At 38.5% G+C, this 576716-nt stretch overlaps 5 protein-coding genes across 11 annotated transcripts; 2 read left to right on the forward strand and 3 right to left on the reverse strand.

The window, feature by feature from the left end:
- Window positions 1–81722: 81722 nt before the first annotated feature.
- LOC5569532 (LIM/homeobox protein Lhx9) lies at window positions 81723–477477 on the forward strand. Of its 5 annotated transcripts, none has more exons than XM_021850401.1 (7): window positions 81724–82356; window positions 89877–90731; window positions 92555–92889; window positions 275210–275334; window positions 426334–426806; window positions 435465–435606; window positions 476719–477477. In XM_021850401.1, the coding sequence occupies exons 4-7, from the start codon at window positions 275326–275328 to the stop codon at window positions 477061–477063; spliced, it is 969 nt and encodes a 322-aa protein (XP_021706093.1). In that variant the 5' UTR covers window positions 81724–82356; window positions 89877–90731; window positions 92555–92889; window positions 275210–275325; the 3' UTR covers window positions 477064–477477. The 5 variants fall into 5 exon arrangements, with proteins under 5 accessions (XP_021706098.1, XP_021706093.1, XP_021706096.1 ...); XM_021850404.1 differs by having other exon boundaries at window positions 89877–89925; XM_021850402.1 differs by having other exon boundaries at window positions 81724–82311.
- A 10130-nt stretch (window positions 477478–487607) lies between these two features.
- LOC5569534 (calumenin) lies at window positions 487608–515354 on the reverse strand. Of its 2 annotated transcripts, none has more exons than XM_001652793.2 (4): window positions 515141–515354; window positions 489554–489798; window positions 488911–489429; window positions 487608–488848 (listed from the first exon to the last, which is right to left on the reverse strand). In XM_001652793.2, exons 2-4 carry the CDS (start codon window positions 489778–489780, stop codon window positions 488623–488625), a joined length of 972 nt encoding a protein of 323 aa, XP_001652843.1. In that variant the 5' UTR covers window positions 489781–489798; window positions 515141–515354; the 3' UTR covers window positions 487608–488622. The 2 variants fall into 2 exon arrangements, with proteins under 2 accessions (XP_001652843.1, XP_021705470.1); XM_021849778.1 differs by lacking the exon at window positions 515141–515354 and adding an exon at window positions 503473–503645.
- A 1370-nt stretch (window positions 515355–516724) lies between these two features.
- LOC5569533 (protein MMS22-like) lies at window positions 516725–533250 on the reverse strand. Its single transcript, XM_001652794.2, has 2 exons — window positions 531383–533250; window positions 516725–518305 (listed from the first exon to the last, which is right to left on the reverse strand). Exons 1-2 carry the CDS (start codon window positions 533148–533150, stop codon window positions 516813–516815), a joined length of 3261 nt encoding a protein of 1086 aa, XP_001652844.2. The 5' UTR covers window positions 533151–533250; the 3' UTR covers window positions 516725–516812.
- Window positions 533251–537802: 4552 nt separating this feature from the next.
- Window positions 537803–542299, forward strand: LOC5569531 (60S ribosomal protein L21). Of its 2 annotated transcripts, none has more exons than XM_001652795.2 (3): window positions 537803–537913; window positions 538177–538340; window positions 541876–542299. In XM_001652795.2, exons 2-3 carry the CDS (start codon window positions 538212–538214, stop codon window positions 542230–542232), a joined length of 486 nt encoding a protein of 161 aa, XP_001652845.1. In that variant the 5' UTR covers window positions 537803–537913; window positions 538177–538211; the 3' UTR covers window positions 542233–542299. The 2 variants fall into 2 exon arrangements, with proteins under 2 accessions (XP_001652845.1, XP_001652846.1); XM_001652796.2 differs by having other exon boundaries at window positions 537903–538001.
- A 13249-nt stretch (window positions 542300–555548) lies between these two features.
- Window positions 555549–560057, reverse strand: LOC23687424 (ubiquitin carboxyl-terminal hydrolase 46). Its single transcript, XM_021850414.1, has 5 exons — window positions 559858–560057; window positions 559708–559788; window positions 558870–559640; window positions 556372–556515; window positions 555549–556314 (listed from the first exon to the last, which is right to left on the reverse strand). Exons 1-5 carry the CDS (start codon window positions 559858–559860, stop codon window positions 556207–556209), a joined length of 1107 nt encoding a protein of 368 aa, XP_021706106.1. The 5' UTR covers window positions 559861–560057; the 3' UTR covers window positions 555549–556206.
- Window positions 560058–576716: the final 16659 nt, after the last annotated feature.

Below are 576716 nucleotides of genomic sequence, written 5' to 3' on the forward strand. Positions count from 1 at the left end.
TGGCAGTCTATCATCAACGGAGCAGTGAGAAGCAAACTCAATTACAATAGGCTGGTCTGCTTGATCTAGCTCATATGAACCCGTATCTCTTGGGAAAAAACGAACTTGCTTGCTTAAGCCAAAACGAAGCACTCATAACCCATTTTAGTTGCGTAATAGCTCATTACACAACTACTTCCAAAAATTGCAAAATTATAAGCAAAAAAAGCATTCTGCACATTTTGGCATAAACTTATTTTCAGTTCAAATTGAGTATTTGGTCACGTGGCTTACTGGGCTGAATAAATACGTCGATCTCTGAAAAAAGAACATAATTTTGCAAAGAGTTGGGTAATGTGCTAATAACCACCGTATCAAGCCGTTGCCACTATTTGTCGTATCATTTTAATTTCGGTCGTAATCAGTTTTCAGATGCATCTCTCACCGTTAGGCACTGTGATATAATGAGTGGTCAAAATACAACAATTAAACGCTATAATAAAATGTTCAACAATAATATATCTTCGAGCTGTTTAGTAGAATACCTATAAGTAGATGAAAAAACCGAATTTAGTACTATACCATTTAATTCCACTAGAGTTTGTATCCTTTGACAGATACGCGTATTTCGACCTTAACTGTAAGGCCGTCTTCAGTGTCGTGTACTAGACTCGACCCAAGTCAACAAGATTTTTAAGATCTTCATGTATCGCTCTCTATTCCCACAGCCTGATGAGATACGTGGATTCCTCATAAAATGCATAGACCCCTTCAAAATACAGCCCTAAAATGTAAGCATAATTACTTTTAATCGAATAAATTCACGATGGCTCATAGTGCAATGAAACAATCACAATCAAAGGAATCGTTTCATGCGCCGAATGCATCCAATGATGCGTAGCTTTTTTCTCAGTACGAAGGATTAAACTTTGTTTACGTTCTCAATTATATGCGGTCGTTGAGGGAAATTGATAAAAATTTGGTTCAGTGCGCAACGTACCTTCGTGCTGTGCGTACACGAATTCTCTCTGCTCTTGGAAGTTTTCTTAAAAACTACCTAAAGCAATAAAACAGTACTTTTCAGTGCTAAAATTAAAAACGGTACTTTTCAGTGCTACTAAAACAGTACTTTTCAGTACTATTTTTTCTACTATTGATCCCTTTACGATCCTTGTTTGGACCCGTGCCTTCGATTTTTCGTTGGACCCGTTGGCGAAAGCTAGCGGTGGTAATCCTTCTTGGACACCGTCTTGGGAAAAAACCTTTCGAAGGTCACGTCTTCTTTCGTTTATTAATTAAACATGGTATCAACAACAAACAAAAGGAAGGGTGAATCTCTGAATTCACTACTTCCTTCCAAAAAAGTGGGTTTTAAAACTGTCACTACACGTGGCAAGAATGGAAGAAAGGACGCTTCCCCGGAATGCGAACTTTCTTCCAAGGGTGAAATGAATAATTGTATCGAAATGAGCAATCAGTTCGATGCTCTAGACAAATTTTCCGAACACCAAATCGAAGCAGCCTCTAGCCCAGGCTCTTTGATTCAAGTGAGGAAGCAAAGAGTACCGCCTATCGTGGTCAGTTGTTCCGAATTTGCGGGATTTAGGCAGGAGATCTTGAGCTCCATTAGGGGAATCAAGGTTTCCTTCCAAATCGCAAAGAAAGGAGACTGTCGCGTTTTGCCGGAAACTCTTAAAGATCGTGAGTTTCTTCTCAAACATCTTGAAGAGAAGAAGCACAAATTTTTTACTTATGACGACAAAACTGAACGTTTGTTCAAAGTTGTCTTGAAAGGTCTCTCAAGTGACTATAAATCACCTGAAGAGATCAAAAATGGAATAAATGATTTACTTGGATTTTCCCCAGTCCAAGTAATCATTATGAAAAAGAGAACCCAATCTGGCATTGTTCGGAAAGGGCTTTCTCAAGAATTTTATTTAGTTCACTTTAACAAAAAAGAACTAAATAATATTAAAGCTTTAGAAAAAGCAAAACTTTTGTTTGATGTCCGTGTGACATGGGAACATTTCCAGAAACCTGGAGGAAATTACCAGAACCCCACTCAGTGCCGTCGGTGTCAAAAGTGGGGTCATGGTACAAAAAATTGTCGCATGGATGCTAAATGCATGATTTGCGGAGGTTCTTCTCACGCCAAAGACGTCTGTCCAGTGAAGGAAGATACCACCAAATTCATATGTTGTAATTGCGGGGCTAACCATAAGTCCAATTTTTGGAATTGTCCTTCACGCAAAAAGGTCATTGAGGCTCGTGCCAGGCAGATGAAAGATAATATCCGTTACGATAACGGTCGTTTCCGGAATTTGCCTGGTAGAGTATCGAACAATGCTCATTTTTCAGTTAACGATCGCTTGATCATGAATCATACCCATCAGGAAGATCATAATCATGCTCATTCACAAACTAATTTTAATCCGTCGGGTAGCCGTTCGAATCTTTCTATTTCGAATGTATCTACCCACGGTAAATCCTTTGCCGATATCGTAGCAGGAAATTTGAACTCCTCCCCTGTTCGATCCATGGGTACCCATTCTACTTGTTTCAAATCAAATGGAAAAAACCCTACCACCACAGGTAACTCCGCTTCTTCGTCTACCGGAAATTCCAATGGGAAATCACATGACATGTCTGCCTCTGATTTTAATTTTCTAACTGAACAATTGAATCTAATGATTGATGCAATGTTCAAAGCCACCACTATGACTGAAGCAGTCCAAGTAGGTGTAAAATTTACAAATCAAATTGTTATTGGATTACGTTTTTCTAATGGATCCAAATAATAATTTAAATATTTTAAATTGGAATGCTCGTTCTCTGAATGGTAAAGAGGACGAGCTGTTTAATTTTCTTACGGTTAATAACGTGCATATAGCAGTTATTACCGAAACGTATTTAAAACCTGGATCTAAACTCAAAAGAGATCCTAACTTTTTTGTTTATCGTAATGATCGACTTGATGGGGCATGTGGGGGAGTTGCAATCATCATTCATAGGCGTATAAAACATCAACTGTTTTCATCATTTGAAACCAAAGTTTTTGAAACTTTAGGTGTTTCTGTTGAAACACAGTTTGGTAAATATACTTTCATAGCTGCCTATTTGCCTTTTCAATGCTCTGGACAGCAAGTTAATTTGCTCCAAACTGACTTGCGTAAATTGACTCGCAATAAGTCAAAATTTTTTGTCATTGGTGAATTTAATGCCAAACATCGGTCATGGAATAATTCTCAAAGTAATTCCAACGGCAGAATTTTATTTGATGAGTGCTCTTCAGGATATTTCTCAATTCAATACCCTGATAGCCCCACATGTTTTTCCTCTTCTAGAAATCCATCTACGATTGATTTGGTCTTAACCGACTCTAGTCATCTTTGTAGCCAACTGATTACTCATGCTGATTTTGATTCTGATCATGTCCCTGTCACATTTCATATATCCCAAGAAGCGATTCTCAATCCTATCAGCTCCACTTTCAATTATTTACGAGCCAACTGGAATATATATAAAACGTATGTTGACTCCAATCTTGATGTTAACATTTCTTTAGAAACTAAACTTGATATTGACAATGCTCTTGAAACTTTAACAAATTCCATTGTTGTAGCCCGGAGCATTGCAATTCCAAAATGTGAAGTAAAATTTGAATCCGTGATTATAGACGATGATCTTAAACTCTTGATCCGTCTTAAAAACGTGAGGAGAAGGCAATTTCAACGCACTCGCGATCCTGCTATGAAAATTATATGGCAGGATTTGCAGAAAGAAATCAAGAAACGTTTTGCTCAATTAAGAAACAAAAATTTTGAAAATAAAATTTCTCAATTGGACCCTGGCTCTAAGCCCTTTTGGAAATTATAGAAAATCTTGAAAAAACCTCAGAAGCCAATACCGGCATTGAAAGAGGAAAACAAATTATTACTAACTAATTGCGAAAAAGCTCAAAAACTTGCTATGCAGTTTGAAAGTGCGCACAATTTTAATTTAGGACTTACTAGTCCAATTGAAAATGAAGTTACTCAGGAGTTCGAAAATATTCTCAATCAAGAGAACGTTTTCGAAAATGCCTGGGAGACTGATTTGGAAGAAGTGAGAACTATTATTAAAAAATTCAAAAACATGAAAGCTCCTGGCGATGATGGAATTTTCTACATCCTCATCAAGAAACTTCCAGAAAGTAGCTTATCATTTCTAGTTGATATATTCAACAAATGTTTTCAATTAGCATATTTTCCTGACAAATGGAAAAATGCTAAGGTTGTTCCAATTTTAAAACCAGACAAAAATCCTGCAGAAGCTTCTAGCTATCGTCCAATCAGTTTGCTTTCCTCCATCAGTAAACTTTTTGAAAAGGTTATTTTGAACAGAATGATGGCCCACATCAACGAAAATTCAATTTTTGCCAATGAACAGTTCGGATTCCGCCATGGACATTCGACCACTCATCAACTTTTACGTGTAACAAATTTGATCCGTTCCAACAAATCTGAAGGCTATTCTACTGGTCTTGCTCTTCTAGACATAGAAAAAGCATTCGACAGTGTTTGGCATGAAGGTTTGATTGTAAAATTAAAAAACTTTAATTTTCCAACATACATTGTTAGAATAATTCAAAGTTATCTCTCAAATCGTACACTTCAGGTTAATTATCAGAACTCCAGATCTGAAAGACTTCCTGTAAGAGCTGGTGTTCCTCAAGGCAGCATTTTGGGACCAATATTATACAATATTTTCACATCTGACTTACCTGCGGGCCCAGATAGCCGTAGCAGTAAACGCGCAGCTATTCAGCAAGACCAAGCTGAGGGTCGTGGGTTCGAATCCCACCGGTCGAGGATCTTTTCGGGTTGGAAATTTTCTCGACTTCCCAGGGCATAGAGTATCTTCGTACCTGCCACACGATATACGCATGCAAAAATGGTCATTGGCATAGTAAGATCTCAGTTAATAACTGTGGAAGTGCGCATAAGAACACTAAGCTGAGAAGCAGGCTCTGTCCCAGTGGGGACGTAACGCCAGAAAGAAGAAGTTACCTGCGCTACCTCAGGGATGTCAAAAATCTTTGTTTGCGGATGACACAGGCCTCTCCGCCAAAGGACGAAGCCTGCGTGTCATCTGTAGTCGATTGCAAAAAAGTTTGGATATTTTTTCTTCATACTTGCAAAAATGGAAGATTTCTCCTAATGCTTCCAAAACTCAACTAATAATATTCCCACATAAACCAAAAGCTCTTTATTTGAAACCTTCAAGTAGACATGTTGTCACGATGAGAGGGGTTCCAATAAATTGGTCAGATGAAGTTAAGTATCTAGGGCTCATGCTAGATAAGAATTTAACTTTCAAAAATCACATTGATGGCATTCAAGCCAAATGTAATAAATATGTAAAATGTCTCTATCCCCTTATTAATAGAAAATCAAAACTTTGTCTTAAGAACAAGCTTTTGATATTCAAACAAATTTTCAGGCCAGCCATGTTGTATGCTGTACCAATATGGACTAGCTGTTGTAATACCAGGAAGAAAGCTCTGCAGAGAATTCAAAATAAAATTTTGAAAATGATTCTGAGGCTTCCTCCCTGGTATAGTACCAATGAGTTACATAGAATATCCAATGTTGAAACATTGGAACAAATGTCAAATACAATCATTAATAATTTCAGGCAAAAATCGTTACAATCTTCTATTGCCACGATTAATGCGTTATATGTTTAGGTTAAGTTAGGTTAAGTATATTAAAAACATTTTTTTTTCTCTTATAAGCAGGTGAAATCAACTCACCTGTAAAAAAAAAAACTGAACTGCTACGGCAAATGAAATGTAATATGTTGTTAACAAAATGTTAATTAAATCTTAAATTTGTTTTACCAAATTAGGATGATAGTGTTGTCAAATAACACAGAACACCTAGATATAAGAAATGAATGTAATGTTTGGAATGATACTAATAAACAAATTAAAAAAAAAAAAAAAAAAAAATTTGGTGAATTATAGAAGTGATTGGAATGAAATCCTTCAGTGAAGAAGTACGAAGGTAAATAAGCTCACGGTGAAGTAAATCACACTGGTGGGCGGGAAGAAATTTGATTCGTAATGGGGTGTAGCTCAGTCGATCGCTAATCAGATTTTGCTCGGTACGTATTCGCCCATGCAATTTCGGTTAGGAAAGTGCAAAGTGAATAATTGAACAGAAGTTATTTATCGATATACAGTAGTTTCATTGCATTTTTGGTGTAAAAGTGGACAAACTATATCATCTGTCACAAAATTACACTTGGAAAATAATCTATATTGCAGGTTAGTTTGCATATCCGCCATAGTGGAACATTTTAAGTTTGGTACGAATAATAGCGCTTACGACGAAGTAGATTGAAACCCTACACGAATATCAACTATGCATGAAGAATTGGTTTTAATCTAATCATCGCTGTGTATTTTTATTACCTTTTTCACGTGTTGCTCGGTCGTAATGTTAATCTCGGCCACAGTATTAGGCAGCATCCATTTATAACGTAACGCTAAAATGAAAAATTTCGACCACCACCCCCACTCCGTAACGCTTTTTGTATGAAAAATTTGAAATTTTTGTCTGAGTCGTAACGCTAGAGCCTACTCCCCCCTTCCGTTACGTAATTTGTGGATGGCGCCTTATTATATTTTTTAAGGGTAAGATCCATCGAAGCCAAACTTGAATTTTCAAGAGAACCTGACAACCGTTCGCGCTTCATCTTAAAGAGTTGTTCATTTAAAAAGTAAGAGGTTGTTTCCGAGATACGACCGCCAAGTTGACGTTGGATAACGTTTGCTTCTTGTATTTCCTGATTTATGATCGTCACGAACTTATTTGTACTGCAAAAAATTTAATCAATTTTCACACTATTTGTTGCAGGTCAATTTTGACGTATTGTGGACAGGCTTGATAACACTCCTCAACATCATCAGAGTTCGGTGACATACCGTAATCCGGGAGCAAATTGATCACTGGGGTGAATTTGATCAAGTCGGTACCAAATAACATTTCCTTTCAAGGATGCTTAATACTTCGTTGGCATCACAGACATTCAATGTATTCTAGTTAATAGATGTCTAATGATGGTTTTAAACTGTTTTATTTTTTATTATACCATGACCCCACAGTTATGGATCAAATAGTGTGGAGTCCGACCTATAAAATTCTATAAAACGACATGGAAGACGTAAAATTGTAATTTGAAAGCACGAATTGAATCGTTTCAAATTGGAATTTCTGATAGTAAACTGTTTTGGGTGTAATATTTACATAGGATTGCATAAAAATTAAAAATTGTATCGGTTTCTGAAAACCATATCATGGATCAATGTTCATATTATGGATCAAATTGTGACATATTACGGATCAGTGCGCAAAATCAAGAGATTTTCAACTCAATCCATCTGTATTGTATGATTTGTCGAAAGTTAACAATGTGTCACATGTTACTGCAAAAAATAGCAATGTTAGAGCTGGAAACAAGACTAAAATGCCCTTTTTATTGTGATACTGCATTGTAGTAACTGAGACATGAACTGTTTTCGCTCCACATCAAGTTTTCCACCCATTTTTGTCTGTTAAAAAATGAAATTTACAAACCTTAATGTTTTATTAGTTTTATCTTTAGTGCTATTGTCTGAAAATGTTGAATCCAATGCTTAAAATGGCAGAAATCTACATTCTTTGGAAGTGATCCATAACTGTGGTAAACAATCATTTCCTGGTCCATATTATGGATCACTAGTTAGAAGTGCTAATATTCGGTATTTAGAATCAACAATCAAGAAAAATGTTTTCCAAAGATAAATTCATACTAAATCGAAGCGAACGAGCATTTTTTATGCTTTGACATTTGAATTTTACCACCTGTGGGAGCTTATGAATGCTGACGGCACTTCTTACAGAAAACGACCATATAATGATAGCTGTGTGGTACCAACTAAACATTTGTCAAAAACACCGTTATTCAGCGGTTGAATGTTGTGCTTAACATAACAAATGGTAGAAGACAAATAGTATAACATGGGAAAAATATGTTTTACGTCAACGTTTATGTTTTGAGCGAGTTATCCTACGTTGAACGCCAAAGTGATCCGTTACTGTCGGTGATCCGTAACTGTGTGGGCATGGTAGTCAGTTTTGCATAGAAATATTCACAGTTTTTGAAGGTGTTAGCAATATTGTTGGAAATAAACAATCTGCTGGTGCCAAGCCTGCATGTAAACTTGAAGTGTTAAAAATGTTGTGTAAGCTTAATTGTAAACTGTTGAACTCCTTTTTGAAATCGTATAGCATTACAAGAATAGTTTTTTGCTCATAAAACCGTTTATTGTTGAATAACTTGCTTATTTCAAGGGAAATTGCATACATATTGGAGTATTATGCAGATTTACAAAGTTTTATTTTGCAATAAAATGATGATATATACGAGTTGTCGAAAGTTGTCGAAAGTCGGTGTTCTGCTTTGGGGTAACTTTGATAATGGAGTGTAAATCGAACAAAATTGTACGAATAACGGAACATTTATAGGGCGTTGCATACCTCTAGGCGTTTAACGATACATGGAAATTTCTGACTTAGATTTAAAAAATGGGCCCAGTTTGTAAAAATGGTTTTCGTTAAGATATTTGAGACCGAATTCATGTTCTACTAAAAATAGGCTGTTAAGGATAAGTGATGGATTCATTATGACTTCATCAAATAGTGATCGTAGAACAGATTGTTTGTAAGCATTGCAAAAATTCTAAAATCTTATAAATTTTTAATATCTGCATATAAATTCTCAAATGCACTTGCTTCCAACGCAAATAGCTTTAACATGAAGTGTCATACTAATGCTCTTTAGTTTTGCATTCGTTTTGCTTGATTGATTTACAGAAACTTTGTTATTTCGTTTAATATGTCGTTTAATGGGTCTCGCACTATCAAAGTTACCCCGTTTTACGGTATGTTAAATTTTATTTCATAAAAAAAACCGATTACATAAACTGTTAGAGATCAATGAAGTACTGATTTTACCGAAATAAATTTGTCAGTATTTGGATTCCTAAGCCTAACATTACAAAAAGTTGTGAAATAATGATCAATTTGCCCCCGGATTACGGTACTCTAACGCAGCGTGCTGCATTTGCCTCTTTGCGAGGGAGCGAAAAAATGCTTAGCAGAGAGGCAACGAAAATTGAGCGAGGCTGACCGTCGTACTCGTTTACCTGCATTTACTTATTTTGCATTTTCAACATTATTGAAAACAGACAAAAAAGACCATGAAAAATGATCAATTTCACCCGAAATTACGGTACATGTAGACTTCAAAACCTTATAACAGCAAGAAAATGAGCTTTTCTGTGGAAAATAAGACATGCCTCGATATTTACCCGTTTATCAATAGTTTAGTCATGAAAATTAATAGTTTTCATTATTGGAGTCGATTCGTAGAAAAATTTCTAATCGATTGGTGTAAGAATCTCGAAAATATATCCAGGCATTAGAAAATTATTAACAGTCAAAATCTAACCACTTTTCGTGACGCGAGCGATTTTCGTTTTTCGAAATTGTACCCCAGTATGTTGCCGTAAGACGTTATCCAACGTCAAAAAGTTTGGATTTTGTTTTGTTTTCATATAGGTAACATAATCTTACGATGCAGTCAAGCTCGCCCGTATTACACATCGCAGGAGTTGAGGGGTAGCACCACAGATAAACAGACGTTACACCTAGAACAAATTTCTTTAAAATCTATCACCCAGTTTACACCATTATCATCTGGTATGCATGTTGCACGAAACACTATTTTGTACAACTAGACCTGCAGATGGCGGTAGCGTGAAACGTCCAACACGAAGAAAAATGATGCGCGCGCCTCTTGTTGTAAGATTTATAACATAGTGAATTTGAAATTATCGTTAAATGAGTGATATATGGTAATTACGTTTGTTTGTCTGTGGTAGTATTATAGTAGAACAAATGAACAACTTGCTGTTGCCGAACTGTTCTCGACCCGGTAATGTTCTCGGCAAATGATAGACCCTTTTCGAACCTGTGGAAAGCAATGTATCGGAGCCACTATCAATACCACTGCATGATGTTTTATAAATCAAAAGAGTCGTGATTTTTTAATCCACTGAATCCACATAGTGTCTGTTCCACTATGTAACCTGCTAATCTATGGAGCTGCTAGTTCGAATCACAGTGGTGATTAATAATTTAGGTTGTTTTGTTTTACTTAGTGCCACAGAACGCAGCAAGTGCTCCGAACAGCATCATTCGAGTTATCTAGCATGGACAACGTATAATCGTCTTCATTGCGCGTAGAGTTGAGCTCCCATCAAAGTCATTATACTGATAGGCCCCAATCGAATTGCCCACAATCAGAAACGTTTAATTAAAATTCTGTATACGAGCAGAGATGTATCGATATGCTCCTTCTGTGTAAATCAGATTCAGTTACCATTGTCCCTTCCATTCTGGTGAAAGCTCATCGTAAAAGCAACTAGTTTCACCATTCCGGCTCGTTCGAGATGGGGTTGGGTGGGTGGTCGGTCATCTGTACTTCCCCATACCTGCAAGACAAACAACTGAGCTGTAGATCGAGAACTAAGCTGTCTATCCATCGAAAGTCAATATCAGCTAAATAATCCCCAGATGCTGATGCAGCACGGTGTAGTTAATTAATTATTCTTATTCATCATAATCTCTGAAGCACGAAATCCCGAAATTGAAGTTTCATTCCCAATTTCCCTTTTCCGCAGCCGTTCGCCAGTCTATCGATCCACGTCCATCGTCGCATCGTGGGTGGACATTCTTTCTTCAATTGGAGCATCCGTTCTGCCGAAGCTGAGCTGTTCTCTGCAGCTGCAGTTTAGTGGATTCCGACAGGTCTAGGACGAAAGCCAATCTGCTGCCATCGCCAGAAAGCAATCAAAATTCAAAATATCATCTTCCTCGCATGCCTTTTTGGCTTTCGCGTAGTGTCCACCTCGCTTTCGTGTCCATTGTACGCCAGGCAACGCGCCGGCATGACCTACCTTCCTAACTAGGGGAACTGGGGGTAATTTGGCCATAGGGAGCAAAACGCGCCACCCTCGATTTGGACGAATGACGTATTTTGGGACGCATTTTTTTACCAGTTCTCGCATAATCTGGGATAACGCCCTAAAAGCCATTGGTATCCACGTGGTGTAGCTCGTTGTTTCTGAGCAAACGACCGAATAAGCATCCAAACCAGCAATACTGCCAAGTAGGAAATGATCCTTTCTTCACCATAGCGTTGTAAAAAACTATAAGGGTACATCCCTATGGGGTTGTACGAACTGGTGACGTAGGACCACGTAACAATAGAAAATATATTGCATCCCAACGGCACAGCAGCAGCGTCCTCGGAAACATCCTCAAATTGCAGTATTGTCAATTATTCGTAATAAATCAATTATTGTATGCTGCTATGAGATGAATTAAGAAATTATAGCAAGTATGTGGTAAACACATTAGGGAATATTACACAATTAACTCTTTGACACATTTGTTGGCTCTGGAAAGGGCCGATTGAATTGCTGAATTTGCGTAACACGGACACACTTTGACGGCGCACTGGTTGCAATCCTCCTCGCCCGATGAGATTTGCGGTGCGGATGACTATGTGTGCTTTAACAAGCGGCTTTGGTCGATTTTCTTCAGCCATCTCGTACAAACAGCTTGCCTCTGGTAGCGAGGAGCTGAGTAGGTTTGGAGGAGCTCTTACCGAAAGCGAAAACAGAATGAAACCGAATTCAACGAAGGAGGGATGCTTTATACCCTTAGAATAGCAGGTGATGCTCCTCCTTTCAAATTCTTCGTTTTCTTATCTGGGAAATAGGCTATATGAAACTGATGTCTGGGTAAGGGATGTACAAGATGAACATTGTGCTGTTATTGCATCCCGACGGCACTGCAGCAGCGTCCTCGGAAATATCCTCAAATTGCCGTAATGTCAATTATTCGTAATAAATCAATTATTGTATAATGCTATGAGATGAATTAAGAGATTATAGCAAGTATGTGGTAAACAAATTAGGGAATATTACACAAACAACTCTTTAATTTATTTTCAAAAGCATTCTAAACATGTCGCAATTTTGTTACATGTGATCATTTTCGTAATCGAAGTGTTCTCATAAAATATGGCAAGACACTGTCGGAAATTCCACTATAGTTTACAATCGTTGTGAAATGTTGAGCACTCACCCCGACGGCACTGCAGCAGCGTCCACGAATAGTCAATAATTCATAACAAATTAAATTTTGTATGAAGCTGCGAGATTGATTGAGAAATATAAGATCTAATAAGGTCGAAAATATTATTCCTTCAACTCTTTTCCACAAATTTGATGGTCCTGACAAGGTCCGATAGCAGATAAATAGCACTGCGGGAAGTTATCACTTGATTGCAATGGTCAAACGGGAAATCCTCAATGCAAACAGCAACAGCAACGGGTAGTGGATCCCCGGGCACAAATCGAAATCTGGAAACGATGCTCACTCTTGGAATCTCGAGCGATTCCGACGCTCGATTAGCAGCAACTCCTCGGATCAGCAATTCTGGGGGCTTCTGGTAATTGGCTCCTAACGGGCTTGCTTCTTGACCGCCGATGCTGAATTTATCACGGGTCGAAATCTGGGAGCGCGGATAAATTTGCGGCGGCGACGACGATGGCTTGGACGCTTCTCCGAGCAGCAGTAGCGCCCAAGCCATTGTCATCGCCGCCGCAAATCAATCTTGCGTCTTCCTCTTCCGACGACACAAATTGGACTGTGACGCGGGTGCAAAAGCAAAGCGAGAATGACTCGCCCGACCGTGTTCACAGTTCGACCGCAAAAAGAAGACTGAGGGAAGCAGCAGGGACCCGTTTGCTTTTATAGTGGGAAGCGACACCGTCGAAAAGTGCTCGAACGTGATTGGTTGGATAAGAAAAGGGTTTATTTTTTTAAAATTTTCAATAATTTAACCACAAAATTCACTTATCGGATATATTACTAACGATGCGTAGATACATTTCTGATCGAATGATACTAAAATCGTAATAATTGGTTCATAAACAACTGAGTTATTAACGTTCAAAATCTCCCCTAATTTCGTTACATGTCTCATTTTCCGTACTTTTAAAGTGCACCCCAATATATAAAACAAAGACGTAGTCCTACGTCAAAAAACATGTAACTTCATTCAAATGCTCAGAAACAACGAGTTACACACATGGTTACCAATGGCTTTTAGGAAGAGATTATAAGTTATGCGAGAGTTTTGAAAACCAGTTTTAAAAGCTAATCGCGAGCTCGGCCGAATTCATTGCCGAGCTATCACGGCAACTGGATATTTAACTAAGAATTCAGAAAAAATACAATTTTTACCGACTCTTGGTTTAACTTTCAACTGAAATGTCGGTACGTTTTTAACTTTTCCTGAATAACGACAACACTGAATACCGAACGCCACCGTAAACAGCAATTTTCCCGACGTCAGTTAAAAAAACTGCCGAAATCTTGGTTTTCAAGAATGTTTTGCCGAAACACGGTATTTTGAACGTCATCCGCCATAATTGTTTATTATTGAACGTGAGTTAAATCCGGCATCCGGAAACCAAGAAAAGTGTCGTTTTCAAAATGAAATTAACAAGTGCTAAACATGGAACGAGTGTTGGAAATTATCGAAATGGAAGACGTAAGATTGTATGATGTTTTTTATTAAGTATATTTGTAAAATAATACATATTTTTTACATTTCAGCAAGATTTGGAAATGCCGTCAAGCTATGCCTATAATTTCCATCGGCGAAAAGTTTTTCGAAATCGGGGACTGTTGTGTGGCCTGGAAAGATTTTATGATTCCCGTTGAAAATTACGTCTTAGCGGCCTTCAAGCTTTCGTGGTTTTTAACGTGAAATGAAGTCCTTTCGATATAGTTTATTTTTTATTCCGGAACCGCTGAGTACCACGAGCAACAAGTTTCTGGATAAACTGATTTGAATTTATGCTTGTTGAACTTTCCCGGGTCTGTTGCCGTAAAATCAAACCGTTCGCTCTACTTTTGCCTTTCTTGGTTGGTGAAGAGTCTTCGATAGGCCACCTAACCAGGGTTGCGCTATCTACATCGTGCTAGAGGGGCTGCCTCCTCGGTGCTGACACGATACAGCAATGTCCGTTTGTTCTTTACATGATGACCACGGTCATAGCCATCACAACCATCCACTTTTATCAGGGCTTTAGACCTGTAGATCTGGTTCCCAATAGTTTCAAGTTCTTTCGGACATGGTACTATGGTGAGCAGTCATGGGCTAGCGGATGGCGCAAGTTCTATCAGCAGCTCAACGCATCCCGCAACGGCTTCGTGCCGTGATTCGAGATGTGCAGGGATCGGAGCATTATGACGGACGTGCGTGAGGTGATCGAAAGGTGAAAGCAACACTTCGACGAACATCTGAATGGCGGTGAGAGCACAGGCAATGAAGGTCAGGACAACGTAGGAAATGCCTTCGTCGGTACTGTGGAGGATGGGATCCAACCTGCCCCCACTTTGAGGGAGGTTAAGGATGCCATTCATCAGCTCAAAATAATAAAGCTGCTGGTAAAATGTCGTGAATACCAGGTCCCAACGCATCACTTTTTCATCGATTTCAAGGTGGCATATGGAAAATCATGGCGAGAACAGCTTTCCCGGGAAGCTTACGAGACTGGAGCGACGATGGAAGGAGTGCAATATTGTGGGAAGGTTTCAGGCGGACATTCCAGTTCGTTTGGATCCCGCTGGGGATTCCGACAAGATGATGGACTTTTGTGCCTGTGGTTCAATATTACGCTAGAAGTTGTTATGAAGAGAGCCGGGCTCAACAGCCGGGGTACGATTTTTACGATATCCAGTCAATTTGATTGGAAGAGAACTTGGTATAGTTTTGTCCGCCGGTCAATTAAGGCATCGTTCTCTGTTATCCTATCTACCAATAAAATTACCAAATAGTTGTTTAGAATAAAGTGGTTGCTCGTTTTTGACAAGTCAATCACGTGCGTACTCTATTGAACTTGAGAATTGCTAAGCTGTGTCCAAAAGTATGCGTTTCGTCCGACGAGTTAACGGTTCAATTCCCCAGTGCCACAACAGAGCATATTATATTATCTTTCATAGCACAAATCGCTCATTTCTTAACATGGGCATATTACCCCCAGTTCCTCCATCTATGAAAAGAGAAAGCTAGTTGGTCCGATATGAGCAACGGTGGTCATCAACGGTGATGCAGTGAGCCGTATTCTTATACTTTTGTCAAAGGGGTAGAGGACGATGCGATGACTTCCCCGCCCCCGCTAAACGGTAGAAACAGTTTGTTTTAATTGGATTTCGACGGTGGATGACCACACCGCGATGCCTTATACCTACCTCATACTCGAAACGTCGCAAAACGAGAGGAGAGACAGGGAATTACGAATCGAGAGAACTTTGGAGAAATTGAAAACGGTGTCACAGCGGGAAATTGAATTTATGACGAATGTAATCATTTCGCTGATATGGAGCAATTATGATTGACTTTCAATTTGAAATTAAATTAAGCTGTTGTTTGAAGTGGGTCGTGAAGGTTTCGATTTCTCAATCCTATAACAATTCATCCTTTCATGTAACATAACAAAGGGGTTAAGTAAAAATCACAACGATGCGTAAATCGAACTGCATTCTTGTTACTCGCAGTGTCGAAATGTTAGCTAAGATTTGGAATTTCCCGATTGTAAGTGAATTGGATTCGATGAAAAGTAAAATCTTACCGGAACGATCGACAGGAGCAAACAAGCTTCACATATAATAGGTTCGATAGGTTCGCAATCTCGTAAATGCATTGAATTTATATTAAAAGCATTAAATGTGATTGGAAACTGCTTGGTCGCTGTTTGGCTCCGTTTGAAGTCAACATTTGCTTTGGTTCTTGTTTCCTGCTTTTCAATGTGCTACACACACCACAACTTTGGAATCGTTGGACACTGAAAGAAAACTACACTGCAGCAGGATCAAGGTCCTTATCTTGGGGCTAACCCTTGAGCAGTGTGAAAAATTTCACCTATTTGTACAAATGCTGCCATTTCCCACGATACCTACTCCGCATCGACAACCGCATGGACGAATTCGCTAGACAGTGGTCCAGATGTGAAAAATCATCGCAAAACTTGCCCATTCTTAAAAAAATCACAAGTTGTTGAACATGATTTTGATTATAGTAACCTTTCTTTGGTTTTCATTGTACAAAATGTATGTTTTTCATGCATTTTGGAGCACAAAACTTATCCAAAAAAACAAATGTAGCAAACTTAAGCAAAAGAAATCTTTACATGCAGAATAGGACTTAAACTCTTATGTAGGATAAAATTTGGATCAAATTGTACGATATAATTTCAATTCAATCGATTTCTTTAATATGCCTGCAGTCTCCATACCAAATTATTTGTTACTTTCATAAGGCAAGTATTGTATACTTATCCAACCATCAAAACAAAACTTTGGGCATCAAAAGTATTACGAACTTCACTGATAAGTATTCTTCAATACATAACTATTGAATTCAGGGATGAATTAGGCAAATCAACTGCCATGCAAGCTGGTAAACTTGCATACAAGTTGATCGAAATTGTTAAATTTTGCATTTTCAAAAGCCAATATTTCAACTTTTTTTCAACTTAGACTTTTTTTAAAATCAGGTTTTCTCCAGCATTTAAAAAAACCCGGACCTCTGTACGCTATGGCCCGACGTGTGTAGACAGATGGGTGGAGAGCAAGGGGTCACTTTTGGAAGGGAAATAATTTATCCTTTTATGGGTTTCTTGTGGTTTGTTCTTGGCACTTTTCTCCGGCACCTGTCTGGGAGGTCGGGGTCCTCCATGCTGCATAGTGATGCCTTCAATTGGAATTCGGAAATCGAATGCACTATCTATGGGCGGCGGGAAGGCGGGGAAGAATGTAATAAAACGAGTTACCGGACCGGTTCATCTACAGTAATGTGTTTTATTTTGATTTATACCCTGCACCCTCAGGAGACTGGATCTCCATGCATTATTTATTTGATTTGATTGGGAGTTATTGCCTGCATTAGCTCTGAAAAGCTAATATTTACTTTGTTGATTAGTGATTTGTAGAGATAGGCTGAAGATGAGATTGTTGTTTTTATGTTGCTTGATTGATTTTTTTTTTCTTTGGGATAGTGTTTATGCGATGGAGATTGAAAGGAAGTTTTCGATCTTCATGACAATAATTGAAAATAATACCTTGTTTATGTGGCTGAAAAAAATATTCCGAATCGACAATTAAGCACGAAAATAAATGTTTTATGTTCTCGTTTATCTCAAACGTATGATGTCTTCAGAAAAGTCTTTTGTGATTAGAATTTGCATTACTTTAGAAAATAGTTGGGTAGAGTGATCTTTATTAAGATTGAATTGGTCGGCACTAAGTCAGTGGGGACTAGATATAAAACATATTAAAATTGAATTATTCTGTCGTTAGAAGCAAAATTACTTAGCTCAATTTCACTCTGATCAGATTTTATGAATGTTGTGAACTGCGAGAAATATCTCACAAATTTACTTTGGGATGGTACACAAATTATGTCACGCTAAATTTCAACTTTTTTGACCCTCCCCCCACTTTGTCACGTTTTTTGTATGAGTCCTCCGAATTTTTTGTAAGGCTTGTCACGCTTGGCTTGAACCCCTCCCCCCTCAGAGCGTGACGTAATTTGTGCATGATCCCTTTGTGGCTATCCAAAATAATAATCGTTAAAAGTATGTAGTCAGAGTTGATATAACAACAAAAACGATAAGCGCGCTGAAGAATTTAAGAAAAAGCAAGACATTTCAAGTAAGTGATTTCCCAGTTTTTGTCGTTAGATAACTTCTTACGCACAGCCCTCACTCCGGGAGCACTGATGATGATAGAGACGCTTTTTACGTGCAGCTCGAACGCGAGTACGACAGCTGCCCAAGCCACGACGTCAAAATCATCATAGGAGATCTAAACGTTCAGGTTGGCCAGGAATTCAGACCGATGATTCGAAAGTTCAGCGCCCACCGGCTGACGAACGAAAACGGCCTACGACTAATTGATTTCGCCGCCTCCAAGAATATGGCCATTCGTAGCACCTACTTCCAGCACAGCCTTCCATACCGATACACCTGGAGATCACTTCTCCGACATTATCGACGTCAGGACCTATCGTGGCGCTAACATCGACTCTGACCACTATCTGGTGATGGTCAAACTGCGCCCAAAACTCTTCGTCGTTAACTACGTACGGTACCGACGGCCGCCCCGGTATGACCTAGAGCAGCTCAAGCAACCGGATGTCGCAGCGGCATACGCGCAGCACCTCGAGGCTGCATTACCGGAAGAGGGTGAGCTGGACGAAGCCCCTCTTGAGGACTACTGGAGAACAGTAAAAGCAGTCATCAACGATGCAGCTGAGAGCAACGTCGGGTACGTGGTGACCAATGCTGGAAGGATACGATGGGCAGGGCATATTGCAAGAATGCCGGACAGCAACCCTGCAAAGATGGTGTTCGCTTCGGATCCGGTTGGTACAAGAAGGCGTGGAGCGCTGCGAGCGTGGGGCAGAACTGAGGATGGAGAGATGCGGCTACGAACCGAGTATTGAGGCGTGAAATTGTTGATTCAGTGTTATCTGTGTAAATGTTAACTAAATAAATTAAATTAATAACGTCTTACGGCAACATACTGAGGTACAATTTCGAAAATCGCTCGCGTTACGAGAAGTGGTTAGATTTTTTTTTTTCATTTCTTATATCTAGGTGTTCTGTGTTATTAGACAACACTATGATCCTAATTTGGTAAAACAAATTTAAGATTTTATTAACATTTTGTTAACAACATATTACATTTAATTTGCCGTAGCAGTTCAGATTTTTTACAGGTGTGTTGATTTTGCCTGCTTATAAGAGAAAAAAATAACGTTTTCAATTTACTTAACCTAACTTAACCTAAACATATAACGCATTACCTGAAATTATTAATGAGTTTTTTTGACATTTGTTCCAATGTTTCAACATTGGATATTCTATGTAACTCATTGGTACTATACCAGGAAGGAAGCCTCAGAATCATTTTCAAAATTTTATTTTGAATTCTCTGTAGAGCTTTTTTCCTGGTGTTACAACAGCTAGTCCATACTGGTACAGCATATAACATGGCTGGCCTGAAAATTTGTTTGAATATCAAAAGCTTGTTCTTAAGACAAAGTTTTGATTTATTAATAAACGGATAGAGACATTTTACATATTTGTTACATTTGGCTTGAAAGCCCTCAATGTGATTTTTGAAAGTTAAATTCTTATCTAGCATGAGCCCTAGATACTTAACTTCATCTGACCAATTTATTGGAACCCCTCTCATCGTGACATTATATCTACTTGAAGGTTTCAAATAAAGAGCTTTTGGTTTATGTGGGAATATTATTAGTTGAGTTTTGGAAGCATTAGGAGAAATCTTCCATTTTTGCAAGCATGGAGAAAAAATATCTAAACTTTTTTGCAATCGACTACAGATGACACGCAGGCTTCGTCCTTTGGCGGAGAGGCCTGTATCATCCGCAAACAAGGATTTTTGACATCCCTGAGGTAATTCAGGTAAGTCAGATGTGAAAACATTGTATAATATTGGTCCCAAAATGCTGGTCCTTGAGGAACACCAGCTCTTACAGGAAGTCTTTCAGACCTGGAGTTCTGATAATTAACCTGAAGTGTACGATTTAACAGATAACTTTGAATTATTCTAACAATGTATGTTGGAAAATTAAAGTTTTTTAATTTTACAATCAAACCTTCATGCCAAACACTGTCGAATGCTTTTTCTATGTCTAGAAGAGCAAGACCAGTAGAATAGCCTTAAGGTGTGTTGGAACGGATCAAATTTGTTACACGTGAAAGTTGATGTGTGGTCGAATGTCCATGGCGGAATCCGAACTGTTCATTGGCAAAAATTGAATTTTCGTTGATGTGGACCATCATTCTGTTCAAAATGACCTTTTCAAAAAGTTTACTGATGGAGGAAAGCAAACTGATTGGACGATAGCTAGTAGCTTCTGCAGGATTATTGTCTGGTTTAAAAATTGGAACAACCTTAGCATTTTTCCATTTGTCAGGAAAATATGCTAATTGAAAACATTTGTTGAATATATCAACTAAAAATGACAAGCTACTTTCTGGAAGTTTCTTGATGAGGATGTAGAAAATCCATCATCGCTAGGAGGTTTCATATTTTTGATTTTTCTTAATAATACTCACACTTCTTCCAAATCAGTCTCCCAGGCATTTCCGAAAACGTTCTCTTAATATAGAATATTTTCGAAGTCCTGAGTAACTTGATTTTCAATTGGACTAGTAAGTCCTAAATTAAAATTGTGAGCGCTTTCAAACTGAATAGCAAGTTTTTGAGCTTTTTCGTAATAATTTGTTTTCCTCTTTCGCCTGTATTGGCTTCTGAGGTTTTTTTTTCAAAATTTTAGTTGATTTCTTAAAGGGCTTAGAGCCAGGGTCCAATTGAGAAATCTTATTTCAATTTTTTTGTTTCTTAATTGTACAAAACGTTTCTTGATTTCTTTCTGCAAATCCTACCATATAATTTTCATAGCAAGATCGCGAGTACGTTGAAATTGCCTTCTCCTCATGTTTTTAAGACGGATCAAGATCATCGTCTATAATCACGGATTCAAATTTTACTTCACATTTTGGAATTGCAATGCTCCTGGCTTCAACAATGGAATTTGTTAAAGTTTCAAGAGCATTGTCAATATCAAGTTTAGTTTGTAAGGAAATGTTAACATCAAGATTATAATCAACATACGTTTCATATGTATTTCAGTCGACTCGAAAAAAAAAAATGAAAATGGAGCTGATAGGATTGTGAATCGCTTCATGGGATATTTGAAATGTAACAGGGACATGATCAGAATCAAAATCAGCATGAGTAACTAATTGACTACAAAGATGACTAGAGTCGGCTAAGACCAAGTCAATCGTAGATGGATTTCTAGAAGAGGAAAAACATCTAGGGCTATCAGGGTATTGAAATGAGAAATATCCTGAAGAGCACTCATCAAATAAAATTCTGCCGTTGGAATTACTTTGAGAATTATTTCATGACCGATGTTTGGCATTAAAGTCACCAATGACAAAAAAAAAATGACTTATTGCGAGTCAATTTTCGCAAGTCAGTTTGGAGCAAATTAACTTGCTGTTCAAAGCATTGAAAAGACAAATAGGCAGCTATGAAAGTATATTTACCAAGTTGTGTTTCAACAGAAACACCTAAAGTTTCAAAAACTTTAGTTTCAAATGACGAAAACAGTTGATGTTTTATACGCCTATAAATGATGATTGCAACTCCCCCACATGCTCCATCAAGTCGATCATTACGATAAACAAAAAAGTCTCTTTTGAGTTTAGATCCAGGTTATAAAGACGTTACAGTAATAACTGCTTTATGCACGTTATTAACTGTAAGAAAATTAAACAGCTCGTCTTCTTTACCACCATTCAGAGAACGAGCATTACAATTTAAAATATTTAAATTATTATTTGGATCCATTAGAAAAACGTTATCCAATAACAATTTGATTAGTAAATTTTACACCAACTTGGAATGCTCATAGTGGTGGCTCTGAACATTGCATCAATCATTCAGTTAGAAAATTAAAATCAGAGGGTACATTATCTGATGATTTCCCATTAGAATTTTCGGTAAACGAAGAAGCGGAGTAGGAGTTACCTGTGGCGGTAGTGTTTTTTTCCATTTGATTTGAAACATAGGGGAGGAGTTTAAATTACCTGCTACGATATCGGCAAAGGATTTTCCGTGATTCGAACGGCTACCCGACGAATTAAAATTAGTTTGTGAGTGAGCATGATTATGATCTTCTTGATGGGTATGATTCATGATCAAGCGATCGTTAACTGAAAAATGAGCATTCTTGGATAGGTACTCTACCAGGCAAATTCCGGAAACGACCGTTATCGTAACAGATATTATTGTTCATCTACCTGGCACGAGCCTCGACAACTCGACTACGCGAAGGGCAAGCCCAAAAATTTGACTTATTATTGCCCTCGTAATTGACGCATAAGAATTTGTCGGTATCTTCCTACACTGGACAGACGTTCTTGGCGTGAGAAGAACCTCCGCAAATCATGCATTTAGCATCCATGCGACAATTTTTTGTACCATGACCACACTTTTGAAACCAACGGCACTGAGTGGAGTTCTGGTAATTTCCTCCAGGTTTCTGGAAATGTTCCCACGTGACAAGCTTTAATATTTTTAGTTCTTGTTTGTTAAAGTGAACCAAATAATATTCTTGAGAAAGCCCTTTCCGAACAATGCCAGATTGAGTTTTCTTTTTCATAATGGTTACTTGGAATGGGGAAAATCCAAGTAAATCATTCATTCCATTTTTGATCTCTTCAGGTGACTTATAATCACTTGAGAGACCTTTCAAGACGACTTTGAGCAAACGTTCAGTTTTCGTCATAAGTAAAAAAAATGTGCTTCTTCGCTTCAAGATGTTTGAGAAGAAGCTCGCGATCTTCAAGAGTTTCCGGCAAAACTCGACAGTCTCCTTTCTTTGCGATTTGGAAGGAAACCTTGATTCCCTTAATGAAATTCAAGATCTCCTGCCTAAATCCCCCAAAATCGGAACAATTGACCACGATAGGCGGCACTCTTTGCTTCCTCACTTGAATCAAAGAGCCTGGGCTAGAGGCTGCTTCGATTTGGTGTTCGGAAAATTTGTCTAGAGCATCGAACTGATTGCTCATTTCGATACAATTATCAACATTATTCATTTCACCCTTGGAAGAAAATTCGCATTCCGGAAAAACGTCCTTTGTTCCATTTTTGCCACGTTTAGTGAAAGTTTTAAATCCCACTTTTTTGGAAGGAAGTTGTGAATTCAGAGATTCACCCTTCCTTTTGTTTGTTGTTGATACCATGTTTAGTTACTAAACGAAAGAAGATGTGACCTTCGAGAGGTTTTTTCCCAAGACGGTGTCCAAGAAGGATTACCACCGCTAGCTTTCGCCAACGGGTCCAACGACAAATCGAAGGCACAAGTCCAAACAAGGATCGTAAAGGGATCGTAAAGGGGTACTGAAAAGTACTGTTTTAGTAGCACTGAAAAGTACCGTTTTTAATTTTTGCACTGAAAAGTACTGTTTTATTGCTTTAGGTAGTTTTTAAGAAAACTTCCAAGAGCAAAGAGAATTCTTGTACGCACAGCACGAAGGTACGATGTGCACTGGAAAACAACCTCTTACTTTTTAATAATAGTCCGCTATCATTTTACTTTTATTCATGTTCATTATTTCCGTCTGTGTACGACGTATATCATAAATTCAATCGAATTTGTTTATCCAACCAAACTATCCCGTACCCGGCAACTATGTGATATTCAATTCAATAAAACTAGAACCAGCTACCTGGTAAAAAGAAATACATCACCAAATCAAATCATTCCAAAGTGGAATTGCAGCCACATTTTCCACCAGCCGTGTTTAGAAGAAGTATTCAGCATTGCGGTGGCTGATGTTTATGGGAGGACTTGATATCCCATGTTCTTCCGAAACCATTTCTTTTTGACGAAGAGCCAATGGCCGAGATGCTTGTTGCTCGCACGGCGATGGATGCACTTTGTTCCCATACACCACCTACAACATCTTCGATTTAGATTTGTACCGACCGACCAACACTCTTTTCCCGATTGCTTGGGGATGCATTTGTAATCATTTTAAAAATGGAAAGAAGATTGAATTTGTTTCTTCCGCTAGTTCTGCTGCACGTTTAGTGCTACGTTCGTCCAATGCAAGTCTCCAAATCGTATTGGCAATCGTTGTGAGCTAGAAGCCTTTCTTCCGAAGGCCCCATTTTCGTTCTTCTAATTTCTTAAATTGATTTAATTTTTCTGATGGAATTTCCAAGTTTTTTGTACACAATTCCGGTATGCTGATTGGATTGGGTTTGCGTTTGGTATGCTCTGGAAAGAGACAACAGCACCATAGGGTAAAATTCAATCGAATTGTCTGGAAATCAAGCTTATTTTTCATTTTGTCAATAATGGAATCATTTGTACAGGAAGAACTTATCATCTAGTTTTATTATCCGAATACTAAGCCAGTAAAATATCCCTAAATCAAAATACGGGCGAGTCTACAAGCAACGTGGCTCATGCGCATAAGGATACAGCACTAGGGTGGGGCTTATTTTCAAAAATCTTCCGTAGTCAGGATTTACAAAGTGGAAAATGATCATCCGTCCCAAAATAACATCCTGTGAAAAAATGAGAATTTTTGGTGAAGGTTTACAGGTGGCACATAGGGCGTAAGTGCAGTTTTCCCATTTTAGTGAACTCTGAAAACTTTTGGAATGCTTTTAAGCTTGTTTTGGTGATTGAGGACCCTTAAGGGAAAAAAATCACCTCAAAATTGCAATATCTCCTTTAGATGGTATTTGACGAAATATATTTATACATGCGATATTTGGCTCTTGAATAGGTTACTATGAACCCGAATAAGCATATGAATAGCTGGGGAGGATTCCTATGCTAGTAGAATGAAACAAAGAGCAAATAAGAATGAGAGAAAGAACAAAGAATGCAGAAGAATGTAAGGTGGGGTGGGTTAAACAGGGGGGAGGGTAAAACTAGTGATGTCTTGAGTGTAACTGAGGAATCTTGAAAAATCTCGATTTCACGCAACTTTTCTCCATTGCGGTAGAAAACGATGATTATATTGGCTTCTATTAAATATTACCTACTTCAGAAATATTTCGAGCAATTTTTCTTCAAGCAGGAAAAGAGCACCGATTTTTGACCCATCTCTAGTTTTCGACCCATGCATACGATTTTAGATTACTCTGGAAAAAATGCAGTAACGGCTAAAATGTTCTCAATTCCATGCGAAGTTTCATCATTATTCTCCTACTTTACTGCTCGTTCGGTTGTTTTTTTTTGTTTCCTGAATTTTGATAGCTATTTATCGAAAGGGACCTTTGCAAAATATACATCCTGGAAATTCAGCCTGACGCAGTATTTATTAAATTTCTTCATGTAGCTCTGTCGTAATTCTTAAAAAATATGTTTCAGAACTGTGAAGACTTAATTTTGCTTTTATTCTAAAGGTTTTCAACTTGAAGTGCTTTTTCTCTTGTACCCCTATAGAAGCTTGTGCACTAATTTGAATTTGACTACCGATTTTTTCCTTCTGCTGTTGTTTATATACCGTCAAGCTACCATTCACCGTGCATTTAAGAAAAATTTGCACTTCAAAAAATTCTATAATTTTTCCAAATAATTTAAAGCGTGCTAGAATACCACTACGTAGCGTGCAATTATATCATAATTCAGGGAAAAATCTAAAACTAGTGATACATAACAAAAAATTACTCAAAAATTATGTTTGCAACTGTCATGCTAAGGTCGCCTCGTACCGTTCTATGTCACCATTTACCGTGCACACTAGTGCACCATTCACCGTGCGTATAGTTTTCGTCATGATTTTATTTCGTATCTTGAAGAAACGTTGTTGATGGAGCAACTATGTTGCTAGTAGTGTGCGCAGTCATTTTTAAGTGTATTCAAATCTTCATTTACAATAAAAACATAAAAAAAAAATAAAAATTGGCAAAATATTTATTTTTTCACTAAAATCGTTACAGGAGGTTTGACTGTATTGTCCAAACCATTCCATATTCACTCAAAAACTAAATATGAAGTAGTTAAATCACGACATAACAATAAATCTAATATTATCGAATAATTTCATGCCTTTTACACTAATGCACGGTAATAGGAACCATATATACTGAAATGGGTCCATTCACCGTGCCAAATTTCCACTGAGACACAATAAAAAATTCTAATTTGCATAAAATCTCATTGCTCATACGATAAAATACATCTTACTAATAGTATCCACAGTGAAAACTTGTTGAAATTTTGAAAAATTCCATAATTTAACGTTAAAACGAAAAATGAGAATTTTTGGGGTTTTTCTAAGAGTATTGAAAAATCTTATTATCAAACAGAATTCACATGATTTTGACTGCATAAACTAGGATTTTCAAAATGCTTTGTGACAAAAACTACTTCATTTTATCAGTTTTATCTTATTTTGCTGACAAAAGAATAATTTGTGAAAATTGTATGAATATTCTGTAAGAATTTGTATATGTGCACGGTGAATGGAGGCCGCACGGTGACTGGTGACTTAACGGTACCGTAAAACGGGGTAACTTTGATAGTTTTTTCGAAGAAAACTTGAATTTTTATGCATGCTGTTTCAAAGAATTATAATTTATATTTTTAAAACAAGTACTGGCATCTTACCTATCGATTGCTGTTGATAGATTGCCAAAAGATTTATTTTGAATGGATATATAATTTTTCATACAATCGAAGGTCGGTTTTCTGTTTTGGGGTAACTTTGATAATGGAGTATGCATCGAACAAAATTGAATGAATTACGAACATTTGTAGGGCATTGCATACCTATAGGCGTTTAACGTTATATGGAAATTTCTGGCTTAGATTACAAAAATGGTCCCAGTTTGTAAAAATGCTTTTCGCTAAGAGATTTGAGACCGTATTCAAGTTCTATGATAACTAGGCTGCCAAATATAAGTGTCCAACTATTCAAAAGTACATCAAATAGTGATCGTAGAACAGATTGTTTGTAAGCGTTTTAAAAATGCTAAAATTGTGTCAATTTTTAATATTCGTGTAAAAAGCCTCAAATGGTCTCGATTCAAATGAAAACAGCTTTTATATGGAGTGTCATACTAATATTCTTCAGTGTTGCATTCGTTTTGCTTAACCGATTAACAGAAATTATGATATTTCGTTTAGTATGTGGTGGGTTACGCACTATCAAAGTTACCCGCATTATCAAAGATACCCCGTTTTACGGTACATCGATTTCAAATACAGATGTAGAACGATATATTGAATGTCAACTGCATTTTCGTTTGTCCGAAGTTATGTTGAAGGTGTTGTGGCGAAAGTGAAGTATTGGAAGTCCAAACGCAATTAATTACTGAAATAACATCATAATCCAGAAATTCCTGTGGAAATTTAAGGTGGAAGTGTTATTGCTAGAAAGCAGGAATCGTTTATGGATTTACCTAATAAGGATATATCGTGCGGGTTTAAAATCCGAACACCTACGAAATAAATCTAAACTCTTCCACTTCATATAAAACTTCTTCTATTTGTATGAAGTGTACGGCCTATATGGATTTAGGCCCCCTACTGGAATTTCTTTCAGATTATAAAAGCAATTGCTGTAGTCATATCAAACGGGCATTCTAAAATACAAAATAAGTGTTAAACTTGCATGTGATTCATACATCCAACCGAGATGTTTTCATGATTCCGTAGTTCATTCTAACATAATATCATCAGATTAACCCACCCCACCTTACATTCTTCTGTGTTCTTTGTTTTTTCTCTCATTCTTCTTTGCTCTTTGATCCATTCTACTAGCATAGAAATCCTCCCCAGCTATTCATATGATTATTCGGGTTCATAGTAATCAGTCAGCGTAACCTATTCAAGGGCCAAAAAACGCATGCATAAAATATATTTCGTCAAATATCATCTAAAGGAGTGAAGATATCGCATTTTTGAGGTGGTTTTTTGCCCTTAAGGGTCCTGAAATCACCAAAACAAGCTTAAAAGCATTCCAAAAGTTTTCAGAGTTCACTAAAATGGGAAAACTGCACATACGCCCTTTGCGCGACCTGTAAACCTTCACCAAAAATTCTCATTTTTTCACAGTATGTTATTTTGGAACCGATGATTGTTTTCCACTTTGTAAATCCTGACTACGGAAGATTTTTGGAAATAAGCCCCACCCTAATACAGCACGTGCACAGTAACTGTTATATCAAGGAATCCCCCCTAATGAATTCCTTGGATGAATACTTCGCAGAATTCTTTGCAAAGATCTTGTAGAAGTCCTGATTTTATGGAAGACACACCTGGATCTCTCATTCGCCATCGACCAAATTTTCAGACTTTTTGCAATCCGTCCAAAACCGTTAACTGATCCCGCTGCTTTGTTCAGTGTTATACAGTCAACTCTCCGTAACTCGATATTAAAGGGTCCATCAAGTTAGGAAGGCATGTAGTTTAGGAACACAAAGTCAGTGCAACTGCGTTTCTATCGACCATCCAAGTAGCCATGAAAACCAAATTTTACTATTAACTCGATATCGAGATATGAAATATCGAGTAAGGGAGAGTTGACTGTAGATCTGTTATGCTTGTATAAAAGATGTCGAGGCATAGGGTGATGGGCTAGTATCCATCGTATTAAGCTTTGATCAGTGAGAACCTGCAATTTTCCCAGTATTGCAATGAATGATGCTGATACAAACGATGCCAAACAATTATTTCCTAAAACGGCTTTCACAAGGTGCAATTATATTTTGATAAATCTTGATCTTTTAATGGGAATAATGCATTGAAATTGCATCATGCCGTATTTTCAATTCGTCGTATCGTTTTCATTTCTGTCACAATCAGCTTCCAGATTCGTTTCACATTTAAGGCCTTTTGGTGCGTCATCACAAAATGGCTTCTTCCAAAATCATTAACATATTGTTATGATGGTATTGGTATTTACAACATCGATGAAATATAACTGCTTATCACCTGCTTTAATGGATAATTTATGCGAAGAAAAATGCTTCATGAGGTATTTCAATATTTAATCAACACTTTCAGATACAGCATTATCAATTTAGCGACAATATACATGAGATTTATATTCTCAAAAAAAATCTCCGATTTCATGCCACATTTCATTGCCTCACACAACTACACTTGTAAATAGAAGGTGCTTACCTTTTCCATTGTAATTCTGCAGCAAGCATTTGTTTTTTGGATTTCATATTGCGTTCACTACACTTCCACTAAACAAATCTTTCATTCACTTTCCTTAAAGGAACACATTTCAAACGGGAATCAAATATTTATAAAGTTTTATCAACCGCATCACTCAAAACTATTATGGCGATGGTTTTCACTTGCTGCGAATCGATGCCGCCACCGCACACTGAGACATATCTGTGTTTATAGTCTAAAATATCCAACTTTTTTCTGTTGTATTAATTTTCAGTGCGGAAAGGTTGGGTAAAGCATAGAAACTTGAAACTCATACGTTGTTTGTTTTTCGATTCTCTCAAATTACAGAAACCATCTCTACAAAACATAAAATCATACCAAGTGTTTATCAATTTGGACCACCCAAAATAATTGAAAAGCTCCACAGTGCGATGCGTCGGGATGCATCGGGACGCGTCTATCGTGTGTGCACAATCATCGCGATCGTTGAGCGCAGTGATGTCAGAGTTTCTATCTGTAAAATCATAGCATTTCATGTGGATTGATCACAAAAATCATTAAAATTTTATTAAATCAGTGTTCTTGTGATGGAAAACTATTTGCAAAATGATAAGTTTTTATAATATGCAGCAAATGTTCCGAAAACAAGCATATTACAATTGCTAGAAAAATCTGTCACCAATCACCTGGCAACACCGTCATCCCTTGCAAACATAAACCGTACCGATGCATAACAAAAATATGCGATAAATCCAATAAAAAACAGAGAAATTCCGTTGCCCTTTATTAAATTGTAATGTTTTCTTTTGATATGTACAATTGAACAGTTGATTTTGATTTCCAATACTCGTCAATCTACTAAATTTCCCATGTGTTTACATAAAAATATGCTTAACAAAAATGTTATATTTTTTGTTTGTTTGTTTTGAAAATATACATGGAAAGGCGACACTACTACTATTACATCAATGATGATTCTAATGATTCTTTGAGTTACACGCCGCTTCACCTTAACGGCTTTGTGATATAGGGGAACTTACGTATTTTCGGCAATCTAAGCCGATTCCGCGCTTCCTATGTAATTTTCTCGGACATCAGCAGACACATTCCGCGTTTACCTGTTTACATTTATGCGTTGCTCAATCCTCTATCGATTCACACCGATTGACTTGTCAAAATGCTTTCGGAAACGTTTTTACAACGCTGCGAACAGTGTGACTATTGTCGGCAGTCTCATTTTGTTCGGCAACTTTCCCATAAGAACTGCTGGAGAATCTCTTCGGCAGCTCCAAATCAATCGCATTTTGAGGCGTGTTCATTTTATTTGATGACATCTTTGGCGATATTGTTTGTTCAGTCTCGAAAATCTCGTTAGCGGGAAGCGGGCACAACAAAGAATCATCTGAATGTTTTCATTGATGTGATTTGATGAAAAATACTGTGTGTTTGGCGTTTGAAATTTGGTTGCCGATAATAGTTGAATGGTCCGAAGCCGTAAGTCTATCTAGTTAGTGGTCAAAATACAACAAATCAACGCTATGAAAAAATGTTTTACTCGAATATATAGATGTACGGGCATCTCCCTCCATTCCTTCAGCATGATGTTTCCTTTAAAATTCATTGTTAGCCATCAAAATTCAGCTCAAACATATAAACACAATTCCTTTTGACTGAACAATTGCTCACAGTGCAGCGAAAACAACACAATCAAAGGAATCGTTTTTTACGCCGAGCATCGCGCACACATTGATGCACACAAGCTTTTTTTCTTAGTACGACGGATTGAACTTTGTTTACATTCTAAATTATACGCGGTCGTTGTTGAGGAAATTTCATAAAATTTTGTGAATTATAGAACTTTTACGGCGTGTGATTGGAATGAAATCCTTCAGTGAAGAAGTACGAAGGTTTTCCATAGTAGAAATAAGTGCCCGGCGAAGTAAGTCACACAGGGGGCGGGATGAAACTTGCATCATAAAGTGGTGTGACAGGTGTCGATCGCTAAGCATTTCTCTCATATCGTGTTCGTCCATGCAATTCCCGTGAAAAAGTGCAAAGTGGATAATTGGGTTGAAGTTATTTATCGAAATACAGTAGTTTTATTGCATTTTTGGGGTACAAGTGTACGAACCATAACAGATTTCACAAAAATGCACTTGGAAAATGTATCTATGTTGCAGGTAAGTTGAAATATCCGTTGTAATGGAACATTTTAAGTGTGATACGACGAATAATAGCGCTTACGACGAAGTAGAACGAAGCCCTACTAAAACTCACGACTCCTCTTGATTAAACAAAATTTAAATATTACAGATTGTTTGTTCTAACATCGAACGCACCAGGGAGATTCAGGAGCAGAAGCTTTAGTGAAGGTCAAAGAATGTGGACGATTGATGGCACGAGTGATTGCATATTACGGAAAGAAGGAGGCACCGTCTGCAGATTAAAGCAAACTTGTTCAAATATTTTGGAATTAATTTTAAAGAATATTTTGGTTTGTATTCGGAACCAAATTTTGTTATATTTTTTATATAACCTCCTAGAAAGCAGGAGTTCTTTTGTTTTATCAAAAATCAACCATGAAGATCAACTGTCTATGGAGAATACGTATTATTTCTGTATCAACAAAAAAAAAAGTTTAAATAAATGATGCGTTTAATCAAGAAATTCAGTAATTTTCTTATTCTGTTTCATACTCGATGAAACTAAACGGGCCTTCCTTAGCCGAGTGGTTGGAGTCCGTGGCTACAAAGCAAAGCCATGATGAAGGTGGCTAGGTTCGATTCCCGGTCGATCCGAGATATTTTTTGTAATGGAAATTTCCTTGACTTCCGTGGGCATAGAGTATCATCGTGGCTGCCACACATATACGAATGCGAAAATGGCAACTTTGACAAAGAAAGCTCATAGTTAATAACTGTGGAAGTGCTCATTTAACACTAAGCTGAGAAGCAGGCTCTGTCCCAGTTAGGACGTTAATGCCAAGAAGAAGAAGACACGATAAAACTTAAATTTATTTTTAGAATTATTAATTGTTGTCCATCCCACAAATGTGGATAATTGGAGAGGAAGATCATTATTATGGATAAAATCTACCCGACCAGAACCACATAACAAGATTATAACACATTCCTATCAGCAGCAGTTTAAAATAACAAAAGTTGATAAAATTTTGTCATCAAAATGGCTTCCCGACCAGAACCACATAACAAGATTATAACACATTCCTATCAGCAGCAGTTAAAAATAACAAAAGTTGATAAAATGTTGTCATCAAAATGGCTTTGTCCTCAACTTGTTATATTTTTAGTAACACATTTATAACAACATTTGTTATATTTTGGACATCGCATCTATAAGTTTGTTGCAAATAACATCCGATGTCATAAACAGTAACATAGTTTGCAATAATTTAGTTATTTTGTAACATCCTGGCAACACATTGCGTAATCATTTTGATATAATTGTAACAGGGTTTGTTATATTTTAGTTTAATTTGGTGCAAATTTTGTTCGAATTTTTGTTATTTTAACTACTAATGGTACATATTTTATAACAACTGGTGATATAAAAAAATCATATCAGAGGAACACATTCTGTTATAATCTTGTTTCTTCCGTCTGGTCGGGTACTCATATTGTGGATCAAGGGAATCACACTTCTTAACCCTGCACTTCAGCATTGTTGGCAACTAAATAAATTTTATGTTGATAATTAGGCCAAATGAATGGATTTCATCACAATCAATTTAAATTGAGCTCTCGCCGAGCGGTGTCACGAACACGTTCGCCAATTTGCTGGTTGAAAATACTGCCATTTGATTTTGCTGGGAACAGCTGATCTTTGTTTATATGTTCAACCAGCAATCTTTAAGTAGTGTTGGTGACATGTAACGTGTATGTACACGAGCGCAGAAACCACTATATGCAACCAAACCAGATATGTATGCATCAGCGAATAGACGATTCCAAAAGAAACACCGAAACGTATGCTATTACTAGCACCTCATCAATTTACCTCGCAGATAAATTGCTGTTATAGTGTTCTGATCCACAATATGAGTCGATTTGATCCATGATAAAGATCCTTCTTTCCCACATCTTCAAGAGATGATTTGATAGAAAATTTGTGTCTTCTAGAGAAACAACGGATTTTCTATTATTAGTAACTTTTTAGAATAAAAGGTGACTCCGATGAACAAGTCGGAGTCCTGGACAAATCCATTTACCCGTTCGCAAGTTCTATGATGTTGAAATTTCTATAGAAATCGATTATTTTTCGTTAATAACCGCAAATTTCCAGGTGTATTCCCGAGAATATTCTGCATTCTATATTCTGCACTGCCAACAAGGTATGTATTTTTCTTTTGTAGTGTGACAATGATTTTTAACCTTCTTTCAATCTGAAAATGACACTAAGTTGTTCCATAACTGTGGGGTGACTAAACCTACCTGTTTCCGGGATACATCCAAGAAGAAGCTGTTTAGTCTGAGTCGACATTTTTATTGCCGATCTTCGACATCAAATTCTTTTCAAGTTGTAGTTTTTGTTTTTCATATCCCACAACTTCGGGCATTGCTCAACTGTAGTCAGTCACATTAGTTATCGATTCTGTTCACCTCGTCGGCCTAAACTGCTGAAGCCGACCATTTTGACGTTGGATAACGTCTTACGGCAACATACTGGGGTACAATTTCGAAAAACGAAAATCGCTCGCGTCACGAAAAGTGGTTAGATTTTGACTGTTAATAATTTTCTAATGCCTGGATATATTTTCGAGATTCTTACACCAATCGATTAGAAATTTTTCTACGAATCGACTCCAATAATGAAAACTATTAATTTTCATGACTAAACTATTGATAAACGGGTAAATATCGAGGCATGTCTTATTTTCCACAGAAAAGCTCATTTTCTTGCTGTTATAAGGTTTTGAAGTCTACATGTACCGTAATTTCGGGTGAAATTGATCATTTTTCATGGTCTTTTTTGTCTGTTTTCAATAATGTTGAAAATGCAAAATAAGTAAATGCAGGTAAACGAGTACGACGGTCAGCCTCGCTCAATTTTCGTTGCCTCTCTGCTAAGCATTTTTTCGCTCCCTCGCAAAGAGGCAAATGCAGCACGCTGCGTTAGAGTACCGTAATCCGGGGGCAAATTGATCATTATTTCACAACTTTTTGTAATGTTAGGCTTAGGAATCCAAATACTGACAAATTTATTTCGGTAAAATCAGTACTTCATTGATCTCTAACAGTTTATGTAATCGGTTTTTTTTTATGAAATAAAATTTAACATACCGTAAAACGGGGTAACTTTGATAGTGCGAGACCCATTAAACGACATATTAAACGAAATAACAAAGTTTCTGTAAATCAATCAAGCAAAACGAATGCAAAACTAAAGAGCATTAGTATGACACTTCATGTTAAAGCTATTTGCGTTTGAAGCAAGTGCATTTGAGAATTTATATGCAAATATTAAAAATTTATAAGATTTTAGAATTTTTGCAATGCTTACAAACAATCTGTTCTACGATCACTATTTGATGAAGTCATAATGAATCCATCACTTATCCTTAACAGCCTATTTATAGTAGAACATGAATTCGGTCTCAAATATCTTAACGAAAACCATTTTTACAAACTGGGCCCATTTTTTAAATCTAAGTCAGAAATTTCCATGTATCGTTAAACGCCTAGAGGTATGCAACGCCCTATAAATGTTCCGTTATTCGTACAATTTTGTTCGATTTACACTCCATTATCAAAGTTACCCCAAAGCAGAACACCGACTTTCGACAACTTTCGACAACTCGTATATATCATCATTTTATTGCAAAATAAAACTTTGTAAATCTGCATAATACTCCAATATGTATGCAATTTCCCTTGAAATAAGCAAGTTATTCAACAATAAACGGTTTTATGAGCAAAAAACTATTCTTGTAATGCTATACGATTTCAAAAAGGAGTTCAACAGTTTACAATTAAGCTTACACAACATTTTTAACGCTTAAAGTTTACATGCAGGCTTGGCACCAGCAGATTGTTTATTTCCAACAATATTGCTAACACCTTCAAAAACTGTGAATATTTCTATGCAAAACTGACTACCATGCCCACACAGTTACGGATCACCCACAGTAACGGATCACTTTGGCGTTCAACGTAGGATAACTCGCTCAAAACATAAACGTTGACGTAAAACATATTTTTCCCATGTTATACTATTTGTCTTCTACCATTTGTTATGTTAAGCACAACATTCAACCGCTGAATAACGGTGTTTTTGACAAATGTTTAGTTGGTACCACACAGCTATCATTATATGGTCGTTTTCTGTAAGAAGTGCCGTCAGCATTCATAAGCTCCCACAGGTGGTAAAATTCAAATGTCAAAGCATAAAAAATGCTCGTTCGCTTCGATTTAGTATGAATTTATCTTTGGAAAACATTTTTCTTGATTGTTGATTCTAAATACCGAATATTAGCACTTCTAACTAGTGATCCATAATATGGACCAGGAAATGATTGTTTACCACAGTTATGGATCACTTCCAAAGAATGTAGATTTCTGCCATTTTAAGCATTGGATTCAACATTTTCAGACAATAGCACTAAGGATAAAACTAATAAAACATTAAGGTTTGTAAATTTCATTTTTTAACAGACAAAAATGGGTGGAAAACTTGATGTGGAGCGAAAACAGTTCATGTCTCAGTTACTACAATGCAGTATCACAATAAAAAGGGCATTTTAGTCTTGTTTCCAGCTCTAACATTGCTATTTTTTGCAGTAACATGTGACACATTGTTAACTTTCGACAAATCATACAATACAGATGGATTGAGTTGAAAATCTCTTGATTTTGCGCACTGATCCGTAATATGTCACAATTTGATCCATAATATGAACATTGATCCATGATATGGTTTTCAGAAACCGATACAATTTTTAATTTTTATGCAATCCTATGTAAATATTACACCCAAAACAGTTTACTATCAGAAATCCCAATTTGAAACGATTCAATTCGTGCTTTCAAATTACAATTTTACGTCTGCCATGTCGTTTTATAGAATTTTATAGGTCGGACTCCACACTATTTGATCCATAACTGTGGGGTCATGGTATAATAAAAAATAAAACAGTTTAAAACCATCATTAGACATCTATTAACTAGAATACATTGAATGTCTGTGATGCCAACGAAGTATTAAGCATCCTTGAAAGGAAATGTTATTTGGTACCGACTTGATCAAATTCACCCCAGTGATCAATTTGCTCCCGGATTACGGTATGTCACCGAACTCTGATGATGTTGAGGAGTGTTATCAAGCCTGTCCACAATACGTCAAAATTGACCTGCAACAAATAGTGTGAAAATTGATTAAATTTTTTGCAGTACAAATAAGTTCGTGACGATCATAAATCAGGAAATACAAGAAGCAAACGTTATCCAACGTCAACTTGGCGGTCGTATCTCGGAAACAACCTCTTACTTTTTTTTTGCATGGAGTAACCCATACAATTTCTCAAATTTGTTTAACACGTTTTCTTTTAGTACATTTTTTCCTGCTCTTTCCACGTACTGCTTTTTGGAATAAAGCATGCTTTGGATTGATACTGTTGCTTTGTTTTTTCGGGAAAAGCTTTATTTTTCAATGAGCGTATGCATCCGTATTTGAAATTTGAGCTCAAACCCGCAAGATTACAATTAATATCCTCCGAAGAACCCAACTGCCACTGTCCGCTAGGCCATGTCAGCCAATTTCCCCTGAGCGTAATCCGTGACGGCTGCTCCATTTCTTATTCGGTAGCTCTGTTGTTGCAGTCGCATCGCCTTCAATATAGTTTAGGTTTGTCCACTTCCCTTAGCATCACAATCTGCTTGAAGAAGCAATTCTCGATCTTGAGCTCTCTCCTGGAGTAGGGTTTCCGAAACCGAACTGGTCCAAACAGCATCGACTCCAGCGTATTGTATGCTACCTCGCTCGCCCCGTGCTGGCCAGGAACTCGAAGGAAAGAGACTTTGAAAAGAAAAATCCTAAAAAGTTATCTCAAATAAATTGAATTTGTTGTGTTATTTGACTGGACAGTTCCTCCCACATTCGTTTCGCCATGTTGACCATGAGGGGTGCGGGGTGTTCCCTCCACATTCTAGATTTTCTTCACATTACACACTGGTCCAGAACATGAAAAACGTGCGTTTTTAAGTTTTCGACGTTGAAACGTAATTTTAAACAGGTGGTGACTTCAGAAAGATTGTGCTACTATCCCCGAATTTCGGGTTTGGAACCAGTGTGCCTTCTAGAGTAGAATGGACTGTGGCCAACAACATGGAGTGAGTGTTTGGGAGCGTGTGCAAGTGTTTGTATGTAAATGCACATTTTTATCGTTCTCTTTCTGTTCTCTGTCTGCACCACGAAGGAGTTTCGCCGTACACAAGGAGGAATGGAAAATGAATTATGCAAAAATGAATTATGTCCAGTGATGCGAACAATGGACAGAAAAGTGCAATCTTGGGTCGGCGACGGAAGGCCGAGGAGATGGGCCAGGATAAGGATCAGCTGTAGTGCTCGGAGACAAATCGTTTGGTCATCATAAGGACTTCCCTCAAGCAACGGTCCCGGTTCGACCAATGATGGCGAGTGTGCCTTCTGCACAGGCCAAGGGATAAGATAAATTTCGTTGAGTGCATTTTCTATTATTTCAACTAAATCTCGAGCGATAAAATTTATTTTCGATTTCGGACGGTATTTGGGTATTCCTTTGGCGATCTGCGCTTGAGAATAGTGCAATGTGACACTTGTGAAATGTGAAAAAGTTGTTCGAAGAATAAATCTACTCCGACAGAGTGTGCAATCGGATTGGGACCAGAAGCAGAGGTTCCCAAATTTAACCTTTCCCATGGCAAAAGTCATAGGAAAGTGTTTGTCTCGCTGTTCTTTTCCGGAATACTATCGATTGGCAATAGGGTGGTATTCAAAACTGAAAAGGCAATAGATGGCTCTTTTTCAGTGGTAGTAAATAAAGCACCACAAACGATGAACTAAACACAAGAAGCTATGTACTCACTTTACACTTGATTTCTAATCACTACTTTTTCGATTCAGTTTCCTAATTGCAAGTAATTTACGTTTTTCATTATTTTCCATACCTTTTGACAGTTCTCCGACTACCAATCTTCCATGCACCTGTGTTGAAAGTTTGAGAAATTTGGGAACCGAGCGAGACGCGATCACAGAGTGAAATACAAACATCAGTGACGCCGCTCGGCGGCCAGTGAGAGAAATTGAATGTGCGGAAGGTTGTTGTCTGTACTTTTATCCTATTGACCTTATGAAAATCTTATATAAGGTTTGTGGCACGTCATTATGTTGTTTCATTATTTTCCTAAGTTTATTTGTCTGAGTACTGCTTCACAAGACATCCGGATTGTTTGTATAAGTAACGAACGATTTTTGACGTTGGATAACGTCTTACGGCAACATACTGGGGTACAATTTCGAAAAACGAAAATCGCTCGCGTCACGAAAAGTGGTTAGATTTTGACTGTTAATAATTTTCTAATGCCTGGATATATTTTCGAGATTCTTACACCAATCGATTAGAAATTTTTCTACGAATCGACTCCAATAATGAAAACTATTAATTTTCATGACTAAACTATTGATAAACGGGTAAATATCGAGGCATGTCTTATTTTCCACAGAAAAGCTCATTTTCTTGCTGTTATAAGGTTTTGAAGTCTACATGTACCGTAATTTCGGGTGAAATTGATCATTTTTCATGGTCTTTTTTGTCTGTTTTCAATAATGTTGAAAATGCAAAATAAGTAAATGCAGGTAAACGAGTACGACGGTCAGCCTCGCTCAATTTTCGTTGCCTCTCTGCTAAGCATTTTTTCGCTCCCTCGCAAAGAGGCAAATGCAGCACGCTGCGTTAGAGTACCGTAATCCGGGGGCAAATTGATCATTATTTCACAACTTTTTGTAATGTTAGGCTTAGGAATCCAAATACTGACAAATTTATTTCGGTAAAATCAGTACTTCATTGATCTCTAACAGTTTATGTAATCGGTTTTTTTTTATGAAATAAAATTTAACATACCGTAAAACGGGGTAACTTTGATAGTGCGAGACCCATTAAACGACATATTAAACGAAATAACAAAGTTTCTGTAAATCAATCAAGCAAAACGAATGCAAAACTAAAGAGCATTAGTATGACACTTCATGTTAAAGCTATTTGCGTTTGAAGCAAGTGCATTTGAGAATTTATATGCAAATATTAAAAATTTATAAGATTTTAGAATTTTTGCAATGCTTACAAACAATCTGTTCTACGATCACTATTTGATGAAGTCATAATGAATCCATCACTTATCCTTAACAGCCTATTTATAGTAGAACATGAATTCGGTCTCAAATATCTTAACGAAAACCATTTTTACAAACTGGGCCCATTTTTTAAATCTAAGTCAGAAATTTCCATGTATCGTTAAACGCCTAGAGGTATGCAACGCCCTATAAATGTTCCGTTATTCGTACAATTTTGTTCGATTTACACTCCATTATCAAAGTTACCCCAAAGCAGAACACCGACTTTCGACAACTTTCGACAACTCGTATATATCATCATTTTATTGCAAAATAAAACTTTGTAAATCTGCATAATACTCCAATATGTATGCAATTTCCCTTGAAATAAGCAAGTTATTCAACAATAAACGGTTTTATGAGCAAAAAACTATTCTTGTAATGCTATACGATTTCAAAAAGGAGTTCAACAGTTTACAATTAAGCTTACACAACATTTTTAACGCTTAAAGTTTACATGCAGGCTTGGCACCAGCAGATTGTTTATTTCCAACAATATTGCTAACACCTTCAAAAACTGTGAATATTTCTATGCAAAACTGACTACCATGCCCACACAGTTACGGATCACCCACAGTAACGGATCACTTTGGCGTTCAACGTAGGATAACTCGCTCAAAACATAAACGTTGACGTAAAACATATTTTTCCCATGTTATACTATTTGTCTTCTACCATTTGTTATGTTAAGCACAACATTCAACCGCTGAATAACGGTGTTTTTGACAAATGTTTAGTTGGTACCACACAGCTATCATTATATGGTCGTTTTCTGTAAGAAGTGCCGTCAGCATTCATAAGCTCCCACAGGTGGTAAAATTCAAATGTCAAAGCATAAAAAATGCTCGTTCGCTTCGATTTAGTATGAATTTATCTTTGGAAAACATTTTTCTTGATTGTTGATTCTAAATACCGAATATTAGCACTTCTAACTAGTGATCCATAATATGGACCAGGAAATGATTGTTTACCACAGTTATGGATCACTTCCAAAGAATGTAGATTTCTGCCATTTTAAGCATTGGATTCAACATTTTCAGACAATAGCACTAAGGATAAAACTAATAAAACATTAAGGTTTGTAAATTTCATTTTTTAACAGACAAAAATGGGTGGAAAACTTGATGTGGAGCGAAAACAGTTCATGTCTCAGTTACTACAATGCAGTATCACAATAAAAAGGGCATTTTAGTCTTGTTTCCAGCTCTAACATTGCTATTTTTTGCAGTAACATGTGACACATTGTTAACTTTCGACAAATCATACAATACAGATGGATTGAGTTGAAAATCTCTTGATTTTGCGCACTGATCCGTAATATGTCACAATTTGATCCATAATATGAACATTGATCCATGATATGGTTTTCAGAAACCGATACAATTTTTAATTTTTATGCAATCCTATGTAAATATTACACCCAAAACAGTTTACTATCAGAAATCCCAATTTGAAACGATTCAATTCGTGCTTTCAAATTACAATTTTACGTCTGCCATGTCGTTTTATAGAATTTTATAGGTCGGACTCCACACTATTTGATCCATAACTGTGGGGTCATGGTATAATAAAAAATAAAACAGTTTAAAACCATCATTAGACATCTATTAACTAGAATACATTGAATGTCTGTGATGCCAACGAAGTATTAAGCATCCTTGAAAGGAAATGTTATTTGGTACCGACTTGATCAAATTCACCCCAGTGATCAATTTGCTCCCGGATTACGGTATGTCACCGAACTCTGATGATGTTGAGGAGTGTTATCAAGCCTGTCCACAATACGTCAAAATTGACCTGCAACAAATAGTGTGAAAATTGATTAAATTTTTTGCAGTACAAATAAGTTCGTGACGATCATAAATCAGGAAATACAAGAAGCAAACGTTATCCAACGTCAACTTGGCGGTCGTATCTCGGAAACAACCTCTTACTTTTTTCGTTAGTGCTGAGCTAATTGTGATAATCGTGAATTTTCAACGAATCCGAAATAGGTCGTTCCAGTTCAATCAAAGAAAAAGTTTCGAAAGTGGTTGTAGCTAGCGAAGATGGACATTAATTCAAATGTATGGTGGATATCTGAAATCGACAAGTTCAATCATGGCAGCTTTCTGCGACACATACGGACGCGGTATGCCCAGAAGCTTAAAACAATAGGTTTGCCAACAACTACGCAAAAAAAAAAAAATTAAAAGAGAGCAAATGAAGACTCGCCGGCACTAAAACGAGAGATCCAGGCGATCATCAAAAGTTCTGGTGGGAACCATACATGAACAAGTCCCCCTTGGAACGGTAGATGGGGACCGTCAATTCTCTATCGCAAAGCTTACTGGAGTGGATACACGGGAAAAAAATCTGTGGTAAAAATTACTATTGTAGCTGACTACGCCCATTCTTCAAACTACCATGGAATTTCAGACCAATTTACTATGTTTACGGTACATCCCACCACATTACTGGTACATTTGACAGAAATAATTTAAGTACAACAATCTGATTTCGACAACAGACATGGAAAAATCAAGCGCATTTCTGGTTTGCTGAAAATTGCCGGTGCGAGCGCTTAAGTTAACCCCCCAAAATGGTAGTTTTCACCGCACAATTTTTTTTGCGTGTAGCTTTTGGAAACTCAGTACCGTAAAACGGGATAACTTTGATAGTTTTTTCGAAGAAAACTTGAATATTTACGCATGCTGTTTCAAAGAATTATAATTTATATTTTTTCAAACAAGTAATGGCATCTTAGCTATCGAATGCAGTTGAAAGATTGCCAACAGATTTATTTTGGATGGAGATCCAGCTTTTTACGCTTGCTTGCTATAAACTATGATTCACCCCCTTCTGACATGTCTTGCCAACATTATAATTTTTATGGCTGAGTCATAGTAAGCTTTGCGAGTTATCATTAATTTTATGTTGACAAGGTAACATCAAATTTTTTCATGTTGTTGTTAGTATGATTTGCGAGAAAATCGGAAATTATTTCTATTCTCTTATTACCTATATACTACACTAATAAAACAAGTCCCGAGAACTTGCTTTACCAAAAGCAAGGCTGTGACCAACTATGCGTTGAAGCCCAGTGTGAAAACTGCTTGGAAACGAGACAAAAATCACACCACGGATCACCCGGCATCATCAAAGCAAGAGGGAATCCTACAGGATACATTTTGAAGTCACCTCTGGAATTCCCAAAGATTATTCGTGGTCGGTTGCCAGCTCTCGCTTAATCTGGCTGTGTTAGAAATAGGCTTCATTTGTGATGCTAATATCAAAAATAAAAATTCCAGAAGTACTAAAAACAAGTGTTGATGGTTTAAAACACAACGATTATTAGAATTTGGCTAACACCTTTAATGAGAAAAAAATCAATGATTAATTTTTGATTTAGTTTCTTCGAAGTTCAAAAAGTTGAATTCCAAAACAAATGCAGTAAAAATTATTGACATCTCGATCAACAGTTTAAAACATTGCCTACTGAGATCATGTTATAAAATGTGTAGGCAAGACATGCCAAAATCAAATCACCCCTCGCAGTTTTATAGCCAGCGTAGAAAGCTGGATATATTTCATCATATAATCGAAAGTCGGTTTTCTATTTAGGGTAACTTTGATAATGGAGTATATATAGTAACATTCATAGGGCGTTGCATTCTTCTAGGCGTTTAACGCTATTTGGAAATTTCTGACTTAGATTACAAAAATGGTCCCAGTTTGTGCAAATGGTTTTCGCCAAGAGATTTGAGATCGAATTCATGTTCTACTACAACTAGGCTGCCAAGGATAAGTGACGAACTCATTATGGATTCATCAAATAATGATCGTAGAACAGATTGTTTGTGAGCGTTTCAAAAATGCTAAAATCTTATAAATTTTTAATATTCGCTTATAAATCCTCAAAAGCACTTGATTCCAACGAAAATAGCTTTGACATAAAGTGTCATACTAATACTCTTTAGTTTTGCATTCGTTTGGCTTAACAGATTAACAGAAACTTCGTTATTTCGTTTAATATGTTGTGGGTCTCGAACTATCGAAGTTACCCGCATTGTTAAAGTTACCCCGTTTTACGGTACCGTAAAACGGGTTAACTTTGATAGTTTTTTCGTAGAAAACTTCAATATTGATGCATGCTGTTTCAAACAATTACAATTTATATTTTAAAAACAAGTACTGACATCCTAGCTATCGATTGCACTTGATAGATTGCCAAAAGATTTATTCTGAATGAATATATAATTTTTCATATAAGGTACCGCGGGGCAAGTGGGTAAATGGGTAAGTGAAAATAATTGGTATATTTTACTGAATATGTGAATTAACGTTTTAAACACATGCGTAAACCTTTGAGGCCATTCAGAACATTACGATAGGGAAGAGATTTCTGAGATTTTTCAGCCATTATTGCACAATAGATCGAAAGATTGTTAACCTGTCAACTATCACTCCGTAACAAGTTGGCGGCGTGCAATCTTATATTAATATTTTCAGCGGAAAAAAGTTGCGCAAAATAAATTTCTGTACTACTTCTAAGTTGTCCCCTCTGACAGTTTTAAACTGCAATAAAAAAAGTTTTAGAATTAATTCGACATAGACCTAAAAATAACTAAATTGAAACACGGTCAATTTTCTAATCACGTGGGGCAAGTGAAAAGTTTCTCATTAGAGATTGAATTAGTGTTTTCTCGTTAGATAGCTATAAATATACAAGGTTCGCAGTTGTCATAGAACAACAGAACGTGCTGATAATTCAAGAAACACTATACTCAAAGCATTAAACGCTATTATCATGGTCAAATCATGGAACTTCTCTAAAAAAAAGGTTGCCAAACATTACGATATTATTTTTTTTTTACTTCGGACAGCCGATTAAAAGGAAGACATTGATTGAAAAGTTCCATTATAAGAGAACGCACGGAAATATCGTGGAATGTTTATGTAAAGCTAGTTCAAAACAAAAAAATGGGGTAAAGGTCTATCAACATAAAAAAGTTTCCAAATACTTTATTGAAGGATTCCGTTTGATTTCTCCCGAAAAGTTATCCGATTTTCTTAAAGACAAATAACGTGCGGTGGAAATTCTACAGAGCAGAAATGCAATTGCTGTCCCATGATGTAAGAACTAACATTGGAAATGTTGCAGTTATAATGTTGTCGAATCATTTCAACAAACATAACTGAACAGAAGAAAATTCAAGTAACAAGAATAACATTTTCTTTGTTTATCTGTTAATTATGTTATTATTCATTAGGACGCCTTAACAAATGTTAAATGTAATAGAAATCGTGAAGATAACTGTTAGTTTTTGAATGTATTGTTCGAAACGATAAACTTTTCACTTGCCCCACTTGTGGTAAGTGGAAAATAAAGAAACGTTTTTCAAAAACTTTTTCTGTACGTTTTTCTTCAATTTTACATAAAAATCAATTTTGGCATACCGTAAAACGGGGTAACTTTGATAGTTTTTTCGAAAAAAACTTGAATATTTTTGCATGCTGTTACAAAGATTTACAATGTTTTTTTTTTTAAACAAGTACTGGCATCCTAGCTATCGATTACAGTCGATAAATTGGCAAAAGATTCATTTTGAATGGATATATAATTTTTCATATAATCGAAAGTTGGTTTTCTGTTTTGGGGTAACTTTGATAATGGAGTATGATTCGAACAAAATTGAATGAATAACGGACATTTGTAGGGCATTGCATACCTCTAGGCGTTTAACGTTATATGGAAATTTCTGACTTAGTTTATAAAAATGGTCCAAGTTTGTGAAAATGCTTTTCGCTAAGAGATTTGAGACCGATTTCAAGTTCTATGATAACTAGGCTGTCAAAGATAAGTGGCCAACTATTCAAAACTACATCAAATAGTGATCGTAGAACAGATTGTTTGTAAGCGTTGCGAAAATGCTAAAATTGTGTAATTTTGTTGAATTCGTATAAAAAGCCCAAAATGTTCTTGATTCAAATGAAAACCGCTCTTACATGAAGTGTTATACTAATGTTCTTTAGTTTTGCATTCGTTTTGCTTAACTGATTAACAGAAATTATGATATTTCGTTTAGTATGTGGTGGGTTACGCACTATCAAAGTTACCCGCATTATCAAAGTTACCCCGTTTTACGGTACATGGAAACGGGTTACTTGGAAACAGGGCGCACTGTAAAAGTCAAACGTTTTATAGCATGCATAGGCTCATAAGTAGTCTGCTAACCAAACAGCAATATCTGCCATAAAATTACCACCCCTACACCTTTCCGTATGAACTGGCGTAGATGCAGGGGTATATCTGTCTACTGTGGGCTAGCTTTTCAAAACATCATCAATTCCCTTCTCCTCGTTGGCATTCTGACGTGACAGGCTCCATTGTTGCCTAAAAATAGACGATCATCAGCACTTATACACAGAGGATGTCAGTCAGTCCATGATGGATTTCATATATACTGCTGCTGATTCTATAGTTTATGAAAAGTCTAACCCCGTGCACTTAACAGAATCAAAATGTGTTTTTTTTTTAAGTAGCATTTGGAAATTGACTTCCTATGCTTTGCCATGTTAAAAAGTAAGAGGTTGTTTCCCAGATACAACCGCCAAATTGACGTTGGATAACGTTAGCTTCTTCTATTTCCTGGTTTGAGACAGTCACGAACTCATGAAAGATTTCTACTGATAAAAACCTCAATTTTCATACTATTTGTTGCATGTCAATTCTGACCTATTATGGACATTGTGTGTTATTTGGTTGGTTCGGTTAACACTTCAACACCGATAGAATCGGTCGATAGAAGAAGAACCATGAGCGGTAACTCTTGCTCCACGCATGATCTTCTAAGATTGGTTGCTTTAGTGGATTCCGAGGCCAGTTTGAGGTTGAGGTACTTCTCCATGAAGTTGCCAGTCACGATGATTGGCATGATCTCCTTTTGATACTCGAAGAAGTTTCGCACCATGAAGAACTTCTTCTGCTTCGTCGTGGCAAATCTGCGATTCCAGAGCTCCGACGTCATGGTCCTGCAGGAAGCGAGAGGCCTAACTGGTCGGTTTGGTTGAGGATATGTCAGCATCATACCGAAGGGCATCCAGCTGGCTCGTCGTATCCGTGGAGAACGCGCTTAAATTGAATTGCAGCACAATTTCAAATAAAACGGCCCTTTTCAGGGTCATAACAAAGGAAGTTTTGCTTGCAACTTTTCTTGATATAGAAGGAGCTTTTGATAATGCATCACATAAATCCATGGCGAGGGCAATGTTAAAACATGGTTTTGACATATGCATCGTAAAATGGATTAGTGAAATGTTATCAACACGCGAAATAACAGCCGACCTCGGTAGCGTATCTATATCCGTAAAAGCTGTAAAGGGGTGTCCACAAGGAGGCGTATTATCGCTTCTTCTGTGGTCGTTAGTGGTAGATGAACTACTGACAAACCTAGAATTACAAGGATTCGAAATAATAGGATTTGCTGATGATATTGTTATAATAGTCCGAGGTAAATACGATTCCGTCATCACCAACAGAATGCAGCGAGCCTTAGACTACACGATTCAATGGTGTATTACAGAAGGATTAGACATAAATCCTCAAAAAACGCATATTATTCCATTTACCAAAAGAAGAAAATTAATAATTTCTGGACTTCATATGAAAGGAACTTTAATGACACTTTCTACAGAAGTTAAGTACCTAGGAATTATTTTAGATTGTAAATTAAACTGGAATTCACACCTGAAACAAATCATAGATAAAGCAACAAATGCGCTATGGTTAAGTAAACGTACTTTTGGTAATAAATGGGGTCTGAGGCCGATCATGATTCACTGGATATATACGACCATCATTAGACCCAGAATAACATATGCTTCTTTAGTGTGGTGGACCAAAACTAAGGAAAAATGCGCCATACAGAAGTTAGCGAAACTTCAAAGACTAGCAACAATGTGTACTACAGGTGCCATGCGCAGCGCACCCACAAAAGCTTTAGATGCGATTTTAAATCTTCTTCCACTACATCAGTTCATTCAATTAGAAGCCGAAAAAAGTGCTCTTCGATTTCAACAATGGAAACCTCTTCTTAGTGGTGACATCAAAGGACATTTAAGCATCTTAAATGATATCAAAATTAATCCATTAGTTACAGTCAACACATACTGGATGGAAATACAGTTCAATTTCAACCGTATGTTCAATGTGGTAGAATCAGATCGTACTGTTTGGACCATGGGAGGACCACAAATTCGATCAGGATCTATCATTTTTTATACCGATGGTTCAAAACAAAATGGTCAAGTAGGAGCTGGTGTAACAGGTCCTGGTGTTAACCTTTCAGTTTCAATGGGTAGATGGCCAACCGTCTTCCAGGCAGAAATACAAGCGATTTTGGAATGTGCTTCTATTTGCTTAAAAAGGAAATATAAACATTCTAACATATGTATATTCTCTGATAGTCAGGCAGCTTTGTCTGCTTTGAAATCGTATACGTGCACGTCAAAACTTGTATGGGAATGCTTCCTCTTGCTCCAACAACTTTGTATTAATAATACGGTAAATCTTTACTGGGTTCCTGGACATTGTGGAATCGATGGCAATGAAAAGGCTGATGAATTAGCCAGGATTGGATCAACCGAAAAATTTCTAGGTCCAGAGCCATTTTGTGGAGTTTCAACATGCTCCATAAAAATGGAACTAAGGAATTGGAAACAGTCGATGGTGATTACAAACTGGAATAAAACTGCTGTGGCTCGACAGTCAAAACAGTTCATAACGCCGCATGCTTCGAATACACAAAAGTTATTATTTTTGTCTAAAAAAGACCTGTGCACATACACAGGACTGATTACAGGGCATTGTTCAGCCAAATATCACCTGAGACTAATGGGAAAGGTTGAAGATGATATTTGTCGTTTTTGTCAAGAGAGTTGTGAAACCTCTGAACATTTATTATGTAGTTGTGATGCTCTTTTTCAAAGAAGAGTAAAGTTTTTTGACAAGGGAGATATACAGCCCTTTGAAATATGGTCTTTGCCTCCCGGTAAGGTTGTGCGTTTCATACGTCACATTATACCTAATTGGGATAATACCTAAGTCATGCGCTGATAATTACTTTTATAGTAATTTATCACTTTGACAAGGTACATTAAAAAGGGTTGTGTATCACAAAAGATCTATCAGTGGTCGCAGTGATAATATACCCAACAAAAAAAAAAAAAAAAAGGGTCATAACAATGCATTCGACGTAAAAGTGTTACAACTAGAGACATTTAATCTATTACTATTAATTGATTAATTAATTTATTTACTTATCTTTCATTATTTCGGTTAATTAGTCTTCTAACAGAGAGAAATTGCAAACAAAATTCTACCTAGGTTCCTGTCACTCGGGTGCAGGCGGTAAGCACAATGAAAATTTTATTTCTTGGCACAGTGATTCTCGAAAAGCATTATTTAGCCATGATTAGTGATTGCATGCAAATGACTGACCAAAATTTGAATCAATCACATCCAATCATCAGTAGTGTCGCTCTTCGCAGTGGATAATTCTCATAACTCTTTCAAAATGAAATTATCGTCCTGAAAAGGACAGTTGGGGGTAGTCACCGTCGATCGAACTGTGTTTTCATTTCATTGTTAGACTGAAACACACCAAAAGATTACCGATGGACGCGTTCTTCACGAATTCGATGGGCTAGCAGGATGCCCATGGTCATGATGAGCGATTTCACGGTACCCGCAGCTTTTAGCTTGGGAATAAACAGCAGCAGCGACGAACATGTAAAATTTATTTCGATAGGGTCCATCTCCGGTTGCTGGTGCGCACGTGGCTGATTGAAGTTAGGCTGGCTGACGAAAGTGTATAAAATATCGCTCAATGATATCTGTGCCCATCTAGTCGTGGGTTCGTTGGGCTTTCCTTAGCCGAGTGGTTAGAATCCGCGGCTACAAAGCAAAGTCATGCTGAAGATGTCTGGGTTCGATTCCCGGTCGGTCCAGGATCTTTTCGTAATGGAAACTTCCTTGACTTCCCTGGGCATAGAGTATCACTGTACCTGCCACACGACATACGAATGCGAAAAATGGCAATTTAGGCAAAGAAAGCTCTTAGTTAATAACTTTGGAAGTGCTCTTCGTCAGCTAAAAAGCAGGCTCTGTCCCAGTGAGGACGTCATGCCAAGAAGAAGAAAAAGAAGAAATGTTCGATCCCCATCGGAGCACGTGGTTTCTTTTCGTAGTTTCAATTTCAATTTGCATATTTGACACGTATGTCGGCGTGTACATGTAAACTTCAAAACGTCAAAACCTTATAACAGCAAGAAAAATTGTGCTTTTCTATGCAAAATAAGACATACCTCGATATTTCCTAATTTTTCAATAGTTTAGTCATGAAAATCAATAGTTTTCAATATTGGAGTAGATTTGTAGAAACATTTCCAATCGATTGGTGCAAGAATCTTGGAAATCTATCCGGGCGTTAGTAAGTTATTAACAGTTAAAATCTAACCACTTTTCGTGACGCGAGCGATTTTCGTTTTTCGAAATTGTACCCCAGTATGTTGCCGTAAGACGTTATCCAACGTCAAAAATCGGAGCTTTACGCATAGCGTCAACTGTGGTAATTTCCTTCGTAGACGCGAATAAGCATTCGAATTTAAGCAAAATTTGCCTATCTTATTCATTTTGCCTACCTCGCAGATACATTGCTGTTATAGTGTTTTGATCTATGACATGAGATTCATGAGTCGATTTGATGCATATAAATAATCTCATTTACATTTTCAGATTGAATTTTTAAGAAATGTAAAAAAAGCTGATAAAAGTTTCCCCCGATCACGATAAAAGCTATCTATGAATGATCCTTTGAGTATGTTCGAAAATAAAACGGATGATAATGGGTCATTCGAAAAACGCAAACTTAATTGAAAAGACTTGAAGTTGAATTTCAAGAGATTCAATATCGGCATTCGTTCAGTGATCGAATTTCGTCGATCACAGTTGCTTTTATATCTGGTGCCTGTTTCGAAAACTGTGACTGCTATTTATTAATTGTGTACTGTGCAAAATGTTGGGATATCACTTGGAATAAGTTCATAGTGTATCACTGCGTAAGGGGTCGTCCATTAATTACGTAAGGGTTTATGGGGGGAAGGGTTAGAGATTTATTATGTTTAAATGTTCGGCCAACGATGTCTATATCATCCGCGAAGCAAACAAACTGACTGGATCTCGTAAAAATCGTACCCCGGCTATTGAGACCGGCTCTCCGCATAACACCTTCTAGCGCAATATTGAACAACAGGCACGAAAGTCCATCATCTTGTCGTAGTCCCCGGAGGGATCCAAACGAACTGGAATGTTCGCCTAAAACCTTCACACAATTTTGCACACCTTCCATCGTCGCTCTTATCAGTTTCGTGAGCTTTCCGGGAAATCTGTTCTCGTTCATGATTTTCCATAGCTCTACGCGGTCGATACTATCGTATGTCCCCTTGAAATCGATGAAAAGGTGATGCGTTGGGACCTGGTATTCACGACATTTTTGGAGGATTTGCCGTACAGTAAAGATCTGGTCCGTTGTCGATCGGCCGTCAACGAAGCCGGCTTGATAACTTCCCACGAACTCACTTACTATAGGTTATAGACGACGGAAGATGATCTGGGATAATATTTTGTAGGCCGCATTAAGAATGGTGATCGCTCGAAAGTTCTCACAGTCTAACTTGTCGCCTTCCTTGTAGATAGGGCATATCACCCCTTCCTTCCACTCCTCCGGTAGTTGTTCTGTTTCCCAGATTGTGCCTATCAGCCTGTGCAAACAAATGGCCAGCCTCTCCGGGCCCATCTTTATGAGTTCAGCTCCAATACCATCCTTACCAGCAGCTTTATTGTTCTTGAGCTGGTGAAATTATCGATAACTTTCTGAACAACGCGCTGTTGATTGCCCACGCGTTATGCGTTCGATTTGGACCCGCATGATGTAGTTATCTTCAAAATATATTGTTGCATGAGCACCAGAAATTTTGATGCCAATTTCATATGTTTGAAATTATGTACGTAATATATGCCCAACAGATCTTGCACAGCACAAATAACATCGGCTGTGCCTTCCGATACACGAGCCTGATCTGCATATACGTAGTACATGGATGTGTTTTGTGCCATATCTGAAACAAAATTAAGATTATTAAATAAAACGTTCAACGCAACATTCGTTCATAATCCGTTGAAAACGAAGTATATTGATTAACCACAATTTTTCTAATAACCGCTAATAATAATTAACTATTCTAAAACTATTGAAAAGCAGTTTTATCATTCAAAATCAAGAAAATTTATATGAAAATGTGTCCACTTTATTCTATTCTCTAACCGAAACACAGTGATCACATTTTCATCAAATAATGTTTAGTTTTGAACAGAAAAACTGTGTCGATGATTACAATGAGGGAGGGTTGAACGTTAATGAACCTTGGTCAGATTTGATCCTCTGTATATTTGATAGATAAAACATCAATGTTGGCATTCTTGATTAACGATCATAGTAGCCTCGCGCAATTTGAATTGCATCTAAGCAAGCGCTGCCCTTGGTGTTGTCTCTTTTGTGAACGAACGATTGACGGGGTAAGTTGTACGCACCACGTGACGGGTGATTCTCGTCGGAGGAAATCTAAAACTCAACAAAGAATGTCGAATGTTCAATCATAAAACGTCGAAAAGGAAAAAACTTCTAACTATTTATTCTTTCGGAAGAGGACATTGCTTACAAGAAATTTTTGTTCCATTCCTCTCAATTCGACGTTTTGGCATTCAACGTTTTGTATTTCGACATTTTGTCACCCAACCCTGGGCAAAATTGATCTCTCCCCATTTTCTCGAAATCTAAAACAGTTCTACTTCCAAGTAATTTTAAGGTCTACTTCGTCTAAAAATAAAAGAGATAATTGTTTCGGGATAAAGTGACCAGATATGTTTTGCTTCAATGCGAAACAAATATTAAATAATTTGAAACGTTTTTAGTAACTTAAAATTTTATAACTTGAGCATCAATATCTCAATAGCTAACTCAAACACAAGATAAGAAATTTTGATTAGGAATTTATTAACAAAGTCTTATTTATTGGCATTATATACCGATTGCGTTAGAGCTTGATTCTGAGCATAGATTTTAACGACTAATATCACAGTTATTCACTGAGAGACTTTTCGCAACTGTGTGTCGTGTGTCAGGAAAGAGTGCTTCGTGAAGCCCAAGCAGGACAGTTCGGTTTTGCGTCGTCCGATTGATTTTCTGACGGATTCGCGCGTATTTTCGTTGCCGGAGAATTTTTTCCCCTGTTTTGGAGCGTCTTGCTGGGTAGTGCTTCGTGAAGCCCAAGCAGGACAGTTCGGTTTTGCGAGTGCTTCGTGAAGCCCAAGCAGGACAGTTCGGTTTTGCGTCGTCCGATAGATTTAGCTCACGGATTCGCGCATGTTTTCGTCGCCGGAGATTTTTTATTTTTTTCTGTTTTGGAGCATCTTGCTGGGTAGTGCTTCGTGAAGCCCAAGCAGGACAGTTTTTACATTCAGAAATGGAATAGTGAAAAGTGAAAAATGAAAAAGTGATTTGTTTGATTTGTGTCCTTTTTGGCTGCCCTTAGTTCACCGAACCATCAGGAAGTGACAGGCAGCACATAAATTTAGAGAATCAATCCGGTGAGTTTGTTCCAGTATGATACTTTTTCTTTTGTGAGCCTTCCGAATCGTTTTTGTCCGCGTCGTGGAACTTCTGATCGTTTCTTGAACGGAAAATGTTATTTTCGGAGTTTGATAATTATGTTCAGATTGCGCATTCTGTCCAGGCGGGTGTTACGCAGCTAACAATCGGTTGTGGATGCTTTTTAACCGTTCGATGACCCTGGAGGGATCGATTCTGCTTTTCGTATAATTTGAGCAGAAAAACCGACTGTGTTATCCTAGGGTGTTTAGTTCGAACGCGCTTCCTTTCGTTTTTCGATTATCTAAAAATACAGTACAGTACTGTTTTTCAATAGGCGTGATTTTTTTTACGCGTATCGTTATTTTATACAATCTGATGACCCTGGAGGGATCGGTTTTGCTTTTTACTGGTTATTGAGCAAAAATATTACTGCACAATCGACAAGCATTTCGCGAAATACTATTTATACTATAAATAAGCTATTGTTTTCTCTTTTGATTGCCGGCATTCAAAAGATTAATTTGAAAACGCTTAAACAACAAATATTTATGGTCTATCGCCAGCTTTCTAGGCGAATCCTGACAATATACCTTCCCCAACCTCCAACTCCGTAGCACTTATGAGGGTGTCGCTGAGTCGGTGGCCTCTCATTAAGTAAGTGCTACATCAACATTTCCTTCCTCTATCCCAAGTTACGGTAAAGATGGGCGTGGCCGGGAATAGCGATATTCATGCTTTTAGTATTCTTGTTTATGATTTGAACAAGGTATACTCCCCTGCCTTGTTCTTGAAAGTAGTCAGGATGAGATTATTAAAAAGAAACATGAATGTTGCTAGTATCCAATCTACGAAGTATACCGTAACTACGCTAACGCTAACGCTAACGCTAACGCTGTGTGTCGTGTGTCAGGAAAATTCAGCTCAAAAACCCTGGACTGTTCTTGGAATTGAACCCCGACAGCTTCTGCAAAGAAAAATGATAAAAGAAGACTCAATAAAATTATTTTAGTCTTTGCGAACAATTAAGGAAATTTTAATTTATTTATATTCATTGATTGAATTCATTGGCGATACGATACTTACCGTAAATTCGGGTGTAATTGATCAGTAGGGTGAAATTGATCACCGTGTCAAGTGATTTTATTTCTTACTAATAGTGCACCAAATTCATTGCAACCTTTAGTAAATGAACGGCGTTTGTCTTAAATAATGTATATTTGTGTAAAGTGAAGTTTTTTGTGTCACAGAATGTTTATTTTTATGAAAATAATGTTAATTTTCAGAATCAAGTTTGGTGTGAAATCGATAGCCATCCATAAACTTATAGTTTTAAACAAGGAGTTGGACATTGTGTAAACCTGAAAGTTTGTGAGGATGCTAAAAATATATCTCCAAAACAGATTTTACTATCGAAACTGTTACCAAGTTGCTCGTTTTGTTATAAAATTTGATTTTCTGCTACTAAGTACAGAAATCCTTTGGAAATTGCCTACATTTAGGCGTTTTTGCGGTATTCTTAAGGTGATTGTAAAATGAAGCCAAACTTTGAATTTTCAAGTGCACAAGACGAGAGTAATTGACAACAGATCGCATAGAAAACCAATCAACTTGCTCGCTTCCTGGGGGTGACCAATGGGATAGATTTTTAACGCGGAGCGCTGTTTGGTTCTCAAGTCTTGTGCTCTTGAAAATTTGAGGTGTGGCTTTGTTCTATAATCACCTTAAAATTTAATCTTTGGACTGTCGCGCTGTTGTACTTGCTGAAATAACGGTTCCGGAAACGCAGAATCTGCTGGCGGACCAGGTGAGACAAACTCGGTCGAGAAGTAAGAAGTCTAAAAATTAATTCATACTCGTAATATTGTGAAATGAACTTTATATTTTCAATCAACCTCTACCTTAACAGTTCGAACAGCGACGTTAATAGGTCACTTTTGCGGGATTTTGTCCAAAGTTATGACGTAGATGTGCTTTTCCTGCAAGAAGTGATTTTTGAAAATTGGGTTTTTATCAACTCACACTGCGTTGATTAATTTAAGTAGCGATAAAAAAGACAGAGTTTTAGTAAGGAAGGGTATCGATTTCCCTTCTCATATTTTTTGATCCATCGAGAAGAGTTTTATCGATTATTATCAATGGCATAAATTTCATTAATGTATATGCACACTCTGGTACAAACAAAAAGAAGATGAGAGACGATTTTTTTGAGAATCAGTTAACTGTGCACCTCAGCAAGAGCAATTGCAAGCACTCTGTACTGCTGGGAGATTTCAACTGCTTCCTCGAAGCCAGCGATACGAATAGCGCATATACAAATTTTTCAACCGGCCTTCGTTCTTGTGTAAATTTTTGCAAATTTGTTGATGTGGCGAAATTTCTTAAAAAGGACCAATTTACGTTTTTTAGAGGTGAAAGTGCATCCCGTCTTGATCGTTTTTATGGCTCAAAAGAGTTTGCTAACCAGGTTTCTGATGTCCAAACTGTAGCTGTCGCGTGTTCAGATCATTCAGCAGTTGTTTTGAAAATCAGAGTTGATAGGCAGGAAATTCATCCCAAAGGTCGAGGCTATTGGAAGATAAACCCGAATATGATCTGGAATACAGAGGTTTCTCAGCGTTTCAGAGTCCAGTATGAACAACTAAAACACCGTCTGTCTTACATGGATCACAGTTCCTGGTGAAACTATGCTGTAAAGGCAAAAATCAAAAGCTTTTACAAGGGGGAATCGTGGCGCGCTAATCAAGAGATATTCCAGGAGAAGAGTTCTCTTTTTAGTAAACTTCAGGATTTAACAAACAGAAGAATTAACGGAGAACATGTTGCTGATGAAATTTGGGTAGCAAAGTCTCGACTGATAGAACTTGAAAATGTTAGGCTGAATAATTCACGCAGTAAGGTTAGGGAGTCATGACTAATAGAAGGAGAAAAGTTGAGTGTTTTTCAAGTCTCAAATAGTTTACATCGACGTCAGACACTTGTTTCAGAAGGGGAGGCTGGTACACAAGATGACAGAATCCTATCCGCTATTCATCAACATTACTCAAAGGTTTTTCAAGAGTCAACAACAGCAGACAATAATGATCGTAATAATCCGCTATACAAGACACGACCGCATGATTTTCAGCATTTGAATTTTAGTCGATTGTCATAGTTGCAGCCTTCCTTTAGTTCAAACTCTAACATGATATCGTAACGGTCGCAACATAATAGATTTTCAATTGACACCCAGTATATTGCCGTAAGACGTAGTTAACGTCAAAAGAAGAATGAGCGAAGAAGCAGAAATTGGCCTGCTTTTATATTGTGCTTCCCAACCTACGTGTTTGGTTGCGTAAGAAAGGGGTCGACATTTTCACAATTTTCGACAGACTATCGTCAAAAATCAAAAGTTTTCCTAATTTGAGTAAAATGTTTACGACTGATTGGTGGAAAAATATTGAAAATCTACCTGTAAATGGCTCAATTATTAGTATTCAAAATCTTACATAATTTCGTGACGGTCGCAAACATTTCTACAACGCTGTGGAACATTTTCTACGAGAGGGGCATATTGCCCGGTTTGTTTTGAAACGTCAAGATTTGGACCATTTGCAGAAAACGTCTTGTATTCTTTTAAGAAGCTACCTGGCAAGAGAAAATTGCATGCAGAGCATGACCAACTAAGTAAATAACACTTTGACACCAAAAACTATAGAAGTAATGCATTTGCTACTGTGATAAAGCAGTTTTTCCTTGAGGGGGGGGGGGCGTATTATACCTGTTTACCCTATATTGCCGTAAGACGTAGTTATCGTCAAAAGAAGAATGAGCGAAGAAGCAGAAATTGGTCTGCTTTTAGTTGGTTGCGTAAGAAAGAGGTCGACATTTTTACAATTTTCGACAGTAAAATGTAAAATGTTGTATAAATTCCAGACCGATTGGTGGGAAAATATTGAAAATCTACCGGTAAATGGCTGAATTATTAGTATTCAAAATCTTACATAATTTCGTGATGGTCGCAACATTTTAGATTTTCAATTGACACCCAGTATATTGCCGTAAGACGTAGTTAACGTCAAAAGAACAGGCAGCCGGTGTACTGGTGGTGCGTATCAATTGCAAATCTTCGAGCAATCTGCCTTCGGGCTAGACGGAGAGTGCAACACGCACGCATAGAAGCGCAAAGAGAAGAACGCGGTGCAGCATTCAGAGAGGCAAAGTTGGTTCTCAAAAAGAAAATCAAGAGTCGAAAACGGGCATGCTTTGATAGTTTATGCGAGAGTGTCAATTCGAGTCCATGGGGTGACGCCTACAGAGTGGTTATGGCTAAGACCAAAGGTGCCATAGCGCCCGAGTTGCTGCGATAGATAATCGATGTACTCTTCCCACACCATCCCATAAGCCCATGGCCCCAGCGCCGTATGCGGCAGATGTAGGAGAAGAAGTGGCGAGAGTGACTAACGAAGTCGAAGTCGGCAGAAGTCGTGAAATCATTCGCGTCAAACAAGGCACCGGGACCCGATGGTATCCCGAATGTTGCCTTAAAAGCGGCAGTGAACGCGGATCCGGACATGTTCAGAACCACGATGCAACGCTGCATTGATCAAGGAATCTTCCCGGATGTATGGAAGCGACAGAAATTGGTGCTACTACCAAAGGCGGGGAAACCTCCAGATGACCCGTCAGCGTATATACCTATCTGTCTACTAGATACGACAGGCAAGTTGTTGGGGAGCCCTATAGGCTAATACCGTATACGGAAGGTGCGGACGGCCTGTCCAGCAACCAGTTCGGATTCAGGAAAGGTAAATCTACTATATCCAGTCGGTCCTCCAGACAGCTGAAGTGACAATCGAACATAAAAGAAGCGGCATCCGTTATTGCGCGGTTGTCACTCTGGATGTGAAGAATGCGTTCAATAGCGCAAGCTGGGAAGCAATAGCACATGCACTTCACCGCCTCAAAGTACCGGTGGAGTTGTGTAAGCTTCTAGGAAGCTATTTTGATGGTAGGATTCCACAGTATGACACAGAGGAGGGGCAGAAAAGCGTCTGAATTACCGCGGGAGTACCTCAAGGTTCGATCCTGGGCAGCATAGAGGAAACGCTCAGAAGCTGGCAGCAGGAATGGGATAACTCCATTAAGAGTAGATGGACCCATCGGCTAATACCAAATGTGTCAGATTGGTATGGAAAAACCATGGGGAAGTGAAATTCCACTTGACGCAGTTTCTGTCAGAACATGGTTGCTATAGATCAGGCCTGCCCAACCTTTTTGGCTCTTTTTCGACATAAATGCGAAGTGTGTTCGCAAGAATAGACCGATATGAACAAAATTAGTCTCAAATGAAAGCTCAGTAGTATATTTGTCTAATCTATGCTGCAAATTTAAAATGTATATCAACGTCTTTCCTACCGATGCAATTAAGTCCAAAAAATGATCCGGCCCGCGGGCCGGACTGATTTTTACCCTTACATGCATCGCTAGCGAAGAGTTTGATACAAATTTAAATTTTTCAGCCTGGATTTGACAGATATACTACAAAGCTTTCATTTGAGACTAATGTTGTGCATATTGGTGTATTCTTGTAAACGCACAAACCATTTATGTCGAAAAAGAACCAAAAAGTTTGGGCAGGCCTGCCATAGATAATACCTGAATGGGTTCGGGCACTCCAAATCTCCTGAGTGCCCCAATTGTGCTGATGTGGAGGAAACAGCGGAGCATGTCGTGTTCGATTGCCCCCGTTTCATTGTTGTGAGAGGTCGCATGCTCACTATATACGGAGGGAACACGTCCCCTAACAATATTATAGAGAGAATGTGTACCCCAGACAACCAAAATGTACGTATAACGAAATCACCTTCAGGCTTTGTATGTGCAACATTTCACTTTTAAGATGTCGCGAAAAGGCTTCCTACGTACAAATGTTATACCGAACTAACCTGTGATCTTATGCGACTTAACTTATGATAACAAATGTTGATTTGCCAGCTGCTACGTATTGATTCGACTTACTCTGTACGAGTGTACGGGACGAAACAAAATGTACAAATAAACTCAGAAAAGAAGTGTTTTATGCGAGGAAGCTCATCAATCTGACGAGTTTATCCACGGTGTTTTGCGGGTTTGATGTAATCAGTATGAATAAACGAGTTGTAACGTGAACTTTCATGCGATTTCTGGTGGTCTGGGACGTATGCTGAGTGCTGGAATGCAGTAACTACGGCTGTCACTCACATTATGTTAGAATTGCAACGCTTATGGCGCGCCGACAAAGAGTTGGCTGCAGAGGATTAGCCCTGCCGAGGCTGCTCCCTTGTAACACTGTTTAAGTCGGCTAGGAAAAGCAGTTTGCCTAGGTTACCTCTGCTACATGTGAAGTGCTACATGCACTGGCCCCTCCCCGAAGAAATATCGTAAGGTGGTTCCGGGGAGATAAGGATCTCAGGCCAAGGATCATGTCGATGTACTGTATACCACTTGAGCAATTCTAAAAGAATTGCTCAAGTAGAGTGCATGGGCTGGTTTTAGCGTGTCGTCGTTGGTGCGTCATCCCCGCATTCCCTGAGAAGGCAGAGCGGTGAAATCTACTGTAATTTTTGTAAGCACTGGATTGCAAGCTTCAGATTGGGAACCCGTGAATAGCATTGGCCCGAAAGAGAAAATTAGAAAATAACGAACCATTGAAATCTACAGCTAGGGTGAATCAAAGGGAATAGACACTTGTTCCACTTGTAATGTAATTAGATTGAACATGAAATGTTCCAAAAGCGGTACTCCAGCCACGAATGAATGAAAGTGTCATCCGAATAAAATGCGACACCAAATTCCCGATCCAGTCAGCCAGTGTCCGTTCCGGGGTTCAAACAACTCCGAATCTACTTAACATAATTCTCAATCACACTAAATCAGCGAATGCTTCCCGAAAAACCTTTTCTCCTGCCAAACCACCTTGAATTGAAATGGAAAACTGGAGCTTCGGACGGAATAACACCCAAGAATGACAAAAGCAGTTTGAATAGAGTTGCATTTCGCAAAGTGCCATGAATACCTGCTACCCAGCAGCTAAATCGAGAATTCAAAAAGTGGTGCTGCTGGTTGCATTATGTTTGATTTCCACCTGAGAACGTGTCGCTTCTAAGTGATGTATGCGTCCTGGGGGTATTTAACGTTCCGTACCAAGTCAAGTTTATATTTATGTTTCTATTCTGGGAAAACACTCTCTTTGGTGGGAAGTAAATAATGGGAAAACGATCCTTGTTACCTACATCGATGGCTAAATCACCCCTGGCAAGAGAAATTCAATCAGTTACTTCTGTGATTAAGTTTTTGCAGTTCATTAGGTTTTTTTTTTCCTAGATGTAATATTCTTTATCAAGTAGGATAATTTGTTGTTTTTTGGGAAGGCTCATATTTAATGTAGGTATGTCTGATCGTTCCTAACATATATTTCCTATAGGAGACTTGGAAGGTTATCATACTGCAATTGGGCAGTTCAATGGTCAGTTTTGCTCGCTTAAGAGACAGCTCAATTGACAGGTTTTTTTTAGTTCCATAATATATTGCTTACTTATGCATCTCTGCACAATCAGGATATAAAAACTTCCAGATACTCGGCATCATTCTATGTAGATTATTTTACCAATTTGTTTCATAATTTGCTATTATCTGACCATATTTGAATGATGCTCCGTAAAATAGGTGTTAGAATAAGTCAAAAATGAGTAAGTAGTTGAATCTACGACAAAACGGTAATTTGGAAAATTCAAATAGCAATTCCGCCAAATGCACTCTAATTTGATAATTAAATTGATATGATGGCCATCAGCATGCGGATCATTTACCATAAAACGAACAAAGCAAAATATATCGCATATTGTCCACCCAGAAACAGACGTTGCAAACGAAACAGACAGCCGCCGCGAAGATGACGAAAAAGAGGCATAAAAACAGCTTGCCCGTCTGATAGGATCGTATAATTTCAATAATAAAATAAATAACAAGACATGAATTGAAGTGAACCAAGAACCAGAGCCAGAAATCAAGACGGCACACGCCAAGGCTGGTTATTGTTTTGTTGAAGAAAAAAAAAATAATAATATAAAAAGGATACCATGCCTGATGAGCGAACACTTACTCAACAAACGCAAAAGATGAAATATTGTGTTGTGAAAATGAGGAAGCAAATAATGCTCGGAAAACATGATAATGTTGTTGCTTATTCAGATTTGACCAAAAATAGAGCAAGCTGAAAATACACGTATTGTTTTCCGAATCGAATGAAATTATGCACATGTAGAGTAGGGTGGCGCAAAAATTCGACCTTAGTAAAATACTTATCATTTCCAGACTATAACTGTTAAAAAGAAATGAAAACCAGTGAAGTGTACCTTCAACATTTTGGCTACAATTTTGCTGAACAAACTTCTGTCAAAATACCTATCTACCCATTTCTAGTTATAAGTTTTAAAATTGATTGTCTTAAACAAACTTTTGCCCCACCAGTGCACAGTGGTCCATGAAGAAGTTTTACGCGGAAAGATGCATTTTGAGCTTTAGAATGAAACATTAGACGAATGGTTTTCCACAAAGTTGTTTGTATTGGTTAGGCCCTTTGGTTGATGTTACTGAAAATTAGGGTGTGGTCCACGTTTTCATAGAAGTGATGTACCGTAATCCGGGTTAACATTGATCAGTTTTTTGGATATTTCTTAATTAATTCATTTGAAAATGCAAATGTTGCAAGTTTTATGTTTTTAAAACCAGTACTGCCACCCATAGTTCTTGACTATATACTGTATTTTGTTTGTTGAAAGATTAAAACATGTTTAAACAAATATTTGTGACGATTTTTTTATTTAACTGATATGGGGTAACATTGATCACCTATATATGTAAAAAACGTTTGGTAATATTGAAAAGGTCGTAACTTACTTAAATCATGGCTTCTGAAGCCGAATATGAAGGCCAAACGCTTACAAGTCATTTAATTTTCGAGTTATTTTAAAATTAAAAACACCTCGATCCGCGGTACACGCCTAAATGTAGGCATCCTTAACCCACCGTCGGTCGCCCTAGTGTACTGAGTACACGCACTTTGCGAAAAGTCGGAAAACACGTTGAAAATCCCTTCAAATTGATCCGGGTGTTGGTCCTATTTCAAGATCTACTCTTCTTCTTGCTTGTAAGTTTTAAGGCGTGTACTCAGTACACCATTGCGACCGCTCGTGTAACTTTTTTTTTACCGGGCCCATCACACGAGCGGTCACATCGTGTACTGAGTACACGGGGAGCAATTTTGATAGTACCGTAAAACGGGGTAACTTTGATAATGCGGGTAACTTTGATAATGCGGGTAACTTTGATAGTGCGAGACTCACAACATACTAAACGAAATAACATAGTTTCTGTTAAACAGTTAAGCAAAACGAATGCAAAACTAAAGAATATTAGTATGCCACTTCATGTCAAAGCTATTTTCTTTGGAATCAAGTACATCTAAGGATTTATATGCAAATAATAAAAAAATATAAAATTTTAGCATTTTCAAAACGCTCACAAACAATCTGTTCTACGATCACTATTTCATGAAGTCATAATGAGTTCGTCACTTAATCTTGATAGCCTAGTTGTTCTGCTACATGCATTCGGTCTCAAATATCTTAGCGAAAACTATTTTTACAATCTGGGACCATTTTTGTAATCTAAGTCAGAAATTTTCCGAGATTTCCATAGAGCGTTAAACGCCTAGAGGTATGCAACGCCCTATAAATGTTCCGTAATGCATTCAATTTTGTTCGATTTATACTCCATTATCAAAGTTACCCCAAAGCAGAAAACCGACTTTCGATTATTTGAAAAATTACATATCCATTCAGAATAAATCTTTTGGCAATGTATCAACTGCAATCGTTCATTAAGATACAAGTACTTGTTTTAAAAATATAAATTTTAATTCTTTGAATCAGCATGCATAAATATTCAAGTTTTCTTCGAAAAAACTATCAAAGTTACCCCGTTTTATGGTACCTAGAAAGATGAGCGCGTAACATTACTAAAGGACCTATGTACAAATGAGAGATTCTCTCCTCTCTCGTTCTCTTTCGATTATAACAGTGGAACACTAAAGATTTTGGGAAGTTTTTCACCATAGATCGAAAGTCAATTTCCTTGACTAGCGTTTCATACAAAAAACGCAACAGAAGAGATTAATGTGACTCAGTTATCAATGAAAGAGAAAGTAAACAAAGAGAGCCTCTCAATGTTAGATAGGTCCTTTAGTAATGTTACGCGAGAGGTCTTCGACAAAGTTGTTTAGTAGGTCAAGAACTAATATATGATAAGCTACCTAACAAGAAAAACTGCCACAAGATGGCGCTAGTGAGCATGCAATATTATAATTACGAATATCTCAGGATCCCGATTTTTTAGAAAGATGGTGTTTTCGGCAAAGTTGTTCAGTAGTTCAAGGGCTACCATGTGATGATCTTCTTGGTTCGGAATTCTTTCAATAGATGGCGCTAGTGCTACGACTATGTAGAATATTTTTGTTTATTAATTGAAGAGTCAAGCTTCATGACTGTGGAAGAAGATTTGAAATCGGATGACTAGTTTTAGAGTAATGACTGTTTAAAAATCTGTGTAACGCTAATTTTTAGCACCGTTTCGTGACAGTTAAATAGCGATGGCATGACAGTTGCATGAATTTTTAGAATACGTTACGGAAAAGTCCGTCGAGACAAATTAACACTTCAGTCGTCGCGCTGTTGTATTTTGGACAACACTGCTGAAATAACCTCGCTATTCGTTCACAACAGCAGCGCGGTGGTTCTGACGGTGGCAAACTGCGCGCCGACAGGAAGGTTAAGATTTTTTGCTGTGTATGAAAAGATCATGGACTGACCGGGAATCGAACCCAGACATCTGCAGCATGCCTTTGCTGTGTAGCCGCGGACTCTAACCACTAGGCTAATGAAGGACCCAAACTGATGGTCGTGTAATCGATTCCCACCGGACGGGATCTTCTCGTAAAAGGAAATCTTCTCGACTTCCCAGGGCATAGAGTATCTTCGTACCTGCCACACGATATACGCATGCAAAAATTGTCAATTGGCAATGACAGCTGTCAGTTAATAACTGTGGAAGTGCCCATAAGTACACTAAGCAGGAGAAGGCTCTGTCCCAGTTTAGAAAACGCCAAAAATAGAAGACGAAGGAGCAGTCCATTGAACATTTCTAAGTAGAGAGATAAATTTATTGACTACACTTCAAATTTGTTTTGCTCAAAACACTACGAAACACTATAGGTTTTCAACATGCAAACGTAAACCATGACTAATAGCGTTGATTTTCGATTTTACATTATTTGTATTATAAGGATTTTATCACCGGAATTATTCAAGAGATTCCTTCCAGAATTTATCGCGGAGTATTTCCAGGGTTTATTGGGTGTTTTCCGGAATTCCTCTAACAGTTTAATCAAAAAATTCTTACAAGGATTTCACAAGTAATTTGGAAATCAAGCAGTATATTCTTTAGTGACTCTATGAGGGGTTCCTCCAGAGATTTCGGTAATTCCACCAGGAATTTCTTCGAAAATTCCGCTAGGATTTCCTCTAAGGATTCCAACTTAAAATACTCCAAGGATTCCGTTAAAGGTTCCTGCATGGATTGTGCCTGGAATTCACCAGGCCATCTATCAGGAAAACCTTCAAGGATTTCAGCTGAAATTATAATAGGGGTTCCAGTAGAAATTCTTTCAGGAACTCCATCAATATGTTTCCGGTAATTTTACGGGAATTCAATTTTCTCTAATTATTTTACCGGTAATTTTTCGAGAGAGGAGTTTTTTTTAAGGAATTTTGCCAGGAGTTTTCCAGGTTTAACACTGGGAAAATCACCAGAGTTTCACTAGAATTTCCTGGAGAAGTGCATTAATATATCTCTGGAAGAACTTTTAAAGCAATCCCTGAATGAGTTCCTACAGGTTTCACTAAGGTAAATTTCTTGGAAAAAATATGCTGGAAGGAATATATGGATAAATTTCTTTAGAGATCTTCGGACACATTTCTGGTAGATTCTTGAAGTAATTCCTCCAAAAATCCCAGGTCAAATGCCTTGTAGGGTCTTTTCAGGGATACAAGGAAGAGTCTTGGAGGGAAAATTTATAAAATAATTTTCTTGACGATTCTCTAGAAGAATCTCCTAATAAAGGCATAGGGAAATTTCTCAAAAAATTGCAAGTGGACTAAAGGAATTCCTGGTGGAATCCCGTGTAGGAAGTTTTTTGAATTCTTTTGCAGTATTTTCTGGTGAATATTTGAATGCTTCTTGGTGGAATCCCTGGAGGAATACCTTGATGGTTTTTTGGAGAAATTCTGGGTAGAACCACTGCACAATGGTCCGAAGGCGCCCAAAACTTCAAAAATCAAAGTTGTTTTATCCGAACAGTTATATTTTTCCCGACTTTCTTAACACTTCTGTGGTTCAAATCCAAAGTTTGAAGCAGATTCATTGGGTTTTGAATTTTATACAGCTCCTTGAGTGGACCGTGGACATGATTTTTCAAGAAAATGAATATTTGCAATCCATGTTTCACAAGCTATTTATGAATTTAAAAAGAGCTCAAGCCGCAATGGTATCTTCAGAGAAGTTGTTTGTATATGCATAAAGAACACCTGAGTTGAATAAAAATTTTCATAAAATTCATACAAAGTGAATTAAAGTTAAAATTGTTCAAAAACCATATTATTTTTTTAGAAAAGTACCCTAAGACATTAGTAGCCCGCGAATGCCCGCGATGAGAATAAGTTCATTCGAAAGCTAAAAACAAGAGCTTTCAAGTAGGGTACAAATTATTTTGCGAAAACTTGCGATAGACCACTTTCAACGCGTTTGAAGGTATACGGAGTGCAATTCTAAATAAATAATAATAATCCTGTGATACGCTAGTACTTGCATTGCAATCGCAGTAGCCATGAATTGCATACCGAGAAGAAACGAAAAACTCGCTGCTATCTTCATCTTCTTTTTTCTGGCGTTACATCCCAACTGGGACAAAGCCTGTTTCTAAGCAGGCAGGTGTTCTTATGAGCGCTTCCGCAGTTATTAACTGAGGACTTTTTTTGCCGATTGACCATTATTGCATGTGTATATCGTGTGACAGATACGATGATATTTTATGCTCTGGCAAGTCGAGAAAATTTACTTTACCAAAAGACCCTCGACTGGTGGGATTCAAACCCACGATTCTCAGGTTGGTCTAGCTGAATAGCTGCGCGTTCACCGCTAGGAATCTGGGACCCTACGTATACAATATTTTAGTATTATATTTTAATTAAATATTGTCCACACCTATATTTGATATTAATAGGGTATTGAAATACTGAACCTGTCACTAAATAATAAAACACTAATGTGGGCTTCGTAGCCGTGGCATTTAACCGCATCGTGCTAAGGAGTGTGGGTTCGATTCCCGCTGCAGGCCGGAAAACTTTTCGTGAGGAATGTTCTCCGACTGTACCATTGGGCGTTGCATGCTAATCCGTTGTCTAGTGTGGTGCATTAATGTGTCGGTGTCTTGTAAAAAAAAATATCTCGGCTTATTTGAATGGTTGAACGAAACTATTACGACGTGCAGTCTCCAGATAAAATGAAACAAATTGGAAAAATCATTCCCTAAAAGGAACTTGCATTTGCTTTTAAAACAAGTATGATAACAGACTGAAGCTATAGACATGACAATCATTCTGAAACTGATTAAATGGATGATACTTGCATCAAGGCAAGGTTAGATCTTATTTATGGACAAATGTGCATGCAATTTTCACATTTTTTTTTTTCAGACATCAGATGAATTTCAACATATATTTTTGAGTGACTTTTTCAATCACAAGTTCATCGTAGTGATTTATTTTACAAATTTGAAAAAAATAAGGTGAACATTTAGACGATCATATTTACTTATGATGGTTTTTGTGTAGAGTTTCCGTATCTTTGGATGAATAGTTTATATATATTTTGTCCAAAAATTCATTGTTTTTACTATTGGAGTTGTGTCCGGAAAAAATACTCAAAAATATATGTTGAAATTCAAGTAATGTCTGGCATGCTGTGAACAATTCATTTCAATCCGTCAATAAATAACTGAGAACTAGCATGTCCAAGTTGACCATTTTGTATAAAATATTGAAAAACATAAAAATGTATTGTCCAAACCTGAATATTATAATTATCAGTCCAAAACAAGAAAAAAATGAAAACAAAAGTCCGTAATAGTTAAATATGGCATAAAATATCACAAATATATGATTTCAGCTATATAAAAGAGAGTTTGAGGTTTTGTCCGACATTTGTTCTAGATCGAATCACTGTGCACTGTAAGAGTTCCTGGAGTAAATCTCTGCATGTATTTTTGTAGAAATTTTTGATGGAATTTCTAGCAAAAAACATGGAAAAATGTTTGGATTATTCGTTGAAAGAGTTTTTGGAGGTATTCGTAGGGAAATCATTTAAAAGAATCACTGAAAGATTTTTGATAGGAGCAATTCCTGGTGGAATTTTTGATGGAACTCCTGTATTAATTTCTTGGAAGGGGTTCATTGAGCAGTCTCTTTAAAAATTTCTAGAGGAATTTCTGGTGGAATAACAGGAAAAGAATCCGTATAAAATCTGTTTAGAAAATCCTGAAGTTTCGCTGGAGGAAGTCTTGATCTTTGGAGGATTATTGGTGGAATTCTTGAAGGAAGTATAGAAGAATCAATCATAAGGAGAAAAATTTTCTTGGGAAGTGATTGGATGAATCTCTGAAGAACTTTGTAGAAAGCTTACAATAAAGAATTGCTGAAGAAATCCTTCCTTACTTCTAGAATAAGGCATTGAACTAAATTTTTGAAAAATTGCTGAAGGAATCTTTGAAGAAATTGTTATACCGATCTCTGGAGGAATTCTTGGAGGCAGCCTTGGAGTAAGCCCGAAAAAATACTGAAGAAATCATTTGATTTTTTTTTTGGATTGATCTTTGAAGGAATCATTGGAGGAAATCCTTAATAATTAGTAGTTTTGAATACCACCAGAAGATTTTTTCCAGGAGAATTTCTAATTTAATCTGTGGATAAACTCCGAGAGGAATTATCGATAAAACTCCTGATAGAATCTTAGGAAAAATATCATAGCCATATCGATGACTGTTCAGAAAAATCCCAGACAGAGATCCCTCATAATTTAAGAGTTTTGCCGGAATACTTCATGCGAATTATAACTGGAATTCCTCGTCAATATTCATTTCTTCTGGTACTTAAATCTTGAAAGCTCTGCTCTTCCTCACTACGATTATTGCCCAAAAATTCTGAGAAATATTTATTATCACCCACCCACCGCCACAGATTTCGAAAAAAAAAACACTTATTCACAAGAATTGCCGAGATCATTCAAAACATGAGAAGAAATATAGTGTTGCTGCAACGAACTTTGACAGGCGGACAAACGGTTGCAGCAACATAAATCGATTTGACGCTGCATAAAATTAGCCGTTTTGCTCATCTCTAATTCAAATTCTAATAATTCATACTGTTCGAAATTTCAACAAAGGTGCTCAGAATATGAGACAGAATTAACAGTGCTCGGCATTTGTTGCATCATTATGTTGCAGAATATTTTTGACTAAAAATAACAGTAAAACACATTAAACTATTAATTTTATAAAAATTAAATTTTTAATTACACCCAAAACTTATTTTGCCTTAAAACTACAAGAAATCATAGTTTTTTTTCAACTTGTTTGTCTATAAATTGAAATTCAAAACGACGACATATATTGTTGGCAGTAATTTGCTTATAGAAGTTCAGTGAACATCTGCTTCTTCTTGGCATTACGTTTCCATTGGAACAGAGCTGCTTCTCAGCTGTTCAATGTGCACTTCCACAGTTATTAACTGAAAGCTTTCTTTGCAAAGTTATCATTTTCGCATTCGTATATCGTGTGGCAAGGACGATGAATGATCATACTGGTTGTTAAAATGCAATAAAAAAATCAACTTTATACAAATATGGTGCATTCTGAGGTGGACAATAATTCTAAACATTTGTTTTTCAAAATTTTGTACCCCAATATAAGATTTTATTGACGTGAGAAGTAATTTGTCAGATACCAATTTGAAAAATATTTTTTGGGAAGTGCACATGGATATTTCAGGAGATGGGTAAGAGTTGACAAATGAAAATCGAGGAATTCGTGTCCACGTGGCTTGAAAACGGGCCCAATTTAATTTTAATACCATGATATAATATATGATATTATACTTTTGCCATGTTTCTCTGGTTTATAAACGGCAACTTTGGCTAAGAAAGCTTACAGTTAATAACTGTGGAAGAGCCCAGATAGCCGTAGCGGTAAACGCGCAGCTATTCAGCAAGACCAAGCTGAGGGTCGTGGGTTCGAATCCCACCGGTCGAGGATCTTTTCGGGTTGGAAATTTTCTCGACTTCCCTGGGCATAGAGTATCTTCGTACCTGCCACACGATATACACATGCAAAAATGGTCAATCGGCAAAGAAAGCTCTCAGTTGATAACTGTGGAAGTGCTCATAAGAACACTAATCTGAGAAGCAGGCTTTGTCCCAGTTGGGACGTAACGCCAGAAAGAAGAAGAAAAAGAAGAAGAAGAAGTGCTCATTGAACACTAAGCAGAGAAACAGGCTCTGTCCCAGTGGAGACGTAATCCAAATAAAAATAAGAAGATCAAATAGAAGAACACGTGGATTTGCAATTGCCCATTTATCGGTCAACCGCCCGTCATTCCATCAGCCGTATCAGGTCAGGATACGCGGTTGATCACTCGGAGGTTGAAGAAGAAGAACGACACGACGCGAAGAGAGCACATTTCCTTCCAGTATCAAATTGATATTAAATAAGCATCATTTTCCATTGCCGGTAAATGCTGAAATAAAATAATAATAACAGTAACAATGATACGCAGCATCAAATGCGGTCGGTCTGTTCTGTTCGGTCGTCGGCAATCTTCGGTTACTCTCGCGTCGATTTCGCTCCGGGACGAAGCTCTGGAAAATCTCTCCCATTTTCCGACGAGGGAAACCCAATGGAGAGGAACTCTACTCTATTCAACCCATCAACCAGTGGCGGCGCGTGCAATTTTAGTGGTAGCAGGTATGGATGGATGGATGCAGGAAAGAAAGGAAAAGAGTAAATAAAGTGTGCAATTATTTTCTGCTCTGTCATTCCATTTCATCCTGCGGCGGCGGTGACGGTGGCGGATTGCGTTTTGTTTCGGGAACCATGCCTTCGTTTGGCGTCATCGGTCGGGTAGGTGGGAAAACTCATGCGGTCTTCTCGAGCTCGAAGTCGCGTGCCACCTCGTTGTGTGTGCAGACAGGAAATGAGAGCATTGTGTCTGAGTCTGACAGCGATGCCAGGTCGAGGAAAATTGATTACGTTTTGGGTTACAGTATTACAGTTTATTGGTGCTTCTGATTAGAAAATTCTATTAGGGATAATATTGGGGTAGGGATCGTTCTTAACTCAACGGAAAGATGCGTGGCTTCAAAGAATTATTAAGGCTCCCCCAAATCTACGCGACTTTTTACGGCGACAGCGGCAAATAATCGTCGCGATTTCGTTGTTGTGTCGCTGCAAGCACTCTTCTATGGAACCATCTTGACTGACACGACGCGGATCGCAGCAAAATCGCGTCACTGTGGCTAAGACGCCCTCATCAAACAATACATGCAGCGAACCATCAGCGAAATCACTACGATTGTTTGTCACTGTCGCCATAAAAAGTCACTTAGATCTGGGGGAGGCTTTATGAGTTCAGTCTCACAAGCGCTCAATATGGAAATTCCCTGAATTTCTAGAGGCATGACGATTTTTTTAAAACGAAAACTGGAAACAAGGTCGGTCGTTTAAGCCGGTGGATTTCTACCTTATTCATTCCACGCACCCTTTTTTAATTTTTTGTTTTGATTCTTAAGTTTGAGGCTTGCTACTCCAGTATAGCCAGATCAGCTGCACTTACACAAAGAACCAACCAGACGAATGCTTGGAACTAATAGGCATCCTCAGTGATCTTCTATTCTTAGGCAACAATGGCGCCTGCCACGTCAGAATGAAGACCAATGAGGGAAAGGGGGATAATTTATTGTTGCATTTAAAACTGTACCGAAGTAGTCCGGATATACCCCTGCATCTACGCCAGTTCATGCGGGAAGGTATAGAAGTAAGGTAATTTTATGGCAGAGAGGCTTTCTGTTGGTTAACAGACGGCCTATATATCAGGTTTAAGGCCTATACATCAGACTGTCTTATCACCACAAACTGACCAGCTGTCATATGTGATGCCAATATGGCGGAATGAGCGATTTCACAAATTGAACTACCTCTCTATTAGATACCTTTGTTCAGGCTTTGAAATCAATAATAACAACATATCCAGACGTTTATTTAAAATGTGGTCTTTGGCAAAGTTGAAGCATTTCACTTGAGAAGATGTGGAGAATTTTCCCATAGAATGTTATGACAAAGAGTTACATAACCTAAGACAAAGGGCTGACTTTTCCCATAGTAATTTTCATATAAACTTTGAATGTCGTGTCCAATTTCTTTTAAATCACTTCAATCTTTGGGAGAACTACATTTACCATAATTGACATCGTTTAAACATAAGAGAGTCAAAACTTAAAAATTTGCAAGGAAGGGGATTCAAAGCTTTAAAAATTCGGCTTTGTCCTAGTATGAACGTAATGTCAAGAAGAAGACTTTTTTTTTGACATTATGTCCACACTGGAGCAAAGCCTGCTTCTCAGCTTACTGTTCGCATGAGCACATTCGCAGTTATTAACTGCGAGCTTTCTTCGCCAAAGTTACCATTTTCTCATTCGTATATCGTGTGGCAGGTAAATAGCAGACAAAATATTTCACCATTTTACTTTGAATAAAACTGTTTTTTATTTAGAAAAAATAGAACGGGGCCTTCCTTAGCCGAGTGGTTAAAGTCTGCGGCTACAAAGCAAAGCCATGCTGAAGGTGTCTGGGATCGATTCCCGGTCGGTCCAGGATCTTTTCTTAACGGAAATTTACTTGACTTCTATGGACATAAAGTATCATCGATCGCACGTGCCACACGATATACGAATACGAATGGGAAAATGTCAACTTTGGCAAAGAAAGCTCTGAGTTAATAACTGTGAAAGTGCTCATAGAACACTAACCTGAGAAGCAGTCTAAGTCCCAGTAAGAACGTAATGCCAAAAAGAAGAAAAGTGGAATCAAGACTACCCGCGGATCAAGTCGACCCTTCTATGCAGAGTGATATATTTAGATAGGGCTCATAAAGCGTCAAAAAATGCTTGACCGGCACTGCTATTATTTTTGAACTATTATTGAAACACCGGTTAAATCAACAACCCTAATTCAAATTCGTTTCAATAAACATGTTTTTTTCGCACATTCTGAGAACCCTGCAAAACGCTATTCAGCTCCATTTATTTCACTCTATCACACAATATAATCGTTCATGAGCGTAAGTGCTTGTTATACGAAAATTCCCGAACACCCATACACTCTTTTTTTTTCTCAAAATAGTGTGTGTAATTTGCATCGTATGCAGTTTTGTTTTGATCCCTATCCTTCGGATCCGTCCAGCGATATTTCAAATCACGACAAAACCCAGGCGGCATGCTGCATTAGTTCAGTACCTACCTACCTACGCAATCTATAGCTATCCACGTTATCAGCGAGCAGCAAGCGCCGAGAGAGCGAACGTCGCACTAAGGGGTTTTTGGAAAATCGAGGTGGTCAAAAGAATTTCAAGACATTTCTCGCATTATTTTTATTAAAAAATTTTATTGGTTATATTTCATTAATTTCTTATGTCTTGGTCTTCTGTTTTAGAAAACATTATTATCCTTATTTGGTTAAACTAAATTAAGCATTTATTAACCTTTTGTTAACAACATATTACATTTCATTTGCCGTAGCAGTTCAAAACTTTTACATGTGAGTTGATTTCAATTGTTTTTTGAAAAATTGTTTGTAGATCAAAAAATTGTTTTTAAGACAAAGTTTTGATTTTCTATTAATAAGTGGATACATACATTTGACATATTTGTTTAATTTGGAATTAATGTCCTCAATGTGATTTTTGAAATTTAAATTTTTATCTAACATGAGCCCTAGATACTTAAGATACTTGAAGATTTCAAAGAAAGAGCTTTTGATTTATGTGGGAATATTATAAGTTGAGTTTTAGAAGCATAAGGAGAAGTCTTCCATTATTGCAAGTAAATAACAAATTTGTTTGCCATCTACTACAAATGACGCGCAGGATTAGTCCTTTGGCGGAGAGGCCTGTGTCATCCGCAAACAAAGAATTATGACTTCTCTGAGGTGACTCAGATAAGTCCGAAGTGAAAATAGTGTATAATATTGGTTCCAAAATGCTGCCTTGAGGTACACCAGCTGTTACAAGAAGTCTTTCAGAATTGGAGTTCTGATAATTTGACAGATAACTTTGGGCTATTCTTACAATGTATGTTGGAAAATTAAAGTTTTTTAATATTACAATCAAGTCAAACACTGTCGAAGGTTTTTTATACGTCAAGAAGATCAAGACCAGTAGAAAAGCTTGTGTAGGAACGTAATAAATTTGTTACACGAATTTCATGTCAGAATCCGAACTGTTTATTGGTAAAAATTGAATTGTCGTTGATATGGACTATCATTCTGACCTTTTCAAAGTTGTCAGGAAAATATGCCAACTGAAAACATTTGTTAAATATATCAACTAAGAATGATAAGCTACTTTCTGGAAGTACTTTGGTGAGAATGTAAAAAATTCATAATTTTCAGGGGTTTACATATTTTTTATTTTTTTAATAATAGTTCTCACTTCTTCCAAATAGTCTCCAATAAATTTTCGAAAACGTTCTCTTGATTGAGAATTTTTTTAAAGTCCTGAGTAACTTGATTTTCTGTTGGACTAGCAAGTCCTAAATTAAAATTGTGCGCACTTTCAAACTGCAAAGCAAGTTTTAGAGCTTTTTCGCAATTAGTTAGTAATAATTTGTTTTCCTCCTTCAATGCCGGATTCGGGTTCTGAGGTATTTTCAAAATTTTTCAAAATTCCCAGAGGGCTTAGAGCCAGGGTCTTATTGAGAAATTTTTTTTTCAAAATTTTTATTCTTAACACTTCAGTCGTCGCGCTGTTGTATCTGTACAACACTGCTGAGAAAACCTCGATTTTCGTTCGAAACAGCAACGCGGTGATTCTGACTGTGGCGAACCGCGCGCGACTGAAAGGTTGAAAAACAACTTTAAGAAGTTCTGGAATTATATTGACGAACAACGAAAGGAGAGCGGCCTACCATCATGAATTAAACTTGGAGATATAGAAGTGTCTACTGTTCCGGATATCTGTCACTCATTTCAGAAGCATTTCCGCATACTAAAGAGATTGGGCTTCACTAGTTCCTTCCTGTCCTGGTTACAGTCATAATTGATCGGTCGTTCTATGCCTGTTAAAATTGGAGAATGCTTATCATCACCATTTCAAGTAACATCAGGGGTTGCTCAAGGAAGACATTTAGGACCTGTAATTTTTCTTCTTTATTTTAACGATGTACACCTGTCTCTCAAATGTTTCAAGTTATCTTATGCTGATGATTTTAAACTATACTACGTCATCAACGACCACAACGACACAGATTTTTATCAATGTCAACTGGATGTTTTTGTTGGCTGGTGTAAGACGAACAGGATGGTCATGAATGCAACTAAATGTTCAATCATTTCATTCACTCGTAAACATAGAACTATAATGTCGGGTTACCATGTTTCTGACCACACATTGGAACGCGTAAGTTCAATCAAAGACCTCTATGTCATCGTGGACAGCAACATGTCATTCCGTGAACATGTCTAATATGTTGTTGGTAAAGCTTCCAAGAGTCTAAATTCTATTTTTCGTGTCGGAAAACATTATTCTGATATTTATTGCCTTAAAACTTTGTATTGTTCTTTGGTGAGATCTTATCTCGAATATGCAGCTATTGTTTGGTTCCCATAATATCAGAACAGTATTTTACGTATTGAAAGAATCCAACGAAAGTTTATTCGATTTACGTTACGGGAATTACCGTGGAAAAATCCCTCAAATTTACCAGAGTACAAAGAGAGGTGTCAGATAATTAACCTTAATTTACTTTCCACTCGTTGAAACCTTGCCAAACTTTTGTTCACCTTTGATGTGATACAGTCTAGAGTTGATTGTCCTGAAATGTCAGAAAAGTTTAATTTTAATATTCATCGTCGCACACTCCGTTCTCAAACATTTTTTCGGCTACCTTTGTGTAGAACCAATTACGGTAGAAATGAAGTTGTAAATAGTATGTGTCGTTTGTTTAATCAGTACTGTAATGTCTTTGATTATAATCTATCTCGTTCAGTTCAGCGAGTCTTCAATCGCTTTGCTGTAGTGTTAGCCTAACACCTAACTTAGGTGTTTAGAATAAGATTCGATGTTTACAAAGTATATGTAAAATTAAGTATTAGAATAAGCTGCGTCTTTGTATCATTTGGAACTGTGTTCTGTTGATATGAAAAGACGGGTAGATTTTGTGCCTATTTGAGAACGAGGTGCAAATTGTTGGTCTCTACTCAAACGGGTTTTTCCCTACTTCTTAAAAATTAAACGAAATAAATGAAATGAAATATATGAAATCAACGAAATTCTGTGAACGATATTTGGCATTAAAGTCACCAATGAAATTTAACTTATGGCGAGTCAATTTCCGCAAGTTCTTTTGAAGCATATTAATTTGCTGCTCAGTGCATTGGACAAATAGACAAAATGAGTTTGAATACAGGTTGTAAATAAATTTCAATAATTACTGAAGGACTAACAGCTTACTGAACATTAACCAAATTATTATTGAAAAAAAATTTTTTTCAGGAGCGTTAGCCATTTTCCGGCACCTTAAACTTCTAGAGAATTTTAACTAGTATCTTATAGTTGGACTCACCAAACTAATAAACTGATTATGAATTTTAGTAATAGAGTAGAATAAAAAAAGACTAATATATAACGTGAAGTATTTAACATGAAGGTTACAAAGTTTTATTTAATTTGTTGAATCATTTCGAAATAATTATCAATACCTCGCATTAACGCGCACTTTTACTCAGCTAGTGATGATGTTTTCTGATGTTTCAAACCACTGATGTTTGTGTGTTGAATTTTGCTCTTAATTTCACATATCAAGAAACTCTACTAAATATTTAAAGTGTCTATTATTTTTTCGTCTTGAAAAGGGGTCGACCATCTGCAAAAAACCTGGGATTGTCAGGAAATTTCACTAGAAATCAGGGAAAAATTTCAATACTACAACATCAAACAAGTTGATTGTCCACAAAGATATTGATTAGGCCAACCTCGCAATACAGTAGGAGAAAAGCACCAATTTTCGACATAGCAATAATTTTCGACTCATCTATACGATTTTGGCCTACTTTGTATGGAAATCCTAAAATTGGCACAGAATTCTTGTAAGTCGAAAATTAGTGTTTTTCCCTCATTAAATTAATAAAATTGTGATTTTTACATTCGACACAATAAATGGAAAAACATGGTAATAATTCTTTCAAAATAGCAGCAAATTATTGAGATAACACTTTTAAAAAAGACGCGCACACCGTCTCCATTTATAAAGACAATTTACACCGTCTTCAGCCAAAGGCTGCACAGACTGAACAATCACAAACATTAGGCAACGGACAACACGGAACACACCCAGTAGCCCAGTGATGAATTTTTCGTTTTGACGAAAAGTTTCCACCGACTGGTGTTGGAATCGAACCCACGCTTCATGGCACAGTACGCCTAAACGACTGACGCCGCTAACCGCACGGCCACGAAGCCCACAACTCAGCTGCACAGACTGTAACTTAACCAGGCTTGGGAACTGTGACCACTATTCACCATAGTTCATCGATTCTGCCAGTCAACCAAAACACAAAGCAGCAGCAGCATCAATACCATCAGGCGTTGCGCTGCCAACGGTTCACACACTGCTTGAATGTTTTTGTCTCTCCACTATGATGTTTTTCGGGCAGCCATCTCGAGGTGAATGATTGAAAAAAAAATGTTAAATAATTCAATCGCTAATATTTCGCTAGTGTTTTCAACTTATTGAAATCTATTAGCGCTAATAGCAAGAGCACAATCATTCCGTTGCGATACATATAAACAAGTTCAACTTCATGCTGCCTTTATCGAGCAAAAATGCAAAACCCCGAAAACCAGAAAAATCGTGTCACCACTGTGCTCGAGTCATTTCGCATTCGGGTTTGAAAAAAACGTTGGGAAGAAGTAGATTACAGTTTTGAAGAGCCGTGACATTTTTTTGTTTTGAACGGTCATTGTTTGCTTTGGATTTTGATGGTCATGTAGAAAAATGTGATTGTCGAGGTGGTAAATGTTTGCTACAGTACATTTCCCATCCCTGGGCCAGACATATACCAACTCTTACCTGGAAGAACTGAAATTTCCTCCCGGCCGATAGCGAATGAAGATGCCACGAACGATGTTTGTTCACGGTGCACCAATGAGGTAGCAGCGGAGGAGCAGGAATTGTCGATTTTGTGTTTATCCAGGCAAAGTGTACATTACGAATCATTATATGTACCGGTGTACTCTAGCTTTTATCATGGATTTCACAACATGCTTAAATTTGTTCGTGTTTTGTTCAAGCTTCACCACTTCTGGTAAAGAATTAAAACATTTTCTAATGAAGTATGAAACCGATTTCTTAGCCATCTCTGTGTTGGTACGTGATATTAGTAGGAATGCTGCATTTCGTAGTGAGTATCTATGTGAAGCTCGTTCTATATCCTGGTTATTGTCCATTTCCAGTTCTCGCAAAGTAGACACTGCAAATTTTCGTTAAAGTAATCTTGGAGCTTTACGAGATCTTGCACCATATGATCCACTATATTATTTGGGTTCGAAGCTTCGTATGACAACGATGTGTCATCCGCAAATAACCAAGGCTTTCCATGCAAGTTAAGTTTTGGTAAATCGTTCACATATAGGAGAAACAATAAAGGTCCGAGGATGCTATCTTGTGGAACGCCAACCGTCAATGTACGTTTAGAGCTGCTTGATCCATTTACGTGAGTGAACTGACTTCTTCCCGTAAGATAGCTACGAATCAAATTATTTGCAATTCCTCTTAATCCATAGTATTCTAGTTTTCGAAGCAATATTTCATGATCGATAGTGTCAAACGCCTTTTTCAAGTCGAGGTAAAGCACTTCCATGAGTTTTTGTTTTATAGCATCGTAGATCTTGTCAACCAATTCGATGATGGCTGTAAGAGTACTGGAACCCGTCCTAAATCCGTATTGATGACTATACATGATATTATGTGTATGGAGAAAGTTGAGCAGCGTTATTATTAGTAGTTTTTCAAATATTTTGCTCAAAACAGGTAAAACTGATATTGGCCTGTAGTTGTTAATATCGTTTTTGCTTCCTGATTTATAGATCGGCGTCACACGTGCTACTTTCAGCCTATCTGAGAAGATGGCTTGATTGAAAACATCTCGAATCAATGCTGAGAAAGTTTGATGATGATCTTTGACGAATTCAAAAGCGCAAACTTAAACGCACCAGCGGATGGTGGCATAGTATTGAATTGTATTAACCTGTCAGAGGCTAGTTTTGAGCCTTGTATCCATGAACTCGTTAACTGGAACAACTTGTTTCAGCGCGGCTAACTTCCACCCAACAAATTCCCAATTAGCCGGTCGTGGAGAAATCTTCAGTCCGGGATGGATTTGTTCAAAGATGGTTGGGACCCGAAGATTGTCCACACTAGCGCCGCCTGGTGGAAAAATCTCGAATCATTTTGCCTCAATAATGACACTAGGTCCGTCCTACTCAGGCTCAGATTGGGTACCACTTCTAGTACTGCATTTGGTCCCTCGGTAGTGCATAAGGTACCCAAGTTTGACAGATCGCAGTACACTTTGAACGGCATTCTAGATTGCCTTATGAGCCATAAAATTTTGAGCATTTGCAAGGGACATGGGGGTCTTTAATTTGTCTTTGATGACACCCCATGGGCTATTAAACAACTTTGTCAAATACGCCACCACTTAGAAGGTCAGGCTCCCGAGATACCTGAAAAACAAAAATTTCATACTCACTAGCGCTGTCTGGTAGCAAAATTTTGAATCAACTGCCTCTAATAATGATAGCTTGAGCTACTGAACAACTCTGCCGAAGACGCCATCTCTCTAAGTGATTAGGTTCAGAGTTGGAAAAAGTTCTGAGATTCACACTACAGTAGTCAAGCGTAGCAAATCACAGTCAGCGAAGCCAGTGAAACTCACGTCTGTCACTGCTGTAGGTAAAATGCCTTGAAAATAACAAAACACTCGTTGCTAAGGGCAACCCAAAACTACTGTAAAAAATGTTCCATTTCCCGCTGCATTCCCCACATTTGCAGCCTTCAATGAGACTACTGATTTAGAATTTAGAAGCCATGTGATTTTCGCAAAATTCAAGCCTACTACTATTACCATTCCCAGCCCTGGTCAGGTTCCTGAGATATCTGCACAACAGTCATCCGCACTAGCGCATCCTAGTGGTAAGATTTCAAATTTATTGGCGTAAATAATGATAGCCTTTGAGCTAATGAACAACTTTGCCGAAGGTGGAATCCTTCTAAGTTGTCAATGTCCTAAGATAACCGCAAAACAAATATTTCATGCTCACTAGAGACGCCTTAAGGGGAAAATAACTATCATCGTTCTACAAATTTTCATAACCAGTTTTTTGCTCAAATTTGAAGCAATGTTCATGAAAATCTATCATTACATTGGACTAACTATCTGTAATGCGGTGATAGATGTTCAGGAGGATCACTTCAAATTTGAACGAAAAAACTGGTTTTCAATTCTTGAGCCTTAATATTTGCATAACAAAACTTTCTTGCACACTAACGCCACCGGATGGCGAAATTCCCAAACTGAATAATCTCCGCATGTCTGCCCTTGATCTCCTAAACAATTTTATCCTGGATGATTTTTCTATATGTAATCTAGATCGCGAGATATTTCATGTTGAATATGAAAAACCAAGGGTGCTGTACAAAGTGCAACGCGCAACTACTCGCGTTACAAAAATTCGCGCTACGACCGCAAGGTTAAGGTACTTCTCCTAACTCGAAAAGGTTAGGCACAAAACCAGTTCACTCTAACACAAAAATCTTTAAATTTATTAACTCATTACGCGCGGTAGAGATGGACAAATTATAATTTGTCTATGTTTACCACGCCTAATAAGTTAATTAATTTATTAACCATGCGGATTGCATTACCGATCAGCTCAATATAAGCGTCAATTTACAAAATTCTTTATTACCGCAAAAACGATTTGTGTATTTCTCTAACTTATTATCTATTTATCATTCACAGGCTACAAACGATCCACGATGGCGATCTTATATCGATAGCAGAAAAAAAAAACATTATTCGGCTCACCATCTGCAGCCGATCAAACAATGTGTGTTTCAGTTATATACTATTGCTGATGTAATGACAGGGTTCAGTCATTTGCACGAAAACATTTGATCGCACATAGCGATAAAACTATGCTGTGGCTGCAACACCAATTATGCTGTACAACTTTGGTATCGAATGACGAAAAAGTTGATTTTTTATACGCCTATGCATGATAATAGCAACTTCACTACATGCAGTTGATCACTACGATAAACAAAAATGTTTGAATCTCTTTTTAGTTAGATTTCAGGTTTCTAATTATTTTCAGTAATTACTGAAGCCCTTTTTTTAACAATCAGAGAATGAATTCTCCGTGAGATGGTTTTTGGAAATCAAAGGAGAAATGTAGCGGATGTCGTCATGTGTGTCAATTTAGTTTGATTATTATGGCGATTTTTATTGAATTCATTTGATTCAAAGTTTATACTATGGACAAATCCTTCGCTTCCATAAACTTGTTCAACATTCTTTTCAGGGCTCTGAGGAATGTTTGTAAACTTTAAAATGCGGTCACAACTTATGGTCACCTCTGAAAAAAAAAAAAAAAAAAATATATTATAATTAGAGCTCACATTTTACTTTTTTTTAGCCCTGATTTTGATGTGGTGCAATGCTAGCAAGACTTGAAAATGTTAAGAACGAATGATAAGGCATTATTCTACTACTGTTTATGCGTCACATGCAGCACATTATTTCATAATCCAAGCTAATTTTAAAAACGACTTTAGACCAGCTAGATTCGCCAAATGCCTCTTAGTGCGTCGCACGTGAGCGCACTCTCTTCCACCCAGTTGTGCCACCCACCGCCTCATCTCATCACACTGCCACTTACTAGGGCGAACGGCTGGGGGTGGATGGAAAGCATAAACACGGCAATATTCATCCAATTACAATTATGTCAATGGTTATGGCTCGAAGGGGGTGGCAGAGGACGCCGCGCCAGCACACCAAGAGTGGGTCGAATCCTTCGTCGGGTTCGGAAAACAACCCAGTTTTCGCTCTCTGTTTTGGTTTTTTCATCCATAACTGAGCGCGGGATGGTGAGAGAAACGGATTTCGTGGCTTGATTTGATACTCAGAGCTCCCAAACTGAGAGTCGTCGTTTCGTCCCGATTGAAGAAGATGTTCGGGAAGCCTTCACCATCCGTGTTTCGCGACGGGAGCCTCATCAACGGCAGAGTTCAGAGTTTGGTTCATCATTTCAAGTTCGGATTACGAGGTGATAGGATGTGTTGGCGTTTCGCTGCTACAGTTTCGCGTAGTTCACAGTCAATCCTGGTGGAGCACATCTACCGATTCCAGTCCTGTGTGGAGGAAACAGAAGCTAGGAGGCAGTAAAGTCTGATAGCGCGAGGCCGTCTGGCAAACTGGGAGTGTTTGTTCGGGTGTTCGACGGAGATCTGCAGTTACGAACAGTGACGACGTTCCGAGAGTGGGAGAGCGTAATAAACTAAGTGATATTAGTGCGGTGTGATAGATGGTCGCTTTTGGTGGATTGAACCGCTTGATTGGTATTAAGTGGAAGAGTGGAAAATTGGCATGAAATTGGAGATTTCGCAGACGTTCGGTGTGGAAATTGAAAGCAATTCAGTGTTCAGCGCGGCGCAAATAGTGCGGATGGAATAAAGCAAATAATATTGATTGTCATTATCTGAAGTGCAATAGAAGCCTGCAGTGTACTGTTTGTGAAGACGGTGTTAAACATTGTAAAAATTGAATTTATTATTATGATATGTGATTAAACGCTGATAATAAAAAACATATGTAAGTTATGAGAGTAAGCTATTGCAAAAATCTAAGAATACACAGGTCAGTCTCTGCTTAGTAAATGTACTGTTATTTTGACCCATTTTAAATTCTAAATTATTATATTGTCATCTATTTATGATACATATGATAATTCATGTTTCATACAAAAACATAATAAGATCTACCATTTAGATCTCTATTACGGTTTTCAAGATGCCAATTAAGTATGTATCTATCCATCTATATATCTTCTATGTAAATAAAAATGGAGTGGTGTTTGTATGTCACGAAACGGCTTGAAAACCGGCTATTGGATTTTGGAAATTCTTTAACAGTTATATTCCTGAAGTGTTCCGACGTGTTTGTATGTATAAAAAGCCTATGATATTCACCAGGAAAGTCGGCAAAACAAGAGTGAACGGGTCTGTAATTTTGTATGAGACGTTTCATTGCGCTTTTCAACAGTCTACTTGATGACGAAATAAAGTTTGCGGGGACCACTAGTAACTTAATAAAAGCATATAAATTGATATGAGATACCTCAGCGTTATCAAGGTTTAAAATCACGACTTTCAAATGCTTGGTGAAGATTCGGATTTTGGAACTTGAATTACCATATTCAAATAAAAATGTAAGGCCTTTTCATGATTCTTATTCCAGAAGCAACCACACTTCTGGTTCATAATGTACAGGAATCGACTGTGATGGAGGTTATGTTTTTGAGTTTTCGGCTTTCAGTCTATAGGAATCATAAACGGATTTCCGTTCTACACCAGACCTTTCGACGTTGTGACCGAAACCTGACGTAGAACGGAAATCCGTTTATGATTCCTATAGACTAAAAGCCGAAAACTCAAAAACATTTTGCTTTATATTTCGAACACTTTGATTTAAATTCCGGACACTCGTGAAAGGCGAAATTAGAATAATCAAATAATTACCAAATTACTAAACATACCCAATAGTTAGAAAGACGTCAAAACAAGTAGTGCATTAGGGGGCGGACCTGGTGTAGTGGTTAGAACACATTGAAGGCACTTTTCAAGGAATCTCAATAACTCAGAATCTTATATTTTTAAGGATTACAGAAGTAACAGCTTGGAGATTTCGTGGCAGAATATTTAATGTATAACATAGTAGGGAATCTGGTTTTAAATAGTAATTTAAGGCGAGATGCCGACACTGCGAACGGGCGTCTGTTCGAGTATGTTGTCTGTAGTTAATGAAACTTTTAAAGAATTCCTGATGGATTATCTGGTGGAAACTGGACGGATTTCTGGAAAAAAAAAATCCCAGGAGGAATGCCCAGAGAAAAACCTCGAGAAGTCTTTGGAAGATCGTATGGAATATTTTCTGAAATTATCTACAACTTATGGATGAATTTATCATTTAGAGTTAATATTTATAGAATCCACTGAATATTGCCAGGAGGCCTCTTGAGGAATTAATGTAGGAATCCTTGAAGGGAATTCAAATAGACGCTCTGAAAGTGTCCTTGAAAGTATGACTGGAGGAATTCACGAAGAAGTTCCTATGAAAAATCCTCGAGGATCCAAGGACACATTTCTGAAAAAGACCATTGGAGCGGTATCTGGAGGGGTAAATTACTGGAGACATCTAAATAGAAATTGTATGTAGAAATCCTTGTAAGCATTTTTGGTGAAATTTCTGAAGGAATCCCTTGCTCCATTCCTGGAGGACTTCCTGGTGCTATTCCTGGAACTGAAAAAAATCTCAAAATAATCCATCGAAAAATTCCTGTTCTAATTCCTTGTGGAACTCCTGTGCAAACTAGAGAAGAATTAAAACAAAATCACTGACGGAATTCTTGAATCCCAGGTAAAATTGCTAGACCAATCCTTGGCAGAATTGCTGATTTAAATTAAACTGTGGCGAATTTCCTGGAAAATATCTTATGGAACCTCTCTTGGAATTGTTAGAGAAATACGTGGTGGTTTTTTTTTCAGGAATATCTAGAAGAAGAATTCCTGAGAAAAATACATGGAGAAATTTTGAGGAAGTCCGTTTTTTGGAGGAGTCATTGAAGTAATTTTCTGGAGAAATCCCTGTCAGAATTACTGGGGAAACTATGAAAGAAATCCCAAGGGTAATTCTCCGGACGTATTCCTGGAGGGCTTTCTGGAAAATTTCTAAATCTTTGAAGAAATTCTTGGAAGAAATACTGAAATCCATGTAGAAGTTCTCTAAAATATCTCTTATTCCATGTCGAAATGATCTTACAGAAATTCCATGCGAAATAGATTAAGAAGCTTATGGGGAAATTCCTGAGGGAACTCTTGGAAAAATTGCAGAGTATTCTCGGAGGAACCCCTGGAAGAGCCTCTGGAGGGAATCATTGAAGAAATTCCTGGATAATGTCAAGGTACAATCTATGGAGGAATTACTGAAATTTCTGCAGGAGTTTCCAAAAAAACATCTCTTTATTTTTTAAAGGTGAGATTTGCCTAGAGCAATTGTTTGACAAAATCCTGAAAGAGTTCTAGAAGTTCTGTGGTGCTATTCCTGAAAAAAAAAATATGCTAGAACCCTTGGGAGTTCCTTTCGGATTTCTGGATAAGTCTACATGTTTATATTAATAATTATAAATATTTCAAAATTTTTGAAGAGATTCTCTTGAGGATATACTGCAATCTCTGCACAAGTTTTTCGAAATATAAAAAAATTATCATTTCCTGCTGAAATGTTTCTAAAGAAATTCTTTGGTAACTACCAGAAGGAGTTTCTGGAGTAATTCCTGACAAAATCCCAGGACAAATTCCTAAAAGAATTCTTGGAGGAATCCCAATAAAAATTGCATAAAAATCCCTGGAGGAATCTTAAGAAATGCCATGGAGAACTCTCGGAGGAATCTCAGGACGAATCCCTGAAAAAGTTTCTAGAAATTAATTCAGATATCTGTCCAGGTTAACTCTTCGAATGAATTACTTAAATGCCTGAATTATTTCTGCAGGGGTTTCTGAAGGAAATCTGTGGAGGATTATATCTGAGAATTCTTTGAAGATATATTTGGAATAATTACTGAGAAGAATTTCTGAGAAATAGCTGAAATATTTCTTGCAGAAAACTTGTAAGGAAATCCTTGGAGAAAGTACTGTAATCTCTAAAGAGGTTCTCTAAAATATATATTGCCTGGGGAAATCTTACTAGAGAAATTCGTTCAGAAATTTATGGAGGAACTCTGGAGGAATTTTTAAAGGAGTCTGCGGAAAAGCCTGTTGGGAAATTTCTGGACTATATCTAGGTCTATGTGAACTCTTTGAAAGAATTGTTTACTGAAAACCTTGGAGGAGTTTTTAAAACAATCTCTGAATTATTTCGTAGGAAATTTTCTTAGAAACATTCCTTGAGAATTCCCTGAAGGATTTTCTTGAGGAATACTGTGGAGGTATCTCTGGAGACATTTCCATGAGGAATTCCTGGAGGAAGCCTTGGTGAATCCCTAGAGGAAACTCCATTGGAATTTTCGGAAAATTACCTGGATGAATCTTTGATAGAATTTCTGTAGTATTCGCTGGAGGAATTTCGGGTGGGTCATATCTTAATTATTTCTTGATGAATTGTTTGAAACCATGCTGAGGGTCGTGGGTTCGAATCCCGCTGGTCGAGGATCTTTTCGTAAAGGAAATTTTCTCGATTCCCAGGGCATAGAGTATCTTCGTACCTGCCACACGATATACACATGCAAAAATGGTCAATCGGCAAAGAAAGCTCTCAGTTAATAACTGTGGAAGTGCTCATAAGAACACTAATCTGAGAAGCAGGCTTTGTCCCAGTTGGGACGTAACGCCAGAAAGAAGAAGAAGAAGATGAATTGTTTGAAGAAAGCCTTGAAGGAATTACTGGCAAAATGTACTTAGAAAAAATCCTCAGTTTGTCTTTGAAGTGGATTTTGGAAAACAAAATTCCTGAAGGATTCCCTTGAATATATAGCAGGAATCCCTGGATGATCCTTTTTAGGAATACCTGGAAAAATTGAAGGAGTAAATCTTGAAAGAATCCTTGGAGATTTTCTTGGTATATCTTTGAAGGAATTCCAGGGGAGCTCTCGAAAGAATTCTTGAAGAAATTTCGGGAAAATATCTGAGTTATGTCGAGTTGAAGTCTGTAAATGAATTACAAAAACCCATGGAGGAAATTTCGGAGGTGAAATTTGCCTGGAGCAATTCCTGAGGGAATTTCGTGGAGGAATCCCTTGAGAAATTGCAGAACTCTCTTATGGAACCCTGGAGGAGTCCCTTTGAGGTTTTTTGGAAGAATCTCTGAAAAAATCTGTAAAAGAATTCGGGAAGGAATTTCTGTAGGAATCTTAGGAATTATTTCTGGAAATTATCCAAATTATGTCAAGATAAAATCTTTGAAACGATTATTGAAATCCTAGGAGGAGTTTTCGAAAGAATCTCTAACGTATTTGGCGGCGAAATTTCCCTAAAGAAATTTCTTAGGAAGTCCCTGAAGTATTTTCTAGAGAAATTCTAGGTGGAGAAATTTCTGGATTTCTGGAAATTTCTTTGCATATATCTATGGAAAAAATTTTGGAAAACATATGAATCATTTTTTGGTGAAATCCTTAAAAAAATCCTTCAATGGAACATTGGAGTACTTAAAGAAGTTTCCAAAAATATCCTTGTATATACTTTCCCAAAAAAATTCCCAAAAAATCTCAGCAGGATTCTCATGAGGATTCCCTTGTGGAGTTCTTTGTAGAAGGAATTCCTGAAGGAAACCCAGATGGAAATCTAGAGAAATTCTATGAGAGAGACCCCAGGAGAGATCCGGGTGCTATCCATTTTTTAAGAATAATATCGGTCGCAATACAATTTTCACAAATTTCGTAGTTGAATAATTTTGGATAGTGATATTTGTAAATTTCAATTTCCATTACGGAAAATATTAATTCTTTGTCAAATCCAGTAAAAATCCTTCTAGAATTCCTCCAAAGAATTCACGAAATATATCCTTTGTGATTTTTTCTCGAACTTTTAAGGTATTTAAACATGTGCTTTGCCTCTTAGAACTCCCACGGAGATTTCTTCATGAATTATTACTGCACTTTTTTAGTGAATTCTCCAAGAATTTCTTTTCCTGTTTTCATTAAGTTCTTTCTGGGATTGCCACGGGAAATAATTCCCTGAATTAGTATGTATTATTGAACAGATTGTTTTCTAAAGTTTCTTTAGGCCTTCTGATCTTACCAAAAATGTTCTCGAAAAATGTTTATCAAATTGTTATAGTAATTCCTACATACATTTTTTTTTCTACGTACTTGGTGCATATAAATTCAATTTTTGTTTAAAATTGCATCCAGCTGTTCATCGGAAGTTTGTTCACGATTTTCTGCAGTTACTGAAGTTCAAAGTTCAAAGTACAAACAATCTATGAGAATGACCAACATTGTTTTCATGATTACCAAGCAAAGAATCCTTTCCAGAAAGTGTTCAACGAGTTCATCAACAGTGTTTCCATCTCTCCCTTATAGGTTCTGTTCATATTTCTTCAACAAATCTCTAAAAAATGTTCTTAACAAAATTCTCTAAGAATTTTAGATTCCTCTAAACACCAATTTTATGTAGTTCCCCGTATTCCTTCAAAACTCTCTCGAAAACAACATGTTAAATATTCTTTTAAAATGCCTAGCAAAGAATATTGAAAAAAATCAAACAACCTTTTACCATTTCTTGCGAAATACCTTCAACTGTTTTTTCAAAAATTCTTCCGCTAAAGCAAACAAAAACTTCCCGAGCGATTTGAGGGCATTGTTCAGAGAACTATATTATTGTTTCTTCTGAGATGTTGTCTCAGGATTCTTTCGAAAATATTACCAGAGATTCGTCCATTTTCCAGATATTTTTTTCTTGCAACAGCACTAGCGACTCTTCTGGGGATTAAAAAAGTTCAACAATTTTACTAAAGGATTTTACAATTCATTCTTGAGAATTTCTTAAACTTTTTACCCCAAAGAAAAGCTTGAGTTATTTTTGTAGGAATTACTACAAATTTTGTCCTTTTTTCGTCTTTTATAATGGACAATGATTGGCGTTAAACCACATCGAATTTGAACTGAATATATTTGTGTCTAACATCTTATAATATGTTTTGCATGAATTCCGAAGATTCATGATGCTATGGCGAACAAATTGATGTAGAATCAAGTTTTTTCGTACCTGCAGAAACTCCGAACAAACTTTTTTGGAGGGGTTATTTTTTATTTATTTAGTAGAACTGTAGAAGTTTTACGCGAAAATATTGACGGTTATTTTGAAAAACGTTGTCAATGATGTGTTATAGTAAAATCTTGGAAGAAACTTTTGAAAATTTGTTGAGGAATTTCTGATGGACTTTCAGAAATCAGGAATCATGCGTATAACAATTCTACCATTTTTCCAAACTAGTAGAATCTTCCTTTACATTCGTTGAGGTTTTTCTTTTTGAAGAATGGAAAGATTTTTGTACGAAGCGTTATGAAAAGGAAGGAAACAACAACAAACTGTTGAAGCAGGTAGAAACAACACTGTTCGATATTCCTTGAGAAATATGAATGTATTAAAACTCTTCAAGAAATATCAAAGGGTTGCTTCAAAAAATATGCAGTAGATCTGCTGTAAACGAGTCAAATTTTTTTTGAAATTTCTCTTAAATTAAAAATATACCCAATATTTTTTTTTTTTTGAAAAAAAAAACATTCGAGGTTAAAACAAAAAGTTTTTGCGAAATTTTCAGAAAAAATTAAGCAAGAATTTATTGCTGGAACAAAACACTATGGTCAATTTTGTTGTACTTTTTCACTCCAGGGCAAATTTCTGCAATCCATATGAAGAAAACTTTAAACAGGTTTAAATTCCTTGAAAAACTGTTATAAGTTAAGTCTTATTTTTCGTCACAAACTGTCACCTTCTAGTGTCTAAGTTTTTAGTTGTAATGCAAAAAAATGGTGCTCTGTGCTTTAAAAACGAATACTTGTAAATTCTAATTTTTGGAATCGAATTTCCAGGATATTGACCCTTTTATATGCAGAAACAAGCTGATTCTAGCGATAAACTTTTAAGCGACAGCCACTAGGCGGCGCTAGTGGGCATCGAATTTTTTTTATGATATCTAAGGATCCTGACTACCTAGAAAGACGGCGTCTTGGGTGAAATTAGTGAGGCCCTAGTGAGATGAAATTTTTGTTTTGTTTGTGGTTATCTCAGGATACGTCTTCTTCTTAAGTGGTCAGGATCCTGAGATAAACGCAAAACAAAACTTTCAAGTTCACTAGCGCCGCGTAGTGGTAAAATTTCGAATTTCATGGCACAAATAATTATAATCCTTGTTATACAATTGGACCAAAAGAAATGGAACACCGGTGAAAACGACCTTATTGTTTTATGTATCACTGTAAACGCTTTCACGGCTTAATATAAAATAAATTGTAATTTGAACATCCCTTATACTTTTTGTAAAATTGGACAAATGCATGATCCCAACCACGAATAAAAAAAAAATCAATTTTCACTTCCCCAGAAGCAAACAATTATATAACACAAATTTCTAATATAAACGTTTTTCAATTTGTTTTACAGATAACTTATTTGGAAATGCATTGATCGCCAGTAGAACTATTCATTGAATGTGAGTAAGCTAATTAACATATAAGAAATCTTTCTAATAACTAGCAAAGAATATTAAAATTCCTTGTTAAAGTAAACCATAAAAAAGAACAGAAGTAGAAAGGAACACAGGAATCTCGTTAATAAAGTCAAATCAAGGAACACAGTGCGTGAAATAAGGTGAACAGTGCTGGAAAATACATTCCGTTATCTGTACTCCATTCAAAAAGCTCGCAAAACGTGAACGCGGCGACGTCCTTGCCTACCAGAATAATAGAATACGTATATCGCAAATCGCGTCTTAGCGCGTACACGGACCGGCGGAAAGTGTGTTCATTCCCATACCGCAACAGTGGCATTCAAGCTCGGAACAGAATAGGATAAAAATATCAAAACATTTCCCATACAATCAAATAAAATCGCTTTACACACCTCTCTTTATAAGCGAAGTAATAACATAACATACCGTCGGGGAGTGTGGTTCCTCCTGGTCTAGAGCAGCTGGAAGCGAGCTGTAAGGAAACACGCCGATAGTAGCTACACTGTTGAACCGACCAAACTCTTGCGAAAAGTGAAATCACCTTCCACTGTCACCGCCATCAACGGCGTCATCATCGTCATCGCCATCATCGGAGGCAGCATCACTCGAGTCGTCGACGGGTGCAACGGAAACAGTTTACGAAGATTGTTGGGTGGCAAAACGGCGTGCACGCCAGCTCCAACACTCCGCGAACACTACCGCCGCCTGTTATCGTCAGCACCTTTTTTTCTAGTGAATCGTTCTGCAAGGATATTGCCACTCGCGTCACCCCCTTCGGAGAGTGCACGGTAGGGTGGTTGTGTGCCACGGAAATGTTGTTGCAGCTCATGGATTAGCTTGTAGACACCTGTAGCAGATGATAGCGGACGATATTTTTTTGATTCATTTGTTTGGTTCTTTCAATTTTTCTGTGCATTTTTTTTGTGGATACAGCACTGGACAGATTAAAGTACGCGTTGGCTGTTTTTCCATACAAAATGGTCAACTTTGGAGGCTTGAATCTCGGCTTCTAGGACTCCTATTGATCTGAAATTTTCACCAGCTTGAAAATTACTTCTAGTAAGCTGGAAATTCAAAATATTTCAAAAACAAACTTTTAAGTTTTCGGCGTTATCGCAAATCTCCAATTTTGACAAAAATGATGAAATGTTGAATAAGAAATAATTCTTAAATGGACAAACTTATGGCATTTTGCCCTTCTGTAAAAATGTACGATTTGAAAAGACATATAAGTTTGTAGAATAACAATTTTGAATCAAACTGATTGTTTACAAAATATTTCTAAAATACATTTTTGCAACTTTTCGCATAATTCAGGATTTTTAATAAATCAAAAGTTTTTATTCCATATATTGTTATTTTGGAGTTTAATAAAATTCATGTTATTTCTGAACTGTGGTGAAAATTTCAGATCCATCGAATCACTAGAAGCCGAGATCCAGACCTCCAAACTTGGCCATTTTGTATGAAAAACGGCGGTACTTTATTCTGTCCAGTACAGTACGTTCATTTAATTTATTTAGTTAACATCTAAACATATAACACTGAATAAACAATTTCACGCCACAATACTCGATTCGTGGCCGCTTCTCTCCATCCTCGGTTCTGTCCCACGCTTACCAAATCGATACGCATTTGATTCACCCACATAGCTCGTTGCACTCCACGCCTTCTTGTACCAACCGGATCCGAAGCGAACATTATCTTAGCAGGGTTGCTGTCCGGCATTCTCATAACTACCCTGCTCATCGTATCCTTCCAGTTTTGGCAACCATCTGGATATACTGGGTTCGCCGTAGAGTTGGGCGAGCTCGTGGTTCATCCTTCACCACCACACACCGTTTTCCTGCACACCGCCAAAGATCGTCCTAAGCATCCAGCGTTCGAAGACTCCAAGTGCTTGCAGGTCCTTCTTAAGCATCGTCCACAAAATGTAAATGTCTGGTTACAAACTTTCAAACACTCCGTTCATCGCTACAAGGAACAGCGTAACCATGATGACTGAGCTATGTGGGACCCCATTTTTCTCGGGGAAGGCGCTAGAATTGTGGTCCTAATGGTGGATCGACATTTTATGTTGACGGCTCGGTTAATGCTGAGTGTATCTTCTTTCTTCTCATGGTGTACTAAGCTGAACCGGTTGATTTGAGAGAGGTGCATTCGGATATCTGAGATTTTTTTAAGGTTCATCAGAGCCCACTTTGAACCCCATCACAATCAGAATTCACAAAGGTCCTGGGGAGGGCGTTCATCAAGTCCCTAGACTTTCGTCCCTACTGTCCCAGTAGATCCAACCTCGTAACGCACCACGTAAAGGTGATTTACCTGTGATGCAGGACATTATTCGAAAAGTGACGTCATTATAATGCGTGAATGCATTCCTGATGCTGACATGGAGCTTATGATTGGGATGTTAGATTCCGGAGTTCAGTACCAAATCAAAAATTTAATCAGATATAACATTTCCGGTTTACTAGGCTTTAAATTATACAAACATGAATCAATCCAATGCATTGTTCATATATCGCATGCTACAGGTGTGTACCAATCCATAGAATTGTTCACAACAGTATTATTAAAAATCTGTTTGTTTTGTGAACCACCCCAACAGGAAGTGAATCACCAGAGAGTGATAAAAGTTGTGAACCAGGGAGAAAGATCAAGCTCCAAAAGAGGCAGAGTGTGCCAGCAGCCCTCCTGTTCAGTGTGTGTAACAGAACTCTATTAAATTTCTGAATAGAAAAAAGCGGAAAAAAGGAAACGTTACCAAACTGGAAGAGAGAAAAACCGACAAAGTGTGCAAGTGAGAGAGCGAGAAGGACCTAACGAGCAGCGAAGAGTACGATTTCAGAGTTCCGTTTGAGTGTACGAAAGAGAGTGGAAAAAAAGTATCAGCAGCCAGGCAGAGGCAACGCCGAGGCACACCGAGCTCGTATAATCAATTGGGTAAGTGCACGTTTCAATATCGTAATATAAAAGTAATTTAATTTAACGGATTTTAATGAATGCCAGTAAAACGGAATGGGAAATAAAGCGGAAGCACTGGAGGGGCGGGGGGTGGTGTACGGTGTGGGCGCTCGTGTATGGGATATGGTTGGCCAGTGCAGTGGGTGAGGATATGCTGTGCTAGGTAAGTCGGAAACACGGATAAGAGTTCAGAGTGGGGTAACTGGATGGTGTTCAATATTGTTTTATTCTGGCGGTTCTTCTCCGTGGATGGCAGATTTTATCAAGCTAATGTAAGGAGATGTGTAGAAGTTTTTTTTTTGGGAAATACCAGCTGGAAAATATTTGACCAATTAATTGATTTGTTAGTAATCTGATATGAATTCGGTCTGTATCAGACTAACGTTTTCTTAAGAACGAGTTTACTTCATTCTTTCCTTTATTAGTATCATTTAAAACATTCCATTTATTTCTTTTATTTCGGCTTCCTGTTTTAGGCAACCCTATCATCCTGAATTGGTTATTAACATTTTGTTAGCCTAACTTATAAATTATTTTATTTGTCATTTGTTCCAATCTTTCATTATCGGATATTTTATATAACTCATTAGCACTATACCAGGGGGAAGCTTCAAAATCATTATCAAAATTTTATTTTGAATCTTCTGCAGAGCTTTCTTCCTGGTGTTACAACAGCTGGTCCATATTGGTACAGCATACAACAGGCCCGCCCAACCTTTTTGAAACGCGAGCCAAATCGCAGAAACAATTTTGTGTCGCGGGCCACATTTTTGAACGCACAAATATTCGCATGAATTGACACTTATATTGAGCTTTTCGGTAATCCAATCCGCATGGTTATTAAATTAATTAACTCATTACGCGTGGTAAAGATGGACAAATTATGGGTGAAATTATGAAAAAAATCCACGTGCTCGGCTGGCATTTGAACCCAGGATTCTTGTATGCTAGACGAGCGCTTTACCAACTAAACTACCGAGCCACTTGGTGACCCAATAACTGAGTTGGTTACAAGTTTAGAATTTAAATCCCTACAGACCACGCGGGCCCCTTTCATAACCCATATCCATCCATCTCATGTTCCTACACACGCGGAACGAGCGAGCGCGATTTATTTAGAGATTTCTTGTGAGAATAACATCTAGAATTTTATAAAAATCATACTCCGAATTCTGTTAAGATCTGATCTTGTATTATTTGCATGACCCAAAATGTACTGAAATACTGATCAAGCTTTTACAAAAATCTTGATCAGAATGTCCAGATTTTTACAAGAATCGTGTCTAGGATTCCTAATAAATCTCATTCAATAATCATCTCGAATTGTAACCTTCAAATCTTTCAGAATGCATTCCAAAAGAAACTTGCTCAAAAATGTATTAAAAATTTGCTTAAGGTTCAGTCAAATCTTACATAGCGTTACATTGTAATCTTGACCAGGATTTACAAGAAAGTACGTATTGAATTTGTTGAAAATTCTGGCTTGAAGTCTATCCTATTGAAAGTTCTGTGAGAATCTTGCTATTGTTATCCATGAAAGTCGTGTCCAGATTTCTTGAAAAATCTTGTTCAAAATTTTGTGAAAAGCCTTTTTTAAAATCCTGCCAAGGATTCTGCGTCTCAGTTGTTGGTAATTTTTTTTTCAGGATTCTATTCTCTCAGCATTAGTTAGTTAGTTGAAACATCCAGAATTTGAGAATTAGAATTTATATGTTCATAAAATTGAGTACTGAGATGATTGAAAAACAATTTAAATAATAACCAAGCTAAAATATTAGGTTGAAACTAAATTGAAAATGAAATAGTCTTGGTATGATCTAACTTCGGGATGATAGAATAGTCAACGGGCCAAATATGTAAAGAATCTTCGAACCCTCCGCGGGCCGCACAAAATGAAGACGAGGGCCGTACGTTGGGCAGCCCTGGCATACAACATGGCTGGCCTGAAAATTTGTTTGAATATCAAGAACTTGTTCTTAAGACAAAGTTTTGATGTTCTATTAATAAAGGGATAGAGACATTTTACATATTTATTACATTGGATTGAATGCCTTCAATGTGATTTTTGAAACTTGAATTTTTATCTAGCATGAGCCCTAGATACTTAGCTTCATCTGACCAATTTAACGGAATCCCTCTCATCGTGACAACATGTTTACTTGAAGGTTTCAAATAAAGAGCTTTTGGTTTATGTGGGAATACTTTTAGTTGAGTTTTGGGAGCATTAAGAGAAATCTTCCATTTTTGCAAGTATGAAGAAAAAATATCCAAACTCTTTTGCAATCTCCTACAGATAACACGCAAGCTTTGTCTTTTGAGGGGAAGGCCTGTGTCATTCGCAAACGAAGATTTTTGACATCCCTGAGGTAATTCAGGTAAGTCAGATGTGAAAATTTTGTATAATATTGGTCCCAAAATGCTGCCTTGAGTAACACCAGCTCTTACAGGAAGTCTTTCAGGCCTGGATATCTGATAATTAACCTGAAGTGTACGATTTGACAGATAACCTTAGATTATTCTAACAATGTATGTTGGAAAATTAAAGTTTCTTAATTTTATTATCAAGCCTTCATGCCAAACACTGTCGAATGCTTTTTGTATGTATAGAAGAGCAAGACCAGTAGAATTCGTTGAAACGAATCAAATTTGTTACACGTAAAACTTAAAGAGTGGTCGAATGTCCTTGTTGGAATCCGAACTGTTCATTGGTAAAAAATGATTTTTTGTTGATGTGGACCATCATTTGGTTCAAAATTACCTTATCAAAAAGTTTACTGATGGAGGAAAGCAAACTGATTGAACGATAGCTTGAAGCTTCTGCAGGATTTCTGTTTGGTTCTAAAATTGGCACAATCTTAGCATTTTTCCATTTGTCAGGAAAATATGCCAACTGAAAAGACTTGTGAAATCATGTGTATCAACTAAGAATGATAAGCTACTCTCTGGAAGTCTGTTGATAAGGATGTAAAATATTCCATCATCGCTTTCATATTTTTGATTTTTTTGAATTAATGTTTTCACTTCTTCCAAATCAGTCCCCCAGGAATTTTCGAAAACGTTCTCTTGATTGAGAATGTTTTCGAAGTCCTGAGTAACTTGATTTTCTATTGAACTTGTAGATCCTAAATTAAAACTGTGCGCGCTTCCAATCTGCATACCAAGTTTTTGAGCTTTTCCGCATTTAGTTAGTTATAATTTGTTTTCCTCTTTCGATGCCGGTATTGGCTTCTGAGGATTTTCAACAAATTTAAGATTATTTCCAAAAGGGCTTAGTGCCAAGGTAAAATCGAGAGATTTTATTTTCAAAATTTTTGGTTTTTAAGACGGATTAAGAGTTTAGGATCATCGTCTGTAGCCCACGGATTCAAATTTTACTTCACATTTTGGTATTGCAATGCCCCTGGCTTCAACAATGGAATTTGTTAAAGTATTAAGGGCATTGTCAATATCAAGCTTTGTTTGTAAAGAAATGTTAACATCAAGATGACTATCGATATATGTTTCATATAAATACCAATCGGCTCGAAAATAATTGAAAAGGGAGCTGATAGGATTGAAAATCGCTTCATGGGATATTTGATCTCTTTTGAGTTTGTATCTAGGTTTCAAATAGGTTTCAGTAATAAAGACAATTTACATCTTCAGCCAAAGGCATATAATTGCTATATGTATGTTATAAGCTGTAAGAAAATTTAACAGTTCGTCCTCTTTACCATTCAAAGAACGAGCATTCCAATTTAAAATATTTAAATTTTTATTTGGATCCATTAGAAAACGTAATCCAATAACAATTTGATAAGTAAATGTTACACCAACTTGGACTGCTTCAGTCATAGTGGTGGTTTTAAACATTGCATCAATCATTAGATTCAGTTGTTCAGTTTGAAAATTAAAATCTGAGGCAGACATATCACTTGAAGTGGGTACATTTGATGATTTTCCGTTAGAGTAGTTTTTGGTAGATGAAGAGGCAAAATAGAAGTTACCTGTGGCGGCCGGGTTTTTTTCCATTTGATTTGAAACAAATAGAATGAGTACTCATAGTACTAATGGGTTAAGTTTAGCTTTAAATTAAGCACATAAAATGGCAATTTACCAGTAAGATATTTTCGACAGTGTTGCAGATAGATTGAAACTATGTGTTGGTCACTGAAAAACATTAATAGCAAGGATAATGACCACGTGATCACTCATTCTGCTGTGATTTTGATCTAGAGTGTGATGTCGCATCACTGCTGTTGGTTGTCAAATCAAAGTGATATTTCTAGCTCGCAAGTGATATTGATAGTTTTAGACCATCAGCCATCAGCTGATATGATTGATATTAATCAACTCTGGTTCAAATTACCTGCTACGATATCGGCAAAGGACTTTCTTTGGGTAGATACATTCGAAATCAAAATATTCGAACGGCTACCCTACTTTTGGCACTGAGTGGGGCTCTGGTAATTTCGTCCAGGTTTCTGGAAATGTTCCCACGTCGCACGGACATCGAACATAAGCTTTTTCTAAAGCTTCTATATTATTTAGATCTATTTTGTTAAAGTGAAGTTAATAATATTATTGAGAAAGCCCTTTCCGAACAATGCCAGATTGCGTTCTCTTTTTCATAATGATTACTTGGACTGCGGAAAATCCAAGTAAATCATTCATTCCATTTTTGATCTCTTCAAGTGAGTTATAGTCACTTGAGAGACCTTTCGTCTCTTTGAACAAACGTTCAGTTTTGCCGTCATAAGTAAAAAAATGTGCTTCTTCTCTTCAAGATGTTTGAGAAGAAGTTCGCGATCTTTAAGAGTTTCCGGCAAAACGCGATAGTCGCCTTTCTTTGCAATTTGGAAGAAAACCTTGACTCCCCTAATGGAGGGGTTCAAGATCTCCTGCCGAAATCCCCCAAATTCGGAACAACTGACCACGATAGGCGGCACTCTTTGCTTCCTCACTTGAATCAAAGAGCCTGGGCTAGAGGCTGCTTCGATTTGGTATTCGGAAAATTTGTCTAGAGTATCGAACTGATTGCTCATTTCGATGCAATTATTAATATTATCCATTTCACCCTTGGAAGAAAACGCGCTTTCCGGAGAAACGTCCTTTCTTCCATTCTTGTCACGTTTAGTGACAGTTTTAAATCCCAATTTTCTGGAAGGAAGTAGTGAATTCAGAGATGTACCTTTGCTTTTGTTTGTAGTTGATACCATGTTTAGTGAATAAACGAAAGAAGACGTGACCTTCTAAAAGGTTTTTCCCAAGACGGTGTCCACGAAGGATTACCACCGTTAGCATTCACTAACGGGTCCAACGAAAAATCGAAGGCATGGGTCCAAACAAGGATCGTAAAAGAATCAACAGCAGAGAAAAAAAATAGTACTGAAAAGTATTTTTTGTAGCATTGAAGAGTACTGTTTTATTACCTTAAGTACCAACTTCCGAGAACAGAAATAATTTTTACACTTACAGCACGAATGTACGAAGCGCAATGTTATGATTTTGTTTCTATCACTGCTACGTTGATTGGCTTCAGTATACCCGACAAGTGGATTGCAACAAAGTTGTAGCACAATAATTGTTACAATGCTACAAATAACACATTTTATTTCTGTTTTGTAAGAAGCACTCTGAGTTGATGGAGGAAGTTATATTATAATTTAAACAAAATCAGTGATAATAACAAAGGCAGTTTCATTTTTGTTCATTTAAAACATAATTATAACAAAACTTGTTATAACAATTTAAGAGTAATTGCTAATAACAAACTTTGTTATAATTCAGTTATGCAAAATAACAAAATGAGTTATATTTTTGTTTGATTTGAAACATAACGAGTTTCATTTTTGTTTAACTTATAACATATTTTGTTATAATTTTGTTTAGCGTAGAGGAAATTGTGTTATAAATTTTGTTTTTTCAACTTATAATTAGCCAAAATTATAAAATATTTTGATAGAAAAAGCACATTGTCTAAGTTACAAAATCTGTTACAACTCTGTTGTAATCCACTGGTCGAGTAGAAAGAAACTTCTATGAACAAACTATTTCGCTAAAATCCAAAGTTTGGAGCAATTCAAAAAGCGCATGAAAAGCAATGTTTCAAAGGTTTAGATGTTATCATACCATTAACCAGACGTGCGATAACACACACGAGCTGGTAGCAGCGTTTATAATGATATGCGATAAAGACACTTGATCAGGTGATGGTCGATCTTCGATGGAATGTACTTACCGTAATCCGGGGTAACATTGATCAGCGGGGTAACATTGATCGGAATGACCCATCTCGTAAAAAGTTCAAATGAAACATTTTCGAATTATGAATGGTGCTTCTCTTTCTTATAGTCATGAGCTAATAAAAATTAAGGTTTTTGCTAAAATTGCATACAGTTCATGAGTATTTTTTTTTTAAAGACACTACTCGTTAATGCTTCCAGTGGGCTATTTGCCCTTTGAAGGAAGCACCACACTAGACAACGGACTAGCATGCAACGCCCAGTGGCAACAGTCGTAAAACATTCCTCTCGAAAAGTTTTCGGCCTGAGACGGGAATCGAACCCACACTCCTTAGCACGATGCGGTCAAATGCCTCGGTGACACTAACCGCACCGCTACGAAGCCCACTAAATTTGTCAATTTTTAGAAACAATGATGTCTATCCTTTTCACTGACGTTACCGAAAATTAATGTCTCACATGAGCTGCATACGATGTGATCAAGCAAAATGTGATACAGTCAACTCTTCCTAACTCGATATTGAAGGGACCATCGAGTTAGGGAGCTATCGAGTTACAGAACATGAAACCAGTGCAACTGCGATCCAAGGGACCATCGAGTTAGCCATGAAAACCAACTTTTACTATGGTTCTCTAACTCGATATCGAGATACGGAATATCGAGTAAGGGAGAGTAACTGTAGTTACAGAATATGGCCGAAAACGATTCCGTTGTCAAATCTTTTATAAGTTTATTCAATTAGGCATCATTAATTAATCACCATTAAGAAAGTAGCATTTCCTTAAAAAAATGCTTACTTTTAGGCGTATTCCTCGATTTAAGGTGTTTTTAGTTTTGAAATAACTCAAAAAGTAAAAGACTTCTAAGAGTTTGGTATTCATATTCGTCTTTAGGGGCCATGATTTTAGTAAGTTACGTCGTTAAGAAGTTTTTTTTACGTGAGCTCGATCGCGAGAATGATCGCTACTCTAGGAGGAGGAGTCATGACCGTCCAGAGCGCACCGGCTGCCACTTCAAAGAAACTGACAATTCGTGGCAGCAAAATCCAACACAGCCATCATAATTTTTTTGTCCATGATTTCTCCATCTTGACCCACTGTGCAAAAGACTCCATTTTTTGTCTACTTTAACATATAAAAAAATAAAAAAATCAAAAATACGATTTTCGAGAAAATTGATTTTTATGCTTTATTTTCGATATATAAAAAAATACAACATTGTTTTTTACAGTGTTAATTTTTTTTCCAGATAGCCCCAACAATAACCTAAAACTTTGCGGAAGGCACCAAACTGATCGGACAAATCGTTTCTAAGTCATAATTTTTTGAAAATTATTAAGGATTTTTTTCTTAGGCCCTTCTTAAAAGTAAGGCTAGAGTCAAAATGGCGAGCCGATGATGCAAAAAGGCATTTTTGGGCATAAAGAAAGCATGTGCAAAATTTCATCCAAATCAAAAAATATAAAAATGAAATTTGGGAAAAAAGTCGTCATTTTCTGTGGAACCGCTCAACTATTGACGATGCAGCTGTAAGCAACGTCGGGAATGTGGGACGGAATCGACAGAAAGATTAATTCAACGAAGAATACGCAGATTCTGGAGTTTAAGAATACAGAGCGGTGATCATGCTGCAGCAAGGGATCGTGATGGAAGCGGAGTGCCAAGAGATGGAACAACTGTGCTGTATCAAGAAACACAGCAGTTCTATAAAATCCTTAATACATCTTGCTGCGAATCGAGATGTACAGGGATAAGAATGGGAACAACTTGACGCACGAACATGAGGGGATCAAAAATGGTAGCAGTACTTCGATGAATACCTGAATGGAGCTGAAAGCGTAAGCAATGATGGTTAAGATAATGGAGGAAATGTCAACATCAATACTGTGGAAGATGGAAACCAACCGGTGTGCCCCTACTTTGAGACCAAGACTTTGAAGTTTCAGGCTAATCAACAGCTCAAAAAAATAATAAAGCAGCTGGTAAGGCTGGTATCGGAGCAGAACTCATCACAATACACCAGAAGAAGTCGGCCATTTTTCTTCACCGGATATTAGGCACAATCTGTGCAACACAGTTACTGTCAAAGGTGTACAAGAAAGGCGACACTCCAACTTGTCGCAACTTGTGACAACTTCCTTTCCATCAGTTTCCAATCAGCATCCGACAGTATTGACCGCCTATAGCTATGGAGAGCTTTCCCGGGAAGCTGAATCCAACCAGGGACTGCGACAAAAAATGGAATTCCGCACTCATTGTTGAATATTGCGCTTGATGTTACTATGTAGATAGCCAGGTTTAACAGCCGAGGGATGATTTTGTGTTCACAGATCCAGTCAATTTGTTTGCTTTTCGGGATATATGGACATTGTCTGCCATGCCGTACATTTGAAAAGGTGAAAAAGCAAATGTTGGCTCGCCAAAGAACTACCGAAGATCATGGACCAGAGTAGCTTGTCGGTGTACAATTTCAATGTCCAGTCGATTTCTCTACTTTGCACATTATATGGATATTTTTGGTAGAATATTTGTACACTTTCCAAGAGTGTGAAGCAAATTTACATGCTTGTAGGTGAATGCTAACGAAAAATCTTCAGTTGCAGTCGTGCTTTCCATGAGCTCCAGAAAAAAAAATCTGGAGTCGGGAAATCTCGTTCTTGTATCAAATTACCTCTGATCTCACTGAACTCTATGGCGAACTAAGCTTATAAAATGGTAGGAACATTGGTAACGACTAAGACTGCAATAGTTTAGGCGATGTACGTACATCTTAATTTTAATTGTAAAATGCAGCAAATCTCTCGGTAGTAAATTAGAGAGTAGTATGTTACACACGCAAGTTTTAGTGGCTGGTCATTCATTTAGTATGAATGTCAGAAAAAAGGTAGATAAAACAGGTACGTTCAGCGCACCGTGGAAAGTCTCGCATACTCACGATGTCTGCTTGTGATGCTTGTGGGTTTGCGCAGATGAAAACTTTGTGATACGCTTAGGCTGAGCGGGTCAGCTATCCATTAATGTTTGTACACATTGCCAAAGAAAGTGATAAGGTGATAATACTAATTATTCTACTTATTCTTGGCATTACGTCCTCACTGGGACAGAGCCTGTTTCTCAGCTTAGTGTTCTTATGAGCATTTCCACAGTTATTAACTGAGGGCTTTCATTGCCAAAGTTGCCATTTTTGCATTGGTATATCGTGAGGCAGGTACGATGATACCTCTATGCCCAGGGAAGTGAAGGAAATTTCCATTAGGAACAGATCCTGGACCAACCGGGAATCGAACCCAGACACCTTCAGCATGACTTTGTTTTGTAGCCGCGGATTCTTACCACTCGGCTAAGGAGGGCCCTAATACTGATTATTATTTGAAAGATTTTCTCACTCGCGAGCAATGAGCAATCAGGCTGTTTACTTTTGATATTTTATCCCAGCCATTTCAACATACCTACAACTTAACCCCAAAGAAAGCAAACCAATCGAATCCATTGAAATTACAAATGGACATTAATTTCCTCCCCATTGTTATTCAATTATACGCATTTTATTCCCCCTTCCACCACCCAGCACTACCTCGATCGATACCAACTGCAGGCAGCGCTGGGCTTGGAACCTGGAAGCACGTCAGCCGCACATTCCATGAACAGGCTCACACATTTATTTAATTAATTTTCCCACCCTTCAAACAACCTGATGGCTTGCTCCACCGAAGAAGAAAGCGTCGTTGTCCCCGTGCCACGTGGTGGTGGTGGGAGGGGGGATCCCATCGCAACAGACCAACCATCCAGCCAGGGCACAGTAGCCCAAAGCATCGACACTCTTAGTATCAAACCTTTCAACTCTTTTAGTATCAAACCTGTCAAATTATAATAACAGAAATATAAGTATGTATATTTTAATTTGTTATGTAAAATATGAACAAGAATATATCGACATTTGTAGTGACGAACTAATTTTTTTTTTCAATAAATTAAAAAACCGTGACTTTCAAACCATTGTCCCAAATATATCTGTGTTTACATATATAAATTAGTAGAAATAGAAGCATGAAACGAGCTCACCAATTGATAAACCATCGTTGAGAGAAGAAGTTGCCAATCACTTTCAATTTCGTCACCAGCACTGCCCAGTAAAATGAGAAAACTGAAAAAAAACTCCGAAAAATCATATTTTGTTAATGATTTACGATTAATGAATTGAGTAAGGTTTTCACTTTTGGCCAGTTTGCATAGAAAATGCGACTACTGTGCAGCGCTTCTGCTTCTGCCCCGTTGATGGATGGATGGGGGCGTCTAATACCTTTAGTCGCCGGATGGTGGGTGGAACCATACCGTTGAGAAAATGTGCGCGCGCGACCAAAAATTACTTCATTTCGTAAATCACTCACATTTAATCAATCAACTCGTTTCATTTTAACGCAGGGTCTTCAGTCCATAACCGAAACCGACCATTGCACACCCACCTCTGGATGGGGTTACAAATAGCACCGAGGCTAATATACTTTGGGACACAATCTTTCCATTCGGTTGTTTCACAGAAAAAAAAAACACACAACTATTATCCTAATTTGGCAAAATAAATTTATCGTTTTAATTAGATAAACCTAACCTAACCTAAATATACAACGCACTTATCGTGCCTATAGAAGATTGTGACGACTTATGTCTAATTTATAAATATTTTTAATCGACATTTGTTCCAATGTTTCAACATTGGATATTAAATGTAACTCATTAGTACTATACCAGGGAGAGAGCTTTAGAATCTGCAGAACTTTATTACTAGTATTACAACAGTTTGCCCATATTGGTACAGCATACAACATGGCTGGCCTGAAAATTTGTTTGAACGTTAAATGCTTGTTCTTAAGACAAAGTTTTGATTTTCTATTAATAAGTGGCTAAAGACATTTTTCATATTTGTTGCATTTGGCTTGTATGCCCTGAATGTGATTTCTGAAAGTTAAATTTCTATCTAGCATGAGCCCTAGATACTTAACTTCACCTGACCAAATTATTGAAATCCCTCTCATCGTAACATCATGTCTACTTGAAAGATTCTAGTAAAGAGCATTTGGTTTATGTGGAATGTTGTAAGATGAGTTCTGGAAGCATTTGGAAAAATATTTCATTGGTCGATTTATGTCGTTTATTTCGTTTCAAATGTATTACAATTCATTTTTTGCTGTGCCCCATGCGTTACGAACTTTCGGTGTTTCGTGTTTTGAGACGCGAACGAGGTAGGCCTTCATTTCGCTTGGACGGACGCAAAACGGCGAGATGGCTTTCCGCTAGGGAAAGGATAAAGCAATCAAGTGATTGCAAACATGCTCGGCAACGCCATAAAATATACTGATGCCTTGTGTTTCAATTCGTGCAATCTAGGTAAGGCGATTGAGCCTCATACTTGGGGGTTACCTTCCGGATTCATGAAAAGCAAAAACAACTTTAAGCTTTGTGGATACTTTAGGTTCTGCGTCAAACTTCACGAGTGTGGACTAGGTTAAGATTAATCGATTGACTCTTAATTCCTGATAACCGTTTTACCACAAAGTATAAAACTTACAATTTGATGAGAAAATCGAACTTTGTAATCATAAGGTCACAATATTCAGACTGGATCGGGATAAGCAATGTGCACAAATCAAGAGCCCAACATTTGAAAGTCAATAACGGCGCTGGTCACATCTTTATGATCATTAGGGAGGGCAAGGAATATTAGTTAAACAACCATTGTTATTAGAGACCGAGCTTACCTCTGCATCTCCACAGTAGTCATGCAAAGGATATTGGGTTAGTGAGATAAGGTAAAGATCTGGGAGTCATCGATGATTAGTGATGCGATTCATGATATCAAGCGTGTTCTAGAATAAGGGCGTAAGTCGAATGATCGATTTCTCTTCATTGAAAAACTCTTCTGTCAATAAAGGTGGCAAGATGCAGGTTTGTAAGCATTTTTTTCACTTTAGGACGCTAAGCAGCAATGCAATCTTTCGTCCTGAGGTGTAAAAACTTGCTTCTTGTCACCTTTATTAACAGAAAAGAGAATCAATGAAGGGAAATCGATCATGCGACTTACGCCATTATTCTAGCACACGCTTGCTATATTCACGCCTACCGAATTCGCGATACAATTCGATAACCGCTTTGTATACCGAATAAGTGTTCTTCGATTTTTTAACAGCTGATAACAAACATACCTACCTTGAAACCTTGATGACTACAGCGTAGCGTCACGCCATTGCCGGGGGTATTGTAGAGCTCGATCTTCGTTGGTCTTGAGAAATGTTTCTCCAGTTGCCCCGAACGTTTAAGGTCGCCAGGTCGTCTTCCACTGCGTACAGTAGCGTATTCGTGGTCTTCCACGGAGTCGCCGACCTCTACCTGGTTGCCTGCTGAATATTATTTTCGCAATTTTTTCTTCCGACATTCGTACTTAGCGACCAGCCCGTATTAAACACATCCCCAGAAAAGCTACCTCAGCACCTACACCGCCAAGTCTGCTCCTATCTGCAACCATGTACTTCGTTTTTTTTTGTAGAAATAATGGTCAGGCCTATCCTCGCTGTCTCCCTTTACAGAGGCACGAAGGCCTCCTCCACTGATGTGCGATCGATTCAAATAAGGTTGATATCGTCCGCAAAGCCAGGGAGTATGTGCGACCGTGTGATGATAGTGTCATTTCTCTGCACGCCAGATCTCCTAATAAAACCCTCGAGTCCAATGTTAAACAGTAGATTCGAAAGTGCGTCTCCCTGTTTCAATTCGTCTAACGTTACGAAGAAGGTTGACACCTCGTCTGCGATCCAAACATTTGATGTCGAACCATTCAGCGAAGCACGTACCAGCCTAATTAGTTTCGCCGGAAAACCATGTGCAGACATTTCTCGCTACATTTCAATTTTTCACCCTTCAACAATTACTGGAAGTGCTCTTTTAACCTGGCAATAAGATACATGTAGCAGTTTTTACTTACTTGATGGGCTACAATCCGCTACGTTGAATCTACGCCAAATGGATTATTCTTCTCGACTAGGCTCGGTCCTGAGCCAATCGCTTCCAGTCGCCCTGAACGTTAAGTGCCCTTAAGACCTCTTCAACTGCAAAAATCCAACGTGTGCGCGGCCTACCACGAAGCCAACGGCCTCGTCCGGGTTCTCTACTGATTAGTATTTTTGCTTGTCATTCTTCCGGCGTTCGTACCACGTGACCAGCCCAACGCATCCTGTCGTGTTTTATAAGCTTGACAATATCCACTTGTACAACCCATGATTCATGCGACGCCGCCAGATGTCTTTTTCTTGTTTACCACCGAGTATTGTTCGCAGCACTGTACGTTCAAAAACTCCGAACGCTTTACGGTCGACCTCTTTTAACTTCTAAGATTCATGGCCGTATAGAGCAACCGGAAGGATAAGTGTCCTATATAGCGCGAATTTTGTTTTCGTCTGCAGGCTACGGGACTTAAGCTGGTGACGGAGCCCATAAAAAGCCCTATTCGCAGCTGCAAGACGCCTTTTCACCTCGCACTTCGCTACCAACGTCACGATTGGAACCACGCGATCATGTACTTTGTTTTGCTGGTGTTGACGGTAAGCCCAATCCTCGTTGTCTCCGTTTTAAAAGGCACGCATGACTGTTCTACGGCTCGACTATCAATTCCGACTATATCGATATCGTCCGCAAAACCAAGGAACATATGCGACCGGGTGACGGTGGCACCGCTTCTTTGCATGCCCGCTCTCCTAAAGCTCCTTCGAGATCAATGTTGAACAAAAGGTTCGAAAGCGCATCTCCTTGCTTCAATTATATACGTATTATATGTATTGTATTGTATTGTATTGTATTGTTCCCGTTTTCCTGATGGATCCAATGAATAATTTAAATATTTTAAACTGTAATGCTCGTTCTTTGAATGGTTAAGAGGACGAGCTGTTTAATTTACTTATAGCTAATAACGTGCATGTAGTAATTATTACTGAATCCCATTTGAAACCAATCCAAATTCAAAAGAGATCCTTACTTTTATGTTGATCGTGATGATCGACTTTATGGGGCATGTGGGGGAGTTGCAATCATCATTCATAGGCGCATTAAATATCAACTGTTTTCGTCATTTGAAACTAAAGTTTTTGAAACACAGCTTGGTAAATATAGTTCCAGAGCTGCCTATTTGCCTTTTCAATGCTCTGGACAGCAAGTTAATTTTTTCCAAAGTGACTTGCGAAAATTGACTCGAAATAAGTCAACAAATTTTGTTATTGGTGATTCTAATGCCAAACATCGGTCATGGAATAATTCACAAAATAATTTCGACGGCAGAATTTTGTTTGATGAGTGCTCTTCAGGATATTTCTCAAATCAATACCCTGATAGCCCTACATGTTTTTCATCTACTGGGAATCCATCTACGATTGATTTGGTCTTAACCGACTCTAGTCATCTTTGTAGCCAATTAATTACTCATGCCGATTTTGATTCTGATCATGTCCCTGTTACATTTCAAATATCTCAAGAAGCGATTCTCAATGCTATCAGCTCCATTTTCAATTATTTTCGAGCCGACTGGAATATATATGAAACGTATATTGACTCTAATCTTGATGTTAGCATTTCTTTACAAACTAAACTTGATATTGACAATGCTCTTGAAACTTTAACAAATTCCATTGTTGAAGCCAGGTGCATTGCAATTCCAAAATGTGAAGTAAAATTTGAATCCGTGATTATAGACGATGATCTCAAACTCTTGATCCGTCTTAAAAACGTGAGGAGAAGGCAATTTCAACGCACTCGCGATCCTGCTTTGAAAATTATATGGCAGGATTTGCAGAAAGAAATCAAGAAACGTTTTGCACAATTAAGAAACAAAAATTTTGAAAATAGGGTTTCTCAATTGGACCCTGGCTTTAAGCCCTTTTGGAAATTATCCAAAATTTTGAAAAAACCTCAGGAGCCAATACCGGCATTGAAAGAGGAAAACAAATTATTACTAACCAATTGCGAAAAAGCTCAAAAACTTGCTATGCAGTTTGAAAGCGCGCACAATTTTAATTTAGGATTTACTTGTCCAATTGAAAATCAAGTTACTCAAGACTTCGAAAATTTTCTCAATCAAGAGAACGTTTTCGAAAATGCCTAGGAGACTGATTTGGAAGAAGTGAGAACTGTTATTAAAAATTTAAAAATATGAAAGCTCCTGGCGATGATGGAATTGTCTACATCCTCATCAAGAAACTTCCGGAAAGTAGCTTAGTTGATATATTTAACAAATGTTTTCAACACATATGCTAAGATTGTACCAATTTTAAAACCAGACAAAAATCCTGCAGAAGCTTCTAGCTATCGTCCAATCAGTTTGCTTTCCTCCATCAGTAAACTTATTGAAAAGGACATTTTGAACAGAATGATGGCCCACATCAACGGAAATTCAATTTTTGTCAATTAACAGTTCGGATTTCGCCATGGACATTCGACCACTCATCAACTTTTACGTGTTACAAATTTGATTCGTTCCAAACAAATCTGAAGGCTATTCTACTGGTCTTACTCTTCTAGACATGGAAGAAGCATTCGACAGTGTTTGACAAGAAAGTTTGATCGTAAAATTTAAAAAATCTTTAATTTTCCAACATACATTATAAAAATAATCCAAAGCTATCTGTCAAATCGTACACTTCAGGTTAATTATCAGAACTTCAAGTCTGAAAGACTTCCTGTAAGAGCTGGAGTTCCTCAAGGCAGCATTTTGGGACCAATAATATCAATATTTTCACACCTACTTACCTGAGTTACCTCAGGGATGTCAATATTCTTTATTTGCGGATGACACAGGCACATGCAAAAGAAGCACATCTCCCATCCCCTCAATATTTCGCATGATAATTTTAAGATGCTCGCTAATGAAGTTTCGTAAAAAGAAACGTAACAAATTCCAATAATGATTTATTTTCCAATCAACTCAGCTATCCGGCTTGTCCCACCAATCTACCGACGTGCTCTCTATCGATTCGGCGCTAGGTGCGCCTGCCTACGATATATTTCAAACTTCTCCCTATCGGATAATTTCCTGTTCGACCGAAAAGAATCCAGCAAATTGAAAACCGAACCAAAACAACAACACGGGAAATTTATTCTTGCCTCAATCCATCCGGCATCACGACTACGGCGACGCAAGCGAGAGGCGGCGAATGAGATTCCGAACAACTTTTACAACGTGCATACATAAATCGAATACATCAGTTTTCCATGCTCAAAGGTAATCGAGTGGAAAAGTGATATAAATTTCCCGCCTTATTCCTCGAAACCTCTTTTCCACACTTCGTTTCTCTGGGTGTTGTGTTTTTTTTTTGCTCCATCCCGCAGACCAATTTTCCACTTATTTTGTTTTTCTCATTTCACCCACCCACTGAACGGGAAAGCGAGAGTGAGGGTGAAACGCACACACTCACTCGCAGTGTAGAGGCACTACGTAGGTAGTTTACTCGACTCGGTAGCCAATTTCGTTCGATTGTTTCGAAACAGCCGGCCGAAGCCTCTTTCCCGTTGTCAGGACGGCATTTTTGTTTCATTGGCACGGTTTACAGTCAGGTTTCCTTCAAGACGCTGCCAACCAATCTCTTGCCAGCTGAAATTTTTTATCCGCGTTAATTTAATGAAGCTCGGAAGCTCGACCTTAATTCAATAACTGATATTTCTAGGAAAACTATAATAGTTGAAAATGAATAAATACCACATAGTGAACCTGCAACATATGGGACACAACTTTGCTGAACAAACTACTGTACCCGCACATATACCCATTTTTTGTTATAATAGTTTTAAAAATGATTGTCCTAAACAATCTTTTGCGTTGATCCGTAGACAAAAATCAAATTCCAAGTGTCTTTTTATAATAAGTACCGTAAATTAGGGTGAAATTGATCACCGTGTCACACGATTTTATTCCTCACTAAGAGTATCAAGATGAATGTGCCCTGAAACGAACAAACGTTGTTTGTCTTTTTATTGTTGAATTGTATGTTGTGAAGCTTTGTTGTGTTAAGGATTGTTTATTTCTATGAAAATAATGTAAAATTTTAGAATACTGTTAGGTGCTGTATTGCCAGACATCCATAAACTTCTAATTCTAAACCAGGATTTAGTAATGGTGTCAGCTTAAAAGTTTGTGAGTATGCCCAAGATATATCCTCAAAACAGATTTTATCATCGAAATTTACTTTTTTTTGTGAAATAATTGAATTCGAGTTAGATTGAAGTGACCAAAAGTCTCGCTTTTCGACAGTCCCGCATTTTTATCGTTTGTTCCGCTATGAACTCAACTTACAAGAATGTCTCTTATTTCCTGAGAAGTGCTTGCAAATGTAAATTTTGCTACCGTCAGATTTATGTTGTCAATGCATCTTTAATATAAAATAGTAATCATACATTTGATATTTACAACGCTTGTTTAATCGACAGCTGCCAAATAGTTGGTTCAACAACAACCTTTCCTAAGATTCCGTGATAATCGTTCTTTATAGCCTGTGAGGCCCTGTTTAGAATTTTGTAAAAAAAAAACAATTTCAATTTTGTCAGAGATCAATCAAGTATTATTTAAATTCTGTAATAATTATCTTCCCTTAAATTTTAAAGATACTGTTGATGTTATTTATATACCTTTCAAGAAAATAAGTAGGGGAAGGGGTGGTAAAATGAACACCTTAAGGAAATCATCTTGTTTCTGATGGAAAAACGAGAAATTTCTATAGTTCTATCGCACAACATCAAAAATAGGGATGTAATCTATAGCAGCAGCATGGATTCAGACTAAAATAGCTAAATTTTCACATAATTTCATCGCTATCAAAAAGCGATGCAAATGTTCATTTTACCTGCACTATGTGGGTAAAATGAACAGCGGATGGTGGTAAAACGAACACCATGCAAAAAACGTGAGCAAAACAAATATTTCTGAAAATTTTCATTGCCCCACCGAAAATACATCCATTAATGATTGTAACCCATTCAAAAAGAATTCTTAAGGTATCAGATTTGACATCATATCATAACGATATTCACCTCACCGAAAAACCTCAAGTCGTCCGAGCCAAAAGTTACGTCAGTTCTAATTTTCTAACGTGGTTTTCGAAAATCTTAGTTTTCGTTGATATTTTTACTTCGATTGACCAACGTATCAACTCGAACACTCAGATTTATGCTCTAAATCGTCCGTGCGTGATAAAAATCCATCGAAATTTGTTTTTTCTCGGTAAAAGGCACGGTGTTCATTTTACCACCCCTGTTCATTTTACCACCACTTCCCCTATTTTAAAAGAGTAGTAGAAACATATCCAAAGTCATCAAACTGAAATTTAAACTTAAAACTGAAAAAGCGATTATGAGACATCCCTGTTAATTTTAGATAGTGAAAGAGAAAACACTTGAAATTTTCATAAGGGCACACTATTTTTTTTTAGATAAATGAATCGGTGTTTAGTAAGCTTGGAAGTGTTTTTAATGGTATCAGAAAAACGTGCTGCAAACAGTCGAAATGAAAATATTTTCATTGTGTGGAACTTATGAATCTGAGAATACATCTTTGCAAAAATAGCATTGGAAATATCAGAATTGATATAGTTCTTCAATTATTTTTTTGAGCCCCAAAAATCATCTACTCTGGACTGTCTGAACACCGACCAATTTGAATGATTTCGTGATTATAAACCTTTGGGTTTGTTAGTGTATTGCTTATAATTTCGTATCACTTTACGACATATTTTGCACTGTAGAACAGTTGTATGTGTGTACATGTCCCGCGTTGGAGCAAACACATTTGATCACTTTGTGTTAGATACTTTAAAATTTCCTGTAGTAATTACCTAAATTTAGATGTTTTCCGTGGTATACATGAGCCCTCTCTTTTCGCCCCTAACTGGTGGAGCGTAAAACGAATTGGAGCATCAGTGAAATTTGGAGTGTAAAAAGAGGGAGCATTAATTCGAACTTTGAGCGTAAAAATAATTTTAAGCGTGAAAAAGTTTTTTGTTTTTTTACAAGCAGTTTGGTGAAGAGGTGGGGTTTATCCGTAATTATTTTTAAGGGAATCAATACAAGAACCTTAGTCTGACGCCATTTTGGAATCCAAGATGACTACTTCGGGTTGGTGGAAATCACTTATAACCCATGCAATACATTTATTTTTTGGGCCAGTACCGATGTGTTTATTATAGAAATAAATATCTGACGCCATTTTGGAATTCAACGTGGACATTGATTTCCTACATCTTTTTATCTGCTCCGTCTCTTAAATACCCATATTACATGGGTTTCAATTGATTTTCACAAACCAAAAATTGCCATCTTGGAATCCAAAATTGCATCAGACATGATTTTCACAAAACGGGAGTAGCCATATTGGATTAATAGATGGCGTCAGACACCGATTTCCGGCATCTCATCATCGATCCCGTTCCAGAAATACATGTTAGAGCAGGATCGTGGCTTCCGGCGAGGAATTGGGGTCACACACGGACGTTTACGACAATACCGGAGAACCAAGGTTTTTTGAATTAGGCACCACAAGAATCACTCAATATTCAAGAACTTTAACGATCACTTACTTGTATTTGGACTTGGATATTTCGAACTTAACTCGGTTATGGTTTGGATTTAACTAATTAAATTTTATTTCATTTACTTCGCATTTCTACCCTACGTTGTGTGAAACCTTTCGTTTAACGAATTATTACGAGCTTTAAAAACTCGGCTACAGTGGTATATCTGCATAATTTGGGATCTTGAGAACTGACAACCCATTTTATTTTGGTCCAATTGGTCCTAAAAAGTACACCGACTTGTTCCTTGTAGTGCCGTCTTAAAGTTGTAAAAAATACAGCTGAAACATCTGCAATTCTTTGACAATTTATCAATGTACTTTTTAACCAGCACAAGTATGTAAAAGCTAAAATAACCATGTGTACGAAAGGGGCGGTCCATTAATTACATAAGACAATTTTAAGGGTTTTTCAACCCACCGCCCCCCCTCCCCCCATGGTAAGATTTTTTGTATGAAAATTAAAAATAAAATGTATGGCGCGTAAGAAATCTCAAACCCCCCTCCCCCCATAAACCCTTACGTAATTAATGGATAGCCCCGAACTCCAAAGATCACTTTTAGTATTAACCCTCAAAAGCCCGGAACAAGACTTACGTGCTTCAAATGACTCGTTCTCAGAAATTAGCCAACCGAATTACCATCTTTTTGAAACCACTTCAATAGTGCGGCTAAAATATGGTATCCCAGGATAGTTCCCTCTACCTTTTTGTGAGGGGCGGATGTAGGTGTGGCACAAGGGATCATTTCAACTAATTTTGATTATTTGAACATGACAACAACCAAAAATCATAGTTTTCCAGAAGCAAATCACTATGAACTAGTAATGCTTTACTTTTGTTATCAAAATAGACACATTTTGGCCTCCCAGATGAACTTGTTTTACAAAACCATGAAGTTTGGTGCGTCGCAAGAAAGCTTTCAGAATTATTCCAAATTTTGGCCACTTCCCTGGACATGCCGTCCTTGGGATTCCTGGGTATTTGAGACCCTATGTACACCCTCTAGACAAGTAGAATCCATCTAAATTTATGTTCGACTAATTTTGGATTTGCCAGAAAATCAAAAACAAAATACATGTGTATCATAATAGGCTTGTGAAGCTTCGTCCATCCCTTGCATTGTTTCCAGGACTTTAACCCGTATAGGCCTGAGTGAAAGAAAAATTACGAAAACTCTCACCGCTCAGCGAATACTTAACGGATTTAAATTATTTTTTTCCAGTATGCTTGTACACATATCTAGTTTCTAAAAGTGGCCAAGGAATCTCGGAAATGTTCCTATGGTCGGAGTTATTGTGGTGGATCACTGGGTCAGGTCGGGTGACAAGGGTTTTGTACTTCTGTGCCCCTGGAGGTAGACAAATTTCAAGTAACAGATGATTTCCAGAATCGGCTATAATGTGGCCACTATATCAAGGAGTTTTAAGAAAAACGCATCAGCGTAAACCTTCTGATAATCGATTAAATTGAATAATTATGTCAACTGCATTTGATTGATCCTACAAACGACCATTTTCGGGTCCCCGGGATGCCTCAAATTTATGATGAAGAGCACAATATGTATCTGAACATCTGTGTCAAGCTTATAGAAATGCATTTTAGTGAACTATTACGTTCGATCTATACTTTCAAAGATTTGAAACGGTTTAATACCTAACAAATCTAGAGCCGGTTCTTCAGGGCATTAAGCCCAAGTGGTCGCATCTGGTACACTCTAAACGGTGCTAAACTATTCATTTATAATGTTAAATATAGGACATTAATGATTCATGCAAATTAAAATGAATACCATTAGAAATAAATAAAGAAAGCTTTGCATGTCCCAAAAAATCGCCTTTTTCTACCCGACTTGACCCAGTGACCCACCGCAATAACTCCGGCTACAGGAGTATAACCGAGTTCCTCCGGCCATTTCTAGAAACTAGATATGTGGGCCAGTATACTGACAAAACATTATTTCTATCCGTAAACTATTCGCTAAGTGGTAAGGGTTTTAGTATTTTTGCTTTCACTCAGGCCTATACGGGTTAAGAACCTGTCCTCTGAACGATCAAACTGTTTTTATTTTGATAACGTAAGTAAAGCATTACTAGTTTAGAATGATTTGCCTCTGGAAAACTATGATCTTTTGTTGTTGTCATGTTCATATAATCAAGGTTAGTTGAAATTATGCCTTATGCCACACCTACATCCGTCCCCTGGAGAAAGGGCGAGGGGATCTTTTAGCCCCACTCTTCCCCTTGAAAAGGCTTCAAGAAGATCATTATTTGGTTGACTAGTTTCTGAGAACGAGTCATTTGAAGCGCGCAAATCTCGTCCCGCGCTTTTGAGGGTTAATCCTTTTTAGTGAATATTTTACGCTGATTTAAGAGCTGTAGCACGTGGCCTAGTTTTAAAATTCCGGACCATCCCCCTTTCCCTCCTCGTGGTCATTTTTCCATACAAAAATTTTAAATTACATGCAAAGCCACCCCTCACCCTTCCCCTATAAATGACCATGTGGTTCATGAACGACCCCTAAGAAAACACTACGGATATTAACGGAACTGTTACGCAAATTTGCGTATGAGAAATTAGAACACTGTTTGAGAACCACTGTCTATACCGCAACTATATATGCAGAACAATACTGTCACGAAGCATATCGTAGATCTAGTGTGGAGATGTCTTTCAGCTAGGATGGAAGTAATTGTCTTCCTGAGTAGGTTACCGAATTTGTAAGTTTAATGTATATTTGCATAGATAATTTTAATAAATATGATATTTTAGCCTTTTAGCTGGCTTAACAGAATATTGGCCTGCTAAGAAGAATCGGTCCGAAACCGTTTGTTCACATCTCCCGCAACAGGAACATTATTCTCGAAAGAGTAATTCGTAAACTTGTCAACAACTATAAAGTTCAGAAAAAGTTTAAATTAATTTTTTTTCTTACTTTATCTACAAATAATCTAAACGAAGCTCATGTAAACTATGAAGTTTGGTTAATCACTCCAAGGTGAACATGTATCGAAGCCGCAACTCTAATTTTCAAAGGCATACATCTGAAGAACCAGATATTCGTTCAAGCTGAATACTTGATCAATTTGTCACTCGCTGATTGTAACCTGTGAGGAAGGCACAGATACTACACATGAAACATTAAACAAAGTTTTTTCAAACTGCAAGATAACTGCAGCTTGCTAACGACAATCAAGGCAGACTTGATGAAAATCGCTTTTGTTGTGTACCTTCCGGAAACCGGAAATACCCGGACTAACATGGAAAAAGGGCCACAGTTTCCTATCCATTCATTATTCATTTTTATTAAAAAATATTAAAATATGCGTATTTCAATACTTTGTATCCAATCAGAATAAAAGGTGTTATCGTGACATTACTTTTGAATACTTTTGAATTGATTCTCATTCGATTTTTGTCACCTTTGATGAAATGTAAAAATATCCTTTGATCATTTACGCGCTTTTATCATGTTTGTCCAGTGCTTATGATCCAGGCTCACAGTGACATTTCGTGACCAGGTTGTAACTAGTTAATCAAATATAAAGCGTGAAATGTTTTCTGATTCTTCAAATCTGCGCTCTTGAAAATTTGAGGTGAATGTTTATCCAATTGAAATGTTTATCCAATTTAATCGTTTCTCAAAAGGTTGAAACTGATGCGTTTTTCTTAAATAATTTTGATATAGTTAGTGGTCGCATTATAGCTAATTTCGGATACTATCTGTGGCTTGAAGTGGCAACACCCTTTTCATCCGACCTGACTCAGTGACCCACCGGAATATCTCCGACCACAGGAACATGCCCAAGATCCTTTGACCTCTATTAATAACTAGCTATGCAGCCATTTCATGGAAAACCGATCTAGTGGGTCACCGAATTCCGTGAAAATTTGCTATTTTGTTCCTCATCAGAAATAAGGATACACGTGTTTTTGGTTTTTTTATTAGATTTACCATTTCCAAAATAGGGTGACCAGAAATTTTTTTGCGAGTTTGCATTTTTTTTATTTTTTAAGAAATCATAATTTTTAAACCACTTGGCCGATTTTCAGTTTTCTTGGACGAAAAGAAAGCTAAGATTTTTCAAGAAAAATATTAAATTTAACAAAAATTGTTTATATTTTTACTAAAATAACGAAATATGTTTATATTTTTTCATGTACATTTTTTTCAGAGATTTCATTCCATAAAAATGATTGGAAATCGGTTGAACTGTTCAAAAATTATGATTTTTAATAAAATAAAAAATCTAATGCGCTGAGACTTCCAGTGTATGCTGATAGAAAATGACTGATTTTTTTATTTTCAAAAAAATATATCTCAAAAACTAAAAATTAAAAAAAAATGATAATAAATCTTTGAGCTGTTAAGTAGAATACCTATAAGTAGATGAAAAAACCAAATTTAGTACTATACCATTTAATTCCACTAGAGTTTGTATCCTTTGACAGATACGCGTATTTCGACCTCAACTGTAAGGCCGTCTTCAGTGTCGTGTACTAGACTCGACTCTAGTGGAATTAAATGGTATAGTACTAAATTCGGTTTTTCATCTACTTAAAATAATTTTGAAAAGTCGCGTTTTTTCTGGTCACCCTATTTTGGGAAAAAATATCAAAATTATTTCGGATAAGGAACAAAACAGCAAATTTTTACGGAATTCGGTGACCCATCAGATCGGTTTTTCATGGAATGGCTGTATTTGTGTTTGTATTTAAATTCATCTGACAACATTTCTTTCATAACTTGTGATCTCGCCCTAAAAGCAATTGGTAACCGAGTGTGTGGCTCCTTGTTTTTTGGCAAATGAATGGGCCAGGATAATAACTATCACCACTGAGAGATAGAGGGGCATCTTCTCTTCATCGTAGCATTGTTGAATAAAGTGTAAATCCAATCGTTTGCTCGGTAATAACAAGCTACACACTCGATTACCAATGGCTTTTTGGGCGAGATCACAGGTTATGCGAGATTTCGTCCTAATGAATAAAAAACTATACTAAGTTACTACAGACCTAATTCGATTTGCAAATCGTTCAGTTGGCTCGTCAAAATTGAACAGATCTTCAACAGCCGTTAACTCACAAATACAGGTAGTTATAGGCTCATTATACCCAAACGCGGTCCTGTGAAATATTGGCTGCAGCAACGTCGTGGTCCGAACTCCGGAGGGATCGGTTCAGTACTCGAAAGTTGATCAGCGGCAACAGTTCTGGGCTATCAATCTCACCGGTAAACACTTATGCCACAAGCAGCGATTGTCGGATTTTCCGTCGATGTTCTAGGGTATCAAGTCCAAGCAGCCTACACCTATCTGGATACGGCGGTAAGTTGACAGGATCTCTCCACGGCAGGTTCCTCAAGGCAGAACGAACGAATTGTTTTTAAATTCTTTCAATTCTCAGACTCCACGTTACTTGAAACGGATTCCATACAACGGACGCATTTTCAAGTATTGGACGAACAAGAACACAGTATAGCGCTTTCCAGCAGTGAGACAGATATTGGGGCTCTGTTTGGTAAAAATACCAATTTTTAGCTATTTAGGATCACCAAATTCAGAATATTTTGAGAAAATTTGTTACTAGCACCGTATGGCGAATGAATATTTGTTCAGTTTTCCTCCTCATATGGCCCTTGATCTACATGTACACTGACAATCAAATCTCAATCATGAGGTTCTCTCACAAAAGCAAAATCATTTGAGATCTGCTTCGAAATACTCACGAATGATGTTTGGATGCAAAATCACTTGCTCACGCTCATGCCGTCAAAAATGATTCAATCATAAAACACATCAAGCGTCTGTCAAAACCCAATGTTATTGTTTACATTAGAAAGGCTCGTTGAAATTCTAACAGAAAAATGAAACAAAATGAGGACTTAATGTGGAAACGTACCTGGTATAGTGGTTAGAACAAACGCCTCTCACGCCGTGGAGCTGGGATCGGTTCCATCCCCGAGATAGTTACTAAAAATATCAGTGAGAGTAAATCCTTTGGTCCTGAGATGAACTAGCTCATAGCTACAAATCTCGTTCATAAAGATAAAAAAACAAGATTTTGAGTGAAAAAAGGCAAATAAAACAAATTGATGCTCCAACTTATGTATTGTAGCTGTTGAACTACGTAAGGTACAATGGGGTACAAAAATAATTGATAAACGCTGTTTTATATTCAAAAGCACGATGGAGAGTGTGCTTGTGACTACTTTCGAAATTTTCCCGTTCAAATAACGGCTATATCATATTTTAACGTAAATTAAAAAATCTGAACCATGGCACTTTTAATTATGCTTGACGTTTTCTTAGCCGACAAAAATGCCACATGGGTTTTAACTTGTTTATCTTTTTTTACACTGGAGCTGTCCCGATCTGACATTTCGGAAGGATCACAAAGGAACAAATACTTTTTAGGCTTAAACCATCGATAAAAACTAAAAAAAAAATGAGTGAATATGTGTTTCTGATCAAAACTTAAGCGTTCAATATTGAAATTGGGACAGGGCTTTAGGACCCTATCCAAGCGTGAAAATCTCAAGCATAAGATATGAGAATTTGAAATTTTCGCAACGATGTGAACAACTTTTCCGAACACAAACTGGAGCCACCTAGCAATGATATGCTTGTTAACTTTTGATCAGCTGAATAACTTTGCCAAATACTAGTTTATCAGGAAATCGTGATACATAAGATTGAAGATAATTTGTTACTAAAGCCGCCTAACGGATAAATTCCCAATTAGATTTGTTACTGCCAGATAGCCCTTTGCCTGCTCAACAACTTTGCCGAAAACAGTAAACTTCTAGCTCATCAGGATCTCGAGATCTAGAAGATCGAAGAAAAGTTGTTACTAGCGCCACCTAGTGGAGAAGTTCTCAATTGAGTCTTATAGCCCAGTCCCGAATTTAGAACCAAACGCTCAAGTTCAAGTCAAAAACACATGTTTACTCAATTTTTGAAAGTTTGTTGTTTCCTTAAATCCAAAAATCAACTTTTTTTTACATTTTGTTACACCCCTTAGTCATGATTCGGGTGTATTTTGTTTTCCGTGTCTCTTTTGGAATGTCAGAGAGGAACCAACCCAGAGTAGAATCTAAAACCCCAATGGCGTTTTTGTCGACTAGGTGAACGTCAAACATGATCAAAAGTGTCAAAGTTCATATTTGGATCCTTTTTTTCAAAATTATAGTTCAAATATAATATAGCTGGTATTTAAGCGGGAAAAGTGGCATTTTATAACATGCTTTTTCATGTTACAAAATTAAAATAAGATTGTATTAAAATTTTTAGGATCCTATAAGTTTTGTAACTGAATTTTCGTATCAATAATGTGAAATCTACGTTTTTTTCCTTCCTCACGTGAACATCTTTTTTCGCGCACACTTATTTTCCCTAGAGTTACAATGGAGGATATCCGAAAATCATTTCACTCCGGGAATAATTTCATTTTCACCCCATCATATTTTCACTCACCAACTTCTATCGAGCATTATCACTATGTGGATAAACAAAAACTGGTGAAAAATTCCGAAAATTGCCTTACGTAATAAATGGACCATCCCCAAGGTGTGTACATTGTACTCTGTGACCAGGGTAAGAAAAGATGTGAACCCGCCTCGCTGGTATGGTTTGATCTTTCTGCTTTGATTTTTGTCCCGTATCCATATATTAAATACATTGTGACCGGTGGGACAAACGTTCGAAACTAGTGTGCGGCAAAGGTTCGCTGACTTAAACATGTAACTTTGGTGATTTTTTAACACGATCAGCTATTTCGCATAAGTTTAAAAATAGTTTGTAGATTTTGGTAATTTTCAAGTTTCCTGCAGTTTTCATTTAAATAGTATCCAAACCACGATGAAATTTATAAAATTGAGCTAAAAATCTTAACTTTTGCACCACTTTTCCTACTTGCCGAATTTCACTTGAATTGATCAAACAACAGTTGAGTAATTACTGTGGGCGTAAAGTGGGTGGCAGCGCCTAACAGGAGACCTGACTGTACCTGGCGAGGGTGGCGAAGGAGGAAAGCTCTTGCATCGGTAGGCGCCTTTTTTGTGCATCGAACGGTGTGGTGCGCGCGTGTCAAGCAGTGATGATGTTTTAATTTGAGAATTAAAAAAGCATCACACTTAATTTGTTTAACGAAATAAAATTTAATTGAATTTCGACCGTGCGCCGGATGGCGACAGATCTCCATTTGGGCGTAAAACTTCGAAAAAAAGACTCGCAGAAATTCGGCCGGGAGTAAAATGTATTATCAGGTGAGCTATGCATCACTGCAGCCTTGGAATTGGATAGCATTCGTGACCTACAGTTGGCTTCATAAACAGAACATTTTCATTTTCCAGGAACTACATCCTAACTAGTACAGAGGCTGATTTTCAGCTTAGTGTTATAAGTGCACTTCAATAATTATTGACTGCACCCATGTCATGCAATGTAACAGGCGTAGTAGTCGGACACAATTTGGTTCCAGACCATGTTTGATTGTGTTAGTCGCGCTAAGTTGTACTGAGGCGGGCGTCGGTACCGTACATTGATGAAGACTGATATTTATGAGCGCACTCTTCCCACCAGAACATAGAAGCTTGAGTCAGTGTTAGCGCCATGATAAGTTCTGATCATCCACATTTCATCTGGGCTTTGAACTTGCAGCTTTTGTTCTCAACAGTTTCATACATAGTTATTTTGTTGCTTTTTTCGAAATTGTCCGATTTTGTTTCCCAAACAAATCAATCAATTGTGACCTTCGCGTATTCAGCGCTTATTAAACATCCTCGCCATATTTTTTCATTTGCAGTTGACCTCATCTGACTAACGGAACCATGTGTATGGTCTGCTTGATTTGAATTGTTTTCTCCGCTAGAATATACCGAGGCACATAACACATTCCACGACGGGCGTGGACCTTGCTGCAGGATAACACTTTCGAAATAAATGTAATTTCAATTTAAAACTTTTCCAACTCAAGCTTTGACCCTTCCATGTGCTTCAAGCGGCTGCTGGCATGGTAATAAGTGATTCCTACGATCAGGGAGAACTGATACAATACAATTCAGTGGTGAGAAAGATATTTCCTAGAAATAACAAGCTTCTATGATTGTTTAAAAAAATTCAAATGAAAGATTGAATGAAATTCATTGGGACGGGTGACTATCCATCACTCTTTTGATAAACAAAAAAAAAAATTGCATTACAGTTACAGCGGCTGAAAACTGTGGTAAAACAAAGCATGGCACTTTAGAAATGAATGTAAACGATAGAAATCGTCGGAAACGACAAATTGGTACATTTTGTACCATTCTCCCCCTGACATTGCGAGGTTTGCCACTCGCACTTTTGCGCCGGAAATTCATTCTGTCCCTCGAGACGCCGTTACCGCTTTACTCGCATCGCCATACGGAAATACTACTGAGTGCTGAGTGTTGGTAGCGTCGTCGTCGTCGTTTCACAGTAGTCTAGCGGAGTGGCGGAGAATGCGATAGAATTGCTCAGCAGCAGCAGCAGCTGTTTGAAACGCGACGCGAGTGAGTGGGGCAAGCGACAATGAAATACAGTTGGATGTCAGCAAAAAGGTCCACAGGAAACACGAGAATTTAGAAGCATAATTGAAAAATTCTAATTAAAGGACTTTATTGTTCAGATTAATTTTCTGTTGGTGTATTTTTAAACGGAATGATACCACCGACACAAAAAGTTTTATAGTCAAACAGGTATTGAGCCTATGAACTATAGTTACAACTGCCGGCTTCCTTTTGAAATAATGGCCAAAGACTGTGAAACGCTGACGGGGCTGGTGGTCTAATGGCTACCGCTTCTGCTTCATAAGCAGAAGGTCGTGGGTTCAATCCCAGGCCCGTCCCTTTCCTCGTACTTCGTAGTTGTATCTTTCACTTGCTTCTATCTACCACTCTTAATATATCACAGTTAATGTATCTATCACAGTTCATAGCAGAGCGAGACGGACAGAAATAAACCGTTTCCCTACGCTTCCATTCGTTCATCATTATAGCATGCCTTCCTTTACGCCTGATACATAGGCAGTCTGCTAACCAAACCAGCAAGCCTCTCTGCCATAAAAATTACCCCACCCTTTCACCCTTTCCACGTGACCTGGCGTTGACGCTGTGGTATATACGGTCAACCGTGGGAGCCAATTGAATGCATCATCAATTCCTTCCCCTTCCTCTCATTGGTCTGCATTTTGACGTGGCAGGCACCATTGTTGCCTAAAAATAGAAGATCACCTGCACTTACACACTGAGGGTGCCTGTTTCTCCCAAGCAGTCATCTGGTTGGTTCCTTGTGTATGTGCAGCTGATTTGGCGATACTGGAGTAGCAACCACGGGCGGCCAATGAAGCTCAAGCTCAAGCTCAATGGCCAAAGACTGTGAAACGCTCTCAAAATTCCAAACTTGAATCGATTTTCATACTTTTGGCTTTCGGTCATTCGAATACCTAGTGATACCTCTAAGAATTTCTCCAGAGATTGCTTCAATAAACATTTCCACATGCGTTCTTCAAGGAGTTCCTTCAGTGGGCTTTTGATTATTTGCAGGAAACCTTTCAAAAATATCTCCAGGAATTTTTGTAGGTAATTTTTATCCAAATATTTCTGCTGGGATTTTTTCCTGTGATGTCTTCAGAGGTTCTTTCAGAAACACCTTCTGAGAATTCTTCGAGAATAACTCTGGAGATTTATCCGTGCATCCCTCCTAAAATTTCTCCAAGGATGCCTCCAAATATGACTCTAGAATTTTTTCACCGATTTTGTAAGAGGTTTTAATAAATAATAAAATCTTCCAATCTATTATCCTTCAGAATTACCTACTAACATTCCTTCAGAAACTCTTCCTGGGATTTCTTCATAATTTGGTCATAGTATTCCTCCATGAGGCCTGGGAATTCTAGATTTCCTAATTCTTTCTGATATTCCTAAACGAAATCTTCGAGTTATTTCTCTTGAGACATTTCTGGCAATTTTTCAAAATACCCAAATAGATTCAAAAAAAAATCCAAAAGGTTTTTGGAAGAATTCCTGGAAAACATCTAAGGAAGTCCTTAAAAGAATTGCGAATTCCTAACGGAACTCATGGAGAAATTTCTGAAAAACTCTTTCAGAAGACCGCCAGCTAAGGGTTGCGTAGATTGAGGAGGTACTATCCAAGATGGTAGCCCCATCAGCGCGATCGTCCTAGTGTTAGTTGGGACGTTAAACGGAGCTGGCACGATGGCATTCCGGCAAATGTTGGCGTAGGCTCAACAACTTGGACCTTTCCTGCAGAGGATTAACGCGCCCTTAGTGTTTTCAAACGGAAGGTGTTGCGGACCATCTACACAGCAAAAAAATCTTAAATTTACATGGCATGTAAACTTTCATGATTGTCATGTGAATCCTTTGGCGTAGCTAGGATTTTTTTCTGGAGGGAGCTAAGGGGGGGGGGGGGGCTGGCAAATATTTGTATTATAGAAGTAATGTCAGTCGTAATAACAAGATTTTCACAAATTGCGTAGTTTTAACAGAATTGTATTGGTTCAATTTATTTTCAACCATGTGCTTTGAAGAGATTTCTCTTAGAATTACTATGGGATTTTCTTAATGAATTATTTTCGTACTTTTCAGTGGGTTCTTCAAGAACTCCTTTACCAGTTTTCACTATGTTCGTCCTGTGATTCCCACAGAAAATCATTCCCAGACTTTTTGATCTCACCATAAAATTTCTAGAAGAATCTCTACACTCTTAAAAATAATGAAAATTACTGTGGACGTAATTTTACGTTATGACTGAATGACATGACATGAATGACATGATGTAAGTGATAGAACTACACAAAAATGTGTCCTTGAGTATTTCCGAGTATTTTCCGAATTCTTAGTATTTTATTGTTGTTTCCTTAAGATCCTCCAGAAAAAATTAAAAGAAATTCATCTAAGTATGTTCCAGAGATTGTTTTCTATAAACAGCACTACCGATTCATTTAGGAATTTATTGAAGACATTTTTAATCAGATTTACTAAGATTCTTCAGTTCATTCTTGAATTTCTTAAAACTCCGAAGAAATGGAAGATCCATCAAGTATTTTTTCAGACTCTAGAAATAACTCCATTTTTTCAGAATAGTAATCTCAGGATTCTTCCATGAATAACATTTAAAAATTTGCTCAAACTTTACATTTTCTGGTTCAAAAACTACTCCAGGACTATCGCAATATGTTTAGGGATTGCTTTACAAATTCCTCTACAAATCACTCCATATTACTAATTGATATTAGTTTTCTAAAGAAACACATACAAAACAGGTTTGAAAGAACCTGTTAAAAACTTGTACTTTTGGTAATTTTTAGAATAATTGCAGCTTTAATAAAATTCAGGGAAATTTACAGAATTCCTGCCGTCAAATTCAAAAATTAAGCCGTAGAATGTCTGAAACTTGTTGACAATGTAACTCACAAAAAAGTTTAAGTTTTTGTTCTTTTTTCTCCGTCTTTTTTATTAGAAAATGATTGGTGTTAAAACGAATGAAACTTCTACTGAAGGTAATTGTAACTAAAATATTATATAATATTTTGTATGATTTTTAAAGCTGTATGATTTTTCATACCTTTATAAATTCCAAACAAACTTTTTTGAAGGATCGATTATCGATTTTTTGTAGTACTGTAGAAGTGCAACGCGAAAATATTGCCGGTTTTAAGCACACTACCGAAGATATTTTGTGGTAAAATTCATAATGTAAGATATTAATGAATTTAAATCTTGGGGAAAATTCGCATTACTTTGAAAATTTGTTGAGGAATTCCTGATGGACTTTCAGCAATCAGGAATCATACGCATATAAATTCTGTAATTTTTTAAAACTTCTTCATTTTACCTATTTTTAGATGTTTCTTTTTGGAGTATGGAAAGATTTTTGCACGAAGTTTCTCAAAGCGTCATGCGAAGGAAAAAAAACAGCAAAATATTGAGGCAGGGAGAACAAAAGATGGGCAATGGTGCAATGCAAGATAATTTATAATCTTTCATCTAGGCAAATTACAGGATAGTTAAAACCTCTCTAATGTATTCACAAGTAAAACAAAATTTTTAAGAAGTTCCATCAGAATCTTCTTTAAAAATTATTCTTGAAATACATTCTTTCTTGACTTCTGGTTTTCTAGAATTCTGCCAGAAAGCCTCTCAAAATTCTGCCTTCGTATCGCACAAAAATTCAAACCAAGAATATAGATTCGGACAAAAATTGGTCGGTGTTACGACAGACTGGACCAAGTATTTCTAATTGATTTCTGGAAAACGTACTTCAAGCATTTGGAATAACAAAATATTTGCCTTGTTTGCTGTAATGTTGGTGCTTATCAATTTTATAACACATCTGTATAAAAATCGTACCGACCTTATCCTTGACACATCTTTAAAAGGCTAAAATATCGTCTAATCTGGTCTGTCTGAACACCGATCAATTGGTGAAATTATTTCTGGAGAAGTGTTTTAAGGCAGATTAATAATTTAATTATGATTCACATCATTATGATTCACATCAGGTTAAATTTCTGCCATTCATCTGAAGAACACTTGGCCAACTCCTTGAAAGTTAAGCCTTATTTTTCGACAAAAATCCCCGCTATGTATTGGTTTGATAAATTTCTTTAGTAATTTTGTCTATTTATCCATTTTTTTGGACATTATAAGTGATTCTTTAGTGAATTCTCATTAGGGAAATCATTATTATCGGACACCTCGACCAGGGTATCCTAAATAACATGAAAAATCAGAATGCAGTGAATATGCTAAACAGCATTTGGATTATTCAGAAAAAAATACTAATTTTGGGAATTCAATTACCAGGTTATTGACGCTTTTTTGTACCTCGGTATTTTTTTGCAACGGAGATGTCGAAAAATTGCGCTTATCGCATACAACAAGAAGCTAGTTATAGCAGTAGCCAACCAATCGACAGCCGAACGGTTAAGCTTTCGATTGTCGAGCTATTCACCGAAGTAAGAACCGTCACGCTGATGCTGTGTAAGACTAGCGATGTGTTCTCTAAAATAACGTAACTACTGATATTTTTTTGTCGATAACAAGAGTCATGTACATTGAGAAAATTTTGCTTCGTGTTATTTTTTTTTTAATATTATCAAAAATTCTGGGGGGGGGGGGGTCTAGATGATTCTGGGGGGGCCAGGCCCCCCTGGCCCCCCTGTTCCTTCGCCATTGTGTGAATCGAATTATCATTTGATATTAAACGATAAATAATGTAAACTGCCTCATTGCATTCAGGAATGCTTGCAAACTTGAGTGAAATTGAAACATTTCATGATCTTGCATCCAACATTCACCAATATTGCATGCTTTCTTGCATATTGAAAGTGAAATTGAAAACAAGATCGCTCAGTTTACATGGTTCCACGCTGAATATTCTGCCAAAAATAATGCACATGGATGGATCGACGGCGTGTCATTCTATGTGCATTATAATAATTATTTATGATTGAATTTTCAGCGGGAAAACCGGGCCGTTTTGCAAGCAACATTCGTTGAGAGAAGGCGTTTCGCGTTCAATTTTAAGGAATTTGGTAACAATGTTGTATATAATAAATGTGTTTATAGGTTTTATCATTGAATAATACATGAAACATGGCTTTACATGATCGAAACTAAAATAACGTTACGTGTAAATCAAGGATTTTTTTGGTGTGTACGGCTGTGTGCAGATAGAAGACAGAACGTGGAGAAGGCGAATGAACCATGAACTGCACCAGCTGCTGGGAGAACCAACCATCGTCCACCTCGCAAAAAATGGGAGGTTGTAGTGGGCCGGGCATGTCACCAGCATGTTGGATAACAACCTCCTGAAAATGGCTCTTGAAAACAATCCGACCAGCACAAAACGACGTGGCACACTGGGGCAGATCGCTGTTTTCGACGGCCAAAACCTCTAGTACTCTAGTTATGCACGCTAGTGGTTTGGTGTCTTCGACAAAGTGTTTTGGAATAACTTGTACTACACAGCAAAAAATTTTCAAATTTACATGGCACGTAATTCTTTATGATAATCATGTAAAACGAGTTGCAACTGAACATTCAACAATATTTAATGTAAACTGTCTCATTGCATTCGATAATGCTTGCAAACTGGAGTGAAACTGAAACATTTCATGATCTTCCATCCAACATTCGCCAATGTTGCATGCTTTCTTGCATCTTGAATGTGAAATTGCAAACAAGAATTCTCGGTTTACATGATTCTACGATGAATATTCTGTCAAAAATAATGCACATGGATGGATCGACGGCTTGTCATTCCATGTGCATTATTTATGATTGAATTTTCAGCGTGAAAATCATGTAAACCGTGCCGTTTTGCATGCAACATTCGTTGAGAGAAGACGTTTCGCGTTCAATATTAAGGATTTTGGTAACAATGTTGTATATAATAGATGTGTTTATAGGTTTTATCATGGTGATGACTTTTTCAAATCACTTCGTCAACATGCAATATGTTTTAGAAGTACATTTGAAAAATATAAATTCATGAAAAGTTTCACAAATATAAGCATTTTTTAACATATTTTCATCAGTTTTTCAAACCACCACAACAAAAAAGCCCCACGTAGCCCCACTTTTCTTTCTTCGGGACAATGAAACTTATGTTCTTGACTATCCGTATACAAAAAATTAGCTGCCGCCATCTACCGCTTCATGAGTTATCCTGGATTTTGTAAAACACTATTTTTAGACTGTTTTTATCAAAAACATAATTAAATCTGAAAATTTTGCTAGTAAATGATGTAAATTTACTTTGTTATAGTTAAGCCTTTGATACTTGATGACAAAATATTTTTAACATATTTTTTTGTATGAAAAAATGGTCAAAATCGATTTTTTGACTGTTTTTACTAAATTGTCATATATCGTAATCCACGTCAGTGATAGAGTGTAATTGTCTTCCGAAGAAATGTCAAAAATGCCTCAATGAACAACTTTGCAGAAGAAAGTTTTTTGCTAGAATGCTCCTATCAATAGATAAAACTGATCTAGATCAGATTTCACTTATCTAGATCAAATCTGAATGTGTCAAAATATAGTACAAGTTATTCCAAAATACTTTGTCGAAGACACCAAACCTCTAGGGTGCATAACTAGAGTACTAGAGGTTTTGGCCGTCGAAAACAGCGATCTGCCCCATTGTGCGTGGTGCGCAGCGAGCAAGATAAGTCGATCAAGTTGAGGACGATTTGCGGACCCTTCACAGAATACGACGAGCGGCAATGGACCGAGTCGAATGGAGACGTCTCCTACGTACAGCAGAGGTAACCTAGGCCTTAGATTGACTGGTAAGGTAAGTCTCACAGAAGTCCTGAGATAAATTTTTGAAGGAATCGCTTGAGAAATCCTTATAGGAATTCTTGAGGCGGATGCTGGAGGTGCACATGGAGGAATTCTTGCATAATCAATGCAGGTTTGTCAAGAATGGTCAAAGCAACAAACAGTGATGGAAAGTGGCGAACATTTCTGCTGAATTGGAACAAAAACAAAACCAAACACTCCCGAGCGTCAGAGCGCTAGTTTACTCGCATCCGTCGTGCTCCCGAGTAACCGAAGCTAAAAGTGGTTCGCGAGCCTGTTCGGAGCTGTTCAGAGTCAAATTGTGTTTTTTGGGAAAATGCTGCTTCCCCTCATAGATTTATGGTTTCCAAGGGTTTTTGACTACAATCTAGTAGTTTACTGTCGGCTTGATGGTTATGCAATTCGTTTGTCTGTCAGAGCCATAATAAATCATAACTTACTCGCTTACTCGCGAGTAAACGTTCCCGAGCTTGTTGCTACTTCTTTTGACATGTTCTCCCGAGCAGACGGGTGCGGACTTACTCACACCTAGCCAATTCGCGAGTCTGTGATGTTTGTTATGCGTTTGTATACACTCGTGAGCTACCTCGTGATGCGATCTTTTCCAGCACTGGCAACAAACAATGTTTGGGGTTCTGTTCATAAGTCTTATATCTTCAGCTTAAAGCTAATAGTATGAATATCGTTTCAAAACGAAATTTCGTGAGTGTATCGAATTCGTTGGCCATTTGTTTACTCCTAATGCAGTTTTCTATAACAAAAACCTACAAAACTGACTGAAATTTAACAAACCCACATTTCTGAACACAAGAAACTGCTATTCAGACGACTTTTGACGGATTCATCGTTGTTCCCCTAAACCCACCATCCGCGTCGTTTCTCCAACACTCATACATGTTGCGAAACCATTTTCGTTATTATTATTACTTAATTTAATCCCCATGCTTTCCTTTTCCCTTCACACTTCCGCCTCAAGCCCCGTAGTGTATGTGGTGTGCGAAGGTCACACCGAACCAAAGGAACGCCAACCCGACGCGATGGAAGCAGGAAATAAAGACGACGTCATGTGTCGTTATAAGGTATTAGCCTATTGCGAAAGCCCATTCTGCGAGCGAAATTGGGGCGAGTGTGATACACAAACAGATCCTTCTTTTGCTCCTTTGCCACCACACGCAATCTTCTCCTCCTGAGTCTGAGGACCTCATATAACAGGCAAAGGCACTTGCTTTCACCGTTCGCAGACTTTTACCAAAGCCGCCTTCGACGGTCGCTCGGAGTCACGGCAAGCTCAGGAAAAATAAGAGAAGATGGGTTAATATGTACCCCCTAGAAATAAAAATTAATTTGAACTGCTGCCTTGATGAACACCAGCTGTTACGGGAAGTATTTCAGACTTAGAGTTCTGATAATTAACATGAAGTGTACAATTTGACAGATAACTTTGGATTATTCTAACAATGTATGTTGGAAATTTAAAGTTTTTTTTTTTTAATTTTGCAACTGAGCCTTCACGCCAAACACTGTTGAATGCTTTTTTCTATGTATAGAAGAGCAAGACCAGTAGAATAGCCTTCAGATTTGTTGAAACAAAATGACCTTTTTTAATAGTTTACTAATGGAGAACAGCAAGCTGATTGAACGATAGCTGGAAGCTTCTATAGGATTTTTGTCTGGTTTTAGAATTGATACAACCTGGGCTTTTTTACATTTTTCAGGAAAATGTGCCAACTGCAAACATATGTTAAATTCATTTCATTTATTTAGTTAACATCTAAGCAGATAACACAGAATCAACACAGAAACAACTCGGTTCGTGGCCGCATCTCTCCATCCTCGGTTCTGCCCCACGCTCGTCAAATTGATACGCACTTAATCCGTCCACCTAGCTCGCTGCGCTTCACGCCTTCTTGTATCAACCGGATCCGAAGCGAACACCAAATTAGCAGGGTTGTTGTCCGGAATTCTTGCAACATGTCCTGCCTGTCGTATCCTTCCAGCTTTGGCCACCTTCTGGATACTGGGTTCGCCGTAGAGTTGGGCGCGCTCGTGGTTCATTTTTTGCCGCCACACACCGTTTTCTTCTATACCGCCAATAAATGGTGTCCACGATGAAAATGCCATACACAAAATTGATTCGCAAAATTCGAGTTTTCATCCGATTGCCATCTAATTTTCAGGGATTGAAAATTACTATTGAATTCATTTTACCATTTTACACGTATTTTATGTACAGTCCATACGCAAATGCCCGCACCTTCACCTTAACCCCGGCCATAAGATTTTGCACAACCTGTGAATCAATCATTTTTTGCATGTAAACCCATACTTTCTTCAGTTCCTCGACTGTCTTCACTACCTTAGGTTGTTTAAGAAGGTGCTGCTTCATAATCGCCCAATATTTCTCGATGGGGTTGGGAGGGTTGAACATTTTTGGCACGAAATTGACCTTATTGTCCGCATACCACTTCAGCACGTCCTTGGAGTAGTGGCGTGAGGCCAAATCCGGCCAGAAGATTGTTGGGACGTTGTGGGCCTTCAGGAGAGGAAACAGCCGCTTCTGGAGGCACTTTTTCATGTACACCTGTCCTGGGTCACGAAAGGTGCACTCCGCTTCCCGCACGTGCAGATGGCTTGCCAAACCAGGAATTTCTTCGCAAATTTGGACATCTTCTGAGTGCGGACATGCTCCGGAACGCTGAACTTATCCTTGGCCGTGAAAAACAGGTTGCCGGGGATCTGTTTGAAGTCGGCCTTCACATATGTTTCGTCGTCCATGATGCAGCATTCAACTTTCGTCAGCATGTTGAGTTACAACTTCCTGGCACGGGTTTTGGCGGACTTGTTCTGCTTCTCGTCGCGATTAAGAGCCTTTTGTACTTTGAACGTTCGAAGCCCAGCCTTAGTTTTGGCCTTCTGGACAAAACTTTGGCTTAGGTGCAGGTTCTTATCCACATCCTGAACGGAGGCGTTCGGGTTTCGGATGAAGGCCCCAACTATGCGGTTGTGATTTTTGGTGTTGTATGGAATACTTTTTCCTTCACTTCTGGGCTTCCGATCGGTGGTCAATCGTTCCTTGAACCTCGCGATACTGTGGAACTCGCGATTCCCAACGTTTAAGCGATGGAACGATGCGAGAGATCCTTGGTCTCGTGATGAATGCGCAAGATTTTATCACGCACGAGCTGTTCGATTTTTTGACCGTTTTTATCAAATTGTCATCCATCCACGTCAGTGATAAAGTGTAAATGTCTTCGGAAGAAATGTCGAAAATGTCTCAATGAACAACTTTGTAGAATTAAGTTTTTTTTTGCAAGGACGCAAAAAAGATAAAACTGATCTAGATCAGTTTTCACTTGTCTATATCAACTCTGAATGAGTCAGTATACAGTACAAATTATTTCAAAATACTTTGTCAAAGACATCAATCCTCAAGGATGTATTATCCAGAGTACTAGAGGTTTTGGCCGTCGGAAACAGCGATCAATGAAAAGGTTATTTATGACCTTTTTGGAGGATTTGCCGTACAGTAAAGATCTGGTTCGTTGTCGATCGGCCGTCAACAAAGCCGGCTTGATAACTTCCCACGATTTCGTTTACTACTGGTGACATACGACGGAAGATGATCTGGGATAATACTTTGTAGGCCGCATTAAGAATTGTGATCGCTCAAAAGTTCTCACATTCTAACTTGTCGCCTTTTTTGTAGATGGAGCATATTACCCCTTCCTTCCACTCCTTCGGTAGCTATTCTGTTTCCCAGATTGTGCCTATCAGCAGGTGCAGACAAATGGCCAGCCTCTCCGGGCCCATCTTAATGAGTTCAGCTCAGATACCATCCTTACCAGCAGCTTTATTGTTCTTGATGTGGTGAATGGCATCCTTAACATCCCTCAAAGTGGGGGCTGGTTGATTGCCATCAACCGCAGTACTAATGGAGGCATTTCCTCCGTTGTGTCGTCCTTCATTGCCAGCGCCATTCAGGTATTCGTTGAAGTACTGCTTCCACCTTTCGATCACCTCACACTCGTCCATCAAAATGCTCCCATTGTTAACCTGCACATCTCGGCTCACGACACGAAGCCGTTGCGGGATGCGTTGAGCGTCTGATAGAACTTACGTGTTTCTTGAGACCACCACAGCTGTTCCATCTCCTCGCACTCCGTCTCCTCCAGGCGGCGTTATTTCTCCCGAAAGAGGCGGGTTTGCTGTTTCTGTCTATATCGTTCAACGTTCTGCCAGGTCCCTTGCTGTAGCATGACCGCCCGCGCTGCATCCTTCTCCTCTAGAATCTGCCTACATTCCTCGTCGAACCAATCGTTCCGTCGACTCCGTCCCACGTATCCGACATTGCTCTCAGCTGCATTGTTGATGACTGCCTTCACTGTTCTCCAGCTATCCACAAGAGTGGCATCAACCAGCTAACCCTCTTCCGGTAATGCAGCCTTGAGGTGCTACGCGTAAGCAGCTGCGACCTTTGGTTGCTTAAACCGTTCCTTTAACGATGGAGAGTTTTGGGTGCAGATAGGTCCTGACATCGATAATGTCGGAGAAGTGCCGTCCATCAATCAGAACGTGGTCAATTTGTGATTCTGTCTGCTGTGGTGATTTCCAGGTGTATTGGCATGGACGGCTATGTTGAAAGTTGGTGCTTCGAATGGCCATATTCTTGGAGGAAGTGAAATCAATTAGTCGTAAGCCGTTTTCGTTCGTCAGGACTCTGAAGTCTGTCTTAATTCCTACTTCTGGTCAACCTGAGCGTTTAGATCTTCTATGATGATTTTGACGTTGTGACTTGGGCAGATGTCGTACTCGCGTTCGAGCTGCGCGTAAAAAGCGTCTTTATCATCATCAGTGCTTCCGGAGTGAGGGCTGTGCACATTTATTATGCTGAAGCTGAAGATCCGGTCTTTGAGCCTCAACTTGCACATTCTCTCATTGATCGGCCACCACCAGATCACGTGCCTCTGCATATCACCCATCACTGTAAAAGCTGTTCCCAGCTCGCGTGTGTTGCCGCAGCTCTGGTGGATGGTATGGTTACCTCTAAACGTTCGCACCTATGCTCCTGTCCAGCACACTTCCTGCACCGCTACGATGCCAAATCCGCGGTCCTTCAGTACGTCGGCGAGTATGCGTGTGCTCCCAATGAAGTAGAAAAATTTACAGTTCATTGTACCGAGCTTCCAATCGCTAGTCCCTTTTCGTCGCTGTGGTCTTCACCGATTGTTCCGGTTCGTATTCTCTCGTTGATTATTCGTTGCTTGATTTTGTTACGGCTGGCTTGCAGGGCCTGACACCAACCCCCTAGATTTCCGGAGGACCATTCCCCATAAATGTTCGGAGGACTATAGTGTGAGTTCAGCTAGGAGTCTTTCTCTGGCACTCGGAAGATGATCAGCCGCCCATGACATGGGCAACATATGATGCTGTGAGCCGCTCCTAACATGGAGTACAGACGCTCCAGGTTTGCTGAAGCAAAAGCCTTTTCCCTGTCTTTTCCCTGTCAGCATACGACCAAAGTTCCCTTACCCGATCTTCTCTAAGGTTACTCGTACCCCGGCCAGCACCACGAGGAGGTAGAGATGGAAGTTACTGGGCAGGAGGCTAAGAACCACACAAAGAGGTCTATTTTATTCCTGCAGGTACGGTAAGTACCAATGGTACGCCAAATAAATAAATTATGGTAAATAAATTATGGTAACAACCAATTGATAAAGAGAGCCTAAATACTCTCATCTCATTATAAGATGTGGAGATATTACGGTTAAGCTTTTTACCTAGACGGCGCATTTTACACCCAGTTTCCCTACGATTCCTGTTTGGAGCGCCAGCAGCCGTACTGCCGCCGTCATTTCCCTCACTTCACTGAAATAAATGCCGATACAATCAATTTCCATTATTATGTGTTTTTCCAACGTCACTCCATCCTTTGTCGTATGTGTAGTTCCATTAAATCACAACCCCAACGGAACTTTGATGTGAACGCGAAGGAAATGGAAAAGCACGGCGCGCTCGGCACTCGGCTTGGAAGCAAGAAAAGAACGCTTCGCCGGTTACAGACCAGCGAAAGGGCGGGGGACAGGGACGAGGATCTCGGGGGTGGACTTTTTAGTTTGAAGGTTTGTCCATTTGGAAGATTACAGAACGATGTCAACCCACTCCACCGGGCAATCTTGCAACGTAATCCTTTTACCGGGAGCTTGTTCCGTTAGTGCACGATGATATTTCAAGACGAAGCACACACATACACCTGAAATGGATCATCTACCTTATGTAGGCGTAGCGTATTGTGGCTTTCGGTTTGACAAATTTGAGCAGAATGTACTTTTGGGAATGCCACTAGAGTTGGATCAATTACACCGACAAAGGAATAGAATAAGTTGTTCGTTTATTCCGACGGACCCACGACCCTCAACTTGGTCTTGCTGAATAGCTGCGCGTTTACCGCTACGACTATTTGAGCCCCCTAGATTTCTTTTAGAAGTTACAGGACATTGATTTTTTTTATTTAGTTTGTCACAGTTGACAAGGATCAATGCAATGTACTAATTGAACGACAGCGCCTACCAACTTGAATTTCATGAGCCTTTCTTTGTATTTTCCTGAAACAAACCATTTCCCAAACCAATTATAATGCGTTCCGCTCGGTAAAAACACATCTTATAATGATCAATTTTTCTAATTTAAGAACCTCCTCGGCTCAACCATTCTAATCCATTTCCAAACCCCCACTTTGATTCGGATACCGCCATTACTTGTATTACCCATCCATTCCATCGCTGGTCCAACCAATCGAAACCCAGGCAGAAAAACAGCACACCACTTTTATGTCGTTAGTCAACAGCTTTATAAAAGCAATTTCAAGACACTCTCGAGAGGAAAATCAATTAAAAGTTGTCTAATTACTTGTAACAGCTCGTTTGCGCACGCAAAATTCTTTTACTTGTTCCACTTCTTCAGCTAACAGCTTTCCCCCTCCACACGTCGTCTTTATCGTCCTCGCCCCGAATGCTCAGAGACGAACCAGTCGGTAGAAGAAGGCAGCGTGTCTTCCAAGAAACCCAAGTCTTGATTTGGCAACGTAAATGGAGAAAGGAAAGCGACTGAGATCGAAACCGGCTGAGCTGAGAGCCGTGTCGTACCATCATCAGCCGGTTTTTCACTGATTGGGTCGGGAGCATAAACGGAGACATATCCCGCACTTTTCCCCGACATTATTTACGTTGCTTTCCGCTGAAATGGAAAATAATAATAAAATACAATAAAAAACGAGTGTAGTAAAAATGGCAGAGCGAAAACGTGATCTATTTCTCTTTTTAATAACATGGGAAAATGAATTATTACTCCTGCGAAGGTGCTGAGGGGCATGTCCGGAACGACGCACACAGGAGTAATGTGGGTCAATCGTTGCCAAAATCATGTTGTGCATCCTAATACTGACTGAAAACGGTTATAGCCTAATTAGAATTGACACCTATTCACCTACATCTAATAATTGTATCGGAAAATATTCCGTTTAAGGCTTCATTTTTAACCCGTATAGGTCCGAGTGAAAGCAAAAAATTTAAAACCCTCACCGCTTAGCAAATTCTTTATGGGTTCAAATGATTTTTTGTCAGTATACTGGCACACATATCTAGTTTCTAGAAGTGGACAGAAGAACGCGGAAATATTCCTGTGGTCGGAGTTATTCCGGTGGATCACTGGGTCAGGTCGGGTGAGAAGGGTACTGTGCGTTTGTGCCCCTGGAGGTAGGCAAATTTCAAGTCACAGATTTTTGCCGGAATCGGTTGTAATGTGGCCACTACATGACGGAATTTTAAGAAAATTGCATCAGTGTAAACCTTTTGAGAAACGTTTGAATTGGATAACTATGACTATTGCATTTGATTAATCCTACAAATGACCATTTTTGGGTCTCGGGACGCCTCAAACTTACGATCAAGCGGCCAATTTGTATCCGAACATCTGTGCCAAGCTTATGGGAATGCATTTTAGTGCACAATTATGTTTGATTTCTACTTTTTGAGAATTGAAACGAATTAGTATCCAACAAATCTATAGCCGATTCTTCCAGGCATGACGTCCGAATGGCCACATCCGGTATATTTAAAACGGTGCAAAACTCTTCATTTATAATGTTGAATGTCAGATCTTAATGATTAATGCAAATTAAAATGATTGTCATTACAAATAAACAAAGGTAACTCGACATGTCCCAAAAAATAGCCCTTTTTTACCCGACTTGACCCAGTGACCCACCGGAATAACTCCGACCACAAAAATATTTCCGAGTTCCTCTGGCCACTTCTAGAAAGTAGATATGTGGGCCAGTGAACTGACAAAAAATCAGTTGAATCCGTTGACAGTTCTCTGAGCGGTGAGGGTTTCAGAATGTTTGCTTTCACTCAGGCCTATACGGGTTAATCTTTGCGTTGCTGACAAATTTGTACAACCAAATCTTCGTGATCTTTTGGCTCTAATTTCCATAATTTTCAGCAGATTTTAACCCGTATAGGCCTGAGTGAGAGCAAAAATACTGATACCCTCACCGCTCAGCGAATTCTTTACGGATTCAAATGATTTTTTGTCAGTTCATTGGCCCACATATGTAGTTTCTGGAAGTAGCCAGAGGAACTCGGAAATATTCCTGTGGCCGGAGTTATTCCGGTGGGTCACTGGGTCAAGTCGAGTAAAAAAAGGCTATTTTTTGGGACATGTCAAGTAACCTTTATTTATTTGTAATGAAGATCATTGTAATTTGCATAAATCATTAAGATCTGATATTCACAGTATAAATGAAGAGTTTTGCCCTGTTTAAAATATACCGGATGTGGCCATTCGGACGTAATGCCCGGAATAACCAGCTGTAGATTTGTTGGATACTAAACCGTGTCAACTCTCGAAAAGAAGAAATCAAACAAAATTGTGCACTAAAATGCGTTCCCATAAGCATGGCACAGATGTTCAGATGCAAACTGGCCACTTTATCATAAGTTTGAGGCGTACCGGGATCCGAAAATGGTTATTTGTAGGATTAATCAAATGCAAAACTCGTAGTTATCCAATTCAATCGCTTCTCAAAAGGTTTACACTGATGCAATTTTCTTGATATTCCGTCATGTAGTGGCCACATTATAGCTGATTCCGGAAAGTATCTGTGACTTGAAATTTGCCTACCTTTAGGGGCACAAACGCACAGTACCCGTCTCACCCGGCCTGACCCAGTGATCCACCGGAATAACTCCGGCCACAAGAATATTTCCGCGTTTCTCTGTCCACTTCTAGAAACTAGATATGTGTGCCAGTATACTGACAAAAAACCATTTGAATCCATTGAGAATTCGCTGAGCGGTGAAGGTTTTACAATTTTTGCTTTCAATCAGGACTATACGGGTTAATAAAATTTTGACACAACACTATCATTACATTCAAATTTAGTTGACCTGTACTGGAAACCTCAGTCGGACGGTCGGTTCCGGATTTATACGAATTTTCCGTAGGGTCTGCCCGAATGTCATTTGAGACATTTCCATAATTATTTTGCTTACTTGTCTCATATTCTATATGAACCTTATGGACCGCGGGACAAATTTGCGTAAAGCACTCAGTTAAAAAAAAGTTGAATAGTGATGTGTTGAGTTGAAGTGTGATTTGTACATGATAGGGTTTACAGTCATCGGATTGAAGTCCTTTTCCAGAGTTCCGGAATCAGCTCTAGGAATTTCTCGATTTACTTGGAGATGGCCCTTTATTGCGTACAATTACTCAATATGCATTGTATTCTGTTATAAAATCTTTAAGACTGATGATGAATTATGCGAAAGTGATGATGAATAAATCTTGGTCGTTTCTATGATGGGACTCTGCATTTCTGTGATCTTATAAGGGATTTTGACTCTTACTGGCCTTGGTCGGCCTTGTTGTTTCGCTATCTGATAAATCTATTCCGATAAGATTCAATTTTGAGTGATTATGGAGGGATGTACAATAAAAACCGGAGAGAGAGGAGACAGCTCACTGCATGTTTGCATTTTTTATAGACTTCTTCGACATCTTTTTTTAATTCTTGTGTGGTGCACAACGGTCGGATGAAGTTAATTTGGTCAAAACCATATTCACTTCTTGTTGTTCACTACAAAAAAGGATATGAATGTACAAAAAATCAATAGCAGTTTGCCAACACACAACTTTATTTAGGTATTCAACTTTTTAAAATGTGAAATCATCGAAAAACACCATCAATTGCGTTTAATTGAATTCTGACGTTTTTCACGCTCAGCCCTCCGAATGTGCAGGTTTTCAGTTACAGTTGGTGACAGTTTTGGGAGCTCGGCTTGCTTAGATGAATTTTATGATGCATTGTTATCTCCATCAATGTAATCAGAGCTCTGGCATTAGACGACAAACAGACTCTCATGATGTGTTGCGGATCATGATTGTTACAGAGAGCGATAAATGAGAAATACTCTCAATTGTCTAAGAATTCAATCCCTGCCAGTGAATGTAAATACCACACAGTAAACCTTGCCCTTATTGGTTACCATTTTGCTGAACTTTTTTTTGTCAAAATATTTACCCAATCTTCGTTACAACAGTTTTGAAATTGATTGCCCACCAGTGGGACAAGAGTTCGAATGTAGTGTGGCGTAGAAGTTCATTGGCCGCAACACAAAACATCGATACTTTTAAAAATACAATTTTTATCTAAAAAATGCACAAAACAAAGTTAACTGTAATATACAAAAAAGGAGTACAAAAGTAAGTGGAGGTTGTTTTCACTAAATTTCCCAAAAATAAAAACGCTTAATTTAAAGACATGTGGATTTTGACGGTTTCACGTCAACTCGACAAAGGGATTGGCAATACCCCTTCAGAATTCAATGAAACTTTCTGGGTGTGAAGACTATGTGAAACTAAGATGCTTTACATATTTTGTTTTTTTCAAAATCGATCTAGACTAACATTTGGAAAAAGTTAAAGTTTTTTTTTTTTACTTTTTTTATATACCCGTATAACTCGAAAACGGTAAGACCTACAAAAAAGTGTTGTATGGGGACTGTCGTGAAATTTTCTGACGTTTTAGAGAAAAAAATTGAAAAAATAAAAACACATTTTCTACACTGAAATTTTTTTTTTTCAAAACTTCAAAGTCGATTTAAAAAAAAACGGCCATTTCAAATTTTGATCATCCTTAAGCAAAAAGTTTCGTAATTAAATTTACTCAAAGTCGTCCATGCATTGCAAATTGGGCATATTTTAGGGAAAAAGTTTTTCTAACATCGAATTTTTTTAGTCCCAAAGTTTTTTTTTGCTTATTTTTATAAACCCGTATAACTCAAAAACGGTAAGATTTACAAAAAATGTTGTATGAGGGACTGTCGTGAAATTTCCTGATGTTTTAGAAAAAAAATATAGAATATAGAAATAAAAACACATTTTCTACACTGAAAAAAAAATATTCAAAACTTTAAAGTCGATTTAAAAAACGGCCGTATCAAATTTTGATCATCCTTAAGCAAAAAGTTTCGTAATTAAATTCACTAAAAGTCGTCCATACATTGCAAATTGGGCATATTTTAGGGAAAAAAGTTTTTCTAACTTAAAATTTTTAAGTCCCAAACTGAAATTTATTTTTTCAAAGATATAGTTTTAAACCGTCAAATATGATAGTGTTTTCAAGTGACAAATGAGTTTGAATCAGAAAATAGATTGTATTTTTTTATTGAGAATAGTTAAAAAAAACGGAATTATACTGTAATTATGTTTTTTAAATGCAGGCAATCAATGGACTTCGCCTCTGCCTATGAGAAAATCAACTCCGTCTAACAATCCGACGGATTTTTATGGTTTGAAAAGTATTACAAACATTGAAAAGTAACAACCTTATCCATACCCCATTAAATTCTCTTCTAGAAAAAGTTTTGTGAAAAAAAAACTTACTAAACCTACCTGCGTTAAACGCCAGATGAATAAGAAATAATGAATATGTTTGTATTGTTATCTACCTAAAAAAAAGTTGATAAGCTCATAACTCATGATTTTATTTGCAGATAACAGTCTGCTTTTCTACGAAACAAAAAAGCCTCCTTTAAACAAGGTTAAATACTGGTAATTAGCGACTTTTCTGAAAATTATAACGCTGCTCAAGGATATCACTGGAATCATTCCCAAGCAACGATACACCAATTCTAGATTTATCATAAAAAAAGATAATAAATTTTAAAATGTTAGTTTTATTTTAATATCGGACTTATGACACAGTAGCAGTTAAGCTATTTATTTCAAAATTGATAAATTTTGTTAAACAAATCAAAAGTTATTTTTAAGTCAGATGGAACTGCAGCTCATGATAAAAAAAAATGTCAGCTTATGTAATTTCAAGAAAATACATGGATTGGAAGCAGAGTGGCACTTTTTTGCCACATCCCACGGCAAAGGCCCCTGTGACGCTATTGGTGGCACTCTCAAGCGAATGGCAAAAAGAGCAAGTCTTGCAAAATACTATGGAAACACAATCGCAACTCCACGAGAACTATTCGACTCGGCAGTGAAACAAACTGATACATGTATCACCAATTTAAATTTCTGTTATATATCTAATGAACAATATGTTAAAATGTCAGAGGAATTTGTGGAATTTTTTGATAAGGTTAAAATTGTCCCTGGTACCCAAAAATATCATTGTTTTATGCCTATTAGTGATACACAAATTGCAGCCAAACGGTATACCAATTCAGAGGATGAACCAAAAATATTCAATTTATTCAGTAAACCCCAAAAATAATGTAAATATTCATGTGTAGATACTACAGGGTGTCCGCAAATTATCCGAACAGTAAAATATAAGAAAAATGACCTTGCATTGAAAACAATGAAAAATCAATGTCCATGTACCTTTTATAATATATCTATATGTTAACACAAAATACAACTTTAAAAAAATTTCGAAATAATTGCTTGTTACTGAGATAGGCAAATTTAAATTTTTCGGAATCGTTTTTCCTGAGGGCCGCTAGTCATACTGGGGATGGGTTTTCCCTAAAACCTAAAACAGATGAATCCAAATGTTCTATTATTATTTGAAGTAATCTACAGGTAAGTGGCTTCAAGTTAGACTGGAAATAGAAAATTGTACGGTGCAAATCTAGTGAGTTGTAGGGACATTTCTCTTCCGTCATAAAGCTCGGAAAACATCTCCCTTTAAGACACCTCAATACATTTGGGTTGGTTGTGCAATTATTTGAAATCGGAAACGTGTCAAACTTACTTCTTAAGAGTATAATAAGCCAATGTTTAAAACCATGCAAGAAAATTGAATTTTTTATACTTGATTATACAAGAGCCATGTCTTCAAAGTTTGTACGGATAATTTGCGGACACCCTGTACGTTTTAGGATATATAGCAATAATAAAAATAAAAAGAAATCACGACTTTTTTCATAAGCATAATATTGACTCATTCCAGACACCTGTTCACGGTGCTCTAATTACCGTCGATGGGGGTGACAATGGGTCTGGGGGGTGAGATTGGGTCAAAACGGAAAAATATGATTTATGAAATATTTCAGCTAATAACGGTGATATTACTAAAATTAATAATTCATATGTTAGGGAACATATTATTCCACATAATTCATCACAATATACATTTTTAGAAATAGTAGTTTTTGTTTACTATATCAATAAACTTGTATGTTGAAATTAGATAAAATTTACAACATTAAATTTCTCCTGTGCAAAGTATTACGCATGTACTTTAACCTCTACCGTTATATTAGTAGGTTTAAAGTCTTTTCATTACATTTCACACGTATTTTCTGGAATCTATTTGATTTTTCAACAAAAATTTTATTTTTTTCGGTACGGTGTCTAAAACATCAAAAATGGGGGTGAGATTGGGTCAAGCAAGAACGACAGTAAAGGAAATTACAAGTTCACTTTTTTGACATTTTACGGTGTCGGTAGTTCTCTTTTTCATTAAGATGTGTTTATTCTTTCTAAATACAGCATCTCTGAAACATCAAACTAGTCTACTTGAGGATTCCGTACATTGAATAACAATGCAACGCATTTTGACAACTTCTCAATCCAGCAACTGTGTTTCGTGCGCAGCAACATCGTAAAATTTACTCAGATGGATTGTTTTTTTTTTTAAATAAATTATTTATCAGTGTTTTCATATTATAGAAACATCTCCTGGAAGTACAAATGAGTTGGAACACTGAAATATCGTGATTATGACGTCAACATCTGCCTGAAATGTATTGATCGTGGAATGTCGCACCGAAATTTAACTATTTGCGAAGAATTAAAATAATTACTGTTTCAGTACACCTTTAGGGAAACTGAATAGGCTCCATGGCAATGGGGATGAGACTTTGAAGACAATTCGAGGGAAAAAAATAGAAAATTTATGTAAACTTAACGATTAATGTTGTGTTTACACATTTTTTCTCATAGCTCTTCAATTTTTTGGTATAATCGTTCTTTTAAGTGGGTTTATCACACTTGTGAAACATCTTAGATATCTTTTCATCTTGTTTGCATCGTATTTCATCAATATTCTTCAGCTGTGAATGGTTTTGCAACCATATTATCAAAAACAAGTTATTTCAATTACAGTGACCCAATGTCACCCCCTCTATGGGGTGAGATTGGGTCATTTTTCATTCACTTGTAGTGCCGCTGTGAATAAATATTTTTCTTTAATGTTTTGAACAGTTGTTAATGTACCATCAAAGTACATACACACCAAATTTGAAGTTCATTGGAGTTAAATTGCGATAGTTATTCAATAAATAATTCGTACACATCCCTTTTTGACCCATTGTCACCCCCAACGACGGTACCGTCCAAACGGCAGTCGGCAGTTGGTTCCTGACGTTGTTTTGCACCTCTGAGCTGAATTTGAAAAAAAAATCCTTAGGCAGAATTTTGAGTTACGCCCTTTTGAAGTTTAAATGACAAAAATCACATGATGTATACCACTTTAACTTGCTTAAACAAAGAGATTATTATAAAATTTTGTAGTTTTGTTTTTTTTTCTTTTCATCTGATTTAAGACACTAAAAAATACTTTTTTCTTAAATTTATCTAGACTGACATTTGAAAAGGGCCAATGCTATGTTTAGTTATTACTAATCATCCAATACTCGAAACATGATATCTAGCAATCAACTCCTGATAGTGATTTTAAGAAATGGTCCAAAGCATTTCAGCATTTTTTTCACTTTTGGAACGTTTAATTCCGAAGTTACAAAACGGCGTAAGTAAGAATTTCAACTTTCGCAACCCAACCGCTACTTTCACCGATCCTTTGTATGCAGAAACAAAGTGACTTAACCACGAATCAAAACAAAAAAACTACTTGAGCCGATTTTACATTGGTAGAAAAACGTCGAATGAATGAAACGGCTTATCATTTTGTTATAATTATTTTTGTGGGAAATAATAAAAACTACCTAGTTTTTGAACGCGAGCTGATTGTATGCAAAATTTAAACGATGTACATGGCGAAAAAAAATAAAAATGTGAATCATTTTAAAACAGTTTTAAAAGACGGGATGTGATTCTTCTTAATTAATTTTCTCAAAACCGTTTGAAGTTACTTACGTCGATTTGAAAAAGTAATCGAGAATTCCTTAAAATACATAAAAAATTAACATATGTAAGTTAAAACCCTTATTTCAACTTACAGTGAAATAACCATTTGAAGCTTTATTTTCTTAGAGCATATAAGAAGCACGGATGAGGAGTCAGAATCTGTGCATAGCTATTTTCACAGACCTGGGAGCGCTTTAAAACCATACAAACATCAAAGGTGTACCATTCAAATCTTTTGGGCGCAGTTGATGATTAATACAGTGTCTATTATGTATAAGAACAAGTAGGGTAGATCAGAATGAAATAAATAGTAGAATTGTACTCAATAGAACACACTAGAATATAAAAGAATTGAATAGAATACAGACATATAATACATATACAGATATGTGAAGTTCGAATGTTTCATCAACTTTAATATAGTTTGTTCAGCTATATTGATTTGTATATATTTCAATTATACTTTGGCCCTTTTCTAATGTCAGTCTAGAAAATATGTGTATGTGTAAACTTTATGCAACTTGATGAATTGAATGAAATAAAAATAACCGCAAAGGTAAAATGATTGTGTATGCACCCAACCGTTGATTATAGATGGAACGAAATTCACCATGCAATATTCTTTCCATACACTTCAAAAAGGCGTATCTAGATATCCTGTCCAAGAATTGTTTAAACATATTTGAATGCTTTGGACAATTTCCTAAAATCACTATCAGGCATAAGATTGGTAGATATCATGTTTCGAGTATTGGCTGATTAGTAATAACTAAACATAGCATTGGCCCTTTTCAAATGTCGGTCTAGAAAAATTTTAGAAAAAAGATTTTTTCAATATCTTAAACCAGATGAAAAAAAAAACAAAACTACAAAATTTTATTCTGTTTGTTTAAACATGTTAAAGTGGTATACATCATGTGATTTCTGTCATATAAACTTCAAAAGGGCGTAACTAAAAATTCTGCCTAAGGATTTTTTTTTTCAAATTCGGCTCAGAGGCGCAGAACAATGTCAGGAATCAACTGCCGACTGCCGTTTGGATGGTATATTTTATTTGATAATAACGGTAATTGAAGCACCGTGCTGTTAAGATTGGCTTTGACCAAATAAGAAATTAAATATTATTGTGATATCTTTCCAACCATAAAAAACCCATCGGATTGTTAGACGGAGTTGACTTTCTCATAAGCGGTTTGGTGCGAGATCATTTGAATTTAATTAAAAAAAAAACTCTGTATAATTCCGTTTTATTTCTTTAAACTACTCCCAATAAAACAAATATGATCTATTTTGTGATTAAAACTCAGTTATCACTTGAAGATATGATCATACTAGACTATTTAAAGCGAAATAAATATAAAATTAAAAATTCATTTTGGACTTGAAAAAATCGATGTTAGAAAATCTTTATTCTCTTAAATATGCCCAATTTGCAATGTATGGACGATTGAGGTAAATTTAAATACGAAACTTTGGATGTGGCCGTTTTTTTAAATCGACTTTAAAGTTTTGAATCATTTTTTTTTTCAGTGTAGAAAATGTTTTTTATTTTTTCATTATTTTTCTAAAACGTCAGGAAATTTCACGACAGTCCCCCATACAACACTTTTTTGTAGGTCTTACCGTTTTTGAGTTATACGGGTTTATAAAAAATAGTAGAAAAAACTTTGACCCTTTCCAAATGTTAGTCTAGATCGATTTTGAAAAAAAAAACAAAATATGCAAAGTATCTTTGTTTCACATACTTTTGACATCCAGAAAGTTTCATTGAATTCTGAAGGGGTGCTGCCTATCGCGTGTCGAGTTGGCGTGAAATCCGTCTTTTACACTATTTTCGATTTTTTCAGCGAGAAAATATATGGCTTGACCTTTTGAATTGAGCTAGAAATCTCAAAACTTTTAGACCACCCTACCATACAGGGGATAAGATAAAAAAAATCATAGGAAATCCCTTTTTGCAATCTTATTACATTATTTCAAATATTGATGTCTATACAATGTAATTACGGCATGCGACACTTAGCTCTTAAATTATGATCGCGAATATGCTCTAGCCACTCCTCCGTGCGACGTTAGTGGAGTAGGATGCAGGTCCGGAGAAAATCGAGAAGATGTGAGCGAATAAAGTTTTCCGAAGGGTGGATGATAGGTACTGTGCCGAGGAGAAAGGATATCTATTATTTATCGATATGTAGGAATTTCAACATTATATGTGTCTGTGCGTGTGTGAATGTGTGCAGATGGGCTAAAAGCATTCGAAGTTAGAGAAGAACAGACGTAAGCGCAAATAAAATTAAAGCCAATCGTACGTCACCCCTTGTCAGTTACAGTCTGTTTCATTGGATTATGAGCGATGTATTGGCTCCGAGATGGAAATATTGGATTCAGGGAATGTTGCCAGGTCGAACAGAACTATGTATTTGAATGTGTACTCGAAGAACAGGACTTCGGAAAATCTTTGCGTGCGTGAATGACTCTGAAATCGTTCATCAATTAAACGTATCTCAAACACACACAACATACGCTATATTTGCAACTGACCAGTCTGTCAAGTGCAAATCTTCACGAAACAATCTCCTAAAATGGAACCCCTTTATATCATCAGCCGTTGATGTTTGCTTCCAATTTTTCACCGGACACGGCGCGAGTGAGTGACGGTCGGTCATCGAGCTGTGTGTGGGGAAAAAGATTTCAATTGGAATAAAAACCTACATGCGTCCGAAAATGTTTAATTAAAAAACAACAATTTAAATTAAATTGAAATGACTCAAAATATTTGACATGAAAGAGAAATGGAAAACAATCAATTATTATTATTTGCCTGTCGTTTTGACGAAAATCGCTATCCCTGCTTTATTTTTTTCAACCCCCGTGAATATGGGGTATATGGTTAGGTGTGGTAACGTATGGTAACAGTTCCTCACAATCAGGATGCTCAGTTAACTGCTTGCAATCAATTCGAATCCGAACGGAAAAGCTGAAGAGAGATTGATTCAATATCATCTGATGATCAAATCTATTTACTGAAATTCAACAAAAACAAGTATAAAACTTCGCAACTTGTAGTTTAAATTCTAGCTTAACAAAATGCAGCAAAGTAAGGTAATGGTACGATGTAAAACTTAAAGTCGATTTTTTACCGATTTTCGGAAGACACTAAAAAGAAAAACTGCAAAAATTTCAAATTCAATTTTTCAAGCTTAAGTTGTAGCTCACGCAACTCATGCATGAGTTGGTTCATCCGTTTGACTCATTGGTTTGCAAAGCTAAATGAGTTCATTCTCAAATGAGTTCGCTATCCCGGGAGAACTTAATGATTGGGATCTGAGTACCAACACTGGAAGGGACCCTTTTTTCTATGCAATCATTGAGATCATTAAATATTGGGATTTCCGTAACGCTTTGAAGGGAGGGATTAGTAGGCTCAAGCGTTGCGCCATACAACAATTAAAAGTTTCAAAGCGAGTGAAGCGGGGTAGGGGGGTTGTTAATTGTCAATTTTAGTGTAACGTTATAAATGCACACTGTCAGATGGGATTTCACAAAAAATATTCTAAGGGAATTTGAAATATTTTTAAATATTATTCATAAATTCAAAATATTTGTTGATTTCCTTAAATCTCATAAGTTTTTAAATTTCTCCTATGAATTCCCTCATTAGTCAAAAGTTCTTGTTTATTATAACGCTAGCCTTATCTACTTTTTTAGCAGCCGTCACATATACAGTACTGGATGACACCATCAAAGCTCAAAATTATGTTTCTTAGTCAAATTTCGATTTTTTTTTTTCAAAGACACTGACACGTTAATGCTTCCAGTGGGCATTATGCCCTTTGAAGGATTTAATTTGATAAGATTTTCAGAAAAAAAAACAAATGAGTTATATTTACGATGCATACATTGAAAATTCAGAATTCGATGATGGTTCCAGATTTCGGTATAAATTTGTTGGAATACCTAAGGTATTCCCAAATTTGAATGATGCGGAAATGCAAAAAACCTTATCCAAAAATTTAAACAGCGCAGCGTTGTACATTGATCTATTTTATAGAATTTATAATCTGTCTCAGTTTGGAAACTATTGCATAGGAATGCCAAGAATGGTCAATTTATAAAGAAATAAATTATAAAGGTTTAGGTATTGTTTGTAGGTACTCAACAAGCGTGGTGTTGTGACATGTCAAGAATTGTTGTCACATTGAGCATAACTAAGTTAAACTCGTGACGGGTCTGGTGTAGGCCCAGATCTGAGGAGGGTGCCAAAGGGGCACATGCCCCGGGTCCCCAGTAAAGCCCCCCCACCCCCAGAATTGAGAGTAAGTGGAAGTTAGAAAAACTTAACAGCACATATACTTCGCGATTGGATTAAATGGACAAATTGATGTGAAATTTGCGAAAAGTTACACGTCTTCTAGGCGAGAATTGAACTCACGATTTCCTGTTCACTTGATAGGGCGCGTTACCCCTACACCATGAGAGGACTCATGGATGATTAACCTGAATTCTATTTCAGCTCAACAATCAGGTAGTCCTCTTTCGCAAAGCGCACCTCTTTCGGAAGAATTAGATGCCCATTCAAATACAACGCTTTCTATTTTGTTTTTGGATGGGCATCTAATTCTTCCGAAAGGCACCATCCACAAATTCCTTAACGCTTTGAAGGGAGGGATTAGTAGGCTCAAGCGTTACGCCATACAACAATTAAAAGTTTCAAAGCGAGTGAAGCGGGGTAGGGGGGTTGATAATTGTCAATTTTAGTGTAACGCTATAAATGCACACTGCCAGATGGGATTTCACAAAAAATATTCTAAGGGAATTTGAAATATTTTTAAATATTATTCATAAATTCAGAAATATTTGTAGATTTCCACAAATCTCATAAGTTTTTAAATTACTCCTATGAATTCCTTCATTAGTCAAAAGTTCTTGTTTATTATAACGCTAGCCTTATCTACTTTTTTAGCTGCCGTCACCTATACAGTACTGTATGACACCATCAAAGCTTAAAATTATGTATCTTAGTCAAATTTCGATTTTGTTTTTAAAGACACTGACACGTTAATGCTTCCAGTGGGCATTATTTTTCAGAAAAAAAAACAAATGAGTTACATTTACGATGCATACATTGAAAATTCAGAATTCGATGATGGTTCCATATTTTGGTATAAATTTGTTGGAATACCTAAGGTATTCCCAAATTTGAATAATGCGGAAATGCAAAAAACCTTATCCAAAAATTTAAACAGCATTGTACATTGATCTATTTTATAGAATTTATAATCTGTCTCAGTTAGGAAACTATTACATAGGAATGCCAAGAATGGTCAATTTATAAAGAAATAAATTATAAAGGTTTAGGTATTGTTTGTAGGTACTCAACAAGCGTGGTGTTGTGACATGTCAAGAATTGTTGTCACATTGAGCATAACTAAGTTAAACTCGTGACGGATCTGGTGCAGGCCCAGGTTTGAGGAGGGCGTCAAAGGGGCAAATGGCAAAAGAACGGAAAATTTATACGCAAAATGTTGGAAGTTTAAATCCAACGATCTATTTTTGCAGCGTTATACAACAATAACCTATATACTAAAGCAGATTTTTTTTAATTTATAATGTTTAAGGCTCTAGCCCTGAATCTTCTCACAGCATTACTGGAATGAACAACACATTTTTAAATGAAAATATGTGTGGCAACATTTTTGAACGAATCAATAATAATTTTAATTTTGGAAATAAAAACAATAAAAACACCGCTTATTATCGAAAGAATGGAAAATTTGTGATTGAAATATTAATATTTTAGCCGCCATATCTCGAAAGGAAATCATGCGTTTGTAAAAAAATATGTATGTAAAAAGATATTAGCAGGTTCTAAAGTAATGATCATTTGTGGTTCTAAAGTAATGACAGCATGGCTTGCAAGATTTGATAAAGCAGCAGAATATAAAAATATGTTTAACATTTAGCTTTACTAAATTTTATCTTATAATGTTATAAATATGAAGAACCACCTATTTTTAAAAGAAGGAAAAATTTATGATTTAAACAATAGAAGATTGGACATCAGAAAGTATTGCGACATAATGTCACAAAAGGACATCAAAAATCAGCTCAGAATCCTTGGAATTACCGCAGTAATCGATTTCTCTTTTGCCGCCCTTATACCAATTGGAAGCAAAAAATTTAGCTCTAAAGAACAGCCCATACATAAAAGAAGGTGAATTTATTTGAAATTTGAAGCAACGGTTCAATATTTGAAAATAGGTTAGATTTGTGCTAAATAAACCAAAATCTTCAGTTTAATTTATTCCAATAGCAGTACTCAAAAGAAGATCTGAGAAAGTAGGCACGATTCTCATGTCGCTCCAGTGTGCGATTTTTTTTGTATTGGCTTTATGGCTCTATGAAATATTTGAACATTCCTACGATTTATTTTTTCCTACCGTACTAAGCTATGGACTATGGATATGAGATATGTGAAAAAAAAAATGGAAATCGGTTGAACCGTTGTTGAGATATGGCTGATTGAAGTTTGAGGTACAACTGATATTTGATCCCGGGCTACTAGTGTTAATTGTGTCTCGAACCCTGACTGTTTTTCATTATCATAAACACATGGACCAACCATTTGTTGAAATATTGCTTGAGACCAACTTGGACAATGTAAAGTACAACAAAATATACTGTATATTCTTATTATCGAAATATCTCTCTTATCGATAAATGCTAGTAAAACAAATACGCGGATACATTAACGGTAGGAAAAGCTTTCGATCCAATATGGGTCGACGCAAATAATTAGCCAGAAAGATCGTCTGTGTGAATGTGAAAAGTCGGAAAAAGGATATGTGTGTAAGCTACAGAATTGCGAGTTTGTTCGTTATGTTGGCTACTCTGTCTTCTATCTAAAGTTGCATGGTGCTTTGGTGACTAATAGTGTGCTGTAGGGGAATATGGCCCAATACGCACTAATGAAGTAAACTGGCCCGAAATCACTCCTAGACGGATTCAGTTTGTATTGTTTTTTAAACGATGTCGAAATATGTTTACCTAAGAACAGGGCTGTTAAATATCAAGACCGACTTGAGACACTGACGAAACGAGTCTCGTCGCAATGACGGAGCTTTCATGAGAGCAATTTCGATGTTGTTTTGCTATAAAAATTTATGGTGAAACTCAATCATTTTCCTCTTTTTTTCCTAAATCGTAAGCTTTTTCACTGATTTTATTAACGAACAAGAGTTTTCATGAACAGAGCAAATTCATGGAGGAGCTTGGTTGCTGACTCTTAGTTCTTCATACTAAATGGCGCTTTACCCCATCTATTAGCTCAATTTTAACCCGACCCATTTTTTTTCACGAAAGTGGTAACAGTAACTAAACAATGTTTTCTAGCTACCACTACAAAAACATTTCTCAATTTTAAGCTTTTTAACGGTTTTGGATATAAAGAAGTAAAATCTCAAATTTGGGAAATATTTCAATAGTGGTAACTACAAAGTTTTGTGCAGTTACTGTTACCATTTTGAATGATCTCAAAATGTTGATCCTATTAGAGAAAAGCTATACAAATCCTATTGGTAGTATTTTGGACCACTTTACCCATTCATATTAGACTCTTGACACAGCGGAGTGCCTTCTGGTTGCCAAACGCAGGACACGACCGACGGCGCGACGCGACATACGGTCCGACCGACGACCCATTTAGACTGCAGCAGAAGGCAGAGCACGAATTCAGCCAATTAGATTAATTAAATAGAATTAAATGTATGTGGCTTGAAATGCCAGAGAGATGGCATAGGGCCTTTTGGGGATATCCTTTTACCCCGAAGACGATACGGTCGCTTTCCCGATAATAGTTTTGTGCTAGCAGAGTATGGGGATAAAATTATCTGCATGCTATTAGGCAAAATGCCGCTCACAGTATGGGAGAGATGCGCTGGATCGTTTTCATGCTTCCTGAAAGAGGATGTTTAGTTCTTCATGTTCATGATAGTGTTGAATTATTCATTAAAAACGTGTAACATAGATCTGTCCAATCAAGATTGGCCGTCCAAATTAAGAAACTAAGATGAGTCAAATAATTTTATTAAAAAATAAAATATTTCAATGTTCACATCATCCTACTCCCAATAAAAGCACGCTTCATTTCGATTCGCTTCAGAGGATCCTTGTCAAAGTTCTACTCTTCTCCCACTGATGGCAGCCAATGCCGGAGACGGCTGTTATATTGCATATGTTCGCGTTTTGGCTGCTATGTGATAGGAATTTTCAATATGGGAACTACACACACGTATTGATGGATGGCAGTCATGCTGATAATTATGGGTAAAAGGAATTTTTATTATCTTCACCGGATGTGAGCGAAGCAATTCTGCACGATAAACGTTTTTTTACAGTTAGTCAGCTACATCTGTTTAGGTATTGTGAAAATGTACTGAGAAATTTATAAAATCGTTTTCTAAGCAAAATTCAAAAATATTCCGGTTTTAATCTTTGTTATAGGGAAAGTGTACCAGTTATGGCCATAGTGGTTCCCTATTTGGACATATGTGAAATTTTGATGACTTTCACATTTTAAATCTTTTTGGATGTTTTAACATCAAGATATATCTTAAATCTCACTACTACAACACACAAAAACCAAAAATGAAACCACGTATGGCGAACTAGGGAACCACTTTGTTCATAACTGATACACCTACCCTACTTTCATAAATTATATCTTGTTTATTATTGTGTTACACTGTGCAAAAGTATGGAGTTTGACTGCTATGTAGGGTAACGGTCGTATTTTGGAACCCCTAAGGAAGTGATTTTAGTTTTTTTGTCCCAATTAATTAATTGCACAGCGTAACCAAGTCTAAGAACATGCCAAAATATAGAGAAAAACTTCCTCTACGAGATTTAAATGCCCATACGGTCATGTAGGATCCAAAAAACGTCGAACATTATTGAATTGTGAAGCACTGTTTTTCACTATTTTAGACACACCAATTCATTTTGGACCCTCAAAGTATATATTTTGGACCTTCGGCGTTTTTTATCGTTTGGCGACAAAGTCCACGACACTGGTTGTATAACATGCTTGCCCATAGTCTAATCAATCGATTAACAATGGAAAACCGAAGAAATTCTACGCTTTTAGTTCAGAAATTTGAAAAAGTTTTTGTTTACATTTGAAAAATTTCTGAAAGCTTCAATTTCTGTGTGTAACGTGTTGTAACGGTTGCATGTATGAACCGATTAAATTAAATTAATTTCAGATAAAATAAACACATTTTCTATGTACAAACGGTTGATGCAAGTGCGGAATAGTCCTATCTTTCCAAATGGCATGCGTAATGAGTTGGTTTCTCGATTTAAACAGGGAATTTTGCAGGAAAATGGCCCATGGGGTCTAAAATATATTGGTTACCCTAGTTACTTTTCATTATGGGTCGAGGAAAGCCGACTGATTAAACGAAAACTAGAGCCTTCGGTATGATTTTTCTGATTTATTATTGATTCAAAACAGTTGTCAGAGAACAGAAAGCTAACTTTCTTGAATTTTGTTTTATGAGGACGAAGCAAGGTCCATTTTCAACAGTAGCTCACATAATATTTATTTGTTTTTACTATAATTCTCACCTGCATGAAAAGTTACACTTTGGCTTAATTTCTAAACAATAAATGTCCATTTCATGTTAAGGCTCTAGTAGACGCAGCACTCAGGGAACTGTGTTTATGATTTTTAAAGTGAAATCGGTCATAATACTTACACTCAGTTCCCTAAGTGCTGTGCCTATAATAATCGAATTGCGTTGAGCATCTTAGTTTGTCCTAATAGTCGTTATAGTTTCGATAGTCAAGAAGATTTGCAGAGGCTCAAATCGTAAGCGACACAAGAACGGACAAGCCACAATCATAGCAGCAATCAACAGCAATCCACCGGCAAAGAAGCTCTGTTTTCCCCACTCTACATTCCCATCGAACCAGCTGGCATGTCGCCACTTTTTGGGAAATTGTCATCGAATTCGGTGCAGACGCACCACCCTTATTCCGTCGGCTCTGTCGACACCCCCAAAACTATATGCCACATCCGAGGTCGGTTGAGTTTCCAGAGCTCCAAACGGATTTCTTTGGCATGCAGCCTCCAGACCCTTCAACTGCCTGCGATGATGTGTTCCCTCGTATTTGGAATGGCTATGAAAAATTCACTTCTCGTTCGCTGTAGCACCATCGGGCAATTTTCCCACCGAATTTGAGTGCATGCTCGACATCGAGGTTTATTAAGGGTATGCGGAATGGTTTTTTTTTTTTCAAGTTGATGATTACACGGTATTGAAGATGAACCAGCTATATGCTGAAAATCTTTCTAATAAAGCTAATATTATTTTCACGGTATTCTTTGTTTCAAATTCTTATAAGACTCACATAGGATTCTTTACAAGTGGATTGAGTATTGCACCATTTAATTCTTCCTCCATCCACTCTGGATACGAGTAACTGATACTGAAGAAGGCTATGAGCGGTAGTCCAAATACGCGTATCTGTCAAAAGATAATGCAATTATTTTCGGAATTAAATGGTACAACACTTAATCTACTTTTAGATTCTCTGTATTGGGATTTTATTCAGAGGGTTTGAATATGTAAAAGAGTTTCTTTACAAATTATTTCAAATTGTTAGGATTTGGATAGAATTTCAAGAGGGTTTCACTTTAAAATCTCTGAATTTGTTTGGAAGTACTTACAACAATGGTGCTCATCCTGCGGCCCCATGTGGTCCTCGAAGTCCAAGCGAAATAAGACTTCAAGTCCAAATCCAAGCCAAATAAGAATCATTTTTTTTAAGAAAGCATCATTTTATAAATATTTGACCCAAACATAAATTAGAAATTATCATGAGAGTCTATTGTTTTATTGAAACATATGTTCTACTTTTAAATTCAATAGGATTCATTGTATATTGATTTTTTAATTTCGATTAACATTCTCATTTTGTTCTCAAAAAAGACATTAGAGATTTTACAAATACAATATATATTAATTTTGTGTTTCTGGTTCGTTCGTTTTTAAATACTTGGATTATATTTGCATTAAAAGTCGTAATTAAAGTTTGCTAAATGTTGCTAATGTCTTACTGAATGCTGAAAATCCCTTAGAATTCCATATTTGGATAAATATGAAAATGATCCTGAATCTAAATTTGGCACTTATACAAACATTATGAGTTTATTTTTTTACTTACGTTGTAAAAACAATATTTTTTACATGTCGCTTGATGTGTTTAATCACTGACGGAAATCTTGAACTTCGTTGAAATAACGAAACATCCGAAGAATGAACTGGAAACATTCCATAGCTATTAAATTAATCAACTCATTACGCGTGGTAAAGATGGATAAATTATGATAGGCAAACAGACAGATTTTTCATCTTTCATCTCCTCGAAAACAACATCGACTGTCCTGAACTGTTGACACGCCTTCGTTTTAATGTCCCAGCAAGAACTACTCGCAGAACGGAATTCTTTCGACGCTCCACGCATAGAACGCAGTACGGTCAGAATAATCCACTTTATGTTAGCTGTCAATATTTTAACGATGTGAGTCAATATTATGAATTTAGAATAAGTTTACAAGCTTTCAAATCAAGAATTACATTTTAAGCATTAGTCTGTGCGATTTTTGTTAAAATCGAAGGCTTTAAATAAATAAATACGAACAGTTTCAACACTAACAAATCGCACTCGCTCTGCGCGCGTGTGTAGTAAACATGAGATGGATAGATGTGCGTTATGAAAAAGGTCTGAGTGGTCTGTGGGGATTTGAACTCTAAGCTTGTAATCAACTGAGTTATTGGGTCACCAAGTGGCTTGGTAGCTCAGTTGGTAAAGCGCTCGTCTAGCATACAAGAGTCCTGGGTTCGAATGCCGGCCGAGCACGTGGATTTTTTTTTCATAATTTCACCCATAATTTATCCATCTTTACCACGCGTAATGAGTTAATTAATTTAATAACCATGCGGATTGGATTACCGAACAGCTCAATATAAGCGTCAATTTATATTCCATGGCCCTTTTTATTATCAAAAAAATAGCAAGATAAAAGGAAAAAAGTGAGTTGTTTTTTGCATATTTGTACAGCTTGAGTACTGATCTACATGATTCAGGTAGTAATGTGCAATTGTTCAATTATATATATACAGTAGACCTATTCATATTTTAAAAAATGTCTGGAAACTCCCCAGTCAACCAATACTTTGATTTTACATGTCGAAATGAACTTCTGGTCAAAATTTCAGCCAATTTGGAGTAAATTTAGGTGTGCTTCAAATCAATTATGTGTTTTTGGGCTATTTTCAAGCTTTACAAAATCATAACTACCGAAAGGAACACCAAAATTTATCGAAAATACCTCTACACAGTAGTTTATCCAATTCTACGATCGTTTGACACGTTTTTATGATTGGAGCAAGTTTTAACATAGTTTGGTCAAGGTTTGTGCCTCAAGGTTCTTGAAAATCTCCATTTTCGGGGAGAGTTTTCTCTGAAAAGCATACCTGTATGAAAATTTCGGATTTTTAGTTTCCTAACATGATTGAACCGTTTGACTGATCTTCAATCTTTTTGGACGAAATGAAGGCTAAGGATTTTTTGACTGATTTTTTATTTTCAAAAAAATATATCTCAAAAACTAAAAAACATATATCGCTGAAAATTTGACAGTAAACGTAAATTTTTTTGAACTTTTAAGAAAAAATGAGAACAGCAATAGCCCCTTTGGTCCCGAGGCCTTCAAAACACGAAAAAACGGAAACTATTGAGCTTTTCCATGTAAAAAACACAATTTTTGTGAAATTTTATATTTTTCCTGAAAAGTCAAAATCTCTAGCCTTCATTTCGTCCAAAAAGATTGAAAATCTGTCGAACGGTTCAAAAGTTATAATTATTTTAAAAATAAAAATTTTGCAAAATCGCGATTTTCCTGGTCACCCTATTTTGGAAATGGTCACCCTAATCAAAAAATCCAAAAATACGTGTATCCTTATTTCGGATAAGGAACCAAAAAGCAAATTTTCACGGAATTCGATGACCCACTAGATCGGTTTTTCATGGAATGGCTGTATAGCAATATTTTCTATTCAATGTTGTTAACTGTTGTACAGCAAATTCTTGGGTGGTAAATGACTCGACAATGCGTACCATTGGTACTTCGCGTACCTGCAGGTATAAAATAGACCCCAATTGTGGTCCCTAGTCTCTTGTCCAGTAACTCCCTATCCCTATCTCCCCGTGGTGCCGCCTGGGGTACGAGTAACCGTAGGGAAGATCGGGTAAACAACCCTGGTGGGACCTTGATCCTATGTTGACAGGGAAGGGGGGCTCCTCTCTTCTGAGGGTGTAGCTTATCAGAGCGTCTGTTCTCCATGTTAGGAGCGGCTCAAAACAGCGTCTGTTCTCCATGTTAGGAGCAGCTGATCATCGTCCTAGTGCCAGCTTGGGACTCTAAACAGTGCTGTGCACGATGATCCTCCGGCGAGACATGGGGTTGGTGCAGGCCTTAGAAGCTAGCCTAAAAATCATCAGTACAGGAAGCATAGAATGAAAACGGACTAACGATTGGAAACTCGGATCATGAAACTGTAGTCTCTCTATTTCTTGAGAAGAACCCGCAGCGCTGCAGGAGGTTTGCTGGAAAGGGTCGACGGTACATACGTATAGGGATGGTTATACAATCTACCAGAGCTGCGGCAACAGACATGAGCTGGGCACAGCTTTTATCGTGATGGGTGAAATGCAGAGGCACGTAATTGGGTGGTGGCCAATCGACAACGAAATGTGCAAGTTGAGGATCGAAGGCCGTTTCTTCAATATCAGCATAATCAACGTGCACAGCCCTCACCTAGCAAGTGACGATGACGATAAGGACGCTTTCTATACGCAGCTGGAACGTGAATACGACGACTGCCCAAGCCATGATGTCAAAATCGTAATCGGAGATCTCAACGCTCAGGTTGGCCAGGAGGATGAATTTAGACCGATTATAGGAAAGTTCAGCGCCCACCAGCTTACGAACGAATACGGCCATAGACTGATTGATTTCGCCGCCTCCAAAAACATGGCCATACGTAGTACCTACTTCCAGCACAGCTTCCCGTATTGGTACACCTGGAGATCACCCCAACAGACTGAATCGCAAATCGACCACGTTTTTATTGATGGAAGGCCCTTCTCGGACATTATCGACTTCAGAACCAATCGCGGCACAAACATCGATTCGGACCACTACCGACGGTGAAAGTGCGCCAACGACTCTCCGTTGTGAACAACATTCGGTACCAACGCCCGCCCCTGTACAATCTGGAACGAGTAGCTCACCAAAGCCTCTCTTGAGGACTGCTGGAGAAGTCTCAAAGCAGCCATTAACAACGCAGCGGAAGGTGTCATTGGGTTCGTGGAAGGAAATCGACGGAACGGTTGGTTCGACGAGAAGTGTCAGGCAGTTTGGACGAGAAGAATGCAGCACGGGCGATAATGCTGCAGCAAGGCACCCGTCAAAACGATATAAACAGAAGTGAAGACAGCAAACTCATCTATTCCGGGATAAAAAGTGCCGCCTGGAAGAGTTGGATTGCGAAGAGATGTAGCAGCTGTATCGTTATCAAGAAACACCTAAGTTCTACAAGAAACTCAATGCTTCCCGCAAAGGCTTTGTGCCGCGAGCCGAAATGTGCCGGGATAAGGATGGAGGTATCTTGACGGACGAACGTGAGGTGATCGAAAATTGGAAGCAGCACTACGATGAACACCTAAACGGCGCAGAGGAGGAAGATCAGGACAGCAGGAGGAATGGCTTCATTAGTACGGCGGATGAGGGAGACGTGCCAACTCCCACAATAGGCGAGGTTAAGGATACTATCAAACAGCTCTAGAACAACAAAGCAGCTGGAAAGGATGGTATTGGAGCGGAACTTATTAAAATGGGCCCGGACGGGTTGGCCACTTGTCTGCACCGATTGATAGCCAGGATCTGGGATACAGAACAGCTACTGGAGGAGTGGAAGGAGGGAATAATATACCCAATATACAAAAAGGGTCACCATTCTTAACGCAGCCTATAAAGTGCTTTCCCAGATCATCTTCCGCCGTCTATCGCCACTGGCAAGCAGATTTGTGGGAAGTTATCAAGCCGGTTTTGTGGACGGACGGTCGACGACAGACCAAATCTTTATGTTGCGGCAGATCCTCCAAAAGGGTCGTGAATATCAAGTCCCGGGGCACGATCTTCAACAAATCAAGCCAGTTCATCTGCTTTGCTGACGACGTGGACATTGTCGGAAGAACGTTCCAGGTGGTTTCTGAACAGTATACCAGGTTGAAACGTGAAGCAGATCGGGTTTGATTGAAGGTAAATACGTCGAAGACGAAATATCTGCTGGCTGGAGGAACCGAGCGCGATAGAGCTCGCATTGGCAGACGCGTGACGATCGACGGGGATGAGTTCGAGGTGGTGGACGAGTTTGTCTACCTCGGATCATTGATAACGTCGGATAACAACTGCAGCAGAGAAATTCGAAGACGTATAATTTCCGGAAGTCGTGCTTACTACGGACTCCACAAGACCTTGCGGTCTGGTAAACTTCACTTCCGTACTAAGTGTACCATGTACAAGACGATGATAAGACCGGTAGTCCTCTACGGTCATAGGATTCGTTTGGACTTTTTTGTAAGAGGAATTGGCCTGGGACTTCACAAATAACCTTCCTATTAAATTAGGTTATATTTTTAATCACAAAAATATTCATGTCATGTAAACTGAAGTCTCAAATCATGTAAAAATGCGTTATATGAGCGGTTCCACAGATAATGACGACTTTTTTTTCCCAAATTTCATTTTTATATTTTTTGATTTGGATGAAATTTTGCACATGCTTTCCTTATGCCCAAAAATGCCTTTTTGCATCATCGGCTCGCCATTTTGACTCTAGCCTTACTTTTGAGAAGGGCCTAAGAAAAAAATCCTTAATAATTTTCAAAAAAATATAACTTATAATTTGTCCGATCAGTTTGGTGCCTTGCTTAAGTTTTAGGTTATTGTTTGGACTATCTGGAAAAAAATATACACTGTAAAAAAAATGTTGTATTTTTTATATATCGAAAATAAAGCTTAAAAATCAATTTTCTCAAAAATCGTATTTTTGTTTTTTTTTTTTTATTTTTTTATATGTTAAAGAAGACAAAAAATGAAGTCTTTTGCACAGTGGGTCAAGATGGAGAAATCATGGACAAAAAAAATATGATTTTTTGAAAATAGGTGAATTTTTGAAAATGGTCATAATAAACTTTTTAAATATTTTTTAACTCGATTTTATGAGAGTACGCAAAATTTACAACAAAAAAGGTTTACAGAAAAATCAGGCTAACTTTTACCGTTTTAAAGATACAGCGATTTTAATACAAAATTATGATATAATTTTCAATTTTCGGTCATTATTTTCACCATTTTCAAGAAATTCACCTTTTTTTTAAATCATAACTTTTTTGTCTATGATTTCTCCATCTTGACCCACTGTGCAAAAGACTTCATTTTTTGTCTACTTCAACATATAAAAAAAAAAAAAAAATCAGAAATACGATTTTTGAGAAAATTGATTTTTAAGCTGTATTTTCGATATATAAAAAATTACAACATTTTTTTACAGTGTATATTTTTTTTCCAGATAGTCCCAACAATAACCTAAAACTTTGCGGAAGACACCAAACTGATCGGACAAACCGTTTCTAAGTTATATTATAATGACCGAAAATTGAAAATTATATCATAATTTTGTATTAAAATCGCTGTATCTTTAAAACGGTAAAAGTTAGCCTGATTTTTCTGTAAACCTTTTTTGTTGTAAATTTTGCGTATTTTCATAAAATCGAGTTAAAAAATATTTAAAAAGTTTATTATAACCATTTTCAAAAATTCACCTATTTTCAAAAAATCATAACTTTTTTGTCCATGATTTCTCCATCTTGACCCACTGTGCAAAAGACTCCATTTTTTGTCTACTTTAAAATATAAAAAAATTAAAAAAAAACAAGAAAACGATTTTAGTGAAAATGGATTTTTAAGCTTTATGTTCACAATAAAAAAAAAATTACAAAATATTTTTTTACAGTGTACATTTTTTTCCAGATAGTCCCAACAATAACCTAAAACTTTGCGGAAGACACCAAACCGATCAGACAAATAGTTTCTGAGTTATAATTTTTTGAAAATTGTTAAGGCTTTTTTTCTTAGGCCCTTCTCAGAAGTAACGCTAGGGTAAAAATGACGAACCGATGATGCAAATAGGCATTTTTGGGTATAAAGAAAGCATATGCCAAATTTCAGCCAAATCATAAAATACAGAAGTAAACCGACATTCGAATTCAAATGGAACCGCTCATATGTCATGTAATCACTCAGGATTCTGCTGGATTACATCACATAGAGTAAGGTGGGGCAAAAGTTCGACCTTAGTGGTATAATCAAAGTTTCCAGGAAAATAATTGCAGATGAAACAAAACAAATACCATACAGCGAACCTTCATCATATTGGCTATAACTTTGCTGAACAAACTTGTGTCAAAATATTTACCCATTTTTAGTTATAACAGTTTCAAAATTGATTGTCTTATTCGAACTTTTGCCCCACCGGTGGGGCAAAAGTTGAATCTAGTGTGGGGCAAAAGTTCGTTGGCTAAAACACAAAATATCAATACTTTTATGCCAGGCATACTTTATACCAGCCGTAAACTTATGTTTGCCGAAAAATACACACTAAATTTTCATCAAAAAATGCCCAAAACAGGGTTAATTGTAATACACCCAAAAAATAGTGGTTTTTCGCAAAACTAAGGGAAATGTAAAATTTTTGTGACATTTTTCGCACGATCAGGCAAATTTCGCTAAATTTGAAGATAATATGTAGATTTTAGGAAATTTGAAAAATTTTCCGTGCGTTTATACATGGGTCGAACTTTTGCCCCGCAGATTCGAACTTTTGCCCCGCTATGGGCCAAAAATTGATTCCAACTATTTATGGAAAAACTAATCCCCGTCAAAGCATCCTTATGATAGGCCTAGAAACGCCCTTACATAAAATATTGAAAAATATTTTATCTTCATTTGGTTCCATGCATCGAAAGTTTGACCAAATATTACAATATTTACGTCGAAAAACAACAAATAGCCATAACTTTTCCAAATCTCAATAGATTTTTATGATATTTGGAGTGAAAGTCTCTTACTTAAATAGCATTCGAACCACCATGACATTTACAAGTTTTGATTTGATTTGAGCTAGAAATCTTAAAAAGAAACTCTTGCCCCACTCGAACTTTTGCCCCACTTTACTCTATAATTGAAGTTTACTAAATATCCATGACAGCGTGGACTCCAATTGTGTGCATTATATGTCTCAGAAATTTACACGTTTCGTTCGAACTGCAGTATACATGTATACGAAATATCGCATACCCTCAAGCATTACCAAGATTCGAAGGACACAATTCGGCCGGCCGAGGAATAACCCGCAAGCAACAGAGCGCCTTGTTCTCGTTTGGCGGGTCAGCGCAAGAGGAGCACGGCTTGTGGTTGACTTTTTTGGGATTTTCATTTCAATTTCGGCGTCTCTGCACTTTGGCCGGATGGGGAAAATGGCAATCATTTCCGTTCGAGGTACTGCTCTGGTGGGACGTTTCATGTGGGCGGTAGGGCTTTGTGAGAAATAGCAACAGTACGTAGGATCGCACGAATGGCGACCGACAACCGATGCGATGACTGCTGGAAGGACATTCGGCACCTTCTCTCACATTCCACGGCACGACACGAGGGGGAGTTGGAGCCGTTCATCGCGCAGTAAAACTGATTGTCATACTATCCCCTTCAACCATTTATTGCACTACTAGCCTAACAACTTTGAGCAACGATAAACTGTTATTCTTTCCGATTTTATCGGATGGAAAATTTGAAATGAAAATTGAAATAACACGAGGATTATAATTAAATTTTGTTGGTACTTGAAATTGTTAGATTGAATTTTTGATTGGACAGTTCTTCGCCGTTCTTCTTTTTTTCTGGCGTTACGACTTCGTCGGGACAGAGCCTTTTCTCAGGTTAGTGTTTTAATCAGCATTTCGACAGTTATTAAATAAGATTTTTCTTTGTCAATTGACCTTTTTTGCATGTGTATATCGTGTACAAAGATATTCTTAGCCTTGACCGGTAGAATTCGAATCCACGATTCTATGGCTCCGCTACGGCTATCTAAGCTCCATTGTTCCTTTACGCAATTCTAAAGTTGAACTAGCTGTACATATCTGAGCTCGATTTCAAGAATGATTCAAGATCTATACGAATTTAAAATTCCACTTTCTAGGGCATTAGAAGACCATTTCCCGCATAACTTGGGATTTCGCCCAAAAAGCCATTGGTAACCAAGTGTGTAGCTCGTTGTTTTTAAGCAAATGAATGGATCGAGATGAAATCTAGCGCCATTGGGAGATAGAGGAGGATCTCCTCTTCATCGTAACATTGTTGAATAACGTTTACATTCATTCGGTTGTTCAGAAACATCGAGCTACACACTTGGTTACCAAGGGCTTTTAGGGCGAGATCATAAATTATGCGATATTTGTCCTTTGTCTCATCAAGTCAGTTTTTTGTAGGGGAGACCTCTCAGTACTGCACAGCACCTAGTACTGGAAAATGTCCAAAAATATTATCCATTCACTATGCTGTATTGCAGGACCAGTTAACAAGGCATTCCTCCAATCTGTCATAGTGCTTGGCCATGTGCTCTTGAGGGTTCAAGCTACGATGATGTTAAATACATTCGTCAGCTACAACTTCACTGAAGGCTGTTGTCAAATCGGATGCCTCAACAATTAGTTGTTGATTTTTGTATGATTTGAAAATCTTTGACTTTAATATTTAAGCTGCGCTGCAGGCATCACTGGGTATATGCAGTAAAACATACAGTATCGGACATATAAAATGCACCAAAACTATTTTCCCATACAAAATGGTCAACTTCTCCGCCGTTTCTTAACCGATTTTTCTCCTTTTGCTGTGACGAACTAAAAATAACCTCAATTTTTTATAACTATTGAAAATGTTGTGTTAAAACTATTGGTTCAAAAGTTACAGATAGGTTGAATTTTGACATAAAAATGCACCAAGATGAAAAGTAATGTATCAGACAAACTATGCGTCGTATCCTTTCGGTGTCTTCGCGCGTTTGGTCCATATTATGCAATGAACAAATGCGCTAGAGACACCAAGATGCTACGACGCGTAGTTTTTCTGCTCCATCACTTTGTGTCTTGGTGCATTTTTTATGTCAAAATTCAACCTATCTGTAACTTATGAATCAACAGTTTTCACACAACTTTTACAATAGTTTTCGGAAATTGAGGAAATTTGTAGTTCGTCACAGAAAAAAATAAAAGAATCGGTTGAGAAACGGCAGAGATATAGGTCTCTGAAGTTGATCATTTTGTATGGAAAAACTGCTTAGGTGCATTTTATACGTCCGATACTGTAGTAGCTATGATTTGTGTACGTTGTCTCTCCCGCCAGATGCACCAATGTTGCCAGTTCAGAAGATAAATAAGCGCTGTTGAAGAATTTTCAAATGGATATGAATCGATAAATAATCACTGAGGCGTCCGATTCGAGAACACTCTTCCGCAAAGTTGTAGCTGACAAATATATATATAATAGTATCAGGGTAGCTCTTACTTTCAAGAGCACATGGTCAAATACATTAATCGATCGAACGATTTGCTTGCTTTTCCTTTAGCAATTCTCATACAAACTTTGAAGGGCTTGTCAGTAGCGTAGCTAGGGGGGTGCGGTGGGTGCGGTCCGCTCCGGGCCCCGACTTCATAGGGGCCCCCAAATCGTGGTAAGTGTTTCATTTACTATGAAGAATTTGATTTCTAGAAAACTAACAGATTACAAGCAGATGAAAACTCAGTTTGACGGTGATCTTGATCGGCAATGTGTAGGGCCCCATAATCAATGGTATTAGTGATTAGAAAAGCTTAAATACCTCAAAATTCATTCTCGATATGCGGGCCCATAAACGTATCTGAAACTGATTTGGAGGTATGTTACAGACCTCACCGTATTTCATTTCAATTATAATTTAGAATAGAAATCAGTAACCATCTTCGGGACATGGTTTGTACATATTCAAGGCTGGTAGAAGATCTCTTTTTATAGGCTTAGCCTCTATTTTAATGCAAGGCTTTATTTTTAAAGGCTCTATTTTTAAGAGATCTTAAAAATAGAGACATTAAAAAAAATTTACTGGGACTTTAGGAATTTCTTTTCAGATTGCTCGAGAAAAAACTTCATAAATTCTGATAGTGAATTTTTTTACATAGATTCTATACAAATTTACAATACCCAATTGCCTCAGACGTCTATTCAATGGTTTGTCGATTTAAATTGATGATTTGACCTTTCTAACTACGATTTCCATGAGCTGTCCGGAATTCGAATCAAAGTGTCCGGAATACGAGGCAAAAGCGAAGAGGCGTCCGGAATAAGAATCATGAAAAGGCCACACATTTCCATTTATTTAAAATTATTCCTGTTGCGGAATCAAAATCTTCACCCAACATTCGAAAGTTAAGTGTTTTGAAGGTTCAATAACGCAGAAGAATTATACATAATGATTTATTTTATATGCTTTCTGATGAGTTATACTTCACTGAGGCCTTAAGTGTCCGTAATATGAATCAGAACGGTATAGGAGATCTTCCCTAGCTTCATAAATGAGCTCTTTAAGAAATACTATACTGTTCATTTGCATTTGAGGATTTTGCTAAGAATTCCTAAGAGAATTCCTATGCCAGTTTCTCCAGTTTGCCATACAGGACTTTTTACAGCAATACTTCGATATAACATAACTCGATTTTTATATTCGTTACGCTACATCGAGGTTACGTTATATCGAAGCAAGTTTTTTTGTATCTAAATTTCGTTCAACATGTATACTTTTATTGGAAAATGGATCATGAATTGATGTTATTGACCTAGCAAGCATTTTCAGTCTTTCTTACATATTTTTGCGTGATAATTTTTTATTTTTCTTTTTTTTTATAGATACGTCTCTTTTGCTGCAATCTTTGAAGAAATGAATTCCGTAAATATCTTTGGAGGAATCCTTGAATACTCAGAAAAAACTCTGAAAGAAATTCATGTACAATATCTTTCAGAAACCCTGAAAAAGTTTGTGGGCTTCGTGGCCGTGCGGTTAGTGTCACCAAGGCATTTAGCCGCATCGTGCTAAGGAGTGTGGGTTCGATTCCCGCTTCAGTCCGGAAAACTTTTCGTCAGGAATGTATTTCGACTGTGCCACTGGGCGTTGCATGCTAGTCCGTGTTCTAGTGTGGTGCTTCCTTCAAAGGACATAATCGTCCACTGGAAGCATTAACGTGTCGGTGTCTTTTTTAAGTTAATGTTGAGCCGTCCATTAACAGTTCTAGTAGGGTCGATGTACCAATAACCGCATAGTTAAGAACAAAAATTCGTATAAAATCGAAAAATAACGCTAGCGTCATTATTTTTACATCATCTGAAAGCTTTTATCTTGGTTTTATGGGAAAAATATGAAAACTACGAAAACTCAAATGTTTGTATTTATTATCGCGTGTGCCACTATAGGAATACATATGCCTATAGTAGCACTATTTCTAATTTCTGTTCCTATAGCAGCACTAGGATGACGTCGTTGGCAAAATACTTATCAAAACAGTATTTTTACAAAACTTCTATATTTTTCCTACAAAGTGTGGATCAAAAGCTATCGTTTGATGTAAAAATGTTCTTTATTCATCAATTATTTCGTAAAATAAAAAAAATAGTTTCTCTCAGAAGTGCTACTTTAGGAATAATAGGTTTACTATAGGCGCAAGGAAGCTCAAATTTTAAGCAAAACTAATTATTTCGATAATTTTTTGAACAAATTCAATCTGTGTATCAATGGTACTTAGATAACTAGCTCCTGACCTTCATGTCAAAAAATGTTTTGAAAAGACTTATATCAAAATGGCTGTAAAAAGCCACTAGTGCGACTATAGGGGACTGTCCACTAAGAGAACACCGACCCTAGGCAATTATGGGACTTGAAGAATTTTGTTATGAGGAACTCTTGAAATAAATCCTTTTGTTATTTCTTGACAGAATTTTAGAATAAATTCCCCAAGAATTCTTTAAAAACGTATCAGTAAATTGATGAAGGATTCACTAGAAAACTCCATTCAAAGAAGAACTAACGTTGAGAGATTTTCCATGGAAAAGTTTCAGAACGAATACGTTTTGAGAGTATCGGCCTTATTCCAGGAGAATTCTCTGGGGGATCTGGAGATCTTGATAAGTTTATGGACGATTTCCCGAATATATTTTGTAATACAAAATATCAGTAGGATATTCTATAAACGAAAACTTTAAAGATTACTTGGAGAACCTACTGAAAAAATCCTAAAGAACTTTCTTAAGAAATTCCTGATGGAATCAAATGGAAGGATTTCGCAATTAATTTACTGACGATATATCTAGAAGATTGTTTTTTAGGTTTTTGGATGAATACCTGTACGAGTTTTTAGAATAATTGCTAGGGCATTTCAAGAATCATTACTGGATAGTTCTTCGAAAGAGTCGCTGGGAGAATTCATGATAAACTACTGGAATAATTTATGAATTTCTATACTCCGGAAAAATTAAAGTATCGTAGGCAGAATGGTTTGAAGAATTTATAGTTGAGTCTTCTTTATATCCTGGAGAAATTTTTTGGTGAAATTCTTGATCAAAGGCTTAGAAGAATTCATAGATATATTTGAAAAAGAAACTATTGGAGAAATTCAAAAACCTTGAATTTTAAATCCATAGAATCCGGAATTCTTTGGAACAGTTCTTGGACATATTCTGGATGAAATCCTGGAGGAATTTAATTACAATTTTCTTATGAAATTTCTCAAGAAATCCTTGGGACGGGAATCCGTTAAGTCAATACTGATCAAATGTTTCTAGAAACTCTTGGAGCAATCTCTGAAATCGCTTTGAAAAAAAAATCTGGTTGAATCCCTAGAATTATTTTTGAGGAATATCTCAGAAGTTTTTATGCAAGGATATCATGAGGATTAACTAGTGGAATTCCTACAAGATCACTGTCGCAATTAAAAAAATCTTTGAGAACTCTATATTTTTTAATTCCCGAAGTAATCTTAGGGACAATCTCTGGAGTAATTCCTGAAGGAATTCACTAGTTAAAATCTGAACGATAATTTGAAAAAAAAAATATTATACAAAATCCTTTGAGAAAATACTATTTGAAATCATAAAGATATTGTAAACGGGAATCTTGGTGGAAGTTATGAGAAAACGTAAAATCATTGTAAACATTCCTGGAGTACTTATTTTCTTGGTTTTTTGAAGAAATTTATGCTGGAATCTCTAAGGTAACTTTAATGGTTATCCTAAGGAGAATTCTACATTGGATTTTTAAGGGTTTATTATTTTTTAGGAAGTTCGTGAAAATCACAAAATGAACTCTTGGGAAAATCTTTGGTGTTCATATTGTAATTAGTTAGCATAATTTAAGGCTTTTCTGCCATCAACAATTTCAAAATCGAACAAAACACAAAATTCGGGTAATGTCAACATTACGCAAATTTCCAATTTAAGCTGTATATGGATTATTGCTTTCCAGAGCTACTCCGCCAGCTAATATATCAACTTACATGGTAATTCACTGAAAGTCCTCTCGATAATTTTAAGTAAACTAATGTATTTTTGAACAAGAATTAAAAACGAAGAACTGTAGGCTCATTAACTGACATTTTTGTCATTTAAGGTGAAACAGTTTGGAATCAAATTCTAAGATTGCACTAAAACTTCAAAGGCACAAATCTCGCGAAGAAAGCATCCCACAACAGTGCACTTTTTATTTTGGCTTTGTGTACTAGCAGAAAGCTTAAAATAAGAAGATCAGGAACGTTTGCCTACTATTTCTCCAGTTTTGTGCCTTCTAAAACGTGAGTAGGGGGAGAAGTCGGCCATTGTGCCGGCCATCTTTGGATTCCGAGATATTTCACCTTAACGACTACAGCAACATTATCAACATATCAATATAAGTTCCATTATTTAGTCATAATTCTATAAAAGCTATTTGGCCATCGTTTATTTCAACAGTTAATTTCACATTAGCGTTCGCATTTGAACGGCGTTCACATTACTTTCTTGAGGGCCCCTAAATGGAACACCGCACCGGGCCGAAAAAACCCTAGCTACGCCACTGGGGCTTGTGAAGTCCCAGTTTTAACCCAAATGAGCTCACTTTCAAATCTCAATCTTTGAGTTCTCCCACTCATTTGAGATCTACTTCTCAAAACTCACGCATGAGATTTTGACGAACGTAATCACGTGCTCACGCTCATTCCGTCAAAAATAATTCAATAGTAAAACTCGTCGGAAATCTGTCAAAGCTCAAGGTTATTGTTCACATTTGAAAAGTTTATTGTTTTTCTAGCAGAATAACAAAGAATAAGTGTTTACGTTGAAAAAAGTTGAAATACAAGACAATGAGTGAAACGGATGAGTATACTCACGCATGATGTTTTTCCTATCGAGTTGCGTGAGCTAAAATCCAAGCGGTGAAAAATCTCAAACGTGAGATATGAGAATCAAAATCACGCCAAGTCCTCCTTTTGAAAAAAATAAGGTTATCTTTTTGAGGAAATTGTTTTAAAACTCAAGTAAGAATTGACCATTTGTCAAAACTGCAAATGCAGATTTTTTACGATACACCAACGAAGCACGAAAAATGATAATGTTCATTTATCATAATTTGGGTGTCACCAATGTCAATTACAAAAGTTATGTAACTCGTCATACGATTTGAAACTATGCTGAAGACAAACAAAAATTAATTTTTCATACGAGTTGAGCTAGAAATCCTCAATGATAAAGCACAATATCAATAAATCTGCGAGAAATTCAAAAATTGCATTTTCCTACCTCGTCCTTTTCAATCCACTTGTAAAACCATCAACAGTCATAAATTGCTTTTTCAATTTAGATTGCCCTTGATACTACATGGTCCAATCAAGGAGAAGAGTTGGGTGTGTAGGTATGTATTCTTATAGGCATTCGATTACATGTGTTACGATTATGGAGAGATGTTCCCACCAGTCGTCGTCGTCTTCTATTTGCAGATAACAATCTTCCCTGCATATCATCCAGATGTGCCGGAGAAACATTAAATAAATAATCCTGGCGATATTAAAAACATGCGCATCTACTTGGGAACTTTTCCTCCTTCGCAAGTTAGTTCCGTGGTGGGAGCTGATTTCACCTCCCGAACAGGATTCCCACATATGCATGCAATCTACTTACTAATATATTTTACTTTTATCCAAAAACTAATAATAGAAAGAATAGATCCACATTCCTCCTCACTTTGTGCGATTTCTTATATTTTTCGCCGTTCCTTTCGGGTTTTCGTGCTTGTATGTGTGCGCCCATATGTATGGGATTGTATGAAGATACGAATAAAACTACTTGCCCCTTCTTCGGGAAGGGTGATGAAATGAAAATCTTTTCTGCTTTTTCCGTCAACCCTCCGTCTTCGACAGACGGCGGGCATCTCGGCATGGCTTCCACTTTCTCCCAAAGTGGCGGAGAGAAAATTGAAAATGGAAAAATATTAAATTGATTTCCCCTTTTGCTGGCACACATTCACATACCAAAGTCTACCGGGGCATTTGGTGGGTGCAAGGTGATGGGAGCTCCTCTAACGGTCGCCATGTCTCACTGTCATACACATTCGATTACTGTCCATGTGTGCGCCTTGCGTATAGGGATTCCTCTGGGTGGAATAGCGATTAGAAATCAAAATTTACATTGAAATCAAGAAATTTTTCAACAAATTAACGGTTTTCAAAATTTAGAACATATTCATAAATCTTTCTTTTTTGAAATGTGTATACTAGCATCCCTAAAACGCAAGCCAATTTGGCTAAGATCTTTTTGAACTTCCGACTGGTCAACTGGTGCACAGTGGGACGCATGTTTGAAATCGTGAGCTTTTACCAGTAGGATGATGAAACGTGCTTTGCAATAAGTTTGATGCATCGGGTGATCAGAACATTTAGATCATAATTCAGCCGCAGGTAGCAATATTCTTCTTCTTCTTGGCATTACGCCCTCACTGGAACAGAGCCTGCTTCTCAGCTTAGTGATCTTATGAGCACTTCCTAGTACGATGATACTCTGTGCACAAGGAAATCAAGAAAATTTCCATTGCGAATCGAACCCAAACACCTTTAGCGTGGCTTTGCCTTGTAGCCGCGGACTGTGACCACTCGGCTAAGGAAGGCCCCTACAGGTATAGATTTTAACTTTTATATTCGAATATTTTCAAATATGGTATCGTTGGCAAAGTTGAGGTTGATCCAGTCGACTCTGTGGAATTGTGAAAAAAGCACGAAGATACTCTATGTGCAATAAAATGTACAATTCAAAAAGATATTCGACCAGCGGATTTGAACCCAAGATGACCTTCAGCATGGTAAACTTATTGTGGTATCGTATCCCCACAAAGGAAACAATTGTCGTATTGAATCGTTGCGCGTTTTCCGCAACGGATATTTGGCCAGGCCCCACCATATTTTAAAAACAAAGACAATTTACACCGTCTTCAGCCAAAGGCTGCACAGATTGAACAATCACGAACATTAGGCAACGGACAACACGGGACCCTCAGTAGCCCATTGATGAATTTCTCGTTAGACGAAAAGCTTCCTCCGACTGGAGCGGGAATCGAACCCACGGTTCGTGGCACAATACGCCTAAACGACTGACGCCACTAACCGCACGGCCATGTAGCCCAAACATTATATACACATTATGGTGAAACATCTCGGAACCAAAAGATGGCCGTCACAATAGCCGACTTGTGCCCCTACTCACGTTTTCGGAGGCACGAAACTGAAGAAATAGTAGGCAAACGTTACTGATCTTCTTATTTTAAGCTTTCTTCTCTCTGCTCTTTGCTGGCTTTGTGTACTCCAAAATAAAAAGTACACTGTCGTTAGATGCTTCCTTTACGAGGCTGTTAGGCACATCACAGGAACGATTTGTAGCTATTAATTGCAGAACCATGAGATGAGTGGCTCGGTAACTAAGTTGGAAAAGCACTCTTCTAGCATACAAGAGTCTATAAGTTAAAGGTTTGCCAAAGGCTAAAGAGAGCATGCAGACTGACCATTTTATTCCCCAGAGGCTGCCTAGCCTACGTTTTCTACTTTACGACGGCCTAAGCCGTCGGATGCTGGACGCCTTTCGTTCCCACCACTCCACCGCGCGGACACTTTATTTCAGCGGCCTCGCTGCACTATTCCCACACTAATTCCGGGTTTAGGGATTTGCTTTTAGAATTTCGTATTTTCTTTCGTAACCCCGGAGCACTGGTTATTTTCGGGCTATTTCGGGACCCCGGTACCCTGGCTAATGTCGGGCTAATTTCGGGACCCGGTACACGCGGTCACACCTACAGGGCCTTTTCACGTGGTCTTTTCCACTTCTCAATTACGCTGGGCACTACCGGGTAACTATTTATTCCACTTCGTTCACTTAAACTTCTTTGCGGCCAATTGGGCCAATTGGGTTTTAATTTGGGTTTTAGTTGGGTTCACTTTATAACTTCTATGCACATCAACTACTTTTTTTGTATCTCTATCTTTGCCAAGCACGTCCGAATTCCACGAGACACAAGTACCAAGAGACCGATCTTCTATTCTCCCGATCAAATCGGAAACCGCATCACTTGGTCTAACTTTTTGGCCTTCCCATTTTCGCCCATCCGTAGTCGTATCGCGAGTGGGGTTTTAGAACAGCGGGGGATACTGAGCTAGGGGCGTTTTTCCGACGGCGTGTTGATAGGCAAGTTTTTTCATAATAATAAATTTAACTTCTAGTGTAATCTATGTATGGTTTATTTTTACTTGGTGGAATTTTATGATACATTAGAATTGTAACAAGCCGTGGGTTCGTATCTAACCTGAGAAAGTGGACTTTTTTCATAATTTCACTGAAAATTAATCCATCTTTACCACGCGCAATAAGTCAATTAAATTTAAAACCATGCGGATTAGAATACCGAATAGCTGAACATATGTGCCAATATAAACTACGAATCTTGGTGAATACAACGGAAGTTCTAATTCATCCAAAAACTTTCAGAAAGACAGCCCATAAGACCAACAAGATCTACCAGCGTAATAACAGATTGTTTGGTAAGCGGCACACGTCCAGTAGACTCATGATATTATGATGAATAATTGGTTGAGTTCGAACGGCGCCCAGTGGAAAAGTAGTGCTAAGAGGAAGAAGTCTTACTATCCGATAGTGAAATACAGTGTTGATAGACTCACACTCAAAATCTCAATCAATACGCTCTCCCGTGAGAGAGAACTCATTAGAGACCTGCTTCGCAAATCTCACGCATGAGATTTTGATGCAAAATCAACTGGGATTTTGATGCAAAATTATTCAATCAACTCAAACCGTAAAAAATGATTCAATCGCAAAACCCGGCAAAAACTCGTGAAACCCGAATGTTGTTGTTTACGTTAGAAAGGATTAACATAATTTTACCAGACTAACAATAAAGTACTGCCGTGTGCGAGTAAACTGTGGAAACACGAGGCAATGAGTTAAAAAGGTGAGCCAACTCATCCATGATTTTTTGACTGCTGAGTTGCATGATTGACAACTCACGCATGAAAAATCTCAAGCGTGAGTTGTGAGAAATTGAGTTTTTCACAACACTGGTGTAATAACTGATTTTTGTTTATATTTCTAGAGCGTTATACGTCCAGTTGACTCATAATATTTAGATCTATAAATTGTTGTGTTCAATAGGCGATTTTCTTCGTTCAATAGCATGATTGGAATATACAGTACTGGACATAATAAAGTACGCATTGGCGGTTTTTCCATACAAAATGGTCAAGTTTGAGGATCTGGTTCTCAGCTTCTAGTGATTCGATTGATCTGAAATTTTTACCACAGCCTAGATATAGCATAGATTTTACTCAATCGAAATATCACTATATTTGAAACACAATCTTTTGAATTATTGAAAATCTCTCATTTTGCGAAAAATGGCATAATTTTATTATGAAAATATTTTGAAAACAATCAGTTTTACAGAAAAATTATATTCTGCAAACTTGTGTGTCATATCAAATTGTAATTTTTTGCAGAAGAGCATATTGCTCTAAATATTTTCATTGATAAATTATTTCTATTTCAAAATTTTGTCATTTTTATCAAAATTTGAGATTTGCGATAACATAAAAGTTTGTTAATGAAAATTTTTTAGCCTAGTGAATTTGAGGTTAATAGGCTGCGGTGAAAATTTCAAGTCAATCGGACATCTACAAACCGAGATATAAGCCTCCAAATTTGACCATTTTGTATGGAAAAACGGCCAATGCGTACTTTATTCTGTCCAGTACTGTATATCATGGGATCTTTGGCAAAGAAAGCTCTCAGTTAAAAACTGTGGAAGTGCTCATAAGAACACTAAGCTGAGAAGCCGGCCCTGTCCCAGTGAGGATATAATGCCAAGAGGAAGAAGAAAAAACTGTATTGTATTTTGACATATAAGAGAAACGAAGAACTTTGTATGGAGACTTCAAGCATGTTGGAGCAACCCCAAATCCACTAGAGCAGGCCTGCCTAACCTTTTTGAACCGCGGGCCAAACCGCAGAAACAATTTTGTGTCGCGGGCCGCATTTTAATCGCACTAATATTCGCATGAAATCTGACCAAAGTCAATAAATGAAGATCATAAAATCTGACAAAAATCAGTGAATAAAGCAATGTTGCTGAACAGCGATCGGAAACGTGAGACACGATGAATTTTCGTAGGCATCAAAACAGAATCTGCTAATAGGCCAGGGGAAGTGGTTCACCCAGAGTGAATTTATAACAGAGAAAAAGTAGATTTTGTATGAAAATTGACAGGAAAATGAATGACAAGTTCATCCACTTCCCCTGGCCTATAAACACGAATAACCGTTCGGGTGCTTCATTCGTTCGTGTTTCATTTTCGGATCGCTGTTTCTCCCGACGCTATCATCATCGGGTGATTTTCCATCGCTCGGTAATGTGAACGGTACGATCCACGCTGCCTGCTCTTCGTGAAGAACGGGAATATATTCACTTCGATCATCTTTATGCGGGCTCGCAACAAGCTGGTGCGCCATGAAAAGCGTGTTTATCGTGTGCGTCGTTTATTGATTTATTAATTTGAAAAGAAAATTTGATTTGCATGAACCTACTTTGGTTCATTTTCCATACAGACTGGCTTAGCTTAGCTTAGCTTAGACTGACTACACATATCAATGGTTGCTATTCCGTGATTGACCGAAGTCAGTGAAAATGCACAAAGAATCAACTAGAAGTTCGGCTGGGATTGGCCATAATCTTCTTCAGTGTGCATAATTCAGTGCCTCTATTTATACAGGGTCAATAACGGCGCCGGCCACGTCCTTGCAGTCAGGTGGGATTGGGGGAAGGAATGTTAGTGTGTAACCTTTGCTTTTTGGAGACCGTGTTTGCCTCTGCATCTCCACAAAGGTTACTGGGAGGGATGTTTGTTAATGGGGAGGATCGTTGGGTCATTGGATTCACTTTGATAAGCGATTAGACCATGATAAACAATGATTTTTGAGATATATACATGCTTATACGTAAATATAATATTTTCATTTGATATGAACAATTTCTATGTAGAGGAAAATTATGCCGACACTTGAGGTGACGAACCATTCAAAGTTTGTTGAACAAATACCTAAATGTAACATTCCTACAGCTGTCAGGACGAAAGCAATTTGAAAAGAAACAAAAAACTCGATTGGTTGGGACATCATAGAACACTCTTATTCTTATGCCGACACTTACAGTGGCGAACCATCCAAAGTTTGTTGAATAAAGTGAACCTTTCGCAAGTCTACACTTGTAGTGTCGAACCATTCAAAGTTTTTTTAATTACAAAAATAAAGGTATATAAGAGGTGTTCTGAAACAAAAAATGTTAATCATAAATAAATCATCAATCAGAGTTTGTGTCGACACTCACAGTGACGAACCATCCATAGTTTGTTGAAAAATCATATTTACATCCCACCATTGTAACGATTGAATGTGCAGTCATACATATTTTATAGATTAGAAATAGTAGCATGAAACGAGCTCACCAATTGATCCGTTATCCTTGACTGAGCAGCCACAATCCACTTTCGGCTTCACTCGTTTGCTCGGCTATAAAAAAGCACTCAGGAAAAAAAAATAAGCGCGCGACCCAAAAAGAATTAAAAAAAAACTGTTCGGGCTTTCTTGACGCACTGCCCAGGAGCAAGCGTCAAGGTCGAAGGATCAAATAGAACTAACCGATCTCGGCACTTTTTCACTTTCTTCAACCGAACTCACCGATCACGCCACTTTTTCACTTACGAGACCGACGCGCGACATGTTTGATCCCACTCTCGTCGCTCGCCCCGGGAAAAGCAAGTGTCAAGGTCGAAAGATCAAACAGAACTAACCGATCGTGGCACTTTTTCACTTTCTTCAACCGAACTCACCGATCACGCCACTTTTTCACTTACGAGACCGACGCGCGACATGTTTGATCCTGCCCTCGTCGCTCGCCCCGGCAAAAGCAAGTGTCAAGGTCGAAAGATCAAACAGAACTCTTTGGTTCATTTTCCATACAGACTGGCGGCCAAAAATATGTTTTCCATTTCATGTCGTATATATGAGTTTTGTGATACAAATTTGATGTTTTATTTATAAAAAAACAAGTTTTCTAGACTAATTTTTGAATAGAGCCTAAGGCGAAATAATTAATTTTGTTACTAATGATGCATGTAAGCCATTTATGCGATTAACGTTGTGCAAACCATTATAATTATTAGAACCTATATAGAAATTATTATATGAATGATTTACCGATATTTAGTTTTCCTCCGAATTATTTTTTAGCTGTTTTTAATAGAAAATTGTTGAAAATATTGGAAAATTCATAATGATCTAGTTTAAAAAAGTGCAAATTTGTGCAGCTAAATTCTTCACGATCCTTTAGTTTACATCTCAAAATAAATGGAAATGGAAATAAATTTTAGCCTGGGACAACTTGGGACAAAAAAGTATGGGATGTGTAAAAATTCGATAAAAAATCATATATATTTTTTTCAGTGCACTGCCCACATTTGTCCGACCTAAAGTAACAATTTTTATTTCATTTTATTTTTCTAAGATAGCTTTTTGAATAAGATTTCAGACAGCGTATAAATATCTGCATAAAATATTATGATTATGCAGTATATTGTATTCAACGTGTACCTTGTATTTGCACTGAGTTTTTTATTTTTCCCAAAAAATCTAACTTTGACATACTGTATCAATTAAAATATAGAAGATCTTGCTCTGATATTCCAGGAATATCTTAATAGAAATGTTTACTATGGAATGATGTACAAGAAAAACCTATCAGAACAAGTCATTTTTTCGATTATTGGCCACCTGATCGCCCATAGTGCAATGCAACCAGCAGAGTGTTCACTTGACTTTGCGAGAAGAAGCAACCTTGCAATGAATCACGAGAATGAACAGCGCGTGGGTAAATGAATCCTACGAGTGGAAAGGCTTCGTGAGCCACTTATCGGTGTGTTCATTTTGCTTCTTCGGCCGTTGCATCCGTTCGCTTTTTGCGATGCTCTCCGTGACGCAGAAATGAAAAATGAATGTTGCCGAATGTTGGATCGCGAAGATGCATCGGTCATCGTTCACGAAGAAGATCGATCACAATACTGGAATAAAGTAAACTTCATTTGAGGAAAAAATAACAGATGATTGCCAATAAGCTTTCCGCTGGATATTGTGATTTTTTTTTCAAAATAATATAATAATTTTGTCTAGATTTGAATATTTTGAAGAATCTACCCCAGAAATTTTGTATTATTAGCATGACACGAAATGTGCTATAATCCTTATCAAACTTTTACGAAAATATTGCTCAGAATGTCCAGGATTTTACAAAAACCGTACCTAGAATTGCTTCAGATTCTCACTCAATAATCATTTCAAATGAAACCTTGAAATGTTTAAAAGTGCTTAATAGTATTTCGGAAGAATCCTGCTCAAAATTTTATTATAAATTTACTTAAGGTCCTGTCATGTTTAAAGAAGCGTTAGATTGGAAACTTACCCAAGATTTGAGAAAATTATCTATTGCATTTGTTGAAAATCCTGCCCAGAATTCTATGGAATCCTGGTTAAAATTCTGTGAGATTCTTTCCAATGTTATCCGTGAAATTCATGCCCAGAATTCTTAAAAAAAACTGTTCAAGATTTTGTAAAAAGCCTGTATTTTTTAATCCTGTCAAGTATTCTACGTGGATTCTGTGAGAATATAAGAATAATAAGAATAAATTATGTATGAAAATATAGCCTTCTGTCCATAAGTTTTTTTCAGGCTGCATTTTTTGAATGACGAAGGAAGCCATGGTAGAAACATTATTGAAAAACATAGAATTTGAGATTTAGAATTTGAATCATTCATAAAATTAGGCATCTAAGGTGATTAAAATAAAAAAATAAAACAATTAAAATAATTATCAAGCTAAAATATTGGTTCAACGGGCCAAATATTAGAAGAATCATCGAACCCTTCTCGGGCCTCTCAAAATAAGGTCGCGGGCCGGATGCGGCTGGTTCATTTTTTTCCTTATTATATCTCGCCTTTCCTTACGCCTGATACATGGGCAGTCTGCTTATCAAACAGCAAGCCTCGCTGCCATCAAAATACCTTACCCCTATACTGCCCATAACTGCATAACAGTCACATTCGACATTTTTGACAAATTGGAGTTAATACCATGGAGAGTCATTAAATGATAAATACTTTCGATAAACTTACTAACATCTGTGAGATTCTTCTAGAAAATTCGAAAAAAAAATACCAAGTTGTTTTGTCATATTGGCAACTGTAATCGCATAACAGTCACATTGAGATTATACATGAGCCTCATAATGTAGTAGCAACGAAATTTCTTTCAGAATTATTTTCTGACTATTCACCCAATATGCGATATAAGTTGTACAAAATTTCAGCCTCAAATAAGCTCTTTTGAATTCTTAAGGCGGCATCCACAAATTACGTAACGCTCGAAGGGGCGTTACGGCTCATACAAAATTAAAAAAAAAAAACATACAACAAGCGTTACGGAGGGGGGGAGGGGGTCGAAAATTTTAAATTTTAGCGTTACGTAATAAATGGATGCCACCTAATGATTTTTTGAAATTTAAGTTTCCTCCCATACTGCAGTTAAATGCAAACTTGGTACGCCATTTACACAATGCCTACTTTTGTCGAATGTTACAAATATGCAGTTATGGGCAGTATATCTTCCCACATGAACTGACGTTGATGCAGGGGTATCCGTTGATGCAGGGGTATCCGGTCTACTGTGGACCAGTTTTAAATGCAACATCAATTCCTTTTCCTTCCCCTTATTGGTCTGCAATGTGGGCTTCGTGGCCGTGCGATTAGCGGCGTCTCGTTCAGTCTGTGCAGCCTTTGGCTGAAGACGCTGAAATTGTCTTTTTAATGTGACATAGCAGGCGCTATTGTTGCCTAAAAATAGAAGATCACCAGCACTTATACACTGAGGGTGCCTATTAGTCCCAAGCAGTCATCTGGTTAGTTCCTTGTGAAAGTGCAGCTGATCTGGCGATACTGAAGTAGCAATCACGGGCGGCCTATCAAGCTCATAAGATCTACAACCGTAATTAGTGACATATTCATAAAGCTTCGATGGAGTTCTTGGAGGATCATTTAGATTATTGGCACAATTGGGCACATTACTCCGTTTACTACTATGATTGATTAGGTGTATTAACAATATTTTTTTAAACTATCGATATATTACTACTCATGCTTATAGATCTTATAGCCAAAATTCGTAGGATTCCTTGAAGTACCAACCCAACAAACATTTTTGCTAAACAAGAGTTGAACAAACCACTATTAAGTTTGTTTCAGTTCAATGAACTATTGTTCAGCTACCAATGTTACTTGGGAAGAACATCCGTGCATATCATAATAATCCCCTGATTGCTCAGAAGAGGTGATAAGAGACTTTGTCATAATTAAATAAATTTCATACCGCTTGTAGATCATAAACCCTAAGGTGTGGCCCGCCTAGAATTGAAATATACACAAATTGGAATAATTTGTTTATAATTCAATAATAATAAATTATGTTTCAACTCAAATGTTGCATTGCATGTAAGCTTCAAAGGAAAAATAATATAAAATAAATCTTTTTACAAGAAACTGTCGAACTTTTCACGGAATACAGTTCAATAACTGGCGCACAGTATTTTCATCCATATTTTCGACAAATTCATCCCATTTACTTTACAGTTCGTCGATATTTTGGCAACAATTCCATTTACTCTGAGCTTCCGCTTCATAATAGCCCAAAAACCTTAAATTGGGTTGAATAGGGGTCAATTAGGTGGGTATCATCTATCATGAAAAAATGCTTAAATTCCGCCAACACTTGATCAAACAGCTTCAGGCCCCATTTATGTAATGTATTCCCTTTTTGGTTGTCTGCAGACATAATATGATTGGAGGCTTCAATATCCGAAATCGTATCCATTGCACGGTACTGCATGGCAGCACCGAACTTTTTGGCCGAATCGTGGTCTAAAATGTTTGGATTTGGAAATCAATGTTCATGACTTCAATCCACAGCTGACGGTGCACAGTAACTGCCCAACGCTTCCTTTGTGGGATGTGATCCATCGAAACAATTCCTTCGTACTTATTCAGTAGGGGAAGGGGTGGTAAAATGAACAACTTAAGGAAATCATCTTGTTTCTGATAGCACAACAAGGAATTTGTAAAGTTCTAGCGCACAAGATCAAAAATAGGGATGTTATCTATAGCAGCGACGCGAATTCAGACTGAAATAGTTAAATTTTTACATATTTTTATCGCTAGCAAAAAACGATGTAAATGTTCATTTTACCTGCACTATGTGGGTAAAATGAACAGCTGTTGGTGGTTAAATGAAAATCACGCAAAAAAACGTGAGCAAAACAAATATTTAAGAAAATTTTCATTGCATTCCTGAAAATATATCCAATAATGATTGTAACCCATAAATAAAAATCTAAGGGAATCAGATTTGATATCATATCATAACGATATTCACTTTACTGAAAAACCTCAAGACCTCCGAGCTTAAAGTTACGTCAGTTCTGATTTTCAAACTTAGTATTCTAAAATCTTAGTTTTCGTTGATATTTTCATTTCAATTGACTTCCGTATTAATCCGAACACTCCGATTTATGCTCTAAATTGTCCGTACGTGATTAAAATTCATTGGAATTTGTTTTTTCTCGGTAAAAGGCACGGTGTTCATTCTACCACCACTTCCCCTACGAGCCACACACTTTTTTTATTGAGAAACCTAACACTTTTGCAATTTATATTCCCAACCGAGATAGGTTTTTCATGTTTTTGTGCGCAATTATTTCCCTTCTCTCTTCTTTCATGTTGAATTTCTCAGAAATGCGTTCATACCAAGCTGCGGAAAAAATCCTGTGATGTTATTATTGTTACGGAGCACACATAGACGGCTCAGCTTCTGAATTGGACCACTAGAGTCGCTGTAAGAACCCAACATGTTTGTTCCAATTCTAAGTGGGCCTTATATACCATGGAGTCCTTGGAGGATCAATGTAATATTCCATTTCAAGCAAGTAGAATATAATCAAAAGCTATCAATTGACTTCTGATTACGCTTGGACCTCCTTAAGCTAATGTTACGGCGAGTGTATGGGGGAACAAAAAAATGTACAAATAAAATTAAAACTCAGTGTTCTTATAACGATAATCAAACCACATAACCATTTGCGTTATGCGAGGCTTACATGTGCAAAATTTCACGTATTTGATGTCGCGAAAAGGCCTTCTACGTACAAAAGTGGAGGTGATATACGCGCATATATTATGTGATGAAAAATAGCATACAATGCGAATGTATAAATTGTCTACCGAACTAATTTGTGATCTTATGCGACCTAACTTATGATAAGAAATGCAGCTACTACGGATTGATTTGACTTACTTTGTACGAGTGTACGGGACGAAACAAATTGTACAAATGAACTCAGAAAAAAGCGTTGTATGCGAGGCAGCTCATCAATCTGACGATTTCATCCACCGTGTTTTGATGTAATTTGTATGAATAAACGAGTTATTACGTGAATTTTTATGCGACTTCTGGTTGTCTGGGTTACAGTATATGCCATCATTTGAAATGATCAATACACAACAGCTTATAGGGTGAATTGCCAAAAACGCGCCATTTAAAGCATAGCCTATGCCTTTTTTATGGGTATGCAAATAAACGTGTTTTTAGCCTGTCCAATAATTGGCAATCTACCCTACATGTAAATATCAAGGCCTGTACCTCATGGAATCCTTATGAGATCAATGACACTGTTATAAATCAAAACAAAACTTCATTTGCTTAGGGACTCTCCATTTATTACGTAAGATAATTTTTGGGACTTCTATATTTCGGTAGGGTGTTCGGCAAATTTGTCAAAACAAGTAGAAATTACAGGGACGCTTCCATGTGGGCGAAATTCAACAATGTAAATGTTATGCAATTTTCATCTACACAAACACACCGATAAAAACACACTTTACATGGTACTGAAAAAAGTTCACGATTTCAAACACCCGTCCCACTGTGTGGTGGGTGGTGCTGCCAAACCAGGATAAGGAATAGAAAAAAAAGCGCAAGCCAGCTAGAAGGTGAATCTGATACGCTGCTACAGTAAGACTGGACGGACAATAGAGCGATATTGAAAACGAGATGATGCGAGCGGTCAGCAAGAAGCAAACGGTTTGATGTGGCCGACAGGAAAGGACGAATGTTCGCATCATGTGTGCAATGCATCCTTCCTTGCAGCACGTTCGAAAGGAGAGACGGGGAGGCAGAGGAAAAACAGTCGCCGAAAGGATATGCAAATAGCAGTGCAGAAATGTCTCGGTCAACCCGCGTACATGGCAATGGAGACATGGGAGATTGGATTGTGAGTGGAAGCAAATCTGATGTTCACTACGTAAGAAGCGATTAGGATGCGTAGTTGCAGGATCTACTGGGTAATCGTGTTTTTTTCTTTCTTGAAATGACGAATTTCAATTAGGGTCGGTCGTTGCAGGATGTTTATCTCATGTGCCGCGAATTGTATGAAGATTTTAAATTTCAAATTTTTGAGATCTTCATTCATTCATCCCTCAGGCCAATAAATTGTGATTTTTTTATTTTATTCATCCAAATCCAATCCAAATTCAATCCAAATCCAATCCAAATCAAATCCAGTTCAAATTGGATACACACATAAAATAGAATTAGTGACACTACAAGTGGTCGAGAGGATTCTGTGATCGTTTGAACTCTATTTATACAGCACAGATTTTTGCATTATGTAAACATAATTTGCAGTTTTCGACATGATTCACCATAGCGAGTGCGGAGCTCCCATTACTAGGATCAAGCTATTTTAAGCCATTATTGTTGAACTGCGTCGCAAGCCACGAGGGTTTTCCTTGTTGGCCTGCGGCACAATGTTGGAAAATAATTTGTACGTAAAAAAAGTTTTTATTTGCTCCATGCTATTCAAATGTTTACTCATCGAGTTAATGACTACGACGACACGCCATCCAATTAAAACTGCAGAAAACAGCAGCAGCAGTCTGTTGTGGAGACCGAACGCGCAACACAGGAGAATGTACATTCTCCGGTATGCTTTTTTGTATCCTTTCTCCTCAACTAGATTGCCCTATGCTGGGATGGCGCTTTTAGGATGGAAAAATGCGAGAAAATACGATCGGTGGGGAACGCTTCTGTGGGGGTTATTGAAGGGGTAACGGGCTCAGGAGATCCGAGCAACGAAGTAAGACGAAATGGAAAAAGTATATACAGCTCAAATAATAACCCTTCTCTGCTCCTTTCGTTCCGAAAGAGAGGCTAAATGATGCTACTTTGGACGGGGAGAAGCCTTCACGTCTGTGAATGGCTAAAACGGTGTAATGAAGAAAGTTAGTTTTTGCTATGGTTACAATTTTTAAATGTGCTTAAAATTTGCTTCCGGTGCAGGCAAACTGAGAACTTCTGGGAGGGGGCAATAGGAAGGCAACACTCACCCATGTGACCAATAGCACTAATTGGTACAACTTTGGCAGACCGCTGCCGCAGCAGGAGAAACTAGGTGCTCATATGCTAATTGCATCGGTTTGTGACATTTGTTTTGCTATGGTTTCGTAAACCTGCCATGCAGATAGAATTCAAAATGAATAGAATAATGCTCGAAATATTTGTGGAGATTATGGAATGTATTTGGCTTTTTCATTTTGATAATTAATGAATATCAATTTATGAACGCTATGAAGGAGCCTTTCTTAGCCGAGTGGTTAGAATCCGTGGTTACAAAGCAAAGCCATGCTGAAGGTGTCTGGGTTCAATTCCCGGTCGGACCAGGATCTTTTCGTAATGGAAATTTCCTTTACTTCCCTGGGCATAGAGTATCATCGTACCAGCCACACGATATACGAATGCAAAAATGGCAACTTTGGCAAAGAAAGCTCTCAGTTAATAACTGTGGAGGTGCCCATAAGAACACTAAGCTGAGAAGCATGCTCTGTCCCAGTGGAGACGCTATGCTAAGAAGAAGAGGAAGAAGAAGAAGAAGGCGAAGAAGTTATATAGCAAAGACTCTTTTATACGTATAAAACTATATTGTTTTGAAGGTCCGTGAAGTTCTGTGCAAATCTCTAAAGGTTCACGAAGGTCTACTAAGTTTCAAGAACGTTCTCATTGCCCTTAATGTTTCCTGTCTATGAAAAGTGCATGTCTAGCCGCAACATTCACATCTTCACAATCTTCCACTGCACTCAATGTCAACCAAACTACTCTTTTTTTCCTCTCACTTCAGTATCAGAAAATTCAATTTAAATAATGTGACCATTACCAATTATTATCGCCTTTCGCAACTTATCGAAACCATTCATCACTGTCAATCCACATTCTCGCACTGAAGCATTCTCCACTCTCCTCTGTCGTTTTAGGTAAGTGAAATTATCCTGACTGCTGCTCGGAACTGGTTACTCCTGCCATACCGGTATGTAGCTTCCTTGCTATCAACCCAATAACCATCCGTATCATATCACACCGAGACCAAAGATACCGAAACCATTTGCACTCTTCTGTCTGGGAATGGAAACGGCACCCGCACTGTATTTATACCAGGGGTAGGTCTCTTAACAACGTCCGGCCTTTCTGGACGGTGAGAACTGTATGTATCATAGGTTCACAAGCTTTTCAGTTGCACGACCCATCTAACCTTAACTAACTTAGGAGTTTCACGTGGAACAATTCAATAGTTTTCTGAACCTCTAAAGTTTGAATGATAAATCAAAAATCAAATCTCGATTACTTTTTCAAATCGACGTAAGTAACTTTTCTACGGTTTTGAGAAAATTAATTAGGAAAAATCACAATCTATCTTCTAAAACTGTTTTAAAATAAATCACCTTTTTACCATTTTTTTGCCGTGTACTTCGCTCAAATTTTGCATACACTCAGCTCACATTCAAAAACTAGGTAGTTTCTATTATTTCCCACGAAAATAATTATAAGAAAATGATAAGCCGTTTCATTCAGTTACTTTCGACGTTTTTCTACCAGTGTAAAATCGGCTCAAGTAGTGTTTTGTTTTGATTCGTGGTTAAGTCACTTTGTCACTCCATACAGCGGGGCGGCGAAAGTAGTGGTTAGGTTGCGAAAGTTGAAAATGTTACTTTCGTCGTTTTGTAAATCCGGAAATTAAACGTTCTAAAAGTGAAAAGTTGAGTTGGTACAGAGCGGTACGTGTAGAATTCCGCCTGCTTAACACGTAGGATCGATAAAGTGAGTTTGTATACTTTTTTGACTTGAGTCTGTATGAATAAGTTTTCGAGAAATAGATACTCATTAAATCGCTATTGCAGCATTATAGGACTACGAATTGCAACCCATAATATTGGCTCACGACTCACAGATTGAGAACCTGTGCCATACATACACAGCTACGGGACGCCAACAACGTTAAGACCATGAGTAATTGCACCGTGTTCGACTTTTGCAATTTATAATTAACTACAACGGACAGGATCGAACAAATTTGCATTTTAATTATCGGATGTGGTTGAACTCGGAATGGCTCGGAAGAGGTGCACGCAAAGAATAATCACACCGAAGCTGATGAAATGGAAGTCGGAATTATTCAGTGCTCATTGAATCACCCAGTCAGCAGGTTTTACCGGTTGCTGGTAGTTGGACAATTATCGAAATCGGATACAAAGCTCTTAACCAAACATACCTTTTGACATCAATGGCTCTAAAATTTTTCTTAATTATTGACATCAGTGTCCGATTGCAAAATATTCATGTTGTGAGTATTTAGCTTTACCGTACAATGAATTCAAAAATAATTATAATGCAATCCCGTTATTTTTGGAATCTTCTCCTTCCCAAGACTTGAAATACCTTTACATAAAGGCGACCAAATTTGTTACTGATTTGTTTGAATGGCGTGAATTGGCTCTTGGGACAACATAGATATGTCAAATTGCGTTTCTGCATACCAAAACAATATAGTGCCAATTTGATGTTGGCACGCTTTGTTTTGAGCACGCTTCGCTTTTGGTACGGTTTGAATTTGGCAACTTTCCCGTTCGATTTTAAAAATTTTAGGCAATGATAGAAGTTCAAAAATAAGTTCGATTTTGGTAACATAAATCGTCTCGTAAGCTTCCCGGGAAAGCTGTTTTATCCAAGATTTTCCATAGCTCTACGTGGTCGATACTATCGTATGCCGCCTTGAAATCGATGAAAAGGTGATGCGTTGAGACCTGCTATTCACGACATTTTTGGAGGATTTGCCGTACAGTAAAGATCTGGTTCATGGTCGATCGACCGTCAACGAAGCCGGCTTGATAACTGCCCACGAACTCGTTCATTTCAAGTGATGGACGATGGAAGATGATCTGGGATACTACTTTGAAGGCCGCATTTAGAACGGTGATCGCTCGAAAGTTCTCACAATCTAACTTGACGCCCTTCTTGTACATGGGGCATATTACCCCTGCCACTCCTCCGGTAGCTGTTCTGTTTCCCAGATTGTGCCTATCAGCAGGTGCAGACAAATGTCCAGCCAGTCTGTGCCCATCTTTATGAGTTCAGCTCTGATAACATTATTACCAGCAGCTTTATTGTTCTTGAGCTAGTGAATGACATGCTTAATTCCTTAACCACCCTCAAAGTGGGGGCTGGTTGGTTTCCATCGCCCGCAGTACTGTCGAAGGCATTTCCTCTGTTGTCCCGTACTACATTGCCTGTGCTCTCAGCGCCATTCAGGTGCTCGTCGATGTGCTGCTTCCACCTTTCGATCACCTCACGCTCGTCCGTCAAAACGCTCTCATACTCATCCCTGCACATCCCGGCTAACGGCACGAAACCGTTGCGGGATGCTTCTGATAGAACTTACGTGTTTCTTGAGCTGTTCCATCTCCACGCACTCCGTTTCCTCCAGGCGGCGTTTCTTCTTCCGAAAGAGGCGAGTCTGCTGTTGCCATTCTGCCAGATCCCTTGCTACAGCATAACTGCCCGTGCTGCATTTTTCTCCTCCAAAATCTGCCTACAGCCCTCGTCGAACCAATCGTTCCGTCCCACGTACCCGACGTTGCTCTCAGCTGCATCGTTGATGGCTGCTTTCACTGTTCTCCAGCAGTCCACAAGCGAGGCTTCATCCAGCTCACCCGATTCCGGTAAAGCAGCTTCAAGTTGCTGCGCGTATGCAGTTGCGACATCCGGTTGCTTAAGCCGCTTAAGTTGTTAACGATGGAGAGTTTTGGGCGCAGTTTGGCGTGGTCGATTTGTGATTCTGTTTGTTGTGGTGATTTCCAGGTGTGTAAGTATAGAAGACTGAGCTGGAAGTAGGTGCTACGAATGGCGATATTGTTGGAGGCGGCGAAATCAATTAATCGTAAACCGTTTTCGTTCGTCAGCCAGTGATCGCTGAACTCTCCAATTGTCGGTCTGAACTTTTCATCCTGGCCAACCTGAACGTTTAAATCTCCTATGATGATTTTGACATCGTGGCTTGGGCAGCTGTCGTATTTGCGTTCGTCAGTGCTTCCGGAGTGAGGGTTGTGCACTAGAGTGATGCAAATTTTTAAATGTTTGCTCCCCTACACTTAAATGATTTTAGTAATGGTAAATAGCATCCTCCCAAAGTTTGAAGTGATTCGGAAGAAATTTGACTGTGCACACGCCATTTGAAGTTTCTAAGGAGATTACTATGGAAAACGCCAATCTTTTGTTATCAGCCCAACAAATTCTTGAATGAACAAATTCTTCTAATGTGAAATCCTCCCAGCTTCAACTTTGCCGAAGACCACATTTTGATTGAACCTCAGGATAAATTGTTATTCATCATCATAAAGTTGGTTTACATGTAGCATGCTTCACCAACAGTTCGGCAGGTAACAGTGGTGCTCCTGGTGGGAAGAATAGATCGAAGTAATCCAGGCTACTATGTTCTACAGCAAAAAAGCAGTGTTGCTCTGAAAGCCATTGAATGATCATCTCAGCATGATTTAGACTTTGTTATCAATAATAACAAATTTTCCTTACGTCCCATCGAAATGTGGTCTTCGGCAAAGTTGTAGCTGGGGCGTTTTCACATGAGATGAGTGTATTTACTTTTCTATAGATTATTATGATGAGCAGTTAGAGGACTGAACACAAAAGGTTTGCCTTTTCCATAGTAATTTTCATATAAACTTCAAATAGTGTGTGCACAACCAAATTACTTCCGAATCACTTCAAATTTTGGGAGTATCATTTTCATCATAATTGACATCGTTTAAGCATAGGGGAGCAAAAACTTCAAAATTTGCATCAGTCTATTGTGCACGTTTATTATGCTGAAGTTGAAGAACCGGCTTTTGTGCTTCAACTTGCACATTCTCTCATTGATCGGCAACCACCCGGCGCGTGCCTTTGCATATCACTGTTCCCAGCTGTGTGTGTTGCCGCAGCTCTGGTAGATGGCATGGTTAGGGGCGATTCATTAATTATGTAAGGGTTTATGAGGGGAGGGGGGGTCTGAGATTTCTTACTTGTCATACAATTTATATTTCATTTTCATACAAAAAATCTTACCATGGGGGGAGGGGGGGTTGAAAAACCCCGAAAAATGTCTTACGTAATTAATGGACAGCCCCTTACCTCTAAACGTTCGCACCATTGATCCCTTCAAACACACTACCTGCAACGCTACGATGCCGAATCCGCGGTCCTCCAGCACGTCGGCGAGTATGCGTGTGCTCCTGTTGAAGTTGAGAGATTTACAGTTTCACGTACCGAGCTTCCAATCGCTAATCCCTTCACGTCGCTGTGGTCTTCGCCGATTGTCCCGGTTCGTATTCTTTCGTTGATTATCCGTTGCTTGATTTTTTACGGTTGGCTTGCAGGGCCTGACACCAACCCTCTATATTTCCGGAGGACCATGCCCCCTAAATGTTCTGAGGGCCATAGTGCACAGGTCAGTTTAGAGTCCTTCTCTGGCACTCGGACGATGATCAGCCGCCCCTGACATGGGGATCAGTCGCTGCTGTGAGCCGCTCCTAACATGGAGTACAGACGCTCCAGACTTGCAGAAGCAAAAGCAAAAGCAAACTCCCCTTCTCTGTCAGCAAGGCCGGATTTACAAATGTGGGGGCCCCGGGGTCAGAAATTTGTGAGGGCCTTTTTCGATAAACCTATTTCAGTGTTGCAGAATGGACTACAAGATTGTCAATAGAAACTTTCTAGGTCAAGGTGTCAACCAATTAGTTATGCAACTTTTCCCCGATCATCGTTTCACCATAGCACAATCGTTCTATAGTACAGTTGAATAATATTTTTATCAATTGTCATTTTCGAAGGTGAAAAGTTTATCATCAGAGTATGCGACTATAAGAGGGCAAACCATCAAACTTTTTGTTTTAGTTTGTTACTTAGGTTAGTATCAAAAACATGACAAAAATTATGCTTAAAACCGTAATCTGGGGTAACATTGATCATTTTTATGGTATATCTTAAAAATTTCATTTGTAAATGTACATGTTGCCAGTTTCATATTTAAAAGAAAGAGTATTGACACTCATTACTCGTGTCTATATACTGTATTATATTTTCTGAACATTTTAGGCATGTATTTACGTGATTTTTTCATTAAGCTGATATGGGGTAACATTAATTACCCATGAAAATAACGTTTGGTAATATTTAAATATCTTTATTTACTAAAATCATGGTCCCTGAAAATGAATGTAAAGCCCAAACTCTTACAAGTGATTTACTGTTTTAGTTATTTCAAAATTTAAAACAAAAACTACGAATTGTGGAATACGTCTAAAGGTAGGCAATTTTGTAAGGAAATCCAGCATTCTTTAAAGTAATTTGTGAATTATGCTGAAATGAACATATTTATGAAAATTTCGACAACGGAATCGTATTTAGCGATGTCATTTTTAGTAACAACCGCATTTTTCTTGCTCATATCGTTTTAAAAACTCATGTGAGACATGATTCTTTGATCGTGTCATCCATAATTATGATCATCATTGTTTCCAAAAGTTGAAAAATTTACGCATGAACACAGCTCAATTTTCGCAAAAATCTTAATTTTTATTAGCTCAGGAATAGAAGAAAGAGAACCACTATTCATGCATTGAACACATTCCATCGACAAATGTTGATTGGAATTTTTACCAGAAGGGTGACTGTGATCAATGTTACCCCGGATTACGGTAAATTGTGTCAGAATATACTGCAGTATTTTGAAATAACATTCAATCACGAGAATATTTAAAATAATGCTTATAATATTAATATTGATAAATTCGAATTCGAAAATTTTTCGCATTTTATGGGCCATTCTGTAATTACCACAAACTATTTTAAAACAGATTAGAAACTTTAATAAATTCTTTTTGGGCTCAGAAGTAAAACAAAACCTTTAGGCATTATTGAATCATAACATTTTGAAACTTGGGCACTATTTTATAAGTCGAGTAAATAAAAATGGCACGACTGGAGTCACTTTCGACCATAAAAATCGCTGAATTTGCTAGATCTACAAAATGGAACCCTTAAATATATAGTGACCCTTCTCATTAGTCCGCAGATATATGAATCACATTATAACGTAAGCATACGTCATGAATTGTATTAAAAATCGTTCAATGCAGTTGGAAAAATGATTTTGAAAGTTGATGTGTCTTAATAGTTTTAAATTATCTTTCAAACGTTTTATTATTTATAATTTTAGAAGTGAAGTAACATTTGTGGGGCCCGGGGGCCATGGCCCCCTTGGACCCCCCATAAATGAGGCCCTGTTTGTCAGGATACGACCAAAGTTCTCACCAGGGTTGATTACCCGATCTTCCCTAAGGTTGCATGTACCCCGGCCAGTACCGCGAGGAGATAGGGATAGGAGTTGCTGTGCAGGAGGGTAAGGATCGTACAGAGGGGTCTTTTTTAATCCTTCAGGTACGCTAGGTACCAATGCATTGCACTGGTATGCCATGCCCAGCCATTTAACAGTCCACTATCAGATAAAGAAATGGTTGAAAAAAAAACGCTGAGGAACACTGGCCTTAATTTGTTTTCGCAAAATACCATTCTATGTTTGCACAGCCAATATTGAAACGCATCCTTGAAATACCGAAATTTCTTCCAGTATTTTCTTGCCAGCATTAATATTTGCAGCACATCAATGATTTGATACAAATATTAAAATGGCTAGGCCCTCTGTGCAGACTTGGGGTTTGAAGGTAATTTAAAAAAACATGGTAGACGGAATATTTTGAACATTGTGAGGGAAGAAACGGGGACAACCGTACCAACTGTTCCATTCAGGGAGAACGGGCAAAATCGTTGTTTTTTGTGGTCATTTTCCAAGGATGGGACACAGGTTTTTCTCCCGTATGTCCTGGCTCTGAAGCCTAGGCTTAAGCGCCCTTACTCGCTCTCTGAAACGAAATGAAAAGTAACTTTGACTTCCCTCCCGTTTGACAGAAATCTATAATGTATGCATCCTGAATAAATGAAACCCTTTCATGAATTGTGTTGAAAATTTGAAAAAACTGTATGTACAAATCATCTCATCAAAGTAGCATTTTGGACCACTCTCCTCTATTCGTATTGATGTGCAAGAAACTTTCAAAACTCAGAACAATTTCACCAAGTTCATCGATGGCCACGGTGTCATGGCATGTAAGCTTTCATCTACTGCGCTTCCATCCCCATTCCCGAGAGTAAATGGTCACGATCGATCATACGTCAGGTGCACATTTTTACACTTTTACCAAAACACATTGTTTTGCATTGTGTGGCTTTTTAACTACCATTTTTATTTTGTCTTATTTCACTACAGAAAGCCTTGTTTCGGCAGGAATTGTTTAAAGCACAAGCTAAATTGCGAAAATACGGAACGTAAAATCACACTTATCACAAACGAATGATAAAAACTAAACGGGTGGCGTAGTGCTGGGCGAACCACCAGCGAAATCACGTAACAATCTAGAATGCAGAACAACACAAACTGTCTTTAAAATAAATCTCCTCGAAGAAAAACACTTTTATTACTTCAAAAACATGTTTCCATAGAACATCGCCAGGTGGCATAGCACCATAAGCCGATCCGCAAAAATAAAACGCGGAACCTAAGTAAAAGTGACAGAAAATTCAAAACGCAGCCGCCTGCGCGCACGGCTTGCTGCGGTCCTTAATTTGTTTTCGCAAAATACTTGAAAAAAAAATGAAATCACCTCCAGCTTTGTTTTGTCTCGATGGCGTACATGAACTTTTTGAGGACGGTTTGGAGTTCTTGTCAAAGTCTATTTTACAACTTCGTTCGATGCAACCTCATATTACAAGCTAAAACGGGATTCATTATACAAGTATTTGTTCGTAAAAATCGGTATGAAATAATATACCGCAAGGCTTTAAATGATTTCAGAATAGAAAGCAGGGATCTTCACAGCTATCAGCCCTTAATCTACTGAACATTTCTTCCGAAGACACCAACCTTCCAAAACATCAGGATCTAGGAATATCATGTGTTACAAAATTAGCATTCTTATCCTTCAAGGTTCATTTAGTGCAAGTCGCCCGTACCGGCCATGTTCTCTACTAAAAGAATGATCCTCAACTCATAAAGGTAGATCGTTCTTAGCACTGAAACTTCGCCCAAGACAGTACCATGCTATCTCTTAAAGCTTACGAGATATTCTACAACACCCCCAAATTGTGCCTTATAGGAGTGCGCGTCATAGGAATCTGTTAAATAGGAGACCCAACTATAATTGAGAAACTGAATGCACGCTCTATGAGTTCATGCATGTATTGTCAAAGCTACATTCACACCAATAAGAGATCAACGATGACGGATCCTAATGAATGTCAGCGTTGTTGACTGTATATTGAAATACGTAGACACTTTGGTCTCTTGCAAGAAGTTGATGGATTTTCGTGTACGATGTGTTATGAGTAAAGCTGCTGCTTCATTGATGATATGGACATTGTCCATACCGTACTGATAGGATAGTAAGAGTTCGACGTAGAATTATTCTAGAGGCTTTGCGGAATCTGCCGTGACAAAACAGTTATGAACTTCCACCCTGCGAGGATCGCTGCCATTTATATGATGTTATATCTGAGAATACAATACAATAATACAAAATAAACAAATATAATTCAATGTTCAATAACATAACTGGGCCTGGTACCTGTTTAATATTTGAACCTGACAACCTGGAATAACTGGAATTTGAAGATCTCATCTTCTTGAAACAATTTTGGCTGAGCAGTTTTTAGGGAATCAAAAACGCTAGTTTTTTTTTTATTTCTCCCGACGATTCGGTCCGTTTGGGACCTTTTTTAAGGGTTCAAGCACTACGGTTTTCTAGTTAACCTGGCTTTGCTAAACTCTAAAATGTCATCTTGAATAGAAAACCGTAGTGATTGAACCCTTAAAAAATGTCCCAAACGAATCAAAACGTAGGGAAGACCAAAAATTAGCGTTTTTAATTCCACAAAGACTGCTCAGTCAAGCTCATCCGAAGATCTCATCTTCCAACTCAAGCATATGACTCTAGGTCACTAGCAGTAAAGGTTTTAGGTACTGATTTGAAAAAATCTTAGGCTTTCTCACTGATCACGTGTTGCTTGACTAATAAGTGCTTCTAGAGAGATTTCTAGTGAGAAAAACGAGTTGAACGATGTGGACGTTGACGCCATTCATATCTAGAATTGTACGTCACGTGACATAGTTCACATAAGGGCGATTGAGGATTTTACATATTATATCATTCCGACCATCATCTAGAAGTCTGTGTGGATAATATCAGTCGTTAAAGTTGTGAATGGAACACAACAATTACGCTTATGTTTGCTATGCGAGGACAGTACATTCAAAATAATGTATGTTTAATGGAACGGAATATCAAAAACAAAAAGAAGGACATAATAACCTGAAAGAAGTACATATGTTATCAATAGATCAAAAGTCAGTCCCTACAGATATCAAATACAAAGGATTTAATTGAAAGGACGAATAATTTTTTCTTGTCTAATAATTACCATTGCGGAAATACGTAGTCCTGTACAATAATACCTCTCGACGTCTATTAATTATTCAGCTGGCCCAACCCTTGAATAAATGCCTTAGTCGGTCTCCACTCCACTCATTCGAGAGCAAGTAATTTGATATATCCTCTCAAATATTTGGAGAGCCTCCTCGCAAAACGCTACATTTTCGCGCTTAATTTATGGTTACGTCGAATGGTTTGCCTTCGTCCGTCCGCTCTCCTGTATGACCTCGCGTCCCCGCCTTTCTGATTCATTGGCAAAGAAGCCACGGAGTGGCGAAATCGAACCAAAGTTAATTACATTTTGTATGCACAGCTCAAATTACCTCCACATACATATCTAGGGTTGTTTGTTAGTGAGCAGGGTTTGAACATAAATTACGTGGACTTTTTTGGAGAGTTGACCAGAGTTAAGTTAAGGTCCATAGTTTTTAAAATTTTGTTTGGACGTAATTTAAACATTGTTTGAACAAAATATGTAGGTTGAGTGTGGGGTTTCTGAATTTGTGAACCGTAGTTCAAGAGCAACCACCCCTGGGATATGTTTGAATTGTACACACATAAGCGCATATTTGCGTGCACCGATGATGATACTCACCAGCCCCAGGACGAATGGTTTCCAAGATACCTTAATCGATTTTAATTAATGGATTAATTAATTAAATAGATCTGGTGGCAGCCCGCTGCGCTGGTTCGTTCATAAGTTCGGATAATGATGGAGCCATTAAATGGGGTTTCTATTTCTACGGAGCAACCACTCCTTTATCTTCAGTGCACCATCTGTATGGTGGTTGTCTGATTCTATTAGTGGTTCTGGGGATTGGTATTGTGTTAGTTCTAGGTGAGAAGAAAACGACGTAGGGCTCTCGATTGACTTCACATTCTTCGTGTCTTATATCTTTATTTGATTAAAAAATAAAAGAATATTTTTAACAAACAAGAACAAGTCTACTCCTCAATATTGAATCATTGTTATTGGCAAATCTAGACATAGTTTTACCACATATTAGAGGGTTGTATGGGCCAAAACGTCGAATGCCAAAACGATTAGAGTAAGGTTTTATAACGTAAAAATTTCCGATTGCAATGTTCCTCGATTTTTTCTCCCGTTTATAAATAGCACTCTCCGAATATGGTTCGATCGGCTCATTCGGATAAAAACCCCAGCTTTGCCAGTTAAATTTATTTACGTTCATATTATTCTCAGTGTATGAGAAAATCAGAATAGACCCTTTGCAAATCAATTCACTTATGATTTGACACAAATACATCATCCTCTGATTGCCTATAGAACAACAGGAGTGTTGCCAAAATAGTTAACCTTCTGAAAGACGTATATTTTATATGTTTCTCGGAATATTGAAGTTTATTTGCTACAATCTTCAGATAAGGAAAGTATTGAAAGGCTCAATTATTACCAATGCATGCTTTCTTGCCTAATTCCAATATATTAATTAGTTGTGTTCGATTTTTTCTATGCATTTAAGGTGAAGATGAATCGAGGCCAAAGTTCAAATTTTCAAGAGCACGGATCTGGAGAACCAAACATCCGTTTAAGCTGAAAACTTAATCGATTGGTCACTAGTTGGTGGTGACCAATCGATTAGGTTGTCAGCTCAAACGGATGTTTGGTTCTTTACCTAAATTGTGAACAAAAAATACACCGCAATTGAATACGGTTTTCTGGCAACCTACTCCAGTAATAAAAAGTGATACCCGAGGTAAACAAAGTGCAATAATTTTAATAATCACAAATTTAAAATTAAAATTTAAGTATTTTGGAGTGCTTTACAGACAAATCAAAAGTTTAAAAGTGCATAAGTGATCGGTGCTTAGCTTTTGTGACAAATTAGCAGAAGCGGAGAATTGGACCTTTCAAAGTGGTGAGTTTCTCTTAAGCATTAATTTTATTTAATAATAAAAACCCATGGTTTTTTTATATATTTGTGAAAGATTAGGTTTCCATGTGGAAGATTATAGTTCAAGGAATATATTGAGTACATTGAAGGTAACTCTTGTTCCGTAGATAAATTTTAACAAGTTCCATAGATTGATTGTAATAAGTTAGTGCTGCCGAAAATATCCTCAGGGTGCCGAAGCCATCATTTACCCTACTTCAAGGGGTGCCGAAATTTTGCTGTCACGAACTATCACTGTGAGCCCGGACCTTAAGCAATCGATAATTATAACAATAGCGCGTAATTGATCAAATAATATGTTGGCATCTCATCAAAGGTGAAAAAAATCGATTCAGTATCTATTCATGCTTATTCAAAAGTAATATCACGATAGCACATTTCATTCTGATTGAATATAAAGTAATCAAAAACGAATCATGTTTCAAGAAAAACAAAATTGAAATGCATAGAAAACTTTGGCCCTTTTTCCATGTTTGTCCGAAAAGATCGAAGGTACACAACAAAAGCAAACTAGCGATGTTCATCAAGATTGGGTGATAAAACCTCGAAAGACAAAACTTCGAATCCCAAAACGTCGAGTTCCGAAACGTCGAAAGCACAAAACGTCGAAGGGACAAAATGTCAAAAGGACAAAACGTCAAAAAGTAAAAAAAAAAATGAAGGAAACGAAATTTCTTGGAAGAATGATTATTTTCCGAGAGAATAAATAATTCATTTTGTGCCAAACTTTATTTATAGCATATTTAATCGACCCCGTTGTGAACAAATTAAGTCTGTAACAATGTTGAAAATTCGACGCTTTCGACGTTTTGTCCCTTTCGACGTTTTGGGATTCGACATTTTGTCGACTCAAGGTTCTCAATGAACATAGCATCAATAGAAATTGACTAAGAGAAGAAAATCTTGTATTTAAGTTTTTTAACACATTTATAAAGTGTATTCAAATTTATTGAATACCTTGTATATAAAAATGAAATGATGTTAATCTGTTACGAAAAGGCTTTTGAACGGTCTATCGGTTTTATAAATTTCTTTCACTCTTGTATTCGTATAGTGTTGTGACTTGTTCGTAGGTAGGAATATAAAGTTAAGGAAACTTACTGGGAAAGCCGAATAATTATAAAAAACGGAACTATCACTTCGTACGGTAATTCTGAATAGTCTAACCAAACAGCATACTGCATGGTATTACAACATAAATAATATTTTTTCCTAGTAGGGAGCCGGTTCCTATTGTTGGCACTTTTGATTCACTTCGGCAGCGGTTTTTTTTTTTTTTTTGAAAGCTGCTAAGCTCATATTCGGCTACAACATGCGTCGTATTAATATGCTTCTAATTGCAAAGCTTCACACAATTCGGCCGAGAAAAACCCATCATGCCAATGTGCATCACGGAAGTGTACAAGTAGCTCTGCACCTTAGTTTAGACCCCGAGGTTTCTGCAAAAATATAAAATAACGAAATTTCGTTAAATAAGAAAAATCTCTCCATGCAATGGGAAGGTTGTTTATTAGTGTGAGAAGAAAATTTGGTAGATGATTCAAAAAGTTCGTCGATATTCATAATGTTAAACTATTCAAAAGTTAATTTAAGTAATGACGAAAAATAGGTATATTAACACTTCAGTCGTCACGCTGTTGTATTTTGCACAACACCGCTGAAAAAACTCGCTTTAAGTTCACAACAGCAGCGCGGTGGTTCTGACGGCGGCGAACCGTGCGACAACTGGAAGGTTAAAATTATATGAAATAGGAATAAGTGATTTCGCCGGCATTTGAAGTGACGAACGATTCATAGTTTGTTTGAAAATTACAAAATAATATAAACGTTTCATTGCCACGATAAAATCATAAGCATGAAACGAGCTCACCAATTGGCAATCCATTCTTGACTGAACACGAATCTTTTCGCTCTCAAGCAACGTGAACCGGGGGCTTTTCAAAGATGTGCAAAGCAAACGCGCGAAACAAAACGTAAAAAAACTTATGCCATTAAATTTTATGATATACAATGTATAAAACAACGCCCACCAGGAATAGTAAAGATAATTTTAATTAAAATGCTGTTCTTACTAGAAAACCGAGTATACTTAGGCATTTTTCTCAATCTATTCTAGGGTAATGTATATATTTTGACCTATCAGCTTCTATTTTTGCCCAAAATATCTCTCTTACTTTGTTGCATAAAACTTGTCAGAAATATTGAAAAAAAATCAGTATTACTTCAAATTTGTCTTATGTTCATATGTGACGAAGAAAAAATCCAGAAATCACTTCATGTTTTTCTCCAAAGACTACTTTTTGTCAAGTCCTTCAAAATTGACTTCGTTTTTTTGTCCAGGGATTGCTCAAGGAAATTTCCCTCCCTCCTTTTATAAATGCATATAATAATACCAGGTATATATTCTGCTAGAACCTTAGAACCTATGAACAGATTTTTTTAATTGGTTCAAGAAGCAGTATATGGTTAGAACACAAAAAACAATTAAATGTTCACTATTCAACAATGTTTTATCGTTTACGGCTAACCAGCCGAGTGGAAGTTTTAACAACTATCGAAAAACTAAACATTACATACACTCCCGAGCAAAAATTTTGGTTCACCCCCTAAAAAACATACAAAAGTGTTCAGTCCATATCTCTGGGATTACGCGTCTAATTGAAACTCTCAAAGCCGCATTCGAAATGCAAAGAGTTATTATTATTTCGTATATATTTTTCAAAGAACATTTTTTGAATTTTGTATACTAAATTTCAACTTAAAGTTGTGACAAATTTCAAAAAACACACAGAAAAACATTTGTAATATCCTCAGCATTGGATCGACCAAAATTTTAAAACAAGGTTTCATTAGAATCGTAGTCTTATATTCTTTGAAGAGCACTCACGAATTTTTTGCGGAAAAATCTGAAAACAATCCAAAATCATTGAAAAAGTCATTCAAGTCATCGCCAAGTCATTGCCCCGGGCCCCCACGAATCTTGACAAACACATTTGTAGTTAAACTTTTACGAATAATTAGAATCAATGCAACAGTACACACTTTTTTGAATCGCATCATATGATTTGAAAGCTTCAATTTATTTTAAAAAATCCGCAATAATGGGCGAAATTTATGCAAATAAACTCAAATAAATTTCCAAAACAAAATATTAAAGCATAGAATGGGATTTTGTTGACTTCATGAGAAACAAGAAGATTGAGAAAGATTTAAAAACGATTTGTATAAACAAACCTAAATTTCTAACGATTTTCAATGTGACTTTTGCAACTGTACCGAAAGCATTCTCAACAAAGTTTAAGATTAGGATCGAATTCGATTAAGTAATAAAGCTTAGTTATTAATTAGTAATTTTCAAAATGACAATAGATCACACTGCAAGGTTAGTAGTATTTAAGTGTCTTGAATATAGGAACTTTTGAGATATTTAGCTAGGAGAACGAGACCAAGAAGAGACCAGACAGCAAACAATAGGTGGCCGAAAATGAACCAAACAGGAACCAGAAAACCAAAACGTAACCTAATACGAACAAGAAGATAAGAGTTTGATTCTTCGTCATAGAATCTGGCCAGACATTTATCACTCGTTTTTTGCAAATTCTCGTGTCTTTCCGTCAGTATTACTGTTTGTATTTTTAATTTAATGGTAAAATTGTAATTTCGTGAGAATTCAGGCATTGCGAAAGATTCAGAGCTTATTCCGAAGATTTTTGCAGAAGATCATTAAATGATTATTTCTCGTGGAGAATTTTTCTGATGAAACCATCCAAGAATTTTGTTTCGGTTTCTCAAGAACATAACTTGTGTTTTCCCAAGGATAACCATAACTTAGAGATTGCATCAAATTTTTTTTCAAAGTTTCGTTTAAATAATTTTGAAAGAAGTCCTAAGTCCCCAAGGAGTTTCCAGTGATTCTTCCATCAATTTCCTTAGTATTCTCCAAGATTTACGTTTAGAACATCTTCAAAAAATATTTGTATGATCTGCTTGAATAACAACTGGAGAATACGGTTGAAGAATTAATGAAAACATATATAGAGGAACTCCTAGTATAGTTTTTGGAAAAAAAAATCGGGGTAATCCCTGAGGAAATTACTGAACGTCGTATTGTTGGAGTGCTCAAGGATTTCCTGGAGTTAATCCTTTAATCATATCTTAAAAACCCGCTGGAGGGAGTACTTCGTGAAGCCCAAGCAGAACAGTTCGGTCGTCCGATAGATGTCGTCCATGGAGAACCTTACAAATTATTTACAAAACCTTACAAATGCATTTCAAATTTTATCTGGATCTTCCAGATTTTTGTAAAATGGGGCCTCAAAAATCTGGAATATTCCAGACAAATCTGGAAGGTTGGCAACGCTGGCTAGAGATTTTGTTCATGTTTTGGAGCGTCTTGCACAGTGCGTCGTCACGAAGCACTGTGAAGCCCAAGCGAAAGACTATACTATAATTAATAAATAAACTATTGTTTTCTCTTTTGATTGCCGGCATTCAAAAGATTAAATTGAGAACACTTAAACAAAAAATGTTTATGGTCTATCGCCAATCTATGGCGAATCCTGACAATATACCTTCCCCAACTTCCAACTCCGTAGCACTTATGAGGGTGTCGCTGAGTCGGTGGCCTCTCATTAAGTAAGTGCTACATCAACATTTCCTTCCCCAATCCCAAGTTACGGTAAAGATGGGCGTGGCCGGGAATAGTGGTATTCATGCTTTTAGTATTCTTGTTTATGATTTGAACAACACAGTTAAAAATAATGAAGATTACACGTCATGTAAACTTCATTTATGCGATGTAAACATGACGTCATGTAAATTTAAGTCTGGAATCATGTAAATTTGTGTTATATGTCATATAATCACACAGAATTCTGCTGGATTACATGACATATAATTGAAGATTACATGACATATCATGTAAATATCTATTATGTACCACGCTCCAATTATGTGCATTATATGTCTCAGAAATTTACACGTTTCGTTCGTACTGTGAAGGTATACTCCCCTGCCTTGTTCCTGAAAGTAGTCAGAATGAGATTATTGAAAAGAAACATGAATGTTGCTAGTATCCAATCTAAGAAGTATACCGTAACTACGCTAGCGCTAACGCTAATCATATCTTAAAAAACCGCTGGAGGATTTTTTTTTTTTTGGAGAATTGGAAGAGAAATCTCTAAAAGAATTTCTAGAATGATCCCTGTATCTCTGGACAATTCACTAGAAGATTTCTTAAACTTGTAAGGCGAAAGCCTTGAAGAACCTGTTGAATGACCGCTTCCAAGTCTTTGAATTTTTCTCTAGAATCTGTAGAATTTTGCATCAGGATTCACTGCAATCCAAATAAGAAAAAACAGACTAGAGACACATTTTGATTAAACTAGAGCCTTAGAGACCTTCCTTGAAAAAAAAGATAACATGTTTCTAGAAATAGACTTGCTACTAGCCCTTTACCAATTTCTTCGACTCAAATCTGTTAAATTAATCTGTATTTTCAACAACTTAAATATTCAAACAGAAATAGAATACGAATAATTTGAATCATTGTACTAATAAAAAACGAATCATCAAATGAATTTTGTGTTGAAATTTTTTTTCCGCGAAATATGAAATGAATTTTTTTTTTTCTGAGAAAAGGGCTCGCAAAAGACAATGGCCGCCGGGCCCCCACATTTGCAAATCTAGCCCTGGTTATGAGAATAAAACTTGAAAAATTCAAGTATCTTTTATATTATCTTTATTTCCGTTCTTCATATGCTATTGCAGTTTCGATTCAAAACATGCTTCAGAATTATTGTACCATGAGTGAAAGTTGTTTGCGCTTAGTATTTATTTTTGACTACACGTTGTACAAACCTTTACGATGAGACATTTAAAAAAAAATTGCAATCATTTGCAACAAACATCGAAATTTTTCTCCAACACTTTCATTAGTTTTTAACCTAGTTCCATTTGTTCAATCTATGGCAATATGTGGTACAATTCTCCAAAAATGTGTCAATAACTTACAAACATTCACCGTACTTTTGGTTTCCTCTACTTTTAATATTTCTTTCTACTGCGTGTTTCAAGTCTACAAATTATCTCTCTTGGAGTTCTGTATTTTAATTTTATTTTTACAACATATTTGATATAGTCGTTGTGCAGACAGACCTAACTAGATCATATTTTGGCATTCTAAAGATACGTTAAGAATAACATAAATTCTGCTTTTTCCGATTCCTTTTAATACAGATGTATCATGGGGCCTTCTTTAGCCGAGACGTTAGAGTCCGCGGCTACAAAGCAAAGCCATGCAAAAGTTGTCTGGATTCGGTTCCCGGTCGGTCCAGGATCTTTTCGTAATGGAAATTTCCTTGACTTCTCTGGGCATAAAGTATCATCGAATGCGAAGATGGTAACTTTGGCAAAGAAAGCTTTAAGTTAATAACTGTAGATGTGCTCATAAGAACACTTAGATGAGAAGCAGGCTATGTCTCAGCCAGGACGTAATGTCAAAAAGAAGAAGAAGAAGATGTATCATCAAATAATAAGTTCTATTATTGCAGCAAAAAATACAAATACTTTGATGATTCGAATGCCTAGGGTACGATTTTCTGAAACCATAAAAAGCACTTGATCCACTTTGTCTGAATACCGACTATATAGAACTCTAAATGCCTAACAATTTCTCTATCTAGTATTTCAAAAACACGATTTGAGTGTTCCCTCCCAAGACATAAAGAATAATTATTCTCATAACCGTTCCGCAAAATGACTGCTAAAACTTGCGATCACGAATAATTGGCGAAAAGAAAGTTCAAATCCCAACTGGAAAGACTAACAACCCGGCTTTTGGCATTCCCTTCCCTCCCCAGGAAAAAAAAGTGTCACTTGCATCAAGACGAAAACTTTCCATCTCTTTTCCGTTCTCATTTACGCTTCGGTCGGACCCGGCTCTAACCCTTTGCCCTCTGCCTTTGGCGCAAAAACCACCAACCACCACCGCCGATTCGGGCAACCGCTACCAGTCTGTCAGCCTGCCCGAGGTTGACGATGCGATGGCTAGAGCACTAACTGGCAAATTGTGTCGGTTATCATTATTTCACTTTGTCGGTCCATCCAGCTAGATCTGTGCGCCATCGAGCCACGCCATTTTGCTTCGAAAATGCTTCTCATTGATTTCTTACGTCGATTTTTTTCATGAAAACTTTCAAGGTTCCAAACACTATCCTAAATACTAATAAAAAGTACTAATGAAAATCATTCAGAAATGCCTAGAATTTGCTCACAAATTTTCGATAAGATTCCTTAATGATTTCTTCTACTAATTTCTCCAAGAATTCGTACAGATAATCTTCTAGTAATTTCTGTATACAAAGGATCCTTTGACGAATTTCATCGAAATATGGTCGAAGGCTTCCTTTTGGCGTAGTTGTGCGTAACTGTGTCATTTAAGATTGTTTGCACATTTTTTCAGTCAATTTCTTCCATGCCGATATACGCCGCCGATCTACAATTTGTTGGCGAATAAATCTACTCCCAGCGCACGCCACCCAGAACACCCGGACACCGGAAGAGAACAGCTCTAACAAACTCAACACTTGGCTGGGCTGACTGTAATTGTCATGCACAAGGTTTGCAATCGTCGCTCGGTGGCCACCAGCCACCCTCTTCTTCCATGTCTACTCCCCCCTCCAGTCCCGATCCGGATCCGAGACCGAACGAAGACAGGATAATCTTCCGATACGAACGGGATCCCTTCAACTAGGCCCACATCTGGCACTGGCCTAGCTAGAGAATGTGGCGGCCTGGCGCCGCGTCGGTCCTCGTTGTCGTCATCATTAATGTCATACAGAAAATTATAATAATGCAGCCCTGATTTGCCACCATTAAATTATAATAACTTTTGAATTTAAACTTCTCTAACGAGGTCTGAATAAATTCTTTAATGATGTTTTCTTTCCATTTAAACTTTCTTGTTAGGGAGTGTGGTATTCAGCATTTTCAGTAGTATTTGACTATGTCTGCACACAGAGAGTGCATTGCAGTGGCTGGCTGGCTGGTAGTTCCATCTGGTGGTATATGTGTAAATGCGAGTGTGTGTGTGGGTGAGGATAAAGGATGGCGGTGGCGCAAAGTAAGAAAGCATGTTTGTGATACTGATACGATTTTCTTTCTTATTTTCTCTGGTACGGAACTTCATTCAGTGCTAACTTCTTGCAATTACGAGTGATGCCAAACCAAACCTTGGCCTTGAGCAAGGATTGATTGTTTGAATTGTAAGGTACGGTGGGATAGAAGTATATTTTTGGTTTTCTGGCGTTGCCTCCCAACTGGGATTGAGCCTGCATCTCAGCTTAGTATTCTTAGCGTACTTCCACAGTTATTCACAGTAAAAGCATTAACCTTAGAATGCTAATGTCGCTGCTGTTCGTGTTACCAACATCTAGTTTGCCACGAACTGACAGCCTGAGTACCGGGCATCAAAGTGTCAAATTAATTATAAAAACATAAACAACGACAAGGCATTGAACAAACAATGAAAAACATAATTAAAGGTAAGAATAATTAAAATCAGTTTCGTGACAACAGCCCTACTAGCGTTCTACTACTAATATTTCTATTTTATTCACCGAGAACTTTTTTCTCAAATATCAATTGGAAGAAGATAGCAAATTTATAACAATCTCAAACCAAAATAAGCTATACTGCCCTTAACTGTATGTTTGCCACATTCGATATTTTGACGATTTTGTGTTAATACCGTGGATCGTCATCAAATCACAAATACTTTGAACCAACTTAATAACATCTGTAAAATTGTTCTACAATGTTCTGAAAAAATACCAAGTTGGTTTGTCACACTGCTATATACAACCACATACCACTCACATTGAGACTTTGTGTAGGTTTCATAATGAAGTAGTAATGAAATATCTATCAGATTTATTTTACGCCTTTTCGCTCAATATGCGTTATGAGGTGTACATAATTTATGCTTCAAATAAGCAATTGTTGGTATTTCAATAAAAAAATGCATACTTGGTACTCCATTTACTCAATGCCTAATGTTCATTTCAATCATTTAAATAACATCTAAACAGATAACACTGAATCTACAATTTCACGCTACAATACTTGGTTCGTGGCCGTATCTCTCCATCCTCGGTTCTGCCAGTAGAAGCATTAGCCTTAGAATGCTAATGTCGCGACTGTTCGTGTGACCAACATCTAGTTTGCCAATAGAAATATTATTAGTAGAACGCTAATGGCGTAGTTGTCACAAAACTGATTTCAATTTTTATTACCTTAAATTATGGTTTTTGATTGTTTGTTCTATACCATGATGTTGTTTTGGTTCTTCAAATTAATCTGACACTTCGAGACCCGGTACTCACGCTGTCAGTTCGTGGCAAACTAGATGTTGGTAACACGAACAGCAGCGACATTAGCATTCTAAGGTTAATGCTTCTACTAGTTTGCCACGCTCTGACAGCTTGAGTAAGTAAGTTAGTGTCAAACCAATTATAACTAAAACAAAATATTCCCTACAAGATGGCAACAAACAAACAATCGAAAACTCCAATAGTCAGCATTAATAATATAATTCTGTTTTGGGATAACAGCGCCACTGGTGTTTTACTACTTATAGGGAAAGTGTACCAGTGATGGCCATAGTGTTTCCCTAATTGGCCATATGTAAAATTTTAAATCTTTTTGAATGTTTCAACATCAAGATATATCTTAAATCTAACTACTACAACACACAAAATTTTCATTATTTGAAGACATTAAAGTAATCACATATGGCGAAATAGGGAACCACCTACCTTATTTCTATTGTTCTATCCGACGCTCGCCAAATCGATACGCACTTGATCCGCCCACCTAGCACGCTGCGCTCCACGCCTTCTTGTACCAACCGGATCCGAATTGAACACCATCTTTGCAGGGTTGCTGTCCGGCATTCTTGCAACATGCCCTGCCCATCGTATCCTTCCAGCATTGGCCACCTTCTGGATACTGGGTTCGCCGTAGAGTTGGGCGAGCTCGTGGTTCATCCTTCGCCGCCTCACACCGTTTTCCTGCACACCGCCAAAGATCGTCCTAAGCACCCGACGTTCGAAGACTCCAAGTGCTTGCAAGTCCTCCTCATGGTACATTTGGTACAGTCCTCCTACATGCTACATTTGGTACGGGTGTGAATCTTTTTTGACCGCAGCTTCTTGTGTGGAGGCCATAGTAGGCCAGACTTCCACTAATGATGCGTCTCCGTTAGCCGTGAATAACGTTATTGTCAGCCGTCAGCAAGGATCCAAGGTAAACGAACTCGTCGACCACCTCGAATGTATTCCCGTCTATCGTAACTAACTGCCTCGCGTTTCAGGCGGGTGTACAGGTCTGCCACCTTTTTAATTGTTTCAAACCTTCTAGCGCAATAGTGAACAACAGGCACGATAGTCCATCATCTTGTCGTAGTCCCGGCGGAATCCAAACGAACTGGAATGTTCGCCTGAAACCTTAACACAGTTTTGCACACCTTCCATCGTCGCTCTTATCAGTCTCGTGAGCTTCTCGGGAAAGATGTTCTCGTCCACGATTTTCCATAACTCTACGCGGTCGATACTATCGTATACCGCCTTGAAATCGATTAAAAGGTGATACGTTGGGACCTGGTATTCACGACATTTTTGGAGGATTTGCCGTACTGTAAAGATCTGGCCCGTTGTCGATCGGCTGTCAACGAAGCCGGATTGATAACTTCCCACGAACTCGTTTACTACAGGTGACGCACGACGAAAAAAGATCTGGGATAATACTTTGTAGGCCATTCGAAGGTTCTCACTATCTAACTTGTCGCCTTTCTTGTAGACGGGGCTTATTACCCCTTCTTTCTACTCCTCTGGTAACGGTTCTGTTTCCCAGATTGTGCCTATCAGCCGGTACAGACAAATGGCCAGCCGCTCCGGGTCCATCTTTATGAGTTCAGCTCCGATACCATCCCTACTAGCAGCTTTATTGTTCTTGAGCTGATGTATGGCATCCTTAACCTCCCTCAAAGTGGGGGCTGGTTGGTTTCCATCCTCCACAGTACCGACGAAGGCATTTCCTCCGTTGTCCCGTCCTTCATTGCCTGTGCCCTCAGCGCCATTCAGGTGTTCGTCGAAGTGCTGCTTCCACCTTTCGATCACCTCACGCTCGTCCGTCAAAATACTCCCATCCTTATCCCTGCACATCTCGGTTCGCGGCACGAAGCCGTTGCGGGATGCGTTGAGCTTCTGATAGAACTTGCGTGTTTCTTGAGACCGGCACAGCTGTTCCATCTCCTCGCACTCCGTCTCCTCCAGGCGGCGTTTTTTCTCCCGAAAGAGGCGGGTCTGCTGTTGCCGTTTCCGTCTACAACGCTCCACGTTCTGCCAGGTCCCTTGCTGCAGCATGACTGCCCGCACTGCGTTCTTTTCCTCCAAAATCTGCCTACATTCCTCGTAGAATCAATCGTTCCGTCGACTCCGTCCCACGTACCCGACGTTGCTCTCAGCTGCATCGCTGATGGCTGCTTTCACTGTTCTCTAGCAGTCCTCAAGAGGGGCTTCATCCAGCTCACCCTCTTCCGGTAATGCAGCCTCGAGGTGCTGCGCGTATGCAGCTGCGACATCCGGTTGCTTAAGCCGCTCTAGGTCATACCGGGGTGGTCGTCGGTACCGTACGTTGTTAACGACGGAGAGTTTTGGGCACAGTTTAACCTTCACCAGATAGTGGTCAGAGTCGATGTTAGCGCCACGATAGGTTCTGACGTCGATAATGTCGGAGAAGTGCAGTCCATCAATCAGAACGTGGTCGATTTGTGATTGAGTCTGCTGTGGTGATCTCCAGATTTATCGATATGGAAGGCTGTGCTGGAAGTAGGTGCTACGGATGGCTATATTCTTGGAGGCGGCAAAATCAATTAGTCTTAGGCTGTTTTCGTTCGTCAGCCAGTGGGCGCTGAACCATACAATTGTCGGTGTGAACACCTCCTCCTGGCCAACCAGAGCGTTTAGATCTCCTATGATGACTTTGAAATCATGGCTTGGGCAGCTGTCATACTCGCGTTCAAGCTGCGCGTAAAATGCGTCTTTATCATCATCAGTGCTTCCAGATTGAGGGCTGTGCACGTTTATTATGCTGAAGTTGAAGAACCGACCTTTGAGCCTCAACTTGCACATTCTCTCATTGATCGACCATCACCCGATCACGCGCCTCTGCATATCATGCATCACTATAAAAGCTGTTCCCAGCTCGTGAGTGTTGCCGCAGCTCTGATAGATGGTATGATTACCTCTAAACGTTCGCACCAATGCTCCTGTCCAGCACACCTCCTGCAGCGCTACGATGTCGAAACCGCGGGTCTTCAGTACATCGGAGAGTATGCGAGTTCTTCCAATGAAGTTGAGAGATTTGCAGTTCCACGTGCCGAGTTTCCAATCGCTAGTCCATTTTCGTCGCTGTGGTCTTTGCCGGTCCGTATTCTCTTGTTGACGTTCCTGTGCTGATGTGTTTTTACGGTTGGCTTGCAAGGCGTGACACCAACCCCCTAGATTTCCGGAGGACCATTCCCCCTAAATGTTCGGCGGACCATAGTGCGTAGTTTAGCTTAGAGTCCTTCTCTGGCACTCGGACGATGATCAGCCGCTGTTGTGAGCCGCTCCTAGCATGGAGTACAGACGCTCCAGGTTTGCAAAAGCAAAAGCAAACCCCCCTTCCCTGTTAGCATACGACCAAAGTTCCCACCGGAGTTGGTTACCCGATCTTCCCCGGCCAGTACCGCGAGGAGGTAGGGATAGGAGTTGCTGGGCAGGAGGCTAAGGACCGCACAGAGGGTTCTATTTTTTTCCTTCGGGTACGCGAGGCACCAATGGTTCGCCATGCCCAGCCATTTACCAACCAAGCAAATGACACATGCTCCTTGGCTTTGTGAACGATATCGACCTTATTGGAATGGATTGCAGGTCAGTGCAGGAGGCTATCGTGTCTCTGAACAGCATCAAAATAATAGAAAGTAAATAATCACAAACAGAAAATCTCATAACAATGGTTGACAATGTAAAATAACAGCTTTACCACAAATGGCCACACCTATGACTGGTTAGAATCACTTGCCTTCATACAGTGATTCTTAACTTCTCAAGAGGTGGTGCAATATTCGATTAAACGATTCCATATTTCTGACGGGTGAGGAAGGGTATGCGTATGTACCCTCTCAAATCATATTTCAGCAATTCTTTTGAAGTAATAAGCAGCTGCCACGTAATACGTTTGCCCACTTCTCTTGTTCCACCCGGAGCAACAAATTAACGCAATTACCACGGGATGCAGTGGTTATTAAAATATTTCTCATTAACTTATTTCCATTGTTTCACCCCACTTCCGTAAGCTCACACGAATCAAAGGTCAGTTTGGTCAACCTTATCGGCGAACCCTCTCCTCTCCGGAAACCCCCTTTCCTTCACTAGTTAGTTCGTTGGCGAGTGCAATCTATTGAGTTGCCCTGACCAGGTAACACCAGATGGTGCTTCTCTCATCGGTTTCCACCTCATCATATCCCACCCCAGTTTCCATCCGCCTCGACGCCAAACCGGAGTGAAAACCAGAGAGCAACATCAAAAACCACATCGAGTGTATAATCATCACCGCACTCATTATTATTATTATTTCAATATGTGCGCAACAGAACAGAAGCGACGGGGGATACATGAACTGCATTTTGCACGCGTTAATTAATTTATATTATAATTGCTTGTAAAATGTAATTAATATAATCACATGCATACCACGGTGCAATCCTCGAACCAATTGATCGCCATCTCATACCACCATGCAACCGGTCCAGCCACCCACCAGCGATGCTGCGGCACAGTTGAGGTTATTCACACAAAATTGTGATTGTTTCACATGGAGCAAGGTTTCCGTGAAAGAAAACTGATTTGAAATTCGTTTTTGACATTTATACCGTTTGTGTGGTATGCGGAACGATTTTGGTCCAACGTGGAACATGACTTCCAGCAAATCAACCGAAAAAGGAGCAATTACCATTGGTACAAACGCCAAAAACTTCTGTTTTATATCTACTGCTATCCATATAGATACAAATTGTCGCTCATCAAGCTTACGAGCCGTAGTAAACTATTTGATATGCCCAGTAAATTTGACCAAAAACGAATAGATGAACAATCCTTAGCGTGAGGGCTCCGTTCATGAAAAGGGGGAAAGAGAATCGTATCAGATGAAAATCGAAGCTCCAGCCATATTGAGTCGTTGGGGTAGAAACGGACTACAAGAACGGATTCGACAATTTATCGTGCTCCCCGATTGAGCTGCCGAACTCATGTGCACCTTTCCTTTTCCCGTTCATTCCGGAATAAATACAGGAGGGTGCATCAGAACAATTTGCGGTTCTGGATTCCGTTGTTTTGCATCGTTTAACCTTAACGGAACAATGGGAGCATTTTCTTTCAGGCCTAATTTTATAATCATTTGCACTTGAAGAATTTCTCGGTCAGCGTCAACTAACTTGTCAGCAATACTAAGCAAATAAGCATTACATCATTAACATAACAATTTCAGCATATATTTTCTACATTTTTCCGTTAGTAGACTTCCCAGCCAACCAGAAATCGCATGAAAGATCACGTTACTACTCGTTTTAAAAGACACGGACACGTTATTGCTTCCAGTGGGCATTTTGCCCTTCGAACGAAGCACCACACTAGACAACGGACTAGCATGCAACGCCCAGTGGCACAGTCAGAAAACGTTCCTCACGAAAAAAATTCCTGCCTGAAGCGGAAATCGAACCCACACTCCTTGGCACGATGTGGCTAAATGCCTGGTGACACTAACCGCACGGCTACGAAGCCCGTTTATTCATAATAATTACATCAAACCCGCAAAACACCGTGGATAAACTCGTCAGATTGATGAGTTTCCTCGCATAAAACACTTTTTTTCTGAGTTCATTTGTACATTTTGTTTCGTCCCGTACATTCGTACAAAGTAAGTCGAATCAATCCGTAGCAGCTGTCAAATCAACATTTGTTATCATAAGTTAAGTCGCATGAGATCACAGGTTAGTTCGGTAGAATATTTATACACTCGCATTGTATGTTATTATTCATCACATAATATATACACGCATATCGCCTCCACTTTTGTACGTAGAAGGCCGCGACATCTTATAAGTGAAATTTTGCACATATAAAGACTCCAGGTGATTTCGTTATACGTACATTTTGGTTGTCTGGGTTGAAACATTAAAATCATTTACAGTGGGATTCCGTTTTTGGCATGCTCCGTTTTTGGCATGCTCCATTTTTGGCACCCCCCGATTTTGGCAACAAAATGGATCCGTTTTTGGCAACATATTTTAATATCATTAAAATTTGTAAATTTTGTGAATATTATTGTGTCTTTAGGTTTAGTCATCTGAAAAACAAGTCAACTTCATACTAACCGCATTCCAGAGCTCAATTTTTATCGATATTAACCCAAATCGCACCAACTGATAGAGGTCCCGTACGCGCCTATTTAATTCTAGATGGTCATGTGTTCGCAATGTTTCACGAAGTTATCAATATCTATGAGTATCTCCTCCCGATCTCCAACCTCTCAGGCATTCATGTTATATGACCAGCCCACTTGGGTTTGCCGATAGGTGATAAAGATATTTTTTTTTTAGATTTGGAACAATTCGTTTGAACAAAGCAAAAGCATTGACACAAAATCAACAAAAAGTCTATGACTCACTCATGTCGTTGCGCTGACACTTTGGAAATTCATATCATTTATATTTGAACGGCTGTAGTACCATAACTAATTAATAAGGATTTTATTATCTTAGCGTCCTCACTGAAAATACTTTAAGCATACAACAACAACAAAAAGCGAACCCGGCAAAACATCGTTTCTCTTAGCTTTTAATTAGGTTTCATAAAATAAAATGCGTATTTCAAGTAAATTCGTTTTCAAGCAAATTTCAGAAATGTCAACCTGTAATTCACAATTAAATGACACACCGGCGTCTTCTATATGCCATTTATAGCGCTACATTGACAAATGCAAACACAGTCATAACTACATTTTGTTCTCAATAGGGTCATTAGAGCGTGCGATTATTACGATGAGGCTCTGTATGATGTTTGATATTTTAAGGAACGATCTGACATTCTATACCATTGGTGCTCAGACTGTAGTATACTGGTTGTCATAAGAATCTCGATATGATCAAGGATGCGGATCGCATGAAATGATCAAAATGTTTTTTACGCTATCCTGGTTATCCCTAGCTGGGTCTAGTAGTTTTCTAACTGGATTCTGGAGATTTCTTACAAGATCATAAGGTATGTAGGCTTCTAAAATTTTTCAGTGGATTCTTAAGGATACTGAGTGAAATTTGAGTATTCCTATCGAATAGTGGGTTTTGCTTCTGACAATGTATAATTAGTTTTTGGGCGATTCCTTGTAAACTCTTAAGATTTCTAAGGCGCCTTGTGCATTTCAAGTGAAATAATATATTTAAAGACAATTTACACCTTCTTCAGCACATTAGCTGCACAGACTTAACGATCACTAACATTAGGCAACGGACATCACGAAACACCCAGTAGCCCAGCGATGAATTTTTCTACAAAGTACCATTGAATTTCATCCGAGACTTGAGAATTTTCAGCAATATTGCAGCGAAATTTCTGTTGATTTCATACAAGCTCAACTTCTAAAACACAAATAAAACTAATCTAAAATTGAAGTGATATCAAGCTTATTTGTGTATAAATTGTGTACTTATTTGTGTGAATAAGGAAAATCTGATTGAACGATTACCATTTTTTTTGTGTACAGCAATTGATTTAAGCTGTTTCTATGTGTTTTGACTGTAGTCAATCATTTGATATAAGATGCCTTATGTGTATGTGAAAAGCCATTTTCAAATAACCGAATATTGTCTTTATTCAATAATCAATTCGAAAAAAATTTCAGTTTTGTAACACGTAGAACTATTTTCTTATATACGTTTCCAATGAAATGTATTGAATTTCTGTATTTTTACTCTATTTCAACAAATGGACCACTTATTGAATAAAGGTCACTTATGCGATTATTTAGTTTACATGGCCTATGTGTACAAATAGTATACATAAAGCTAATCAAACTCATTGAAGATTAACAACTACCGAAAGCTAAACAATACATATATTTTGCAATTGGATTAAATGGACAAATTGATGTGAAATTTTGCGAAAAAGTTACACGTCTTCTCAGTGAGAATCGAACTCACGACTCCCTGATCTCTAGTTAGGGCGCGTTACCCCTACGCCATGAGAGGACTCATGAACGCAGAAGTTAACCTGAATTCAATTTCAGCTCAATAATCACGTGGTCCTTTTTCGCAAAGTGCACCTTCAGCAATGATAAGTGTGTGGAACGTTTATCACAATTTACAGTCAGTGACATAAGTTAGTAACCAAATGCTGTTTTTCCATACAAAATACCCAAGTTTGGGGTGCTGTATCATAGCTTCTAGTTATCCGAATGGGCTGAAATTTGGATGACGATCTACAAATAACTTGAAATTTTGCCTGTATGGGCATTATTACATTGCAGACATTTTACATAGAGTTTCAGAGGGTTGTTCAAAGACAAAAGTTAGTAACCGAGAGACTTTTTAATTTAATTCGAAAACGGTAAGTTGAGGAAAGTTGGTCAGTTCCACAAAGTTATTCAATTTCAGAAGTCACACAAATTTGCAGAATACACCAACTTTCCACAACTTACCGTTTTCGGATTAAATTAAAAAGTCTCTCGGTTACTAACTTTTGTCTTTGAACAACCCTCTGAAACTCTATGTAAAATGACTGCAATGTAATAATTCCCTTACAGGCAAAATTTCAAGTTATTTGTAGATCGTCATCCAAATTTCAGCCAATTCGAACAACCAGAAGCTGAGCACCCCAAACTTGGGCATTTTGTATGGAAAAACAGCATTTGGTTACTAACTTATGTCACTGACTGTATATGGTCTATAATTTCATAGTATAGCCATATTCTAAGGAAATCTGCTTCGAAGTGGACCGTTAGGATGTCTGATCATGATTTGGTTCCATAATAATGATGTAACAATGTTTAAATAATTTTCTTGATATTAAAAAAATGGGTTCCGATTTTGGCACGGTTCCGTTTTTGGCAACTGAAAATTTCGACATTGTTGACAAAAACGGAATCCCACTGTATTACATTTAAATGTTCCGTGAAAGGTAACACTATCATCATTGTATGGTAAAACTAAATTAAGCTATTATTCTGTTAAAATTATGGAATTGTAATCATTGGGATTCATTCGTTCGGAGCTTCGAAATCATTTTAATTTCTGTATAGCTTTTTTCCTGGTATTACAACAGCTACCACATATTTGTTCTTAAAACAAAGTTTCGTTTTCTGTTAATGAGTAGATATAGACGTTTTGTATATTTGTAACATTTGGCTTGAATGCTTGATTAAAAGTTTATTTTTTATCTATCACGAGCATGAGGTTGAGTTTTTGAAGCATTATATTGCAAACTTTTTTGCAATCTACTACAGATGCCATGCAGGCTTTGTTCTTTGGTGGAGAGGCCTGTGCCATCCGAAAACAAAGATTTTTGACATCCCTGAGGTAACTCAGGTAAGTCAGATGTAAAAATATCGTACAATATTGGACACTGAAAGCTGCCTTGCAAAACACCAGCTCTGCAGGTATATTTTTTATATAAGTAAGTGTTTGCAACAAAAAAAAAATAGCTGTTTCACTAATCAAATTAATCGCAGCCTTATTTTATAAAACAGTGAAATTTGTTTAACCACTGTTGGCATCATTATCATCGATCCTCGAGTTGCGATTCCCCCGTTCGTCGATTACTACTACAACCATACAGCCTGCGTTTTGACGTTTCATTTTTTTAAGGTTCCTGAAAATAAATTTGTGTCTCCAACCGCTGTGCTACTTGACACTGGTCCTTCGAACCGGATAGCGTGAACTCCACTAGTCCGCCGGCCAGGAATCTTCACCGAATCCGCCAGATCCACGCCCGCCACGTGACGAAGAGTTTAGCTGTCCAGAAATTTTCACTAATACAAGGCATACGAATTGTCTTACGAAGGTAATTATATTTCCAACGCCCTTACCCCTTCTCGTTTGAGCTACGTGGTCTTTCGCCTTCCAGATCATTTCACGTTTTCGTCCTCTCCATTCCGCCACGATGTCCACAGAACGCCGCATCAAGTGCCTCAAGAACCGCTTGAAGGGCCTGCTGACGTCGTTCAACCTCGTCAAAACCTTCGTGAGCGAATACAACGAGGAACGAGACGCTCTACAAGTCCCGGTGCATTTGGAGCACGTGATCAACCTCTGGAAGGATGTTAGTGCAGCTCAAGAAGAACTCCAAACGCTGGACGAGGAAGGCTTGGAGCAGTACCTGAAAATTCAAACGGATTTCGAGAATGGGTTCTTCCATGTCAAGGGATTTCTGCTGTCGGCCAATAAGCCCGCTACTGCCAACGCTACACCTGCTCTTCAGCAAGCCGCCCCAGTCCCTTCAACGTCTTCGGTTCGACTACCCGATGTGAAGTTGCTTGTTTTTTTCTGGCCAGCTCGAAAACTGGCTAAACTTCCACGATCTGTTCGTCTCTCTCGTCCACTCGTCGCACGAACTTTCGAGCATACAAAAATTTTATTACTTGCGGTCTTCCTTATCCGGAGATGCCCTCAAACTGATCCAAACCATTGCCATTAGCGCCGCAAACTACCAGGTGGCTTGGAACTTGCTGGTAGACCACTACCAGAATCCCGCTAGACTGAAGCAGTCTTATGTTGACTCCCTCTTCGAATTTCGCTCCCTAAAAAGGGAATCGGCTTCTGAATTACACTCGCTTGTTGAGCAGTTCGAAGCGAATGTCCGTGTACTCAACCAGTTGGGAGAGCGGTTGGAGTACTGGGATATCCTCTTGATCCGTATGTTGAGTATCAGACTCGATTCGACCACCAGACGTGACTGGGAGGAGTTTTCGTCGTCGAAAGCAAACGTAACCCTCAAGGATTTGACGACTTTCATCCAACGGAGAGTCACAGTTCTACAGGCGATCAACAAATCACCAGGAGTTCCAGCCCAAATTGCCCCAAAGAAACCAGCTTTTCGTTCCGTCGCAAGGCACGGGGCCAGCCAACCCAACTACCGCAAGTGTCTCGTCTGTTCCGAGAATCATCCTTTTTACCAGTGCGCCGTTTTCTCCAAGATGACCATCGAAGACAAGGAAAAGGAGGTCCGACGCCACCAACTGCGCCATAATTGTCTGCAAAAAGGCCACCAAGCTCGTGAATGCCCCTCGTATAGCACCTGTCGCAAGTGTAGAAGCCGTCATCATACGCAACTTTGTCCCGGTGAAGCTCCTTCAGTCTCGTCGAACTCCAGGACTTCAGAATTTGCACCACCAAAATACACATCTGCCCAATCCACCGAAGACCAATCAAGAAACGCCGTTTCTGCCATCTCCGAACCTGTTAGCTGTGCCTCTACTGGCCTGAAGCGGAAGAGCGTCGTGCTGGCCACAGCGGTGGTCATTATAGCCGACGACATTGGAACCGAACATATAGCTAGAGCACTCTTCGACTCCGGAAGCGAGTAATGCTTCATGACTGAATCACTCGCTCAACAGATCGAGGCCAAACTCACCAAAATCCACGTTCCGATATCTGGCATCGGGCAATCCTCGACACACGCTCGTCACAAACTCCAATCCACTGTTTGTTCCCGTCTCAGTGACTTTTCCAGTGCGGTCGAATTATTGGTCCTTGCGAAGGTCACCGTCAACCTACCATCAACATCTGTGGACATCTCAACCTGGGAAATTCTGTATGAAATCCAGCTTGCAGACCCGTCATTTTACGACACCAATCCCGTTCAGCTCGTACTGGGAGCAGAAAATCGTCTGCAACGGAATCAGGACCTAGGTGACCAATACCGTGAGTTCATGCGAGACTACGAAGAACTGGGGCATAATATTAAAATATTATATTAATATTATGCAACAAGCCCACGACCACGAAGCACCACCTACGCCGAACTATCATCTCTCTCATCACGCCGTTATTCGTGAAGACAGCACGACCACAAAGGTGCGTGTGGTCTTCGACGCATCCTAATGGTCGGACCAATCGTCCAGCAGGATTTACGATCCATAATTATGCGCTCCAGGACTCATCCCATTATGTTAATCGCCGCCATCAAACAAATGTTCCGCAAGCTTCGCGTGGACGAACGGGACACACCGCTTCAGCGAATCGTTTGGCGATCTTCGCCGGATGCACCCATGAACACGTACGAGCCGAACTTTCGGCACTGCGTGTGCACCCTTTTTGGCCACCCTAGTACTTCGCCAGCTTGCCGACGACGAACAAACCTAATTTTCGAAAGCTACCCAAGATCTAAGCGAGGACTTTTACGTGGACGACCTATTCTCTGGAGCAGACACCGTGGAAGAAACCATCGAACTTCGTAGGCAGCTAGATTCCCTTCTTTACGCTGGAGGCTTCGAGCTGCGTAAGTGGGCCTCTAATGTCGACGCCGTCCTAGAGGAAGTACCGGAAGACAACCGAGTGCTGAAGACATCGGTGGACCTAGACCGTGACCAGTACATCAAAAGTCTAGGACTTCACTGAGAACCCGCAACCGACCATATACGTTACAAGATGGACCTAATGACGAACGACAACACCCCACTCACGAAACGAATCGCTCTGTCCCAAAAAGCTCGCCTCTTCGACCCACTTGGCTTGGTGGGACCCGTCATCACAACGGCAAAACTCTTTATGCAGGAGCTATGGGAACTAAAGACCGACGACGGACAAATCTGGGGCTGGGACCGAGAGCTTCCATCAGAATACACACAACGCTGGCACGAATATACTTCTAAATTACCCCTTCTGAATTAATTGCGCATCAATCGGTACATCTTCTGTCCAAATTCCACATCCATCCAACTGCACTTCTTTTCCGATGCGTCGGAAAAAGCTTACCTTTCCTGCTGCTACATCCGTTCTACTAACTCCACCGGTGACACCAAAATTGCGCTACTGACTGCCAGGTCCAGGGTCGCTCCTCTGAAACAGCACCAAAGCATACCACGTCTGGAGCTGTACGAAAAGGTAACGGCATCCTTGAAGATCTCTCAACCATCGTCATCAGTTGGCTCAACTCTCCACCATCGACATGGACCACCTTCATAGCGAACCGCGTCTCGAAAATTCAACTTGCCACACAAAACTGCAACTGGAACCATGTATCGGGACAGCAGAATCCAGCGGACCACATTTCTCGAGGGTTGCCAGCAGAAGATTTCTTACACGACGAAATTTGTTGGAAGGGCCCACACTGCCCATAAAAGCATATCAGTCCCATGTCTGCTGGATTTCCTATTCACATGGGACAATTATGCGTTTATGGACAGCACAATGGTTGACATTTGCACCAAAATTCTGGCCATTCTAACAAGCAACAGACGAACCTGACTACATCGACATCCCAGAAACCCGAAAACATTCCGTGGTAGTGATTTCTACTACCGAAAACCCGATGTTCATCGACCTGTTTGTCACCACGTTCTCGAACTACAGCAAGATGTTCCGTGTGACGTCCTACTATCGTCGCTTCTTGCAATACTGGCAGACTGAATCGAGCACAGCAGCCTTTCGATAGCAAGCACCAGATTTTGCTACCATCCACCCACGCAATCTCCTCTCTACTCATCCGCTCGCAGCACGAAACTCATCTCCGCCGCCATCAAACAAATGTTCCGCCAGCTTCGCGTGGACGAACGGGACACACCGCTTCAGCGAATCGTTTGGCGATCTTCGCCGGATGCACCCATGAACACGTACGAGCCGAACTTTCGGCACTGCGTGTGCACCCTTTTTGGCCACCCTAGTACTTCGCCAGCTTGCCGACGACGAACAAACCTAATTTTCGAAAGCTACCCAAGATCTAAGCGAGGACTTTTACGTGGACGACCTATTCTCTGGAGCAGACACCGTGGAAGAAACCATCGAACTTCGTAGGCAGCTAGATTCCCTTCTTTACGCTGGAGGCTTCGAGCTGCGTAAGTGGGCCTCTAATGTCGACGCCGTCCTAAAGGAAGTACCGGAAGACAACCGAGTGCTGAAGACATCGGTGGACCTAGACCGTGACCAGTACATCAAAAGTCTAGGACTTCACTGAGAACCCGCAACCGACCATATACGTTACAAGATGGACCTAATGACGAACGACAACACCCCACTCACGAAACGAATCGCTCTGTCCCAAAAAGCTCGCCTCTTCGACCCACTTGGCTTGGTGGGACCCGTCATCACAACGGCAAAACTCTTTATGCAGGAGCTATGGGAACTAAAGACCGACGACGGACAAATCTGGGGCTGGGACCGAGAGCTTCCATCAGAATACACACAACGCTGGCACGAATATACTTCTAAATTACCCCTTCTGAATTAATTGCGCATCAATCGGTACATCTTCTGTCCAAATTCCACATCCATCCAACTGCACTTCTTTTCCGATGCGTCGGAAAAAGCTTACCTTTCCTGCTGCTACATCCGTTCTACTAACTCCACCGGTGACACCAAAATTGCGCTACTGACTGCCAGGTCCAGGGTCGCTCCTCTGAAACAGCACCAAAGCATACCACGTCTGGAGCTGTACGAAAAGGTAACGGCATCCTTGAAGATCTCTCAACCATCGTCATCAGTTGGCTCAACTCTCCACCATCGACATGGACCACCTTCATAGCGAACCGCGTCTCGAAAATTCAACTTGCCACACAAAACTGCAACTGGAACCATGTATCGGGACAGCAGAATCCAGCGGACCACATTTCTCGAGGGTTGCCAGCAGAAGATTTCTTACACGACGAAATTTGTTGGAAGGGCCCACACTGCCCATAAAAGCATATCAGTCCCATGTCTGCTGGATTTCCTATTCACATGGGACAATTATGCGTTTATGGACAGCACAATGGTTGACATTTGCACCAAAATTCTGGCCATTCTAACAAGCAACAGACGAACCTGACTACATCGACATCCCAGAAACCCGAAAACATTCCGTGGTAGTGATTTCTGCTACCGAAAACCCGATGTTCATCGACCTGTTTGTCACCACGTTCTCGAACTACAGCAAGATGTTCCGTGTGACGTCCTACTATCGTCGCTTCTTGCAATACTGGCAGACTGAATCGAGCACAGCAGCCTTTCGATAGCAAGCACCAGATTTTGCTACCATCCACCCACGCAATCTCCTCTCTACTCATCCGCTCGCAGCACGAAACTCATCTCCACGCCGCACCGCAAATATTACTTAACATTCTCCGCCTGCGGTATTGGATAACCGGGGCCAGAAGAATCGTCCAACAATGCGTTGTCTGCGTCCGGTTACATCCAAAACTCATCCAGCAGTTCATGGCCGAGCTCCCTGTCGAACGAATCACAGCTACAAGGCCATTCACTATCACTGGGATCGATTATTGGGGCCCTATTCCACAGTCTTGGGCAGCCACACTCTTCCGATGGAGGACACGCAAACGCTTCTGGCACAAATCGAGTGTTGCCTCAATTCTCGACCGCTTGTTCCCCTCAGCGACGATGCTTCGGACTTCAAACCGCTTACTCCGGGGCACTTCCTCACTGGGTCGTCGTTGAAGGCCGTTCCCGACGTTGATGTCACCAAAATTTCACTGAATCGCTTGGAAATTCACCAGCAAATCCAAAAACTGCTACAACAAATTTGGCAGCGGTGGCACGTCGAATATCTCTGCACTCTCCAGTCCCGCTCGAAGTGGATCAATCTTCGTACAACCATCAAACGGAACCAGCTTGTGCTGCTGAAAGAGGACAACACACCGCCTTTCCAGTGGCCTACTGCACGGGTGATTCCTTAGTGGGAAAAGTGAAAGTTCCTGAAAATAAATTTGTGTCTCCAACCGCTGTGCTACTCGACAACCACTAAGAATATGAAAACAGTTCATGGCAGGTACGCTGCCCATAAATGCATATTTCTCACATTTGACATTTTTGATAATTCAGAGTTAATACCGTGGAGAGTCATCAAATGATAAATACTTTCGATGATATATGCGAGATTGTTCTAGAAAATTCGGAAAAATACCAAGTTGTTTCGTCACATGGGTGGTTGTAATCGTATAACAGTCACATTGAGTTTATACATGAGCCCCGTAAGCGATGTAATTTCTATCAGAATTCTTTTCTGCCCATAACTGCATAACAGTCACATTCGACATTTCTGACAAACTGGAGTTAATACCATGGAGAGCCATCAAATGATAAATACTGTCGATCAACTTACTGAAATCTGTGAGATTGTTCTAGAAAATTCGAAAAAATACCAAGTTGTTTTGTCACATTGGTGATTATAACTGCATAGTCACATTGATATTATAAATGAGCCTCGTAATATAATACAGTCGCCTCTCCACATATCGATATTGAAGGGACCATCGAGATAGGGAGAGATCCAGACAAAGAAGATTAATTTAACCCATATCCGCCCAGCGTCCTAAAAATAGGACAGAAGCCCCGAACGCCCAGCGTCCTATAAATAGGACAGTACTTTCAGTACAAATATCTTGAAAATAAAGAGGTTTAGGAGAAAACTGTCTTCTGCAAAGTTGATCACTGGACTGCTGACTTCCACTTGGTAACTATTTTAATTCAAAATTAACTCACCAGGTGGCGCACAGACGCCAACAAATGTCACATATATAAGCAACTTATAAAACAACTTTCCAGCGTACAAATATTTGCTTAGTTTATATCTCAGTCCAGCGATGAGATACAAAAATGGTGTCAAAGCAAGTCAAAGCAATCATCGACATAGGGAGAGATATCGAGATGTAGAACATCGAGATGTGGAGAGTCGACTGTAGCAATGGAATTTCTATCAGAATTATTTTTTGACTATTCACCTAGTATGCGATTTGAGTTGTACAAAATATCAGCCTCACATAAGTACTCTTGAGTTTCTGGTAATTTTAGAAATTTTATTTTCCTCCCATACTGCCATAAAATGCACACTTGGTATTCCATTTACTCAATACCTACTTTTGTCGAATGTTAGAAATATGCAGTTATGGGCAGTATTCCATTTACTCAACGTCTACTTTTGTCGAATGTTACAAATATGCAGTTATGGGCAGTACGGTTTTCACATAAACTAAACTGCTGTGAATCGCAAGTCAGTCTCATCTGTAAAAAGGTAGGCATTGAGCTAATAGACTGATAAGTTTTCAAGCTCGTTTTCCATGCTAATATTCAAAAAGAGCAGAAAAATTGTGCTTTCCATGAACTTACTCCAACGACTGTGTGCGACCGATGATTACTTTTGCAACGAATGGCCCACTATCCATGAAAATCCTCACCGCATGCACCAAATAATGCACACCAATCAACAAATGAATTTGAGATTGGTCATCGTGGGTAGAATATATCCGCTCGTTCCTCCCAGTCTAATCACAATCGCAGCTATAAAATGCTAGAGTGGCTTATCAGTCTGTTTTGCTTAACTTTTTCATCTCATTACAAGATTTTCTATCGATTTTTTTGTAACGACTGGAAGATAAAGGGTTTGAAAAATTGTTTGACAAACTTTAAAACTAATTACGGTCAAAGTTGAACGTGTTTCATCAAGGATTCACCCTAACACAAAAAATAAATACATTCCACTCTTGGTTCTCATTTCTCCGACCGGTTCATCAATACTGATGCATGAATTTATAAATTGCTTTCTGAATTTTCCGTTAATTTAAATTAATTTTCGTTTAAATCGAAACTAAACATTCCACATGGCTGTCGTAATTATAATCAAGTACTGGCTGGTAGGCAGACAAGCGTTATTGGATTCATAAATGCATTCAGGTTCGCTCCATTTGCGGTATACAATCAGGCCCAGAACTGACAAACGAACCGACCGAAATAGTTTTAACTGTTGCATTTTGCAAACATAGATACTGCGACTGGTCCTGAGCTGAAGCAAACAGCAGACGGAGAGCCATTCGATAATTGCTGGCCGGTGAAAACGAATTGGTTCATTCGGGAAATTTCCGTATCATCGGTGGTTCTCCGAGGTACACGCTCAAAAAAGCGTTCTGGAAAACGTGAACTGTCAAAAATACACCGTGAACTACCATGATTGGTCTCGTATACATGATCTAGTTCACGGTGTATTTTTGTTGTTGACGAGTTCACGCCTGCTGTTCACGGATACGAGAACGGATTTTTTTCTGTGTATGCGGTGAGAATCCAGGAAGCAGGAGGACGGATAATTTTGGCTTTGATATAAATCCAAGCTGGTATCATGGGCGTAGCCAGGTTTTCCATCGACCTCAAATGTTAATTCACGAATTTAATACATTTGAGAGGCTCAAATAAAAAAAAAAAAAAGAAAAAAAGAACTGGATTTCTCATATCTTCTTTACAGTTCAGCTGTAGTTGAACTCCAAGCATTCCATCTGCCCCCCCCCTTTTCGTTCTGGCTTCGCCCATGGCTCATGTGAATGTGCGGTATCTATACTTTTGCGAGGGAAACAAGTTTAGTTGCTACATTTTCTGGAATCCTTTCGCACGTGGAAGCGGAAAATGACCTCAGCACACAGTGCGTAATATGGATAGGTAATCATGATATGGATTTTCCGGGTCAACGCTTATGCATCGCATTTGATGGGATGATGGTCGTCGACGATTGAGAGCGAGGAAAGGGGGACGAGATGATCATAACTGAGTGTTCCGACGACGAGGGATAATCATCAAATGGAGAAATGGCGGGCAGCGAAAGCGAATATTTTTGTTCTGGTCGGTAAATGGAAGCTTGGGTAGATTATCTGGGACTCAAATGACCGTGTTTGTTTTATGCTTCAAGCAGCGCGGTTTGCGTTTTATGGGAGTAATGTGAAAATTATGTTCTGTTTTAATACGACATTTACAGTCTAATGTGTTTGGGTTTCCATGTATGACAGGTTCAATTGACTTAACGAATGTGTGGCGTTCTGTTGGTTGCTTGTGTATTGTAGAAAACAGCATTAATATAGCTCTTATGTGTAAGCGTGTGTGACTCATTAATCATAATTAATATTATCAGGTTTGCTCCTTGACTTAACAGATAATATCGACCTCGTTAGAATCGAAAGATGTTCTAATATGAGATTATGGAGACAGTAAGGGTAGGCTGGACTGAATTCTACCAAAACAAAGTACATGGTCACAGGTAGAAGTAGAGGAAGTAAACGAGGAAGTTTTCAAGCGTAAAGTGTTGTGAACAATACTCGGTGCGAAAACAAAACTTCGTTTGCAGCGCAGAAGCATAAATCACGAGTTACATTGACTGTATAAAGAAGCGTATAAAATTCAAAATTCACACTTCAATGAGCTTATCAAAAAGTGTTGGCTGCTTGGGTACGTCAGGAGCTAATCAGGCTAGATAGCCACGTAGTGTCAGTAGCAATTGTTTCAATTGGCTAAGAATTAACACTGCGGACTGCCTGTTCCGGTGGTAAAAGTCCACCTCCTAATTCATGGTGTGATGCGTACCGTGCCTAGAAATGAATGATTAGGGGGATCAAAATAAAATCTAACCGCAACCGAAGCCTGTGGGGTACTAGGGCGCCCTCCACAGTATAGAGACCTCTCTATGCTCCTTGTAATGGTGACCTTGTGTTTCTCCGAGTTAATCGGCTGCCGTTCTTCAGTTTCTATCTTGAGGCTTAATAAGGGTGGGATTATGAATAAGGTACCCCGGGGCAAGTGAGAATCCGTTTCGTCATAGCTCAACTAGGAAAAGTTTTTCATGGGGGTATTCTTCTAGAAAGTTGAAGATACAATGACAAGGAATGTATTTAGTACTAAACATATTGTTATTTTTATTACCATGTGGTTCATGTAACAGTTGTCAGTTCAGCGCCATTTTCAACTTGCATGATAAATTGTGACACGTTTCACGTCTTGCATTGACTCGCAAAAAATAAATGTATTTTAAATCGAATTTCCATCAGTAAGCTATAATTTTAAGTATTATTACAAGCTGCTAACGATAAACCAGTATTTTGTTTTCATTTCATATAACATTTTCGATGGTCTATCTTACCCCAAAATATATTTGTACCTGGGGTAAGTGGGACCTATCAAAACAAAAACCAGTTTTCACAATTTCGAAATTATTGGATTAGTTTCATGCACACACCAGCAAATATGTTGCCAAAACGTGATTGTGTTGTTGGATTTTAAAAATATTGACATTTGAAAATTTTATTGAACAATTTGTTTGAACTATCGTTTTTTCGTTCCCACTTGCCCCGCGGTACCTTATGTTGTTTATTACAGTCGACTCTCCACATCTCAATGTTCTACATCTCGATATCTCTCCTTATGTCGATGATTTCCTCGGTCCCTTCATTCAGCATATAAATTTTCTCTCCATATCTCGATATCCTCCTTATCTCGATATCTCCATATCTCGATATGGTTTTGTTGATTTTCCGTTCTCGATTTTCTCTCCGTATGTCGATAATCACTTTATCAAAGGATACTAGACCAGATTTTCGTGATTAAACAAAATTGAGGAGCATGAAATGATGTTTGCTTGTTTATTATTATTCCTATTTTCCTAACAACGGATCGGTTTTCAATCTAGTATTCATTAAAAATATGTTCTATGTCTCGATCTCTCCCTATCTCGATGGTCCCTTTGATATCGAGATGTGGAGAGGCGACTGTAATATAAATTATCACCTATATGGATTCGCATCATGCGTTTTACACAGCGTATTCTGTGCTCTTTCGCCTTTGGCGACTTTCAATAGATACCGATCTGGTTTTTTCGTTGCTTGTCTTTTTCGTGCTGAGATTCAAAAAAGCTTAATCCTGCCTAGTTTGGGTAGTGGCTACGGTTAGGATAGCTCAGATCAATCTTCAGCATACAAGAACAGCAACGATGAATCTTTGTAGACTCATGCAAAATGTTACAGCCCAAGTTGCGCTAGTTCAAGAACCTTTCTTTCGTAAGGGAAACTTCTATTTAGGTAAAAATGAAATAGCGAACTCGCGTGTCATGCCTCGTGCATGCGTGCTCGTTAATAAAGCAATCGTTGCTACACTCATTTCTGACTACCAGAGATATATGTACTGTCACAATCGATGTTTCTGTTGGTGACCACAATAGGAAATACGTCTATTGTTCGGTATACTTACCACATGATGAACCATCCCCAACGGATGACTTCAAACGAGCTGTCGTACACTGCGTAACAAAAGGCCTTCCGCTGATTGTGGGCAGTGATGCCAATGCTCATCACATCATCTGGGGCAGCTCAGATATCAATTTGAGAGGCTCCAGTCTGATGGAATACTTAAGTAGTACAGATCTTGGATTACTTAACATAGGCAATCGCCCAACCTTCATGGTATCTAATAGAGAAGAAGTGTTAGACATAACGCTCTGCTCGAATAGAATCAGTCACGAGTTGACGAATTGGCATGTATCAGATGAGGAATCATTATCTGATCATCGCTACATCTTCTTTGAACATTCAAATGTAACTGCGCAGACTTAGCGTTTTAGGAATCCCCGCTCAACAAACTGGGAACTCTATATTGAATTGGTTGCGACCCAATTTCATGGATAGTCTCCGTCCATTGAAAATCCAAGTAATTTGGATGATGCCGTTGATACTACAACATCCTACATTATGAAAGCTTTTGAAGAAGCATGTCCTCTGTTGTCTGTAAAGACTACAAGAGGGACCCCATGGTGGAATTCCGATCTGATTAGACTCAGGAAACAATGTAGAAGGAGTAGGAATAGACGTCGTTCCGCTGGATCAGAGTCGGCTCGCAAGGCTTACAAGAAGGCTCTTCATTCTGCTGAACAATCCGGCTGGAAAATCCTTTGCACAAATGTTTCTAGTTTGAGTGAAGTCAGTCGGCTGCACAAAATTCTTGCAAAATCTAAGGATTTCCAAGTGAACGAAATTCGCTTACCTAATGGTGACTTTACTTCTTCTGATGAAGAAGTTTTAGATTGTTTATTCAATACACACTTCCCCGGATGTGTGGACATAGCATCTACGGATTACCCTAATGTCTTTTCATGTAGTTACGAGTCCCTGACCTCGGCTCGTAGTATACTAACTACTGAATCGATTCAATGGGCACTTAATAGTTTTGCGCCTTTCAAATCTCCAGGAGCGGATGGGATTTATCCTGTTCTGCTCCAAAAGGGATTTGAATTTATCAAACATGTTTTGAAATAGCTACTTGTAAGCAGTTTTGCTAACGGGTACATTCCCAGATCCTGGCGTGATATTACTGTAAAGTTTATCCCGAAAGGAGGACGTGCGTCGTATGAGGAAGCGAAGAGTTTTAGACCAATCAGACTGACCTCTTTTCTTCTGAAATGCCTGGAACGCATTATCGATCATCACATTCGTGATGTTTATTTGGCAAACATGCCTCTTCATGTGAATCAACATGCTTACCAATCTGGAAAGTCCACAGTGACTCTTTTACACAAAGTTGTATACGATATCGAGAAAGCATTCGCTCAGAAGTAATCCTGCTTGGGTGTTTTCTTGGATATTGAGGGTGCCTTTGATAACGTGTCTTTCGATGCAATATTGGAAGCCGCGCGAAACCATGGGCTACCTACAATGATTGCCAATTGGATTCAACAAATGCTCAAAAACTGACATATCTTCTCGACATTGCGTCAAGCAGCGATTCGAAAATTGAGTGTTTGCGGATGCCCCCAAGGGGGAGTCTTGTCACCACTTTTGTGGAATCTCGTAGCAGATACGCTATTGAGGCAACTCAATAATTGCGGTTTTCCAACTTATGGATTTGCCGACGACTATCTAGCTCTGATAGTTTGTATGTGCATAAGCACCCTATTCGACCTGATGCAAAGTGCTCTTCAGGTTGTCGACAGTTGGTGTGGCCAATATGGCCTTTCGGTTAACCCGAACAAAATATCTATTGTTCTTTTTTACAGAAAGACGAAACCGCGATGGAATTCGACTTTTACGTCTTTTTGGCACTGAGATTAATGTAACTGATCAGGTAAAGTATGTCGGAGTCATTCTAGATTCCATACTTTCTTGGACATCTCATATTGATTTCAGAGTCAAAAAAGCTTGCATGGCCTTCGGTCAATGCCGACGAACCTTTGGTGAAACTTGGGGCCTCATACCCAAGTATATCGAATGGATTAACACAACTTTTGTTCGACCAATATTGGCATATGGATGTATTGTGTGGTAGCAAAAGGGAAAAGTGAGAACAATCCAATCAAAATTGGGCCATCTCCAAAGGATGTGCTTGATTGCGATGTCTGGTGCGTTCTCTACGATTCCCACGGCAGCGCTCGAGGCTCTTTTCGACGTTGTGTAGTACATCTTGAACAAGAAGCACTTTCTTGCTCTTACCGTTTATGGGTATCCAGTGAATCGTAGATCTACACACACTTCGTTGTTTCCACTTTTGGTGAATTGGGACAAAATGGTCCTTGCTCCAATTGATCTCACAATTGCTTGTCACTTTCCTTACAGGACATTTACCACACAATGCCCTTCACGGAATAGAGGCTATTTGGAAAGAAGTATATCAAACAATATAGTATGTTACACTGATGGTTCCCTTCTTGAAGGTAGAGCTGGTGCAGGTGTATATTCTCGTGAGCTAAGGCTGAATCAGTTTTACTCAATTGGTAGAAACTGCACCGTTTTTCAGGCGGAAATATTTGCTCTTATGTGTGGAGTGCAATCAGCACTTCAACAGCGCGTAATGGGTAAAGTCATATACTTCTCTTCAGATAGGCTGCTATAAAAGCTTGTCGCATGTTGATTTCAAATTGAGGAACTGAATTCAGTCAACTCTATAAACCTTGTATGACTACCTGGCCATTCTTCCATCGCTGGAAATGAACTGGCTGATGAGATAGCTCGCGATGGAGCATCGCATGACTTCATTGACCCTGAGCCAATTCCAATTTCAAAAGTGCTGGGTGAAGCTACAGATAAACTCTTGGGCGGCAACTCAGCACAAGCAATATCGGAATAGTTTGGAGTCGTGTCGTCAAACAAAATTGTACATTACTGGGCCATCTTCAAGGGTGGCGAAGTATTTAACAAATCGGTCAAAGCAGAATTGCAGTCTCTTGGTCAGAGCGTTGACAGGCCACTCAACTATCACATAGCAAATATTCAGCGTGCTGACTCATTCGTGTGTGGTAGTTGTGACTCCGATTATGGAACTTCGTATCACCTGATATGTAACTGTCCAGTTTTTGCGCAAATGCGATTCCAATTACTTGGTAAACACTTATTAAGTTAAACTGAATTCCGAAGCCTGAATCTTCTGGACATTCTGTTAAGGGACCCCAATCCTATTTCCTCCCATCTTTCCCTTCCCCTTACTCTCCCATCGGGTAGATGATGAAATAGGCTCAAATCACGGTGTATGTGAAGAGATTCTGACTTAAATAATTTGAATATGATGAATATGAGTCCTGACTAAATCACTCGCACATGGAGTAAGTCATACCAGAAACACTAGAATATGAATCAGATCTGATAAACTTGAATATAGAATTGATCAGACCTGAATCACTTTAATTTAATATGATTCCGTCCCTAATCACTTCAACTTCCAAATACCAAAGGCTTTCTGAACAGCATGGATCACAAGCTAGAACTAGTTTAAAATGCTCAATTTTACATGCTCTCTACCGCCACCTAGCGGCAAAATCGCGAACTAAACTATTTGCCTTCTGGATGTCCTTGATGCCCTGAACAACTTTGCTAAAGATCGCTTCTTTGCAAGTCATAAGGATCTCGAGATATAGCAATGTGAATTTACCTGTTTTGAGGTGATGCTAAACTTTTAAGGGTGATTCAATACTCAGCTGGGTGTTGCAATACTTATTTTAGTGAGTCCGTATTTATGACGGGTAGTGTACATCAGTAGGCTCTTTACTGTATTATAATCTAGTTAATTTTTATGCCGTGGGCTAAAATATGACGATGGCACAAATCTTCTAACTACTGGGGAACGTGCCTTTGGAGCCGGCCTACTGATATCTGATAAAATTATATCATAGGTTGTTATGATAGCAGGCCATGATATAACTGTATTGTATTGTAGGAAGAACATTCGCCAAGAACGAGTATGTTTGTCATTCATATATTTCATTAACTGTGACGTCATGTGTTTCAGCTCAGACGCAGGAGCAATTTGAAAAACACCAAGTCCATTCATATAAGCAGAGAAGACGTAGAACCAGTTGAGCTTCCATCACCCTTTACTTTAAGTGTACCAATAGCCTCAACGCTCCTGGTCTATTTTGGTGGTTTGTTACATGTCTCTGTTCGATTCCCGTTATTGACTTGATTTTTCAAAAACAATATAAAACTTTATTTATTTCATTTCTGCCATTTTATAAAAATAAGCTTACTACCTTAAAAACATTCACCCAAAAAATGAGTAAAAATATATAATAAAAAATTACCTTAGTTGATTTTTACCCAGAGCGGTATTTGCAACAAAATATGTTACAATTTTGATATGCTGTAGTGCAAAATTTGAGTTATTTTAACAACATCTTCTTCTTTCTGGCGTTTCGTCCCAACTGGGACAAAGCTTACTTCTCAGATTAGTGTTCTTTATGAGCACCTCCACAGTTATTAACTGAGAGCTTTTTTTTGCCGATTGACCATTTTTGCATGTGTATATCGTGTGGCAGATACGAAGATACTCCATGCCCTGGGAATCGAGAAAATTTCCATTACGAAAAGATCCTCGACCAGCGGGATTCGAACCCACGACTCTCAGCATGGTCATGCTGAATAGCTGCGCGTTTACCGCTACGGCTATCTGGGCCCCACTTATTATTTTAACAACATCCTGCATCTAATTTACAAAAAAAATGTAACTAAACAACACCTCAAGTTATTATTTTGATAGCTTCAGCTAGTCGGGAGCTCATTTCAGATTTGAAACAAACGGTTGATACTATTGACCATAAAAGTATTCCCTTGACTTATCTTCTAACTATTATTATGCTACTCTTAATCCAAGATCCTTTTTTTTCGAAATAACAATACTGTTAATAGTTAATTTATTTGTTTTACCTTTCAATCGGTTCAATCTAAAAAACAACAATCATTTAACCAGTAAACTAAACAACCCAAATAAAACCAAATACTTCTTTTTGTGCAGCAGAGAGTAGATTTTGTTACATTGAAGCTTTATTAGGGTAATATATAACATCTCCTGTAATATATAAGCTATAATAAAGTATTCAAATGACATGTTATGCAAGAACATTAAATAGAAATACATCGAACTGTCAAGGTATTATTATAGCTCCATGAATGTTTGTTTAACTTTATTAGGACCAAAATCACACATGTTCACGTTTTTATAATGTAAGCTCTTAAAATGCATTTTAATTATTATTTTTTACAATATTCAAATAACATACAAGATACATCAAAATTGAGCAAGTTGTTTATAATGACTCAGACCATTTGAAACCACTCCCGTATGGCGATGAAATATTTAAATTTAAATTTTAAAGCAAGGTAGAGGCTATTAACGCACTTCGCACGACTCTCCCCGATTTTTGCACTCAGAAATACGATGCCACAAAAAAAAAATGATGAAAATATAAAAGGCCGTCCCAGCCTCGAACACGCGACATATGGATTCAGAGTCCGACACCTTACCACTACACCATCAAGTTATACATAATCGGGGTGAGATTGTTTGCCAATATAAATGCAACCTTCAAATACAGTGACACTGGATTTGCTTCTTCGAAGTCCGTCATCATCAGATACCAAGCTTGGGCGGCCATTTTTGCGACGCTACTGCGATTGCATTCGATGCTATGCGGGATTGATATATTATGTGTTACAAAAGTATTATAATCCCGTTTATAAACATCTTGTGTTGCAATACAGTCATTGTAAAGTTTAACAATTACAAGTTGCATTACAACCTTCAAATAAAAAAGCACATGTTTTCATTCCGTATTGAATACGTTGATTTCATAATTATGTGATTTCAATAATTTTCTTCAAAATGAGATGTTCTGTAAATCATCTGTTGCGCATTATGAACACATGTTTGTGCCAACTTGATGGTTTGAGAATTGTGCAATAGACTGGCCCTTAAACAAAAAAGTTGTAAAACTCAACGGGGCACCCCCTAGATATGAGCCTTAGGGTAAGAAAAACACTCTCTCAAAATTTCAACTCGATTGGTTTCTTCACCAGCTGGCGCATTCGATTTGAAGTCTGTATGGGATATTCGTCTCAAATATATTGAAAATTGATCCTATGTCACTGTTTCGTTCCGTATACTAATTGTTCGCGTTCAAATAAACCCAGAATGACAAATACACTAGTTGATACCCTAATGAACATGATTGCAGAAGGTTGTATCTGGATTTAATCTCATTTTCATTACTCTTTCAGTTGTTGAAAGTTAGGCTTAGATCAGCACTGCCGTGCAGTCACTTATATGCATGCGACATGTGCCTCAGCTCGCCCAGCGTCATAGGTGGCTATGATGCGCTTAGTGGCTACCTCCAAGCTATGTTGAAAAAATACAAGCAGTATGCATGATATACTTCAGATGGTTAAAACACCAACTTTATTAATTTTAATCATGGTACAATCTTCTACAATATTCTTCGCTATTACATCAAGTAGTGTTTTTGACATTCTGGGTCCAATTTAACGCGATCATCATTTTTCCTGAACCAAACAGTAGATGATGTGCTGTTGGTCATATGTTTGAGCTGAAAATCCCATATTAACTTCAATTCAATTGCGCCAGTTCATGGAACGACCAAATGAGCTGAATTTTTCAGAAAGGCTTCATCTAATCCCAAGAAATAATCCTGTAGGGTGCCCCGTGGAATCATACAACTTTATTTTTCTCCCATACTGAGCTGAGCCAGTCTATTGTGCAAGTTATTCCTACGTCTTAAGAACGTCGATCAAACAAAATATACAAACGCTTCAGAGTCTCGAATACAAATTAAAGATTTACCGGTTACAACATTGACGGTAAAAAAAAAATCCATGCCAAAGTGTATATAGCTGTTTACTTCCATGCTATTCAAGTACTAATTCAAAGAGCGAACACATTGAGATTATCTACAAGTAGTGTGTTATTTAGGGTAGTTCAGTTGACATAAATGTGGATATTATTTACTAAATACAACTTAGTAAATGTCTTTGATAATATGTTTAGAATATTTAGCGATAAACATTCGAATATTTTTTGTCGGCACTGTTGGCTTCGTAAAGCAGACGCCATATTGCGTTCCTGAAATTGGGAATTGATCCGCTGACAAATTAAATGACGGCGCACACATTTTTAGGATATTTTGTTATATTTTTACATCTTATGTAAGGCGCATGAATTAACGATGCATAATTAAGCTTTTCACAATAAATCTAAAGCAGCATACATACTTTCAGTATACTATTGGAAATCAACAGAAGGGCAATTAATAATCGATAATTATTAAAATATTTTATTCATTCGTGATGAAAATACAACAACCACTTTCATTATTTCGTTTTTGTTTTGGACTGACGCTGTCAAAATAAAAATAGATGTAATTTATAAATCAATACATCTTCTTAGCCTTAATATAACAAGTAAGTGTTGGTGATGTTATGAAAAACATGTTTAACACATAATTATACGTTCTAATGATGTATTGGGGAACATCTTTTAAGACATGATAGATGTTTTATAAGCCACCATTTTTTGCGCTGTTTCGGTGATATAAGTGTACGAAATTAGGTTATCCGTGTTCATCACAAAACGTATCGATATGTATGAAACAAGTATTTTATACATTTATAAAACAAGTTGTGTTACTTGGGAACATACTTAAGCCACTCCGGTAAGTTAAGTCAGTTGTAAATATTTCTAATTATAACAACGGTAACAATTTCAGTATAGTTTGGCCAACTTTTTAAGCGTTTTTGTAGTTTTTTTTCAGTGCTATTACAAAATTTCAATAAGGATTATATTGAAATTTTAAGTCAAACACTTCAAATCAAGATTTATCGAGATTCCTCCTAGGGATTTTTTTTAAATGAGTCCACAGGTGCAGAATGACCGTAGGAATCGATCCTTGTGCTCAGATTTGATAGACTTTTTTTCATAATAATGGTCTGTCGGGGCACCGTGTGCGTAATTTGGTGAGTAGAGCAATCCACTATTTTTCCCCGTTTGGGAGTTATTGCTGTTTTTCTTGCAAAAACACGCCTACTTTGATTGTGCATATCTCTGATTGGGGCAAACATAAAAACATAACTGGTGATTATAAAACGAAGCCAAACTTAGAATTTTCAAGTGCACAAGACGAGAGTATCTGATAACAGTTCGCGTTGAAAACCAATCAAATTGCTTGCTTGCTGGTTGTGACCAATGGGATAGATTTTCTACGCGGAGGGCTGTTTGGTTCTCAAGTCTTGGCTCTTGAAAATTTGAGGCGTGGCTTCGTTCTATAATCACCTTAGGGCATTTTTGAAGAATTTTGATCATAAAAACTTTAATAACTTTTAAAACAAAATAGAAGTAAACAATCTTTTTGCATGAAAATGGCCATCTCCTGGAGCTTCAAAATCAGGAAATTTTGTAATTTTTACATTTTTTTTGTATGTTTATATACCAAACAGTAACGATTTCAAAGGATTAAATGTTTGGAATTTAAGACAAACTTCTTTTTGTTTTTAAGACTGTGTTCTGTTGTCTATTACAATTGAAAGAAACATTTTCCTTCAATTAAAGTAAACATATATAAAGAACTGACCCTTTTTGCGGAGAACATTTTGCTCCCACGGTTTCATTATGAATTCCTCCAAATCCTATTCAACTCAGTTAAAGCTATAATCGATACGCATAACATAGTAAGAAATAATTCTGATAGCTTATTTACTTTTTAAAATAGAGCTGAAAAACGTTTTGAAAAAGGGGCTGATAAAATCGGGTCATCAATGTATTACTAAACGCAATTCCAACTCTTAATATTTGTTGTCGCATTTCCCGGAAGATCTCAAGAAACCTTCAATTAGTGGGTATGATTCTTTAATATAACTATCCTTTTGCTAAGTAAGACAATAATCTGCCACTTTTCCGAAGACACTTGGGTGTTTCGACTATGAAAGTATATTACGATTTGCCAGAAGTTCATCACTGATTTTGCTGGGTTCCTAATAAAAAAAATTCTCAAGGTTATTTTTTGATGCCAACCAAAAACTCATTAAAAATATTCTTTGCTAAACTTTCGTTTAGAATACCGTTTTGCATCTTGCCAGGAATCCACCAGCAAAAATCATTCAAGCATTTGCCGAGGGTCTCAATATATCAGTGAATGAAATTATCGCGGAAATGAGACGAAATTAGGCATTTTTCAAGCAACCCGACAATTAGTTGCCGCCTTTATCTGCGAGAAACAGATTTCGTGAACTGCTATAATTGTTGATCATTGTACTGACGAAAAGCCAAGATCGATTCGATCATATGCACTGATCCAACTTTATCGGCTCTAAACTTATCGCGATAATTATCACAAGGGAAATACAGTCAACTCTCCCTAATTCGATATTAAAAGGACCATCGAGTTAGGGAGAACACGATATCGAGTTACAGAACACGAAACCAGTGCAACTGCGATCCAAGGGACAATCGAGTTAGCCATGAAAACCAACTTTTACTGTGGTTCTCAAACTTGATATTGAAATACGGAATATCGAGTAAGGGAGAGTTAACTGTAATAAAAATGTTTGCCGCCGACGGGGTTCGAACCCATGTCTATAAGCAAAAACCTGACTTAATCCACCGATGGTGAGACTGAACCCTTCTTACATTTCCATACAGGTATGAGATAATTATTATTCATCATTCATTTGGAACCTTGTACCAGTACAGTGGGGATTCGCTCGTTGGGGTTCCGCTACATGGAATGACTCGATGGTTGGATGTTCGCTGGTTGGAAAATATTCCAACCAAAAGCACTCAAATGTCAACAGAAAATGTCAAACTGACTGACGTCTGAGAATCGTCGCTTTGAAGTCTCCATATATAGAACAAATGCGTATGTATATGTGCGTTTTGTGGCGATTTGCTGTCCAGATGCGTTCGTGTGGAGCATTTACACCAGCTGTCAGTCTTTCCTACTAACGGGTCGGATTCGCTAGATGTTCCAAACAGCGAATCCCCGGTGTATAACTAAACTTTAGGATGTTGTGACTATGTTCTATCTGCCTTAATAGTTTAATGGTTTGCGAAAAAGTCCAGGAAACTGCACGTCAAAAGGCGGATATCGAACTTTATTAGTTTTCATACGCTTATTATCATAGTTTAAGAGGGTCTATAAACCCATGTTGCCATCCTGTAAAATAATATCGAAAAATGAAAAATTGATGTCCTAAAATGATTTTGCCAGCGATTTTTTTAAGATTTATGTGCAAGTTTAAATTAAAAAAAGGGGAATTTTAGAGATTTTTGAAAATAATGATTTTTATCTCTGTAATTCATAATTCGATTGCAATATGGTTGTGAATGATATCCGAGCTTTCAATCGACGAAAAAAGAGCTTAAATTGGATTAAAAATAGCTGAGAAATTGATCAAAATGTAAAAAAGTGAATATTTCAGAGAATTTTTTTTTTCAGTACTTTAAAAAATTCTTCCAATGACATCTCTGAAACTAGTAATCCGATTTCAATGAAAATTTGAAGGCTTATGATTGAATGTCAGAGCTTTCATTAGCCGATAAAAGAACTTAAATCGGTTCAAAAATGGCTGAGATATCGATCAAAATGCAGACAGTTGAAAATATTAGAATATGCTTTTTCTAGTACTTCACGATACTGTTTGAATCATAACTCTGTAACGAAATGTCCGATCGCAATGAAATTCAATAGCGTTCTATGGGAATATTGTAGCTTTCTTTTAGAGCTAAAAGTGTTTAAATCGGTTGACAAACGGCTGAGATAATTGAGTGACATTTTTTGTAACACACACACACATACACACACACATACGCACACACATACACACACACATACACACACACGGACATGTGCTCAGTTCGTCGAGCTCTATCGATTGGTATATGAGACTTGGCCCTCCGGGCCTCGGATCAAAAGTCGGTTTTTCAAGCGATCTTTATACCCTTCTTATGGTTGTAAGAAGGGTAAAAAGAGGAATTTTAGAGATTTTTTTGGATAAAATCGATTTTTATCTCTGTAACTTTACGTTCGATTGCAGCATGTTTATGAATGATGTCAAAGCTTTCAATCGATGGAAAAAGAGCTCAAATCGGATCAAAAATAGCTGAGAAATTGATCAAAATGTAAAAAATTGAATATTCTAAAATAAACTTATTTATTTCCAGTACTTTACAAAATTCTTCTATTGATATCTCTGTAACAAATAATCCGATTTCAATGAAAATTTGAAGGGTTATGAATGAATGTTAGAGCTTCCATAAGTCGATAAAAGAACTCGAATCGGTTCAAAAATGGCTGAGAAATTGATCAAAATGCAGACAGTTGAAAGTAATAAAATATGCTTTTTCTAGTACTTCACGATACTGTTTGAATCATAACTCTGTAACGAAATGTCCGATCGCAATGAAATTCAATAGCGTTCTATGGGAATGTTGTAGCTTTCATTTAGAGCTAAAAGTGTTTAAATCGGTTGACAAACAGCTGAGATAATTGAGTGACATTTTTTGTAACACACACACACATACACACACACATACACACACACATACACACACACATACACACACACGGACATGTGCTCAGTTCGTCGAGCTCTATCGATTGGTATATGAGACTTGGCCCTCCGGGCCTCGGATCAAAAGTCGGTTTTTCAAGCGATCTTTATACCCTTCTTATGGTTGTAAGAAGGGTAAAACGTTTTCAAAACGCGCGGTATATAAAAGCTACATGTGGAAGCGAAGGACATTCAAAACGACGAAACAAGAATGGAAAAAAGGAAGCCAACTTTTCTGCATAGTATCTGATCAAAATCACGATCGAAAATTACTAAGAATCCCAGAGAACAACCGAGTGTTATTCATAAAATCTAAAAAAAATCATATTAGAGATTCGCTCATTTTAGGAAAACGTAACTCAAGTATTCGAAATATCAAAATATTTGCATTATTTGTTGGAATAATGGAGCTTATCTATTTAACGATACGTCTGTACAAAAGGAATATCGGAAAAATCAGAATTCATAAAATTGCCAACAAATCTTTAGAACGCCAAAGTATCAGCTAGTCCGGTTTTTCTGAACACCAACCAATTATCTTTGAAATTCCATAGTGCAGAAAAAAGCTGGACAATATGAAAAATAAATCAGGACACCTCAATAAAATCTCAAAATCAGGACCATCCGTGCTAAATCAGGACGGATGGTAACCCTAGTTGTGAGTAGCAATGAACGTTATTCCCGGCTTTAAAAACTCGGCACAGAACAACATCGTGCAGCTTCTGTTAAGGCTCCCCCAGATCTAAGCGACTTTTTACGGCGACAGCGACAAACAATCGCCGCGATTTCATTTATGTTTCGCTGCAAGAACTGTTTGATGAGCGCAAAAAATCGCCGTAAAAAATCGCATAGATTTTGGAAAGCCTTTAAGTGGTTCGAAATCTTGCAACAGGTCTTTTAAAAAAATATTTTTGAAAACGTAGGCTTTGATTCAATGGTAACTAAAACTAGGGTGGTCCAAAATTCCACATACATAATATTTTGCTGAAATAATGGTACATACTCTTAGGCAAGGTTGTCAAATTTGAATCAACTTTGCCAAAAAAGTTTTTGTGTTGCTCGAAATTTGACCGATTTGGAGCATTTTTCCCCATTCATGGTGCAAGAAAAATATGTTTTTTGACTCTAGTTGTTCTAGTATTACTGCATTTGTGACATCCTTTGAGGTTTTGTCTTTTGACCCTTCTGAAATTTTGTCCTCAAGTTCAAGAGAACACCAGAAAGCATCTCCCTTTGGAGACAAAATCCTTGGAGGAACTTAAGAAAGAAAATCTTGAAAAGTCCTTTAGAATACCTTGAGAACTCCATAGATGGCAAGGAGTACTTAGTTACCGTTTTCTGGGAGGAATCTCTAGATATCTCCGGAACAAATCCTATCAAAAGCTCAAAATAAATATCTTTTGTGCTTTTAGAGTAATCTTTGTAGTAAAATTTGTGATCAAATGAATGAATCATAAAATATTTTTTTGAGTATCAAAAAGGAGTTTACCTTCACGACAGTTTACAACCATTTCATTAGGATTTACCACTTCATCCATTGGGGAAATGTTGGGTACTCGTAGTTGATCTGCAGTTAGTTATGGAGAAGGAATAGTAAAAAATCGAATGTGCATCTACTATTGACATTATTTTCCTACAATTACCTGTTGAAGCATAATTGATTTTTGATAATATTGTTCAGCAAGATCAAGACTGTGTAGGTATCACATCTCGCATCACTTTCTGGCTTGCAAGTTTTCCGCCTGGCGATGCTAAGTAAAACCTTTTAAGTTGTACACAAATCACACGCTGCAGAAAAGCCATACCATTTCTACACATACACACAAATAAACCGGCGAGATTGCAAGTGAGTAGCAAAGGCCCCCATCGCACCATACATCCCAACCAGCCGAACGACAACAATGCTTTTAACGGGGAATGGGTTTTGCTTGTAGCCGATATAAATGTTTTAAAGAGCATTTTAATGTTTTCAAATATATACGCAACTCCCAGATCCTTGCTATATTGCCACTCGTTGATGGTTGCCGCTGCTGCCGGAATTGCTCAAAAGAGCGCACCAAACTGAGTGAGTCGAGTGAGTGAGTGAGTGAACGGAAAAACTGGCAGAAAAATACGAGCCAAGTGACAGAAAAGTGGTAATTTCTCTTCATAAACCTTTCAGCCTTGACGTTGGCGCGAAAATGGCATAAGACATGTGCAAGCCCCAACATGTGTCATGTGGCGAATCGTTGCGTGGGAGTGGATGGTGCGGTGAGCTTCTACGTAATATAATTGAAGGTAATGCAGCCAATTATAAGGGGTGGATACTAATATAATTATTCGAAAAGCTCTTAGCCAAAGACAATAGCTAGTTGGTAAAGTACCGCATAATGGTGATTATCTTCAAATTTGCTCGTTACTCACACGAGTCTATCACATTTCCCCGAAAACCATTCGCCCGAAAAGTTTTATGGCACATAAGATAGATTTAAGGTGAAGATGAATCGAAGCCAAACTTCAAATTTTCAAGAGCACAAATCTGGAGAACCAAACATTCATTCAAGCTGAAAACATAATCGATTGGACACTAGCTGATGTTAACCAATCGATTATGTTTTCAGTTCAAACGGGTGTTCGATTCTCCAGATTTGTGCTCTTGAAAATTTGAAGTTTGGCTTCGATTCATCTTCACCTTAAGTAATTACGGGACTGAAATCATTTGCTCATATGAATATTACACATCGCTTTCTCATTGCGCATTTGTTTTGATTTGAGCTATGAATCATTGCAAAACCATTTTCAGAAATTTCAAAATAATGTTGAATGCATTCCGTCATGATTTCTGATACCCTTAAGTGGTTTTCTACAAAATTGCAAAAAAAAATATTGTACGCAATTCACTGCAGAACTCACTCGTACTGTAATAATCATCATTTTGGAACTTGTTGCATGAACTGTTATTTCATCATCGAAATTATCTGTAGATTTATTTAATTTTATACTATATAAAATATATTTTCTGAACTTTTTGAGTTTCGGGCATTTCTAACATTCAGACGTTTAGAATTCGGGCGAATGTTTTTTGGCGAAATGTGATAGAACCACACACACCCATCAATGACCGAGCATTCTCCACAAAAAGCAATTTTAATCTTCGAGCAGCTCACAAAAACAAGCACAATTCCATGTCATTTATCTAAAAGCCAATATCGAATCAATATTTTATTTCATTAAATTAATTGAAAACGCGCCTGTTCCCATAAAAACCAAAGCGGGAGTGTGTCTGTTGCATACGCTGCTGGTATAGCTACAGCTGCACGAAGCGGAGAGAGGCAAAATATTTGCGTTGGTATCCTCCCACAATTCTCGCGCGGGAATATGGCAAAAGCAGAACCACGTGGAAAACGAAGATATGAGATTATATTAGGTTGCTGTTAGCGGCACCTTTCCACCAGTAGGTTGGCACTCAGCCAGATCGAAGTAAGTAACATTGTGTTAATTCCTCGAAAACAGAAACGATTTAAAGTATTTCATATACATGTAATACAACGATTAGTATCGTAACATTTTTTCAGAAAAAAGATTATTGGTTTTATTTAAGGTGGCAAAAAATTGGTACAAATTTAATAGCAAGTATTGGCGCTCAAACCAAAGCTTCTTAGCTAGTGATATTCGACTGGGTTTTTGCTTTTAAAGAATTCGTTTCTGGCTTGCAGTCTTATAAAAGGCTCACGAATTTATTTTCTTAGCTCCAACGTTTCGATCCCAATTTGGATCTTCTTCAGGGATAAAGAATTATTCGCGACTGTCGCTGTTGTCGTAAAGATGGGATGTCAGTTTGGTATTTTAGTGCTATCATCTGTACGCCTCCACTTGTCTAATCTTTCGCCCACTAGGTTTCTTAGCTAGGGCACAAGGTGGAAATACCTGTGTCTCATCCCTGGAAGACGAACGCGCATGGAGTGACATTAACTTTCTTAGCAACGTCACCCCTAACAATGATTGAAACACTACATTCACACTTACACCCAATTACAAAACGTATACTAAACTACACGTTCACAAAATTTCAATCCGATCGCATCACTCGCTTAACGTGAATCCTAGACCATAACCCTTTCCATCATCCAACTCCTTGACATCTATGAGGGCGTTGGTGAGTATCTGGCCTCTCTACAAGTAGGTGTCATATCATCATTTTCCTTTCCTTTCCTCGTAACGGAGAAGATTGTATAACTATTTCATCCAAAAATTTTTTTTTTCTGTTTCTGTTCGGGATGAACCACTGCGACCAGTTTTCTTTGATCTTTTGTGGTATACCCGTGTCCTTTGTTCAGTGCATGTCGTTCTACTCCATTACTATTGAGAAATAATGAAATAGTCGTTTTTTATACAAATATCATTCTTTACCATTTTTCATAGATCCTCTTTAGAAAAAGATACCGCTAACCTTTTGGAGAAAACAGTTTGTCACCATCAAACTCTCAAAAGCGCGCCCTAATCAAGTTGGGCCACTAAACTGGATGAATGATACTGATTTTGACTATGCATCGGTACTCTAGCGTATCAAATTATTGCTTGCTTCTACTTATAAGATTCAAAGACGTTTTTTGAAACTGTGAACAGGTTTCATCGCATGAGACATTTAGATTCCTTGAAACAGAAAGCTTATTTTAGAATTCAAGAGTTCTGCTACTCCACCGATTCGGAATTGTTTCCCTCCTAGATATCGAATGATAAACTCTTGAACTCGGAAAGAAATTGTCTCATGAGTTGAAACCAACCTCAGATACTGATTGAGCCATTTTTCCACTTCGACCTCCTCATCATCTAGGACAAATAGGTGGGTCTTAGTGACTTGTTACTCTCTTAAACTCTTCCGACCGTAACTTATAAGCATTCACAAGAACAGATACAACAAGAGTACAATATGGTAGATCTTACCCCGTAACGCACCTCGTAAAGGTGATCTACCTGCGTCATCCAAAATAGTTTTCCATGAGTAATTGGAGTAAAAGTTATAGAGTACCTAACTAACATGACAGTTTTCAGTATGCAATCTACGAAATACTCCGTTACCACGCAACGCAACACAACGTAAACAAAATTGGTACAAATTTAAACGCCATTGATTACGCCTACAATGTGCGCTTCGCTAAGGAAACTAGTATAAAAATTTGTATACCGTTTTGTCGAAAATTATGAACATGATTTAAATTCCGAACAGTGCCTATTATCCACGTCTCATGCCCGTAGAGGACTACCGGTTTTGAGCGTTTTGTACATCGTGCATTTAGTGCGAGGGTGAATCTTTCCTGACCGCAGTTTCTTCTTGCTCATAGGCATGACTTCCACAGATGATGCGCCTTCGTATTTCCCGACTAACATTGTTGTCACCCGTCAGCAAGGATCCGAGGTAGACGAACTCATGCACCACCTCGAAGGTATCCTCGTCTATCGTGGCACTGCTTCTTAGGCGGGCCCTGTCGCTCTCAGTTCCGCCTACCAGCATGTTCTTTGTTTTCGACGCATTCACCATTAGCCTGATTCTTTTTGCTTCGCGTTTTAGGCGGGTGAACAAATCTGCCACCGTTTCAAATTTTCTACCAATAACATCCATGTCGTCCGCGAAGCAAACAAATTGTCCGGATCTCGTGGAAATCGTGCCTCAACTGTTAAGTCCGGCTCTTCGCATGACACCTTCAAGCGCAATATTGAACAACAGGCGCAAAATTTGACCAAAATTACCAAAAGTAATCTAGTGAAATATGTTTACAAACAAAATGTTACATACCTATATGTTAAATCAAATTAAAATAATCTAAATTTATTTTAAAGTTGCATCCAAGTGCAACATTTCTGCAGTGTTCCTAGCTAAAATACAATTTGAAAGTTTAATATTTTCTCTCATCAAAACTCAACAGACAGGAAGGCAAAAATATTAATGTTATGAAAAATAAAAAAAAAACCTGGCATAGTAATTGTTCAAAATATTTTGATTTGACGGTTTTATATGCCATAAACATAGTTTTGCAGCATATGAGTATAAAAAAACTATAAATTCAACTGAATTTTCATTTTATTATTTATTGTCCCCCCCCTCGACACATTTTGATGGAAGGTGACAAAAGAAGATTTTAAGATTTGTTCCGGCCTAATTGCAAAAAAAAAATTGTATGCAACGCGTTGTCAAACTCGATTTTTTCAGAACTCGTCGTATCTATACAACGTCGTATAAATGTACGACTCGTGCTGAAACAATCATCATTTTGCAACTTATGGCATCAATAACTATTGCAATACCTGTTCAATGTAAAACAATAGCTAAACATGTATGTTTAATTGTGGCTCAGAATTAATAATTGGGAACGATTCCTCCCTCTAAAATGTTGCGTCAATTGACCTAGAAAAAAATACAGAATTTTTCAATAATGAAACTATGAAGCTATGGAAACCAGAATAAAAAATTGTGTAAAACTCAAGCATCAACTTCTAACCCTTTTTTGCTTGTAAATTCAAGAAGTTTTGCGCTTTCTTCGCGACTACCATCGATGGGTCTAGAAGGTGAGATTGGGTCAAAACGGATAAATATGATTCATAATATATTTTAGTCAATAACGCTGATATTACCAAAATTTATAATTCATGTGCAAGGGATCATATTATTACTCATCATCAATCAAAATTTACACTTTTAAGAACAGTAGTTTTCGTTCCATATGTCAATAAACTTGTTAGTATAAACTAGAAAAATCTTACAACATTAAAATTCTACTGTGAAAAGTATCACGCATGTTTTTCAACCTCTACTGTTATATTAGTGGAAGGCTAAAAGTCTTTTCAGTACACTTTACTCGTATTTTCCGGAATCTGGTTGATTTTTTCACATAACTTCCAATGTTTTCGATACGGTTTCTGAAATATTAGAAATGGTGGTGAGATTGGGTCAAGAAAAAACAATAGGGAATGAAATCACAACTCTACTTTTTACCGTTTTAGTGCCGTGTGTGTGTACTCTTTCTCCATTAAGATGTGCTATTTCGTACTAAATATAGCATCACTGAAACATCGAACAAGTCTCTTTGTGGATTCTATGTCTTTAATAACATTTAGACAGCTTCTTAAACCAGCAACTGATTTTCATGCGCAGCAACATCGTAAAATTAACAAATGGATTTTTTTTCAAATTCAATTATTTATTAGTATTTTCATATTAAGAAACATCTCGCGGAAGTACAAGAAAGTCGTTGGATCTCGGAAATGCCGGTTTAGACGTCAACAACTTGGCAAACTACCTGACATCTATTGATCTCGAAATGTTGCGAGTTTTTAAAATAATCACTGTATTGATACGCCTTTAGGGAGACTGAATGGGCTACATGGAAAGATGATATTGAAGATAAGACATTGAAGACATTTTACACGAAAAAAAAACAACCAAATTAATGCAAACTTGACGATAAATGCTGGTTTTACATGCATTGTGCACATAGCTCTTCCATTTTTTGGTACAATCGTACTGTTAAGTGGGTTTTGTGAAACATCTTAGTTGTATTTTTGTCTTGTTTGCATCGTTTTTTATCATTTTTTTTCAGTTGTGAAGGGTTTTGCAATAATATTCTCAAATACAAATTATTTCACCCCATCCAAGGGGTGAGATTGGTTCATTTTTTAGTCACTTGTAACACCGTGGTTAATAAATATTTTTCTTTAATTTTTTGTACAGTTGTTAATGCACCATCAAAGAGCAAAGAGCCCAAATTTTATGTTTATTGGAGTTAAATTGCGATGGTTATTCAATAAACACAGTAATAACCCGATTTTGACTACCCCTGATTTTAACACCTTTTTTTACCCGATTTTGTCTATCCCCGATTTTAGCATCCTTTTTTCCCAATTTTGTCAAGCTTAAATGTATATTTATTTTCGTCAGAGTAAGCGCGGGCAATATTGGGTGCATAAAGTCAATTGTGACCTTGGCCACGTCTATACAATCAACTGAAGGCTGAAACGATGAAATTTGAAATTTTTAATAATTATCCAAGAAACTGATCCATGTTACTTTGGATTACTGTACATAGAAAATGGAAATGAAAAACAATGTTTATATTAACAAAATCATAAAACTAAGTCCTTCACGGTGTGTTTCGTAGAACAAATTTATTACAAAAAAATAGGTAAGTCTGAAACTTCGCCACAATAAAGTCCAAGTCTCTTGCGTTCATTTGCAGCAAAAACCAAAAAAATCGGTCGGAGGGTCTAGAGTAATTTTTTTTTATTGATTTCGAGGAACTTGCACATATGTTTGTACTTGCGTATATCTCGGATCAATATTTAAAAATGTTTGAGAATCCATTCTCCCATTTGTTATTTGCCATCCTAACTATAACAACAAAGTTCTGTGAAATTTTCAGCTTTCTACGAGGTGATTTAAATGCCCAAAGACAATGTAGGCTTACGTGGAAATTACTATGAAGAAATTTTGAGATATGTTTCAAACACGCTTGTAATGTAATGTACAAACACGCTTGTACAGTAAGAACAAACTTATTATCCCATTGTAAAAACTCATTCTTCAAACTATCATAAAGAAACTTGCTGAAGAGAGAAATTCAATCCGACGGATAGCAGAAGAGATATTCATGAGTTTGTTTGCAATTATTACCCAGTAAACACAAACTCGTATACGACAGCGCATATGAGTACAAAAGTGGAGGCGATATACGTACATGCGCCATTAAGCTGCATGCAATATGTACGTATATCGCCTCCACATTTGTACTATTATATCCTATTATATACGATCGTGTGTTCACTGGGTAAGATTTATATGGGATTATAGTTCTGCAAACATGTACAAAAATCACAAACAAAATTATCTCAAAGGGATTTGTTTCTTCAGCAACATCTTTCATTAAGGTTTGAAGAATGATTTTTCAATATGTGATGATGAGTTTCTACTTACATTACAGTACTAGCGTATTTGGAACATTTCTCAAAATTTCTCCATAGTAATTTCCATATAAACCTACATTGTCTTTGGGCCACTTTCAAAGAAGAAAGCTGAAAATTTCACAGTACACTATTTTTATGATAAGGATGCTAAGTAGCATAGGATAGATTGGATTTTCAATTTTAAAGTTTGAATCGCCCTAATGTACATATGTTTGAATGTATATATAAATGAATGTACGTATGTATATCTGTAAGTAAATATTTAAGTATACTAGAAATACTGGAGAATGGATATTAGTCGAGATTTTAGTGCCTTGTTTTTTTTTCAAATGCGACCGGTAATTTTATAAAACTGTTATCCATCTATTAGTATCCACCTATTATAATAACAAATAAAGCAACTATTTAAATTAAATTAAATCAATTATCAAGATTTGTAATTTATGGTCAAGTATGTAATACATTTGAAAAGATTCCGGTATTTCACTTTTGTATCGCTGAGTAAAAAGAGAAATCTCGCATAATTTATAATCTCGTCCTAAAAGTCATAGGTGACCAAGTGTGTAACTTGTTATTACTGAGCAAACGAATGGATTTACACTTTATTTCACAATGCTAAAATGAAGAGAAGATACTCCTCTGTCTCCCAGCGGTGACAGTTTTTATTTTGGTCCGTTTATCTGCTTAATAACAACGAGCTACACCCTCGGTTACCAATGGTTTTTTAGAGTGAAGATACATGAGCAATTCTCGCTGAAACCAGGCCGCCATCGGCACCCATCGTTAGAATTCCAATTTTATGTCACTGATCGCTAGCTTTCGATAAAACTTAAGGGTGGTCCTTTTTGTTTTCTCAAATTGGTGGACCCCTCGTACGCCAGCTAGCTAAACAGTTTGCAAAAAAGCCCATTTTTTGATAAATCTTGGGTATTTCTTCACGTGATATGTCTCATATTTCCCTTGGAACACATACCAAACTTAATGGCATCGTATAGAGAAAGGATATAGCTTTCATTTGAAGTTAAAAAAATCCGGCGGCCATTTTGAATTTGGCCGCCATCTTGAATTTTGTTAGAAAAATCGTTTTTTTACCATTAGCGCACCGCTCGTTTTGAATTCTGAGATCACCATCAGAAAGCTGAGGAAAAATTGCGTAAGATAGGCTACAGAAACTAGGTGTGCAATGGTATTTACCCTATGAAATGAACGATTTTCTAAAACATGTTCCACGATTTTGACGTATATGGCGAGTGCAATCAATGCAAACATCATTTTTTGTACAACAAAAATACAAGTTTTCAATAGTTGGTGTATTTTTCGAGTCAGATGAAGAATAGGAGTATTATTTAGAGTGATAAAATCTGGCGGCCATCTTGGATTTTGACGCCATCTTGATTTTGACTAGTAGAATGAATTTTTCACCTTGATAGCACTCAGCATGTCTAATTTAGAGGTTACCAATAAAAACAAGGTTACGTATACTCTTCTTCTTATTATTCTTCATTTTCCTGACGTTACGTCCCTAGTGGAACCGAGCCTGATACTCAGCTTTGTTAGTTATAAATACAGGTTATTAAATAGGAATTTTCTTTTATAATACGATTTTTAATAACAGAGTAATTCTCGACATATCTTTGAATTCAGTTATTATGAATAAATAAATTTATTGAATAAAAACCGTCCAAAAACATTGATTGAAATAAACAAATATTTTTTTTTACCATATGCTTTTTTTGTCATCGAATGAAGTTTATAAATTTTTGCGACATTAGTAAGTTTTGTGGTAATATCTGTAGTTTTAACGTAAAACATTTCCGAAAGTGCATTAATTTAGAATGGAAATCTTAAATTTTTAAGCAAAAAAAAATCCTTGATTTTCTGAATCATAAAGTATTGTTTTCACTAACACCCAACATGCATGTGAAAAATAGCGAAATTGAAAGGTGAGAAGCAGGCTTTGTTCTAATGTGGACGTAATGCCGAAACGCAGGTGAATCATTTTGAGTTTGGAAAATCTGGTGGCCATCTTGGATTTCGACGCCATCTTAGTTTTTAGCAGTAGAATGATTTTTTACCATCTCAGCGCTCTTCATGTTTAATTAATTAAAGATCTCCGTTAAAAAACGAACAGATTCTTTATTTCTTATTTTATTTTAGCTGTTCAACAGATTGTTCATTTCTATCAATGGTTTTAGACCAAATAAATGAAAGAATTAATGCTATTTTTCAACTTGCAGATATGCAGAACAATCATTCAGGTGGCAAATAAGCGTTAAAAATTCTACTTGTTAATTTATTTTTGAAGCTTAGGGGCTGGCTCTATTCCAGTAGGGACGTAACGTCAGAAAAAAAAAAGAATAAGAAGAATAGTAAGTGCAACGGTGGCATTAAAATTCAACATGTTGAGTGTTATCAAGGTGAAAACTCATTCTAATACTTAAAACCAAGATGGCGTCAAAATCCAAGATGGCCGCCAGATTTTTTCACTCTAAATAATACTCCTATTCTTCATCTGACTCGAAAAATACACCAACTATTGAAAACTTGTATCTTTGTTGTACAAAAAATGATGTTTGCATTGATTGCACTCGCCATATACGTCAAAATCGTGGAACATGTTTTAGAAAATCGTTCATTTCATAGGGTAAATACCATTGCACACCTAGTTTCTGTAGCCTATCTTACGCAATTTTTCCTCAGCTTTCTGATGGTGATCTCAGAATTCAAAACGAGCGGTGCGCTAATGGTGAAAAAACGATTTTTCTAACAACTACCGAAAAGCTAAACATTACATATAATTTGCAATTGGATTAGATGGACGATTTTTCTAACAAAATTCAAGATGGCGGCCAAATTCAAAATGGCCGCCGGATTTTTTTTAACTTCAAATGAAAGCTATATCCTTTCTCTATACGATGCCATTAAGTTTGGTATGTGTTCCAAGGGAAATATGAGACATATCACGTGAAGAAATACCCAAGATTTATCAAAAAATGGGCTTTTTTGCAAACTGTTTAGCTAGCTGGCGTACGAGGGGTCCACCAATTTGAGAAAACAAAAAGGACCACCCTTAAGTTTTATCGAAAGCTAGCGATCAGTGACATAAAATTGGAATTCTAACGATGGGTGCCGATGGCGGCCTGGTTTCAGCGAGAATTGCTCACATAGAAGCCAAACCTCGAATTTTCAAAAGCACAAGTCCAGAGAAGCAGACAACCGGTAGCTCACTGGTCACTCGCAGATAGCGACCAATCAACAAAAAGTTCAACGCATAAGGTTGTCAGGTTCTTTAGATTTGTGCTCTTGAAAATTCGAGGTTTGACTTCGATGCATCTTCACCTTAGGACGAGATCATAAGTTATACGAGAAATATTTCCTAATAACTTCTTACATCATAATGACCAATTTAAGTAAGATTTTCAAGGGTTTTTGAGGGAAATATTTAAAATGATGCTTGAGACAGTTTTGCGATTATGCGTATGTCATATGTCATGTATGCTTTTTACAGCCCTTTTGACTAAGAAAAACTTTAATTTCCATGCCAAGGTATGCAAACGGTTTAATCTTGCATTTTGTCCCGTATCTCCGTACGTTCAACGCAATGTGCGTCGGTGCAAAAACACATATCCATAAATACTTTACACAAAATTAAAAAAAATGTTCTCGACCCCCGACCGATTTTTTTGATTTTGGTCTCAAATGAAAGAGCAAAGTCTAATTGTTTTTAGTTTGAAATTTCAGACTTACCTATTTTTTTGTAATAAAGTTGCTCCACAAAGACAAAGAAGTCTTAAGTTAAAATTAAACTTGAAAACAGTCGATTTTTTCCCGATTTTAGCTCTTTTCCGATTTTGTCAACCCTAAATGCAGCATGGGGCTGACAAAATCGGGACATTACTTGTAGTACTGTATCAGTTTTTGACCCATTCTCACCCCCAACGACGGTATCTCCAATATTCAACATAAATACCTAGATAACAAGACTTATTGATAAATTGGCAAGTGAATAGAAACTGTAAAAGATCCCTTAAAACCTATTCCAATTATGTTAGGAAAAGATGTTGCCCACAATACCCCTCGATCCATGCAAATGACCCAACGCCAATTGGCAGTTGGATATGTCATAGGCTTGTCAAAGCTTAAAGAAGAATAGGTAGATTATTGTTGAATCAAATACAGAAAGAGAATTGTTGATTTTGTTATCACGGTAAATTTGTTATTAAAAAAAAAGTTGAATTCATTTAAAATCTTATGTTTAAATTTATATACTTTAGATATAGAAATTCTGCAATTTGAGTTGGATTGATATTCTGTGGCTATTGAACACTATAGAAGACAAATTGTAAGACAGGTAATTTCCCTAATTGAAATGGTTTTCTAAGAAATATATATTGCAGCTTCGAGCTTACTCTATCCAAACAAACGAGTTTTGATACGCGGATTGTCCGAAAAATAGTGTGACCACAGAAAACTCGAAAAATTTACATTGGAATGTCCAACCCACCACGACTTTCAATGATTCGCCAGACGCGATCGAAAACACGAGCTGCGAAGGAGAGTGTAAATCCCAACCTCCAAGTTGAGACGGATTCACTGGAGGAAAACCACTCGTCAAATTCGTTTGAGCCGTCTATCATCGATGTCGAGGGAGGTGATAAGATTGAATGCGGTGGTTGTAACAAACCCAATAATGCCGAACTATTCATGGTCCAATGCCGGTGCTGTTCCCGTTGGTACCATTTTTCTTGCGCCAACGTCAAGCAATCGACGGTTCGGAAGGAAGCCTTTGCGTGCAAATTGTGTGTTCTACCAGCGAGTTCCAGAACAAGTCGCACCACTACGTCCAGTGTACGACAGGCGAGGATTGCCCGGGAGCTAGAGCACCTTGAAGAGGAGAGGAAGCTTTTGGAGAGGATGCACGAGGAAGAATTAGCACAGTAGGAAAAGGAAGGATAAGTTTGAGCGCGAAAAACAATACATCGCCAAAAGGTTCGATTTGCTTCGGCAGCAAGATGAGCAAGAAATTGCTAGTTCAGCTAGTAGCCGTCGTAGTCAGCACAGTCGCCCGGCAAGCCAAAATCGAATTCAGAACTGGGTAGACGATGTCGCTAGGGTTGCCCATGGAGTCGGTGGACTGTTGCCCGGAAATACCGTCATCGTTAATGAAAGGGATTTCGATCCAAATGTGATTGTTGCCAATGAAGGTCACGCATCATCAACACCCGTACGTACGCCGTTGCCTAATACTGCCAGCGGTTTGGTCCAGCCAGCACCGGTACGGTTACGTTTGAATGATAAGAGCCGAGAATTAGCTTTCGTTCCGCCAACCACGGGAAGTATTGAGATCGGAGAGACAGATGAGGACGAATCAAAAGATATCGGAGCTATCGGTGGATCCAATCGAAAAAGGATCTCACCTGCGCTATCGTTCGTTGATGTGGTAGGACCCCTCGATGATCTCTTGAACAAACCGGTAGAGATGCAATCGAAAACCGGTACGATCCCAAAATTGAAGACCCACGTAACCTACGAACAATGGCGTTCTCGCACCACAAATCTCGAAATGGAAAAGGAACATCTTAAACAAAACGATATTCGTCGCCAACGTGAGCTGGAGTTAGTAAATCAGCTAAATCGACTGGAGATGCAAAAAGATGATGGGGAATTACGAAATTTAGAGCTGATACAACAAATGAAGGAACATGAGCAAGAGAAAGAGCGGATAATCCAACAAAAGCAACGAGAATGCATTGAGTTGGAACAACAGATGCATCGTCATAGACAAGAGCACGGCAACCTCATCGAGCAGCAGCAGAAGGAGTTGGAACACCTACGATGTGTGGAGCGAGAATACAGAAACTACACGCAAAATCAAGAGAATCGATTTAAACACCCAGCGTCGATGACAGTGAATCGGGGCGATGGAATTTCCAACCTGCGGCCGTTGACTGGTCTTCCCATCTCATCGATACCAAATTCAGTAAACCTTCGTGAACACATCGAGCTTCCTCGCCAAGAAGACATCTGGTACATACAGTATTGGACAAAACATTTGCAACTTTTTCGATTTTCCATACAAAATGACCAACTTTGATGAACTATATCTCGGTTATTTATGGACCGATTTGAATGAAATTTTCACAGAATATCAGACATAACTTGAATTTTAGCATATATTTTTGAGTGATTTTTCTAATCACAAGTTGAAAAGCAGTAACGGTTTGACTAAAGTGAATTTTTTGACGATTTTTTATAATTGACATAACTAAATATATTGAAGGAATAGCTTCATGGTATCCTCAGCAAAGTTGTAGATTTTGACGAGATGAATAAGTTTGCTGAAGACAGTTTTTGTGTAGAGCTTTCAGATTTTGAGATAAAAAGTTTTGAATTTTTCGTCGAAAATTACACTTTAGTCAAACCGTTATTACGTATAAACTCGTGATTGGAAAAATTATTCAAAATTATATGTTAAAATTCAAGTTATATCTGATGTTCTGTGAAAGTTTCATTCAAATCGGTCGATAAATTACTGAGATCTAGCTTACCAAAGTTGGGCATTTTGTATGGAAAATCGAAAAAGTTGCAAATGTTTTGTCCAATACTGTAAGTGGCTATCAGCAAAAGTCGCTTCCTGCATTTGGTAATATCTCGACTCATTCCAGTGAATTTCCGGTAAGTGATGCTTTGCAAAGTGGTACTCTGCCGCCTTCACATGATGTCCGTTTTCGCGACCGGAGCTCCAACGTACCTGAAATCAACACGCCTGTGGGTGGGCGCTCAAACTTCGACGCAGAGTGTAGGAGTACTGATAATTTTTCCGTTAGGCACAATCAACTTCAATATCCAGTGTTTAATTCCCCAGTTTCGGCTCCCCCTGTATTGAACAATGTAGTTATTCCTCCTCAATTGGCACCAACTCCCCAGCAGTTGACGGCCAGACAAGTGGTTAATCGAGAATTACCTATTTTTGCGGGTGACCCAATAGATTGGCCACTATTTATCAGTAGCTACAACCATTCAACTCAAGCTTGTGGCTACTCAGATTCTGAAAACTTGCTTCGTCTTCAAAGGTGCTTGAAAGGAAGTGCCAAAGAAGCAGTTTGCAGCTTTCTGCTACACCCCTCCACTGTGGCGCAAGTGATTTCCACTTTGCAGCTTCTGTACGGAAGGCCAGAACAAATTGTACAGAGCTTGATAGCTAAAGTTCGTAACACACCGGCGCCGAAAAACGAACGGTTGGATACGCTAGTGAGTTTCGGTTTGGTGGTGCAAAATTTATGCGGGCATCTGAAAGCTATTGGGCTGGAAAATCATTTTTCGAATCCGGTTCTCCTAAACGAACTTGTTGAGAAACTACCAACAGCGGTGAAGTTCAATTGGGCTCTACATCAACGTCAACTTCCAGTAGTTGATCTGAGTGCTTTCGGAGAATACATGGCAAACGTTGTGTCTGCAACAAGCTGTGTTGTATCTTGGAATGGAGGTGCATCGAAAGGGATCAAAGATGATCGAGCTAGGGGAAAAGACCGGGCGTACGTCAACGCACATTCAAACCCAGAATCATCGGAAGGGCGACGTGAATACACCGGAAAGAGTCGCGAAAACATTGTTGCTCAAAAAGAGCCATCCAATACTTCAGGAAATACTCCTTTATGTCCATCATGTAAGAATAGAGGCCACCTGATAGAAACATGCGGATTGTTCAAAAGAATCTCTATCGATGATCGATGGAAGGTTGTGAAGGAAAATCGACTGTGTGGCCGATGTCTCACTTCCCATACACGTTGGCCGTGCAAAGTGGAGTGTTTGGAACGAAGACTGCGCAAAAATCCCGATTTGTACGACAATGTTCGAAAACAAATTGCGGAATATCAAGAAAAAGGATATTCTCATAAAGCTACAGAAGAAGAACTGCAACGATTCGACCATAGACGAACGTGGTTCTTACCCTTAGGGGTGGTATTGAACCCCAAGAAACCCAACAAAGTGCGGCTCGTTTGGGACGCCGCTGCTACATTGGACGGAGTATTGCTCAATACCATGTTGATGAAAGGTCCTGATCTGTTAACGCCTCTATTACATATATTGTTTGCCTATCGTGAACGAGAGGTGGCCATCACAGCGGATGTGAAAGAAATGTTCCACCAACTTCTGGTGCATGAAGAAGACCGCAGTGCTCTGCTGTATTTGTGGCGGAATTCGACTGAATCGGCTTTGGACACGATGGTTATGGATGTGGCAATATTTGGCGCCTCGTGCTCACCCACGCAAGCACAATTCGTCAAGAACCTAAATGCTAAGGAATACGAACACCAGTATCCCAGGGCGGCGATTGCGATAACTCGGCGACACTATGTGGATGACTATTTAGATAGTGTTGATTCCGTAGATGAAGCTGTAGAACTCATTACACAAGTCATGGAAGTTCATGATAAGGCTGGCTTCCATATCCGGAACTGGATCTCTAACAAGGAGGACGTTATGAGAGCAATAGGTGAGGTTCACCCTACAGTAGTGAAGACTTTGACTCTAGACCAGGAATGTGGCGGCGAACGATTGTTGGGAATGATATGGCGACCGAGGGACGATATATTTTCATTCACCTTGAATTTTCGCGAAGATTTGAAAGGCATTCTGACCGGTGACGTCATTCCAACGAAACGACAATTGGGACTAGTTTCAACCTTCGTAGTTCATGGAAAGATAATGATTCAAGAAGTATGGCGAAGTAAGACAGGTTGGGATGAAAGGATTCCTACAAGCATTCTCGTTCGCTGGCAGCAATGGCTGATTTGTCTACAGGGAATGGAAGAGATGGAAGTGCCACGTTGCTATTTTTCCGGCTATGAACGCTGCAGCTTTGATACGCTACAATTGCACATATTCGTGGACGCTAGTGCAGAAGCCTACGCTGCGGCTGCATATTTTAGAATTGTCGATCGCGGAGTTGTTCGCTGCGCGTTGGTGTCATCAAAAACGAAAGTTGTACCTCTTCAGCCTTTGTCAACACCACGTGCAGAATTACTTGCAGCAGTTCTAGGAGCTCGCCTACGGAAGACGATTGAAGAAGGACACTCTTTGAAGGTACACCGAACATATTTTTGGTGTGATTCCTCTACTGTACATACAGTGAGAGGCAAATAAAGTGCCCACCTTACCAGTTTTCGAATTTCTCTCATTGATTTGGTTCAAATTAAAGTTAACACACCTAAATCTTTTGTGATATTTTATTTTTGATGTTCTTTTAAAGTTGCACTTACGAAATTTTGATTAAAAAAAGAATTTTACTTAAAGAAAAAGAAAATCAATTTGTATTGAAAAAAAAGTAGTGACAAAAATAAGTGCCCACTTCCTTCTTGGCCCCAGAAAAGATGATTTAAGAAAAATAAAAAGCAATTTAATAGTTAATGTGTCCTCCTTTGGCCTTAAGGACTTGCTGGAGGCTCTTCGGCATGCTTTTCACCAGGTTTTGTAGGTGTTGTGGATCTAGTTCTTCCCAGGCGCGCTCCAAGGCTTCAAAATAATTATTTTTGTTGGTAACACCAGTTTTTTCAACCCTAGCATCGAGAATCGCCCACAAATTCTCGATGGGGTTGAGGTCTGGGCTTTGTGGAGGCCATTCCAGCGGTTTAATCCGACAAGACCGGAAGAAAGACTTGGTCTTCTTTCCAGTATGCTTCGGGTCGTTGTTCTAGAGAAATATGAATTTCTCTTCAAGGCCCGTCTGGATCAGCGAAACCTCCAGATTTTCCAGCAAGATGTTAATGTAGGAATCTGCCGTCATTATTCCGTCGATTTTCACGACGCTTCCTACTCCACTCCATGAAAAACACCCCCAGACCATCACATTTCATCACATCACACTTCCATGCGTCACCGTTGCTTGGATGTGGCGCTCCTGAAGCTCGAGCTGTCTAACCGAGAGCGGCGGGCTCGTGTGTGATGCAGAGCACCACATCCAAGGAACGGTGAAGCATGGAGGAGGAAATGTGATGGTCTGGGGGTGTTTTTCATGGAGTGGAGTAGAAAACCTTGTGAAAATCGACGGAATAATGATGGCAGATTCCTACATTAACATCTTGCTGGAAAATCTGGAGGTTTCGCTGATCCAGACGGGCCTTGAAGAGAAATTCATATTTCTCTAGAACAACGACCCGAAGCATACTGGAAAGAAGACCAAGTCTTTTTTCCGGTCTTGTCGGATTAAACCGCTGGAATGGCCTCCACAAAGCCCAGACCTCAACCCCATCGAGAATTTGTGGGCGATTCTCGATGCCAGGGTTGAAAAAACTGGTGTTACCAACAAAAATAATTATTTTGAAGCCTTGGAGCGCGCCTGGGAAGAACTAGATCCACAACACCTACAAAACCTGGGTGAAAAGCATGCCGAAGAGCCTCCAGCAAGTCCTTAAGGCCAAAGGAGGACACATTAACTATTAAATTGCTTTTTATTTTTCTTAAATCATCTTTTCTGGGGCCAAGAAGGAAGTGGGCACTTATTTTTGTCACTACTTTTTTTTCAATATAAATTGATTTTCTTTTTCTTTAAGTAAAATTCTTTTTTTTATCAAAATTTCGTAAGTGCAACTTTAAAAGAACATCAAAAATAAAATATCACAAAAGATTTAGGTGTGTTAACTTTAATTTGAACCAAATCAATGAGAGAAATTCGAAAACTGGTAAGGTGGGCACTTTATTTTGCCTCTCACTGTACGTGGATCACGTCGGACCTTCGACGGTACAGACAATTTGTGGCGTTAAGAGTCAATGAAATCCTGAACTTGTCCAAGCCAGAGGAATGGAGATGGGTTCCAACCAATCAAAACGTCGCCGATGAAGCAACTAAATGGGGGAAGGGACCTTCGTTTACCTCTGATAGTCGTTGGTATCGAGCCCCTCGCTTTCTGTACGAATCCGAAGAATTCTGGCCAGGAGATCAGGAGTTCCGTATAACTAAAACAGATGAAGAAGTCCGACCTGCTTATCTAAACAAACACTCCATAATGCAACCACTCATTCTCGTTCAGCGGTTTTCTAAGCGGGAGCGACTTCTCAGATGCGTAGCCTACGTGATACATTTCGTCAAACGAATAGGACCTCAACGGAAAACGGCTACTTCAAACTCTACAGGAAATCTGTCAAAGGAGGAGCTTATAGAGGCGGAAAGAGTTCTGTGGAGATTGGCACAAAACGAAGCGTATCCCGATGCGGTCGACATTTTAAAGTCAAATAAGGAAGCTTCACGTGAACAATTCAAGGGAGTGGAGAGAACTAGTTCGCTAGTTAAGCTTTCGCCAATGATGGACGAGTACGGAGTTGTTCGCATTAATAGTCGCTTGTCTGCTGCTGAATTTCTACCATTCGATACCCGGTATTTGATTATTCTCCCGAAGGACAGCTATATCACCCGCCTTGTTGTAGATTGGTACCACCGTCAGCACAAACATGCTAATGATGAAACAGTCATAAATGAGATTAGACAAAAGTTTCACATTTCAAAATTAAGAGGACGGTTAAGTTTTGTCAAAAAGAATTGCAATTGGGGCCGTGTCTACAAAGCAGTACCGATAATACCACGGATGGCTTCGCTTCCTCCAGAAAGGCTTACTCTCTTTGTTCGTCCATTTTCCTATGTAGGAATAGACTACTTCGGACCCTATTTGGTGAAAATAGGAAGATCATCAGTGAAATGATGGGTGGCACTTTTCACCTGCTTGACGATCAGAGCCATTCATTTGGAAGTCGCTGCTACATTGTCTACGGATTCGTGCAAGAAGGCAATTCGTCGATTCATTGCCCGACGAGGTGCACCGCTGGAAATTTTTACGGATAACGGAACAAACTTCGTTGGAGCCGGCAAGGAACTGGCTAACGAGATAATGAAACTCAACGTCGAGCTTAGCAGTACCTTCACAAAAGCTCATACGCAGTGGAGATTCAACCCTCCAGCAGCTCCTCATATGGGTGGATGCTGGGAGAGGATGGTGCGCTCGGTCAAAGTAGCCCTTGGGAGCGTTCCGACATTGCGAAAACTTGACGAGGAGTCCTTGTCAACCATGCTAGCGGAGGCAGAATACATGGTTAACTCTCGGCCATTAACATTTGTACCCCTTGCCACTGAATCAGAAGAATGTTTGACTCCAAATCACTTTTTGATGATGAGTTCAAAGGGTGTCAAACAACCTGTTAAAAACCCAGTTGGAGAAGGAGCTGCGTTGAAGGATAGCTGGTTCACATTACAAATGGTTTTAGATCACTACTGGAAACGTTGGTTGTTGGAGTATCTACCAACGATTACAAGAAGGTCAAAATGGTTCCAAGATGTGCGGCCGATCAAGGTAGGTGAACTTGTGGTGATTGCAGATGAGAAGCTTCGAAATAGTTGGACTCGGGGACGTGTCATTCGAACATATGCAGGACAGGATGGTGTAGTGAGGAAAGCGGATATTCAAACAAATACAGGAGTCCTGCAACGTGCTGTGGCGAAACTCGTGCTGTTGGATGTCGGACGATTGATTGACGCAGAAGCGGAACTTCCGTCGTCATCCGGGGGAGGATGTTAGGAAAGGATGTTTCCCACAATACCCCTCGATCCATGCAAATGACCCTACGTCAATTGGCAGTTGGATATGTCATAGGCTTGTCAAAGCTTAAAGGAGGATAGGTAGATTATTGTTGAATCAAATACAGAAAGAGAATTGTTGATTTTGTTATCACGGTAAATTTGTTATTAAAAAAAGTTGAATTCATTTAAAATCTAATGTTTAAATTTATATACTTTAGATATAGAAATTCTGCAATTTGAGTTGGATTGATATTCTGTGGCTATTGAACACTATAGAAGACAAATTGTAAGATAGGTAATTTCCCTAATTGAAATGGTTTCCTTAGAAATATATATATTGCAGCTTCGAGCTTACTCTACCCAAACAAACGAGTTTTGCTACGCGGATTGTCCGAAAAATAGTGTGACCACAAATTACAAGCAATCAATCCACCTACAACAGCACTACCACTGGTAACACAAACCGGGTACATATACGAATTAATATCACTAATGATGACCGCCTGTTCCTTCTCTCACAGAGTACTTTGCCATTCCTTTGCATCCTGGTACACTGTTAAAAATGTAACAATATAGTCTGTGACAGTTTCTTTTCCTGACTCGACAACGTTGAGTTATGTACAAAAATGTACGAATCCTCAAACACGCATAATATTGTAACATGAAAGATTATTTATCATTTTGTGAAACTTTTCTTTAGAGTGTTCCCACACATAGCACACCCTACATTCCACCCCCATTCCCAGATGAAGTTTCTCCGGAGTTGCCCTCCGTGCTTCTACGATAATAACCAATTAAATTAATTATTCATTAGTGAAAGTGATGAAACCCAGTGAGAGTTGATCCACAATATCAACTGTGAATACAATGTAGCCATTGTTTAAGTAGAGCGAAAATATGCTCTCCCAGCCGGTTGAATCTCGGATTTCAATTTAGTAAATATCAATGAATATTTTTATTTTTGTAAACTGCTCCCACGTGCAAGAAGGTTGATCAGCTCATTTAACAAAATTGGATTATTGAAGTTAATTTGAGAGCTGAGTTTAGTTTGCCATTGGGTACCGTAACATCACAACACATCGATAGCAAGTTATTTTCATGCTTATATAGGGTTACCATCAGTATTATTATACGTACATTCGGATTGCCTGGGCTGTTTTGCTATTCAAAATCTTGTATTCCCTCCTGCCCAATGGATATTTGTTTTACTCTTCATGAACACATTTTTGTTTAAAACGCATAATCATTGCAGGGAAAATACATTCTCTCGTTTATTATTTGAAATTTTTTTACAGAATATTTTCAAATTTACGGGTTTTGACATTTTTGTCGCCATGAATCTCCTCGCAGAGAGAACAACAAAGATACATAGATAAAAAAAACAGTGCGTATCATACCTTCGTGCCGTGCGTACACGAATTCTCTCTGCTCTTGGGAGTTCTTTTTTTAAACTACCTAAAGCAATAAAACAGTACTTTTCAATGCTACAAAAACTTCACAATACTATTTTTCCTACTATTGATCCCTTTACGATCGTTGTTTGGATCTGGACCCGTGCCTTCGATTTTTCGTTGGACCCTTTGATGAAAGCTAGCGGTGGTAATCCTTCTTGAACACCGTCTTGGGAAAAACCTCTTAGGATGTCTCGTCTTCTTTCGTTTATTCACTAAAAATGGTTGCAACTACAAATAAAAAGAAAGGTGAATCTCTGAATTCACAACTTACTTCCAAAAAAAGTGGGATTTAAAACTGCCACTAAACGTGGCAAGAATGAAAGAAAGGACGTTTCTCCGGAATGCGAACTTTCTTCCAAGAGTGAAATGGATAATGTTGATAATTGCATCGAAATGAGCAAATTTTCCGAACACCAAATCAAAGCAGTCTCTAGCCCAGGCTCTTTGACTCAGATGAGGAAACAAAGAAGGCCGCCAATCGTAGTCAGTTGTTTCCAGTTAGGGGGATTTATGCAGGAGATGTTGAACTCCATTAGGGGAATCAAGGTTTCCTTCCAAATCGCAAAGAAAGGAAACTGTCGCGTTTGCCGGAAACTCTTAAGGCCGCGAACTTCTTCTCAAATATCTTGAAGAAAGGAAGCACAATTTTTTTACTTATGACGACAAAATTGAACGTTTGTGCATAGTTGTCTTGTGCAAAGTCGTCAACTATAAGTTATGTGAAGAGAACGAAAATTGAATTAATGATTTACTTGGGTTTTCCCCAGTCCAAGTAATCATAATGAAAAAGAGAATCCTAGCTGGCATGGTTCGGAAAGGGCTTTCTCAATAATATTAAAGCTTTAGAAAAAGCTAGACTTATGTTCGATGTCCATGTGGAATGGGAACATTTCCAGAAACCTGGAGGAAATTACCAGAACCCCACTTAGTGCCGTATAGTCGAGTCGTCGAGGCTCGTACCAAGTAGATAAACAGTAATATCCGTTAAGATAACGGTCTTTTCCAGAATTTTCCTTTTAACGCTGCCGCCACACGTAACTTCTACTCCACCTCTTCGTCTACCGAAAATTCTAACAGAAAATCATCAAATGTACCCACTTCAAGTGGGTTTTAATATTCTAACTGAACAATTGAATCTAATGAATCTAATGATCTTCAAAGACACCACTATGACTGAAGCAGTCCAAGTTGGTGTAAAATTTACTAATCAAATTGTTATTGGATTAGTTTTTTTCTAATGCATCCAATAAATAATAATTCATATATTTTAAATTAAAATACTCGTTCCTTGAATGGTGAAGAGGACAAACTGTTTAATTTTCTTACAGCTAATAACGTGCATATAGCATTTATTACTGAAACATATTTAGAACGTGGATCCAAACTTGAAAAATGTCCTAACTTTTTTATTTATCGTTGTTAAAACTTAAACTCAGTTTTGGTTTGGTTTGTAGATAAAAATTCTTTATTTCGTCTGTCAGGTCATTATTGGTAGTCAATGTTCGATAGCGATGTAAATAATCCAATGTTTATAATTCAATATGATTCACATGATAATCCAATAGCATTACTCGCAACACTGAATTCAAGTGAGAATATTTATGAACCTATCTGCAGCAGAACATTTATAGCGCCCGCATACAACCTCGTATGCAAGTTCCCGTTGGATCTCGTTTGGGCATTATTGGAATAACATGACATACGTCATCAATCCTTCAATGCTGGATTGTTATTATTTTGATCGAATCTGATCATCGCGATCTCCTCGCGAATAGTTCCGCGATATTTCAACATTTCCCCTCAATCCGGACATTAAGGATGTTCAGCAGTTTCCTATGTTGAGCAGCTGGAAGTCCTTTGGTGAATGCATCAGCTGGTTGATCCACCGTCGAGATATATTCTATCTTTAGCTTCTTGCTCCTGACGAGTTCCCGGATGAACATGAACTTCAAATCAAGGTGTTTCATTCGTTGGTGACTTCGAGGTTCTTCAGTGAAGTTTATGCATGGAATGTTGTCTTCCATGATTATGAATGGAGAACTTTCTATGCCCAGTTCATTCAGAAGGTTTGTTAACCACAATCCTTCTTTAGCAGCTTGACAGAGTGAAATTAATTCAGCTTCTGTTGACGACAAACTAACCGTTTGTTGTCTTTTGGTTGACCAAGACACAAGATTGCCGAAAACAAGAAACGAATTTCCAGAAATTGATTTTCGATCATCGATGTCGTTGGCAAAATCGGCATCAGCAAAACCCAATAAAACGTTTGAGTGTTCTCTATTGCTGAATACGATTTTTGTGTTCATGGTTCCTCGCAAATAACGCAAAATGCGTTTCAATCCTGTCCAATGTGCATTTGAAGGGGAAGCTTGGTATTTGCTTAGGATATTTACTGCAGCACTGATATCAGGGCGTGATACTAATGCTAGATATTGCAAGCAGCCAAGCAATTCTTTGAATGGATGTGATGTTAATTCATCATCATTTGACTTGACCCATCGTACATTCGGATCTAGTGGAGTGCTAACTGGTTTTGATTTGGACATTCCAAATCTTTTTAGGATTTTCTCTGCATAACCTGCTTGAGATATTTCCATGATTTGGTTCTGATAATCTCGGTGTATGTCCATACCCAAAAAGTGTTTCACTTCTTTTAAATCTTTCATTTGGAATAGCTTCCCAAGTTCAGATTTTATCCAGTTTAGTTGTGATTCCTGTTTTCCAAGAATGAGTATATCGTCTACATATAAAATCAAAATCAAATCTTTTGCTCGAGACGTATACACACAACAGTCACTCTTTAATGGAATAAAACTCAGCTTTTTAATTTCGTCATCGAATTTCCTGTTCCAAGATCTACTAGCTTGTTTTAAACCGTACAAACTTTTCTGTAGACGTACGATTTGAGAATTACCTATCTCATCGTTTGGAAGCTTCATGAAGATCGTTTCCTCTAAATCTCCATAAAGAAAAGCTGTCTTAACATCCATTTGATGAATAAAAAGTCCATTCTTATTTGCGACTGACAAAATTGTCCTAACGCTTTCCATTCTGGCTACTGGAGCAAAAGTATCCTGGTAATCAAAACCAGGTCGAATGAATAGCTTTTTGGTTCCTCGGTAAACAGTTGACCACTGTCCAGGTTTTATTTTCATGAAGAGAATTTAATTCTTCATCGATGGCAATTTTCCAATTCTCCCAGTCCTCCCGTTTCTTCAATTCGGCTACTGTTTCTGGAGCATCTTCATCGAATGTTGCAGAAGCTATCTTGGCAGAACTCGGTTGGAATCTTTGGGGAACTTTTCTTTTCCGTGTACCACGTCTTAGCTCTGATTGCTGCTCATCGATGCCCTCATCCTCCTCAGCATCCGCGAAAACCTCATCGGACGTCTCGATTATTACAACTTCTTCTGCTTCCACTTCTTCCTCAGGCTCAGGAAGTCGAATCACCTCTTCTTCATCATCTTTGTTTGTTTTGCTCTCATCTTCGTTGCAGATTGAAATTTCTTCCTCCTTATCTTCATTTTCGCAGTGTTTCTGCTCCCTCACAACAATTGGTAGATGAACATCTTCGGTTGTTGTATTACTGCGAACAATTGATTCATCAAAGACAACGTTTCTGGATATTTCAATTACTCGGTTGTTTTTATTCCACAACCGATATCCGTTATTCGCATAACCTACGAATGTCAATCGTTTTGTCTTCGAATCAAGCTTGTGACGTTTCTCTTTCGGAATTTGCTTGTAAGCATGGCTACCAAACATCTTTAGATTACTAAGGTCTGGTTTCCTGCCATTCCACATTTCAAAAGGCGTCTTGAGTTCAACAAGAGCATTTGTCGGAGACCTGTTAGTGACGTAAGCAGCCACATACAATGCTTCTCCCCACATTTCTTTCGAAAGTTCACTTTGATGGAGTAAAGCTCGAACCTTCTCCATTAGCGTTCGATTTATCCTTTCACTTACTCCGTTCTGCTGAGGAGTATAAGCAGGGCTGGTAGCAAAAAGTGGTGCCGAAAAAAGTTATTTTAGTGACCAGATGTGAGAAATAAGTGACTAAATAGTGACTTCCGATTCTCGAAAAAGTGACTAAAAGTGACTTGAAAATCAAAACGTAATTTGTTTTATTTCAGTTCTACTACACTGTTTTCGATCAAGAATGAAATGTCCAATATTATCTACTGCAGGTAGTAGGGCTAGTTGAGCTTGAGTACCAAATTTGGACACTTCTATTGTACTTTCAAAATTTCAAGATATTTCCATTTTTTTTTTCAAACAGAAAAGTTAGCATTTACGCAAATCATCCTTTTTTAGCAGATTTCCAACTCTTTTAAAATTAAAAAAAATGCTTTGAAGAAGATCATAGTTTGTGTCTTTCATATCACTAAGTATTTTATTTTGTAATGTAAATTTTGAAAAGATATATTTGTGATATTAATGTTTTTTGTCATTTCACATTTCCATCCAAATTCACAAAAATGACATCTTAAAACCTCTGAAATTGAATTCATTGTAAACTGTGTAGATCCCATTTTTTCATTACTTCAAGTCGTTAAGAATTCATGACTTAGTCTAGAAAAATTATTAGCGTATAGATAAAGATATATAAAATATAATGATCACAAGAGGCTACATTCTATTAGCTTTGTGTAACTAGACCAAGATTACGGAAAATGTAATATTTGATCATCAATCAATATGTCAAATTAAAAATGTTGATAGAAAATTGAATATGATTCTTAAGACCAATGTCCTTCGAATGCCGACTGAATGAGAACAACTAGTTGAAAGCCTGAGTGAAATTGAAATTTTTCATCAGCAATTTAATTAGGAGGTACGTTTGGCAAAATGGACATTTAGCATAAAAACGATAGGCTCAATAGGCCGTTCATCTGAGTTATGCTTTTAAAGTAGTTATTATTTTAATCAAACTTACTAGGATACTTTCATGATTCACTTGGTATTGGGGGTTATAGTCGATCGAATTGTAATTAAGTATGTAATTAAAAATATTTTAATACCATGCATATTCTTGTCGAATATAAACTCCGTGGCTTTCTAAAAACCTCTTGCCGAAATGAATCAAAAGTGCCAAGAAGAGGATCCACCTCCCCACATTTCTTTGGAGATAGCATGCATGATTTCATTAACAATTCAATGAAAATGATAAATTCTCTGAAGCTTTTCTGTATTATGTATTAATCCATGAATATATGCATACTCAATATACTTCGAAAGAGGTTTTTTTTTCAAAATTTAAATACATGCATAAGAAAAAAGGAAGTATACTCTACCCAAGGTCTATTCGGCCATTTTTTATGGTTTGGTTTACAAATAAAGACTGTCCTAAGAAGTATATTTTTTATTCTCAAATAGTTTTTTTTTTTCGTTGTAGTGTTAAATACCTATATTGAAGATTTTGTAAAAATTTAAAGAGCTTCATACTAGGCTTGTTTGTGTAATAAAACGAATTCCGAAGATAAAGAGAACAATTATGTTTCTATTTTGGAACGTATTACTCGATTATTGAAGACAACATAATACATCAAAGATATAAAAATTCCTATTAAATGAGAATACCCGAGATTTTCAACAGAATACGTAACATTTAAAACATTAATTTTACAGCAATGAACTTACACCATACTAATAATAATTAAGATACTATCACAAATGGAGTGAAACTCTATGAAATATTAACTTTTTTTCACAGGAAAACCATGAACCAAAGTTTCGATACTGACCATGAAGTTAAATTGAAACTCAGCCTTAATTAAAAAAGGCCGATTCGTTATTTTCTCTCGAAAATTTAGCTCAAAATAGTTGAAAAAAGTGACTTTTTAACGAAAAAAGTGACTTTAGTTGAAACGGCCTCAAAAAAGAGACTTTAAAGTGACTGGCTTAAAAAAAGTGACCAGCTCACTAAAAAGTGACTCGCTACCAGCCTTGAGTATAAGGAACGGTAAAAAACATTCTGATACCTTTATTCCTACAGTAGTCTTGGAAATCTTTGCCAAGATATTCTCTACCGTTATCGCAACGCATTTTAGACAACTTTTGACCAAAGTGAGCTGTTGCCATTGCTTCGTATTCTTTAAAACGATCGAATACGTCACTTTTTCTTTTAATGAGATAAACAACAGTGAAATGGGTAAAATCATCGGTAAAGGTGACGAAATACCGATACCCATCGTAGGTGGATTGCTCCATATACCCGCATACATCTGTATGCACTAATTCAAGTGGCCGACTTGATCTGGGTAATTGCATAGAAAGAAACTTCTTGCATGATTGTTTGCCTGCTAAACAACTCTCGCAAACTTCATACTGTTTGACTAAATCATTTGATGAAATATCTATTCCATCAACCATATTGTTTTTGAGCAGTTTTTCAAGCCCCGAAAAACTAAGATGACCGAGCCGTTTATGCCAATCGGTTAGACTTACCTTCCTTTGACTAAACAACGCTGCTTGGTCGACAGTATGCTCCAAAAACATATCAACGCAATACAAACCATTTTTATTCTTCCCCTCAGCGATAACCTCGCCTTTATCTTCAATTCGAACCTCTTTATCCTGAAAAGTGACCCTTTTCCCCATGGAATTAATCTTTCTGACTGAAAGGAGGTTTTCTTCGAGATTGGGAATGAAAAGAACATCGTACAATTCAATACGTTTTATTTTGTTCAAGCCAACAACCGATTTCAATGTTACCTTTCCTTTCTTCACAGCCTGTAGGGTCTCCCCCGACTTTGCTGTGCTGATGGTAACCGGTGTTGCCAGCTTCACCGCTCTCTGTAACAATTTTTCGTCGTTCACCATGTGGCTTGAAGCTCCAGAGTCCACAGCAAACGATACCTTCCGAGATTCCTTCTTCTTTTCTCCTGCTAGCATCGCATGACCTTGGTGATGAACAAACCGCTTCTTCTTCTTCTTCTTTAACGCCGGGCATTTATTTTTGTAGTGTCCTGGCTTTCCACACCCAAAACACTCAATTACTCTTTTGGTCGTTTTTAGCGCCACGTCTGGCACCACTGGCTCATCATCGACCTCCATCGTCTCGCTTTGCTCCGCATCCAACAGCATTCGTTTTATTTCCACTAACGGCTTCTTGCAGAGTTCATCGCACGGCAAAACGGTCAATGCTCCCTTGACGTGCTGATATCGCTTCGGTATGGCTATCATCAGAGCGGCCATCTTCTCCGATTGATCCATTCGAGTACCCATCCGATCTAGCTCCCGGATTATCGTCTCGTACTCGTCGAACAAGGCCGAAATAGAAGTATGTTTTCTATTTTTGATCGAAAACAATCGATCACGCATGGCAATCATAACGCCCGTTCCAACTTTTTGGTAGGTTTTCTCCAATAGATCCATAGCCTCCTTTGCGTATGAGACTCCGATTAGCTTGTTAAGGACGTCATTGTTCACCCACATAACAATTTCATCCAGAGCGTTCATGTCGTCGTTGATTCTCTTACGCAGCTTTGCTTTTCTCACTTCCTCTTGGGCTTCCGAATTACCCGCCACGGGAGTGGCGTATTCTTCTTCGTACGGAGTACGAACCAACGTATGGATGAGGTCCATCATAGAGAGGTGGTGCTCCATCCTCCACTTCCATGCCGCAAACATCCTCTCCGACCCATCGAAGATATGGGCACGATCTCGTACAGCAACGGCGGTATACGGCAGCTGCCGTTCGAATGCTCCTCTCTCGGTCCGATTCTCAATCTCCTGTCGCTGGTTTGCAGGTTGACCACCTGCCTTGACTTCGACATCGTTCACAGACATCTTTCGATTTCTTCAAAAAAACTTGATCGTTGAAGAAAAATAAATCTTGCTCAGTTGACTACTGGGCCCATAACCTGTTAAAACTTAAACTCAGTTTTGGTTTGGTTTGTAGATAAAAATTCTTTATTTCGTCTGTCAGGTCATTATTGGTAGTCAATGTTCGATAGCGATGTAAATAATCCAATGTTTATAATTCAATATGATTCACATGATAATCCAATAGCATTACTCGCAACACTGAATTCAAGTGAGAATATTTATGAACCTATCTGCAGCAGAACATTTATAGCGCCCGCATACAACCTCGTATGCAAGTTCCCGTTGGATCTCGTTTGGGCATTATTGGAATAACATGACATACGTCATCAATCCTTCAATGCTGGATTGTTATTATTTTGATCGAATCTGATCATCGCGATCTCCTCGCGAATAGTTCCGCGATATTTCAACAATCGTAATAATCGACTTGATGGGGCATGTGGAGGAGTTGCAATCACCATTCATAGGCGTTTAAAACATCAACTGTTTTCGTCATTTGAAACTAAAGTTTTTTTTAAACTTATGGTGTTTCAGTTGAAACACAGCTTGGTAAATATAATTTCATAGCTGCCTATTTGCAAGTTAGTTTGTTAGTTAGTTTGCTACATACTGACTTGCGAAAATTGACTCGCAGTAAGTCAAAAATTTTTGTCATTGGTAACTTTCATGCCAAACATCGGTCATGGAATAATTCTCAAAGTAATTCCAATGGCAGAATTTTATTTGATGAGTGCTCTTCAGGATATTTCTCTATTCAATACCCTGGTAGCCCTACATGTTTTTCCTTTTCTAGAAATCCATCTATGATTGACTTGGTCTTAACCGACTCTAGTCATCTTTGTAGCCAATACTCATGCTGAATTTGATTCTGATCATGTCCCTGTTACATTTCAAATACCCCATGAAGCGATTCTCAATCCTATCAGCGCCACTTTCAATTGTTTTCGAGCCGACTGGAATATATATGAAACGGATATTGACTCTTATCTTGATGTTAACATTTCTTTACAAACAAAACTTGATATTGTCAATGCTCTTGAAACATTAACGAATTCCATGGTTGAAGCCAGGAGCATTGTAATTCCAAAATGTGAAGTAAAATTTGAATCCGTGATTATCGACCATGATCTTAATAAACTCTTGATCCGTCTCAAAAACTTGAGGAGAACGCACGCGCGATCCTGCTTTGAAAATTATATGGCACGATTTGCAGAAAGAAATCAAGAAACGTTTTGCTCAATTGAGAAATAAAAATTTGGAAAATAAGAGTTCTCAATTGGACACTGGCTCAAAGCCCTATTGGAAATTATCTTGTATTATTAAAAAACCTCAGAAGCCAATACCGGCATTGAAAGAGGAAAACAAATTATTACTAACTAATTGCGAAAAAGCTCAAAAACTTGCTATACAGTTTGAAAACGCGCACAATTTTAATTTAGGACTTACTAGTCCAATTGAAAATCAAGTTACTCAGGAGTTCCAAAATATTCTCAATCAAGAGAACGTTTTCGAAAACGCCTGGGAGACTGATTCGATTGTCTATTGTTAAAAAATTCAAAAATATGAAAGCTCCTGGCGATGATAGAATTTTCTACATCCTCATCAAGAAACTTCCAGAAAGTAGCTTATCATTTTTAGTTGATATATTTAACAAATGTTTTCAATAAGCATATTTTCCTGATAAATGGAAAAAAGCTAAGGTTGTTCCAATTTTGGAACCAGACAAAAATCCTGCAGAAGCTTCTAGCTATCGTCTAATCAGTTTGCTTTCCTTCATCAGTAAACTTTTTGAAAAGGTAATTTTGAACAGAATAATGGCCCACATCAACGAAAATTCATTTTTTGCCAATGAACAGTTCGAATTCCGCCATGGACATTCGTCCACTCATCACCTTTTACGTGTAGCAAATTTGATCCGTTCCAACAAATCTGAAGGCTACTCTACTGGTCTTGCTCTTCTAGACATAGAAAAAGCATTCGACAGTGTTTGGCATGAAGGTTTGATCGTAAAATTAAAAAACTTTAATTTTCCAACATACATTGTTAGAATAATTAAAAGTTATCTGTCAAATCGTACACTTCAGGTTAATTATCATAACTCCAGATCTGAAAGACTTCTTGTAAGAGCTGGTGTTCCTCAAGGCAGCATTTTGGGACCAAAATTATACAATATTTTCACATCTGACTTTCCTGAATTACCTCAGGGATGTCAAAAATCTTTGTTTGCGGATGACACAGGCCTCTCCGCCAAAGGCCGAAGCCTGCGTGTCATCTGTAGTCGATTGCAAACAAAGTTTGAATATTTTTTTCTTCATACTTGCAGAAATGGAAGATTTCTCCTAATGCTCCCAAAACTTAACTAATACTATTTGAACTACTAATAACTTTATTTGAAACCTTCGAGTAGACATGATGTCACGATGAGAGGGGTTCCAATAAATTAGTCAGATGAAGTTAAATATTTAGGGCTCATGTTAGATAAGAATTTAACTTTCAAAAATTACATTGAGGGCATTCAAGCCAAATATAACAAATATGTAAAATGTCTCTATCCTTTTTATGAATAGAAAATCGATACTTTGTCTTAAGAACAGGCTTTTGATATTCAAACAAATTTTCAGGCCAGCCATGTTGTATGCTGTACCATTAAAGACTAGCTGTTGTAATACCAGGAAGAAAGCTCTGCAGAGAATTCAAAATAAAATTTTGAAAATGATTCTGAGGCTTCCTCCTTGGTATAGTACCAATGAGTTACATACATAGAATATCCAATGGTGAAACATAATGAAACAAACGTCAAATAAAATCTATATAAATAAAAATGGAATAGTGTTTGTATGTCACGAAATGACTTACAAACGGGTGAACGGATATGAACGATTCTTTCTCTATTTTGTATGTTAAGGGTTCCGTGTTTGTGTGTATAAAAATCCTAGGATATTCACCGGGAAAGTTGGAAAAACGAGCGTGAACGGAACTGTCATTTTTATGGGTCGATCAGTAGTGTTTTTCAACAGCCTACTTGATGGCAAGACGAAGTTTGCCGGGACCACTAGTTATTAATAATTTCAGGCAAATATCGTTACAATCTTCTATTGCCACGATTAATGTGTTATATGATTAGGTTAAGTTAGGTTAAATAAATTGAAAACGTGTTTTTATTTTTCTCTTATAAGCAGGTGAAATCAACTCACCTGTAAAAAATCTGAACCGCTACGGAAAATGTAATGTTATATGTTGCTAACAAAACGTTAATAAAATCTTAAATTTGTTTTACCAAATTAGGATTATGGAGTTGTTTAACACAGAACACCTAGATATAAGAAATGAATGTAATGTTTGGAATGATACTAGTAAAGAAAAAAAAGCATTGATGAAAATGCAACTTAAACAGTTTTTGAAATTTTCATACCGTGTATAGTTAATTGAAATAAAAATAAATGTTAAGAAATTCTGTTGTTTACTCTCTTCTTGGTCTAAACAAATATGGTAACCCTATTCTCAAAGCCTTAGACACCTAACCGGGGAAATTCCAACCGTCGGATTCAGTCGATGCGATGCACTTTGCTGCATTGCGATTTGCCAGAAGGTACCGACCGACCGACCGACCTGTTCGATCCTAAATAAGGTAAAGAGGTGATGATTGCTCCTGCTGACGTATGTATCTTCTCGCACCAGGAACGATGCACGAAGTTTAATTTAATTTTCTGATTTCATAATAAACTTTGCCAATTATAAACGTTTTCCATGTCTAATTTCCATTCGTAGGGCGGTACTTCTACGCCTGTGCCAGACACTGTTGCTAACGAGAGTCAAAACGGCATGATACCTTCCAAACGATGCGTTTGGAATGCAGACGTGCAGCAGTATTCTGTGGCACGGTTAAAAGCGTTGAAGATCATTTCAGCAGCGTCAAAATGTAATAAAGTTATCTAGTGCAATAAAATATATTGAATTTACTAGGTGCACTTTTTTATCTTTTAAAAAGCGTGATTTTGATTGGAAACATTCCATTGAATGGCCGTTATGTTCCTCACTAAGATGTCTCTATTTTTTTTTGGAATTATGTTTGCTAAATTGGAATTTTCAGTGATATTCTGGTATTTTTTTTTTGTAAATGCTACGGACTTCTAGTAGAATATTGGGAACTTAAACGACTATGATAAAGCCAAATGTGAGATTTTTTAAAAGTATGTGGATATAATGGACATTGTTGAAGAATATGGACAATTTACCAACTATTTAAAAAAAATGTAATGGATGGATTGAAGAATTGGCAGTAGGAGAATCACAGCTCATGATTGGTAAACCTAAAACACAATTATGTGCCATACAAACATATTTTGGTAGACCCATAAAACCATGTGGTTGACTGTATAGATCATTTTAATTGACATGAAAATATTCTGAGCTGGTGCGGCCAGTATAAAAAGATCCTTTCAACAAAATGTTATCAGTAACTTTATTAAGATTTATAATGGAATAAAAAAAATTAAAATGCTAATAACTTTGAACAAAATTTCAAGGTAAATTTGAACTAAAGCATTATTTAAATGCGTGTATCTTAATATCCGGATCACTTTAAAATCCTGGAATAATTTAATGTCGCTATTGGAGGCTTTGACTGTAAACGAAATTGTTTGCCAATAAAAAAAAAAGATCTACAAGCAAACATCATTAATTTCGGTCATCCTTCGCATCAAGTGCATTATTGAGCCGCAGCCTAGCGGATGCGTGGCTTGCTGCAAATAATATTAATTCAATGGTAATAATTATTTTTAATTAATTTCGTTCCGTCAGTTTCCAATGAACCATCAACTGCCGGCGGTTGTATGTTAATTTGGTGCTTTCGCAACCATGCTTTCCATTCCCATCGACGGCATTAATTGGTCGATGAAAGTAGGAGTGCACCACCACCCCTTCAGTATTCGATGGGTTTTCGAAAAAAAAATACCTGCAACTTTTTTTTCTCTCACTACATTCCTCGATTAAGCAAATATTAATTTTCCATTTTTCTCTCTTTTTTTTGGTTTACAGCAAACTGGGCACTCATGGGACTCCAAAACGCCGAGGGGCAGGACATGAGCCTCCTGTGAAAAGCTTGACCTACGGTGACGTCAAGCGTCCAGTGTCAGGAATGCACAGCACTGAAAATGTTGCTGGTAAGTAAATCGAACGATGGTTGAGTGTGGAGCTAATTCATAAATTTAAAAAAGGCTACTTATTGTGGTGACTATTAGTGTAACCGCAATTAACGTTGTTGTTATTTTTCGTCGTAATGAGTTATTTTAATTACATAACTTATTTCAGTCGCGTAATGACTCATTACGCAACGCTTATTTATCAGGTAAATTATACGATTTATAAAAGGATTTTCAAAATGTCTAAACGTATCTCAATACGATTTATCATAACTCTAAGTGGGTTTTACGAAATTGCAAAACAAATTTTAATATATTTTCTTCAAGAGCCACTCAAAAAGCATCCCTTATTATCAGAAAGACCAGTGCTTGAAATGACTAGTGTTCAGAATATTCAACATACTGACGAAGTTTTCACTAACAGATGTTTATACATACCGATGCTAAACAATTCTTTTCCATTGTGAAATAAGAGTTTGATCAATCTTGATCGTATATTGGAAATAGTGTAATGAAATTATCATTTTCCATTGCTTGTATCCGTCATATCCATTTTTATATCGATCGCAATTAGTTTTAAATCGCCTCACTCGGTTCACTAAGATATAGCGAGTAATCCAAAAATAACACTTCAACGTTATGATAAAATGTTTTACTAGAATATTTAAATACAGGCACCCTCTCCATTCCTACAGTATGATAAAATTTGTGGATTATCTTTAAAGTTCATTGGGTGCTATCGAACATATAAGGGCCGATTCACATATTTCATAACGCTGAAGGGGGTGGTGGGTGGATGTCCTTGGCGTGTAGCAGCTCATACAAAATTTTTTGAACATTCATATAAAAAGCGTTACAAGGGTGTGGGTGGGTGTCAAAGATTCCCATTTTTGGCGTTATGAAACAAACCCTAAGTACACAGTGCAACGAAAACATGCATTCACATCACAATCAAAGCAACCGCTAAAAAACGATGCTTGCTGAATTGGATGAATACAAAAAAAAAACATTGCTTTGTATCCTGAGAGAGAGGAGACAGCTGGCTTAGATTGTGAGCTCCCAAAAGTCAAGGGTACCTGTCATCAACTGTCACTGGAAAACCCGCACATTCAAAGGGCAGAGCGTGGAAAACCCTCAAAATTCAAGTAAATGTAATTAAAATTTCTAAGTGTTCTTCAATCATCTCACATTTTAAATAGTTGAATACCTAAATATAGTTGTGTGTTGGCAAAGTAGTATTGATTTTCTTATATTCATATCCTTTTCATAGTAAACAACAAAAAGTGAATATGATTTTGACCAAAATAAGATCATCTGACCGTTGTGCACTGCACAACCCAAGGGTTATAGAAAGAAGTCAAAGAAGGCAAGAAAACATACCAACTGTCAGTGAGCTGTCTCCTCTCTCTCAGTTTGTAATTTGTTGAATAACAGTAATTAAAGAGAAGTAGGCTGTCATTGAAATTTATAGGCGTCGTTAAGGCCGCACGGGACGTCATTATAATCATCCTATCCATTTGAAGAAGCAGATCTCAAGTACCACTTCATATATGGATGTGAAAAATTTATCACTATATTCTATATATGTGGTGCACAATCGATTAAATTTTCAGCTTCATCGATTCACTAAAACTCGAGATTTGCTTCGGCAAAGTTTTGATGATAATTGTTAGAGTGAGACAAAAGATAGGGAAAATAACACGGTCTCCCGTGTCCCGTTAATGATTGTTGCTAAATCATGACACAATTTCGAGTTAATAAAAATGTTGTTTCCGTTTGCAAGCTGCGGGACCTAAGCTGATAACGTAGTCCGTAAAAGGCCCTATTCGCAGCCGCAACACGTCTTTTCACTTCGCAGGAAACGTCGTTGTCACATGTCACAAGAGTTCCATGGTAAACAAATTCTTCAACAACTTCAAACACATCCTCACCAAATACTACTTCAGCACCTACACCACCAAGCCTGACTCTTTCTCTACCTGCAACCATGTACTTCGTTTTGGTAGAATTAATAGTCAGGCATATCCTCGCTGTCTCCCTCTTCAGAGGCACGAATGAATCTTCCACTGTCCTGCGATCGATTCCAATTAGGTCTATATCGTCCACAAAGCCAAGGAGCATGTGCGACCTTGTGATAAAAAAATCTCCTAATAGCACCCTCGAGTGCAATGTTGTACAGTAAATTCGAAAGTGCGTCTCCCTGCTTCAGCCCGTCTAACGTCACGAACGAGGTTGACACCTTGTCTGCGATCCGAACACTTGATTTCGAACCATCCAGCGTAGCACGTAGCAGCCTAATAAGTTTCGCCGGAAAACCATGTACAGACATTAGCTGCCACAGCTAATGTTTCACTGAGTCGTACGCCGCCTTGAAATCAATAAACAGATGGTGAGTCTGCAAGATATACTCCCGGAATTTATCTAGGATCATTCGTATAGTAAACATCTGGTCCGTTGTCGAACCGCCCTCACGGCCAATCCGGATACACGGTCGGATATGTAGTATACACCTCCTATTCCACCAGTAATGCTTGATAAAATTTAAATATATTTTGAACGTATTTATGTGAAAGTACGTGGTACGAACTTTTACCACACTTTACTCTATAATGATGAAGCTCCGATGAGCACTGGTTACCATTAGTGTTGCGATGGATCTTCTTCGCGAACGATCATGTACGCATCTTCGCGATCCAATATTCGTCAAAATTCATTTTTAATTTTTGCATCACGAAGAGCATCGCAAAATGCAAACGGAAGCAATTCCGAAGAAGCAAAATGAACTACCTAAAAGTTGCTCGCGAAGCCCTTTCGCTCACAGGATTAATGTATCCACGCGCAGTTTATTCTCGTGATTTATTGCACGATTGCTTCTTCTCGTAAAGCCAAGCAAACACTCTGCTAGTCGCATCGTGTTCTAAGAACACGCAATTCGACAAAAGCACGCGTGAAGTACACAACAAGAGCGTGCCTGGTTGCTGTTGGCTATGGCTTGGAGCGCTACAACTCTGTAGCGAATTGAGCAACATTCGTGTGGTAATTCTTAGGTACAATTACAACAGAACATCGATAGCATATTTACGAATCGTAAAATGTACCGATTTCAACACTTATTATTAGCGAGATATAAAAGTGTAGCATATACAAACAAAAATGCTTTTAAATTTCGTTGTTTAGTTACATTTAATTTAAATGCTGTTGAAAAAACAAGAGAGGTCTGGGAGATTTCGGTTGCAGGTTTTCAATTCAAACAAACCACAGTAGGTACATGCAAGTGAATTTTCTTTTTAAAATAAATCAATTACCGACACGCAAAACAAACAAGCCTTTAATGGCGCAACAGCTTGCCCACATGAAGATGATCGAAGTGAATATTTTCCTGCTCTTCGCGAAAAGCATGCAGCGTAAATCGTACCGTTCACATTACCGAGCGATGAAAAATCACCTGATGCCAGCGTCCGGAGAAGCAGCGATCCGAAAATGAATCACGACCGAACCTGAACGGTTGTTCGTGTTCAGTCGCAAATACTATTTTGATGTGAAGGGAAAATTCATCCTGCTTCGTGTTTCCGATCGCTGTTCAGCAACATTGTTTACCATTATAAATATTAACACCTATACTCCAAGAAGTTCATGAGTTCAAGAAGACATACCTTAGATCATCACGGAGATAAAGCCACCAAGATGTTTTCTTAACTTACCACAAATTTCAAATTGAAATTTTCAATGTTCCGAGTATATAAAATATTCATAGTGTGGTACGTAAAGCTGCGCGACATCATATGCAATATTATATTATATTATATCAATTAAATTATTATATTATATTACTAGTGGTCCCGGCAAACTTCGTCTTGCCATCAAGTAGGCTGTTGAAAAACGCTGTGGTTCACGCCGTACAAAATGACAATTCAGTTCACTCTCATTTTTCCTACCTTTCCGGTGAATATCCTGGTATTTTTATTCGCACAAACACGTCGGAACACGTGACAAACAAAATGGAGAAAGCAACATTCAAATTCGTTGACCCGTTCGTAAGCCATTTCGTGACATACAAACACCATTCCATTTTTATTTATATAGACTAGTGGTCCCGGCAAACTTCGTCTTGCCATCAAGTAGGCTGTTGAAAAACGATATGGTTCAGTTCCGTTCACTCTCGTTTTTTCAGCTTTCCCGGTGAATATCCTTGGATTTTTATACACACAAACACGTCGGAACCCGTGACAAACAAAACGGAGAAAGAATCATTCAGATCCGCTGACCCGTTCGTAAGTCATTTCGTGACATACAAACACCATTCCATTTTTATTTATATAGATAGATATTAAATATAGTATAACGTAAATTGAATTAACGTTAAATGAGGTTGGGTGTATTGATATTTTAAAACACATCGGAAACCTATTCTTATCCTCGCCTTGCTGTTAAATTATCCCCAAATTACTACGGAAAATCTCCAAAATACTACGGAAAATCCAAGACATCCTTGTGTAAAGTATAGCCTTAGATGGGGTCCAAAAATGCTAATTATCTACAAGGTAATGTTAAGTTGTTAACGTTGAACAGTTCAACTTGAACTCAAAGACTATTACCGGTAAAGAAATCTCAAATAATGCAAACCCTAGGATAAAAAAGGTTGGTGTGGTAATGGGATTTGAGTTCAGCAAACAATTGATAGTCCATAATTAGTCATTTTTGTGGCATATGCCAGGAATACTACGGCCATGACAACAATTATTTCGAAAACCATGTTTTAGAAGCTTAAAATTAATTTGTAAAGTTGTCGAGTAGTGTTTGATCCTCTGGTCGCGTCACTTGCTCATACGAAGGCGGTTGACGTGAGCAGGTCAAAGCGCGTCGCATGCGATAAAATAGTGTCACGAATTACGGATAAAGTTGGTAGTGTTTGATCTTTTAATCGTATTGCTTGCGAGAGCGGGCGATGAGCACTTGTTCGGCGTACAATGCGTTTATCGATTTAATATCGCGAAACCGATTTGGCGTGAATAAATCATGGATCACTTCACCAACCAAAGATGACTCCCAGATTCTTCGGTCTCTAGTAACAATGGTTGTCTAACTAACAATCCTTCCCTTCCCGATGGCCGTAGGGATGCGCCCTGTGCCATTGAGGAATGGTAACCCGATCAGAACTGTAGCATATTTTGTTACACAGTTTTTTTTTCTCACAAAATATGTTATAATTATGGTTAGTACTTAAAATAACAAAAACAAATCCTCTACATTAACTAAATTGAAACAAAACTAGATATAATTTAATCAGAATATAAACCATTATGTTTCAAATCAAACAAAAATATTACTCATTTTGTTCTTTTCCAAAGGTGAATTAAAACAAAATCTGTTATTTTATTTACATGATCAAAAGCGCACATGTGTAAGTAATTTCTCTAAGATTTTCTATGACAAACTGTGTTAAAATTATGTTTCAAATTGGAACTAATTTTAAACAGCCTTTGGTATTATAACTGATTTTGTTTCAATTGTCTTATAATTTCCTCCATCCACTCAGAGTGCTCCCAACAAAAATGAAACAACATTTGTTATTTGTAACACTGCTCATACTTCCAAAATATACCCAAATTACATGGAATTTCCTGTATATATGGAACTGTTATGCGAGTATGGGCAGAACAGATCTTGGTATAATTGTGATACAATTGTGTTGTAATCCACTAGTCAGGAAGCTAAACCCAACCTCTATTCATTAAATGTAAGTGCAAATTTGATTGCTTTGCTCCATGATTGACTACGAACTGTACGGTATTCTATGCTATGGAAAACAAAAGCTCTTTTAGATTGACCAATTTCTGCAATTTCCTGCACAATTACATCAAAGTATGTAATCAAATGTTATCCACCGTGATCATTATCTTCATACATTAGCATCCAAACGAGATTCAGAGAACAGATTACTTATCCGGAATTGCACTTAGATCCCTTCTATGTATGTGTATGCAGAAAAACTATTCTAAACACCGCCCCTCACCCTTTCCCGCTCCTCAGGCGAAGGCAACAAAGCATCGAAATCAACTGTACTGCCCCGCGAGCACCAAAGTGCCTGGACAGGAAAAACGTATAAATCCATTTTAAATATGTGAACTTTTCCATCCGTCTCAAAGTAACTAACAGATGGAACGGCAACGGGGCAAAAAACGATCTAACGAAAGGGGACAGCAATCGAAAAGGATTGCATTTTCTACTTTTGTCCTCCGTCGTGACCAGGGTCGGATTTTCAAATGGGGGTCATGGGGCCACAGTCTTGTGGGGGCTTTTCTCGAATGAATCTTTTTCGATATTATAGAATGGACTAAGAGATAATTTCAGAAATAACTTTGTTGGTCAATATTCTGATTAAGATTAAAATTTTCAGCAGTCAGTTTTTTGTGAAGCTTTCATAATTGCAGCTTGGATTCAGAGTACTATTGCGTGCTATTGGATAATAGAATTGTAATGCTTTGAAACTGGTTTCTTTGCCTTTTTTATGCATTCCTGCAAATTGTATTGTTTTTCTTTATATTTTTTACCTTTCTGTTAGCAGAGCATTGATTGATTCCTTCTTGATAGTTCTTGATTGTTAATATGACATATTTTCTTCATGATATGTTTTGAAGTATCTGTAATTGTATTCTGTTTCTGTATTATTTTTTATTGAAGAATTCTATATGGTTTGCTGAGGACTGGTATTCATACGTTTTTGATATTGTTATGTATTTCTAAATATTGTTGAAATTCAAGTTGTGGACTTAATCACATCTAAGAAAATATGTATAATTTTTTCAGTATTTTGCTCAAGGTTTATTTTATGTAAATCTTGCCTATACAATCAGATTTAATTTTATCCAATTTCTGGAATACCAGTGAATCTTTCAAATATTTAAATATAATTTAGAAAAGTAGAAACCACTGTATCAGTTTCTTCACTTGTAAACATGTTTAGTCGCGAATTTTGGCCCCTGATAGATACGGCCCTGATCATGACCAATCCGGAGCCTTGGGCTTCGGCTCCGGCGGTTCCGGCTTCTCAAACCCCAACGAGGACGACGACGACGATGCGATACGATGTCTTGACAAACGACATAAAGAGGAACTTCGGCTGATTGAAAACAAAGTGCATGGGACTGGGCCCCCATGAATGAATGCATGCCCGCTGCCAGAAGAAGTAGGATGTGTTTGTGTGTGTATGTATGTGGGGACTCCAAGAGTTGGAAATGGAAATTGGATCTGAAATGCACTTAACGAAACGATTCGCCATCCATCCATACATTGGGTGGACGTGGTGCCGTTGGACAGACTGACTGGGTGGTTTGCCAAATAATATCGAAATGGATTTAGTCAACAACATTTGAACGATTGTGCTGAAATTGTTTTGGCGCTGGGATATTGCTTCACTTCGAGAAATATGTGCAGCGAGTTAGGATTGTTTCTTATTAGGAAGAGTATCAAGCACAAGAATAAGCTAAATTACTTTTGACACTGTTCTTCAGTATAAGTATAAACGATTTGTTATTTGATCGTACTCAGATAACGGATAATTTCCATTTTACGGGGATTGGGGAATACCAAAAGGCCAGTAAAATGGAAATTATCGCCATACGTAATAGAATGCCCAAAAATCATCACGTTTTTTTATCAATAAATTGACATTGCAAAATTTCAAAGGAATTTTTCTGTTTTACAATTTTTAACTTTTTTTTCTTTTTGGTAGTCCAAGAATTCAGTAATAGGGTAAATGTACCAATAGTGGAGGTACTAAGCACGATTGAATTTCATTTAACGCCTAAATTCAAGAAGCGCAATTAGGCTGATACAAATATTAAATTTCATTTATGTCCAAGACAAGAGCACAATCATTCCGTTGCGATACATATAAACAAGTTCAATTTCATGCTGCCTTTATCGAGCAAAAATGCAAAACCCCGAAACCGGAAAAATCGTGTCACCACTGTGCTCGAGTCATTTCGCATTCGGGTTTGAAAAAACGTTGGAAAGAAGAAGATTACAGTTTTGAAGAGCCGTGACATTTTTTTGTTTTGAACGGTCATGGTTTGCTTTGGATTTAGATTGTCGTGTAGAAACATATAAATGGAGAGGTGGTAAATGTTTGCTACAGTACTTTTCCCATCCTTGCTTACAACATTACCTAAAACTGCTCTGCAGAATCTAAAGGAATTCTCAAGACATTCCATAAATTGCCGCAAGCGATATTCTTAGGAAAAAAAACTGGATAAATTCTAAAAGGACTTTCTAAAAGATTTTTTTTAATTGTTTTGAGAGAAATTTTTGTAGAAACTCCTGAATAAATATTTCAGGATGTCAAGAATTTATGAAGAAATTTCTGGATGAAAAATGTTTAAGAGTGCTTCAAATTATGCTCATAGGAATGTTAAGTAGAGCTCCAGAGATACTTTTATACAAACGTTTGGATTTTGGTGATCTAAGAATAGTTTTTGAAGTAGTTGTTAGTATTAGTTGTGAAATCCTAAAGAGTATGTCAAAAAGTATCTCTAAAAATATAATAAATTTAAATTTACAGTTCTTCTAAAATTTAAAAAGAAATTGAACCAAGACTTGCTTTGGATTCCAATTTGTTAATTGTGAATGAAAAACGGTGCAGAGGTTGCGTATTTTTATTTTGCGAAAAAATGGTTAATGATCTTTTAAGATCTGTTGCTTTTCTCTGACAAAAATTCAAGCTACGCCCATGCTAGCGCATCATTTGATGTGGATGGATGGATGGCATTGATGCTCGCAATTTCAAAGTTATAAAACACAGTCCTCGTTGTTGATAATTATTCAGAAAAATATCACTGTAAGCACTTGTTAGCAGAAAATACAGTACTGGACAGAATAAAGTACGCGTTTGCCGTTTTCCATACAAAATGGTCAACTTTGAAGGCTCTCAACATAGTAATCTAAATAGCTTAAGAAATCCCGAAAAATCCTTTCCTCTCCTGTTGTATAAATGTATTCACTAACCTTTAAGCTTCCCCAAACTAACCTAGTTTAAAAAATTAATACAATATTTAAAATGTAAACAATGTTAAAAAAAGAAATGAGTTCGGCTCTGTTATGCCCTACGGCACCTGAGCCTTCCAAATAAACGAGTTAAAAAAAAACTTTGGAGGCTTAGATCTCGGCTTCTAGGGCTCCGATTGACCTGAAATTTTCACCGCAGCTTGAAAGTTACTTCTTATTTACTAAGCTAGAAACTTCAAAGTTTTTCAAAACAAACTTTTGAGTTATCGCAAATCTCCAATTTTGACAAAAATGATGATATTTTTAATAAGAAATAATTCTTAAATGGACAAAACTTATGGAATTTTGCCCTTCTGCAAAAATGTACGATTTTGAAAGACATACAAGTTTGTAGAATGACAATTTTGTATAGAACTGATTGTTTACAAAATATTTCCAAAATACATTTTGCAATTTTTCGCAAAATTCGGGATTTTTAATAAATCAAAAGTTTTTATTCCATATATTGTTATTTTTGAGTTTAATAAAATTCATATTATTTCTGAACTGTGGTGGAAATTTTAGATCCATAGAAACACTAGAAGCCGAGATCCAGACCTCCAAACTTGACCATTTGGTATGAAAAACGGCCAATGCGTGGCAATGTTAATCCACAACTAATTGATTTTCTTTTATTCGAAATCGTGGGATGATGTATCAATGATGCTTTAAAATCCCAATGACGGTTTATTTCGTCTCAAAGGTGCAGCCAGAGTAGACGCGAAATCCTAAGCAAAGCAAAATTTGAATACGAAGAAATAAACAATGATTAATAATAATGAAATGTCAAACTCCAAAGCATTTTCGATTTACGTGCTAATCGAAGGATCTTATTTCGGGATGAAATTGATCACTTGTCAATGAATTTGTTGTTAGGTTCGAAAACTATCTACATACTTAACTTGGGATTCCGGAATCTAAATATGCTTGTTTAATTCCTGACAACACAATATTTATAGAAAAACTAAACAGTTAATATCCAGAAATAATGCGGAAAGTAGTCAATTTCCACAGGAATTTGCTCATAGCTTAAACAAAAACAATCAAGCAAATTGGAACGAATTTTGAAGATATACAGTGTTGGACAAAACATTTGCAAATTTTTCGATTTTCCAACTTTGATAAACTATATCTCGGTTATTTATGGATTGATTTGAATGAAATCTTAACAGAATATCAGACATAACTTGAATTTTAACATATATTTTTGAGTGATTTTTCAAATCACAAGTTGAAAAGCAGTAACGGTTTGACTAAAGTGAATGTATTGACGATTTTTTATAATTTACATAACTAAACATATTGAAGGAAGCAAAGTTGTACATTTTGACGAGATGAATAAGTTTGCTGAAGACAGTTTTTGTGTAGGGCATTCAGATTTTGAGATAAAAAGTTTTGAATTTTTCGTCGAAAATTATACTTTAGTCAAACCGTTATTACTTATAAACTCGTGATTGGAAAAATTATTCAAAAATATATGTTAAAATTCAAGTTGTATCTGATGTTCAGTGAAAGTTTCATTCGAATCGATCCATAAATAATTGAGATCTAGCTTACTAAAGTTGGTCATTTTGTATGGAAAACCGAAAAAGTTGCAAATGTTTTGTCCAATACTGTATTTCAAGCATCTTCACAGCCTGACACAATGGTGGTAGGTCATTTGGCATAAAGCCGTTTGGCATAAATTCAATTGTCATAAAGTCGTTTGGCATAATGGTCATTTGGCATAAAATCGTTTGGCATAAAGTCGTTAATAATGATTCTGAAACCAATAATTCCTTAAAATGACATATCTAGCAAAAATTTCCCCTTCTTTCAAACGTTCCATTTTTGTTTTACTTAATATGATGTGAGCATAATTATAGTTATAGAAACTGTTGATTTAAAAGTTCAATAGATTTCACCTTCTTTTATACATAGGGTGATCTTTGGAACTATGTTATTTAAATATTTTATTGCTTCCAACTGACAAAAGGGTGGCATTTGATAACATTGATCTGCTCAAGTTATCAGCGAAAAGAGACATCGATTACTGCAGTTACTTCGATGGGTTGTGCTACTTTACCCCGAGTGTCGTTTCTCCTAACGCCCATTTCCCCGAAAAGTTTTTATCACTCATACTTGTCGTAACTTTATACATTTCAGGGTTGTGAACAAACTGGCCATCTAATATGCACCCTTTTTTAATTGGCGGTTCATTAGAGTTCTACCTTCCTCCACATTTTTGCCAACATGTGTATAGCCGAGAATGACAGAATAGCTCCTTCTTTTGATTGCTCATTGTTCTTTCTCGTTCACTATCCAGCCACTGAAGACTATTATAGCACTTTTCATTCGGGGAAAATGGCATTCGGGGAACCGACATTTTGAGAAACGACATTTCGGGAAAAGTAGCACAATTTTCGTTTTATAATGTCGCAATAAATTTTGGCGTCCGATCTTCTATTGGTTTAATCATAAATTATGTCTTCTTTTAAAAATAGGCTGTTCTTTATATCTATACTGCTAAATGTAAACTATTTTTTAACCTGTCAACATTTTTTTTTGCAAACGCATTATATCGTTTCGAGATATTGAATCGTTGAAAAAGTTTTGGCACACATATTATCTTTTGAAAATGTGTTGTTCATTTGAGTTATGCAGTGAGAAGATATTTTGCTTTAGAACCGTTAACATTTTATACGAAGAATAATTTGCTCTCATCTTCTTCTTCTTCTTTTTGGCATTACGTCTCCACTGGAACAGAGCCTGCTTCTCAGCTTAGTGTTCTCAAGAGCACTTCCACAGTTATTAACTGAGAGCTTGCTGTGCCAATGACCATTTTTGCATGCGTATATCGTGTGGCAGGTACGAAGATACTTTATGCCCTGGGAAGTGGAGAAAATTTCCAACCCGAAAAGATCCTCGACCGGTGGGATTCCAAAACCCACGACCCTCAGCTTGATCTTGCTGATTAGCTGCGCGTTTACCGCTACGGCTAACTGGGCCCCGCAATTTGCTCTCATATAAACGCTATTTTTGCATTATGCTGCAGTAATAGATCTTTGGATAAGAGCTTATATTATTTTGCAAATAAATTTTCCATTCTTTCATCAAGCAATTTTCATCATTTCCAAACTAGGACAGAGCTTGATCTACAGCGAAATATTCTATGTGCGTTCCCTTTAGAAATAACTGTAAATTTTCTTTGTCAATTTACTATTTTCAAATATGTATAGGGGGAGAGCCCCCAGTACCGGACAGCACCCAATACCGGACAAAGTCGAAACATTGAGAAATCATGATCCGATCAAGATGGTGTATAAGAAGAAAAGGAAGCAATTATGGAGAATAATGTTTGCGTAGAGTACCACATCCTTGAAATTTGCATACCTTTTAGAGAAAGTAGAGATGTATGAAAATTGTTTAAAATTTGACGTATCGCCGTAAATTTGAACCGAATTACTAATTATTTTGAATATGGCAAAATAATTTGGATCACACAAGCATGATGGAATATTATCATAATTTGAAAGCATGAATGTATTGTGCACTATATTTAAACTAAATACGGTCAAACTACAATTTTGATCTAGCACCGCCTGTCCCCTAGTTACGGACAGCTTGAGTTGTTACATGATATTTTTATAATATTCGCGCCAGTGTCTCAGAATACATTCATTTTTCATGGATTTCATCGACCATGGTGTCGAAGATGCAATAAAAATAAGAAGAATGAAAATTCAGCACAACACGTAAAATGTGTTGTTTTTCATCATATATGGAAGAGGTTTTTTGATGGACGACTGGCAAATCAAGTAAAACTCAAATTACTCTTGTAAATGTTGCAAATGCATTGAATTGGCAATAAAATACTATTCCTAGAGTAAAAACATTCAATGATGTTCAAATTTACAGTATTCGAGGCACTTCCAGATCGTGTCCGGTATTGGGTGCCACTTTTTTAGTTTGGTCAATTTGGTACTAAAATACATCATCAAGAAACAATGTCTAAATTCATATATATATTTTCGTATTTATTTTTGTACGCTACAAAAACGATAAAATTTATCATAAATGCGCATCGTGACCGCATAATATCAATAGTTTTTGAATAATGAATTTAGCGGCTTAGGTGTCCGGTATTGGGGGATCTCCCCCTATCGCAACAAGCTCAGAGATACTGTACGTTCTGGGATGTAGATGGGCTCGGTGGTGTTGATCGGTAAAAGCTTCAAAAGTGCCGAAATTCATTTTAAGTCAATCATTATGCCAAACGGACAATATGCCAAATGACTTTATACCTTATGTCAAATGGGGTACAATCGACACAATATCCAAAACCTTGTTTGGAACTGAATGTTTAAGGGTATATAACTATAAATCCCAAAATTTGTCAGTTACATTGGACGTAATTTTACAATAATAGCTTATTTTTAAACTCAAATACCATCAAATTTGAATGAAATGAAATTTCATTTGTGAAGCTAGTTGTTTCTTAGTGTGTGGAATTGTAGACATTAAAAATTAACGAAAAATCGTTTTACCGCGCATAATTTGGGAACAGATCATCCGAATATTACCGGGTCTATATTTTATCATTCGTTTTCACGCAAGGATGGCTTATGAGAAAAAGACTAGGTTAATTTTATGCGAATTAAAGTCGTTTTGAAATTTTCAATTTCCCAAGAATCAAGGATCTTATCGGGCAGAACATTTTCTTGACTCCATAAACATGCACTGCTACACTTTTTTATATTAAACTTTGGGAGGGATTATTACAAGTCGAGCACTCGACACTGAAGAAGTCTGGAAGTCGCAGACGAAATAGGCCTATCTGTCAAGATAAGCAACACATATTAGAGTTTAAAGGTATTTGCTCACCTTAATGATTTTAGTATTTTATTTTTTTTTTGCAAAAAGTGAAGTGTTAAAGTTCATTTGTAGATGCACTGCTAGCCGCACGATCACTTAGACCAGAAAAGATTTTTATTTGAAAAAGTTACTAGATATTACTTCGATATAATTCCTGGAAACATTTATCTGCTCGAACTCTTAAATTCCTTCTACAATTGCTCCTAGGATGTGGTTAATAACTGTGGAAGTACTCATAAAAACACTAAGCTGAGAAGCAGGCCCTGTCTCAGTGAGAACGTAATGCCAAGAAGAAGAAGAAGTTTGTAAAGTTTGCTAGAAAAGTAGCAGTTAATGGGTGGCTATTAGAGATTTTTCTTGCCCTAAGTATGCTTTTACATGGTACAACCCATAAAAACTTAGAAAGGCTCGAGCTCAAGTTTAGCTTCATCATATAAATTGACATGTTGCACAGTTGAAAAGAAATTCAATTTTTTTTTTCTGAAAAGCGGACTGTAGCAAAAATCCTAATTTGCTCCACAGTTGTAAATATATCTTGAAACACCTTGTTTGTTTTCATTCAACTACTGCCACTGCTTCAGCAATGACAAAGTCCCAAGGATGGTGTTGTAGCAAAGTGCAAAAATAAATACTATTCAATTTGGCTAAACTTGCTAAATGATGGATCGATTCCATTTCGACCCACCGTTCCGCTATCACGAGAATACATTTGGTTCATGGAGCGAACCTCAAGTGCATTAGTTATCCGATGAAACAGTAATCGAGCGGAAAATAGACGACGAAAGAGTTAGATTGTGGATCAGAGGCAAACGAGAAAAAAACCTGTCCATCGTTCCTAAATAACACTCCCGGCACAGTCCCAATCGGCAACTCATCCGTTTTCCATTCCGGATTTCCCTCAGGTGTGTGTGTCCTGCAGGGCGAAGGCAAAACTTACTCTTCGAGTTTCATCAACCCGTATAGAGGAGAACACTTCAGAATGAGTTTCTGAATAAAATAACTGAAAGTAGAATGTCTCAAATCATTAATTATTTTTCACATTTTTCAAATGGATAAAGTACATTTGTACCATAACGTTTCATTGAACTACTGTAACAACCTTTTGTAAAATAGAAAAAAAAAACCTAATGTTCCTTACCTTTATCGCCAACTGTAAACTTTTCTGCGTTTTTTATTACTTAACATTCGTTAATATGTTGTAGGCTTATTGGATACTTGTATTAGTTATGTTAAATCTAGCATCAAACTTCATAAATTGAACCAAATGAATATTAGGTGTCCAAAACCTGTGCGTCCTTCTTTACAAACATTTCAGAACCTAACTGCAGAGCTCTGGGTGCTTTGCGAAGACCCAACACGCTAAACTTCATCCGCTCAGAAATGAGTGCCGAGTACACAAAATCGGCCTCTCTTCATGCAGCACAGATTCTGTACAAAGGGGGCTGTACACAGTTTTGTGCAAACGGTGGCAAACAAACCGAATGAGTGAAATGCGCACAGAGGAGGAACGCTTGGAATGCGGAATTCGCTTCCATGTTTGTTTTGCTTCTGAAAACATTAAAAAAAAAACATTCCGATTTTAAAGTTTTTCAGAGATTTTTTCATTCGAATAGCCGAAGCGGAAGCAAATGGGGGAAAAACTTTTTCATTTGCGACCATCTTCCGGCTTTTCGCTGGAAAAAATCCCTGAAAACTCCCCATCTTACCAACGGCCAACTGTTTGCTGCCGCGCGGGAGATGACTGACAGTTCCATTTCCATCGATCCGCGCACAGCCAATGGCCAACACATCGGTTACACATAGCATGAGTGCGACTTACACAGAATTTTCACTCAGCCAGAGAGTCCTGCATTGGTTGCCTCATTCTGTGTAGTTTTAACACATGCGCTGCGTTGAGCAGGCATAGCGTGAAGCTGTCCGATTCATTTTCGCGCGCTCGAAGCAGGCTTGATAATTCTCCTCAACATCATCAGAGCTCGGTGACATACTCTAGAGCAGCGTGCTGCCTTTGCCTCTTTGCGAAGGAGCGAAAAAATGCTAAGCAGAGAGGCAACGAAAAATGAGCGAGGAAAATGCAGCAAAAAACACAACAGAGTAAAATTCCATCAAAAAAGGGTGCTCTCACAACTCCCCGAGGACTGTCTGTTGGGGCGGCAGACTCAAGAGTTCGTTTGAAGTGTGAGTGATGGTGAGCATCGCAACGAGGGAGAGAGAGTACCTGAAAAAATCCCCGCATTTTTTCTTTGCACTCACTCGAATCGCTTAAGGATCTGTGTTGGAAATTTTGAGTTATTTTTTTCTCCTCAGAAAAACGGCAAAATTGCCTCCTCTTTGCCTCGCGTGTTATCAAGTGCGAAAAGCTTCGTGTTCAGCCGAGGACGAAGTACTGGTGAGATCGTTTCATGCTTATGATAATTCATTTTTATCGTTGCTATAAGTAGCTTTTATTTTATTTTCAAACCAGCTATGAATGGTTCGTCACTAGACACTTGACTTTTTCGCGTTTCATTTGAACTGTATACCATTATGTTTTTGTCATTGATCAAAATAACCTTTGAATAGTTCGACATTATGAATGTCGACGTAAGACATTTTTTTGTTGCAACGTAACTTTATTTCTTTTTTAATTTTATTTTAATTTTCAAACATACTTTGAATGGTTCGTCATTACATGTGTCGACAATACCCTTATTTCTGTTACATTAACTTTTAAAATACGCAATCCTTTCTGTCTTCGCCATTACTAAAAATAACCTCTGAATAGTTCGATATTATGAATGTCGACTTTTTTTTATAATTTCTCTCAATATATTTTTACTGCGAAACAAAAATGCAACACTAGTTTTAAGTTTCGTATTTTCCCTCCTAATCCATGGATCGCATCACCGACCAAAGGTGACTCCCAGATCTTTTTCCTCCCTCACTAATCAACCTGTCCCGTGATGATTGTGGAGATGCAGAGGTATTCTCGGTCTTTAGAAGCAACGATCATTACACAATAACGTTCCTTACCCTTCCCAACTGACTGTAATGACTTGGCCGGCGCCGTTATTGATCAATAATATGAGAGCTGCTAAAATTGCACTTCGAGAATATGCGGAAAATCCCATCCCTTATTCATTTGGATCGAAGTGCAATTCTTACCGGTTCGGATCAATCTCGGAGTAGCAACCATTGACATGTACAGTCAGTCTATGCAATGCTATTTCAGAACCTAACTGCAGAGCTCTGTGTTTGACGCTCAGTTTAAGAGGCGCGTATTATAGTTCTCTCCTCTATGCCTGTCTCTACTCTCATGTTTTTTGTCGGCAACTATATAAGTAATATTCTTAAAAGCATTTCTATGCATCTGATTCGTAATCGATGATACAACTTAACGGATAAATAATGTGATGTATTGCTTAGGGTTTTGTTCTACTTCGTCGTAAGCGCTACAATTCGTCGTATCAAACTTTAAATGTTCCACCACGGCGGATATTCAAACTTACCTGCAACATAGATCCATTATCCAAGTGTAATTTTGTGAAAGCTGTTATGGTTTGTACACTTGTACACCAAAAATGCAATAAAACTACTGTATTTCGGTAAATAAATTCAGTTCAATTATCCACTTTGCACTTTTTTACCGAAATCGCATGGACGAACACGATTTGAGAGAAATGCTTAGCGGTCGACTGAGCCACACCACTTTCCAACACAAGTTTCTTTCCGCCCCCCGTGGGTTACTTACTTCGCCGGGCACTTATTTTCACTATGGAAAACCTTCGTACTTCATCACTGAAGGATTTCATTCCAATCACACGCCGTAAAAGTTCTATAAATCACCAAATTTTACGAAATTTCCACAACCGCCGTGTATAATTGAGAATGTAAACAAAGTTCAATCCGTCGTACTGAGAAAAAAAAGCTTGTGCGCATCAATGTGTGCGCGACGCTCGACGTAAAAATACGGTTCCTTTGATTGTGTTGTTTTCGCTGTACTGTGAGCAAATGCCATAATTGTACGGTCAAAAGGAATTGTGTTGATATGTTTGGGCTGAATTTTGATGACGAACAATTAATTTTAAAGGAAATTAGTATTAGTACTATCATACTGAAGGAATGGGGAGATGCCCGTAGATCTAAATATTCAAGTAAAACATTTTATTAATGTCAATGATATGTTGTGTTTTAACCACTCAATACACACAGTGAGCCGTGAGTTGTGAGACGAATCTGGAAACTGATTGCGACGGAGTTGAAAACGATACGACGGATTGAGAATACGGTAAGATGCATTTTATTTGCATTATTTACAAAAATAGATCAAGATTTATCAAAATGTTATTGTACAATGCTAAAGCCGTTTTGAGAAAGAATTGTTTGGCATCGGTTTCTATCAGCATCATTCACTGCAATACTGGGAAAATTGCAGTTCTCACTGATCAATGCTTAATACGATGGACACTAGCACATCACCCTACTAGACAATCAGATTGAGATCGATGTATTAATAATTTTGTTACCTAGAACGTTTTGGAAATCACATTTTTTGAAAGCTCAGACTAGGAGAGATGTTCCAAGAATTTTCATCTCGAGTAGCATTTATATCTATAAGAGCACCCCATGAATTTATCAAGGTATTGGTATGAAATCGCTTGATCATGATTGTCAATTAAAAAGTACTCAAGAAAGTGATGTTTTTTTTTAGATAACAAGCATTTTATACAGATAATTTACTTCAATAGTACCAAAAATAACGCCAGAAATTGCTTCGTTTTTTCACGATATCTTGCAGAAATTCCTTAAGAAATCGTCATAAGTCTTTTTTCTGAAATTCCTGGGGAAATTTTCTGCATGTCTTATTTTTGTTGTTTTTTAAATGAGTCATTGAATCGATCTGTAATGAAATTATTTTTAAAGCAGTATACAGGGCCTTCCTTAGCCGAGTGGTAAGAGTCCGCGGCTACAAAGCAAATCCATGCTGATCCATGGTGTCTGGGTTCAATGCTCGGTCGGTCCAGGATCTTTTCGTTATGGAAATTTCCTTGATTTCTCTGGGCATAGAGTATAATCGTACCTGCCACACGATATACGAATGCGAAAATGGCAACTTTGGCAAAGAAAGCTCTCAGTTAATAACTGTGGAAGTGCTCATAAGAACACTAAGCTGAGAAGCAGGCTCTGTCTCAGTGAGGACGTAATGCTAAGAAGAAGATAAAGAAAATTTTATTACATGCATTTGATAAACAAAAAATAACTCCCGCCAAACGTATCCTTCTACGGCTAATGGATATTGGAAATTGTTGTTTTATTTATCGAAATCTTGCTTCTTTTTTTTTCGGTACTTCATCATTGTTTGTCAAGCAATCTATCGGAGCTCAGAGCTCTGCAGGATATTGTTTTCAACTCGTTTCATGGCCTCCGGTGCCATTAAATCCGGGCGTCGCCAATCGTCCGGGTCGCCACAAAAAAGGGCAAGTAGCCGGCCATTCAGATCTGCCAGAGTCAATCTGGGCTGCCGTTTCTTTTGACTGGACCCCCACGCGAGGGGTGAGAAGCGAAACAATGGACTTACCGACAGAAGAATGCTTCTTCGTCGCTGGCTGGTGGGGTTCTTGTTGAATGTAGAGAAAAAAAAGTCGGAGAAAAGGATACTAACTGATTCGCTTCGGTCGAGGAACTACACCGGTGCACGATGGGTAATAAAGTGGCCAAAAATTTAAATTTTACTTGTTCTATTTTTTGTTTTTTTCGTTCAGCATTTCATAGTTGTTGCTATTATAAAGATATTCTTGAAATATCAGAGCAATCAGAGCAATCAGAGCAACAATATTGTAAGAATATAAATCATAAGTAGCCGGAGAGCTTTTTTTTTATAGATTTTACGCTCTTCTAGCAAAGCTAGAAACATTCACCTAACCCGGCTATCTGGGGTGCTAATGGGGTTTTGGCTCTGTGTTTCTCACTTAACGGTCTATTACTCAACGGTCTGTTGAGGATTCACGTCTCGAGTGTGGTAACAGAGAAAAACGTGGAAAACAACTCTATATCACGCCACCTTTATTTGGCTTGGGCTACAAGTCCGATGTCCCCCAGAACTACCTCCTAGTGTTGTTGATGCCTCTACGCCTTTTCGTCACCTCTTGCCCTATTCGCTCTGATTGCAATTTGTCTTTTCAATGTCACTCATATCCGTCGAGTCCCCGACGGAGGATCTGGCCTTCACCGATCACGCCAAATGGTCTCCTTTATGTTCTCTTTTCAACAGACTGACTTGTCGAGTGCCGAGGTCGGTCCAACGATTCCGGTGAAAGGTAAGCTTCCGGTTCATCAGTGCCCCGACGACCCAACGCTGCCGTTACCTGACAGAAACTGTGTCAGGTGGAAGTTCACTTCTCCATGCTCCCTATTCTTCCAGGCCGATAGATTCGGGATGAGCCTGTTGGTCTACCTTCCTTTCTCGGGGGCATCCCATTCTTGCTGCCACTTTTGCTAACTTCCTCGCCTGCCTGGTTTCTCTTCGCTGATAGCAGTCGATGTCTTCGGACAGGATGATGTAGATCGGGATCATCCCAGCGATTACGCATGCCGCCTTCGACGATATAGTCCTATACGCTTTCACCACTTGAATGGTAATGAGTTTGAACGCGCTGTTTAACTTCTTACACTTGGTCTGTAGCGCTGCACCCCAGGCTAGTGCACCGTAACTTAGTAGTGATGTTGATACGCCAGCCTGAAGATGCCTCTCACTACTTCCAAGACCTCCTATGTTGGGCACAATTTCATTGTCGAAATATCACTCGTCGCTTAATAAAAGCTTGAAGTTTATTCATTGAATACTAGTAAACCAATGCAAATGTCATATGCTTCTTGAGCAATTAAATTCTTTTCGACCAAATGTCCATTCGATGAAATGTCATTCGACCAAATGTCATAGATTCATCCCACATTTCATTTTTTTATTAAATTGACCAAAAACAAAATGGCGGCCAAATCTATTTTGTATTTGGAATGTCGGTCCCCCTAGGAACATCGCACTATCTTCAAAGCCAGATGGCCAATGATAAACATCGACACGGTTTCAAATAAAAGAAAAAAAAATGGTGCAAAAATATTAAGGAACAAATCATTATCGCGAATTCAATATTTTTGGTAGTATAAAAACGCAGCTGCTGTTAGAGGAATTAACGACATTCTTAACACGATTCAGTAATCTTGAATTTACTCGATTCGGAGAGCAGTAGATCAAGTAATTTGAAATAATTTTTAAAGTAAATGCGGTTAGTTAGTCTAACAATCCTTTGGTGAGACATCCCCCTGAACCCTCTCCCTTTTCGCAACGGAAAAACACGTGGACACAGGGGGTCAAAAAATGTCCCCAAACGGATCAACATCCAAATGAGCTAGAAGGGTGACAAATTTTCTTCAATCGTCCGTATCTCAAGATCTTTATCAGCTAGAAGACTGGTGTCTTCGGAAAAGCTGTTCTTAGATCAAGGGCAATCTGGCAGTATAATCTGATTGGTGATTCATCCGCTAGGTGACGGTAGTTAAAATAGATCTTCTCTTCCTCAAGATCCGTATCAGCTAGGAGGTTGGTGTCTTCGGCAAAGATATTCAGCAGATTGGGGGTTATCTGGAGGTGAAAAATTAAATTGAGAATTTATCCGCTAGGTGACGCTAGTAACAAATTTTCTTCAATTATCGGTATCTCAAAACTCTTCCTTAGCCGAATGGTTAGAGTCCACGGCTACAAAGTAAAGTCATGCTGAAGGTGTCTGGGTTCGATTCCCGGTCGGTTTAGGATCTTTTCGAAATGGAAATTTTCTTGACTTCCCTGGGCATAAACTATAATCGTACCTGTCACACGATATAGGAATCCGAAAATGGCAACTTTGGTATAGAAAGCTCTCAGTTAAAAACTGTGGAAGTGCTCGTAAGAACACTAAGCTGAGAAGCAGGCTCTGTCCCAGTGAGGACGTTAATGCCAAGAAGAAGAAGAAAATCCTTTTCAGCTATAAGGTTAGTGTCTTCAGTAAAGCTGATAATAAATCTTCGAGCTGTTTAGTAGAATACCTGGAAGTTGATGAAAAAACCGAATTTAGTACTAAATTCGGTTTTTTCATCTACTTCAGTAAAGCTGTTCAGCAGATCAAGATCTATAGCTAAGTGACGCTAGTAAAAATAAATCTTTAATCTTCCTTACCTCAAGGTGTCTTTGGCATTCAGCTAGTTGAGGACTATCTGGAGATGAAAAATAATGTCGCCAATGTATGGCCCATCAGAAATTATTACCAATGCGTTATTAAAACCAACCCCCTGAAGAGAGCGTTATTTCTTGAAGCCAGCCTCCATCAAACTCCGAACGATAGCGACAAATTTCGCATGAGAAAAAAATAATACTACTGATAATCGTTGATTATTGCGCCTAATAAAATGTGGCTAAATTATCTTGCATCTGAAAAAAAAACTGGGTGAAACAATGCGCTGAAATAAAACGAGTGTGTTTCGTGCTTGATTCGGTATTTTTGTACGAGCTGACAAATCAGCACCTTCTGCAGTACAAAATGTTCGGCTTCACTCCAGTTGTTCAGGGATGACAGCCGTTTCAATCATGTGATTCAAACAGTTATAAAGTGTGCCATAGCTCAAAGCGAACTACCAAAAAACGTAGATAAAATTAGGAATGCCTGTTCAAAACCTGATTGGACATATGACCGTCGCAAATCAGCAACAATATTGATGTTCAAGATCCTTATCAGCTAGAAGATTCGGTAAAGATATTCAACATTCTGGCGGTGGAAAGTCTGGTTAGGAATTCATCATCTAGGTGGCGCTAGCAAACAGAAATTTTCAATCTCAAGATCCTTGTCAGCTATGAGGTTGGTGTCTTCAGCCAGGCTGTTCAATAGATTAATGGCTACCTTGTGGTGGAAAATCAGATTAGAAGCACATCAACTAGCTGGTGATAGTAATGAATTTCCTTCAATCTGGCTATGAAAAGTCTGATTGAGAATTCAACCGCTAGGTAACGTTAGTAAAAAATTGTCTTCAATCTTCCGTATCCCGATATACTGAAAAAATTAAGATAAATGTCTAACGGTGGAATCTTATTAAAGAACAATGCGATAGATGGCGCTACAGTATCTTGAAACGCATTTGCATTGATTTTGTACACTCATAATTGTTTGAGTACAAATATTGTTCTCCTCCAGGTAGGCTTCAATCTACTGAATATCTTTGCCGAAGACACCAACCTCGTATCTGATAAGGATCTTGAGATATTGACAAATGAAGAACATTGTCACTAACGCCACCTAGCAGGAAAATCCATAATCAGACTCTTCATCGCTAGATAGCCTTTGATCTGCAAAACAACTTTTCAAAAGACACAAACCTTCAAGCTGATAAAAATCTTGAGATACAGACGATTGAAGAAACTTTGTAACTAGCACCACCTAGCAGGGAGGGAAATTTTCCATCAGATTCTTCATCGCCAGAAAGCCCACAATCTGCTGATTAACTTTGTCAAAAACACCAACTTTCTAGCTCATTTGGATGTTGAGATATCCCTTTGAGGACAATTTTGGACACCTTGTGTCCACGTTTTTTCCATTACCTAGAAACGGGTGGATCAGGGGGATGTTTGAGATGTTAACTAAAGGATTGTTAAGAACTAAGAACTAAGCATATATTTGCAATTTTCTCAGTTAGTGCCTTTTTCAATGTTCTCAATTTTTTTTTCTATAATGACAGCCACATATTTATTTTTAATATCCACTTTATTTTGAAATTTGACAATTTCAGCGTTACGTAATAAATGGACGAATCGATTTAAGGGATTCGATTAAATCGGTAAATCAATTCGATTCAATTCGAGCGATCGATTTAATTCGACAGCTTAAATATGAATCGACAACGCTAATCCACAGTGATCCATTTCTCTTTGAATCATTACGCAAAATCCAGTTGATTTTTGTCAGATTTCGCAATGTAGTACGTAAAAAGATGATAATAACTTTCTACTGAATCAAGAATAACTATTCAATACTTTCTCCTGGCCAAGTTATAATCAAAAGATAAAATCGATTGAGATAAATTGATTACTGCAGATACGCCCTTATGATACCTAGCGCGAGATATGGTAGTTTTAGCATACATAATGGTTTTTGTATCGTTAATCACACAAGTATATATAAATCAAAAATAATAAAACTAATTTGTTTGCTTCAGATTCTTTTCAAAAGTTTGTGTCGAAACCTACTTCTTAAAACGAAACATCAAATTTGTGCCACAGAACTCGTAATACAACAAGATACGACATGAACATTTTTGGCCACCACACTGTACAGAAACTGCTCATAGTGCGTTGGTGGGATCTCCAAAGAGATATATCGGACGGACATGGCCAGGCGATGGGCACTGATGGAAAAGAAAAGTCAATTCAAAACTGTCACCGAACCGGAAAAGTGAATTATATTGAAAGATTCTCCGTTTTGTGGAAGTATTTCCAGATGGGATGATGTTTGCTATTTGGGTTGGCCTTATTGTTCTACACGACTGCTAATTTGAATCGTTCCAATTAGGACTATAAGGGAGAATCATTTGCTGTTATTTCAATTGATAAAGTTACCTTAAGTAATGCCTTAAATAACGGCACAGTCTTAGATTCTTTGCTCATAACGCACAATACCAATGACTGTTTCGTCGTCCACCTTACATCACAGTAAATGATCCGTGTAATTGCCTGACTGAATTGATTTTGTTTCCGAATCACTTGCCAAATCTGTTAGAAAAGCTCACTTTAACATCATCCAGACCGGACCAAGCCCAGCATTGATACTAGATTTATGATCAGTTATTGTATGTACGAAGTGCTTTCGAGCAGATTTAAAAGGCCCTTCTAAATACCGCTTCATAAGTGAAGCCATTGTCCGTTGACAAAAAGCTTTTAATTGCAATCATTCAGTAAAATTACTGCCCATCATTCTTCTCCCTTTTCAAACATCATTAGGGATCCACTCTACCCATACCCTAAAAGTTCGTCCAGCTTTTGTCTAGCAGCTTTTAGGTGCCTCCACTTTGCTCACGATGCAGAACGACGGCACTTCCCCAAAGCGCGGAGGTCAGGGTGGATTTTGTTTGGAGCTCTGGACATTTGGCAGACGATGGAAATGATACAGATTGCGGTTTGCAGCATTCCCTGGTACCCGAGCAGGAACGAATAACTCGCACCTAGCTATGTGTATCATATTTTGGTATTATAGCATTATGAAGTATTGTTCAGTAGCTCAGATATTGCCTACTCCTCAATTTGGTATTATAATGGTATTGAAAATATTGTTTAAAACAAAAATACCTCACTGATACGAAAGCTACTGAGAACTGTTTGAGGTATTGAACTATATAAAAATTCATTTTGTATTATTTAAGTATTTCAATACATGATTCAATTATCAGTTCGGTGTTTGTGGAATATACATAAAATACCTCAATTTCACCACTTACGCAGGTGGTATGTATTGAAAATTATTTGATATGGAATTCCCTAGTTTGCTATTCAGCACCGATTTTCTTCTGCTCGGGTTGACTTGCACGCAGACAAACCGAAAACAGAGCAACGAGAATATCTGCTCGGACAGGGGAAGCAGAGCAAGTGGTCGTCGATTCTCAGTCAAAGGCCATTACGGGCAGTACCGCGTGAAACGGAGGTTGAATTTGAAAAGGAAAAAAAAAAGAATCGGAGAATCTCGAAAACGGATCGGAAGAAAAGGAAATTCATCCCATTAAAATGTTCAACTCAATCCTAGAGACAAATGCGATCTGACGGTTTGCTTGACTGATGGTAAAATATAAAAAAAGCTTTTTGTTGTTTTTTTTTCACAAAGTGAAACTGATGGTAGCAAAATGACAAGTACGCTAACATATTCTAATAGTATGACTGCTAGGGATGATCATACATTTGGTCGTGTACGACACCACTCAGTAGATCATTTGTCCTACACTAAATTCCATTTACGTAATATCATCTTTGTTACATTACGTAAATGGAATGTTTATGCATAAAGTTTGGAAATGAACGTTTTTTTGTGGTTATCCTAAAACATCATTGAGTGATGACATCTTTCGAAGATTCATGAATAAGGCATGAACATACCTAAGCAGACTCTTACAAACATATTCTAAAAACTTTGAAGTCCAACGGAATTCTAAGGTAATCGGCTTTAGGACAACAAACGTAGCCAGTAATCTTCTTATTGCACAGTTTCAGAAAATTCGGCCGAGAAAAACCCTCCATGCCAAAGTGAATACGGTAGTGCCCAAGTAGCTCTGCACCCTATGCACAGTGCTTCTACGAACCTATGGGGCTCTGCACAAAAATCACCCCCTCTCTTTCACTCTGCCATGAAATTAGTAAACAACAAGGCCAGTAAATGTCAAAATCCTATACAAAATCAAAACAGTGCAGAGCCCCATATTCGTGTTCGAAATTGTTTTGTACCGTAATCCGGGGTAACATTGATCATTTTTCTGAATATTTCTTTATTATCTCGTATGAAAATGCAAATGTTGCAAATTTTATATTTTTAAAACAAGTACTGCCAACCATAGCTCGTGACTATATACTGTATTTCGTTTATTGTAAGATTTAAGCATGTTAAAAGAAATGTTTTAGGTGATTTTTAATTTAGCTGATATGGGGTAACATTGATCACCTATGTAAACAACGTTCGGTAAAATTCTAATTGTCGTTACTTATTTAAATCATGTCCCCTGAAGCCGAATATGAAGGCCAAACGCTTACAAGTAATTTACTTTTTGAGTTGTTTCAAAATTAAAAACACCTCGAACCGCGGAATACGCCTAAAGGTAGGAAATTTCCTAAAGGAATTTAAATTCTTAACAGTAATTCGGTAATGTGGTCCAATTGAGTATACTTATGAAAGTATTGACAACGGAATTGTTTTCAGTGATGGCATTTTTAGTAAGAACCGCATTTTCCTTGCTTATATCGTTTGCATAACTTATGTGAAACATGAATCTTAGGTAGTGACATCCTTAACCATTAAAATCATTGTTTCGAAAAGTTGCCAAATTTACACATAAGGTAAACGCAATTTTCTCAAAAATATTCATTTTTATTATTTCTTGAATATAAGAAAGAGAAGCACAATTTATGATTTGGAAATGTTCCAGCAATAAATTATAATACAAACTTTTAACGAGATGAGTAATCCCGATCAATATTACCCCGGATTACGGTACCCGAAAAGTTACTTTTAGAGGTATGGTGTCTTCAGATAAGTTGCTCGGGATGTAGAGGCCCTTCTTAAGAAATTATTATTTTTGTGATCAATCCACCTAGCAGTAAGATAGAATTTCACTGTTTTACAAATGTGAAGATAAACCAATGGTGTCTTCGGTAAAGTTGTTGTAGGTATTTTCACTAGATGACAAATTGCATAAAACATTTGAGTTCTATTGTATTTTAAAGGATATGGGTCGTTTTTTGTGAACTAGTTTTTTGGATATATATTTTTCTAGGTATTTTTGAGATTTTTCTTATGCTCTACAAAGTTATTTGAATCGATAAAATACGCAATTCCTTCGAAGCCTCCCGAGATGTGTCTGTTATATTTTCTTATATGATGTTTTGTTCTGAAAAATCTACTATTTCACATTGCTCTAACATTTACAGGGGAAAAATTGGGCAACATTTTTAGCTTGCAATTGGAAGAGTAATTCTACGGCTATCGAGTGCGTGGTAACTAACACGTGCCACTATGTTCCTTGATCGCAAAATATTTTCCGTAAAATATTGGGAAATTAAAATCATGCTGTTTCATAAACCACGTATTTTTAGATACAGTGGGATTCCGTTTTTGACATGCTGCATTTTTGACACCCTCCGATATTGGAAACAAAATGAATCTGTTTTTAGCAAAACATTATTGATTGATTTTGATTAAGATTGAAATTTGTAAATTCTTGTAAATATCATTGTGTCTTTTGATTAAGTCATTTGAAAAGCAAACTAGATTCAAGTTTACCGCATTTCAGAGCCCAATTTCCGTCGATATTCTCCCAAATCGCACTAACTGCTAGACACTTATGCGCTTAATTAATTCAAGATGGTCGTGTGATCGCAACGTTTTATCAAATCGCTAATATCTATAAGTAGATACAGTTAGAGTACGGTGAATTTTTCCTAGGCATTCACGCTAAATTACCAGCCTACTTGATTATGCCGTTAAATGATACAGTTAAAAAAAATCTTGGAACAGCTCGTTTGAAAACACAAACATTCAAATGAGATCAACAAAAAGTCTATCATAGATTTCGTCTCGCTTCTTTAGCTCACTGTTCTTCTCATACTGGAATTACATGCATTGTGTATGTAAAACCATACCATAACAATAGCGACAAACTAAGACTTGCCTCTTAACTTTTTATGAAATTTCATAAAGTAAATTGCGTATTTGAAGTAAGTTTGTATTGTAGTAAATTTCAAAAGTGCTAACACATTGTTGTTTAAACAACTACGCATTATTATCAACAAGTTCATTAAAACGTGCGATGAATACGAGGGAGACTCTGTATGACGTTCGACTTTTTAAGAAAAGATCCAATACTCTATACCAGTTTTGCCCAGGCAGAAGATAAAGATTTTAATCAAGGATGCGGGGCGCATGAAATAATCAAAATGTTCCTCACGAGATCCTGGTGATCTCCAGCTGGGTTAGGAGTTTCCTTATTGGATTCTAGAGAATTCTTACGGGATCTTTTGTTTTCATAGTGGGCTGTTGGGAATTTTTAGCGGACTCATGAAAATAGTGACCACCATCTGGGTCCCCCATTCCTATCGGACACGGAATTCGGAATCCTGAGAATGTTTTATTAATTATCGGGGGTGTTGAGCAAAATCTGTCGATTCCGTGTAAACTCTTAAGTTTTCTTAGACGTCCTGCGGATTTCTAATGGAATACGGTGGATTTCTACTTACATTTCAAATATTTCTGGCAAATTCTTGAGAATTCTAAACATTTTTTATGTGGAATTTGGAGATCTTTAGTGGTCGGAGACTTGAGAATTTTTCATCGGAATCCTGAAATTCTATGCGATATCTTCAAAGCTCCTAACAAACTTGTGGGTAGATGTCCTAACAAGCTACTTCAGAAATCTAGCGGATTTCTGTGGATTTTTAACGGACACCTGATGATAGTTATTGGGCGTTCGGGGTTTCAAAGCGGGATCATGCGAATTTCTGTTGAACTAATATGGGTAACTTAAACCATACAAGCTCAACTTCAAAAATTCAGTTGAATATCATTTCCAAGAGATGATAAGCTTATTTGTGTATTCTATTTATAAAATAATGGATTGTACTACATTTCCCAGAAACCCATTCCCCAGAATGACGTTCCCCAGAACGCCATTCCCCAGAATAGGACATTCCCCAGAAAACTATTCCCCAGAATCAGACATTCCCTAGAGAAAAATAGGATTTTTTTTTGGCTATTAACATCCAGCTAAATGGTAAATAGTGAACACAACAAACTGGAAAAATTATGGAAAATCAAATTTTAGTTTTCATAGCTAAAATTTTTGTTTCTTTTTTTTAACGACAAAACTTCCTGTTTGTTGCAGACTTTTATTATCTTAATCTTCAAATTAATATATCAAGAAATTCCAGTTCATCACAGCGCCACCTATGGTCGGAAATGTTATTAAAACCGTTTGATTACTAATATTTAGATGACTTTCTCCTTACAAACTTCAAGCTCGTAAAAACCCCTCCTCAGAGTTGATGGATGCTTCTCCGCATCCATCCTCTAATTGATTAGAGTAGTTTGCTGTAAAAAGGAATCATCAAAGACAAAGGAAATTTTCTAATGTATTTATTTTTCATTATTCTTCATAATTACGAAGACAATAAACCTAGGAAGAGCAGCCAATGTTCAAAAGAAGGGAGAATATGCTATGAAAGCAGAAACAAAAAACAAAATCCATCAATTTATTTCGTGAATATAAAGAATATTATATTACAGCAATACAAATCACCTAAAATAAAATAAGAAAGAACAGCCAATTTTGAAAGAAGGCAGAATAACTATGAATACAAAACAAATAAATTTTAATTAGCTGGGGTAAAGTTTGATCATGAAACATAGTATGCCATATGTAAGAGCAGTTTATCCTAAACAGTTTTGCTACTTTTCCTAGAATGTCTGTTCCCCGAATGGCCCAATTAGCTTAGCTTAGCTTAGCTTAGACTGACTACACATATCAATGGTTGCTATTCCGTGATTGACCGAAGTCAGTGAAAATGCACAAAGAATCAACTAGAAGTTCGGCTGGGATTGGCCATAATCTTCTTCAGTGTGCATAATTCAGTGCCTCTATTTATACAGGGTCAATAACGGCGCCGGCCACGTCCTTGCAGTCAGGTGGGATTGGGGGAAGGAATGTTAGTGTGTAACCTTTGCTTTTTGGAGACCGTGTTTGCCTCTGCATCTCCACAAAGGTTACTGGGAGGGATGTTTGTTAATGGGGAGGATCGTTGGGTCATAGGATTCACTTTGATAAGCGATTAGACCATGATAAACAATGATTTGTGAGATATATACATGCTTATACGTAAATATAATATTTTCATTTGATATGAACAATTTCTATGTAGAGGAAAATTATGCCGACACTTGAGGTGACGAACCATTCAAAGTTTGTTGAACAAATACCTAAATGTAACATTCCTACAGCTGTCAGGACGAAAGCATGTGTTATTATATTTTACTCATTTGAAAAGAAACAAAAAACTCGATTGGTTGGGACATCATAGAACACTCTTATTCTTATGCCGACACTTACAGTGGCGAACCATCCAAAGTTTGTTGAATAATGTGAACCTTTCGCAAGTCTACACTTGTAGTGTCGAACCATTCAAAGTTTTTTTAATTGCAAAAATAAAGGTATATAAGAGGTGTTCTGAAAAAATAAATGTTAAACATAAATAATCATGAATCAGAGTTTGTGTCGACACTCACAGTGACGAACCATCCATAGTTTATTGAAAAATCATATTTACATCCCACCATTGTAACGATTGAATGTGCAGTCATACATATTTTATAGATTAGAAATAGTAGCATGAAACGAGCTCACCAATTGATCCGTTATCCTTGACTGAGCAGCCACAATCCACTTTCGGCTTCACTCGTTTGCTCGGCTATAAAAAAGCACTCAGGAAAAAAAAAAAATAAGCGCGCGACCCAAAAAGAATAAATAAAAAAAAACTGTTCGGGCTTTCTTGACGCACTGCCCAGGAGCAAGCGTCAAGGTCGAAGGATCAAACAGAACTAACCGATCGCGGCACTTTTTCAGTTACTCCAACCGAACTCACCGATCACGCCACTTTTTCACTTACTAGACCAACGCGCGACATGTTTGATCCTGCCCTCGTCGCTCGCCCCGGCAAAAGCAAGTGTCAAGGTCGAAAGATCAAACAGAACTAACCGATCGCGGCACTTTTTCACTTTCTTCAACCGAACTCATCGATCACGCCACTTTTTCACTTACGAGACCGACGCGCGACATGTTTGATCCTGCCCTCGTCGCTCGCCCCGGCAAAAGCAAGTGTCAAGGTCGAAAGATCAAACAGAACTCTCTGTTCCCCGAATGGTCCAATTCCCCAAAAAGTTTTCAGCTCTCATTATTGTCATAACTTTTTGTGCTTCAAGGTGATGAACGAACCGGTCATCTGATATGCACCCTTCTTTACTTGATTGGCGATTCTTCCGAGTTTAACCGTCCTTGGCATTTTTGGCAATGATCTTATAATCTATCAAATCTCCGTCTTTTGATTGATTATCATTCTTGCTAGTTCAGAACCCAGTCCCTAGAGTCTATTCTTGTACCTGTTTAAACTTCATCTTTTCGAGGCAACGGGTCATTCGGGGAAATGGCTTTCGGTGAATGTCCATGTCCAGGATTCGAAGCGTGTGGGAATTCAAATCAATTCGGTAGGTACGTTTTTTTAACGACAAAAGACTAAATAAAACCAAATTCATTTCTTCCCGCTCTGCAAAAATGTATTAAAACGATTCTGGGAATGTGCTATTCTGGAGAATGGTTTTCTGGAGAATGTCCCATCCTGGGACTGGATTTCTGGGGAATGTCTCATTCTGGGGAATGGGATTCTGGGGAATGGGATTCTGGGGAATGGGATTCTGGGGAATGGGATTCTGGGGAATGGCGTTCTGGGGAATGGCGTTCTGGGGAATGTCATTCTGGGAAATGTCCTACAACCAAATAATGCACAACAGTTAACGGCTTGCGCAGAAGCGTAGCTATGGGGGTGCGGTGAGTGCGGTCCGCACCAGGCCCCCCATTCCTAGGAGCCCCAAAATCGCAATGCGGATTTCTCATAGCATTAAAAGTTCGACATAGTTTGTAGGAAACTGACAGCTTGTAAGATCTTAAAAAGAAAATGAGAATGGCAAGCAGATGTTTTTGGGAGGACTTGGATCAGCGATGTACAGGGCGCCTTGATTATTCTTTATTGTTAATACTTTAGGGCTAGGTTTAAAGTGTGCCGAGGGGCTCGCTGTGATAATGTTGACATCCCTCTAAACGCAACTTTGCTGCGACATTTTCTCTCGATTAGACTCAACGATTTTCACAGTACGATTTATTGCGCACAAATCACCCAATTGCGCACAGCAAGGTTTGTTTAACTAGATAGGCTAACTGGCCAACTGTCAAGAAGCTGGAACAACCTAACTTATGACAGACCTTGCTTGTATACATTTGGACAGCAAAATCGTATGCGAGATTCGACTGTGATAATAAGAAATTTGGGGTGAGTCTAAATGGGTGTAAAAGTCGCAATATGGTGATGGCACAAATCTCCCAATTGGCGGGGAACGTGCCTCTGGAGCCAGCCTTCTGATACCTGTGAACTATTTGTTATTCTTTAATGAATGTTCGAATCCTCTGAGCAGAATCTCAAATAGAGAAACTTTAAAGTAGATGGAGTACCGTGTACCTTTTAATTCCGCTCCTAAATGCTTATCTTTGACAGATACGCGTATTTCGACTACCACTTGCAGTCTTCTTCAGTGTCAGTGTCAGTTACTCCTTCAGTGTCAGTTACTCCTATCCACACTGAGTGGATACGAGTAACTGACACTGAAGAAGACTGCAAGTGGTAGTCGAAAACGCGTATCTGTCAAAGATAAGCATTTAGGAGCGGAATTAAAAGGTACACGGTACTCCATCTACTTTAAAGTTTCTCTATTTGTTAATGTCAAATAGCGTACCTTAATATTATGAGTAATAAAATGCCATTGCAGTATGAGTGATATCATTAAAATGTTCGAAAATGTAAATTTCAGAGATTTTGATAAATAATCTAGTTTGAACCTGAGTTGCACACCTAATTGCAATTGTGTTGGTAACTAATGCCATCCAAATCTATATGTCGGAACCAGTTCAAGTTGTTTCCATCAAATCACCCGCCAGTATACCGTGATTCAGTAATTCATTTATATTCCATTTTACAGATTACTTCATTGAATAAGGAAGAGCGCACTTCGTTAATCCCTCCATTAGCATCTGTGAGTGTATTCTCGCCAGCAGCTCAGTCAGCTTCACCATTCTATAGATATAGTGCTGTTCCAGATCAGCGCGATTCGTTTTTGCTTGCAATGTTTCACTTTCCTCCACCGAAGAAGGATATGCTATGCGACACGCGGTGGCCAAATTTTGGTGTTTCAATAAAATGATTCCGTGTACCATGGTGGAAAATTCTAGAGCGATGGTCCACTTTGGTAGCACCGTTTTGCTTCTGTGGCTCATTGCGACATCATCCTCGTTTGGTGGTTGTTTTTCCACGCAGTTTTTCTCTATTGTCACATTTAATGTACTCGCTGTTTATCCATTTGGCGGATACGCCAGAAAGAGAGCAGAGAGCTAAGTTCGCTCGACGTCACCGCACTGTGGGCCAGAAATCAAAATTTATTGAATCAGAATTGTTTCGATCTATTACAGTTAACTCTCCCATACTCGATATTCCGTATCTCGAAAGCGAGTTAGAGAACCATACTAAAAGTTGGTTTTCACACTCCAAACAACTATTCTCAAAAACTCAACTTTATCCAAAATGCATGTCAAACACTTCAAAAACACGACTTCTCCACGTATATTTGATGTGTGCATTGTGAAAGTGCTGGGAAACTTGTCGTGAAATTTCGATTTTTGGCCCATAGTCCGTCGGTCGTCTTTTCCGTCCTATAGCTTGATGATAATGGTGGTGATGGGTCTGCGCTGGTAGTGTCTTCGGAGGAGGTTTCAGCGGAAACTGCCTGACTGAGTGGGTCAAGGCGCAGCGAAAAACGGGGAGGAATAAGTATCACAAAATTTCCTTTAATGAATTAAATTATGGTTTGGGGTATAAAAGCTAATTAACCAAGTCTGGTACAATACTTTTAATTGGATTTTTGCCGAGTACAACGCAGTGTTGGTGGATGACTTTGCATTCGTTGACGAACAGCGGAAGTAAGGATGGTTTTCCGTTGAATTGAAGATAATAAGGTATGGCGATTCATATTGTTCTGTACATTGGTTCATTTTAGTGCTGATTATTCGAAACTGAGAACTAGTTTACAAAATTTATTTTTAAAAGTTAATGTAAGGTACCCCGACGCAAATCCAACAACACGGTCACATTTTGGCAACATATTTGCTGGTGTGTGCATGAATTTGGTCGAATATTTTCGGAATTGTGAAAACCTTTGTAGAAAGTTGTATAATGAGCCATTAGACGCAGTTACCCCGCTAAACGGGGCCGTTCAGCTTTATGCGACAATCCACTTCAGTAAGTCATCCATTGCAATAATAGGATTGATAAATATAGATTTTTAATTTTAAGCACATAGGGGAACTTACGTATTTTCGGCAGTCTAAGCCGATACCGCGCTTCTTTTTTAATTTGCTCGGCCATCAGCAGACAAATTCCGTGTTTGTCTGTTTACGTTTATGCGATGCTCAATCCTCTATCGATTCACACCGACAGACTTGTCAAAATGCTTTTGGAAATGTTTTTACAACGTTGCAAACATCTCTTGTCAGTGTGACTATTGTCGGCAGCCTCGATCTCTTCGGCAACTTTTCCATAAGAACTGCTGGTGAATCTCTTCGGCAGCTCCAAATCAGTTGCATTTTCAGCCGTGTTCATTTGAATTGATGACATCTCTGGCGATATTGTTTGTTCAGTCTCGGAAATCTCGTCAGCGGGAAGCGGGCAGAACAAAGAATCATCTGAATTTCTTCATTGTTATGTTTTGAAAGAAAAATACTAAGTATTTGGCGTTTGAAATTTGGTTGCCGATAACAGTCGAATGATGCCGAAGCCGTAAGTCTCCCTATTTGATGTAGAAACGGTATCTGGGAAAGAAACTCTGGGAAGAAAGAATTATGATAACTTGTTTTATTTTTGAAGGAGAGCTGAAAAAAGTTTTGGGCTGACAAAATCGAGTCATTACTGTAGTGCCATTTCTCTGCACGCCAGATCTCCTAATAGCACCCTCGAGTGCAATGTTGAACAGTAAATTCGAAAGCGCGTCTCCCTGCTTCAATCCGTTTAACGTCACGAACGAGGTTGACACCTCGTCTGCGATCCGAACACTTGATTTCGAACCATCTAGCGTAGCACGTATCAGCCTAATTAGTTTCGCCGGAAAACCATTTTCAGACATTATCTGCCAAAGCTAATTTCTTTTCACTGAATCGTACGTCGCCTTGAAATCAATAAACAGATGGTGAGTCTGCAAGTTATACTCCCGGAATTTGTCTAGGATCATTCGCAAGCTAAACATCTGGTCCGTTGTTGAACGGCCCTCACGAAAACCAGCTTGGTATTCGCCAACGAAGGACTCCTCGAGCGATCTCAGTCTGCTAAACAGGATGCGCGACAGAATTTTGTACGCCGAATTCAGCAAGGTAATTCCTCTGTAATTGGCACACTCCAGTCTGTGCCCTTTCTTGTAGATAGGGCGGATGAGGCCATCCAATCAGTCGGTGGGCAATTCTTCGTCCTCCCATACATTCAGAAGTACTTGGTGGATCGACTGGTAAAGCCGCTCGCTTCCGTGCTTGAGAAGCTCGACCGGGATCTCATCCTTCCCAGCAGCCTTACAGTTCTTCAGCTCGCTGATAGCCTTTTTAACCTCTCCTATGGTCGGTGGGTCCACAGCTTAATCGTCATCATCTATGTTCATCCTGTTCCTCGCTAAATTTCCATTTTCACCGTTCAACAATTGTTGAAAGTGCTCCTTCCACCTGGCAGCCACCGCCGTTTTATCGGTCAGCAAATTCCCTTCTCGATCATTGCACATGGCGGGCACTAATACGGTATTGTGCCGCGCACCATTGACTGTTGCATAGAATCTCCGCATATAATTCCGGTTCATCCTTTCTTGGGCGTTCTGCGGTGGATTCGCATTTCTTCGGCTCGCGCTGCCCTGTAGCGCTCTCTGTTCTGTCGGGTACCGGCCACAAGCATACGGCTTCTGACGACATTCTTCATGTGTGTCACTCTTCATCGAACCAGTCGTTTCGTCTTCGTCGTTGACCAGTGTCGATCACTTCCCGCGCCGTTGTTGTTACAGCTTCGTGGATAGGGTCCCACAGGCTGTCGACGTCTCCAGCAACGTTGATTCTTCCCAACTGCTTATCTAGTTGCTGACGGTACTGCGCAGCTACCCCATCAGTCGACAAGCGTTGTATATTGAAGCGCAGCGTTCTATTTGTTGTGGAACTCGTGACGCTGGATAACCGCGCCCGAATTTTAGCTACAACGAGATAATGAACCGAGTCAATATTAGGTCTTCGAAAGGTCCTTACATCAATGACATCTGAGAAATGTCGCCCATCAACCAGCACGTGGTCTATTTGGGATCAGGCATCGCCACTCCGGTGTCGCCAGGTGTGTTTGCGGATATTCTTTCGTGCGAAGTAGGTACTGATAATTGCCATCCCTCTAGCAGCAGCCGCAGGCCATTATCATTGGTAACGGAATGAAGGCTTTCCGTTCCAATGACGAGTCGGAAGAAATCTTTTTTCCCGATCTGCGCATTTGCGTCGCCGATGACTATCTTGACGTCTTGTGTTGGGCACTCTCCGTAGACCTTATCCAGGCTCTCATAGAACTCATCCTTCATGTCATCGGGCTTATCGTTCGTTGGCGCATATATGCTGATCAGACTGTAGTTGAAGAACTTGCCCTTCATTCTCAACACACAGATTCGGTCGCTTACTGGTTTCCTCCGAATAATTCGCATCATCTGCTTCCCAATCACTATGAAGCCAACTCCACGTTCTGCTCTGTCGCCACCGCTGTAGTAGATGTGGTTCGCGAATTCCGAGCGGTGGACCCCATCTCCAACACTGGAGATGGGGTCCACCGCTTGGAATTCGCGTTTTTCAGTTCTCGGCCAGCGTATTTCCTGGATAACTGCCACGTTCACGCCGACATTCCGCAGTTCACAAGCCAGGAGCCCAACACGCGCGGGTTCATTCAAAGTTCTCACGTTCCAAAACCAACTTTCCAATCGTTGTACTCTAATCGTTGACGGGTCTGTTGCCGTAAAATCAATCCATTTGCTCTACTTTTGCCTTTCTTGGTTGGTGAAAAGTCTTCGATAGGCCACCTAACCAGGGTTACGCTATCTACATCGTGCTACAGGGGCTGCCTCCTCGGTGCTGACACGATACAGCATTGTCTGGTTATTCTTTACATGATGACCATAGTCATAGCCATCACAACCATCCACCTTTATCAGGGCTTTGGACCTGTAGCTCTGGTTCTCAATAGTTTCAAGTTCTTTCGAACATGCTACTATGGTGAGCCGTCATGCGCTAGCGGTGTTTTTATGATGCAATTCAAATTTCATCTATGCCTTTGTTCAATTTTGAATTCGTATTTCAGAAAAAAAGAAAAAAAAGAATATATGCAAAATTTAGACATTTTTTCTCTCTCCTGAACAATTACATAATTTGAGATTAATCTGTTGTAATAAAAATCATTTGTTGAATGTTTTAGTGCTACTCTACAAGAAAATGTTTGAAACGTAAAGGAAAAAAGTTTTAATTCTGGGGCTTGTTGTGATAGGTCCCACTTCCCCTGGGTATAAACATATTTTACAAATACATTGTATCTTCAACTTTTTAGAAGAATACCCCATGAAAAACTTTTCAATTAGTTATGACAGAAGGTGTCGGATCCGAACACCATCGAGGCGAACACCATCCTTGCAGGGTAGCTTTCCAGCATTTTTACAAAATGCCCTGCCCATCGTATTCTTCCTGCCTTGGCCACCTTCTGGATACTGGGTTCGCCGTAGAGTTGAGCGAGCTCGTGGTTCATCCTTTGCCGCTACACACCGTTTTCTTGCACACGACGTTCGAAGACTCCAAGTGCTTGCCAGTCCTCGTCGAGCCTCCTCGTACCCCGGCTGTTAAGCCCGGCTCTCCGCATAATACCTTTTAGCGCAATATTGAACAACAGGCACGAGAGTCCGTCACCTTGTCGTAGTCCCCAGCGGGATCCAAACGAACTGGAGTGTTCGCCTGAAACCTTCACACAGTTTTGCACACCTTCCATCGTCGCTCTTATAAGTCTCGTGAGCTTCCCGGGAAAGCTATTCTCGACCATGATTTTCTATAGCTCTACGCGGTACTACGGTGATGCGTTGGGACCTGGTATTCACCACATTTTTAGAGGATTTGCCGTACATCTGCTCCGTTGTCGATCGGCCGTCAACGAAGCCAAAAAACTTCCCACAAACTCGCTTACTATAGGTGACAGACCACGGAAGATAGTCTGGGATAATACTTTGTAGGCCGCATTTAGAATGGGGATCGATAGAAAGTTCTCACAATCTAACTTATCGCTTTTCTTGTAGATGGGGCATATCACCCCTTCCTTCCACTCCTCCGGTAGCTGTTCTGTTTCCCAGATTGTGCCTATCAGCCAGTGCAAACAAATGGCCAGCCTCTCCGGGCCCATCTTTATGAGTTCAGCTACCATACCATTCTTATCAGCAACTTTATTGTTCTTGAGCTGGTGAATGGCATCCTTAACCTCCCTCAAAGTGGGGGCTGGTTGGTTTCCATCGTCCGCAGTAGTGTTGAAAGCATATCTTCCGTTGTCTCGACTTTCATTGCCTGTGCTTTCAGCGCCATTCAGGTGTTCGTCGAAGTGCTGCTTCCACGTTTCGATCACCTCACGTTGCATTCTTCTCCTCCAGTATCTGCCTCGTCGATTCAATCGTTCCATCGCCTCCGTCCCACGTATCCGACGTTGCTCTCAGCTACATCGTTAATGGCTGCTTTTACTGTTCTCCTGCAGTCCTAAAAAGGGGCTTCGTCCAGAACACCCTCTTCCGGTAATGCAGCCTCGAGGTGCTGCGCATATGCAGTTGCGACATCAGATTGGTTAAGCCGCTCTTGGTCACACCGGGGTGGCCGTCGGGACCATACGTTGTTAACGATGGAGAGTTTTGGGTGTAGTTTAACTATCACCAAATAGTGGTCAAAGTCGATGTTAGCGCCACGATAGGTCTTGACGTCGATAATGTCGGAGAAGTGCCGTCCATCAATCAGAACGTGGTCGATTTGTGATTCTGTCTGCTGTGGTGATCTCCAGGTGTATCGGTATGGAAGGCTGTACTAGAAGTAGGTGTGTCATATTCTTGGAGGCAGCGAAATCAACTAGTCGTAAGCCGTTTTCATTCGTCAGCCGGAGGGCGTTGAACTTTTCAATAGTCGGTCTGTATTCCTCCTCCTGGGCAACCTGAGCGTTTAGATCTCCTATGATGATTAAGACGTCGTGGCTTGGGCAGCTGTCGTACTCACGCTCGTGCTGCGCGTAAAAAGCGTCTTTATCGTCATCAGTGCTTCCGGAGTTCTCTCATTGATCGGCCACCACCCGATCACACTCCTCTGCATATCACCCATTACTATAGAAACTGTTCCCAGCTCGTGTGTTGCCGCAGCACTGGTAGATGGTATGGTTACCCTAAACTTGATCAGCTGCCCCTAACATGGGGAACAGACGCTGTTGTGAGCCACTCCTAACATGGAGTACTGACGTTCCAGGCTTGCAGAACCATACGATCAAAGTTCGCACCGGGGTTGGTTAACAGATCTTCCCTAAGGTTATTCGTACCCCGGCCAGTACCACGAGTAGCTAGGGATAGAAGTTGCTGGGCAGGAGGCTAAGGGGTCTATTTTACTCCTTCAGGTACTCGAAGAACCAAAGGTAAGCTATGCCCAGCATTTACCAACCATTTCAAACCGTAAAAATTCCCCTTACTAAAGTAAGAACCTTGAACTAGCGCCACTTGGCCTGTACCATTTTGTATGAGTCTGTAACGTCTTCAAACTGTCCAGCATCATGGCCGCGGTTGGCACAAACGGAAACAATTAATATTATATAAACACCAAACGCTATACACTAATTAGAAATTTTACTTTTCAAGAAATGATCACTCGCTGGAAGCTGACAGGAATGGTTCCGGCCAGGAAGCACCGTCTTAAAACGTGTTTCGGAAAATAGCGTTTTTCTTAATATGTCGGTATGTTTCACTTCACTTTTCCCGAGAGCATTGTCTTGCTGGCGTGCCTGCCATTTGTCTTATTGCGAATGTTGGCGGTATGCGTGCATCATTCTCCTTCGTATATTTCTCTGGTGATCCTACAAGGCGAGCCGGTTCAGAAGAAACCGAGTGACTTATATATTTACCCCGTCTTATTAGCAGGAAAGCTTCTACCGAAACATTCACCTTTTTCATCGAATGATAACATTTGTATCTACGGGGAATATGAAGTTTGTAGTGGTCCTGGTAAGTGATATTAAAAAACCAACAGTAGGGACTTGGGTTAATTTTTTATACCGGCTCTGTCCCTTTCCAGTAGTTAAACTACACCATTAGATTAATATTGTCCAAATTGAATCGAATCATAATTAACAGCTGTAAGGCAAACAATTGTCATAAGCACACCCCAAGTTTGTCGTCGGTGCTGCGGTAGAATTTTTCCTCCTCCACAGAATTTTCGTTTGGTGCCTCACGAGAAAATGTGAAAACCGTATCGCTCTGTTTTTCTCTTTCTGTTTTTCCCGCTCAATTCGAATGGTTGTTGCTTACCGAAGGACGAACACGGACGGAAGTGAGGCCCGATTTGCTTCTGGGAAGTGTTTTTTAATTAAATTTATCTCATATTAATTTTTTGCTCGGTTTTTAATAACTCGAAATTAAAATGGAACTGAAATGGAACAATGTGCGGTTAATGGGTGGCAAGAATTTAGAATGCGTGGGCTTCGTCTGCGGGGAGAAGTATCACGGGGGAAAAATACACACAGGGGACAATTCCAATTGCGTTGAATATTTAGAACAAATCTAGTGTTTTCGGTATTCGGCAATAGCAAAATCTTGGATGTTCGTTGTAGGTACTTGAAATAGAGAAATAGAAGGCAGTGTAATGGAAGTATATTGGTAATCACGGTTTTAACGTTAATCAACGATTAACGCCGTTTCGCTAATTCGTTAACGTTAACCAGTAACGGTTGACGAAGCTTGCGTTGATTCGTTCGAAAATCGATTTAACGATAACGTTAACGTATAGCGTTGATTAAACGTCAACGACTTCGTTATTTTTAACGTTAACGAAGATTTAGATATCTAAAAAAAATAATAACTTTTGTCATGTGAAGTATTTTAAAATAAGTAACTCTGAAACATGACATGTCCTTGGAAGAGAAACATGCGTGATCTTATTGCAGTTTTTATGGAATGTTAACTGACTTCCTCTTAGTGGGCTCCACAGTCTTGGAAGTAAGAAAACCTGTTCCACGGCGTTGCGTTGATACAGAGCAAAATCAACGTTAGCGGCGTTTATCGTTGATTGACGTTAACAACCCTGTTGGTAACCATCTGTGATGAAAAAAAAGAAAAATATGAAACAATTCTGTGTAATGAAAACTGTAAGTTTGGGTATTCATTATAGTGTAACGAATGTATAGACGAATAAAATCAAAGGTATAAATTAAATTTTGATTTATCCACTTTATGGTAAAAGTGTCTTCTCTCGCACTAATGATGATGTTAATTCCAGAAACCAGTTTTAGTAACAATAGAGCGGTTCCATTTGAATTCCAATGTCGGTTTACTTTTGTATTTTTTGATTTGGATGAAATTTTGCACATGCTTTCTTTATGCCCAAAAATGCCTTTTTGCATCATCGGCTCGCCATTTTGACTCTAGTCTTACTTTTGAGAAGGGCCTAAGAAAAAAACCTTTAATTATTTTCAAAAAATTATAACTTAGAAACGGTTTGTCCGATCAGTTTGGTGCCTTTCGCAAAGTTTTAGGTATTGTTGGGACTATCTGGAAAAAATATACACTGTAAAAAAAAATGTTGTAATTTTTTATATATCGAAAATAAAGCTTAAAATCAATTTTCTCAAAAATCGTATTTTTGATTTTTTTTATTTTTTTTATATGTTAAAGTAGACAAAAAATGAAGTCTTTTGCACAGTGGGTCAAGATGGAGAAATCATGGACAAAAAAGTTATGATTTTTTAAAATAGGTGAATTTTTGAAAATGCTCATAATCAACTTTTTAAATATTTTTCAACTCGATTTTATGAAAGTACGCAAAATTTACAACAAAAAAGGTATACGGAAAAATCAGGCTAACTTTTACCGTTTTAAAGATACAGCGATTTTAATACAAAATTATGATATAATTTTCAATTTAAGGTCATTATAATGTAACTTAGAAACGGTTTGTCCGATCAGTTTGGTGTCTTCCGCAAAGTTTTAGGTTATTGTTGGGACTATCTGGAAAAAATATACACTGTAAAAAAAATGTTGTAATTTTTTATACATCTAAAGCTTAAAAATCAATTTTCTCAAAAATCGTATTTTTGATTTTTTTTTATTTTTTGATATGTTGAAGTAGACAAAAAATGAAATCTTTTGCACAGTGGGTCAAGATGGAGAAATCATGGACAAAAAAGTTATGATTTTTAAAAGTAAAGGTGAATTTGTTGAAAATGGTCATAATAAACTTTTCAAATGTTTCGGTAGCAATTAGCAAAATTTTCTCATATACCTTTTTTGTTGAAAATTTTGCCTACTTTCATTAAATCGAGTCGAAAAGCATTCAAAAAGTTTATATAGACCATATTGAAAAATCAACCTTTTTTTAAAAAATCATAACTTTTTTGTCCATGATTTCTCCATCTTGACCCACTGTGCAAAAGACTTCATGTTTTGTCTACTTTAACCTATAAAAAATAAAAAAAATCAAAAATACGATTTTTGAGAAAATTGATTTTTAAGCTTTAGTTTCTATATATAAAAAATAATAACATTTTTTTTACAGTATATATTTTTTTTTTCAGATAGTCCCAACAATAACCTAAAACTTTGCGGAAGACTCCAAACTGATCGGACAAACCGTTTCTAAGTTATATTATAATGACCGAAAATTGAAAATTATATCATAATTTTGTATTAAAATCGCTGTATCTTTAAAATGGTAAAAGTTAGCCTGATTTTTCCGTATACCTTTTTTATTGTAAATTCTGCGTACTTTCATAAAATCGAAATTTAAAATATTTAAAAAGTTTATTATGACGAAGACGGGGTTGGTGGTCTGATGGCTACCGCTTCTGCTTCATATGCAGAAGGTCATGGGTTCAATCACAGGCCCGTTCCTTTCTCGTACTTTGTAGTTGTATATATCTCACTTGCTTCTATCTTCCATTCTAAATATATCACACTCAAACTATTCGTTCATAGCAAACGCTAGAACCAGAGACGGACAAGAAACCGTTGCCCTAACGCTTCCTACTTCCACGCGCACGCCTTTCTTACGCCTGATACATTGGCAGTCTGCTAACCACAAAAGCAAACCTCTCTGCCATGCCTTTCCCCCAATCCATACACTCCCGCATGAACTTACGTGGATGCAGTTGCATATACGGTCTACGTGGGAGTCAGTTCAATGCACAATGGTCGGAAAAAAATGATGTTTGGCCAAAACTAGTTTTATCGCCTTAATCGATGAAATATGTAATCTGAATATGTTATTTGGCGTTTTTATTGTTTCAGAAGGGATTATTCACATATTACGTAATATTTTTTTAATGGTTTTTTTTATTAGAAATGCAATTAAATTCAGCTAAAGCACAAATTTTGTTTGTATTTTAACGTGTTTGATCAAAATATGTATGAAGAGTGGTATTATATATATTATATCAGCTTTGTATGAAAAATATCGTAAAAATGTATGAAAATATTGAATTATTCAAATAGCTCTAACTTGCAAATCAGCAAATTTCTGCAAAAAATTTAAACGTTTTCTGGAAGATCTAAGGATGCATTTTAAAGTGCAATATTAGAAATTGCAGCGACATGACGCGACAAGAGTTGTTTTTCATGTTAAAAATCATCAAAACTACTAAAGTGTAATATTGAACAGTATTAAAGCTTCAACCAAATATTTTTTTCCATCTTCATATTCGATAAAAGTGTTGAACCATAAGCTTTCAGATAGTGCGTAACTTTGGGAAAATATTGCATTCCTTAAATATGAATTTTGTACTTTATTTTATTGTCCCATTTATCATTTTTTTGACTTCAGTCAGTTTGACGTCATAAAAGTCAAAGAAATTTAAATTATAGTACAATTTCAATTAGGAATCATAATAAAACAATACTTGAGGTATGTTTTAAAATGATAAAAACCATAACAATCTCAAAAAAGTGTTTTGCTAGTTTTGGCCGCTCCTTTATATGGAGCCCGACCATAGTGCAATGCATCATCAATTCCTCCCCCTTCCCCTCATTGGTCTGCATTCTGACGTGGCAGGTGCAATTGTTGCCTAAAAATAGAAGATCACCGGCACTTATACACTGAGAATGCCTGTTAGTCCCAAGCAGTCATTCGGTTGGTTCCTTGTGTAAGTGCAGCTGATCTGGCGATACTGGAGTGCATCCACGGGCGGCCAATCAAGCTCAAGCTCAAGCTCAAAAAGTTTATTATGACCATTTTCAAAAATTCACCTATTTTCAAAAAATCATAACTTTTTTGTCCATGATTTCTCCATCTTGACCCACTGTGCAAAAGACTTCATTTTTGTTTACTTTAACATATAAAAAAATAAAAAAATCAAAAATACGATTTTTGAGAAAATTGATTTTTAAGCTTTATTTTCGATATATAAAAAATTACAAAAAAAAATTTTACAGTGTATATTTTTTTCCAGATAGTCCCAACAATAACCTAAAACTTTGCGGAAGGCACCAAACTGATCGGACAAACCGTTTCTAAGTTATAATTTTTTGAAAATTATTAAGGGTTATTTTTCTTAGGCCCTTCTAAAAGTAAGGCTAGAGTCAAAATGGCGAGCCGATGATGCAAAAAGGCATTTTTGGGCATAAAGAAAGCATGTGCAAAATTTCATCCAAATAAAAAAATATAAAAATGAAATTTGGGAAAAAAAAAGTCGTCATTTTCTGTGGAACCGCTCAATAGGGCATGCCAAGAGCGGAGTGTAGCGTTCATCATTCGTTTTTCTATGCCGTTTGTTTGACGAATACAATGGAAGAATGCATACCGAACGGTTCCCTTTTCACGTTCGATCATTCGCAGTTCGCGTTCAGTAAACCGTTCTTGCTGAACTACCGTTCTCAAAAAAAAGAACTATGACTCATTCATTCACCGCAAAGAACTAGTTCTTTTGAACCGTTCGCGAACGGTTCGCCCATCTCTAGTAACAATTTCATTGCTGAGTTCGGAATATTATCAACTTGATAGTTTTTTTTTTCTCCTAAAAATATTTCAAGCCACAGACTTTTCACTTGTTTAGTCATCTGCTTTTCAAAGTAATACTTTGATAAGAGTCTGTCCCGAAAACATGAATACAACTGGTGCCTTCGTTTTTGAGTTATGAACATTTATTTGTTTAGTATTACTCTGGTCGCATAAAAATCTTGAAATTAAAAAAAAAATATTTTGTAATTCTAAGATTATTTCTGAAAACTCTACAAATTTGCATGACCACCGCTTTCGTGTCCATCAACATCCCTATTGCCACCACTCCCGTGGACACCGCTTCTGGAGTAGTAAGTAAAACCGAGTCAACGATCCAACAAGTTGATCCATTGTTGGAAACCGTTTTTACTGATGCCGATGAGGACTCCTACGGAACTCAGTACAAACGAGGATTTTTTTCTTTCGACACACTGAGAAAATATTGTCTTCGCCTAGTACACAGAAAAAAATCAGTTCAGTTCTCGTATCCGTGAACAGCAGGCATGAACTCGTCAACAAGCAAAAATACACCGTGAACTAGATCATGTATGGACCGATGCACGAGTTCACTAACTTGACGTTTGAGCGGTGCCAAATTCTCAAACGTCAAATAGTGAACTCGTACATTGGTCCATACCTGGGAGGGAGAAACCAATAAAAAATTTCTCATCGTCACAGTAGGCCGAGATTTTGCTGTCACGAACTGTCACTGTGAGCCCGAATCTTAAACAATGGATAAACATGATAAAAGCGCGTTATTAGCCTAAGCATATTTTTGCATTTCATCAAAAGTAGCAAAAATCGAATTAGAATCAATTCATGCACATTCAAAGGTAACGTCACGTGAGCACCGTTTATTCTTATTGAGTGTAACGTATTGGAATGAGACTCTTTTTACTGTTTTCATTAAAACTGAAAATTAAACGCATAGAAAACTGTGGCCCTTTTTCAATGTTTGTCCAGAAAAATCGAAGGTACACAACAAATGAAAACTATCGATTTTCACTGAGCCTGCCTTGATTGCCGTTGGCAAACTGGGGTTATCTTGCAATTTGGAAACCAATTCACGCATAACTTGTGATCTCGCCCTAAAAGCCATTGGTAACCAGGTGTGTAGCTTCGCCCACTTTGGGAATCACTGGTCTAGAGCATCGAAATGATTGCTCATTTCTATGGAATTATCAACATTATCCATTTCACCCTTGGAAGAAAATTCGCATTCCGGAGAAAAGTCCTTTCTTACAGTTATGCCACGTTTTGTGACAGTTTAAAATCCCACTTGTGTGGAAGGAAGTTATGAATTCAGAGATTCCCCTTCCTTTTTTTTTGTAGTTGCAACCATGTTTAGTGAATAAACGAAAGGAGACTAGACCTCCTAAGAGGTTTTTTTTTTCCCAAGACGGTGTCCAAGAAGGATTACCACCGCTAGCTTTCGCCAACGGGTCCAACGAAAAATCGAAGGCACGGGTCCAAACAAGGATCGTAAAGGGATCAATATCACTGCGGAACACGTTTTTGTCTCAAACACCAAAATACCGCTATTTACTAAATTAAGGGTTGCTAAGTCTATTTCCGTTTTCATAAACATCAAAGCACGTCTAGTTTTCGCGTTATTGACTGTTGAAAATGCTAAATTTGACTGTTTCAGCCAACTTTCATACAAGTTTGCCAGCTTGTACGGCAATTTATTTGCTCAGTTTGGCACAGAATTCAAACTTCATGTATAAAACAATTATTATCAACAAAGTTCATAATATTTTCGATGGTAAAATGTTATTTTGTGGTGGTTCAGAAAAGTATTGTATTTTGCCATATAAGAGAAACAAAGAATTTAATATGAAAACTGCAAGCATGTTGGAAAAAATCGATTTAAACTAAATTTTATCGTGAAATTTCAGCTAAATTGTATTTCAATTGATAGTTCAAACATCAATAAAATCAGTGCTTTATGCAACTTTAGCGACCTGTAGCTAAAAATTGTGACGTGCTGGAACATTTCTGAGAACGGCATCAGATTCAACGACCCAAAATCTACTAGTGACACATAATGTCATTTTTGCAATTCCGTTGCAAATCAATCAACTTTTCATTGAGAAGTTGATCAACATAACGGCCTACTTTTCGTATCGAAAGAAGCAGTGCTGAAAAGTGCTACTTTTCAGCACTCTTTTCGGTGCTGAAAAGTAGCACTTTTCAGTATTGTTTTGATAGGCGTCAACAGAATAACCCAGTCTCTTCATGCCATTTGTGTGTATTCTGCGCGGCGTGTGAGTCGAGATGAGTCGTTCTCACCTCGGGTGACATGAGCCGACTAATGTTAATCAATTGGGAGCGAGTCGACAACTGTCACTTCATTCGATTCGTCTCACCTTACACGCCGCACAGTATAAGCACAATTGCATCTGTTTCTTGGGTTTATTCTACGTCTGGCGTCATATACTGGACGATCCGATCCCACATCACAATCGCCAGCCTATGTCGGAACCAGATCGCACAACGGATATAGATGGGTTTATTCTACGAGCGGCTTGAGGTCAGAATTGTCCAGGCATTACATTTCATCTCATCATTTGATCATCTGAGAAAGATACGGATCGAATAGCAAGATATCATCTTAGCGCTCTTTGATCGATCTTCCATAAATATCTTGGGTTCATTTGATGCTCGATCAAATCATTCTAACTCAGCAGGCCACGCGCAACTAAGCGTTATGAAACACTGTCGAAATCAGTGACAGTGTTTGAATCTTGGCTTGAATTATTTATGGGCTGTATTTATAGTTGTAGAGGCTCTCAAGTCCAAAACAGTAAGTTGAAAGGGAATACATACGAGTAAGTAAATGATAAACATTTAGTAAGAATAATGATTCCTTGGTTTTACTTGTAGGTTTGCAAACTACTGAGAGATTGGTACCCGGATCTTTGGACCATTTAGTACGTCATTTCATTGAAATTGTATTGATTAACAATTAATCGGATTCCCCTACAAATTATGCGTTCAACAAGACTCTTGGACGATGAATTTATATGCGTGAGACTCCCGCTGGGCATACGAAAATATATGTTAAAGAAACTGAATGTTTGATGTTCATGCCTATAAGTTCACCAGAAATATACAAATAATCTTAAACCGAAAATTTAAAGTTCTCCTATGTAATTTTCAATTTATCATAATTCACGACATAAGCAAAAGATATTACCTTGTATTAACTAATAAATCATCTCACTAGAAATCCACAGAGAATGATTTAAAGAATTCACTGTAAATCTTCCTATGAATCGACCCATTATCTCATCAAATCACATAAATTTTGTTATAGATTATCATTCATTGTTCCCACCAAATGACTCACAAGAATTTGTTGGCTTGAAATCCACTAAACGTCTTGCAATTTGTGGAGAACAGAAAATGTAGTTTTGTTTCTTGAACTACAGTTAGGAATAACTGCACCAAGAGCACAAACAGCTTTCGACACGTCACTGATCTGCAATCACATTTTTAGATTTTTGAGTAGATTCACCCTGGATGTAATCTGCAATATGTTCAGAGAAATCGATCATAGGAGATATGATGAGATTTCGTTAAGAATCTTTCAAACCACTTAAAGATATCACAGTTCAAATCGACATTGTATGGGCAATATCATGGCTAGTTAATTTACGAATCTATTTTATTCAGCACTCCTGACAGCCTTGATGTAAGAATACAGGTAAATTGTGAGATGTTTTAGCAGAAAAGTCGGATTGAAACACCATCTTAGCATCAAACAATTGTCAAGAATATCTTTTGAAGCATCAGATTGAAAGATAGAATCTCATCAAAGCGCTCTTGGATTGAGGATAATATCTTATCATCATCCAAAGATGATCTAAGTGATCAGATGAGATTGTAATGCCTGGAATTGTCAGTTTCGTATGGCTAGGTGACAATTTTCGACTCGAGTGAAGTGACTTTTCATTTGGTTTGCACGGCGAGTCACTTCACTCGAGTCGAGAATTGTCACTTAGCTATACGAGATCGACAGTTCTGACCTCAAGCCGTTCGTAGCATAAACCCATCTATATCTGTTGTGCAATCTGGTTCCGACACAGGTTGGCGTTTCTGATGTGGGAACGGAACGTCCAGCATTTGTAGTCAGCTACTGATGGGAGCGAGAAAATTTGTGACATTGATGGGTACTACTGTATCACAGCCTACGCGATTGAAATAATACTGAATTGAAACTATGGATGGCTGTATTGCTATGTGGGTTCTCTTGAAATGTTTGTTTGTGCTTTAACATCCAGCTGAAACGGCATTTTTCGAAATAGCAAAAAATGTTGTATGCAACTCGTTGCAAAACTCGATTTTTTCAGCACTCGTTGTATTTATCCAACTCGGCAAGCCTCGTTGGATAAATGTACAACTAGTGCTGAAAAAATCATCATTTTGCAACTTGTTGCACAAATAACTATTTTGTTACGCTGTGTAGTAGAAAAATAAAAAATATTACTGAAAAGTACTGTTTTAGTAGCACTGAAAAGTACCGTTTCAAATTTTAGCACTGAAACGTACTGTTTTATTGCTTTAGGTATTTTTTAAAAAATTTCCAAGAGCAGAGAGAATTCGTGTACGCACAGCACAAAGGTGCGTTGCTCACTGAATAAAATGGAGTTCGTGATCAGCAACTGTAAAGCGGCGCAGCGGTTCGAGGTGAGCGGTGGAGGACATTTCATCTCATCGAAGCGTTCTCTTAACCATCTCTGTGTAATGGTCGACGAGCTGCTGGACTTCAATAGCCTAACAGTGGACGTCCAGAAATACTGGATAGATTCAGACTCACAGAGTCCAAGTATTGAGGAGATACGGTGCTCGACTGTCCTCGATTCAAGGATGCAAAGCCAGATGAGATGATGCGAGCAGGGTTGGGAAAAAATCTGAAATTCACTCTACAGTAGCCAAGCAAAGCCAATCACAGTCAGCGAAGCCAGTGAAACTCACGTCCATCGCTGCTGTAGGCAAAATGCCTCGAAAATAGCAAAACACCCGTTGCTAAGGGCAACCCAGAATTACTGTAGAAAAATGTTCTATTTCCCGCTGCATTTCCCGCATTTAGAGCCTTCAATGACACTCATGATTTAGAAAATTCGTGCACCCAACATAGGCTACTTGATGAGATTCACGTTTTTAAACTACTGTACTGGGAGAGCCACGTGATTTTCGCGAAAATTCAAGCCTACTACTATTACCATTCCCAGCACTGGATGCGAGAAATCGCAAGCGTTCTAAGCCCGTACAACATCATGTAGAAAATATGCCAGCATGAATGCACAAGGAATGCTGTGAGCTGAGGAATAACGTTGGTTATCTCGTCGCTGCAAAGAAGACCAGAGAGTACCAAGCCGCGAAAGGAGCAGGCTAGATCCTCCGACGTAGACTACTCCGAATGGAGCGATCGTAGTTGATGGTTCTTGAGGCACCTAGGAACTGGAAGACATCCTCCACCGGGAATCACATAGGAAAGTCGGAGTACGGTAAGTCCAACGTGAGGACTAGTTAAGTAGATCGTGAAACAGCACCGGCAAATGGTCGTTGGGCCGCCTGAGAACCGGAAGTTTCCCTTTGCCGGAATCACAGGACCGACCTCGCACCGGTCTTCTACCGCCGGAGAAACCTTCTTTGGAACAGAATAGATCTGCCGCCAGTTACTAGACCGATCATATTCAATCACTATTTGTGGGACACCGGCGCTACATTGAACCGGAATTCATTCTCCAACCGGTATCGGAAAACCAACTCCGACATCCAACTGGTCATCATAGAGACCTCGGAAAGCAAAGAGTCGACAGAAAGATGTTACAAAGCAACGAAACTCAATGAGCAAGCATAGCAGCGACCAGTAGAAGTTGTGACGGCCTCCAAGTTTGGAACGAATTGTAACTCCGAAAGCTATGCAAACCCCCAGTTAAATTCAACTTCAGAGATAACCTAGAAATGAGTGAACAGCTTGATGTAGATGCTGTTTGATGTAGTTCTATGGGAGATCGAGACATATGAGCAGTAGGGAGTGTTTTTAGTGATTAAGTACTCTTAACTTAAGTGAGCGGGCCATCTCACAACAGACCAGGACTTTGAAGATTTTTTCGTAACCTAGGTATAAGTGATTCTACTCCACAATCTTTATTCAGAAATTAGTTTGTAACGTAAACATATTGCCTTTCGATACAACTTGGTAAACGAGATATAAACAACCAAAGATAAAAAAAAAATAATTAAGCTTAACGCAAGTAAAGTGTAAATATATCAAAGAGGTCGCTGTCGTTCACTTCCTGTCAACGTCAACGATTGCCGTATTCCACACTCAAATGCAAATTTAGCTCTCCTCATGTGCATTGTGTGATGTCGCACTCTACTAGTGTGTCAGTCTCAAAATCACCGGCATTCACCACACGTGTCGTCGGGACTGCCACTTGCAGAGAGTCTTTTCTAATTTAGTTCATTTCTTGGCCGGAAGTAGACCGGTGGTTAGCTTCCAACTCCTGACGAAGCTCTGCCCCGAAATCTCCTCCTGCCGGGTGAGGGTGTGTGATGGCTGCTGAACGACTTGTATACGTACATAAATTAAGTTAGATTCCTTGCACCGATTCGACCAGAGTGAACGGACTGAAAGTTGGGTGGTGGAGTCGAACGAGGTGGGGTCGAATGCTTCGGTGTGTAAGAAATTAATTAAGAAAATTTTCTTGATTGCGGTACTCCTTCCTATAGATTGTGATGGTGTTGTTGCTTCCTTCGTTCCTCGGTGACTGGCCGCCATGACTGTAGATTTGGGCTGGGTTGGAACACATGTAGCGAAAAGGAGGAAACTCGTTTTCGGTGAAATAAGCGAGCATAAAAGCTGGGTACAGTGAAGTTTCCACTTCCTTCGAAGATGGTTGTGCTGATGATGGCGAAAGCATCGTAAGGTACATACACCATTGTTGCCGAGAGAAGGAGGGATTGCATGGTCTCCGGAACTGTTGGTGCTGTGCGATTATTATTGAATAGTTCATTATAAAGGACTTTGGCTAGAACCTTTTGGGTGGAACGTACACCGACAGTAAACTTGGCTAGTTTTCGCGCGCATATAGGCGGAGAAAACTGTAATTGAGTTCCGATGTAGCCTTACTGCGACGAAAAATTTTTAATTGGATTTTTTCGGTGACGAAACCGGAAGGTTTATTACGGCACGGCATCAACGCGATGACATATAAGTAGGGATATGACGTTTCAGACAAACAATCAGCCCGAAATTGATACAACATCGAGTAACGTCATTTTATAATAATCAAATCATGACAATAGATGAAAAAAGTAAAGCTTAAAAGTAAACGATCATCACGCAGTAAGTTTTCTAAATGAAATATGGAATTACAACACAAACAAATAGACGCTCCTTCATACAAAACAAAGTCACGCAATGATTATCATCTATTTCTTTTTTCATCACCAAATGGATAGATAGATGGCGATAGTGTACAAACGTGGAATACTGGAATTGACTGGTCATTAAGAGTGCTATAAAAATAATTCGAATATTATGCCTTACCAGCGACACACAGACGCAACACTGACTACTAATTTCCATCGATCATCCATTTAACCATCATTTCTAACTTCCTTGAAACTGGCCCACAGTAGACCGCATATATCCCTGCATCTACGCCAGTTCATGTGAGAAGGTATAGTGGTAAGATAATTTTATAGCAGAGAGACGAGCTTTTCGGTTAGCATACTGCCTATGTATCAGGCGTAAGGAAAGGCGAGCTATAATTATGGAAGTATGGAAACGTAGGGAAACGGTTTCTTGTCCGTCTTTGGTTCTAGCGATTGCCATGAACGTATAGTTTAGGTGTGATAGATTAAGACGAGGAGAGGAACGGGCCTGGGAATGAAGCCATGAACTTCTGCTTGTGAAGCAGAAGCAGTAGCCATTAGGCCTCCAACGCCGTCTTGATTGCGTTTTCCTCACTATCGGTAAACACACTACAAACTTCATGAACCATAATCTACCTTATTCATTATGTTTTCGCTTCAATTTCGTAATAAACTTGGACACGTCAGCGGAGTTCTCGAGAAACACAGAATCGAATTAGTTTTAGTGAAATTAAACCAAACAATTATTATGTCAAACAGCCGTTGTGAAAATCGACCATTATGCCAAACGGCCTTATGCAAAACAGTTTTATATCAAATAAGCTACAACCGCGATGCATCGTAACAAGTAGTGAAAAAAACTTAATATAATTGAAGTTAATCCAACACTGGTTGCATGGTGTTCTGAGTACACGTACCTCAAACAAAGCGCGCTATTCATACACAGTTCGAGCGAGGTGTTGCTTGCGATGGTTGAATGCGCGACCGATTTAGATTTAACAAATGTTACCTTTGCCTAAAATACGTCCCTTGCAAGAAATTTATCCACTTCTCCCACCCCCACCCCGATCCGATCTATTTCACAGGAAAAACTCAAACCCGTAGTAAGATTACGGATGTTTGCATTCACTATTCTCAGCTGTTTCGACTGACAGCTTCTCCCGTTTTCTTTGAATTTCTCAATGACGATAGAACATGAACTCATCGCTTACCATCACCATCGTCGTCGTCGTCGTCAAAGTCGTTGGCACGCGTCTCCCGCTCCTCTTTGCACCCCTACAAATTATTTAATTAAGTTTTCATTTAATTATTCTCCATTTTCGAGCTTGAGCGCAACATTATTATGATGATGTTTACATTACAGATTTATGAAATTAATTTTATTCTCCGGAAAAATGATGAATGCAGCAGCTGGTTGGCGGAACTTTGCACAGCTGCGCGCAAAGTAGTACAATGAGTTTGGAATTCGTTTATTCCTGAGGCTGCAAAATGCTGTAATCGATATGCAGGCGTATCGCTGGTGCATGATGAGCGGAGTGAATTCGAATAAAATAAACAGGACAAGCATTGACGAAAACGGTTAAGTTGTAAACTCATCAATTGTGAAAGAGATTAAGGGCTCAAAAATTGTAGATTACCATCGAAACGGACATTCCCTACCTATTTCTTGCAATTAGCAATCGGAGCTTTATGAAAACTTTCTCAATATGCAACCCTTATTTGGTAACCGTTTCAGAAAACTGTTTCCCGCACACAAGGGATAAGTGTCACCACAAATTTCCAATAAACCATCATTCGGTAGTTGAGCCAAGTTATTTGCATCGGTCAGAAGTGGAAGGAAAAGAAATTTCATTAAGCTCATTCATCGCTCATTTTTCTCTGTGCTGCTGCTGCTGCCCCGCCGGTTCCGCAATGCTGAATTTAATTAAATATCAGTTTTCACAAGTTGGACAGGTGTTTGCTCGTGTGGCTGGCCCGTCGGTGTCGGTCGGTACCGATGTGGGTGTTGATTCCGAAGGTACATATGTATGTTCGGATTATTTCTGCACCACCCAATAAGATGGCCAGTAGTGGTTTTAGGCAGATGGAGAGAACTTTCAAGACATCTGCAACAGGACGAAGAAAAGCCAGCGTGTGAGTAAGTTTGCGGAGGGGAAAAAATGTTATCATGCCCTAGGAAAAGGATAACAATCACTAGTTCATACAGAGCACATCGTACCCTTGTGCTGTGCTAACACAAGCTCTTTCTGATGTCGGAAGTTTTTAGAACTACCTAAAACTATAAAACAGTGTTTTTCAGTGCTACTAAGGATTACTACCGTTAGCTTTCGCTAACGCATCTAAAGAAAAATCGAAAGCACGGGTCCAAACAAAAATCTGCTACTTTTTATACCTATTGATAATTTTTGTTTGGACCCGTGCTTTCGATTTTTCTTTAGACGCGTTAGCGAAAGCTAACGGTGGTAATCCTTCTTGGATACCATCTTGAGATAAAACCTCTAAGAAAATCTCGTCGATTTTTCACGGAATATGGTGACTACCACATACAAAAGACAGGGTCATTCTCTGAATACACAACTTCCTTAAGAAAAAGTACTGTCCCTAAACGTGGCATAACTGTAAGAAAGGACGTTTCTCCGTAATGCGAGCTTTCTTAGAAGAGTGAAATAGTTGTTGTTGATAATTGCATCGAAATGAGATATCGAGATATCGAGATAAGGAGGATATCGAGATATGGAGAGAGAAAATGTATGCAGGCTGAAGGGACCGAAGAAATCATCGATATAGGGAGAGATATCGAGATACAGAATATCGAGAAGTGGAGAGTCGACTGTAATTGCATCGAAATGACCAACCAGTTTGATACTTTAGGATAATTTTCCGAACAGCAAATCGAAGCAGCCTCTAGTCCAGGCTCTTTGATTCAAGGGAGGATACAAAGTGTGCCGCCAATCATGATCAGTTGTTCAGAATTGAGAGGATTTAGTCAGCAGATGTTGAACTTTATTAGAGGAATCAAGGTTCCAAATCGCAAAGAAAGAAGACTGCCGTGTTTTGCCGGAAACTCCTAGAGATCGCGAACTTCTTCTCAAACAACGTGAAAAGAAGATTCTGAGGACTCCACGGAGGGAGCAGTTGGATTGAATCTGAACAAGTGTGATCCGAGTCCAAATCCGTCTAATTTGCCTCTTGTCGACCTACAGCCCTATGAAGACATCCTGAAGCTGAAAGAGGAACCGCCAATCTGCGCGATCCCAAAAATCATTCGTTTCGGTGGGCACTGCTATAAACGCTGGAGTGCTGAAACCGGAGAGCTGCGAAAGCAGAACGCTCTGCTACATCAACAACAATCCGAAGCGGAACTAAGGGTCGTCCACGAGTTGATGGTGAAACATAGAACGGGCATGGGCATGCGGCGAAAGCGTGAGATGGAGCTGATTCACCAAATCGACAGTTTAGAAAAACAGCACGCTGATGAGCTGAAATGAGTTCTTGAATCGGAAAAAGATTTGAGCACTCAGATCGAACACCGAAATTTAGAGAAAACCACCCTACACGCTAAGATTGGGACCCTGGAAACGCAGCTCATCGAGGAGAAAGAACGCGCAATTCGGAAGCAGAAATGCGGGCCCAACTCATTCGAAGTGAGCGAGAATGCGAAACGCTTCGTCTTCAACTAGTCGAACTGGAGAATGAAACCCAGTGTTTACGCGAGATGGAACATCAATTGCATAAACAACTTGAAGCGGCTCGTCGAAGCGAACAGGAAGCCGTTCGGCGGTGGAGAGAGGCCGAAAAGGAATATTGGGATTCGCACGACCAGGTGAAACAGGTCATCAGTCGCAACGTAGATCGTTCAACGGACAGCGGCAGTTCTCCCCCGTTACCTCCGCCCCCAGCGTCGTGGTTGGAATCAAACACGCTGGGCACAGAATTATCTTCCGCTGGTGAGTTAAACCTTTTTTTTCCTCCATCCCCTCCTTGGGTATCGGTCAATAATGTTCTGTCGGGTCACGGCCGAGAATTCGCTTCGTTATCGGGACAGACTATTGGTGGGATGATCAATATGAATCTTCCTATTCATTGTGATTCAAATATGATTCCTTCCGGTTCAAATATCCCTCCGCAACTATCGTCTCAGTTTCTCGTACCGCCTTATGCAAGCACCTCGGCCCTTCGCCTCAGCAGTTAGCGGCTCGACAAGTTGTGACCAAAGAGCTTCCAATTTTCTCCGGGGATCCGATCGATTGGCCGCTGTTTATAAGTAGCTACCAACATTCAACGGAAACTTGTGCGTACAGCAACTCGGAGAACCTTTTGCGGCTTCATCACAGTCTGAGAGGTAGTGCTAAGGACTCTGTCAGCAGCTTTTCACTCCACCCGTCGACAGTACCTCAGGTCTTGTCTACTTTGCAGCAGCTATACGGACGCCCGGAACAGATTGTGAACAACATGATCGCTAAGGTTCGGGCAACTCCTGCTCCGAAAACGGATCGGTTGGAAACACTGGTCAGCTTTGGACTGGTAATCTAGAATCTCTGTGGGCACCTGAAAGCAGTTGGTCTAGAGCGGCATCTGGCGAATCCAATCCTTCTTCAAGAGTTGGTTGACAAACTACCCGCAACAGTCAAGTTTAGCTGGGCGCTCTACCAAGAACAAGTTCCGGTAGTAGATCTAAACGTGTTCAGCGACTACAAGGCGAAATATCATCAGCAGCGAGTGACGTTACTCAGCTAGTTAACGTGACGCAAAAACCTGCAAAGGAGGAACGAAATCGACAGAAAGAAAAATCGTTTGTCAACACCCATGTTTCCACGGACCAGCCCAAAGCAACTTTGCTGGAAAACCCAGAGAAAGTTGGAACAAATGGTGGGAAACAAAAGGAAAAGGGTGTCAGCAAGAACAACAGATTTTGCGTCGTTTGCAACGTTGACAATCACATCGAGAACTGCACCTCGTTTAAAGGTCTCGACTTGGATGGCAGATGAAAAGCAGTAAAGTCACACAGACTTTGTGTTCGTTGCCTCACATCCCACGCGCGTTGGCCATGCAAAGGGGACGTTTGTGGAATTAATGACTGTCCTAAGCGACATCACCGTCTGCTTCATTTCGATCCACCAGCGGCAACTAAGACGATCAATGCCGTTGTAACAGTTCATCGTCAATTGTCGTCGTCCACACTCTTTCGTATCCTACCAGTCACTTTATATGGAACAAAAAGACAGCTCGACACCTACGCATTCCTAGATGATGGATGCTCTTGGAGCCAGAAGAGAGACGGAGACGTTGCGTGTCGAATGGACTGGAGGCATCAACAAGACGATTGCTGGAACAGAAGTCATCATGATGGAGATATCCGAAGCAGGTGGCAGGAAACGACACAGATTGTCCGAAGTATATACCGTTGAAAATCTTGGTATGCCACAACAGACAACGGACTATGCTGAGCTTTCAACACGGTTTGCACACCTCTGCAAACTGCCGGTCAAGAGTTTCCGCTCCGCTGTTCCGGGAATCTTGATTGGGTAGAGCAATTCGCATTTATTAGCTACATTGAAATTACGTGAGGGCAAATTACATGAATACGTTCGCCATTTTTTCGACGTACTGAGCTTAGGTGTAGCGGTGGTGTCAGCGGTGAAAGGCGTCGAGGAGCAACGTGCCTATCAGATCCTAGAAGCGACAACGTGGCAGCTGAGCGACAATAAGTACGAAACGGGCCTGCTCTGGAAACATGACTACGTAGATTTCCCAGACAGTCGACCGATGGCCGAGGAACGGTTCAAGTGTCTCGAAAAGCGTTTACAATAGGATCCAGTGCTTTACGACAGCTTTCGCAGGCAAATAACGGACTTCAAGGCCAAGGGCTATATCCACCAAGCAACGACGGATGAACTTGAAGAATACAATCTTCGCCGTACATGGTACCTGCCGATTGGAATCGTTATTAACGAGAAGAAGCCTGTAAAAGTTCGCGTGATCTGGGATGCAGCAGCAAAAGTCGATGGCACATCGTTGAACTCCATGTTGCTCAAGGGCCCGGATCTTCTTACCCCGCTGCAAATATCGATTCGCAAGGAGGATCGTAGTGCGCTGTTGTTCCCTTACAGGGACTGCCCAGATCTGCCGATGAGCACCATGGTATCCAACGTAGCGATATTCGGAGCGGCTTGCTCGCCCGCTCACGCGCAGTATATCAAGAATATGAATGCGGACGAACAAGAAGCAGTATTTCCACGAGGAGCAGTGGCCGTTAAAAAACGGCACTACGTAGACGATTACGTGGACAGTTTTGATACGGCAGAGGAAGCAGTTTAAGTGGCAATGGAAGTGATAGAGGTAAATAAGCGTGCGGGATTCCATATCCGCCAGTGGATGTCTAGCGACAGCACCGTGCTCGTGAAGCTAGGCGAAGCTAATCGGAAGCAAGCGAAAAACATGCTATCGGAATAGAATATTGCATTCGAGCGGGTGTTGGGAATGGCGTGGATGCGAGAAGACGATGTATTTACGTTTTCGATACAGTCTTGGGAGAAAGTGCGTAATCTGCTGGAGGACACCACGATTCCAACTAAAAGAGAAATGCTGCGTTTGGTTATGAGCATCTACGATCTGTTGGGATTGATTGCGTCATTCGTATTTCAAGGATGTGGTGGACAAAAATTGACTGGGATAATCAATTTCCGCCGGAGATTGCTGAACGATGGATGGAGTGGATAGCGATACTCAAGCAGATGGACGGACAGGCTTACGCAGCCGTAGCTTATTTCCGCATCATAGACCACGGTCAAATCAGAATAGCGCTTGTTTCGTCGAAAACGAAAGTTGCACCGCTTCGAGAAATTTCGATACCACGGCTGAAATTGATGGCAGCGTTACTAGGAGCACGCTTGCGAAAGGAGAACCACTTGTTAACGATTCAAAGAACCCATTTTGGAGAGGCTCGTCTACGGTGTGTTCGTGGATCATATCGGATACACGACGGTATTGTCTATTTATCACCTTCAAAGCTCAACGTGGCCGATGAAGCTACTAAGTGGGGGAAAGGCCCTTCATGTAACACAGATAGCCGTTGGTTCCAAGGACCAGAATTCCTGTATAGCAAGATAACGTATTGGTCGACGGTTCCAGAAGACAAGAGTGATGAAAGCAACAGCGAATTGCGAGAAACGTACGTGTGCAGCCCTCAAGTCAGACTGCCGATTGTGGACGTGGAAAGGTTTTCTCGATACGATGCTGCGTGCGGTAGCGTACGTCCACCACTTCGTTGATAGCCTACGCGCAGTCAAAAGTGACAGGTCTGCAGATACTGTTGGGGTGACAAGCGAGGATTTACGAAAAGCAGAGCGGACGTTGTGGCTGATCGCACAGAATGAAGCATTCCCGAATGAAACTGCTGTTTTGAAGCGTGATCTGGAACTTAGCACGGCGTACCAGAAGAAAATAGACACATCTAGCAGTCTTTGGAAGCAGTCGTCATTCAACGACGAATTTGGAGTATTGCGAGTTGGCAGTAAAGCTGCTAATGCACACACACTGACCTACGATACGAAGTTTCCAATTATTCTGCCCAGAAATTATCGAATAACGGAGTTATTGTTGGGCTACTACCACCGGAAGTACGGCCTTGCCAATGATGAAACCGTAGTTAATGACGTACGTCAAAGATTCCACGTGCCTCGTTTGCGTGTAAAAGTTCGCCTAACAAGAAAACGTTGCATGTGTTGCCGTGTGTACAAGTCAACGCTTATTGCTCCAAAAATGGGACCGCTTCCAGCAGCACGGTTACAGCCATATGTACGCCCGTTTACGTTCGTTGGCGTAGATCTATTTGGGCCTTATTTAGTGAAGATTGGACGAAGTGTAGCGAAACGATGGATTAGTCTTTTACCTGCGATACGATCTTGAGGTGTCCACTGATGCGTGCAAGAAAGCTTTTCGAAGATTTATAGCAAGGCGAGGAGCCCTCCAGGAAGTTTACTCCGATAATGGGACAAATTTTGTAGGAGCTAATCGAGATCTATAAATTGAAATCAGCAAGATTTATACTGAATCAAGTGGCGTGCGAGAGCCGGAGAATTTCCCTACAGACACAGGAATGGCGCTGAAGAACACACTATGGGCGATCAGGTGGTCAATAATCGAAAAAATGACTTGTTCTGATAGGTTTTTCTTGTACATCATTCCATAGTAAAAACTTCTATTAAGATATTCCTGAAATATCAGGGCAAGATCTTTTATAGTTTAATTGATACAGTCAAAGTTAGAGTTTTTAAGAAAAATAAAGAATGCAGTACAAACCCAAGGTATACATTGAATACAATATACTGCATAATCGTAATATTTCATACAGATACATTGTCCGAAATCTTATTCAAAAAGCTATCTTAGAAAAAGAAAATGAAATAAAAATTCGTACTTTAGGTCGGGAAAAATGCGGGGAGTGCACTGAAAAAATATATTTGATTTTTTATGGAAATTTTACACATTCCATACTTTTTGGTCCCAAGTTGTCCAAGACTGAAATTTATTTCCAAGGACACTTTGAGATGTAAACTAAGCTGCACAAATTTGCACTTTTTTAATTTAGGGCTTTTTGATTTTTTCCAATATTTCTACCAATTTTCTGTTAAAAACAGCTAAAAAATAATTCAGAGAATTACTGAATATCGCTAAATTATTCATGTAATCATTTCTATGTGAGTTCTAATATTTAGAATGGTTTGCACAACATTAATCGCATAAATAGCTTATATACATCATTAGTAACAAAACTTATTATTTCGCTATAGGCCCTATTCAAAAGTTAGTCTCGAAAACTTGTTTTTGAAAATAAAACATCAAATTTGTGCCACAAAACTCATAAATACAACATAAGATTGAAACAATATTTTTGGCAGATGGAAACCGCTGATAGTGGAACAGCTGGAATTTAGTGAAGCACAAGTGGTGTTTTGTAGAGACCTGCTATGAAGTTGGCTGTGCTAAACGTGGCAAGTTCTGGTGACGACCATCCGAATGCTGGTGCAACACGGCGGGGAGGATGTTCACCGCAACAGCCCCTCGTAAAGGACACCCCTGCCAAGAGCCGCACAGTGCTTCGAACGTATGGCATTTGGGGACAAAAGTCATAACGGGATGTTTTATACGGTTTTGCCCTACGATGTTGAGGAGGATCTCGTTATACACAAAAAAAAACTCATTATTGGCATAAATGACACATATTACATCAGTAATGGCATGAGTGGCTTATACGTCAAATTTTACATTTGACACCAATAAAAATGCGTGAAAAAGTACTTGAGTCGTGTGCATGAACGATGTATGCGACATTCTAGATCAAATTCTGAGTGTCCTCTCAAAGTTTGAGCTCATGTGGATGAAAACTGAGACTGCACAAGCCGTTTAAAATTTATATGGGAATTACTATGGGAAACGCAAGCAATTCATTCAATCGGTCATAGTGTTTGCCCATGTGCTCTTGGGGATTAGAACTACGTAGATACTGTGAGATACAATAAACAGCTACAACTTTGCCAAAGACCGTTTTTAAATCGGACGCCCCAGTAATTAGTTGTTGATTTTCGAATGAGTTGAAAAACTTTGGCTATAATTATTGGGCTGTTAGCCATGATTTGTGCGTGCTATCTTTTGCGCCAGGTGCAGCAATGTTGCCTGTTCAGAAGTTAAATAAGCACTGCTGAAGAATTTGTAATTGGATACAAATTAATAACTAATTACTTCAGCAAAGTTGTAGCTGATAAATGTATCTCACAGTATCATCGTAGTTCTAATCCCCAAGAGCACATGGGCAAACACTATGTCCGATTGAATAAATTGGTTGCTTTTTTCATATTAATTCCCATACAAACTTTACAGGGCTTGTGCAGTCTCAGCTTTCATCCAAATGAGCTCAAATTTTGAGAGAACACTCAGAATTTGATCTGGAATCGAATGGACGGTGTGGAGCAATAACGATTTTTTGAACCACTCTAATGTGACATGCGTAACCATAAAAGTGACTCAATAACCAACTTTTATAAAAAATATTGAAGTACGGATTATTCCAATGAAGAAAATGAAATCCAATAAAAAGGTTGAATAAAGTTTCTTTTTATTAGCAACACAATTTATTTACGAGCTATTAATCATCCGAGAACTGAATTATTGTTACAAAAGAAAATTGAAATGTCGTTTGACCAGAGGGTTTTATTTTCTTTTATTTCGATCATTTTTAACGAAACGTCGCAATGGTTCCGGTCAGCAAACTTTCATCCGATTTTCCTGCTTCCGAAAATATTTGTTTGTACATGCTGTGTCCTGAACTTCCATTGAAGCCCCGCTTGCAAAAAAGTTTTACAGCAGTAGAAGCTTCCAAAGAGATGTCCTTCATGATACTGGATGCAGTACAATTCATGAGCTGTTGTAGATCAACTGTAGCAGCTGTTTCTGATGCAGAAATCGGTTTTGGAATTATTTTTTGTTTCTCTTGCTTTAGCGCATAAAGGCTAGGAAGCAAGTTCGGATGTAATTCGTTCAAAGTGGTTCGAAGCAAATTGTACTTTCGTTCCGACAGATTTAAATCAATGTTCAAAGCTAATGCATGTGCTGCAGTCATGACCTGTACTTGATCCCCACTCGAAGAATTTGATAAATTGTCAGCGAATGCGAGCTCTTCGTTGATAAGATCTGCAACACGTCCCTTTTTAGTTTTTCTTGAATATTCATTGAACAGTTTGTGAGGCCCCATGCCAGCCTTTGCAGCCGATCTGCATCGTCAGTTTCCTGATTGCGCGGGAGCTGAACTGGTTTTGCTAACCAGTCGGAGTTTTGCTTCACGAAAATTTTGTATGATCTACCACATTTAGCCCACTTTTGGTTTATTTTGCAACAATAAAATTTGCAAAACGTCTTTAGCTCGTTCTCAAATATCTTGGAAAAAGAATCAGTGCCATAACATCTGTACATGAAATTCAGAACATGATTTTTCCGATTAAGTGGAGCGGCAGAAAACTACTGCTCGAAACAATCTTTATTTTTTTTTTTAATTTCTTTATTAGTATCATTCCAAACATTACATTCATTATTTCCTATATCTAGGTGTTCTGTGTTATTAGACAACACTATCATCCTAATTTGGTAAAACAAATCTAAGATTTTATTAACATTTTGTTAACAACATATTACATTTCATTTGCCGTAGCAGTTCAGATTTTTTACAGGTGAGTTGATTTCACCTGCTTATAAGAGAAAAAAAAATGATTTGCATATACTTAACCTAACTTAACCTAAACATATAACGCATTAATCGAGGCAATTGAAGATTGTAACGATTTTTGCCTGAAATTATTTATTATTTTATTTGACATTTGTTCCAATGTTTCAACATTGGATATTCTATGTAACTCATTGGTACTACCAGGGAGGAAGCCTCAGAATCATTTTCAAAATAAAACAATCTTTATTGATTATTATTATAGCTTTATTAAGGAGATTTTCAGCCCTAGGCTCTTTATTGATGGTTGTGGCAGCATATCTTAAAAAATCATGAGATGACATACAATTGGCAAACATATGCAGCTGGAATCACTTCCAGAATTTAAAAAATACTTCAAATTTTATTATAAAGTGGATTTCAGAAAGGTACTTTGAGGTACTTTTTTGTATGGGCAAAAAAGAAGATAAGTGTTTTAATTTTCTTCTGTATTAAAAAGCATGTAGCTCAGAAGCATCTTTTTCAACAATTGTTAAAATATATCACATGAAAATTGAATGGAATGACTCCTACTTACTTGTTTCAATACGGTCTATAACGATTTTCATTTTGAAAATATAATAAGGATGGGAATGAAGCGAATTGTAGAGGGACTGGATAGACACGAAAACAATGAATAAGATAGAACGATGAAACAACTTGTCAACACGTGGTGTTTTGGTTTGTTTTGAAAACTGCACGAACCTTCTAATATCTGTACTACACGCTCAAAACATATGTTAGCATCATGGCCTACTTTATTCGGTCGAATATGAAAGTTGATTTTCTGACTTTTGTCCAAGGGACGAAGCACTGTGAGCCGTTGTGAGCAATTTGGCCCAATCGTGGATTGACGTTTGGGATGATGACAGGCAAGCTGATAAGCGATAGGTAGATTGATAACGATGATAAACAAAATTGGATTGATCGATTGTTAACGTTAAATTTATTTCATTGCTGCAATATTTACATTCATTCCCATTTACACTGTCAGTTGAAATATAATTGTTGTATAAGAACTCCGGAATACCCAATGGCAACAATGACCATTCACAAACTAATTTTATTCCGTTGGGTAGCCGTTCGAATCTTTTAACTTCGAATGAATCTACTCAAGGAAAATCCTATGCCGATATCGTAGCAGGTAATTTAAACTCAACTCATTTTCGTACTACAAGTAACTGTTCTAATTGCTCATATCAAATGAAAAAAAAAACTGCTGTCACAGGAAACTTCTACTCCACCTCTTCGTCTACCGAAAATTCTAACGGAAAATCATCAGATAATGTACCCACTTCAAGTGATATGTCTGCCTCTGATTTAATTTTTTTAACTGAACAATTGGAACAACGATTGATGCAATGTTCAAAGCCACCACTATGACTGAAGCAGTCCAAGTGGTGTAAAATTTACTAATCAAATTGTTGTTGAATTACGTTTTCCCCATGGATCCAAATAATAAGTTAAATATTTTAAATTGGAATGCTCGTTCTTTGAATGAAAGAGACGAAGAGCTGTTTAATTTTCTAACAGCTAATAACGTAAATATAGCAGTTATTACTGAAACCTATTTGAAACCTAAATCCAAACTCAAAAGAGATCCAAACTATTTTGTTTATGGTAATGATCGACTTGATGTGACATGTTTGGGAGTTGCACTCATCATTCATAGGCGTATAAAACATCAACAGTTTTCGTCATTTGAAACTAAAGATTTTTAAACTTTAAGTGTTTCAGTTCAAACACAGCTTGGTAAATATACTTTCATAGCTGCCTATTTGCCTTTTCAAAATAATTTGCTCCAAACTGACTTACGAAAATTGACTCGCAATTAGTCAAATAATTTTGTCTTTGGTGACTTTAATGCCAAACATCGGTCATGGAATAATTCTCAAAGTAAATGCAACGGTAGAATTGTGATGAGTGCTCTTCAGGATATTTCTCAATTCAATACCCTGATAGCCCTACATGTTTTTTCTCTTCTAGAAACCCATCTACGATTGATTTGGTCTTAACCGACTCTAGTCATCTTTGTAGCCAATTATTTACTCATGCTGATTTTGATTCTGAACCATGTCCCTGTTACATATCAAATATCCCACGAAGCGATTCTCAATCCTATCAGCTCCACTTTCGATTATGTTCGAGCCGACTGGAATATATATGAAACATATAGTGACTCTAATCTTGATGTAAACATTTCTTTACAAACAAAACTTGATATTGACAATGCTCTTGAAACTTTAACAAATTCCATTGTTGAAGCCAGCAGCATTGCAATTCCAAAATGTGAAGTGAAATTTGAATCCGTGATTATAGACGATGATCTTAAACTCTTGAAAAGATCATTTTGAACAGAATGATGGTCCACATAAACGAAAATTCAATTTTTGCCATTGAACAGTTCGGATTCCGTCATGAACATTCGACCACTCATCAACTATTACGTGTAACAAATTTGATCCGTTCCAACAAATCAGAAAGCTATTCTACTTGCTCTTCTAGACATAGAAAAAGCATTCGACAGTGTTTGGCATGAAGGTTTGATCGAAAAATAAAAAAAACTTTAAATTTCCAACATACATTGTTTTTGAATAATTCAAAGTTATCTGTCAAATCGAACACTTCGGGTTAATTATCAGAAGTCCAAGTCTGAAAGACTTCCTGTAAGAGCTGGTGTTCCTCAAGGCATCATTTTGGGACCAATAATACAATACAGTTTCACATCTGATTTACCTGAGTTACCTCAGGCATGCTGAAAAACTTTGTTGGAGATGACTTAGGTCTCTCCGCCAAAGGACGAAGCTTGCGTGTCATCTGTAGTGGATTGCAGAAAAAGTTTGGATTTTTTTTTTCACACTAGCAAGAATGAAAGATTTATCCAATTGCTTCCAAAACTCAACATACACAGTTGAAAATAATAAAGATTACACGTCATGTAAACTTCATTTATGCGATGTAAATATAACGTCATGTAAATTTAAGTCTTAAATCATGTAAAAATGTGTTATATGTCATGTAACCACACAGAATCCTGTTGGATTACATGACATATAATTGAAGTTTACATGACATGTCATGTAAATATCCATGATATTCCACGCTCCAATTATGTGCATTATATGTCTCAGAAATTTACACGTTTCGTTCGAACTGTGTATGATATCCCACATAAACTAAGTTTGGAAATTATTCTGTAGCTCCCCTCCTGTTTCAGTACTAATGGGTTAAATTGAATATCCAATGTTTAAATATTGAAACTAATGTCGAATAAATTATCAATAATTTTAGACAAAAACCGTTGCAATCTTCTATCGCCACGATTGATGCGTTGAAAAATTTAGGTTAAGTTTATTGAAAGCGGTTTATATCTCTTAAAAGCAGGTGAATTCAAACCTGTAAAAATTCTGAACTGCTACGTCAAACGAAATGTAATATGTGTTAACAAAATGTTAATAAAAGCTCAATATAGTTTCATCCAATTAAGATAATAGTGTTGCCTACCACAGAACACCTAGATATAAGAAATAGATGTAAAATGTGAAAAGATTTCCCTTCTTTAAATGCTCACTTATCTTGCTGCCGTTTTGCGGTGGTGCACTGAGGAAAAAAAGTTCAACCGGACTGGGAGTATGTGTATTATTTATATACGCCACTCACTCTCTCTCTACGAAGTCCGGGTCCGAGTTTAGTGAGTTCAAAAGTTGTTAAAATGAAATCTGAAACCTGACCCGTCGTCGGACGTCTTTGGTTGGCCTTTGGTCGGTGGAGAAAGATGGCATCACCCGATTATAAGCCAAGGCAGTCAAGAATCTTGAACTTTTGTGCCGTGCGGTGTGGTTCTTTCTGTTAGTTCGTTAGTTAGTTAGGTTCTATGCCATTGCAGAACAGCTGGTACGGTACAGAGCCCGAGCTCTCAACAAAACGGCATGATCGTCAGCTTAATATGTGAAATTGCCACAAGGAAACTAGTTTGCACTTTGCTTTTTCCTTCACTTAGTTTCGATGGAATGAAAGGGGAGGGAGAGATTATGCTTTGCCGAAGAAACGGAACTGCCCTTCATGGGGGATATAAATGTGTGTTGAGAATGGTAGTGTTTGTTGTGTTCAATGGTTGACTTAGTCAAAAATCAGTTAAGATTTTATTAAGCTAACATTTCCAATGGAAACAATCAAGATTCTCCAAAATTGCTAAAAACAATTCATTAGTGAAAAACTTCATGGAGTCATTATTATTGACTGAGATCAAATATTTGTTGAATATTATAGGACTTCGAATCTACAATTATTAACCTCACGCGTATATTAACTTAGAGGCGCTGCTCTCGATATTTCATAAATCACAGGTGTTTTTTACAAGTAAATTTTAATTACCATGAAAAATCTCCCGTACATCACTTGATGCTCATGTGCAATATAAGGCATCAATCTTTGCCATTTTCCCATTAACCCCAACGTCTTGGTTGTGTTCCGATTGTTTGCGGTAGTATTCCTCCAACTCTGGTCTCCTCATTTCCTACGGTCATACACTAACAAGGTTCCGTTGCTCTGTGTGGAATAATTATAACGACTAGGGGAAACAATAACAATTACGACTTTTTGCGCTTTTGCTTCGGGAAAAGGGGGCACGGAAAAGGTCGAGCTTGCGGACGAGAAAAGAATGATGCAAATCATAATGAGCAAAAGTGGAGAGTTTTAATAAATGAAATGAAAAACTGCTGCAAGAACTGATTTCAACGCCCGAAGGAAGGTGGAAGTTTTCCCTGTAAACTGTTTTCCTGTAAGAAGGTTTTTCTCGGTTACGCTCGATATGAGGTCCGAGTGCGGTGGGATTGGCTGTTAACAGAGAAATCCGTCAGCCGTCGGTTAATGACAGTTAGCAATGAAGCGGGAAAGTAAGATTTTGTTACTGTAATCGAAGTGAGAAAGATTTTCGGTTAGCATGGTGAGTGAGCTTTTCGGCTAGGGAATTTTCACTACTTCCCAGGGCATAGAGTAGTAGTAAGAATGGATGACACCGCTCCAAAACGGCGAGTCGGGTAATGGTGATGTTGCCCCGTCCCGCTATAACCTTGGCAGGCCTCCAAATACGTTCAAAACTCGCCACTTTAGACGATGAAGGTAAGCTCAGATGCAAATTCCTGACTAGCTGCACCAACCGAACCAGAATAGCCGGAAGATAGGAGAGTTCATCTGGGCCTTTGAGAAGCCTGCTGTTTAGCGAGACGCCATCCATTCGTGGATCTGCAGCCTTCAGTTTTGTTATCGTTGCTTGATGAGTGTAGCCCTTCGTTCCATACTCGCTTACTTGTCGATGGAGATTCTCCTTCAGTACATCGTCACGAACCATCCGGCGTTCTAGACACTCTAGTCTACGCACTGCCATGAAGTAGCTGTCTGGGAATTCCACCTGGCTATCTTCCATATCAGACCAGTTCCGAAACGGTTTCCAACTCGGCGCGTAGTTGCTTCCATGATCGTTATCGCTCGTTCTTCGTCTCTGGTCAGCGGAATCTCCGATGGTCCCGCGCCAGCTCCTTCAATAGCGAAAAACTCTTTCACTGACTAGTGGACTGCTTCATCGCATGAGCATTCACAGACATGGAAACTGTAGGATGCCTGTTTGCTGCTTCCTCGAGGGCCGTACACACACCAACCAAGTCCAAGTGGTTTTTACCGCCACCATTGCTAATCCATCACCTTCCCGTACTTTAAGTGGCACTGCCAGACGTAGATTGTCCACCCCGATGAGAATTTTCGGCACCTCGTTCTCGTAACTCGTAATTATCGGAATGCCTTCCAAGTGCTTGTACTGTCTTTCTGCTTCTTCTAGTTGGAAAGATTGCGCAGGTAGTCCTAAGTTGCTAACAGTTCTAGCATTCAGCAGTTTATGCCGTTTCTCTTGTCCATTCCCCGTGATCTCGATAGTAATCTTCTGTGAACCGTTTTATACGCGCGAAGTTTCTTCAGCCCACCGAAGGCATAACAGAAGTGGAGTACCCTTCACGCCCTGCGAAGCGTCCAAATCGTTTTCCCCTAGTGTCAGGTCGGAACCTTCATCAAGTAATGCGAAGGTATTGATCGAACCATTAGTTGAAGGGTAACTGGAATGATTCGAATAAGCGAAGAAGAAGCCAAGTGACGATGAGGGTGATTTTCTCCCTCCTGGACCGGCAGCTTTTACGACTTTGGGGGACCTGTAGCAGAGTAAATCAGTGGATGGTGACGAAATTTGCAGCCCGCGATATCGCAGACTTTTTAGCCTCGACACACCCGTCGTCCATGACTGAATAAGCAGTTCTAACACAGACCTAGCACACGAACTCGTCTCCAGTGATCATCGACGTGAAGCTGCTTGAAGGTATAGCATTCTCGAATTCGGTATCCGCTCTTGTTGCAGTGGGCGTAAATGTAATGCTTCGTTGCCTTCATATCGCTAGATGAGTCTTCTGGTTAACTAGATATCTCCATCGCATGAGAGTTGACGAATTCTTTCTGCTTCGGACGATCACGAACTCCGCTATGTTTCACCGCCAGTTCAAACGTCACAACGCTTGTGGCATCTTGTGCCACGGCCGTCATATAATCGCCAAAGGTTTTCAGGTCAATGTGTTGAAATCCACGCTTGTAGCCAGTCCCCATCATCTGTTGATCCGTCGGAAGCTTGGCCACTAGTTCCTGGAGTAGCGAAGGATAAAAGAGATGAGCACGTTAGTTGGCAGCCTCAATATTATCGCTCAACAGCCATGCCGAATTCGATGAGTCCTTCGAGCTTGTCAGACTTTGGAGCAGGAACTTCGCGTACCTTCTGTAGTAGGGCATTAATTAGCAACTGCGGTCTTCCGAAGCGCATTCGGGCTTGCGGTACTGCTGCTGGTAGTACCAAGCGACTGCGCACTGTTTCGAGCTATGGACACGATAAACATCGTTGTAAGCGGAGGATGTTCTCGCCATCCGTGTACCAACAAGTTTCGGAGGTGTAGCGGTTGCTGGAGATGAAGATCGACCAATCAGCGGGATCACCGGAGAAGCGGGGAAGTTCCATAGCCAGGGACTGACTTGCTGCAAGCTGTTGCTGCGTGGGATGCACTGGATCAGATTGGAGAATCACTGGGTCTTGTTGGAAGCTTACTGATTGACGAGGAGGCAAAGACAATCCAACCGTATGTGAGGGGGTGTAGAGTTTTGTTCGGGCACCCCACCCTAATGCGCAAATGAATCTCACAGCTGCTCATGGGAGTTTATAAGAGCTATACAAAAATGTCCCGGGCGTGCTAGGCACTTACTCGTTTGAGAAAAAGTTGCGAACAACTCACTTCGTAAACCGCCATTATTTTCTTCTTCTGCCCACTGAATTCCTTATCGATTAAATTTTGCTGCTCATCAAGATGGCGACGTCGGAGTTCGAGTTCGATCGATTCGAACGATCGATCTGCGATGCTCTCGTTCACCCCGACACACGTGAGATGCTTCCAGACATCGCAGAGGTCACACTGGACCATAGTGGTTCGGTCGTCGGCATGTCGTACAGCTGGATTCCTTGCCCTTTTTTTCATTTGATCCGTCCTGATCATTCATGTTGCACCGATTTTTGAAGGCCATAAGGGACCTCGTCAACCCTAGCATGGTCTCACTGCTCGCATAGAGAACCATGGGATCACGAGGGCGACTACTTATCACGGGTAGCGGTAGCGGTTTTAAGGGGACACCCTACAGCATGACATGAGATAACAACAACAACGCAGTGAATGTAGCGAATCCATTCGCAAGAAGTGGTTCAATGAGGTCACCTCCAACGATGACAGCAGTAGAAGAACCTGACGCAACAGTAGCAACAGAAGTAAGTTCAGTAACAGCTGTAGCAGCAACGACAGACGACGCAGTACCACAAAAGCCAGGGTGCAGTGGGTTGAACGTAGTTCCACAAAAGCCAAAGGTAGTAGTGGAGAAGTGTCTTGCGGAGGAAATCCAAAATTACGTGGATCTGGGTGAAAACGTGGTAAAAGCCAGATGTACCCAAAAAGGTGAGATGCTTTTTGAGTTGAAGAAGAAGAAGAAGTTGACAGTTTGGCTATTCAGGAGCGCATGACACAATCCCTGGACAATAAGGCAGAAGTGAAGGCTGTATGCCCGGAAATTGAACTTGTCTGCAAAGATCTGGACGAAATTACGTCAGAAGAAGAACGGGTGGTGACAGAAGAGTGGTGCACTTAAGTCACAGTGTAATCTAGTCAAAATACGCAATTGAACAAGCAAATAGAAGAATTTTTCAAGTGCCTGAAATTTGGACACCGGGCAGGCGCTTGAAACGTGCCGGACAGATCCAAAATGGGCTAAAATTGCAGGGGAACGGGTCATCTTGTGAAAGGCTGCTATCAGAGGCCAAAGTGGCTTGACTGGTGGCTTCAAATGCCCTGCCTACAAGAGGGCGATAAAAGGCCGACATTGATGGAGATAACTCAGATCATTCGGAATCACTGCGACATCGCACACTGTAGTGCCAGTCAACGACAGAAAATAAGAGTGACGTGGCGATTATTGCAGAGCCGTATCAAGTTCCACCTGATAACGGCAACTGGGTGGCGGATAGAACGGGAACGGATGCGATACATGTTATAAGCAGATTCCCTATCCAGGAAGTGGTGGACAATTCAGGTGAAGGCTTCGTCATAGCTAAAATCAACGGTGTTGATGTATGCAGTTGTTATACACCTCTGAGGTGGACAGTGGACCAGTTCAGCCAGATCAGCTAACTGACAAGTTGATCGGAAGGAATATACTCTTTGCAGGAGACTTCAATGCCTGAGCTGTGGTGTGGGCAGCCGAGTGACCAACGCAATCTTGCAGGAAGCTTTAGCGAAACTAAATGTACGTACAATGAAGGCTCCGTTATCATATTTTGGAGCAACGGAGGGGAATCCATCATTGACGTTACGTTCTGCAGTCCTGCATTGTCGGCGAATATGAACTGAAGAGTTTGTGAGGGAATCCCCTAGCGACTATCTAGCGATTCGCTATCCCATCGGTCAACGGAACCCTACGCCAACATTTGGAAGAATAATAAGCAAACGGAAGAGGACGATGACAACCTTCAACAATGAACTACTCGTTGAGGCACTTCGTCAAGACGGCGAAAACGAGTATATCGACGCCACCGAGCTAACACAAAGAATGGCAACGGCTTGTGATGCAACTATACCGCAAAAACTTGAGACGAGAAACAAACAGCGAGCAGCTTACAAGTGGAATGACACGCTCAGCACGTTTTGCACTGCTTATCTCAGAGCCAAAAGGTGGGCTCATAGAACAGCGACGGAATTGGAGAGAAGGGAGCGCAGGACGGCTTTTCGAGAAGTTAGGACTGCACTCAAACGGGAGATCAAGATTAGTAAATCTAATTGCTACAAGGAGCTGTGCCGAGATGCAGACACCAATCCGTGTGGTAGAGCGTATCGAGCCGTTATGGCAAAGTTCAAGGGTCTTTCGACACCAGCTGAGATGTGCCCAGACAAGTTGAAGTTGATCGTGGAGAGTCTTCCAGAAGAGACGATCCAACGTCTTGGCCACAAACGCCGTACGATGAGGCGTGAGGAACGGCAAGTGTCTAACGACGAACTATTAGAAGCGAAGAACTGACTAAAATCGAAGAAAGCCCCTAGTCCAGATGAAATACCGAACGTAGCGTTGAAAGCTGTCATCCTGGCATATCCGGACATGTCCAGGAAGATGTTGCAGAAGTGCCTTGACGGAGGTAACTTTCCAGGAATATGAATGATCCAGAAACTGGTACTGCTGTCAAAGCCAGGGAAGCCACTGGGAGATGCTGCCTCATTTAGGCCCATTTGCCTGCTGGATACGCTCGGAAAACTCATGGAAAGAATCATCCTTAACAGTCTAACGAAGTGTACGGAGAGTGAGCGCTGGTTGTCGCAAATGCAGTTTGGATTCCGCAAAGGCTTATCGACGGTAGACGCAATTCGAGCAGTACTCGAGTGTGCAGAAAAGGCGTCGAAGCAGAAACGAAAAGGAGATCGATACCGCGCCGTGGCCACGATAGATGTGAAAAACGCATTCAACAGCGCCAGCTGGGAGACCATCGCTGCAACACTACACCGAATGCAGGTTCCCGACTATCTGTGTAATATCCTGAAGAACTACTTCCAGAGCAGAATCCTGGTGTACGAAACAAATGGAGGGCAGAAGTCAATGCAAGTGACGGCGGGCTTCCCTCAAAGTTCCATTCTCGGTCCAACTCTTTGGAACGGGATGTACGACGGATTTTTGACACTGTGGCTACCCAGGAGGGTGAAGATTGTTCGTTTTGTGGATAATGTGTCACTAACGGTGATGGGCAAAATTCTGTAAGAAGTAGGAATATCAGTGATGAACCAATTGACGCAATCGAGTGTTATATGAGCAAAGTCACACTGCAGATATCTCACCACAAAACAAAGGTACTGCTAGTCAGCAAGGCTGTTCAGCAGATGGGGGTCAACGTCGGAAGGTATATATTTGCACCGAAGCGCGTATTGAAGTGCCTGGGAGTAATGATCGACGATCGCCTGAATTTCAACAGCCACGTTGATTACGCATGCGAAAAGTCCGAGAAGGCAATGAACGCAATAGGGAGAATCATGTCAAACTTAGGCGGTCCAAGCAACAATACGAGGTGTCTGCTAGCTAACGTCTCGTTGTCGATACTGTGGTATGGAGTTCCTGCCTGGGGCAAGGCACTAGAAACAAAGTGGAACTGCGAAAAGCTGAACAGAGCGTTTTGGCGGATGGCAGTGCGAGCCGCGAGCCCGTATGATCCCCATTTGCATCACTTTGGCGAAAAATATCGAGTAGAGTAAGGTGGGGCAAAAGTTCGACCTTAGTGGTATAATCAAAATTTCCAGGAAAATAATAGCAGATGAAACAAAACAAATACCATACAGCGAACCTTCAACATATTGGCTATAACTTTGCTGAACAAACTTTTGTCAAAATATTTACCCATTTTTAGTTATAACAGTTTCAAAATCGATTGTCTTATTCGAACTTTTGCCCCACCGGTGGGGCAAAAGTTCTAATCTAGTGTGGGGCAAAAGTTCGTTGGCTAAAACACAAAATATCAATACTTTTATGCCAGGCATACTTTATACCAGCCGTAAACTTATGTTTGCCGAAAAATACACACTAAATTTTCATCAAAAAATGCCCAAAATAGGGTTAATTGTAATACACCCAAAAAATAGCAGTTTTTCGCAAAACTAAGTGAAAATGTAAAATTTTTGTGAAATTTTTCGCACGATCAGGCAAATTTCACTAAATTTGATGATAATATGTGGATTTCAAGCAATTCGAAAATTTTTTCGTGGGTTTATACATGGGTCGAACTTTTGCCCCGCAGATTCGAACTTTTGCCCCGCTATGGGCCAAAAATTGATTCCAACTATTTATAGAAAAACTAACACACGTCAAAGCATCCTTATGATAGGCCTAGAAACGCCCTTACATAAAATATTGAAAAATATTTTATCTTCATTTGGTTCCATACATCGATAGTTTGACCAAATATTACAATATTTACGTCGAAAAACAACAAACAGCCGTAACTTTTTCAAATCTCAATCGATTTTTATGATATTTAGAGTGAAAGTCTCTAACTTGAATAGCATTCGAACCACCATGATATTTCTAAGTTTTGATTTGATTTGAGCTAGAAATCTTAAAAAGAAACTCTTGCCCCACTCGAACTTTTGCCCCACTTTACTCTACTATCAACGAAAAGACGTCAGAAACGTACGGAAGATGGCCAGAGTCGGATATATGGCGAGGTGGCACCACGAGTGAGACTGCGCCGAAAAAGGAAGATGGACCTACCAGCTCATCCCAAACCTTTCGACGTGGATGAGAAGGAAACATGAAGAGGTGAACTTCTAATTGACTTCCTATCAGGTCATGGATGTTTCAGAAAGTATTTCCATAGATTCGGGTACGCAGAATCGCCACACGGCCCAAACATCGAGGAGATTCCGCAAAATGTAGTTTTTGACTGCCAAGATACGTGGAAGTGCGGAACAAAATACTCGGAAATTCAACACCGGAGATTTAAACCCCGACAACATCGTGCAGAAAATATGTCAATGCGTAAGTACATGGCACGCGGTGAACAGAGCGATAACGCATATCATGTCGTCACTGCAACAGAAATAGCGAGACCAGAGGGCGTCGGACCGCGATCGTAATAGGCTAGATCCTCCGTCGGGGACTAGAACGAGTAATTCGAGCGTCACGTAACCGGAAACCCTCCTCCACCGAATCGCAGGACTGACCTTGGCACCATACCGACCACCATCGAGTAGGAGTAGGCCAGATTCTCCGCCGGGGACAAGCTGAGTAGATCGCGAAACAGTACCGGCAAATGGTCGTCGGGCACCTGTGAACCGGAAGTTTCCATCCGCCGGAATCGCAGGACCGACCTCGGCATCTGCTCGGCCAGCATCGGAGTAGGTTAAGTCCTCCGCCGGGGACAAGAGTAGATCGCGAAACAGCGCCGGCAAATGGTCATCGGGCACCTGTGAACCGGAAGCTTCTCTCCACCGGAATCGCATGACGGACTTCGGCATCTGCCCGGATAGCATCGGTTCGGTACATCTTCCGTCGCCGGAGAAATCTTCGTCGGATTAGAATAGAATGAGAATGAGTGAATTAGAATGAGAATATTCTGAGTAGATCATAGCGAATCATCAGATTGAGTCGTCGGAGCGCAAATGATCCGGAAGCCATCCTCCAACCAGTATCGCTGGGCCGACTTCGGTACTCTTCCGACCAACAACCCAGTTTGAAAAACGCGTAACGTTACCGGTTTCGAGAGATCTCCAGCGGGGAACTCTCCATCAAAGTAAACTAGGTTCACCAGCTTTGGGTCGTCGCACAGTGCGTTGAATGTATGTATGGTGATGCGGGACAAAAATCAAAACTGGAAGATCAAGCCAAGGTGCTTGGTATGAAAGGAAAAGTTTTTTTCTGGTGAAAAGAGCTGCAATTTGCATAAATGACATATAGTATACGCATAATCGCAAAACTGTCCTAAGAGCCAATTCCATTATTTTCCAAGAAAAACCTCGTAATTTGTACTATTATTGCCTATAATGACGTAAGAAGTTATTTGCAAATATGTCTCTTCACACTTATAGCTGCAAAAGTGACTTATACGCCTTTATGCAAAAAATGCGCATATTTTTAAAATTTTCTAGTTTTTAACATAAAAGTTGAATAGAATCTTGGAAACTTCATTAAAAATATATTTTTTTAAACATAAACTTGCTCTGGTGTAATGTCTGGTTCAGCTTTGACCACATAGCGTTACGAGATTTTCGGATTTTTTATCACAAACAACTCATTTTCATACTTGTGCTGGTTAAGGAGTATACCGAAAAATAGTTGAAAATCTCGAAAAGTTGCAGGGAGTTGCAGCTGTATCTTTCAGATCTCTTAGAGGGCACTCTGAGAAACATGTCTGTGAGTGACTTAGGGTGGAACTCGGTGGAACTTTTTTTGAATCGATAACCAAAGTTATATGTTAGTATTTCATAAGTTTGATTTCATAGCCAACTAATCGTGCCGATTTTCCATATTCAAAGTTAATATTGGTGTGCTTATTCCATCAAATATACTTTACCAACCTTCAAACATGTTCTCTTTCAAATTTTGATTGAATGGATTGGTTCCAACACCCTCCGTACTAGTTTAAAGTAATGTTGAAAACATGCGGCAAAATTATGTTTTTCTGCTACTCCGACAACTGTCACTTTCGACGCTTGTTGTAGTCGTTTTAATGCTTTATAAATCTTATAAATACACGTTTCAATAGCCGATGTTATCTATAAACACTTGTGGATACTTATTATCGCCGAATAAAATAACTTGAAATTTGATTTTTGTCTATGGAGCAACGCACTGTGCGTCGGGGTGCTTGCGTACTGGAATCGCAAAACCGACCTTGGCATCCAACCGGTCCACCCGAAGAGCATGACGAGCAGATTAGTTGAGTCAAGCGCACCAACAATCAAAATAGCGTCTATCGTAAAAAGTCTCGCATGGCCGATCCCAAAATGTGAGTGACGTTGAAGAGACAAATTGAAGCTTGAGCGAATAGAGCGAGAGGTGACGAAAAAGCGTAGAGGCATCAACAGCCTCCTGAAGTAGGTAGCTCCGAAAGACATCGGTCTTGTAGCCCAAGCCAAATAAAGGGGGCTTGGTACAGAGTAAATATGCCATCACAAACGCATCATTAGTGTAAATATTGAACTACCATATCAAATAAGAACCATCAAAACCTTAAACAGTTGAGAAAACGAACATATATTTTTTATTGCTCCTGAAAATATTTCAATACTTTTAAGAAATATAAATAATCCTATCGGATAAGTGTAAGTTTCCCGATAGACAATTTTAAATGTATTTACAATCACCTGATCAGTGGACTTTTTATAGGTTTCAAAAAGTTCTGCAGATAAGAAAATTAAGTATTTTGAAAATCTAATACCACTTACGATCCAGAATATACTCACAGAAAAACCATATAAGAAAAATATAAGACATTGAAAACATCAGCACAAAACGTCAAAGTAAAACTATTTTAAACAAAAATCACCGTAAACTACGATCACGATAAATCGATCGAAACATTTTCAAAAATGCTTTGTACTCTTCTAATTCTTATTATTTAAAAAATGTTTTCTCTTACAATCTGTTTTCATGATCTTAAATTAAAACCATGCCTAACCTACGGAACTCTTCCCTGGTTATTTCATTAAAAAGCTAATATTAATGTTGACACATCTTTTTATTCCAACGCAAAACTATATTTGACTATAAATAGATATGCAGACACACCACGTGCAACTCTCCTAATTGGAGTGGGTAGTGGTAGACTCTACAAGTTCCTGCTCTCTCCTCCTGTGAATGAGAACAGTCTCTCGGTGGAGTACAGCGGAGCGGAAATGTTTAGTGTGCAAGTTTAGGATTAATTACAACATTGTGTAGTGGTAATTGAGGCTTATGTTTCGCTGTGATGAAATTTAATTCGAAAAGTTGCTAATTAAAAAGTTGAATCACTATCGTTGTGATATCAATCCGATTATTGTGGTGGTGACAGCGACTGTGTAGCACTGGCAATAGCAAACCATAGTCATTTGGCATAGTTCTTGCCGCTGTACGAACAAAACTTTCGCTAACGACCATGGTATAATTGGGATGCCCCAACGGATTCGCTATAATTACTGAAAGTATACCTGCGCGCGGAAATGCTGCTGCTTGCTGTCCTGCGCCAGGTAGAGAGAGGTTCGCTGTGGGGGCTCCGTTGGAATAGACAGTGCCACGTCTACAATTCCAACATTCATCTCGTTAATTAAAATCCACCCTTTTTGCGCGAAGCCAACACCCTCACCCAATCGAGAGCGCCCCAAATGCACGTAAACTCACACCTCCTTCCAGTCCATCATCCATCTTCGGGTCGCATTTCCCCATTTTCCGAGTACCGTTTTGTCTCAAATTCCGAACAGACTCATATTCCGAACACTCGGTTTTTGTATGGCGATTTGGTTGAAATGTTTCACTGAAATATGTCATAAAATAACAAGGAAATGGCAATCAATTGCAATTCAATTTCAACGTTTTCAATATAACTTATACCGCGGCAGTAGTTATGATTCTCTAGTTTGAGACCAGTAGAATAAGCTCAGATAAATTTATTTGCAAAATTATTCCCTTGAATGCGATTTATTCATGCTGTTCGGAATTTGAGTCAAGGTGTTCGGAATATGAGACAGAATGAACACCGTGTTCGGCATTTGAATCAAAATGTGGTTTTAAACTTTTACGTAAAAACAATACTAAACAGGTTTAAATAAACATTTTCGACGACACACTTATCAGCTAACAGTTAGACTTTGCGAAGCAATTGAAATTTACACAAATATCAGCTAATTTATGCCTTTCAGATGCATTTGAAGTCACTGTTGGCCTTAAGTGTTCGGAATATGAGTCATAACGGTATCAACATTGTCGCCGGTGGACACTGGCGTGCTCGAAGTGGGTCATTGGGTAGAATGAAAAAAAAAACGAATAAGTTTACTTGTTATGTTCACGGAAAAAACAGTTCTAGAGTTAATTCGTTGCCACCAGGCTCTTTATTTATCTAATATGTATTTTTGTTTATTCCTAGGCTTTAAAAGAATTCAATTTTCAAAAATACAAAATTGTTTCGAATGTCATCTTTCTTTATATACATGTTATGATTCTATCTATCGACCAGAAAAATAATCGTTTTGATTTCAAACCTATGAATAAATACAAAATCCTAATACAAATCCTCTAATCCGCCTAATGGCGGGGTTCGGTATTACAGGGTTAAGATTTAATTGAGTTTTATGCCCCTTGAAGATCCCCACATGTACCGTTTTGACTCATATTCCGAACACTTAAGGCCAACAGGGACTTTGAATGCATCTGATTGGCATAAATTAGCTGATATTTGTGTAAATTTTAATTTCATCGCAAAGGCTACCTGTTAGCTGTTGGGTGTACCAATAATTATGTTGATTTATTAGTTTTAGTATTGTTTCTACGTAAAAGTATGGATCAACATTTTGACTCAAATGCCGAACACTGTGTTCGTTCTGTCTCATATTCCGAACACCCTGATTCAAATTCCGAACAGCACGAATAAATCGTATTCAAATTAATAATTTGGCAAATAAATTAATCTGAGCTTGTTCTATTGGTCTCAAACTAGAGAATCATCACTACTCCTGCGGTATAAATTATATTGGAGACGTTCAAATTGAATTGCAATTGACTGCCATTTCCTTGTTATTTGGTGACATATTTCAGCGAAACATTTCAACCAAGTCGCCATACAAAAACCGAGTGTTCGGAATATGAGTCTGTTCGGAATTTGAGACAAAACGGTATATGCTATTGATGTCGTCACCGTCGTCGTCGTTGTCATCCCTTTCGTCACTATCATCTCATCATCTTGCCGTCTCATTGTCACACGCTAATAAATATCTTTCCAAAACCCATCAACAAATCCATTATTTTTCAACCTGAAATTTAAATTCATTACACTTATCAGGGACGCTATAGACTCATTCACCCACATCATCCGAATTTGTGTATGTTACTTTTATAGAAATTTGCATGGCGTGTTATAAAATTTATGTTTACCTTCGTAACAGCTTATGTAATTCACGCCTGTCCGAAAAGTCCAACAACGAAGAACTTTTCCAGATCAATGAAAAGCTAACACTGGGTCTGATTTGAAATTTATTAGCGTGTAGCATTTTCACTATCATCGCCACCGTCCTAGTTTTTGCAACGCTTGTAAGCAAACACTGCGACGACGACGACGACACATACACATGTATACATCAATAATGATCTTCCACACAAATGACGCAAATTGCTAATTAATTTAATTAACTTCGTCTTCTAATTTTCAATTCGATTCGCTTGTCTTCCTCACCCACCCTTGAAACTCTAACCACTGCGGACAGCAGCGCCATCACGGGTGGATGGCTGTTGGGAATACTCATTAGAAATGCGAAAGAGGGATGCTTTTTTAGCAGTGGTCCGATTCTCAGTGTAAGGGTGAAGAAGCTTCCACGGCCTAGAAATTACGGCGGAGGCTTTATATCAGCATTTTATTGCAAGTGTAGGGGCCCAGATAGCCGTAGCGGCGAAAGCGCAGCTATTCAACAAGACCAAGGCTCGTGGGTTCGAATCACTTCGATCGAGGGTTTTTCGTTAAATAAATTTTCTCGATTTGCCAGGACATAGAATATATTCGTGCTTTACAAAATACGAATGCTTTGCAAAATACGAATGCAAATATGGCTAACTGGTAAAGAAAGCTCTCAGTAAAACTGTGGATGTACTCATAAGAACACTAAGCCGAGAAGTAGGCTCTGTTGTACATGGAACGTAACGCCAGCAAAGCGTGATATTCAATTAATCAACAAATCCTCTTTTTTCTACCGATCCGTCCTTAATGGGAGCATGCTTCTTCGCTTAGTTGGAAACCGAATTTTTCTTTTACAACTTAATCATTTCTTGCATTTGAATTTTTTGTTCTTATTATTTATTTATTTAGTTGGTGTTGCATCAATTAATTTGATAAAACCTCGTTAACGATGTTACGCCAATTTACTCGGTCCATGGTCTCTCCAACTTCGATTTTGGCCCACGTACTCCAGATCTTGTTGCACCAGATCAAGCCACCTCGCTCGCTGTGCCACCTTCTTGTGCCAACCGGATTCGACGCGAACACCATCTTTGCAGGATTGTTGTCCGGTAGTCTTGCAACATGCCCTGCCCATCACACCCTTTCGGCTTTCGCAACCTTCTGGATACTGGGTTCGCCGTAGGGACCAGCCTCCGCCAAAGATCGTCCTAAGCACCTGTTCACGCCGAACGTGAACGTATTCGGAGAAATCGGTTTTGACCATCAGTTCCAGATAAAAGCCCCACCATGCGTCGATGCCACACGCAAACAAATTTTGTTGTATAATCTACAGAATCCATGGTAGCATTAAGAACTGCACCAACGATTTTCAACCGACTACAAAAATCTATTAAGTTTACTATAATCTGATGAAAATCACTGAGCAGTGCAGTTAATTTGACTATGTCCATAGTAGCATCCACTACTAAGCATTGTATTTCAATCCGTGACACCCACCGTACAACACAGTGTGGTCGAAAGTTTGATGCTAAACTTCTCAAATCAAGAATGTTTCTAGTCAAAAATACTGCAACTCTGGTTAAATCAACAGAAGAAATTTTCTTGTGTAGTGACGTTGACTATGTTTTGGTAGAGTTAACAGATTAATGTAGTCGGTTGAAAATCGTTGGTGCAGTTCTTAATTTTACCATGGATTCAGTAGTTTCTACAATAAAATTCATTTCAGTGCATGCTCGACAAAGCGTCCAGCCAGTGCATGTCGGTGACTCTCGCATAAGACCAATAACTACAACCTTACCTACATCTAGCCAACCGTATCCCAATTTGTGTACGGAACAGAGTACACCCGATTCTGTTTTTGCACGGATTTTTTTTTACACGGCCGTGCAAAAAAAGTTTCCATACATTTTTTTCTGCCAAAACCTTATTTTGGCATGAAACGTCGAGAAATGGTGTTACTTTTTTTGCACGGTTTTTGAAATTTTGAACTGAAAACTTTTTTTGCACGGTACGCATCCCCCGTGCAAAAACAGAATCGGGTGTAGTACGCTCCCAATCAGCATTGTTTCCATTTGAATGTCTCTCCTTCCATAACACCAGTATCCAGCAGTAATATAGTTGACCGCCGACAGATCAATGCTTGCAGGTCCTCTTCCAGCATGGTCCATGCTTCAATATTTTATCCTATTCTTTCAAAATTTTCCAATGGGAATTGAACTTAAAAATGGAGCAAGATTTTGTTGAATATGTGCGCGCTTATCGCTTCGAATATTTGTTTTATATATCTATCTCTAAGTTATCTGATATATCTTCTTTTAGCTGCTGAATGAAATCATGAATTGTTTATAATAACACCTAAACAATGATCTAATAGTTCCAATCTCTTTATCTTTTCAGGTAAATGAAGCCACTAGACTAGATATAAGCCGTATGTATTAATGTACAATTCGACCCTATTAATCATTAACTAAACTAGATACATTAAATAGGTTATGGAAGTCTTGAATACAGTTGGACTGAATAACCACAAGGTTAATAATCATTTAGAAAAAAAAATCACAGAATTTTGATTGAATTTCATTGTTTTTGAAGTATTATTGAGTATGACTCATTTCCTTAAATAGTGTTGCACTTCTCACTTTGCCCAAAAAAGTGATACCTCCAGGACTTGAATAAAAGAAGAAATAATTATAATGTGAAAAAATTGAGTAGTTTTCTTGAAAAATCGCTATAAAAAGTTGAATGTTCATCACGTGAACATATTTTTTTCGGCCCTACCAGCTAGCATGTACTTTGTCTTGCCCGCATTCACCACCAGTCCAACTTTTGCTGCCTCGCGTTTCAGGCGGGTGTACAGGTCTGCCATATTTTCAAATATTCGGTCGACGATGTCCATATCATCCGCGAAGCAAACAAATTGACTGCATCTCGTAAAAATCGTACCCCGGCTGTTAAGCCCGGCTCTCCGCATAACACCTTCTAGCGCAATATTGAACAACAGGCACGAAAGTCCATCACCTTGTCGTAGTCCCCGGCGGAATCCAAACGAACTGGAGTGTTCGCCTGAAACCTTCACACAATTTTGCACACCTTCCATCGTCGCTCTTATCTGTCTCGTGAGCTTCCCGGGAAAGCTGTTCTCATCCATGATTTTCCATAGCTCTACGCGGTCGATACTGTCGTATGCCGCCTTGAAACCGATGAAAAGCTGATGCGTTGGGACCTGGTATTCAAGACATTTTTGGTGGATTTGCCGTACAGTAAAGATCTGGACCGTTATTGATCGGCCGTCAACGAAGCCGGCTTGATAACTTCCCATGAACTCATTTCGGCTCCCATGAACACATCTCGGCTCGCGGCACGAAGCCGTTGTGGGATGCGTTGAGCTTCTGATAGAACTTACGCGTTTCTTGAGACCGGCACAATTGTTCCAACTTCTCGCACTCCGTCTCCTCCAGGTGGCGTTTTTGCTCCCCAAAGAGGCGGGTCTGCTGTTGCCGTTTCCGCCTATAGCGTTCCACGTTCTGCCGGTTTCCTTGCTGCAGCATGACCGCCCGCGCTGCATTCTTCTCCTCCAAAACCTCCTGGCACTCCTCGTCGAACCAATCGTCCCGTCGACTCCGTCCCACGTACCCGACGTTGCTCTCAGCTGCATCGTTTATGGTTGCTTTTACTGTTCTCCAGCAGTCCTCAAGAGGGGCTTTGTCCAGTTCACCCTCTTCCGGTAATGCAACCTTGAGGTGCTGCGCGTATGCCGCTGCGACATCCGGTTGCTTGAGCCGCTCTAGGTCATACCGGGGCGGCCGTCGGTACCGTACGTTGCTAACGACGGAGAGTTTTGGGCGCAGTTTGACCATCACCAGATAGTGGTCAGAGTCGATGTTAGCGCCACGATAGGTCCTGACGTCGATAATGTCGGAGAAGTGCCGACCATCAATCAGAACGTGGTCAATTTGCGATTCTGTCTGCTGTGGTGATCTCCAGGTGTATCGGTATGGAAGGCTGTGCTGGAAGTAGGTGCTACGAATGGCCATATTCTTGGAGGCGGCAAAATCAATAAGTCGTAGGCCGTTTTCGTTTGTCAGCCGGTGGGCGCTGAACTTTCTAATCGTCGGTCTGAATTTCTCCACCTGGCCAACCTGAGCGTTTAGATCTCCTATGACGATTTTGACGTCGTGGCTTTGGCAGCTGACCACCCAGCTAAATATGGTAAATGGTCAAAAATCAAAATCAAATGCATCAAATAAGTTAATATTTAAAAAATTCTATTGATGGATAAGTAGAAGAATCATTCGATGTCAAAAAATCTGACAAACCTTCTGAAATGTTTTTTATTTCCTCGCATTCTTCAGCGCGCTGATCATTTTCGATGTTATGTTAATAAGCACTTGGTATACTCTGACTGCACACTTTTACCGATTTTTATTGATCATCCAAAGTAAATTTATTACATATCTCTCGCAGTTTACAGCATCCATCAAATCTGATCACAGTATAACGGAGGTAAGGTAAATTCACATCTAATGAGAGAATAATCCAATTTTCCCAAGTTTTGTACTTGGTCCCCTCTGACTTAACGCCGACCATATGGTAAAGGTAGGATTAGGGTTATGTTCATGGGCTACTGTGTTTATCGCTGGGTAGTTATTTCTATAGGAATAGCATACCTGGTTCACTTAACCATGTAAAAGCAGTGTATCAAATTTACTGCCACTGGCGATATTTATTAAAAGTTTTCTTCAGCTTTCGAAATGGCTTTAACTGCACTCTAGCGTTTTATAACTTACAACTTTGGCGAACACTATACAAAGAGACCGAGCCAGCTTTTAATTTCCCCAGTAGCCTACCCTTTCCGTACCAAATTACCTTTTTATCTCTTTTTTTAACAATCCTTTCCTCAACCCGCGACAACTCCCCGAAAGTTTCTCCTGCAGCAGTTTTAAGTGTGTTGTGTGCAATGTTCTAAATGTGTTTTACAAATTTTGTTCTGTTTAACAATTATAATTTCCCTTTAATAATTTTACTTATTTCTACTAACATATTCAGTGCGTATGCCCATTTTATAGGTTTCTTATAATTTTTAATTACATACATAGTTTAAGTTTAATATAGCATTCAGCGACAGCATTTTTAACCTTACTGACAAACTAAACATATAATAGGTTTTTGTTTTAATTCGGCATAATGATAGGTTCAAACCCCGTCGCCGGCACTAGTTTTTGTTTATCCACATAGTGATAATTGTCGGGAGCAGTTGGTGAGCGAAAATATGATGGAGTGAAAAATAAATTATCCCCAGAGTGAAGTGATTTTCGGTTATCCTCCATCGAAACTCCAGGGAAAATTAGCGTGAGCGATAAAAGATGTTCACGTGAGAAAGCGACAAAATCATTCTCCTTACGTGCGAAAAATCGTAGATTTTGCATCATTGATACGAAAACCTAGAACCCTGCTCCTGACCCATTGGAAAATAACGGGCAAACATCTTTGGTTCCCACTGGGAAGTGGATCCCACTGACAATTCAATGTTTGTAAACAAATGGTCGTTTAAGGACTAACAATCGAGAAAGACGTAATCTTTAACGCAAAAAAAAATCTTTTCGCTCAACAACAAACAAACGTTTGCAGTACAGCAAGGTAATTTGAGCTGGTGTGGTTAGCGTGGAACACATTTGAATAACGGAGAAAATTGTCTTTGTTATGATTACGCCACTGTACGTTGTTGTTCTTGAATTTGATGCCAACCTCAAAAACATGGCTGCCTAGCACCAGATTGCATGAAAGTAATATATTTTGTTTACTGTATGGTTCAAAATGCGAACGAATTCTAGTTTTTTTTATCAAAACTCACCCCTTCGATGGCGATGGCATAGGCAAATTTCCATGTATTTATAAATCACTGAAAAATTAATAAATTTCGAATATTTTTGAAACATTTGCTAATATATTTACCCATAAACAATTTCTGATCCTTGAAAGTATGTTTCAAGACTATTTACGGAAGTTATAGGTACGACAGTCAATTTGGGCATGACGTTTTGATGACCCGACGACTACGGCATGATAAAAACTAACCCATATCACAACACAACACATGAAGAAAAGTTTGAATTAAAGTGGATGATACGTGATAAGTCTCACTACAGCTGCAAGATTTGGTTCATTGCAAATGATGTCGATGTTCATGCTGAGAATGAAAGCTTCTTTGTTTATTTATAAAAAAGTTGAATGAACTCTGTGAGTTAGTGATTTACTTGGTCCATGCATGTGAGTGAAGAATTAGCCAATCTGTATTAACATTCACATGATAAAGTAAAAAAAAGATCCATGCATGCAGGCATGGAGTCAATGTCGCTTGAAGTTTCCGGGAGTGAACGCAGACTGAAGCCATGCCGTATTCACTCGTTGCCATGGTCACATAAATAACACGGCAACGCTAAAACGTCAAATGGACCTATGCACGAGTTCACTAACTTGACGTTTGAGCGGTGCCGAATTCACTCGTTGCCATGGTCACGTAAATAACACAGCACCGCTCAAACGTCAGATAGTGAACTCGTGCATCGGTCCATAGTGAACCCATACAAAGGTCCATATACATATACTGAAACGAATGAAAGCGTATAGTTGCAAAAATATTGTACATTCAGATTAACTTTAGACCGAAGTTCTTAAGAGAAATGAAATATCACCGAAAGTTCACCGAAGTTCGGCGTCGGCATTCTACCGAAGTGCTACGCCGACAAAGGCAATCTTTGCGAAGCACCAAATAAGAATGCCGACGCCGAACTTCGCCGAAGTTATGACTGCCGAACTACTAACTGTCACTCGAATTGTCAATATAACAGCTCTGTTCGTGGCCGAAGCGGTCAAACTAAGCGCGTTGACAGTTGTGATCCTTATCGTTAGCGTAGTTACGGTATACTACGTAGGTTGATACTGGCAATGTTCATATTCCTTTTGGTAATCTCATCTACACTGCTTTCAAGAACAAGGCTGGGGATGAAACCTTGAACCAATCTTATACAAGAACACCAAAATAATGGACATCGCTATTCCCGGCCACGTCCATCTTTACCAAACTTGGGATAGAGGAAGGAAATGTTGATATAGCACTTACTTAACGAGAGGCGTCCGACTCAGTGACACCCTCATAAGTAGTAAAAAGCAGAACCGATCCTTTCGGGGTCATTGGATTATTCCGAACGCAATCAAAATAAAAAAAAAGCTAGAAATGTCAAACTTTGAACGCAAGGTAAAAAATAACCATCAACTGAAAAGCGCATTTTAAAAAATATAAGCCGCAGCTACATTAGCACTCCGAATAATCGAGGAGAAAAAAAAAATCACGAAGCACTGTTAGCCATCGAAAGCCTGTACGAACTCTCAAACGCAAAAAATCTTTTAGCAACGCGTTGAGATTTGTGATCTTTATTGGCCACAAAATCGAGATTAGTGTTCAATGCTACGATTATTTGGAACCTTCGTTCAAATTGCTATCATTCCGGCATTTCTTGTTGGATTGTCTTCGTTTTAGTTCAAATGAAATTGTATGGATGTTTAGTTTTTCGAGAATCATTGGAATTTTATTCCAGTGAGTTACTGGGTCATGTCGGGTAAAAATTACTCCGACTTCCTTTTCAATCAACCTCTACCCAATTGGCTTGTTTATGGGTATCCAGTGTTTAACATATTCTGATTCTACGCCAAAAATTGAACCAGATCCGAAAATTTCATAATTAATAAATAAATAAATAAATATAATAAATCTGACGCCAACTCAACTTTCGACAACGAACGTCATGTGACAACTAAATGAAACACTGATACTGGTATCAGCTTGGGGTATTTTTTCAGTTATTTATGGGACCTCCCGGTCAACCAGTTAGTGATTTAAGATAGCGCTCGATTTCGATTAATTTTGCATCGTTAGCGATCGCCATCGTTTAACAAAGATCTATAAAGAATTATTAAAACTGGTTGGTCGGACTTCTTGGAATCGGCCGAAGATAGGTCAACTTGTTTTTTTTTTCTTAACTGTCGAAGTTTGGATGTTAAACTCCATGATTTTCCAAAGCTAACTCAGACATGGGTTTGGGGAATCGTTTGAATCCCATTGACCACCTAGATGACAGGTCAAATTGACAGAAGAAGTATAAATTGGCCAATTTAGAGCCGGTTCCACGGAGGTCCCATTAATAATTGAAAAAATGCCCAAAGAAAAAATATTGGTCGAATTGTCTAATTGAGTTATCAGATGACATTCGTAGGCGAAACTGTAAAAACAAATTGTCAGTTTTATATCAATTATTTGGGTAAAAAGTTGATTGAAAAGGAAGTTAGGGTCTTTTTTACCCGACTTGACACGGTGCCGCATTGGAATGACTGCGAACCGATAGACATTTCAAAAAACTCCAATAATGATCAAAAAATCGATCCAATAATTCCAATAACGATCGAAAAACTGAGCGAAGGTAATCCGTCAAGAATGGCAGCAATTTGAACTTTGGGCGTATGCGGGTTAAACATAGGCCTGCACATACAAATTTCACAAATGTTTCTCAGTATCATCAAACAAATGAACTACGAACCAAAATAATACGTATATAATTAACAGACACTGCAAATCGTATCATTAAACGATCCAGGAAGCACCCTGGATTGCATCCAATTATGCATTGCGCTTCAACGACCGTCCGCGCAACATTGTAACAAATTCAGAACTTCGGGGTATTCCACTAACTTCATTCTCTCTGATTAATTCCGCCCGGTATCGTATAATTTCAATAATGATCGCCGACGCATCCTCATTACGCCACCACCAAACCTTACCAACTCACAGGAACAGATTGAAAGACGAAGAGCAAAAGAGAAAAGTGATCACACTGCGGTAATAATCGAATTGCCGGTTTACTTACCGTAATTGGGAGTTCAAATTTGCATATCCTTACATTATCATACACGGTTATGCGAGAGTATTGAAAAATCAGTATACATTACCGTATTGGAGAAAGTTATGAGAAAAATAAAAATGGAAATTTTAAAACATGTTTTTCAACTCTGTTGATTTAGGTGATGAATTACGATCTTTGATTTATCATCATTTTATTACTTAAATGTAATAGATAAAATGTTTGCTAGATTATAAAAATAATAATTTCTTAAATATATCATGATGTAATAACTCTTAAAACTCAATGATGTTGCAGTTAATATTTACCGGGTATCATTTAAGCCGTAATTCAAATTATATGATTTTCATCATGTGCAGTGGACTAATAGAATGTTCTTAGAATCGTGACATTATGTTCCGAAGATTGCTCTCCCATCCATTCATTAAAGTGACACCCCGTTTCATTTCGCGTACCACCGCTTATGTGTCTTTCAACCAGCAGAGAAACGTCATTAATTAATAAGGAGAATGGAAACTTTGTTAGCTGTCCCGTAATTATAACATGTCTCGCAGCTGTATGTACTGGCTGAAATGAAGTGGAACCGTAGTACAGTCACCCCACAGTTATGGATAGCACACATATATGGATCAGAGTTGGGTGAAAACGGGAATATCTCATAAAATAGAATTGCAATTACACAGAACACATTTTACCTACGTGAACCATAAATCTGTACAGCATCTCAATCAGTTATAATATGCTTAAGCATATTTTTTCCGTCCGTTAGAAATAAAATGTCAACCGTTTTCCCAAAAGCATTGATTCATAACTGTGGGCGTTGAAAGCCATACCACAGTTATGAATCAAAGATAAGACGATTCCGAAACAAACGCCAAAACATATGCATTTGCTAGCACACCATTCGTTTATCTCGCAGTTAAATTGCTGTTATAGTGTTTTGATCCATAATATGAGTCGATTTGATCCATAATAGGGATCCTGCTCTTCCACTGATCCGCATCTGTGGGGTGGACAAAGTTTGGAATTTCTATCAAAATCGACACTTTTTCGTAAATAACCGGGATTTTTGAGGTGCATTATCAAATATATATTCTGCAGTGCCAGGAAGGTGATTATGTTTTGTATGGCGTCACCATGTTTTTAATCATGTTTTGTTCTGAAAAATTACCGAGTTGTGTTTGATCTTCCGACCTTGACGCTTGCTCCTGCGGAGTTGGCGATGAGGGCAAGATCAAATATGTCGCGCGTCGGTCGTATAATGAAATGACGAAGTGCCGCGGATCGTTAGTAGTGTTTGATCTATTGATCGCGTTGCTTGCTCTTGCGTGGGCGAGTGATGAACACTTGTTCGGGGTGCAATACGATTATCGAATTATATCGCGAATCCGATTAGGCGTGATTATATCATGGATCGCATCACCAACCACTGGTGACTCCCAGATCTTTACCTTATCCCACTAACCCAATATCCTTTCCATGACAACTGTGGAGATGCAGAGGTATACTCGGTCTCTAGTAGCAACGGTTGTCTAACTAACATTCCTTCCCTTCCCCCGATAACCGTAAGGACGTGGCCGGCGCCGTTATTGACTTTTAAATTTTGAGCTCTCGATTTGTGCACATTGAAGAATGGTAAGCTAATCCCAAGCCCCATTGATTAATTCCCTGTGCAACTTCGATTGTTCTGGTCAATCACGGAGTAGCAACTACGAATTGTACGGTCAACTATACTCATGCTCATGCTCATGTTTTGTTCTGAAAAATTACCCTTAGTTGATCCATAACTGTGGGGTGACTGTACGGGGCACTGGGATTTCAATCTCAAAAGTTCAAATTTAAACAGATTTAACGTGAAAGAATATGTTTTTGTGAAATTATATGCAGCTTTAAAATACCATCTGATTTTACTTTTCATGTGTAGTTATAATTCTCCCAATCATATTACATTCATCAAAGTCAAGAAACAGTAATTTTCTTAGCATTTGACTGATAAAAAATGATAGTTCAAGTAAAGCATTTCTGAAATATAAATTTAGTCGTTATTCTTTGAACTGGTAGGACAAATCACAGTTCATTACACTGACATAATTTATACTTGTCATACAAGAGTAGAAACCATGAATAATTTAAATACTTTGACCTAGCCATACCTGAATTCTTAACTGCATGGCTTCACAGTTCGCAATTGGGCTCGTTTTCCACGCTTACAGCAATATTGCAGAAACACTCAGCTTATGTGTGCCGACTCAGTTTTTTTTTTCACCTGTCCTCAAGAATCTGTTCTCTTTCACTGCGCTGCTACCGTCGGAATGCTGCATTCTCTCAAATTGGAAGCGAATCGTTTACGTAGCTGAAAAAATCTGCACCTGTAATGATGACACGATGTTTCTTCTTTCATGCCCAGGGCATATGTTAACACATTATAACGTAACCAAGTCATCATCAGTGCCGTAGCGTGCGGTTGGCCAGGATGGCACCCGCCAAGGGCGCCAGCCATCAGGGGGCGCAAAAATGCGTGACGCATCTGGGCATTATTTGGAGATACATATTTTAAATTGTTTTTTTTTCTGCAGTCACAGTATCCAGCTAGAAAAACAATCATAGACATAAATAGCGATAGAGGGCTTATGAAGCTTCACATGCAAAGTTGTGTCGTTCTTCCTATGTAATCAATAAGCTCTATGTTGAATGATTCATCAATACAAAATTTCTGAGATATTGACTTTTCAATAAAAAAAATCATTCAATAATTTCGAAAACAGTTTTTGATAGCAATGATAAATCAACTTATGCTTACATTAAAAATAACCATAAAATTCTGAACTGGAATAAAATTCTATTGACTGGTAGTTAAAATTGTACGATTCTACAAAACTGCCGGAAGGATTTTCAAATTACTCGGCACATTATTTCCTCAAAAAATAAGTCATAAATACCACCTATAGCCAATATCGTAAAAGAATACTAGGTAGGTTCCAGACAGAATTTTAAGCAGAATTCTTTGGTATGGTTAATGGTGTTCTCACAGAACCTCAAGCCAGTTTTGCATAAAGTCTCAAAGAAAAATTTGATTCAATCCTGCGCACAGTATCACAGTATCCCGAAAAGAATTATGAGATAATTATATACCTAACATTAAAAAAGGATATAAGTGAAAAAAAATGGAATAGGGTATTTTTGTAACAACAGATTTGTTTGTTTCTCCAAAACAATGATCAGAACTGACTGATAAATGTTTGAATCAGTAATATCGATTTCAATGATTGACAGAGTTCGGTATTTAATTCACTTTTAATATATTTTAATGAAACTTCTTTTGGTATTTTGAGTTTTTCCTGAAAATAAAATCTTCAACTATTTTGCATGAACTTTTTGTGAAAACCTTAAACTCTTTCATTCCAATGTATAACGCAACTTTGACATAAATTCTTAAGGCCCAAGTAAAAATAGAGCAAATGTCAAAAGTGAAAAAGCAGTTTTCGCCGTTAAAATCGACAAATCGAAAAAAGTAAAAACACACAGCTGTTTTATTTCTAAAATAAAAAGGCTGTGTGTTTTCATTTTTTCCGATTTGTTGATTCCAAAGGCGAAAACTGCTTTTTAATTTTTGAAATTTGCTTCATTTTTACTTGCACCTTAAAAATTATTCTAGTATAATTCAAGGCAAAAGTATTCGACATAGTTTCGATTATACAGAGAATTTATCGAGCACTTATTGAATATATGCTGCAACTGACCCTCGTTTTTTAAGTCAACAAGATTGTAATGAAAATTTATAGAGAAAGAAGTGCCTTTTAATTCGTCTCTAACCATATAAACAGTAATTTTATTTACAATTGTTTAAAATAATCTGAGGATGTTCAGACAGTTCATATGTAAAAGAAATTTGAAAGATTTTGTATGCCTTCTTGCATAAGCCTTATAGTATTTATTGAGTTTTATCATGCTATTTTTTGAGAATTTCTATGAACAGTAATTACAAGAAACACTCTAGAACTTTGGAAAGAATTCTTGATAATTTTCTGAAAATTCTGACCTGCAAAAAAAATATAAAGTACTTTGAACTAGGGGCGCTCAAATCGCGGTTCGCCAAGGGCGCCATAAGGCCACGCTACGGTTCTGGTCATCATGCCCTATTAACTGATGCTCTCCTCCTACGAAGCTCTGGATTGCACTTGAAAAATGACCTGCAATGAAAGATTATTATATCATATGGGCTTCGAGCAGATAAATTATATAAGTATCAGGTCCTATTCCACTGCGATCAGACAGCGGATTTTTTGGACTTCCAAAAAATTGCCGACCTGGTTTCCTGATGAAAATTAACTTCACAATTCAATATTGACGCATATATTGAAATGATCGTCAAACCAATCCGCATGGTTATTAATTAGTTAACTCACTTAACCCTTCATTTCATTTAAAAGTATTCACACTTAGGTATATATAGTTAAATTTCATACAATAATTGTACGATGAGAAGATACATTAAAATTTGTTGCCTTACTAATATACCTTACAAAATATGTAATGAATTCACTATGCTCTGTTTACTCTTCACTACTTAATCAACGACAAGCCTACAATAGTTAAGAGCTTCCGGCAGTTCTGACCTTTGACTCGTTCAATTTGATTGTTTTCATACTGCTTTTTCTATTCGTACTTACAAACACCCTAACCTAACCACCCAATGAACCTTCATCAACTGGCAGTGCAACTAGCATCCATATGTGTTGGTAAATGCTTTCTAATGAGTTCGACCCTTTGGGATGCCCTCAAGTTACCTTTAACCTGCTAGTCGTATTCATATCCCATTAAAATTTCCAACAGCACTCTACCAGTGCAAACCAACTAGTCAATATAAAACAAAGATTACAAAATTTTGAACCTCTCACTACTTGTGAGCTGCAGTTATATTTTTATTCAAATCATTGTTAACGCTTGATAGGTACTCTTCCAATCGAAACAAACATTCACAGTGGTATTCCCATATCGATTCCCCCCAGAACACCCATTGCGTGCCTCACAACAAAATGCTTATTCACGATCAATCGAAGTAATTAATGGAAAATGATAATCTGACTAATTAAAGATAATCCATTCATTTTCCTCCAGGGATACATTTCTCATTAGCACTCGAGTGCGCTAATTTAGAAAGTGTACGTCTCCGCACCGACGGCCAACCAGCTTTGACTTCCCCAGAACGTCATGCATTTTTGCCGCCCTCACCCCTCTCGGGTCGCATATTTTCCGCTCCAAAGCCACTTAAGTTGGCCTCAATTCCACTCAACGAAACATCATAAGAGCATCTCAGGCTTAGCGTGGAAGTAGGTAAGGGAAGACGGGGTAATATGCGACCCCTGAGGAAAAAATCATTTTTGCATTTTGCCGAAAACTTCATTCTAGTTGGGTTTCCAGGAAAGTCGCATTAATAAGGTCGCAAATTCCAAAAACAATAATTGTGTGCGGAGTATTATGCCCCTCGTCATTTACTTCCAAGGATGTCGAAATCGTTTTTATTTTATTTTATTTATTTTTTTAAGTGGAATGAGAGGAATGTGAGAAACTTAGAGATAATGCGATGGCGCTATTCATCACGATGGCGCACTTTACATCTAGTTCCCCTATACGGAAAACGACAGACAGGAGAAGTTAAAATCTCTTCGTTTGCTTCTCGGTAGCATCGTCGTCGTCCCTCACAACAGTGTTCACCAATCAGCACTACTTTCCCGAGCAAAGTCTGATATCAGCATTATGTCAAACTAGAAATTTAGATTCTTTGTCGATACAGTGTCCGTTCCATTCGGAAACACGTCTAAAAATTTCATATTTGGCAATCGAACCTTTGTCAAAAATGAACGGTCTTTTCATGGTGTATTTCTTAACAATTTATTGTTCTTTCACTAACTACCAATTCAAGACAAGCATTGATTAAGCATAAACTAGCAATAAAAATTACAGAATACAATTGAAAGATGTATTTTTTTAACTATTAAATATTTTCCAAAAATAAATAACATTGGAAATAACCACTACAATATTAGAATTGTTCCAAAAAATGAAAAAAGCAATAATTCAATATATATATATATATATATATATATATATTAAAATAAAATAAAAAATATTTTGTCTCAAATTCCATATATTCCAAACATTAAACAGTGATTTCTCAAGGGAATCACTTTAATTTATTTATAGGATGATCATTCCCTTTACATTACAAGTCCTCAACAATAATAAAAAAAACTCAAAAATCGCTGCTGTTCAGAATATATGTAAATTATGCTTGGAATTTGTAAAAAAAATTGCACTTACAGGGAAGTTGTGAAAATTGCACAATGTCCTGATTTTGAATCTCCAGGAGATGGTCACCTTGTGCCGATCATAGACCGATCGATACACATGCGATGTTTTTCTTCGCTTGGTTTGATCACATACGCTCGTGTTTGTTTATATTTTCCTCTGAGAAACTTGCACACGCTTTCCAGACTCATCAAAAAGCATATTATTCAATTTGAAATATTTACACCCATATTCTGGGTATTTTTGAGACAGAGTGCATATTGTTTTCCTTTGAGTTGCACAACTACAAGCGAGGTACTCGTGGCTCTTTACTGCTACCAAAACATGTCGCTGGTTATAAAATGTAAACAACCATACAAAATAACAACCAAACAATGGTGCAGGTGTAATAAATTTTCTCGAAAACATCTATTTTATGAATAGCGTGTGCTTCGTGGCCTTGCGGTTAGCGGCTTCAGTCGTCTAGGCGTATTGCGTCACGGGGGGTGGATTCGATTCCCGCTCCAGTCGAAGAAAACTTTTCGTCAGTCGCTGGGCTACTGGGTGTGTCGTGTTGTCCGTTGCCTAATGTTAGTGATCGTTCAGTCTGTGCAGCCTATGTGCTGAGGGCGGTGTAAATTGTCTTTTAATATAACAGAATTTTCTAGTTGAATTGTCTACTGCGCGCTGCAGTAGCACGTGCAATATAACTGCTTGCAAACAATACACGGTGTACCAGAAACCGTTATTAACACAAAAAAATGTCCAAGAATTTGGCACCTATCATTCAAAAGATATAACATTCAAGCATCTTCTCAGTGAATTTGAAAATATTCTATCGAGGGAATCGAAAGTTAGCGTGATTTGAGGGTTTTGAGCTATTTTGCAAGGGATATTCACAGGCTTTAAAATATTCCTCAACGGTGCATCAATATAAATTTGTAAACCAGCCAAGTTACCATCAGTTTTGCATTAGGCATTCAAAACATGCGATATCCAAGCATCTTCTCTGTAAATTTCAAATCATTATGTCGAGAAAATCAGAAGTAACAGTGATTTGTATATTTACCATTATTTAAATGAACTTTAAATTAGAGCTTATTTATATGGCTTTGTTATATTAATGTACACAGTTTGCGAATAAAATGTCCATAGTACTGACACTCGGCATTAAAAGATATAGTATTCAAGCATCTTAGTAGCTAGTTTGAGAATACTTTATCGAGAGACAACATAACTAGAGTACATTGAAGTTTTGGACTTATAATAAAGTTAATTTTGAGTTTTGAATTAGCACGTTCAATGTTTTTATCACTCTCAGCAAAAAAATCTTATCGGTATGTTAATCCATATGGTTTTAGAGCGAGATTGATCGCCCGCTTCTACTTCTACGTTATTACAAGAGCAACTATACTTGCACAAGAAACCAACGGATGCTATTTAGAATTAGTTGCACCACCCTCAGTGTGTTAGTAATGGAATTCTCATTCCTTGTTCTAAACAATACCGGCGCCAGCTGCGTCCGAATACAGGTCAATGGAGGTTATGGAAGAAATATTTACGTGTTACTATCTTTGAGGAAGCCGTTGGAGTCCTCTGCACTACCACGAGAAATCACCGGTAGTTTGGAAAATGGGACGGAGCTATGTTACAGGATTCTTCTAGGTAAAAAAAAAACGCTCAATTACAATAGTCCTAAAGGTTCATCACATAATTTTCCCTGGTTATACCTCCTTAAAACATAATGATGTCAACAACATGAAGAAAAAATAACTAAAAAGTAATCCTTTCATATGTACAGGATTTGACTAAAGGATCAATATGACGATACCTTTGATGACGAACCATTCAAAGGTTTGCATGATGCAAATCATGCAACATCAATCCAAAAAGTAATGTATCAGTCTCTGAAGGAAATATCGACACTTATAGTATCGAACATTTCAAGGAACTGAACCAAATAGAAGGCTTGTTGCATTTAAATTTTCTGCAAAACATGAAACAATAATAATTCCGATAATAATCGACTACTAACTATTAATTGAACAATTGCAAATATAAACGTATCGTAACGTATCTTCACTGTCATGAATAAAATGTGAACCACCATATTGAACCGAATTAGAAAAGTAGCATGAAACGATCTCACCAGTTGATAATCCAACCTTGACTGCGCAACAAAGGTTCACTTTCAAATTGTTCAGGTACACCAATACGCTTATTTGGGTCATAACGAAAGTCTGTCCAGCAAAACGCGTGAAAATGAAACCCAAATTAAAAAAAAGGAACCCATTTTCTTGTGCTTTACCGAAGCACTACCTTTCTTCAATAAAATGTACAAGTTTAATACAAACCTGTTAGGTGAATTTGTGTCACAATGATAAAATACGTATTGCCAACACTATTAAGACGATTGAAATAAAAATCTTATTGACTCTCAAATTCCAAAGCACTCTAGTTATGTTGTCTTTTGATAAAGTATTCTCAAACTAGTTGCGAAGATGTTTGATAACTATATCTGTTAAATGCCGAGTGTCAGACCTACAGACATGTTTATTTGTAAATTATGTGCACTTTTATAACAAAGGCATATAAATGAGCTTTAATTCAAACTTCATAGATATAATAGTAAATATACAAATCACTGTAACTTCTGATTTTCTCGAAGAAATGATTTCAAATTTACAGAGAAGATGCTTGAATATCACATGTTTTGAGTGCCCAATGTAAAACTGATGATTACTTGGTTGGTTTACAAATTTATGATGATGCATCGTTGAGGAATATTTTGAACCATATGAATAACTCTTGCAAAATAGCTCAAAATCTTCAAATCACGATAACTTTCGATTCCCTCGTTACAATATTTTCAAATTCACGGAGCAGATGCTTGAATATTATATCTTTTGAATGGTAGATGCCAAGTTCTCGGACATTTTTTTGTGTTAATAACGGTTTCTAACACACCGTGAATATCTTTCAAGCGCATCAATTATCATTTTGCAAAAAACGGTTTTTACTTTTTTGCGTTATGCCTTAAAACTGGTTCTGGACTTAGGTGATCGCCTTTTTAATTTTACTCCCATTTGAAGCCGCCCTCCAACATTGCACAATTCCATCTACACTATGACACCAACACCATTGCACATTGGTCCACGGAACGAAATTAAGTGCAATAGCATGAGCATGAGCATGAGCATGATTGACTGCCCGCAGATGCTACTCCGTTATTGCAAGAACAGCTGTACTTACACAGGGAATCAACAGACGCTACTCGGGATCAGTAGCATCCTCAATGTGTAAGTACTGGTGCTCTCATTATTATAATAAACAATAACGGCGCCGGATGCGTCCGAATGCAGGTCAATTTGGGGATAGGAGGGAAATGTTGACGTAATTATGAAGTAATTATAAAGTAAGTAATTATGGAAGCCGAGGAGTCCTCTGCACTTCCAAAAGTAGACACTGGGAGTTTGGATATTGGGGAGGGATTCGTTTTGGTAAACGATAAATATATAATTTGAAATGAATGCGCCTAACCGGATTCGCGATATTACTCGATAAACAAATTGAACGCCGAACAAGTGTTCGTCACTCGCCCTCATAGAAGCAAGTGACAAGATCAAAGGATCAAACAGAACTAGCGGACCGATTCACTTTTCACTTTTTTTTTTCTGACCGACGCGCGACATGTTTGATCCTGCCCTCATCACCCGCTCCCGAAGCAGCAAGCGCAAGGTCTAAGGATCAAACAGAACTAGCGAACCGATTCACTTTTTCACTTTTTTTCCGACCGACGCGCGACATGTTTGATCCTGCCCTCATCACCCGCTCCCGAAGAAGCAAGCGCCGAGGTCAAAGGATCAAGCAGAACTCCCACGGAACGAAATTAAGTGCAATACATTAATAACTAAGCGTTTTGGTGTCTTCTGAACATTTGTTTGTCTGGTCAAGGCACGTTATGTGCAAAAGTGTTTCTTCATTACTAACGAAAATATCAATTTTCTAGGCCAACTATGTTCTGAAGAGTTTTAGATATGAGCAAAATAAGCATTTTATCTGAAGAGACTACACCTCTAACATTTTCCTATGAAAAGATCCAACCGTTTTTGTAGTTTTTTCATCTACTTTTCAAACGTAACATTTCAAAATGGCGTAAGTGAAATGCAAATTGCATCTCGGGACCAACTTGTTTACTTTACTTACAAAGAAAATAGTCAAAAACAGCTTTTCGTGTTTTTTTCTCTAATAATTTTGCATTTCCACTAGATGAAAATTGTTTGGTTTTACGAAACTGAACATATGCTCAATTTCTTGTTTGCTGTAACGAAATAATTTCGTAGACTAATTTTGTAAAAAGATTGTATTGTATCCCAACCTATCGTATATTTTGTAGAATACACGAATCCATTTCTTCGAATGATCAAAAGTACGAACCGAAAAATCTTAAATTTAAACGTCATGTAATGTTAGCGTCAGTCATGTAAAGTCATATCTAATTGAATATTCAAAGATCAATCATACGAGCACGGCTTTTGCTTTTGCTTCTGCAAACCTAGAGCGTCTGTACTCCATGCAAGGAGTGGCTCACTACAGCGTCTGTTCCCCATATCAGGGGCTGCTGATCGTCGTCCGAGTGCCAGCGAAGGACTCTAAGCTAAACTGTGCTCTATGGCCCTCCTAACATTTAGAGGGAATGGTCCTCCGGAAATCAAGGGGGTTGGTGTCAGGCCCTGCAAGCCAGCCGTAAAAACATCAAGCAACGAATAATCAACGAGAGAATACAAACCGGGACAATCGAAAAAGACCAGAGCGACGTAAAGGGACTAGCGATTGGAAGCTCGGTACGTGGAACTGTAACAGGGTTGTTAACGTTAATCAACGATTAACGCCGTTTCGTTGATTCGTTTACGTTAATTGTAACGATCAACGAATTTTGCGCTGATTTTTCGGAGCCGTTAACGTTAACGCTTGGCGTTGATTTAACGTCAACGGTCAACGTTAATTTTTCACGTTAATTATGGCCTTTGCCATATTTTTAGCAAATTCCAGAGTTTGTTTCAAGAAGGATATGTAATGTAGCAAGAGGCAAGAAATAAAACAGCAAATAAGTTAAAAATAAATTTTCGGTTTATTTATCAGTCTCAGTCTGAATACACTTTAACAAAAAAAACATGTAGTTTATTGCATATACTTTTTCATATTGAGTGAACTTTCTTTTTAACTCCAGTCAAAGACAAAAGCTTGTATCCTGTTTTTCCATACAAAATTAGCAACTTTGAAGCACTGTATCACAGTTTAGTTGGAATTGCCATGAAATAAGTATGACAAACTACAAATAACCGGTTTGATTTCTAGTGAATTTATCACATTGCGATCATTTTTGAAGATTTTCAGAGGTTTGCTTGAAGATAGAAGATAGGGAACAGAGATATTTGTTAAATTTGATTACAAACGGTAAGGAGCCGGATCCTATTCTTGGCACATTAGATTCGCTTCGACAGTATTTTTTTTTTTTGAAAGCTACTGAGCTCATATTTGGCCATAATTAAAGCTCATATTTGCGTCGCTCCATGCCAAAGTGGTTCATGGAAGTGCTCAAGTGGTATGTTCTGCAAATTTACGTAACTTCTGAATGTGAACAAATTCGTTGAACAAAGTTCACCACCCAAAACATACCGTTTTTGAATAAGGTAATAAAATCTCTCGGTTGCTTTTGTCTTTGATCAACCCTATAGAACTTTTTGGTAAATGACTGCAATGCAATATAAGGAATTCGCTATATATATAACTGCAGGTCATTTGTAGTTCGTCATTCAAATTTCAATCAATTCGAACTACCAGAAGTTGAAATACAGGTCCCAAAACACAGGCATTATGTATAGAAAAATAGCATTTGGTTACTCACTTTTGTCACTGACTAGATGAACTAATTTTGCAGGAAATAGCTTCGTGACCACCAGATGTTTTTCCAGATGTGTATGTTCAGGAGATCAAGCAAATGCAACACTATTTTCAATTGCTAAGGTCTGCGATGTGAGCGGCAATAATTTTCAATCCATGCAGTCCTTCAGCCTTGAAATTTGTGATGTCGAAAAACCTTCACTTCCCGGAAACCAGTGTACAGTATTTGAAAATTTCCTCGACGAAAGGGCCACTTGGCGACATGGGTCGATAGTTCTTCATTTGCAACGCGTCCGGATTTCTCTTCCACTCGAACACAATTGTTCTTGGCCCTTGCTGCTTGCATCCTTTTATACCCGTAAACAAGATTTTTTTTTTTTTCAATTTCCTTGGTTACGATATTTGCATGGAGACAACTTGTTTATCAACGTACACAGCCAATTCAGATTACCGACCCTAGTAAAATATTACTGGGTTTTGGAACTACGGTTTTTTCGGTAATTTTTACGATTACCGAAAAAACCCAGTAAACCAAAATATGTTTTGATTGATGGAAATTACTGACTTAGTCAGTAAAATTATTGAGTGTTTTTACTGACTTTCCAGTTTCCCATGCTTCATGCATTGCTTTTCCGGATACTGTTTTTTTTTCAGAAATGAATACAAATTAAAACCCAATCGACATGAACATGAACATCGACATGCATTTTTCGTACGAATAAACATCTACGGTATGCTCATATCTCAGTGGAAGTAATCGAAAAATGTGACAAAATCATTATTTGGTTGGTTTGCATACAAGAGGCAAACTCAATGATGCAGATGAATTTACCTCTTGTATGGAAACCAACCGAATTTACCAACGTAAGCAGTAAAACCGTCCTGAGCCGTATTGGTTGCTTAAAATGGTTGAGTTTCTCACTAAATTTCGACTACTTACCACGAGAAATCGCAAAAATATTTAATAGGTGCAGGAAAAGTTTGGTTGCCATAGCCGTGTCTCCCGGCGCCGGACGATTTTACAGCTGGAGATTCTCATTTGACACTTTCCCGCATGCACATCAGTTTGTTTTGATTTGATTTTAACGACAAGTCAGTAAAAAACATCAACTACTGAATAGTCGGTAATTGTTTTTACTGACTTTTCGGCCTGTTCGGTAATGTTGCAAAATTGGGTCTGACAGCTACCGTAGTTCAGTAAAAAGTAAAAATTATTACTGAACCTCAGAAGTTTTCAATAAAAAAGCTGAAAGTTCGGTATTTTTATGATTTACAATTCGTACCCAGTATAAAAAAAATACCGAACAAGCAAATCGTGATTGAGTGTGTAGCGAAAATTTTCCTTGCATCTACACAGGTCACCCAGTAATCAACGATAAGATTAACGATGTTCGTTGACGTTAATTCAACGCAATCCGTTGACGCTAACGTTAAAAAACATGAAAATCAACGAAACGCCGTTAACGTTGATCTCGAGAAAAATTAACGTTAACGGCGTTAATCGTTGATTAACGTTAACAACCCTGAACTGTAAATCTCTCAACTTCATCGAAAGCACCCGCATATTCGCCGACGTACTGAAGGACCGCGGATGCGGCATCGTAGCGTTGCAGGAGGTGTGTTGGAAGGGATCAATGGTGCGAACGTTTAGAGGTAACCATACCATCTACTAGAGCTGCGGCAACACACACGAGCTGGGAACAACTTTTATAGTGATGGGTGATATGCAGAGGAGCGAGATCGGGTGGTGGTCGATCAACAACGTACAGTACCGACGGCCGCCCCGGTATGACCTAGAGCGGCTCAAGCAACCGAATGTCGCAGCTGCATACGCGCAGCATCTCGAGGCAGTGATGCCACATACACAGATTTATCTGTAATTACACAGATTTTTTCCTGTTCTTGCCTACAGGTATCTGTGATCATAGATCACAGATTTTTGAGATAAAAAAGATGTTTAAGATTTTGGGATATTTCACGAGTTTGGGGCACAGTTTTGGAAGATACAAAGCAGAAATGCCTATACTTTGTTAATTTTTTTTTGTTCAACTTAACAATTTAAACTTTTAGAAACAATTTTGCATCCTTTACTTAGTTTAAGTAGAATTAGTTCAAATTAATACTTGCTAACATGCCAAATACAGTCAGGCTCTTTTCGATCTAAAATATGAATTCTTTTGATTTTTGCACAACACAGATTTTTACCAAGATTTTTGGAGGTTGACTCAAGATAAAAAAAGATTTTTTCGGCCGAAATCACAGATGAGATTTGGAAAAAATGTGGCAACACTGTCTCGAGAGATCGCAGCAGGCTATGCGCGCGGATGGCTGCTTTTTCTCGTTTGCTGTCACGTTTATATCGAATTCGCGTGATTTATTCGGCCGGCGAAATCGTCAAACGGCTGGTGGTACTATGCCACCCGGAAGATACTGAAAAAGCAATGAAGTGTTTCCTGTGGTTCATCCGTGCAGTTCCGCGAAATTGGCGTAAGTCTAAGTGCCATAATTGAGTGTATTCAAAACAAAGAATACTCAGTTGTGCGTTTTGTTCGTGAAGAGATGTGAAGAAAATAAGTGTTATTTGAAAGAATTGACGGGATCTGTTGAACAATTATGTATATAAACGCAACGTGTGCGTAGAGAAAAAAAAACGAAAAAAAAGAAAACCAGTTATGCTGGATCTAGTGTTGGATATTTTTTCAAAGTGTGATAATCAGCAATCAACGGGAGCAGAAGAACCTCACAGGAATTAGGAATTTGCAAGCATTCATGAAATGGGTGAGATCCTTCCGAAACAGATAGATTATATTTTAATTTAACTAGTTATGTAGAAACTTGAAGCATATTGATGCGTTTAAGGGGATAAATAATTGCTGTGTAACGGGTACGGTATCAATTTCTTTTCGTTTCAGAGAGCGAGCAAAGGCGCTATAGCTAAGGCTTTTTCAGCCAGGACATGAGGGGGAAATACCTGTGTCCCATCCTTGGAAAGAAGCAAAAAAGGAGTGTGCATTAACATTCTTAGCAAAGCCACTTCCAACGATTTCCCTCTCCTCCCCTTAAATGAAACGGTTGGTACGGTTGTCCCCGTTTCTTCTCTCATAAAATTGAAAAACTTTCGCCTATCACGTTATTCATACGTGAATAATCTGATCGCCGTAATTTTTTTGATTATCTCCAAACCCAAGTCTGCACAGTGGGCCTGGCCATTTTAATATTTGTAACATATTGACGATATACTGCAAACATTAATATTGACAAGAAAATACTGGGATAATTTCCGGCATTTCCAGGATGCTTTTCAATATTGGCTGTGCAAGCGCTTAGAATAGAATAGAATAGAATAGAAATGTGGCAACACTGTCTCGAGGCTGCATTACCGGAAGAGGGCGAGCTGGATGAAGCCCCTCTTGAGGACTGCTAGAGAACAGTAAAAGTAGCCATCAACGATGCAGTTGAGAGCAACGTCGGGTACGTGGGACGGAACGATTGGTTCGACGAGAAATGTCAGGAGGTTTTGGAGGAGAAGAATGCAGCGCGGGCGGTCATGCTGAAGTAAGGGACCTGGCCGAACGTGGAACGTTTTAAACGGAAAAACACCGTCTTTAGGGAGAAAAAATGCCGCCTGGAGGAGACAGAGTGTGAAGAGATGGAACAGCTATGTCGGTCTCAAGAAAAACGCGTAAGTTCTATCAGAAGCTCAACGCATCCCGCAAAGGCTTCGTGCCGCGAGCTGAGATGTACAGGAATTAGGATGGGAGTATTTTGACGGACTAGCGTGAGGTGATCGAAAGGTGGAAGCAGCACTTCGACGAACACCTGAATGGCGCTGAGAGCACAGACAATGAAGGGCGGGACAACGGAGCAAATGCTTTCGTCAGTACTGCGGGCGATGGAAACCAACCAGCTTCCACTTTAAGGGAGGTTAAGGAAGCCATTCACCAGCTCAAGAACAATAAAGCTGCTGATAAGGATGGTATCGGAGCTGAACTCATGAAGATGGGCCCGGAGAGGCTGGCCATTTGTCTGCACCGGCTAATAGGCACAATCTGGAAAACAGAACAGCTACTGGAGGAGTGGAATGAAGGGGAAATATGCTCCATCAACAAAAAAAGCGACAAGTTAGATTGTGAGAACTTTCGAGCGAGCACCATTCTACATGCGGCCTACAAAGTATTATCCCAGATCATCTTCCGTCGTCTGTCACCTGTAGTTAACGAGTTCGTGGGAAGTTATCAAACCGGCTTCGTTGACGGCCGATCGACAACGAACCAGATTGTACGGCAAATCCTCCAAAAATGTCGTGAATACCAGGTCAAAACACATCGCCTTTTCATCGATTTCAAGGCGGCATACGACAGTATCGACTGCGTAGAGCTATGGAAAATCATGGACGAGAACAGCTTTCCCGGGAAGCTAACGAGACTGATAAGAGCGACGATGGAAGGTGTGCAAAATTGTGTGAAGGTTTCAGGCGAATACTCCAGTTCGTTTGGATCCCACCGGGGACTACGACAAGGTGATGGACTTTCGTGCCTGTTGTTCAATATTTCGCTAGAAGTTGTTATGCGGAGAGCCGGGCTTAACAGCCGTTACGAGATCCAGTCAATTTGTTTGCTTCGCGGATGACATGGACATCATCGGCCGAACATTTGAAAAGGTGGCAGACCTGTACACCCGCCTGAAACGCGAGGCAGCAAAAGTTGGACTGGTGGTGAATGCGACCAAGACAAAGTACATGCTAGCTGGTGGAGCCGAGCGCGGCAGGGCTCGCCTAGGTAGCAGTATTACGATAGACGGGGATACGTTCGAAGTGGTCGACGAGTTCGTCTACCTTGGATCCATGCTGACGGCTGAGAATAACGTTAGCCGTGAAATACGGAGGCGCATCATCAGTGGAAGTCGGGTCTACTATGGCCTAGAAGAAGCTGCGGTCAAAAAAGATTCATGCCCGCACCAAATGTACCATGTACAAAACGCTCATAAGGCCGGCAGTCCTCTACGGGCATGAAACATGGACAATGCTCGAGGAGGACTTGTAAGCACTTGGAGTCTTTAAACGTCGGGTGCTTAGGACGATCTTTGTTGGTGTGCAGGAAAACGGTGTGTGGCTGCGAAGGATGAGCCAGGAGATGCGGCCACGAACCGAGTTTTGTGGCGTGAAATTATTGATTCAGCGCTATCTGTTTAGATGTTAACTAAATAAATAATAATATCGGCTATTATATCCAACATTGTAAACTAAATCCTAATTATTGAACGTAACATGTGTTCTCTTAAAGAATGTTGTAAACAAAACGACTCCATTTACACGACTTAACACTGAAAATTCTGTCATTAATGGTGCACATAAAATGACCGTGCCGCCCAGCCATTTATGTGCATCATTTACACCGTGTCCAGTATATTCTCATACAAATTCGAGATAACATTACATTGCGCTTGTTTAACTGACATCATTGGTGATAATATTTTTTGAAAGTGGTTATAATACTGATTCACTACAGGAAATATTTTGGAAATATTTTAATTATAAACTTATTTCATCAACTTAAGAATTTACGAAAAATATTTCCAGCGGCACGCTCATAGGCAGAGCCCAATTTCAATCTGCAGTTATCGCACATATATTTATCAAATTCTATCAATATTTATCTATTCAAAACGCAATATGATTAACTTAAAGTTTCTGAAACTTTTTTGTGAATGCTCTGATTTTCACTTTGTTAACCAGATCAATATGAACAAAAATTAATTTTACGTGCAAAACACGACTTCAATGGACATTTCATCACTTATCATAGCAATTATTTTTTCTTATTCATAAAACAAGCTATTCTACGTTAGTATAACACTACAAGACTACAATGAAATACTACAACATTGGATTATCCTACATTCAGTAAAGTTATACCAAAGAAAAGAAAAAGTGTATGAGAATATATTGGACACGGTGTATGACTGAATTTGCAGCTTATAATCGTGTAAACAGAGAGCTTCTTGTTGGCAATTTCAATTTTAAGATGCAGCGTGCAACATTAGCAAATGATGGATGTAAGATCAAGAAATGTTTGAGTTTTACTCAAGATCACAAGCATTTTTTAATGCGATGAAGTAGTTTCTGTTATTAGTTATTGTTATTCTGAGTCTAGATTGTTTTAGCCTTGCCATCTAAAAACTGGGATTAAACTGGACATACACTAATGCAAAGTTTGTAAATAAAATTTGTACATCGCATAATCAAAATTAGTTTTCAATTTATTCTAAGGCATCGCTCGGGTCCCAGTCACTGCCTACATATATCTGGCACCACAAAGACGTTGAAATGTTGTGCCGGTGTGGCCCATTGCGAACCCCTTGATCAGGAGTACTTAACGAAGATGACGGGGATGCCGCTGCTTATGGGTGAGTGGAATTATACCGTGTGCTCGCGTATCAATCAATCAATCAATTGGAAGAGATGGTAGGCACACAACAGACACTGAGTCTTGAATCATCGTTCTGCAGTTTCTACACAGCCCATGCCGCAATATTTACTATCCGAAGGGGTGTCGAAAGCTGAATCCTCTTTCCATCTACCTAACCGTTCTTTGTCCAATTAGCAGTACAGTCCGCAGCAAAATTCCGCATTTGTCCTGTTGGGTCCATCATAGTCATAATCATTCTAGTGATTTTCTTGGAAACTCCTTGTACTGCTGCTTCCACCTTGTATCCGTTGTAGAATGATAGTCCTGTTTGGCCCGCATGTGCACTCTTTTTTTTAATATTTATGCTTAGTTAATAAACACATAAATGTTGAGTTTGCATGTTGAGGTTAGGTACTGTGGAACAACAAATGAAAAATTTCATATCATTCTTAATGATAACATTATTGTGCATTAAATTGAACATATTATGATTAAAACTTGCATGGTATCTTTACTATGTTCTCATCTAGTGTTTTAGATGCTATGTTATGCTGTGCTAGCACTAAAATATCGCCTCTAACTTAATTTAAGTGTTTCCAAATACATTGTCATTTTCAGAAATATCATAGCATATCAAGTTCTCGAGTTGTCGAAAATGCCGGATTTATCGCTTTAGTAAACATGCATACAATTTTACCAGCTTGTTTGACGATTTATTTGCTTTATTTGCTTAATTTACCTCATAATACAAACTGTATGTGTTAAACATACAAACAAAGTATATAAAATTTCAGAAGCTATTTCTTGATGATCTAGAAAATACATAAAAGTTGAAGTAATATTTTGCATGCTTGGTGGATTACATCTCTAAAATGTTTAATAAATCACATTTTATATTTCATGTAAACATGAATAAAAACCTGTATTTTATACATCTTTGGCGACCAATAGCTCAAAATCGTGATGTGCAATTTACTAGAGACATATAATTGCATCCTTGACACACGCAAAAATGTAATTTTTGTTACGCTGTGCAATATTTCCAACCAATGTGAAATATTTTTCAATAATTTCTAAAAATATATTAATACACAGCTTCTACTAGTTGGTTTTTAATTACTCCTAATGAAGAAATATCCATTATAGCTATATTTACTTTGCATGGTGTCAACTGCACCCTCCTTTGTCCTACCTTGATATTCTCTAAATTAAGTTTACTTGTTTATGCATGGTTCCATGAATCATTTGATGAGTTATTCCATTTCCATCTAAACCATTTTCTCCTACCACAAATATCACCAAACAATGTTAGGTCATGGCACCATCCATGTGTACACCTGGCGTCTTCCCATGCCTACCCAATCCTGGTACGGTGTATGTAATTCAAACAGGCGTTTCCCCTTCCTGTGTCTTCACGCATTCGACGGAAGACGTATTCTTTCGAGCCATCATCAACCATTGAGCTTACCTACACATACACATTCGACGACATATGCATCGTGGTTGCTGCCAAGGGCTGTGAACCAAAAGGCGAAAGGTTTTAGCAAATATTTGCAAAATAAATTTCCGACAATGCAATGACAAAGATATAAATTAATTAAAATTTTCATATTTTCCACTTTCTCGGAGAGAATTTAAATTGAATTCAACTTCGGGCCGCATCTCAACAAGGGCAAGACACAACTTTCCTTGCCGCAACCGGCGGCCCACCAATAACATAACGATGAGGGAAGATGACGCAAAATGGATCATCACGGCATAATAATACGAAACATTTTGAATGTGTTCCTTAGTAGCAAAACACTAAATTAGAAAGATCATTTGATTTCTTAACAACAAATAACTCCTTTAATTGGTAATTAATGACCATCGATTATGCACGTCATGAAAAAAATGTCAATTTTGATACCCAATTCCCCGATGTCAGCTTTTGATAAATTTTGAGAGGTCACTGAATCTTACTTAAAAGTGATTTGTCTCAAACACCATAATGACGACTTTTGCTAAAACTGGCGCTATATCCCTTTCTACCCTACCGTATGGCAGAACTTACAGAACAGGGAATCACGTCGGCTTGAGAAACACATTTTCACTTACTTAGACTGACACTCACGTTTTCCAACGAACCCATGTTTTGGGCCCACTATGCTATCTCCATCTCTCTCGTTCTCATTTGATAGTACGAGAAGGTATGATGCAATGACAAGGAGAATTGAGCTCAATTTTCATTTTCTTTCAAATATGTGTACTCGTACATTGTCTATCTGCCTTAAGCTTTCTTCGAGAGATGAAGAAGTTACATACTGGTAATACTGGAAATCTCTGATTCATTTGACTTAAGATGTCACGTCTTCTCACAATACCCGCATAATGAAAAGAGACTGCCGAGATGCCGAGTGCGGCTTGAAAAGACTATCTCAGCGTTATTATCCCTAATAATGGAAGCCTAGTGTTATTGAAATTTACTTGTGCTAATATTTGTTGATGCATCATTCCGAGTGGTTTCGATCGAAACAGTGAAAGTGGAATGAGGCTGAGTTGTAATCATCTGGTAATGAAACGATAACAACCATCTATTAGATGTTATGAGTTCGGATGTTCTTAACGAGTTGTCAATTCAATGCGTTAAAGGGAAACAATTTAACGCCATACCCTACTATATGATCAGTTTGCATCAGTTTGGACTACGGTGTATGCATCGAAGATACTCTATGCCCTGGGAAGTCGAGGAAATTTCCAACCCGAAAAGATCCTCGACCGGTGGAATTCGAACCCACGACGCTCAGCTTGGTCTTGCTGAATAGCTGCGCGTTTACCGCTACGGCTATCTGGGCCCCTACGAACACACACACAGGAGATAAAAAACAATTCGCACGAAACGAATTCAATTGCTGGAGCCATCACAGAGAACTCTCGAGCAAAACGCAAGCCAATCGAATATAATCTCCAAAAAACACACTTTTATTAATTTGTAAACCATGTTTCCACAGAACATTTGCACGTAGCACACTCCGCCGAATTGAAAAAAAGCGGAACGAGGTAAACGTGACACAAAATTCAAAACGCAGCCGCCCGCACACTCGGCTTGCTGCGATCCAATCTTTGGCAGACTCAAACTTACATAGTTATTCAATATTATAAAGCACTGTAAAGAGTATTCAATTTAACAAATTTAAACCCTTTTACACTGCAGTGTTTGACGGAAAAAATATATTTAGCATAGTTTCAGCAGTTTCAGCACCACAAACATTTGAACTATTTTTACAAAGTTGCAAGGCTTTTCTTAAGTACACTTTAATTATATTGTGTTAAATGTTTACAAAACAGGAAAAGTGGAGTCAATTAAAATATCTATACATTTTTTAAACTTTCAGAAAACAAAATATAACATTTATTAACAAGCCAGAACTCGATTAAAAAACTTTAAATTCCTGAATATTTCAAGTCCTGCACAGAGAATTTATTGTTTTGTACACTGAAACCAACATTCGCGTAACAGGGTCACGTAGATAAAATTTCATATAAATTTAATCATTAACAACATGGAATAAAGAAAGTTTATGTGAAGCTGTATTAGCCTTATGCTGTTGTTTATGCCTAATGCTGTTTATTCTGTTTTACTGCCTTATGTTGTTATGGTCCGCAGATCTAAACACGGAGCTAGTGATCACTGATCTCTCCAAAGTTTTTGAAAAACATAATTACTTACATATGCTCATGAAAATATGTTGTTTCTAGTAATGAATTATTTGACCATTTTAGGTTATCCAAGGATTCCTTTGAGTTTGAACATCCAGACCTACAAGTGTAACCAGTGATTTTTGCAAGTTCTAGGAACAACATGTATACCGTATCAATTCATTCGAATGTCTTTGTCAAAATTTAAGTTCGAAGACTGTTCAAGGTTATTCAAGAACTTAGCTAAGTTTAGAGTTTCAAATATGAAAGATTAGTGGCTTAAGTTTTGAGACCATCGATCGTTACAAGCATTCCATCAAATTCTTTCATTACAGGACTTTGAATTTACAGTAATAATAAGAGATTCTTCATAGGTTTGCAAACAGTATTGGCTCAATTAAATATGTTTGTTGAATTTCAAGTTCAACATAAGTTTCAGGCTATTCACAACAAATTTGAGTTTGGGCCGTCAGATCTACAAACCATAGAATTTCTAGAAAATTTTAAATATGGTTGATGCCCATACAGTCACATTCAATTATATTATGTCTAGACTGATACTTGGAAATGATGGAACAACCCTTGCAACCCCAGTTTTCGTTCATGCACCATTGCACGATGGTCGAAAAAAATAAAGTTTGACCAAAACTTGTTTTATCGCCTTAATCGATGAGATATGTAACTGAATATGTTATTTGGTGTTTTTATTGTTTCAGAAGGGGTTATTCACATATTACGTAACTTTAGAAAAAAAATATTTTGTTATCAAACTGGGCTAAAGGCATAAATTTTATATGTATTTGAACGAGTTTGATCAAAATGTGTATGAGCAGTTTATATTTTATATAAACTTTGTATAAAAAATATCGTCAAAAAATATGTGAAATATTGAATTATTCAAATAGCTCTAACTTGCAAATCAGCTAATTTCTGCAAAAAATTTAAACGTTTTTTGTTAGATCTAAGGATGTTTTTTGATGTGCAATATTCGAAATGACGGCGACATGACGCGACAAGAGTTGTTTTTCATGTTCAAAATCATCAAAATTACTAAAGTGTAATATTGAATAGTATTAAAACTTCAACCATTTTTTTTTGTTCCATCCTCATGTTCGATAAGCTTTTTGATAGTGCATAACTTTGAAAAAATATTGCATTCCTCAATTATAAATTTTGTACTCTATTTTATTGTTACATTTTTCAATTTTTTGACTTCAACCGATTTGCCGTCATAAAAGTCATAGAAATTTAAATGTTAGTTCAATTTCAATGAAGGATCATAGTAATACAATACATGAGGTATATTTTAAAATAACAAGAAACATCTTCTTCTTCTTTCTGGCTTTACGTCCCCACTGGGACAGAGCCTGCTTCTCAGTTTAGTGTTCTTATGAGCACTTCCACAGTTATTAACTGAGAGCTTTCTATGCCAATGACCATTTTTGCATGTGTATATCGTGTGGCAGGTACGAAGATACTCTATGCCCTGGGAAGTAGATAAAATTTCCATTACGAAAAGATCCTCGACCGGAGGGATTCGAACCCACGACCCTCAGCTTGGTCTTGCTGAATAGCTGCGCGTTTACCGCTACGGCTATCTGGGCCCCCATAAACATAAACATAAAAATCTCAAAAAAGTTTTTGGTAGTTTTGGCCGCCCCTTTATATAGAGGCCGACCATTGTGCATTGTCGCATTTCATTTTTTTATTTGTTGCCATTAAAAGAAAAAAGTAGAGTCCCCTTTAATAGTAAGCGGGAATAGTTTACAAAAATCAGTCATAATGTGCATGTTCAAATGTAAATCTAGATATAGTAATCCGGGGTGAAATTTATCGGAATGACTCATCTCTAGATAAGTTCGAATAAACATTTATTGATCAATAAATTACTATTGAGAATGCAGATATTCTATAGGAAATTACCTAGTGACATAGGGTCAATTTTCAATATAATTAAAACAAATATCCCATACAAACTTTGAATTGAATGCAGATATCCTATACCATTTGAATTTCAACTCGGTTGGTTGCTCCACCAGCTGACGGTGGAGCAACCAACCGAGTTGAAATTTCGAGAGAGCTTACCGAGCTTTTCTTACCATAAGGCACATATCTAGGGGTGTCCCGTTAAGTTTTGCACATTTTTTTGTGGACCAGTCTAATCCATATGAGACGATTATGCTTTTATGAGCAACACAGGCCCTATTAAAAAAACAACTCAGCTACGGCTTCAGGTCATACAAAAACTTTACACAACATACAACATTTTGCCATGTCTACTCAACTTTTATTCTGCTTTCACGACATACCTTAGAAGATTCATTGCTGCTTTATCGGTCTAAAAACAATAGCAGAAAACATAACAATCATAGATATGATCTTTTGCTGATTATCTTATCACCTACACTATCTTTCACAAGTTAGTAGAAAACAATTTTATGAGCATGACTTGAAGTGGAAAGTATAAATATTGATGGATAATAATAATTATTATAGCTAGAATTGAGATAAATACAAGTGCGTAACAGAATTTGACTTTACGGTGAATTAAATATTAGAATAAGTTTTTTTTTTGAACAATCACGTAAGTAGTATAATAGTAATCTCAACATGAACAAATTATTCTCCGTGCATTTGATGACCTCAAGGTATTCCGGTGTTCGATGGATTTTTTTTTGCATAACCATTGACAACCGTTAGCATGAACATAACACTGCGGAACACGTTTTTGTCTCCAGCGCCAAAATACCACTATTCACTTAATCATGGGTTGCTGAATCCATTGCCGTTTTCAGAAATATCATAGCACGTCTAGTTTTTGAGATATTGGCTGTTGAAAATGCAAAAATTGACTATATCAGCCAACTTGCATGCTTGTATGACAATTTATTTGCATAATTTGCCACAGAATTCAAACTTTATGTGTATAACAATACTTATCATCAAAGTTCATAATACTTTCGATGCGGAAAACTTATTTCTTGATGGTTTAGAGAATTATTGTTTTTTGCCATATAAGAGAAACGAAGAGTTTTGTATGAAGACTGCAAGCATGTTGATAAAATCGGTTTAATCGAAATTTTATCGTGCAATTTCAATCAAATTATATCTGAAATGAAAGTTTAAGTTCATTTTGCTTGCTTGGTGGATTAGATTACAAAAAAGTTTGATGAATTGTACTCTAAATTTAATGTAAACATCAATAAATTCAGTGTTTTGTACAACTTTGGCGACCTGTAGCTAAAAATTGTGACGTGCTGGAGCATTTCTGAGAATGGCATCAGATTCAGCAACCCCAAATCTACAAGAGACACATAATTTGATCCTTGAGACACGCAAAAATATCTTTTTTGTTACGCTGTGTAATTCTCGCGAAACATTACTAAAAGACCTATGTACAAATGAGAGGCTCTCTTTGTTTACTTTCCTTTGATCAATATTTGAATCACATTAACCTCTTCTGTTGCGTTTTTTGTATGGAACGCTAGTCAAGGAAATTGCCTTTCGATCTATAGTTAAAAACTTCCCAAAAGCTCTAGTATTCCACTGTTACATTCGAAAGAGAGCGAGAGAGAAGAGAATCTCTCATTTGTACATAGGTCCTTTAGTAATGTTTTGCGAGAATTGATGGATATTATTTTGATTGAGTCTGCTTCAGTTTTACCCATATTCATCATCCTTCGAGAGATTCCTGCATATTCAGGAATAGTGTGGATTCGAAAGCCTGTCGTTAAAACAATTATAAAATTACTGTATATATGTGTTGAACTCAAAACAGCATAGCTCGCATAGCTGGAGAATACTGATAATTTCAATAAATCAGGAGCCCCATACTCAAAATATGCCTCTTGTTTGTATGCTGTACGTTGGGTAGCGCTTAATACAAACTATCATTTATGTTATTTTATACTAACTGAATTACGTAACTAGAATTTAGGTAAATTCAATTTACATAATTGGATTCAGTGGTTGTTGCAAGTAATTTAATTGAATACTGATAGAATCACAGCCATTTTAGCTTTCCATTTTTACTCAGTATTGGCTTGTTTAAGAAACAGGTGTACAAATGTTCCAATTTCCAACAGAGATGCCAATTTATGTTTCCTACTCATTAGACCCGTACACGACTCATGCATCATTTCAAATGAAAAGACTTAGTGAATCGGTTAGAAAAGCAGCACAGTATTGCTCTTAATGCAATCAACCATAAAATGAAATCCTTTGTGATTAATTAGCCATAAATCATAGACATGTTGTTGGCGTATATACACAAAGGGATGATTATTTTTCTCATGGTACTGAAAGGTTTTCCATGTCTACTTCGGCACGTGTAAAGTCAGCATTACTATTCTAATGCATTCCTTTCCGTTCTGGATGATTAAATTCTTGTTTATATCCGGGGAACTGGAATCAGTGACTGTGTAATCGATAACAATTTTCATTTTCTTGGCGATTTCACTTCAGCGAAATTACTTCCTTTTGTTCGATTCTGGAGAAAATAAAACAATAACTAACTTGTAGCCAGTCAATGTGCTAATGAAATGCACCCTTCGAAATGAAATCCCAAGCCGACTCCCGACAACAATTTCTTCAATCAAATGCACTACCGGTTATGCTTGGCGATGACTGTCTTCTCGAAGGTCCAACCTCTAAGATTAACATTTTAATGAAAAATACACATCTCTTCGCAAACCAAACAGATCCTATTTGCCGGCACTAGACGGTACGCCATGCGAGCAGTACAGGAACAATAAGCTCATGGTCCACCATCGGAACTCAGCCGTCTTTCTGACTGCAACTACTTTCTTCCGTTCCAGCCCCCCCTTTTCAGTATCCGGTGGAATCAAGAATCTGGTAGGGGTAGAAAAGCTCATTTACTGCTGTTGATGTTGCCACTGCTGCTGATACTAATGCTGCTAAAGGAAGGAAAGAACTAAATAAAATCATTTTCATAAAAGCTACCAAAGAAAATTTGTCTAGTTTAATTATCCGTTGTTTTAATTAAAATTGTTTACTTCTGCTCCGAAGCTCCGCAGAGCTGGCGGCGGTAGAAACTCTCTCCGTGTAGGTTTTCCTTGTATGCACGAGGAGAGGACACATTGCAGCAGCCCTAGGGGTATGCGATATTTCTAATGAATTATGAAATAAGCCAATTGTTTATAGACAGTTTCAAAAGTTATCGAAAAAAAATTCAGAATTCAAATTCTAGAATATGTAAATCGTATGAATTTATATCAACAGTTTCCAATCTGCATTAATGGAGTTGCATGATGATATTGAAAAACGTATTGGGATAAATAGAGTCATATTCTCTTGTTGATTGATTTTGCAAAAGGCTTCAACCATACAACAAACTGATAAATAAGCTTATCACTTTGTACAACTAAATGCTGTGATTCTAGAGTCAAATTAAAATGATTTAAATTTCGAATTTTAGCTCATTTCATTTTCGGTGACTTTGTCTAAACTACCCAAGTAACCAAAGAGCACTATAATTCGCCCTGTGTGCTAATATAACGCTATTTAATCCTTATATTAGCCCTGTAAGGCCAAAACGGTGAATTGAAGAGCTGGTGGTTACTTGGGTAATGCATTGGCTGGCTCAAAATAAAGGCTAAAAATTACTTTAAATGCTTGTGTTCGTTATGTTTACAAACTTTCTCGATTTTCCCTGGTGTAACATCTGCAAAATACATCATATTGGATGCACATTAGTATTTTTTTAGATATAGAGCATGTTTGAGTTCATTCAGGATCGTTAACACTTCTTCCCTCCCATATATTTTCGTAAACCTGTACCCTTTGAATAGACGCGTACGCGTAAAAAGCTTTAGAGTACCTCAGCGTTGTTCTTCATGCTATAGCTTATCATTCTTTGTTCAGGAGCATTGTTACCTGGAATAGCTTACCAAAATCGATAAAACCGGAAATTTATTCCCTTGTCTCAATCAGAACCTATTGCATATAGATGTGTAAGGACAGTTAAGTAGAACAGATTGTTAAGAGATTATGAAGTTCTTTCTTAGTTGAACATCATATTGTAACGTTAAAAATAGGAATTTCTTAAGTAGCATAAATTGAATGAATGAAATAAATATATAATTCTACGGAACGCAATGTGAAGAAATTGTTGTTTTCTGATTAAGTTTCGTTTCGTTTAATTGAAAGAAATCAACGAAATGTTACAATGATTCGTCTCATCCAGAATGAGTCGAAAAAAATAAAAATCGTGCTCGATAAGCTTCGATTTGGATTAAATTTTGCACATGTTTTTGGTAAGGGAGGATAGAAGATTCCGTAGAAAAATCGATCATTTTAAATGAAGATTTGCTTTAAAAAATAGCCTATAAGTTTGATAAGCTTGCAATTTATTTGAAAAATTCTCCAAGACTGTTTATTGAAGAGGAAAATTTTGAACCATAATGATTACTTCTCTAGAAGTTTCCATTTTGAATTACATATATTGAGTTGAATGCAAAAAAAATTATAATTGTATAATAAAATATGCTATTTTCAATAGTTATAACCAGTTCGTGATTCTCCATCAAGAAAAATAAGTAAGAGGAGATAAATATGGCCTATACTCTTGAAAACAATTTGTTATTAATGGAAAATCTAGAAAAACTAATAAAAATGGCCTATTTTATTATTTCAATAATATTTTTTTGCAGTGAACTTGATATATTTCAAAAATGGCTACTTTTAGAGAGGTTATCATGATAATCATTATGGTTTAGAATAATTTCAATATTCCTATTGTATCATCAGTACGTATTTATTTTGACAAAAAAAAACTAAATTTTGAAAATCAACCGAAAGTTGTTCTCAGAAAAAAACTTTTATTAAAAAAATTTCCATCATGCAACATTGTCTCAAACATCTGTTTCCTATCAAGATTGTATGGTAAAAATTTAAAAATGGGGTTTTTGTGTAATTTTTAATTTAAGGTTTTTTTCATGAAAACATATAAAATATTTTTTTATTGTTATTTTATTCTTGCGGTCCACAACTTCTCATAGAACATTTTTCTGTAAAATCAATTGTTTTCGAGTTAGAATTTCTCATGAACGAAATAAGACGGGATTTTGAGAAAAGCCGAGTTGGATCGCTGACAGAAATAAAATTCAAAAAAAAAATTGTAATTGGTAATTCTAGTTTACGCAATAAGTTGCAGAACAATGCACAGTATTTCGATAGGCTGAGATCGTGAACTTAATTCAGTAGCACTCTTAAACGGGATTTTTCTGGAATGGTGTCAGACGAAAATTTTTTGCAATGGTTTTTACAGCAATGCATTTATCAACATTAACCATTTCTTTGAAGTTGTGAATTCAGAGATTTACCTTTTTTTTTTGTTTGTAGTTGCAACCATGTTTAGTGAATAAATGAAAGAAGATGTGACCTTTTAAGAGGTTTGTTTTGTAATACGGTGTCCAAGAAGTGTTACCACTGCTAGATTTCAACTGTGGGCTTCGTAGCCGTGCGGTTAGCGGTGTCAGTCGTTTAGGCGTATTGTACTACGGAGTGTGGGTTCGATTCCCGCCCCAGTCGGAGAGAACTTTTCGTCAAAACGAAAAAATTCAGTCTGTGCAGCCTATGGCTGAAGACGGTGTAAATTGTCTTTAATAACACCTTTGGTGAGCTAGGAACCATTTTTAAATGTTCCCAAATCACTGTATAGATTTTCAGCAAAACACAAGTTATTTATAATCAGCCAATCAGACCAGACAGTATTGAAGGTGTTTCGTATCGGGTTTTACGAAACATTTTTATATTTCGTTTCGTTTCGTCATTAGCAATACATAAAAATCCGCGTATCTTTTCGTTTTGTATTGACATAAAGAAAAAATGCATAGAGTAAGGTGGGGCAAAAGTTCGACCTTAGTGGTATAATCAAAGTTTCCAGGAAAACAATAGCAGTTCAAACAAAACAAATACCATACAATGAACCTTCAACATATTGGCTATAATTTTGCTGAACAAACTTGTGTCAAAATATTTACCCATTTTTAGTTATAACAGTTTCAAAATTGATTGTCTTATTCGAACTTTTGCCCCACCGGTGGGGCAAGAGTTCGAATCTAGTGTGGGGCAAAAGTTTGCTGACTAAAACACAAAAAATCGATACTTTTATGACAGGCATACTTTACACCATCCGTAAACTTAAGTTTGACGAAAAATACACACTAAAATTTTCATCAAAAAATTGCCCAAAATCGGGTTAATTGAAATATACTCAAAAATAGCAGTTTTTCGCAAAACTAAGTGGAAATGTAAAATTTTGGTGACAGTTTTCACACGATCAGACAAATTTAACTAAATTTGAAGATAATATGTGGATTTTAGGCAATTTGCACTTTTTTCCGTGATTTTATACATGGGTCGAACTTTTGCCCCGCTGATTCGAACTTTTGCCCCACTATGGGCCAAAATTTGTTTTCAAGCATTTATGCAAAAACTAATACACCTCAAAGCAACCTTATGATAGGCCTAGAAACGCCCTTACATAAAATATTGAAAAAGATTTTATCCTCAATTGGTTCCATGCAACGAAAGTTTGACCAAAAATTACAATATTCACGTCGAAAAACAACAAATAGCCATAACTTTTCCAAATCTCATCGGATTTTCATAAAATTTGGGGTGAAAGTCTCTTACTTGAATAGCATTCGAACCAGCATAACAATTATAAGTTTTGTTTTGAATTGAGCTAGAAATCTAAAAAAGAAACTCTTACCCCACTCGAACTTTTGCCCCACTTTACTCTATCGCATATCCTTACAGCAGCTCCACCCAACGGCTGACGACCATTTGAACCAGCAGCAACACCAGTTAGCTGAAAGTGCTGCTCTTGCACAGTAGTGTAGTGTGGAGGTAGGTACACATGCCTTCAACCTACTCCGCACCGGGGACGGAACCACCGGGAACACGTGCTGCACGCTGCATAAGGATGTAGGTATGCCAAAGATACGGCCAGCCAGCCAGTCAACCAGCCACCCAACCAACCAACTTGCTTGGCTCATTTCTCCAGAAAACGTACGGAGGATCCGCTCACATCATCATCTTCCTTCATTATTTCGTCTTTAATTTGGAAGTTGGCTGGCATGCACTCCTCTGGCCACACTTTCATTTCCTCCTAGAGTGGGTTGTGCTAATACGGTAGCAATGTACTGCACAATGGGAAAGTAGGCGAGTTTATGGGTAACGTGCGTGAGTCGTTATTGTTTTATAATAGTTTGCTGCTTGATAGGGTGGATGTTCACTTAGTTGACCAGCAGAAATAGTTATACAGTCGACTCTCCACATCTCGATGTTCTACATCTCGATATCTCTCCCTATGTCGATGATTTTTCCGATCCCTTCATGCTGCATACATTTTCACTCTCCGTATCTCGATATCCTCCTTATCTCAATATCTCCCTATCTCGATGTGGTTTTCGTTCCCAATTTTCTCTCCGTATGTCGATATGCCCATAATCGAAGGTTACTAGACTAGATTTTAGAGATTCAAAACAATTCGCGAAGACGAAATGACATCTGTTTGTTTTTAATTTTCCTAGTAAAGGAGTGATTTTCAATCTAGTATTCGTTAAAAATTTGTTCCATGTCTCGATCTCTCCCTATCTCGATGGTCCCTTAGATATCGAGATGTGGAGAGGCGACTTTATAATCAGGCGTTTGACCTTTTGTGCTATGCTAGACAATTAAAGCTAATCGTTCACGTATTCCAGCAATGCACTATGGTCAAGGAATCAGTTTTACGCGGGGAGATGCATTCTGAGCTTTAGAATGAAACATTAGACAAAAACGGTCTTCTACAAAGTTGTTTGTATTAGTTGAGCCCTTTGTTTGGTTTTATTGAAAATTAGGGTGGACCACATTTTCATAGAAATGATTAAACTAACTTTCTTATTTGTAGAAATTATATTATACATGATTCAGCGAAGTTGTAGACCATTCAATTTCAAGCAACTTTGCCAAAAAAAGTTTGTTTGTATCTCTTAAATTGACCGATTTAGAGCTTTTTTCCTACGGTGACATAGGGTGGTCCGAACAAAACTGGTTTTCTGGCTCTAGAGTTTTCAATTCAAGTTTCTCATCAAAGTAGTCTATGAAACACTTTTAGAGCTTTAAAAAATGCGTAATTTGGTGAGTGAAGAAACTCGCTATCTCCTTTCGTTTAGGAGTTATTGTTGTTTTTCTTCCAAAAACTTGCCTACTTTGATTGTGAATTTCTCTGATTGGGGCAAACATAAAAAATATCTTTTGACGGCGTACAAAACACAAAATAAAATTGTATATTATATCAAAAAATTACAGATGTGTTATTTTTGTAACTCTAATAAAACGTCTTGAAAGTCAAACATTTTTTATCACAAAAACTTTAATAACTTTTGAACTAAAATAGATATTAACAATCTTTTTGCATGAAAATTTGCGTTTTGTTAAGTTCTAAAAGTCGTTCATAGGCGTTCATTTGACGAGAAAATAATATTAAAAAAACTAGAGTTAAAAAACTTATTTTTGTTGGACCACCCTGCGATGATTAGGAAAAAATGCTCTAGATTGGTGAAATTTTGAGCTACAGAAAAACTTTTTTTGGCAAAGTTGATCAAAATTTCAAGTTCTACCGCTTTGCCTAAGAGCATATACCAGTATTTTTGCAAATAAAAAATTGATTATATGATATGTGTGATATTGTGGACCACCCTAGTTTCAAATGAAACAGCATGAAAGCTTACATTTTTAGAAACAATTTTGTAGAAGATCATTTTTGTCTAAAATTTCATTTTCATGCTCAAAATGTAAAATAATAAAGAAATACATACCATGAAAATCTTCAAAATAGTTTTAGAGCCCTATCTTTCTTATTTCAGATTTCTCGTCAAAGCGGTCTATGAACGACTTTTAGAACTTAACAAAACGCAAATTTTCATGCAAAAAGATTGTTAACATCTATTTTAGTTCAAAAGTTATTAAAGTTTTTGTGATAAAAAATGTTTGACTTTCAAGGCGTTTTATTAGAGTTACAAAAATAACACATCTGTAATTTTTTGATATAATATACAATTTTATTTTGTCTTTTGAATGCCGTCAAAAGATATTTTTTATGTTTGCCCCAATCAGAGATATTCACAATCAAAGTAGGCATGTTTTTGAGAGAAAAACAACAATAACTCCTAAACGAAAGGAGATAGCGAGTTTCTTCACTCACCAAAATACGCATTTTTTAAAGTTCTAAAAGTGTTTCATAGACTACTTTGATGAGAAACTTGAATTGAAAACTCTAGAGCCAGAAAACCAGTTTTGTTCGGATCACCCTATGTCACTGCAGGAAAAAAGCTCTAAATCGGTCAATTTAAGAGATACAAACAAACTTTTTTTGGCAAAGTTGCTTGAAATTGAATGGTCTATAACTTTGCTGAAGCATGTATAATATAATTTCTACAAATAAGAAAGTTAGTCAAACAATTTCTATGAAAATGTGGTCCACCCTAATTTTCAATAACACCAAACAAATGGCTTAACTAATACAAACAACTTTGTAGAAGACCATTTTTGTTTAATGTTTCATTCTAAAGCTCAAAATCCATCTTTCCGCGTAAAACTGATTCCTGGACCACTGTGCAATGTTTACCGTATTGTTCTGAATAATAGCAGTGCATGTCGGTATTGATACAAAGTGCCTAACTTACAGCAATCGAGGTGTTTTTTATTTTTGTAGGACTACAAATAGGTTCAGTTTTGATAATACATTTTTGCTAAGCTACTGCTGAAAAGTGAGATAAAACACAACACATCTGTATGTTTTTTAGGGAGCGACCAAGAAATTTTGCACGGGAGTGTAACTCATTTTACATGCCCATTATCCCACTGTGCGGTGTACAGTGCAAACGTCAGCTCAACACCACACAAAAATGTTCGTTTTGTTCGAAAGCTCATATATGCACAGACATACTGGCCCGTGAGGTCCTTCAACAGACCAGCGACCCACAACGTAAGAATCAGAAGCAAGCAGCGCTATGCCATCCACAAAAGGCAAGAAGCACGGAAGTTCCGTCTTGCTCGCAGAACAAATATGCAAAATGAAGATGGATGTTATATTATGCACTCACACACCCGCACTCGAGATCTCCAAACAATTTCCCGTCGGAGTTCTAGACGGGTCGGTACGGCTGGTGGCGTATGGTGGATTTTCATTAGAAGACAAACCAATTTTCTCCCGAATGTAAACCGAATGAAATTAAAATAAATCTTCTCCTTACGGCCAAAAACCAGTATCTCACTTACTTATCCGGCAAGTGAAGAGTAAGCAAACAGTTCAACACAAATTCTTACAAACAAAACAAATATAGGAAATAATTTGATTCCTTATTAAAAGACAAATCAAAGACCTCCATGTCTATTCGCCTCTGGCCTAATTGATAGCTCTTTTTTCATTGACAATCATAGACGCCAACTTTAGGAGGGCAAAGCACTTATTGCCCCCTCAATAATTTTACAGAGGGGCAAAGCATTATTTTGCCCACTCAATAATTCTGATAAAAAATATTGTTTTCAAATATTCAACTACGTTCAGTAAAGATTGCTTTAAATTTTCTTTACAGAACATAGAACTCACCAACAAATCTTGCAAAAGATTGACTTATTTGTGTAAATGCTTCTTGTCGTATAGGAACTTATACTATTATAGGTAGTTTTGTTCTCTGCGGGTTGTTATTATCGACTAAATCGTCTGAAATTAATAATTAGATTATTATTGCAAAGTTTTTGAAAGAACCTTATAAAGTTAAATCAAAGCCGAAAATATGCAACTTTTTTAAACTAGTGAACAAGACTTTTTTTCCCAGCGCTGTTGAAAAACAATACAAAAATCTTAAGTCAAACCTTTTTGGAAATCCAAATGTTTTACAAACCTTTAAAAAAAATACTCAGCCTTCAGACTTTTTATGGGCTTAATGTAAATTTTCCAAACAAATTGATCATTCTAGTTTATTCGAAACGTATACAATGTAAAATATAAACATGCATTTGAAAATAACTGCTAATTATAGCTGTAAATTAATGCTATTTTGTAAGTTGAGATCTTATTTAGAGAATGCTCACTTTCTCAAATAGCAATGCTTACAAAGCTACGGTGAAAACTGGAAGGATACTGCATTCTTACAACATGTCCTGCTCATTGTATCCTTCCAGCTTTCACCGACATCTGAATACTGGATTCGCTTTAGAGTAAAACGAACTGCTGCACGCTGTCAAGGATGACCCCAAGTACCCGGTGCTTGAAAACCTCAAGTGCTAGCAGGTCCTCCTCAAGCATAATGCATAATGTTGTTGTGCTTTTGTTCCTTCAAGATGCTAGGCTCACCGTAGAGTTCAGCGAAATCATGGTTCATCCTTCGCGTTCTCCTGCACATCGTCAACGATCGTCCTGAGCACCCAATAATCGAAAGCTCCAAGTACTTACAGGTCTTCCTCGAGCATCGTCAACGTCATTCCCGAAGAGTTCGATCCGGTCTTATTAGCCTTTTGGACATGGTACATTTGATGAGAGGATGATTTTTTTACTACCGTAAGTTTTTCTGGAGCCCTTAGTAGGCACTACTTCCATATTTTACAGCTGATGTTATCATTAGCCGTCAGCAAGGATCCAAGGTGGACTAACTCGTCGATCACCTCGAACATATCCCGTCTATCGCCAGGCTGCATCATCACTAGTCCGATTTTTGGTGTCTAGCGTCACATACGAACAGAGGCGCGTTCACATTCGAAACCATGGGTAGGACTACCGTTGGCAAAACAATTGTGCAAATTGAAGCTAAGAAAAAGCTTAACCCTATGAAATCCTAGGCTGGAAATTGAAAGTTACTTTATTTAAGGGGCTTAAACTCAAAGGGGTGAAAGTGACATTTTGATCGGTTCTGAGTTGAGTTGAGTAAATTTGACTGTTTCCTAGCGTTCAACGGTATTTAAAAAAATGCTGAAAGAATTTCTAGTAGAATAGGTAGAGAAATCTCTAGAAAAATTTCTGTAGAAGACCCTGAAAGTATTCTAAATAAAATCATTATGATAATTCATGAAGCTTCTCCTCGAGGAATCTGAGACAAAATTCTTCAAGAGCCCGTTATAGTCTCTGAAGGAGCCTGTACAATTTTGCATTCGGCCCAAGAAACAATTTTTGCTTTGAGAAAAGTTTCTCAGAGCTGTTTTATTAAGCTGTTAGTTGCCTAATTATTGACTTTTTAACTAATTTAACTATTATTTAAGCCTTATTCGCCCAGAAATGGAGAATCTATTCAACAACAAACATTTTATCAACGTAATCTAGTACATGTTTATTCAATGACCTTACCTCGGCTGTTAAACAGTAGTAACATTATAAATAAACTTTATAATGTTTATTCAACATTTTTTCCACCAGGTATACAGCATCCATAGATGCTTATTAGACGTTTGTTTGACAGGATTTCATGACGTGTTATTTCTAAATTGTCGAAGAAAAGTTGTAGATACCATTATTACTCATGATAACTAGTGTACAAAATAGTTGACTTTGTTCAGCATTCGTTCAACAACAACACATGCTGAGCACAGTTTGTTTAAGTGTTTTGTTCAACTGAATTAGACATCATATTTATATATAGAATTAATTGTATAAACGTACAAAAAGAGGTTTGTTCGATGTTTCTTCAACATTTACTTTATAATGGAAACAGCAAAAACATTGATAGTTGATTGCGCACTTTATTTAATACTCGTATCTGGATGCCTAGGATTTTGACGCTTCATTATTAAATTTCAATTATTTAAACATTGTTGCGATGTCGGGGCTCGAACTTAGGACCTTCCGATTTACAGGCGCATGCATCTCCACTGCTCCAACCAAGGATATATAGATCAGCAGGTTAAGAGCAGTATTTAAAAATAATAAGATAATCGAACAGATTATCGTACGTATGTTGTTTAAACAGTGTCTACGTATTTTGCTTGCCTTCGGTGTATGTAAACATCATTGTTGAACAATATTGCTTGTGAAAAAGTCTCAAGCGCAAGCTTTATTACAGTTTAATATAAGATGAATAATCACCTTATGAAAATATGTTGTTGAATTAACACTGTACAAAGGCTATTTTTGGAATGATGGTGATTATAAGTAATAAGAACTTCTTCAACTTTTCTTCAACGATTTAGTTACTACTCGTTATAAATCCCTGTTAGACAAACGCTGAACAAGCATTCCTGAACTGGTTGTGTTATTGTTGAATACACATTGTAGAGTCTATTCAAAATGTTATTACTGTTTAACAGCCGATGTAAGATCATTGAATAGACATCTACTATATTACGTTAATCAAATGGTTTATTATTGAATAGATTCTCCATTTCTGGGCGATTGAAGCTTGAATAACAGTTTTATGTTTACTAAGACAATCATTAAACAACCAATAGCTGAATAAATCAGCTCTCAGAAACTTCTCTCAAGGGAGAAATTGTTTCTTGGTAAGTTGAACAATATTTGTGATTACGATGAGCCTACAACTGTGTTTTAGAGCTTTTATATTACGGGTGGTTGAAAAGTTGAATTCAAAGCTTCTCAAAGCAAATATATCATCACTGCCGTTTCGACCCATTTAAGTATTGTTGAAATAGTGACGAAACAAGTGTTTCTAAAAATTGTTAAAGATTGTTATTCAATTGTATGTCGCATATGGAACAACAGAGTCCAGATCTATAGAAACAACTCATCTTCAATTATAACAGAGAGGCTTTTACACAACCAAACTAAATTATCAACCAACGTTGCTTCAACTTTAGTTCTACTTACTATTAAAATGTCATGAAAGTGAGGAACTAAAGCGCTGCTAAGAATATATGCAACATTTGATCATCATTTTATACAACCTACGCTTTTGTTCAACTACCACGGCTGCTAGAAAGCTTTAGTTAAGCAGGCAAGTTAATTGATCGCCTACAATTGTTTCTTGGGGGATTCAATGCAAGCAAAATAAATAAATAAGAGACTTTAGAGAGCATTTTGGTTAAAATAGATAGGTACTGTAGAAAATAGAGACTTGCGTTAAAATAGAGACCAAGACTTTGAAAAAAATCTACTACCAGTCCTGTTTTTAGGATCATTGCAAAAGTATTCTGGAGAAACTGAAGATGTTTGCAAAAAGTTTCATCTATCAGAAACTCCGTCAAATATTTCGCTGAAATTTCTTCAACAATTCTGCCGAGAAGTGATAAGGTATTCTAATCGCAGGAAAGCGACTCTAGGGTAATCACTTTGCGAAAAACGCATCTGAACTAGGAATCCCTTTCTCCTTCTTATTCTTCTTTTTTCTATTTTTTTTTCTTTCTTTTTCTTCTTCTTGACATTTACGTCTTCACTGGGACAGAGCCTGCTACTCAGCTTAGTGTTCTTATGAGCACTTCCACAGTTATTAACTGAGAGCTTACTTTGTCAAAGTTGTCATTTTCGCGTTCTTATATCGTGTGGCAGGTACGATGATACTCTATGCCCAGTGAAGTCAAGGAAATTTTCATTACTAAAATACCCTGAACCGACCTGGGATCGAACCCAGACATCTTCAGCATGACTTTGCTTTGTAGCCGCGGACTATAACCACTAGGAAGCCCTTCATAAGAATCAAATAAGTCAGAAATTCGATCGCTAAAAATGACTTCATAACATCAACGCGAGTGACTTGCAACGAAAAAGAAATTGTATTAGGATTACGGTATTGTCTACTAAATCTTCTGAAATTTGGTATTAAGATTGTCTTACATGTTGGAAGTTTCGATGCAAGCTTTTATCAAAATAGGTTTAAGAAAATCATCTAAGGCGAACAGAACAAAACTGACGAAAATACAACAAATCAGCTTGTTAGAGTTTATGTTTTGCTATGCAACCGTTTCTTTGCTGGTGCAACCTCATCATAATTTGCTCCTATATTGATTGTTGTTTGGCGAACACACATGATAACTGCATCATCAGCCGATCGAACAACTCACTGCAATGCTTTCGTTCACATGTAGACAGTCTCATTCGACTATAGTCGGCTTTTACGACAACATCGTACAGATACTTCTCGGCTTTTACCTATGTATGTAGCTGCTAAGCAGACGGTACCCTTCCTGATCCAATCGGGGGTGGTAGACGTATGACAGCAAGTATGACAGCACGAAAACATCCTAGGCACGAAGAAAGTGGGAAAATCCCCAAAACGAAATTGCCAACATTTCATCAAAAACAATATTAAATCATAAATTTTACAGCTGCACGTTAGTCTTATTGCTTCGCTGCAGATCTTCGTTAGAGGGATACATGTAGTGTAAATACTAAATAGAAATATGTCTGGATTTGGCTTCAATTTGTGTCCTTTTTCCTGGTTCTGAGTTATATCGACTTCGTCAGCAGATGTGGCACTCGCGGTGCTCGGAAGGAAGAGAGGCTGTTCCATATTTTTTCAGCTGATTTGAACTAACACATGATATCGCAGGGTCCACCATTTCGGCCCAAGCAAAGCCATATTGCCGAGCAGTACCTATACCAGAGGATAATAAAAAAAAAGGAATAAATCAAACCAATATTTAATTTTATTTATTAAATTTTGCTGGACTCAGGCGGTGCTCGCCTTCTGATGGAAGGTTTTTTTTTCTGTCCCCGAAATCAGAATCCATATCACTCCACATCACACATGGATCGCTGATTACAGTTCTCATCATTTGGTTTTTGCCTCGTTAGATTCGTTTGATTTTTTATGACGGTTTTCCAGCAGCTGCTCCCCCTGTACCGATGTACTGATGAAATGCGCATTTTCTCCGGGGACGTAAATAAAATCCAAATATTGAATTAAAAATATTTATATCAAAATCAAATAATGCATATTGCACCCACGTAGGGAAAAAAAAGTTTCATTAACTGGTGCACACAGTAGTGGTCAATGGCGTTTCGTTTGGACAAGCTGATTTTGATTACGATTGTAGTTTGATTGCGTTTCGGTATGGAATTCTCAATCTTTATTTTTCTGTTGAAAACCATTGATAACATAAAGAAAATAATAATAATTTATGTATTCAAAATATTAAGCTAGCTAGTAGAATACCTGTAGATAAGTTGAAAATCGAATATAGTAGTGTGTATTAGAAAATGCTATACGCTTGTTTTGAACTCCAAACTACGGCCGTTTCAAGGGACTTGTCATACGTTAGTAACAAACTAGCATGTAATGTGTAGATGCCCCTATTTGAACTGCTATATTGATCAAGATCATTTATGACAACATCGGACAAATACTTAAATATTTCTTATCTTGAAGTATGATGCCCTGTTGGATATTGTTTCAGATAATGTAAACATGATTGGATCATGACTGATCAGGCATGGACCAGTGCAAAAGTTCACCCGTTGACGTTTGAGCGGTGCCGTGTTATTTACGTAACCATGGCAACGAGTGAATTTGTCACCGCTCAAACGTCAGATTAGTGAACTCGTGCATCGGTCCATTGCAGAATTTGCTCTCATTTGATTTTGAAGCACGATCAAAGCAAGCGAAGAAAAACATCCCATCTGTTGCGGTCCACGATCGACAATGACATTGTATCGTAAGTTGTAACAAGTCTGATAAATGGAAGCAGCGAACGAGAACCCCAAAGAAAGAGATATGATAAAATGCATTTTTCTCGTTTGTTTACCGTTTTGGGTAGGTGTTTTACTTTACTGGCATGATAAACAATCCCCAAACTTCCAATAGCAATAGTGTCCCTCAGGTTTGGAGCTTGTTTAGAGGGATTTTATCATGCACTGCTATCCCCCCGATCTGATCAGAGCTGTTGCAGTATACGATAAATAGGCTCTCATAATGTGCTGCATATTATTATAGTTACATAGAGCGATACGTGGGAGATTCTCTCAATTTCCTCAGGATTCAATCCCTGTGACTGATCATATTATAAGGAACATATTTTACGGAAATGATCACATTTAGGAAGATTTCAACAAATTTTAATGCCTCCGGCGGCAATTTTCAACTGGATCTTGGAAAATTGCTAACGTGAAGATACGTTGAAGCCAAATCTTAAATTTCCAAGAGCACAAATCTGGAGAACCGAACATCCCTTTGAGCTGAAAACTTGACCAAATGATTACTTGCTAGTGGTAACCCATCGATCAAGTTTCAGCTCAAATGGATGTTCGGTTCTTCAGATTTGTGCCCTTGAAAATTTTAGATTTGGCTTCAACGCATCTTCACCTTAACACCCATACAACTTCACACTGCACAAAAATACAAGTGACAAAAAAATTGATTTGGATATGACCTCGGGAAATCCGGAACAACTCTAGTGTACGGTGGCCAATATGCATAGCCAAGCAAATTAATGAAACAAATGTGCTTATTCTGCGCGGCGTGTGAGTCGAGACGAGTCGTTCTCACCGCGAGTGACGTGAGACGACTAATGTTAATCAAATGGGAGCGAGTCGACAATTGTCACCTCATTCGACTCGTGTCACCTCACACGCCGCGCTGAATAGGCACGAAAACCGAATTTGCCGTTCAACGCTTCCAGTTGAAAACCTGATTTGCTACTGAAAAGGAATCGCTAAAGAAATTTCTAGCCGTTTCCTTGGAAAAATTTTCGACTCCAATTGGAACTAACATTTTTTTCAACTGCATACTGCGATCAGAAAAAAGCGCATTCTTGATCGATTCCTTGCAGAAATGTTCCATGCATCAAGATAGGCCGAGAAATTACTTGTCAGCAGCGAATCAGGCTTAAGCCAACTTTCAAAAAGTTATAAGCATTTGAATTTAGGTAAAATTTTGCCTATCTCAATTATTCTGCCTATCTCCTGTATGTCTGTGAATCTATGTATATGTGAAAATCACTGTAGCTTTCTAGCGACATCATTTGTAACTAATCTGACACGCAATACCGCACAAAACACAACTGATCCGAAAATCCAAAAACGAAAAAGTCTGTGAGTTGCAAATAAAATAGGCCAATCTGTCACCTACCTTGTACACTGTAACCTCAATTTACGAACTAGATCGGGGGTTCGTAAATTGAATTGGTTCGTTAATTGAATCAGTGCGTAAAACGAGGGAGCTTAGTTCGTAAAACAAGGTTTTGCCTTTGGGGTCTGCTAGTAAGAAATTAATTTTTATTATTCTGAGAAATTATGCTCTTTTAGCATCACTAACATATTATTGATATATTTGGTTCCTTTTCAGGCTAGAGTGTGTGAAGGTCTTCCAAGAACTATTTTGAGTTTGGCCATATGATTCTATATGAGTTAATGGAAATCAATTTACCATTTCTATATAGATGAATATCTCACAATACTGGACCTCAGAAGATTGTTATATTTTGGAAAATCGTTTGTATTGTCAAATCCATGTTTTTATAACTAAGTGAGTACAACAGGTGCTCTAATTCATCCAGAAACTTCCTGGAATGTATATCTGCAATGTACAGGCGTATTCAGCGATCCATTGATGTTTTTTCTAAGACACAGGCCCTTACTTATTCATAGCAGTAAAATGAGTATTGTTATAACTTGTACCGATGTCCTAGGTCATCCAAGAACTTAATCGAATATAGACCTTAGGATCAACAAGCGTGATCAATGGTCTATCGATAGTTTTTTTTAATATGGCACTGTCACTTAATCATTCATTAAAGTCATCGAAATATTTTATTGGTTTGTATGGATGTTTATGGTCCTCCGAGGACTCCATTGAATATAGGCCTAAGGATGCTTTTATATTCTCCGTTCCCCAACCAGGGGTCACCATATTGGATATCAAAATGGCGTCAGACATCGATTTTCATTCCGTGTCGTGTCCGTTTAAAAAATACCCACATTTCAAGGGTTTCCAACGATTTTCCCCAACCGTATGTTGCCATCTTGGATTTCAAAATGGCGTCGGACATCGGCTTTTGTCATCTCCTCGGCGTCCATGTTCCGAAAATACTCATATTGCATGGGTTTTCAACAATTGTCCCCAACCGGAGGTTGCCATATTGGATTTCAAAATTGCGTCGGACATCGGCTTTCGCCTTCTCCTAGCACGTCCGTTCTAAAAATGCCCATATTGCATGGCTTTCCAATGATTCTTCTCAACCAGAGGTCATTCCATCATATAATTTCCCAAATAATTGTCTAAACTCAATTTACGCATTTCGTAAAAAGTGACGTAAATTGAATTTACTTAGTGAAAAATTGACGTGAATTTAATTTGCGTAAAAAAAGTCTTCGTGAATTGAGTCTTTAGTGAACCTTGATGGTTACATCGTAGCCGGGCGTAATGCAAAGATCTGTGATCAATTTGGTGAGCTCGTTTCATGCTTTTATTTTAAATGTACAATATATTATGAAACGTATTTTTATCATGACAATGTCCCAGTTACTGTTGCGTTACGTAATATTTGAACGATCCCTAATATACGGGGTAACTCATTCAGTTATAAGTTTTTTGATAAATCATATGACAATTCAAACAAAGCATGATACAATCTTTAATCGCTTGCAATTAGTCAAAAATTAAATGATGATCATAACATTCTTTGAATGCTTGCTAGTTTGTCAAATCCAAGCAAGGATGGAAAAAAAATCGTCGCTAGCGACTAACAACATAGTATTTGAATGGTCTAAGAGGGCCTTTGCTCCTGCCGAAGCATGATTTCAACAGCTCACTACGCGCGCATAGTAAGGATATATGGAGCATCTGATGCACTGTTTGTAGCGGGACAAACCGTTTGTCGGATGTTGTAACATGTTGCGATTTACATTAATCAAAACGCGTTCACGGCATAATTTTTCACCCAAACCATGCCCGATTGACTTTTGGATCAACAATGGCATACCAGAAGGTAGATCACGGAATAAAAGCGTAAAAATCCTCCGTAAGTTATGACTTAGGTTTGCGAACAATTGATCGTTAGCCCACATGCCGAGCAACTCATTTTTCGTGGAGCGTTTGTTGTTAGGACTTGACGACTAACGGTTTATCGTTGTTGCTATGCTCGCATGACAAAGAACAACCGCGATGCGTCATTTATTTTATCATGATCACTAGATTTCCATCCTTGAATCCAAGAAGAAAAGCGGAAGAATTATTTTTTTACACAGGGCGAATTTTGTTTCCGTTTGCAATTTGCGGGACCTAAGTTGGTTACGTAATCCGTATGAAGTCCTTTTCGCAGCCGCAACACGTCTTTTCACTTCGCGGGAAACGTTGTTTTCACATGTTACTAGTATTCCAAGGTTAACAAATTCTTCAATAACTTCAAACACATCCACATTAAACACTACCTCAGCATCAACACCCTCAAGCCTACCTCTGTATCTGTCTGCAACCATGCACTTCGTTTTAGTAGAATGAATGGTCAGACCTAGTCTCACTGACTCCCTCTTCAGAGGCACGATGGCCTCCTTCACTGACCTTCGATCGGTTCCAATAAGGTCGATATCGCTCGGAAAGCCAAGGAGCATATGCGACCATATGACGCAATCCGATCACTTGATTTCAGATTTTGAACGTAGATCTAGCGTATACGTAAAAACCTAATTTGTTTCGCCGGAATACCATGTTTAGACATTATCTGCCACAGCTCATTTCTTTTCACTGAATCGTACGCCGCCTCGAAGCCAATAAACATATGATGCGTCTGCAAGTTATACTACCGGAATCTATCTAAGATCATTCGCAAGGTAAGCAACTGATCCGTTGTCGAGTGGCCCTCAACTTGGGATTCGCCGACTAAGGACTCCTCGAGTGGTCTCATTCTGTAGTAGATGTGGTACTTGAATGAAATGTTGGCGATGGGATCCACTGTACGAAATTTACGTTCTTCGGTTCCGGGCAAGCGTATTTCCTGGATAGCTGCCTTGTTTACGCTGAAATTCCAAAATTCACGAGCCAGGAGCCCAATACGCGCAGGCTTGTTCAAAGTTTCCAGTTGTTCTTCATTCGTTGCTAGGTCTATTGCCGCAAAATTAATCCGCTTATTGTACTTTTGCCTTTCTGGGTTGGTGAAGAGTCTTCGATAGGCCATCTAATCAGGGTTGCACTACCAACATCGAGCTAGAAGGGCTGCCTCGGTGCTGACACGATACAGCATTGTCCATTTCTCACGTTCAGTATCATAAGGGCGTAACTGCAGTGATCGATTACTCTTCATCGATTTTCTCTTTAGCAAATTATATGTCCTGGAGAATTTTTTCAACCAATATCTTTGATTCAATAGAAAGAACTCATCGTCCTCCGTCATACTGCATCGTAAAATGTTCCGAAAATCGATAGAACATCCAGCACTAATCTAAAGAGAAATTGATCACTGCAGATACGCCTGTATGATACTAAGCGCGAGATTTGTTCTTTAAGTGATGATCACGGTTATAACCATCACAATCATCCACCTTTATCAGGGCTTTGAACCTGTAGCTCTGATTCTCAATAAACCCTTTTTTTTTCATTCTTACCAATGTTAAAACTCAATTAGTGTTCTCATATGTTTTGGAGTCCATTGGATCCTAGGTATCCTAAAGTCACCATCCTTATTCCAAGGGATTGTATATAATATACCGTTTTGATTCATATTACGGACAACTTCAAATTCCGGACACTCTACTTTGTATGGGAAACATTTCACACGAAATGTTTCAATTTTTGCCGTTCAAAAAGTTCTCACTTTCGAGGCTCATGTTAATAAGCATTTTCCATAAAACTGTATGCAAATGTATAATGCCCAACTGCCTTAGACATCTCATTAGTGGTTCGACGATTTCTACTGATGATTTGTCTTTTCTATTAATGATTTTCATGAGCTGTCCGGAATTCGAAGTGAGTGTCCGGAGTATAAGGCAAAAGTGAGGAAATAAAAATCATGAAAAGGCCACACATTTCGATTTATTTAAAATTATTCAACTTGCGGAATCGTATTCTTCACCCATCATTCGAAAGTTAAGGGTTTTCGACGCTCGATAACACTGAGGAATCATACAGAATGATTTGTTCTACAAGCTCTATGTTGAGTTATACTTCACTGAGGCCTTAAGTGCCCGTAATATGAATCAAAACAGTATCATATTCAAAACATTTTTTTTCAGTGCTCCTATCTAAATTGCAAAATAAAGTTCAGGTTGTATGTAAATACGATATTTTCATGACTACCAATGTGTCACACGATTTTTCGTTCTTCAGATTTAGGATGTAGCATCAATTCATCTTCACCTTAACTTATGTAAGACAATCAAGCCAACACTTGTCCATACTTTTAATGACATCGCCCGAAGCGATAAAATAAGTAATATCATATGACAAAATTATGCAAGACGTGGTTTTCCCACCTCTGAAGTGGAGTGTCTCTGCGGGAAAAGATTTAAATTATTTTCTTTTTTCCATTCACACATGTTAATGCTTTCATTGCTGTCAGGATTCAGATCTCCGGGACCCAATGGGGTTTCCCACTTTCCCAATGTGCTCGCATCGCAAGCACTGCACAGCCGGCACTCAAACCACGAATTAGGACCAAAGGTGAACAGATTGTGCTAATTAGGGATGACTTTCGAGTATTCACATATGCTGAGCCACGAATCTGCACTGACAAGTGGTGGGAACCGTGTTGGTGCGATGCTGAGAGTTTTTAATTGGTAGGGGAAATGTGGTAAAACGGGCATCGCAGAAAAAAAAACATTCAATTGTCTCATCTATACTTTTAATTGTACAAATAGTTTAGTTTAGTCCATTATCATAACGGTTAGCTAACATAATTAATGTATTAACTATTTTGTGATTGAAAATATTGTATTCAGTGCGAAATTTTCACTTACAAACATAGAGTGTGCCTCTCCACATCTCGATATCGAAGGGACCATCGAGATAGGGAGAAATCGAGACAAAGAACATTAATTTAATGAACACTAGATTGTAAATCACTCCGTTACTAGGAAAATAATAAACAAACAAACTTCATTTCGTGTTTCCAAATTGTTCTGAATCGCTTAAATCTGGTCTAGTAACCTTAGATAATGTTCATATCGACATTTGGAGAGAAAATTGGAACGAAAAATCAACAGGAATACATCGAGATATGCAGATATCGAGATATGGAGAAAGAAATCGTATATTCTGCATATACATATACATATTCTTTTTTTGCTGATTTTGTGATCGAAATGGAATAGCGTCTAAACCGTTGGTTTTAGCGAAAAAGTTTGTTCAGGGAAGTTTTTTGATTTGTAAAAGCGCTTCTTTTGATACTAGCGGCCAGGTGATTAAATCACCTAAAAGTGAGATAAAAAAAATATTTTTTTTATCTGTTGAAGATAGACGGCAGTTCTTTATGTCATTTGAAAGTCATAAAATAGCCCTTTCAAAATCGCAAATCGCCAAGTGCAACAATCTGCGTCCAAACTAATGCTATTAGTCCAAAAAAGCCTCATAAACATCGATTATTAAGAAATAACTATTTTACCATAAGAGATAGCAAGTTGCAATGTTCAGCAAAAACATGTAGTTTTGGTAGATAAACAACTTTGTAGAAGGCACAAAAATGTCAAAAATGACAGAGAAAAGTTTATACTAAAATTTTGATTTTTAAGGGTAATTTTAAGAAAAAATGACATATCTTGTAATGTATATGAGATAGAAAATTTGGTGTCTTCGACAAAGTGTCTTGAATTAACATGTGCTACAACTTTACTTGAAGACACCGACTGTCTATCTTCAACAGATAAAAAAATATTTTTTTTATCTCACTTTTAGGTGATTTAATCACCTGGCCGCTAGTATCAAAAGAAGCGCTTTTACAAATCGAGAAAACTTCCCTGAACAAACTTTTTCGCTAAAACCAACGGTTTAGACGCTGTTCTATTACGATCACGAAATCTTCAAAAAAAATCACTGTGCGAAGCAATCATCGACATAGGGAGAGATATCGAGATGTAGAACCTCGAGATGTGGAGAGTGGACTGTATATTGCTTTGAAAAAGTTATATTTCAAGAACATAAAGATGATATCATCAAACAAAAATTAACAAAAAAATGAAAATGTTTCTTAATTTTAGAAAATTATTTCAAATAATTGTTATATTTTGTCAAAATCAATTTTGCTAATCATCACATAATAATCGTAATAATAATTATTATTTTCAATCACATTTACGAATTGTATGTGACAAAATATCAAGATGAAGCCTGCATGTGGTGGTGAACGGATATACATCTCATACCCTATTATGGCATCCATCCTTCCCGGGTTCCATAAACCAAGTGGTTTCGTTTGTTGTTCTTAACTGCAGTGCTAAAATAGTTTACCAAATTAGAATGATGTATGCATTTTGGCATTCTTATATAAATTAAGTGGTTTATGAAAAACCTAAAAACAAAGAATGTGTAGTTGATATAAATGTATTTATTAGAGGAGGTACCTTCTTACCATCTGTGCGCAAAAAATAATTAAATTCAGATGGTGTTTGAACTCTCCACGGAGTTAAACGAAAATCATATTAACCATATTATCAAGTTTAAATAAGACGAAATAATTTGAGAGCTAATTTGTTAAAATATGCATTCATGGTAATATATGTGAACTACCGAAGTTCTTCGTGGAATTGCATCTTCAATTATATCTTTGATTACGGCATCTGTATGCTGAATAAAAGCAATAACAATTGCAGGGTGTTTCCACACACACAGTTTCAATGTCAGCCACGATCATTTCAACTGAACCTCGCACCGAGACAGGAGATGCTTCCAAACGAAAAGAAAACATGTGCAAAGCGCAAACTTCCGCATCTTTTCTGCCGTCGTCTTCGTCACATAAGATGTTAACTAATGAATTCAAAATATTCTCGCTATCTAATTACTTATTCATTGCTCGAGATGCAATTAATGCTAATTACTTTTCCCAATAATAATTACAGCGAGGACTACTCTGGCTAAAATCAACATCTGCATGACGGGATTTTAATTAATAATTTCCAGCGGCAGCAGCACTGAGTGCGACCTTCGACTTGAATTAAGAAGAAAATTATGTAATTAAGAACGCTCGTGTATGGATTGGATGAGGGGCGGGGTGCATAAGGGCGACCAAAATGCATAAGGTGACAGAAATTGAATTTGCATGGCGCTTGCTACACTTCCGTGCATACATTTGTGCAAACCTGAAAATATATTTCAATGTTATTTGATCAAAGCTTAGTAATTATACTTCTAATATTAGCGCGTTTTCTTTTTTAATTTTTTTTTGTGTAATATATAAAACACATTTGAATGTTTGAGTGATTTGATAGTTCATGAGTTTGCTAAATACAATTAGTAAATACAATGAACCAATCATGTTTGGTTCGCGTTGTGCGAAGCGAAAATATTATCGCGTCAGTAGTGTGGGGTCATTCGATTCCGTTGCATGCTCCTGTGGGGAGAGCGACTGAATCGAGACCAATCGTATTTGGTTCAGGTTGTGCGAGGTGCGTAAAATACTCCTATTCAATTGATGATGAATTACAACTGGTGAGCTCGTGATAACACATTTAACAACCCACTCAAATAGAGTGTGAGAGTTCGGTAAATAAATTTACCGAAACAGATCTGTAATTCTCCAAAATACTGAAGTTTCGGTAATAGGTGAGTTTTTGACAGTGTGTCAGAAGTGAAATTAACGATCTCCCGGTAGTCTACTGTTGAACTGTCAAAAATCACCGAACTCCTGTTGAATCACCAGTCATTTCGTGATTCAAACGTCCAACATCCACCGCAAAATCGCTTAGTGTTTGGAGGTGATGTTAACCTCCAAATTGCGATCATCACCTCCCAAGTTAGTTCAGTACCCTCCGTCATATGAATTATGGTGCGCGTCGATTCGTCACAAGTTTCTCGTTAAACAGTCAATTACCGAAAACAGTAAAATATTTTACTAAAGTTTTGGTAGTCTAAGGATTTTATCACCGAAATCGGTGATTCAGCAAGTTGACAACGTTTAACTGTTTTACGTGGACGCGTCGTGTGTGAAGATTTTGGTTTGCCTAGAACATCGGCATTAATATAAAGTTTATTCTAAGGATTTACTCAATACAGAAATACGACAGAGGTGAGTAAAAGCAGCTTCCAAATGGTTTTTATATTGGACTAATGTTATTATTTATAGGCAGGATTGCAATGACCGCTGCGTTTCCACAATTCTCCGGCAGCCCAGCACCAAGTCCCGGTCCCCGCAAAATTAGTTCATGGATTGATTTATGTTTATAGATATTTGGTTATCGAATAATGTGAAAATATATTATAATATTAAATGCATAAAATAAAGGTGAAAAAAGAGAAGTATACGTTTACGTTTTACTATTTATTAATAAGAATTTTGGTTATCTGGAGGAACAAACCCGTGCGCCGCATTTACAGATCTTCGGTAAACGTTTTACCGAAAACTCGGTAGTTTTGACAGCTGAGGTGCGAACGCAGATTACCGAAAGTCAGTAATTCTATTCGTTTACCGAACTGATTACCGACGATCAGCTGTTTGCGATTTCGGTAATGAGATTATCGAATTCGGTTGATTTTGGTTTAACTGTGAACGTTACGTTTATGTAAGTTCCAAACAAACTATGGATAGTTCGTTCGCTGCAAGTGTCAACAATAACCATTATTCCTGTTTCAAACAGTTATAATGTACACATACCTATCTGTTTTTCGTCATTACTAAAAACCAATATCTTACCATCGCGAGATAAAAATTTCGAACTAGTTTTAAAGTAACAGTCGTATTTTTCCTCCTTATCCATTGATTGAATCACCGACCAAACCACCCACCTTATCCATAGATTGTATCACCGAATACAATTATAAAACGTAAAATATGTAAAAAAGAAAAAAAAATCTCCCCTCCGGCGCCCGAGCCTGTCAAATAAACGAGACAAGTGAAAAAATGAAACTTGAATATTTTTGGCGATTTTTCGTCCATTTTATACATATATGTCATTAAGAAGTATTGATAGGATTATTGCTAACGATGTTTCGAAAGACACTCGTGATTTAAAATATGTATTGGCATTAACTTTTGTATCACAGACTGAAATCTTTTCATTCTATTTGTGAATATATTTGTATCATTTGTCTTAAGCAAGTTTTTGTTCATGAATCCGGCAATGTTTTTTTTCCGTGCCGATATACATGAATTATATTATATATTATGTATAATCAATTATACCAATACCGTGCTGCTTCGAAAGCCGGAAATGGCCTGAAACCCATAATTGAGACGTCTTATACATTCTCCATGCAAAAATAAGGTCAAAAAACTAGTTTTGGGGTGAATTAAGGCCGATGTCCGGAATTCGGAACGTCCTTGTAGTTCGAATCAACACGGCCCTAAGCAAAAATCACCCTTTAATGTCATATCCCTGTCTGCACCTGCGCTAATCCGATTGTCACAATAGCCGCATAGTTTCATTAATTTTGGCCCTTTGGTACCCGTGCAAACACAATCACAGAATCGAAAGAACTACATACGGGGCTAACGGTATGAAATAAAAAAATCCCATTTCCAAAAACATTTTCTAGCGATTATTGAAAGTGTACGTGGGCAGGCGGGTGGGGATTGAATTTCTTTGTTCGTCCAGCAATAACGCAATCAAACGTTGCTTGGCCGGCCACCATTCGTGGTGCATCTTGCTGTACACACAGTGCCGTAATTTTCCCTAAAACCAAGAATCCTATCCTCTAGTCATTACATATTTTTCAATGCCCATAAAATAATGGGAGAAATTTCCACCAGGAAAGATCCTGGACCGCTCGGAATTCAAACGCAGACTTCTTCAACATGGCTTTGTTTTATTGACTCCAACGTTATCAAAACTTAAAGAATAGCTATTGAATATAAAAATCCTTGCGTTTCTAAAATTGCATATTATTTTTCCAGCAATATTATTGTCAATATAAAAATCATTGCGGATAGTACCTGGAAGGTATTAGGTTTCCTTTTTTTCCGACACTGTGTCCATATCGTGAAAGTATTCGTATCCGATGGATAGGAAATTGAAAATGGTAAAAAAAGTTTATAGCCCAATCGTTCAGAAAAGGAAGAAGTTGAAAGTCGGAAATGAAAGAAAAGGAAAAGGGAATACCGTGAAGCGTAGTCCGTTGATCCGTTTAACCCATCTTTCATAAAAGTCATATTAATATTTTCGGATGACACAATTCAAAGCATAAATGAGCTTGAAATTGCACAAGTGAGTCCCACAATTTTGTTTTGGCGATCGCGAAACAATCCAATGCTAATCATTAATCTTCTGGCATTAGTTCGATATCTTTCGAAGGATGCAACTGGAAGGATCAAAATTAAAATACAAAGTATATTGCTACAGAATTTGAAAATTGCTGCCTGGCATTTTTATGATATTAAACTATGGGGGCACATTGATCAATTTCACCCAATTTTAACGGTTACTGAAGCGATGATGCTGATGACGTCGATGTCGAGAGATGGTAGCAGTTGCAACACTAAAGGCGCATTACGTAAAGGGGAGGTTCACATCATATGTCAAATTAGAGAATGGCTTTAGTTGCCCAAGTAGCTTAAGTACAATTGAAACCCAAAAAAAAACTCTCCGTCCTTAATGTATAAATGAAGTTCCTAACCTCGAATCAATCCCCAAATTTTCCCGGGATTTAACTTCTCGAGAAACAGGAAATAAAACTGCAAATTCCCGGGGATCCCGGGAGTGTATATCCCTCGATAAATCTTTTATCTTATCTTGCATATAATTTTTCATACACATGAATATTGTAAACTTTATGACATTCTAAGATCCAGTGGGTACAGTGGCGCAACCAAGGGGGGGTTTAGGGGTCAACCCCCCCCCCCCCCCCCCCCAGAGCCGAAAAATATAAGGCTTATCTTGTATATTTCTGTAGTTCATTAACATTCTACAATTATGGATCAGTAATTTAGGCTCGTATTAACACTCTGAGTTTCAGTGAGTAACATTCTTATTCTATGTTTTCTTTAAATTCTTAGACCCCTGAAGAGGTTAATAAAACAAAAATATTTGCAAACTTGTACTATAATACAGTACTGAACAAAATATAGTACAAGTTGGTCGTTTTAACAAAACAAAATGGTCGAGTTTGGGAGGATTGGATCTCGGCTTCTAGTACTTGGATTGACTTAAAATTTACATCCTAACTTGGAAACACATAGGTTAGCCGGAAATTCGCAGCTTTAAAAAATCAATCTTTGAGTAATAATAAATCTTCAAATTTAACAAAAAACACAAAAATAAAACTGTTTATTCCACTATTTTGGCTAAATAGATCAATAATTCAAACTTGTTTTTAGAACTATATTATTTGGTAAAAATTTTGTATTCAAATAAAATCAAAGTGAAAGACATTTTTCACACGATGCGAAACATACGATAATAAAGAAATTTGTGTTTGAAATATCATGAATTTTCTGCTGAGTGAAATTATGTGAAGTGAGTGAAAGCTTATTTATGAATTTCAGTGCAAATTACAAAAAGCCCACTAGAAGCCCAAGACCCAGGTCTCCAAGTTTGATCTTTAATATGAAAAGCGACCCGTGGCAATTTATTCTGTCCAGTGCTGTAAGGCTATAATATTGTTTTGCCTTTTCTGAAAACTAACTGAAGCATTTGTGTCAGAAGTTGGTCATCCATTTAAATATATTGGGAAAAAGGTCCCATCCCATGCTCATTACATTGCAAACTTTCCCGACCTTCAGAGCATATGAATTTCCGGAGAATCGTTTCTTCAGTTTTAAAAAATTACGCAGATAATGTTTCCTTCTTCTGCATATCGAATACTGTAACATGGGACGACAACGAATGCTATGGTAAACAGTGTTGCTCAGACTCATTTCCCCGAAAATATAATTTTCCTAACTACGAAGCCACGAACTACTACAACCATGCTCTATCCTCCTAAGATAGAAGAGCAGATGGTTAAGCTTGAGTACTGCACACAAAATCGATCAATTTTGATCCCAGAGAGCCACAATTCAAGTTTCGGTGAAATGAAATGAGTGAGTGAGTGAGTGCGAATCGTTTCACCGAAACTTGAATTGCGGTCCCACCGAGATCGAAACTGTCGGATCCCATGTGCAACACTCAAGCCCAACCACTTCCCCCTCCATCACAGGAATACAACGCACAGTTATAACAGTTCATGGCTTCAACAATTCGAATTTCGGGGAAATGAGTCTGGTCAACACTGATGGTAAATATTCAACAAATACAGATAAGTAAATGCTGATTGAGCATTATCACGCGTTATGTATTTTAATCATGTTTAATGAGTTTAACCAAGTATGTACATTCAAAAACCAAAATATACTAAAACTCTACAACCCATTTTTTTTTTTTTTTTTGTGAAACATAGGGTGCAGAACCATTTGGGCACTTCCCTGATTCAGTTTGGCATGGGGGGTTTTTCTCGGTAGAATTGTCTGAAACTTTGGTGTAAGAAGCGCATCAGTACGATGCATATTGTGGCCAAATATGAGCGCTCTAGCTTTTTTTAAAAACCCCATTGCCGAATTGAGGCCAAGAATGGGGTCTGGCTTCTTACTTTCCCAAAAATTATAACCTTCAAGATATCAAACCCCCCCCCCCCCCAGAACCAAACCCCTGGTTGCGCTACTGAGTGGGTACATTGATATAAGGTACAGTATGTCACATAAAATGCAAAAATTGAACGATCTTAAATTTGGCATACTAGAGATTTTTTTTGTAGCTGAACGGTACTTCTGATTGATGTAGTGTATTCTGACATGACTGTGGTAATAGATTCATAGCTGTATATAATACTAAAAGTTTTGATATATTGAAGATATAAGAAAAATAAATTAAAATTTGATCTTAAATAAATGATGTTGATAATTATCATTTAAAAATAAAACCATTTCAATAACACAGTACAAAAAAAAAAAGGCGATCAGAATGCACGGAGACCGGACTCCCCGGGCTTGAAAGTATAAAATGAGTAAAAATAATGGCGTTTTCGGAATGTTCGTGTCTGCCCCAGGTCATATATACTTGAACATTTTGCATTTTTTTCATTAAAAATCAATCAAATCAATAACCCGGCACAGTGTTTTTTTTTTTTTTTTCAAGACAGCAGAATTTATGTGCCATATTATGTTTTAAACTCAAAATGCAATATGAAAAGTTGTACTTACATTTGCAGGGACACCCCCCCTTTTTGTACCCTCCCCGTTTTTTAAAGTATCGCAAATGATGGAATATTTGATATAAATGATTGAAATAAGCGATTTTTGTGATACTACTATCTACCAGCTATCTCTCTAGAAATATCGTGGTTTATGAACAACTCCTTAATCATACTGTGGAACCGTCCGTAAAATGCGTGTTCATTTTAGGAGGGGGTCTGTTCAAAGGTTACGGTTCATGTAAATAAAATAAAAATTTGAAGAGTTGACCCCAAGTGGAAGGGGGATGAAAAATACCAAAAATATAACCACGTGGTTTATGGAGGATCCCTTGCAGGTTATTTTGTTTCTTGTTTACTATAATGAATTTAAAATATTACAGGCTAACGAACTTTTCAATTTTTTATATCAAACTCTATGATAGTGTTATGGCTATATCATCTTTGCTTCATTTCTCATATATGAACAGCACAATGACAATACTTCATTTGATAAAAACATGTCTTTTAATTGTTATTGAGAGCTTATATGCCCGTAGATCTCCGTAAACAATAAAAAACTCGTTTTGAAAATGTATATGTTTTTGATATTTGTAAAAATGCTTAAATGCTCAATAACAATTAAAAGATATTTTTTGTGACAATTCCTAGGGGTAACAGCAGAGTTTATTTGCAGCTATTATCTTCTGCTTTATTTTTTGTACATCACCTTTTTATACTTTTGCTACAATGTAAATTAAAATCTCGGATTAAGAAAAATAAAATAGAATATATGTTTCATGATACTTTTTATTCAACTTTTTTTCTACACATTGAACAACGAAATATTTTGTTTTGGTTGGTGATTGTCTTTTATGTTCTTCTGGATATTTTAGTCGAACTAATTTCCAACTCTATGTTCCCATTGCATTGACGTTATTTTTCCCTTCAAACCATTGTTCGACGTCCTTAAAATCTTGATGTGCTCGCACACCCTGCTCGTCTGAAGGTTTGAAGGAAATCTTGCAAGATGACTTGATCAACCAGGTCGGGATGATCAGCTTGACCCGCCGACGTAGAACGTTGTGGATGATATGATGAACTTGTTGCTATTGTAGGCGTCGTGTCTATTAGCGGTAAGTCATCCTCGTGGTTATCAGGACAAGAAGCTTCCTTCTGAGCTTGCCGAGCGCTGTAAAAATCGAGTTCTGCCACGAATTGTGCACAACATTTTTTGCAATTTCGATGAAGAGCACTTGAGCATAAAAAATGGTATCGCAATACATTCACCATTATTTTATAAATTCTAGTCCGTTTCATGACAGTTTGGCGCAATAAAAAACAGCCTATAACAATGATTGATAGGGTCCTAAAATTTTTGATAAAATCTTGGTTTTATTAAATAACACAACAGAGCGTGTTCTTGCTACTTCTTTGGAAAAAAACACCTATGTAATGTATACATATATCACATTTAAAGTGAAGATGAAACGAAGTAAAATCCCAAGTTTTCAAGAGCACAAATCTAGAAAACCAGATAGCTAATCCAGCTGAAAACTTCATGGATTAGTCACCACCAGTGAATGTTCAATCCATTAAATTTCAGCTTCATTGGTGACCTGGTTTTCTAGACTTGTGCCCTTGAAAATTTTAGGTTTGGCTTCGTTTCATCTTCACCTTGAACTTTAATTTAAAAAATTGGTAAAAATTGGAACCTTGACACTTTGACGTTCACACCACAAGGGTTCAAATTTTTAACACTGGGGTTGCTCCTATCTGACATTTCGGAAAGGAAGAGGTAAACAACATACATCCAAAATTTGAGTTTAAACCAAGCGGTGTGACAAAATTTTAACAATCAGATAAAAATGCGTTTAACCAAAAACCAATGGAGAGCATTTGATAATTGAGCAAATATATGTTTCTGGCCTAAACTTAAGCATTTGGTATCAAAGTTGGGACAGGGCTTTAGGACCAGGGTGGACAATCGTCACCGCCAAATGGAAAAAAGTCGACGACGAAACTCAAAGAAGCATCGCCATTGTCACTAAACCAGCGTTCTGATGACGATTTTCCGCATAGATCCGATCATATAGGCTCGGCTTCATGACGATCAAATACGATTATTTCGTTACGGGCGAGTCTTCGTTCGGGAGCACTGAGCCGACTAAAAATATGAATCGTGTCTTCGACAATTAATGAGCATTCTTTGAAAAAAAAACAAACAAAACAAAAATAACGAAACACGTCTGGATTTGAACAAATGATCTCTGAATCGTCAACTCTACGCGATTTCCAACAGAGCTATTATAGAATCATGAGGAGAGCGGATTTTTTGCCAATACAAGCAATTATGTGATTCGTTGTTTGGTGCGAAGCAAGCGAACATGCAGTAAGGGTAGCAATCGGAATGAAGAAAAATTTACTCGTTGACGATTTTGGATTGAAGTTAGTCGTGCATTCTTTCGTCGATGACGAGACGACGACCTGCCAGAGTTATTATACTGGATGACGGTGTCTTTTTTATTTCGTCACCGCACTGTGAAGAATCTGTCGACTATCTGCCCTGCTTAGGACGTTATTGAAAAAAATAATATTAAGCCTGCAGCCCCCAGATCCAAATCTTTTCTATCATATGACATGGACGAATGATCGAAACAAGGCCTATGAAGAGTTTCAACTCATCGTTGACGTTATGAAAGCCTTCATCACAAGAATACTAAGCTCGATGGATGGAATACCAGGAGCACCGTAAACAACACACGCAAGCAATAGTGTCCACCCTGGACAATCCACCACATCTCGATATCGGCCGAGCATTCCCGATGATCGGAACACAAGCAAGCAATCGTTCGGAAGTGGAACCAACCCGCTAAGCTAGCACATCAGCGCCACCAATCAAGTCAACATCCGTTCATCAAAATCATCTTGTGAATCGTTTTCATCGAAGTGTAGCTAGAGGTTTTCGTCGTGAATCAACCATGCCACCATTCTTCGAGGTTTCTGCACAGGGCAGATCAACCAATATTCTCATCAATCGTGTTCGGGCAAACGGTTTTCACGATGGATCAACTTACCTAGCAAATCAACCAAGTAATCGACTAGTATTATCAACCAACCAACAACAGTTCGTCCAGCGGTTTTCTTCGTGGATCAACTAAGCCACATTCTTCGAGGTTTCTGCACAGGGCAGATCAACCGCCATTCGCAACATCGTTTTCGGGCAAACGGTTTCCACGGAGAATCAACCCAACTGGCATACCCGGTTTCTGAGGGCAGATCAACCGGAGAAGCAAGCGCAACCCGTCGGCAATCGTTATCATCACTTCAACCACGCAATCGCAGTTTGGCTAGCGGTTTCCTTCGTAGATCAACTAAGCCATATTCGTCGAGGTTTCTGCACAGGGCAGATCATCCACCATTCCCATTCTATCGTGTTCGGGCAACGGTTTCTACGGAAGATCAACCCATCTAGCATACCCGGTTTCTGAGGGCAGATCAACCGTACCAATGCAAACCACCAATTCAACTACGAAACGAATCTTCAGAAATTATCATTTCAGCAGGGGTCAGTATGTTCAATTACAAAAAAAAAACAAAAAAAAAATAAATTTATATGCAAGATTCTTTCGCAGTTCCATTTTTTGGGTGCAATGGGCCGCTTATTCTTATTTATTCATCACTACGGTTACAAAACAACAAACTTGCGGATTGTGCTCATAAGCTACGATTTAAACTTAATTTATTGATGTTGAACTAAGGATAATAACGAATTAACATGAGATTTCTGATTATTGAACGACGACGACGTATACAAAACAACAGCAAATGACGACCAAAACAGATGCCCGACTCGAACCGTAGATTGATATGAACTGAATCACTTCGGTATAGTTGTAGATGATGGTGAATTTACTGCTGGCGAGAAATACGCGATAGATGTTTGTTTTGAGTGATGAGTAGTAGGGGTGCACAAGTGGGGTCAGCTATCTCCTCTATTCCAACACATGATAAATAAAATAAAATGTCCGTTCCCGAATCCTCTCTTATAAGGCCAAAATAAAAGATAAAAATCTTGTTCAAAATTAAAAACAGATTAAACAAATCAACTAGTGAATATAGTTCATTTTCCATGTAAAAACTACCATTAAGCATAATATGGTGATTTTCATATTTTTGTGGGCCATACTGTAATTGTATAATGGTGATTCTTTGGATATCTTCTTCTTTCTTCTTTCTGGCGTTACGTCCCCACTGGGACAGAGCCTGCTTCTCAGCTTAGTGTTCTTATGAGCACTTCCTCAGTTATTAACTGAGAGCTTACTATGCCAATGACCATTTTTGCATGCGTATATCGTGTGGCAGGTACGATGATACTTTATGCCCTGGGAAGTCGAGAAAATTTCCAACCCGAAAAGATCCTCGACCGATGGGATTCGAACCCACGACCCTCAGCTTGGTCTTGCTGAATAGCTGCGCGTTTACCGCTACGGCTATCTGGGCCCCCTTTGGATATATGTAGTTGCTAAACACTTCATTATAATAAATGTTCTCGGAAAATCTGAGAATCCGGAGAAACAGAAAATCCTTTTCCGGGAATTCATATTTTCCGGGAATGGGAACCCTAATGTGACATATGCATACATATGCAATATGTGATGGAGAAAAGTGAAATCAAGCCGTAGAATGGCATGTCGCCATCCACAGTATGGAGAAAGGACAAACTACGATTGATTCATATAATAATGGAATTGGTTGATTGAAATTGGGGATACATCTATCACATATGGAAAGATTGACACCATGCCGTAAGAAATCAAATCATAAGTGCCGTGTGAGCATAAATTGGATGTGAATTTTGTCTACCTCTAAATTGTGAACCATTTTAATAAATGAATATTTCATTTGAAATACCCTTCAAAGATTTTGTTAGCAAAGGTCCCAATGCGAAAGAATATTAGCTTACCTCTCCCAACATCTTTCTGATGAGCTCTTCTCTGTTTTTTTTTCCTTGCAGTGGAACCGATCAGTGATCACCCAGTCAATGTACAACAACAACAATCAGCCAGGACACTCAACGCCGCCAGTGTTACAGCTATGGGACACACGACAGTTACAACCGAACGCACCGGCAATCCAATCATCGGTCTCGTCCACCCCGAACCTCATCGGAAGCAACGGCATGGCCAAGGACTGCGCAGGTTGCGGGAAACGCATTACCGAGCGGTTCCTGCTGAAAGCCCTGGACCTCTTCTGGCACGAGGACTGCCTCAAGTGTGGATGCTGTGATTGTCGGCTCGGCGAAGTCGGCTCTACCCTGTATACTAAAGCGAACCTAATACTGTGTAAGCGAGACTATCTTAGACTGTTCGGCACAACGGGATACTGTGCCGCGTGCAACAAGGTGATACCGGCGTTCGAAATGGTGATGCGTGCCAAAAACAACGTCTACCATTTAGAGTGCTTCGCCTGTCAGCAGTGCAATCACCGGTAAGTATGCGTAATAGAGTGCTAATTTGTTCTAATTGTTATCACATTTCGTTGACAGACAGCAAGACACTTTTAAATCCCTTTTTGTACTCAATTGATGAAGCTCCTGAGCTAGCTCAGCTGTTTGGGATTTTCTACGAAAATCGAACAAAATTAGCTGAAGAGCATTTTTACACTGTATCCATGGTTAGAGCAAAGACAAACAGCATTGAAATGCCAAATTCTATTACTTGGTATTTGTCGGACGGCTCACTCGTGGCTCTCACTTCGCTTTTGTTCAAGTTTGACATATTTAGTTTCAAGTTTGACAGCTATAGTTTACCGAATACAGTATTTTTAGCATGTTTACGTGACATTGTTTAAAATTGATAACTTTTCAAGCTGTTACGTCTGTTTATCTGTCGTTAGAGTTGGCAGAGAATTGATAACAATAAGTTTCAAAATAAAAGACACATGGTTTTCGAGCAACTTTTTGATCTCTTGTTGAAAATTAAATACTCATAATCTAAAGCTAATTACATGGAAATGTGTATGACTTTTTCTCAAAAGTCGGCAAGGCAATGGCGATTGATCATCAGATTACCTTGATTGTAAAAAAAGGGTGTGTTTTGCTAGCTAATATTTGAGAACAAATAAGCGCTGTTCACATGTCCAACCAGTGTGTTAGTAGATAAATAATGCATAGCAATGAAAAAATGCATTGTGGTCATATTGGCGCTTACGTCGACTATGCGAATATGGGCAGTGCATTCAACTAAGTATTCCACTTAAAGTTTATTTAATGATACATCCCTTTTTTAACAGATGCCTTCAAAGATTGTACGACATTTCTCAGAAACCCATTCCCCAGAACGACATTCCCCAGAATGGGACATTCCCCAGAAATCCATTCCCCAGAATAGGACGTTCCCCAGAAAGCCACTCCCCAGAATGGGACATTCCCCAGAAAAAATAATGAGAATTTTTTAAGGATTAAGGACTTCCGGTTTGTTGCTGGATGGAAATGTAATGAGATCCGTTTTTAGACAATTTACACCGTCTTCAGCCAAAGGCCGCACAGACTGAACAATCACTTACATTAGGCAACGGACAACACACGGAACACCCATTAGCCCAGTGAATAATTTTTCGTTTGACGAAAAGTTTCCTCCGACTGGAGCGGGAATCGAACCCACGCTTCGTGACACAATACGCCTAAACGACTGACGCCGCTAACCGCTCGGCCACGAAGCCCACATATTTGGACGATTTTCTTCATACAAGCTTCAAGCATGTTTAGCTCCTGAATTCCGCTCAAATTTTCACAGTAACTTTTCGTAGTCTTACCAATATTGGCCGATCTACTGCACACTGACTACGATATTGTGTAGCTATTGAGTTTTGCTGTAAAATAAAATTATCAAAGACAAGAAAAATTCTCTACTCTACGGCTTTTAGTAGCTTGATCGAAAGAACACATTTTTCTAAGTATAACACGATTTTATTGCCCGTATCTTGATATTGATATGATAAATGACTAAAAAAGATTAAAATCTGTAGAGTCAATGACATTCCAATGCACATAACGACAGCTCGTCCAGAATTAAAATATTCCTAGGGGTGTTTCAAAAGTGACTTTCATTTTTCATTTTTCATTTTTCAATTTGAAATAAATTGCAAGGCGCGTAAGAAATCTCAAATCCCCCCACTTGCGTTATTAATGGATGGCCCTTTACAAACGTGTTTTAAAAATAGTTCCAGGACACGGACAGTTTTGAAACTTCAAATATTTCTTGAATTCCTGCAGGAACTACTCACAGAATTCCTCCAAAGATTAAAACAGAAGTATTGTTAATAAATTTTCAGGAATAAATTCTAGATTTTTCCAATGAATATTTTTCATCAAACCTTTTTTTACATGTTTTAAAAATGTTCCTGGCAGTTTATCTGGAACTCTGCCATAAGTTTTCCATGATTTTTTATAAGATTTTTTCCATAAAGCTCCTTCTCAAATTCGACTAAAACTAATACCAGTAACCACACCAAGAATCTTAGAATTCTAGAAAATCACCAAACTTCCTCCACAGATTGATATAAGAATACCTCTACGGCAGTGGTCACCAAACTGCGGCCCTCAGCAAGGGTTTGTGCGGCCCGCGGAGTGATTTTGAATATTGGAGTAGTGCGGCCCGCAAATTGTAAGTTCAAAAGTTGAAAATTTATCTTCTGTAAAATATGGCTACCTTTTTTTCCAACAGAGGGCCATTTGATTAATCTTCAGATTTTCTTATTCCACATGTGTTGAACAGTGAAATGTCTATTGAGAAACTAAAGGAATTTTCTTATTTCTAGAGTTTGCCCGATAACCCAAAGTTTAATCATCTCTTGATAACAGAATATAATTAAAAAAGTTCTTTTTTTTTTCAAGTATTTCTCTTTTACTTCCAAAATTACGCAGAACTTTTAGTTTTGCTGTGGCTAAGAATTTTATATGACACTTAAGTTAATTGTTGATATTATATTAATGTTTCAACTATTTCATTATATTTCAAAATGTTGAAAATATTGAAAGTTTGTCAAAGCCTGTTTAATTTTTGAAAAAGTATTTATTTCTTAAATCGGTGCTTAATTGTTTGTAACCACGATATTTCACTTCCGGAAATCTTATAATTTTTACCATGTATCTTTGTACGAAGAACAAACTCTTAAGAATCCAGGGACATTAGGAAAGATTATTAAAACTGTTAGTAACTGTCGATTACAATAGGCATGCATATTTCAGAAGTCGAGTAACAAACTGTCGAAAACCTTGACTGACAGAGTCGTGCCGAGCGAATTTTTTGGACGATTGTTATATAGAATAGATTTTCGTGCAAATCTTAAATGTGTGGAAACAAATACTCACACGCCAATTTATATGGCAGTTCAGGAAAAGCACGCACCTTACGTTTAATGTACAATCTAACAGTGTACGTTACATGTTGATTTTGTTAGATCCAATGTATGTCAAATATGATGTGACAATATTTTGGTACTAAAATTGTTTATGTGTAACTTTATTGGAGGGAAAAATACCCAATAAACTAGTCGAGTCGTTTTGATCAGACATATAAAACAGATATTTGTGGCCCGCGACGTATTTTAAGAGCAATGTGGTGGCCCGCATAACCGGTTAGGCTGAGGATCACTGCTCTACGGATTTCTTAAAAACTCCTGCAAGATAGTAGCAATTAACCCGGTAACGCCCAGCGTCCTATAGCCTACATATGATGTAAAAAAAAGTTAAAGTTATTTTTATTTATTGTTATTTTTTTTTAATTGGATGGCATCAATAGACAAAAAAAAACTGATCCCTATGAAGGATAGCTTATTCTAGTGGGCTTCGTGGCCTTGCGGTTAGCGGCGTCAGTCGTTTAGGCGTATTGTGCCACGGGGTGTGGGTTCGATTCTCGCGCCAGTCGGTGAAAACTTTTCGTCGAACGAAAAATTCATCGCTGGGCTACTGGGTGTTTCGTGTTGTCCGTTGCCTAATGTTAGTGATTGTTCAGTCTGTGCCTATGTGCTGAAGACGGTGTAAATTGTCTTTTTTTTACCAGTTACAAGTAAAAGCACAATCCACAAAATAAATACAATATCATTACCTTGAAATGAAAGAAAACCAGGTTGAAACTTTCTCTAGATTGTTTGTCGGGGAAGTTGATTTTTTTTATTTTTGATATGGAGACAAAAAGTTTTAAAATAGGATTTTTGTAGTTTTTGAAGAAAAATAAATTTTGAATGCACAGTGCACAGTCATAGGCACAGTGTAGTAAAATAGAATTTCCGTAGATTTTTAAAAAGAAGATATTTTGAGTATAATCCAAAATTTCTATTTTTGTCCAAACATTTAACTGGGCTTCTACAATCGAATTCATGTAAGAAAAACTACATGTCAGAGACCTGTGCGCCACCGCGCAACGCCGCCGATTCATTTTGCATTACTACATTTTTTCCGAAACTTATGTATTGTCTCGGATCTTTCTTCAAATTTTATTCTTGATATTTCTTCATGCAGTCTCTCTAAAAAATTGAAAAAAAATTTTCTTGCATTTCTCAAATAAAAAAACAGTTACAATACTTCCAAAAACTCTTCAATGGTTTCTTCAGAGATATGTTTAGAATTTTGTGCATGCAATTATCATAAATATAACCATTCTAAGAATTCCTCCAGGTAGTAATGCATTTGAACGCGTTCAGTTCGCGTTCCAGTTCAATTTGTTACACGGAGTGATCAAGTAGGCTTGCTCATTGTTCAGTTCAAAAATTTGAACGCTAGTGAGCTAAAAACTGAACGCAGATTGTTCTGCCAGAATCCACGACATCTTACCGTGCTAAAGTTGTTTGAAAAATGCCAAAAACAAGACATAATATATTTATTTAAAACTAAATTGGTTTCATTATTGATTCAGGAAATCTTTTGCTGGTAAAAACCTAAATCTATGCTTTGATAACCATTGTAGTGCATTGCGATCTGATCGGGGCGTTCGAGAGCAGCAGTGGGCTCCGGCTCGGGAGTTCACTGTCTACTGCGTTCTCGAGCAAAATTTGAGCTTGCTCCGTTCAGTTTTGGCTAGCTTTCAGTTCAAAATGCATTACTGCCTCCTTGCATCTTTGGATGCACACACAAATTACACAAAGGAATCCTCACAGAACCCATCCTTAGATTCCTTCAGGAATCTTTTCAGTGATTCTTCCTCAAATTTTACATTTTTCTTATTTCTCAAGAGATTTTTCAATGGATAACTTAAAATCCTGGAAGGAATTCATGTGGATGGTAGTCCTCCAGAGATACGTATAGAAATCTAAAGAAAATTTTAAAAATATATTTCCATGAGTTTCTGCATAGATTTAAACAAAAATTTCTTTAGTGATTAGTCCAAGAAATTGTTAAAGTATTCTTCAGGAATTCTGCTTAGGATTCCTTCTCATCTCTCACCATGTATTCAACCTTTTCCATGTAAAATCGCTCAAGAAGTGACCCGATTTTTGACCGGATTTCTCTAGTGATTTATTTGTTCACACCCGATTCTGTTTTTGCACGGGGGATGCGTACCGTGCAAAAAAAGTTTTTTGTTCAAAATTTCAATTCTCGACGTTTCATGCAAAAATAAGATTTTGGTGAAAAATTTTGTATGGAAACTTTTTGTACACGGCCGTGTAAAAAAAAATCCGTGCAAAAACAGAATCGGGTGTACATTACGATAACCCAAGCAACCAACGGTTCGCATTTTACTTGAACAGTGAACTCTAAAGTTTACTTTTAGTAGTTTTTGTGTTACTATGATGAGTGAACCCCAACATAAATTTTAGTGGAATAGGAGTTGCACAAACCGCTCTAAAGACTATAAATGAATGAATAAACTGTTGTTCAGCTATCAATGCTACTTGGGACACGATGGACACTGACAGAATTTGATTCTTGAGGAAGTAACTCAGAACAAGCTCCTAACCAGCTTTTTTTTTTCGAGCAAAATTCTATACAAGCAACTTAAATTAACTTTATGTTAATTTATGTTCGGTTTATTACTTAAGTGAGCTGCTTAAGCCAAAACATGCCCTTTCATTTAAACTTTTGTTTGCTTGGATTAGTCTTACAGATACTTCTGAGAATTGTACAGGATTTATTTCAAGAAACTTTTAGAGAATTATTTTAAACAATTTTACTCTGAATTCTTTTATGAGTTTTTCTAGAATTCCTTTCGAACCATTTTAAGAATTCCTGCAGAAGATGCGATTCATCCTTGAAGCGCGTGAGAAAAATATTGCCCATATTACCTATCATGTATAAAACTGCACTAAGATGACCACAATGAACTAGGACAGTTAGAGCATTAATACATATGTTTTGGTTACGGCATTAATACATAATATTTTGCTGAAGAAGTCTGAAAAAAAATCTCTAGATATAACTCAAAAAGTTCTTTCTGTAGTACCGTTTTGACTCATATTCCGAACACTTAAGGACAACAGTGACTTCAAATGCATCTGATTGGCATAAATTGACTGATATTTGTGTAAATTTTAATTTCTTCGTTGGTCTAACTGTTGGCTGTTGAGTGTACCAATAATAATGTTGATTTAACCCCTCTACCGGCAGCTTCATTTTTTACCGCAAGAAAAAATTCAAATCGCGATAACTTTTTTGTTTGTCGGTATTTTTGCACCATTTTTTCACAAGTTCTCAAAAAACTCTTCTAGTTTGAGGATCCGTGTCGATATTGATAATTGGTGATCTGGTTTTAAAGATATTCCAATGTTCCTTGGGGGACCGACATTTTCCATACAAAATGTCTTAGGCGGCCATTTTGTTTTACGTCAACTTATCGAAAAAGTAAAATGTGGGCTATACAATGTCATGTAATAAGGAGCTACTCTGAAAAAATCATACAAATTGGTTAAGAATTCTTAAAGATATCTGAAAATTACGATATGGGTTTTTTTTTAAGTTTCCAAGATCTTTATATAGTCAGCTTGGTACCAGCAACATAAATGCTCATTAGTCAAAGACGGCTGCTCCAAATTGCTTCATTTTTTCACAACATACTCTCATTAATGTATTGTTCCAACGAGTGAACATCTGAATACGTTAAAAAATCTGTAGCCTAAGATATATTCGTGGGTTATGATTAAGCGTTGGTCCCCCAAGGAATTTCGGAATATCTCTGGATCCAGATGACCAATGATCAATATCGACACGGATCCTCAAACTAGAAGAGTTTTTTGAGAACTTGTGAAAAAATGGTGCAAAAATACCGAGAAACAGAAAAGTTATCGCGATTTGATATTTCACTTTGCGCTTCCATGTATCTTTTAAGGATTTATTATTATTTTTTTTCTGCTTTATCCAAATAATATTACAGGAGTTTCCAAGAAAACTATTTTAAATAATTTCTCCAAGAATTCCTTGAACAAATTAACATATATTCCTCGAAAGCAAACATCAGGAACCCTCCTAGGCATTTTTTTCAGTGTTCTTTCTGGATGTTTTAAGAAATATCTCCTGAAGTTTATTTCATAAGAACTCCTTTGAAATTCTTACAGGGATTACCAGCAACTTCTACATGAATTCTTTCAGGGTCAATTTTTCTTCCCTGTAAAAATACTTTCAAGAATTCTTACAAAGAAAGCTGCACCTGGCATTATTCTTCTCCGTCTTCTTCTTTATCTTGCTCTATTTGGCAGAAAGTCTCCACATTATTGTGGAGTTTATTTTATGGGAACTATTGATAACAATTCCGGGACTTAAACACAATGTTGGGTACCGTAAATTCGGGTGAAATTGATCAGTAGGGTGAAATTGATCACTGTGTCACTCGATTTTATTTCTTTCTAATGGAGCACAAATATCAATGTAACCTGCAGTGAATGAACGTTGTTTGTCGTAAGTATGCCCAAATTGTGTGTTGTGAAGTTTTTTGCGTTCAAAAATGTTCATTGCTATGAAAATAAAGTAAAATTTCAATATCTTTTACGGTGCAATATTGACAAACATCAATAAACTTCTAGTTCTAGACAAGGATTTGGACATGGTATAATCCTGAAAGTTTGTTAGGATAGTTAAGATATATCCCTAAACTAGATTTCATAACCAAAACTCGTACCAATTCGTTAATTTGGTTGAAATAATTGAATTTCTGTTATATATCAGAAAATTCCTTAGGAAATTGCATACATTTAGGCGTTTTCTGCGTTATTCTTGAAATATAAACATTCATTATTTCTATAAATATTGTATTGTTAAGAATTTGGCAAGCATATTCGGATTCAGGGAGCTCAAATTCATTATGTAGAGTTGTTTTGAAAACTAACAATAATCGCATTGATTAGTGATCAATTTCACCCCGAAATGAGATCTCCCGATTTTTTATTTTAGACATATTTTTTAGCACTAAAATTACATTTGTTAGAAGATGTTGGTACTTGAGTCAATAAGGCTCACCTCCATACTTGTTTTTCTGCATTCAGTTGTATGGCGTTGTCAACATTATAGAAATCAGACAAGAAAAACCGTGAAAAGTGATCAATTTCACCCGAAATCACGGTACCTTGGACGTTGATGAGCTATTTTTTTTTCAGGATTTCTTCTTGAAATACCTTTAAACATAATTTTAAGGAATTTCTCCAGAAATTCATCATCGAAATCTCTGTGTGAGTTTTCGAGAAACTTCTTCCTCAATAGAACTCCAAAGATAGTTCCTAGATCAAACTGTTGGAATTTCGTGGAGAATTTTCTGCACGAATTTTCATGTACCTAATCTTATTATGTCGTATCTGAAGTAATTCCTAGTATATTCCGGGTATAATCTTAGTATAATCTCGACAAAATATACGTGCGAGATTCCTAAACAATAATCAAATTATGGGAGGTGTTCTGTAAACTTCTTAGAAGAAGCTTCAAAAACTATTTTTGGCAAATTACTTTTAAGAATCCAAGGAACAATTTCATGGATTATTCAAAAGTTTAGATATACTATCCCTACCAAAATTGTTCTAAATACGACTACACTAAAACAAATGATATCAACAATGACAAAGGCTTTCATAAAACCGGATTTACTCGTTAAATTCATTTACTCATAAATGAGAAAAATCTTCTGACTCTAATATCTCCACCTTGTTCTTCTCAATTTCTCCTTCCAGGTTCTGCGTGGGCGACCGTTTCTATTTATGTGATTATAAAATACTATGTGAATACGACTACGAAGAACGTTTAGTGTTCGCCAGCATGGCGTGCAATCCATCTAGTTTAGCGCATATACGGAGGCAAGTTAGTAATTTACAGGTAAAACCAGCTCCCTCGTAATTTGACAATTCCGTTTCTCTCACTCCTGTCATTCTTATACTGTTATCATTATTTAACCAGCTTTACACATTATCAAAAATGCACATCATTGAATAGTGGCAGCAAATAGATCCCTACCTAAATAAATAAGTAAAACTTATGTTTGTGATTTCGAATTAAATGCATTATAGTCACTAAAAAATGTTGACATCTCATTTACCCAAAACGGTACAATCCTTTGGAAATTAACGGATTTTGCTAGGCTAGTTGACGTTCCTTTCAAAATAGTAATAAATATTCGAGAATGGGAATTCTATGCACGCTCACAAAATATAAACACAACATTGAACTCATGTCATGTAAAAATAATTAATTACTGATCTTTGCAGATTTTAAGTAAAAATGCAAGTTGACAAACTATTTTTTTTTTATTTTCTCACATCTTTTGTGAAGACACATCTAAGAAATTAAGAACATCATAAATGTTAAACTGTTTCATGATTTTCGCAAAAAGAAATAGATTTACATCAAAGATCACTTAACATAAACTGGTACAAAAAATTAAATCAGATGATCCAGTATGTTATTTATTAGATCTAATTTTCGTTAGTCTTTCTAAGCGTGTAATACGTTATCTTACACGGAGACGGAATTCAACTCAATTTTGGGTTGTTTCAACGCAATTCCGTAGTTGAGCCCAATAACTCAATTTTGGCTAAATTTCCAAGGTCCCCACTAGGTAGTTTGGCTTTAATTCCTTTAGAAAAATATACTCAATTTTGGGTTGATTTAACGTAAAATTGAGTTCTTTCGACCCAAACATAAGAAAAGTTGCATTTACCCAAATTTGGCTTATTGGGCCAAAGTACCCCCATTGGGTAGATGCAGCTCTCTCTATTTTTGACAACATTCGTGTGGGAGAAAGAGAAAACCGAGAGATTTTGGGTTGAAACTATAATCGATATACTTAATTTTGGGTAAAGTAAACTCAAAAATTAGGTAAAAATATTTCTCCGTGTATGTACGCATTTTTCTCCGACTCGTCGGAGATCCCAATAAATATCAAATCACGCATTAAGTGTCGTAAAATATATTGGTTATGCTGAATATTGATACGCAGCACATTTTATACGCGTATATTAACACTTTTTTACAAAGCACGAAATTCCAATCAAGATTCTTTTATTGAAAAAAAGTCGCACCTCTTGCTATATCCTGCATGAAAAACTGCCACCGTGGAGCTCGTTCGCGTGTATCATCGTTTCACGTCCCCTGCAATATAGAAGTAGGGTGAATTTTGTCCTCCTTCCAGCATTCGTGAGGACGAATTAGACACGAAGGAGATTTAGCGGATCAGCAGAGAGCCGGTTTTTTATATCAAAGCTCCACGTGAAGGATCTGGAGATTTTCCCTTCCGGTCTGCTCAAAAGGAAGTAGCGCGCGTTTGTCGCACATTCAATGCACCGTAAAAATCCTGTTAACTTCAATCTCACGCATGTGACATTAAATGATGCGTCTCGAATACAAATAGCAGACAGTTCCAAAACTTTGGAGGTGTATTGGTGGAAAATTATGGCCACATGTGTTACAAGTATGTTTATGTGGGTTTTTAAAACTCTTATAAATTGAATCGTATCCAATGTGAAGAAGGATGATGGAGATTTCTGATGCAGCAAATTTTAATCGACTTATCAATATTATGTTGGGACAACACACTGAATATAAATATTAATGAACAGACCAAGACTCATCGGAAAATATGAGTCAAACATCAAACTATAAATTTGTCATATTCCAATCAGAGCCATTCCAAAACTTCGCTACCAACTACAGTGATACCTCCATGAGTCGATGTTCCATGACTCGATATCGACTCATGGAACCATACTAAAAACAAAATTCAATGGTTACTATGATGGTCCCTACAAGCAGCTTTCCAAAGGATTGCTGTTCCATGACTCGATATTTCCATGAGTCGATGGTCCCTTCAATATCGACTCATGGAGGTTTCACTGTAGTGCTTAGGGTTCGTACCCTGCCCAAATGGGAAAGTATGAAAAACAGTGCGAAAAAAAACTATTTAAAATGTGTAACTGCAGCTTTATCTATGATTGAGATCGGTTCGCTTAGAGACGAGCAAAAAACATGGAACAAGCTTAGAATCGTGCACAGCACAAACGCCAAAGTCTAAACTTTTCACCGCGCACGTAAAATGTGTATCAGGTCCCGTCATAATTTAATGGTATCAATTTATGCTCCCGCATCGTATCCGTTCGACTAAGACTGTGTTGGGAGTGCGAAAAAATGAGATTACTGTGTGGTGATAAGGAGGTTCAAAATTTAATTTAGTGGGTTGATGCTTTGCTGTGAAAGAATGGACGACTTGCCCTGCATGTGGGTAGTGCCAATATGCCATGCATATCAACCGAAGGATATGCACGTTTGATCAATACGTACAGCATGAAGACTTCATTTTCGCTGGCCGGAAAAATTGATCTGAGACTAGGACACAGTAAAAACGATACATACTACAGGTATACCCAGCAAAAATTGTCCCCCTCGAAGCGTGACGTAATTTGTTCATGACCACAAAGAGGACACACTTAGAAAAGAAATAATGTTACATATGACTAAAATTACATTGCAAGCAAAATACTTGACGTTAAAAATAATTGAAGTAAATTTGATAGTATTTAACTTAAAAAAAATGTTAATTTACGTTAATGCGAAGTAGGCCGCCATTGAAATTTGTACTGGGAATCGATGATTGTAGCTAATTCGTCTCACAATTGCGAATAGAAGAAAATCACTTGGTTTTGCAATGACATTGCTGAAAAAGTATCAACATACTTTCTGCATGTAAGCGCCAGTGGTAATACTTTTCTGAATCAATATTACTTAAGATGACTGAGTTTTCTCACTTTGAAATTGCAAGCTGCAAAATCAACATGGTTGCCAAAAAGAATGACGGGCTTACTTAAGCTTAAATGTTATGGAAAATTACGTCATTTGTAACTTAGATTTACGTTATTTTACTTACTTCAATATGTTGGGCACATATCACGTTAATTTTAATGATTTTCTCGAAGTGTGTATGAATTCACTTAAGGTTATAAACAGTGTTGATAGACTCACACTCAAAATCTCAATCAATACGCTCTCCCGTGAGAGCAAACTCATTAGAGATCTGCTTCGCGAATCTCACGCTTGAGATTTTGATGCAAAATCAACTCAATCAACTCAAACTGTAAAAAATGATTCAGTCGCAAAACCCGACAAAACTCGTGAAACCCGAATGTTGTTGTTTACGTTAGAAAGGATTAACATAATTTTACTAGACTAACAAGAAATTATTGCCGTGTGTGAGTAAACTGTGGAAATACGAGACAATGAGTTAAAAAGGTGAGCCAACTCATCCATGATTTTTTGACTGCTGAGTTGCATGATTGACAACTCACGCATGAAACATCTCAATCGTAAGTTGTGAGAAATTGAGTTTTTCACAACACTGGTTATAAATAATCATACCAGAATGTGTTCATCATGATTTTGCAGTTTTTAAAAAGTATTGTGTTTATAATACAACTTAAATGCGTTCCGTAACAAAACAGAAACATTGCGTGATGAGTCTTCACGCAACTGGAATCAGCTACATGATGACACTTATGACACTGCCAGGCCCGGATTTGGGAGGGTGCCGAGGGGGCAAAATCCAAACCCCCCCCCCCAGGAAAAGAGTAAAACACTGTTGAATGAAATATTTTTACATTAATGATGATTTTAAATTTAAAATACATATCCGATACGATTTCTAACCGAGATATTATGACATGAGATTATGTTATTTTAAAGTGAGTAGCAAATTCAATACGATTTTTGCCTAATTTTTCCAGTTCCAATGAAAATCCTTCTATTCGCTAATGATAATTATCAATGTTATGTCAAAAACTTTGAAACTTTTTGCGGGTTAATAACAGCAAACTGTCAGAACTTTTTCGAAAGATACTGCAAAAACTATAGTGCTCAATATCCTGGAATGATCTTGAAAAGACGGAGATACTCGATAATTCATAGATTTTCTTAATTTTAATGTCAGGTTACTGAAGCTACTATTCTATCAAACACATTATCTATTCGTGCCAGATTTTAATAGATTTTATATTTTCATGTTTTTACAATGAGCGTAGAATTTACTACAATTTTGTTTAAATATTTTAATTTCCACTAAGAGCTTAGAATTTATTATAATTTTGACCAAAATCTACAGAATTTTTATCCTCGATTCCTAAATTATTAGCCGAAGTGGATAGATTATCGAGGTAATTTTGCTATGATCTCATGTGCTTTTCTAAAACCAATTGCTGCTTGCTGCAAATGCTAGTTGATTAAAGCCACACTAGACAATCGTTTGTTCCCTAACCGTTACGAAAATCAAATTAAGAACAGCTAACTCTCCCTTACTCAATATTTCATATATCGATATCGAGTTGGAGAACCATAGAAAAAGTTGATTTTCATGGCTACCTCGATGATTCCTTGAAACGCATTTGCACTGGTTTTGTGTTCTATAACTCGATACCTCCTTAACTCGATGGTCTCTTCAATATCGAGTTAGGGAAAATTGACTGTATTCATAAGCATATTGTTTTATCAAGTCGCGATAGGAATATAACTTCTAACAATAATGGAACGAAAATAGAAAATGTTCATTCATTTATTTAGTTAACATCTACACAGATAACACTGAATCAACAATTTCACGCCACAATACTCGGTTCGCGGCCGCATCTCTCCATCCTCGGTTCTGCCCCACGCTCGCCAAATCGATACGCACTTGATCCGCCCACCTAGCTCGCTGCGCTCCACGCCTTCTTGTACCAACCGGATCCGAAGCGAACACCATCTTTGCAGGGTTGCTGTCCGGCATTCTTGCAACATGCCCTGCCCATCGTATTCTTCCAGCTTTGGCCACCTTCTGGATACTGGGTTCGCCGTAGAGTTGGGCGAGCTCGTGGTTCATCCTTCGCCGCCACACACCGTTCTCCTGCACACCGCCGAAGATCGTCCTAAGCACCCGACGTTCGAAGACTCCAAGTGCTTGCAGGTCCTCCTCGAGCATCGTCCACGTTTCATGCCCGTAGAGGACTACCGGCCTTATGAGCGTTTTGTACATGGTACATTTGGTGCGGGCGTGAATCTTTTTTGACCGCAGCTTCTTCTGGAGGCCATAGTAGGCCCGACTTCCACTGATGATGCGCCTCCGTATTTCACGGCTAACGTTATTGTCAGCCGTCAGCAAGGATCCAAGGTAGACGAACTCGTCGACCACCTCGAACGTATCCCCGTCTATCGTAACACTGCTACCTAGGCGAGCCCTGTCGCGCTCGGTCCCACCAGCTAGCATGTACTTTGTCTTGGCCGCATTCACCACCAGTCCAACTTTTGCTGCCTCGCGTTTCAGGCGGGTGTACAGGTCTGCCACCTTTTCAAATGTTCGGCCGACGATGTCCATATCATCCGCGAAGCAAACAAATTGACTGGATCTCGTAAAAATCGTACCCCGGCTGTTAAGCCCGGCTCTCCGCATAACACCTTCTAGCGCAATATTGAACAACAGGCACGAAAGTCCATCACCTTGTCGTAGTCCCCGGTGGGATCCAAACGAACTGGAGTGTTCGCCTGAAACCTTCACACAATTTTGCACACCTTCCATCGTCGCTCTTATCAGTCTCGTGAGCTTCCCGGGAAAGCTGTTCTCGTCCATGATTTTCCATAGCTCTACGCGGTCGATACTGTCATATGCCGCTTTGAAATCGATGAAAAGGTGATGCGTTGGGACCTGGTATTCACGACATTTTTGGAGGATTTGCCGTACAGTAAAGATCTGGTCCGTTGTCGATCGGCCGTCAACGAAGCCGGCTTGATAACTTCCCACGAACTCGTTTACTACGGGTGACAGACGACGGAAGATGATCTGGGATAATACTTTGTAGGCCGCATTTAGAATGGTGATCGCTCGAAAGTTCTCACAGTCTAACTTGTCGCCTTTCTTGTAGATGGGGCAGATTACCCCTTCCTTCCACTCCTCCGGTAGCTGTTCTGTTTCCCAGATTGTGCCTATCAGCCGGTGCAGACAAATGGCCAGCCTTTCCGGACCCATCTTTATGAGTTCAGCTCCGATACCATCCTTACCAGAAGCTTTATTGTTCTTGAGCTGGTGAATGGCATCCTTAACCTCCCTCAAAGTGGGGGCTGGTTGGTTTCCATCTTCCGCAGTACTGACGAAGGCATTTCCTCCGTTGTCCCGTCCTTCATTGCCTGTGCTCTCAGCACCATTCAGGTGCTCGTCGAAGTGCTGCTTCCACCTTTCGATCACCTCACGCTCGTCCGTCAGAATGCTCCCATCCTTATCCCTGCACATCTCGGCTCGCGGCACGAAGCCGTTGCGGGATGCGTTGAGTTTCTGATAGAACCTACGCGTTTCCTGAGACCGGCACAGCTGTTCCATCTCCTCGCACTCCGTCTCCTCCAGGCGGCGTTTTTTCTCCCGAAAGAGGCGGGTCTGCTGTTGCCGTTTCTGTTTATAGCGTTCCACGTTCTGCCGGGTCCCTTGCTGCAGCATGACCGCCCGCGCTGCATTCTTCTCCTTCAAAACCTCCTGGCACTCCTCGTCGAACCAATCGTTCCGTCGACTCCGTCCCACGTACTCGACGTTGCTCTCAGCTGCATCGTTGATGGCTGCTTTTACAGCAGTCCTCAAGAGGGGCTTCGTCCAGCTCACCCTCTTCCGGTAATGCAGCCTCGAGTTGCTGCGCGTATGCCGCTGCGACATCCGGTTGCTTGAGCCGCTCTAGGTCATACCGGGGCGGCCGTCGGTACCGTACGTTGTTAACGACGGAGAGTTTTGGGCGCAGTTTGACCATCACCAGATAGTGGTCAGAGTCGATGTTAGCGCCACGATAGGTCCTGACGTCGATAATGTCGGAGAAGTGCCGACCATCAATCAGAACGTGGTCGATTTGCGATTCTGTCTGTTGTGGTGATCTCCAGGTGTATCGGTACGGAAGGCTGTGCTGGAAGTAGGTGCTACGAATGGCCATATTCTTGGAGGCGGCAAAATCAATTAGTCGTAGGCCGTTTTCGTTCGTCAGCCGGTGGGCGCTGAACTTTCCAATCGTCGGTCTGAATTCCTCCTCCTGGCCAACCTGAGCGTTTAGATCTCCTATGATGATTTTGACGTCGTGGCTTGGGCAACTGTCGTACTCGCGTTCAAGCTGCGCGTAAAAAGCGTCTTTATCATCATCAGTGCTTCCGGAGTGAGGGCTGTGCACGTTTATTATGCTGAAGTTGAAGAACCGGCCTTTGATCCTCAACTTGCACATTCTCTCATTGATCGGCCACCACCCGATCACGCGCCTCTGCATATCACCCATCACTATAAAAGCTGTTCCCAGCTCATGTGTATTGCCGCAGCTCTGGTAGATGGTATGGTTACCTCTAAACGTTCGCACCATTGATCCCTTCCAACACACTTCCTGCAACGCTACGATGCCGAATCCACGGTCCTTCAGCACGTCGGCGAGTATGCGTGTGCTCCCGATGAAGTTGAGAGATTTACAGTTCCACGTACCGAGCTTCCAATCGCTAGTCCCTTTACGTCGCTGTGGTCTTCGCCGATTGTCCCGGTTCGTATTCTCTCGTTGATTATTCGTTGCTTGATTTTTTTACGGCTGGCTTGCAGGGCCTGACACCAACCCCCTAGATTTCCGGAGGACCATTCCCCCTAAATGTTCGGAGGACCATAGTGCGCAGTTTAGCTTAGAGTCCTTCTCTGGCACTCGGACGATGATCAGCCGCCCCTGACATGGGGAACAGACGCTGTTGTGAGCCGCTCCTAACATGGAGTACAGACGCTCAAGGTTTGCAGAAGCAAAAGCAAAAGCAAACCCCCCCTTCCCTGTCAGCATACGACCAAAGTTCCCACCGGGGGTTGGTTACCCGATCTTCCCTAAGGTTACTCGTACCCCGGCCAGTACCGCGAGGAGGTAGGGATAGGAGTTGCTGGGCAAGAGGCTAAGGACCGCACAAAGGGGTCTATTTTATTCCTTCAGGTACGCGAGGTACCAATGGTACGCCATGCCCAGCCATTTATCAACCGGCCTAACAATAATGGAACGAAAATAGAAAATGTCTGCACAATAAAATAAAATATTTAACGATTTGCTTATTGCTTCAATAAAGACTTCGTTCAAGTTCAGCAAAAGTGTAAAAAAGTATTTTATAAAAATGATTCATTTTACGCAACATTTACTAGAATTTTACTATACCCACATGGTATAGTCAAATTGGAGTAATATTACTTTTTTTTTGAGGTTTCCAAATATCATATTTTCATAATACTAAGCTTTTCCGATCATTTTGTACCAAGGGCCCAGATTGGCACGATGAAAACTCGGACGAATGGCCTTTGAGTTAAAGTCCCTAAAAACAACAAAGAAGAAGAAGGTGCAAACCATTTTCGGTACAATTGTGCCTTAACGTGAAAGTTTATTGAGTACGTAAACATAATGTTGCCTCTATGTTGCCCCCCACTCACCCTCTCGAGCCACCCTACAAGACGGGTCACAGTGTTATGTGTATACCTCCATCCACAGAATAAAGAAGAAATTATTACTTATGAAAAAGAAAGTATGGGCACGACTTTGATAATGAAAATCATAGTACTGTTATATTTTTATATTTTTGTATTTTTCTATAGGCTATTTCAACCAGCATCTGTGATAAATTTGTTTGATTTAATAATCGTCTACATTTAGAAATTCGATTTTAGAAAATCAATTCTTATCTGGTCAGCACAAACCCTGCATTTTGTTTTTGTTGAAAAAGAACTAGTAAAACATATATTTATCGAAGTCTTTCGTCGTGGTGAGTTCAAGTACATTATATCGAGGATGTTTTACATATATTTTTGTTTGAAATTTTATTTGGCTTTGTTAGAGAACACTTGAAAAAATTTTAAAATTCGTAAAATCTTGTATTTTTCTCTCCACATAAGACAACATCACGAAGTTATAACTCTTCAGGTATTTTAAACAGTAAAAAAAAATATATATAATACATGGAAATCAACGTAATTTCGATCAAATTCACATAAATTTGAACATTTATTGAGCATTGCTGGAGAATGCTCTTACTTTTCTTTTGATACCTCCCATAAAATTCTGCACAACTTTTTTCGGAACTTTTCGTACTGCTTTTTGAACTGCTGACCACATTTTCTTGAAAAAATCGATGGAGCTTGCTTCTCTTCCATCCTTCTTAAGATGCCGTTTGATTATTGCCCAATATGTTTCAATGAGACGTGGTTCTGAGCAATTTGATGGATTCGATCATTTTTCTACAAATTCGACTTATTCCTTCTTGAGCATCTCCAAAGTAGCTGAAGCATAGTGAGCCGATGCTAGGTCTGGCAAAAACAATGGAGGCGTGGTATGCTTTCAGTAGATGGGCAGAAGCCATTTTTTAATGCATTCAGTTCTGTAATTTCCGTCGTTGATTGAACCCGTCGTGAAATATGTAGTACTTTCATACCGCAGGAGCAAATTGCTTGCCATACCAAATCATTTTTCCCAAATTTTTCTGTTGGGATGTATCGTACGTCGTCAGGAATATCTGTTTTGGCCACAGCGTTGAAAAAATTCAATTTGGACACTTCGCGATTTAAGCCAAATCTCGGAACGGCAGTTTTTCTGTACACCATTTGTGCAGAAAAAAATTGAGAGTCGCCATGTCAATTCGACCCATCGTTTAGAATTTATAATTTTTTTTATGTCAACTTTTATCTGCTGTCAAAATAAACACTTGAGATCACACTGAAACAAAATTTTATTTGTTTTTATGGAATTTTTACACCAAAATGCTAATATTTAGGTGTCCACTAAATATAAATGAACAGTCCTTAAGACATAATAAAAAAAATCTAATTTGCATCAAATCTCATTGCTCATACGATGAAATACATCTTACTAATAGTATCCACAGCGAAGACTTGTTGAAATATTGAAAAATTTTATACTCTGACGTTAAAATGATTTTTGGCGTTTCTACTAAGAGCGTTGAAAAATTTCATTATCAAACAGAATTCACATGATTTTGACACCTAACTTAGGTTTTTCAAAATGCTTTGTGAGGAAAACTACTTCATTTCATCAGTTTTATCCTATTTAGCTGAAGAATAATTTGTGAGAATTGTATGAATATTCTGCAAGAATTTGTGCATATGCACGGTGAATGGAGGCCGCACGGCGACTGGTGACTTAACGGTACTTGAACAGTGCTTTATAAAACCGTTGACTATACAACGTGACAAAAATGGCAGTTTTGCGTGTCTCAAGGATCAAATTATGAGTCTCTAGTAGATTTGAGGTCGCTGAATCTGATGCCGTTCTCAGAAATCTTCCAGCACGTCACAATTTTTAGCTACATACCTACCTTGATGGCTACAGCGTAGCGTCACGCCATTGCCGGGCGTATTGTAGAGCTCCATATTCGTCTTCGGTCTTCGGCGGAACTTCTCCAGTTGCCCCGAACGTTTAGAGTCGCCAGGTCCGCTTCCACTGCATACAGACAGCGTATTCGTGGTCTTCCCCGAAGTCGCCGACCTCTACCTGGTTCCTTGCTGAATATTATTTTCGCAATTCTTTCTTCCGACATTCACACTAAGTGACCAGCCCACTGAAGTCTGCCGAATTTAACACGCTTGATAAAATTCGCATCTTTGTATACTTGATACAACTCGTGATTCATGCGTCTGCGCTACACACCATTTTCGAGTTTCCCACCGAGTATTGTCCGCAGCAATTTACGCTCGCAAATACCGAAAGCTTTCCGGTCTGCCTCTTTCAACGTCCACACTTCGTGCCCGTAGAGAGCCACCGGAAGAATCAATGTTTTATACAGGGCGAATTTGGTTTCCGTTTGCAAGCTGCGGGACCTAAGCTGGTTACGTAGTCCGTAAAAGGCCCTATTCGCAGCCACAACACGTCTTTTCACTTCACGGGAAACGTCGTTGTCCCATGTCACAAGTGTTCCAAGGTAAACAAATTCTTCGAAAACTTCAAACACATCCCCATCAAACACTACCTCAGCACCTACACCACCAAGCCTGACTCTATCTCTACCTGCAACCATGTACTTCGTTTTGGTAGGATTATTGGTCAGGCCTAACCTCGCTGTCTCCTTCTTCAGAGGCACGAAGGCCTCCTCCACTGACCTGCGATCGATTCCAATTAGGTCTAAATCGTCCGCAAAGCCAAGGAGTATGTACGACCTTATGATAAAAGTGCCATTTATCTGCAGGAGAAGGATGAAAAACTACCGTTTTTGGATCCACTTTTCAAAAAGAGAGTCTCCATCCCATACGACATACACATCAGCGAAAAGCTCCGCCCAAAGCTAAGGAATTTTGGAATCGATTTGGTGTTTTGCAGCAGAAACAACCAACTTAAGACTTCGTTAAGCTCTACCAAGGATCCGGTAAACACACTAAACAAAGCGGTCTCTCGAGGTTAGATTCAAGGAATACTTAGCGGAAATAGGAAAAGCTCAGAAGACGATAGACAAGGGGATGACATACGATTTCAAATCTAAGGTGGCAGAACATGTCTTTACGACGGCCGATATCAAAATTTTGCGAAATGTTTCTTCTCCTTGGAAGCTGGATGTGGCGTAAAGTCTGGGAATTTGCAAACAGGTACGTACGACGCTACTCAACAGAGACAACGGTAACGGCAATACATGGCTTTTCAACTTGGTACCAACTAATCGTTCCCGTGATGTACTTAAATTTAAAGTTTCAACAAAAAAGGGATGGGATGCACCCAATAGCTCTTAAATTTTAAGATTCTTCCAAAAAAGATTAGGGAATTATGACTATACCTAGTTTCAATATATAATGTGTGTTTACGATAGTTTTCTTCAAGGCGAGTCTAGTACACGACACTGAAGACGGACGTACAGTTGAGGTCGAAATACGCATATCTGTCAAAAGATACAAACTACAGTCAAACCTCCATGAGTCGATATCTGAAGGGACCATCGACTCATGGAAATATCGAGTCGTGGAAACAGATGCTTTCGGGGGGATTACCATAGTAACCATGAAATTTTGGTTTTAGTATGGTTCCATGAGTCGATATCGAGTCATGGAACATCGACTCATGGTGGTTTTACTATATAGTGGAATTAAATGGTATTGTTCTAAATTCAGTTTTTCATCTACGCATCGAGTGCAACGTTGAACAGTAAGTTCGAAAGTGCGCCTCCCTGATTCAACCCGTCTAACGTCACGAACAAGGTTGAAACCTCTTCTGCGATCCGAACCATCCAACGTAGCACGTATCAGCCTAATTAGTTTCGCCGGAAAACCATGTTCAGACGCTATCTGCCACAGCTCATTTCTTTTCACTGAGTCGTGGTACATTTGGTGCGGGTCGAATCACAGCTCTCGATCACAGCTTCTTCTGGAGCAGTCTTCCCATGAACATTACCGATGTTCAACATGGGTTCGCATCTTTCTACTCGTGTTTAACAGCAAACGCACGACGGCAGAAAACTCGCGTTGCAAATTGAACCCGGTACACTTGAACTTCGGTTGAACCGAGGTTTGAAACATTGGTTCAAACCATGGTAGCCATGGTACAAAACAAACCGAATGCAAGCAGTTCGAATGCGCGCTGATAAAATTTAACTTTAACTTTATGATACTTATCGTGATGAGAATCTCGTCACAAATCACAGATTATTGCTTCAGGTAGAAAATTATAAGCGTGAGTACGTTTTGATGTTCTGGAAAGTCGAATGCAAGGCTTACTAAACTCAATTACTGGTACTAGCAAACTGAGCAAACAACGCGTTGCTACGGGAGAAAAAAATACAAAACAAAACACACTGATGCTACCGCGTACTCGTGACGGTGCACAGCATAAAAAGTAACAAGGAAGGCTCTTCACTAATGTAAATATCAAGTTTGATTGTAAACATGTGACGTCACTCATATCGTACCATATACTTTCCGGACGACAAGATCATTTTTTTCACTAATTTGTTCGAGGTGGATAGGAATGACGTCGTCAAGTAGCTGTCAGTTTTTGGAATATATCACCTTCTTAATACAGTACACCGTGGTGACGGTGTACTGTGCGGTTGTACAGGTTTCTAAACATCGGTTTGAACTTTTGTACTCCAAACATAAGTTCGGGTTTAGGTACTGGTTTGTGAGCTGTTCGTGTTTTCGGTTTGTACACGAGGAGAGGGTTCGAAACGAGTACGAAAACACCAGCACCCAACGTGTTTGATGTTCGTCTGGGAAGACTGTTCTGGAGTTCATGGAAGTCGCGACTTCCATTGATGATGCGTCTCCGTATTTTACGACTAACGTTGTTATCAGCCGTTAACAAGGATCCGAGGTAGACGAACTCATCAACCACCTCAAAAGTATCCCCGTCTGTTGTAACACTGCTTCCTAGGCGGGCTCTGTCGCGCTCGGTTCCGCCTATCAGCATGTACTTTGTTTCTGACGCATTCACCACCGACTTTTGTCGCTTCACGTTTCAGGCGAGTGTACAGGACTTCCACCATTCCAAATGTTCTGCCGACAATATCCATATCATCCGCAAAGCCAACCATTTAGCTGGATCTTGCGAAGATCGTTCCTCGGCTATTGAACCCAGCTTACCGCATGACCCCTTCTAGCGCGATGTTGAACAGCAGGCACGAACGTTCATCACGAGGTCCACGACGGGATTCGAACGAACTGGAATGTTCGCCCGAAATCTGCACACCGTCCATCGTTGCTGTTATTAGTCTTGTGAGCTTCCCGAGAAAGCTGTTCACGTCCAAGATTTTTCATAGCTCAAGATGCTTCCATTCTTATCTTTTGGTGAATGCTTTCGACTGTAATGACTAATTTCTTTCTAAAGTTTTATCGACTCTATCAGTCTTAAGCCAGCTAAAACGACTTTTACTTCTACTTCTCCGACGTTTCGGCGTATATATCGCCTAAACCCTTAAAGAAGGCGAAATATACGCCGAAACGTCGGAGAAGTAGGAGCAAAAGTCGTTTTAGCTGCCTTAAGACTGATAGAGCCGTTAAACCTTAAGAAAGAAATCCATTCTTATCCCTTAACATTTCGGCTCGCGGCACGAAGCCTTTTCAGGATGCCTTAAGCTTGTCGTAGAATTTTCGCGTTCCATGTGGTATACACTACCCGCAAAAAGTATGAAATCACTTCTTGGATTATTACAACACCCATCATGAATGCTGCATATCAAAAAGGTGAGAACCACCGTTAAGCGTAAGCAGTTGATGAAGGGGTTCTAAATCTTTTGTAGAGTGCTACATTATTCAAAACGAGTGTTTGCAATACTCGGTGAAACGATTTCACACTTTTGACAAGTAGTGTTTGAATAAACTCATCAAGTGATTTGCTCAGTACAACGCCGTACTACCCAATCGACGCCCTGGTACTAAATTCAACGAACACCGTATCATTGAGCACCTCAGAACAACATCATAAAACCCCTGAAGAAGAAAAAAACACAATCTGCCAAATTAGTTTTTTGGCTGAACGATATTGTTTATAGTAATAATGATAATAACTCCAGCATCATACTGCATACCACGCGGTGAAGTGTTGCTGTTGCCACCACAGCTAATCCCTACAGCAGTGCTTCCCAAACTGTGCGCCGTAGCACCTTTGCAGGTGCGACGTGAGCTAATTAAAAATGATCCTATAATCTTGAAAACCCTTGATTAACTATCAATAGCCATTGATTTGTGAAGAAAAGTCAAATATATGTTGTTTTCAATGAATTGTTAAACCAATCGAAACAGGTTTTCTTCTGTTTTGAAGATGAAGGCTCACCTAACGACATTTTTTTCTTTTTTTAACCGAATATTAAACATAATTAACCTTGAGCGTTCAGTGCGCATCGTGCCTTCGTGCTGTGCGTACACGAATTCTCTCTGCTCTTGGAAGTTTTCTTAAAAACTACCTAAAGCAATAACAGTACTTTTCAGTGCTACAAAAAACAGTACTTTTCAGTGCTAAAATTAAAAACGGTACTTTTCAGTGCTACTAAAACAGTACTTTTCAGTATTATTTTTTCTACTATTGATCCCTTTACGATCCTTGTTTGGACCCGTGCCTTCGATTTTTCGTTGGACCCGTTGGCGAAAGCTAGCGGGGGTAATCCTTCTTGGACACCGTCTAGGGAAAAAACCTCTCGAAGGTCACGTCTTTCTCGTTTATTATCTAAACATGGTATCAACAACTAACAAAAGGAAGGGTGAATCTCTGAATTCACTACTTCCTTCCAAAAAAGTGGGTTTTAAAACTGTCACTACACGTGGCAAGAATGGAAGAAAGGACGCTTCCCCGGAATGCGAAGTTTCTTCCAAGGGTGAAATGAATAATTGTATCGAAATGAGCAATCAGTTCGATGCTCTAGACAAATTTTCCGAACACCAAATCAAAGCAGCCTCTAGCCCAGGCTCTTTGATTCAAGTGAGGAAGCAAAGAGTGCCGCCTATCGTGGTCAGTTGTTCCGAATTTGGGGGATTTAGGCAGGAGATCTTGAACTCCATTAGGGGAATCAAGGTTTCCTTCCAAATCGCAAAGAAAGGAGACTGTCGCGTTTTGCCGGAAACTCTTAAAGATCGTGAACTTCTTCTCAAACATCTTGAAGAGAAGAAGCACAATTTTTTTACCTATGACGACAAAACTGAACGTTTGTTCAAAGTTGTCTTGAAAGGTCTCTCAAGTGACTATAAGTCACCTGAAGAGATCAAAAATGGAATAAATGATTTACTTGGATTTTCCCCAGTCCAAGTAATCATTATGAAAAAGAGAACCCAATCTGGCATTGTTTGGAAAGGGCTTTCTCAAGAATTTTATTTAGTTCACTTTAACAAAAAAGAACTAAATAATATTGAAGCTTTAGAAAAAGCAAAACTTTTGTTTGATGTCCGTGTGACATGGGAACATTTCCAGAAACCTGGAGGAAATTACTAAAACCCCACTCAGTGCCGTCGGTGCCAAAAGTGGGGTCATGGTACAAAAAATTGGCGCATGGATGCTAAATGCATGTTTTGCGGAGGTTCTTCTCACGCCAAAGACGTCTGTCCAGTGAAGGAAGATACCACCAAATTCATATGCTGTAATTGCGGGGCTAACCATAAGTCCAATTTTTGGAATTGTCCTTCACGCAAAAGGGTCGTTGAGGCTCGTGCCAGGCAGATGAAAGATAATATCCGTTACGATAACGGTCGTTTCCGGAATTTGCCTGGTAGAGTATCGAACAATGCTCATTTTTCAGTTAACGATCGCTTGATCATGAATCATACCCATTAGGAAGATCATAATCATGCTCATTCATAAACTAATTTTAATCCGTCGGGTAGCCGTTCGAATCTTTCAATTTCGAATGTATCTACCCACGGTAAATCCTTTGCCGATATCGTAGCAGGAAATTCGAACTCCTCCCCTGTTCGATCCATGGGTACCCATTCTACTTGTTTCAAATCAAATGGAAAAAACCCTACCGCCACAGGTAACTCCGCTTCTTCGTCTACCGGAAATTCCAATGGGAAATCACATGACATGTCTGCCTCTGATTTTAATTTTCTAACTGAACAATTGAATCTAATGATTAATGCAATGTTCAAAGCCACCACTATGACTGAAGCAGTCCAAGTAGGTGTAAAATTTACAAATCAAATTGTTATTGGATTACGTTTTTCTAATGGATCCAAATAATAATTTAAATATTTTAAATTGGAATGCTCGTTCTCTGAATGGTAAAGAGGACGAGCTGTTTAATTTTCTTACGGTTAATAACGTGCATATAGCAGTTATTACCGAAACGTATTTAAAACCTGGATCTAAACTCAAAAAAGATCCTAACTTTTTTGTTTATCGTAATGATCGACTTGATGGGGCATGTGGGGGAGTTGCAATCATCATTCATAGGCGTATAAAACATCAACTGTTTTCATCATTTGAAACTAAAGTTTTTGAAACTTTAGGTGTTTCTGTTGAAACACAGTTTGGTAAATATACTTTCATAGCTGCCTATTTGCCTTTTCAATGCTCTGGGCAGCAAGTTAATTTGCTCCAAACTGACTTGCGAAAATTGACTCGCAATAAGTCAAATTTTTTTGTCATTGGTGACTTTAATGCCAAACATCGGTCATGGAATAATTCTCAAAGTAATTCCAACGGCAGAATTTTATTTGATGAGTGCTCTTCAGGATATTTCTCAATTCAATACCCTGGTAGCCCCACATGTTTTTCCTCTACTAGAAATCCATCTACGATTGATTTGGTCTTAACCGACTCTAGTCATCTTTGTAGCCAACTGATTACTCATGCTGATTTTGATTCTGATCATGTCCCTGTTACATTTCAAATATTCCAAGAAGCGATTCTCAATCCTATCAGCTCCACTTTTAATTATTTACGAGCCGACTGGAATATATATAAAACATATGTTGACTCTAATCTTGATGTTAACATTTCTTTAGAAACTAAACTTGATATTGACAATGCTCTTGAAACTTTAACAAATTCCATTGTTGAAGCCCGGAGCATTGCAATTCCAAAATGTGAAGTAAAATTTGAATCCGTGATTATAGACGATGATCTTAAACTCTTGATCCGTCTTAAAAACGTGAGGAGAAGGCAATTTCAACGCACTCGCGATCCTGCTATGAAAATTATATGGCAGGATTTGCAGAAAGAAATCAAAAAACGTTTTGCACAATTAAGAAACAAAAATTTTGAAAATAAAATTTCTAAATTGGACCCTGGATCTAAGCCCTTTTGTAAATTATCTAAAATTTTGAAAAAACCTCAGAAGCCAATACCGGCATTGAAAGAGGAAAACAAATTATTACTAACTAATTGCGAAGAAGCTAAAAAAACTTGCTATGCTGTTTGAAAGTGCGCACAATTTTAATTTAGGACTTACTAGTCCAATTGAAAATGAAGTTACTCAGGAGTTCGAAAATATTCTCAATCAAGAGAACGTTTTCGAAAATGCCTGAGAGACTGATTTGGAAGAAGTGAGAACTATTATTAAAAAATTCAAAAACATGAAAGCTCCTGGCGATGATGGAATTTTCTACATCCTCATCAAGAAACTTCCAGAAAGTAGCTTATCATTTTTAGTTGATATATTTAACAAATGTTTTCAATTAGCATATTTTCCTGACAAATGGAAAAATGCTAAAGTTGTACGAATTTTAAAACCAGACAAAAATCCTGCAGAAGCTTCTAGCTATCGTCCAATCAGTTTGCTTTCCTCCATCAGTAAACTTTTTTAAAAGGTTATTTTGAACAGAATGATGGCCCACATCAACGAAAATTCAATTTTTGCCAATGAACAGTTCGGATTCCGCCATGGACATTCGACCACTCATCAACTTTTAGGTGTAACAAATTTGATCCATTCCAACAAATCTGAAGGCTATTCTACTGGTCTTGCTCTTCTAGACATAGAAAAAGCATTCGACAGTGTTTGGCATGAAGGTTTGATTGTAAAATTAAAAAACTTTAATTTTCCAACATACATTGTTAGAATAATTCAAAGTTATCTGTCAAATCGTACACTTCAGGTTAATTATCAGAACTCCAGATCTGAAAGACTTCCTGTAAGAGCTGGTGTTCCCCAAGGCAGCATTTTGGGACCAATATTATACAATATTTTCACATCTGACTTACCTGAGTTACCTCAGGGACGTCAAAAATCTTTGTTTGCGGATGACACAGGCCTCTCCGCCAAAGGACGAAGCCTGCGTGTCATCTGTAGTCGATTGCAAAAAAGTTTGGATATTTTTTCTTCTTACTTGCAAAAATGGAAGATTTCTCCTAATGCTTCCAAAACTCAACTAATAATATTCCCACATAAACCAAAAGCTCTTTATTTGAAACCTTCAAGTAGACATGTTGTCACGATGAGAGGGGTTCCAATAAATTGGTCAGATGAAGTTAAGTATCTAGGGCTCATGCTAGATAAGAATTTAACTTTCAAAAATCACATTGAGGGCATTCAAGCCAAATGTAATAAATATGTAAAATGTCTCTATCCCCTTATTAATAGAAAATCAAAACTTTGTCTTAAGAACAAGCTTTTGATATTCAAACAAATTTTCAGGCCAGCCATGTTGTATGCTGTACCAATATGGACTAGCTGTTGTAATACCAGGAAGAAAGCTCTGCAGAGAATTCAAAATAAAATTTTGAAAATGATTCTGAGGCTTCCTCCCTGGTATAGTACCAATGAGTTACATAGAATATCCAATGTTGAAACATTGGAACAAATGTCAAATACAATCATTAATAATTTCAGGCAAAAATCGTTGCAATCTTCTATTGCCACGATTAATGCGTTATATGTTTAAGTTAAGTTAGGTTAAGTATATTAAAGACGTTTTTTTTTTTCTCTTAAAAGCAGGTGAAATCAACTCACCTGTCAAAAAAAACTGAACTGCTACGGCAATAAAATGTAATATGTTGTTAACAAAATGTTAATTAAATCTTAAATTTGTTTTACCAAATTAGGATGATAGTGTTGTCTAATAACACAGAACACCTAGATATAAGAAATGAATGTAATGTTTGGAATGATACTAATAAAGAAATTAAAAAAAAAAAAAACCTTGAGCGTTTTTCATGACGCTGCGCTTCATCATACCCAGAGAATTTTCAGGGCGCCACGAGCTTCAAATAACTGAGAACCTCTGTCCTACAGTGGCACGATGCGTTCTTCCGTTAAACCTCAGCCACATATCTGAACACTATAAACTAGGTACGTATCCTTGGTCGTGCTCGTACTCGTACTCGTTTGCTTGATGTTGATGATGATGACAACGAAAACGACGACGACGATGACGACGATGAAAGCCACCAAGTCGACGATGGATATCGAAACAAAGTGTCGCGTTGTTATTTTAATAAATTTACTGGATTCAATATGACAGCGTAGAATATGGCAGGGGAGAGGCGGGAACCGTCGGCGAGACTTGGCCATCATTTTGGCCCGAGATTTCATCGCATATGGTGGTTCTTTCACGCTCTCCACAGGGGCATCACTATAGCGAAACTATGCGGCATGCATAAGTCTTTCCATCATCGCACACACAATTTTATAGAGCGCCGGAACCGGATGCAAACGCTTATATGTATGCAGTCAGAGAGCAAGTGGCTGGATAATAGCGCATCGGCCCCAAAAAAGGACGATTTGTAACAGACGACATGCGAGAAAGGATATGTCACTACACTGCTGAATGCTGCTGCTCTGCTGCTACTCTTATGACTACAACAACGCTTGTATCGCCGTTGCTTCCACCGGAAGATATACGATTACCCTTAGGATTCCGTAATATGTTTGCGCTTTGCCCAAAAAAGGACGGCTATGAGACTAGGACTTTGTTGGGAAAGCGATAAATAAAACCGGCGCTAATATTGTTGCACCAGTAGTGCAATGGGGCTAGATTTTACACGCTGCTATCTATCGTCTGTTTTGATTTATCTTGAATATGTGCAGCATCACATTCGATTCCTTTGCATAGTTCCACGTATTGATGGAAGCTAAATAATGGATGATATGCATTCTTCTGCACGAGATGCCGTAGTGCGGAATAAACGAACAAACTGTAGTGGACATGGCGTCCTGTACTATGTAAACTACGCAGAAACCCGTTGAACAATATAGTTTGTCACAATCATTGAACCTATATAAATGGAACGTCATTTTGTCTAATAACTAATTATTACTAACAAATATGTGTCTGAACTCTTCAAGTATTCACAAACCGTGGGCAAATTGGGTAGATCACCTTTTCGAGGAGTGTTATGGGTTAAGATCTATAATATCATACTCTTGTTGTAGCTGTTCTTGTCAATACCATAAAACTGGGTAACTTTGATAGTTTTTTCAAAAAAAAAACTTCAATATTTGTTCATGTTTTTCAAAGAATCACTATTTATATGTTTAAAACAAGTACGGACATCGTGGCTATCGATTGAACTTGATAGATTGCCAAAAGATTAATTCTGAATGGATATATCATTTTTCATATAATCGAAAATCGGTTTTCTGTTTTAACTTTGATAATGGAGTATAAATCGAACAAAATTGAACGAATTATGGAACATTAATAGGACGTTGCATACCTCTAGGCGTTTAACGCTATATGGAAATTTCTGACTTACACACTTAAATTATTTTACGGATTCCTGTGAAATCTCAACAACTGAACAGTTCGGTAAAATGAATTAACGGAGTACGATAAATTTTTACAGTATGCGGTAAAAATTCACCGGAATCCATCAAATTCCGACGAAATTACGGTGTTTTATTTCACAGAACTGTTCAGCTGTTGAGATTACGGTGAAATTCACAGATTTCCGGTAAAATGAGCTTAGTGTGTAGATTACAAAAATGGTCCTAAATTGTAAAAATGGTTTTCGCTAAGAGATTTGAGACCGAATTCATGTTCTACTATAACTAGGCTATCAAGGATAAGTGACGAACTCATTATGATTTCATCAAATAGTGATCGTAGAACAGATTGTTTGTAAGCATTGCAAAAATGCTAAAATCTTGTAATTTTTTAATATATGCATATAAATCCTCAAATGCACTTGATTCCAATGAAAATAGCTTTGACATGAAGTGTCATACTAATACTCTTTACCTTTGCATTCGTTTTGCTTAACCCTCTAATACCCAACCCCGCCTTTAGACGGGGTACACTTTGGAATTTTGTGTATTTTTTCGTAGCTCGGAAATCAAAATGATTTTATTTTTGGCTTAAACCTTGACTCATAACACGCATATGAGAAAAGTTTTTTATGACTTTTGAAACTTTTTTGTATTTTTGAAAATTGTTTGAAAAATTGTATTCTTATATAACCTACAAATGCCTGGGGTTTATTTAACGTGTAATATAAAAAATCGTACCTTTTATATTTTTCTACTATTAACCTATAACAGAAGAAGGGCTTGGTGGTATTAAAATAATTCCAAACCTGTGTTTCCGTTAATTACACGGAAAATAAAAATATTTTCAGAAAAATATTTGAAATTTATTATTTTTAAAAGTACCGTGAAAACTTGAATTTTTATTGTTGCCAAAAATCAGTAACTAGAAGAGGCTTCAAGAAAAAATGAAAAAGGATAGGGATGTTCAAAAATAAAAATTATAAAAATCAAAAACCAAAATTCATAGATTTGCGAATAAAAATAAATCATTGCCCAAAACGTGGATAGAACGATTTTAGATAACTAAAAATGATATTTAGATCGAAAATAAAAATTTGGGTATTAGAGGGTTAACTGGGGCCCAGATAGCCGTAGCGGTAAACGCGCAGCTATTCAGCAAGACCAAGCTGAGGGTCGTGGGTTCGAGTCCCACCGGTCGAGGATCTTTTCGGGTTGGAAATTTTCTCGACTTCCCAGGGCATAGAGTATCTTCGTACCTGCCACACGATATACGCATGCAAAAATGGTCATTGGCATAGTAAGCTCTCAGTTAATAACTGTGGAAGTGCTCATAAGAACACTAAGCTGAGAAGCAGGCTCTGTCCCAGTAGGGACGTAACGCCAGAAAGAAGAAGAAGAAGAAGGGTTAACTGATTAACAGAATCTTCGTTATTCCGTTTAATATGTTGTGGGTCTTGCACTATCAAAGTTACCCGCATTATCAAAGCTACCCCGTTTTAAGGTACTTATAAGTTGCAGTCGGAGGAGTCTAAAAAAGTAATAAACCATTAAGGTCCACCTCAATCAGCATCTGAGGCTTGTTTCAATTAAATATATCAAGAAGGTAAGCAGGCCTTTGAAGTAAGCTTCTTGTTTCTAGAATGAGATAAGAATCCAAAATGTCTGATGCGATGAAACCTGTACACAGTTTTTAATATTTTTGGATACGGCATGACGAAGATCGATTTGTACTTTCTACTCAATCAAAAATTGTAGCCGAGTCACCCAGCTGAGAAAGAGAAATTGATAGGGCCTTCTTTAGCCGAGTGGTTAGAGTCCGCGGCTACAAAGCAAAGCCATGCTGAAGGTGTCTGGGTTCAATTCCCGGTCGGTCCAAGATCTTTTCGTAATGGAAATTTCCTTGACTCCCCTGGGCATAAAGTAACATCGTACTTGCCACACGATCTACGAATGCGAAAATGGCAACTTTGGCAAAGAAAGCTCTCAGTTAATAACTGTGGAAGTGCTCATAAGAACACTACGCTGAGAAGCAGGCTCTGTCCCAGTGGGGACGTTAATGGCAAGAAGAAGAAGAAATTGATTAAGAAAAATAGAGCACTGCAGTTATGCCCTAGCGTCTACGTTATTTGTCGAATCAGAAATCAAAAGATCGTAAGTCATATCGGAATGCATTTACCATTGTTTTGCAATTTCTAAAAAAATGTTGTGTAATGATTTATTGTCCAACTCAAAACAATTGTGTAATAGCCATTGTGCAACTGATTTCGATTGCACGATAACTATTTCAACACTGCATTACTCAGTGCAGGAAAGTAGACAATTTTATGACAGATTGGCATGATGAAAAATCTTACAATGAAAAATAGCCAAAAGTAGATCGAATGACGCGAGTCGACTAACCTCGTCATTTGAGACAAGTTAATACTAAAATTTCAATGCTATTACTCAAAATTAACGACACAAGATAAGTTCAACGGTATTTCGATTACCTATGGCACTGGTCTGAAGAAATAGTTGATTAACGCCCAGATAGCCGTAAATGTAAACGTGCAGCTATTCAGCATGACCATGCTGAGGGTCGTGGGTTCGAATCCCGCTGGTCGAGGATCTTTTCGGGTTGGAAATTTTCTCGATTCCCAGAGCATAGAGTATCTTCGTATCTGCCACACGATATACACATGCAAAAATGGTCAATCGGCAAAGAAAGCTCTCAGTTAATAATTGTGGAAGTGCTCATAAGAACACTAATCTGAGAAGCAGGCTTTGTCCCAGTTGGGACGTAACGTTAATTTATTTAAAGCTTTCTAGTAGTACACTAAGCTACAATAAAAAGTGCACTATCTGATTTTGATATTTTAACCAAACAATTGATTCAAATGATTGATGCAATGCTCAAAACCACCACTATGGCTGAAGCAGTTCAAATTGGTGTAAAATTTACTGATAAAACTGTTATTGGATTACGTTTCTCTAATGGATCCAAACATTTTTTAAATATTTTGAATTGAAATGCTCGTTTATTTTTTAACAGCTAATAACATACATATAGCATTATTATTGACCTGAATCCTAACTCGAAAGAGATTAAAACTTTTTGTTTGTTTTATTTTTTTAGTTGTTATCATTATTCATAGGCGTATGAAACATCAACCTTTTTCGTCATTTTTAAACAAACGTTTGTGAAATTTTGGGTGTTTCTGTTATAACACAGCTTGTTAAATATGCTTTTATAACTGTCTATTAGTCTTCTCAATGCACTAGACAGCAGGATAATTTGCTTCAAACAGACTTGCGGAAATTGACTCGCAATAAATCAATTTTGTTGTCATTGGTGACTTTAATACAAAACATCGCATTCGATTTTGTCTATCCCCGATTTTATCAGCTTTTTGACCCGATTTTGTCTGCATTTCAGAATTGAATATTTTTCGACATGTTTTACCGTGTTCAAATTGAAACTGATCCCATATGATGGTATTTGACGTCAGTGAGCGTCCATAAATAACGTCACGTAAAACTCGGCTTTTCAAAACCTTCTCACCCACTTCATATAATAGACTTTAAAAATTTAATATGGATCGTCGTCACGTTTCATTCTCTTCTCCTAAAGAGCGTGATGTATGTTACGGACGACCCCTCATGCTGGATAAACCATTAAGGTGAAACATCTCGGAATCTAAAGATGGCCGTCACTATGGTCGACACTATGGTGCCCCTACTCACGTTTTCAAAGGCACTAAACTGGAGAAATGGTTGGCAAAGTTATCTAGTCTTCTAGTTTTTTGCTTGTGCACAAAGCTAAAATAAAACGTGCACTGTTGTTGGATTGTTTTGTCGCAAGATTAGTACTTTTCAAGTTTTAGTGCAATCTTAGAAGTTTGCTTATAAACTGTTGCAGCTTAAGCGTTAATTGATACTGATTCAAAGAATATAAGATTACGATTCTAATGACACTTTGATTTAAAATTTTGGCCGATCCAATGCTAAGGAAATTAGATATGATTTTTCAGTGTGTTTTTTAAAAAATGTCGAGACTTTAAGTAAACATTTAGCATACAAAATTCGAAAAAATGCATTTGGAAAAATACAAACGAAGTAAGAATAACTCTTTGCCTTTCGGATGCGGCTTAAAGTGTTTCAATTGGACATGTAATCACAGAGATATGGACAGAACACTTTTGTATGTTTTTGAGGGGGTGAACCCAAACTTTTACACGGGAGTGTATTTTGCTCTAAAAATCTCAATAACGGTAGAAGAGAGAAAATACTCGATATTTTGAAAAGATATTTAAACAGACTTATATTGTGAAAACTGGATTTTGTATAGAGACTTTGTTGAAATATTTCACTAAAATATGTCAAATTACCTGGAAATGGTAGTCAATTTCATTTCATAAATATTGAGCATGCACAGTTAAAAATAATGAAGTTTACAAGTCATGTAAACTTCATTTATGCGATGTAAACATGACGTCATGTAAATTTAAGTCTGAAATCATGTAAAAATGTGTTATATGTCATGTAATCACACAGAATCTTGCTGAATTACATGACATATAATTGAGGTTTACATGACATATCATGTAAATATCCATGATGTTCCACGCTCCAATTATGTGCATTATATGTATCAGAAATTTACACGTTTCGTTCGAACTGTGTGAGCATGATTGACCGCCCGCAGTTGCTACTCCGTTATTGCAAGAAGAGCTGTACTTACACAGGGAACAAGCAGATGCTCTCATTGTTATAACAAACAATACCGGCGCCGGCTGCGTCCTAATGCAGGTCAATTTGGGAATGGGAGGGAAATGTTGACTGTTACTTGCTTTATGGAAGCCGAGGAGTCCTCTGCACTTCCACAAGAAAACACTGGGAGTTTGGATATGGGAAAGGATTCGTTTTGGTAAACGATAAATTTATAAATTTAAATGAATACGTGAATATATACACGGATGATCGATACCGATAGTGCGGTTACTATGCGAACCGGACACGATCCGAATTCCGTCGCTCACCCACAAAGGAGCATGCAACAGATTCAACGGACCAAAATCTACTGACGCGTCGATCCTTTTTTTCACCCTCACACTTTGTTTTCGTTTTTTTCCCGAAAAATGCGAACCGGACACAATTGATCCGGATTCCGTCGCTCGCCCTCAGAGGAGCATGCAACAGATTCAACGGATCAAACACTACTCTCTATTTTATTTCATAATTATTGTCTTAAAACTATTTTGGACACTAGAAATAGTAATATATTTTTAAATCGAAGCCAGTAAAACTAGCTCAGATAAAACTGTTGCGCAATAAAACATTTGACTATTGATTATTCATGTACTTCTTTCTGGCGATACGTTCCAACTGAGTCAAAGCCTGCCCCTCAGCTTTGTGCTCCTTTGAGCAATCCCACAATCATTTATGCTCTACGGAATTTGAACGAACTTGTTCGGGATGCAAAACAAAATGAGGTTTCGATATTTGAAGAAGAACCCATGAAACAGAGTAAAACTACCACTTTTGTCAGTAAACTCAATACTTTACAGTAAAATTAAGCATTGAAATTGTCTTTTCTACAAATATTAGCTGCTTTATGCCTATTAGATGCATTCATGGTACTGTAACACTGAAATTTCCAGAATATGAGTAAAAATGGCATATGAAAAAACCGATGGAGCATTCGAAGATTTTGAGAAACTTGGCTTTGAATATAATCTTATGTGCGTCCATTATGCTAATGTCTCTCAGTCTATTTTTTGTTATAAATTCATTCAAATACATCGTCTTTGAGTTATAAAGATGCAAGACATAACAATTGTTTTTTTTTTTTTTGGAAATGGAAACGTTTGAGCGATTTTTTTGTTCGTTTGAGCTAAATATGTTCAATTGTAAGAATTTTGTATGAAAATTACAAATAAATTGTTTGGCACGTAAGAAACTATATATCACCTCCTTTTAACATAAACCGTTACGTAAATAATGAACCTGTAATATATTTTTTGCAATTCCGTTGTAAATCAATCAACTTTTCATTGAGAAGTTGATCAACATAACGGCCTACTTTTCCTACCAAAAGAAACAATGCTGAAAAGTGCTACTTTTCAGCACTCTTTTCGGTGCTGAAAAGTAGCACTTTTCAGTACTGTTTTGGTAAGCGTCCACCTAATAACCCAGTCTCTTCATGCCATGCTTATTCTGCGCTGCGTGTGAGTCGAGATGAGTCGTTCTCATCTCGGGTGATGTTAATCAAATTGAAGCGAGTCGACACCTCACCGCCATGCCGCACAGAATAAGCACAATTGTATCTGATTCTTGGGGTCACCGGTCGTAAAATCGACGTGAGGTAAGAATAGTCGGTATCGTATAGCCAGGTGACAATTCTCGATTCGAGTGAAGTGACTGTCCATTTGGTTTACACGGCGAGTCACTCCACTAGAGTCTAAGCCCGTTGTGCGATCTGGTTCCGACACAGGTTGGCGATTTTGATGTGGGATCGGATCGTCCAGCTTTGGTAGTCAGCTACTGTCCTCAATGTCTTACCTGTTCATTCATTCAATAGGAAGTATAGCTCTGCATGATACCGATGGGAGTGAGAAAATTTGTGACATTCATGGGAACTACTGTATCACAGCCTACGTGATTGAAAAATACTGAATTGAAACTACGCATGGCTGTATACCCATGTGGGTTCTCTTGAAATGTTTGTTTGTGCTTAGAGTTCATCCAGTTTAATAGCATTTTTTGAAATAGCAAAAAATGTTGTATGCAACTCGTTGCAAAACTCGATTTTTTCAGCACTCGTTGTATTTATCCAACTCGGCGAGCCTCGTTGGATAAACGTACAACTCGTGCTGAAAAAATCATCATTTTGCAACTTGTTGCATAAATAACTATTTTGTCATCTCAATATTCTTCCATCTCAAACACTTTTAACTTGTCTATTTTATTTTCAAAAAATGGTAAGCTTTACTCCCTACTTAATTTGTGTTTAATCCATTTTCTCTTTAAAGGCTACTTTGTTAGTAATGCGGTCAGTAAACCAATATTTACACATCAAAAGTCAACAACACGTCAAACAGAAACAATAGTAAGATGTCCCGATTTTTTCAGGTACCCCATTTTGTCAGCCTAAAATTCATCGAGGGGCTGACAAAATCGGGTCCTTACTGTATCTGTTATTTCGGTTTTGTGGAAATAAATATCGAACAGCATCTGGATAAGAAGTTTATATCGTCACAACCAATGAAGATGTTGTCTCCCATTCAAATTTAGTTGCTACTCCCCCATGGCCTCAGCCATTACGTAAAATTATCACACAATTTTCATTAGTGGTAAAACCGACGACAAAGTGCAACCCCAACCGTGCAGCTCAGAACCACTCAAATTGTATTGTTTCCGACCGTTGACGTAACTTTACCACAACACACCACCCACAGAATTATTTTAATTACGAAAAAATTAAACCATACAACAAACGTTTGGTTGAATTGAAAATATGTTTAATGAATTTAATTAAAATTCTGTAATAAACTGGTGCGGGAAGATGAGAAAAAAAATCAACCCAACTCCGTGCCTACAATCGTTTGATGGTGATCAAGGAGGAAAAAGAGCCATACCACCAAACCGTCAACTCAGCGTTCGGGAGACAAGCAAATCCGCACAGTAAAAGTCATTATCCTGATGGTTTCGCTTTTTTGTGCACTGACAGACAGTGATGATTCGTTACGAGACTAGAAAGATTGGTTGTTAAGGTGAAGATAAATCGATGCCAAACCTCAAATTTTTAAAAGCACAAATCTGAAGAACCAAACATCCGTTTTAGCCTAAAACTTAATCGATTGGAGTGACTGGTGGTGATTAATCGATTAAGTTTTCAGCTCAAACGGGTGTTCGATTCTACAGATTTGTGCTCTTGAAAATTTGAGGTTTGGCTTCGATTCATCTTCACCTTAAGGACAGCTCATAAACCACCGGAAATAGTATACGTTTTTTTTTATTGTTTTGTATTGGCTAATAGAGATCAATGTAAAATGAAGAAAGTGAGTGATTTCAAATGCAATTCATTCAAACAATAGTAATGTAACAATGACACAGCGCACCAACAAAAATATTTTAGAGGAATTGCCAATCCCGCGAAGAATTTCCAGAGAAATACTTCTTGGGATTTCAGAATATTCCTGAGATTTAGTACTATACCATATAATTCCACTAGAGATCAAATAATAATAGCCAGCATATATTTTAGTATTGTACTGACCGTACATGTCGATGGTTGCTACTCCGTGATTGATCGGAATTTAATAGAATTGCACCGCGATCCAAATAATCCAAATCGATCCAAAATACGGAATGGGATTTATCACTTACTTATGATTATTGCTTCTAGAGACTGAGAATACCTCTGCATCTCCACTCTAGCAAATCTCATACCCCGACTTCCCAAGATGGATATATTTTCCTACAGCCAAATCAACTGTAAACCTCTTCATGGAGCCACCGCACGAATTTAAGTCCATTCGGCGGCGAAAACTTCAAATCTAATTTAAACTTTTCCCACCTAAAAGTTGTAAATGAATTCCATCACTTCCCATCAGTGATCGCATTCGCCATCTCGTTTTCACTTGGGCACACACTCGGCCTAAAAGCATATAACAAGAAACAAGCCGACCGTTATACATTACCGGTCGGCAATTTCTTTCGCTTTCTTCACCAGTGATCCATTATTTGAATAGGGCAGTGGTTGTCAACCTTCTTTTATTCCACGCAACTCTTGAGATTTTCTCCCTCTGGGACGACCAATTTCCCCCATACGAGGGATTTCCTCCGGTTGAAAACCACTGTGGGTCTCCTTCAGACGCTTAACAAAGAAGGCAACAAAAACACTGCCGTTGCGCGTCGAACCTACCTCAACGCATTTATCTACTTCATTCAGTAGTACCTCCCACGCACACCCTCTCCAATACCAACATACATGAAGGATGAAGCTTAAGTGGGGAAACCAGAAAAATGTCGTTTGTGTAGAACACCGACTACCGTTTCAATTTCGTACACACAATTGGAGAGCAAAAGTGCGACTTGGGCAACGTGTGGGGTAGCACTTGCTGTAGACACATTCCCGATCCTGAACGGTGGCACACACAAAAAAAAACACTCCCGCTCGGACCAGGACACCAGAGCAAAGGCATGGAGAAAAAATAAATTGACTTGGCTGTTCATTCATCGAAATCAGATTATTTGATATTGATTATTACTCTCAAGGATTGTAAACATATGAAGCGTAAAATTAAATCAGTTTATCTCTAAAATAATATATATCTAATAAAAAGAAATGGAGCCACGGGGGTTCACGAAGCAGGCACCAAGGAAAAAAGGACGACGAAAACAATATAGTTAAAAAAGTTAACACTAGAGTTGCTCTTCCGAAAAATACGAAAGGTGCACCGATTTTAACAAGTTAAAAAAATGTTAATTGATTCAAATAGGAGGCCCAACTTTCATTACTTTTCTTCTTTTTCTTGGTATTACGTCCTCACTGGGAAAGAGCCTGCTTCTCAGCGTAATGTTCAATGAGCACTTCGACAGTTATTAACTGAGAGCTTTCTTGGCCAAAGATATCATTTTCACATTCGTATATCGTATGGCAGGTACGATGATACATTTATTGTACGTAAATGGTCTTATCACTTTTAATATTACGTAAATGGTCTCAGACTTAATAAATATAACTACGGCTCTCTGTATAACAATTTCTTGCGCAATACTACAACTATAGGCACTACAGTCCATCTCATCACTTTTTCGTATTACCGTAGTAGTGTCATGCCTAAAAAACAAACAAAAGTGTTTTGTCCATATCTCTGGGATTACACGTCCAATTAGAACTCTCTATGGCTCCGTGGCCTTTTCCCGCCTTCCAGCACAGCTTTCCGTATCGATACACCTGGAGATCACCACAGCAGACAGAATCACAACGTACTATGACCTAGAGCGGCTTAAGCAACCGGATGTCGCAACTGCGTTCGCGCAGAACCTCGCGACTGCAGTACCAGAAGAGGGTGAGCTGTAGCGCCTCTCGAAGACTGCTAAGATACAGTAAAAGCAGTCATCAACGATGCAGCTTGGAGCAACGTCGGATACGTGAGACGGTGTTGACGGAACGATTGATTCGACAAGGAATGTAACCAGGTTTTGGAGGAAAAGATCAAAAACACAGTGATTTGGCGAGCGTGTGGCAGAACCGAGGATGGAGAAATGCGGCCACAGACCGAGTATTGTGGCGTGAAATTGTTGATTCAGTGTAATCTGTTTAAACTGTTGATTCAGTGTTACTCTTTTTAATCTGATGTTAACAAAATAAATGAAATTAAAGAAGTAGTGAGGATGACGAACGAAGAGCTAGCGGGACCCGATGGTATCCCGTAGGTTGCCCAGGGCTGAATATCAATCAAATCATCTGATGGCTGATGCTCTAAAACTATCAATATCACTTGCCAGCTATCAATATCATTTTGGTTTGACAACTAACAGCGGTGATGCGACAACGCACTGTAGATCATAATCAGTGCGGAATGAGTGACCACGTGGCAATTATCCATGCTATGTATGTTTTCAGTGACCAACACATAGTTTCAATCAAGGCTGGTTCATTGTACTCTGTAGCCAGGAAGAGCTGAATACGCCTTGGTTTCAAGATAGGTGCAGCACAATATTGTACTGATAAATTGCCATTGTATTTGCTTAATTTAGGGCTAAACTTAACCCATCAGTGATATCCGTAGTTTATCACCATCAATGCACTGTTGATGGAGTAGACAGCATGATGTTGATGTGATATAGATTGATCCGAATTGTATCGCAGTCGGCCTGTACAAATCAGCAAATTTTAAGCGTTGATAGTGACAGCAAGCAACTCTGGTTGCTCTTAAAACGGCAGTCAATGCGGATCCGGACATGTTCAGAACCGCGATGCAACGCTGCATAGATCAAGAAATCTTCCCGGATATATGAAAACAACAGAAATTGGTGCTATTACCAAAGACGGGGAAACCACTATATGACCCGTCGGTCTACAGATCTGTCTACTAGATACGACATGCAAGTTGTTGGAGAGGTTGGTCCTCATCAGGCTGGTACCGTATACGGAAGGTACGGACGGCCTGTCCAAAAATCAGTTTGGAATCAGGAATGGTAAATCTACTCTTGACGCTATCCAGTCGATTGTTCATACAACTGAGGTGGCACTCGAGCATAAAGTAATCGGAATTCGTTACTGCGCGGTTGTCACTCTGGATGTGAGGAATGCTTCAATAGCGCAAGGTGGGAAGCGATAGCCTACGCACTTAACCACCTCAAGGTACCGATGCAGTTGTGTTAGCATCTAGAAAGCTATTTTGATTGTAGGATTCTACTGTATGACACAGAGGAGGGGCAGAAAAGCGTCTGAAATACCGCGGGATTGAACATGGATGGAGGCACAGACAAACAGACGTCACACTCTCACCAATGTCCATTGACCACCTTTTAAACGGCCAATTCAAATATATGGTACGTGGCCAATCCACCACCCGCAGCGCTCGCATCATTTATGTTCGCGTTTGACGTTTACACACTACCGCCATCTGATGGTCCATCGGCCAAATACACCGATTCTAGCATTGGGCGCACATGTCTTCGTGACTATGATTTTGATCGCGGTTTGTTCTAAGTGTTACGTCTGTTTGTCTGTGATGGAGGTCTTATTTTCGTTCCTAAAATCACTTGAAAGGTTTACCAGTTCGTAGTTATACAGATACTATAGTCCGGGAATTATCATCGGAATTGAACACGTTCGCCTCCTTACTTCGCTGATAATACGTGAGGGAGGGGACGACGGGCTAGGTGTATCTTCGGGAAGAGTTCCGACAGTGGTACCACAGACAAACAGACGTAACACTAAAGAAACTTTCATCGACAACACATTTAACGAACAATTAAAATTTGCTATGTTTCAAAACTCACTCCTAGAGGCGCGTGCATCGTTTTTCTTCGTATTTGACGTTTCATACTACCGCCATCAGCCATGCACAAAATTGTGTTTCGTTCAACCTGCTCACCAGATGAGCAACCAGTACGCTGCGCGATGGATTTTAATGAAATTTGTTCTAAGTGTTACGTCTGTTTGTCTGTGGTGATAGGTGATACTGTCATAGAACAGTTGAATCTCCATCTGCACGGTGAATCAGCAAACAGAGAACTGATAGATGGTTTGATCGAAGCATTCAATCAAGCTGAAGGAGATAAACAGGCGAGGAAGATAATGGAAGCAATGACTCGACGAGTAGAAGGTGCTTTCACATTTCTCCATAAAGTTCCATATGAAAAAGTTGTAGATCTAGCTAAAACCTACAACTTTGCTGAAGGCAGCACGCCGTTAACTTTAAAATCTTGTGAGTTACAGGCAAATTTCGAGTTTTTAAAGTGTATTTTTGACGTGAATTTTCTCAATTTACAAAAATTAAGTTCTCACACTCACGATCACTATCCTGAATGCCGCCTACAAAGTGCTATCCCAGATTATCTTCCGTCGTCTATCACCAATAGCAAATGAGTTTGTTGGAAATTATCAAGCTGGTTTCATCAACGGCCGCACAACGACGAGCCGAATCTTTACTGTACGGCAAATCCTCCAGAAATGCCGTTAATACCAAGTCCCAACGTCATTGATTTTAAAGCGGCATATGATACCATCGACCGCGAAGAGCTATGGAGAATCATGGACGAGTACAGCTTTCCCGGGAAGCTCACAAGACTAATAAGAGTAACGATGGACGGTGTGCAGAAAAGCGTGAAGATTTCGGGCGAACATTCCAGTTCGTTCGAATCCCACCGGGGACTTCGACAAAGTGATGGACTTTCGTGCCTACTGTTCAACATTGCGCTAGAAGGTGATTTTTACAAGATCTAGTCAATTTGTTTGCTTAGCGGATGATATGGATCTTGTCGGCAGAACATTTGGAACGGTGGCAGATCTGTACACCCGTCTGACACGTGAAGCGACAAAAGTCGGCCTGGTGGTAAATGTGTCAAAAACGAAGTTACATGCTTTTGAGGTGGTTGATGAGTTCGTCTACCTCGAATCCTTTTTAACGGCTGATAACAACGTTAGTCGTGAAATACGGAGCTCCAGAAGAAGCAGCGATCGAGATAGATTTACCCCCGCACCAAATGTACCATGTACAAAACGCTAATAAGACCGTTGGTCCTCTATGGACATAAAGCATGGACCATGCTGGAAGAGGACCTGCAAGCACTTGGAGTGTTCGAACGAAGGGTGCTTAGGATGATCTTTGTTGCGAAAGCTAGAAGAGTGCGCTGGGCAGGGCATGTTGCAAGAATACCGGACAACAATTCTTGCAAAGATGGTGTTTGTGTCGAATCCGGTTGGCACAAGAAGGCGGGAAGCACAGCGAGCGAGGTGGCTTGATCAGGTGCAATAAGATCTGGAGAAAGTGGGCCAAAATCGAAGCTGAAGGGACACAGCCATGGACTGAGCAAATTGGCGTAACATCGTTAACGAGGTTTTATCAAATTAATTGATATAACACCAACTAAATAAATAATAACGTTCTCACAGTTTTTGCCAACCAATTCTGGTTCCCAACAGCTTTTGTTGTTTCATTACATATGGATATAAAACTGATCGAAAAAAGACCAATGTTACTTGAAATTACGTTTGAATACAAACAAACTGTTCAAATGTTCGCCAAGTGAAAAAATAACTTCTCCATTGCTTCGTAAAACGCATAAAGGCAAATCCACGGGAAGCATGGCGCCGACGACCATCAAACGCCGACACTGGGAAAATGGGTTCATGAAATCATTCACTTTATTATACGTGTGGAAAAGTTGTTGAATTTTCACTTGTTAGAAAGCTCAGTTCTCTACAACCCACACCAAAATTCTCCGGCCAGCATGGTCTGAGTATTAATTCGAGCGAAACGTGCGAAGCCCGAACGCAAGAGTTCTGCTGATGGCCCATCATGGATAAAAGGCCGGCCGAAGGAACCATTTTAATGGGAAGCGGGAGGGTGACTGACTCCAAAGCTATTCAATTTATTTCAATGTTTCTTGTGTCAAACTTCATCGTGGACCTCCAAAAATGTGTGAAAAAGTATAAAAGAAAGAGGGACCATTCAAGAAACCACAAGCTGGAAATGATTTACTGCTACTGGCGAGTGGCTACTGGCCTTTTCCGTTGTTTTCAGGGATGCTTTCGCAGTCGCTCTTCTCACTCCAAGTGACAATAAAAATTTAAACGGGAAATTACTTGACCCAAAAATTTAATTACAAATTCTTTGTTGATACGTTCCACTCCATCGGTGGTTGAAGCAAGATGAAACGATCCAACAGGCTATAAGCGGTCGAGTCGCGAGTTGTTATTAATCAAACTGTCAATGGTAATTACTCCAGGATCATAGAAGATCGTGAATGGTTCTATTGGGGATCATTAGATCAGAGAGAAAATTAAATAATTCTTTGAACAGAACTGTTGCCTATAAGTAATTGACTAATTGAACAAAATTAAGTTATTGATTAAAACAGAGTATCGAAAAAGTTATTGTTTCAACCTTCACGGGTTTGAATCTGTTCTGGATAAAATATTCATTTATACGGGTTTTGAGCTTAAATTACAAAGTCTGTTTAACTTAGTTTACGGTATGATAAAATCTTGCTCACAAAACCTGCACACAACAAATATGCGTGGATGATAAATGACCAACATAGGAATACCGCGCACGGTTGAAATTAATTGGACCTTTTTCCGTCTACTTGGGAAAACAACGCACTGTCAGTCCGTCAACTGACTGACTTCCGCGAGGCTACACTGTCAGTGTGCAAGTCAAGGAAAACATAAAGCCTGGAACAAAAGAAAATTAATTATAAAAAGGATAATAACTTTGCCTCCGCATCTTTAATCTTTTCCAGATAATTAAAAAATTATAATTAGGAGAGAAAAAGAGCGACGCGTACGAAGGCAAATGAGCGAAATAATAAAACACGATCGCAAGATTTTTTGCGTGCATATGATTTCCCTCTTTTTCATTTACTGGTCACAGCACCATCGAGCTTCGTCAAATTTTTGGAGGGTTTTGATATAATTGGGCGAACTAATTTTCATTTTTCATCTCGGACGGACGGACGAAATCTGCAACAAATCGCACAATGCAGCTTCCTATCATGCCATGGAGAAAAGGCAGTATATAAGCACAACTAACAGACCATCGTTGTCCGAAGATGAAACCAAGTGGGGTGCACTCAAAGATCATAGAGAGAAAAAAGGAAGCACTCGCCAAAAGAAAGGCTCTCGGGCTGACATCATGCTGCAACGAGAGCGAAAGGAGTTGAAAATTAAAAAACAAAAACTTTCCTACTCTGCGATGTTTAATTAGCTAAAGTTAATTAATTTTTTGCGAAAAAGAGATATTTAACTTTTTTTTTGCTGGTACTGCTCCGTTTGCTGCTCACTCACACTCATGCCAGAAAAATCCCGCCACTGTCCAACCTTTTCCCTGTGAACCCTGTCACGGTGCTCCCCAGACTGTTATTATCAGAAAAAAAAATGTTATCTCAAATCTGTGATCTCCAGTCGATTTCAATAGCTTAAATGCACTGTCCATAAAACTATAACTGTCCAATATAGATTTTCGAGCCAGCACTTTCTTCCTTCGCAACATTTCTTATTTTTCATGAATTTAGTTCGACATTGCAAGTAATTATACCATGGAAAAACAGGTTTTCATCAGGAAATTTTTGATGAACTGTTGAAGGGTTCTTCTCCAAACAAACACGCCTTCTTGTTCCGACCGGATTCGAAACGAACACCATCTACAGGGCTGTTGTCCGGCATTCTTGCAACATGCCCTACCCACAGTATTTTTCCAGCTTCCGCCACCTTCAGTAAACTGGGTTTGCCGTAGAGTTGAGCGAGATCGTGGATCACTCTTCGTCGCCACACACCGTTCTCCTGCACGCCGCCGAAGATCGTTCTTAGCACTCGGCGTTCGAAAATCCCAAGAGTTTGCAAGTCCTCCTCGAGCATAATCCACGTCTCATGCCCGTAGAGGAATACCGGCCTTATGAGCGTTTTTTGCTTCGTCCATTCGGTGCGGGGATGAATCTTTCTTGACCGCAGTTTCTTCTGGAGCCCATAGTAGGCGTGACTTCCACAGATGATGCGCCTTCGTATTTCAGCAAAGATCCGTGGTAGACGAACTCGTCCACAACCTTGAAGGTATCCCCGTCTATTGTGACACTGCTTCCTAGGCGGGTCCTGTCGCGTTCAGTTCCGCCTACCAGCATGTACTTTGTTTTCGATGCATTCACCAGCAATCCGACTCTTGTTGCTTCGCGTTGCAGGCGGGTGAACAAAACTCCCACCGTTCCAAATTGTCTCCCAATAATATCCAATATTAATAATAAGCAAACAAATTGCCAGATTTCGTGAAAATCATTCCTCGACGTTAAGTTCAGCTATCCGAATGACACCTTTAAGCGCGATATTGAACAACAGGCACGAAAGTCCATCTCCCTTTCGTAGTCCTCGGCAAGACTCGAACAAACTATTACTATAATCAATCTAGAGAGCTTTACGGGAAAGCTGTTCTCGTCCATGATCTTCCATAGCTATACACGGTCAATAATGTCGTATGCCGCCTTGAAATCGTGAACAGGTGGTGCGTAGGGATCTGGTACTCACGGCATTTGTGGAGGATTTGCCGCACGAAAAAGATCTGGTCCGTTGTAGAGCGGCCGTCGATAAAACCTGCTAGATAACTTCCCTCGAACTCATTTGCTACAGGTGATGGACGACGGAAGATAATCTGGGATAGCACTTTGTAGGCAGTGTTTAAGAAAGTGATTACACGACAGTTTTCATATTACAGTTTGTCGCCCTTTTTGTAGATAGGGCATATAACGCCTTGCTGTTCCCTTTCTCAGATTATGACTGTCAGCCGATCCAGGCAAGTGGCCAACCTCTCCGGGCCCATCTTGATGAGTTCGGCTCCTATACCATCCTTGCCGGCGGCCTTGTTTTTCTTCAGCTGTTGAATGGCATCCTTGACTTCCCCCATCGTGGGAGCTGGTTTGTTTCCACTGTTCGCTGTTCTGACGAAGCCATCGCCTTCGCTGTCCTGACCTTCTGTGCCTGTAGTCTCTGCGCCATTCAGGTGTTCATTGTAGTGCTACTTCCACCTTTCGATCACCTCGCGTCCGTCCGTCAAGATGCTCCCATCCTTCTCCCTGCACATTTCAGCTCGCGACACGAAGAATCTGCGAAATGCGTTGAGCTTCTGACAGAACTTCCGCGTTTTTGAGAACGATACAACAACTCCATTTCATGGCATTCCTCCTCTTCAATGTGGTGCTTTTCATCCCGGAATTGGCGAGTTTTCTGTTTCCGCTTCAGTCTGTATCGTGCCACGTTTTGCCGCGTACCGTACTGCAGCATTGCAGCCCGCACTGCATTTTCTCCTCCAAAACCTTTTGGCACTCGATTGTGCTTGAACAATCAATACATCCGACAATGCTTTCGGTATCGTAGTTAATGGCTGCTTCGACTGTCCTCCAGTAGTCCCCAAGAGGGGCCCTATGGAGCTCGCCCTCATACGGCAACGCTGCCTCTAGATGTTGCGCGTATGCTTTGGTGACATCTGGTTGTTTCAGTCACGCTAGATATTGTATCGAGGCAGGCGTCGGTCACAAGATAGTGATCGGAGTCAATGTTAGCGCCACGATAGGTTCTGACGTAGGTTATGTTGGAGAAGTGCCGTCCATCAATCAAAATGTGGTCGATTTGCAATTCTGCCTGCTGAAGTGATCTTCAGGTGTACCGATACGGGAGGCTGTGCTGAAAGTTCTTGGTGGCAATATCAATCATTCGTAGGCCGTTCTCGTTCGTCAGCCGGTGGGCGCTGAACTTTCCAATCGTCGGTCTGAACTCCTCCTTCTGGCCAACCTGAGCGTTTAAATCTCCTATGATGGTCTTGACATAGTATCTTGGGCAGCAGTCGTGCTCGCGTTCGAGCTGCGTGTAAAATGCGTCCTTGTCATCATCAGTGCTTCCGGAGTGTGGGCTACACAGTACCAAAAAATAATGTGATTTACGTCTTTTGGGATGCACATAAAAGAAGCGAGCCGAATGACCTAAATTTGTGTCGAGTTTCAAATACGTTAGTGTCTGATTCGGCAAATGTCGATCACAGTTCCATCGTTTTCGTGTCCTTTAACATTTAAAATTACATTTTTTGTTCAATACATCTTCAAGGGCACGTTTTTGTGTCGTTCCATCACTTACATCATGTGTCATTCAGTCATAACCAGAATTACGTCCAGAGTAATTTTCATTATTTTTAAGAGTGTATGCACGTTGATTATGCTGAAGTTGAAGAATCGGCCATTGATTCCATTGCTGCTGTCCAGCACACCTCCTGCAGCGCTGCGATGCCAAACCCGGGTACAGTACATCGGAGAGTATGCGAGTACTTCCGATGAAGTTGGGAGATTTGCAGTTCCACGTATCGAGTTTCCAATCGCTAGTCCATTTCCGTTGCTGTGATCTTTGCCGATTGTTCTGGTCCGTATTCTCTCATAGACGTTCCTGTGCCGATGTGTTTTTAACGGTTGACACCAAACCCCTAGATTTCCGGAGGACCATTACCCCTAAATGTTCGGAGGACCATAGTGCGCAGTTTAGCTTAGAGTTCTTCTCTGGCACTCGGACGATGATCAACTGCCCCTGACATGGGGAACAGACAGGTGTTTTCCATAATTAACTCATGTTTAAAAACCCAAGTGCTATGAGGCATTATGGATCGAATGTCACCATATAATTGAACTGTTTTTTGTAGCACCGGAACCGTAAAAAATCAACGAGGACTGGTCATTTGTGCTGCCATCAACCATGATTTAAAAATTTTAAGATGTTCTTCACTTATAGACAAATCATGTGAATTCACGTCATATGTGCCCGACATATTAAAGCAAGTATATGTTACGTAATTATTCGTGACATTGAACTTAATATTGAACGGATCCCAAAAATATCCAGTCACGCTAGGTATAATTTCATAAAAATGGGGCATTTCAAGTGCAAATACTATGAAACTTACGTAATTTCATATTTTACATATATTACGTCAGGCGTTATATTAGTTCTTTCGTAAAGCGACCATATATGTCCCGCGAAACGCGGGACACCCTGTCAGATCTTGTTCCCAATTAAACATTATTCGTATTGGATGTGTATTCTACAAACATTTTAGGTCTAAATCATGATCTAACTTTTCAGTTTAGTCAAACAATTAGACTTGACGCAGTAATATAATGTTGAAAATTGCGTTGTCCCGCGAAACGCGGGACGTCTGGTCGCCTTATTCTTTCGTAGTGTGTTGTCAGAATTGTGAAATTATGAATGTAAATATTGCTTTGTAAATAATCACATTCCGTGCACCCCGCTCATTTGAACGATACATCATGCAAACCATCGGGGTTCGTTTTTAACTTGAATTTCTGGTTGCCGAGTAAATGTCATTGTTTTTTTTTTATAGAATACCATTCTCATATCATCAAAAAGGTGTAATTTTCAAACTTTACCGAGATATGCCGTTAAGCTCTAGCAATCGACTGGTGAGCACGGACTTGATGGAGATTTTTTTTGTAATAATAACTGTCTGGAGAGAACCGTGCCTGTGCTTTGCTCGTCTTTCACGCCCTTGTCCACAGGGGACATTTTTCACAATTAATTAATCTAAAGCTCCCTTCTCGATTTTCTGTTCTTTCTTGCAGCCAGCCGGAGAAAATCTCATCGGTAATGTCGGCAGTGGACGTATGCCGCCAGCCGTTAATCGATCTCCATACGTAGCAGACAAACTCGGTCTAACACAACAGCAGCAGCAGCAAGGACTCCCTCAACAGCAGCAACATCCGCCGGTTCCTTCGAATCAGCAGACGCAGCATCACCCTCATCCTCCCCAACAATCACCGCAGCAGCAATCAGCTGGTGGCAGCCATCTGCAGAATCCTACCCAGCAGCAGCACCACCCTAGCAATCTTGGTCCTCACCGAGACGATGGCTCCAGTGGCTATGGGAGTCCCGATTCGGAGACCTTCGAGACGCCGGCCTCTCAATGACGCCCAGTGCCCTGATTCTGCGAGGCCACCTAGTCGAAGCTACTGATAGCTGGGAATGGTTGATGCCCCAACGCGTTCTAGGCTAGACGAGTTTTACGCCAGATAGCCTTCTGCAGTGGTGCTTGATGTTTGGATTCCTTATTGGTTCTACAAGGGAGCAACTCCTTAGTTGGAAATGATAAAATATGATTTTTTAAAAGTGCATTTTAGGTATCGGTGAACCAAAACAATATTCGTAAATTTTTAGTGCACAATGGACAACTCCTCTAAACCAATTCTCAAGGAGCCAATTTTTTCAGCTGGATGGAGCTAGGGATATTAACAAATTTGAAATAATACATATAACCTCCATGAGGAAGGCTCCAACCACTAGCCGAAACGTTGGAGGTAAAAGGGTAATTCCGCTTTCAATAAGTAAAGACCGAAAAAGCCAAAAAAGAGGGATCCTTTTTTGAAACAAAATTACTACTTTCGATACCTCCCGGTTATTCTGCTAAACTATTGCATTAAACGTATCATAATGAGGTAAACCCTTCTCAAAAAGTGGTCTTAAATGGGACTTAACCTTCGGGCTGTTGTACTTTGTACAACAGTTGTGATTTATATATGCTATCATTTTGCAACAGACGTATTTATGGACACTAAACCAAAATGTATTCCTCAAGAACCTTCTCGTTGTATTTTTCACATATCTCGAAGAATACTTTACCGATTTGTATGTTTTTTAGACTAGCTTCTTATTACCTGATTTTGTATAGTCCACATTTTACTTTTTGATAAAAATACCAAAAACAAAATGGCCGCCAAAGACATTTTATATGGAGATTTTCAGTTCCCCAAGGAACATCGAAATATCTTCAAAAACAGATCACCATTTATGAATATCGATACGGAATCCCAAACTAGAGAAGTTTTTTGAGAAATTGTGAAAAAATATTGAGCGACGAAAAAGTTATTGCGAAATGATTTTTTTTTTTGTGGTAAAAAATGAAGCTGCTAGTAGAGAGGTCGTAAATCCAAATTAGGCACAAACTTCAGAAGTCTATAATTAGCAAGACCTTCAGAAACACAAAACAAAACGAAAACCAACTTTGTAAGCATAGTCTAGTCAAAATAAATAATAAAAAATACTGCTAATTTAATTCTCTTAAATCAAAGATAAGAACGAAAAGTGGTTTATATATCTAATAGAATATAAGTCAGTAAGCTGTTGTTTTTTTATTCTTGCACTGTACATATTACCACCACAAAAAAAGAGAATCATAAAAAGCAAGCTATTGGCGTCAATAGAAAAAGAGAGAAAGAAATTTATATTCCGAATTGTGTATGATGAGTATATAAAACACAAAAATTATTTCCTCTTTCAGACCGAAAAAACAAAAACGACTTGATGTAATTATTGATAAGAGAAATAAAAAAGCTAAACGAGATAGAAAGATCGGTTCGACATGAAAGATCCCATTTGAAAACATATCTCTACGTTCTACCATTCTTACAGGTGATGAGCCCAACATCAATGTTCCTGAGATACTCATACGCCCAGAGGCTTTAAAAAGATGCGTGAATATCGCAAAACAAACCGGAAAGTCATACGTTGTATACAAATGATTTAATTATGTTTAACTTGTTTTGATATTGTACCGTTATCCATATTATACACTGTATTTATGAATTCCTGAAGGATGGCGCTCTAGCATCATATTCCGGCTAGTATGTGTTATTCACATACTCTCAGTCAGATTACCAACAAATAAAGTTCGGCTAACGCGAAAGCTATCTTTTCCAAAGCGTACAAAACGCCTACATGTTTTTTTTTTTTCAAAGATAGTCACGGTAGACGCTGAATGTCGTGAAATTCAAAACGCAGCAATGAAATGTTATTATTATTACAACATTTTGAGTAGATCTCATTAAGCAAATAAACCGCTGTAAATATAATCAGTACCACTGAGAAAGCTGGGTCAAAATAAAAAAAAATGAAACAAACATGTTTAAAAACTAAAGCGCCTCTGTTATCCGAAAATCCCATTAAGATACTGCTGTGGTACTTCTAAATCATTTCCACGAAAATTTAAGTTTGACATCAGCCTGGCTGCTTGTTGGTTTTCAGTTCGCATGCCTCAGCTTCAAACAATAGATAGTCTTCGCATCCCCAGCTTCAAACAATAGATAGTCTTTCATTTAGATAAACTGTAAGTTATTAAGGTATTAAGTTAAGGTACTCCGGGACAAGTTGAAACGGATGGGACAAGATAAAATGCAACGTATTGAAAATTAAGGTCTAAGGATTTTTGTGTACTTCAATCAAAATACTTTTGAGTATCTACTTTCAATATGTTGAAAAAAAGCTTTAAATCCATGTTTAGCAGCAAAACTATAAGAACTGCTCCAAAACCTTCGTTTTAGTATTGAAAATTTAGTGGAGCATACTGCATCACCTACACCATTTTGAATTTCAGCTCCTGAATTCGCTACCTACATTGATTTCTTATGGAGCGTTGGTTACTATGGCTACTATCAACTATGCACGAAAATGACGATTATAAATCTTCGAGCTGTTTAGTGGAATTAGAGTTACTGTGCACGTGCTGTAGACTTAGGTTCAGGAGGCCTCATTGCTTGCAAACACACGGGTGCGATGTACATTGTGAAACCTTTTTCGGTGCGCCTCTTTTTTCTTGAGATGTGTCTCAATGAGGTCCCATGCGCTCCGTCACATGTGCTGTTTAAAATTCAGCGCAATAATTGAAGTGATGACAAAATTTTTCAATGAGAATCGAAATTGTAACTCTCGGATCGCGAGTCTTCGGCCATATCATGTTGACCATTTAGACACCTGCATAATGAGACGTAAATAGTTGTAGAGGCTAGAGTTTGTATTCTGTTGCAGATACGCGTATTTCGACATCAACTGTAAGGTTGTCTTAAGGCGAAGTAGGCTGTCATTAAAATTTGTACGTGTCGTTGATGATTGTTGTTAATTCATCTCACGATTTCGAATCAAAGAAAATCAGTTGGTTTTGCACTAAAACAGCTGGCAAAGTATCAGCATACTTTATGCATGTTAGCGCGTACAGTGATACTTTTTCAAGTCAATATAAACTATCAAGACTGAGTGTTACTTGTTAACCGGATCGCGGGGGAGTTCTTTCGATTGAATAACCTCCAGAGCAAGATTCTGTTGGGCTCTATATTGGGAGATTACAAAATTCCTGAGGAATACATTTACAATTTTGTAAGGAAACATTTTAGGTTTCTTCTCATGACTTAAGTTTTAGATTTCTTGTTACTAATATGAATGGGTTATAAGTTCAATGTCATAAATATACAATTGTGTGCATGATAAACTTACGTTTACTTTCCCCAGTATATGCTCTCCGGTAAACGGATGATAAAGATGAACTTTGGAGGCTGAAAGGTTTTTATATAAGCTTAGGAAGAAACTCTACTAGTTTTAATTTAATCCCACAAGTCTTACCGATGATCAATAATCAAATTCAGGATAATCACGGGCTCTCTATAGAAGCTTTTCTAGCCTTAGTTGAGGATACTAATAAACAAATTTCAATTAATTCACAGCAAATATTTGATAGCTTTCAAATTACCTAGTGCATGTAGTTCACAATTTGTAAATAATAGGTTTAGATAGAATAATCAATTAATTTTACGTTTTCAATGTACTTAGTATAGCTAGTCAATATCAAAATATCAGTCCTCCTTCAATTTTTGCTACTCACGATCAGTGACAGCGGTAGCTGTCACTTCCATACGTCATCGTCGCAGGCTCCAGTTGATTGGCATCGCAGATTTTCTAAAGGGCGCGTGCTGTCCAATAGGGGCAGCTAACACTCCCCCCAGGTACGCCGACGTCGTCGTTGGCTTACTTTGTATCGCGCCTAACATCCAGGACTGCCAGTTTGGTTGCCGGACGCTCGTACACACCGCATGCTGTTCGCACTGTTGCGGAGCGAATTTGGCCGTCCTTTCCTGTCTTCACTCCGATGATCTTCCCTTTCGGCCAGCAATTCCTTGGTAGTTGAGGATCAACGACAACCACAACATCATCGATGGCTATTGGCTTTGTATAGGTGAACCATTTGGTTCTTCTGGTAATCTCTGGTAAATATTCCGTTACCCATCGCCTCCAAAACTGGTTTGCTAGGATCTGTGATGTGGTATATGCTTGCTTCAGAACTATTCCACTGTCGTCGATAAGAGTTAGAGGTTTCGTACCATTTGAGGAGCCCAGCAGGAAGTGGTTCGGAGTGAGAGCTGGTTCGGAATCGCTATCGATTGGTACGTGAGTAAGCGGGCGAGAATTGAGAGTGTTCTCGACCTCGATTAAGAAGTTCTTGAGTTCTTCTTCTCGTAGGGTTCTGGACGGGCTGATCGACATCAGATTATTTTTTACCGTACGAATCAACCTCTCCCAACTTCCCCCCATATGCGGGGCCGCAGGCGGGTTAAACACCCATTTCGTCTCAGTGCTAACAAACTCTTTCATGATCTCCGCTTCGTTTAAAGCTGCCTCTACTTCGCGTAGCTCACGACTCGCTCCAACGAAGTTTGTGCCACGGTCGCTATATATAACTCTTGGTATGCCACGGCGAGCGATGAAGTTTTTTAAGGCCATGATACACGAGGCTGTATTGAGAGTGTGGACGGTTTCGATGTGAACCGCTCGGACAGTTAAACACGTAGCTAGCATTCCCCAGCGTTTTTCGATCCTGCGTCCAACTAATACATTAATTGGACCAAAATAATCAACACCCACATGTGTGAAAGGACGTTGAAATGCTGCTAGACGTGCCGGCGGCAGATCGGCCATTATAGGTGGACGTGGAATGGCACTTGCATTATTACATCTCTGGCAGCGCCTTCTGATTTTTCCATAGCAAACACGAAGTCGCGATATGTTATATTTTTGGCGCAGCTCGTTGATGACGGTTTCGTGGTTACAGTGGTGGTATTTTTCGTGGTAGTGTGCAATGATTAGAGTGGTTAGATGGTGGTCACGTGGTAGAACTACGGGGTTTTTCGAGTCCTCGGTAGCATATTGACAAAGTCGTGTTCTACCCCGCATTCTAAGGATGCCTTGGTTATCCAGGAAAGGAGAAAGCTGATACAGAGGGCTTCTCTTGGGTAGTGGCGTCCAAGATTCATTCGAAGAGTCGTTTGTTTTGCGTAGAATGGCGATTTCATCACGAAAAGACTCAGCCTGCGCTAATTTTAGCATGTAGATTTCGGCCTTCGCCAGTTCTTCGGTAGCTAGGTGTCCAGTAGCAGTTGGCAATTTCTGCAGCTTGCGTTGGCAGTTTTCTGGAAACCGAAATACAAAGGCCGTCACATGAAGTAGTCGCTTCCAACTTGAGAAATCTGATACGTTTACAATTGGATCTGGAACCATAATGTGTAGGAGCAGATTTGGACGAAGTTCCGTAGTCGTTCGAGGAACCTTGGTAGTAGCATGTGGCCATTCACATTCACTACGCCACAAGAAGCCGGGCCCCTTGAACCATCTGCTGTCAGGACTTAGGTCTGGCCAACCAACCCATTTAGTGGCGTCGTCTGCTACGTTATGCTTGGTGGGGACCCACCGCCAATCACTAATCTCGGAGGATTCGAGGATCTCACTCACTCGAAATGCCACAAATTGGCTGTATCGTCTATGATCAGAGTTGATCCAACATATTACATCTCTGGAATCTGACCAGAACACCCGTTTAGAGACTGGAACTGACAGTGACTCAGAAATAGTTTTCGCCAGTCTAGACCCGACCACTGCTGCTTGGAGTTCAAGTTTCGGGATAGAGATAAACTTCAGCGGGGCAACTCGTGTCTTAGCCGCAACTAGTGTGCATTCAACGACGTCAGCTTGATGAAAGCGAAGATATGCGGCAGCAGAGAACCCATTTTCACTCGCGTCGACAAACACATGCAATTGAGCATCATAAGCAACATCTAGAGACGTCAGAGTCCGGAAACAACGCGGAATACTCGTCTGTTCCACTTGCGGAAGAACTTTAAGCCATTGCTTCCATTTTTCAAAGGACGAATCTTGAATTGGATCATCCCATTGAACCCCAGAACGCCAAATTTCCTGTAGTAGAATCTTCAAGAACATGAGGAAGTGGGCAATCAATCCTAGGGGGTCAAAGATCGTCATTAGTACCCGAAGGATTTCTCTTTTAGTCGGGCAACGTTGGCCTGCTAATATATCCTTGTCGTGGCGGTTCCAACCAACTTTGAAACTGAAGGTGTCGTTTGAAATGCACCACCACATTCCAAGGACCTTTTCAGTGGCTAGCTCTGACGATAAATCCAGATTTTTCTCTGGAATATTCCCCTCTTGCAGAGCCTCCAAAACTTGACTGGAGTTACTGATCCAGTTGCGGATCTCAAATCCGCCGTTGCCATGCACCAATTTAACTTCATTTGCCAGTTGTATGGCCTCTTTCTCATTCTCGACACTTACGAGCATATCGTCTACGTAGTGCCTTTTAGTAATTGCTTCTGCTGCTTTAGGGTACTGCTGTGAGTGACGCTCAGCATTGACGTTTTTAACGTACTGAGCACAGCTAGGAGAACAGCAGGCTCCGAAGGTCATCACACGCATTACGTAAGTCCGAATTTCACCATTTTCGTCCGTCCAAAAGAAGCGTTGGCTGTGTTGATCTTCCTCACGTATGTCCACCTGGTGGAACATTTCACGGATGTCACCTGTTAATCCAATCCGATGTTCTCGAAACTGAAGAAGGATGGAAAATAACGAGCTTAACTGGTCTGGTCCTTTCAGAAGTGCAGAGTTCAGTGATTTCCCAAAGGCTGAAGCAGCGGCGTCCCAAACAATTCTTATCTTTCCGGGTTTATTTGGATTCGTGACCGGAAAGATTGGGAGATACCAAATACGTGGTGTTGTCTGGCTCAGCTCGTCGTCGGTGAGCTGACGAATATAGCCCTTTTCCACATAGTCCATAATTTTCTGATTTAGCGTAGCTGCCAACATTGGGTCTTTTCGCATACGGTTTTCAAGGGAACGATGGCGTCGAAGAGCCATATTACGATTATCTGGAAGGTGCATATCATCGTAGCGCCAAAGTAGACCAGTTTCATAACGATCGTCTTTAAGTTTCGTAAGAGATCGTAAAAGATTCTCGGCCCGCTGGTCTTCAGCTGACAGAAGTAAATTCTTTGGTTTCATCACGCCCATGCTATCTAAAGAGAAATATTCTTTCATAGCTTGGTGTAAGGCTTCATCCATATTGTCGCTCCGGTGTTGTTCATGGAACGCACATTGGACTACGTTAGGAACATCCTCCGTATATCCTCCATACACAGTCCATCCTAACCGAGTTTTCGATGCGATTGGATGATTCATCTCTCCTTCTCTGCTTTGAAGTACCATGCCAACGTAAGCGTGTTTCAACCCTATGAGGATTCGTGGTTGAGCTGACTGATATGAATCTATTGGAAGTCCACGAAGATGCGGGTATAGCTGCGATAATTCTTTCATATCGACTGTTTGATGAGGTAACAGCAGTTCTTGGACCGTCCTCACGTTGTTTAAACTGAACATCTTCGTTTCGTTACGTGAACCTCCAATTTCGAGATTAACAACGCGGGAGTTCTCTTCGTTGCGCTCTTTGCCCCCGGTCCATCTTAGGCATAATGGGCTAACATCACCCTCCAGCTCTAGAACCTTCGCCAAACCTTCATCGAGTAGACTGAGTTCGGAGCCTTCATCAAAAAATGCATATGTTTGGACTGTTTTGCTTCGACATTTAAGAACCACAGGAAGATATCGAAAAAGCACAGCAGAAGTTTTCGTACGGTGAATGTTACATCCGTGGCCTCGATTATTCTCAGACTGAGACTCAGAAGGCGAATTTGATGGTACAGTGGTTGAGGTGGGTTGTTGAACCTTCTGTTGATCGTTGTGTAGCAATACGTGATGCTTGAACGTACACCCGTCTTTACCACATTCTTTTGTGTTGCAGTTTCCATTGTGACGTCGGAGACATCTACGACAAAATCCGAATTCCCGCACGGCAGCCCAGCGTGCATCACGAGAGAGCTCGAAAAACTGTTGACACCTATCGATCGCTCTGCAATTTCCTTTACATATCGGACACTCTGTATTTACACGTACCTTTGACGCAGTTACGCCCGTGGTCGATCCACCATTAAGGCTTGACACGTCGGACTTCGGTGAAGTGATCTCGGTCGAAGACTCTAAGTGAGCATTTACGAAGGCATTTCCCTTTTTCAATGGCCGAGTATCACTCCGAGCTTCTTTATGGTCCTTAGCAGTCGTAGGAATTACAACTGTGCAGGCAGCCTCAGCGAGAGAATAAAGGAAATTTGCGAGAGTCGCCAGGTTGACTCGAGGCACAGATAAACGATAACACGCCCAATCCAACTTCAATGTTGGCGGAAGCTTGGCCACTAGTTGTTGTAAGAGCGATACATTATATAGATGATCCTCCAAACCACACGCGTCTACCGTTGCGCAGAAGTTCTTAACGTTCACCGCAAAATCTACCAGTGTCTCTAATTTGTCTTCCCTCAGAGCTGGTAAAGCGTTAATTTTGGTAACGAGCGAGTGCACAATGGCTTCGGGCTGCCCGAACATCATCTTCAGAATACCCATCACGCCTGACACGTTCTCTGGATGCATTAGTTGACTTTTCACCGCTTCATATGCACGACCTTTCAAACTCCTCTGCAATCTAACGATATTTTCAGCGTTCGTAAATCCGCACATAGATGTAGTAGTGTTGAACGACGATAGGAAAATTGGCCAATCTTCCGGATCTCCGGAAAAGATTGGCAGATCTTTTGAGATAGCTTGACGCGCAGCCAGTTGCGCACGGGTGGGCACATCGTTATTCAGATTTAATCGAGTGATGCCATGGCGCAAAGAAGAAGTCTGACTTACTGAAGATGCTACGTAGCAGCTTTGCGGGATTGTGTGTAATCTAGACGGCCGTAGTGACGCATCGGCGGGTTTTGGCAAGGGAATCGAACGTCTAGCATTTCTGACTAGATAGTTGACAGGGTCAGCCAATACAGAATGCCCGCTTGCAGTTTGGGAACCTCTGTCAAAGTTCGAGCGATTCAGCGTTGAGCATCCGCGAGGAGAGAAATTATCGTGTGCTGGTTCAGCAACCGATCTACAGCGTTCACGTCCATTTACATCGTCGACCCACGCATTCACTCGACTCAAGCTCTCGGCAACTGAGGAAGCATCTGACTGATTAGTAAGCTGCTTCAGGATGTCGTACTTTCGAGTCAGATAACTACGCTGCTTTTCGGCTTCTTTCTGCTCCAGAGCCCGTTCCTCCTCCAATTTTTGGAGTTCCAGTTTCAACAAGGAGCTTTTAGAAGAACCGCGTGAGGCTACAGAGTAAGTTCCCTTGGAAGGACGTTCAGGCAAGGAACTTGACTGCGGAGCTTTCTTCACGATTTTTTTATTGGTTGATCCATTCGGTGGCTGCAGGGTGTGCTGTTTCTCTGACTGGATGATTGGCTTGGACGACTTGCTTTCGACAGCATCCTCCACTTGATTCGAAGTCTTGTTGGAGAACGAAAGGATTTGTAGAGCCCTGGTTACCGTATCACAAACAGCACAGCTCCAACTCTTGTCTTCGATCTCCTTGTCAACTCCCACACAAGCGAAATGATGCCACTTGTGGCATACGTCGCACTGAACCATGTCATCAGTGTCTGGTCCACCGCACACTTTACACGCTCGTCCCGGTAGAGTTTTGTCCACTTGTTGCTCTGGCGACGACACCCCTGTGACCACCACTGGCACAATACCACCATAAGCACCATCGTCTTCTTGGTTCTCACTTTGACCATCACTACCACCGAGTTTTGCGATCGACCGCGTTTTCGTTGCGCCGGTTCTTAGCTCCGGTCTGAGATTGCTACGACTAGACATTGCTCACGATAAACGAATTTTGTAAGTTGTTACTTGTTAACCGGATCGCGGGGGAGTTCTTTCGATTGAATAACCTCCAGAGCAAGATTCTGTTGGGCTCTATATTGGGAGATTACAAAATTCCTGAGGAATACATTTACAATTTTGTAAGGAAACATTTTAGGTTTCTTCTCATGACTTAAGTTTTAGATTTCTTGTTACTAATATGAATGGGTTATAAGTTCAATGTCATAAATATACAATTGTGTGCATGATAAACTTACGTTTACTTTCCCCAGTATATGCTCTCCGGTAAACGGATGATAAAGATGAACTTTGGAGGCTGAAAGGTTTTTATATAAGCTTAGGAAGAAACTCTACTAGTTTTAATTTAATCCCACAAGTCTTACCGATGATCAATAATCAAATTCAGGATAATCACGGGCTCTCTATAGAAGCTTTTCTAGCCTTAGTTGAGGATACTAATAAACAAATTTCAATTAATTCACAGCAAATATTTGATAGCTTTCAAATTACCTAGTGCATGTAGTTCACAATTTGTAAATAATAGGTTTAGATAGAATAATCAATTAATTTTACGTTTTCAATGTACTTAGTATAGCTAGTCAATATCAAAATATCAGTCCTCCTTCAATTTTTGCTACTCACGATCAGTGACAGCGGTAGCTGTCACTTCCATACGTCATCGTCGCAGGCTCCAGTTGATTGGCATCGCAGATTTTCTAAAGGGCGCGTGCTGTCCAATAGGGGCAGCTAACACTGAGTTTTATCTCTTTGAAATGGCAAGCTGAAAAATCATCATTGTTGCCAAAACGAATGACGGGCTATTTAGCCTTAAGTGTCTTGTACTAGACTCGACCTCTAGTACACGACACTTAAGACGACCTTTCAGATGAGGTCGAAATACGCGTATCTGTCAAAGAATATAAGCTGCAGTGGATTTGAATGGTATAGTACTAAATTCGAAACCAAACCAAACAGCAAGCCTCTCTGCCATAAAAATTACCGGCCCTCTACATCTTTCCCGCATGAAATGGCGTAGACGCAGTGGTATATACAGTCTACTGTGGGAGCCAGTTTAATGCATCATCAATTCCTTCCCTTCCCCCTCATTGATCTGCATTCTGACGTGGCAGGCGCCATTGTTGCCTAAAAATTGAAGATCACCAGTACTTATACACTGAGGGTGTCTGTTAGTGCCAAGCAGTCATCTGGTTGGTTCCTTGTGTAAGTGCAGCTGATCTGGCGATACTGGAGTAGCAACCAAGGGCGGCCAATCAAGCTCAAGCTTTTCTTAGATAACCCGATCGATAATAGTTCAAAACAGTAGATTATAAAATTAGTTACCATTTATTCCATGCAATACTAAGCTGTGAAATTATAATATCTATAAACATCATGAGATTGAAACCAATTCGGCTACCTCTTTTCGCTAACACACTTACAAACAATATCTTAGAAATGGGTTACTTTGTTCGAGATTAACAGACTTCCGCAAATGGAAGTCCGAGTATTTACATTAACTAAAAGGTATACCCAAAATATTGTATGTCACTTAAGTTTCTGAATCCGGTTTGTATTCGGCAACAAAAGATTAACCTATTGTTAGTTGTTTAGAATTCATCATGGCGTGTCAAAGCCTCTCCAAAATCGGTTGCTTGCGATCCAACAAAAAGATCGTATTTTTCAATGATTTCCTCTTTGGTAAGCTTTTCGTCAGCATCGGAGTCGGCTTCATAGATCAAATGGCGCGCCTCTGCTTCTGCGTGATCGAAATCGGCAGGTATGATCCAATCCTTGACTTCCTGATTATTCATGAAGCCGTCCTTATCTTTGTCACTACAAATGGAATTTTCTAGTTGTAAAAAGTTTTCACATTTAAACATTCAAATTGAACTTACCGGAAGTTGTTGAACGTTTCACGCTCGTGCTTTACCCATTCTGGTTCATCTTCGTTGTCTTCCGATCCACGATACATATCTCCAATATATTCTTCCACGGATACCTTTCCATCGTGATCCTTATCGATATCCTCAATTGTTTCTTGGACAACAATGTCCCTCATGTAAGGACTTTCTTCAGGATGCAAGAAGTCAGTAAACTCCTCTCTAGTTAAGGAATCGTCTCCATCTCGATCGGCTACGCTCCACCGTCTGCGATCTCTAGTTAGCATGGATTTGTACGAAAAATGTTCATCGCCTTGTTCAAGATCCTTGGGATCCATTTCGTCGAGAAATCCGTACACATTCTTGCGGTAAGTATCCCAGTGGATTTGGTCACTACCGTTCACATTGTGCTGTTTCCACTGGCGATTAACATCATCATCAATGTACCGTCGTTGTGTATACTGGATCCAAGCTTTTAGTTCTGCTAAATTAACAAAACTATCTTTATCAGTGTCAATCTTATCCACTATAATTCTGTAAAACAAAAGGAGAACATTTCAACTGACAATGTGCTAATCTAAATTGCATCAGCGACATCCGCTGTGCCCGCCGTCTATTCGCGCAACCTAATTTGTTAAACCAGAAAGCTAAATCTTACCCCAGTCTTCGTCGACTCTCTTCCGGTTCTAGCTGATCGAACGTTTTCGCATCTTCTCCGAGAAATGCCTCGTGATCGTACTGTTTGTTGTGTTCATCATTTTGAAAGTGTTGCACCCGATTGATGACCTCATGATCTAGCACACGTTTCTCTTCGGGCTTCGGTATCGCCGATACGGCACAGTTGAATAGGAGACAAATAGTCGACACTAGCAGTAACAGGAACATGTTTTCGGAAGATTGGAGCTGAAATTGATCATGGATTAGCAACATACGGTCAAGTAATAAACTGATAGAAAAATAATAGTATGGCTAACTATACAATCGTTGTTATTTTTACAATGCCATAACGTATTTATCATTAAGTCAAAAACGGTAGCTTATATCGAAAAGTTGTAGCGCCAACCACGAATTATTATTATGTGATAAAGTAACCGTAGTAATCTAAAACCCAGTGTTTGCTACTTTCAGCAAACCTGAAATGGCAAACTCGCATACCATGCCTCGTGCATGATTATTCGTTCGATAACACAGCGCAACAAAAATGACATTTTTGCGTGTCTCAAGGATCAAATTATGTGTCTCTAGTAGATTTTGGGTTGCTGAATCTGATGCCGTTCTCAGAAATTTCCCAGCACGTCACAATATTTAGCTACAGGTCGTCAAAGTTGTATAAAACATTGGTTTTGTTGGTGTTTACCTAAAATTTGAAGCATATTTTATCAATCTTTTTTGTGATCTTATCCGCCAAGCATGCAAAAGAAGACTTAAACTTTCATTATAGTTATATTTTGATTGAAATTTCACGATTAAATTTAGATTAAACCGTTCTTTTTCAACATGCTTGCAGTCTCCATACAAAATTCTTCGTTTCTCTTATATGGCAAAATACAATATTTTTCTAAGCCATCAAAAAATAACTGTTCCGCTTCAAAAATATTATAAGCTTTGATGATAAGTATTGTTATACACATAAAGTTTGAATTCTGTGACAAATTAAGCAAATAAATTGCCTTACAAGCTGGCAAACTTGCATGCAAGTTGGCTGAAATAGTCAATTTTTGCATTTTCAACAACCAATATCTCAAAAACTAGACGTGCTATGATGTTTCTGTAAACGGCAATGGATTCAGCAACCCTTAATTAAGTAAATAGAGGTATTTTGATGCTGGAGACAAAAACGTGTTCCACAGTGTAATAATGCAATACATAGTTGATACTCTTACATCCATTGATAAGTCAATTCCCAGGGAATAATTGTTGCCATTCAAACAAAGCGTAACAAAGGGTCTTCCGCTAATTGTAAGCAATGATAGGGAGCCGGATCCTATTCTTGGCACTTTTGATTCACTTAAGCAATGGGTTTTTTTTTTTCAAGCTACAGAGCTCATATTTGGCCACATTATGCGTCGTACTAAAGTGCTTCTTATTGCAGAGTTTCAGAAAATTTGGTCGAAGAAACCCCCACATACCAAAGTGAACCATGGAAGTGCCCAAGTGGTTCTGCACCATACTAATGCTTATCACATCATCTGTGGCAGCTTTTGATTTGATTTTGATTTGAGTGGCTCCAGTCTGATGAAATACTTAAGAAAAACAGCTTTTGGCTTACTACAGGCAATCACTCACGAGTCGATGAATTGGCTCGATCAGATGAGATATCTCGATATATGACCATTACTACATCTACTTTGGGTTGGTATATGGCTGGGCATGGCGTACCGTTGGTACCTCGTGTACCTGCAGGAATAAAATAGACCCCTTTGTGTGGTCCTTAACCTCTTGCCCAGCAACTCCTATCCCTACTTCCTCGTGGTACTGGCCGGGGTACGAGTAATCTTAGGGAAGATCTGGTAACCAACCCCGGTGGGAACTTTGGTCTATGCTGACAGGGAAGGGGGGGTGGGGTTTGCTTAGCTTTAGCTTCAGCAAACCTGGAGTGTCTGTACTCCATGATAGGAGCGGCTCACAACAGCGTCTGTTCCCCATGTCAGGGGCGGCTGATCATCGTCCGAGTGCCAGAGAAGGACTCTAAGCTAAACTGCGCACTATGTGAAGGACGTGCTTCGGCATCGTAGCGTTTCAAGAAGTGTGTTGGAAGGGATCAATGGTGCGAACGTTTAGAGGTAATCATACCATCTAACAGAGCTGCGGTAACACACACGAGCTGGGAACAGCTTTTATAGTGATGGGTGATATGCAGAGGCGCGTGATCGGGTGGTGACCGATCAATGAACGAATGTGCTAGTTGAGGCTCAAAGGCCGGTTCTTCAACTTCAGCATAATAAATGTGCACAGCCCTCACTCTGAAAGCACTGATGATGACAAAGATTCTTTTTACGCGCAGCTCGAACGCGAGTACGACAGCTGCCCAAACCATGGCATCAAAATCATCATAGGAGATCTAAACGCTCAGGTTGACCAGGATGAAGAGTTCAGACCGACGATTGGAAAGTTCAGCGTACACTGGCTGACGAACGAAAACGGCTTACGACTAATTGATTTCACCGCCTCCAAGAATATGGCCATCCGTAGCACCTACTTCCAGCACAGCCTTCCATACCGATTCACCTGGAGATCACCACAGCAGACAGAATCACAAATCGACCACGTTCTAATTGATTGACGGCACTTCTCCGACATTATTGACATAAGGACTTATCGTGGCGCTAACATCGACTCTGACCACTATCTGGTGATGGTTAAACTGCGCCCAAAACTCTCCGTCGCTAACAACGTACGTTACCGAAGGTCGCCCCGGTACGACCTAGAGCGGCTCAAGCAACCGGATGTCGCAGCGGCATACGCGCAGCACCTCGAGGCTGCATTACCAGAAGAGGGCGAGCTGGATGGAGCCCCTCTTAAGGACTGCTGGAGAACAGTGAAGGCAGCCATCAACAATGCAGTTGAGAGCAACGTCGGGTACGTGGGACGGAGTCGACGGAACGATTGGTTCGACGAGGATTTTAGACCAGTTCTGGGAATGGTAATAGTAGTAGGCTTGAATTTTCGCGAAAATCACGTGGCTCTCCCAGTACAATAGTTCAAAAGCGTGAATCTCATCAAGTAGCCTATGTTGAGAGCACGAATTTTGTAAACTTTAGTGTCATTGAAGGCTCTAAATGCGAAAAATTCAGCGGGAAATAGAACATTTTTCTACAGTAATTTTGGGTTGCCCTTAGCAACGGGTGTTTTGCAATTGTCAAAGCTTTTTGCCTACAGCAGCGATGGGCGTGAGTTTCACTGGCTTCGCTGACTTTGATTGGCTTTGTTTGGCTACTGTAGAGTGAATTTCAGATTTTTTCCCAACCCTGATGCAGACAGATTCTGGAGGAGCAAAACGCAGCGCTGGCGGTCATGCTACAGCAAGGGATCCGGCAGAACGTGGAGTATTATAGACGGAAACGGCAACAGCAGACCCGCCTCTTTCGGGAGAAAAATGCTGCCTGGAGGAGACGGAGTGTATCTACACAGCTGTGCTGGTCTCAAGAAACACGCAAGTTCTATCAGAAGGTCAACGCATCCCGCAACGGCTTCGTGCATTTTGACGGACGAGCGTGAGGTGAACGAAAGGTGTAAGCAGCACTTCGATGAACATCTTTTTTTTTTCTTTTTTTTCCTTCTAAGCAATGGGGGGATAATCTGCTCAACAGACTCCGGACCGAGGTCCGGGAATGTGGGGTTGGGGACCATTTACTACGTACAAGCAGTAAACAGGACTACACCCCCGACCCACTAAACCATTTCCATTGCCGCCAAACCCTTCGTCTCTCCGGGACCACAAAAGCAATGCCTTCGCTTCGGAGAGGGGCTATTGCACATCGCATCCTCCAGGTTAGCTGCGTAGCCATGCAGCAACGAACATCGATGACACGCTTATGGGGGTCCACCAAGGTAGCATGCTGGCGCATTGCCAGCTTCCCGGGTGGTCCTCACCTCCCGTTGTCCGCTGAAGGCGGGCAGGGTCGACCACTAAGCCCGCGCCCAGCTGCACCGCAGGTATCAAGAACTGATACGGCGGGCTTCGCAATTTGACCTACTGAAGGCTCAGGCCCTATCAGCTAGCACCAGCTGGGATTGCTGACGAAGGGGCCTCCACCTGCCCCAAACAACCAGAGGCTCGTATCCACCCAGTAGGCCGGCGCCACGACAGCAGCGCTACCAGGATGTTCTCCCCGCGGCCACTTAATCGCTGTAAGGGTCGATTTCGACCGTAGGGCACCGGTATGACCTACGTAGCCGACTGCGAACCCTTGGACCACCTGTTGATTAGCGTCTGCACTAGTCACTCCTCGAGTCCACACGCCACCTCCTTTGGAGTTCCGAGACGATGTGGGTGATAGCCGATGGCATTCCAGCGAAACTCGTCTGCACACATCCTCTGGACCAAATTGTCCGGAGTCGTGTCCCGACCGCATGTGGCAAACATGCGGTCACGCATTGTGCGGAAACGTGGGCACACGAACAAAACGTGTTCCGCCGTTTCCTCTAAACCTGCACAAACTGGACATTCGGGAGAACCCGCATGACCGAAACGGTGTGGATACTGTCTAAAGCATCCATGACCCGAAAGGACCTGTGTTAGGTGGAATGTTAGTTCCCCATGGCGCCTATTGACCCAGATATCTAACCTCGGAATCAACCTGTGAGTCCACACTCCCTTGGTGGAACTGTCCCACGCACGCTGCCATTTGACCATGGAGGTCGTTCTGGCAGTCCTGCGTATGCCTCTGGTGCCGCGCCTTTCGAAGCACTCTATGTCTTCCATGATAAGGATACCAATAGGCATCATACCGGTGATGACACAAAGTGCATCGTGTGACACGGTACGGTACGCGCTCGCAACCCTCAGGCACATTAGCCTATAAGTACTCTCTAGCTTGCTACGGTAGCTATCGGTACTCAAAGCCGTGCCCCAAGCCGGGCCACCATACCTCAGTATGGACGAGGCAACACTGGCCAGAAGCTTACGCTTGCTGGCGTACACCGCAGAGCTATTGGACATCATCCGGGACAGTGCCACAATAGCTGTGGAGGCTCTCTTGCAGGCATAATCGACATGGCTACCGAAGGTAAGCTTGTCGTCGATCATCACCCCCAAGTGTTTGACGGAGCGCTTCGAAATGATTGTGCAGTCGCCTACACTGATCACCGCTTGCTGCACCGACTTTCGGTTGTTGACAATAACAGCCTCAGTTTTGTGGTGAGCCAATTCCAGTTTCCTGGAGCTCATCCACTCCTCCACAATTGCGATCGAGTGGGCTGCAGTCAATTCCACTTCTTCGATCGATTCACCGTAGACCTCCAGCGTAATATCGTCGGCAAAGCCAACGATGACCACACCCGCCGGGAATTTTAATCTCAACACCTCGTCGTACATGACATTCCATAACACCGGACCCAGGATGGAACCTTGCGGGACTCCTGAGGTTATGTGAAAGCACTTCCGACCCACCTCTGTGTCATAGACTAATACCCGATTCTGGAAGTAACTTCCGAGAATCTTGTACAGGTACTCGGGTATCCCCAGACGCAGGAGCGCATCAGCAATAGCCGCCCAACTGGCACTATTAAATGCATTCCTTACATCCAGAGTCACTACTGCGCAGTAGCGAATACCCCTCCTCTTACGCTGGAGGAGCGGTTTTCTTAACCATCAGAATAGCGTCTACAGTGTACCTCCCTTTCCGGAAGCCGAACTGGTTGCCTGAGAGACCATTTACACCCTCGGTGTACCTCGACAGTCTATTGAGGATGATCTTCTCGAGCACTTTCCCCACCGTGTCAATCAAGCATATTGGTCTATACGCCGACGGGACACCGGGTGGTTTCCCCGCCTTTGGCAATAGTACCAGGCTCTGCCTCTTCCACGCATCTGGAAATACTCCCTCGTCCAGGCATATCTGCATAGCAGATCTGAACATACCGGGAGCCTCCAAGATTGCGACTTTGAGGGCCAGGTTTGGAACTCCGTCCGGACCTGGTGCCTTCCCCATGCTTAGGGATTTTGCAATCCCTACAAGTTCCTCATCAGTTACTCTATCCTCATCGCCAGCCCCAATCCCCGGCTGTCCTACAAAAGGAGGCCATGGGCTAGGGTTGTGGCGCGGGAAGAGCCCCTCGATGATCCCCTCCAGCATCTGTGGAGATTGCTCCGTAGGAGCAATTGCACCTCTTGTCTTCGCCATTACGATCTTGTAGGCATCACCCCACGGGTTCGCGTTGGCACTCTGACAGAGTCCCTCGAAGCAGGCCTTTTTGCTTGCCCTTATCTCAGACTTCAGCGCGACTTTGGCAGCGGTGAACACCGCCCGTCGTTCTTCACGCTCCTGCTCGGTACGTGCTCGCTGCATCCGTCTCCTGGCCCGTAGGCAGGCACGGCGCAGGTTCGCAATAGCTTGAGTCCACCAGTATGTCGGTGGTCTCTCATTCCTAGGGTGGACTTTTCTAGGCATGGTCGCATCGCATGCACGCGTAAGCACCGCTACCAGTTCGTCCCCGCTTAGGCCGAGTAGGTTACGCTCACGGCGGAGCGCCTCCCTAAGTACTTCATCATTGAAGTACGATGTCTTCCACCTACGAGGGCTTGGCCTTGACCTAGCCGCTTCCTCAACCCGCTGCCTGCTGTTGTTGTAGTCGATACTGTAGCGAACCGCCAGGTGGTCGCTGTGAGTGTAGGCATCGTCTACCCTCCAGTTCGAACTACTCGTTAGGCCAGGACTACAAAAAGTAACGTCGATAATCGACTCCGCTCCGTTACGGCTGAAGGTACTTTTGGTACCAACATTAGCCAGATCGACATCTATCACGGCCAGTGCCTCTAGCAGGATTTGACCTCGCTGGTTCGTGTTACGGCTTCCCCATTCCACGGCCCAGGCATTGAAGTCACCCGCTATTACAACTGGCCTTCGCCCTGTCAGCGCGGTCGTCATACAGTCCAGCATCTGCGTGAACCGCTCGGTCGACCAACTCGGAGGCGCGTAGCAGCTACAGAAGAGGACCCCGTTTACCTTGGCGATCACGAAGCCCTCGTAGGTAGTAGACACCAACTGCTGGACAGGGTATTTACCCGTTGTCCATATCGCCGCCATTTTTCCGGATCCATCCACGACCCAGTTGCCGTTGCCGGCGGGTACTCGGTATGGGTCCGATATGATGGCGATGTCCGTCCCCCACTCAGCAACTGACTGGTACAGCAGTTGCTGAGCTGCGTCACAGTGGTTCAGGTTCAGCTGCGTTACCTGCACTGTGACTTTTCGTTGATGGCTCGTTTGAAGGTCGGGCACCTTGAGCCTCCCGTTGGGTGATTGTTGTTCACGGACTTGCCGGAACAAATCAAGTACTTGGGAGGGTTCTTGCAGCCTAGTGCCTTATGACCTTCCTCACCACAACGCCTGCACAACTTGGTCCTATCAGGGCCTTTATAGCCCCAGGACTTGTGTCCAGGTTCCCTGCACCTAAAGCAGATCACTGGTTGTTCATGTATGTTCAGTGAACATACTGACCAACCAACCTTGATCTTACCTACCTTAGCGGACTTATTTGCGTCTGACACAGGTAGGTGTACTAAGGCCACCTGAGTACCTGCCGGATCTTTCCGTAGCTGAACGGCGATGGTGGGCACCTGCACTTCGCACTGTTGCCGCAGTGCCGTGACGAGCTCTTCTGCGTTGGTGATCTCGTCAAGGTTCATCACCTTCAGAGTCACTGACTGCGTCAGAGCCCTCACTTCAACACCAGCGCCAAGGACCTCTTCCGCCAAACTTTTGTAGGCGGCGCCCTTGCGCTCCTTGTCGCGCTTAAGCTCGAGGATCATTTCACCTGTACGAGTGCGTCTGACACTGCGTATGTCGGCTCCTAGATCCGCAAGCTTCGCGTCACTGCGCATCGCCTTCAGGACTTCCGAGTACTTGGACTCTTCCGTCTTGATGATGATCGCATCACCCTTTTCGCGCTTGGCACCTACCCTCCTACCTTTCTTAGGTCTGGTGTCCCTGCGCTCCTGGTTCTCCTGTTTCTTCTTCTTCTTCTTCCTCACTACGGTTGTCCAGGAGGCGTCCCCCCCCTGCTCCGCCCACCCCTGTGGTGATGGAGGACCTCTCAAAGGTCGCAACCCCCTGTTCCCATCACTCCGTGAGGGGCCGGCCTTTTCGGGCCCACCCTTCTCGGCTTTCCGGGACGCCTGGCTGGGGTCCGATTTTCCGGCACTTCTGCCGGTTTTCGGGGTTAGTATACGCCTGACCTTACGAGCGCCGCCGGGTAGCTCCTCCCCTGACGGCTGCCTCGCGCGCTTCTGCGATTGCTTGTTGTAAGCATTCGCTTCCACGCTTTTGGGGCTGCCCGCGAAAACGAAGGGTTCCGTCTTCGTTTCGATGAACATCTGAATGGCGCTGAAAGCACAGGCAATGAAGGTCGGGACAACAGAGAAAATGCCTTCGTCGGTACTGCAGAGGATGGAAACCAACCAGCCCCCACTTTGAGGGAGGATAAAGATGCCATTCACCAGTTCAAGAACAATAAAGCTGCTGGTAAGGATGGTATCGGTGCTGAACTCATAAAGATGGGCCCGAAGAGGCTGGCCATTTGTTTGTACCGGCTGATAGGCACAATCTGGGAAACAGAACAGCTACCGCAGGAGTGGAAGGAAGGGGTAATATGCCCCTTCTACAAGAAAGGCGACAAGTTAGATTGTGAGAACTTCCGAGCAATCACCATTCTAAATGCGACCTACAAAATATTATCCCAGATCATCTTCCGTCGTCTGTCACCTATAGAAAGCAAGTTCGTTGGGATTCATCAAGCCGGCTTCGTTTACGGCCGATCGATGACGGATCGGATCTTTACTGTATGGCAAATCCTCCAAAAATGTCGTGTATACCAGGTCCCAACGCATCACCTTTTCATCGATTTCAAGGCGGTATACGGCATGGTATCGACCGCGTAGAGCTATGGAAAATCATGGACGAGAACAGCTTTCCCGGGAAGCTCACGAGACTGATAAGAGCGACAAGGTGTGCAAAATTGTGTGAAGGTTTCAGGCGAACATTCCAGTTCGTTTGGATTCCGCCGGGGACTTCGACAAGGTGATGGACTTTCGTGCCTGTTGTTCAATATTGCGCTAGAAGGTGTTATTCGGAGAGCCGGGCTCAACAGCCGGAGTACGATTCTTACGAGATCCAGTCAATTTGTTTGCTTCGCAGATGATATGGACATTGTTGGCCGAACATTTGAAAATGTGGCAGACCTGTACACCCGCCTGAAACGCGAGGTAGCAAAAGTTTGACTGGTGGTGAATGCGACCAAGACAAAGTACATGCTAGCTGGTGGGGCCCAGCGCGACAGGGCTCGCCTAGGTAGTAGTGTTACGATAGACGGGGATACGTTCGAGGGGGTCGACGAGTTCGTCTACCTTGGATCCTTGCTGACGGCTGACAATAACGTTAGCCGTGAAATACGGAGGCGCATCATCAGTGGAAGTCGGGCCTACTATGGCTTCCACAAGAAGCTACGGTCAAAAAAGATTCAAACCCGCACCAAATGTACCATGTACAAAACGCTCGTAAGGCCGGTAGTCCGTACCTCTGACAAGTGGATGATGCTCGAGGAGGACCTGTAAGCACTTGGAGTTTTCGCGGGTGCTTAGGACGATCTCGCCCAACTCTTCGGCGAACCCAGTATCCAAAAGGTGGCCAAAGCTGGAAGAATACGATGGGCAGGGCAGTTTACAAGAATGCCGGACAGCAACTCTGCAAAGATGGTGTTCGCTTCGGATTCGGTTGATACAAGAAGGCGTTGAGCGCAGCGAGCTAAGTGGGCGGATCAAGTGCGTATCGATTTGGCGAGCGTGGGGCAGAACCGAGGATGGAGAGATGCGGCCACGAACCGAGTATTGTGACGTGAAATTGTTGATTCAGTGTTATCTGTTTAGCTGTTAACTAAATAAATGAAATGAAAAACTGGTATAAGGGTTTAAGCTTCCCCTTGAAAAAAGAGTAATTCATGAATAACTTAGTTATTTCAAAAGATATCGTGATAACAGTCTTATATTTTGACTGTTATCACGATATCTTTAGAAATAACTAAAATGACTAAAAACTTCGTGAATACATTAAAAATGTAAAAACCTCAGAAAAAAGGTTAGGATAAATATATGATGTTTATGGGTCATTCGCGTACAACGGCATGTATGTATTAGGTTTCACGTAAAGATCACCTATTTTTTAAAAATATTATATTTCATTTGACTTTTTTTAGAATATAAGCTCGTAAATGTCAGATGCATGTGCACTATTACAGAACCTTTTAAATTTCCATGTGCCACTTTGAAGAAAAATCGTGGTTTGAACTTCCGTATGCGGCAGTAGGGCGGTTAAAAATAAAAATCCAATTTTCCATATCTTTATTACCATCCTTCACATTAAAAACAGTATTCTGTGATATTTTCTGATTTTTCTGTGATGATTTAAAGATGACGATGCAGGTTTATATGAAAATTAATATGGCCAAATTTTGAAGAATGGTCCACACACTTTAGTACTTCAATGTAAGTACAAACTTATCATCTCATGTTGAAAACTCATTCTTCAAACCATAACAAAGAATGTTTCTGAAGTGAACAATTCAATCCGACGGACGGGAGAAAAGATATTCTTGGATTTGTTTGCGTTTATTTAGCTCCATATGAGATTAGAGCACTGGCTTCTAAAAATTCACTGTTTTTTTTATTTTTTTTTTTTATTAGACCTTTTAACCGTTTTACGGTCATTCAGGTCCGATTAGTTTTTATTGAAAAACTCAAATTTATTACAAAAATTAAATATTCATATTCTTCTTTTACTGTTTTCAATTTGCGTTTTCAACCATTCCATCCATCGGGATACATCGGCCAGGTTAGGTTCAATATCGCTGTCGTCGTCCGCATCTGTTGGACTCTCTTGACTCTCTTCTCTTCTGACTATTGTTGACGTACTGGCAGTTTGATCATTGTTGGCATTGTTGGTCTCCACAGTTATATCTTTCTTCTTCCGAGGCGGGGAGTTTAAAGGTGTACCAGTCGTGTGTTTAACAGAACGTTTTGGCTTCTTCTGCTCTGCATGCTTCGAATGTTCATTAGGCTTTGATTTAGTTTTTTCGTTTGGCTCATCACTGATTAAATTAGCTTCAAAAGAATTGGTTTCTTCAGCAACATCCTTCATTAAGATTTAAAGAATGAGTTTTAACTACGAGATGATGAGTTTGTACTCACATTATAGCACTAACGTTTGAAACATTTTTCAAAACTTTTTCGCAGTAATTTCCGTACAAACCTACATCGTTTTTGGGTCACATTTAGACCACCGATAAAGCTCAAAATTTCACAGAATACTAGTTTTATGGTAAGGATTGTAATAAAAATATGATGAGTTTGGATTTTCAAACATTTTCAAATTTTGAACAGCCCTAATGCTGCAGCTTGAGCACCACTGCAAAGATCTTCTTTAATAAAAAAAAAACTTCTCCGAACATGAGCATGAGCATGAGCATAGATGACCGTACAATTCGTAGTTGCTACTCCGTAATTGACTAGAACAATCGGAGTTGCACAAGGAATTAATGAATGGGGCTTGGGATTAGCTTACCATTCTTCAATGTGCACAAATCGAGAGCTCAAATATTATAAGTCAATAACGGCGCCACCCACGTCCTTACGGTCATCGGGGAAGGGAAGGAATATTAGTTAGACAACCGTTGTTACTAGATACCGAGTATACCTCTGCATCTCTACAGTTGCCATGGAAAGGATATTGGGTTAGTGGGATAAGGTAAAGATCTGGTAGTCACCAATGGTTGGTGATGCGATCCATGATATAATCACGCCTAATCGGTATCGCGAAATAATTCGATTATCGCATTGCACTGTGTTTTATTTTCTCGATTTCATGCGCTTTTTGAATAGCGCCCAAACCGTTGATTTTAGCGATATAGTTTGTTCGGAGAAGTTTCTTGGTTTATTGAAGCGCAACTTTTGACGAAAAAAGTTTTGTGATCAATCCGCCTAGCAGTGAGAGAGAAAAACTGTTTTTTCAAAACATTTAGATAGACATATGGTGTCTTCGGCAAAGTTGTAGAATTGGCAATTTGAAACAACTTTGTCGAAGGCACGATTTTTCTATCTCTTATACTTTTTGAGATATATGCCGTTGTATGTGAATGGCCCCTAAAAACCATATTGTTTATTATAACTTTTTTCCAAGATTTTTAACATTTTTTGTGTTTTCTACAAAGTTGTTTGTCATGAAAAAACCCGTGATTTTGCTGAACATATCATCACCCTATGTTTTGAAATAACAAAGTCATTCATGAATTACTCTTTTTTCAAGGGGTAGTTTAGACCTCTATAACTGGCTTTGGCGCAAAATGGCGCAGACAACTCTTACAAATCATGAAAGTACCATATCTCCCCTTTCGGCAGTTGATAAAAACTTTTGTCTATAAGCGTCTTTGCATGGGTTTTTACTATCAAACAAATATGCCTTATTTAAACGAACTCGACTGATAATTCGTTTTCCTTAAGAGATAGAGAGGTGCGATGTTCAGCAAAAACACGCGTTTTAAGATGTTTAACAACTTTGTAGAAGACATGAAAAATGTTAAAAATCTTGTAAAAGATCTTCTCCGAACAAACTATATCGCTAAAATCAACGGTTTGGGCGCTATTCAAAAAGCGCATGAAATCGAGGAAATAAAACACAGTGCATTGTACGCCGAATAAGTGTTAATCACTCGCCAAGCAGGAGCAAGCGACGCGATCAATAGATCAAACACTACTAACGATCCGCGAAAAGTTCATTTCACTACGCGCGACATGTTTGATCCTGCCCTCATCGCTGGCCCCCGCAGGAGCAAGCGTCAAGGTCGAAGGATCAAACACAACTCAATAAAAAAAACTTCTCCGAACAAACTATAAAAATGTAAAAACCAAAATCCAAGCTAAAATCAAAGTTTTGGACGCTAAATATTCAAAAATTGCACAAAATCAACTAAATTAAACACAGTGGCTGTGGTACGTATTCAACAGCCATACGGTAATAAAACTTCGATCATTTGACGAGAAATAGTATGCTGATAAATTTTACATAACCAGAAAGATTTAGAATACTCTCTCAAGAAAATTTGTATTTGTTCATGTTTTGAGCTTTTCTTAATAACAAAATATATGAAAAAACAATTTTGAAGCAAAATTTGTTCTACGCAAAATCTATGGGAAGAACTTCCCCAATGACATATTAACAGTCCAAATCAAGATTTGCACAAGAGAGCCACGTCATGTGTCACATACTTTGTGTACGAATGTCTTACACAGTGTTTTAAACTAATAAATCGCAGTTTTTGATATACTCTATTTAAAAAAAAAAACCTATTAATAGGAACAATGACACTTCGAGTCACATAATGACAGCTCATCCATAAAATTTGGCCGAGTTGATCCAAAAGCAATATCCATATTAATTACAAACGCGTTTTGAAAATATTTCCAGGCTACCAAAAAGTTTAGAAACTTGGATTCTGGTTTTAACGTAACATAAATATATATTCAAAAAAAAAATAGATAGACCTCAATAACCCAAATGTATAAGTAGAACAACATTTGGAAAGTAAATACCGTGCTGCATCGGATTACTGGACACTTCGAAAGCCGGACAGACTTGTTAACGATAATTTTAAACCACAAATTTTTCGTTTTGTATCCATAATTATGACGTCTTTAGCAATCTTTATTCACATAAGTGGCGATATAATATTTTTTGGGTAAACTAAGGCCGGTGCCTGGAGTTCGAAACGTCAAAGCAATTTTTATCAACACGGCATTCTACTCGGAATTTAACTCACTCAAATCACTAAAAAAAATCATTATTTTGATCATTACAACACTCAACAAACCTCGAGGAAATTTATCCAATTCAGTCTTCAGCCAAACACTCCAGCGGAAATCTTGCCACGTTGCACGATCCACGTCAGCAAATCAACCGTCGCATGTGATTCACACTTTTGCTTATTTTAACTATACGCATCTCAAGTTACGAACCGTTCGACGTGCAGACTAGAACTAACCAGAATCACTGGAAATGTGTACACACATTTGGCGAGCATCATCAGGAGGAAAAACTGAACATACGAACCAATATATGTATTATACATTGTATATGCCTCCTCCTTCGCATTTCAGTCGTTTGCTCTAAATGTGAATGGCATGCATTTGTGGTGTGTATATGTTACTATTAGGAGATTTTCAACTCCATCCGACCACAGGCCGTTCTCCGTGACGATGACAAACGCCAGCGATAAGGAAGCATATTCCAGCATCATCCTACATTCTGACTTACTATAAACGCACATCTGTATTAGGGCGTCTGTACCAGTGATAGAGGCAGTAGTAACGGGTTAAGGAATAAAAATAAAACGGAAGCTCGTTATTCATATCGGAATATGTTATATGAAAGATTTTCTAATCTATTTCACGCAAAAATAATCTTAGAATAATAAAATTGTTAAACTTTGAAAACAATAACACTACTTGTAGTTGAGAATTGAGATCCTCTACCTAGCTACCTGCTCCAGTAATAATGGTATTTGCTAACTTATGTTCCTATAATAGTGGTTTACATTGATTTCCCTTTAAGACCCACAATTATAGGTTCGGACCACTATAGCCAGTGCAAAGAAACAAAAACGTTCAAATTTTATTTGTTATTACTATTTCCTAATTAGATATCAATATTTTCATTGACACTTTCTTTTTATTTTGACAAGGGCCATGCTATAGAAAGAACACAAAAATAAAAACTACTTCAAATACGGCAAATTACAACTATTGCTGCAGACACTATCACTTGATCAGCAACCCTATAAAGTAATGTAATAGTATGCCACCGCGTGCCGAGGAGGTTATTGATGGATAAGATCGGCCGGTTAAGTAGCATATGCAATAATATTTAGCAGTTTTTACATCCCGCTCACTATGGGGCATATGGAAATCTCATGTTTTCTGTGTACCGCACACCATACCAACAGTTTATGACATTTGTATGTACATAGAGTATCTTAATACCATAGAAGATCAATGGGTTATATACTTGGTCTGATTTGCTACTCACCGCATAGTAACGCACATGCGAAAAGCATCTAACGAATTATTTCTCAAAATTGGGAATTATTTTTGAAAAAATATTTGGTTCCGGTTGTACGTGATGATAATTACTATCACGCCTACCAAATTTTTTGTTTTCGATTAATGCTTTCATTTACGAGAAATTTGAAGTTAGATGCCTTTCCCCATACAAAATGAAACGAAAAAACGTCTGCTGATAAACTGTGAACAAGAGCAAAGCAGGGAATCCATTGTTGGGATTTATATTAAAAAAAAAATACATTTTCGATAACGAAATAAGGCTACTTTCGATAGAAATACAACATCGGACCGATAAAATGCACCAAAGCCGTTTTCCCTTACAAAATGGTCAACTTCAGAGAGCTATATCTCCGCCGTTTATCAACCGATTTTTTTCATTTTTTCTGTGACGAACTACAAATTTCCTCAATTTTCGAAAATTATTTTAAAAGTTATGTGAAAACTATTGATTCAAAAATTACAGGTAGGCTGAATTTTGACATCAAAAATGCACCAAGACAAAAAGTGATGTAGCAGAAAAACTACGCGTCGTAGCATCTTGGTGTCTTTGGCACATTTGCTCATTGCGTGATAAGGACCAAATGCGCTGAAGACACCGAAAGGGTACGACGCATAGTTTTCTGATGCATTACTTTTCGTCTTGATGCATTTTTTTTATGTCAAAATTCAACCTATCTGTAACTTTTAAACCAATAGTTTTCACTTTATTAATAGTTATCAAAAATTGAGGTAATTTGTAGTTCGTCACAGAAAAAAAATAGAAAAATCGGTTGAGAAATGGCGGAAATATAGCTCTCTGAAGTTGACTATTTTGTATGGGAAAACGGCTTTGGTGCATTTTATATGTCCGATACTGTATACTACGAACGTTTATTTTTTATTCCACATGAAAAATATATAGCAAAATCAAAATCTTAGAATCATAGAACCATAGAACATTCTTGAATAATCTGGTTTTTGGATCGCGCATAAGGTAAAAATTGTGCTTTATAGGAACCGTCTCCAAGTTTGATTTCGTCATGTAGTAAGTATCTCTTTGAGATTGCCGTGCAAAATATTCTTTCACACTCAAATAAAATTTACTAACGTTTTGTTTGACAATACACTACACTTTTGTCAAAAATGTGTACAACATACTTATATTTAATCTCAACTATCTAAAACATATGAGTTCATTTTACATAAGGGGAAAACATTTTTTTTTTGTTTTTTTTTTATTAGTGTCATTCCAAACATTACATTCATTTCTTATATCTAGGTGTTCTGTGTGATTAGACAACACTATCATCCTAATTTGGTAAAACAAATTTAAGATTTTATTAACATTTTGTTAACAACATATTACATTTCATTTGCCGTAGCAGTTCAGATTTTTTTACCTGCGTATAAGAGAAAAAAACACGTTTTCAATTTAGTCTCCTAACTTAACCTAAACATATAACGCATTAATCGTGGCAATAAAAGATTGTAACGATTTTTGCCTGAAATTATCAATTATTTTATTTGACATTTGTTCTAATGTTTCAATATTGGATATTTTAGGTACTATAGCAGGGAGGAAGCTTCAGAATCTTTTTAAAAAAAATATTTTGAATTCTTTGCAGAGCTCTCTTCCTGATATTACAACAGCTTGTCCATATTGGTACAACATACAACATGGCTGGCCTGAAAATTTGTTTGAATATCAAAAGCTTGTTCTTAAGACAAAGTTATAACTTAAGACAAAGGGGATAACGACATTTTACATATTTGTTACATTTGGCTTTAATGCCTTCAATGTGATTTTTTAAAGTTAAATTCTTATCTAGCATGAGCCCTGGATACTTAACTTCATCTGACCAATTTATTGGAACCCCTCTCATCGTGACAACATGTCTACTTGAAGGTTTCAAATAACGAGCTTTTGGTTTATGTGGGAATATTATTAGTTGAGTTTTGGAAGCATTATGAGAAATCTTCCATTTTGCAAGTATGAATAAAAAATATCCAAACTTTTTGCAATCGACTACAGATGACATGCAGACTTCGTCCTTTGGCGGAGAGGCCTGTGTCATCCGCAAACAAGGATTTTTGACATCCCTGAGGTAACTCAAGTAAGTCAGATGTGAAACCCAACTGGGACAAAGCCTGCTTCTCAGCAGTGTTGGAAAAGATCGCATCACGAAGCAGCTCACGAGTGTAAACCAACGCATTACAAACATCACAGACTCGCGAACTGGCTAGGTGTGAGTAAGTCCGCACCCGCCTGCTCGGGAAAACATGTCAAAAGAAGTAGCAACAAGCTCGGGAGCTTTTACTCGCGAGTAACCGAGCAAGTTGTGATTTATTATGGTTCTGACAGACAAATTAATAGCATAACCATCAAGTCAACAGTAAACTACTAGTTTGTAGTCAAAAACCCTTAGAAACCATGAATCTTGGAGGGGAAGCAGCTTTTTTTCCCAAATACACAATTTGACTCTGAACAGCTCCGAACAGGTTCGCGAATCACTTTTAGCTTCGGTTACTCGGGAGCACGACGGATGCGAGTAAACCAGCGCTCTGACGCTCGGGAGCGTTTGGTTTTGTTTTTGTTCCAGTTCAGCAAAAATGTTCGCCATTTTCCATCACTGCTTCTCAGATTAGTGTTCTTATGAGCACTTCCACAGTTATTAACTGAGAGCTATCTGTGCCGATTGACCATTTTTGCATGTGTATATCGTGTGGCAGGTACGAAGATGCTCTATGCCCTGGGAATCGAGAAAATTTCCTTTACGAAAAGATCCTCGACCAGCGGGATTCGAACCCACGACCCTCAGCATGGTCATGCTGAATAGCTGTTTACCGCTACGGCTATCTGGGCCCCTGTATAATATTGATCCCAAAATGCTGCCTTGTGAAACACCGGCTCTTACAGGAAGTTTTTCAGATCTGGAGTTCTGATAATTAACCTGAAGTGTACGATTTGAAAGATAACTTTGAATTATTCTAACAATGTATGTTGGAAAATTGCAGTTTTTAAATTTCACGATCAAACCTTCATGACAAACACTGTCGAATGCTTTTGACGTTGGATAACGTCTTACGGCAACATACTGGGGTACAATTTCGAAAAACGAAAATCGCTCGCGTCACGAAAAGTGGTTAGATTTTAACTGTTAATAACTTACTAACGCCCGGATAGATTTCCAAGATTCTTGCACCAATCGATTGGAAATGTTTCTACAAATCTACTCCAATATTGAAAACTATTGATTTTCATGACTAAACTATTGAAAAATTAGGAAATATCGAGGTATGTCTTATTTTGCATAGAAAAGCACAATTTTTCTTGCTGTTATAAGGTTTTGACGTTTTGAAGTTTACATGTACACGCCGACATACGTGTCAAATATGCAAATTGAAATTGAAACTACGAAAAGAAACCACGTGCTCCGATGGGGATCGAACATTTCTTCTTTTTCTTCTTCTTGGCATGACGTCCTCACTGGGACAGAGCCTGCTTTTTAGCTGACGAAGAGCACTTCCAAAGTTATTAACTAAGAGCTTTCTTTGCCTAAATTGCCATTTTTCGCATTCGTATGTCGTGTGGCAGGTACAGTGATACTCTATGCCCAGGGAAGTCAAGGAAGTTTCCATTACGAAAAGATCCTGGACCGACCGGGAATCGAACCCAGACATCTTCAGCATGACTTTGCTTTGTAGCCGCGGATTCTAACCACTCGGCTAAGGAAAGCCCAACGAACCCACGACTAGATGGGCACAGATATCATTGAGCGATATTTTATACACTTTCGTCAGCCAGCCTAACTTCAATCAGCCACGTGCGCACCAGCAACCGGAGATGGACCCTATCGGAATAAATTTTACATGCTCGTCGCTGCTGCTGTTTATTCCCAAGCTAAAAGCTGCGGGTTCCGTGAAATCGCTCATCATGACCATGGGCATCCTGCTAGCCCATCGAATTCGTGAAGAACGCGTCCAGAAACCTTGATAATTGCCGTCGGAGTGAGCAAACTAACGAAAACAAGGATGGTCACGGAAACTAGGAAGCACAAAATTACCGATGGCATTTTAATTTAATCGTCTTCGGTAATCTTTTGGTGTGTTTCTGTCTAACAATGAAATGAAAACACAGTTCGATCGACGGTGACTACCCCCAACTGTCCTTTTCAGGACGATAATTTCATTTTGAAAGAGTTATGAGAATTATCCACTGCGAAGAGCGACACTACTGATGATTGGATGTGATTGATTCAAATTTTGGTCAGTCATTTGCATGCAATCACTAATCATGGCTAAATAATGCTTTTCGAGAATCACTGTGCCAAGAAATAAAATTTTCATTGTGCTTACCGCCTGCACCCGAGTGACAGGAACCTAGGTAGAATTTTGTTTGCAATTTCTCTCTGTTAGAAGACTAATTAACCGAAATAATGAAAGATAAGTAAATAAATTAATTAATCAATTAATAGTAATAGATTAAATGTCTCTAGTTGTAACACTTTTACGTCGAATGCATTGTTATGACCCTTTTTTTTTTTTTTTTTTGTTGGGTATATTATCACTGCGACCACTGATAGATCTTTTGTGATACACAACCCTTTTTAATGTACCTTGTCAAAGTGATAAATTACTATAAAAGTAATTATCAGCGCATGACTTAGGTATTATCCCAATTAGGTATAATGTGACGTATGAAACGCACAACCTTACCGGGAGGCAAAGACCATATTTCAAAGGGCTGTATATCTCCCTTGTCAAAAAACTTTACTCTTCTTTGAAAAAGAGCATCACAACTACATAATAAATGTTCAGAGGTTTCACAACTCTCTTGACAAAAACGACAAATATCATCTTCAACCTTTCCCATTAGTCTCAGGTGATATTTGGCTGAACAATGCCCTGTAATCAGTCCTGTGTATGTGCACAGGTCTTTTTTAGACAAAAATAATAACTTTTGTGTATTCGAAGCATGCGGCGTTATGAACTGTTTTGACTGTCGAGCCACAGCAGTTTTATTCCAGTTTGTAATCACCATCGACTGTTTCCAATTCCTTAGTTCCATTTTTATGGAGCATGTTGAAACTCCACAAAATGGCTCTGGACCTAGAAATTTTTCGGTTGATCCAATCCTGGCTAATTCATCAGCCTTTTCATTGCCATCGATTCCACAATGTCCAGGAACCCAGTAAAGATTTACCGTATTATTAATACAAAGTTGTTGGAGCAAGAGGAAGCATTCCCATACAAGTTTTGACGTGCACGTATACGATTTCAAAGCAGACAAAGCTGCCTGACTATCAGAGAATATACATATGTTAGAATGTTTATATTTCCTTTTTAAGCAAATAGAAGCACATTCCAAAATCGCTTGTATTTCTGCCTGGAAGACGGTTGGCCATCTACCCATTGAAACTGAAAGGTTAACACCAGGACCTGTTACACCAGCTCCTACTTGACCATTTTGTTTTGAACCATCGGTATAAAAAATGATAGATCCTGATCGAATTTGTGGTCCTCCCATGGTCCAAACAGTACGATCTGATTCTACCACATTGAACATACGGTTGAAATTGAACTGTATTTCCATCCAGTATGTGTTGACTGTAACTAATGGATTAATTTTGATATCATTTAAGATGCTTAAATGTCCTTTGATGTCACCACTAAGAAGAGGTTTCCATTGTTGAAATCGAAGAGCACTTTTTTCGGCTTCTAATTGAATGAACTGATGTAGTGGAAGAAGATTTAAAATCGCATCTAAAGCTTTTGTGGGTGCGCTGCGCATGGCACCTGTAGTACACATTGTTGCTAGTCTTTGAAGTTTCGCTAACTTCTGTATGGCGCATTTTTCCTTAGTTTTGGTCCACCACACTAAAGAAGCATATGTTATTCTGGGTCTAATGATGGTCGTATATATCCAGTGAATCATGATCGGCCTCAGACCCCATTTATTACCAAAAGTACGTTTACTTAACCATAGCGCATTTGTTGCTTTATCTATGATTTGTTTCAGGTGTGAATTCCAGTTTAATTTACAATCTAAAATAATTCCTAGGTACTTAACTTCTGTAGAAAGTGTCATTAAAGTTCCTTTCATATGAAGTCCAGAAATTATTAATTTTCTTCTTTTGGTAAATGGAATAATATGCGTTTTTTGAGGATTTATGTCTAATCCTTCTGTAATACACCATTGAATCGTGTAGTCTAAGGCTCGCTGCATTCTGTTGGTGATGACGGAATCGTATTTACCTCGGACTATTATAACAATATCATCAGCAAATCCTATTATTTCGAATCCTTGTAATTCTAGGTTTGTCAGTAGTTCATCTACCACTAACGACCACAGAAGAAGCGATAATACGCCTCCTTGTGGACACCCCTTTACAGCTTTTACGGATATAGATACGCTACCGAGGTCGGCTGTTATTTCGCGTTTTGATAACATTTCACTAATCCATTTTACGATGCATATGTCAAAACCATGTTTTAACATTGCCCTCGCCATGGATTTATGTGATGCATTATCAAAAGCTCCTTCTATATCAAGAAAAGTTGCAAGCAAAACTTCCTTTGTTATGACCCTGAAAAGGGCCGTTTTATTTGAAATTGTGCTGCAATTCAATTTAAGCGCGTTCTCCACGGATACGACGAGCCAGCTGGATGCCCTTCGGTATGATGCTGACATATCCTCAACCAAACCGACCAGTTAGGCCTCTCGCTTCCTGCAGGACCATGACGTCGGAGCTCTGGAATCGCAGATTTGCCACGACGAAGCAGAAGAAGTTCTTCATGGTGCGAAACTTCTTCGAGTATCAAAAGGAGATCATGCCAATCATCGTGACTGGCAACTTCATGGAGAAGTACCTCAACCTCAAACTGGCCTCGGAATCCACTAAAGCAACCAATCTTAGAAGATCATGCGTGGAGCAAGAGTTACCGCTCATGGTTCTTCTTCTATCGACCGATTCTATCGGTGTTGAAGTGTTAACCGAACCAACCAAATAACACACAATGTCCATAATAGGTCAGAATTGACATGCAACAAATAGTATGAAAATTGAGGTTTTTATCAGTAGAAATCTTTCATGAGTTCGTGACTGTCTCAAACCAGGAAATAGAAGAAGCTAACGTTATCCAACGTCAATTTGGCGGTTGTATCTGGGAAACAACCTCTTACTTTTTTTTCTATGTCTAGAAGAGCAAGACCAGTAGAATAGGCTTTAGATTTGTTGGAACGGATCAAATTTGTTACACGTAAAAGTTGATGAGTGGTCGAATGTCCATGGCGGAATCCATTCGGATTCATTGGCAAAAAATAAATTTTCGTTGATGTGGGCCATCATTCTGTTCAAAATGACCTTTTCAAAAAGTTTGTTGAAGGAGGAAAGTAAACTGATTGGACGATAGCTTGAAGCTTCTGCAGGATTTTTATCTGGTTTTAAAATTGGTACAACCTTAGCATTTTTCCATTTGTCAGGAATATATGCTAATTGAAAACATTTGTTGAATATATCAACTAAGAATGATAAGCTACTTTCTGTAAGTTTCTTGATGAGGATGTAGAAAATTCATCGCCAGGAGCTTTCATATTTTTGATTTTTTTTTAATGACAGTTCTCACTTCTTCCAAATCAGTCTCACAGGAATTTTCGAAAACGTTCTCTTAATTGAGAATATTTTCAAAGTCCTGAGTATCTAGATTTACAATTCGACTAGTAAATCCTAAATTAAAATTGTGCGCGCTTTCAAACTGCATAGCAAGTTTTTTTTAGCTTTTTCGCAATTATTTAGTAATAATTTGTTTTCCTCTTTCAATGCCGGTATTGGCTTCTGAGGTTTTTACATAATTTTAGATAACTTCCAAAAGGGCTTAGAGCCAGGGTCCAATTTAGAAATTTTATTTTCAAAATTTTTGTTTCTTAATTGTGCAAAACGTTTCTTGATTTCTTTCTGCAAGTCCTGCCATATAATCTTCATAGCAGCATCGCGAGTGCGTTGAAATTGCCTTCTCCTCACGTTTTTAAGACTGATCAAGAGTTTAAGATCATCGTCTATAATCACGGATTCAAATTTTACTTCACATTTTAGATTTGCAATGCTCCTGGCTTCAACAATGGAATTTGTGAAATTTTCAAGAGCATTGTCAATATCAAGTCAAATTCAAGTAAGAAAATTAAACAGCTCATCCTCGAGATCTTTACCATTCAAAGAACTAGCATTCTAATTTCAAATATTTAAATGATTATTTATTGGATCCATTACAAAACGTAATCCAATAACAATTTGATTAGTAAATTTTACAACGACTTGGACTGCTTCAGTCATAGTGGTGGCTTTGAACATTGCATCACTCATTAGATTCAATTGTTCAGTTAGAAAATTAAAATCAGAGGCAGAGATATCACTTGAAGTGGGTACATTATCTGATGATTTCCCGTTATAATTTTCGGTAGACGAAAAGGCGGAGTTATAGTTATAGATAATAGATATTATAGAGTTATAGGTGTTACCAAGGCGAGTCCAATTCTTGGAGCATCAAAATAAACCTAAGTTTCAACGACCAATCAATTATTTTTCAATCGAATTCACTTTAAATTTACATGATCATGTAATATTCCGCCATTTCTAGTTGAAAATTGAATGTATATTCATTTAAATTTACACGATGCTGTAACAACACACGATTTTGATTTATTTTTACAGTAGACTTCAGTTTACATCACATTGAAAATTTTTTTTTTTTTCTGTGTGCTTCGTCGTGGTATCCGGGAAAATGTGTCTCTACATCGAATGTGATGGATTTTACTACTTACTTTACTAGTAAAAACCATCACATTGCTCTACATCTACCAGTAGTGCCCGACAATTCATTATACATAATGATCTCGGTAGCGCAGATATCACCAAAATCATCTGACAAGCCCAGCTATACATCATAACAGATGCAAATATTAATGCAACCTGCAGGGAATCAACGGTGTTTGTCGTAAATATTGAGTTTTTTTGTGTTAAATAAACATTTTATTTCTATGAAAATAAAGTAAAATTTAAAAATCATGTGGGGTGTAGTATTGACAAACATCCATAAACTTCTAGTTCTAAACAAGGATTTGATCATGGTATCAACCTGAAAGTTTGTAAGGATGCTTAAAATATATCCCGAGCCCGATTTCATCTTCTAAACTCGTACCAATTAGCTCATACGGTTGAAATAATTAAATTTCTGCTAGGTATCAGGGATTTTCTTAGGAAATTTGCTTACATTTAATTACAGAATTTTGCAAGCCTATTCGGATTCAGGGAGCTCATATTCATTATGCAGAGTCGTTTCAAAAATAACAATAATCGCATTGACAAGTCATCAATTTCACCCCGAAATGGGATTCCCCGATTTTTTATTATGAGATGATTTTTAGCACTAAAAACACATTTGTTAGAAAATTTTGGCACATGAGCCAAAGAGGCTGACCGTCGTACCGTAAGGACGCCATTCACCGCTCATTTAACAGCATTTCAACACATTAAATTCTGTCATACATCGAATTTTCGATATTTTTCGCAACTTTTTGCGCTTGACACAAGATAAAACATTTGTTTTTGTAGGAAAGAAGTTAAAATGTGAACAACGTAATAATAATAATAATAATAATAATGGTACCAAATAACATGTATGCCCTAAACTTATATTTCATAAATAGTATATAATATTAAATCATATGAATTTCATTCTGTTACAATCCATCCTGGCATACTAATACATGTAGATGACTTTTATTGTAAAATTTTGTTTAGATTTTTCAAAATAATTCAATGAGCGGTGAATGCAGCATGAGCGGTGAATGGCGTCCATACGGTACTTGTTTTCCTGCATTCAGTTGTTTGGCACTTTCAACATTATTGAAAACAGTTAAGAAAAACCACGAAAAATTATCAATTTCAACCGAAATTACGGTACATGTAAACCTCAAAACGTCAAAACTTTATAACAGCAAGACAAAAAGTGCTTTTCTATGAATAATAAGACATGCCTCGATATTTACCCATTTATCAATAGTTTAGTCATGAAAATCAATAGTTAGTCGTAGAAAGATTTCCAGTTGGTGCAAAAATCTCGAAAATCTACCCGTGCGTTAGTATGTTATTAACAGTCAAAATCTAACCACTTTTCGTGACGCGAGCGATTTTTCGTTTTTCGAAATTTGTACCCCAGTATGTTGCCGTAAGACGTTATCCAACGTCAAAAATATACAATATTATTTGTAACACTTTAAACGCATCTCCTATTATGTGAGTAGAACGGCAGAACTAGCCAATAGTATTAAAATTCACATAAATACAGCATCAAAAAATCTTTCCATTTCATGAATATGTACACAAATAAATTTTGAATAGTGACAAATAAGTACCTAGACTGTAAGACCGGAAAACTACATACCTTAAATGCTGAATTGATTGGCTGGTTAGAGCATTTATTTCACTTGTGATATTATGGAAGCATAACTCGCTACTCATTCAACGACTTTATACTTGCAACAATTGTTGAAATTTATCGAAAAAACATTATATTCAAATTTCAAGATACATATTCTCCTTACTGACTCGCGTACAAAACTTCTGTGTTGGCTATCTCATGTCAAATGCAGAACCGCTTATTTTTGTTCACCCTCGTTTCGACACTGTCATCGGTATTCGTCTTCTATCCATTTTCAACGTCACACAGTGGCGCGTCTTCACACAAAAGGGCAAGAAAAACTATTGGACGTACGAAAGTATGAATCATTTCTCGCATCATGTATGATCTCGCTTTAAATGCCATTGGTAACCAACTGTGTAGCTTGTTGTTGCTGTACAAACGAATGGATTTATACGTTATTTAACAATGCTACGATGAAGAGAAAATCCTCCTCTATTTCTCAGCGGTGAAAGTTTTTATCTTTGTCCATTCATTTGCTATAAATCAACGAGCAATCCATTCGGTTTCCAATGGTTTTTTAGGCGAGATCATAAATTATGCGAGAGTTTGCAGCATATGCAGCATATTTTATATTACAAAAGTAAGTCAATTTTCCGAAACACTTCACATGAATCGGAAGGAGTTTGAAAAACAATGTTTGTTGCAAATAACACTTTTACGTGTTGAAAATCAAATAGTTATCGTCAAACCTCGGTTGGGCCTTCGTTGTCGAATGGAGTCTACATGTTAACACTTTTAAATTCTCAACCAAACTTCTGTATATCATTATTGCATTAGGAACTGAATTGGAGAATTTTAATAGAAATTTAATACCGGGACGACAATGTTTGCAAGCGTTTTAAAAAGTATGGCAAAATCTCATATATTTATGATATTTGAATATAAGGCCTCAAATGTTCTCAATTTCAACGAAACTAGCTCTGACATAAAGTGTCATACTGATAACCGTTGCTTTTACATTCAGCTGATCAACAGAAATTATATAATAATATTTCGTAAAGTATGTTTTGGGTCACGCACTATCAAAGTTACCCGCATTATCAAAGTTACTCTGTTTATGGTATTTCTTCTTCTTTCTGGCATTACGTCCCCACTGGGGCAGAGCCTGCTTCTCAGCTTAGTGTTCTTATGAGCACTTCCACAGTTATTAACTGAGAGCTTACTGTGCCAATGACCATTTTTGCATGCGTATATCGTGTGGCAGGTACGAAGATACTCTATGCCCTGGGAAGTCGAGAAAATTTCCAACCCGAAAAGATCCTCGACCGGTGGAATTCGAACCCACGACCCTCAGCTGGGTCTTGCTGAATAGCTGCGCGTTTACCGCTACGGCTATCTGGGCCCCAACGGTATTTAAACCAATCCAATTTCGCTGATTTTCCCACACTGATCAATTTCAAATTCTGAAAAATCTTCACTCAATGCTAAAGAAGTCTATAAAAATGTTAACAATTGATTATTTTGAAGATTTGTCCGGCCATGCGCCACTGTGCGTTAGTTGGTGCGTTCGGATTTGAGGCGTATGCATATGAACAATTCGACATCTATCGTAACAGGGTGGCTCAAAAGTATTTATTCCATTTCTAATTACAGAGAAACGTATCCGGGAATCTTCAACTGAACGTATAACAAATTACGGCTTTTGCTTATTGATACTCGCTTCCACCGCTCCTTCCAACTGGAACAGTAGCCTGCGAAGATGCTTATCTTCTTTCCCACCTCTCAAGCGCTCCGTATCTATGAGTTCCTCTCGAATCGTTGATGTCATGGATTGTATGAATTCTGGATTTTTCTCCGCCAACTTGGACATAAAACGGAAATAATAGCCCGTTTCCACCGGTAAATGCCTCTTGGTATACGATGCCAAACTGTTTCGGAGTTCCAGTTTGACGAGATTTGAGCTGCTTCGGGTACAATCCAGCATTTTGAAAATAATGTTAACGGCTACTGCTTTGCTAGGATATACATCGTGGCACTTTGTGGCGTGGTCCATGATGGAAGTAGCAGTCAGTCTAATGAAAAACGCTATTTTTCCGTTGTCCTGAATGTCGTGCAGAACTTCGAGAGTGTACAGCAGTAACGTCAATCCGGTTTCGGCATTTGGTTTTGGGGCACCCATTTGATCCAGTTCCACATACGAAAGCAGATATCTATTGACTGCAAATGTGATAAATGGCTCATTCAAAGACGAAATGAACATTACATATGGTCTGGCGATGTCCTTTTTCTCTTTGAATTTGAGGAACTGAGGAGCCCATTTAACGATCATATTCGTAACATGGTCACTTAGCACGGGATCGATTTCGTAGTCCATTTGACCCATGGCATCCATTATTCGGAACCACATCTTGCCCATTGCCAGTACTAACTCATTGGACACATTCCTGTCGGTGAGCACGGTCATTGGTAGGAAATAGTGATTGACCGCCAAATGATACAGGCATGTTGAATTGTTTCTTATGTACACCACAGGTCCACATTCCTTCAGCGCGAGGGCCAGAACCGACAGGATTCTTTTCAGTAGAGCAACATTGGGGTTTGGGATCCATTTGTCGAATTGTTGAAACAAAACGTGCATTTTATTCTTCAGATCGAACTGCATTGCACTGTTATTTTCACATTCCTTAAACTTTTTGCCGACGAATTTGAAAAACAATCCTATCGGCTCCTCGCCTTCGTCAATAAGATCATGGGACGGAATGTCACAAAGTGATCTGAACTCACTCAATCCGAGAACCACTTGAGAGAGTTCTGTGAGCTGTTCAGCGCTGTTTATAATAGCGAATTTCAACCAACATTTAATAATCAGCATGTCGTCGATTTCACTGACTCGATCACTTTTGACGATCAGTTTGGTGTAACTCAACCGTAGACCGGAATTGGCATCGACATTATCGGCGAAAAATGAAAAAGAAGCCAAGAACGGCTCTACGAATGGCTGTTCAATGCTGAACAGAGTAAAATGTGCTGCTAGCTCCGCGATGATTGGGCATGGTTGATCGGCTTTGGTGAATGCTTTTTCGACAAAAGGCAGCACAATCTCGTACAGCGGTCGCAGGACATCATTGTGTTGTTGCACGTGGAACGGTTGCTTCAAACGTAAGCATCGGAACAGGCGGTTGATGTCTAAAATGGGAAGAAATATAGTAGGGCATAAGTTAAAGCGATAAGTGGGTTTTACAATTGGAGGAAGCGTTACTATCGATGTTACTATCGAACCCATACCGCATACCAGACAACAACGGGAACTGGGTGGCATAGCTAGCAGCTATAGGGACGATAGGACAATACCCAATCCAAGAAGAAGTCTCTTTATCTCAAACGACGGTTTTGCGATAGCAAAAATCAACGGTGAATTCTATTGCAGCTGTTACGTACCCCCAAGGATGTCGATTGAGGAATTTTCCCACATGATCGACAGGATGATAGACGAATTGACTAATCGGCTGCCAGTAGGATAGCTGGAGACTTTAATGCATGGGCAGTGGAGTGGGGTAGTCGCTGCACCAACCAAAGATCCCTGGCCGCATTAAATGTAGAGCTGGCAAATGTGGATACTACTCACTGTACCTCCCGCAAAAATGGTGCAGAATCGATTATCCATGTGACGTTCTGTATAGGGTGACCATATTCTGGAGATTCAAAATCAGGACATTTTGCAATTTTCACAATTTTTCTGTGCAAATTCCATTTTGTATTAAATTCTGAACATAACTCATATTCCTAACAGCAGCGATTGTAAAGCTTTTATTTTTAAATTTTAACATTGAGCACTTGTAATCAGGGATGTACTGTAGCAAAGTACTGTAGCAACAGAATGATTGTGCTCTTGCTATTAGTACTAATAGATTTCAATTTATTGAAAACACAAGCAAAATATTTGCGATTGAATTGTTTAACATTTTTTTCAATCATTCACCTCGGGATGGCTGCCCGAAAACGATCATAGTGGAGAGACAAAAACATTCAAGCAGTTGTGAATCGTTAGCAGCGCTACGCCTGATGGTTTTGATGCTGCTGCTGCTGCTTTGTGTTTGATGTGAATCGATAAACTGTGGTAAATTGTAATCACAGTTCCCAAGCCTGCTTGTAATGTACGAAACTTCTAATTAGCGGATATGAGCATAAGTATAAATTCTAAAATATAACTAGCCTTTTTTAAGACGATAATCTATCACTTTTCAGAAGACTTTAGGGTGTTTTGACTTTCGATTTTGCAAGGTATCAAGTATTATGTCCATGTTATTGTTTGAGGTCTGCCAAAAACCACAATAGTATTATTTTTTGCCACAGTCGCGACAGTCCTTTTTGCAGTGACAGTCGCTTAAAATATTGTGCTCTGCAAGATAAATCCACATAATGCGATTATCTGAAAATGTCGATATACCGTCGCAGTGATAATAAAAACCACCAAATGTTTCAAATTTAGCGAATTTGAAACATTTGAGTCCTTGAAGAACGAAAAAATCCAAGCCTACTTGAATTTTGACGTTGCGTTTGAATTGCGCGCATATCTTCTGCGCGTTACCGCCGCCGCTGGTTGTGGATTTAAAGTGAGCGCCGCAATATCTCGTCAGGAATTTAGCAACAGGAGCCCTTAAAGAATCCATCGATGGTCTCAAAATTGTCAGTCCATGAAATCCTGCAACATTCTCGCAAGCAATTTACCAATGATTTTATCAGGAATCTGCTTAATCTCTGATCAAGATCTCGCTAAGAAATTACAAAGAATGACAAAAACAGCTTAAGAAAGTCGAAAGTATATTTAATACAATCCAAAAATATATTCGAAATCCGCTTTAAGTGTTTTCGGAGATTTATTAAATATGGAAATGCCACTTGAAATCTTTGCATCATGGTTTCGGTAAAGATTATTTATGGACGATTCACAAAAAAAGCTACCGTTAAATTCTCATTGAGATTTTGATAACTCACTAAAGATCTCGCTAGAAATTCATGAAGAGTCCCATAAAAAATAATCTAAATTTTTGGGAGATCTGGCAATGATCTTCACCGGAAATCGACATTTTATTCAACACGATTCTGAGAGACACTCGTTAAGGATCATTCCAGAAATGGAGTGTGGTATGCTAGTTGGTCGTGCTCTCCTGGTTTATTTTTGTTTCGACCATGGTTCTTTATTTCTTTTATTTCTTTGTCAGTAGCGATAGGCGATACTTTTAATTTTCCCAAAGCTCCTTCGCAGCATTTGCTCTTATGAGCCTATATTGTGTTCATCACACAGACGTTCCTAAGCAATGTTGCTCAAATGGTCACTGTGTACCCTAGCAGCTATCAGCCCTTACCGTAGTTATGCAGTCTAGTAGTTCAGACTACTATCAAACTATGATAAGGCCTGAAATGCTACTAAGTGAAAATCGAAATAGTTTTATTAAAAGGTCCTCATTCCCCATTTCATTGCATTACTCACTATCGACACTTTTATTTTCGACACTATCACGTATATCATAGATTACCACTCATCAACTTTCGTAATACACTTCAGATATACTTTCCATTATATCCATTTTCACTATTTCAACTTCAAATTTTCATCAAAATTACATCACTCCATTTTCATATAAATTCATTGTTATTACCATTTACCATCTATTCTCATTACTAACTAATTAAAAGATATTAATTTAATTTTTTTCATTACTTTTGCTGGTGTAGAATCAATACTATTAAAACTACGATTTAGCACTACGGTCAATAAAGATACTGTAAAAAAATCACTTAGGTATCCATTCTCGCTGTCATTATAAACACTTTTATCATGCATGTGTGAAGAACTGGGCAATAATGCTTATATTCCGAGAAATGATAGCGGCACAACCATCTCATTCTCCTGTGAACTGCTTCCTCTTCTTCTTCTTCTTGGCGGTGGCAGCGGTGATGACTTTGGCTTTTTTTTTTTTTTTTTTTTTTTTTTTTTTTTTTTTTTTTTTTTTTTTTTTTTTTTTTTTTTTTTTTAATTTCTTTATTAGTACCATTCCAAACATTACATTCATTTCTTATATCTAGGTGTTCTGTGTTATTTGACAACACTATCATCCTAATTTGGTAAAACAAATTTAAGATTTAATTAACATTTTGTTAACAACATATTACATTTCATTTGCCGTAGCAGTTCAGTTTTTTTTTTTTTACAGGTGAGATGATTTCACCTGCTTATAAGAGAAAAAAAAATGTTTTTAATATACTTAACCTAACTTAACCTAAACATATAACGCATTAATCGTGGCAATAGAAGATTGTAATGATTTTTGCCTGAAATTATTGATTATTTTATTTGACATTTGTTCCAATGTTTCAACATTGGATATTCTATGTAACTCATTGGTACTATACCAGGGAGGAAGCCTCAGAATCATTTTCAAAATTTTATTTTGAATTCTCTGCAGAGCTTTCTTCCTGGTATTACAACAGCTAGTCCATATTGGTACAGCATACAACATGGCTGGCCTGAAAATTTGTTTGAATATCAACAGCTTGTTCTTAAGACAGAGTTTTGATTTTCTATTAATAAGGGGATAGAGACATTTTACATATTTATTACATTTGGCTTGAATGCCCTCAATGTGATTTTTGAAAGTTAAATTCTTATCTAGCATGAGCCCTAGATACTTAACTTCATCTGACCAATTTATTGGAACCCCTCTCATCGTGACAACATGTCTACTTGAAGGTTTCAAATAAAGAGCTTTTGGTTTATGTGGGAATATTATTAGTTGAGTTTTGGAAGCATTAGGAGAAATCTTCCATTTTTGCAAGTATGAAGAAAAAATATCCAAACTTTTTTGCAATCGACTACAGATGACACGCAGGCTTCGTCCTTTGGCGGAGAGGCCTGTGTCATCCGCAAATAAAGATTTTTGACATCCCTGAGGTAGCTCAGGTAAGTCAGATGTGAAAATATTGTATAATATTGGTCCCAAAATGCTGCCTTGAGGAACACCAGCTCTTACAGGAAGTCTTTCAGATCTGGAGTTCTGATAATTAACCTGAAGTGTACGATTTGACAGATAACTTTGAATTATTCTAACAATGTATGTTGGAAAATTAAAGTTTTTTAATTTTACAATCAAACCTTAATGCCAAACACTGTCGAATGCTTTTTCTATGTCTAGAAGAGCAAGACCAGTAGAATAGCCTTCAGATTTGTTGGAACGGATCAAATTTGTTACACGTAAAAGTTGATGAGTGGTCGAATGTCCATGGCGGAATCCGAACTGTTCATTGGCAAAAATTGAATTTTCGTTGATGTGGGCCATCATTCTGTTCAAAATAACCTTTTCAAAAAGTTTACTGATGGAGGAAAGCAAACTGATTGGACGATAGCTAGAAGCTTCTGCAGGATTTTTGTCTGGTTTTAAAATTGGAACAACCTTAGCATTTTTCCATTTGTCAGGAAAATATGCTAATAGAAAACATTTGTTAAATATATCAACTAAAAATGATAAGCTACTTTCTGGAAGTTTTTTGATGAGGATGTAAAAAATTCCATCATCGCCAGGAGCTTTCATATTTTTGAATTTTTTAATAATAGTTCTCACTTCTTCCAAATCAGTCTCCCAGGCATTTTCGAAAACGTTCTCTTGATTGAGAATATTTTCGAACTCCTGAGTAACTTCATTTTCAATTGGACTAGTAAGTCCTAAATTAAAATTGTGCGCACTTTCAAACTGCATAGCAAGTTTTTGAGCTTTTTCACAATTAGTTAGTAATAATTTGTTTTCCTCTTTCAATGCCGGTATTGGCTTCTGAGGTTTTTTCAAGATTTTCGATAATTTCCAAAAGGGCTTAGAGCCAGGGTCCAATTGAGAAATTTTATTTTCAAAATTTTTGTTTCTTAATTGAGCAAAACGTTTCTTGATTTCTTTCTGCAAATCCTGCCATATAATTTTCATAGCAGGATCGCGAGTGCGTTGAAATTGCCTTCTCCTCACGTTTTTAAGACGGATCAAGAGTTTAAGATCATCGTCTATAATCACGGATTCAAATTTTACTTCACATTTTGGAATTGCAATGCTCCGGGCTTCAACAATGGAATTTGTTAAAGTTTCAAGAGCATTGTCAATATCAAGTTTAGTTTCTAAAGAAATGTTAACATCAAGATTGGAGTCAACATACGTTTTATATATATTCCAGTCGGCTCGTAAATAATTGAAAGTGGAGCTGATAGGATTGAGAATCGCTTCTTGGGATATTTGAAATGTAACAGGGACATGATCAGAATCAAAATCAGCATGAGTAATCAGTTGGCTACAAAGATGACTAGAGTCGGTTAAGACCAAATCAATCGTAGATGGATTTCTAGAAGAGGAAAAACATGTGGGGCTATCAGGGTATTGAATTGAGAAATATCCTGAAGAGCACTCATCAAATAAAATTCTGCCGTTGGAATTACTTTGAGAATTATTCCATGACCGATGTTTGGCATTAAAGTCACCAATGACAAAAAATTTTGACTTATTGCGAGTCAATTTACGCAAGTCAGTTTGGAGCAAATTAACTTGCTGCCCAGAGCATTGAAAAGGCAAATAGGCAGCTATGATAGTATATTTACCAAACTGTGTTTCAACAGAAACACCTAAAGTTTCAAAAACTTTAGTTTCAAATGATGAAAACAGTTGATGTTTTATACGCCTATGAATGATGATTGCAACTCCCCCACATGCCCCATCAAGTCGATCATTACGATAAACAAAAAAGTTAGGATCTCTTTTGAGTTTAGATCCAGGTTTTAAATACGTTTCGGTAATAACTGCTATATGCACGTTATTGACCGTAAGAAAATTAAACAGCTCGTCCTCTTTACCATTCAGAGAACGAGCATTCCAATTTAAAATATTTAAATTATTATTTGGATCCATTAGAAAAACGTAATCCAATAACAATTTGATTTGTAAATTTTACACCTACTTGGACTGCTTCAGTCATAGTGGTGGCTTTGAACATTGCATCAATCATTAGATTCAATTGTTCAGTTAGAAAATTAAAATCAGAGGCAGACATGTCATGTGATTTCCCATTGGAATTTCCGGTAGACGAAGAAGCGGAGTTACCTGTGGCGGTAGGGTTTTTTCCATTTGATTTGAAACAAGTAGAATGGGTACCCATGGATCGAACAGGGGAGGAGTTCGAATTTCCTGCTACGATATCGGCAAAGGATTTACCGTGGGTAGATACATTCGAAATAGAAAGATTCGAACGGCTACCCGACGGATTAAAATTAGTTTGTGAATGAGCATGATTATGATCTTCCTGATGGGTATGATTCATGATCAAGCGATCGTTAACTGAAAAATGAGCATTGTTCGATACTCTTCCAGGCAAATTCCGGAAACGACCGTTATCGTAACGGATATTATCTTTCATCTGCCTGGCACGAGCCTCAATGACCTTTTTGCGTGAAGGACAATTCCAAAAATTGGACTTATGGTTAGCCCCGCAATTACAGCATATGAATTTGGTGGTATCTTCCTTCACTGGACAGACGTCTTTGGCGTGAGAAGAACCTCCGCAAATCATGCATTTAGCATCCATGCGACAATTTTTTGTACCATGACCCCACTTTTGGCACCAACGGCACTGAGTGGGGTTCTGGTAATTTCCTCCAGGTTTCTGGAAATGTTCCCATGTCACACGGACATCAAACAAAAGTTTTGCTTTTTCTAAAGCTTTAATATTATTTAGTTCTTTTTTGTTAAAGTGAACTAAATAAAATTCTTGAGCAAACCCTTTCCGAACAATGCCAGATTGGGTTCTCTTTTTCATAATGATTACTTGGACTGGGGAAAATCCAAGTAAATCATTTATTCCATTTTTGATCTCTTCAGGTGATTTATAGTCACTTGAGAGACCTTTCAAGACAACTTTGAACAAACGTTCAGTTTTGTCGTCATAAGTAAAAAAATTGTGCTTCTTCTCTTCAAGATGTTTGAGAAGAAGCTCACGATCTTTAAGAGTTTCCGGCAAAACGCGACAGTCTCCTTTCTTTGCGATTTGGAAGGAAACCTTGATTCCCCTAATGGAGTTCAAGATCTCCTGCCTAAATCCCCCAAATTCGGAACAACTGACCACGACAGGCGGCACTCTTTGCTTCCTCACTTGAATCAAAGAGCCTGGGCTAGAGGCTGCTTCGATTTGGTGTTCGGAAAATTTGTCTAGAGCATCGAACTGATTGCTCATTTCGATACAATTATTCATTTCACCCTTGGAAGAAAGTTCGCATTCCGGGGAAGCGTCCTTTCTTCCATTCTTGCCACGTGTAGTGACAGTTTTAAAACCCACTTTTTTGGAAGGAAGTAGTGAATTCAGAGATTCACCCTTCCTTTTGTTTGTTGTTGATACCATGTTTAATTAATAAACGAAAGAAGACGTGACCTTCGAAAGGTTTTTTCCCAAGACGGTGTCCAAGTAGGATTACCACCGCTAGCTTTCGCCAACGGGTCCAACGAAAAATCGAAGGCACGGGTCCAAACAAGGATCGTAAAGGGATCAATAGTAGAAAAAATAGTACTGAAAAGTACTGTTTTAGTAGCACTGAAAAGTACCGTTTTTAATTTTAGCACTGAAAAGTACTGTTTTTGTAGCACTGAAAAGTACTGTTTTATTGCTTTAGGTAGTTTTTAAGAAAACTTCCAAGAGCAGAGAGAATTCGTGTACGCACAGCACGAAGGTACGATGCGCACTGGTGATGACTTTGGCTTCGGACGGCATCTTCTCTCGGTCGGTCGACGGTCAGTTTGATTTGAGTGAAGCACGACAAAAATGGGGAAGGCGCTCCTTCGCTATCGATGTCTGTGCCTGAGAAGCACGCCCGTTCAGAGCAAGCCTATCTGTTGCCTGCTGAGATGCAATCCAAGCGGAGAGTGAAAAGCAAATGAAGTCAACTTTTCTCTAGCACACCTATTTAAAGATTTGCTTGAAATCAACGTTCTCTTTTAAAACAGTTATTAAACTATTTGGGCAGGTATGTGGGATTCAGTAAGTAAATAACATGACCCTTTTATGCCATGTCTTTCGATTGAGGAGCAAAGAATTTTGTTAAGCCAGCAAAAAGTTATAGGAGTTTAAAATATTTCGTGCTAACGTAACGCTCTTGGTTTTGAAATTCCAATTTCACTTCTGTACAGAGAATTATTATTTTAGTATCAAACTGAGTGGCATAATCAAATTCAAACGCATTCAGTTCCTGGTGGTTAGTGCCTGTGATAGAAGCCAGGATCAGCAATTGGTACACTACCCACCATAAATATGGAATCGTTGCAATACTGAGTATTGCAGTACTTTTAAGTTTAGCATCACCCAAAATCCAGTGATAAAAGTTTTTTCAATGAAAACAAAAAATCGCAGGGGCTCAAAGACTTATTTTTTAAGATGACCTCGAAAATACATTGATCTAGCACTTCAGAATCACGAGATAATATTCATTTAGGTGATGCTAAACTTTTCAAGGTGCTGCAAACTTCAGTATGAGTGTTGCAATACGCAATTCCATACTTATGGTGGGTAGTGTATATGTTGGTTTGTCACGGGTTACTTCACTGCAAGGAATATTTTTGACAAACTCTACCAATTCTTTCAAGTTCCATCACGCCAAAGGCAGCAATTCTCCCATGAGGGTTGACTTGAGGAACGAGCTGCATCGCTTGGGCAATCATCGATTACGGACGCTTGGAGACGAACTGCGTGAAATTTTGGAGCATAGCGGCCCTGCTTGCACATTGATGGGTATCAATGTACAGAGCATAAATGCTCATGCAATGGTTATTGCTACAGACCAAATTTTAACCAGTGTAGAATTCCTTGCACTGAGTGAGACTTGTCTAGACGATCACTCTTAAGTCGACATTGCTGGCTACAGTTGCATAACCAGTTCAAACGCCCAGGCGTGAGAGCTGGAGGTGTGGCGATTAACCAGAAGGATACGGCCTTCAACGTAGCTGTTCCTCTCACAATTCAAAATATTAGTGAGGAATATAATGCAATGCTAGGCGTAGCAGATCAGGTTGAAGACATTTGTGCGGCATTTCTCCAGGCACTGCTGTGCAAGATAGGAAAATGTCAGAACGACAAATAGGGATGGTACACAAATTATGTCACGGTAAATTCCAACTTGTTTGACCCCCTCCCCCTCCCTTTGTCACGTTTTTTGTATGAGTCCTCCGAAAATTTTGTAAGGCTTGTCACGCTTGGCTTGACCCCCTCTCCCCCCTTGGAGCGTGACGTAATTTGTGCATGACCCCATAGTCCTTTTCAAGACCAGCAAAATTAGTCCAAAAAAATTAATTTCTGAAAACTTCATCCGATCAATAACAACACAAAACTAGTACACGTACTATGAATTTGTACATGACAAATTATTAATAATCTTTCACTACACTCATACTCAAAGTAAAATACTTTAAAAAGGATTTGATTTGATTATGATGTTTGAATGACTGTGAACATTCAAACATCATAATCAAATCAAATCCTTTTTAAAGTATTTTACTTTGAAATCCGAAACTCTGAAAAGCTTCCAAACCAATTGACAGATCTCCCTTAAAACCATAACGTAATTGAAAACTCACAATCACAGCACCTACACGGAAAAAAATTCTGCAGTAAAAATTACTATTTTAGCTGACTACGCCCATTCTTGAAACTACCATGCAATTTCAGACCAATTTACTATGTTTACGGTACATCCCACCACATTACTGGTACATTTGACAGAAATAATTTACAACAATCTGATTTCGACTACAGACATGGTAAAATCAAGCGCATTTCTGGTCTGCTGAAAATTGCCGGTGCGAGCGCTTAAGTTAACCCCCTAAAATGGTAGTTTTTACCGCACAATTTTTTTGCGTGTATCATCTATCATCAAACATCCTAGCATCTACAAAAAGCTACCGCACTGTTGTAAGAGTCTGACCCAGAATTTATCGAAGTTTGTCCATTGTATTCCTACGTCAATTCCGCGGTTATATAACAGACATTACCAACCCAATTTTTATTCAGCACTCATTGTATTTATCCAACTCGACAAGCCTCGACAACTCGTGCTAAAAAAAATCATCATTTTGCAACTTGTTGCTTAAATTACTATTTAAAATTTGAGCAGGATATAACACCTGTTTAGGGCACGGTTTTGGAAGATATGAAGCAGACAAGTCATTCCTTTGTTTAGTTTTTCTTAAATACTTAAGTATATTATTTTTTATATTAATTATGCATTTTTAACTTACTTTAGGTAGAATAAGTTCCAATTAAAAAAAAATGATATCCCAAGAACAGTCATAATACGTTTTCAAATATTCTCTGTGATCTAAAAAAGGTTTATTTTGAATTTTAGCGCAACCTAGATTTTATCTAGATTTTTGGAGGTTGACTCAAGATAGAAAAGTTTTTTTCGCCTGAAAATAAAAATGAGAATCGCAAAAATGTAGCAACACTGCTCATACTAACCATCTCATAGGCCTTTTCATGTGACAGATCCGTCTATGCATTTGTTTACATCGGTGGAGGACCGGTGCTAACACGGGCCTGTCATTTTCATAGAAGAACTGTCAAAGTGCTTCCCGATCAGCTGATTTGAGACGTCATGTGAATAGGCCTATTGAGCCAACTTTGGCTTATGAGTACAAACAAGGCAACAGTGCGACGCTAAAAATAAATTCTCTCACTATGAACCAATGCACGTGTTCACTAATTTGACACTTGGCGGTGCCGAATTCACTTGTTGCCATGGTCACGTAAATAACACGGCACCGCTCAAACGTCAAATAGTGAACTTGTGCATTGGTCCATTGTTCGTAGGCACGCTTAGGAGTGTCGAATTGGGCATCTCAGAGAGCCGAAGGAGGTGTAGGGTTATTTATTTATTTATTTATTTATACACCAACAGACAGTAAGCCCCAATGATGTTTTAAACTAAAAAATACAGTAAAATACTAAGTTGAAACTTTACAAAACAAGGCAACAAAATGTCAAAAAAATAAAACAAATGAAAGTCACAAATATTCACACAGAGAGTCGGGATAAAATTTCTACATAGTTACGACGTATTACTTGACGGGACAGGTGAAAATCAAACCCTTCAGCAACCCTATTGAACACGCGTTGAAGACCGACCATAGCACTGTTTTGGCCATAGTTAGTTCGTCGCAATGGTAACCTCAACATAGCATTGTTACGCAACGTCCTGGAGTGAGCACTCGCATTGATAGATTCCAGGAGCGCAGGACAGTCTATTCTTCCTGAAAGCAAGTCAGCCACTACCATCGCTCTATTGACGTCTCTACGGGTCTGCAGTGATTCCAGTTGAATGAGTTGACACCTACTTTGGTAGCTAGGCAACCGGAACGGGTCTCGCCATGGAAGTCGACGGAGAGCATAACGGATGAAGCGACGTTGCACTGACTCTATCCTCTCCACGCCGTTACGGTAATACGGATGCCAAACTGCGGAGCAATATTCAAGTGTGGCCCGAACTAATGAGCAGTATAAAGATTTGAGACAATATGGATCCGTGAAATCCTTGGCAATACGGAAGATAAAACCCAATGTCCTGGAGGCTTTCTCGATGACATGGTGTTTGAACGTCAACTGAGCATCCAGAATAACGCCAAGATCTTTAACGTCTTGTACTCGTTGAAGCACCTTTCCCTTGAGCTGGTAACAGAACAGGATGGGCTGCAGTTTGCGTGAGAATGAGATAATCGAGCATTTCTCAGGATTAACTGTCAATCGATTCATGTCGCACCAAACTACAAAAACATCTAAATCATGTTGAAGAGCAACGGCGTCGGCGATGGTACGGACCCGCAGAAACAGTTTCAAATCATCTGCATAAGATAATCGAGGTCCTTTAATTACTTTGTTGACATCGTTGAAGGGTTGTGAAGGAGAATCAGAATATGGGGTCGTGACGGACTTTGGTTTCAGTTAGCCGATTGCGCTGCAGAATCGTTACCCGTTCTGTGGCGTAGTTGGTTAACGCGCCCAGTCTAGCGAATTGGGAGTCGTGGGATCGAAGCCCACCAGAACGATTCTATTATTTTTCACAATTGTACATCTCAATTTGTTCAAATTGACTTTTGTGTCTACAACCTTCAGGTATTTTCAAAACACCGTCGGCTGGTTTAAGCCGTATTAGACATAACAACCCTAGTTGAGTAAAAATATGAGTTTTTTTCAAAAAACTAGTTAGTACCTTTTGCTTAACAACTTTGGGTAAACGCATTTATTTCAAAAACCTTAAAATGAACATCAATTTTGAATAGTGTCCAGTTCCATTGCTGAAAAGTTTTTGAAAATCGCTTCGAAAACGACAGAGATATGCATGGTCCGGCTTTCCGAGGGGAGTTGGGTGTACAGGTATTAATAAAATAGTCATTCAAGCAGAGGCAACTCGTAACCTCACTTTTTACCTGTTCTACGAATCTAAAAATGGCTAATTCGGCAAATTTAGATTATAAGCTCACTGTTAATTGTTGGAATCTTCTTTTCTAACAAAGCTCTACTTATTAAATGCAAATTTGCTACTTTGTCAAGAAAAAAAAAAGAATTTGTAACCGTGGAACAGATAGATTTGAGGTTGGGGAATCGACACTGCATTCAATTCATCGTGCTTAAGTTTGGGTTCACCTAAACTAACTTAAAACACAAAAATTCTGTGAAATCTCAAACCAATCATGTACCTACGCGTTATTATTTGCGTTCGAAAAACTATTATAATCGGTGGAAAAATGGCGGAGATATTGACAAAAATGATTTGCGTGTGGCTCAGGTGAACCCAAACTTTTGCACGACGACTTGAATGAATGTTTCATTGATTTAAAATAGTTTTCAGATTTTTCCGCCAAAACTTCGTGACTGCTCTCAGAGAACATAAAGATTACGAGTTGAATGAAACCCTGATTTAAAATTTTGGTCTATTATATTCTGAGGAAATTAACTATGTTTTTCAGTGTTTTTTTTGGAAATTGTCACGATTTTAAGTAAAAATTTAGTATGCAAAATTCAAAGCAATGTATTTGGAAAAATACCTTTGAAGTAACAATAACTCGATACCTTTGGAATGCGCCATAGAGAGTTTCAATCGAACGTGTAATCACAGAGATATGGACAAAACTTTTTTGTATGTTTCTTAGAGAGTGTAGGTACGCAAACTTATGCACGGGAGTGTACAATGTAGATACTTACTTTGAAACAGTGCATCGCGCTCACTACCTGAGCACTCGTTCAGATACTTTTCCACCCAAACACCGACGAACCTTTCATCCCCTTTGCCGAACTGCCTTCCGCCGGAGATGACGTCATCGTACACGGACCCCATCGCATCGGCCAACACGTGTAACGCCGGTTGCAACCGATTCCCGTACTTCATCCAGGCCTCGTCGATCGCCTTCAGGAACTGCTGCAGATGGGCGCCCTTGTCGAAATTCCGCTGACTGAAGTGCATGACCAGTGCGGCATTGGCCAGGCATATCATCGTGATGCGGCGAATGGTGCTATCGAGGTTTCCGGCGGAACTCGGCTGGACCAACTTGAAATGCAGCATTTGCTTCGATAGACGGTGGTAATCGTCTTGGTATGGGGTAGACTCCAACACTGTGAGCATAAGCAGCGAGTAGTTGTAGATTCCTTGCTCTGTTAGAAGTTCTATCTTGGCGGGAACCAGTTTCAGAACGGTACGGTTGAAGAGAATTTGAACTTTGGTTTTCTGGTTGTTGTCGGAGTAATGGCGAACCATGAAGGCGATAATCGTTAGATAGCACTTGAAACTGGATGAGTAGGTGTCTAAACATTCGAATGCTTGTGGATCAGCTTGGCAACGGGCTTGTTCGATCAGGCCAATCGGAGATCGGCAGATGCAAGCCAGTTTACTGAGTGGTTCCGATGCCAATTGAAACGGTGAGTTGAGACGTTTGCTGAAGTACTCCCATAGAGAAAATAGGAAATCGTGCTTTACCGGCCACCATTTGGTATAGATGGGCTTGAGTAACACCAGAAGAATCCTCAAGTGGTCTTCCGGCTTGTCCCCATGAGTGACTTCCTTAACAGCTCTGTCCAGCAGAGTATAATCGGGAGGGTTTACTATCACAGCGGATTCCTTGAATGTGTCCACATCTAATATACAATACTGATACAATGAGGCGATTCCATTAATGAACCAAGCAACGAACAAGAAATCATTGGCCGGTGGGGCAAAGTTTCTGTACAGATCATGCCTTCCGTTCCGTATGGACTCCAGAGCGTTGTTGATATGTTCCCAAAAATCAAGGTGCTTCCGTCCACTCATACTCAAAGACATGATCCCGATCCAAATGTTGCGCACACATGTGCAGTAGAATTGATCATGGAACGGCAAGTCGCTTTTTTCAAGTCTCGAATACCTGAACATCGCCAGTTGGATTAAACCTTCGAGCAGACTTCGGTACATGGTTTCATACCCATCCGACGTCGTGTCGCGCTGTTGCAGCTCAAATGTTATAATCAACCCGTACCACCAGAATTCCAACAATCCGTGGAAGTAATCATATGTCTCTTGGCTCAACGCGTTGGCCGCTCCTTCAACTACCGTAACCAGCTCCGGAAAGGAATCGTACAGTCGGTACATGGAATCCATCACCACCTTCCCATCTAGCCTGTCTACTTCGCCTAGAATCAATCGTAGAAATGACCCCAGCTCGGCAATCTGCCTTCTGCATTCAAAATGTCCCACAGCATCTCGGTGCGCTTCAACCGATAGTTTCCCAGCATAATCCCGTGCATTCTCCGTTTGAATCCTTAACGTTTCGTCATCCAGGTAAAACAGCTCGTATCCAAACACTTCAACCGGCGAATCGTCGTCGACATTGGAGAACGAAATGGAATTACACTGTTTGAACTTTTCTAGCTCCAGCATTTTGCGGACATCTTCATCCACGAAACGGGAAATACCCGTGCATTTTTTCTTGCAGTTAAACATTTTTCACACGCTGAATTTGTGCAAACTTTTAAAACATTTTTACGACAAAAATAAATTCGAATCGTTGGTGAGTGCGCGCGAAAACATAAATAGCATTGGGCGCTCTGTGACACTGAGGCCGGCTAGCACCAACCACCACAATGTCAACAAAGCCGTGGAGGCTTCATGGGCGTCGTGAGCCTTTTCATAGGGGGCATAATGTGCGTCGCGTGCACACGGAAACGGAGCTTCATATGCGTATATATACGAAACATAAACACGGGGATTTTTTTACATAAATTTTGTGTTTACATCAATACACGGAGACGGAATTCAACTCAATTTTGGCTAAATTTCCAAGGTCCCCACTAGGCAGTTTGGCTTTAATTCCTTTAGGAAAATATACTCAATTTTGGGTTGATTTAACGCAAAATTGAGTTCTTTCGACCCAAACATAAGAAAAGTTGCATTTACCCAAATTTGGCTTATTGGGCCAAAGTACCCCCATTGGGTAGATGCAGCTCTCTCTATTTTTGACAACATTCGTGTGGGAGAAAGAGAAAACCGAGAGATTTTGGGTTTAAACTATAATCGATATACTTAATTTTGGGTAAAGTAAACTCAAAAATTAGGTAAAAATATTTCTCCGTGTACACGGAGAAATATTTTTACCTAATTTTTGAGTTTACTTTACCCAAAATTAAGTATATCGATTATAGTTTCAACCCAAAATCTCTCGGTTTTCTCTTTCTCCCACACGAATGTTGTCAAAAATAGAGAGAGCTGCATCTACCCAATGGGGGTACTTTGGCCCAATAAGCCAAATTTGGGTAAATGCAACTTTTCTTATGTTTGGGTCGAAGGAACTCAATTTTGCGTTAAATCAACCCAAAATTGAGTATACTTTTCTAATGGAATTAAAGCCAAACTACCTAGTGGGGACCTTGGAAATTTAGCCAAAATTGAGTTATTGGGCTCAACTACGGAATTGCGTTGAAACAACCCAAAATTGAGTTGAATTCCGTCTCCGTGTACAGAGTCAGAATTAGGGCGAATGTGAACACTAATACATTGTCAGTAAAATCGGTTTGCAGTTCAGCGGATATAATTTCAATTCTATATCGATCGATTTAATCGCATGATGCATTTTTGTATGATCCATTACAATATTATTTTTGTAACAAACCATTTGATTTATTTTCATATTATGAACAACCATGTTTAAATAAATAAAATAGCATCATGCGCCATTCATCAAAATTGAGGATTGTTGCGCCCCTCGGTTTTGATGTTGGATAACGTCTTACGTCAACATACTGGGGTACAATTTCGAAAAACGAAAAATCGCTCGCGTCACGAAAAGTGGTTAGATTTTAACTGTTAATAACTTACTAACGCCCGGATAGATTTTCAAGATTCTTGCACCAATCGATTGGAAATGTTTCTACAAATCTACTCCAATATTGAAAACTATTGATTTTCATGACTAAACTATTGAAAAATTAGGAAATATCGAGGTATGTCTTATTTTGCATAGAAAAGCACAATTTGTCTTGCTGTTATAAGGTTTTGACGTTTTGAAGTTTACATGTACACGCCGACACACGTGTCAAATATGCAAATTGAAATTTAAACTACGAAAAGAAACCACGTGCTCCGATGGGGATCGAACATTTCTTCTTTTTCTTCTTCTTGGCATGACGTCCTCACTGGGACAGAGCCTGCTTTTTAGCTGACGAAGAGCACTTCCAAAGTTATTAACTAAGAGCTTTCTTTGCCTAAATTGCCATTTTTCGCATTCGTATGTCGTGTGGCAGGTACAGTGATACTCTATGCCCAGGGAAGTCAAGGAAGTTTCCATTACGAAAAGATCCTGGACCGACCGGGAATCGAACCCAGACATCTTCAGCATGACTTTGCTTTGTAGCCGCGGATTCTAACCACTCGGCTAAGGAAAGCCCAACGAACCCACGACTAGATGGGCACAGATATCATTGAGCGATATTTTATACACTTTCGTCAGCCAGCCTAACTTCAATCAGCCACGTGCGCACCAGCAACCGGAGATAGACCCTATCAGAATAAATTTTACATGATCGTCGCTGCTGCTGTTTATTCCCAAGCTAAAAGCTGCGGGTTCCGTGAAATCGCTCATCATGGCCATGGGCATCCTGCTAGCCCATCGAATTCGTGAGGAACGCGTCCAGAAACCTTGATAATTGCCGTCGGAGTGGGCAAACCAACAAAAACAAGGATGGGCACGGAAACTAGGAAGCACAAAATTACCGATGGCATTTTAATTTAATCGTCTTCGGTAATCTTTTGGTGTGTTTCTGTCTAACAATGAAATGAAAACACAGTTTGATCGACGGTGACTACCCCCAACTGTCCTTTTCAGGACGATAATTTCATTTTGAAAGAGTTATGAGAATTATCCACTGCGAAGAGCGACACTACTGATGATTGGATGTGATTGATTCAAATTTCGGTCAGTCATTTGCATGCAATCACTAATCATGGCTAAATAATGCTTTTCGAGAATCACTGTGCCAAGAAATAAAATTCTCATTGTGCTTACCGTCGGCACCCGAGTGACAGGAACCTAGGTAGAACTTTGTTTGCAATTTCTCTCCGTTAGAAGACTTTAACCGAAATAATGAAAGATAAGTAAATAAATTAATTAATCAATTAATAGTAATAGATTAAATGTCTCTAGTTGTAACACTTTTACGTCGAATGCATTGTTATGACCCTGAAAAGGGCCGTTTTATTTGAAAATGTGCTGCAATTCAATTTAAGCGCGTTCTTCACGGATACGACGAGCCAGCTGGATGCCCTTCGGTATGATGCTGACATATCCTCAAACAAACCGACCAGTTAGGCTTCTCGCTTCCTGCAGGACCATGACGTCGGAGCTCTGGAATCGCAGATTTGCCAAGACGAAGCAGAAGAAGTTTTTCATGGTGCGAAACTTCTTCGAGTATCAAAAGGAGATCATGCCAATCATCGTGACTGGCAACTTTAACATCGATTTGAGCAAAGAGGAGAACATGGAGTTCGCGAACTTCATGGAGAAGTACCTCAACCTAAAACTGGCCTCGGAATCCACTAAAGCAACCAATCCTAGAAGATCATGCGTGGAGCAAGAGTTACCGCTCATGGTTCTTCTTCCATCGACCGATTCTATCGGTGTTGAAGTGTTAACCGAACCAACCAAATAACACACAATGTCCATAATAGGTCAGAATTGACACGCAACAAATAGTATGAAAATTGAGGTTTTTATCAGTATAAATCTTTCATGAGTTCGTGACTGTCTCAAGCCAGGAAATAGAAGAAGCTAACGTTATCCAACGCCAATTTGGCGGTTGTATCTGGGAAACAACCTCTTACTTTTTTCGTCTCCTTCAGTTTGACAGCCGCGATTGCGCCTCTTGACCTCGTCCTTCTGTTTTGACTATCATCAGCTTCGCCGTTTTGCTACGCTCTGTCACACGAACCTTCTTCACTATCGACCTTCTGCACACTCAGTTTTAAATGCGCCCTGCTGCCACACTCAATCGCAAATGCGCCCGGTTATCGCAAAGGGGGAAGATGGGCGAAATTGACATCAGAGTTCGTATCGAAAGAGAATATCAAATGCGCCTTTATGTTTTTCTCACTTATTTCGTGAAAAACGTTATTTTTAAGAAACAGTTGTGCATTATATGATTGTAATTTATCAAATAAACTGTTAGGTGAATAAAACTCAATTTGTTTACATTTGTCAGTTACACACCATCTCGACTGAGCTGTCAATGAATGAAAGTGAACCAACACTGAGTCGACTAGCAAACTATAATTCATACTGGCGAACCGGTTCCGCTTTCCGTTGCCGTTCCGCTGTCATTGCGTTTGGGCCTTAAATCTGGTACTGTATTGACTTAACCCAAAATAGGGTCCTAAAGCCCTATCCCAATTTTAGTGTACTTACAAAATTTGTAAAATATTCATGCAAAGCGGGTGTCGAAAATTGCAATTTTTGGCGTTATGAAATTTGTGAATAAACCCAACTGAGCATGGTTTAGACTTGACAGCTCAAGAGTTATTTTCTACTCCCGGTAATTTGAGAATAACTAACCGTCTGTCAACTTTGTTCTGAACTACTACTCAACTGTTAAAACTCAAATGGGTCGACCGCGAAGTTCAGTTTAACCATTTGAGGGGAAAATAACTACCGAAATTTCAAATTGGGTTGTTTAGTGAAGAACAACTTACAGTTTTTTGTAGCTCAAACGAAAGAGCTAACAACGATTTTATTGCACTTGAATATCTTAATGTTGGTATCAGAAATGATTAAAAAAGATTTTAACTCGTCCACTCAATGACATTTCAATTAACATAATGACAGCTAGTCCCGAAGTAAAATTTGCCGAGGGGTGATTCAAAAATGATTTCCATACTAATTTCTAACGTGTTTAAAAAATAGTTCCAGGTCACGGAAATTTGTGAAACTTTGGATTCTAGTTGATTTTTTAACGTAGATTCAGAATATGTATGAAACTGGATACCCTTAAACAAGCCAATTTTGACTAAAAGGTGAACGAATCGGTGAAACGGTTCACAGCCTTAAAAGACTTTTCCACAAACAACGCATGCAGACCCCTCGAAAAGGCTTTTTTCATTCCAGTTACGGCGCCCATGAAATTGCGTTTGAAGTTTCGCCGGAAGCCAGTGCAGCCAACATATATTGACATCTGAAATCTCTCAACATAACCTTTTCCTTGTTATTCGTGAAGTTGACAGTACGTATCATCAAAAAGTTCCTCGAAAAATCTGAATTTTGGATTAGATTTCGTTGTTTCTATGTTGATTTTGGAAAACGATAGAAAAGTATACCGTAAAATATCCGATCGATCCAAAATTTAGTTGATTCCATGAGAATAAGCTGCGAAATTTGTGACCGCAAAAACCCAAACAAAACGGAAGCGAAAATGGATCGAATGCGGCTCTTGTGTGGTTGAAGTTGGTGGTGCATGTTTTAATCGGTTTCCTTAATTTGTTCCAGCATTTGGTGCGCTCACAATACAATAAGCTATCAAAATGACCAACTCGAAGGGTTATCGTCGTGGTACCAGGGACATGTTCTCCCGCCCCTTCAGGAAGCACGGAACCATCCCCCTGTCTACCTACCTGAAGGTCTACAAAGCCGGAGACTACGTGGACATTAAGGTGAGTGGACTGTTTGTAGCGTTTGACCTACCTTCCGGAGATGTTCAGGAGGGGCTCACGGATTGCCTCACCGGTTGCTTCTTAAACATTCTCCAAGATCGAAAAAGAAAGTTCGTTCGGTGTTGTTTCCCTATTGGACGCATCCAGATGCCAGTGGGGATAACGCGGAGTGAATACAGATTCAGTTTGACCGGCCGTTTCGCAAGTCAGTGTCCTAAATCGTTTTAATGTTTGGGTGAAGTGGGGCAAACTGTGTTCGCTGCCAAATATTGGTTTATAGCTGGGAATGGACAGAATTCCGAACATATATCTGTGGCAAATAGACCAAACAAAATGTTTGTCCTTCAATTCAATCATAGTCAAACATTTGAAACTAAGCTTCATGTTGCCCAAAAATGTTCTAGTAGAAAAATCACTCATGTTTCAACTTATTCCGCGATTTGTTTTCTTAGATATCTGGAGGGAAAGCTTCGAGTAATATCTTCAGATTCCATCTAAAATATGTTCTTTCGAGAAATTCTGTAGGGATCTTCCCTAAAATTTTTCGACAGATTGCTTTACCAATCCTCTCAGGAATTCTTCCAGCGATTTTGGAAGGGATTCTTTGCAGTTTTATCTCCAGAATTGGTCCAGGAAATCTTTGAGCACTCCAATGCTACTGCTTCCAGAGAATTATTCCTTTACATTTACAACTTCCATCTATTTCATTTGGCACTCTAAGAGATCTTCAAAAGATTCCTACAGGGCTGTTTGAACAAAATATACTGAATATCATTTCAGAGTTTTGTGGTTTTTCTTCAAAAACTCCCTAAAATCTTCCTACTTCGATTCTTTTTGCCATTTGTGTATAGGAACCTTCAAGAATTCATTTACAGTTTCTCCTAGAAAATGATACAAAAACTCCTACAGGGATCATTTAAAGAATTCTATTAAGAACCCTTCCAATCCCTCATAAAAAATGTTCACGGAACTGAAGTGAATAAGAAATGTATCTATTTTGGTATTTCTACAGCATTTCATCCAGGGATTATCCCTGCAGCGGGCAGTGCGTCGAGAAAGTCCGAGAAGTCGTCAGTTTCTTCCCTCTCGGGTGACGCGTTCTTTTCTGCCGGGCAGTGCGTCGAGAAAGCCCGAGAAATCGTCATTATTTTTCCCTCTCGGGTGACGCGTTCTTTTCTGCCGGGCAGTGCGTCGAGAAAGTCCGAGAAGTCGTCAGTTTTTTCCCTCTCGGATGACGCGTTCTTTTCGGCCGGGCAGTGCGTCGAGAAAGTCCGAGAAGTCGTCAGTTTTTTTCGCTCTCGGGTGACGCGTTCTTTTCTGCCGGGCAGTGCGTCGAGAAAGTCCGAACAGTGCATCGAGAACGCCCGAGAAGTCGTCAGTTTTTTCCCTCTCGGGTGACGCGTTCTTTTCTGCCGGGCAGTGCGTCGAGAAAGTCCGAGAAGTCGTCAGTTTTTTTTCCTCTCAGGTGATGCGTTTTTTTCTGAGTGCTTTTATATGGCCGAGCACACGAGTGAAGCTGAAAGTGGATTGTGGCTGCTCAATCAAGGATGAAGGATCAATCGGTGAGCTCGTTTCATGCTTTTTTTTTTCCAAGTCTATAAAATGTGTATGACCGCACATTTAATCGTTAGATAAATATAATTTTTCAACAAACTATGAATGGTTCGTCACTGTAAGTGTCGGCATAAACTCTTATTCATAACTTTATTGTTTTATATTTTTTGTATTAAATCACTTACCTTTATTTTTATACATAAAAAATGCTTTGAATGGTTTGGTCTGTGCTAGAAGTGTAGACTTGCAAAACGTTCATTTTATTCAAAAAACTTTGAATGGTTCGCCACTGTAAGTGTCGGCATAAGAATATTATGTGATGGTCTAGCCAATCGATATTTTTTTTTCCAATTTGAGTAAAATATCCTGTAGGAATGTTGCTTTTAGCTATTTGTTCAACAAACTTTGAATGGTTCGTCACTTCAAGTGACGGCATTATTTTCTCATACTTGAAAATTTTTCATGTCAATCGAAAATTTTATATTTCTAAGTATGTTTATAACTCACAAATAATCGTTTATCATGGTCTAATCGCTTATCAAAGTGAATCCTGTGACCCAACGATCCTCCCCATTAACAAACATCTCTCCCAGTAACCTTTGCGGAGATGCAGAGGCAAACACGGTCTCCAAATAGCAAAAGTTACACACTAACATTCCTTCCCCCAATCCCACCTGACTGCAAGGACGTGGCCGGCGCCGTTATTGACCCTGTATAAATAGAGGCACTGAATTATGCACACTGAAGAAGATTATGGCCAATCCCAGCCGAACTTCTAGTTGATTCTTTGTGCATTTTCACTGACTTCGGTCAATCACGGAATAGCAACCATTGATATGTGTAGTCAGTCTAAGCTAAGCTAAGCTAAGCATTTCATCCAGGGATTATCCCTGCAGTTCTTCTAAACATTTCCTGCTTATTCCTTCGGCCATTCCTTTGCATTTTTTTTCAATGGATTCCATTCTATGTTATTTAAGGAATTACTTTTAAAAATTCTACAAAAGATTAACCATGGATTCGTTCTTTATTATTTTTTAATTATTTTAGCTATTTGACGAGAAAATCTTCCAAAGGCTATATCAAAAGTTTAAGATTTCTTTTAGAGGTCCTCGCAGAAGTTTTTTTAGAGATTGGTGTAGGATTATTTTTAAGAATAGGGCAATTTCTCGGCAAATTACATTACATTCATCATAGCCGGCGTATAGAAGAAGTAGAGCTCCATCTTCATCGGTCTTGGATGATACTGCTTAAGGTGCCTCGTACGTTTAGGATTCCCAGGTCCCCTTACACTGTGTGGCCTTCCACAAATTCGCCGACCTGATTCCCTGCTGAATATTTTTTTACGTAATTCTTTCTTCTGACATTCGAACCAAGCGACCAACCCACTGAATCTCTGTGGTATTGAAGTACAAAATACAGAGAGCTTCTTATAAATGGATCTTGTTTATTTGGCGTCTCGAGGATTAATGACTGTCATACATCGAAATGATCCTAATTTGCTATTGAAAGCCTACTATGACCTTCCTAATGATTGTATTGCCTACTTCAATCTCCTACAGTATTCCAATGATTCGTTCTCGGATTTAAACGAAATTCTTGGAGGAATTCATTAAGAAGTCCATAAAATAAAAATAATCACTATGCACAATTCTGAAACAAATCTTTGGAATAATATCTAAAGGAAATGTTGGGCATGTAGCCGTCATTTGCCTATGTCCACAGTAGACATAGTTCCTACTGCTGGCCAATTTAATCCTGCTACAAATGAAACGGTGAATTCACATCAAAATGACATTGTTCGTTCATTGTATTGATGCAAATTTCTATTTATGGCAAAAACCGTCTCACTGAAAAACGAGTTTACTGAGTGGCACCTCTGTTGCTGATAATGGAATACGGCTTCCTATGTGGATGTACCACTTATCAATTCAAAATCAAACCAAACCAAAACCAATCTAACACGGTTTCTATTTTATTTCAGGGACACGGTGCCGTCCACAAGGGTATGCCCTACAAGGCATATCACGGCAAGACTGGCCGCGTATACAACGTCACCAAGCACGCTCTCGGTGTCATCGTGAACAAGCGTGTCCGCGGAAAGATCCTAGCCAAGCGCATCAACGTCCGCATCGAGCATGTGAAGCCATCGCGCTGCCGTGAGGATTTCCTGCGCCGCGTCAAGGAAAACGACGCCGCCCGCCACGAGCTGAAGACGAAGAACCCGAAGGCCAAGATCTGCTTGAAGCGCAAGCCACAAGCACCTCGCGGCGAGCAGGTCATCGTGAACCCACCGGAGCCTGTCTTCCTGGCTCCGATCCCGTATGAGTTCGTAGCATAAGAAGGATAAACTTGGGACGGCGACGGGGAGTGTACATCTTTAATAAAACAGTTTAATTTAAAGGTAACTATTCTTGATTATTTCTATGTTATCCGAACTTCACAATATTACAATGTTACAATGATACTCTCCCAGGGAAGTCAAGAAAATTTTCGATAATTACGAAAAGATCCGGGATCACGCCCGTAGATGACTACCGGCCTAATGAGCGTTTTGTACATGGTAAATTTGGTTCGGGTTCGAATCTTTTTTGAACTGCGGGATCCGAACGAACTGGAATGTTCGCCTGAAACCATCAAACAGTTTTGCACACCTGCCACCGTTGTGTCTCGTGAGCGTCCCGGGAAAGCTGTTCTCGTCCATGATTTTCCATAGCAGCTTTATGCGGTCGATACTAACGTATCTATCTGTCTATCTACAGAAACTTTAAACGTTGTTTAACCCACAGATGTTGATTGGTGGGATAGGAAGATCCTTATTAGGGGCAATGGGGGCAATATGAACATACGGTGCAATATGAGCCACACCGGTTTTGACATTAAAAACAGTGTTTCAATGTCTAGTGTCATTATGATCTGCTGAAGGATGCCTCAAATAGCCACCACAATAAAAACCGTAAGAATATTCGTTTGAACACTCAAAATATTTACAAAAATGTACAAATTTGTCCTTCGTCATGAAAAGCTTATAATTTTGTCAGTTTTTAATTAAGCCTTATAAGACAATTATATTTATAATTCTGGTAAATTTTATAATCCATTAAAACTTCTCATCATAATGAACAGTTCGTGAGCGATATTAGATTTATTCGTAAACAAAATTATTGAAAAACAATATATTATTTTCAAGATGAAGGGGCGGGCAAAATGAGCCACCTAGATTTAAGCAAAACAAACGATGTTTTGAACATAAAAATGCATTGCCCTAATATACCAGATTATTTTTTTACTGCATAGTCATCTTTATGCACCATTATTCATTACAAGTGGAAAACTTTGCTAGAAAATACGTTGAACCAAGTATCGTAATTTAGTACTAGTATAAGATGGTCTGTTTACTATGTATTATGTATCTTTAAAAAATAAGCTGCTAGAATCAATAATTTCAAGCAAAGCTAATACAATTTCCTTTCCAATATTGTACTCTTCACCACTAACTCTTCTTTATACTGTTTTAAATAAAAATCATTCGATTGAATGAGGTGGCTCATAATGCACCATATGATACAAGGCTGGTAGCGAGTCACTTTTTAGTGACTTGGTCACTTTTTTTAAGCCAGTCACTTTAAAGTCTCTTTTTTTAAGCCGTTTCAACTAAAGTCACTTTTTTCGTCAAAAAGTCACTTTTTTCAACTATTTTGAGCTACATTTTCATGAGAAAATTATGAATCGGCTTTTTTTAATTTAGGCTATGTTTAAGTAAGGTCATCATCAGATAAATTTCATGTCAGTATCAGAATTTTGGTCATGGTTCTCCTGTGAAAAAAGCTTGGAATAAAGTTAATCTTTCATAGAGTTCCACGTAATTTGTAATAGTATCTAAGTTATTATTAGTGTTTAGTTTTTTTAGTAGCTCGTGTATTTCCTTTTAATAGTATTTTTGCACCTTGTGGTGGATAGTTAGACGTTTATCTTCCATTATCTAACACTTCGTTTTCAAGTCAATTCAATACGCGTTCTGCTGGGCAGTGCTTCATCAAAGCCCAAGCAGAAGGTGATGATGCATCGATACCAAACCTCAAATTTTCAGGAGCACGGGCCAGGAGAGGCGGGCAGCGGATCGGGCTGAGAGCTTGATGAGTAATGATCTATCGATCAGGTTTTCAGCTTGAACCGCTGTCTGGTTCTCTAGTTTTGTGCTCTTGAGGGCTTGTGTTATGGCTTCGTTTCATCTTCACCAGAAAAAAAAAAACTGTTTTTTGTGTCGTCGCGTCGCCGAATTTTTTTTTCTCGTTTTTGTTTGCACGCGCTCTGAGTGCAAACGAGTTCAGGTTTTCGCGTCGCCGGAGTGATATTTTACTTTTGTGAAATGAGCATGCTGAATAAACACCTGCTCAATCAGGGATGGATGATCAATTTGGTGAGCTCGTTCCATGCTTTTATTTTAAATATACAATATATTCATTCTGATATATATTTTTTCATGACAACGGTGGACAGGTTACTTAAATGAATTGGTTTATCGAAATATGAACAGTTCGTCACTGAAAGTGTCCACATAAACTCTTGTACATTAACATTAAAACTACTAATTGAACTTTATCACTTCATTTTCTGCTAAAAAAATAAAATAAAATACTAAAATCACTAGTAATTAGTATTTTTATTTTTTGCAAAAAGTGAAGTGTTAAAGTTCAATTAGTAGTTTTAAACATACTCTAATAATCCCTCCCCTAAACTTTTACCTGATTTTTATCATTATAGAAAATCAACTTTGAATGACCGACGCTATTGACCTTACTTGGTAGAAGCGTTAAAGAAGAATATAATAAGCTAAATAGAAAGCATTCTTCTTTGAATATTACATTTGACGGAACTTCATCTATACGCTTATAATGTTTCTAAACTGAATCTTAAATTCTTATCGACTTGAAGTCATAGAAAAGTTTTGGGATCTACACAGTTAAAATTGAATTCAATTTTAGCTGTTTTTAAGATTTATTTTTTATGCGATTTTGGATGTACATTTCCAAATGATAAAAAATTTGTTTTCACAAATTTTCCAAATTCTTATTGAAATTTGCTAAATAAAATACTTGGGTGATATAAAAGACATACAATTTTGAAAAGAATGAAAATCTTCTAAAAAAGAATTGTTTACGTACCTAAATGTTAATTTTCCTGTTTGCAAAAAAATTAGGCAATATCTTGAAATTTTGGAAGTATAATAAAAATGTCCAAATATGATGCTCCACTAGACCTATACTACCTGCAGTAGATCATATTGAATATTCCCTATCATATTGAATATTGATCGTAAAACAGTATAATAGAATTGAAATAAAACTGATCATGGTTTGATTTTCAAGTCACTTTTAGTCACTTTTTCGAGAATCGAAAGTCACTTTTTAGTCACTTATTTCTCAAATCTGGTCACTAAAACAACTTTTTTCGGTACCACTTTTTGCTACCAGCCCTGACCATATGGTTCGTGACCACGTAGAAAAAAACATGGTTTTCCAAAAAGTTCCTGAAATAATTTGCAAGTTCATGTTAACATTAATTATCGACGTAACATGGAAGATAACATTTTATAGTATAAGTCAATTGCATTTAAACCATATTTTTTGCTGTTTTTCTATGCATTCCATGACGTTTTCCTTAGGCGGCCCATATTGCCCCGATCACCCCTATGGATTAAATCGACTCATATAATGGACCAAAAAAAACACTATAAATAGCAAATTATCTGCGAGGTAAATGAACTATGTATTAGTGAAAGCATACGTTTTGGCGTTTCTTTCGGAACAGCCTATTCATAACTGTGGTATAATTTTCACAGTTATGTAACAGTGCTTCTAGGAATATTATTCACATTTTGTTTCACGGACAAAAAAATAAATTGCTCGACCTTTCAGAAACAAGTACCATCATTGCACCAGTATCCGCTCACTAGTGTAAACATTCAGAATTTCAGAAACAAGTAGGGTGCCGGTGGATTACCTAAGCAATAAATAATCATAACTTAATAACGAAAAGTCCTAATACAGGCTGTCTACTACCTGGAAAACCAAGAATTCTCAGGGAATTTCGGCTGCAATCAGGGAAATTATTTTGAATTAATAATACATGGTAGAATATGTCCTTTTTGCAAGACTGCGCCGCTATCAAAACAATGTTCTGTACTTTAATGTTATAGTCATTTTTATCTGTTCAACATAAAACATTTTTAAACAATAAAGTAAAACCTAAGATTCCCATGTTGGTAAATGCAAGTACAGTTCCCAGTTCCAGTTAGTTGTCGTCCATTGTGGTTGTGAACATTCCATTTCTTTTTACAAAAATGTTTTTGCTTATTCTACAAAAATAAATAAAAACATCCAAAACATCCGTTTGAGCTAAAACCACCAGCTAGTGACCAATCGATTAAGTTTTCAGCTTAAACGGGTGTTTGGTTCTCCAGATCCGTGCTCTTGAAAATTAAAAGTTTGGCTTCGATTCATCTTCACCTTAAGCTGCGAAATCTTCGCCTCCAGCGGAAAATTGTCGCACTAAATACTTTCGTTACGTAGCTCAGGGTGTCTACTACCTGGAAAAACCTGGAATTATCAGAGAATTTTATTCAATCGGGAAAAAACTGGAATTCTAAGGGAATTTCGGTTACATTCAGGGAATTTTTTTTGAAAGATGGTAGTATGGGGTGTGATTTGTGAGCACCCCTATTGCAGTGATTTATGATCACCCCTGTCACAGCGCTTCACACTTAGAAAAATCTACACGTCAAGGTCGTGTGTTTTACTCATAGATTTGCGCAATGAGAAAAACCAAATGTTTTGAGTGTGGTAGCCATATGGATTTCATCATTGATTTTACGGTATAATAACATGTGTATCAACATTAGGTTGTCATGTGAAACAAACATGAATTTCCAAATATTAAATCATGAAAACCAACTGATTTGCTTATTGAATTCGAAATGTAGTAGCTTTAGATAGTCATGTGTGGTGGAACATGAATGTCATGGGACTGAAAGAAGAAATTTGGTAGAAGAACTTTTGCTCCCCAAAATATGGATCCGAGGCTCCTCTGCTTGTTGCAAGCTCTCTTGATTTTTTTTTCAAACCAGTGAGCCAGCAACAAGCGGGCGCCGCAAATCCATAATTTGGGAAGCCAGGGATAAGCATATTCCATTTTTTTCGAAACTGAAAGCCAGGAAAATCTGTTAGTGGAATCCGATTTTTCTACTAAACTATACATTATAATCAATGTTTTCTTGTAGAAAGGTAGAATTCTCGTATATCGGTCAACTTCACTAATAAAAGAAAAATCGAATTCACAAATTTTCACAATTTTCAAATTTCACAAACTTTCAGCTTCAAAATTTGCTTCTTCTCTTTGGAAGCATGATGATGACTGTTGTTCGACACGAGGTCCAACCGCAATTCAGTTCACTATGCATCCCATGGGTTGATCACACACAATTTAGAAGCTTTGAACATGGAAATCGATAGCATAGCTCATCGATTTCATCATAACAATCTCATTGCGCATATCAATGAATCGACCAACTTGAACATGATGATTATGACACATGATAGCCATAAGCAAAACACACTGAATCCGTGTTGGAGTGATGATCTGTGCGTCCATAGGTTGACACATACGAATCTGAAGAGAAAGCTTCGGGAACTTATGTGGAAAAAATATGGAATCCCTGTTGTCAGTTGATGAATCAATCCATGAAGCAAAACAAAGGAATTTAATGTGTAACACACACGAAGTTTGCAAGAAAATCATAGCAAATCGATATGGACGTTCATGAATCGATCCATAATTTTAAACACACAGATCGAGCGTGTGGATTTTTATCAGTGTATAGTTATAGATTCAATTCGGTGTATTCATTCTTAATCGCTTCCGTCCACCACAGTAGAATGTGTCGTTTTTGTGACACAAAATATGCTCAATCGAAAAAAAAAATTCGGCTGCGCCTCTATCATAACGCTAGTTGACATGTTCAGTCCTTTTAACGATTTTTAATTAATCAGCATAAAATGTGTTTAGACAGGGAATCAGAACATAAGATTGTCAAATGGGCAAAGGCAAGTATAATTCCAGTTGGGGGTCATTCATCAACTGCTCATGAAAATAATTAATAACATTCTTTTTTTTACATTTTTTTTCAATCTTGATCATTAAATATTTTAATGTAAGTCTCTATTTTTGGTTATGGTTAAGGTCTCTATTTTAATAAAAAATATCTCTAAAGTCACTTTTTTAATCTGGTTGCAGAGAATCCTAGTGCAAAATTGTAGAGGTTCCAGAGAATCCTACAAAAACTATTAGGCAACTATTCCACAAGTTCTTAATTATATGTTTCTCAGATCTCGCAATGAATTCTTCAGGAATTCTAGTAATTTCTTCAGTGAATTTTTCTAGAATAGTTTCAGAAATTTCTCCAGAGATGCTACCATTGATTTTCCAATGGATGCATAGAGGAATCAAAAAATCCTAGAGCACTCCAACGCTTCCATAAAAGTTTATCCCAGAGTTTTTGGAAAATAATCGTTTTGAAATTTTCCACGAAATCCTACAATTATTCCTAAGCTGATTTTGTTTTATTAACTCCAGGCATTTTCATATGGGTTTTTCGAATATTCATCCACAATTACTTTCAGGAATCGCTCTAAACATCCTTCAGGCATTATTCAATTATATCTTTTATAAACTTTTCCATACATTTGACATAGTATTCTCCATTGAGTTCCTACAGAAATTTCTCTTGGAATGTACAAACATTTCTCTCGAATTTTTCAAATAAAATTGCCGATCTCCATAGATTCTTTAAAACATTATTCAAAATTTGGGAATTCGGTGCGATTTTTTTCATGTCATTTCTTCAAAACGTTTTGTAGGGCATTATTTGGAGATTTTTTTTAATATTAGGAAGACCTTCATTTCATTTCAATTTGAAGATTAAATAATTTTTCCCTCCCCTTGGTTATGCGACCTTGCCGCGATGGGAGGGCATAATCCATTAGCCCATATGATGGAAACCAAAGGCGTAACCTGTAGTGGTGGTATCACATTTTGGCATTTTTTGCTTAAAGCCGCGTCATAATTCATATGGCATAGACGCAATAATATCTCGGATGTGATCCAACGGACATTCTGCGTCATGGATAGAATTGATGCCCATTTCAAATAATTAATCTATTCGAAGTGGACATTAATACTATTGGTGACGTTCAGTTTGCCTTTTGCTAACCAGAATGATCCGTAGCCACTCTTACTATTAGCTAGCTAGATACATCGTTATCATATACGACGTAGGGAATACTTAGGAACTCTTAGGAAAATGACTAGTAGATTCACTGAGTAGAAATAAGTGGCGACAATCTTATTTTAATATGGTTTTTACATTGCCATAATAAGAAATACCTCTTTTGTAACAGCGGTATAAATAATCTAATTCCAGCTTCATTTTCGCAAAATTTACAAGTAGAAAGTAGGCGTTGTGAAGCATTGCATTTGCCTCCGAAAAGTGAATCATGTAGGAGACTGTAATAGAAGCCTAAGGTAACTTTACTCTTCAATATTCACTATAAAAATGACTATGGAAAGTAAGACACTGAGATCGATCATTAGGGTACACTTGCTAGTTTCGAAAAATTGTTGAACAGACAAGGAAAGCGACTTTTTTCTTTAAGGATATATGAACGTAATGACCAATAAATACTTTTAACAACAAAAATGAAATTAACTAGAACTACTACTAAACAGCCTAATTTTGTTAAGACTTGACGACACTTGACATTTAAGACTCTAATCTTACGTAAAAGACAATAGTAATCAGAATAGCACTTGAATGACAAATTATTCAAAACCATTTCGACTAGACAGTATTAGTAATGCACTACTATTTCAAACAAATTCTGATGGAGCTGTTTTTTTTCACAATGCTTCTTTTTCTCAGAAGCAAAGGAATAGAGTAAAGTGGGGCAAAAGTTCGAGTGGGGTAAAAGTATCTTTTCAAAATTTCTAGCTCATTTCAAAACAAAACTTATAAATGTCATGGTGGTCCGAATGCTATTCAAGTAAGAGACTTTCAATCCAAATATCATAAAAATCGATTGAGATTTGGAAAAGTTATGGCTATTTGTTGTTTTTCGACGTAAATATTGTAATATTTGGTCAAACTTTCGATGCATGGAACCAAATGAAGATAAAATCTTTTTCCATATTTTATGTAAGGGCGTTTCTAGGCCTATCATAAGGATGCTTTGACGTGTATTAGGTTTTCCATAAATAGTTGGAATCAATTTTTGGCCCATAGCGGGGCAAAAGTTCGAATCTGCGGGGCAAAAGTTCGACCCATGTATAAACCCACGGAAATTTTTTCAAATTTCCTGAAATCTACATATTATCTTCAAATTTAGCGAAATTTGCCTGATCGTGCGAAAAATGTCACAAAAATTTTACATTTTCACTTAGTTTTGCGAAAAACTGCTATTTTTGGGTATATTACAGTTATCCCTGTTTTTGGGCAATTTTTTGATGAAAATTTAGTGTGTATTTTTCGGCAAACATAAGTTTACGGCTGGTATAAAGTATGCCTGTCATAAAAGTATTGATATTTTGTGTTTTAGCCAACGAACTTTTGCCCCACACTAGATTCGAACTTTTGCCCCACCGGTGGGGCAAAAGTTCGTTTAAGACAATCAATTTTGAAACTGTTATAACTAAAAATGGGTAAATATTTTGACACAAGTTTGTTCAGCAAAGTTATAGCCAATATGTTGAAGGTTCGCTGTATGGTATTTGTTTTGTTTCATCTGCTATTATTTTCATGGAAACTTTGATTATACCACTAAGGTCGAACTTTTGCCCCACCTTACTCTATGGGTACTTTTCAAAAACTACCACGTCACAATACTAATAAAAAACAGTGTTCATGTGGGCGCCATTGCCTAGTCCGTCTGAGTATTGGTCCTGGTAGAGGGGAAACTTGGCAAAAGCCAGACCGAGGGTTCAGCCTTGACAAGTTAAGCTGTCAGGCAGCTCCAACTGAATACCATACAAAAAAAAAAAAACAAAAAAAAAAAAAATTTGAAGATTAAATAATTTTTCTTTTTTTTTATTTTAGGAAGACTTATTAAAAATTACCCTCCCCTTGGTTATGCGACCTTGCCGCGATGGGAAGGTATAATCCATTAGCCCATATAATGGAAACCAAAGGCGTAACCTGTAGTGGTGGTATCACATTTTGGCATTTTTTGCTTAAAGCCGCGTCATAATCCATATGGCATAGACGCAATAATATCTCTGCGTCATTGATAGAATTGAAGCCCATTTCAAATAATTAATCTATTCGAAGTGGACATTAACACTATTGGTGACGTTCAGTTTGCCATTTGCTAACCATAATGATCCGTAGCCACTCTTACTATTAGCTAGCATATACGACGTAGGGAATATAACTCTGAGGAAAATGACTAGTGGATTCACTTAGTAGAAATAAGTGGCGACAATCTTATTTTAATATGGTTTTTACATTGCCATAATAAGAAATACCTCTTTTGTAACAGCGGTATAAATAATCTAATTCCGGCTTCATTTTCGCAAAATTTACAAGTAGAAAGTAGGCGTTGTGAAGCATTGCATTTGCTACCGAAAAGTGAATCTTGTAGGAGACTGTAATGGACCAATGCACGAGTTCACTAATTTGACGTTTGAGCGGTGCCGAATTCACTAGTTTCCATGGTTACATAAATAACACGGCACCGCTAAAACATCAAATAGTGAACTCGTGCATTGATCTATAGAAGCCTAAGGTAACTTTACTCTTCAATGTTCACTATAAAAATGACTATGGAAAGTAAGACGCTGAGATCGATCATTAGGGTACACTTGCTAGTTTCGAAAAATTGTTGAACAGGCAAGGAAAGCGACTTTTTTCTTTAAGGTGAAACTCCTTTGAATCCACTCATAACTATATAATTTGTTGGTAATAGTAAAATTATAATTGATAAGACGTTGTTGCCAGTAATCGCTACTTCAATTTGAGTATTTTTCTCTTCGCCTAATTAAGATTGCTTGATGTCATACGTAACCACCAACGTATCTGACAGCCCTGCAAGCGAGCAGCCGGCGTAAAATTAGAAAAATAAAAAAGCGAAATGCTGTGATTAAGTGATTGTTTTTAGCACGGTTTGGTGAAATCTTAAGTTGTTTTCATCAAAAATCAAATAGAAATTATTCTTTTATTAACAAGTAGTGAAAGTAAACTGTGTTGGAGGTTCTACGTTTAGCGAAAATGGTAAAATTCGACGAAAAGTGTTCTTCGTTCGCAGGCGGATAAGTGTAAACAATTGTAGCAAAGTTCAACGTCCGTGTTGAAAATTAGCACGGTTCATGAAATTTCTACCAGCTACTAGTGTCAAACCTACGGAAATCGTAAGGTAATAGTGTTCTGATGTCTAGTTAGCAATTTGGGAGTGAACTTAGTGTAGGTAAGTGAAATATTTTGAGAAATAATGTGGACTTCCGGAATTGTGTTTGTATATGAGAGGAAGCCATTTTCACTGCCATGACAGGGATTCCTTCCCATATGTCCTTAAGGATATATGAACGTAATGACCAATAAATACTTTTAACAACAAAAATGAAATTAACTACAGTGAAACCTCCATGAGTCGATATTGAAGGGACCATCGACTCATGGAAATATCGAGTCATGGGACAGAAATCCTTTGGAAAGCAGTTTCGAGGGACCATCATAGTAACCATGAAATTTTGTTTCTAGTATGGTTCCATGAGTCGATATCGAGTCATGGAACATCGACTCATGGAGGCATCACTGTAGAACTCTTACTAAACAGCCTAATTTTGTTAAGACTTGACGACAATTAAGACTCTAATCTTACGTAAAAGACAGGAGTAATCAGAATAGCACTTGAATGACAAATTATTCAAAACCATTTCGACTAAACAGTATTAGTAATGACACTACTACACTTCTATTTCAAACAAATTCTGATGGAGCTGCTGATTTTCACAATGCTTCCTTTTCTCAGAAGCAAGGGAATATGGGTATTTTTCAAAAACTACCACGTCACAATACTAATAAAAAAAGCAGTGTTCATGTGAGCGCCATTGCCTAGTCCGTCTGAGTATTGGTCCTGGTAGAGGGGAAACTTGGCAAAAGCCAGACCGAGGGTTCAGCCTTGACAAGTTAAGCTGTCAGGCAGCTCCAACTGAATACGATACAAAAAAAGGAAGACTTTCATCAAAAATTCAGGAGGTCTTTCAGAGATCCTCGTAGGAATTCGTCAAGGCGTACATAGAACTCACACAAGTGTCATCTAAGGTTACTCTAGGATTTTCTTTCGAAATTCAACGTAGATCTTAAAAATTCTCCAAAATAATCCTAATAATTTCCTTCAAATTTCCCTGGATGAATGACTAGAAAAAATATTTGAAGCTTCATTGAGTTTTTCCAAATAAAAAATATATGGATATGCTTTGATGTCTTGTCCTTTCGATTGAGGTGCTAATCATGAAATTTCGTAAGCCAGCAAAAAGTTATTAACGTTTAAAATATTTCATGCCAACAAAACTCTCTTGATTTTGGAATTCCAATTTCACTCCTGTATAGAGAAGAAACACGTAATTCTACGTCAAAATAGGCAATTAGGAAGCACATTCGTAAATCCGCTGTGGGTGAGCCAAGAATACCACACTGAAATGAATGGTACCGTAATTCAAACGACATCATAATAGTGAAATTTACAATGAGCAAGTATGGTCGATATTACTAAAAATTCAGTTAAATTGATTGACATTGCATTAATTTAAGAATGTACATGGTTATCCATGCATGGTAAATTTAAGAATACAATGTGTTAAAAAAGCTCACATATATTTTGACATTTTATGGTTCAATCTACCATATTTGTTGTAAAAATAAGAGAAAATTATTGTTTTCAAAAATAGGTTGTCACTTGTACAACATTTAGAATGTACAATTTACTAACTCCGCAGTAAATTTTTCCTATCGTGTTTGTTTACTGTCCACCGTCATGATGCTCCCGGGTTGCTGTCCACCATCTTATTTTTCAATTTTTAGTTTTTCTAAAGTTGACATGCAGGAAAAATTCACGTTTCCACTCAAAACAGCATATTTTAAAGCATTTGGACTTGTGAAAATAATAAGCACTTATCGGAAATTTGGAAAATCATTTTTGGTAAGTCAGTACTTTACAAAAACTGCTTGTTTTACTCATTTGTTTGCTGCTGTTTCGTCTTCAGATCCAACCAGGAATCAATCGCGTGAAGTTAAACGATTGGTTCCTCCTATAACCAATTATTTCCTGCTCCAATGGAGATTTATTGTTCCGGTGGTAAGTTTACATCGATCTGTAAATTTAGTTGTCTGTTCACTCAATCCTTCAATTTCTGTAATGCATCGTAATTGAAAATACATAATTATGTTCGATGTTCACTTATTTAAAAATATTTTCGAAACAACGTGAATACACGACATTTACCATGTCGTAAGCAAGTGTGTATTAAATACAGTCAAACCTCCATGAGTCGATATCTGAAGGGACCATAGACTCATGGAAACATCGAGTCATGGAACAGAAATGCTATGGAAAGCTGTTTAAGCGAATAATCATAGTTACCATGAAATTTTGTTAAGAAGTGGTTCCATGAGTCAATATTAAGACATAGAACATGGACTGCCCATAAACGCATAATTGTCCCATGTGAATATAAATCCAACCAAACATGGGACTGACATGTGTTTCTGGGCAGTGGAGGTTTCACTGTATAATTGATTTCCCTTTACTTCATTACACATCAGTGAATAGCTAGTAGTACCGTGAGACCGTATGTAGTACTAGAAGTGGTACCCATTCTGAGCCCGACCACTATACGGACTTTGATGTGACTGTTATGCGAATATTTTCAAGATGAGACAACACAAGTGGAGTTTGTTTTTGTACAAGTTAGGAACAAAGGCTACTTTTTTAGCAGTTTTTATCGATCTTCTGACGATGTTGAGTTGATTTATGCAAAAAACGCAAATCGATCAAAAGTCGACATGGGACTGTTATGCGATTATGGGCAGTGTACCACCTACGAATTTGTGCGAAATGCTTAATGCTAATGTCAATCATTCAATGTAAAATATAATTATCAAGGCAAATCGTGCTTAAATCGTAGTTTTATGAGCAGTGATTCACGTTCGTAAAATGTAATTGCAACTATATTTGATGAGGTATTCGTGTGCTATCCACAGCTGTGGAGCAACTGCAATTCTAACGCTTTTCTGTTAGTTAAACAGGTCATCGGCTTTTGCATGAATAGAAGCCAAATCTCAAATTTTCAAGAGCACGAAACTGGAGAACCCAAAATCCCTTTAGGTTGAAAACTTGATCGATTGGACACTCGTTAGTGGTGAAGTTTGGCTTTTATGCATCTTTACCTCAACCTCTCCAACAGCTTGCCCGTCGAGATGTTTGAGACTTTAGATTAGGAAAAATGATCACGACTGCCCTAATATTGCATTGACAATCATGCCCTAAAATAAGTGAAGACTAATTCCTCTATTTTTTTGGATATGTTCAAGACAGTGAAAATACCACAGAAATGGTTTAAACGTGTTTATTTATAATTAATGATGATCAGAGCGTTTTTGACCGCCTTATTTGCTTGATTAATCTTATGTCACAACTCATATTCATTTCTGTCAACATAATTCGCGGACAAAATAAATTTCAAAACTTATATGTTTGCACTCAAATATACAATTCACAATTCGTGATTTTTAAAATATATTGAAATAGTCAAATAGCTATGTGAGTTGCAAAACTATCTGAATCTATCGCTAAAACTGCATAATTCAACCAAGAATTGTTTGAATATGAATTTAAAACACGAGATACTCAAAATTCTTGCTATTGCACGCAGTATAAACCACAAATTGACTAAACTGTCACTCTACGCATAATAGTCTCATGTTCTGTAGGATTTCCTATATACATGGGCCAGTTATCCGAGGTAGTGCAGTAAACTGCTTCGATCAAATTACTTTAGTGCAATAGGTATCGAAAATGCAATGTCTAGCCGTTTGCAACTATGTGTCGCATGTAGATCCAAGACAAACTCAAATCAGTCGAAGCCAAAAATTTGGGAATGAAAATTGCGGATTCGCCTTATCACAATGCATGCTAATCATTTACGATTTTTATACTCGATGATAAAATCTTCTAGGGCTCTAAGTTGAAATAATACATACTTACAAGCTTTAGGTTGCGTCTCGGGATTGATAAAATAAAATGTAACCAGTTTCAGATGACTTTTGTATATCAGATGTTAGACCATAAAAGTCTTCTATAGTTGAGGCCTCAATTTTCTGCAAAATAGAATAGAGATAATACACTTGTAATCACTATCAATAACCGTAACTTACATCAACCATGTCGTCGTCGAACAGCAGCCAGAACCCGTGGCTTTTAACAATGCTTATATAGTGCCCTCGGTTGGGCCCAGAACCACAATGAATAACGACCGCCATCAGATCGTAAAGCCGGTCCGGATTCACAGCATCGTCAGACTGAAAAGAAAAAGACAAGCTCAATTATCTTTCAAATAATTGAAAGTGCCAAAATTTAGAACAGCTAAGACTACAAAACAGATAGTGGAGACTCGATTTTCTTAAATTTATTTGTTACTTCCTAGCAAATTAGATTGGTCATCGGGATCATTCTTCAACATCCCTTAGACCAGCGGTTTTCAGATCGTGCTCCGCGGAGCACTTGGTGTTTCGCGGAGCCTTGGCAGGTGCTCCGCGACAGTTATGAAAATTTATACCAATGCTTTGGAGTATCTCAACTTTTTGCTTCAAAATATGCTTTTAATTATATCAAACCAAGTCATTCATAGAATTTGGGCTAACATTTTGTAATTGAAAGGTTAAATGTATTCTGTTGGTGAAAATTTTATCACACATTTTGTATGGGATATTTTTGACTGCAAAATTAGGTTTTTCTTGATTTAGATTCAAATTTTCCCGAAGAATAATTTGAAACCTTCAGGGTGTGCAAGTTTTGGAATACTTATCCTCGTCGAAAAAATTGAGCCGAAGTTAGTACGATAACAGCCGAAATTTGAAATTTGAAAATATAAGCCGAAAAATCATCTCATAACCAAAACAATTCTGCCACAAGCCACGAATTTTGAAATAATTGACAAAAAACAAATAGGTATAGCTTTATTTAGGGATGGTACACAACCTTTTTTATCTGCTCTCCCCCCTACACGCAAAAAAAATTGTGCGGTAAAAACTACCATTTTAGGGGGTTAACTTAAGCGCCCGCACCGGCAATTTTCAGCAGACCAGAAATGCGCTTGATTTTACCATGTCTGTAGTTGGAATCAGATTGTTGTAAATTACTTCTGTCAAATATACCAGTAATACGGTGGGGTATACCGTAAACATAGTAAATTGGTCTGAATTTCCATGGTAGTTTTAAGAATGGGCGTAGTCAGCTAAAATAGTTATTTTTACCACAGATTTTTTTCCCGTGTAGTCACACTTTTTATATGAGAACTCCAAAAATTTTGTGAGGCTTGTCACACAGTACTTGACTTTTTGGTGCGTGGCATCATTCGTGTACCCCTTAAATGCCCAATTGCAACAGTTTAATTCCGAAATAAAAAAAACTAGCTCAAATAAATTGAACATTTTTTTTTCGAGATTAGGATTGGGATATTGAATTAAAATGAAAATTAATGAAAAGTTGACAAATATACAGTCAATTAAATAAGTTTATTTTTTGTATTAAATTATACCGAATTGATTGAAATTTGGATGACGATTCACAAACAAGGGATGGTACACAAATTATGTCACGCTAAATTTCAACTTTTTTAACCACCTCACCCCCCCACACCCCCCTTGGTCATGTTTTTTGTATGATTCCTCCGAAATTTTTGTAAGGCTTGTCACGCTTGGCTTGACCCCCCTCCACCCCTCGGAGCGTGACGTAATTAGTGCATAATCACCAACCTGAAATATTGTCTGCAGTGAAGTCATTACTCATTACAATGCAGTCATTTTTAAATCAGTTTCAGAGGGTTGTTAGAAGACAAAATAAGTAATCGGGCGATTTTTTAAATCCAATTAAAAAAAGGCTAGATGTGAGCGGTTGTTTTGCTCGGCGAAGTCATTCACTTTTTAAAGTTATGCAAATTTACAGAACATCAGCCACCCACAAAATACCGTTTGTAAGTAAAATAAAAAAATAACTCGGTTACTTACTTCGAACAACTCTCTGAAACTCATTCGAAAATGACTACATTGTAATAAATTCACAAAATTTTAGGTTATTTGTAATTCTTCATCCAAATTCCAGTCAATTTTGGACTACCAGAAATTGAGAAACAGAGTCCCAAATTTGGGCATTTTATATGAAAAAAGCATTTGGTTACTAGTAGGAATTACTGGGTCGATTGAGGCGTGTAAAAATCGGATTTCGAACGAAGATGACGAACAGGTGCTCCGCGCAAAGATTTAATATCACAAAGTGGTCCGCGAGCCAAAATGGCTGAAAACCCCTGCCTTAGACATCAAACTGCAAACTCTCCATTACCCTTTAATGTGCAAATACCCACTTTTGTATACTTCAAAAATGTTAAAATAATGGTAGTTGTCAATTTTCAGTAATGGGTAATTGGTGCCCATTACTAAATTCCAGCCGTGTATTCTTTAATGAGTGAAAAACGTTGAAAATAGACTTTAGAGATCTTCCATTAAAAATATTTTTTTAGAGACTTGCTATAGGCCATATATGAGGAATCAAACTCTTTATCTCATTATTTCTATCAAGAGGTCTTTTAAGATTATTTTTAAGATATTCAATCGCTACCAGCCTTGTGATTCCCCCTGAAACGCAAAGAGCTTCTTACCGTGTTAAACAACCTCAATTCCAGAGGAAACACCACTCGATGTGACACCTTGATGTGCCGATTATACTGTTCCATGTACTTGAACCGTTTGAGGTGCAGCGCCAGTATCATGGGCAGTTTTTTCACGCGCATTCGTTTCTGTGCTTCCTGGTAGCTGCAGCAGTTGTCGCACTTGAACTTGTTATCACTGCACAGCGTTTCGGTATTACTAAAGCATCGCAAACAGTGCGTTATGCTGGTATTTTGATCCACATCCACCTGCAGGTCGAAAAAGTTCTCATCTTTGCTGCTAACCGTTTCGCAATTCAGACATCTCGTTTCACTGGTCAGAATTCCCTGGAAAATCTCATGCACCCAAGTCGGTTCCTGTGGCTGCCCGGGGTTGTCCCCATTCAGACTTCCCCCTCCTCCTCCGATGGTACCAGCGTTTTTACTACCGCTTGTTCCTGCGCCTTTTGCCTGATTTCGTTCGGCTAGTATGATTTCGTTTATATGATTGATCAGAAAGTTCAGGAACTCGTGGGCATCCTGCTGCATGTAATTGTCGAATTCTTCCTTTTCCTTCCGAAGTCGGGCAATGAACTTCTTAGGCGCTATGGAACCGACCTTTTTCTTCTGGGTGGCTATACTATAGAACAAATCTGCTAAACAGGTCAGCAACGTTTCCTTCGTGCGTTTGTTTTTGGCCTTGTATTCAAGAACCTTCTCCCGGAATGGCCTACAGAAGTAAAGTGCTTGTAAGACTGAATTACTATAACAGGTATTGCCGAACTAAAAGAGAAGAATCATTCCTTTAATACTTCAATCAAGCATAAACTATTCCTCACGGATGTCATACATTAACTAAACCGAAATAATGCTCATTGGGGGGAAATTGATCCGCCCCGATATCACGTTCAAGCTGAGATACGTTTGCTCCCTGGAAAATAAGATTTTTTTCGTATTATCACACACAGTCCCAAAACATAATAATCAGTAAAATGCTAACCATTTTGCTGCAACAGCTAACAACTTAACAGCAAATTTCACTTTATTATAAATGAACGTGCTTGTTCGTAGAAAATAAATACATTTTGTAACAACATGATAAGTTTAGCCGATAGATTTTTCCATTTTTCCAGTGAACTTGCATGCACAGCTGATGCAAATGAAAATTTTCACGAATTTTTTTTCAATGTTTTGATGTGAAATGTCAACCTTTCAACCAGAAGGAAGTGAAAAACGATCGGCAACACGGGAAAAATGACAATCCGCGTTCGCTACACGTTAAGATCAGTCTACCCAAATATGGGTAAAGTGTACCCAATCACCGAAAAGTGCACAAACTCATTTTAAATTTAAAATTAAAGCTATCAGCACAGACAAACAGACGTAACACTGAAGAAATTTCCACTTTGATCACTCATTTTACGATCATTTCAAATTGGCTCACAAATCTCACAACTAGAGGCGCGCGTATAGCTTTTCTTCGCATTTGACGTTTCATACACACTTAAATTATATCACCGACCTCAGTAAAACTTTTCGCCGAGAACCCAACAGCTGAGAATTCGGTGATTTTAAATGCCGACTTTCGGTACTTATTTCATCGAGATTTCGGCAATCCAATTTTTTTTGCCGAGATCTCGGTGAACTTTACCGAGATTCAGTTAACGTTTACCGAGATCTCGGTTAAAGTTTTACTGAGAATCGTCAAACTATTACCGAGATATCAGCTGTTGGGTTCTCAGCGAATCCGTTTAAGTGTGCACTACCGCCATCTGCAGGGCTTTTTTTTTTTTTTTTTTACTTGATCATTTATTTATTAGGCTCATGCGCCATTAGGCATTACGGAGCCGAGTTCTTTTGATTTTATTTACAAATTCATGGTGTTTTCTTAATTTTCTATGTTAGTTTTGGGGAACCGAAAAACTCGCGGTTTGGTCGAGGTTAGGGGTAACAATAATTTAAAGGAAGGGATAGGACAATGGGATCGTTCCGTTGACATTCAGCAGCTTTAAGGTGTGACGTGTTTGCTTTGCTGCTGGTCGAACGTTGAGTGGACAATGACAACCTGTAACGATACAAAAAGACGGGTTTCGAGGGGACACAAGGTGGACAAGTGGACCGACAAGAAAGGGGAGTTAAACAAGAATGTTAGCTTGTTTCAAAAAATTGTACATAAGCTTCATGTACACAAAGTCAAGTTTACCCAACACATCCCTAATGTCTTCCTTTTCTGGTTTCCCTTGGGCCCTGAGGGATGCACAAAAATCAGATCTGGCAAAACCGTATTCGGGGCATTCCCAAACTACGTGGTTGATATCTTGGTAACCTGCACCGCAGCTGCAGTGATTGCTATCTGTGAGCCCTATTCGATAGAAGTGAGAGCCTAGAGAGTAGTGATTGGACATAAGACGACACATTACCTTAATAAAGTCTCGGCTTAAGTCCAACCCCTTGAACCACGGCTTCTTCGATACCCGCGGGAGAATGGAATGTAACCACCTGCCCAATTCTCCGGCATCCCACTTTTGTTGCCAGCTGACCAATGCATGTTGACGAGCCATTGAAAAAAATTCATTGAAGGCAATTTGTCGATCATAAATATCGCCTTCCATAGCGCCCACCTTGGCAAGCGAGTCCGCTTTCTCATTGCCCGGAATCGAGCAATGCGAAGGGACCCAGGCCAAGGTGATAGTATATGATTCATTCGATAGAGCACTCAATGTAGATCGTATTTCACCGAGGAAATACGGAGAGTGCTTTACCGGCCTCATTGAACGAATAGCCTCTATGGAGCTAAGGCTATCCGTAAAAATGAAATATTGATCAGAGGGAAGAGAGGCAATTCGCTCTAATGCGTAATGTATAGCCGTTAATTCTGCGATATACACGGAGCAAGGGTTCTGAAGTTTATATGCGGCGCTATGAAACTCGTTATATACACCAAATCCTGTGGAATCATTTGTTTTTGACCCGTCTGTGTAAAACCTTCTATCGCAGCTGACGTGACCGAACTTGCTTGCAAAAATTTTTGGTATTTGCTCCGAACGAAGCAGATCTGGTATTCCACGGATATCTTGCTTCATGGTCAGATCAAAAACTACAGCGGAACTTGAGAAGTCAGGGAAGCAACCGTGATTGGAAAGATTCAAAGAAGGGTTAACCTCCAGAGTCATGTACGCGTAGTACAATGTCATAAATCTTGTTTGAGGATTTCGTTCGATTAGCTTCTCAAAATTTTCAATTACCAACGGGTTTAACACTTCACAGCGGATGAGGAACCTCCACGACAATTCCACGAACCGATCTGATAAAGGCAGTATTCCTGCTAACACCTCTAAGCTCATGGTATGAGTCGAGTTCATACAGCCTAAAGCGATCCGAAGACAGCGATACTGAATACGCTGGAGCTTCAGAATGTGTGTTTTCGCGGCGGATTGGAAGCAAAAACTACCGTATTCAAGAACCGACAAAATCGTGGTGCGATATAGCTTTATCAGATCAGCCGGGTGGGCTCCCCACCATGTTCCTGTGAGTGTACGCATGAAGTTGATTCGTTGTTGGCACTTCTGATACAGATATCTAATTTGTTTTCCCCAGGTGCATTTAGAATCAAACCAGACCCCTAAATACATATGTGATAAACCTTGAGAGAGTTCCTTACCCATGAATTGAAGCTCTAGATCCGCAGGATTACGCTTCCTAGAAAAGACAACTAACTCAGTTTTCTCCGGAGAGAATTCGATACCCAGCTTCACAGCCCATGCAGACAAATTGTCCAGAGTATCTTGCAACGGTCCTTGCAAATCGTCCGCCTCTGGTCCTGTGACAGAAACAACGGCGTCATCCGCAAGCTGTCTTAACGAGCAATTTCTCATGAGACAATCATCAATATCTCTTACGTAAAAATTGTAAAGAAGAGGACTTAAACACGAGCCCTGGGGGAGACCCATGTAACTTATTCGCAAAGTTGTCGAGTTTCCATGTGAGAAAAACATATGCTTCTCAGACAACAAATTGTACAAGTAGTTGTTCAAAATCGGGGAAAGTCCACACTCGTGGAGTTTGTCTGAAAGGACATCTACGCAAACTGCATCAAAAGCCCCCTTAATATCCAAAAAGACTGAGCCCATTTGTTCTTTTTGAGCATAGGCCAGTTGAATTTCAGTAGAAAGCAACGCAAGACAATCGCTCGTTCCTTTGCCTCTGCGGAATCCAAATTGAGTATCTGAGAGAAGGCCATTCGATTCAACCCATTTGTCCAGCCGAAAGAGAATCATCTTCTCTAACAACTTCCGAAGACACGACAACATCGCAATAGGACGGTACGAGTTGTAGTCCGAAGCAGGCTTTCCTGGTTTTTGGATGGCAATAACTCTCACTTGTCTCCAATCATCCGGAACAATGTTGCTCTCCAAGAATGCATTGAATAAATTCAACAAGCGCCTCTTTGCGACGTCTGGGAGGTTTTTGAGCAAGTTGAACTTAATCCTGTCCATACCTGGGGCAGAATTGTTACATGAAAGGAGAGCAAGTGAGAATTCTGCCATCGAAAAAGTTGAGTCCATTTCATTCCTTTCGTCTGGATAATCTCGTGTGATCGTTTGCACTTGGACAGAATCCGGGCAAACTTTCTTGGCGAAGTCGAATATCCAACGAGAAGAGCTTTCACGATCCTCGTTTACCGATTGTACGTTCCGCATTCTTCTACCGACCGTCCACAAGGTTCGCATCGAAGTTTCCCGTGATAATCCGTTGACGAAGTTTCTCCAGTAACCGCGTTTCTTCGCTTTCACGAGGCTCTTGAACTTGCGGTCAAGAGAACAATACCGATCGTAGTTATCGCGCGTGCCACGTTTCCGATATTCTTTAAACGCATCTGATCTTTCGCGATAGACTCCGGTGCATTCGCCATCCCACCACGGGGTGGGCGGCCGACGTCGTACTGAAGATCCTGGAACCGGTTTACGCTGAGCTTGAAGAGCACTGTTTATAATCAACGCGGATAAGAATTGATATTCTTCCAGCGGTGGAAGTATATCGACCGATTGCTCACCTACGGAGATCGCTTCAGCGTATTTTCCCCAGTCGATATGCTTCGTGAGGTCATACGCTACGTCGATCTGGTGTGTTCGACACGAATTATTGGTAACTGAAATTTTGATAGGCAGGTGATCACTACCATGGGGATCCTGAATTACTTTCCACATGCAATCCAATGATAATGAATTCGAACAGATTGAGAGGTCTAACATACTTGGGGGATCTGGAGGTTTTATTCGTGTTGCTTCCCCAGTGTTCAAGATTGTCAGATTGAAGTAGTCGCAAAGATCATATATTAAAGTTGCGCGATTGTCGTCCCTCGGTGACCCCCAGGCTGTACCGTGAGAATTAAAATCTCCTAGGATCAACCATGGCGCAGGCATAGCTTCGCATATTGCCGCAAGGTCTCTGCGAGATACTCTAGCATTTGGCGGTATGTATACACTGGCTATGCTGAGGCTTTTTCCTTGAGCTGTGATATGACATGCAACTACTTCAATGCCTGTCATCGAGGGGAAGTCGATTCTGTAAAAGGAGTGGAGCTTATTAATCCCCAAGAGCACCCCTCCATATCCATCCCCTCGATCCAGACGAATAATATTAAAATCGTGGAAAGAGATATTTTTATCAGAAGTTAGCCATGTTTCACAAAGAGCAAATATGTCACAGCGAGTGCTGTGTACTAAAAATTTGAACGCCTCCATATTTTTTATAAGACTTCTACAATTCCACTGTAGCACTTCGATCATATCTCCGACCTCATTGGATAAGTTAGCCATCGAAAGATATGAACGAGTCAAGAATCGGCCACTTTGAAGCTATTTGCTTTAGAAAAGGTTTCACCAAAGAAAGTGCCATGTTGATTAGGTTTTTCGTTTCGGGTGAAATCTGAAACATTTCGAAGATGAAATCCACTATCCCAGAAAGAGTCAGTTTACCGGAAGCACTGTTTGGCTCCTGCTGACGAGTTGGTTGAGTTTCTGGGCGAAAAACTGGGGCAACTGGGGTTTTAGATGTTCCCGGAAGTGACGGAAATTCTCCAGCTGAAAATTTGAAACCTGGAGGTGAGGATTTTTTGGTATTTCCGCCATTTCTTGATTTTGCCAAAGGGTTTTGAGGAGAGTTTTGAACAACAGGAACGTTCTGAGAAGCCTGTTGCTTCAAGTGCCGTTTTGTAACCGCACGCTTCCTTTTCGTTCCTGTTTCAATTATGGTATACTCTTCCCCATCCTCAGAGTCATCGCATTGATCATTATCCGGCAGGGATGCGAAGATATTGTTACTGGTTATAGAGTGGGCCGATGGAACAACAGTCGGAGCGATCTTTTTCAGCATATCTGCATAAGATCGCCTAGACCGTTGTTTCAGGGAGTTTATGGTTTGTTTCTCCCGCTCTAGGTACTTCGGGCATGCACTGAGCTCGTGAGGAGCTTGGCCACAAGAGGTACATCTTGGCTCCATATTGCAGGAACCATCGGCATGTTGTTCGCCACACTTACCACAGCGTGGTTTGTTGCTGCAGTAAGGTGCAGTGTGGCCCAACTGCCGGCACTTTTCACAGTGCATAACCGTCGGTACGTAGAGACGGACGGGTAATCGAAGACGCCCAATCACAAGGACGCTTGGTAAGGCTGATCCGGAGAAGGTCACACGAAACGAATTTGACGGCTGTTTTGAGCCATCGGGGAATACTTTGTTCATTTGATTTGCATCAAGAACAGGGGCTAGCGGAACGGCACGATTTTTAAACCCACCAGCTCCTGACATAATGTCTGCGCGAGTCAAGTTATGCTCCGTGACCACTCCATAACATTCGACCTCTCGACTGGGAATGTAGACTCTGTACTCCATCAAAAAGAGCTCAAAGGCAGCAATTTTATTCGCCTGGTCGCGGTCACCGACTGTGACACGCAACTTATCACGGCTGGGTGAATCTATCTCGAGGATACCTCGAAACGATTTTGCCAGATCCCTTTCAATTTGAAGTTTGTTCAATGGTTTACCATTCGCTTTGGGCCGAAAGAAAACCAGAAAGGGACCCTTAGATCCGGGTGGGTAAGCTTTATGGCGGGGGGGCGCCGGGTTTGAGGAGGAACCAGAGGGGGGAAACGCATGGGATTGGCTTAAACTGCCGGGCAGACCAGAATTAGTAACCATTTGCTTTTGAGACGAATGCGGTAAATCATGAAGAGAGGGATTAACCGTAACATCTCCTGACAATGCAGTACCTGAGTGTACTGGAGGCACAGATGAGGGAGATAAAGGAGGAGAAGGAGTATCATCATCGATGGTCTCCATAGCCTCACTATGTTGGGTTTTTAGAATTTGAGCTATCTGACCCAAAACTAACTCATCGTCAGAAGAGACTAAATATTCCGGCGAGCCCCGCCAGTATCATTTGGTTCCATTGCGGAGCAATTTTTGCTCTACCGCAAAGGAAGGTCAACACTCTAATGAGCAAATCTAACTCTAACTTCACTTAATTTAATCACACTGTTTTCAAAGGAATTAAATAAAACCCAACTCACGTGCTATAACTAGTATGGCGAGAAATTCCTAATAGTGTAAAATAAAAAAAAAAAATAAACAAAAAAAAATATTGACAAAAAAAAAATATATAACGAAAAAAAAAAATAAACAAGAAAAAAAAATTAACGAAGAGAAAAAAAAATAACGAAAAAAGTATTTACAAAAAAAATGTAATAATAAAAAAAGAGAAAAAAAATATATATATTTATTTACAAAAAAAAAAAAAAAAAAAAAATAGAGCGGAAAAAAAACTAATTAATTGAGCAATAAAACTCTCCGAGACCACTGTGTCACACGGTGTGTGAATATTACTCCAACAAAATGTTTTGAAAAAATTATCAAAAAATATGCCAATTAATTGAGCGAAAGAGCACTTCGAGACCACTGTGAGAATATCACTCTAACAACGGGGACTAACAGCAACCAAGTAATGCGGATGGTATGGAACTGGAGAGGAACAATACCTACAATCTCCTTTCTGCTGCTTTAGCTGCGAGGACAGATGTACCGGCGTGGTGCGATCGTCTATTTCTGCAGCTTGTTTTGATGCGATGAAACGATGACGCCGATCGCCTTTGTTCTGCCACGTGGTGCGAATTAGATGGTGCCTCTTGTGGTATTATTGCCACCGATTAATGCTGGTGGTGATGTGGTTAAAGATGTTCAGTCTACCAAACTGGGCTCGGCCAATGGTAGCTGCTCCTTGTGCGGGTGCACTATCGGCAATATGCTTTCCAATCGTAGCCAGGAAAAAAACCATATACTTGGAAAAAACACTGGTGAACTTCGGTTTCGGTATGTCACAAAGCGCGATAGTCGACTGACTCGGGCGAGCACTCAACAAGGAATGAGTCTGCAGGGCTTGTTGCAACATACTCACCAGATGATGAAGTGTTGGCAGCATAATGTGCTTATGGCCGGTACGCTGATCATAAGTACTGTGCAAAAGGATAGGACAAGAAACGGTCAAGGAATGATACCGCTACCGAAATTACTTGAGCTGTACGCTGCTGAGAAGTAGAGCTGATTTCATAACGTCGGTAACGCCTGCTGTACAAATCAAATAGAGCTGTCACTTTTCCGTACGGAAAAATATGCCGCTCAATTATTCCGCAAGTAAAAGTGACACTTTGCCCATACTGGATCGGCTGTCAAAATTACTTTGGTAAAAAAGAGAAATTTTACTTGAGCGCATTACGTTTCAGGTGCATACTACGCATTAAGAGTAGCAAGTGCATACCGGACGGTATCTAAAGGGCCCATTCACAAATTTCATAACGCTGGAGGGGGTGGGTGAGTGTTCTCACGATGTTACGGTTCATACAAAAACAGAAAAAAAATATCAATACAAAAAGCGTTACATGGGGGTGGGTGGGTGTCCAAAATGACCAATTTCAGTGTTATGATATATGTGGGCTCCGGGGTTAAAGGGTCTGAGAATATGGCAATGATTTCAAGTAAAGCTTGATCTTTGGCTAGTCCTTCCACTCATTCGAGAAGCTATTCCAAAATTCTAAGACAGTACTGAAAACAAAGCGTTCGGATGTGAGTTCGACCAAGGTATTGTCGAGAAAGCCAACGAATAAAAACTACAGCGTGTGATCGCTAAACTATGAATGACATATATTTTCAAAAATGTATGAGATATATATACAAGAAATTACTTACGACTAAATTTACCTACGATTACCTGAGCACAAAAAACGGTTGGCCCTCTTGGTCGCGGCGCCCTTCTCGGCTACTGTCTATGTTTTATTATTCTACCTTTTGGGTTTCTCTCTTTCGAACTACCCTTGCGCATGGAATAGATAATTGCTCTTTTGTTTAAAACCGAGATGCGTGCGTTACCTGATTTGAGGGATGATTTTATTGCTCGGGGATTTTGGCCACGCTCATTAAGGGGTAGAAATTCTTTTCATCTAATGATTTTACAATCGATACGTTTTTCTGAACAAAGGGTTTTTCTGTTGCAATGGATTTTCCTATATGTCTGTTATTTCTAAAATCGTTTATTGCAGCGTCTGCAACATTCCCACCCTCATAAATCGATTCCATTGATTTACAAATTAATTGTATATTATTTAAATCTGCTCTTCTTGAATAGTTTGTCTATCTGATATTTTACTTCTTCGATTTACAGGTATACTTGAAATTTCATTCATTTGAAAGCTCGGTTGAACTACTGGATCATTACATCTAATGTACTTGAAATATATGAAGATACATAATATAATAATGGCAATCAATATTATTATAACTGCTATCCAAGAGTAAGGATTGTAGTAGTGAAATGTTGAACTATCATTAATTGGTTCTTCTATATTATCGATGTATTCGTAACCAGTATCTAGTTTCTTTTTCTCTTTCTTAATGTCTTGCAATGTTTTAATATTTTTATTCAAATTGATTGTAGCTCTAGGTTGGAAGAAAGTAAGCGTTTTCCTGGATTCGTTTCTCAAATTAGCATAAATTGTTCTTGAATTTGATTTAATCTTACAATCTGGATCCATAGTTACTATAGCAGCTTCATATGGTGGAGATATAACTGTTTTGTCACAATGTATTACCATCTCCTTGGGATTATTTGTATAATATAATACAGTATTAACCTTTGCTAGTTTGATGAGTTTGGAATATTTGCTTGATAATTTCTGTTCTATGCATTTATCATCAGTCTTCATGTGCTGTAATGATGCGGCTACACAATCAGGTTTTCGCATTAATTCAGATTGCTGCGAAATAAAATGAGTTTCATTAATGCTAACTAGATTGCTCTTTGGATAGAAATATTCTCCCTGTGAATTCAGGGCTATTTGTTGGTTCGATGTTACAATTTTCGTATTATTAACTACACTTGGGATAGCGATGATGTGGAATACTTCGAAACTTTCTTATGAGAACTGAGTGCATTACAATAATTATGGTTTCTTGAATGATTTTGGTATCGAATTTTATAGATGAAGGATAATCTAATAATTTATATCCGATGGGTAATGAGCTCGAAATATTTTGTTTTACCATTTCTAATTCGCTAGTTGTGAGAGGAAATTTCCTAAGCTTTCGATATTTGTTTATGATTTCCTCTACCAGTTCTTTTGCTAACATTGAAGTTTCCATTAATCTACCGTGTAATAGTTCTGAATCATAAATAGAACTTTCATGATCCAAAGAATGTATTCCATCATAGAGCCTGCTTATTTGAGTTTGTAGATTTTTGTTCATTAACTGAGTTTTTTCAAATACCTTTTGTACAGTTTCCGAAACATGATGAATTTTGTTATCTTCCTGAATCCTCATCGCTTCTACTGCTTCGTCGATGTCGTCTCCTCCGAAGAATATGTCTTTAAGGAATCCGAATATTCCCTTGCTTCTGCGTTTACGGGTGATTTGTTGAATTTCTTGGATTGCATCATCGCATTGATGCCCAATTGATGTCGCCAGCTGATGAATTGTTTGATCCTTCGTCTGCCTTTCCATCTCTTTTAACGCGATTGTTAAATTCTGATGGACGTGGTCAATAAAATTGATGTCCTGTGCTGGAGATATACCGGTGTATATGTTTGTTTTCCAGGAGCCTCTTTTCAAAAGACACGTTCCTTCATGATCAAAAATAAGACCATCTTCCTCTATTGGCTTGATGTTGATAGCATTAGCAATCGATAGCAATGTTGTTGTGGCTAGCATGATTTTTCCTAACGAGTTGGATGAATTGGTTTTAACTCGTTTGTTTTGAGGTGTTTTATCTCGTATAGCTTTAGCTTCCTCTTCATCGATAGTTCTGCGTTTTCCCCAGTTTGGGAATGATCTATCTAAAGTTGATTTGCTGGAAGAGTTGTCTGAGAAATGTAGAATCGTTTCCCTTTTTCTATTGATGGATTGTTGAAATTTCTTATCCATTTCTTTCTCCCTTGAACCGGATACATCTAAGACTGCTACCTTTACTGATGGCCTTTTCTTAACTCCATTCTTTGTTTTGATTTCGACTGATCGAACTTGACCATCTGATGCAGTGTGAACTTTAATGACTCGTCCTTTCAACCATGTATTTGGAGTTGCTTCATCGTCAGTTATAATCACGATGTCATCGACCTTAATTGGCTCTATTTTGTTTGTCCATTTGTTCCTTTTTGCGAGTGTTGGAATGTATTCATTCTTCCAGCGATTCCAAAACTGTTGTCCAGCATGTTGAACTTGTTTACACTGTTCTTGAAAATTGTTGACTTCAGTAAAATATGGTGGAACATATTCTCCTGAACAACCTATTAATGCGTGGAACGGAGTTAATATCTCATCATCAATGTTATCCACAGGGATGTGTGTTAAAGGTCTTGCGTTAAGGAAGAATTCGGCTTGTACAAACGCTGCTCTTAATGTTTCGCACCTGGGTGTTCTTTCACCCCAAGATTTTAATAAAACTTGTAGAGCTGATTTGATGATCCTAATCAGTCTTTCCCATACTCCTCCGAAATGTGGTGCAGCCGGGGGATTAAATGTCCATTTTATTTCCATCTTTGCTGCTTCACTTCTGCCCATTCTTGTGTTTATGTCGGACACAAATTGAGCCATTATATTGTTTGCTCCAACAAAGTTTGTTCCATTATCACTGTATATGTGAGTAATCTTTCCACGTCGATTTTGGAAAGTTCTAAGGCAAACAATGAATGAATCTGTATCCAATTTTTCCGCCATTTCGATATGTACAGCTCTTGATGACATGCAAGTGAATATTACTCCCCACCGCTTTTCGGTTGATCTCTTAACTACTACCTCGAATGGACCGAAGTAATCAACTCCACAATGTGTGAATGGGTGAACGTACGGTTTAATTCTGAAATCAGGCAAAGCAGCCATCATTGGTGCTTCGGGTTTTGCAGAGTCGATTATACATTTTTGGCAGCATTTTTTCTCGTTTCTCACTACTGCTCGTATGTTTATTATCCAATATTTTTGTTGTAGAGCAGCAATTATGGCATTTTCTCCTTGATGTAGGTAACGTTGATGTGTTGATCTTACTATCATTTTGGTGATGACGTTTTTCTGGGGCAGAATCACTGGAAACTTGAGATTTTTTGACAGATTCGTCGCTTTTTCCAGTCTTCCATTAGACCGCATAACACCAAATTCATCCAAATACGGCTTAAGACATCTAATATGACTTTTTATACTGACAGAGCCTTTGAGATGTAAATCTTCCATTTCTTCCGGGAATCCTTGCCATTGGGCTTTCTTATATATTATGTTTTCAGCTGCGTTTCTGGTGTCTAAAGTAACATCTTTCGTGAAATTGTTTCTGTCCTCTTTCCATTCGACGAACTTCTTGATAATACAGACACTGTTAACCAGTCTCCACCACTTATCATATTTATTTTCTTGGACCAATCGAAATTCGTCATAATCGTTGCCCGTTTTTTTATTGGTTTCTATCACAAAAACATGTATCTGTTCTTTAGATTTATTTGGCCAGTTAACTTCTTCAGTTTTTAGGAATTCTGGGCCATTTAACCATATGTTCTTGTTTCCATTTAACTTTGTTGCAGCATCAGTGTCTAAAGTAACATCTTTCGTGAAATTGTTTCTGTCCTCTTTCCATTCGACGAACTTCTTGATAATACAGACACTGTTAACCAGTCTCCACCACTTATCATATTTATTTTCTTGGACCAATCGAAATTCGTCATAATCGTTGCCCGTTTTTTTATTGGTTTCTATCACAAAAACATGTATCTGTTCTTTAGATTTATTTGGCCAGTTAACTTCTTCAGTTTTTAGGAATTCTGGGCCATTTAACCATATGTTCTTGTTTCCATTTAACTTTGTTGCAGCATCAGCTGGATTGTGCTCTGATGGTACCCACCTCCATTGATCCATCGCTGTGGAGTCCAGAATCTCGCCTATTCTGTGTGCAACGAATGGTTGGAACTTTATATCTATCTTTTTAATCCATGACAAGACAGTTTGTGAGTCTGACCAGTAAGTTATCTTTGATACCTTGAGACGTAAGTCTTTTCGTATTTGATTCGTTAGCCTCGTTCCTAGAATAGCTGCTTGAAGTTCAAGTCGTGGTATAGATAATCCTTTGATTGGAGCGACTCTGGCTTTTCCGGCTACAAGTGTTATGTATGTTCCGTTGGAATTTGTGCTTTTGCAATAGACTGCTGCTGCAAATGCTTTATCGGATGCGTCTACAAAGGTATGCAGTTCCACCTCGTCAACAGTTCCATTTGTTAAGCACCTTGGAATTTCTAAGTTTTCAGCTTCTTTAATCGTTGTGACCCACGTGTTCCAGTGATCATGCAGGTGGTTTGGAATCTCATCATCCCAATTCAAAGTGGCTTTATGTAACTCCTGCATTAATATTTTTCCGTGAATTGATAGGTTAGAAATTAGTCCCATCGGGTCGTAGATGCTCATTATGTATGCTAACACCTCTCTCTTGGTTGGTAACATATTCTGAAGTAGTTTTTCTCCATAGATATTCCACTTTATCAGGTACGACAGGCAGTCATTTTCTGTGTTCCAATAGATACCAAGAACCTTCTCAGCATGTGAGTCTTTATCCTCCATTGGTTTAGTAAATAGTTTATGGCGTCTATCTTGAGGTATGGCCTTCATTAGCTCCTTGTCATTCGATAAGAAATTCCGAATATAATAGCCTGCATGTTGATGGATTTCGATTACTTGATTAGTAATCTTCTTGGCGTCTTCCAAGTTTGAGAAACTGTCTAAATAGTCATCTACAAAGTGTTGTTTTTTCACAGCAACAGCAGCTTCTGGATACATTTCCGCGAAATTTTCAGCATTTTTGTTCTTCACATATTGAGCGCAGAATGGAGAACACGTTGCTCCAAATGACATTACTTGCAGCACATACACTTCCGCAGGTTTATCAGTGTTGCAGTCTCTCCATAAAATTCGTTGAGAATCTTGATCCGCTGCGGTTATCCTTGTTTGGTGAAAAATCTCCTGTATATCACCGCTAACTGCTATCCTGTTTTCTCGAAAACGCAATGCTACTCCGTGTATCGGCTCATTGATATCAGGTCCTGACAGTAGCTCTGAATTGAAAGATTTGTCAGCGATTTTTGCTGCTGCATCGAAAACTAATCGTGGTTTCGCCTTATTCTTGTTGACAACTACGAAGTGCGGTAGATAGTAAGTACGTTCTGTTGTCTTTTTTACCTCTTCAGATGTTAGTTTTCGTAGATATCCCTTCGTTTGATATTCTTTGAATGTTTTCAACGCTTACTCTTTAAGCTGAGGATCCTTCTCCAGTTTTTTCTCCATCATTATCAAACGCTTGTACGCGTTGCCGTAGCTTTCTGGGAATTTTATATCGTCATCTTTCCACAGCAAACCAACCTCGTATCTGCCATCAGTGTATTTAACGGTTTTTTCCATGATGTTGACAACTCGTTTTTCCTCTTCGGATTTTAGAGAATTCTCAGATATCTTAACTCCAAAATCTTCGGTTGAAAAATATGATTTCATTAGTTTTGTCATTTCTTCTTCGTGGTGTATCATTGCATACTCGTGCTGAACGGATGCAGATATATTGCCAAACAGGAACCATCCTAATTTAGACTTGACAGCAATCGGTTCGTTCCATTTCCTCATTCGTCTTTCTAAAGGAATCAACAGATGACTGTGTTCAATCCCAATAAGAATCATTGGACGCTCGTTTGTAAAACTTGTGATTGGCAAATCTTTAAAATAAGAAAATTTTTGCTTCAATTTTTCGAAATCAACTGTTTGTCTTGGCAACTGCAAGTTCTTCATCGTTCTTACGTTCTTGATAGTATACAACTTTTTTGATGATCCACTTATTTGAAGTTCCACGTTCATACTATTATCCTCATCTTTACTTATATCTTGAGTCCACGTGAGATGTAGAGGATCATTTCTTCCTTCCAATTCCAAAGTATCGACGATGCTTCTATCGACTAATGTGGCAGACGATCCTGCGTCGAGAAAAGCATACGTATCCACAGATTTTGATCCATTCTTTAGGGTCACAGGAATTTTTTGGTAAAGAATTTTGCTGCGTTTAATTCGATGATGACCAACTAATTTTTCATCATTTTGAGTAGTCGTCGTTAGTGGCTTTTGATCATTATCCTTTTTCTCGGTGGGTGGCACAGTAGGTGGCTTCCTGGTCTCTTGTTTATCGTGGAGCCACGAATGATGATTTTTATTGCAACCGTTTAAACCACACCTGCGTGAACGATTACAATTCTCGCGTAACTTTTCAAAACGTCCTAAGTAACAAATGTAAACAAATCGAGATTATCATTGCAAATCATTTGCGTTGCACCACTTAGCAGCACACTAGAACACTCGTTCTGATATATTAACAAAAAATTAATCTGTTAAAAGCTTAACAAAATGACCAATGTTCAAAACTGCATCGCTTTTAATCAATTGTTACATTGGACCTTTGATCAGAGAACCAACCACATGTCCCATGTAACATTTATGAATAAACACGATTCTAATGTTACATTGGACATTCCTGAATTAAGCTTTGAAATGGAGTTTAAAAGGTAGAATGATTTGTAGAAGCGTGTCTGAGACACTACTTAGATGTATAGAATGCCATAATAACTGCTTCTCAATCATTTCAGTCGATATTTTCAGAGTCGCACTGCCTCGCAAAATTGAAAACGCTCAAGTGACAAAAAGAGAATGAGTTACACAAAACGGTATTTTGGTCTTTTTGCCAAACCATGTTTTACCGTTTCGATGGATTGGATCAGCAACTTCTCTTTTCATATTATTAGCACATTGCATGCATATAGGGGAATGATATTGAGCACAAGTTTGAGCATCATGATGTCATTGTATCAATCTGATTCAGATGCATGATCGATTAAGCGTATAAATATGCTTCCCGGCAGCAACACGAGCAACGTACATGCGCGACTTGCTCACACATATTTTCAGAGCAATCAATCACCGAAGAGAGGAGAAGCTGTATGTTGTTAGGCGTGGGCTCCTTTCTCAAGTTCCTACAACAAGATGGACGGCGTCGTCATCGTCATCATTCCCCACCGCAATTGCTTGTTTCAACCGACGGCTGGTGCTGATTGCAACACAGCCGTCACCAACACCATGTCATGCAGTGGGAAACTCACACATGATCATGTGGGCGAAGCCGTCATAAAAACGGGGGGAAAATTGAGGGAGAATCAGTGAGAGAGCAAAATGTCCTACATACAGCTCAACGTTTCCCTTCCTTCTGTTGTTACATAGGACACATAGACGGAGGGGAAGAAATTACGTCGTGGGATTGAATGAATCAAAACAAAGCATAGCTGGTGTCTCCAATTAGCACACCGCAACAAAATGTCGATATTTTCAGAGTCGCCCTGCCTCGCAATATTGAATACGCTCAAATATTAATAATAATATTAATATTAATAACAAAAAGAGAACGAGGTACACAAAACTGTATTTTGGCACGGCAGCAACACGAGCAACGTGCATGCGCGACTTGCGCACATATAGGTTTTGCAGAGCAATCATTCACCGAAGAACGGAGAAGGTGTATGTATTTGTTTGGCATTGGTTTCCTACAACACAATCGACGGCGCCGTCATCGTCATCATTTCCCACCGCTATTTCTTGTTTGCGCCGACGGCTGGTGCCGAATGCAACACAGTCGTCACCACCCATCGTGCAGTGGGTAACTCACACACGAACAAGTGTGGGCGAAACCAGCATTGAAACGGGGAGAAGATTGAGAGAGAAACAGCGAGAAAGCAAAAAGTCCCATGTACAGCTCAACGTTTTCCCTCCTTCTGTTGTTACATAGGACACACAGACGGAGGGGAAAAAGTGACGTCGTGGCATTGAATGAATCAAAACAAAGCACAGCTGGTGCCTGCGATTATCACACCGCAATAAAATGAGCAGTTCAACTTGAATGTTGAAGCAGTTCAACGCACGTGGATACAAAATGAAATAAAACATGCTTGCTGTGTGCTCAAATCAAAATGTCCTATGTTACTATAACTGAAACAAAATGACCGAAGTGAATGTCCAATGTAACAATTGTTGAAACAGAACGACCTATGTGATTTATCCTATGTACATATTTTTGGTCAAAACGTCCTATCTGATGTTTTTATAGATTTCAGTGTAATTTCCAAATAAATTGACAAAATTTCATTTCTTACGTTGAACTCTATTACACTGCTTCCCTCTACAAGCAACACAGTGGGGAAAAATTGTTTCATTTTGATACAGTTTCAAAATATATTTTCACAACCTTCAAGCTCGATTTACTCGAAA

The sequence above is a fragment of the Aedes aegypti genome, chromosome 3 (genome assembly GCF_002204515.2).
Source record: "Aedes aegypti strain LVP_AGWG chromosome 3, AaegL5.0 Primary Assembly, whole genome shotgun sequence".
In the NCBI taxonomy this organism is placed as follows: Eukaryota; Metazoa; Arthropoda; class Insecta; order Diptera; family Culicidae; genus Aedes; species Aedes aegypti.

What these genes read in the sequence shown, in the direction of transcription:
- LOC5569534 (XM_001652793.2), bottom strand. Translation starts at nt 489,780, where the DNA reads ATGTTCCTGTTACTGCTAGTGTCGACTATTTGTCTCCTATTCAACTGT. An exon ending in GAGAGTCGACGAAGACTGGG is followed by an intron (nt 489,430 to 489,553) that starts GTAAGATTTAGC and finishes TTTGTTTTACAG; the next exon opens with AATTATAGTGGATAAGATTG. An exon ending in GAAACGTTCAACAACTTCCG is followed by an intron (nt 488,849 to 488,910) that starts GTAAGTTCAATT and finishes TTCCATTTGTAG; the next exon opens with TGACAAAGATAAGGACGGCT.
- LOC5569532 (XM_021850406.1), top strand. An exon ending in TGTCAGCAGTGCAATCACCG is followed by an intron (nt 426,807 to 435,464) that starts GTAAGTATGCGT and finishes TTCTCCTTCCAG; the next exon opens with GTTCTGCGTGGGCGACCGTT. An exon ending in GGCAAGTTAGTAATTTACAG is followed by an intron (nt 435,607 to 476,718) that starts GTAAAACCAGCT and finishes TCTTTCTTGCAG; the next exon opens with CCAGCCGGAGAAAATCTCAT.
- LOC23687424 (XM_021850414.1), bottom strand. An exon ending in AATTGAGGTTGTTTAACACG is followed by an intron (nt 556,516 to 558,869) that starts GTAAGAAGCTCT and finishes TTTTCTTTTCAG; the next exon opens with TCTGACGATGCTGTGAATCC. An exon ending in TCGACGACGACATGGTTGAT is followed by an intron (nt 556,315 to 556,371) that starts GTAAGTTACGGT and finishes TCTATTTTGCAG; the next exon opens with AAAATTGAGGCCTCAACTAT.
- LOC5569533 (XM_001652794.2), bottom strand. Translation starts at nt 533,150, where the DNA reads ATGTTTAACTGCAAGAAAAAATGCACGGGTATTTCCCGTTTCGTGGAT. An exon ending in GCGCGATGCACTGTTTCAAA is followed by an intron (nt 518,306 to 531,382) that starts GTAAGTATCTAC and finishes TTCCCATTTTAG; the next exon opens with ACATCAACCGCCTGTTCCGA.
- LOC5569531 (XM_001652795.2), top strand. Translation starts at nt 538,212, where the DNA reads ATGACCAACTCGAAGGGTTATCGTCGTGGTACCAGGGACATGTTCTCC. An exon ending in GAGACTACGTGGACATTAAG is followed by an intron (nt 538,341 to 541,875) that starts GTGAGTGGACTG and finishes ATTTTATTTCAG; the next exon opens with GGACACGGTGCCGTCCACAA.